This window comes from Caloenas nicobarica, chromosome Z, assembly GCF_036013445.1.
Source record: "Caloenas nicobarica isolate bCalNic1 chromosome Z, bCalNic1.hap1, whole genome shotgun sequence".
In the NCBI taxonomy this organism is placed as follows: Eukaryota; Metazoa; Chordata; class Aves; order Columbiformes; family Columbidae; genus Caloenas; species Caloenas nicobarica.
In genome coordinates, this window is record NC_088284.1 from 86776380 (window position 1) to 87264686 (window position 488307).

The window sequence follows — 488307 nt, forward strand, 5'->3', positions numbered from 1 at the left end:
GAGCAAGCTCCCCTTTTCCATTTCTAATCATAAGCAAGGAGGATGAGCAGGGAAGGTGTTGCTGTTTCCACTTCTTTTCTCTCCCTCTGCTCAAGGAGAAGCAGAAGCAAGTGAGCTATTACTGGAAGAGATAAGGGACTGGGGTCAAAGCAGTGACTGCAGATGGTGCAGGATGAGAGCTACTGGACATCTACTTTTCAAGGTCAGAATGGGTTTTGACCAGAGAAATCACCACATTATCCTTAGGAAATCAGGTAGTTTGGCAAATACTCTATAAATTTACAGGTAACAGCTGGAACATGGAAGACTTCAAGACTTGTGGTAAGCAAAGGAGTGTTCCTGCAGAGGGGAACAGTAGGTAACAGAACAGGATTTTGATCTTGAATGAACTTCTGTTGGAAAATAAATAATAAAAATTCTTAACTTCTGGTGTTCCTCGAAAGCCAAACACATGCTGTCTACAAGTTCTCATTCAACATTAAGAACTCAGTCCTAAATTGTGCCGGCTCAGCTCTCGGCTGTTTTTTTTAAAGTTTCCACACTCATTCTGATCCCAACTCTCCAGCAGAAACAACAGAGCCTACAGCCAGACCTGACAGATTTCCTTACTGACAAGCAACAAGAACAGCCTAAATTCTCACAAGATAGACCGGTAAAGTTTTCCAGATAACTAAAGTTTAGGGCATTCTTATACAACCATATGCACTTCTTTTACTTTCCTGAGGTACAGAGCTATAAGCATAATTGGTTTTATCAGCCAAAGCCAGCAAACACCACCTTAAAATGACTTAAAGAAGCACAACAGAAGTTTTAAAATAGGACTAAACAGGATCTTAACTGAGAAGGAAAGGAGAGGGACCAACAACAGTATTACTTAAGATGTATGTGAGGATATACTAGGTTATTCTTTTTAGCATGAGGAGAAATGAGAAACAATTTAGTGCATTTAACCAGGAAACTAACAGAAATTAGAAGTTATGGAGGAGAAAAAAGCAAAGTACTCTACTTATACACAATGTTACCTGCTCTTTTTCCTCAGAGGCACTGAGACCTGTCAGAAAAGATACAGGCTGCTTCCTCATGGCAATTTCACTCAAATTAATGTATTTTATCCTCCTAAAAGTGAATAACTTTTTTCTCACTGTAAGAGATTATCATTAAATACCTGCCTCAAATGGCATGAAGACATTTAACACTGTGAATATCTGGGTAGTTATGACTATACATGTACATGTTTGCACAGGCAAATGTATTTTTGGCAGATTTTTTACACTTCTTATCTGGAAAAAAAAATCTGTATAGAAAGCTACATGATGCGAATACATGAAAAATGTTATATGTAGAAATGAAAATAGCTAGCTTGATTTTCCACAAGCATCCTAACCCAGGAGTTTTGGTCAGAGTTACTTTTAATGCATAATATTCTAGTGTTCAGACCTTCATAAGCCCATAAAATTTAACAGAAATGCAAAATAAAAAGGCAGATTTAAAAATTCAGAGAAGCACAGGGTAGCCAGGCACTACAAATGCTAGAAGGTAACAAGGTATTTCAACATTTGCACTAGTATACACTTATATTATTGTCTCTATTTGTTACTTCCCAAATGTATATAAAACCATATATGATCTGAGATGGAAGCTATCACATGTTGCCCAATTTAAGATTTTCACTTTTAATTCATAAGAGCCTTGTGTTTCTTCTTAAAGCCCCAGCTCTTCAAACGAAGCAATACTAAGTGCTCTGGCATTTCTTGAGTGAAAGCTGATACACTACATTTCTACCCTTCACAGGAGTGCGCTCACACTGGATTATACTAGTAAGGATTGGTGAGGAAAATGTTCTACCATAAATATCAACCACAAAACTCACCCTACTTTGAATTCTAAACAAGCAAGCACATACCGCTAGCATACCACTGAGGCATTTAGAACCAAAATATAAGTTTTGCTTTGGTTTTATTTTTTAATTTGTATTCAGTCCAGATAGATGGCATTATAACAGCAGTAGGGAGATGCCAAGTATGAGGAATAAGCATTGAAAAGGCTCTTACTTTGATGCATGCATCTTCCTAAACCTTGGAAAATCAACATGAAATGCATTACCTTCAGTAAGCTTATTAAATATTCTCTGTTCTATTCATCGATTCTTTAATATCAATTCGAAGTTATCGGTTTTAAAAAAAAAAAAAAGTTGTAGTTTAAATTATTCCTAAAAGTGAATTATTATTCATAAGAACCCTTAAGTGCCACTTCCTCTTTTCCCAATAACAAGTTACAAAGGTGGAAAGTTTCATGTTCAAGTTCCTGAATTGCACAGATAACCCACTACTTAGAACAAACAACCAGATTCTCCTCTTTTCAATTAATAATTTAATATTAATTAATTATAATAATTATTCATTAATATCAATTATTTTTTTAAAAATACCATGTAGACCTTTTGGTCTAACCTCCACGGGGCATGCAACAGCAGAAAAGAAGATGCCCCTGCGGGGACAAAGGAAATAAAATAACAGGGAAACAAAAACAGCAGGAAGATGATGAAAAAACAGAAGACTTTGGACCAACAGCAGACAAGGCAGAGGACAACAATCGTGTCACTGATAAGGAAGTTGGAAAGAAAGCACTCAGTGGATCGACAGGCTTTGGTGTATCTTGAGGTACAGAATAAGAAAGTAAGAATTTGCATAGGCTCGAGCAGGACTGCAGAGAGATGAAGGGAGGTGAAACTGGAAGAAACTGTATTAGTTAAGAAAACTAGTTACTAAAGCAAAGAAAGGCATTTTATCGCAGGAATTTAAACAAGCAGTATACACAGGAAGAACCAACAAGATTTGTCTACCGACATAAAGGAGGAAAGGCTCAAGAGTCCAGATCGATACTTTAGCAATCAGGACTGAGAATGGTGATGTTAACAAACAGCGACTGGGCCTGTGCTGGAGGTAACCACGTATTCAGAACAAAGAATGAAAAACCCAGAGAGCTGTGAAAAGATTTCAAATGGAATTTGGATGTCGCTAACATGAAAATACTGTTTGAAGCTTTAAATGCAGAAGCCAGTCACAGAGAAAATACAGAAAGAAGGTATGAGAATCTGGAAGAATTATTGCAGAGAACCAGTAAGAGGGAAAATGAAGGAAAACGTGTGAAGAGCAACAGAAAAGCATTGACTGAATCCTGGAAGTCTGAGAATGAAAGTTTAAAAAGAGGGAGAATGCTGCTTGTATGAAAAGCAGCAACACACCAGGCAGATTTTGCTTTGAAGAATCTGTTAGTGACCTTGTTCAGGGAAAAATTGTTCATGTTGAAGAGAAAAAGAACCTGATTTTTCATCATGCAAAAATTAGCCAAAAAAAAAGCAAAATCAACTACAGAAGTGACATGTTTATGTTTGAAAGGTATAAGAAGGAAATGGGAAAGTATCTGGAAGCATTCATGAGGTCAAGAGATTTTACTTATTCTTTTGGACAATGCTGAGTATACTTGAAAGTGCACGGAAGGTCCTCTCCATGAATTTTATTCTCCCTGTAAATCCCCTCCTACATTACTTCAGCATAACACTGGAAAGAACAAAATTCTCCAAAAGAGCAAAATCTCCCTCTGAACACTGAAACTTCAGCCATTGTGTACATGGCAGCATAGAAGGCAAACAAACTACAATTTTGAAAAGGCTGTAGAGCTCTGAATTTCTTCCATCTAGAGATTTTTCTTCCATCTGAGCTTAATTATCATAATCTCTAGGGCTTCCCTCCTCATTTTAGTTCTTAATCGTGAGCTAAAACATCTTTTGCACATTCTATTTTATAGACACATTACATTTCAAAATGACAATTTCAGGCCTAATCGCTTAATTTGAACTACTCTAAACACCTAACAAATTATATTTGTCTCTGTTCTGCAGTCACATGGTGGAGTGTCCTCGAGAAGATGGTCCTAACCAACACCAGCTGGGCCCAACTGCCATTAACATCGCAGCTCCAGCACATTCACACAATCCGTAAAGAACCGACAATTTAAAGCTCCCTTTTAAGAGAATATCGAGGTCATAAAATTCAAATCCCATATTCCAAATCCATTCCTCATCAGCCTTTGCAAGTCACACCAAAAAAAAAAAAAAATCACATGATCACAGCTGGAATTAAAATTGGGCCTTTTCCTTTAATCCAGCAATAACCACCATATGCTGCATTATCCTAGAAGCAACAAAGAACGGATGCATCTCCAGATCAGCAGCCCAAACTAATCCAAGTGTTTCTTTTCACATATTTTTTAATTTAAGAAAAGTACACAAACCAAAAATGTCATTAATAGATGTCAAAATTTGTCTCTTTGATGTATGCTTGCGGGGAGCCTTACTTGTCCCTCAGAGAGTACCAAATAAAACTCTTTCTATCCTTTCCAGGTGCATCAAAGCAGAGACGTTGGTAACAAAAACCCCTCAGCTTATTCTGTGAGCATCGCAAGAGACACTGGCTTCAAAAATATCCTCCTTGTTCAAGACCACAGGAAGAGCTTCTCCTTCATGCAGAACCACATACCATTGCAGAAACAGCTGAAGTAATTGTTAGCATGGTGAGTGGATGAGAGATCACAGAAACAGGTGGCAGGGGTGGGAAGGTAGAAGTTGGACTTAAAGTATTATTTGATATTCAACAGAATATGTGGAGGGAAGGAGGGAAGGCCCTTTCTGGGGAAATAAACATGCCAAATACCAGCAGGGCTGGGGTGTCTCAAAACGCAGCCCGGCAGGCAGTGCAAGAGCTGGGACTGACTGCCCCTTCTGTCCCAACCACCACGGCAGCTCCGGTGAACGTAAACCCTGCGGGGCTGTGCGTCACCCCCGCACTCCCCACCAGCTCCAGCCTGGAGCAGCGCTCTGCACTCTGGAGGCACAAACCACACTAGTGGTTTCACTCCATTTCTGCTCTTCCGTAACGAGCAGAATGAGGTGGCTGGTTTCACGCGAAACATGCAGCCCTTTAAAAGAAATGGGTCTTTTGTTCCTCTTGAGAAATGTTTATTACCCTCAGATTACAAGGTCTCTGCAATATTACTTCATAAAAGCATAAAATCTCAGCGATAACTATCCTAATCACAGCAAACCTCTGTCTGATGCTGCAACTTCTGTAGACAACACTACTTTAGAAATAGTCTTTATATTTCTTATTTTGGAGGACAGAAGATGGGAGATTAATCTATTCCTTACAGTATGGTTATTTTGAACAAATTATAAAATGGCCTATCATTTTTATTACTCCTTGACCAAGCAAATCATATTTAATACTTGACTTATGTTTTCCCAGCAAGAAAAAAAAAAACTAGTATAGGGTGAAGGTCAAATTCAACTTTTATGTCCATGTGAAGAGATATTACTATTGTCTCATAAAGAAGATACATAATTAGGGCTGTGAACTGCATGATCAGTTCCATCGTTAGCAGAAGGGATTTCTGAAATCTATATTGATTTTTGCCTGTGAATCTGCATTAGCCTAATCCTCATATACAAGTACTATGAATCCACAGAGAATTGATTTTTTCCTCTTTCGTTCACAAAAATCTCACAGCTGAAATTTTTGCAAGAAAACTAATGACAGGCCGAGCTGTTTTCCAAAAACACGTATAAAAAAAGTAGAAGTTGTAGAGGAGCTTTCTGCTGCAGAACACGATTTGAATATATTGACACCTCTTCCAGACAAATCACGTTTTGTGTTACACTACTTTAAAGGAGATCTGAACATCATCCACTATAAATGTGGAGCAAACATTACATATGGCATGCTACCAAAGATATTTAAAAAAAAAGAAGGGAGGGGAGAAACATAAAATACTAATGGGTCGAGTTCTGCTCTTAAATATACTGATGTAAATACCTTGAAACTAGACTGGCCCAATCCAGAAACTCTTTTTATATCCTTGGATTCCCAGGTACAAGCAACAGTGCTCACAGTTGTTTGCTACATATCAGTGCTGAATGCCGCATATCACAGAATCAAATTTATTTCTGCCAAAACAAACAGACGGGTAACAAGGCTTAAATAAAAAAAAATTTTAAAAAATTATGATCACTTGTCTACCTTGCCCAGCTCTCAGAAAACATAAAAACTAAATTACACAGAATAAACACATCACTGGATTTGGATGCAAAATTACCCATGTCCCCAGAATGCCATCTTGGTAAGAAAGGCCACTGTTCAAAGCTTCAGGCTCAAGTCTCACATAACTTCACTGAGTTCCAAATTTGCCAGAAGACCTCAACTTCTACACAACCTTCTTGTGGGTCAAAGCCCACAGCGTGACACAAAGCCCATTGAACTAAGGGGAGATATTTTTCTACGGCCTCGAACGGACTTGTGTTCTGGGCCTTGGCCCCCCCGGTGTGTGGTAGACAGAGCTGGTGGGTGGCACCTCATCCTGCTCCTGAGCGCTCCTCCCAGCCACGGCACAGCTCCTGCGGCAGCACCTCCGCGCCCTGTGCACGTCAGTGAGATCACAGAATCACAGAACGTTAGGGATTGGAAGGGACCTCGAAAGATCATCCAGTCCAATCCCCCTGCCGGAGCAGGAACACCCAGATGAGGTTACACAGGAAGGCGTCCAGGCGGGTTTTGAATGTCTCCAGAGAAGGAGACTCCACAACCCCCCTGGGCAGCCTGTTCCAGTGTTCCGTCACCCTCACTGTGAAGAAGTTTCTTCTCAAATTTAAGCGGAACCTCTTGTGTTCCAGCTTGAACCCATTACCCCTTGTCTTACTGTTGGTTGTCACCGAGAAGAGCCTGGCTCCATCCTCGTGACACCCACCCTTTATATATTTATAAACATTGATGAGGTCACCCCTCAGTCTCCTCTTCTCCAAGCTGAAGAGCCCCAGCTCCCTCAGCCTTTCCTCATAAGGGAGATGCTCCACTCCATCATCTTTGTGGCCCTGCGCTGGACTCTCTCCAGCAGTTCCCTGTCCTTCTTGAACTGAGGGGCCCAGAACTGGATACAATATTCCAGATGAGGTCTCACCAGGGCAGAGTAGAGGGGAAGGAGAACCTCTCTCAACCTACTAACCACCCCCCTTCTAATACACCCCAGGATGCCATTGGCCTTCTTGGCCACGAGAGCACAGTGCTGGCTCATGGTCATCCTGCTGTCCACCAGGACCCCCAGGTCCCTTTCCCCTACACTGCTCTCTAATAGGTCATTCCCCAACCTATACTGGAACCTGGGGTTGTTCCTGCCCAGATGCAAGACTCTACATTTTCCCTTGTTATATTTCATGAAATTTTTCCCCGCCCAACTCTCCAGCCTGTCCAGATCTCGCTGGATGGCAGCACAGCCCTCTGGCGTGTCAGCCGCTCCTCCCAGCTTGGTGTCATCAGCGAGATGACTCGCTCATACATGTCTACAGCCTACCACTAAAAGAAGTGTGAAACATCAAATGCACAAAATCAAATATTTTACAACCAGCTTCTCTTTCAGAAATTAGGTTCTTTCTTGAAAAGTACTGGCAGCCACAAAGTGGCGGTGAAAACTGCCCTTTGACTAAAAAAGACATCCTAAGGAATCATCATGCTGACTTCCTAACAACAACCTTTGCACCATCTCAGAGATTGAAATTAGTGTCTTAGAAGTTTGCATTTTTAACTTGAACAAATTGCTTTAGACACAACATTTTCAATTTAGAATCTGAATACCTATATTGGTATATGTTCACTCCTTCCCCTGCCCCCAGTTTTCTTTTCTTCCTTTAGGTTTGTTTTGGTTTTGTTTTTAATAAACAGAAGCTGACCTGTAACTACAGAGCACCCAACACATCTGCTAAAACACTGACAAAGAAGGGAAGTCAGATGCTGTGATAGAAAGGCATTTTACGGTTCCTTTAGGAATCTAACTCCAAGAGCCAGCATGTGTTATTAAAAACAAACTACTTTTGGTAAAAATCTATTTCTGGAGATGGTTTACTGAAATGAAATGTTTATTCACTAGGGCAGTATTTAAAGCTCTACAGATCAGTGCAAACCATTCCTGAAAAGATACAAGATATCATAAAATCCAAAAGGGAAGTAGTGACAATATTAGCTTCACCCCAATTCATTTAGAGTAATTTCAGATTTCACGTATGTAAAGTGAAGGAAATTTCCAATAACAGGCTGCTTACACAGTGAAAGGCTTGCTGTGTTTGCTGTAGTATAATTTTTAACGCTTCCAACTTACCTCCTCACAGACAATTCAAGATTATTTTCAGGATTATTTTATAACTGAGGCTGCATAGAGCAAAGCATGACATTGAAAAATAGACTTAATTATTCCTACAAAAATATTCTTGGCATAGGTCCATTCCATATCAGCTTAAAATACCCTACACTGTTCTATTGGCAGGATCATATGTTTACAAGCACTAGATTACAGGAGTAACCACACCTCCAGGCTAATTTAAAACAATTTCTGTTAAAAAGAAACAGTAGGCCCTGGTTTCTTTAATTTGGAAGGGGAGGAGGGGAGGAAAGCAGCAGAGGATGCAAGGGGAGATGTTCCTGTTATAACTCTTGGTTCATCAGAATACTGCACAATAGAGGGCAAAGGACCCATTTTGATCCTAGGCGATGCAGCGGGACTTAATTCAAGTAACAAAGCTTTTTTTATGTTGACAAAGCATGTAAAAATAGACTGTGATTTGTTAGGGGAAAAGGTCTCAGCGCACATACTCTTCCCAAAGTAGCCACGGCAACCTCTGCAAGTTATTAATTTGTCACAGGATATTTTCTTTCCCTGACTAGGTACACTCCAGCAGCAACAAAATATTCTCGGGGTGGCTGCAAACCTTGTTCCAGAATGAATACCTACTTACGTGACTTAGTAGTTCATAGCTCCTTTTGCAATTTTTCTCAAAAATACTCTCTTGGATGCATTTATACAGTATATCAGTAAGGAGGAACAATTAAAGATAAAAAAATCAGGAGGAATTCTTGGGTTTTACTCCCTCAAAATGACCATAGTCCAGGTAAATCTTCACCAATATCCAGTTTTGAATAGAGATTTTCAGCTATATGTTCAAGTACAATCAAACGCAAACATCAGAAGCAGCAGAGCCACCCGAGCTCGCATAACCTGATCCCCAGCAAGGCAGAGATGCTGAGCGAGTGCTGCTGTGCCGTGCAGCGGGACCACGCTCAGCACTCGGACAACTCAGGACATTTCCACACCACTGCCAGGAACACCAGAGCCTGAGAAGCACAAACTGCCAAGGTACTCACCTCTAGTAGTTGAGGTGGGTATTTTTGCTTCCCTATGATGGGGTATCCCGAATAACAGGACACTGCACCACAGGCACAGTATACAGACAGCAGGCCTCCATATCCGTATTCTTACTAGAAGATACAAATTTCAAAACATTGAGTTATTCCCTAGTGTGAAAGTCTAGAATAAAAAGTACCCTTTGTCTAGTGGGCTTTTTTTCCTTCTCTCTCTCGCTCTCTTTTTTTCTCCTTTATTTTTAAGTTCTTTTCTTAATGAACTCTATTGACCATTGCACCACTGACTAATATCTTCTGCATCAGAAGGAAAAATGCTGAGGATGTTTGTCAGCCATACTGTCATGAAAGTCAAAAGCAGACATATAAGAGAAGAAAGATTATCACATTAGACACAGAAGAAGAAAGATTAATCTATGAGAGCTGCAGAAGCAGAATGATGAGCAAAAAGTGGGGGACTCAATGGCTCCAGGGGACTGGTAATGGGTTAGACTGCCTTTCTCCTCTAGATCACTGGCTCACATCCAGCCCACATCAGTGGCAACCGAGCGTCATTACCACCTGATGGATTTTTGGTGACCTCTGCAAAAATGAATTGATGGTTTCAGTCCAGCTGAATAAACGTTCTCATCATAACAGGTACACCACTGTCTCAGCAGAAGGAAGGGAGCAGACATGGACAAGAAAATGTACTTCTATCCCTACAAACCAGTTTAATGCACAGGGAATTCCACTTACTAGAAATGGCAGAGAGATTTATTTAAGAATTTCATAGCGAGAAGATTGTGCTGCTTTTTTGAAGCCTTAGTGTTCCCCATGTATCTGTCCGCGATTCTCACAGGCAAAAGGCTGCCTTGCAACCAAGTGAGTGCAGTAGAAATGAAAGTCTCTTAAGGGACAATTTTAATTTGAAATTATATTACACACTGTTGCTAAAGTTCCTCCCATATGAAAGCACAGTAAGATAATATAGCTTTAAACATGCCTCTTTAAGAGGTCTGTTTAAAGGTTGTGTAATAGTAACTTGACTGAACTAAGAATTAAAACCATATTTTCCCTACAATTGCAAAAGACAACCCAAGTGAACACACTCGCCAGTCTAAGTTTGAAGACTCATGCATGTCCCAAAGCATTGCATGTGCATGCATAATGAACAGGTTTCCAGAGGATGTGGTTGGGATGACTGGAAAACAGCTGAAATTCCCTGATCCCTTCAGGCAGGGGTTTGGCAGATTCCTCCTCCCAAGCAAGCAGGAGCCCAGATGGTTCTCGGCATGCGATTTGGGATGCTGTAGCTGCTCCACGCTTATTCCGTCATTTCAGGGGAGCTCTCAAGAGGGCCCAGGGAGAAGGAGCAGCTCTTGAGGAACACAAAGCACAAGCAGCCGCTCAGCCCCTGGAGCTAAATGGCACCTTCTCCCCCAAACATAACAACAGGTCATCTCCAGTCTGGTACAGGTGGGGATGCAGGTTCAATGTGACCATCACATCTGTCCATATTTGAGAAGTAAGACACGCAGGGGAACTAGAGCTGCCACCTCTACATGGCACACTGCCAGCGACTCAACTGCTGTGGTCTCAGGGGCTCTAACACCTCTCAACAACAGCACAGCATTTTTGAACAGGTGACCAGACTACGGTTCAATCCCAGCCATGAGTATGGAACTGTATTCCAGTCTCTCCAAATGCTCTAGTACCTATGAGAAAATGATCTCAATCTAAAAAGTGAAATATTATATCAAATTAAACACATATTAAATGAAGAGGTTTTCCAGCTTGCTAAAGTTACAGGAAAGCAACCCGAGCAAATTCAGTGATAAAGGACAGCTGATATGGCAAGCAGAACATCAAAGTATTTTTTTCAGAAACAGACCTATATTTACCTTGCTGTAGCACTATTTTACAAGTCTCCTTAAGAAAAAGTAAAGTTCATGTTAAATAGACGTTACAATAGAAAAAAGTGTCACTTATTTTTGTTTGTATTTTTCCCTTCGCAACAGAAAAATTGTTTGAAGTTGACTCATTCTACAAAATAAGTATGCAGAGTTTGAGAGGGAAAGAAGGTCCTTTTTACCATGACAGTACAAGATTTCAATGTCAGGTTCGTTCTTTCATGCATGGCTTTGGGTGAGCCAGACTAAAATAGGACCATGCCATCAAAGCAAAAAGCACTGTTGCTCTGAGCTGCATTTCACTCAAAGAAAAATGACAAAAATTTCCACCACCCCCAAAAATTCTGATGTTATTCGTGTTTTGTGTGTTTTGTTTGGTTGGTTTTTGGGGGGGGTTGTTGTTGTTGTTTTGTTTTTAATAAAATAACTCAATGTTCTTAGTTAGGTGTCTCTGAGCACCCTACAGCAAGAACTCTGAAGTTCGACATGTCGCTATTCTCCCACTAACCCCTATTCTTCCATAAGCAAGAATACAAAACCAGGAGTTGAGAAAAAGTATTTCTGATCTATTAAACAGGAAAGCCCCCATTACTGATGATGAGAGCAAGAGGCTTGACACGGAGTTTTCTTTGTCATTTATTCAAATGTTAATAGGAATTCTTGCAGCCTCAGTGACCCAGTTTCTTTAAATTAGTCTAATGTTACCCAAGGTGAATAAGCCCTTGAATTTTCCTATCTCAGGACTTCTTCATAGGCAGAAGTTTCTTCCTAGAGGCAATGGAAAAGATCGTGTAAACTGGCTGAGGAAACTGGAACTGTGTTGTGAAAGAATGAACGTTTGACATTTACCATTCAGCTCTGGGGATTTTTGAATATTTTAATATGAATTTGAATAGCATACATTTGTTGTTTTTAACAACAATTAGCAAATAGCATATTACTGGCTGCAGTAATTACATGTAGAACTAAAACACCTTACTAAAGGTGTCTTGGCAGATGACTAGCTGCCTACCATTCTTCATCACAAACAGGGCTGCATAGTGATTTGCCTTCTCTAGAAAAAGTTGTGTGTGATCACTTTTGAGTTGCTTCAGCAAGCAATCACAGTATATCACATAGAAACAGCTTGCTTTTTCGTTGCTGTTGTTTTTTATTTGGTGGTGGTGGTGATGGTTGGGTTTGGGGGTTTTTTGGTTGATTGGTTGGTTTAGGGGTTTTTTTACACTTATCTGATAGTTTCAAGAAAGATGGAGAGGAAGGAGTGACAGCAAAGACTCCGTCCACTGATCTAAATAAATGGAACAAATATAGCTGAGAGGTATGATAAAGGACTAGGACTACATCACGACATGTATGCTCAAGTATGGTCACTGCAAAACCTCCATGAAAAACCTCGACTTCACTATTTCTTCAAAAGCATTTCACTCTAACAATCTATCAATATTTTGTCTTTTAAATCTGTACTTGCTTCTTCCTATTTCTTTTTCCCAAAATGAGAAGCAGTTTCAAGTGTCAGAAACTTCTCAGACATGGAAGTTTTCTTCCTTAAAGGAGAAGAGAGGGAGAAATATATCTCTATTTTAACAAGCCTAGACAAACACTCTCATACAACGGAAATGTTATCCTAAGAACATTTTTCCTTTAACACCACAGAACCAAACAGAAGACACCAACATAGAAAAACTTCAAACTATCCATATACATTCTGTGCTGGTTGTTTATATGCAGCTAAGAGAAAATCACTAGCATATGTCCTAGCTGTTGCAAATTAAAGCTCACCCTTACTAAACCATAGAGCAATTATTCCTGTAAAAAAGTACAATGGTACTATTCATTCAGGTAAATACTGTTCCATGTAAGGATTGCAGAACGAGGACTTGCAAGAAAGCAACACATTTTAGATTGCCTGATTGACCTCCATTTTCAAAGAGAAAATGAAGATCACTCAACATGAGGCATAGAGTCATTATTTGAAATCTGAATACATATACAGAGATTATTGCAACTGCATATTTTAAACTAGTTTCCCAGTACCAAAAGAATATATTTGAACTTAAGAACATATTTGAACCTTCTATCTGATTTCCTTATTTGAAGCATAAGCACCCGATAAATGTGTAAGTGATACACCCTCAGACACAGCAAAATAAGTAATTACTCCTGGGGGCTATAAGTAGCTAAGTAGTCTGGCTCAATTGTCTTGTCATCCTTATACCCTCCTCAACTCCTTTGTTCTGGTATCCACAAAGCTTTATTAAACTAGAGCTCAGTCATTTGCTCACTCCAATTGCAACAAACTGAGCCAAATGAAACATGTTCAGCCATCTGGAACCCCTTCCTCCAGAGTTTGCTCCCTTTGGGCTGCAGAATCAGTCTATTACCCCGGCACGACATGATCCAGAAACTTGCTACTGCTACAGGACCTCAATTACAATTCCCAGTCCGGGTATTGCTGTCAGGGATTCTGCAATGCAACAGACACTGCATTTGTACCTCACGTTACTTACAAAGCTATTAAAGCCTTTGCACTTGGAATTCACGGGCAACATTAAAGGGCTACGGAGCAGAGAAGTCTGAGCTGACGGCACCGAGCGGAAAGGTGGCCAGGAGCAGAGGGGAGGATCAGCGTCTAGCAGTCAGCTGCAGGCAGGGCAAACAGGCAGTCCTGCCCTCTGCCCTACGGCCAGGTACCACAGCGAGGGCACCCGGCGCTCTGCTGGGGAGGGCATCAAGGGCACACGTCAATACAGACTCTCCTGGCAGCTCTGAGAAACGGAGAGATTAGTTACAAAAAAAAAAAAAAACAACAACAACACACACACCCACCCAACAAAACCTCACACTGGCAACCTGTCCCCTGCTTTTCCCCAATACACACAGGGGATTTTCAGTGCTGCAAAGTCAATATCTTTTAACCATCGCTGACACTTGATTCAGAGGAAGATGCGTGGCATTCGTGGCTCGTCTCCTACTTGTCAGGTGGCCAGCACGCTCTCAAGTGCACTCAACAGCAGAAGGATATTTCCAGACTGAGAACCTGATGTTCTGGCGAGGGCACCGGCAGCGCTGCTCCTTCCTCGGCCTAAAAGAGTCACTTTTGCATCAAGATGCACGTCAGGCAACAAAAGGAGGGTAAGTCCTGAGGCCAGGTAGCACAACCACAGCAAAATGACTCAAAATGATAGCAAGAAATGTTACTAGCCCTGTATATTTATAAATTTCAGTCGTAGCACGTACATACTCATATAGATTTTTCATTTTATTATAAACATATATATTTTTAAAATAAATGTGTGCTCAGCAAAGAGACAGAAGTTTAGAAGGAAATGCTTGTGGCTCTGCCCTACTTCAAAGGAGCCTGAGTGTCAATGTTTCCAGAGTATTAGCAAAGACAGGTAAAATATCTGTGCAGATAAGAGCTTCCCTTGTTTTGGGAACATTAAGGCAGCAGGTGGTTGTGTGACTGAAGTCTACACGATAGACCAGCTGACAAAGCTAAGAACTGGTTTCCAAAAAAAATCCTGAAATATGTGGGACACCATGTAAAAAGTAGCCCCTCGAAAAGGGTAGGACAGTCCACAATTTAACCGAATCATCACTTCACTATCAAAGTGTCATGTAATTAGGGATTTCAGAAGATAAATGGTATGGGCCTCTGGGAAAGAAGAGTTTCATTACCATACGTGAAAGAATAGTTTTTTCTGAAATTCCTCTTTACCAGAGATACAAGCCCTCGCTAATCTCTTTAGAAGTTGCCACACAAGGACTACAGCACTAAAGTGTTATCAGCAACATACTGAATTTTGGCACAAACTGCTACCACATCTCCTGTCGCACAAACTACCTCCACAATGGGGCTGCCCCACAACGGGGAGAAAAAGCAGGAACTGCAGTCACACTGCTGTAGTTTGTCCTTCTAAACCCACAGCACTGTATTCCCTCTCCCTGAAGCAGGGACTAGCAGGTCTCAGGTACGAAGTGAACTCAGGTATGAAGCAAACCAGGATACTCAGTAGCCCTTCACTTCAGCTGTACTGTAAAGAAGCTGCTTTTTAGCGATGCTGTGAAAACGATTTGACATACCAATGTAAATAGATTTCAACAATGACATTAGGTATTTCAAAGATCCCTGTTACCACACTGTAGAACTACCACCATCCTCTTCCTTCTTTTGCCCTCAGCTGCATCTTGGAAGAGTCTGTACAATATCTGTTTGAGGACAGGAAAATATTGTCCTTGCCATTTCCATTCTGCAGGTGACATGCTGAGGCACAGAAGAACTTCTGTCTTATTCAAGAAGTCTGTGGTAAAACCAAGTATCTAACAGATGTCCAAAATCTTAGAACACTGCTTTCATCACAAGGACCATTGCTTCTTCCTGCAGTTGAAGCTTTCATTCTACCTTCACCTATGATAGAAACAGCAAAGTTGGATTCTACAAGCCCCCTAAAATACTATATTGTGATCACTGTATTTACCTTGGACCTAACAAGAAACTCTAGTAGTATCAATTACCAGTTCAATAAAGGAAACAAACAAGGAAGAGTGTTGGAGCGCAAACTTACTATCCTAAATCAAGGAAAGCGAAATACCCACTAAAGGCTGCAAAGGAGCCTTGTGTTCTTATGAAAGCACTATACTAAAACATCACACTGCAATTTTTGAAGAGTGCTACAGTTTTGTACAATAACCTGTTCGCATGAAGAACAGCTCTTTTATACATGCACAGACTGCGGTGCAACTGATCTTGTTTGTGTCTTATTTATTCAAATTGCAAATATCCGCTGCTCGCATGCAGCAGTGAAGATGCACATTTGGTTGCTTGTTTTTGAGGGGTGTTTTTTCAAATGTAATCCTCTACCTCTGTTCTGTGTTGCAGAAGATGGTTTATTGAACATGCGCCTTGCAGTCAGAAACTCCAGGGCCAACCACCAGTATTCCGTGTGATGCTACAGAAGTCCCCAAGAACTCTGTACTTCAGCTGCCTTTCTATAGTATTTCCTATCTGTACAAAGCACTGTGAAAATAAACACATGAATGACTGACAGGTGTCTACATATTATGGGACTGAAGGCTGTATGAGGCAGAAAGAGAATTAACATATTCAAAGAGAGGATTACAACATGTTTCTCAGTTTTTCTAGCAGCTGGGATAATGCAGAAGTAACACAGAGGGTCATGACTGCTCAAAGAAAAAGTGACATTCAAAACAGAAATAAGGAAAAAACAGTCTCGCAGGCATATATCATTAGCCTTCATTAAATTAATGTTTTGGTTTGTTTTTTTTAATTCATCTGACTGAAGTCTCTTTCATAATTAGTGAAATACAAGTCCCAGGTAAATAGACACACCGCAGAAACAACTATTCCTGCTGCATTTGGACGTTAATCAGTTCCCCCGCTGACTGCTAACTGGTGGCATGAGCGAGGAGCTCTGCGCAAGGCTGACAATGGTGGCAGTGACAAAGCCATGCAATATCACAGCTCTTTAATCACTGAAAAATCCATCCCGTTCCTTTTTGAATTCTCCTCTGCATGACGCCACCATTTCAGGGTTACAGTCCTCATGGCAAGCACCACCAGATCCATAAACTAACTTCGCCGAGTAGCGAATTGCTGTTGCTGTTTCTAGGTTAACATTGACAGGAACTAACAGAGTCTTCAAAAACGTCATAAACTTTGTTTTAGTGCTGACACACAATTGCTACACAGTACATCGCGGGAGCACAGAGCTGTACAGGCAGATCCAGCACCAGTCAGATAGATGGGGTTTGTCATCATCTAAACCCTACATCTAACAGGAAGGGGGTGGGGGGAAGAAAAGGAAGAGAGAGAGGGAGGAGATGAAAGGGCAAAAAAACCCCTACTAGCAACACCTTAGACTACAGTATTTCTTGTACAGACCTGACCTATGTTATGTACAGCAATGTAGCCTTGGGGGGAAAAAATAAAAAAGAATCAGTAAATAACTTGGAGTACTTTATAAGCGAACAACACAACAGCACTGCTCTGCACTGTCATCGGGGATACTCAGCTTCATTCATCACTATGGTCTCCCATCTCTCTCCTCAAGTCAATTGGGACTCAAACTGCAGCGGAGAACAGCTCATTCATCCATGGGGGAAAGCAGCATGCTCCACATTGCTAAGGAGTTTCCCGTGATTCTCAGTGCCAAAGTATATTATCATTTTCTTGTGACTCTCAGAAAATAAGAGGGCATTTTTTAAGCCTCTTTAACATTTCATGTTGGAAACACAGTGGAAGAGCGACCCAGGCTGCTAACAGACCTCTACCAGCACTAGCACATGCATTCTATTTGCAAGCTTAACTCTGCAACAAACTCTGCAGCCTGCCAGAATGGAATTACACACACAATGAGGTGCATTTAATCTATCACAGATTACCAACAGAAAGGTGAAAACTAGTTGGTGAGGCCTTTGAAGGGAATAACATCAAGGCCTCTTTCTGCCAAAAAAAAACCCCAACATGCAGGCAAGGTCAAGAAACAGCAAATGGGAAAGTACTTGCCAGAAGCAGAAAAAAGGAAAAAATGTGCAGCCTTCAAGCAGTAGCATTGACTTTATTCAATATGGGGAAGACAAAAAAAAAAAAAAAAAAAAAGAGAGAAAAAAGAGAAATAAACATATATCCTCAAAAAGAGGAAAACCTCAGTACAACAAAAATAAGTTGTATTTCAAATGATTTTGCCGTGATCATAAAAGTGATATGTAGTAGTAATAGCTGCTAAAAAGGTTGCTCTCCAAAGCAATCTGGCTTGGTCGAAATGCAGAACATTTCTCTAGCACATCCTACTCACAAAAATAATTACCAGAATAACTGAAGACAAACCATCATTGTAAAGTCTTCTCTTTTTTTCCCTTGGAAGTTATTAATCAAAACCCCCAGCGAATGGCAGGCAGCCAGCAAAGGATTCTGCAGAGTCTGCTCTGCCCGCGGTTCCCAGGAGCGGCAGCGCGCAGCTTGCGGAGTGCAGCGGGGTTGATGCAGCTGATTCAGACTTGTGTTATCAACTGCCACTCCCTGATCCGAGTAAGAGAATATTTGGTTTTACACAATCAGACATTTGCTCAATCACTCAAGTTTTGTGTATAGAGCCTGCATGTGACACTCAAAATCATTAGCATGACTTCTATGGCTCTGTTTGCACAGAGCAAGCAGCAAAGCACAGCTCTTTAATAATACCATTATTATGTTAACAAACTATTTCTATTGTAATCGATAATGCAGTCTCCATTTTAACAAGTTCCACCCTCCTTTCTTTTCCTACACACAAGAGACAAGGTATAAAAAGGCAGTGCAGGAACAGTGGAGATAGTGCTGCCACCTTTTGCTCACATATAAAAGTGCTGGAGAACAACCGTCTCTTTTTGTCACGGCAAGACTAGGACTACTGAAGACCTGATCATAAATTGCTAGCACAACAGGGACCACTTCTGACACGATGGTTTTGGATCCCAGCGACTATGTATATTATCTTATATACAAAAGAAGAAAAGCTTTTGTTTATACTGCTGCTCAAATTAGTTCTATTTGTGCAATTTAAAGATTATGATGAATTTTGATCAAAGGTTATAAAGCCTTAAGCTTTAACTCCAAGGACAAGTAATTAGCAGTAAAGCGAAACTGAACTATTATCTTTTTGTAAAAGCAAAAAGAATGGTAATGATCACAGATGGGGTGGGAAGAGAAAGAAAAGGAAAACTAATCAATCATTAAAAGAAACTCTGTACAGCATAGTAAAATTGAAAGAGCTTCCAAAGGAATATACTTACTAGTGAGTAATTTATATATATTTTACACTCTAGTTTTTTATATAAATTTCATACTGCATTCAACACTTCTAATCTGTGCTTTTCTGTAAATCTAATCAAAAGCGCAACCAGGCAACACTCCAATCTAAGTTAAAATTTCTCTTGCAGTGTGCAGTGAGTTTAAACTTACAAGAAAGGCTTTTTGCACATTGCTAGTCAAAACCTCTTCAGCCAAGCAACCCATATCAGACCCTGGTGCACGATCCATGGAATAACAGGTTCAAGTGTTGATTTACTGGCAATTTAGTATTCTGAAAAGGCAAGAATTTGTTTTCTTTTCAGAAAGGCTATGATAGATCAAATGGCACTTTCCCTGTAACATCCTGTCAATGGACCCACACGCAACTTTAAAGTTTACATCTAGCCATCCTTCATTCGGCCTCAGGCTTTCTTCCAAGACCAAGCAAAACTGTGACAGACAGCCATCTTCTACACATCTATTTGGACTGTACTGACACTTATTTCAAAATCATCCAGAATTGTCCATGAAAGCAGTATTCAGCTCCATGAGTGACCTAGATCTCTGAGAAAATGTATCATATACCATTATCTGTTGAGCTGCCCCGGTCCATTTTGGCTCCTTACTAGTCCTCCTCTCTGCCTTCCCTGATTTGAAAATTTTGCTTAATACCAAGTTTTACATGTTATTTTTTCCACTTCCATTTTTAAGTCAATTATTCAGGTCAATGCTGGAGAACCTGGAGCCTCTGCTCAAATCTTTATGAATTTCAATCCAGAGCAAATAGAAGTTAAGAGACATATGGTTAAACAGCTTTTTAAACAAGTCAGAGGTTTTAAGAAACACATACCATGTCAAGTAGGCATAGGACCCTAAATTCCCTGTCCATGTTGAAAAGTAAGAGATCCTCCTCTATGATGTTTAAGGCTCTAAATAACCCACTGAGGTAGAGTCTTCTAAAAATCTGAGTTTAACTTCACGAATTTCTGATCATCATCCTTGTAATAACAGTTCTCAGTCCTGACAAGCATCGCCTCATGAGAAATATTTAGGATTAGTCCACTTGTCCTAAAGCAGTAATTCCAAGTGGTTCTGATTAGTCACTAGAACCCCACGGTATGAAGTTTGTACGTATTGCTAAAACTGCCTCCATCTCACACAGTTTGCAATGTAATGACTACAACACTGTCTGGCACAGCAAGACAATGAGTGCAAGTCCAAAAGAACTGCTGGCAAATTGTGGCAGCTAGACACCACTTTCTCTTGCCCATTTTCTGTGCAAACCAATCACTATAATTTGGGCAAGGAATGGTTTGGGTAGGATAAAGAAGATACATGGTGAAGTGAAACAGCAAACGAGCAGTTATGGAAAACAACCAGGACATGAAACCAAGTGCCTCGCCACCATACTGTTTGTTGCCTCACAGCTCACCTCCAAAAGGACAGGCTCCTGCAAAATCACGAGAAAGCAGAAAACACAGCATTATAGACTATATTTAAAAATATGCACACCAGTCTGAAAGAAGAAAAAAAAAATATTCCTGCCACAACAAATGCTACCATATCAATTCACAGTTTGGAAGAAGGAGGGGGCCTTTTCCTTTGACTTAAGGGAATCCACACCACAGCCAGGTTCTGCTGCTGCCATCCCAAGGCACGCAGCGCATGGAAACAGTGTCTCGCTCTGCCAGGAAGAGTTCAATCTCTCCGCGAGATATTCGCAACTGAAAAAGGGGCACACGGTATTTCCAACGGGCGACTCCTCCTCTGTGTCAGCGGAATGATGAGTTGCCAGGCTGGTGACTGAAGGGCCACGCTCCCCACCACCACCTCGCCTCCTAGGGCTACGCTGGCCCTTGGCATTAACGTCATCCTGAAGCACCGAGACCCCAAAACATTCCCAAGGCAAAGATGCAGCTACTAGGAACACGGCCCCTGGCTTATAGTCACAGAAATTAATAGTAATAGGGATTAACCTCATTCAAAGAGTAAGATAACAATGTTTCCACCAAAGATATCAGCTACATTTCAAATCATCCACAGGGCCAACGGATAAACCATTTACCTCTATTTCGCACCACTTGAAAGTGCAAAACTAAAGGTGTGGGACAAAGACACGATACAGTCAAATGCATTTGACATTTAGTACAGTCCAATACAGACCAAGTAGATTTTCCTGAAAGCTTTTCTACATCCCTTCACTTAAAACTACTTGAGGTACAATTTGAGGATGGTCCTAAAAACATTCCTTCATCATTGGTTTAAGCTACTTTACTAAATCTTTGAGTTTTAGCATGCTCCAATGAACATAAAACTCTGCTAAAAGCCCATCATAACAGCCCTCCTACAGACACTGTATGAGACAGAATTTCTGTATGCTGCTACCTGATCTTATATGAATATTTTTGTTTACGAGGTAGCATAAAAAATTCTTGTACTTCCTCTAGTGTTTGCGAATATCTCAACTTGCTGAAATTAAACTAAGACCAACACCCTTGTAGAAAAATTGTAACTTCATCCAGGACAGGTATTTCATTTCTGTGGCTTCAAAACAAGTATCTGCCACAAACAAAACAAACAAACAAACAAAGGAACTTCATTAACTTGAAAGTATTCAAAAAAATAAAAATGAAGAAACCTACATTTGTATTGGACTATTGAGACACATAGAAATAAATAAGAGCCAAATGAGAATAACCAAACTAAAAGGCATTTTATAAAGAGTTATGTCAAGTAATTTGCTCCCTGCTGCAATCATAATATATCAGATTTGTCGTATTTTTTTCCCCTCTAGTACTTACTTTAAAACAAAAACAGTTACTAACTTGTCACATTTTTTTTTAAAAGTAATTTGAAAAAATTGAATAAGGAGAAATAGTCAACAATGTTAATCTTAGATTGAGAAGTGCAAATTAACTTGCTTTGTATTTCTTATGCATACAGATGAAGAAATAAGAACTATCTTGACCATTTTAATATGCCTTCCCCTCCCTTTCCCACACCATGTAGCTATTGTGCATAGTGGATTTTGGCAATTTCCCGCCCCCCCCCCTCTTAGGAGGCTGCTTTTTTTCTTTTTTTTTCAGAGAAGACTGAAAGCAAGTTGCAAAAATTCTACCATTCACAGTTATGTCAGCATTGCACCCCAAAACTCTTAATTTGATTTATCATTGTAACTTAAAATACTAATGAATTTCTTTTCTAATCATATAAAGTTCACAGTAAGCACAGAAGAGGCAATCTGATCATTCTTATTTACACTATTGCTTTAGACCTTAAGCATTTCAAATAGAGAGGAGAAAATATGGCAAAAACTGCCTTCTTGTCTGCAGAATTTACATGCTTTACATAGTTTAAAAATATGTAGCTTATTAATGACTGATTTTTCAACCTCTCCAATAAGGTTTTTATTAACATGACAGTCCTTTACGTGCAAGTGTCAAGCAATTTCATACTGTGCGTGTATCCTTTATGATGTTTAATATAAAAGATAGTACAGTATTTATATCCCTCACAATAAGAGAATGGATTGTTTTAAGGTTATACAGCCCAGTTGTGATAAAGAAAGACGGAACCTTACAAAATGATAAATATTTTCATTAAAAAACTTTAAAACTAAAAGTTCAAAGATATGTTCTCCTCTCTTATATCTTGTCAAAACATGACTTAGGACCCAAAACTAATCTACTTTCAATTTTATTCCATATTTCAGTGCTGTCATAGTACTCAGCAGAGAGTATTGGAATACGATCATTTTTTATTTTGTTGATGTTACCGACAGCTTTATTTCACAAAGCAATCTTATACTATGTCTACCACTGGCAGGTCACGGAGGTCAAATAGTCTATCCTTACAGGTAGAGAGCTTATTAAATGGCACGTCTATTAAACCCAATGGACAACATAAAGAAACATTTCAGCAAAATACTTTTAACATAGTTCAGTGAAGACACAGTCAAAAGGGTATTAAATAATTTGAACTGAGACCAATAAGAATTTTTTATAGGCATCTTCAAAATTATGCTTCTTACAAAGAATTTCGAACAGACAGTAGGAGAAAGACCTACAGAAAGATGAACTTTGTCTGTGCAAACATTTACTTTGTATTATGCATTTACAGCTGCACACTCATAGCACATTTAGTGCTGGACGGCTTACCGAAGATAACTTTCTGCTTTCTAGGATTGTTATTTAATTAAACATTCAATTTAAAATAATCACAAAATTGACAATATATGATATCTTCTTCAGCAGTATTTGTATGCACGCTTTACACACCAACATTGATCATCATCGGATAATTCTTCAGAAGCAATGTATTTTAGCTATTTGTTTTCGAATGACATAAATAATCACAGAAACGGTTTGGGGAAAAATTCAATTACATAAATCGGAAAAAGGCATTCAAATAAAATCCGTATATAGTATCTTATAAAGTCCCCATAAGTCTTTTAAACTAAAAGGGTGCATGCTTGGCAAGACCAGAACATTTATGACACACAATTGTGATTTTCTCTCTCCTTCTGGCGTCATTTCATTATTTCACTATTTGCCAGTTACCTATCTTAAGTTGGATCTTGCTATTTCTATATTTGTATTTGCATGACTGCATTTACAAAAGAATAACAAAACAAAGATATCTTTGGATTCAGAACCTATACATTCAGATGTTCATCTTCAGACTTAACCCTTGCAGCTCCAAGAAAGTATTCCAGTTGCATTTCTAAATCATACATAAGTATGTCTGCATAGCTAAAATTCTGAACACTGGTATGCAGCGTCTGTGGACTCTCGTGTACAGTTTATTAGATACAGTACTTGGTTTACTGTTATCCAAAGATTCACCTAGTCAGATAATTAATAAGATACAGAAACATAAAACACGAGTTGTTAAAGTTTACAATTACCTTCCCTCACAGCTCCATTCTAAATGCACTGTCCTTGCTTTAACACATAGTAAATCATCTACCTAAACGTATTTGCACCCAATCATTTTTTAAAGTCACAATCTTTGTAGTGTCAACTTGTCAAGGGTCAAAGGGAAGAACAGGCAAGATTCCCAAATCAATCTGCTTGTAGAAACTGTCTCATTTCATTTCAAATTACCTGCTGTGGCTGAAGCAGGCTATGGACAAACTGCCTTCCTCCATAAACCATGACAGCACAGGTCGAACTTATGCGATCATTCATAAGGGGCAAGTCATGCCGGGTCTGTCATTAACTACTTTTAAACTGCTGTGCAGGGTTAAGTGATCTTGCAGGGCAGCAGCAGATATAAATACTATTTGGACAGTTTAATGTCAGGTGACAACTCCTCTGGGATTAAAACTGTGTAACCCAATACCAGTGTTTTCAATACAAGGATTAAGGTACTTCGGGACTGTTACTTGCACTCACAACTTTTCATGTTTTTTGCATGTTATTAAGATATCGGATGCATAATGTAGCACCCAACACTTACCATGTTCTGTAGAGGCATTCGTGGTTGGTTCAGTGTTGTCCTTGTGTGACTGCTCCGTCCAGGAGAGGATACTGCTAATCTAGAACGTGAATATATGGCAGCAACTAAAAATATGTCCGGCTGTGGATTCACGGGCAAGGATAACCGTTCAGAACTGATTCTCCTCAAAGTCAGTCTGGTCAGGTACCAAAAGTCTGTATAAAGCAAAGTACTTCAGCAGTTATCTGCTTTCAAACATGAGAGTGGATCTATTAATTAAACCTGCTGCATAGCTAGCCAATAGGGATACAAAAAGATCACTTCATGGCTTCATAAACTGTAAAGTAATTACTGCCTAACAACTTACTTTGTGCTTCGGTCACAGTTCTCCTCTGGTCACCATTATACTGATATGCTCATATGAACGAGAAAGGTACTTGTTAATAATGAAAAACAGCCATCATCTTTCTCAACATCTGTGGACAGCAAAAGCCAGAGGAGATCTGTTAGACTAGCGATTTAAGCTGGTCTCAGCTTTAAAAAATAAAAGTTCTTACAGGACTACATGATTTGTCATGATTCTCTCTTCACCACCATATTCTTAATGATTGCAGACAGAGATCACAGTATCCTTAATGCATTTGTCTCCAGTCATGAAGCAGATGGGTATTCTTACAAGAACATGCAGGAAGAGACCAGTACTCCAATTTGCTGGAGACGACAAACTCTTTCTCATCTTAAGATGCACTACTCACTAGCGTGATATATATGCAAAACCCTACATGAAACAGCACGCTAACACAAGGGAGCTGATTTATCAGTGTCTCATAAAGCACAGCAGCCAGTAGCACTAAGACAGAAAGAAGAAAACCTTAATCTAACAAAAACCTGAGCTTCAGAGCCACCATAACTTAATGGAGGGGGATGAAGGGATCTAGAACACATATGCTTCCAAAAAAAAGAAAAAGAAAATACCAATACAACTAGTTCAGAATCGAATGTCACTGAGGCACACACGATGACGCTGGGTTTCAGAGATCAGCTTTCCACTGGGAAACGTGAGGTGCAACAGTTCTGTTACAGAACACCAGCCTGTTGGAATTACTGATCATCTCTTCCTTTAAACTGAAATTTGCTCACTGATCACTTAGTGCTCTTACACAGCACCAGACTTCCCACCAGCATTTTTAAAAGGACAGCAGCATATATCCACATCCACTATCTCCTTTCCTTGGCACCACTGGCTGTCAGCCTCCAGCTCCTTCCCTCCAGCTCCAGGCTTCCCAATGAACCTTCTTGACTCTCTTCTGAACAGCAGCCAAAAGGATGTCATCAACACAGGAGCATGGGAACAAACACCAGATCACACTTTCCTTATTCCTATGTGTATAGCCCTCCACATATGCATAGCATATATTTAGAAGCTATTCTATGCATCCATAGGTCTGGAAGGCCCAGATCTCCTGCGTCCACTTCAAAGCCACAATGAATCAAGGACCTTGTCCATAAGGATACAGAATATCCATCCCCGGCCCCACCACTCCAGGCCTGTCCATCTATTCACCGCACAGAGGCTCCAATCCAGAATCCAAGACCTGCCGGTGTGTCACTGTCCTATGTTTGAGGACTGGCCCTCAGCAACTTGCTGCTCTGCACCAGCCATCAGGTACTTCTAACCAAACAGTGCCTCTACTCTGACCTCTCTCCCAGATCAGACACAGTTTGCCCCTTACAGACCAGCTTATAATTATATTGCTTTGCACTCTCTACACTTGCTCCTGCCCCTGACAAGGGTCATCCCCACCTTCGCTGCCCATCTCCAGTCTCATTTTTAGCACATACTCCCAGAAAACTCATTTCTCCTGTCTTCACTTCATCCTTCGGCCTCTGCCCACAGGGAATCCCCCTTTCCAGCCCAGCTGCCCTGACAAGAGCCCAGCTCACGGCTCTTCAGAGCCCGGAACACGAGCTGTGGCCACAACACGTACGTGTCCAGGTGGGTCCCTGACCACTGCAGCTACTGCTGCGGCCCTCCCAGGTACAGCAACGTTATTGTTTCCAACAATTTATAACTTTTTTAATTCATACATATTTTCCTAACAATGATGAAAAGACAAAACAGCGACTTGCAAAGTCTGTCAAGGAGAACGCGGTAGTTCAGAGAAAATAAATGTAAGAATGTCAAAATAGGTAAAACTATCTATTTTCCACTAATTTCATGCTTGGAAACAAATGCTTTCTGCTGAAATTTTTCAAGCAGCCAAGTAAAATTTCAGACCAGTGGCTTTATTTTAACAGTTATTCATAACTGAAAATATGCGTATGACAGCGTATGTTAACAATGTCACTCAAAGTAGTGGAGTTCTGGCTGTGGCATTGTTTTAGCATTTTTTGGACACGATAACATCATTGTTGCATTTATAAATCCACTAGCACACAATAAATACTGACGTAAAGTGAAATAATAATCCAAACTTACTCCACCGATAAGGGTAATTTGCATAAATCACAAACTAAATCTAACTTTACATTGGATGGAGAAATTAAACTCTGTTAATAAATCTGTTACAGACAAAGTAAGGGACATGACCAAAAAAACCAATACACTGATGTTTCTGTGTGTGAATCGCAAATATTCACCGCATAGGCAGCACAGATAACGTGTCCAGCTATTTTGTCTCCTTCATAACTGATAATCCAAAAAAGAGAAAAAACACTGCTAAGAATGATTCTTGAATACTGTTTTGAAAAACTGTTTAATGCTAAAAAAGAAAACAATACCAACACTTATAAGCATAAAGAGTGTGGTTTAGGACTACAGCTTGGGTTCACCCAAAGTGTTTCAGGTCACTTCTCTTTTCTGCTCTGGAATCTTTGGACAATCTCCCAAATATGCATACATTTTACCTCCCCTGCCATGATCCTCATGACAACAGCCGTCGTTCTTTTGGCTGTAAAAGTGGAACAATGCTTGCTTCAAATTATTGTAGCCAATAGTTTATTATTAAGGGAATCTGGTGCTCAGGAGTTGCAAGTGATCTGCTACCCTCTATTTCCAGTCTTGTTTCTTAGAACAGTAGTTGAAGTAAAACACCCAATGTAAGACTGTTAGGTACGAAATTATAAAAGGGAAGACAGCTCCAAAAAAATCTTATGAGTACATAAAAAAAACACATACTTACTATTAAAAAAGGCTACATTCCATAAACAACTACATAAAAACAAACCATCTTGATTCTTTACACTTTTTGTCCTTTAGATAGCATCAGGTAAGAAAATTCCTTTACCTTCCAGTTCCATGGTGGCTCTCTGCTGTATTTAATTCTGCGATCTAAGCTTACTGATGTCAATATAATATGTATGCAGATCCTGAAAATATTTCCTAAAAATTTTCTGTATACACTGTTGAACAAAGGAATTGAAAATAAATCAGTACATGCTAGACATACAGGTCACTCAATCACCACTTTTGCCATCTGTTCAAGATCAAACATTTAGTAACAAAACTTCATAGTAAATATATGATTCGACTTACCATCTCTTAAATGTATTTTTTCAGTGCTACTATTTGCACGTTTCAAATTAGCAGTACAACAGTCTCTAAGGCTGAGTGAAACTTGCAATTTCCACTCAATAAAAATATCCGTTGTAATCAATTAGAGTTTTAACTCAAAGGATTTCGGAAGTCTTGATGTATGGGAATATATATTAGATATTAAACACCTTTTCAGGATGCATTGTTTTGTAAACTGTAACACTTTTATGTTAAATTATTACTCCCATGCTAGCACTACAGAAATTAGTAGAAATTATGAACCAGGTTATACAATAACAAAATTGTTTTCAACCTGTGCGACACAGCTTGCACGGATTACACAGTTACACTATCACTGCAAAATGTTTAGAAGGCCAAAAGAGTAAGATAGCTGGTCCAAACCTTCAAGACTATACGCTATATAACTACTTGAAACAAACTCAAACACCATCCTGAAAGACAAAGACAATGAACAGAAAGAGAAATACTGGATGACCTCCTGCCTATCTGCATCAGCTTGTTTGTTGGAAAAGCCACGTGGAGCAGCTTCTTCACGTCTCCCTTGCTGCAGTTTCCTAAGCTCAGTAGCAGAGAAAGGCTAAGGACAGTTCGGGCTTATGAGGATTCCTCACTAAGCACATTAATACACCCTGCAATATTACCTTCCCCTTTTTCTTAATTTTTATTTTTATTTATTTTTATTTACCTCTACGTAGCGATATCAAGAAAATAGTTTACCAGGTTCACCACATTCCTTCAACTGCTGTGGTTCATTTTGCAAGACACTCATGACACTGCAGCAGTTACCTCTCCCTTACCTAGGGCAGTAAAATGTGACATCCAGAGTTTCAGCTTCAGTTCAGCTTCTCAATCACCTGAATAGAAATTTAGCATATTCTTGACAAGTAAATATTCATAAAAGTTCTTAATCTCTACATGTACAATTATTTTCAGCTAAAAAGAAAAAATGAGTTGGAAGAATAAGTAGCTAACCTTTTATACAAAATATATAATTAAACTGAACTACTTAACTACTAAAATATCTGAGTCACCACAAACTCAATTCAAAAGAATTACCTGAACGTTATCATTTCTGCAATAAAATTCTTCCCTTGAACTGTAAGCCGTGGAGTGAAAGAATAACATCCAGTAGCATCATGATACGGAAAAGTAACAACCCTGTTGTCGTTGAGATACTATGCTGAGCTTAACCTACCCATACCTTACAGCATTGCCTAGTTGGGGGAAATCGTTGAATCAATCAGATCAAAATGGAACTAAAAAAAAAACCACCACAAACAACAACAAAAAAAACCCAACACCACCAAAAAATCCTTCTAAGAATCCTTTAGCTTTAAACAGTATGCTCTAAATTAGAGTAAAACTTGTGCAGATGCAACGTGAGTTTACCCCAAAACAATGGGCTACGGCTCCATTGAATCAAAACTATTGCAGGAATTTTCACGACCCCTCCATGCATGCCATCAAGTCTGTAGTTCCTGAGGGCTCATTCCTTGCCACGTCTTTTCTTTCAGGAGGAAAGATTACAGGACCCAACAAGTTTCAAACCTATCCATATGCAGATGTCAGCAAGCTATGTACCTTGTTAGTAAATGGGAACAAGTACAGTCACTTCGATAACACAATATTAAATTACAATGAACATTTGAATTAAAAACAGATGGCACAAGCTTGATTGAGAAATCAAGTTGCTTGGCAGCAGAGTGCAATATGAGGAAATGCCAGACATTAACTTTAGTAATAAAAATTATTCCCTTAAACGAATACTGAAAGGCAACTTCATGGAAACTCCCAATTCACTCTGGTATGTCTTGGACAATACTCTGTCTTACATACTGGATAATTTAAAAAACCAAACACACACACTACCACCACATACACATCATAACCATGACTGTTTTCCCATGTGATTCCCATGTGAAGGCAAAGAAAACACATCTGTTGACTATTTTGTAAATCTGCCTTAAGATTTTCATTCAAACTGCAGAAGGCTGAAGCTGATCACGTTCACGGAATAAGCCAGGCTTTATGCTCTCTCAAAACCAGAAATCACTGGGAAGAAAATGCAATGGAAATATGGTATTCAGAGCCTCCGAAGTCAGCACAAAGGAACAGGAGCACAGGACCCTTCAGCTGGTCGGCACCTTTGCCCCCGAGTGTAAGGGCCCTGCTATAAATGCTGCCGTTCGGGAGATTAAACATAACCTCCAGCTGCAATTGAAATGATTTCTGCTGTCCCGATCGCCAAGAGATCAGGTGGCTGGGTCACCTGCTGTGCCTCCCCCCGTACCAGCCGGGCGCAGGGCCGTGCCGAGGGGCAAAGCCTCTGCCTGCCCCCCCCTGCCCTCCCCGGCCGGGCCGCCGCCCGCTCCCCCCGCTCTCCAGCTGCGGCACTTAGCAGCTCGTCCCGGCCCTCGCCCCCACATCTCCATCTCAAAGAGCGAAGCCGAATGCGGATCCACTCCTCCGAGCCGAGCCTGGCACAGGGGCTCCGCTTCCCACCGGAGGCAAAGGTGAGTTGGCAGCTGAGAGGGGTTGGGCAGCTGCTCGGGTTACTCAAAGTGACACTGATGCTTAAACAAGGTTTAGAAAATAAAATCCATTGCCGCGAAAACAAGTAAACACTGCAAAACTGAAGAACAGCCAACTTTCCTCTGCTGAGGTTTTTCCAAGACTATTGTTTATATCCTCATACTAAAGCTTTCCCTATTTAATAAACTGCTTAAGTCAAACCAGTGCAGACTCATGTGTTGCCCTTATTTTTGTTTTGATGGGCTGGGCAAAACTGAATGACATGTATGAATCACACAATTATTTTTAATAAAACAGACCTTGAACTTTGCAAAAGGAGGAGAACACAACAAAAAATTAATTTTGGGGTAACTAAAAATAAAATCTTTCCATTCAGCATCTACATGGAGCGAGTTCCTTTATGCCATAGCAGAGATTAACCACTCCAAGGAGATGGGTCCTAAAAATATTAGACTCTGTACATTAATGATTCAAAGCTACATGCTTCAACAAAAAAGAAAATTTCAAACACTGATGCAATTAGGGACAAGAAGTTAACCAGAATATGTTTCTTTAATCAATTTAACATGAGAGATGCCGAAGTCTCGGCCCCTATGTGTTTAGAGCCATGCAGAAGTCATTTAATTTGGTTTGTTGTCTATAAAAAATTTTGAACTGCCACTAATTGGGATGTCAGGCTGCTTTCATGACACATCAAACAACTATTTACTTCAGTCAACGATGTCTCAGAATTACCCCAAATAAGACATTTCTCCCAGCCAACAATGTATCTTCCCCCACAGTTTGCCCATTTTTGCTTTTATCTCACACAACTACACAGCTGACATTGCTTTAAACCCTCAGCTCCTTTGCACCCCAGTGCTCCCTTCTGCCATGCACTGCAAAGCCATCTCCCACAGCGAAAAAGTGAAATGATACAAAATCCCTATGCAGTCAAAGCGAAATGCCAGTGTCAGCACCCTGCAAGCAAGCATTTTCTTCACATGGGATGTGTATTATTTTGAGGAAAAAAAAAATTCGATGCACAGAAGTCTTAATTTAATTAAGAATTTAAATACAGATTTAGTCACTGGAAGCCAACAAAAGAAAATAGTTTCTCTTCAAAGACAATCACAATCTTGTACATAAGCCCATGACAGAGGAAAAGAAGAAATCGCCCTTCTCTGCGTGTTAAAGGTCATAATAACAGTGGGACCAGCAGAGAAAGCAAAGACAAGAACTATTAACAGACGATGATTCAGGGTAGGAAAAAGCTAAGTGGAAGGAAGCAGAAAGCGAGGAGGCAAGAAGCGATGCAGAGAAAGACTGAGGCAACTCTCAAATTCTGCATTTGAAACCCTACAAATTTACTAAAAATGTATTAAATCTGAAGAAAAAAATTCAGACAAATATCAAAACAAATTTTCAAGGATTCTTCTAGATGTCAAAGCATCAAATAACAACCTAATAATGCTTTTATTGATATTAATAATTAATGTTAATGTCCAATTAATAAATGTTCCTTTTTTTCCCCTTCTTCTACGTACCACAAGATTTACTAAATATTTAGGCTCTAATTTGCCCCTTGCAAATCTTGACCTTCTCTGGAAAGAGATCAAAACCTTGATCTCTTGTCTGAAGAAAAATTTCAAACCAAATTGGTTGATTGCACTGAGTATTTTTAAGAGCTAAGTATCCTCCTCTCTGTTCTAATTTGAGACCATGTTGCTTCTTTGTTATATTTAACTCAGTCCGTGCTAATTTAGGTTATAAGTACTTGTTTCAAGACCTTTTTTTTCCCCCTTCCTTTTCAGAACAGCGCTGAAAGAAACTATCACCTTTAAAAGAAAAATCTTTGTGATGGCTGAAAATTCTACAACACTGGATAGGCAAATCAACACTAAATATACTTTGTATATTCAGAAACACTTTGTGAAATATTAGCTATTCTTTTACTATATTTTCCCTGCACTGAAGAAATTGTCAAAAATAGTTTTGGTGCAAATGACTTCCAGTTAGAGTCCCTGAGGACTGTAAACTCATCTTCCAATGCAACCTTGTTCTAACTCTTATTTCACTGTTTAATTGAAACAGCCATAAAAAGATCAGATGCTCCTGAAAGAGCTTCCACCTAAAAACATGGAAACCAGTCCTGTGGTTTAATTACATCTATTTTTATTAGAATTAATGAAATATAAAAATCTTAAATTAAGTGCAAACCAGCATCGCATTTCCACTATTAGGAGAACATGTTCAAGGTTGGAAGGAAATCAGAGACACTACCACCACCAGAACTTCACCAATTAGTATTCAGAGTATGTGAATATACATTTATCTTCAATTGCAGCTACTACCTTATGCTGTCACATGAAGCTTTCAGTATATATTCAATACATCTACTATTCTGTGCCCAACAAATACCTCACGATTTTGTCATGTTTCATACAATTGTAGGTGCTTTGTAAATCTTTTCAAGGAAGGAAAAGAAAGACTAGAAACACGAAGCAGCTAAGCAAGTGTCATTGAACAGATATCCAAAAGAAAAAAAAGCATTGTGTTTTCTCACTCAGTGAAATCTAAGTTTGTGTGTACCTGCCAGCCTAAGAGGAATGGGAAGGGACGGAAGGTTTGAGTGACTTTTCTGCAGCTTCTTCGCATCCTTAAAAATGTTTATTATAGAAAACATTCACCATACTTGCTTTTACTTCTCAGCTTGTGTTTAGGATTCAATATACTATACTTAAATCTTTATGGTTTCTTGTGCTCCGCCACATAGCTATTTGCCACATCCACATTTGACTCCTTTGGGCATTCCCATAAAGCCAGTAGGGAATTTCTTATTCAAGCAAATGGTTTTAATGCAGCTAAATCTTGCATGAGTAGCTTTGAAAGTCTGCCCTATAATACACTGACATAAAAGAGCATAGTAATAGTTGATTGACAGGCACCTAGAAGGAAGTGAGAAAGACAGAGAAAATATATAAACAATACTTTGCCAATTGTGGAGTAATAATAGTAACACATCATAGAAAACGTAAGTTTATTTCCCAGGAAAACCTATTTTCCATCTATTTCCTTCAGTTTTAAGCCATTTACTTCTAAATAAGACTAAATCAGTCTGTGTTTTATTTTTAACACTCACACACAATATTTCCAGTAGGTGTGTTCTTGGCATACGACGATAATCAAGTGCTTCATTTCAGATGCCTTTGTGTCAGACAGTTTTTGCATTTCCTTTGAAAAGTAAGCAGCATAACGGTATTTGATAATCATTCACTAAAGACACTGTTTGAATTACAAACAATGAAAACCATTTAAACCTAAATGCCACCTTTCCTTCACAAGGCTATTATCTGGGATGAGGAAACAACAGAAATAGGAGGCGGCTCTTCAAAACACAGCCCATCTCCTCTAGAGATGTAGGAGTACTCTTGCAAAAGGGAGGAACGGCATGAAGCAGAGGTCTCGTCCCATGCTCCAACCCTGGCAAACAAAGTCAGGCAGCTCTGTGTTAGAAAAGTAGTTAGAGAATCACCACAGAGCACGAGGAGAAGGGCGCCCTTGGTTTTGTTCCCCTGTAAATGCACAATTTTAGAATTATGCAGCCAAAAGAAGAGCAGAATCATTGCATATACTTTCTCCCTGTTTCTGCAAATGTTCTTTCTCTTTGAAACCTGGAAGGCCTTTCGGATGCTCAAGGTCTCTCTCTTTGGAGAAAAATTTCATGCAATGGAACTGGCACAATCCAGGGGCAAAAGAGACTCTTCTGCAACAGGACTGCCACTGCCCGGGGGGGACTTGGGAACATCATCGGGACACAGGACTTGCACCACACACTGAAAGGAGTAACACACCTCAGAGGCTGCGCATCAAAAGAAGAAATGGCTGTAGCTTTAGCTCATGTTAAGCGTACCCAATGGTAGTTATTGCCACTAGGAATATAATGGAATTAAAGCCGCTGAAGTTTAACCAGCATTGCTAGTAGATGAAATTCCAGAGATTTATCTGTCAACACCACAAAAATAATTCCATAGCTTTGTTTCTCATTAGGAAATTGCTAGAGTGCCCTCAAACAGCAAAATTAAGGTAACGTTAGTGTCTTGTTTCCATTAAGCAACATTAACTGCTCCTACTTCCTCCCCTTTTAGCAAAAATAGAATGCCTCGTGCTAATAGATCTCGCTGCCGAGAACAAGAGCAAAGCAGCTGGGCAAAATAATGAGTTGAGAAACACATTCCTCTCTTCCAAGTCCCTTACTCAAGCCTACACACAGCTGTAATCCCAGCCCTCTACTCCCCCCGTCACACACACGTAGTTTCTATTAATAAGAAGAATCTGTGTCTGTTAATAGCCTGTATAAAGCACATTTCATTCGATCAATGCTTCTATCAATGGACAATCCCACGAGGTACAGGAATTTCCAAATTCTACATGGCACTTTCACTTAGAAACTCTTTCTTAAGCTACCAAATCTACTTTGCTCCAAATAGTTAAGACCTTGGGTCAAGGAGACAGTGGCATTAGCACTCAACAGAAAATGTGCTTCTCTACACTAAAATAGCCACTTAAGCAAGAATGTGGAAATGATTTATCTTGCAATGTTTGAAGTTGGATCTTCACCTCAGCTATGTCATGACTGCACAATCAGTCAGAGGAAGACTGCTACACTCTCATACAAAGAAAAGGATATTCAACTCTTCACTATGAGTATCTAACAAGTAATATTACCTTCCGGAAAATAAGAAAAAGCATAAATATTAGCTAGTGGAAACATTCGCATTTATAACGTTGGACTTAGAGACCTTCAGTGTTCCAGTCCCCAAATATAAATCTGTGTTTAACAACAGAAAGGTAATGCAATTTCGCTGAAAGCTGACTCATTTAAATAAAGCTGTGTTTGTAATCCTAAATATTGCAGTGCTAAATTAGCGTAAGATAATCAGAAAAACATCAAAACGGAAAACTTTAATTGAAGCTTAATAATGAAGTCTTGTAAATGAAATGAGATTTTGAGGCAAGAAAACAGCCAGGTAAGTTTGATTTGGGGTTCAGTGATACGGTTTATGCATTCACTATCCTTTAATAGCTGTACAACCAACAGGCAATTTTAAAAGTAGATGACTATAAAAGGCTTTCCAATTATGCACATTCAATACTGCTAATGTGTATGCATTCACCTAACAATTTGCAGGATCAGACCCCGCAGAACAATCAGAGATATAACTAGTCCAACAAGATCACTAAATTACACAACTGTGAGACTTCTTTTAAACCAGTGTACCTATTTTCCAGAGACTTAATAACCTCTAGAAACCCCCTTCCTTAAGGAATCAATTAAGCTGTTAATGTGAAATAAAAATAAGTAGTTGTCATAACTATGGACACAAGTGCTTCTACTGGAATTGAGAAAGCTGCCAACTTGCGGAGATCTGGCTCCACAATCTATTTTGCCTCTGTAACTTTTACCAATGTAGTGTGTAAAGTAAAACTCGAGCGTTGTACTCGTAAAGAATTAGAAAGCTCATGTTTCTCACGTTTATGGACATTCCCTCAGCAAGAATACCAGGATACAAAGGAATAATGGAGAAATCAGGGAATTTTAGCCAAAAAGTATGCTCATTTTCCTTCTTCTGACCTGTCAAAATTGTGCATGTCCTCAAAAACAGTGAAAATCAGATTGTCTTTACTCGTCCAGTATTTCAAGATTGCAGTCATTTTTCAGAAAAGCAGCAGCATAGTAATAAAGATAGCACGTTCATCGCCATATTCCTAACCTGTACGCAGAAAAGGCCAGGTACAATCTATTCTACACTTGAAGAGCAGTATTTTTGAGAACTCAGAGTATTCCTAATTTTAATAATATAAATATGTAAAAAAAGAGGTCTATACATTATAAATGAGGTGGCACAGATTTTCTTCTTGTCAGAAGTGAACAATCTCTGCGTACACCAAGCAGTGATACTCAGCTTTCAAAAGGTCAACTTCAAATGAAGGTCTCTGCCACTTCCTCCCTTTTATATGAATTTAGCAAAAAGACAGTGAAATCAGTTAGAAATAAGAGTCATTATAACTGAAATAATTATTTCCTAGCATACGGTACATCATTACGTGTGTTTCTATCACTTACAGTGATATCACGTTTAAATTAAATTATTGACGTTTATGTTTCGAAGAGAGTATCTAAAACCGTAAATACTGCTTTTAAAGTCAATGTATCAGAGAAAGTACTAACGGTATGACATGGAGGGACATGAATGCATGGGCCAGAGGCAACTCCATTCTGAAGGCACAGAAAATATGCCAGCAGACTTGACCTCCTGACCCAAAGTTCTAGATAGAGTACAACAAAAGAAAACGAACAATCAGCAATTAAGCTAATGGGAAAAAAAAAAAAAAGGAAAAACATGTTGATGATCAATTTAAATCAAGTTTGTCACAGAATAACACTAGCCCTGTCCTATTCAGTGCCCCCCCCTACACCTGTGCCAGGGTAAGTATTTTGGTAGGCCTCAAAGAATGGAATGAAGAGTGCGATTATGTGAAAAATGAGTCTTCTTTTTTTGCTGGAGAGAACAAGCAACCAAGGGCTGCAGAAGGTAGGCTGGCTTCCCTCAGTAATAGTGCCACCTTAGAGTATCCAAAATGCAGCCTCAGAACACAAGACCACTGATGGTGCAAAAGCCTAAATAAAATCCCTTGCACTGTTACGTCTTTCATCACAAAAAGGGTAGAATAAAAAAAAAAATACCATTTCCTACCAAGCTTATGTACAGTACTCTTGCACTACTCTGCACCAGTCAATGAGACAGTGCTTATGACAAACTGAAAAGTGCATACGTGATCGTATGCCATGAACTGCTTTAGCTAACGATAAAAATTTAAATTGAACTAAACGACAGCAGCTTTCCCATGCTCAATCTGCAATATGAGAAGGTTATTCCTATTTAGCTTAAAATGGATAAGTCCTCAACTTAAGCTAACTTCATTTGGTTTAGCTCAAAATAAGTTTGTGAAAGTTTTATTAAAACGTTTTAAAAATAAATACTATTGACAATCATCTTTATTCAGTGAGAAAAGACCGTGCAAGCATTTAATTCATTATCTAGAAGCTGCAGTTACACTTCTCAAAGCTACTGTTCAGTATGGCCTGCAGTTTGAGAGTGCTTCATCAATGCAATACTGCCAATTTAACATGCAAACCTGAACTATTTCTGGCTGCAGGTTCTACCAGAAGGGGAAAGTGCCTTTCCTACATATCCTTCATAAAGGTCCAATTACTTTAAATAAGGATAATGGGAATTAATTTAGTATTTACTTTATATACAGATATTTAGAAAAGTCAAATGTTCACTAGAATGAAATATCCTGCTAAAATTCTCCATTGCAAATGAAAAAAAACTGGTTTTGGAGGGACAACAGAACCAGCAAGTCACATCCTGCTGGGACTTCCATATATATAACCAAACAACTTGCTTGTAGTACAGCTCGTTCCATTAAATAGCCTTCAGAAGGAACAGATGTCTGATGGATTATTGTATTATAACTGGATAATTTGCAGCACTAGCTCATCTATAGGAATATAGAACTTGCAACATCAGAAACTAGCTACTGTATCTGGTCATATAACTTGCCCGAGGCAATGCAATGCCTGATGCTTCAATGGGAGTTGAAAGAAGTCCAGTCCATCTTCATTGCCTTTAACATTATTTCAACTGGTATATTATAATAGTGCATGGTTTGCCTCCTAAAATGTCACCCCAAAAACTGTTCAAGATCTTGTCAGTAGCCTGCGATTGCAAAGCTGATCACTCAGGCTGACATTTTCATCAACCACATTTGACGCTGTCAGATTCTTTCTGCGCACACACGTGCATGAAAATAAATACATACAGGGCTTATACAGAAAGCTCCACTCACTTCTAAGAAGAATGCTAAGGAAAAATACATCATCTTATCTACTTAAAAAAAAAGGGAGGGGGGGCTTTTTCTTTGGAAATCTCTGGTACTCCCAAAGACAACCCAGTTTCAATAGGAATGTATCCTTTGTGTCAGGGGTTTATTTTTAAGAGAATCTACCTCAATTCACCCAAGTAATATGAATTTCTGAGAAACTATAGTTAGCCCTGTTCCTCCAGTATGCTAGAATATGTGCATCCTGCTCTGCCAAGAGGGGTAAAACCAAACCATCCATGTAAAGGGCAGCTATAACAGTTCAGTATCACAACAGCAGTAAGACATCCAGCTTGCAAGCAAATACCAATCCTCTGCATCTCATGCAGAAGGAATAAAATCTATACACAGACAAAAGGAAACAGCACAGAGGCACAACACGTCTAGTGAAACTGGAACAGGAGGGAAGAACAGAACGTGTAGCTGGGTCCAGAAACTGGTCAGGCAAGGAATGCAGGAACAGCAATAACAACATCAGGACAGAAGATGAAGGGTACACGTAAAAGATGATAGAATTAGCAAAGCAGAAGCCACAAGAGAAGAGAGACAAACACCTGTAGAGCAGGGAGATATGAATGAGACAACTGTTGTATTTGCTTATCAAGCTAAGAACTGCATTAAGAGAAGCAGGATTGGAACAAGGTAGAAAGAACAAGGGTCAAGTCCAAGATAACAAGTAAGAGTCCACCTGCTAGAGTTACTGCTTCCTGGTGCACAATAAAGATCAAAATAACCAAGTACACCATTGTTAAGGTATCAGCATCTACCTATGAAAACAACTAGCAATGATGTTTTCTCCACTGTTCCTGTTCCATGGAGGGTGACAACCAGCTACTATCATCAGTTATTCTGCTAGCTCAAACGACAATGGTCCTTGTCATCCAAGGGCTTCAGACGTGCTGCTGAACTAGAAGCACATTAATAGAAAGTCCACCTTGCACCATCTTGCCTGTTTTCTCAGCTTGCTATCTTCAGAAAAACAAAACAAACAAACAAAAAGAACACCAAAAAAACCAAAACATCCACACCAGGAAAAACATACACGGAAAAACTGTACACGAATATCAAGATTACAATTTGAAGCCATAAATTTGTCCTGAGGCTAGTTGCTAAATATTTTCTGACAAACTCCCTAAACTCAGTAACTACAAACTCACAACACATGGATAAAAGGTTGGCTTTTCATGTTATTACAGAAAAAAATTCATAAAAATCAATAATCACAGCGTTCAGCAATAATATGGCTTGGCATCTCAAAGAGGATAGTATCCTCTAACACTTTAGTGGGATGTTAGTCCAGTAAATACCCTTTAAAAAAATATAACATCTTCCTGTTGCAACATCTCATAGAACCAGAGATTTTCACAGAAATTTTTAGTGCATTTGCATTATGTATACTTGACAAACTAAATACACAGAATATGCACTGAAGAGGGTTTAAAAGCATGAAAAACATGTCTTTCAGCATAAACCAACAAAGACTTAGTGTTTATAGAAGCCAGAAAAGTTGAAGATAGAAATATTGAGTTAGTCCAAACAATACACACTGATAAAACCCAAGGACTGTGATGAAATCAAGTCTAACAAACAAAAGAACTGTAGGGCATAGAAATGAAAGACCTATAAAACTGGTATGCCAGAAAAATGCCGACCTCAGTTAAAAGCCATTACTTAAAACTAGTCCTACAAGAGGTGTCTGAAAAGTATGAAACTTCACATCATTGATAACTCTATTACCACATGGAAACCCGGGATCCACTGCAACATCGTTTAGCATTACTGCCTTGATCCCGGAAAACAGACAGACCCACCAAAGGAGACCCAAATTACATTGCTGTAATATCCAGCTTTGATTAAGCCTTGAAAAACATCTGGAATACAAAACTTATGTTCCCGCTGACATCCATTCACTATATACATTTTAATCCCCATGCTTTTTAATCATTTCTTGCTTTCTGTTAAAAAAAAAAAAAATCTGGCTCAACCAGTCAAGACAATCTTTTGCAATAACCAAGCCTGTGACCAGAACAACAGCTAACAGCAATGCCTGAAACAGCCTAATGCTGTTACAATTTATCAACAAACTGATAAGATAATGCTCTGTGCCTGCCTTTCTCCAGCAGAAAGATTTCAAGTTAAAGTCTGAACCAAAACCAGAAGCTGCATTCTCCCTGCTTGGCTTTTTTCTCCTGCATGAGCTCTGAACAAGAGCAGCTTCCAGCCAGGCCATTTAAGCAAACTTTGGGGGAGAAGAAGAAAAAAGCAATTACCCTCTCTCATATCATATACATGAATGTCAGCTAGATGTTTCCTTATGGTGACCTTCTACAGTTAACAAGAAAGGAAAGAAGGAAAGTTATGAAAATAGAAAGAAGCAAACAGGATTTTATTTCAAAATGGTTTTGCTATGTTTTCTTCTTGATCTTTAATAAAAGACTAGGGAAGGCTTGTTATGGAAAATGCCTGCAAGTTAAAGCTGACTCAAGCAAGTGTCCAAGCTAGACATCTGAAACATCATTTAACTGCTCAACTCTGCATGGTCATTTGATCCCTAACACCATGGAATTCTCTAGCCCAGGGCTGTCAAACTCATTTTCACCAGTGGCCACATCAGCTTCGCAGTTGCCTTATAAACATTACTACTTTTATAAAGTCCTAAAATTACATTTGGCCCTTTGAAAGCAACCGTGAGGCCAATGTGGCTCCTGGTGAAAATGAGTTTGACACCCCTGCTCCAGCCCTTTTGTTCCATTAAACGACGCACTTTCAGACACGCTGTTGTATCACTTCCTAGACACAAATACTGTCTCCTCAGGATAAAATCTGTCGTTGCTGTTTGGCATAGTTCAATGATCAGACAAAACTATAGAGAATCACAGAACTATTGCTGTTGGACAGGATTTCTTCAGGTCATCTTGTCCAAATGCCCTGCTCAAGCCATGTCAGCTAGAGCAGGCTGTCCAGGACCGTGTCCACTCAGGCTTTAAATATCTCCACAGATGGAGACTCCACAACCTCTCTGCCAACTTATTCTTGTGTTTGATAACACTAGCAGTAAAAAAGTGGTTTCTTGTTCTCAGAATTTCATGTGTTTTAATTTGTGCCCGTTGCCTTTTGTCCTGTCAGTGAGCACTACTGCAAAGAGTCTGGCCCCCTCATCTTCTTTCTTTCCCATTAAGTATTTGTACACATGGCTATACCCCTGAGCCTTTTCTTCTCCAGGCTGAACACTCCCTGCTCTCTCTTAGCCTCTCCTAATATGAGACTCCAGGCCCTTAATCGTCTTTGTGGCACTGTGCTGAACTCAGTCCAGTAAGTCTGTCTCTTATACTGGCGAGCCCAGGATGGAGCTTTACCAGTGCTGAGCAGATTAGGACACCTTCCTCCACCACTGGCAACGTTCCTCCTGACGCGTCCCAGGACACTGTTAGCCTTTTTTGCCATGAAGGCACACAGCTGGCTCTTGGTGAGCTTGTCGACCACCAGGACCCCAAAGCCCCTCTCAGCAAAGCTGCTTTCCAGCCTGTTGGCCCCCAGCATGTACTGACACGCAGGGTTATTACTTACCAGACGCAGGACTGAGCATTTCACTTTGCTGAACTTTATGAGATTCCCATCAGCCCACTAGCATTCAGCGTGCTAAATGCTAGACATGGCAGTTTGCGGGTTTTGTTTCATATTAGCACATTAAGGTAAAAAAGTAGAAATCATTGGTTTACCTTAACTTTGCTAGCATGTGCAGAAACTGCACAGCACTCGATTTTCACTAAGACTTTACCTCACTCCTTAGCGCACATTTTCCCCTGGAAAAAATAAGATCATCGTTTCCCCTTTCCATCCCCCAGAAAATTTGACGTGAAGTTGCAAAAATAAAAGGAGCAGTTATCAAATTAGTCAGGTCCTAGCTTATAAAGTAAGCCAAATCCGTTTATATGATATTAGCGTAGCTTTCCTGGAATATGTTTTAAAGACTTATTATACGGTAACTGCTGTTTCACTCCTGTAATTCACACAGCTCTGAAATAACATATGCATACCCTAAACCTATATTTTCTTTCTACTTTTTTTTCCTCCTTTACAGGATTAATATATATATCATCATCTGATCATAGAGAACCAGTTCTATAGATACAACTTCTTACGAAAGAGAACAAATCTCTGTTCATTACCTGCACTGCACACTTCAGAGTTTGCTGTGCTACACAGGCCTCTCCTCTACAAGAGACAGCACAATTCAGATTGACATTGCTGAAACCTTGAGAAAGTCCTAAACTAGCAGGTAGTGCCATTATTTAAGAACGACAGATGATTTTCTATGGCTAAGGAAAATTGCTGAGCACTGCAATTCAAAAACCTCTGCTAAAGTTGGATGGAGCAACAGGGTCCCCCCACCAGGAAACAGCCACGACATTTACATGCTTTCTGCAAAATGCTTTGCTTTTTTATACAGGCAACCAAGAAAGCAACACAGTGCATTACAAGCCTTCGGATATACATAAAAGTGGAAAGTTAATGAGGAAGATTTGTGATTTTCCTAGATTCAAAATTACAAGAAGCTACTGATAATTTTCAATGCCTCACGGCTGTGCATCCAAAACTCATAACAGACTGTTACAGAGCACCTTCAGAAACCAGAAGGCCCTTTACTAGTCATATGGTCCCTCTACTTTCATTCTTTTCCCACCTCCTTGCCACACATCATTCATGTAACAATATCTACATTGAGAAAGAACTCCATGCTATTTCTAGATTTTGCCAACTGACAATTTACAATACATTTTCTAATCTTTTGATTTTGTTCACTGATGGGAGAAGGAGGATCCTCTGTTTTATTTGTGTCCTTTCTGGCGGAGAAATAATAAAAAAAAGAACAGCTCTTTGAGAAGCTTGTGTCAGCTTCATTGTCAAGACAAAGGTCACTGCATTCCTATTCATGATGACCTACAACTGTACCCATTTAAAGACTTCATTATGCTATATTAGAGGGACCTCTTTCTCAGAGGTTTTAATTTAGCTGCATTGTGAGAAGAACAAAACATGCAAGCATCAAAATATGGTGTCAGAAATAGGAAAAACTGATGATTTCAGCTACCAGCAGTCTTATTCAATTTGCCATCCTAGTTAAGATGGCATACGTGAAGTATTATTTCCAGAATCACATAAAACAAAATATGAAATCACTTTTATTCTAAAGTGCCTCTCTAAACTCCAAAATAAATAATCAAATTTAGTGTACATACAAAAAAAAAGATTGTGATGTCTCAAAAAAATCCAAATTCCAACATCTTAAGATGAGCAATTGGTTTAACCCTCATCTCTCCAGACTAATATTAAATAACTACTGTAGAAGTAAACTTGAAAAGAAGTTATAGCTAAGAATGCTCATGCAATAAACTTTAAATCACCTACACATTTCATAGAGACTTAAATCTACACTAAGACAACCAGATGTACATATAGGGTTTGATGGCCCAAGAACAAGAGTGCTTCATATAATTTGAATGAGCTTTCTAAGGTTGACAAATTTCTAAAGTTAAACAGGCTGAATATTTTTAGTAACACATGTCCATTGATTACTGCTGAATAACCCTCTGGACTAAAGCTGGCCAGACCTGAGATAGCAGAATTTTGGCACAGATTTTTGCGTTTCATTTTCACAAAGTGAATCAATACTTAGAAGTGGCAGGTTCTCAAAAATACCTCCATGTTCTAAGAAATGAAGCTTGCTGGGCTGTCTCTCTCACTTCCAAATTGCTGACCACGGCGCAGCTGCAAAAGAAAGGCCACATTCCCTCCACCAAGACTGTGATTGCCTATTGCCTCTTAAGACGTGATGGGCCATGAGTTTCTATGAGTAAATATGTTATCACCAACCTGACCAAATTCCAAGCAGATAGCTAACACAATATAAATGCCCTCTTCAGCTGCATAAACTAATCCTTATTAGTCTCACTTTGCAGTATTATCAACCACTTTCTAAGATATTTTCCCATTTTAATAGATAAGATCCATAGGCATATTTTACCCACCATAATTTAAAGCACTTCAGCAAAACATGCGAGATGTTTTATTACACATCTATATATTTCCCCATTAGAGGAAAGTAAACTAAAGTGACTCTAAATGTCACTCATGGAGTTGAATATGGATTTCTTTGTAAATTCTGCTCTTCAAAATAGGTCTCAGCCTGGTTTTATTCCCACTCATCTAAGAACGTAAGAGCATCCAAAAAACCCTCCCACTTGTGAGATTTTTTTTTTTCCCCTCCAGAAAAAAAACAACATTCAGAATCTTTTTGAGCAGAGTGAACCATCCTTACCACCACCAATATAATTTCTGGCCATTTGCCAGCACCCGCATGCATCACATCCCAGCCAAGACTCCAACCTCCTGTCCACTGGGAACAAGAGTACAGGCAGGCAGAGAAGTACACACTGTAAAGACAAATTGTGAGATTAAAAAGAACCAGTCTTCTGGCTTTTGAGAAAAATCAAGATGAAATCTCTTTTGGCAACAGCACAAAGTAAAGGTTCCTTCTCAACAAGAACACACAATATTCTGAATGGTAATAACCTAGCTTTAGATAAAGCAAGGTTTAGCATCGAAAGTGGCACATGTGATGCTACAGAACATCTGATGCTTGCTGCAGATCCTGCATAATAACCATTACATGCCTCATTAGATCACAGAATGTTTTGATATTTGTAGCACTAAAGAAGAGACTTTTTAAAATACATTTTAAAATAAACTAAAATAATAAAAGAAACATTCTTAAATTAGTTCTTAATTCTTTCTTTGAGTCTGGCTAGATAATATTTTATCAACTTTCAGACCAAGTCCCCAAGTACACAGGCAGCTTTCTAGTGCAGCATCATACTATTACCTAGAACAGCCTTGGGTTTAATATTACCAAATTCAATAGAAATCTTAAAAAAAAGTATCAATAGTAATATAATAGTACGCAATATACAAAAACATACATTACTATAACCATTATGAATCAAGCATTATAAGTTTAAAAAACGGCAGAACTAAATCTTCCTTTTAATCCTCAATTCACCCCATCCTGATGTGCTTACGACAGACTATTTACATGGTGACACAGTGTTTTTCCAAGCAACGCTGCCTTGATGTTCATATCCACAGTGAACAGGATGACAAGGCTCGGAGAATGAAGCAGGACTAAGCTTAATGAGGCTGCTATCTGCAGAACCCGGTTTCACGTGTTACAGATACCACATTTACAGTGATCACAAGAAAATGGAAAAGACAACCTAGTGGCTGAAGCTCCTGAATATCACCTGAAGAGAATTAAATTACCACATAACTCTGCCCCACAGCTTCTACTTGATTCTAGACAATCAGCTATTCCATATCTACTAAGCTGGTAACTCTTGCTCGATTTCTCTCCACACACAGTCTGAAACAGCAGGGGTCTTACACTGAGGAACTCAACTTCAATCAGCATCAATGAGATGAAATTCCAGTACCTGTCCCGCCAGGCCATAGGTATCAAAATGAAACCAGGCATCCAAAAGTAAACTTTTAGCATCAGTATCTATAAACCCCATAAGATTAGAATAACAGTATAAGGATAGGAAAAAAATTGTTTGCTTTCGTTACACAGCCAGACATGACCGTCTCTGAGAAAACAAATGCTGAAATAAATCTGTGTTTTAGCTGCAAGTGGAAAAGAGGACATAATAAATGTTTTGAACAACATGGATAACAAACTATATCATAGCTGTTCATTTGGTAAACAGGATATATATTTCCTGTGCTCCAAAATGCTGCGCACAATACTATACCTTATTTTCTCAAGTCTTTGTACAGAAAAAAAGAATTGCACAAAAATCACCTTAGAGGAATACTATAAGTGAAGACTCTACAGTTTATATAAGAAGCCAGAAAAACTCTAGTCTGAGAATCGGCAACATATGCCCTCATATAGGACATAGCAGAAGAAATTACCGCTAACATGCCAAACAACTTTAACAGCCTGATCCGCTATCCTGGAAGGGTCGCCTTTGGACATATAGCCACCAAACTTTGAAGTCTCTGAACGTAAACACATTTTCAAGAACTCTTAATTGATTATTATCAGGTTTTCAAGAACAGTGATTCAACCAGGGACACCCATCAACCTGAAGTCCTGTCTCAGGGAGGGATGATTCTAACTTGGTTTTAAAGCACCATGGGACAAAAAGGCCAGTAGAACAAGAAAGTTTTCCTCATTAATAGTATTTTAGGAAATACGTGAGCAATTTTTGCAGAAGTTTCCCAGAAAAAGATAGTGTGTGGAGTGCGAGACAGACAAAGCCTGGAAAATTCCAGCCCTAATGGTTAAAGCTGGTAGTCAGCAGGGGCTGAAAACAGAATCTTGCATTTTAAACTGACCTGACTCCCTTCAACACATACAATAAAAACCAGCGAGGTAGTTAACTTACACATTTTCATGCATATCTTCTCAGGTATAACAAACATTTCCACAATCACAACTGCAACTTTGCATGAACACCACTGATTTCTAGTTGGTGGGGGAGAAAAGCAGAAGCATCCTTCAGACAAATACAGTTTCCATGCATATAACTGGGGGGAGGGAAAGAACAAACAATGGAAACAACAAAAACACGCTAATGGTATACACTGACTTATCACAGTATCTTCTCAAGGTCTCCATGAGGCGTCAGGCAGCTTTTCTTCATCAGCAGTCCATAAATCTGGAATTGTGATCTCGCTTCACACCGGTTTTTGTTTTGGTTTTTTTTTTTTTTTAAATTCTCCTTTCATTGCACCAATTTCTTACTCCAAAATTTCACCCATCACCCACAAGTCTGCGTCCAACTCAAATAATTCAGGAACTACTACAAATTTTACCTAGCTCTTCCAGATCACCTGCAGGCAGGTCAGACATACACTTTTAGTGGCTTGGGGCAGACAGACGCATCCACAATTCAGGGTACAGTAACACACTTGTTCCAAAGCAAAAAAACATACTATGTGAGCTACCACAATAAGAAGTTTAACAGTTTATGTACAATTTTCTATCATCATTCACATCAATTCTTCTTTATACTCCTACCAGTGGTAAGAAATAGGTTATCATTCTCCTCCCATAATCCCTCTAAAAACAAAAAAACTAAACCACAAATAAAAGTGGAAAAACATTCAAAGGCCATTTTGCTTTCCTTTTTCCTGCTCTGCCATATCCCTAAAGAAAGTTTTAGTCCATGTGAGTTACTACCACTTATTACATAATTCTCTCTAATATCGAGCAGGCAAAGCCATACCCCAATTTCCATGCATTTTACCATATCCTTAACTTTCATTATTTAAAGAAAAATAAACTTGAACTCCATATTAATTTAGGAAAAAGTCTAGCTCTATTTAGAAACATTTTTGAATGACTGCTGAGCTGTGGGAAGAACATACAAAATTCCAATAATTTCCCCCTCAGGTTTTCTAAATGATTCCTAGCAATGTTCTGAATATTAAACATTTAGCATCTTTATTATTTACTTTGGAAAGCGTGCATCCTTATCTGCTTTTCAGCATGCCAATGATTTTTCTCTTGTCAGTGTCATTGCCTTGATTCAAATTGCTGCCTTCTCTTCTTCAACACACTACTTTTCAATCATTTTGAGACTTTCCGCACTGCTACTCTCGTATTCACATACCAAGCTGAAGAAAGATACAGGTTAAGGAAGTCCATAAACTCTCTTCAGATTATCTGAAATGCTTTTAAATATTTTGTTATAATACTATTTTTACTATGCTTTCCTTATAATGCAGAAGTTAGAATGGGAAGAAAAAAAAAAAAAGAGAGAACTTTCTAAAACCTTTACTTTGAAAAAAAAAATGTATATTGTGTCTTTCTGGATTTCCAGCAATTACAAAATGTCTCTGAAGTTACCAATAGGCAATTTATATATTTTTAACCAAAATCATATATAAAAAGACACAGATGAGGTTGTACCAGCATTTTAACTTAAGGAAATTTGTTAGTTTTTGCCCTGGAAGCTAAAAATGTGAGATAGGGCCACTGTTTCTAAACTAGTGCATTCAGATTATCTGGCCCAAAAAGAAACCGAAGGAAGAAAACAAGTGAAAACATGCCAGTAAGTTACACTATTCCTTCTCAAAAATTAATTTCATAATGTTTCCTTAATTGGTTCTCAAAAGTGTGACTGGATAATAGAAGTGATATCTTTATGATTTTGTGAATAATGGGTTTTATTAGTATTAAGTTAAAGCAAACAGCCAGAACAATACATATGCAACTTCTACTACACACAATATAAAGAATGTAAATTATAAACTCTGTAAAACAAAAGAAAAGGTACTGAAAAAGCCAACACAGTGGTTACGGACTATTTCATCCCTGATAACAGGCTGGGTTCTGTGTTTAGAAAACAGTTGTTGTTTGCTTATTTAAACTGAAATAGGGTGAAATACATAATCAAGTATAAAGAAAAAGTTAATGGAGTTACACAGATTCTATGAGAACAAACTCTAGATTAGTAAGAAAAAAAATAGTAGATAGTTCAGCTAGTAAAAAAGATTACAAGTGGGCTCAGGTTTCAATTTTTAGTGGTGAGGGACAACGGGAGAAATTACCCAGGATTTTTGTAACAATTCGTTTAATAATACACCACTTTCATAACAGAAGTGTTTTACACTTGCACAATGTTAATAACTTCATTATACATGGAAGCCTGTAATAGGCTGATTACACAATAAGACTGCAAACAACCACTGGTACCTTCCTGACACCAGAAGAGTACGTAAGACTGAAACATCACCAAGAGTACGTAAAAAACCATCAGCATAAACATCACCAAAATTACATTAAAAAACTAATCAAAAAATACATTTTCAAAAAGTGGTTTCGAGCAGTGCCACTGCCTTTCAGCAGCTTTGAATGGCCACCAGTATTTCTAGCAGGTTTCCGTGGCTCCACAGGCATTAATCAGGATTCACATATAATAAATAATGTACCACAAAATATACATAAAGGCAATAATTCCAAAGAGAAGTTCTGTTGATATTAACGAGCCCCTCAAGTTCTACTTTTGCAGTCGACATCATCACCAGCAGCTTTTGAGGGACCTGTGGCACAGCCCACACCCACAGAGAGCCCCAGTGACAGCACTGGTGCGCTGTGGGCACGGGGCCGCAGCAGCCCAGCCTGACGCAAGACAGGGGCCTCCCTATGTACAATTGGGAGTATATTATTTCTTATCGTACGTGGAAACCTTGACATAATTCTACAACATGCAGGTGTTTACTGTTCATAATCTGATGTCATAAGACATTAGGAAGTACATAATAAGATATGCACTTTCTGGAATGTAAAATCTTTCTAAATGCTAGCTATTAAGTTGGGGGGAGAGAGTGAGTAGGGAAGAAGAGGAAGAAAAGGTATAAATTAAGGGGGGGGAAAAACCCAAGATCAAGTCCAGAAGAACTGGGAGTACAACAGAAGAGAGGGAACCTTGTACATTAAAAGAACGTGGAAAAGGGCAAGAGCCAGAGACTGACGTTTTTGAACCATGTATAATAATTGTATCCCAAAAGCATATCTAGTTTGAGACTGCAGTTTCAAGTTGGGGTTCTAATGACATGAACCACACGTGCACATTTTGTTCTCATGGTTTGTGTCAACAGAATCTCTTTATGGAATTACAGTCTTACACAGGAGTTCTGGGGACATTATTGTTTATATTAAAGCTACCATTCTGGGCTCTTAGTACAGACCCAAGAATATTTGCTCCACCTGCCTGGAATGAGCATCACCTGGAAGAACAGGAGTACTTTAAAAACAATAAGATTTAGGTAGCAAAATTCTTACAGATCAGCCCAGACATAAAAGACAGCAATTTGAAATGTCATAGATCCCTTCCTCAAAAAGCTGAGATATATTTGTCACTACCTGTAAATTGGAAGTTCCAGTACACTAGTGGTGCATAGAATTCCCATGCTCCATTACACTTTCCTGAGAGTAAAGCAATTAGAATAAACCTTAGTCCTAGGAACAAAGTTAAATTTTTTTGCATTTTAAACTTTTGGGCTATTCCCTGACAATCTATATAATGTAAATCTGATTGCTAAACATTGTCACTTGAAAAAAACTCACTATTTCAATCTATTGATTTTTGATTAAAAACCATAATAAACAGATCTAAAAAAAAATAAAAACAAAAAAAACCCCACGCTAACAAAATAAACTAAATATGAAAAGTTGCATTGAAAGGGCATGTTACATTATTCTTAATAGGACCGTGTAGAAACATTCCAATGGCAGTGTTGTCAAAGTAAAACAAAATTACATTAAAAAGACCCCACAGCCTGGTCACAGTTGGGACCTTACCTGTAACTCTGGCTGGTTGGGGTTTTTACTCGTGTACTACATGGCTCACTTACATCAGACATCATATTTGTATACCCTGAGAAATCTGACACTGAAGTCCTTACTCTATGGTCCACTTCTCCATTAGAGTTAGCGATAAAAGTCATTGGCACCCTGCTGCCCGACTTAAACTGAGAACCAAACGCTTGTGCAAAGTTCTCGATCTGGTAGGTTGCTCTAGGCTCTATGTCCTTCTGAGGATCTATCTGGCTAGTTAACTCCTGAGATGGGATCTGAAAGCTCGTTGAGGATTCCAAGTTTTTCTGTTCCTTCTGGCCAGTCAGTTTCTGAGATGTCGACTGGTAGTTAGATGAAGTCTCTAAGTTTTTCTGCGGATCAATGAGATCATCCAGCTCTTGAGAAGGAGTCAACTGTTGATGCGTAGCCTCCAAAGCAGACAAATAAAAGCCTGGTTGAGATCCAAGCAACATCCCAAACGGAGGTTTTGGCAACGCAGTTGGCAATACTGAGGTAACGGATTGGCTGAAGCCACACTCAAGTGGAGATGTAGTGTAAATCTGTTTGTCTTGAAACAGAGTGTGGTTATGAAGAGTCGAAGACAAGCTAACAAACTGGAAACTGGGTCCAAAAGCAAAACCAGTGCTATTGGTGGTTCTTTCAAAGGCTTGTTGGAGGTATTTGGAGTATTCTTGCAACATGCTTGCCTTATCATTTGAAACTGTTTGAGAGTTAGGGCTCAAGTTTTCTTCCTGAACCATGTCTGAATGTTCTCCTGAGGTGTGCAAGTCCACACGCTGTTCAGTTATACTGAAAGGATCTTCTTTCTGGCCTTCTGATTTGTGAGAGTACTGGTCCAAAAGGCTCTGTAAGACTTCATCAGGAATACCAGACTTGTCATGGCAAGACTTTATTTCACTATTTAAAGATGCTGAGTCAATAAGAGATAAGGGAGCTTCGTTATCCATAACACCTGCAGACTGGATGACGGACTGCTGGGAAGTCATGTGTCCGACATTAATTGAAAAGGCACTGTTACTGCTCGCAGTTTGTAGGTATCTTCTTTTCTTTGAAAACTGCATGGCATCATCATAATTGCTACTTATTTGACCTGGTTTACCACCTGTACTTTGGAGAAGGCCAATAGTTTCTACACCAGTATTGGCTACTAAGCCTAGAGAGCTGCTCTGTTTCCCAGATAGTGGTTTTTGCCCCAAAATATCAGGCAGTGGCGATACAAAATTAAGGTAATTTTTGTCTGCCTGTTTTCTGCTTCCTTTTTTCAGGACCAATTTTGGCACCTTTTTCTGAATTTCTTCTACACCCGTGCCAACTAGACCACCACTGGAAGACACAATAGGAATATCAACTGCATAATTTGGCATGGCCACATTACTTGCAACTTGAGATTCAGTTACTTTGCTGCTACACTTATTTCCTTTGTTTTCAGTGGATACACTTTTTGTTTTACTTTTTCTCCTTGAGGAACTTGTATTTCCCTGAGACAACGCAGCCAAGCTACCCATGTTATTTGATGACCCGGGCTCCATTCCAGCACCTGGTTTACCTATGGCTTCACCACATGTTCTTCTGTGCTTCAACAGTCTATCAGTCCTTGAAAAATACTGCTGACAAGTGTCACATTTGTATGGCTTTTCTCCACTATGCGTCCTCTTGTGTCTTTCCATGTGGTACTTCTGGATGAACTTCATACTACACTGGTCACACCCAAAAGGCTTCTCCCTACTGTGGATCTTCTCATGTCTCTGCAGCAAGTACTTCTGGATGAAACCCATGCTGCACTGGCTGCACTGGAAAGGCCTCTCCCCAGTGTGAATGAGCACATGTCTGCGCAAGTGGTAGGAGCTCCTGAAGGCAGCGCTGCAGTGTTCGCAAACATGAGGTTTCTGACTGGGGGACGCAATGGCACCTTCTGCATCTCCCACCAGGGGGGGTTTGGATGAAGCGCTTGGCTTCCGCTTGGCTTTGATTCCCTGAGTTTCTGGCTTTGGCCTCTTTGCCTTCTTGACCTGGGTATCGTGCTTTGGCTCACCCGAGCTCCCAGGCGCACCCTCGCCTCTGCCACTCAGTAACAGGTCTCGGTGGGGATGCTGGTGGAGGTGGTGAAGAAGGCTGAGGTCCTGAATCACACTCTGTCCGGTTCCTTCCCCGCTGCTGCTCCCCAGGCCGGGGGGCCTCTCCTCCCCCGCTCCCCCAAAGAGCCCCCCATAGTGATGATGGTGCTGCGGCTGCTCCTCTTCCTCCTGCTCGCTGGGCTTCTCTTGCTTGATGCTCACTAGGGACTGCAGAAAGCCCCAGGGGCTCCTCGCAGAGGAGGGCGCGGAGGGAAAAGCACCCGCTGGCTCCTTCTTAAAAGTCATGTCCTGAGGGGGAGGAGGCGCCGGGGGCTCGGCCGCCGCCGTGGAGGAAGCGGCGGCGGAGGCCGGAGGCAACACGCACTGCGGGGGGTGCTGGGCCGCCGGGGGGGGCGCGGCCGCCCGGGTGAAGCTGGTGACCGGGGGCAGGCGGTGGTTGAACATAACCATGCCGGGGGGGAAGGTGGGCTCCATGGCCGCCGCCCTCTTGCTGCTGCCGCCGCCGCCGAGGAAGCCGCTGCCGAGTTTCATCCCCCGGGAAGGCGGGCCGGGGAGGAGGCGCGGCCCAGAGGGGCTGCGGGACCCGCCGCCCGCCCGCCGGACACCGCTCGCTGCCTCGCTGGCGGGCGCCCGCTCAGCGGCTGGCTCCCGCGGCGGCCCGGCGGCCGCTGCCCGGGCGCATCGCCGCCACCCCAACCCGCGCCCACGGGCGGCCCCCGGCCCGGGCTGCACTTACGGCTCCCGCCGCCGCCTCCAGTTAAAAATAACGCCGCGTCCGCTCCACAATGGAATTAGCAGCCCCTGCGCCCCGCACTGCACATGCGCGGCGCGCGGCACGCTGGGTACGGCCCGGCCGGCCGGGCAGCCAGCGGGCGGGCAGCGCGCAGGCGCGGCGGCCCCCGCCCGCCGCTCCGCTCGCGTGGCGCGGGGAGGGCGCCGCCGCCGAGGGCCGGGGCCCGGCCCAGCCCCGAACCGCTCCGCAGCCTGCCCGGGCCGGGGGCGGCACCGCCCGGAGGCTCGGGCCCGCTCCCGCGGGAGCCCCGGGCAGCGCCGGCTGCGGCGGCGGGGAGACCGTGCCGAACACGCGCTTGGGGCTTGCCGCCGCGTTGCTAAGAATAGCGCAAACGACATCCTTCCTGCCATCAAAGAGCGCGGCGGCTTCCAGGAGCGGGGCCGGGCGGCGGGCAGGGCGCGGGGCTGGCGCCGCCCGCCAGCTAACGGGGCGGCCAGCGGCGCCCGCCCCGCTGCAGGGCAGGCGCGACGTGCAACTCCGGTCACAGGTGCAGCCTCACGTGTGCTCGCCTGATCGCCCGACCGCGAATGGACGAACCACCCGAACGACGGAGCCCGGTGCGCTCGCCGCGGGCGTGTACTCGCCTCAAAAGGCCGTTCCAGAGATGCGGAAACCTAACATTTTTTAACAAAGCCAGATCCTACTATCTCTGTTGCTACCATTATCTCAGTACGAATGGTTCCACATGACACCATCAAGGTAACGAAGCTACTCCCAGAAGTGAGATACTACCAGTAAGAAAGAATATTTAAACCGGGTCTGTCATTTGGGTGTGTTTTACACGCACGGCTGGCGCCCACGTCGCCGGAATCCTTCACCACGTAGGAACCAGGCAGTACATCCACTTCACTCAACCTCTCACCAGCCGAGAACACAACCACCGGTGCACAACGGCTGCACGTCCGGCTGTGGACAAGGGGGTGCGCACCCCCACACGCCAGCTCCCCGGCCCTGCTGCCCGCAGCATCGCCAGCCACGGGATTCGTTGGCCACTGTCACAACACAACCCAAACTACCAACAACGCTCATTGGTTCAGTTGCACGTGTGGAAGCAATTCATCCTTAGAACAGAAACGATATAAAAGTATACCTTTTTCACTATTTTTCTAACAGAGTATGCTCACTGAGATGCTAATAAAATCAGAATAGAATGCTGCTCCATTTATAACTGTTGACCACAAAAGCCCTTGATATTTCTATAGTGTTTTACTACTGACTTGCAAATTCCATTAAAACATAAACTGCAGAGGTAACTTAGCACAAAAACTTCAAATTGGACACTTTAAACACTAATTCTGATCATTAATGGAAGTAATGGAACAAGGTCTATAAATTCCTTCTGATTTTTATGCTTTATCTGTCAAAAATACATCCCATTGTCACAGTTCAACCTGTAATGATCAAGTACTTTCCATTTGCCTAACTGGTACAAAGCCTCGAGTCAAATCTTAAAATCTCAGAAATATCTAATTGATGTAAAAAAAATGGAATTTGGTGCAATTTCTATACCAAACAAAATTTAGAAGACAATTACTTAAAACTCGCTCCTTTTATCATTTAAATAGTTTCTTTCAAATAGCACGTAAACTTACCAGTTCGTTTCAAAATGTAAACTGAATAATGAAGGTTTAGGACTGCTAAGTGTTAAAAGACAGACCAGGAATTCAAAAAACTTAAAGCAGCAGTAAAATATTAGTCAATGCCTGTGAGAAATGAGTCTGTCCCTTTATTCAGGGTGTCTGTGTTTAATGGTAAGCCGGGATGCATATAAGCCAGTCCAAGCATGAAGGGCAGTAGGACACTCATATGGAAAGCCAACTTTGTCCCTCAGTTATCAAGATAAGAAACCTGTCATTTCTCTCATTCACTCTGTCAGCCTTGAGATACTCCAAGCAGACTTACCTCTGTGTTGTACACCCCATATATCAGGAAGATGAAGAGACCCTGTAAAATAAAATGGAGGGAAAAAGCTGTTAACTATAATCATTTCAGCAGTAGAAATACCTGAAATAAACTTTCCTGGGAACAGACAAAAGAAGACACACTTCATCAAGGTCAATTTATTTTTCTATTTTTCAACATTATAAGCTGTACCTTGAGCATTTATTTGATAATGTGGGAGTGCATCCCTACAGTGTTTGTGGTATTCAACTGTTTGACAATGAAAAACTTAGTACTACAAGATCTAAAACATTAATTAGAAAAACTAATTTTTATATTTGAATGGTCTTCTGAATAAAACCACAAAATAAATTAAAAATAAAAGTGAAAACACAAAGATGCTAAAGCAAACCGAGAAGGAGCAAACATCTCTATTGCTGATTTTTTTTTTTAAATGAAATTAGGAAAACATATTACTAAATTCTACTCTAATAATCTATCCCTGCATAATGTACACACCCCCACTTAATTATTTTAGAAATTTAAATGGGAAGTAAGATACGTATGAGGACAGATAAAAAGACATAATGAAAGTAAGCAAATGGTATACATGATTTATCTAAGTTCTTTCAACAGCTTCCTTCAAATTGGTCTGTTATTAGACAAAACAAGCTAAAACAAAACAAAAAAACCCCCAAACAAAACAAACAAAAAAACCCAAACACCAAAAAAACCCCACAAAACAAAACAAAAAACCCAAACACTCGGGTCAGTGAGTTTCTCTGAATGTTTTCACCTTCTTAAAGGATGTGTTTCCAGGATCTAAATTGATGGTGCAACACGGTACTGACTCTTGCAATCTGCAGGCAGAATCCTGAAAAACACAGGCAAGTTACTAGGAAGAACAGGATAGCACATGGAAATAAAATGTAAAAGAGGAAGCTTCTTAGGAAAATGGTTCTGTAACTCAGATTTACCATGTGCTCATAACCTATTTTTAAATTTATTTGTAAAGCAACCTTATCTTGTAATATTAATATTTAAACTGGCTGCTCAAATATATCAAGAAAAATACTTCACTTTGAGACAGAAAATATTTTCTGAAAAGAAACTACGTTTGAGTAAGAAAGAAATTACAACATTTCAATCCAACATGCAAATTATTTGAAAACAACTGGATTAATTCTGGATTTGCTCATCAGCAAAATCACTATGTTATTAGGCAGAGAGGAATAAGAGATATCATTCATGTGTAATATTTCCATGGATTACAAAATGCCAGCATAAAATCCTTGGGAGAAAGAGTGGTTTTGCTTCATTTTTATTGTTTAGTCTTTAAGAAAAGCCCAAATCCAATACTTCCTTTCAGTTATTTACAGATTACATCAATGATCTCAACAATAAGTAAAAACAGATTCAAAGAACAGACAGCTACATTTCTGGGTGTGCTTTCATATGAAATACACCACAATTATATCATGCTGCTTATTTGTAAACAGAATCCAGAATCCTGGCAACTCAGGTAAGTGAATTACTCACATACAAACTTGCTTGTAGAATAAAATCCTAGTTATCTCTTTAAATAGAGTGTTAGTGGACCATTCTGAGTCCTTTTGCAGTATCATCTGAAATTTGCATTTAGACTGTGAAAAAAAGAAAAAAATATGGTTAATTTTAACTAAAGCTATACCAAAATAAATTTAGTTTCACCTGAGATAAAAGTAAATATTTAAGTTATAGGAAGTAAGATGAGCACATAATAAATAATTGGACTGAACATAGGCAACTGCCAGCTGATCAATCAAATTATTCAACATACAGCGATAGGTGCAGCTACACAGGTATTTTGTAACTGAATGTTTTGCAAAAAATCTTGGTAAACAAAGTCCCTTAGTAGAAAGCTTTTGAAGAATCGTTATATTTTTTGCTAGTACTGAAAGCTGTCAGTGACGGCTTTTAACGTTAATGCTAACAACACAAACATAAATAGTGTAAAAATACATAAATAATGTAAGCATTTTTATTTATGAGTCTGATCAGGGCCAGCTTTATAGATATATTAAAAAACAGAGGAGGTGTAGAGTGTACACTTTTATTTCCTCCTGTCTCCATTTCAAGTTCCCGGGATTTTAGGGATTTCCCTCCCAGGCAAGATGCTGGAATGGGTAGATGCCATAGTAAGCAGCAGAGAATAATCAGCTGTTGTTAAGATCAAGGGAAAAATAATACAAATTCTTTTCTCAGGCCTCTCCCAGAAAAGTGAGTAAAATCACACGCTGCTTGTTATTCATGTACTTTGATGGCCAAAACTGTCAGTCCAAACAACATCGTTTGGTACAATATTAAGACTAAAAAAATATACATTCAAGCTTTTCAACACACTGGAATGCTTTCTTTTTAACCTAGAAGCAAGCAAATAATGTTTTGAACTGCTTCTCAGTCTCTTCCAAAAATCTATGAATCTCCTATAATCACAGGCAGACAAGCTATAGTTAGATATTGAGGTTTGGATATATGGTAATCTTACAGAAAACTCAGAAACAAATTATTAAAGATTCCAGATCTTAAGTTTTTGCTTTTCTTGACCTTGATATCACCTCATTTAAATATTTAACTGTTAGAGATATAAAGTGCTGTGGACGCTCTTATCTTAATTATTCTTATAGACTTCTGGGAGGTTTTTTTTTGTCCTGTGTTGTTTTACCATGTGGGACGGGGGGCGGGATTCCTTTAACATCAATGAATTATGCTGATACAATCAGCCCAACAAGGATTTTACTGATTGCTTGCAGTGAGTTACAAGGTCTTGGCACCCACAACTGGTAAGGAGGGGCAATTTTCCACATGACACCATCATGAACAGTTACCCGTACAAAATAGTTTGTGGTCTGAGATCAAAATAAAGAGGTAAAGATCCTCAGGTGGTTTGAAATAGGGAAAGTAATATGGTCTTACATAATTGATAGTTCAGTTTCTTTAGCTCATTAATTGCAAAAAAATAAGAGCTGCTCTGTTTCTTCAGCAGGCCGTGGTGTTATCTGCAGCGTGGTTCAGTGGCTCAGGCTGGTCAGATGTTCTTTGGCTTCTGAGAATTAAGCAATGTTGTGATCAAGCTAGTAATTTTATCCAGAACTGGGTTTTAGATCTGTTGGGACTTAAACAAACAAACAAAAAATCCTTCATAAAGAAGCACAGAAGGCACACTTGTATGTTTTCTTTATGTTTCGATAACACATATCAACACCCAGAAGAACTGTAACCACGCTGTGCTAAGTACCATATAAACGCAGAATAAAGGCATCTGTGCCTCAACAAGGTTAAAGGTTTCTAGACAGAAAAAAATGACCATGCACAGAGAAAAGAGAACATACAAGCACACGTGTCATTTTTCAAGTCTCATTGAGAAGCAGGACTTCTTGTTGGTAGTCATCAACTAGAAGGTAAAAACCTTTAGCTGAGCTAGAATCCTGCTTTTTGGAGACTAAAGAACAGGACTGCTGTGTGCTTAATTACAGTTTTATTTGTCACTCTGTGTAGGGCGTAAAGGGACTGCTCAGCTTTTACATTTGGCAGGTCTTAACAGAATTGTCCTTGCTATCTTGAATAAATCAGTCTATGGACAGTTCTAATCTTTAGCGAGTTTGTCAGGATCTGTTCCAATTTGGGTGGTACCACGGAAAGTTTACACTCTTATCAGAAGCTCATTCTGCTTTAGGGCAACAAAAACCTGCATGGCAGTCCTTTTATCAGAAGATTCTTTCCCTGATTTTAACAAGTCTCTCAGTCTGTTAACTATTTGACATTTCCTAAAAGCTTCCTTTTATGAAAAGCACATTTCATTCAAGATTAAACAACAAATTACAATATTTTTTTGGTGTGGTGGAGAATGTTACACTAATACATTTAATATTTTGAATTTCAGCACTTTTTCAGCATACCCGTTTTCAAGTACATGGAATTACTTCATGCTTCTTTTAATTTTTAAGCCTTTGATCTTTCATTTGTTTGACATTATTAAAAAGGATTCTTAAGAGTTCTCAGCTACTAAAATCCATACTGGAATACTTCGAAAGCTCAGTTAAATAAAATCATATTTGCAAAATATGCCCATAAACACTATGTAGAAGAATTAAAATCAATGAAATATATTCTTAGTAAATTAATACCTAATAACAATATTTTTTAAAATGCCTCTAGTATGCCTGTAAGAATTTTAATCACTAAAAAAAGTTTGTGGTGCAAGAAATTGCCTGCTATATGAGAAGGAGAAAGATAGTAGATCCGATGCATCTATACGGAACTAATTCTGCTTATTTTTTCATTAATTAAAAATAACTGTATTGCAGCAATCAAAACTGCAGGTTTCAAATAGAACTCATTCACACAAACAGTTTTTCTGTAATCAAAAAGAAAATTAAAATTGGCTTGGCAAGGACAGATTAAGGGCTTACTGGTTTTGTTTTAAATGCAAACCGGTGCTAGAATCTATAAGCCTCAGAAAACTTGTGTCCTGCAACATGAGGGTTAATGCAAAGGATACCAAATTCCAAAATGACAGGCTTTTTCTATAATAGATGAAGAAGTTAAAATCTTTACTTCAACAGTTAACAAGCAAGTACTGTTGTGAAATTTTGAAGTCCCTGTCCCACAAGCAACTACTTCAGCTCTTGCAGTTATCACTTAAGTTAGTACTTGCAGACTTAGCAAACAGTAGACAAGGTGACTTTGATTCAGATTTTCTGCTATAAAAACTAGAAGTTTAAAAAAAAAAATAAAAGAACACACAGATACACAGGAATTTTGTAATGCTACCAAATTAACAGATCCTCAGAAACTGGGCAGTAATACACTGTCATAGCAAAGGCCCTGGAGCAAATCAGCAAGCTACCCTGTAAAAGATTCTTTGGTATGGCCTTGGAAATAAATTCTTCTTTGCCTCAGTTGCATATAGAACTAGATGATACTTCCTTAGTTTAGAGCCATGTTAGAAAGATACTTCCATTAATGTCAGATGAAATGGAGATGGGTAGGTAGAGCATCACTCTGGATTCCCCAAGAACCTCTGCAAGAAATGAAGTACACAGGTTTTCAGGCTACTAAGGAGCTACACAGGAAATTTTAGATGAAATTATATTAAATATGCGCACTAGAATAACTGGGATCTAGTATATCAAAATAGCAGCTCAGATTCTCCACAGCCGTATCAAATCGGCATTCCATGTTGCCATATGCAAGCCTACCCTGAAGTTTGTTTTAGATAAAGTCAGCAATAAACTCTCCATACAAGGATATGTTTAGAATGATAGGAAATTTTCACGTGTTTTTTTTTTTTTTAAAAAAAAGGTTGGAAGGGACTTACAGAGGTCACCTGTCCACCTCTCTGCTTAAGCAAGGATAGGCTGTTTAGGTGTCAGAACAAGCTATCGTATGGCAGATACAGCGAATTTCTAACATAGACTTAAGTATGTTGTCTACCAGGTTTTTTTAACCACCTTCCCAAGATCGTACTGGAGCACCTAGATAAGCCTGTGTTGATCTGCTTTTTGAGGCGATCAGAGTCCTTTTTATCTGCCTGTCCTTAAAGAGGACAACTTGACCTTTGGAATAAGCCTATAAGCATCACGGGACTTTTTTTTTTTTTTTTTAAATGGAAATTTATCATACTATTAAAGGCTTTCCTGCTCCTGTTTCTTCTTTTCAGAGTTTTACTTTACAAATCAAGATATTCTTTCACAACTTACTGACTACATGCAAAGCCAAGAAACGAAGCCAGGGGTTTTTTTCCTGATCAAATTAATTACCATAATCACACCATCTCGTATACATCAAAAATCTAAAGATAGATACAGCCCCAGTCACAGAGAGAAAGAGGAGAGTGTCATGCTTCTGTCCATTTTTTTTTTTCAGTAGTCTGTTGTTCATACACATCCACACAAAGTGGTTTAAAAAAACGACAACTGTCTTGTGGTCAGAGCTTGCTATGCCATTGCACAATTCCACCGCTGTACAAGAAGTGTCTTTCTATACAACATTGTATTTAGAATACTACCTGTTTGGAAAGAACTGCGAATTTCATTCTACCTGCTTACTTTTACCAGCTTTTACCTTCTTCCAGCTGCCATCTATTCCTAGTGCTTGTCATCAGCTCAGAGATCACTTTGCCTGTTATTATTTTATAAAAATTCGTCCAAATACTTTTAGTGAGCTAGGGAACATACAGGGAAATGGATTATATTTCACCCAAATAATTAATCCATGCTCTTTAAAACAATAACACCTTTTTAAACCTTTTGTATTGAAAAAAAATTACATTATATTCTCATTCTAGAGGCTGGTCTGCTCCACCCAACAAGTTAGCACACATACAAATAAGGACAATGCCTGTTTGCAACATGTTACGTGGTGAAAAATATGTTGATTCACACCACATCAAAGTTCTGTATTCCTTACATTTACTAGCATCTCGCAACATGGTTAACCAATTTGTTTTAGAACATTCACAGGCATTACAATATGTGAATAGAGGGAAGAAAATTCTCTCTTAAGAAATGAACTATTTAGAATAACAATTGGTGCAGATTATACTAGAAGAGTCACTGTAAAATCTCTATAAGAAAACCAGAACACAAGTCGAAGTGCAATCCTGATCTTATTGTCATTTACAAGTTTATATTTGCAAATATTTCTTCACCTTATGTACACAAACAAGTGCAGGTATTGCAAAAGATCTCAAAGCTGCAACATACACTGGAAGCCACTGTGTGTTGCCCTCCTTTTTGCTATATGGTAATTCAACGCCTAAGGTTACAGCCTCTCTGAACCTCTAAGATCCAGAAGAACTTCAGTGAACTATACTGAATGCGGCATCCACTTGTCTAAATTTTTCTTTGGCTCCTTAGAAATAATAGGCAGAGCCCTATACACCTACAGCCAACAGTTAAAAACCACCCAAGTATTGCCCATTCAAACCAACAGAATCTTTTCCAGTTTTGAAAGCATTTAGAACAGCTGCTCAGAACCTATCCTAAGCATCCTTATTTTACTATAACAAAAAATGTACAATAGTGACAACTGGTGATTAATGACTGAATGGCTTGGATTATTATTTTTTTTTTAAAGCTATAACTCTAGACAGAATCTATATAGCTTAAAATATGCCTTTAAGATGTTAAGATACACATATATTTCCACACATTCTAGGTGGAGTGTTATTCATCCTAGATTTCATTACTAGCCTAAAAGAAACCTCAAAAAGCTTTCTGTCTAAATTTCCTTCAGTCAAATGAATTAGTGATAGACACTATTTCCCATAGAGCTAATCTCCTTGTGATATGACAGAACAGTTTTGCCACATCCTCTCCCCCATTTTTCACATCAGATCAATTCCGTTTGGATTAGATGTGGAGACACACTGGAAAAGGAACACACTATTTGAGGCCTTATTCCAAATACAGCTTTTCCTATTACTTACCCAATGCTACCCCTCCCCTATTAGCAGAAGCCCTTTTGGGCTTTCAAATGGGAGTTTTGCCTGAGTACAGAAAGGCTCTTGGCACACAACAGTACAGTTATTGGCACAAAAGCGCATAAAGACAAGGCAGCCCTACACGCTGCCTGTAGCTCCTCCAGTGCTGGGTCAGTGAATCTTTCTCTTGAACAATACTCATCTTTAGTATTAGAAGGAGATCACCGTATCCGTGGCCTTTCAGATATTACTGTTGTCCTATTGTTGATGCAAGAATAACTGCCTTAAAAACAAACATAAAACATGTTCATTAAAAGCCTTGTTATCAGAACTTACTTGAATGCTACCTCTGACAAGATATCACGCACCTCTATCGATTCTGAATTTCTGTGAGAGGTAATCATCACTTAGGTCTAAATTAGTAGAGATCTTCAGACATCTCAGTTGTACTGATTTCAAAATAAATTTCAAACTGAATTAGACTTCAACTACTGTTGCAGATCTGGGAAATGTTGATAGGCCCATGATAATATACGATAATATTCAAACCCATGTATTAAACTTCCTGATATTATGGTTGTGGATCTGAAACTCTTAGCAGAATGAGCAGCTACCCAGAAATAGGGTTGTATTGTTTGACTTTGTGGGTTTCTTGTTTTGTTTGGGGTTGGTTTTTTTTTACTCCTTTCCCCTCCTTCCCCACCCCTCTTTTTCTGTTTTTTAATCCTTGCTTGCAAGATGGAGTCTGCTTTTCATAATAACATGGAAAAAGTTACAAATATTAGTTTAACTTCCAATTTCTATTTTCAAAAGGAAAATAATTCAGATAAAAAAGGAAAAAGCCAGATGTTTCCAAACCAAAGATCCAAGTGTCAAATATACACTACCTTGTTTTGAGAGAGAAACTTTGATGGTTATTATAAGTGTACAAAACGTTAATATGAAAATAGTTTCCAAAGGTCACGTTTACATTTTCTAGATTGTTCCGTAGCAAGTATGTTGAGTTCACAATTTGAGTTCTTTTGAGCCAGCATTGCCACATGATTGTGAGAGCCATGATGGGCTCTGATTACTTACGCATAATGAAGCTATCTCAACTATTTAGATTTATACTGTATGTTGGGTTCCAAATAAGCCTTTGAAATTTTGCTTTCAATTGTGTTGTTGCAGTTACACTAAAAATCACTGTGCTTACATTCTTTGAAGGACTCTTCATAGTTTTGCTGCATACTATGCAATGAAGCCTTAAACTGCTCAGTTGATGATGGTAGTTGACCTTTAGTAAAAATTTGAGAAACACTAAATATGTAATAGTACCTCAGCTATAATTAATAAAAAGAACTTGCAGCACTTTACCTTACAAAAAAACCCCGTGTAACTGTAGGGCTGTATAAATAATTGATTTTTCAACTACTATCTGAAAATAGGCACTGAAATTAATTGCTACCTCAGGACTGACTGAAAGTGCATATGTTCTCAGTTTTTATAGCAAAAGAAAAACATTTAATTGAAGGGGTGAGAAATTTTCAATTTAATTTGGCTTCTTTTTGAAGTATTTAAAGACCTCACAAAAGTATATTTCAAAGTAGTGGATTTTGAAGGGATGAGCATGTTAACACGTTATTTTCACCTAAAACTGATATATGCTTTCAATGTTCTGAGAAAACTAGTCAGAACATTTGATGCAAGTTCATGCATCATTTCTCCTGAACTGAGTTTTCATTTCTGCCTAGCACTAAATAATTCATAATTCAGTTAAGCAACTTCAAGATAGTAAGAAAAACCCCTCTATTTCCACATTAGTTTGCAAATGAGACAAAGTGCTCTAAAAACATGTTTTATGAAAAGCAGTTGTTTGAGTTTTATATTCCAAAGAACCATCTCACATTCCTTTGCATCACCTCTTTCAGTTCTTATTGTCCATCCCTGACTATAGTGGAACACTTTTGTCCCAGCCTTCCCACTCCTCTCACAGTGTCAGTCCTCCTGGGCATTACACGCATGGTTAGCCAGAAAGGGAAAGCAGCCACCCCAGATGAGATGCAAAGCAACATGAGGGCGATGTTATCAGAAGGTCTGTGTGGAAAGGTAAGGAGAAGAGGAGGAAAGAATCAAACAAAAAGACGAACAGAGAAGTGTGCAGTAGCAGACTGTGTCAGGCTGCTCAGACAAGTGCATCAAAACCAGATTAGAACAGAAACTTAGTCCAAACCTAGCCAGGAGAATAATTCTTAAAAGATAACTGTGAAAAGAAACAACGGTTCTACAGCTTTAAAGATTCAGTATAGGCTATAAGTAGGATATCTGCACAAAAGAGGTGTTAGTTGAATGCATACGGTATTAAAAGCATCCTTTCAAAATAGAGGTTAGTGTCTGCAATTAAATCCATTGTTAATCTAACCAGAAAATGCCCTTAAAAGGTGCAGCAGTTAGAATATCATATAATGTCTAAAAACTAATTCATCTCCATGCAGTGTGATTTAAATTGGATCTTTGCTCACCACTCAAGCGCTGAAACTGGCTGTAGACAAGCAGCCACTGAAAAGTAAAAAGGAAGATAGAGACAGAAATTAATATGGTTTTCTACTACTAGTACCTTCCTTTACTTTTTTTTTTTTTTTTTTACATATTACCAATAATTTTATGTTTGAAGATTGAGTAGCCATTTTCATTTGGCCGTGCATGGCACAACTGTCAATTTACTCGAGCTAACGACAAGGGCAGATCACAGTAATTCCAGTTCCTTTGGAAAAACTCTTACTTCAAATGGTCAAAAAATACATAATAATAAACTCAAGGCTTTACTATGACCAGAAAAATTTGTACAGTAGTTTTAGGGAAAACAGTTCTCACAGGGTCTTCAAATAGCAAAGTGGGGTTTCTGGTTTGGGTTGGGTTTCGGGTTTGGGTTGAGTTTCCTTATCTTTTTAGTTTCTTTATGTTAGTTGGTTGTTGCGGTTTGTTGTTGTTGTTGGTTGTTGTTTGTTTTTTGTTGGTTTTGCAGTGGTTTTGTTTGCTTGTTTGGGTTTAAGTTAGTCCCTTCAGAAAAGTCAAATTAACAGCATTCTTTTTACATCAGATTTAATACTTGGAAATGTCTGGTTAGTCTGGAGAACCTGCAGATATAAACAATGCAATGCTGAATGGAAGACAAGATTTTGTATTCTAGTCTAATAACAAAGCACTTTTTTTTTTTTTTTTAATACCTCCTCCAAATATTTTACATTTCTCTTCTAGGGAGTATTTTTCTCCATGAAAGGGTAGATTGCATGAAATTTTAATTTAAAGAGACATAGTCTGATAGCAATAAGCCATGCCAGAGTATGCATTCACTAGACTCATTGGCAAGCCTTTTGAGTCCAACCTGTTTCTTTGCAGCGTACCCAGGACGTGCACCGATAGCCAACAGACATACATCTTTGTGTGGCTTATTCCTACCACATATTAATCAACATGGCAGGCTCACGTTGGTTACTAGTCATTCCCCTACAGCTACAGAGTACCGAAAAAACAAACAAATATTTTGTTTGCAATTAAAAGAACACAGTGTCTTTAGGGTGTTGGAAGAACCACAATTTTCAGTCTAAAGAGGCAATATTTTCAAAGTTCCAATCAGCATTTAATTTTGCTAACTCAAGCAGCTTCAGATGCAATACTGTGATTCTGTACATAAAAGCGATCACAAACATAAAACTGGAGTAAGTCGATCCTATGCTGCATCTTAAAAAGGACAATAAAGAAAAAAATATGTAAATCATTCACAAAAAAAAATACATTGAGGTTTCAATGCCTCAAGAGCAGTGGATGGACTCCACCACATTTACTAGTTACATTTACTTTCTCAATTTACAAAGCAGAGTAAACCTAACAAAAAGGTGCCTGACATTTAGAGAGGAGTATTCTTACTCTGTATGAACTCATTCGTCAATACGTTCAAATTCCTATACACGGTGTATTTTGCCTGGGTCTTCTTGATATTTTTGAAAACATTCGCCAGTATTGCATGTAATGGATTGGTGCGTTGCCTCACACCTGCATGCACAATATGCAACACTAATTGTATTCACGTCATGAAACGTTTTCTTTGGCTGATGGACTGAAAAGAAGAACCCTGACTTTATGATTACTCCATTAAAAAATAATTCGATGTTTAGCTCATTATGGAGCATGTCTAAGAGCTACAGTGCACCCATTGTGGAACTTCAGGGTTCCTATAGAATCCTGTGTGATTTGTTTATGATGTAGTGATGATTGACTGTCAGTTACTAATAAATGGTAAATAAAAAAGTAACCTGTGATATTAAAGTACTACATTAGCTACATTGTGATTAAATTACAGTAACACCACCAGCTATAAACCTTTATAGAATCTCCTCAGCCATGCAGTAATTCTCCTAACTATACTATTATGTAGAGCACAAATATTTCTTTGTAAGTCTGAAGCAATACATCAGGGAAGCATTTACTGCTAAAGCTAGATTGAGAGTAAATGCATCTTGGGTTGCTATGAATAAAGCTCTAGCTTCTCATTACTTTATGACAAGACACAGAAATTCACTTTACTTTTCATTTAAGCTTTTCTGCTCCAGTTTATAGATGTATGCCTTCACGCTTTTATTCCCTTCTCGCTTCAGCCGTACGTAATAAATGATTATAAATTTTCACATTTGACCACCTCTCTGCTAGTCTCATGCTTAATGCACAAAGTTAGGAAGCTGCAGGTAAAAATTTCACAAACACTTTTATTTATGATGTTGTCCTTGGTAACGGAAATTTCAATGTACTGAAATGAAAAGTATGATTAAAGGGATACGACGTCCTGACAAGGATAGTAGAGGGCAGCCTTCTATTTCCCACTGAAAATATATAATACTTTTTTGACATCAATTTCATAGAGAATAGACATGGGCTAGTCATGAAAAAAAGACACAAACATGTTTCTAACTTCAGTGTTGTTGTGCTGTCTTAAATGAAACTTATTCCAGAAATATTTTGTCCAAGTTACACAGCTTTCAAGTTAAAGTCGGGCACATAGGTAATTTTGTATAAACTAGACGCTGTGCAGTGAAAAAAAAAGCTTTACTGGTAATTTTCTGCAAAATTTAAAAAATAAAACACAACTCTCCTATGAAGAGAGATATTATTTTCTCATTTCCTCTTGTCACTTTCCCTATCATTTTATGACTACGATAGGATTTATTGCTTGGAGCTTTTGTCTGGTTTTGATTCTAAATGCAGTTTAGCTAACTCGTATTGTCCTATGCAGCTGAAAAGTCGTCACATGCTTGAAACATTTTAGAAGTAGTACCTTAATGATGACTGATTTATTTTTAATTAAACCCATTTTACCTTCTCTTTAAAAAATAAATAAAAATAAAGGTTTAAAAATCCAATACATCATTAAGAGTATTGATCATATTCGCAGATAAATGGTAGAACTGAAATAACATTAAGGTTATGTTACTACAAGTTATAGTTTTAGATTACATGAAAAATAAATGAGTCTAAAAATCTCAATTCCACTTCTTGAGCGATTTTTGAAATTAGAAGTGGCACATTATCTTTGGCAGGTGATATTACCCATTAGAATAACTTTATAACTTCAAAATAATAATAAAAATAAAAATAAATAATAAGAGTAAAAATCCACACCAAACACCTGCTAGAGTTTACCATCCAGACAAATATTCTATCCTGTTTCAAATAGCATAGACAAATAGAAAACATCCCTTTGAAGTGTCCTGTTTATGAAAATAAGAATTGAACTACCACATTCCAGATAATTAAATCATGTAATTATGTTGAAATTTATTCAAAAAGGATTCGAGAAAACAAAGCTTCCGCATTTAGGCTTTTTAGGAAAAAAAGACAAACCAACCTGTGTCAAAGAAGGGGATAGTTCAGGAGTTCCAGACGTGAAACATTGAACTTTTCACCCCTAAATGACTTGTTTCAAATCCTGCTTGGACTGGTACAGACTAAAACTTGCTTTTATTCATTGGATACTCTAACATTCTGTGATTCTTTGAATATATACAAAACTCTCAGTTTATACTCACCATCACATGTGTCTGCATACAATTCATAGTGAATGCTTTCTGTAACTAGCATTAATGGGCATAATTACCAGAGAAATAGTAATGACCAAACTACTCTTCTAATCCCGTGCATTTCATAGATTAACTACCTTGGCAGGGCAACTCTAGCAAATTACCCCTTTTCTTTAACAGTACGAATAATTTACAGAAAAAAATACAGACTATCATATTGGTATTAAAAAGTTACGCTTATTAAACTCTTCAGACATTGTTTTCCATACAAGGGTTGAGGATTCATTATTTAGTTTTTTTACAAACAGATAGACAATTTGTTCTGTTGCAGATACCCAGTCATTATGTTGTTAAGTCAAAATCCTCACAGATGTACATTCAGAATGTTTTTCAGTCTGTACTTGTAACAGCGTCTTACCTTTCTCTAACGGGAACTGCAAATATTTTGTGACAGATTCCATTTGTTGGCTAGCTATCACAGAACCCTGAAAAAACACATTATGTCTTATGTCAGTTATTAAAAAAACCTCTCACAAATTATACTAAAAACAAAATTACTGGCAATTATCATTTGAATGTCTATATTAATCCATTTCAGATTTACTGTTACTCTAAGGTTTTACACCTTGATTTTTTTTCTCATACCTTACACCACAATTACAAGCTCCTGTGGTCATTTATTCCTTTTATAACCACTGCCATTATAATACCAGCAATCTACATTGCTGAGCATTCTGTATAGTGTCCTTACTAAAACACATTCTATTGTAAATGCATTTTAATATTTGCAGCTTGAAATCTGACAACAAAAAAACCTTCGACATGTGGGATCAATTAGGCAAAATAAAGCGTACAGGTTAGAAGTGCCACAACTGAGCTCACACTTTCTTTTTAACTTGCTAATGTCTCTGGCCCCTCTGTACAAAAGCATTTTTATCAACATTTATACATTACTTTTTTAAGCCTTACCATTTAACGGGCGGTAAAAAAATGTTTAGTAATCAATTACACACATCAAGTTGAAATGCTGCAGGACTGAGGGTCATTTAAGCTTACAGCTACATCTGAAAGAGTTTGGGAAAGCCACATGGGGAGCAAACTAGCTTTTACCTTTTAAGCTTGCAAGCAAAAGGACAGCTTAATTAAACCCAATAGAGAGCATCTCCTCAACCTTTCTGAAGCTCATGGTAAAAGCACTGACGACTGGTTTTTGGGGGCTCCAGAGCATTTGCTTTATGTCTTCACACTTTGGCTGTGCATACATACAGTGCCACTAAGAAACATCACAATCAAGTGATCATTTTAGATAAATTTGATTCTGATCACATGGCCTAATCCAGTGCTGGAACAATAACCTAAATCTGGACCTGGCTACTGATGTCTGGTATGAGATATGGGTCAGTGAACATAAGTGCTCTATTTGTAATCATAAAAAGAGAGATAATGCATAGGATGCTAAACTATTGCTTTGCCTCCCCGTCATCTTATGGGGAAATTGATGGGCCATATTCTCCAGAAGGATAGGGAGAGGATGTGGCTGATTAGGAATCAGGGTGTTGCTCTGACTATGCATCTTTTAAAGATATTTCTTTTCTCTCGTACCACTATTTTCAGGAGGAGTAATAAGAGTAGATACCCCACGATTCAACTAAAGTGTTGCTTTTAGGGGAGGGAGACCTGCCTCATTACTTTGTCAAAACCACCACCCGACTCATCCTAAAAGTCTTCCACAGCCCAGCACGGTTTCTCAAACAGCTCCACCTGCTCTTCTTAGGGTTCATACACAGGCCAACTTTTTAGCTTTTGGAGAATCTCCAGGCTGTCCTGTTCCTTGCAGGCACTCTTTGCTCACCACCTGCTAAGCTAGTAGGAAGAATTGTAGTTTTCTAGGTTTCTCTGCCACTGTCTCTGACAGTGAGCAGGAAACTTTATTTTACAAGAGTTTTACTTTTACTAATATTAATCCCATAGCATCTAACTAGGCCAATCCCACCCTCTGTTCAGGATCTTCTGTGCCTAGATTAAAACAAACAAAAGGCCATTTCAGTGACATCCTTATTTTCGGATAAATGCTTACTTACAGAACAAGTCAACAATTAAATGGGAAATATAATTTATAGGCTTAACTTCTTTATTCTTTACTGTAGTCTTCAAAAATAGGATAACCAGAATTCTTCTAGAACTATATGTAAAGTGAGGCGCATAGAGCACCTACAGGACACAATACATACTTCAAGTGTATCCTACATATTCACAGTATCTCAGCCTATGTGCTGCAGTTCGCAAATGTTCAAACACCTCAGATTCCACCTAATAGACATTTCAGGGTTGAAAAGATCCAGGGAAATTTAGACAGATGGCAGCTCTGTCCAAAAATATTTCATTAAGTAAGAAAGCTCTGTAGTTAATGTAGTTCTTTAAGCTAAATACTAAAACGTGTTTTGATTCGGAAGAGAGACTTCAATAATATTGTTTCTTGCCATGTTTTTGATTGTTCTTAACCTGAATTGGGCGTTTGTCTGAATTATTACAGATGCGTTGATCTGACTTCAACCTGAAGTTACTGAGGTTTTATAAGACTGCAATAAAGCTTTCTTTGCATTAACCAGCCAAGCACATAAACATTTTAATGAACTGTTTTTACATGGTTCGTTGAGTAGCTCCTCGTCTCCTATAATACAAATCACTTCTCCATCACACTCAGCCCTCTCACATAGGCCTTTCTTCTCAGGGTACAAAATGCAAATTCAATAGCAGTTCCATGGAAATGCAGCAGATATTACATTCTGGTCAGTATATCCCAACAGTGAAAATGTTTAAGCTATTCTGCCATATAAAGAAAATCTCCAGCAATTGCAAGCAATGAAATAGAAGATGTAGAAGAGCAAGTGTCACTGTTGGCACTGAGCAAACTGTGAGGGACCACTGTAAAATAAGCCTCTTGGAGCTACCGTATTGCACCGCAAATGTTTCAGACAATGAACTACAGTGTTGCTGTGGAGCACTGGGGGAGTTAAATTGTCATTAATCATAGAACAGACCATCTCTCAAACAGTTATTTGTTTATATTGACCTAAAGGTTGAAATAAATTATTGAAGTCAACATCAGTGTAGACCAAATCGCTTTGGAATAATTAAATGACATTAATGACAAGCATTTTGGTGTATTCTAGTCAACCTTTTAAAAACAACATGAAAAGTATAAAATATTTATTGTTATGCTTTCAAATAGACTTTACAACACATTATGTATTTTTGAGATTAAAGATTAGTTCAACACATGATTTAATAATGAATGCAAATTATAAATGAATATTTAACAAACCATATCACGTTTTATGTCTTAACATATCCTTTACCATTACAGTGACCGAATGAGAAATGGCTCTGTGATGTATTGTCCTGCTGTCTAAGGCCCTGGTGTTTTCACCTTGATACGGCCTTTAAAATAAATTAATTTGTCAACGTTTAAGAACTCTGTGTAAGAGTTGACATAAAACATTTATAAGTCTGTTTATGATTGAACAGGCCATGCACTAATCAGATAATATTTATTTTTAAAAAAATTTATTTACCCAATTGATCCGTGAAAAAAGATTTGGAAATGTTCATTTCCAAATTGAGTTTTGGATTAAGTGGTACTAATGGTACCATAAAGATATTATATAGTGTTAATATAACCTGAGTATTAAAAACATAATGAATTTGCTATTTATGAACCATTAAGTTTTACCTCAACCCTAGAATAAACTTCCTATCATTACAGACCTATTAATAACTTTTCTGTCTTGTTTTTTTTTTTTCCCCTTCTCTTTATCCTTATTTTCTTCTTTGCTTTGCTCTACATGGTCACGTTCCCTCTACAGAGTCATATTTTTTATATTTGTAGGATAAACTAAAATGTTTTAAAAAGCAATATTTTTTTTATTCTGGACATTTTTTTCTATTTTGTTTGCTTAAGTAACAATACAGACTACTACCACAAAGACAAATAATTTTTTTGTTTAATTTTCATTATTATTTTTAATGTTATATGTATCCCTATTAAATTTATTTTGATGTTGCAGATTAAAAAAAAAACCAAACCACCAACAAAAAAAACCCCAAAAAACAGCAAAGTAGTACAGGCTTCTCAGCTTCACAATTTTGTTTGTTTTAAGTGGCCTAATTCAGACTTCCTGTTGAAAACACACTCCATGCAACTTAAACCAAAGTATAGCTGGTGAGCCATTACCTTGGGTGGGAGTTTCACTAAATTTTCCAGCAAGTTTCAGTGACTCAAATAACAAATCTCATATCTGCCAGTGCTCAGCTGAGCTGACCGTGTAGATCACTGTCCTAATTTAATTAGCTAGGAAATCAGACTTCCTTGCAGTAAGTTATAACAAGAACTTGGCTATTGGTATTTTATATTTACATAAGATTCTAAGTATTTAGGGATTAATAAAAAAGGAGAAAAAAGATCTTATAAGAATTTTCCTCTACTAGCCACTTCAACTCAATGTTTCCACACCACTTATCACCCAATTAAGGTGTGTAAAGAAGAGAGCACCAGATATTTGAGGAAAAACAGAACAAAAATTTAAGAATGAAAAGAGAACAGGCCAAGAAGGATAAGATTCAAAAAGACACTGTGATTAAAGGACAGCAAGAAACAATGAAATTATTACCCTTAGGTGAGGAAGAAATTAAAAATAAGAATTAATTAACTGGCAAGAGAATTCTTACAATAGTAATCCTGTCCCTGTTCTCCTAGTGTCTGCGTCATCTGTCTGCAGTGCACTATCACACAGAAGTCTGGGTGTTCATTTGTTTTCGGATTGTTTATATATTTTTCTCACATTTCCCTGGCATCCCTACCTCTTCCTGTCATCTTCTTGCAGTCATCTCTCCCTATTAATTTTTGCTATTATTTTCTTCACATTTCAGTCTCCAGTGCCATATTTCTCATTGCTGTTCTCTTGTGTTCAAACAATTTCTGACATAAGCTACGCTACCTTGCTAGACTTCCCTCGTGATCAGTTTGGGAATCACTCCAATTTAGGCCTGATCTCAATTCAGATTTTTCTTTTCCGCTGCTGCCTCCTACATCTTGGGGAAAGCTGTTGCCATCACCAATTTCCCTTTGCTTCACACCTCTTGAAAGACTATGTAGCACTTCTTCATGGATTGAAAAGAAAGTTGCTTCTTAGCAGATTGGGGGAGATTTTTATTTTATATAGTTAAAGTCTTTCAAGAGCAACTAATAACTCAGTTCAGACTTCACAACTGTTGGCATGAGAAGGTGCAAGCAAGCAGATCCCAGTAGGACCAAGTACTAGGTGTCTGCTGAGCTGCTAGTTTGCCATGTCCTTGCTTACACCAAACTTTTGTGATCATGCACTGACTGATCCCAAGCTAACTGTAGTACAGTAAAAATAAAATAAAAGGTGAGAAAGACAATTGTGTGAGGGTTATTCACTGTTTATCCCCTTGTTTTCAATTTGAAAAGCTACTATTCCCATAACACACCATAGTTCTGTGCTGATCCCTTCACATGCCAACAAAAGCCAAGGCTGAATGCTGGATAACAGACTAGTTTCACTCAGTAAAGCAACATTTCAATTCTCCACAGTATTATTCGTGACCCAGGATGCTTTTGTTCCAGACCTAAATCCAGAAGATAACAATCTAGTTTCTCATTTCCACATTGTTTCCCTCCCATACTGAAACTTGGACTCCCCTCAAACACTTTACACCAGTGTCTCTTCCATTTATTGACTGAACGGTTAATACAGGTGACGTAAAGCATCATACTTTAGAAAGGAAGAATTTAAAAAGCCAAGCAGCACATGAGACTACAACGCAAGAACTAACAGAACTTAGGTTTAACTGTGTTCTCTAAGTGTTCGGATGTTCTATCAAGCCTGATGCACTTATCAAATCTTGACCATTATTTCTTCTCAGTCACCTTAGCTTTGATCTAAGGACAACGATTAATTCCACAGAAAGATTTCCAGGGGAGATGCATGGATTTGCCTGTGCTGCCACTATCTTTTCTCATAATTCTCAACAAGAAATGAACCCCCACTGAATACCCTAGTGTTCATTCTGGGCCTTATTCAATGCCCACTAAAGCCAACCAAAACAGTTTCATAGATTTGGGTAAATGTTTTACATGAGGCTCAGAGGTAGCCAGTGACCATAAATCAGATAAGCAGTTTCATAAGTTCTTCCCTCTCATTCAACTCTCTTGAGCTCTCTTAAAAAGCGCACGGTAGGTACAGCCTAATGAGCTAGATACGAAGTGTTAAAATATTATGCATCACTGTACACTAAAGCCAAGATCATGAAAATCCCTTCACCTGTGACAACGTAAAATTTGAGTCAAGGTTCACACAAACTAGCAGCATTACAATATTACGTTCCTGTTCATATTATGTCCATTCTGCCACACACATCTAGTTACAGTCTCTGCTTTGAAAATCAGCAGTTACCTGTGTGGGCAGAGAAAAAGGAAAGAAGCAATATTCACGTACGTGAGAAAGCATTATTTAAACAGGTAAGGGAGATATAATGTACAGTCAAACAGCTGCTTCAGAAAGCAACAATATATTCAGCATTACCGCCTGAAAACTTAGGAATGAAGAAGACAAAAACAATTCCCGGCTGAAGTATAGACAAAGAAGATAACCCTCCCATAGGAGCACAGCGTGATAAGTAGCCACAGGGAGAATCACTGTGATCAGTCAGAAAGGCAGGAGAGTTATTAGCTTAGCCCTGAACCTCCTACTTAATGTGGGGCCAGTGGTGATAGTTAACAGACCCTGGCTAAGGTGACAAGCTTTGGACCTGCTTGAGGAAATCCAATTGAGAAGCAGCCATGAGGAACAACAAGCTAGAAACAGATGTTCGAGCTACCAGGAGGCACACACATTTAACCTGAATATGTAGAAAAAAATATTATTTTCTATAGATAGTGATTTCTTCTCCTTCTGCAGCTCAGGTACTGTCAGATCTCATTATCCCCAGCTAAAGTGTTTCCTTTATATTTTGGAATAGATCTTAAATCCAAGCAGAACTGTTTGAGTGATAGCTAGTGAATGAACAATTCAAGGCACTAGATTAATATACCAAAGATAATTTTAGTATTCAAGCAAAACAAGGCTAAACTCACAGGAAGACAAAAAGTTACATTTCAACACCAAGTTAAAATAACTACTAATACCCATTTAACCAAGCAGAAACCATCAGGAAAGCCAGCTTGCTTGCAGCTCTCAATTCATATTTAGCAACTAATGCTGATTACATATACTTCTATCAATAAATATCTAGACCACTGCAAAAATAGGACAGGAACAGGAGCCAATTACACTTAAAGGCAATTGTGCCCAATACAACAAACAAAATGTCAAAGTCTTAAGCTATTCTTTTGTGCATCTCCAGGCTCCGTAGCATATAAAGGAGAGTACAAAAGCCCTATGGGATGTTAATATCATATATACAACATATACTCTGGTGTACATTTTCCTTTGCAGTTCCATAAATCTCATTAACATTCATGAAAACTATATATGCACCTCAAGAGAAGAAAATGCCCCACTATGTTAATTTTTACAAGAAATTTACTATTCTCAACACAACATATGCCTGTTCCAGATTTCAAACACATCCCATTTTAGGGACATACAACATCCCTAAGTAGTTACTGCTGAATTTGTTTGTGGTTCTAAATTAATAAGTAAAATAAATATGTATAAGAGAAACGAATACCATTGACTCTGATTGCAAAAGCCTATCCCTGAGCACATGAGGAACAGTGAAATATCTTTACAATCACCATTTTCTTCTATGCCTTTCTTAACTTCTAAGCCAGTATAGCTTCAGGGGATAGGAGTAAATTAAACTACTCTTTCAGCCTCTTAATTTTATGTATTGGAAATAAGTTGCAGTGATATGACTTCATGTTCTCTTTTGCTGCCATTTCCAAAGCCAATCATCTCAGTAATTTCCAATATAATAATAAAATAAGAAGTCCCTGGGTAAAGAATTTTTTTTCATCACTTTAATTAAGGTAGAGTATGATAAATTACTCTGGTCATTAACTTAAAACAAAATCAAGGATGTTCTCAGTTGCCTTTCTCCATTTCAGTAATATCATAGGCAGGGAAAAAAGAGGATGAGTACATACAATTAAAACCTTCAGTATCTAACAAAAAAGGTATCAACTTAAAAATATATATAAACTCCATGGGGAGATATGAAACTTGTCTTCATTCTTAATCCTTCTGAGTTCTAAATTCTCAAAAATTGGATGTTAACGATAGCCGGTTTTCCATATTATAAGCACTTAGAGCTGACGTAAGGACATGCAAACTTTTGTTACATATAGCTTTGTATTACAGTGTTTCTTACAAACCCAAAGCAAAGCTTTTTAAATATCTGCCTTCAACTTGTTTTAAATAAGAGTAATTTGGGGAATATCTAGAGAAAATATTTCTTCATGATGTAGCATCTACTTCAGAGGAACTCAGTGGTCAAAAGGCCAGACATCTACCTTTCTTTTCATATATACTTAAATATTTCATTTCAATCACTTCAAGAAGCTACTAGCTTCTTCCAGTTGAACAGTAAAACTTCTGAAATTAATTTTTTTTTTAAATTATGTTAAAACCTGTACTGAATATCTGATCCACTTGCAGGTAAGTATGCAATTCCGTTTATTCTCTGCTCGTTTCTGCAATCATTCCTTTGAAAGTGTTATCTTTATGAGCAAAGGTTCTATTCAAACAGTTGTCTATTTTATACATGTAAATAACTTGAAGTTTGGGAATTTCTAGAAACGAATCATCGTGTTCTCAGAGTGTAAAAAACAAACAAACAAAACAACAAAAAAAAAACAAAAAAACCCACCCACCAAAAAAACCCCTGAAAGACAATGGATTCAGGCAAGAAATGTCAAAATATCTACCATGAATTTTGCTAGTTCAGGGGTGCAGATAAATAAAATAAATTAGTTCCTACAACCATCATCATGCAAGGGAGCAATAGGGTTACCACACCGTCATTTTAAGTTGCCTTGTCACCTCAAATGTCAATTTATAGTTGAGTCTGCTAGAGGCACCCACAGCCAAGACTTAAAATTCATATATCTGGATCACACCAAGATGCTGTGGTTGTTCTGCAGCTACTTGCCATGAACTGCAGTGATATATTTTCATCACCAATCAGCACTTCTGTTGCCAGCATTAGTAACATAACCAGCTTTCTACTGATGAAAGGACTCTCAACTCCAAACTATACAACAATTAAATTCCTTATTTTAAACAAAGGTCCAATGCAAACTCTTCTTGTTGGCCTGGAAACCATACCAGTACGTTATTTAAAAAAGTAAAAATTCTGATGCTCGCCTCCATAGATCCCTCCATAGGTGAGATAAAGAGAAAGGTTAACAGCACATAATGTGCAAAACAAGACATGGCCTGAATATCCAGATCTTTGGAACAAGGATCAGCTTTCTGGTTTTGTGGATGTTGACTCATGACTGGACACCCTAATTACTGCTTTGACAGCGATCGAAACCATTGAGTTCATTATATTATCATACCATATCTCTGAGGGCCTTTTTGCCTACAAAAGTAATGCTTATTCCACGGTTTGTTTTTTTTTTGCAGGCCTAGCATGCTAGAGAGAAAGGACATAAAGTTGAAAATGTAACTCAAATTTTCATGTAAAACAATATATAAAGATCCTATGGATCCAGCTCCCCTTTACATAATTTATCCAAGTTGGATGCCGCTGTTTCAAAATACATAAAGCAAAAAGTTCTCTAACTACACATGTTGAATCTTCTCATATTTAAGTATGCATATGACAATCAACTTAATACAGTGAAGTAATCAGTTAAATATTTGTGGGCCTGTCCTCTGGCTGAATGTGAATGCAAATACCAAAAGTTTGAAGAGTCCCCAAAGCACTCTTTTCAGCCAAAGTGGGTTCTAGTTAATGTGTGACCGTGCATCACTCCCTTTGAATTTCTATTTATGAGTATAGTATATAACATTGTGATTGTAAAATTCTTCAGCCTCGGATAGGCTCACAGGTACTGCCTTTAATACTTCTGGGTCAAATCTGTGCATATGTTGGAAATTCCTAGAAATATGGATGGTAATTTTACAGGTTTACTCCATTGAACAGTGGACAGGTTTGGGGATTACAAAGAAGGTGCCATGAACAGTACTTTGAGCAGCCACATTTAAAATATTTATGATTACATTAAATTACAAACATGAGGAAATCTTCACAGCACTTTGCTCCAATGGAAGCCTGGGTGCTTCCATTATGCAGCCGGAAGTCTGGAAGTACAACAGACAATTATCCACAGAAGTCATTAAAGCTGCAAAGGTTTCCTCTGCCTGCAAATCTAAATATGCACTTGTGTGAGTTCTAACACTTCTGAACTGCTTTGCAAGCATGGTTATAAACTCCAAGTGGCCAAGCATTATCCCCATTAACCGGTGGAGAAACTAAAGGCAAATAGAATTACCTAACACCATTCGTCCACAGAAGGACCTCAAAATTGCCTGTACTTAAGTACTAATCAATGCATAGACTCAGTTTTCATATGTCCCAGTGATTGGTTTTATGCAGCTATCAGATAACTTGCAAGTTACTCTCACAAAGTTTCTTCTGTAACCAAAAGAGCTGAGATAACAGACGTTTCAGTACCTGTCGGCCTGTACTGCTGTGCTCCCTGTGTAATTTCCATGTTTTTTCTGGTTCTATGTATGGCACCAGACTTACACTGCAAGTATAATTTTTTTCTTCACCATTCCTTGAAAAGTTCTTTCCCAGTTCTCATCATTTCTTATTTGAATGTAGCTTATCTGGCTTCTAAATTTCAGGTAGACTTTCTCAGTTTCTATTTCAGTACTTCTAGCAAAACACTTACTACAAATCAGATTATTAGGATCTAACAAATAATCAACATCCATATGAAATCCTAAGTGCCTCCAGCAGGATCTAAGCAATATACTTCAGCTAACAAAATATAGTTATGTAATGCTTTATTTGTTAGTAAGGCAAATACAAGTCACACAGCACACACAGAATACCAGAATCATCTTTAACACAGCAGGCAAAGTTCTAAAGGAATAAAAGAATCCTCTCTGGGGAAATCAAAGGGTAAAGACTTCCCCAGCGCCTTCCCATGAAGGGGAGTGGAGGTATTTAAAAAAACCAAACAAAAAACAACAAAAAAAACCCCAAACAAACAAAAACCAAACAAACAAACAAACAAACAACCCACACACACACACACACAGAGGAAAAAAAAAAATAATCACAGAACAACCACTTTCCTTGTGAAACTATAGCCTAAAATTCCCACCAAGACTGAAGGCCATTGCACCTCACCATGATGAGCTACACTTAGTGGCTTATCTATAAATTAATTTTATTTGGTACTGAGAAGAAATGTTGCAGGACCAAGTGGAAAAAAAAAACAACACAAAACAACCCCACACAAAACCACCAATCTATAGGTACCGCCATCTCTAATGCCTCCAACACAAATACCTAAAGTCAATATACAAAGAAACAAGGAGAAAACAAGCGTCAGCTCCGTGTGCCCTTGCTTTTGTGTGCTTTGGTCAGCCTTCAACTGTCATTTATTGTGCAATCAGGCTAAGATGCCTTGTTTTCAACTCCACTCAAAATACAATCTCCTGATCTGATCCTGTTTATTACCAGTTTGAGCATTTTCTATCCTAAAAGGTATCCTAGCAACATTACTGACCCAAACATTAATTCCTAAAAAGGCAGTATGTCAGTTTACTGACACAGATTCCTTTTTCCTCTAAGTAATCACACTAAAAATCCTCCTAAAAGGATAAGTGAGGGTCTCACCCACAGAACCTCCTCCCCTCAAATAAGAAATTCATAGTCCAAGATCAAGGCAGCACAGTAACTTTAGAAATTTATAAAATTAAACTTAAATGCCTTCCTTTTACGTCAGAAAAGGAACACGAGTCTATTTAAAAAAAAGTATCTAGATGATTCCCACAGTAAAGCCTTTTTTAACTTGATGACCTGTTAGCTTGACATCTTTGGTCATCCTGTGTTTCATGGAGTATTGCATTCAATGGAAACAACAGAAAGAAATTTCAAAATATTTCATATCTATACTTGAAATGCAGATGCATGTCTCTCGCAAATGATTGGTGTGTTTAAAGTACAAAGTTGATTGACACATGCTTTTACTTAATGATGGTAATTACAAAGAATAACAACTCCAAACCACATCTGTTCAATGTAACAATCTTGTTGTGCTATGCAGATTACATTGAGAGCTGTCAGAAATGCCAATTTTGCCACAAATCATGCATAAGCACATTTGTAAGACAAGAAACAGATTAATAAGCATCAACACACTTCTGTAAACACTTGCTGAAGAGAATAAAAGCTGTTACCACTGAAGGAAATGATACAACAGTGGATGCTTTCTCTATCAAGCTTGAAATAAGAAATCACAGGAAGGACAAAAATGCAGGCTGGATCCCCAAAGAACAAGTACCCCTTGTAGCAGATCAAGATGTGGAAAACTCAACCACCACATTTCATGTGAACGATATTTAAATCACATTTACTCCTCTCTTTTGATCAGTTCTCACTTTAAAAATCTTCATTTTACGTACCACTAGGTAACATAAAAGGTATTTTTAAATTGTACTGAATTCAAATATCTAAAACTCTGTATAAAAAAAAGAAAGCTTATTTCTAAGTTGAGTAAGCGCAGGTACAAGTTTTTAGGTGCTATTTGTCCATGATTTTAATATTATTTTAACACTCTGAGGAAAGTAGTACTTTCACTATGGCTATTTTTTAAAATTGCGTAACATTCAAACAAAAATTGAAGAATGAAGAAAACTTAACTAAGTCATAAGTGCTGTGAACTTTTTACCATATTATAATTGCCTTTATTCAAAAGCTGTTTAAAATTCAGGGTCATGTTTTTTCTATAGCAAAGGAGCATGGAATTATAGGCAAGCAGTCATACAATCTCAGCCAAGTCATTAATGTGACATGACTTTGTTTGCTTTTGTATGACAGAAGACATTACAAGATACAGCTGACATACAATATAACTGTAGAATAAATAAATACCATGATTTTAAAGCAAACAAAAAAGGGTTCTTAGATACCTTCCTCAATAATATATATTTTAAAATGGAAAGAAGATAGATTTTTTTCTAAAAAAATCTCTTTAAGAAGTAGTCTTCCACTAGTGTGACTTAGTTGACTCTAAATAATCAACACAGGAACTGTAGGTGCACATATAACACAAAATTAAAAATATTTTTGGTTTAAGTATTTATTTTCCAAAATTGTCTGAGCTTGTTCCCAGACTGGCACAGGTGATAAACTGCATACTATCTTTAGTGGATCAGTTAGACATCCTACAGATTTAGCCAGAGGTCAGACCTTCCGTGTGCATCATTTGCCTTTAAGTTTAGCTTTAAGTTGCCTGAGTTTACGCGCTTTTTAAAAAATATTTATTGATAATGCTGATACAGCTGGCTCAGACATTTAAAGCATACAGATAAGCCAACAATGATTTACATCACACAGTGAGATTTCATAAAAAGACTGTTTACCACCTGAGTATTATAATCTACAAAATGTGTAGAAATAGCAGTACAACTATTTTCACGCTGCAGGCTTATTCAGTTTCCAATAAAATGAACAAAATATTTTTGTGCTAATAGGAGAGATCTTACAGAACATTAAGTCTCATATCCTGCAATACTTTATTAGGCAATCCTCCTCAAATCCCCGAAGCTACATACAAAGTTGGGATCCAGCCCTTATTTTGTATAAAATCCACATGCCTCCAGTTTGCTGTTAAAACTGCATGATTCCTTATCAAGCTACCTAGTTGTGTATGCCATCACACTGAAGATGACAGTTCCCCAATAAGGAAGCCAGAGAAATATTTTCAAAACATATTCAGAACTCCTAAAACTTGTACTTATAAACACCTATAAAATCTACTGAACATAACAGCAAAAATGGTAGCTACCAGGATTTTAAACATATAGAAGCATTGCTTCTATCAATCCATTAGCAATAAAATTAACGATCAGTGATTGTTTCTGCTTGACACTTGCAATAAATAGTCATATCACTTAGCCAGCGGGTTTGCAAACTGTGTCACTGTGCGAGCCAGAGTTGAAAGTTCTTGACTAAGGAGCACACCTGCCCATCAAACCATCATCAAACTCTCTCTCCAGGGTCTAGCACAGCCTGCTTCCTAGTGCAGCAGGAAAGGATTCGCTCACAGAATATTCTTCATCACAGCAAATATGTAAGCCTGAACAAATTCTCTCACAAACAGCTGCTTCTATGGTATCTTGGCATTTGAGTAAAGGATTTGCAGAAATTCCACAGGGAAGGAGGTACTTTAAAGGCTGCCCGGGAGTGTGATAGGGCCACAAGAAGAGTGAAGAGGCACAGCTGTGACAGCTGAGAGCAGGATAAGCTGCCACTGATCTGTTTCTATGCTTATCACAACACCCATTAATCAATTCCAATCACAGCAGGCCCACCAACTAAACTATACTCCACCTCTCAAAATCTGACTACTCAGCCTTGTAATCCTCCTGGAAAATTGTTCATCTGAAAAAATGGCAGAGTGACTGTGTTATTTTTTGGGTTTGGGGTTTTTTTTTGGGTTTTTTTGGGTTTTTGGGTTTTTTTAATCTATTTGATTGCATTTAAAAAAAACCAAAAACAAAATCCAAAAACCAGTTAAAATATCCACAGGCCTTTCTTCCCCAAAATATTCAAAATTTCACTTACTTGATTTTCTGGGTGTAATTTTGAATGAAAAGAAAGCATTTCCCTGCTGCTTCTGCAAAGGTGTGCCATAGGTGCTAATTTTAGTGAACTTCAGGCCAATGGCGGACCAATAAGTCTGTATCTTTAAGACAATCTAGGATATAAATAGTTTTTATCGTATCATTTTGAAGTCTCTTTAAACATAGTTCTCATTATTAGAAAAAATTACAACTGAAATTACATTAGAAGAGTCAGAATACACAAATACACAGAATGCACCAAATTGCATTAACTGAAACATAATTAGATATGTCCTAGTTGATAATAGATTTCGTATTATTTTTAAAATTTGCTTCAATAAGCGTACTTCCCATAGACATTAAAGCTATGCTGAATTTCAGTTGTATTCTGAGCAAAGGGCTGAAAGGACACCACTGCAAATTTTTTTTATACATCACCAGCTCATCTGGATGTGCAGATTTTGCAGGTTTTGGAGTAGTCTCATTTGTTCGGTACACGAGTTGCAGTAATATTTGTTCACTAGAAAACAGTCAGCAGTTCTGTAATTTGTTTGCCTGTTCCCTATTTTTCTAGTAATTAATGCATTTTACAATTCGTGCTTCTGTTGACCCCAGGTCTATCTACACCAAAACAAAGTTGCAGGTTCAGAGAATATAACATCAATTGATTAAAAGCAGAAAAACAAAAAATATTTCTACATATTGCAAGTTCCACAAGAAGTTAAAGGATAACATAGAAATACCTTTCCATAGATTTTAGAAGGTGAACCTTCCTGAGATCCCTCAGAACGAGGAGTGAAGATATCTGAATTTCTGGCCCCCAGTGCTCTCTGTGACAGAGTTCAGTCTGGTGTTGACAGGCCAAAAGCTTTAAGCTCAACTAGGCATCAAAGCGAGCACTTAATCAGAAGCCTGGCTACTTAAAGCTACCACTTGGAAGGAGTAAGTGCACTTTGTCTATCTCTTTGCAATGTCACTTTAAAGCTTGGAAGGAGGTTTTCAGAATAACCAGATAGATTTAGAAGCTGGAGGCCCTTTACTTTCTAGTGGTATCTCTGCACGCAAAGAACGTGGCAGGTTTTGGAAAATCTCCCAGTATAATACACCACTTTAATAGCTGCCTTATTTATGCAGCTGTCATGTCATTGAAGAACGGTAGTCAACCTTTTAATAAAAAACTGTGTATTTTAATAGTCGTATGGATTTACAAGAGCTAGATGCCTGTTGTGACATTTGTTAAATTTTACTAATTGCCAGAGAATGGCACAGATATTGGCAAAGACCGTATTACAAATACATGCAATTTATAGGGCTTCAAAATGTGTATTTGCTGAGAGTTGCTATTATTTACACAGCACCAACAGTTTTGTAGTTGATATACAAGGAAAAGAGAGAGCTTGGCATAATTACTGTACAACAGCACAGAACATCAAACAGCAAAATTTATTCTAGTCATTCAAGGAAGCAGTAGCCCACAATTACCAGTGGCAAGTAATTTGCCTAACTGTTGCATTTTTAATTTATTAAATACGATGGTGTCAACCATCAAAGTGTCAAGAGAGGTCTTTCGTGTTAAACTTAAATCTCTTTTATTACCAGGACACAATTCTGAGATAGCCTGTAGTGTTCATGTAATACATATTATCATGTAATATCACTTGTAATATCATAAAATATACTTTTATGCTCATTATTAAAGTTATTTTGACAAACAGATGACTATGTTATATCTATTGGCATTGCAGAATGGACACAGTAAAGATGCTGGGGAAATTCTGAATTTAGAACCAAATAACGTAAGTGATATGGTATTTGTAACTACTTTTCTAACCCTATGAAAAACTTGATAAGTATGACAATTGCTATTCAGTTTAACATGTATTACCTTCCTACCTTTTGTTCCCTTTGTCATATTGGAGGTTTAATAATTTTCTTTTTTCCTTCTTTGACCTCCCTTCAAAATGGGTGCAACTCGCTATTCTTCTGGATGGCGCTTCTAGGAACAATAGCATAATGTAAAAATATTATTTATAATACAAAGGAATTTTGATTCTCAGGCCCTGCCATAGTTTCCAAATTAACTTTTTCTCAGCTAGATTTCCTCTACATTTGGAAAATGCCTACCAAATAGTGAGCATTTATACAATTTAAGTCTTTACTTAAGGAAATTCCTGATGCAGACTCTGCAGTAGCAAACTAAAAAAGCTTCACCCTCTTTAAACTACTTTTACAATCTGGTTGTGCATTTACACTAAAATAGAAATGTCTATATATTTCTCATGTAAAAATAAACAAGAAAAACAGAAGGCGGAAAAAAAATTGCTTCCAGCAGACAAAGCACTGGCTAAGAAACTACAGAAAGTATCAACCTCGAGGTCTGTATCTCATGAAGATGGAATACACCAATGTGCTCTGAATGCTGTGACATCTGAAAGTACAGAAGTAATAAAAACCAGATCAGATGTGCATGCACATCAGAATGTGCTTACTCTATAAAGAAAACATACTAGCACGGAAATCCGTTACATACCAGGTTTAGAAGAATCTAATAAGAATCATTAGATTCTCAGTCGTAAACCACTGTTCTACGCGAATATGGCTTTTATTGAGCTCCTTTGATCATAAGCAGTGCATTGATAGGCTGTCAAAAGAAACATCTACAGCTCCCAATTTATGCAAATACTCACATGTTATGATCTGAAAAATTGACTGCAAAAAATAATCATGTTCAATCCAAAATCCAACTTTGTGCAGAGTTATATTTTTTGTTCCATAGTAACAGAAGTTTTACATCTTATTGTGACTATACAGCCCAAACAGAAATGGGAAAAGGAACTGGTGCACTGCACTGCCTACTGAACTATTATGTTCCTATTGAAAATGTCTGACAGATGACTCCTTCCTCACAACAGACGTAGGAAATGAAGACATTTTGTGACAGGGGAATTTCTATTAAGAAGTAGTCATCCTAATGCTGTGTAACTGTAAAAAGTATCAGCATCCTGCTAAATATATGGCTTCCACCTTCTGACACCTAAACAAAGCAGAGAAATAGCTAGGAGTCACATTATGCCTTTAGCCTCAAAGAAACTTCCCAATTTAAGTTAAATGTACCACCCACAAGAACTTGTTTTTAGGTTTAACTACTTCTATGTAGCATTTGATGTTTCCAAGATACTATGATTTTCAATACTGTTTACAAAACAGTTCTTTAGATACTATGAACAACAAGTTCTTTCAAGGATTTTTTTGTTCCATGTTTGAAATTTTCTTTTTCTCTGAAAGCTCCAATTATTTGAGAAATCGGGAGAAAGGGCAGCTATGCTGTTTTGCACCTCTGTGCCTTTGTGAAGAACAGATCACTGATGTCTTTACTTCTTTGTGCAGAGAATGCTGGCAAATGCCCTCTCGAGATAGAGCATTGCTTGGTTAAAGCACATAGCACAGAACGATCTTTATTCGCTGGACGTCATAGCCAACCACAGTGTTGCCAGTGCAGTGTCTCATAAATGTGTTTTATGTATTGTATATCTTACTGAAGTCTCATCTTTCCTAGACCACTGCTGTAAACTAATAGCATGAAAGTCTAGCCTCAAGCAGAGTGAAAAGGGGCCATTAAACTGACAGATTAAAAAGCAGGTTCCACTGGGGTTCTAGGTGCTATAGGAACAGCCACACATGTTCATTTAACATCAATATTAAAAAGTACAGGCAAGCAAAACTGCAGGGCTTACCTACGTGCAGTGCTCCTAAGTTCAAGTAATAAAGCCTGCTTCACCTAGTGCTATTGACGAGGATGTTGTCTACAGCTGGTTTGTAGGTAACTGTAAGTTCCTCTACAGTGCTACAACTGTATCCATGCAAAGTGTGTACTAAGTTAATAGTTAAACTCGTGCAATGACTTAGATATAGACTATTCCCTAAAGGTTAAAAAAAAATAGCTAAGCAGACCCTTCTGAACAACGAATCTATTTCTTCAATAAGAAGGATTAATAAGGATACAATTAGATCACTGATTTGCTTTGCAGCTGAGAAACAGGAGCCATCTAACCTACATGAACACTTTCTGCCTCCATCTGTTAAATAAGAAATAATTTCTCACCTTTGCAAAGCACTTTGAGATCTACTAGATGAAAACACGGTAGATTTTCATGCCACTCGCGCCACAGTGGAACAGGAGATAACACTATGAGGACTCAATAGCATCAAAAGTTGGAGACATCAAGCTGCAGCTATTATGATTCAACTACATTAGTATTCTGCAAAGAGAAATCCTCTCTTAAAATCATCTCTCTCAAGAAATGTACCTACTTCTGGCTTTCTAAAAACAAAGCCAAAATACACAAAATAGCAACTTCCAGTTCTAAGTGCAAGACTTGATATATAAATTAGGAGAGATACCCAAATACAGATCTTATTGATCTGTCTGCAAAATGCATAATACTTAATATTGCACATTAGTTGAAAAAAAAAATTAAGTTATTTTTACTGTTGCTTTCATTTCATATCTAGTCATAGGTTTTATTAATCCTTTAATTCCATTGCAATGCTACCAAAACACAGACAAAACAATTCTGGAAGAATCCCATGCTACCAAGACAGTTAATAAAATAGTTTCTAAACCTCCACCCCCCACATCTGATTTACAACCTCACTTTCACAAGAACCATAGCCAAGGCTGGAGAAAGTATAGTTTATCTCAAATCTTCTTAGACATTTGGATACAGCTTGAAATTATGATCTAAGCCATGCTAACAAACACCAGGGATTGTTTTAAACAGGAAACAAAAAAGTTACTAACTAAATAATTCTTGAGTATTGGGTTTCTCTGAAGACATTGACAGGTTTTCCTAACAATACTCCTCTCTTATTCAGTACAAATATATGAACCTTACTAAACCTGTTTCACCCTTAGAACGCTTTTACAACAATAACTACGTAAAAAGTTAACCTGTTAAAAAACCAAAATAAGATCATAAGTTGTTTCTTACCTACCAGTTGAAACAAGAAACACCAGAATTTCTGAGTTCCATCCTCAACCCACTATGTGACTTGTGAGAGAGACAAGGAGGAATAAGGAGCCATCCAAGCCCCTGTGCAGCAAAACAGTAATTTATTTGTAAGCATTTTGGTTATTAGAACTGGCTGAAAAATGAACTTGAAGTTAAATAGGCAAGACTTGCTTCACTGGGCTATCATCTCTCCTAGCTTTATATTTTCCAATATAAAATCTGAGCTAATAATTTTTTTCTGTGCTATTCACGTGAACATCACATGAAAAGTTATTCCTTGAGACTGATTATATGGTTAGGCCCACTACTTTAGAAATGTAGTTGCAATATTGATAAAAATAGGGTTTGAGCTATATTTTGCACAAGCAAAATTACGTGGGCTTTTTTTTTTAATAGTAACTTTAATGCACTGAAAATGCTAAACTAACAATGTGAAAAAGAATTCTAAGCTAGTACATATTTTTTGCATATAACAGCTATCTTCATCATTACATCTATAATACAGCTGTTGTATAATTACTTAAGGGAATACGTAACAAAAGTTATCCTATGAACTATACAAACCCCCAGATTTTTCTAGAGAAACTCTTTTTTTTTTTTTTTTTTTTTAAAACAAATACAGTATGAGTGTTAACTTTCAGGTGGCTATGAGATTCCTTCCATGCCTTGTTAGGAGATGCTGCCTAAAAAGCTCATGAGGAGTGCACCCTTGTGAAACACTTCCATCTCGTGGCTGCAATCGGAACAGTACCAACTGCTGCAGTAAACTGCAATGTGCAATACAAACAGCTGGGACCATCTTGTAGTAAACAGCCCTCTAAGGAATAGCTTAATCCTCAACTAAGCTTTTCTACCGCCTTACCAGAGAGAAAAGGAAAAAAGAAGAAAAATTACCACATCAGGTATCTATCTTCTCGAAACTACTCTTTTGAGGAAGAACATGGTATAACCAGCAGAACTTTTCTAAAATAAAATAAAAAATACTAATTTTTACAAGTCTAGAATTTTTTGTTACAGTCCATCTTTTTCTGAGGATGCTGTTCAGGGACTGTGCTGGCAAGTGGCAGAATTAAAACAGCTAAGAGAATCAGGAAAGAAGCCTTCATGAGTGACAAATGGTTCTGGATACAGAGTTACTGAATTAATCCTGGCAGAGGGAGATTTTAATTTCACAGCAGAAGTAAGCAGGGAGGTGTCACAGTCACGTCCTGGAATAGTCTTGGGCCATGGCAGCACACCAGCCCAGAACACCAGCAAGGGCTCTTGCTGGAGTATTTTAGGGGCCCACAATCTAAGAAAAGCCATGTCAGGAGCACTCTGTGTGGAACCCCCAGACACACAAAGCTAGAGCCAGCTCACCGCAGTCTCTCTGGGGCAATTCCAGAAGGCAGTGACCCTCTAGGGACAGCAGCAGCAGAGGGAACAGCATGGGCTTGATCCTGTAGCATTAGCCACAGTTGACTGAGGTGACTATTTACAGATGCCTATACAAAAGTTTTGTGCAAACAGGAAATAAATTACCTGATACCTTCACCGCATTAGCCCATTGCTTATCACTCCTTGCTACACACCGCAAACCACACAGTGCTACGTAATAGCACTCTGTAAGCATCTTTACACAGCAGTCTGGATTCCCTCTCCCAATAACCAGCAAAATTAGAACAACTAACACACTGCTGCTCAGCAGAACAAGGAGTACAAGGAAACATCTTTGCATACTTTTTTTTTTTCCGGACTATGTGTTACATGCTCAGGGTGGGGTGAACATAATATAAAAAGGTTATATATACACTATACACACACTTCACAACTCAATTAATCATCTTGTAGGAAGATCTAACTTTGAGGTTAAACTTGCACATTGCTGATTATAATCAAATAAGAACCGAACGCCAGCTAAGTTAACACTGATGTAAGCTTTTCTGATTTTATCTTCATTAATCAAATATTTAAACAAATGCTTTTAAGAATAAAGTTGGAATTTTAGGGGTAAGAAGCAGAACTGAAATAATTTCTTTGGCAGGTGAGAAGGGAGAGGCAAAGCAGAAGACCAACAAACCGAGTCCTATTAATCAACTTGGCCATCTACGGTTGATAATGGCTTAGTTCAAAAACAGCAATTGTTTTATTCCACACTTACCCTTCTGACTTTCTCAAGTCCCTTGTGGCCAAGCATTCTTCTAAAAAGCATTTTGGATGCCTACTTTCAGCATACTCCAGAATCAAACTACAGGACAATTTCCTTTTGAAGTGTCTGACATTAAATATTATTTAATTTACACATTTCAACTTCCCATGTTATTGATTCACCTTAGTTTTTTAGTCTCCACGTATACATGACTGTATATGGATAGTAAAGTTATGCTACAAACTACCAGTAGAGAATTTGAGATTCAATTGGGTGCTTACAAAGTTGATTTACATTTTCTTTCCTTCTCACACATATGTTGATCATCATCTCCAATAGCTGATGATTCATAAAAAACACACTTAGTTGTCATAGTGCATTTTTAAACAATAAGATTTTCATTTTACACTTATAAAAATGCAATAATGTAGTGAAGAGTTCTGTGACTGAAGCAAATTGAAGAGCAGCGTAATTCTTAAAAATGTTGTATGATTACTTTTGTATTTTCTATTTCATGAATACAATTCCGAATTCCTTCCCAGACCTGTGTTCTGTGATGTTAAATGCCTGAAGGATGCCAGCAGTAGTATTTTGCTATAAAAAGAAACGCACTCAAATTCCACCTAGCCACCAATAAACTTGACAGAGCGCACTATGAAAAGAGCTATTGCAGTGGAACACAGTCTCAGCAGAGGATCAGACTTCCATTGCAGAGCTAACTAAACCAGGTTGTTCTAGTACAGCTAGTTTACAGTCTAAATAGGGCACAACAGGTTCCCAGAACTAGGGCTAAGGAGGAAACATACAGTTAAAATAAAAAGCTGTAGACCTCCATGGAAAAGTGTTAACTTGAATGAATACACATTTAAAGTACAAATTCAAAAGATTATTTAAAAACTCAATACCAAGGCCTGAACAAACCCTTAGAAGGTCCCCAAACTCACTGACAGAACTAGCTGATACAAAAAGCTTAACAAAAGTATCAGCACAGCAATTATATAGAACATTAGCCATCCTGTTTCCTCTTCAGGACCTCAAAGCAGTAAAAATTATTCTTTGGCTTTTAGGAAATAAGTTTTACTTCATATCTATGACTGGTTCTTGCATCATTATTATTTTGCAAGCGTGCCTTCTGTGCTTATATATGTGCATATCTAGCCAGCTACATATATACTTCTGTGTTTGAGTGCAAGAGTTTGTGCAAATGTCAGTATGTAACAGCTGCTCTTTTTCCCAAGAAAAATAATCTCTTCGTCAATACCAAAGTTTGAACACTAGGGGGAGACGTAGAAATGTGTTAGTGAGGTGTAATTTTCTACCACAGATAATTAACACACATTATCATCTTAATATAATTCAGTAGAGGGTTTTATACCAATGTATTGTTCAAATAGGTAGGCCATGAGACCAAAACCAGTGTTGTACCAGTTAAACACACTTAAACTTGTAGTTTGACATTTATTTAAATCACTACAAATAGCATTTCAAGAAATCCAGACTTCAAAGTATTTTAAAATAACATAAAGCAAAGTAACCATGTTTAATTTGTTTGGTTGATTTGATTTTTTTTAATCTTTGAGGTTTGTTTCTGTGCTATACACACCTGTATGATAAAAAAAGGAATGAACTATTCAGACAACAGCCTATACCAATGTAAGTGAAGTATTTGTTATTAAGGTGCCAGAGTTGTGTAAAGATGATCATCAAGTAATACTTGCAATAGACTTAGAGATTCTGTATGAAAGACATCAAGTATAGTTTAACTCCATATGAATATAGAGAAGTGTTCAGGTTTGTTTGTAGGTTGTTAGGTTTTTCTGGTTGGTAGAGCTTTTTTTTGATTACAGATGACTACCATGAGTTTTTCTGGTACTCTCATTGCTTTTGCTCAACCCTTCATAAATCTTTCAGAATATATGGACTGCATTTAATTAAATAAGGATATTCAAAATTAACTCAGATTGAAAGATACCTGAGATAACATTTTTTAATGTTGTCTGGTGCTCACTGTTGATTAAATGTTAGCTCAGGAGACTTCTTATTCAGTTGTCCTGTTTTCACTGCAATAATCAAATTATATGAATTTTGATTAGATTATATACACAACCTCCTAGTCTAGAAACCAATACTGTCACGAATATACATATACCAAGACAATAAAACCAAACAAAAACGAAGGCAGGAAAAAAATTCAAGAGTAAACACATCTTGTTACTTGCACTGACTCCAAGTCCTAAAAAGACCAGAAAACAAAGAAAATATGGCAAAACAATTTTTTAAAAATACATAAAAATAAAATATTAGGACTTAAAAAAAAAACCAAACAGCCCTTTCTTGGGAAAATGCATAAGCCATCTCAGATCCTACAGAAAGCTAGGAAGGTAATTAAAATGCTCTTCTAAAATAATAATTTAAAACCAAAACAAATCAAAACCCCACCTTCCCATGAGATCAGAAAAGCTGCAAAACGTACAAAAGCAACAGGACTCATCTCATCACAGTACATTACAGCATATAAAGAATGAGCTGAAATTTCCCATCGAAAAACAGCTTGTATTTGCAGAAGTGAATCAGATGTAGTCTCCTCTTTTGCCTGCAGATGCCATTATTAGATCAAATCAAATCTAAGCTGCAGCTTGTCGGTTTTCTTCAACCAGAGCATTCGCACGAGGCTAGAAGTGAGTGCTAGAAGAGTTTACTTATCCTTAATTTCTAACACTGGCACATGTTCTTGAAAACCATACCTAGAATGTACTTCTTCTAAAAGTGCATTTGCATACAATACGTCTCAATAAAGATGGCCTAAAGTTGTTTGAAGGCTTCTCAAGTAATCCAGCATTTATATTCTGATGGTATACTTTCTCCCCAGACTGTTATCTTTACCTGAAATAAAGACTTTCTTATTCCTGATTAGGGATAAAAATGAACAGTTGAGTGCTTAAATCACAGACTGCCATGGCTTTACCGATTCCCACAACAAAAATCAATTTACATTATGTTTTTGTGCAGTTTACCTCATGTTATTAATGCTGAAAGATCTTAAAAAGTGGAATTTAAATCCTATTTCCTTACTATTAAACAAATAAAACTAGAGGCTAAGTTGCAAAGAGCAGCAAAGTAGCAGATCAATACTCTCAAAATGATTATGTATTTTTCTTAATGCATGACTATTTTTCAAATAAAATATTGAACTGAAGAAATACTTATTTCTTATTAATGTCAAGTGACTTCTGTTATGAAGAGTATTTATTAATTAGATTTTTCTTAGTTTCGTTTTTCAAATCAAAGTAGGCTGCAGAAGTCTGAATACCCCACCTCCTCACTTTATATTTAAAATTAAAACAAAGGTTATTTCTTTCTGTGTTAATCAATAAAACCCATGCATCACATACATAAAGTTTAATTACATTTTACCCAAAACATGACTGAAGAATATTTTCCTGAGCGAGTAAGAAAGGACATTAAAGGAAACAAAGAAGAACAAAAAAGGCAACCGAAACACAAAACCAACACAATAAATAACCCACGATCTATAGATTATAGTGATACATACAAAAACTAAAGCCACCATAACCTTCAGTAAACATTACATCCCATTTGGGTCTCTAAACATTTCTCCATAGCGCTTCCCACTCCTACAGCATGCATGTTCCTGGCTGTTCTCTCAACTTTTCTTTCAGGGACACAGAGCTGAGGACTGTAGGTTTGAGCACCTCAGAGAAAACCATTCAAGACCAAAATTAGTACTTTTAGCAGAAGCATGACATCAGCTCCTACGGGGACTAAGCTTCAGCCAAAGCCAGAAAAGAACTCATCTAACCAAGTGTATGTGAATGGGCTCTGTGGGTACCCATGGCTGTGGATGGAGAGAGAGTAACTAGAAAACACAAACCCAAGAGACACAGGATACACGCTGAGGGGTACAGCACAGCCAAGTCTTGTGGGTAAGCCAACACGAGCCTCCACTTCAGAGTCAGAAGCTCACAGATCTTGTAGCTGCAAGTGATTTTTGTGTGGGTGCAAGCGAAATGTGAAATAATAACTTAACGTACTGTGTGAGCAGTTATCTGCTGGAAGGAAACATCTTAATTCTATTAACAGTTCATTAAAATAAGGTGTTTTGATAAATACTGGCTGTGATCCCACTCCCATCTCAATTCCCCTCTCAGAGAAATTTACACCACCAATATATATTCCTGCAAAGGTAATTAACTTTATGAAATATTGACGTAAAACCTCTATTTAAATTGCACTATTTTGGTGTCTGCTTTAGTTTATGGTTTAGAAGATACTCCAAAGGTGGTATCACAAGAAGATTCTTCTGTGTATTACCACTATCTGTCAGAAGCTATCCAGACTCTGACACTACAGTCATATCTGCAAAAATGCAAGATGGTGAAGATACCTGGTCTGTAATGCACAGCCCTTTATCTCAGCAAGATTAGAGTCCACTTCACCACTATGCCTTGCAGGTGATGCAGATACCATCTTCAGCCACATCGGTTCCTCTGCCGACCAGCGCTTAAACCCACACCTATATCCAGCTCCTCAGAAAGATCAGTAAAATAACGTACCATTAAAATCCACCCATCCCTAAATCTGCCTGCTATGATCCCAATTCCTTGACATTCATAATTTATAGAGAAGACTAGGCTATAGTTATAAATACACTTTACCTTTTGGTATATTACACCAATAGATTACCGGAGCCTCAGCTAGACTTGCTGATGTATTAATGCAATATGTTATGAGAGCACTAGCTCGCTCTGATGATGTATAGTCACCATATATATCGTAAGAATGAAGTACTTCAATGATGTATAACTGTAACAAGGGCACCAAGCTGAAGAAAACACTAGCGGAAGTAGGCTGGGTTAACACATTACTATAGAATGTGAATATAGTATTAACAACATGAATGAGACAGATTAGTTGACTGATTAGACATGGTTAGTCAGCATGGAGACAAAAAAACCCAAACAAACCAACCAACCCCCCACAAAACCCAAACACCCAACAGCAGGAAGCTATTGGCAACATTTTCACTCATGCTGCAAAAGCTAAATTTGATATGATTGAGGGTGCCCATTCAACACCTCAGTTAAAACTCTATCAGAAACCTGTTTATTTGCATGGTTTCTTTCTCCTGAGTTTCAGAAAGGCTAAAAACTGAAAGTCAGTTTGAGTTCCAAGTTTGTGAAGAACTTGGCTTTCCATTTTAGAAAGGAAATACCAAATAGACAAAAATATTCTCATAACACACAGAACTACAAAACTCACAATGTTTTCTGAGCAATGCTTCTCATTAAGTACAAGAACAAAAGCAAACATAATTAATCATCTGGACAGGTTGAACATCAGTAACAAATAATTTTGCAATGGGGACTTGACATAAACCCATTACATTTCTCCGCAGAATTTGGAAGGGATTGAGTATTATGCCATTAATAGGCATAGATTAGCTCATGAGTATTCAGCCTCTAAATGTGTGCTGTTAAGCATCTTAATAGAGGAAAGAAACTTAGGTGAAGAAATCTTTGTTGTTCTCTTTCACTTGTGAGCTACAGAAAACACCTCTTACTAATATTGCATAATTTTACACTACATTACTTTCAGCAAGGAAGCAATATCCTCGGTGATGAAGGAAAGTCTCAAAAACAACTGGATACAGAAAAAAACTGACAAGGAATTGACACTTAAAGTTACAAAAATTGGTGACCAGTTACATGATGTAGTTCTGCTCTTAACAATGCCTGTGCCTAGATACATGATTGGAAAGAACCAGTTATGTTTATAAAACTTTCAGCCAAATACAAAATAATACATTTACAGAAGTAGAAATATCCCAGGTTTCTCTTCACTTTCAAAGCATAAAAATCTGAACAATTGAATATACTCTGTTAAGCCTTGAGCAGCAGGAAAGCAATTAAGCGACATCACACCTCATGTGAGAAGGAAATTATTAGCCGCAATAAAAATTGTTGAATATTTTTGATGGCAGATCTGCAGTGGAAGACTTTCCCCCCCACCCCCCCAAAGTAGTAAGGTATATTTGTCTTGAGAAAAATGTATGCGGGTTACTGGTTCAGCATAATTACCTTTCCCTGTTTGTTTCAAATCAGATAAATCACAATATCACTGCATAACAGCATCAGTTACAACTATAGTGTGAAAGTTCTCAAACAAAAAGGATGATTGACTCTCTTTACTGTAGTCTTTTCACAGAAAATAGTTCTAAGAGCCTGACATGTTCACAAAGACTGAAATTCTCAAGGTGTTGAACAGCTTCCCTGAGAAGGAAAGATAATAGCTATGAATATCTGTCTTGGAAGCTTTGATATATAGGAAGAAGCTTGAGTTTTAGCTTATGAATTTCTCAGCACTGTTGGGAGTAAAATGTGGTAGGTCCAGGCCTCTCAGAACCCAGTATTAAAGAATAAAAATTCAAATTCATTTTCATCCTTGCTGTTAATTTTCACTAGCTTCAACCAGCAGACTAAATGTAAGAGGTTAAATGATGACTAGAGTAAAAAGCACAAGGAAGTAGTTGATTGGGAAAGGTCTCTACAACTTCATGGGATGACTTACATATTACTTAGGAAGAGCTACGCTTCTAATCCACTATGAATAGTACTGAAAGTGGTTTGAGCAATCAAAAGAATTCACTAGCAACAACACTCAATATGAACTTACTTCAGAATGAGTTGAAGAGCATCATCACTGATACTTTAAGCCCAGATTTTTCAATGGACTACAAAACCACTAAAAAAAAGCATTCCTCAAATAAGGCTGTAAAATACTTTTACCATCTCTATCTTCTGTAGTTTTCCCCTGCAGAAATAAATACAAAGTGCTTTGTTTAATATGTATTTTTTAAAGGTTGACATTTCAAAAATAAAAGCCATAAAAAACACTTCAAAATGTTGCAGTAGCACTATTAGATCAAAATGCAGCAGAAGTAAAAAAAAAAAAAGTTAAAAAAATTGGTACTGACATAATCTACCTTTCAAATGTTTAAGATTGAAAGGCAGTTCTTATCTAACTGTATGCAACACAAAATTATGTTACAAATGCCCTTCAACAGTATCTCCTTCCACTCTTACACAAGAGTCCTAAGTCAAAGGTTTAAGATGAAGAGATGTGAATGTCCTACAAAGCACTTACTGTGTTTCCTAGTTATTTTAACAGTTTTTAGTTTCTCCATTCGTATTATCTCCAAAGACTTTATACTTACTGTGTTAAATTATTCTTGTAGGCTTAGGTAATAACAAGACTTTTATTAAAACAAAAGGCACTATATTTTGAAGTCTAACAGCCTCTCAAGGAATTCTGGTTTTTCTTGTGAAATTTAGGGTACTTATCCTCATACAATGTAATTTACTTTCATGCCACTTACTGTAATATTAGGCATAAATTTTAGCTTTTTGTGATATGTTGCCTTCCTTTCATGTATTTCTTGACAACAGCGTTTTATACCCACTCTATTATACCAGGTGAAAGCTCTGCAGGAAACGGGGGTGAAGACTGGAGTTTACGTGTGTGTTTTGAAATTCCCTTCTCTTTCCAAGCAAATTCAATTTCATTCATTTCAACCTGTCCTCCTCGAGACTTGATAGTTTCATTACAAAGAGTTTGAGATTTCACTGATGGCTGTCCTTGTTCAAGTTCAAAATTCTTAATAAGGGAATCAACCAGAGAGTCCAATTCATCCAAGTTCATAAAAGGCAGAGGTATTTTCTGGATAGGATTGTTGGCAGAAGTAGAAGACACAACAAATAACTTGAAATAGTTGTTAAAATATCCAGCTATGACACAAATCTTTTCTGCAAAGCTCCTGAGAAGGTTTGTGTTTCTGTACGACCCTACAAAAAACAAGAACAAGAAAAATCAGATACAGCATTTTGCAAAGAGAGGCCAAGTATCTCAGCTGTCACTGTTGTTTTACAGGTCTCCTGTAGTCCACAGGTTACTATCACGACAGGTAATAACAGAGCTAAATACCTTGTAATATAGAAGAAGCAATTTGATAGACTTCAGCTAGGCATTGCTCCAATTCCAAATATTTCACAGCAATGTTAGTGCTTTTCTTTATTTCCTGATATAGAAATTCTTCTTCTGGTAACTGAGATTCTATTTCTTTCTGTATTAATTAAGAGCAATTAAAAAAAAATACATGACAGTATATTAACTATTAAACATGCCTGTTAGGATTCAGTCACATAGAACGGGCCAATGCTGCAACACAAAACGAAAGCGATGCCAAGTCACAAAACTTAAGATAGGTCCAAGAAGAAGTGCAGATTGACAGGAGAAAAGGGAAAAAAAGCAAACAGAACTGTAAAGTCCAGAAAAGTTTTGGCTCTTAGTAGATAGAGAAAGTAATCTATCCTGGCTTTTAACTCCAAATACCAATAACTACAGCCATAAACTATTGCAGCAGCTATAACACAATTCAACTAGCATTACTGAACTTGAGGCTTTCGACTTAAAAGAAAACAAAACAGGTGATTAGGGTGTTCATGATGAGAACAAAACTAAGGAAGATACAAGCACCTCCCGAAATACCTTAAGTAAAATTAAAATCAAATAGTTTTGAGTGGAAATGCAGTAGGCAGAACAGTTAGCGTTCCAATCATAAGAATACCACTGACACAGCGTTATCATGCAATTGTAAATATACAGAAGGTAGTTTCAATTCCTCTTCATTATGTGCATCCTTTAAAGTTAAACCCCAGACTCAAAGCACATTTTGTGAAACATTTCTCTTACCTTTCTGCAGTAAGAGACGTTATTTTCAAGGAATCTGGCTAATGCCACAACATTATCCTTTATTCGATTTTGAATCTACAAAGAAACTTATAATTACATTGTACAGTTGATACAAGACAGTAAAAAGTACATTAATATTTAGAAGGATAACAATGAACACTGGCATACTAATGAGAAAAATACTCAAAAGCAGTAGTAACATTTTCTGCAACATAACATGCAATTTCTCAAATAAAATGTTAACTGGTAGAAAACATTGCTAACTGTTAATATATTTGCGAGGTTTTAAATAACCACTTAATATGGAAGGATCAAATGAGCAAATTTAAATATTCCATACAGAAAGGTTGTGCTGTACTTTTTAAATTGCTGTCATTCTAAGTGGCAGGGATTCTCTCCTAGTTAACACCCTGGTGTTCTCTCCCTGACTTCACATCAGTTCCACCAGCAACAAGCATATACAGGAATCCTGCAAATACACAGCAATCTGTTGCAAGTGAACAGCTCTATCTGGAAAGCAGACTGCTCAATTCCTTTTGCTGGAAACATGAAGCATTTGGGAGTTGAGCAAGCATATAGGAACAATTTCACTATTATCTGTAGGATTAAGAATGACAACAGTGAAAACCATAATATGAAGAACTTTCTGCTTTCCTTGAGACAAACTTTATCATTCCTCTTTAACTTATTTGAACCCTTTATTTCAGTTTATCTATTACAGATTTTTAAGTAGTAATAAATTATTTGGAAATAAGTATTTTCTATATCCCAACTCATTAAGGAAACTTTCTTATTGGCCACAGTTCTACAAATTTCCCAACTTTGGAAAAAAAAAAAAAGAAAAAACACGAGGCAGAAGACAGGATTGCTTAGACACAGGTGACCTGTCACCTTTGGCCTTCCATACTGTCTGCACAAAACACATTTATTCAGAGGAGAAGTGGCAGAACAAGCCTATATATCCCAACATCGAAAGGAAACATGTACACTATGTACACCCAGTACATTGCTAAAGAACATTTCAGTCTTTCCAAAGTATTTCCTTGGAATTCAGCTAGGCTTTCTGTCAAAATGGCTCAGCTGCTAACAAAGTGGCATATTTCTAAGGGGTACTCTAGCTTGCCTACTGCAATTTTCATACAGTCACAGAAATATTTTAACTATAGCACTTATTCCTTATACTTTATTCTCTGCTTTGTATAACTCCCTATAGTATCATCTTCCTCACGATATGTCACCTAAGCAAAACAAGAAGAAAATAATAGGTTGTAGCTTAAAAAAACCCCTCTCGAGGCAAAAACCCAAACAACCCACTACTGAATTTACCATGTAATGAAGCCTGCTCTAAGTGCCAAAATACATTAGACACACCAATAATAGTATGTTTGTTTCATGAAAGAGCAGCTCCTCCTCAGAAGTCTGGCTTCAGCGCACCAAAAAGAAACCAACCCAAAACTATTCAATTTGATAAAAATATAAACTGCTAAACTGCTATCTAGGGCCAGAGGGAAATACACACACATTTGTTTATTGTGAGGTAGTAAGGGTCTCTCTCTTAAAATTACAAGAATAATTAAATTAAGGTCTCATTATGAGAGATGAAAGCTTCTGATTGATGTAATTCCTTTCCATATCACAGTAAGTTTGGAAAGTGACAGGAACAACTCATTAATACAATATAAAGAATTTGCTGTAACCTTCCTATAAAGTGTAATAAAGAAGTTGCTCAAAATTACCACTGCTGCTTACCAACCTGGAAAGTATTTCAAAGTCAGCTGTGATTTCTGCATAGAACAAAATCAAGCAAGATATTTCTGACTTCTGTGCTATTAAATAGCTACATTAGTCAATCAATTTCCCTCTAAAGTGCCCAATTCATGAAAGTGCTTAATTCATGAAAGTGCTTCAGCATACCACAAGCATTAAGCACACAAGAATACTAGTTCTTAAAAGATAGCACTGAGCTATTTTAATATTTGGATAGCATGCTGTTTTGGACTGGGACTGTAAGGACAATGTATGACAACGTGAAGTCTTCAAAGTTGCTAATAATCTTTGTGACAATAACAGCAAATGTAGTAATAGCAGAGGTGATTACTATTATAAATATAAAATAACAATTAACTTCCAGGATCATAAAGTGTTGCATATTAAATATGCAATCTCTTTACAAACTCAACAGTAGCATACAGAATAAACGGTCCACTTGCTTCTTTGTGACAGTTTTCATATTCACTCTCTCTTGGTTACACTGTGAAATTTTACACAAAATGCCCTCCGATGCACAGAGAAATCATTCTTGATAAAATACACTTAAATGTTCAGTCTACATGAGTAAAAGACTAAACACTGTAAAAAATTCTGTGAGATCATAGCCAATATTCCACTTACCACCCATCTCAAACCTCTGTTACTAACCATAATTGTATTCCTGCTATAAACTTCCTAGATAGAATTGCTGAAAAATACAAGAACGTGATCAAGTGTCTTTAAGATACAGTAGTAGTTTTTAAACTTACTTTCATCTCACCTCATTTTGTGGATACTGTTTCATGAGTTCTTTCTGCACCATTCTTGCTTTTTCTTCTACAGTATCGATGAGAAACTCCAGCCCTGAGGCTACTCCATCAGAAATGGCAAGTACAAAGTCCTTTTAAAATAAAGATTCAATACACATAATGATTAAAAGAACTGATATGGTCTTGAATTAAAACAGATTTTCTGTCATGGACTGGAAATCTAATTTTGTTTTGAACAAATTGGTCAGCGATGGTCTGTTCAGTCACTTGTCGTTTTTAGACCACTGGGGCTCAGCACTTGAACCTCCTTTTTCTAATTTTCTTCAGATTTCTGAAAATTCTATGAGGTACTTAATTGCGGATTGCAGAAATGAGTATTGAATTCCAATGAAATAGGTAGACTTGTACAATTTCAGTGCAGATACAATCCCAAAACCACAGTATTTCTCTCTCTTTACAGGTAGAAGTTATACAGAATTTAAGTGTGGTTTGTTGTGGTGGGGGTTTTTTTGTTTTGTTTTTGTTTTTAAGGCAAAAATATGCCAAGGGTATTAAGACACATCCATTTTCACCATAAAAATGATGCATTAAATTAAGTCTCAAAACAATTTGATCAACTGAATTAAGTGTTATATGGAACAATGTGCTTCTGGTCACAGTTACTAAAAATGTGATGTCAACATTAAAATTACTATTTCTAATCAACATTTTTTCACCTGTGGACTAGTTGCAGGAATGTTCTCTTCAGAAAAGGAAATATCAGCTCTTGTGATTACTGCCAAGTGTCCTATGTATTTCATTGTTTGTTTTACTGTTTGGTTTACTTTGCTCCATGCTTCTGTTACCATTGAGGATATATCTGAAGAACATCCCTGAGAAATAAAGGCATATCATTCACTGAAGTTAGAGAGCACCTCTGCTCAAAGAGCACAAGCTTTCTATAACAAAGGAGCTTGTAACACACAATAGCTTGAGGCATTTTCAGCTTTATGCCTTCCTATTTCCAATGGTTTATCTACCACAGCTAGAAGACCATACCTTACAACCACAAAGAATGGTATCACTATACTTACACAGTTAAAAAAAAATAAAAAACCCCAACAACACACAAACAAAAACAACACTACTTTTCACAAGGCTGTAGCATGAACAAGAATAATATTTACTGGCCACTGGTTTCTAAATAGCAGCATTTCACAAAGTAAACTAGCATTTTTTCTTGTCACTGCATATTTCATTTTCCTCTTTTATGTTTAAGCACCTATGCTATTGCCAGGGCCTGGGCACAGAAAGGTCTGCATTACTCTGAACTAGCATATGGAAGTACCAGTTTAGCCAGCAGAACTGCACCCTTTGCTGTTCATTTTCCTTCAGTGTGTCCATATGTCATTGCATATGTTGGACATTCAAGTCTGCAGTACATACTGCATTAATGCATAGAACTTCTCTACACACAGATGAAGTCTTTAATTCACTTTACCTGCAACAGTAGCTGTAAATAACCTCCCAAGTTCTTTACTTCCTGTTTTATTTCTTCATCAACTTTTACAGATCCAGAGCACTTCTGGACATTGTTAAGCCAGAGCTTGGTTAGAACCACAAGTTGGTCAAAAGCAGAGATAATTCTGATGCTGTAGGACTGAGCAGCATGATCAAGCGAGAAAACTAAAAGAGAAAGAGATCTATCAGAAGATCTCCTTTGCATATCGAAGTAGGAATGTTAATTCTTCTGATAAGCAAACACATGAATGCTCGTGCATCTGAAAGACAAGTCATTAGCAATACATTTACTTTAAACTGTTACGAGAATGAGACTTACAGTTTTCTTGACATTCTTCATCTTGCTGTTCATAGGCTTTTGAAATGGCAGAAACTCCAGAGAAAATTATAAACAAATTAGTTAGGAGACTATCTGCTATGCTCTGTCCTCCTTCATGATTCTGTTCCAGTAAATCTAAAGCTGAACTTATAGATTCTTTGCAAATTCCAGGAAGAAACGATTCACAATGGCTTGGGCATATGCTGGACTTATTCTGTGAACCTGTACGATGTCAAAGCAAAACACACTATGAAGAAACTCTTCATAGGAGTTAGCAATCAGCATGTCTTCGCAATTACTATTTTATATTACTTCTTCAGCAATGTTCAACTAGTCAAGATAGTAAGTCAGAAAAAACACATATGCCACATTCTACCTCATTTCTAGATTCAGTTAGTACAAAGACAAGTTCCATAATGAAATTCCTTAACATGAATCCATCATTTTCAACAATTGAACCTACAGAGACAGCAAATAATGAAATCCAGCCAAACCGAATGCCATAAACATATTTGGAAGACTGAAGCATCTAATATTTCAGAAAAAAAGTTTACAGAACCTGACAAAAAGCTTGAGGGAACATCAGTAGTTGAACAGCAACAACTTCAAAGTCTCAAAATTCTTACAACACGATTCAGCCTGTGGCAATTTGTTACGTGAACTATCATCTTTCTCCAGTTAACCCGCATAGTTAAGTGGAGTAATGTTTTATGTAAGTCTCTTAAATAATGGTTGTAAGTATTGGTCAGGAAGTTCTTGCCCTAAGCAAGCATAATCAAAAAATACAAAAAAACCCCTACTGTTAACAGCTTGATATCATAAGCTTGAAGATGCTACAGGCAGGATATTTTTCATTTTGTTTTCCAACTCATACTTGGGGGTTTTTTAAGACTATTAGAAGTGCATATGATTTAGACAGGTAGTAGTTTCAAGTTCTCAATATGAAAGGAAAGGTGTTCTGCCATATAGTAAGTACCTGATATATAAGAAGTCTGCATATTCTGAATGGGTTGCAATTTCACCTCAGACAAACATCCAGAAATTCTCTTGTTCTTCATGAAACTTCTACTTCTAGAAAAGGATTTATAGAGTGAAAATATAAAAAAAAAAAACTTTAAAAGAAAATCATCTCTCTCCTCATACTCACTGAAAGTTCAATGAACGTTAACAGACATCACACAAACAAAACCAACATCTACTTTTAATTAATAGAAACAAAACCTAAACCAGTGTGAAAATAAGACAATACAGCCTGTAGGATAGATCCTATTTAGTTTCCTCAGGCTCTTGCTACTACAGCAAGATATTCTTTCCACATTCAATTTTTAAGGTACTGGTTTACTACTGGATTATTATTTTCTAGAACCTCAAACAAACCACATTTCTTTCCTACCTGCTGGCCTGGCTCTGGGTGCTTAGCTGTTGGTGCCCAAGGGCAGCTCTTGGTAACAGCTGCTCAAGAAGCTTCAGCCAGCCTTAAAGCATTAAAGAAACAGCTGGAAGGAGACTCAGCAGGGGCTCCCCAACTTTTCTTGGAGCTGCATTTCAGATGAGTCTCCAGTCCTTGGTCCTGCCTGACTTAACACCACAGTTGTGTTGTAACCACACCTGTGCCTGGCCGTGTAATGCCATTGATCTGGACCTCCAGACTCGACTTCCCAGTTTGTCCCAGGGCCTCTGCACAACAGCTTGCGTTATTAATTAAATCCATAGGTATCTATAACCTTAACCTGTGGGTCCTCTGCAGGTTAATCCAGAGTCCTGTGCTACAGACAAATGTATCAATTTCTGAGATGGCTTTCTGAAATAATTCGAAAGTCTTTAATTACCTCCATCTAGTTGTCAATAGTCACACATAAAACACACTGGCACTGATCTGACATACATCGCATATATACTATGCCTGACCTCAGGAACATTGCTGTTTAATCTGGTCAACTGCTTCAGTGGGCATGTAATTTTTATTAGAAACATGTTGCATATTAACATTTCAAAAGCAAAGCCAGTAAAGTGTAGTAAAGCAAGATATTTAGTTTAAACTTTCCACCCTGCTCACAAATGTATACATAACTTTTCATTTATTTTTTAAATTGGACATTATTATAAGGTAGAAGAAGAATTAATAAATAAAAGGCTACATTAGTGCTACAGAAGCATGTTTAGATAATTACACAAATTATGTTTTTAGTTGTTTTAAGCATAGAGGAAGGAGCTACAAATTAGTATCACCTTCTTCTGGAAAGACAGGAAACAGAGGCACCTGAAAGGTCAGGTTCCCACTCATCAGCAGGGTCATAAAATACATCAGCACTTTTATTGCTGTCATTACTCTGAAAAAAAATCAAGAACACACAGGGGAGAAGGAGGGTTAAACAGAAAGCAATAATAAAGCATACAACATATGGATGAAGACAACATGTTCTACTAACAGGAAAACAGTAGTTTTAATTTTTTTTCTTTAGTTTGGATATGTGTAATCTACAAGATAACTGACTTCCAGATAACTTGAGGTGCAGGTGTTTGAAAACAAACTAAAACATGATAAATATTCAGTGAAGACACCTAGCTACCCAGCATGAGATACAGGAACACCAAGTACAAAACTTTTTCACAGCTCTCTCCACATGCCAGATTTATTAAAAATCTGGGCATATAATACAATTTTTATTTATTTTTATACCTGGATTTGCATAACAGTTTTAGCAATAGTTTTCCACAGGAAATATAATCCAGTCTCCGAAATTGCCAAGATACAGTTTTTAGTAATAAATACAGCAATATTATTCTAGCACTGAAAATACTTCGATATTGCAGAGTTATGTCATAAAGGAGTGTTTCCTCATTTTTTCCTGGCTTTTCTTTGATTTTTTTTTCCTTTTTGGACAAAATACTGAAATACATGAGTAGATATCTGGAATAAAAGTATGAATAAGTTATTCTTTCAAATAAAACATAATTCCTTAATTAGACACAATTTTTGTTTTAATGTAGGAAAAAGAGCATTCTGAAGTGTAAAAAGCCTTCGTGTTTTTCCCTACAAGCACCTTCAGTGCCCCAACAGTTGAGATTTCTTGCTCCACAAACTTCAGGTATGCTATTTATGCCAGAATGTGATTTGCGTTCAGAAATAGCAAGCATCCAAATATTTATTTATACATTATTTGAAGTAATTCCTACCCATTTCTCAATAGCGCTCCAGGCTGAACATGATACAGATTTTGGAATGAAAAGAATTTATATGATCAGGATAATCACAAACTTGAGCACAGAACAATATAAGACAGGCTGTTCTCTTAATACAAAACCTGGTCTTAAATATATATTTTTCTTTTGCATATTAATCAAAAAACCCCTAAACTGGTATACCATAAAATACAGGATCATTGCAGTTGTACTGTGTTGATTTGGATCCTTCCTTCATGTTAACCAGCTCTTTCTCGTCTCCAAGAATTTTCCTTCCTTTACCTTTCATTATTTCATTGCAGTCTAAACCAACTTTCAATTCATACAGCAGAAACATATAGAAAAAGAAAGTGCAATGATCAGCCCTGGAGGTTGGAAAGTCCCAGAATACTCCAGAGCTACAAAAAAAAAAAAAGTAATTTTAAAGGCCACCAGATCCAATAGGGGTTTTTTGTTGTCGGTTTTGGGGGGTTTTTAAGAAGTTCTTAGGCCTCTTGAGCCTTCACCTCTAAAACAGGGGAAAAAAAAAAAAAGGCAATGGAATGCAATGAAACACTGTCTCTTCACATGGAGTCAAACTTATTTCTTACACCATCTCTCTCTTCAGGAGACTAAAGTAATACCATCCACTCAGCAAATAAGAGCTGATACTGTAAGCATTTCTGTATTCAATAATTTGGAATCATCTGCCTTTATGTAATACAAAAATTTTTAGCCGATGGTTCTAAGCTTTTTTTGTGGATATGGAATCAAATGTAGGCACTGTTCCCACTTCTCCCTTTCTTCTATTTTACATCCTCCTCTTCAATACAAAAGATAGTATGGTATTTTGGAGCCAAAATAAGGTACTGAACATTTACAGAATGAAAAGAAAATAGCCAGTTTGTCTGATCAAAAACAACGGAATTAGAAAAAGGGATTAATGTGTACCTTAACTGTCAGTTTATTTTTTAAAAAAAGATAATGAAAAATGCCTTTAAAAAATTCCCATTGAAGAACCTAAAGGACATACAGACAAAAGCAACCAGTAGGAAATTAACTTACCAGAACCAAATTCAAGTGATACCTTTAAAAAGTCAAGTTTTCCTCTAGAACAGATAAACAAGTGAACAGCCAGAAGAACCACAAAGCAGTCCTCGTTTTACTATTTCACACTCTACACAGAAAATGAACTGAATAAAGTCATTGAGTTCTACTGCCCTCTTTCAGTGTGGTGGACAAATATGTGTATGTGTGTTTACTAAAAAGTGATCATGTGCTTTGGTGTTTAAGATCACATAAATTAACAAATCCCAAGATTCTCCTCCCTTACAATTATCAGAATCTTATCTTTAACAAAATATTGCTGTTTATTAGTGATTTGTCTTCAGTTGTTACTGACCTCATAGAGTTCTTTCATTGCTGCTAGTTTGCATTCAAATTTCTCCAGGCTCCAGAAAGTTGTTATTCCCAGTTTGATGTTACGAACCTGCACCTGAACAGAAGACACTGTTCCCGTTTTATCATTAATTTTGTCGTGCCTAAGAATTTGAGAAAGTTTAAAGAAAAAATATAAAAACAAAAAACATTATTCATATTGCAAAAATTAGCAAAGTGCTTGTAGATAGGATTATACAGAGAATAAAATTTGATTATAAACACAGAAATTGCTTGACATATCACATCTCTCACAAAAGATACATAAAATAATTTTAGTAGCTACACTAATGTAAATGAAAAAATGACTCCCTGTGCTCAGAGGCAGAAGTAGAAACTAGCATACAAACTCCTGGCTCTGAAGAAACTAAGGACCAAATATACGCTACAGAATTCTAGTGGCAGACTTCTTGTTGAAGGATATAATTAACTAACTCAGATACTCACCTGTAGAAAACAGTGTTTTTCCCTAATTCTTTACTAATGGTGTTGGCCTCTTTGATCATCACAGATAACTTCAGAGAATTCCAGTTAAGTGGAACTAATAAAGAATATAGCACATAATGATTAAGTAGATCAAACAATGTGATGCAACAAATTCAGGGTAAAAAGAAAAAAAAAAAAAAACAAAACCACAACAAACACACCACCAAACCAAACCAACCCCCAAAACAAAACCAACCACCACCCACACAAACACATGCAACCAAACAACTTGAATGGAATTTAGCCAACAACTCTTTACAAAAAAAGCCAGGTAAAGGGTATTTCAGAAATAGAAGCATAACACTGAGTACCATACATTAGACTAATCTGAGACTGGAAACTAAACAGAAATCAGTTCTGTTACTCCAGTTTCCTCAATGAGTTAACGCCTAACCAGTTCAACCAACTGGGGAAGAACCAACAAGTAACCGGGGTAAATCCAGACTACATGTACATCCACCTAACTACCCCACGTGTGATTATAACAGAGCTTTTATCACTGTCTGGTATACATGGCTTATGAATAGAAAGGATCACAGCAGCCTAAAGGCTCTTTTTGTTCGCGATCGTTAGAGAAGTATTAGAGAACAAAAAAAAAACTTCTGGATCCACATCTACTAAATCCAAGCCTGTCAAGCAAAAGAGAAGTCAGCATTGCCCTTGCAACGTTATGTATACACATACTAGCCACAGTTGCATTCCCACTTCCACGATTCTTCTGAAGGGTGTGTATTTCTTCAACAATCTTCTGCTTCTCAGCTTCCAGAGCTTCAAGTATCCTTGCATGACGAATAGTGTGATCTTCTAGAGCCTGAACGAAGAAAAAAAAAAAAAATCCGAAACTTTTAATACTACTTATTTAAGCAATTTTTTGGGTTGTTGTCATCACGGACTCTCCGAACAGAATGAAATTTACATTGGACATCTGCCATATCAATATGAAACCCTTCATCTTCAAATTTCGAGTTTTCTGGTTTTGCTTAGATATTGATATGCTTAAAAAAACCCAAACGAACACTGGAATTAAAAATCAACAACTTCAAAAAAAGGTCATATTTGTTGCACCAGTCAGATATATACGAACACCAGCCAAAAATCAGTCATTACTTACATTAATGCTTGAGTCATAACTTTTGGCACAGGCAATGGTCACTAAAGTTTGGTACATGATCAAAACAGTCCACATTACATAAAAAACAAGGTCAGCATTAGTTTATTCCCAAATTTAATACAAATCATATTCATGGCATAAAAAAAAAAATCTATTCTTTTGCATAAGATAATGTAAAAGAAAAATACTTCAGAAACATTTCACTAATAATCATTTATGAAAACACAACCACAAAAAACCCCATGCAGAACAAACCACAGTTTATCACCTGAAAAGCTGCCTTTTTTTTAAGTTACCTTCTTGGTAGCTAAGGTCTCCATTTCTAAACGCTTTTTATTGAAGTGTAGTTCCAGCTCAAGATTTTGCTTTGCCTTCTCAAGCTCCTGTATTTTAGTTGCAGCTTTTTGATTATTCAGTTCTTGGATTTGCTTCTTACGAGATTCTTCTCTCTAATATAAAAAAGGACAGATGAAAAGAGGAAAACCACTTCTACAGCACTTCTGATCCATCTCTAGATATTAAGATTTATTTTCACTTCAATACATTTAAAGCATGCAGCCTCTGTGGACAACTCAGCCCGGGGTCAGCAATGAAAGCTTATATACCAGTTCACAAGCATCACACTATGTCTTCTACAGCACATACAGCACATTTAAGAAATAAGATACTCCATCATCATTATTACTGTTTTACCATGGTGTACTATTCTGTGCAGACTTATCTATATCATAAAAGTATTTAAAAGACTAACAACAAAGCAGCTTGCAAACTTGGAAGAAAAAGAAGCCATAGTAACTAAAACACTGTAGTAACTTAGAAGTCTCAAAGAGTAAGTTAGATTATGCAGGGATTTTTACATACAAGACACACCCTCATCAAATTCACATTAGTTTAACATTTAAGTTCCTAGCTAGTTCTACAAAACAAAATCCCTAGAAAAATTCTGAAGGGGATACTAACACAAGTAGTTATAAAGTAGATAAGGCTGATTTTTTTTGATTTTTAAAGAAGAAGGAGGCTTAGCATTCCCTAAGATACTGTTACATTATACAAGATTAAAAAAAAAAAAAAATCCCACCACCAAAAAGCTAAACGACAAACAAATAGAAACCCCATAATACAGTTTCTGTTTTATTTCATTGATATGTTTGATGCAGCGATGCAATGCCAACTTACCACCTCTGCTTCCAGTGATTTTATTTTGCTTTCATAAGCTGCTTTTTGTGAGGTCAGTTCTTGCTGAACCATCTCTTTCGCAATTTGGACACTTTGCATCATTTCTTCCTTGGCTTTAAGCCGTGCCTCTTCGATTTCTGATTCAAGCCTACAAGCAGAAGTATCATACATTTAGAATGCTGGCTTTAATCTCTCATAGGCTGTATAGAGGTTCTAATCTTTTCTTCTACCATGACAGGAGCCTCCAATTTTAACAGTAAAAATGAGTTGTGTTGGCTTTGGTTGGTTGGTTTTTTTAAATACTTTTATGCTTTACCTAGATATTTTTTATTTCACAGGGAAAATGTAGACACTGGTAAAGATGAAAGACATTCCAGAATTTTAAAGTCTACTTGATTTCCATATTTATTTTATTATGCACCTTTCTATTACAGTTCTTAATTTTGTGAAACTCACTAAATCACACTAAGACGCAGAAAAGCAAGCTTTAAGTCAATGAGTCTTGCAGTTTAATACCTCCCTGGAACAAAGCAAGTACATATAACACTTCACTGTGTCTCAAATTCTCCATCACAGAAGACTAAGGTTGTAACTTCGGGTTCTTCTTATTTTCCTAAGGCATTTGCATTTCAGGATTTAAATCTCTCTAAAACATCAAAAGTCAGACTCATTATGTGCTTGGAGAAAAATGTAACGGAAGATGCATGCTACTTTGAGAACCTCTGGAGCTCAGCACTTAATAGCGGTCTACATTCTTGATAACAGGACTAGATTGTGGTGATCATCTCTTAGAAGTATACACTCATTTCACTTAAGTCTGGGACTTCCATTTCCATTATAAATGGAAACCTCGCTATTTTCCAACTTTGCCTTACAGTGAAAAAATTCATGATCTTAAGTTTCTTATTTCTTAATCTTATCGCACAGTTGCATTAACTACTGAATTAATTTTTAGAACAAGAAGATCCAATACTTACTGTGTTCTTTGTGCAATAAGCAGTTCATTCTTTGCAAATTCAAAATCTTTTGGACCATCATGCAAAAATGTACTCCCACAGGATGGCCCTTTAACTTTCTGAACTTCTACTGGATGGTTAAACCTGAAATAGTGATCTCCCCCAAGGATCACTCTATCACCCTATTGGGAAAGAGGAAAAAAAAAAAAAGTTTCTCCTGTAACTTCTAGGTTTATAAACAAATCTACAGTGCTTAAAACATAACAGGTGGGGCTAGAAACAAAGAGGAAGAGAAAAATATCTACCGTTTTGAGAGCCTTCTAAAAAGAACCTGCAGTCTGAAGCTGTAATATTAACAAAGCTAAGAAATCCACAGATGCACACATAACTCTTACCAAATCAGTTACTTACATGATGCAGAACTGTTGGGTCTAAAATGCATTTTCCATTTACATATGTCTTTGCTTCTCTCAGTGGAATAATACTCACTTTGCCATCAGTATTTTTTATAACACTAAAAACAAGAAACGTTTGTGGTATCAGTAGCTCATGTTAACTGCAAATTACGTTTCTTAATAGACTAAAGTTTATGCCTCTCTATTTTCAGATTTCTTTTTTATTTTCTGCTCTCACTTCAAGTATAAAAAGAATACTACATACCAATGGTCATCAGCAATTAGCACTCCGGAAAGCTGGATATCGTGTTTCGAATTTGGTGTATACCTTCCAACTGTAGTTTCTCCTTCTTTGATCATGTACAACAGCACCTCAGAAAGCTGAGGATCTTCATTAAGATTGACAAGGTTGGGTAAATGATTGTCCATTTTGAATGCAATTCCTGCTTTCTAAATAAAAGAGAGCTCTGAATAAAAAACTATTTTGAGCATTCAAATATCTATATCAAATTTTTCTAAGAAGTCGCAGTAGTTGGTTAGAATAGCATTAAGGAAACCAGATCTTACAGCTACTCCAATTCTTCTGCAAGGTTTGTTCATGTTATATTTTCTGTACTATCTCCTACAGAAAACAAAGTGAAGAAAGTAAATGTACCTGCAATTCTTTTATATCTTCCAGTTTCCTTTTTTCTGCTTGTTCAAATTTTTCTTTCCAGACCCTTAATATATTTAGGGGAAAATAACACAACATATTAGGAGAAAAAAATACAGCATATAAATTTAACCATTTCTATTTTAAAGCAAGACAACTGGCCGACCTTTGCATTTCTGCCATGTCTCTCTCCTGCTGGTGCAATTTTACCCTTAGAGATGTTATTTCCTGCAAATAACGTCTGTATTTTTCAGGATCAGTGTTCAGAGCACTTCTCTGAGCTGCCTTCAGTTTTTCAATTTCAGCTTTCAATTCTAAATTAGACAAACCAGACACACAGTATACATAAAAAACAAAGACAAAATAGGGTTTAGACATTTCAGTACAATAGCAGAAAATTCATCCCATTATTTAATTCAAAATGAGATACTTTTCCTCATTCTAGGTTCTCAGGTATAGCCTAAGATATCACCTGAACTTTGTAAAAAAAACCAAACCAACCCCACAAACAAAACCAACAAAAAACAGCTGACAAAGAATAATAATATTCAGAGGAAGATACCCTAGGCTGTATTAGCCTATTTGACTAGTGGCCCAGTCAACACAATAGATTATTTGTAGTAACAACTCTTATGAAGCAGTAAGTTAAATACATGCAAATGAAAAACCCTCAAAGACTGCAGATGTCAACCTCACCTCTGATTAGTTTGGCATTCACATCTTCGTTTACTTTAGCAACGTTGATAATTGAACAAGCCTGTTTTGCATAGCGAAGAGTGCTGAGTGTTTCTTCTGTGCTACTAGCAGCTGGACTTATTGTGGCAATCATAGCAGTTTGTGAATTTCCACCCAGACTTTCCTTTAACAACCTTCATTTGACAGGAGAGTAGAAGTCAATCCTCAGCCCCCAACATTGAAATAAAAATGACATTTTTTAAACTGGACAGATTAAATACAAAATACCTAGGGTCTTGCTACTTATTTGAGAGTGATTGTTAGATACTTAAAACACAAACCAAGGTCCTGTTTATTCTTTACCTGATGCAACAGGCTAATTTCTTCCCTCCATAGTTTGAGATAGAGGGAGGGAAGTTGAGAGGAAGGAAAGGGATGTGATGCCTCCTGAATAGAAGAATCCACAATCTGAGAAAGCCTTTACTTCTGCATAAAAAAATTCTGAGGCATACATACCAAGTAAGGACAGATTCCCGGTAAGGAATGAAAGTTTTCTTTCCATTCCGGGATTGTTTGGAGAGTGCAGAAATAACCTTTCCAAGCGTTAACAACGATTTATTGATACTCACACCCTCCTACACAAAGCAAAAATAAAAATAATTATAACGTGGTTGTGTTTTCTTGCATGATGTTATAGTGATTTAACTGTGCTTATTGAACATATGGTACAGCTGCGGCATATTAAATGTCACCACTGATTAAAACAACAGCAATAAGATGCAAGAATATCCTAGAAGATCTTCATTTGGAAAGAACAGAGACCCTGACTTTAAAATAAGTACTGTTACAAACCATCGAACTTAAGATGGCAGCTTGAAAGAAAGTCTCTTACTAGAAACGCTGTTTACATAGAAACCCCCAAAGAAGTGGCAACCCCCAGCTCCACGCAATATCCGATTCATGTTTTGGGAAGTCATGGGGATAGTTTTTTCTCGTTCTTTCTAATAGATCAGTAGGCATGCAACTGCACAGGGAGCGCTGTCCTAAGCAAGATCTGGCCTGCCATACTGCATGCTCAGTCCAGCTTCTTAGGGCCATCCACGTTCACCAGCAAAATGCTGTGCAATACTTATAAGTGTAAGAGCTGCATATTATTCTATAACTGCAGTCCTGGGAGGTAAGGATGCTTTGCCAATCCTTTCCCAGTCTTGGTTTACCTTCAGCCTTTCTCCAGTGGTCTGAGCTGTTGAGCAGCATTCACTGCCAGCTAGATCAATTAGATTTATGTGACTGCTAAGCCTACGATCACATTGTTCTTCATCCACAAATTCTACCTGGGGAAAAAAGGGAGATGTTTGCATTCGAACCAAACCAAAAACCCTGAGGACAAGCTGTTCACTTAAAATCCATAAAAAATTGACACTCCCATTTACTCTTTGACAGGATACCTTCGTGTACATTCTTTGAAGGAGACTAAGTTCAGACATTCAACCATAGTATCAACTGTTTGTGGTTGAATAACTGTATAAGCATAAACTGCACAAACAATAGATTAGCCAACTATGGGTTTGGGTCTGAAGTTTGACTGTTGCAGCTATTCAGTACCCACAGAAAACAATAAACTGTCACTGACTTCAGCAAATGAAGATCAGCTAAGTAGCCAGCGGAAAAGTCTCCAGACTAGTTCCGAAAGAGGCGGGGGGGGGAGTGCGGGGAATCTAGAGGGGAAGAAGGAAGGATTAGCGAATTGGGTCAAAAAATTAAAGCTACCAAGAACAAAAAGCCCAAACCAACAAGTTATTTGTGAATGGAGAAAACTGGCAATCTGTAGAGTTCTGAGGAGCTCTACCTATTTCACTTCTGACTTCAGCCTCATCTCACTAAGTCAGGTTTTGTCTCTTCTACATCTGTAAATCAGATGAAGAGTTGTAGTCCCTATATGCTGAATGCACATGGGTAAGAGAGGTATCCTGAAGCAAGGTAACTTTACTCAGTGAACTGTGTTGAAACTGAATAGAAACTGCATCTTGTACCATTGTCCCAGCTCACCGCCTGTAGGAACTTGGCACAGCTATCCACCTTGCATGGCCTAACCTTCTTCAAAGCTAAGATATGTTTGCACCACTGGGAAATTAGGTCTGGTCTCAAACTGTATTTCAGCTACATCTCAAAACTCTTAGAAGCTTGGAACTATACTCCTAGATTTGCCAGTCTAAATATATCTAATATTGCTGCTATAAATATATCATCAGAATCTACTCAAAACATGTAAAATAAAACAAGTTTTGCTGTGTAGAAAGCAAAGTTAAAATGCCCCGTGCCTTATTCATTTTCAAGTATATTCTCACAACAATTTCCTAGGCAGCATACAAAACGACTTTTTACTACCCAATTTGAACAGATACAAAATACCTTCGTTTGTGTCATGACAAGAGTAAAGACAGAATGAGATCTAGAGCTCTTGTCATTCATTACTGTAGCAGCTGTTGCTCTCTGCTTATTTCCTAGTTCAAGCCAACTCTGTAAGAGACAGAAGACAGGATGTAAAACCAAAACCTACTTTGGATAGTTAACTGAAGCTTACAATGTTTGCAAATAAAGTTATTAACAGAAATGATGACTATATAAGGGAAGAATTAAGTATAAGAGATAACCATGTGAAGAGAGTGAAGCTTGCCTGTATGTATCCACTTAGCTCCATTCTATAGGACTATTCTTCATTATCCTTTTACAAAATCAGCTGAAATATAGACTACTAGGCAGTCTGTAAAGCATTTTCTTCCCATCCCTGAAATTAGTTTTCAGCAGAGAAGGAAGGAACAAGTAGAAATATTTTTATTCCCTTTTGGTAACCAAGTAACTCTTACCTGGATATCGGAGTAAGAATTGACAACATTCCTGAAGCGGGGGAAAAAGAAAAGTTTGTGTTCAGACTGTTTTCTTTCTACATTTTTCACTGCTGCCTGAGTTCTGACACATTTCCCCAATTACAGACACAAACCAAATATAACATGAAAGCTCCAGTTGTCTTGAGACTTCCACATGTTCATTCCACTAAAGTAATACACTAGAGGAAATACGCCAAGTCAAGCTAGACACGGGTATGTATTTTTGTAAAAACTACAGGATACTAAGATCTTGCCTAATTTACTGGTGAGCATACAAGCTTTCACAGAGCCTCAAGATAATAATTAGCACACCTTCAGTATTACACAATACACCTATCGAAATGAAAATAGTTAAGACTTACACTGTCAGGCCTTCCACATATGGTCCCAACACTGGATGTTCTCTTACACGAAGCTGGTGAGAATAATTTTAAAAGAAAAATTATTACAAGTGCAGTAGTTAGACCTAGCACTCAGGAATATTTTAAAATTAAGAGAAAGTCTATCTACATCCCTAGCATGACATTTATCATAAACAAAACTTAGCATGAATCACCTAGAACAATATTTTCAAGAAAATACCTACAACTGAAATTCTCCAAAACCCACTTTTCTGTGATATAAATCTATCAGGTTTCTAAGTTAAATAGCTTGGCTCAAAATCACTGACAAAACTCAGATGAAAGCACTACTACTATAAACAAGACAGTATAGCCTTTATATAACTAGTCCACGTAAGCCCCAAGTTTTGGATAAAGGACTTATTTCAACAGCAAGTTGAATATAGTGTCTTTATCATAAATGAATATTTATACAATACATGATACAAATATTAACATAATACTAATATTAATGTCTCAATACTAATACAAATGTCTTTAATTGATGGTTTTACATATTCTAACACAAGCATCGATAACTAGCTCAACGAGTTTAACTAGTGATCTTTCACTAGGTAATCAGGTCACTGATTTATTTATGTATTTACCTCCTCCAGTTTCTTGGGAAACAACCAAACAAAAGGAAAGGAGAGAAGAAGAAAAAAAAAAAAAGAGAAGGAAAAAAGAGGAACTTCCTGACAGCCCCATGGCTCTAAGCAGTAAATTATCCAGGGCAAAGAATCTGAAAGATACTACCCAACTTGGTGCTAACCTCTTATGTGATAGTAGTTTTCTGTAGCTGGGCGCTATAAATACACAGAGGGAACAAAGTGGAGAAAAATTCTCCCTTTGCAAATGTTAACATTTTTTCATGTACTTTGGACTGCAATTAGATGCATTGGGTCAGTGGCAAAGGTATCCCAGTAGATAAAAATACATAGATCTTTTCAGAAAGTGAATGGCCGTTTCAGTAGGGCTGAAAACTGAGGAGACTTATGGATCAAATACAATTAGGCAAATACTCCCCCTGCCCCCAGACACCATTAGATGTTTCCTCAGATTGTCATCCTTCCATTTTAGAACTCCATCTAAATGACAAGATTATAACTCAAATCATATTGCACAGAATAGTCTTAATGCAATCTGAAGATTTAGATAAATAACAGTTTAAGAGACTTTTTATAAAGGCTGGTAAGATCATCTTCATTTTGCAGATAAAGAAAGATGTTAACAACAATTTTGAGAGATTCTGCTGAATTTTTTTTGTTTCTATTTCAGCAAGATTTTGTTTTGCTTAGCATTTCTAAAGTGTCAAGCATTTTACTTGAAGTCATATAGTAAGATTTTTTGATTGAATCCCGTTATTCACAACAATCTAAGGTACTTCGATAACAAAACAATGGTCACTTGTCATTTGTGCATTTTTGTGTACAGAATAGATGCCACTGCTTTGAGATAATGCATATACTTGTTTCTGTGTGCAACTTACTGGTTGTTTCTTCTGTCCGCTTTCAGCTTTAAAGACAAGTAAGTCATGAATTTTCTCATTGTATACTTCAAAAAAGCTCATTTCAAGATGATACAAAATCTAATAAAATAATAAAAGTTATTAATATAGACCACAAAACATCATCCTTTGTTTCAAAAATTAACCTAGATTAACAGATCCTGGTACTGAATGTTAGAAGTATTTGTACTGAAAGGACTTTCCAAGAGAAACGATATCCTAAACCAGGGACCTGCTATTGCCAAGATTACAATTTATTTGTATTCTATCCACAGCCATTCCCAGAAGACAGCTATCAAGCTTAAAAAAAAAAATGTATATACATCCACCTCAGAAGATTCAGTGTTGCTTTTTTAGTACATGAAAGCACAGTTTTGTTTGCACCTGCAGTAGTGACATTCCCTTAGGGGCTGCAGTTCTACAGCATGATACATGTAACAGAGAAAGCATGGATTGATGTTGTGGACGTCCTGACATGGAACAGAATGACCCAATGGAACAATAAACCTTGAGTCTGACTACAGCCATTTAAAAACAAACAAATGAACAAACTTTAACGAAAACACATCTACTTCCTCTGAAGGCATCCAGGTCATCTCTTATTTTTTCCTCCCTTTTTTATTTTTTTTTTTTTTAATAAAATGGAATTTTATTTAAGAGACAAATAAGATTGAAGAAAAAAACCCTGAAGTCAGAAATACAAGACTCAAGACAATTTGCAGCAACCGAATCACTTACTCACAATGCATAAACAAAGGAATAACAAAACATACCTAGCAGCACTGCATTCTTAGAAATCATACTCTCTAGCCAAACTCAGTAATAAATAATCTTCTTAGATTTCTCAGTGTCTATCAAATCTACAGTAGGATGAGAATATTACACATTCACTGGTATCAGGATTCAGAGTCAAGAATTCAAGCATAATTCAACAAAGATATTTGGAATAGTTGAAAATAGAGAAGTTTGCCTGCATAAGTTTAACTGAACGTTAAGCTCTACTGACCTGGGAGTCAGTCCTTACAGACATCAACAAACATACAGAGAAAAAGAATACAAAGAACAGCCTCTGTCACCAGCATGTTTTGCATCAGATATTCCTTATCCAAGAAAGAGTGGAAATAGAAGTTTCTAATCCTTTTCACAATTTTAAGAGATATTCACAGTTTCTAACCACAAATTACAATTGTGTTATTACTATGGAAAGCTTTAGTTGCACAATGCAGATCTCGGGTCCTTGGTTTAGGATATCGTTTCTCTTGCAAAGATCTCAGACCCTGTACTGTAGCCAAGCTGGTTCCTCAAAAGCTATTCTGTACCAGAAATTCAGTCTTAGAAAAGCCTTAAGAACAGTCAGACAGAAAAATAAAGATACCTGAAGAATTCCCACAAACCTGCGTTCCCAGTTTGGGTCTTTTCTTCTTAAGACACGAAATCAGTAGTTTATATATATTCTTAAAGAGTTTAAGTTAATTGTGTCTCCAGTTATGAATCTCTAGATTTACCATTACTACACCAATTAATTGGGGCAAAAACAGATCTGTTCCCCAAACAGAGAAGAAAACAAAATATTATTTACAACAAAAACTTTAAAGTCTTGAAAATAGAATCCAGATGGGGGTAGTTGAATTTTTTTTTTTTTAATTTCAGCAAGAATACTGAGCTAGAATACGAAAATTAGAATACTAAAATGTATTTCACTTTGATATGTGACAATGTTTAAAGATAAATTCATACTTTTGAGTTCTATTTTAATATGCCTCCACTAAAAATACGGTACCCACTAGGATTTCTTTTTACCTTACATAAACCTTATCTTGTAAGACATGCTATATAGAGGAAAGAATCCTGCTCTTGTGACACATCAAAAATATCATGGCCATATTTCTTTTTTACGTTATTGTCATTAAGGAAGCAAAATAATGTTGATTTTGACTATTTAAAGAACCCTGTTAATCAGAAGTACTAACAGAAATGAGATCTGAATCAGCAAAAGAATACAGACATTAATAAACGCATCACCACTAAGGTATAAAATGAAAGAATGCAACAGGTATCAAAATACTGAAACGCATCAGTTTGCTCATAATTCAGTGTAAGGTCAATGGCATAAGCATCCTACCTGTTGCTTGTCCATTTGTGCTATTCGAGTAAAAAGATCTTCACAAAGTCTTGGAATTATTCCTCGGTCTTCATCAAATCCCATCATCCTGTAGTTAAAAACCTGCTGTTTCAGTTTTGTAACCTTCTGTAGCTAGTTTTAATATTAATTGTGTAGCTTGGAAGTTGAAATGCCATATGCTTCTAAGTTACAGAAGTAATAAGGAACGGAAATAAATCTGGAAAGAGCATTCATTTTCTTCACTAGACATATATACATAAGAGTATTCTACAGCTAACTTTTTCTCAATTATTATAAATATTGTTTTATTGTTTTTGTTTAATTTGTTTTAAATATGTGAAAACATTTTAACACAATTCAATAACTATGAAATCTATTCCATATAATCTCTTTTCATGACATTGCATAACAATTGGCTCTTACAGAATTTTAAGAACTATTATTAGGAACTTACGTGTATGATTTTCCAGAACCAGTCTGCCCATAAGCAAAAAGACAAGTGTTATATCCCTCAAAAGCTCTTTCTAGGAGTGGCACTGCCAAAGTTTTATAGATCACCGCTTGGCTTGCCAAATTAGGATGACACTTGTCAAAAGACCAGAAAGAGAAGTCGTAATTGAAGCTGTAAACTTGGTTGGTGGCTGGATTTCGTACCACTGTCTCTGAACCACTCATGGAGATTACAAGGAGCGAGTTTTCATCTTTCTCTCTGAATAAAAGAGGGGAAAAAAAATAAAAAGCGTAAACTACATGGCTTTAAGTTAGTCATTTCAATCCACTGCCTTATGGAAAATAAAAAGTTCAGTAATCATTGTATGTTCATTACACTTTTTTAACAAAGTATTCATGCTCAAAATACTTCAGCTGATGCATATGTAAAAAATAGCCCCAAATGCCTATAAAGATTTTATCAAGAGTTTTAATTCACTTTGTCTTAATGTTGCATGAAATATCAGCTGATTTCAAAGTATGTATTATAACCTTATTGGGTCAATGATTAAACAACTCAAAAAATACAAAGCAGGAATCAACATATGTTATAAAAGCCACTATCAGCATCAGAAATAAGTCCAGGATACAAACCTGTTACTGAAAGGCCGTACACGCACAGCTACAGTCACTTTGCTGTTTTCCACTTTGAAAACATCTTTCTCGGTGCTATTGCTCTCAGCCAGAGTTTCTCTGTTCTCTCTTGGTTTTGAGCTTTTACTCACAGAAAGAGAGCTGGAGACACTGGTTTTCCTTTCAGCAAGAATTTGAAGATGAGGAATTCGTTTATTTGAAGTGGACAGAGACAGTTGATCCTGAGAAATGCTGTTCTTTGGTGTATGCTGAAACCTTTCTGTTGAACCTCTTGTTGGTGTCCTTGGTCTTTCCAAACTGTTATGTTTTATCATGAAGTGTTGCAACCTTTGTTTTCCAGCTAGATTATTTATACCGCCTTTTTCATTCAGTCGTTCTCCTGATATCCTATTAATACCTTTGGAGGCAACTAATTTTTCTGACTTAGGAACTTCATTTTGAAATTTTGTGTCAGCAACGGTTGTCCTATATTTTAAACGCGTGCATCTATCATTTTCACACAGACCATCAGCAAAGCCAAAGGAATCCTTGCTGTTCAGGTTACACTGCAACTTCATACTTGACTGACCCTCAGCTGACTTAAAGCTTGGTTTATTATCATGGCTATCATTAATATTTGGCAGAAGTGCAATCTTGTAATGTCTTTGTGCAGCGGAGTCATCATTTTCTTTTCCAGGCACAGTATTCTCATTGATTTTACTGTTCTCGATGGAGCCAGTCCTCACACGTCTCTGCAGAGCAAGTTTTTTGCCCGTTTGTGTATTTTCCATGCCCTGTGTTGTGTTTGTATGCAATTGTTCACTACTGGACACTGATATTTTTTCTGTTCCAGGTCTTCTCTGGAGTGTTAATCTGCCTTCAAGTTTAAATGTAGCTGATGGGTCACTCACTTTTTTACAGGCTGAAATCACGTAGGTCCTATTTATTTCCTCAGTCTTATTCTGTGAACGCAAAAGCAGACTATCCTTTTCTTCTCCTGATACCTGCGATTTCAATTGCTGCCCAGACATGGTATTCTGTGAAGAAGTCTTCTGCAAAGTGGTAGCACATTGTGCTTCAGGGAAACTTGTTGCAGGAACTGTGTAAATAGGCATTTTGTCTTCCAGCAAGTTAACATTAGGTTTTTAATAAGCACAAAACTTTTAATAAATGATCATTTCTAGTTGCTGCTTCTTAAGGAACCTGGGGAGACAAAGCAAAATTTTTTTATTATGCTTATGTCCAGTGTAAGTTATGTTTTGGTGCACAGGGAACTCTTTACACATACTGCAGAATATTATGTCGCTCAATAATTAGCATCCCATTTCACCTCCAGCACTTAAAACCAAAAGAAATCATTCTTCTATATTTGAATGAATGCTTCTGCCAATAGTAGACTATTTGATTCTATTTGTTGAGTTATATTATTTGTTTCAGAAAGTAAACCAAACATCATGAAGAAGCACCAGTTGGTACAAAGAACAATCTATTTAGCAACAAAGATCACACTTCTGCCAAATTATCTAGCATGGCTCCCAAAGAAAGGAAATTCAGGATCATGCTTCCACTCACAACTATTTATGCGCATAGTGTTTCACAGCTAACAGACTCCAAAAGAACGACAAAGTTATTAACATCGAATAGGAAATCTGTGAACATAGAAAGAAGATTTTTGTCAGTGTTTTGATATATAAGAAACACTATCAGAATAGAATACTTAATAAATATGATTACTACAATACGTTTGGACATAATTTTAGTTCACTGTAGTACATGCATGCATAGCAAAACAAAAAGATCCCTAGCCTACAGAACAGAAGAAAAACTGTAAAATGTGTTCCACGTCCTTTCTACATGTAATTACTTAGAAAGCTGTATATACCAAATCTGTATAGAAAAGCATGCTTTCACTGTTGCATATGCATGACAGTTATTGGGTTGTTACATGTTTGACATCACCACCCACTACAGACATGCCAGCTGCAATTAATTTGCGCTTAAAAGTCAACAATAAGTCACCTACCTTAGATCCTTCAAAAATTGCACACATCATTAACAAAAGAATCAGATGGTGGTGGGGCAAAAGGAAAGTAAGATAGAAAGCAAACGATGTAGAAACAACCACTTAAGCATTGCTCCAATAGAAGTTTTTTTTAATGCTACACTTTTAAGTTACAGTTTTTGGAGTACTCTAAGAATTTATGTGATTACATCCACCTCTACATGTGTCATGACTGCACAAAGTTTTCACAACTCAAAAGCTGTGAGGAAAGTTTCAAGAATTTCCAACCAGGATATATTTATTGCTCAATCCAGTCTGATACAGGAAACTACTTATGTTACATGAGCTGTAAAATACATGTTCTGTGTTTCCATCCAGCAGTCAGTCAATAAACACAGTTGTAAGCCATGAATTGCTTCAGTGTTTTCTGAAAAGACTATCTTTTCCCTTCAACTTTAAAATAAGTAGCAAAATAACAGAAGTTCTTCTCACCTGTTGCTATAGTTGTGCCTTACAAATATTCACAAAGCTTTTCTGTAGAAAACTTTAATCTCTCCGTTAAAGTCTCCTTCATTCTAAAATAAGGTTCAAGACTTGTTAAAAGTTCCTCATTTTTAATCGATTACAAAATGCTAATTAGAGATGAAACCCAAGTGTTCAAAGCTGAGGGAAAGCGTAGGAAAAATCGATATTCTCACCATTCCTCAGCAAACCCACCCTCTTCAGGCGGGACCGCCTCAGACTCTCGGCACAGCCACAGATCCGTTTTACGACCGCGGCGCTGCAGATACCGCTGGGCCCCGCCGGGTGGCCGAGCCCGCCCGCAGGGAGGCGGCGAGAGCAGCGGCTGACCGGCCGAGCCTGAGGGGACTCGGCGGGGCAGCGCGTCCGGAGCTCCGCGGCTCCCCACACAACGTCCCACCCGCCGCCGGCACCCCTCACCTCAGAGCGGCCCCTCCTCAACCGCCGCCCTCGCGCCGCTCCAGCCGGGCCTCGCGCCCTCCCCCTGCCCCGTTTGAATGCGCCGGGCCCGCGGGGATTGGCTCCCGCGGACACTGCGTCAGAAGGGGCGGGCCCAGCGCTGCCGGAGCCGCTCAGAGCCCGGAGCGCTCCGGGCGGTTCCGGGGCCGCTCCCAGCGGCGGGGGCCGTTGCCCGGCCCCAGCGCTCTCCCGTGCGAAGCGTTTTGTTCCCTGCAGGTTGGCCCCGCCGCCGCCAGCCTGCGGCTGAGCCCGCTGTACCCGCCGGGCCGCGCACGGAGCGGGCCCGCTGCGGGGAGGCGCTCGGCAGGCACGGGCACCGAGCAGCGCTCGGAACGCAGCGCTTCTCAACCCTCCCATCGGAGGAAACGGGAGCGTGGAGAAGTGTGAGCGTTGCAGGATGAAAAAGATTGTCAAATATGGCTTCATGAAATCTCCACAAGACAGAAAAACCAGTCTCTTGCCGAGGACGTGTGCGTTTTATAACAGATTGGGCATCTCCTGTACTACTGAGCTAATATGAAAAAGTTAAAAAAAAATGCAGCAGAGGAAGACAAAAGAAAAAGTATGGTGGGGGGAGGAAGAGCAAGTTAAAAACTTGAGCTTTTCCCTGTACCAGATTATGTTGAAGTAGTAGCAACAGTGAACAGAAAATAGCAGAATAAATAAGAATAAATATGTTTCAGATTAGCAGAATTCATAGCAGGATTTTGTCATTAATAACTATATAAATCTGTTATTATTAAAAAACCCCTGGCACCATCATCTGTCTTGCAGCAACTCTGTTTCTAGTTGGAGGAAAAAAAAAAATCAGCTACTGAGCTTTTAAAAATTACTTTGCTACCAAACTAAGTTGGTCTATCGTATTGCTGTCCTTTGGCCAAAGAGCAGACAAACAATGCACAGGGCTAACATCTAACTGCCCGGGACATCTCAGTCTGCCAAAAAGGGATGATGCATCACGGCAGCACGAAAGGTCTGATGAAACTAATTCACCAAGCCTCAGTCTAAAAAAAAAAAAAAATTTGATTATGACCTGTCTCAGACTTGAGATGTTAAATCATGCAACACTACCTTAATATGGTTTTGTTCTCATTTCCTGAAAAAAATGAAATAGCATCTGGTGTCAGAGCATGGCAAGTTATGCTTAAATGAGTAGCAAATAAATAAATATTAGTTTCATTAAATAAGAACACAATTTCTAATTTAGCTTACGTGTCTTATTTTATTTCTCTACAATGAAGTTATACTACTAACTGTGTATTTCTGCTGTTGCAAAGTGCTTGAGCAGGACTTTTAAGTGGTTCATAGGCAATAAAGGTGAAACTAAACTTTCAGTACTGTTTACTAACAAAACTTGCATATATGTTCACAAGAAAGCCCCTAGAGAACATACTGAGGATTCAGAGAAATGCTCCCTGTGGAAGCTTTTAAGTAAACTAACAGGAAGAAATTGAGGCTTGTTTTCAGACACTTGTCACCTTTTTTTTTTTAAGGGTGTCCTTTGTAAAGGACACGAGTTATGTTTCACAAGAAGTCTGAAATGATTATTCAGAAATATTAAAACATATAGTATCTTCTCAGCTTATTTTGCAAGCAACACCAGAGACTACTGGTTTTGAAAGAGGGTTACATGGACTATTTTTACTAGGTACCACTGTAATTCAAGCCCGCAACAGTCTGTATTTCAAAATGAATGAAATAAAAATGACACTCCTTAAAAAAATTATTAACTTCTTTTAAAAAGGCAAGATACAAGGCAACATAATTCCACATTTATTTTTAATCACACTTTCATTATAATTACATAACTATAAATATATCTTTATTACCTCTGATAATTATTTTTGTCGTGTTTTCTAATAATGTCTGTAATATTATCTCCTGTTACAAGGCTATTCTGTAATTGTTTAAGTCTCTGTTGTTCCCTTCTTTTTTGGTCATGAAGATACGGGGAATTAAGGAGCTGTGGGGGAAGAATGGTGCCCGTTGGTTTTACTCTCTTCACAACATCCCAGAAGAGCTTCTTGCTGTTGTTATTAATAAAAGTAATTGCAGTTCCACTGTGACCCAACCTTCCTGCTCTTCCGACCTGAAAATGCAAAAACTCATTTTAAGGTAGCAATATTAAAGGGAAATCCTTCCTATATCCTTAAAGTTTATTTTCTGTTATAAAACAGCAACTAACCATAGTGACAAGGCCAAGCACAAAGTTTTAATAAACTTCCTGAATTCAGGAAAAGTGGATCTGAAGCTTCAGCTTAAACATATCTAAAATTACCACTTGTTTATGTGACATACCAGAAGTCCAATATTGATGCTGAGATATATGACACAGCCTGTGGGCAAAGGCTTACAGTAAATCCGGTCCAAACAAAATGTTTTTAAAGAAATGTTCGTTACAGCAATGCCACATACATGTATCTTGTATCAAGCACAATATGCACAAGCATGACCATAAAAAAGTCCTTTCAATGTTCTAGTAACTTAAAATTATTTCTCAATGTTATCCAAAGTGCTCGAACAAATTAGAAAAGAATCTACAAAGACTTTCTGTTTCGAAAGAGATAGTACAGATAGTGCACTAATAATGGTATAGTTTTGATGCTAGGAAAGACCATTTTTATTTACTTACTACTTGCCTGAAACTTTAGCAGGAAGACAATTAAAAACCAGAGAGGTGTAGTGCAGTTAGTGACACAGAATACTTTAGGAGTTATGAGACTGGATACTTCCAGAGGTCCTTCCCAGCAGTTCAGAATAGGGCTAACTCCAAAGTTAGATCAGTTCACTCCAGGCCTTGTCCTATGGAGTTTCAAGTGTTTCCAAGCTCACAGATCCCACCACCTCTCTGGGCAGCCTGTTCCACTGCCTGACTACTCTCCTGTGGAAAACATTTTTCCCTGTTATGAGGCCAGAAGAACCTCCCTTGCAGGAAGTTGTGACTGTTTGCTCTCATCCTTTCACTGTTCATGTCCAACAAGAGCCTGAGCCTGGCTCCATCTACTCTCTAACTGTCCATTACCAGACAGAAGACAGCAATTAAACCTCTACTCCAGCCCAAACAAGCCCTGTTCCTTCTGCTTCTCTTCACATGTCACGTTTGGCAGGCCTCTGACTTTGTCTGGACGCTCTAGTTTGTCGTCTTTTCTTGTAGTGATGGTCTCAAAATTGGACAAAGGAGTAGATTACCATGGCTCCAGAAGTGCCAAAACGAGGGTAATTATTAGTTCTTTCAATCTGCTAGCCAACCTGGGGTTGGGGTGTGTGTATGTTTACATAAATAGACACACACATGCACAGCCCACACACCATCTTTTTTAAAGCAAGAAATCCTCAGCAAAAAAAAATAAGAGGAGATTCTGGAGTAGGAAGATGGAATGAAAAGCAAGTTCACACCTGCTTTCCTGATTGTGTTATGTGCACATCCCACACTGCAGATGAGCTGCAGCACAAAGAGGGGTATTTGGCCCTTCTTCACAGATAGCCAAAACATGGTAAACTTTGCTTTCCATAGACACAAAATCATACAAGAGAACACAAAACAGGAAGAGTAATAACTGCAAACATAATTGATATAAAACCACTCGTCTAGGTTTTAGTAATTTATATGGGAGATAAAAGAACAGTGTTATAGGTATTAATAATATACATAAGAGACTTATGGAAAAGGGATTCAGCACCTTTCTCTCCTATAAAAACAATACTCCGGAAAAAAAAATCGTCTTTATGCCTACATTTAAATTTCCATAGGTGGGTGTCATATTTCAGTACACTTTTCAAATAATGCTTTAGTAATTTGTTTATTTACCTGATGTACATATTCGTCCATACTTGAAGGCATATCAAAATTTACTACCAGTTTGACATTGACAAGGTCAAGCCCTCGTCCAAGGACTCCAGTACTTACTATAACTTCATACTTCTCTTGAAGTAATCCCTGCAAGCGAGCAATAAACGACAATTAATTCTTTTTTCCTTATTTGTATTTTGAAACTCTCCAAGCATAGGCTAGGGTTAGTTATGTATAAGAACACACCCAGTGGGATTATTCTATTGCAGAAGAGAGAATGGACCCCCCGTATTCTTGATTTAAATAGGAATATAGTTCATACAGCTAATTAAAGAGAGACCAAAGCCACAATTTTAATTAAAAAAAAAAATAATCGCTTCAAGTTAAATGCAAATTTAAATTCCCATTCCAAAGCAAATAAATACTGGAGACTATTTCCTAGGTTATCTGAGTTTAAAACAGCATTATTATCTACAGTTTTGCTTGGTCCCATCTATCTCTCTTCTCCTCCAGCAACAGTCCAGGTTTTACTGGAGAAAAGCAGTAAATTGACTTAACTCATTCAAATGAAGCCACCTTTTGAAAAAAAAAAAAAAAAAGGCCAGTTAAATTCTGTCAAAACCCCCATAACTTTAGGAGGCACAAACCTGTAATATGTCTGTTCTTTCCACCTGAGACTTTTCAGAATGCATAGCTGTACACTGCAATCCTGTAATCTTATGAACAGCATCGCTCAACAGGTCTGCTCCTAGCTTACAGTCCACAAACACCAACACTGGAGGCTTGAAGAGTTTCTTATCCTGTAAAATCAAACAGTTTGTGTAAGAAGGTATTACAACAGTTTGCTGCTCATTATCAGCAACTTGGATTCAATTTCTTCTGCTCACTCTCTCTAATATTAACAACACTTTCAGATGAACAAACATTCTTAGACTTTAGATAAGAAGGAACAAGATACCAGCCACGAAACCATACCAATCTGTACATAATAAACATATAATGATTTGTAGACTAAGAACCTAAGTTTATATCAATGCATGCTTTTTTTGGAAGTCAGAAGCCTTATTTTATTTCTCTAAATGTTACACAATAATTCAGAATTTATTTACGTTCTGAGGTTCAGTTAAAGATTCTTATTTACTTATTGGATAACCTCAGCCAAGATGCGAAAATTCCCCCCCCAAAGTACTCATAAAAGATACGTCTTATTATTAGTATAAAGAAAATTCAAGAAATAACTAAATTAGCTTTCTTTACTGAGTTTTAAAATGACAAACCACTCCTAGGCCGTAAACCGTTTAATAACAGTTTAATAAAGTCCTGTTCCTCTACCACTCACAGATGACCATAACAAATCTTTGGGATGCCATACTGTGAATCACAAAAAAAAATATCAAAATTATCATTTTTAACTTGGATCCCAGCACAGGAATCTAGTTTGCTGCTGCAGAGGAGGAGGTGTGAGCCACAGGGGTGGAGCAATCCCTGAAATTGCCATTAAAGCTCCTACACCGCGGAACTACTGAACTAGTTACTGCAGTTATATGCTTAACCTCACTCCATGTCTTCACTACATACAGATTAGAATTAAAGACAAGAACCTGACAGAGATGTGTAAAGACATTAATATTTTTATAAGTTGTTTTTTATGAGAAAAACATCACACTTACATTTAGTATTTCAAACAGCTTTTTCTTTTTAGATGGTTCTTCCACCCACAAGATAATTTGGCGAACATTGGAACAGGGCAGATTCTTTTCTCCAATTGTTATTCTTACAAAATTGTGTAGAAGCTGATTTGCCAAGTGTTCAATGCCCACTGGAATTGTGGCTGACACCAGTATGGTTTGATGATCATGAGAGATGTCTTCCAAAATATCCAACACTTGCTGCTGGAAACCCATTTTTAACATGGTATCCACCTAAGTGAAAAATATTACATTTATAACAGATTTTTCCATAAACAGCAGAATCCTGAACTTGAATTGACAGAAGAACCATAATGTGTATGATTGGCATGTCATAATCCAAATGCTGGACTATTATCAGTCAGAAGAAAAGCCAGGTGAGAAAATTAAAAACGAATGGTTCACACTGGTCTAGTAGCATTACCCTGTCAGGTATCTAAGGCTTTTATAGACAACAGAACATGCATTGTTCAAATGCATTTCGAATTGTGTTAAAAATAATTTTTCTCTTAAGAAATATATTTTATCTTTATAATGAACACTTTGTATGCTTAATTAATTTGATTAGGCACCCACACTGGCTCTTCAAGGACCTCTGTAAGGGCAATACAGCCCCAATAACCAGAAACTTACTTCATCCACCACTACGATTTTTATGCCATGCAGTTGAACAGAACTTTGCTTTAAAATCTCAAGAAGTCTTCCAGGTGTTGCTATGATAACCTAACAAAAGACAAAATCAAACAAACAAATAAACAGGAGTAACAAATTCCATGAAAGGACAGATGACTGTCCTAGAAAAACTGTAAAGTTACAGCACATAGGTGAGAAGGGCACTAACTGGTGAAATTACTTACATCCAAATAAGTCCTAAAATATTTATAGATAACTTAATATATTATGAAACCTCAAAAGGGAAACGGACCTTTTAGAACTCTAATGGAAGTGTCTAAACATAAGCAATGTAATCTGTATTAAAAACAAACTATCTTTGCTATAAACTACAACTCCTTTTCTAAAAAAATGGCTTATGTCAGTCTTTGAAAGCAGCAATATCATGCATGAAACTTTTTCAAAACCAAAAAAGCTATTACATGTTTAGGCAGAAGTCAAAATGTTTAAAGAAAAAAAAAAAAACTTTAAAGTTTTCAAGGGCTAACAATATTTCAATAGTTTAGACTTAGGAAAAATGTACCTTTGTGTGTCCACACATGTCAACAGTATCATTTTTCTTTTTTGTGAATGCCATGAGAACAAAACTCTCCGCAGGATCTTTCCAGGCCATAGTCCTTACCTTAACACTTTGCTTGAGACGATGGAGCTGTGGTGGCAGCGGTAAACCTCCCACTAGGAGAACTGTTCTCATGTTTGGTAAACCAGCCATCAGTTCCTTGGCTTGTCTCTCTATCTGAATCGCTAACTCCCTTGTTGGTGCCAAAATAAGGGCAGATGGAGTTTCTGTCTAGAAAGAGGGGGGGGAAAATCTGTTAAACATGGAACTGCTTCATTATTTAGACAAAAAGCATTCAAGATTAAATCTCCCAATACTGAAATATAAAGTATACAGCACAGCTACTGTGGATACAATTAGATTGCTAATAACCTCTCTATGTGAAGACAGAAGGATTACCTTTAACAGTGCAGGCCAGGGAAGTCTATCCCTCAATTACTCAACTTTTGAAAACAAAAAATCAATGCATGTGTTAAGTACACTGTGAGAATAGCTTCCTGACAATGGAAAAAGCCCAAGAAAGCTAGTTGTCATTTGTAAAGATTGCTTTTTTCTATTTTGGTTATTGCACTGAATCTGTAACAGAAATTCAGAATAAATTCCTCATGAACTCAAAACACAGGACGAGAGTTGAATCTAAAGTCATCAAAAAGGAGTTTAGAAGTCATGGTATTACAGGAACAGACTATTTCCCTTTACTGTCTTGCACACCACTAAGTAAAAACATTAGGTATTAGCCAGAGAAGATAAGCAGTGACAGGAACTTTATAAAGCAAGAAACATGTGTCTTTGAAATTTTAAAACAAAATCAAAAACCATTCTGACCCGCTATTAGTCAGCTAGGTAGAGATGTATCATTAAAGTCGTACAGTCTTAATTTTTCTTTTGTTCCTTATATATATGGGTCTTCAAAGAAATTACCACCTCTGATACTTCTGCAATCCAGAAGACAAAAAATTACTGGTAGTAATTCCTCTCGGATTAGTATACATTCCCGATTCCAGTTAACACATACTAACATAGTAAAATGAACATAAGGTAAAACCGTGAGCGGAGGGGAAAGGCAGAACAATGGTCTAGCTCCAAGGTGCATTATTTCAGTAACACCGATCACCTCTTCAGCAAATAAAGCTCTCTCATATACTGGTATTACAATCATGAACTCTGTAACAGTTTTCTGGATGGTACGTGTTTCTTTCTGGTCTTCAACTGGAATATTTACACGTGACAAACAGTAGGAAGCTGTTCCTATCCTACTGCATCATCAAAGGAACTACATTGTTAAATACTTGTGTCAAGAAAGGCTTTTTGAGTCATTTTCAACTGGGCAACAGTGTTTAACTGAACAACCTACTGCCACAAAAGCAGGTATCTACATAGATGTGGAGAAGCCAGGAACTGTAAAACATTTCATAACCAGATTACCCTTATGCTCTTAACACCTCATCTCCTTTATACGTTAAAAATGAAAATTATTTTAAACAACAAAATTTCTTGACATATACATTAACTTGTAAAGTAACCTGGAGATGAAGAATAAGATCATATAGAAAAATTAAATATTATTCATTGAGGGTCCAATTTTGTGCATGTTATTGTAAGCATTTAACTGCCTTGCAGACTTAATCAGACAGAGGGGGTACTGGGTTGTAATACTCCTGTTCTTAAATGCTCCCATATAATACTTCCATTCTTAAAACTAATGCTATTGTACTTTAAAAATTAAGAGAGTCACTTAAATAATCTTTAAATTATTCATTTGAAAAAAATACACACACACGTGTGTATTTGTGTGTGTGTATATATATATATATATATATATACACAGGCATCTAAACAGTCCAAAACATCGACTAGAATCAGGTCTAGAATTTTCAAACATATTCTTATTCATCCCTTTTTGAATAAAACCATTAAAGCAAAAAGCAATACCGAAGCACACACAAGGTACAGTATACTGTTTGCCATTCCTTCTCATCACACGTTCATGTTCTTACAAAGCAAAAGTTTTCTTAATTGCTTTTTCCCACAGTACCAAAGGGGAGACTGTATAACTCAAGGATTTCAGAAATTATATAACCCCAAATTCTTGATGGTCAGCTGAACATACTCCAACAGAAATTACTCTGTGAAAGTACACAAATGCCAAAAAAACCTCTTTTGGCCATCTGATGTATCAAGATACAGGAACAAATACCTAAAGAGTGCCTGCAATTACTTTTGCTTGCTATTCTGGACCTGATTCTAGTTGATGTTTTGGACTGTTTAGATGCCTGTGTATATAAATACACACACACACACACACACACACACGTGTGTGTGTGCGTGTGTGTGTATTTTTTTCAAATGAATAATTTAAAGATTATTTAAGTGACTCTTTTAATGTTTAAAGTAAAATAAATCACTGAATGTCAATCGAAACCCCACATTCTGAGTTATACTGGGAATCCAAGAGACAAAGTTGCAAACCACTTTATCTAAACACACAAAGTTTCATTACCTCTTTCAAAACCTTCATAATAACAGGGAGTAGGAAGGCAGCTGTTTTTCCGGAGCCCGTGTCTGCACTAGCCACAATATCCCTCCCTAGTAGTCCAACAGGGATCATTTGCATTTGGATGGGAGTTGGGACTTCATAGCCAGAATTCTTTAAATTATGGTTTAAAGTTTCAGGAAAACCACAGTGTTCAAACTCTACAATCGGTCTTGGAACGTGCTGGCCCTGGACAGCAATACCCAGCTGCAGTTTAAGGTTCTCAATCTGCTCATCTTGCAAACCTAAAATAAAGGAATGATCTTTGTAGAAATAAGGTGTATTAAGCAGGTGAGTTTCTGCTTGAGATTCTGCTTTTGTGAGTTGATCAGTTTCTAGCTTTTTCTCCTTTTCTTGATGTTGTAGAAGGTGTTTGGCTTTACATTCCAAGCTACAAACATCTTCATCTGTTTTATCACAGATATACTCTCCATAGCGACCACACACAACACATACAGGTTCTCCAGGTTCTGCCCAACGCTGGGATTTGCTGAAGGATTTTATGGGTTCTTCCGAAGAGCTATCTTCATCAGTATTTTGGTTGTCCTCTCCCAAAGTTGTGTTAGCAACACCAAGATCTCCAGTCACAGGCTCTGTGCTTTCTTTTACAACTTCATTCAAATTGCATCTTGAAGCAGAAATTTCTGTTCTACCTGACTTACAGTCTTGGAACTCGGTGGTCTCCTCTGGCAAAGACCCTCCAGAAGACAATTTATTTTTCTTAGCTGTACAACTTTTGTCATCATCAGCAGTCCTCTTGACTTTAAGAGATCTTGGTAAAAACATGCTTCGGTACACTAGAAATAAAATTGTTACAGTTGTTAGAAACTACCACCATTAAGAAAGGTATTATACATTTTACTGTCACCACACACACAAAACCCCCCAAATCTACGAAATAATACATTTGCAAGCCTAGAAATCAACTTTAAAACCCTGCAAAGATCTAGGAGCTGCCTTGTTTAAAAATTATCTTGGTCTTAACAGCATTGATACATTGCAAAGCAGTACTTTAAAATAACAGTGGAAGCATGGAACAATACAGAGAGATCCATCTACAGCTAGTTTTAAGTGCTAGATATTTGTAGCTGAATAAAAACTTGGATTTTTCACTGTCAGAAAATTTATCTATTTTGAGAGTCAGTCATGTTTAAATCCTTGGAGAGTTTAGTTGTTTCTAAGATGACACACAGAAGCAGAAACATGCATTCTTCTAAGCTACAAAAACAAACAAAATCATCAATTTTGAAAAGGATGTGAGATTTAGTACAGGAGCCACCCAAACCCACTCATTTTGTTGTACTTCTCAAAATCCGCCCAAATTTAAGAAGGCTGTAAACTTTGAGATCTGTTTAGAGTCCAGCTCTTTTTATTCAGGGTCTCAAAGAAAGAGCAAAGACCTACAGGATCCATTTGCCAAGTCTCTACTGTAATACAAGGAAGCCGAATTAAGTGTCCATAAAGAACCGTAACTTTTCTATCCTGAAACTTTCGGTAGCTGCCTCTGAAAGTGTCAGATGTTCTCATCAATTGTTTGGTATGTTACGATCGGTAAACGAGGTACACAAAATACCGTGACTTTATTCTGAACTAATTGCATTGTGCATGCCAGTCTCTGGCGATTTCTTTTTGCATCAGCTTTCTAGAAATACACAAAGCCAGCCCTGCGTTTACAGCCGGCTTTGGTGGTGCCCAACTGAAAGCAGGCGGGGCGGGCAGCGCCCGCCCAGGCCAGCTCTGCGGGCCGGGAGCCGCGGGCGGCCCGGGCTGCCCGGGCGGCGGCCGCTGCCCCTCGCTGCGGGATCGCAGGCCAGGCCTCACCGCTTAATCACTCGCACCGCATGAGAACTGCCCACAACGAACCACAAGCTCAGAACGCCCTCGGGTGAGGGGCGCACCCCGCGCTCTCGGGGAGAGCCGGGCTGACGCCCCTCACGGGCTCCCCGGGGTCCCGTGCTGCCGCCCGCGGGGACCGCGCTGGGCCGGCGCTGCCCGCGGGGCTCCCGGGAAGCTCGGCCCCCTCCGCCCCGCCCGGCCCCGCTCTCCTCTCCGGCAGCAGCTACACACCCCACGGGAGACCAAGACAGCGCGGAGCCGCTTCTGTCCGCCAGCCGCCCCCGCCGCCCTGCCCGCAGCCCCGCTGCCAGGCGGAGCCCGGGCCCACCTCCTCCACCTCCTCCTCTTCCTCCTCCCCGCCGGCGCAGGGACGCCGCCTCACGTACCGCTACCGCCGGCCCCGCCGCCGCCTCCCCTCACGAAATGGCGGCGCTCCCCGCAGGCGGCACCGGGCGAGCGGCTGGCGCCCCGCCGGAGGGAGCTGGGACAGCGGCCGAGCCGAGGGGCGGCGACTCCGGGCCGCACGGGCCCAGTCAGGCCTCACAGGCGGGCTGGCCCGAGGCCGAGAGGCGAAGCCGTCGCTGCCGCCCGCCGCCTTTCCCGGGGACGGACGCGGGGCGGGGGCGGCCGGGCCTGCGTACTCGTCCTGGGAGGGGAAAGCCGCCCCGCCGGGAGATGCCGCCGCTGGGCGCAGTTCCGTGTGGGGGGATTGAGCGCGCAGCCGCTTCAGGTCCGCGGGCTGGGCTCGCCCCGCACTGCCGAGCTACAGCCCGAGCTGGCAGATGCTACGAACACACAAGTATTTGCACACATAAGAAAAACACGTTATTACTGCACATGACGCAGGCACAAGGTATGCAGATAAACGCCCAGCACATGCACTGGCCCACTCAGAAGGGCATGATGAGAGCACCGTTCATATTTTCAAGAAATAAGCACACCCTGTTTACATCGCAATGCATGAGAACACCAGAATTTACCACGTTTCACTGTAGGCTAAAAGAAACTTGGAGAGTCAACTGGAACCTGTGCTCTGCAAGACAGCCTCGGTGCAAGCCCTGCACCAGTGCCGCTGCCCGGCTAACCAGAACGACGGCTCGGCCCCGACGCTTGGGTGGGTGTCCACTAAGAGGGTGATGGCTTCAGCTGCTTGGCCATTGTGACCAGGGTGGTCACTGCTACTCCTTTTCTTTCCACGGACTTATGTCACCAAAAGGAGGTGAGTCAACCTGCCCCAAATACTCCCTTGCAACACCTGGCCCCTGGGGTGGTACCTGCACCATTTGCAAGAGGCCCTGGCTTTGGCACAAGCAGGAAGACCAGAGTATTCCCAGAGTAAAAACGTATACCCTGACCATAAATCATTTGGGGCATGGGAAAGATATTATGGGAGCTACCCAAGTTGATGTATTCCCAGACGCTCCAAATCAGGTAGTACTTTACCTCCCTCCTCCTCCAAAACTGATCCCATTAGGCTGAAAGCATCCACATTGATGGGGAGTTCCATTTTCTGGCTCATTACTCTTGTTGGTGACCACCGCCACTTCCTGCTAAAAGAGAGAATCCATAAATACCAGCAGCCCCTTTGGAAACGCAGTTTAATGACAGTGCAGTGGGAATGGGGTTAAAACAGATGCAAAGCTGGGGGCTTTCAAGCAGCTGGCTGCAGCACTCTGCAACATTCAAGTGCTGTCACACTTGAAACAAGGTCTGTGTTGAAGTATGCTGGATTTCTCCGAAGCAGATTACCACACTAGCAAGAAAAAGTTAGTGCAAATAGTGGGTTTTGGTCTGAAGGGGAATTTTTAATTAACAGGTACAACTGGAAGAGACTAGTGGGCTTCTGGGAAGATTAAGTAGGCATTTCTAGACCTGAAAAACTGTCAGGCAGCCTTCAGTCACATTCCATACATCCCTCATTCTCTGTGAAAATTCCCACCTTTCTCTGATTCAGCCTCTGTCATTCCCCTTTGTTTCCAGTGACTTTCTTTTCTTCATTTTCCCTCCCAGATAGTTTCTAACACAGGCTAATTTCCTTTTCTTACTTCCATTTTTACAAGGTCATTTCCTGGAATTCAAACCATCATTTGCTAAATAAAGACCAGTATTTCAACAATATGCAATATGAGATGCTTCGTACTCTACAAAGTCCATATACCAAAATGCAAACATCCTATATGTATGAGCTTTTGCTAATTTTTGCTAACAGTAGGTTTCTGTGACGGAAATATTAATCTAATGGAAACAACTGAATCTAAAGAAAATTAAAGTATCCTTTTATAATGGTAAGAATGCTGTCGTTTTGTTGAAATCTACCATTCATCTCTGAGCTGCCATGAGAGTTTGCACACTTTGATTATGCAGACACATTCAAGCTCTGAAGATTAAATAATACTGTCCATACTGTAACTACAGCTACTTAGTGTTTTTGTTCATAATACATATTCCTGCTGTTCTGAGCTGCAAAATGCAGAAGTCCACCATATGCGTTTCTGTGGAAGGAATAAGGTAGTCAGTGGGTGTATTCCATGATTCACTTATGGATGCATGACTTCAAATTTTTGCTCTACCCTGTATTTGTTTCATGAGAACACTATCTTGTTAGTAATGAACACTTTCTAATTAGGTACTGATTGTTTTCTTTATAGTCAGTTTGAAGATACATGTATTATGTTGCATTTTATAAGATCACTATTATGTAAGAAATTATTTTAAATGCAGCACAAATTGACAATTCTCCAAGGAGAAAACCTGCCTGTACTGTTGTTTATAATACACACCGATAGTTTTATTTTCTTTAGCATGTAATGGCCTTTCAGAAGATGAACATAAGACTTCATCACAGCAGTAAAGATAAAAGAAGGTCACAGACATTATTCAAGCTGGTTAAAGACTAAAAGAAACCAAGTACTGAACAGTCTGCAGGATTATATTATGAATAAAACCCAGCAACCTCCCTCTCTCTCATTACATGATCAATTATCTAGGGATTCTTAAAGAGTTGTTTAATAAGGACAACTGCATAAACTGACCATTCACTTACATGAATGCTCCTTGTAATTGGGGTTTCCCCATCACTCTCTCCCCTTGTCTGAGAAAGAATACAGTAGATTAAGTTTTAGAAAATGGGTAATATATATATGGGATATTCAGAGGTGTGAAAGGGCTTCCATCCAAGACACAACTGTGTAAACTCAGTCTGAAAAAGAGATGACTAAGGAACAGATACAGAAGATCTGCTGTACCTTGAGTGGCTCATAAAGGCTGAACAGCTACCGATAGTTCATTCTTTGTTCCAACAAAAACTGTAACATGAAATTCTAATATGCTTTGTAGTAAGTGCTCACAACTGAAAAGGAGTGCAAGCTTCCACAGAATGTAGTATGTTATTCTTTATTTACATGGAGAAGTTAATCAGCATAGATGTACCAAAAAACTCTTCTGGAACAGATACTGTGCTTTGTGAGCTCACAAAATAAATACTTTTTTTTCCTGGAATAAAGCATAAACATTCCAGTCCAGTCACTTTTCTAAGCTCTTTTAGAATACTGAAATATGTAAGGTTAATAGATAGCCTTGGTGAATTTAATTCCCGTCCTCTCAGCTCTTGATTCTGCTAACCAGATTTGAGGCAAATGACATTTAAAAAATATTTTTGAACTCCCAGTTTTGTATCTTTAGAGTTCACCAGATTGTACAAAATATCCCCAGACAAGATGCTCTCAGATATCCTACAACTGTTTTGTCTTGGGATTCTTTCATTCTAAAAACTAGTTAGTTCAAGCCCTGGCTGAATAAAGTTGGATTTTAAGTCCTGTTAGAAAACCACAAACAATTAGTACAGTCATTTTTGCACATTCTGGACAATTTATGTCACCATGGAAAATCTTAAGGTTTCCAGGTTGTGCAAAAAAGAAAGAAAAAAATGTAGCATCTGTATTTTGTATAGTCACATTTTTATTTAATGTAGTTGGCAAAACACCAAGACTCTACAATTTTCTCATCTTGTCTATGCTGCATGGGTTCCAGCACAATAGCTACCTAGGAAAGTACCATGCATTGTTATCAGAAACCGCTGTTCAAATACAATCCTTATATAATTAATATGCCTCTTCAGAGTAACTTTAAAACACTAGGAGCTATACATGTAACAATGCACATAGAAACCCACATATACAAAATGACTAATATGTACAGACATAGATTTACTACATAGATATGCAGCAACAGATTGTTTCAACTTCATGCAAATTTCTGTTAGACTAACAAAGATAGTAACTATTGATTAAAAGGAAAAGTAAATAATGAAATCAATAATTCAGGCACAAATTATTAATACAAAGGTATCCTACTTTTTGGTCTAATTTAAATTATATTGGGAAGCTTCTTCCATATTCACTCATGGTTTCGATGTCAAACATACAGAAAGCGAGCACGGCATCTTGGATTCCTGCCTTCAATTTAAAAACAGGCATTTTGCCCTATAACATCTCACAGCCGTTCTTTAGAAACATGAACCAACCTTTCCCATCACTTGCAAATAATAAGTAATTCAGTAAAACAAGATTGGATTAAAGCAGGAGACCAAAATCCCTCTACTCCCAGGCACACTAAATTCATAAGAAACAGGCATTCTGCGTACTAATTCAGAGACAGCATCACAAGCATTTCAAAGAGCTGCTTGACTGTAGCGTATGTGCTGTCTCTCCACAGCGACACCTGCCAGAGTGACGCTATTAATTAAAACCTGTACCAGAACACAACCTGTGGGCACCTCTCCATGAATCTGGCAAGCAAGGTGTTCTCAGGTTCCACACAGCCAGTTAACAGATGAATACATCCCAAAGGCCAAGTCTCCAGCCCATTTAAATATAGTGCATTTTGAGCTTCCTTTGTAGCCAAAATATCCTCATGTGATGTCTGAATTTTCCACCTGGAGTGAGCTCCCAGTGTACGCAAAATTAGTGAGAATGGACTCAAGTTAGAGTGCAAATAGCGCCTAATGCCTCGCTCCCTCAAGTGGCCAGTGTCAGTACTGACAAATTCGAAAATTAAAATATGCCTCAAAAGGATGTGTTTCATCAAGAGGAATGGTTTTGGTTTTCCATTATGCTATTAATTATTTTTTAAAAAAATCTCAATATGTATCCTCTTTATCATTATTCTGAACTAAGGAATCTCAGTGCCTTAATGTTTTTTAATGTTATAATGGATCGAAAGCATGAAGTTTATGAAGACGTCACTCAGAGAATAAATATGATTCCCTGGTGTTTTGTTGTTGTTGGGTTTCAGGTTTTTTATTTGTTTGTTTTTGTGTGGCTTTTGGTTGGTTGGTTTTCCTTTTTTTTTTTTTTTTTTTAAAGTGTGCCACAATAGGTATAATTGGAGTTAATAAAACATCCACTGCTTGGGTGAAAGGGAGGGGGAATGTGCTTCCATTCAGAAGACATGGCAGTCAAAGCACATTTACTTGGTGATTGGTGCATGTGTCTGCTCAACCTGATGCTATGAAACTAAATATTTTCCTGTTTCTTTAATGTTTTGAGATTTTGAAGCCACTCAGCATATTTGTAGGTAGGTAGTCAACAGCAGCTCTAACCCAAAGCATACTTAATAAATAGTTCTTTGATTGAATGAGTCAATGACTCCACTGCTTTCTGAATTACAGCTTTAAAGGAACCACACAGGAAAAATCTGGGTAATCTAAAAACAAATAATGGTGGCTAACCATTAACTTAGTCTGTTCTGCTAATATCCATACAAAATGTCCTGATTTAGTACAAATATGGCATGCAGTATTTTTACTCTGAGGCCCAGTTTCTCTCATAATCCAAACAGCCACCTCCTATGCTTTTTGAAAGTAAATAATCAGGGAAAGAAGACTAAGATTCAGGGAAATAATCAGAGAAAGAAGACTAAGATTTTCAGGCTTCCTGATCCTTCTTTTTGAAGAGCCACAGTCTGAGGAAATACTGGTCAATATTAGTGTCTGCAGAAATCTGTGATAAAATTTGAATTAAAAAACCCAACCTAATTAAATCTGAATTCTTAAAGCATATTATGCAGGCGGGTTTTTTCCTATTAAAAAGAAAAAAAAGAACAAAAAAAAAAAGGCAGTCCTACCCTGAACCTCCAGCATTAAATGCCACTAGTCCATACGGAAATAACTGTCCAGGACAAATCATGCAAAAATTATGAACATAGTTAATGTATATGATTATATACTCAAATACTGCATATAATATTTCCTTTGAGAATCAATGGCCCCTGATTTAATATTACCATAGCCTTAGCACAACTGCAAAAACTACAGCGAATACAATTACCAGCTTCTTTGTACAAGATACAGAGTAGCTTTTTCCAGTTAAAATGAATGATTTTAGGATATGCGAATAATTTAAACTAATTTACAAATCTCTGTTAGGTTTCTGAGACATACAGAACAAGAACTTGATCAAAAGACTGCAAAGACAATTGCAAATTTCCAGGGACTTCAGTAACCACTAAACCGGAGCCCAGATTGTTAGAAAATTCAGGTGGAAATTAACAGGATTAAATAAATCCTGAAATATAACATAGAGGTGTGGAATTAAGAATTACAAATTCTCTTACTTCGTATTAATCTGGTTTTCTTTCTGAGAGGATACAAAACATTATATTTGAAAGCTCCTTACCAATTTGCCATTTAGATTTGTGTTCCAATTAATAAGGCTGTTTGGAGGCATGAAATCGACATCTATTCTAAAACCAAGATAACACTCCCACACCATGCACTTACTGAAATTAAACCCTTTTCCCCCCGACCAGGGTCCCAGACAAAAGGATGGGGGAAGGAAGAAAAAACAAATGCACAAGAGACAACAGGGATTATTAAATTCCCTCTTGGCAGATGACCTGTGTTTTTCATATATATTGCCACCTGCCCCCTCAATAAACTCTCTTTCCAATTATATCTCTTCTTAAGAGATGACGACCATTCTAATTAATTAGAAAGTATGATAAACGTAACAGTTTATGCTCTGGTACCTCGCATTTGTATTACAAGGAGACAGGTGGGAGAAGCACAGAGTGGTAAACCATTAGTGTGACAGACTGAAGGAAAAATTTACATTGTAATCCCTTTAAGAAAATGGATAATAAATTTCCTTTTCCACCTCTAAAGCTCCTACCAGCATTTCTGGTTTTGAGAGCAGAAACCACTGTACTAAGAATTATTTAGAAAATATGCAAGAGAGCTGCTAGAAACTAGACTTTTTATTAGTCATACTGTTAAAACCTGTGCCAATGCTAATCATTTGGTTTAGCTTTCATACTTCCCTACATTACATTTGGTCCCTATTCTGACTCTGCATCAAATCTTAAACTGGCCTAGTTGAATCCCTCACACAAGAATTATTAAAGGACATGGAAAGGCTAGAACTGCTTCTACAAAAAGCCAGCTCACTGCTGCCAGAGTAGAAGCCAAATTCAGGATGTCCCCACTATGAAGTTCCTGCCAGCTGTGACTAACGCCTTCGGGAGCCACTGGAGCTGTTTCAAACCAGAGGATCCTCCCAAGGGGGGCTTGGTGGCTCCGCAGCTCCAGGATTCGGGTCTCAGAAGCTTCCTTTATGTCCGCCTGCACCGCTGCTCTGACTCTTACTGTTGGGCTCTAGCCTACAGATTTTTAGATTTGTCAAATGTCACTCTTTGTGTACAGCATATTCAAGGCAGTCTTAACAGTTTAATTAAAAAAATACACCTTGTGGATATTTTTTCCCACTGACTCATACTGCACGTCTCTGACACTAATTTTGCAGACCTGTGGCATACTTGGCCTTAATTGCACTAGCACAGATCTTTGTCATGTGCTAAAAAAGACACTGTACATGACTGCTAAGCAAAACAGAGGATAAAAGAATTGTGACTTAGTTTACCAAAAAGAGTCGTACCTTCAGCTAAAATCCTTTCCAAAAGGATTGTAATGCAGTATAAATACTTGGTCACCAAGTAGTCCATTTGTCCATGACTTTTTTAACAGGGAAGTACACCAGATGGCTTTAATTTCATAAGACAAAGTAAAAAATGTTTTGCCTTATTTCCAAAATATGTCCATCAGTTTCACTGTTCCTTCCCTAGATGTATTTCTTCCCAACTTAATTCTTTCATGCATAGAAAAGAATGAGTGAAAAGACTGTTAATATTTGCTATGGTTAATGCTCTTTTTTTTTTCATAAACTCCAGAACACTCATAAACTCATAAACTTGAGAAGCTAGAAAAGCAGGGCTAGTCTCCTGCCAGTTCCTCCCTACTAAATAATGTATAGCCATTTGCAACAGCCTGAAGTTCTTCTATCAGCTGGGAGGCCATGGTTTTCATTAGCTTTAGAAAATAACATAGTGGTAAAGGACCAATCTGGATCTGGTCTTAGCATGACTATATTTCTGTCCCATTAGCTGTAATACACAGTACAGTGTTTACACTGGCTGCACTAGTATGGACACCACCTAACTCAGGGTAAAAGCTACCAGCAGAAAGCTACCATGCTGGTACTTGAAAACGAAGAACAATTATGTCCCAGCCAAATGGTTTGGATCACATGGTTCTGTTTGCCTCTGAAATGGTTCATTGTGTCCTTTAACTATGATTTGAAGTACTGTCCTACCCCTTTAATTCTTTGAAAAGTAATTTTCTAAACATCTATATGTAAAAATGATCTAGAGTAGCCTCCTAAGTGGTAGGACTTTTTTCTAAAAATGTATTTCAAAATAACTAAATGTGCAATGATCAAGTCATTACAGAACCAACACACTACTCAAATTTTAAGGAGTTAAAACACCTTTGTATTCTGTAAGTGAAAACATACCTTAAAATTCCAGTAATTCCACTGGCTTATTTATTTTCTTGTTTCATCAATGAAAAGAATTAGCATTAACCTGATCATATATTTAAACTAAATTCATCCTCACACTTGTATATTCCCTCATGGCAAAGATGAACTGCCCTCCCAGGCAAAGGCTACGGTATAGATAAAGGTGTTAACAGTCATCCTACAGAGACAAAAAAAGCACAGATCAAAGAACAACAAAGTAACAGGACTGAATAGCAGGTCTCAGCATTATTTACCCCTATCCTCTGGCATAAAGTCCCTAGTCTGTGAGGAAGTAAAAGGCTTTAGGCTATACTCCAACCTGGGAATACCAAAGTCCCACGGATCAGTCCAAAGGCAGATTGAGTAAAAAAGGAGTAGACCAAGACTCTGTAAATCCAAAATTGATCTTACCCTAAGCCTCAACAGTCCACCTCTGAATACTTACATGTCAAAGCTTGGCTCTACTTACACGTTTCTCACATAGCTTTCTTATTTATATACTTCTGATAAACCCAGTTCAAACAAAATGATCGAGCTTCTAGCTCAATTCCAGCTAAATCAGCCCTTGCTGTTGTCAGCACACCAGTTAAACACATCCCCTTAAATGCAAACCTAAGAAGTAGAAATCACTCATCTGCAAACAACTTCCACTCCATACTCTCATGTAAGTCTAGCGAAACTCCCACCTACCTAAAGAGAGATGAAGACATTCTCAGAACATGGCTTGGCTCCTCCATTCAGTCTGAGAATGGCACTGGACCAAACACTGGATATTGTTTGGATTTTTCTCATAAATGTTGTTCTTATAAAGCTCTGCAAGGAAGCATACTATTAAACATGAAAATATAAAACTGACATACTTTTGCCTTAAGGGATACATCTAAAACTCAGTATGTGTAATTAAGTTTTATGGCATAAAAGACAGAATGTTTTGTTTTCTCTTTTAAGTTAGACATATCAGCAAATACAGTAAAGGTGTGATAGAACTGAGGATCTGAAAGCACTGAGTAACTGAAAATACTAATAAACACTAATTACATGAGACTATGGTATTCAAGATAAACAAAAGAGATGAGAATACATCACGAGGCTCAAAAATCATAAATCTTTTAACTCTCTCATGAGCTTTCGCTTCCGTGAATCACTTGCAGTATTTATCAATTAGTTGTTACAAATACTAGGCAGACAAACTTCCATTTCTCATGACATGGTGGCACTAAGTTGTCCATCTGTGGTTTAATTGTACACTTGGAAACCACAGACCGCTGAAGTTAAATCAACGGATTTGTTCTCTGAAATTCAGTTAGTTTCCTAAACTTTGTTTGCTGCAAGAACATGCAGACCATGCATTAGCTCAGCTTGATAAAGCACAATATCTATTGAAAAAGAAGGCAAGCCTCAAAAAATGCAACATATCTCTCACTAGCACCCTTGAATGGCTGCTCCCTATGCTTTTTATTAGAAAGATTCAAAGATGCCAGCAACCTTACAGCTGGTGACTGTAATAACAGAGGGTAACAAGACAGAAATAGTGAATGCCTCCTTGTTAAGCAGTTTTGTGCTGTTCCAAGAGAGATCTGCCAAGAACTTTCCATGCAAACCTTATTTTTCTGGGATTTGTAACTTGGCTGCAAAAAAATCCAGCACGATAATGCCCGGTTCAATAGAATTCAGATTACAAGTTTTAAAACACATTTTCAAGTTTCTGAATAAATTAAATTTACACTAAATAAGATAAACTATTTAGAACTTCATTATTGTTTTAGTTGCTTTTTTTGAAAAAACCCTCTGTTTAGTACGTTTGCACCCCAGATCATTGCATGTTTTCTAACTCTCTGGTATTAAGTAAGTCTGAAGTATTGCAGTGTGAAAGGAGACTTTTGTGCTGTACGGTCAAGACTCCACTGTATTTTCATTTTAAGGAAGACTCTGTGAAATGCATATGAAGCACTCATGGGAATCTATCTGCTAAACAATTCAGTGGATTAAATCTGTGCTAATTCTTAATACAACTCAGCTGACTTGGGTACAAGGCCAGGTTGTGAAAAAATTGGCTAAGTTTAACATACCATTCTTACAAAACATAAGCCTAGAATTTCCATGTTATATTATGTGGAGTTGTTTTTGTTTTTAACCAAATGATTCAAAGCTTTGAGCTGTGCAGAAGTCCAATTTCAGTGTTCCCATTTTCTTTTTTGGCACATGATCCATAAGGACAAGGTCATTTTGAACAGTTCCTTGCCAAAGCAACATTGTTTCCTGTGGCAACTAGCAAGATGTAGATTAGATTTCAGGCAATACAAAGATTGCAGCCCAAGCTAAGGAAGCTCTTTCAGGCAATAGCTCCATGTCAAAAAGCAAGAAGGCTATGCTTGTGTTGTTGGCTGAGCTGTGAAAAAGCAGTGGCTTAGGCTTATGCCCAAGAGGAAGAAACCTCCTAGCAATTCAAAACTAAAAGAGACGATCAAAACATATCAATAAATTATAAAACTGTTCTGAATGTATCTGTTGAGCTCATTTCAAAGGAAACACTGAAAGGAATAGGGCCAGAAAAGACCAAGAGACAGAGCAGCTTAGAAAGTCTTGACTAACTTGGGTTTTCCTTCAGGAACATTTGCCTAGAGCACATGATACCCCCAGAATACCTCTACCTACCTTACAGTTCAACACAAATTAAAACTAAGTAATCCTGTGGAAAAACAGTTCCTCTGAGAGTATTTGCAATTCAGCCAAACACGATGGGTATACAATGACTTTACCATTCTTGAGGAGTTTGTATGAGAAAAGGCTGAGTTGAGGTTTTTCAGCTCAGAGAAGAGAGGAGAGTGAGACCTTATTGTCGCCTTTCAGTACTTAAAAGGAGCCTATAAGAAAGATGGGGACAGACTTTGTAGCAGGTCCTGTTGCAATAGGACAAGGAGTAATGGTTTTAAACCAAAAGATGAGAGATTCAGTCTAGACGTGAGGAAGAAATTTTTTAAAATGAGGGTGGTGAAACACTGGCCCAGGTTGCCCAGAGAATTGATAGATGCCCCATCCCTGGAAACATCCAAGGCCAGGCTGGACGGGTCTCTGAGCAACCTGATCTAGTTGAAGATGTCCCTGCTCATGGCAGGGGCATGGACTAGATGAGCTTTAAAGGTCCTCCCAACCCAAACTATTTTATGATTCTGTGATCATACGCAGATCCCCATTCTGCTCAGCTCCAGAGTAAACTAAAGCTGCAGGGGAACAGCTCCCCTTGACATTACCAATGTAAATACATGAAAGTAGAGTACTGCTGTACTATACAACCCAAACAAGGAAAAAACATGGCTAGCCAGACAAGAGACAGCAACAAAGAGCTCCTACCAGATGAGTGGAGCTTGGGACAAAAAAGGAAAGGTAGTGAAAAGGATTTTGCATTACTGTCTGCTCTGCAAGAAGCCACAAAGGTAGTCAGTGGTTACAAAAGGGTGTTGGCCCCGGGAAACACGACATGTCTTCCTTTAATGATTAGAAAGCCAGCAGAAGCACAGACACAGAGCATCTCCATGCAGATGGCTCTTAATCTTCTGTTGATACACAGGAAACCAGCTCTCTGGCAGCAGTGAGGTTATTTCTGTGGGACTGGGCTCTCTCAAGTAATGAAATCAGAGCAATGTAATAATACTAAAGCCTTTTTTGTTACTGCTTGCCTAATTTTACAGTATCTAAAACTTTATCATTCTGACTCTGAACTAGAATGGTTCATCACTACTTTCTGCATTTCCACCATGATATCCTGGCCCCTGACTAGAACTTCTATGACCTACTGCAACATAAACTTATAATTCTTTTTTTTTCCCATCTGTTTCTGCTGAAGTATCCCACATTCAAATAAGTCAAATAGCATTCCTAATTATACCAGTACAATACCACTTAAGATCTTAGTAGTAAATGAGAGTAAAACATGGCAGTGTGCCCTCTACCTTAGATACACTTGTTTACTGAGCCAGTTTTGCTTCCCCATCTCTTCTGGTGACCATGACTTACTGCTTTTCTCACTTCTGAAAGAGCATACTACCACCTGGGACACAGACTCTCACGTACCCAATTTCAACAGTTCCCCTATGCATAGCAAAACAGCTGAACAAGCTGGACCCACACCAACATAGGGGTTCACTGCAATGAAATCTGTTCTGTTACCCTACATTCTCCAAACAGGCGCTTGCTTCCTTTCTGTTAAGAACAAATAGAAAAGAAAGAAAGAGCTTGATACAAGCAGAGAAGACTTGCCAGACCAAAAGGAAACTGATAGCTATACACCTCACCAATTCCCCTTTCTTACACAAAATCTCCAGGAATCACTTTTGTTGTTTCATATAATCATCCCCCTTGATTCAACACAGTGGCTACTAGCATACTCTTCCCCAGGTTGATTCTTCCCTCATTTAGTAAATTACCATCCGTAAAGACTGTACTGTAGCTGTTAAAACAAACCCCGGATTGTGGGGCATTATGAAGTGCTCTGCAGAAGTGGGAGTCCCAGTGTACTTTGTCTCAGAGAGCTTCCAGGGCAGCAGCCATCACTAGGGCTCACACATTCCCTGAACAGAAAATTTCAGCCTTCTTGCCCCTTTCCTTCATCTGTATTTAACTACGATGGCTAACACAAAGAGAGGGCTGTGTTTCTGACACCCATGATGACAATTGACATTTCTATTCTTTGTGCCACCAAGTGGAACCATCACTGCTCCCTGCCCAGGTGGGACAGCTGAGACAACACCATCTGCTTTAACAGAGCCATGCACACTATACAGCAAGAATATCATACAAGGACAGATTAACCAGAGAGGTGTATAAACTCTTCAAAGGTAATTACTCTTTTCTGACTTCCTAGAAGAAAGTAATTATCCAGGTTTTTTCTTCAAATTCAAATATTCTGTATGGCACCCTTAATCCAGAAACACGATTATATACACACTTAAATTTAATCATATCTGTAGCACCAGTGATTTTAAATGGGAACTACATACAGGATCAACCTAAAGCTTAAAAAAATCCCTGTTGGAGACAAGTTTTTATTACTAAATATATATACGTTTAGTTCAAGGCAACTATTAAAATAATTGTTGTTCTTTCCATGTTTCTAATATATACTGAAATAGGGGAGTATTTAAGTCAAATTGTTCCACATAAGGTTGACAGCCTATACATTTTTTGTATATTGAAAATGTTTTCAAATGAACCATAAAGCATACATCTTGTAAAGCTACACAGAGAATATTATAAACAAATTAGGTTATGCCAGAAGAGAATTAAATATAACAGAGTTCTACGCACTCAGGTTGTGACGACCTCACCATGCATGTGTAATCAAAATCTCCAACATCAAGGGTCACTATGTATAAATTGTTACAATAAAAATCTTTGATACACATTTTTCACAGCCACTTTTTAACCAGCATACCAGCTATTCACACCCGCTCCCTAAAGAAATAATCAAACATCCCTCAATAACATGCAAATTCTCAGTAAGTTAAGGGAAACAGAGAAACTGCCTAAAAATTCAGTGAAAAATTGGATGATGATGTTTCGAAGAAGATATACAGAAAAAAATCCTTCATCTGGTAGTCTCCTATGTTATTCCCTTGCTTTCCTCACTCTCCTCATCCATCTTCACTACTGCCCCTTCAAAAAAATAATTCTTCTGCAACTAAATGACACCATAATTTTACTGTTCTAACAGAGCATTCTCTCCTATTTACTGCTGGACTCATTCAGATACACATAGGCTTCAGTGAAAACTGAAAGCAGGGCCAAAAGATAGGAAACTGAAGTCTATTCATGGTCCGCTAATAAGTCATGTATATGCTCAAAACAAATGAGCTTCTATGAACATTCAGATCTTTCTTCACATGTAGAAGCAGAATGAAAAAAAAAAAATCAGCCAGTCACTTCAATGGAGTATAGTTCAACTGGAAAAAGTGCACAATTTAGTGTTCACTCTCATTCAGACTTAGTGAAAAAGTCTTGCTAACTGATTTAAGCTTCTTATAACTGAACGCACAGTTTGAAAACTAGAAGCATGCCCATCTTCCTCTGGAATGTAAATAAAGCATTATCTAACAGCTACCATCATGGCAATAGCATTGCACTTTTGTTTTGTACAAAGTGGTTTTTCGAATGTCAATTTCCCACCATACATTTATTTTACAGTGCAGCTAAGCTAGCTCTAGTATTTGAGGGTTATATTTAAGGGTACGATCTATTCCATATGTTTCAAAGTTTATAAAAACATATATCAGTTATAACAGGGTACTTGCTCTCTTCACAGACTACCCAGCAACAGTGGAATGTCAAGAAAAAGAAAGCACTGGAATTTGGGAGTATTGCACAGCATACCTAGGAAGAAAAGTCATCTAAAACCCCCTAGCATGAGTCCAGTTCCAGTTGGGTAGAACACAAAAGCAGCCAGTGTGAAAACCAGATTAAAAAATTAAAAATAAAAAAAAATAAAAAATAAAAATAAAAATTAAAAAAAAAACAAAAAAAAAAAAAGAAAAGAAGACACCAAAGTAACCAGAAAAAGAGATAAACCAACCAGCCACCGTGCGTGTTGAGGGAGATGAGAGGTTTTGCCTCTCACAGACCACAGGAAAAGGACAGATCGGTTGCCTGGCTGGTGACTCAGTGGAATTGGGGGCAGAGATGTAGATTTCTTTTCCCCCTTCACAGACCTACATTAGGTCAAAGACAAGTTCAGGAAATGAAACCAGTAGCATCCGAGTATTAAGAGAAGTGACTGTTAGGTACCACATTTGATTGCCATTGGGCAGATTTTTTGGTTGTGCATATTTCAGTAGAGAATGAACCAAAGTAGCTATTACCCTACCTTTTACCTTTTTTAATTTTTAACCATATCAAAAATCACAGACAATCCAAGTAAAATGTCATACAAAGCTTTATTTTTCCTTTGACCCTGTACAGTTGGTAAACTGTTCCCTTTTAAATGCCTCAGCACTTTCTGATTACAAATTAATAGAAGAATTTGAAAGACAATAATTATGTAACTGTTCTTGTACTTTTGTATCATCCTGAAACGGGAAGAACATACTCCCTTTCAAAATCATCCTCCGAGAAAACTCCTAGCTTGCAGAAAATACATACATGCATTTCATACCTATTTAAAAAATGTAATTTCTTAACTCTTACAGTTTTACTGGTTTTTTAGCATTACTTATAAAGAAGTATATTTAATAAAATATAAGTTTAAGAGGCTGGAATATCAGTAATTCCATTTCACAAGTCATCCTTAAGCTGTCATAACCTTACAGAATCATTTACGGATGACTTGTTCAACCTCACATACTCAACACAAAACCTCCTGAAGTCAACAAGCACGTTTCATAAGGGTCACATTGGGACATGACTGGTTCTTGGTCGGTGTTTTGCCAGTCTAACAGTTATCACAGCAAGTTGTGCATGCTGCCTCTTTGCCTGAGGTTACAGGCCACAGGGTGCACCCCTCCCCTCAGCCACTACCATTTCTACCACGACTGATATCCTTTAAACTACAGCAGACAGATGGGATCACCTTAAACGGGCAAATCTGACAGAAGCAATTAAAGATAATATCCCCATGGTGCTATTCCTCACCATTTTCCAACATCAAGCCTGAAACAGAATAGTTGCTGTGAACTGCTATGTTTATGGATTTGCCGTAATACAACCAGCTAATCTGAAATGGGAATATTTTTACTACTCTTTGGAGGTAGCCTGATAAGCTGGCTGTTCACTTAGCACTGAGTTTGCCATGGCAAAACCAGTAATGGTAGTGCTAATTTAAACCATTTTACTTTACCTTGATAATCAAGTATTGTGAAGGAAGAAATTACACATGAAATCTTATTCCAGTTTGAACACACTCTGTAATCTAGCGCTAGCCTGAATTTAGTCTAAGGGCATCTACTCTGTAGGTATCCTCTCCAGAAGCCAAGTCAATCTTAAAACAAGTGAAAAAACAGAGGTATAAAATCGTTAGTCAAGGTTTATTCCATTATCTTCCAAGGTTAAGACTATTAGCAACAGCTGTCATCCACGCCATTATTCACTGCTTCATGGTCATATGTTTCTGTTGCCTGACACTGACTACAGGCTTGATGCACCCACTATGTAAATTGCCAGATACATGACAGTGAAGAATCAGGCCTATGATGTAACTACAGGATAAAACTAGTCAAATGGGTTCCTAATTTGGGGTAAAGGGAGGGGAAAGGAAGGGAGAAAGAAGGTTAAAAAAAAAAAAAAGTCTGTGAGCTGCTTGTTTAAATCCTCCATACTTTGCCTCTCCACTTGGAACAAACTTTAAAGTATAAAATACTTTGCAGAAGAAAGACTGTGTACGGAAGAGATCATCATTATTTAAAATATTTTAAGATGAATAAGCAGGAGCTCAGCAGAAGGCAGTGACTCCTCACTCAATTTTTATCTACTCTGAACAATTAGAGCAAATTTTAATCATTTCCCGTGTTGACTGTTGATATCTTTGTCAATGCAATAAGCAAGATCCCATTTTGGCATGTCTGTAAAAGCAGAACTGGCACAAAAACTCCAGCAACTGGTGGTGATATTGTCTTTTTCACTTACACATCTTAGATTTTATATTCATGCATTCACTTCTAAGAGCACTGAGCAAATTAAAAACCACATTGATTGCAGTTACCACAAGACAGCTTTTTTAGATTTTGTTCTGTGACTCTGAACAGGTTTAATCAGCACAAAGGCTGTACCCACAAAAACTTCTGCAGTTTAAATTAGACTGGGAGCAATGTTTATATATGCACCTACCAATAACTGTATCTATTGCAGTTTCTGAGATGCATTCTCTAAAGAAATATTCACTTTTTTTTTTTTAAGTAAGAAGGGACTCAAAATTGCAAGAATTTTTGAAGATCAGACCACATTTTTATTTTTTTATTTGCTTCAGGTAGGTGTCACTAGTCCCAGTGTACAGTACCTACATACTGGTGACGTTTTGCAAGTGCACAGAAACAGACGATAAATACAGGACTCCACTAAACATAACTGATGAGTCCTTATTTGGATTCTGACACATTTCTGTAAAAAGGCCATTTCTGAAACTTTTGTATAATTTTATGGGTACTAGTTTGTAATCTTTTGACCTCTCAAAGTGGGTCCTATACCTATCATACCTAAATAATGTTGCCTTATAGTTTTGCTAAACATGTTTTCCTGCAGATTCATCTAATTTTTAGTTATTATTTTGGACATACAAGAAACAAAAGAGTTGGGATCTGGGACATTTTTTTTTCCTAGCTCTGATCATTTGAGGTTTTCAAGCTTATGAATTCCAGGTGTTTGTTGTTAAATATACAGGAAGAATGAAACTAGTTTTATAGTAGCAATGGAAAAATATAGTTAAAATAACATTAAGCATCTAATGTAACTTATTTCTAAAGTATATATAAAAAAACAATTCAGGAAAATATGCAAATGCAGGTTTTACTTTAGTTGGTGAAAACTAAGCATGTACTCTTCCTAAATAGAGAACACTTTTCCAAGTCACGCCTTTATGTTAATTTGGTATTATTATTCCTGTTTCTGTTGCAGAGGATCTGCGCATTTCAGTCATCAGTGTGCTAAAGCAAGGATTCCTAAACTTTCCTTCTCCCCTCCCTTCTGCTGAAAACTGCCAACAGCAGCTTCTAGTTTTGCAGCTAGCTATGTACCACTTATGAGTGGTATGTAGGACAGTTTGGGAATCCCATCCCAGAGAGCATACAGGGATATAGTCAACAATTATCTCTTCAAATGTTGACCTCCGCAATCCTTTCATTTACTCATTACTAGTAAATATAGATTCATGTCAGCAAAACTGTAGAGTACACTATGGCCTCATATTCATGATATTTGTATCAGTGTACACATGAAGTGCTAGAAGCATACATAGCCACGTAACAATGGAAAATCTTTCTCCAGATCGATTCATAGTTCACTTTAAGCACAGAGATATAAGCGTCTGGATAAAATACTATTTGAAACCTTAGTATCATGCTACGACTGTGTCTAAATATTCTTTTCCAGGCTCAGTGGGGCTAAAAAAACCAAACCAAAACCAACACCAACCGACCTCAGACTGCCATCCTCCACTGTAATGGTTTGGGAAGACGCTTTCTAAATTAGCACAAAGGGTGGGAAAAAGAAAGGCAAATTAACTAATAATTACTGTAAGTCCTTTAGTGATCCAAGAAAGCTCAGCCAGATTAAAAACTAACTATAAAAAGAAATTACCATCTTGAACTGTTTTACCACGCAGCTGCTAGAGCACCCAGGCTGGCGGGAAGGAGGGCACGTTTCTACACTACACCAACCCAGCAAAAAAAAGCACAAATTCAGTACCCTCTGGCACCGCTGGTCACCCGACGACCCGGTGCCCGTGCAGGGACAGGCAGGCACAGCCAGCCCCCCAGACCCGCACTTCGAAGCCAACTCATCTAATTGTTGGACAAGGCACTAACCACCCAGTTACTCGTTCCTACCGTGACTAATACTTCTTTCCACACAGGCCACTGCTGAAGTGACTCTGCTGAAGTGTCTCCAAAAACAGCCCAGGTACTTGTGAGCAAGCCAGCAGATGGTCTCTAGTACAAATTATTACTACTGCCTGTTATTACAGTTATTACGTGAGCAGGCCCTGAACCATTTCAAGGCTCTGTCATTTTTCAGCCGTGGTATTGGAGAAGTTATATATAGGCGCAAGTTAAAGCAGAAGAGACCCGCACACACGCAGGGGTGAGAAGCCCACCCCGGGGGCAGCGCTCCCGGGCCCACCGGCTTTCCCCGCGGCGAGGGGCCGCGGCGCCCCCGCCCCTCACACACGACGCTCGTTGCGGCCCCAGCGCCGGGGCCCATCCCGACCAGCCCAGAAGCCGCCGCGGAGGCCAACAGCTGCGCGCGGGAAGGGCCGCCCAGCCCCGCTGTGGAAATCGGCGTCGGCAGCAACGGGTGGGCCCCGCAAACGAAGGACACCGCCCTTTTCCCCACAGCCGGGCAGCGCCGGGCACCCCCTTACCGGCGGGAAACACTCCGCCCGTCTCCCGCTGGGTTAAGACAGGGCTGAGCCTGCCCGAGCTCCCTGGGCGCCCCAGGCCGACACCCGCTGACACCCGCCCCAACCGACCCCGTCTGAGGCGAGTCCCGGCCCCGCGCCAAGAAACCCCCTGTGAGGAGAGGGCGGCCACGTGACCGCCCGGCGGCGGCGGGCGGCCCGCCCCGCCCGAGCGGGGAGGCGGCGGCGGCCGCGGCGTCAGCGCATGCGCAGCCGCGCTTCGCCCATCCAGTGCGGCAGCCGCGGGTGGAAAACCGCAGCGGCAGCTGCCGAGGGAGCCGGGAGCGCCTCGTCTCGCCGAGGGGCGGCTGGGGCAGCGCCGGGCGCGGGGCAGCGGCGGGGTGGCTGGCGCTGCTCCTGGCCCGCTGCGGGCAGCGGCTCAGGCGGGGCGGGCCGCGCTGCGTTTTGGGGCTGGTCCCCGGCGTTTTGACATTTGGGCGCCGGGGCCGGGAAGGGCCGCGTCCCGGCCCGCTGCGGCTGCGGGGGCCTTGCCGGCGGCTCCCGCTGTGCGCCGGGGGGCTGGCGGCCGCGGCGGCCTGGCGCGCCCAGCCCTGGCCGGAGGGGCTCCCCTGGGAAGGGGGGGCCGGGGCCACCGGGGGCCGCTTTTCGGAGGGTGGGGGGCGGCGGCGTGAGTGAATTGAGACAAAGAGCGAGGAGGAGGAAGAAGAGGACACTCGGGCTCTGCCACATTCCTGTGCGGAGGAAGGCGGGAGGCGGCGTTAGCCCTTTACGGACAGCTGGGCTCGGCGCTGCCCTCAGCTGCTGCCGGCGCCTTCCCAGCCGTCTCTCCCGGCCGCGGAAGGAGGAGGAAGCACCATGTAAGTTCGGAACTGCCGGGGGTCCTGTGAGAAGATGGGGGATGCCGCAGACGCCAAGGAGATGAGGAAGACTTTCATTGTTCCTGCCATCAAACCCTTTGACCATTATGATTTCTCCCGAGCAAAAATCGCCTGTAATCTCGCCTGGCTGGTGGCCAAAGCCTTTGGGACAGGTAGGTGGCGTCTTCTTCTTCCCTTTCTTTGATGGTGGTTCCTGCTCGGTTGCTTCGCTCCTGAGGACGTGCGAGCCCTTCCCGGAGCTGGGAGGGGTGGGAGGTGCGCAGGGAATGGCTCGGGGCTGGTCCCTGGGCTCTTCGTTCCCTCTCGTCTTGTGGGGTTTTTCTGGTTGTCTTTTGGTTTTTTTTCTTCAATTACCATGTAATCTTTTTTGGAGCAGTACCACCGCTTCTATTAGTGAGTAGGTTGTGTGTATTGGAGCTACCACAATTTTATTTAACGAATCGAGCTCTATAAATTTTGTCTTGCGTATTCCCCGGGTCACGCTTCTAGAATGAGGAAAAAAACCCACCAGCGATCCATGTTTGTCTGTTGCCTCGAAAATTTTCCTAACGTTGTTTAAGAGCTGAATTGTGGGCTAGCAATGGAAATAAATGGATGCGTGCTGTTAAGTTCTGACGTGTGACAGTGCCTGCAGCCATTGGAGAGGTTAAGCAGTAAGAGGGTTTCGGGAAAAAGAGCGTTTAATGCCAGGTTTTGGCCTGCACAATACAGAGGGTTCTCCTAGTCTGTGAGCGTAAATGGAATTTATTGTAGTGCCTCCGAAAGGCATTACTGCTGTGTCTTTGAAAACCTGGGCCTTGAGGAATACCAGACCTATTATTCTATGCCTGAAATATTGTTGGGCCTGGAGGAGTACCAGACTTACAGAGGTCTTCTGAGGGAAGCTGTTTGAAAATTTACCAAGCTGCGAGTTTATATATATCTATATATATCTGTAGCATATTAATCACTTGATTTTATGTGGATTAAAAATAAGGTTTTTCTTTGAAAAATTAGTTAGACAGTAACAGTCAATATTTTTACCTGTATTCTCTGTAGAGTTCCTCCTTCTGGAATTCTGCACCTTTTGTGTTTAGAGCCAGAGCATTGTTATATATTTGAACAGGGTTAAAGGTGTACCTTTGTGACGCCCCTGGGAATTGATGATATTGGACATGGTGCTTCCAAAAAAACTACTTCCAAAGTGGTCGAACCTAGTGAAATTTCAGTAAGGTCAGTAGCTACCAAAATAAAGTGCATGTTCATCGCTTTAGAAAGAGGAAAAACTATCAAAATATTGTTTCCGTATCAAGATTTGTCAATAAACTCTCCTTGCTTTCCTTCCTGAAATCTGGGCAAGTATAAAATATTTTTATGTATGCCTTCATTAGTTATGCAGGCATGAGAGTTAAAACAGTAGTAGTGAAAGTTCTTGGAAGTACTCGATTCAACGTTTTTAGAGAATTATCTTTTTTGGTAGCTTGGTTCTATAGGCTCTACTCATGGGATTCTGGTTGTACAGTGCTTGTGCAATTATTATATAACCCAGCATTCTAACCTGAAAATGTTTTTCTACTGGAGTTTGACAAATTTTCAGCCTGTGGTTGAAATGTCTTGGTTTATATTGGTTGAGTTGCCATTGGATGTGTAAAGCAATTTGCAGAGTACTTTTCTGCTACTTTTCTATAGTGTGATCCAAACCAAATTCTTTTAGTCCTTCTCTTCATTACTGTGGTGGTTATGAGGTGCACAACTGAAGCATGATTAGAGGACATAATAGCTCCATCTGCCCTCTAAATACTGCCATAATGTAATAGTAGGAAGAGAGGTTGACATACACAACTGTAGCGTTTATGATCTTATGGTTCTTGCACTAGGTTAATGTCACTAGTAGCCCCAAAGAAGAGTTTGTAGCAGAAGTACGGAAAAAGAGTGTACAGGTCTTGCATGTCTGTAGTACAAACGCTTCCTTTATATTTGGAGCAAAACAGAAGAACTGACCTTCACCTTTTCCAAGAAGGAAGGAAGTTTGGGTTTGTTAAATTATTCATTTTGCTTCTTTGGAGTAGATCGCAACCTCAGTCATGCTTTCTACCTATTGCTATATGCATTTGTACAAAGGAATTAGAAAGGATGATTAGTATGTTTATGAATGCCACATTTAATTTCTTTTTTCATCCCTGAAAAGTTGGAATTCCTTAAGTGGGCAGAAGAAATGAAGGAGGTTTTTCCCCACCCTCTCTGAAATAAATTAATGCCATTCATTTTGATTAATAAAAAGCGTAAGTTGTTGCTGTCATGTATCTGTTGAAGAAATTATATCTTTACATATCACATGGGCACATCTTTCAGTGGACATAGATCACATTCTTAAAAGCATATTTTAATACAATCAAAATTGGGGATACAGCTTTGGCCAGGTGTTGTGAAGATAATTCTCTCTTATTAAAAGAGACTTTGAAATAGGTGCTGTTCATTAACATTTAGTAGTGGCTTTTGGTGTTTAATGATTGACATCTGCATCTAAAAACTGAAAGACCAATTATATATTGCTGTTGTCCTCAGCAAAGCTGCAAGAATAGTTTGGCCTGTAACAGAGTCAGGGTAACTTGTCTTATTATTATAGTAAGGTGTCTTATGAGAGTGCAAGTATAGTAACAGTCAGATTGAAGGCATCTTGTATGAAGAATTTATTAAGAAATACTAATTAAAGACAGCAGTCATATTTAAATGTTGAGGGGAGTGTAGGATTTTGTGCCTTGATGTTTTGTGACGAGAAAATCAGCATTAGGACAGGTCAGGTGAAATGTTTTGTAAAAATCAAATGAAGTGACACAACTTATAGTAACTGAAATAGGAGAAAATTAACAAAAAGTGTGAAAGTGGGGAATGTTTGACCTTAGAAATTAAATCTGCAAACATTAAATTTCAGCATTAATGCCATGTGCTGGTAGTTAACCATTTCATTGTAGAGAAACTGCTTTCCAAAGAAGCGATTGAACTGTGGTGATATTATGTGCTTTAACTTAAAAGTGTAACAGGCATAATTTTGAAATAGTCTTGATGTTGTGTTACTCTGTGTCCTTTTTAATTTTTAAAACAATAGAAGCGGATTGCATTATTCTTAAGTGTGAAGTTTTTGTCTTCTACTCTACTGTAGTCATAGAAAATGTGGCTGGAAAATTTGTTATCCATCTGCCATCCTAAAGACAGGCTGAGCTAAATATATATCATTCCTGACAGATGTTTGTTTAGCCTGTTGTTTTGAAATCTGTAATTATAGAGACTCCATGGTATGTCTGCTAGTCAATTTGAATCCTTATTTATCTCTACATATTAAACAGCATAATAATCTTGATGTCTTTTGCTACACTGTAAAAACCATTACTTGGCCTATGCCCAGCGAATGTGAGAATGGTGGGCTCCTTACCTCTGTATAACACCTTCCACATAATAAAAAGTGTCTCCTCTCTGTTCTACTGTTCAGATAAAACAGACATTTTTCAACTTCGTTTTGTAAGTCAAGCATTTTTGGACTCTGTGTTTTATATGTCTGGTGTTTTGGTTTTGTTTTTTCCCCTCTGTATTTTTTTCAGTGGTTGGCCTTGCATGAATTCTGTACTTAAATCTAGATTTCTGATGGTCCAGCTAAACCCTTACCAGTATAGGGTAGATTCGAAAAATTACTTCATCTTTCCAGCTTATAATACTCTCATTTATTCACTAGAATATTATTATTGTCCTTTTTGCATTAGCCTAGAATTGTTGACTCATTCAGTCTGTGATTCACTGTAGCTCCATATCTGTCTCTGCAGAACTGCTGCCTACTCAGTTGTTCCCATCTTGTAATTGTACAGTTGTAGGTTCCTGCTTTGCAGCTATACTTATATAACCGCATCCTATTTTCAAACCACTCCTTCCATTTATCAAAATCATCTTGAGTTACAATTTTGTCTTTCAAAATGCTTTCAATCCCATTGTAGCTTGGAATCTCTTCTCTAGAATCTCAGCTAGTATAAATGAAAATACTAGTTCTTGAACTTTGAAGTACATGTTATTCCTATATGATAGGGGACCTCTGAGTACCCTTGGAAGCTTTTTTTTCAGACAGCTTTACATCCCATTTATAATTGTTAAGACTATGTCTGACGTGTACGATTCTCAGAAAATTATGGGAAAAAATTTAAAATCAAGTTAAATCTGGTGCCGTTCTACTATCCACGCAACATATTATCCTGTTACAGTAATACATTTCACTGGTTTAGCATGAGATTTTTTTTGACAGGAGTAAACTAAAAAAACCAGCTGCGCTAGTCTGAGTGCTTGTCCTAAACGTTTTTGTGTTTTCTGCAGTCAAAATAAAATCGTAATCCACCTTTTACCATTAAATTTATCCTTTATAGGCGTTTGAAGCAATAGATTACAAATTACATCATCTGCAACTAAACATTACCCAAGAAACTTAAAAATAGCTTTCTCCTGTGATTAATGTTTTCAGAATTCGTATGCAGCTACTTAGTGCTGTTTGCAGATGTTGCCAGTAGAACCATGAAGGGAGGAAATGAACTTCATGTATCTGACAGAAACAAGTTTTAACTAAATATTCTCATCTGTTATGTTGGGTGTTGCAGGCCAGAACATCTTTTAATCTTTTCCTAGCAGACCGTATTTCTTTACTTTTATTCAGTATGGCAGCTAGCAAAAACTTGCACAAGAGCTTAGAGTATAAAAGCAAATGTTTGTTATTCTTGTGAGGATTTTTTCTTTTAATAGATTCCTTTCCATCGCCTCTCTAAAATAGTTGCTGACAAATTGATACTTTGGTCAATCCTACTAAAATCAGTTGATTTGACTAATTATCAACTGAGATGGTCTGCTTAGAAGTTGATTTTATCAATCCTTTCTGTAGAACATGTTTAAATCATGGTTTGAATGTAGATTTTTTTTTTAAGTAAATACATAAAATTATAAGAGCTTCCGAACCTGTTAGGTTTGGCAAAGTCATCTGAGGTTGTAGCCTGCATGTACAAAAGTATGGGCAGATGAATTATTAAGTTAACAGTTGTCAGGATTCTTACTACATGATAGCCCTCGGGTGGGGTAGTTCATAATCTGTTCTGTGACTTCATGTCATTGAGCCTATTCTCAGCCTATTTGTCTTTACAACTGAAGTGCCTGTCTGCAGAATGGAACAGATCTGATGAAGACACTGTAGCCAAATGCTGTAGGTGAGGCAGGTGTTAAGATATATTTCTTCTATCTATACCTAGTTTCTCTATTTTTTTTTTGTCAATCATTACAGTTACTACTGAGAAATATTTTAACCTCCTCTCCATCCACCCATGATGTAGAGTAATCTGTTGTGTTATTTTAGCAATTCTGTATTTAAAGGTGGCTCTCATTTCAAACCAAAAAAACATTTGAATTTGAAGAGTATGTATATGCTGTTAATCAGGAACTGATCACCTTTCTGATATGAGATATGTAATTTCGCTTATACAGCTAGCTGGTGGATTTTAATGAGCAAAACTGGATAAAATTCCACTCCTGAAATAACTTTTGACAAGTTCCTTTGGTAAACTCAGGGCTCTGAATGAATGTTTTTGCTGATCATCTGGAAAATGGGTCTGGGGTTGGAAAAACCTTCAAGACTTTGCAAGATAAAATGAGTGAGTTCTTTTTCTCATATGCACTTTATTTTTTCTTGGACAATACATTATTTCTGGATCAGGTGGTAGTGATAAACCTTTCTGCTATGGAGCTGCAATGTAGTGTTTGAAATCTATTCACATAATGTAAGAGTTGTACAGCTCTAGCTGTTTCTTTTAGCAGTCTTAAGCTAAGAAAACCTGTAAACCAGACACCAAAGCAGATGTGTCAGCTGAAGTCTATGTAGTTATGGCTAGCAAAAAGTTTTCTTTGGTTTAGTTAAGTCCTATAATAGCTCAAGAAATAAGCATTTATCTCTAAATTTCTGAAACAATCTTTTGCTGTGTCTCACATGCTATTTAAATAATATCTTGACTGTCAGAGTCATCAGGGTGCTAACTGGGTGAGATGGGATTATAACTATACTGTCACCGTTATATTTCTCATATCTTACCTTTCCCAAAAAAAGTTCTGAAGGCATTTATGCTAGTAAGAATTGATACCTTTATTGCTAAGGTTACTTCTAAGTCATTGTTTTGTTTATCAAAACCTGAAGCAAGATGCAGGTTTTGGTAGAGTAGATGTTAATCTTCCCCATTTTAGTAGGAAATGCCCCTACCAGCCCCATTCGGTGTGCTGGGTGAGTAGCGCTTCCTGTTGTGCTGCTGGAGACAGAATATCAGACAGGATGGACAATTAGTGCGACCCAGTAGAGCATTTCTTACGTAATTCTCAGTGCTCAAAAAATAACTCGTCTGGGTGGGCTGTGAAGGTAGAACCTGTGCATGTTTTTTCCTTGAATGCTTTTGGTGTATTTTTGTTTTAAATAAGGAATCCCTTTTAAGTGCAGAACTGCTGCCAAAGCAGTGGATAGTGGTCTATTTTTGTGGCATCTAGAGGCAGGAGGGTAGGGTTCAGTTTAATTAGGTGGACAAAGTTAAGAAGTTTAACGCTGAAGTTCAGTCTGCCATAAATTTATAGAACTTAACGTTTTAGATACTTGCCCCTAGGCAGAAGTACACATACTGCCTGCTAGCCAGGAACAACATAAGTAGCAGACTGCTTTAATAAACCAAAAAGTAAGAATTCTTTTTTAATATCAACTGCCTCATTTAATTTTCTGCTTCTTGATTAAACATCTTGTTTTATAACTTTTCTTTCTACAGTAGCATTAGTTTGACTAACCTGCTGTAAATATTAGAAGTAGAGTACCCATTAGAGCCCACAAAGGTGTCTCCAAAATAAAATAGCAAACTGAAATGTCTCCGTCTTCTACTAAGGCAACAAAAGAAATTCATCAGAAGCAAAATAATATCAGTTACACTTTTCTGTGTTCTCAGTCCTCAAACTCTTCCATGGGAGCTCTTCTCTCTTGTGCTCAAATGGCTAATGTGACACCAGAGTCCTTGTTGGCAAGTGGGACTCTGAATAAAGTAACTTAGCACTGTTACCTTATGGCAAAAGCATAACTTTGCTGTCCTGCAGGTCCTTTAAGATTCAGCATAAATTCATTCACTGGTTTGTACTAGGGAGTGGTTAGAGGTATTAGTCAGAATTTTAATGAGATAATTCTGTATTAAATCTTGAAGTCGTCTAGAAATATTTTTTTTTCTTAGTGTCTTTCTTGACTGCTGTCAGTAACCTATAGAGATGAAAGTTTCCTAGGCTGAGGTTTAATGTGCCCTTGTAGCTCCTAAGAATTATGTATATTTTAATTAGAAAGCCCATGGTGAAATATTTTAACTCATTTATATTATCCTCAAAAAAAAAAAAGAGACCTTGTTGACAAAGACTCCTAAGCTTTTGCACTTCCTTAATGCAAATGTTCATAAATCTGGAACTGTTCACTCTTATAAACTTGAAAAACTCAACAGTTGCATAACTCAAAGGATTGTATTCATCCGTGTGGAAGTCTGGAAATTTTACAAAAAACCCCAGTTTATTTTTAAAGAAAGCGTAGACTTTCCACATTAATACAAGTAATTTTTTCCAAAGGAGGAATTCATACCATTCTCCAAGGAGTAATTCATGCTTACCTGAGCAGAGAGGTTTGTTTATAAAACAGCTTTTAAAAGCAAATTCAGGGGTGGTAGCCATGAATTATTTTTAGGTGATTCCTTCCCTTTAAAATGGTCTGTTTCAATGGAAAGTTAAGTTACAATTCTATCTTATAACCAGGGGAAGTAATAATAATCCCCTGTTCGCTTTAAAGCTTGGAGTAAGTCCTTTTTTTGGTCATCTCTCAAGAGAGCTTCCAAAGAGAGGACTTTTGAGTCAGTTATAATTGATGGAGAAATGACCATGAAGGTATGTTGAATACTCTTTTAAAGTTAGCCTGATTATTAAATTTATGTTATTGTTTTAGGCTATTGTGGTATTTCCTTTTTGTTCTTTTCCCTGTGTGTCGAACTTGTGCATTAACTTCATGTATGCTCTTCGTAGGTCAATATTTATGAAATTCAAAATGTCTTTTTTTTAAAAAAAAAAACCAAAACCCTATACCAAGAAAAGATTTCCAAAGTTTAAACCTGTGGTCCTGTTGACAATTTTAGGGAAACACCAGTGTGGAGGCAGTCTCTGGAGATAATCTAGTTTAACCTCCTGTTCCAAGCAGAGCTGGCTTCAGAGTCAGCAGAGGTTTGTCAGGGCCACGTCTGCTCAAGTTTTGGAATTTCTGGTGGACGGTAGTTTGGCAGCTGGGTCCCCGGGCAACCTGTGCCTCGCTGTTGTCGCTGTGTAGAATCTTTTTACCTGTATCCAGTTGAAATTTCCCTTGCGGCAGCTTGTGGCCGCTGCACAGTCCGAGTGGGTGTTTGTGCCCCTGCGGGCTGGGCTGGCAGAGCCCTGTGAGATCCCCACCGCTGTGCCAGCAGAAACGCTCCCTTGGTCTCATCCCTATTTCATGTGCTCGACTCCCTGCTAACGCAGCGTCCCCAATGTATCTCTCTAACCCACTTGCTGTACTTTGCCTCAAATTTCAAGGTCAAATGGTACTTTAAGGCAGTATGTACAACAAGGTATTTATCTTAAAACTGTTCATTTACTTTGGAGTTTAATCTTGGAAGACTCTTAGCTGGGCAAAGGGACTCGTAAAATGCACATATTGGGAATTAGCATTAGGATTCTTGTCTGCCTAACAATCTTCAATCCTGCCAGAATTGTTAATAAAGGGTTTTGACCCTGTTGGTTGTTCTGGTAATCTGCTGAGAACTGGATGTAGCCTTGAAATTCCCTTCTACAGGGCTGCAGAGGCAATGCACGCTGACCCTGGAAAGGCAGCTGCTTTGAGATCAGTAACAGGAAGAGGTTCCTCTGTGTCTAGCTGCTGCGCTTCTTTTTAACTGTAACAAAAATGAGAACACAGTTTGAATCTGCTATCAAGATCTATTCTGGTATCAAACAGTTTGATACACTAAGTGGGGAAAAGTGCATGTGTTTCTGTCTGTGCAAAGGGAACTCTGCTGGGAGTTTTTGTGAAGACTTTTGATCTTGTTGCAGCAGGGATTCCTTATGTGAATGCTTTCACTTTTTTTTTTAAAATAAATTCAGAATATGTATGTAGTAATGGTTTCTCTTCCTAGCTCCTTGTTTCTGTATTCTTTCCCTAATAAATGTTTTTTCCAGTTCTATTTTTATGAACACTAGGAAGTTTCTATTCTAGATTCATTTCTGTCAGAACCAATGAAATAAATGAAATTGCATGCATCCGATTTTGTCTTTTCTGTATTTTTCAGAAGCAAAAATATCTTTTATAAGTAATTCTGTTTTCCTTTGATAGTTATAATCTTGAATTTTTTTTTTTTTTTGTAATTCTGGTTTTTTTTTAGTGTGTTGAGTTTCTCTTATTACTAAACCCCAGTAGTGGATATCTTTCTTTAATGATAAATGCATTTATTGCATCTTATTATGTCAATTTAGGGTCTGTTTCAGTGGTACAGAAGATTAGAAACTACTCTTTAACAGATGATGGGTTTGGCATTTCCTGTTTTTTTGGATTTTTCTTCTGGCTCAAATTTTCAGGCTTGAAATCCGTCGATGTCTTCAGTAAATCTAAACCAAAGAATATGTGACTTCTGTTTCTGCATAGCTAACTGCTCCTGCTTCAAGAGGTGTTTTTTCATATAGGAATGAGGCTTTTTAAGGTCTTCTCAGAAATTACGAATGGCTTTCTCTCTTCCTCCCTCTTGCCCCCTACCCCATCTAACTTCCTATGTGATTCAAAAAGGGTGTGTGTTTTGTCTCCAAAAAAGGCAAAACATACTGCATGTGCATTGCGAGATATTTACAAAACATGTTTTCTAATGTTCTCTAGCTTGAGAAAATAGCATGAAGATGCTTTAAAAGTTGCATTTGGAATTACAGAGGATAAAGTCGTGAAGACGATTGAGCTCCTGATATCGAGGTGAAGACGGATCATCAGGGACTTCAGAAATAATGAGCTTAATATTTAAATAGACAACGTAGCGTATGGGCAAACAGAAAAGAAAGAAGGACAGGTAGAATTGACATAGATGGAAACAAGACCAAGGGAAGCATATACCTCGAAGCTTACAGAGTTCCTTAATAATAAATGCTTCTTATATTATTGTATGACTGTAGGTCCTATAGAGTCAGGAAGTGAGGCTGAGAAGCACAAGAGAAGATGGCAATATCATTGCCTGACACTGGTAGACTTTTTTTGTTAGTAGTTTTATTATCATCTTGTAAAAAAAGTAATGTTGTTAGGCATTAGGCTTGTATTTTAAAGGACAAATTAGTTTTGCTGACAGTATGTTCTGATCTGTGTTCTAAAGCAGAGCTGTCAGCTTTCTAGCCAAATTTAGGCTCCTCATTTAAGCAAATTATAAACTATACCTCTCTCCCCCTTTATATTCTGAATTGACAAATAAGAAGCAATCTTTTATCCATTTTTACCATCCTGAAGACATTTAAGAAAGTATGTGTAATATTTCTTTCCCTTTATGCACTCTACAATGCATATCTTCTCCTTTCACAACTAGGAGGCCTGTAGCTCTTCTTCCAAAGCCCATAATGGAAGCACATGAACTGCAATAGAATATGTATAAGGAAGAAGATAATCTGTCATTATCTTGTGATGGCATGTTCTGGGGTTTTTTTTCTACTCCACCCATATTGAGCTGTTTACTTCACCCTCTGCTTCAAACCTTGTCTGTTTAGCCATTTATCCAGCTGAAGGCAAAGGGGATAGAAACCTTGAGTTGCATCACTGTTTTCAAATGCGCTTTTTCTTCTTGTAGCAATTAAACAGGCTTTTCCATTTGGGCTCAGGAAAAGAATCATGTGCTCTTTATCCCGTAAATGCTTTTGACTCAACTAATTTTACAACAATGGAGAATGAAATTCTTACACAGGGAGAATGGAACATTTTGCAGTGCATATGTCTAGAAACGTGAAGTCTGAAACCATGTCTAGGTAATTTTCCACTTCACTGGTTATTTCATTTGACTGGATACCGTATTTAATTTTTAACTATTACTTTTATGGTAAACAATTCTAAGTGTAGGCTGCTTGTATTGTGTTGTAACGTATTTGGAAAAACTTGGAGATTGTCTTGGAATGCTAATTTTGGGGTTAAAATCTCACCATAAACTTGATAGAATCTTGCATGGCTTTCTGTGGGTGCTAAGCCAGTTCACTGAAAATGGAGCGAAGCCACAGTTTTAGGGGAAGTGAGTAATACAAATAGACTTATGAGAATTCAATGTTTTTGTCAGAAGAAAATCGATAATATTTTTTTCTCCTCTTTTTCTATCCTTTTAATTCTAGTAAAACATCCATGTATCTATGCTTAACCGCTGGACTGTCGTCATTCTGTGATGTATGACCTTTGAAATAGGTAGTACAGTAATCAAATTTTTTGGGTGTATATGCAACCTCTAAGGTTGCTGAGTGGAAGTTTCCCTTTTAGTCTCAAATTATTCTGTGCTAAAATATAATGCTCCATTTCCATTTTATTATTGTAATAGAGGCAGAGTTTTGTGTTTAAATGGGTGTTGTTCTACCTTTATATGTCTGACCTATATAGCATTATGCCAAAGGAAATGAGAATGTTTGGGCATGTATTTGGAGAAGCCACAAAATTTTAAATGATGCTGCAAACCACAGGTTGGCCTTCTGGTGTGGCCTTTGCAATGCAGAATGATTCTTGAATTTTTCTTAAGTTTCTATTTATAGTTCAAGTGTTACCTTTGCATGCAGTTTTCCCCCGTGTTTTGTATCATGATGACTGGTACAGGCTCTGACCTTCTCTTGAATGTGCTTTCTTTCACATAAATTTGAGTTCATACATATAAAAGACCCTCTGATACTATATCCTTTGTGATACTGACTAATGCTGTTTTTTGTCTTCGTAGAAAATGTTCCAGAAGAACTACGAGAACCATTTTACACGGATCAGTATGATCAGGAGCACATTAAACCACCTGTTGTTAACTTGCTGCTGTCTGCAGAACTCTACTGTCGTGCTGGAAGCCTTATTCTGAAGAGTGATGCTGCAAAACCACTTCTAGGTCATGATGCTGTTATACAAGCTCTGGCACAAAAAGGCCTTTATGTGACTGACCAAGAAAAGTTGGTGACTGAACGAGATCTTCACAAAAAACCAATTCAGATGGTGAGTGTTTAAAGCTTGTATGTTATGTTTCTTCTGTGTGCTCCCATTTACTACATATCTATTTTTTAACGTGCATCATTATGTTGAAGTATTTTTCTCAAGACGTCAATGTGAGTCATTACTGGGAGGTTTATGATTGGTTTGGGTTGTTTTTTGCGTCTCATCATAACTGTCAGTGCAGGTGCATTTCCATTGTACTAACGCTTGAAAACGCGTATCATTCTGCTTAGTTCAAGTGTTACATTTTTTAAAGAACAGCAGTGACAATATGATCACTTTTATTTCAGTTTTACAGCACTGACTGTCAGTGAATATTTGTGTGTTGGAAAAATGGTTTGAAAACAGAGTGTGTTTGTTGTTTGTGGTTTTTTTTTTCTCCCCTCCTTATAGAAATATTTGGTTAAAAGGTTTTGATGACATGGGCAATTTAACGTAATAAGATTCAATAGACACTAGTTACATACTAAGTCAAGGTAAAGCACACAACAATGTTGTATTCTTTTGTGGGGACTTTTAATAATATGTCTTTGCTTTACACAACGGCTAATTAAAACATTAGTTCAACAGATGAGTGATTCTATTACTAAACTCCTAAGTCATAGATTTTCTTCCTTCTTCCTTGATAGGAGCTAAGTTTAAAAAAGAAATTATCTGTAAAAAGGAAGGCTACATATGGCCAATCCTTTCTCTAGGTCGTTTATAAAATGACAGTATGATAGAATAAGATTCAACTATATATAAAGTATTTAAACTTACTTTCACTTTTTGTTGTTTAACATATGATATATAAATCAGGTAAACAAAGTATGAGACTACAAAGGTTGAGCTGACAATTTCAGTTCTAATTTGGAACTTAAGCTTACTCATTTTAAATCATGAGCAAATTTTATTGTGATATCAGTGGAATGAATGTTCTTACTGTACTTGGAGGTGTTTATGGCACAATCTGGTCTTTTCAGATTAGAATGGAGAAAGGACTTCCTTGAATTTTCTGTCATCCATTAGCTGAATCTGTGCTTTGCAGTCTAGTGTTCCCAGAGTCTTTTTGTTTGAATCTACCATCTGGAGTTGGCTGACTGCTCTGTTTTAAGTCCTTTGATACTTTCATGGTCAGTGACCTGTACCTGCTGCTAGAATGGAGGTGTGTGAAAATGAACACAGCTATGTTTTTATTGTCAGCTCACTGGCAACTTTTGTTTACTAACATTTAAGGAGACTAACAAATATTTGGCAGAATATGACTAGAGACTCCCTCTTGTTTGATCTGTTGGTATCAACTCATAAGTTGCAGAGCCTTTACAGGTGTGACATCAAAGCTACTAATTAGTAATTAATGATTTATTCCCTACAGCATTGCCAAGAAGTATTAGGCCTCCTAGTTTATACAAATGTGTTTTAGAAGCGGCAGTGAGTGGTCAGTTACTGTGATATAAAGATTAAATTATTTGCATCCGCTTTGTTTTTATTTATTTGAAAATTCTTTCTTGCTCATAGAATGCTTAAGATCTGAAGATGCAAATATTTCAACACTAGTAATAAAACTAGTCAAGACGCTTTTCATTTATCATTAGGCTGCGATCAGTGAATGCAGATAACTTGAAGTTTTGCCAGTCTCTCTCTTTTGATCTTGATATCCTTTTTAAAAAGGAGCTCAGCAAAGAACAAGTGGCATTTTAGGAAAAGAAGCTATGGATAGCAAATAAAAGATGTACTGAAGTGACAGATTTTTCAGGACGCTTGCAACAGTCATGGGTAGTTTAGGAGTAAGCGTTTATAACATTCATAGAAGTCAAAGCACTTAAGAGGTTAAGAAGCAAACTTCCTGACTTTTCATATTTTTACAGAACTTAATTCTGTTCTTGTCTCTGAAGGAAGGCTTGCATTTTTGAGTCTCTGGTTTTCCCATTTGTTTTTTTCATTTGATCTCTTTCTAGGGTAGTTGTTGGAAACAGCTCTTCTCTGAGTTGTCAGTTGAGAAAATGTGTCAGTACCCTCTAGTTTGGTTTGCTCATCTTCAATTCTGTAATTAATGTCGCTTAAAATGCATTTCAGTAGAGTCTTATATTTCCCTTGTACTTGAGCTTGTGTCCTTCTTTCCTGTGTTAAGTATAGTCCAGCAAGTAGTCCAGGCATTGGTGGTGTTACAGTTGACATGCCCAGATCTCTGCTCTGCCCAGGTTCCTTGTCCCCACTCCAGGACCAGCACCAGATGAAGGTGCTGCTGCTAGCGGGCTCGTTCACTTGCAGCTGGGCTGTGACAATGAGAGAACACTGGAGCCAAAACACAGCTGACTTGGGCAGAAGGGCAGCTGTGTCTAAAACAATTGCTACCAAACAACTGGCTGTGAAACTGTAGTCTCAATAATAATATTCTGAGCCCAAGAGTTCTATTTTGTCATGCCATGCTCATGTCCTTCTGCAAGTTCCTCGCAGCAATGCTATATTTTAGTTGGGAACTCTCAACCTTTTTCCTTATTATACAGTTAGCAAAGTTGTCAGAGTTTCAAATCTGGCTGTTGCAGTATTGACAGTCTTGAAATTATCCCCTCGATGTCTTCCAATACCTTTTCCTAGTGTTCCGTTTGCCACAATTTCTACAAGTCTTACAAAGCAAGATGTATATCCTGTTTTAGAGCATGGGATGATTTTTTTCTTTTCCCATTATGTAGAACAGAAAGTTTGCATATGTGATTAACTCATACATTACTCTGGTAGACCAGGTTGTGTTAAACCTATGTTCAATCTAATTTTGAGTAATTTAATAGAAAATAGTATGGCAGTCCTTCTCTTGTTAGCCTGTCTTCCCCATAAATGGGGGAAAGATGTTAGTGTTTTGTTAGAGGATGTTTTTTGTTGTCTGCTCACATGTACTGTGTTTCTATAGCTGGAAAGGGGTGAGTATATATTATGAAATTAAACTATGGAAAGAGATTTGAGTATGGAATGTTTTCATTTTACTTGTGTTTTATAATGCATGTAGGTGCAGTCAACAGACTTGGGATTCCCAGTACTGTATGTTTGTAGCAGTGATGGCTGTGGTGATTAATTGTTGGTTTACTTCATGTGTGACTACTTCGTAAAGCAGGCGTGTCAAATTTTGACCTTCTCTGTTTCTTAGGTATAGCCGAACCTTTTTCTAGGAAGCACCTTATATATAAAGGTCTGGGAAATGGATGTGTATGTTTATGCACTGGGCACAGGATAGATGTTGGTTTCCTTGTTAGTCATGACTGACTTGGCTGCATCAGTATCTAATTTGAGATAGCTGCTGATTTCAGTTGGCAACTTCAAATCACATTTAAAAAAAAAATCCGTGTTAAGCAGGCACTTCCATATGAAAATCGTATGTGAGATTTTGACAGGCTATAGAAATCAGAAATGGCTTAAAATTCAGCATGGGTCTGATAATTAAGCAATAATTTTGTTTTAATGCTTCCAGTTATAATATGCATTTATCACGTTCAAGTCAAGATTTACTTTTTATATTTCCATGTTGATTTCTCTCTCTTAAATTCTACATTTATTTCATGTGCCGAACTGACTTAAACCTTCAAATGTCTGGTACACAAGAGGAAGGCAATTTGGATTTTTTTAAAATTTTTTTTCTCATATACATATTTGATCTCTTTAAATATAAAACCCCCATAGATTTCTGTTCTTACTGGATGAACCAGAAGAGACTTTTAGACACACTTCTGCATTATGCCAATAATTTTATATCAAATGAATAATGCATTTGACAGGGCAAATCCTTTTATGAGAATTCTGGCCATTTTGTATTCAAATGCTGATGATCTCTGTCAATTTGCCTCAAGTGGAGAGAAGAATAAATAGATTCAGTGAGGAATTAAGAAATGCTTTCCCTCCTCCAAGTCCCTGCAATACTCTTCTGCCATTTGAGGAAAGGAATAAAGAATCAGCATCGTCTTTCTCTGCTGCCTGATACTCTGCAGGGAAACTGAAGCTGCATAATTACACAAGCTGTGGATTCCTGTCCTGCCCACTCTCTGTCTCCAATGTAGCAGGGCCAAGAACAACTAAATTTCAAGCTTGAAGGGTAATAATGTCAAATCTTAAACACTAGTTTAAAACCAGTGTGTGTTGGGGGATGTACAGATACAGTAATGTTATAGACAGTTACCAGATTTGTGCCATGTATTGATACAGTATTTTCATCTGACTTACAAAAAAAATTAGTCTTGCAAGGTCTGGGAAAAGGCAGTCTTAGAGACTTAGTTTTTGAATAAAATTTAGTGACTAGAAAATGGTTATTGAACACTCTGTATATAAATACTACTTCCAGGGAAATATGCCATACTTTCAGATAATTTTGTATCATCATCTCAATATATAAAAATTGTACTAATCATAATGCAATAAAAAAGTGCAACTTGTGTGTAAATTTGAACTCTAATTTGGAAAAATACTGTTCTAGAAAAATGTCAGCCAGCTGAACAGCTACCTTAAACTTATACCCACATATGATTGTTTTTGAAAAGTACTGTCCTTGATCAAGCAACACTTCAATCCTCCATACACTTCCACAGTTGTCATCCAGGATGCGAAGGGAATGAGAGGCCCCAGCAATAAGCCCATAATAGCTGGTAGGATTAAAAATGGTTATCTCCCCACATGTGATTCATGTGTATGGGTTTTTAATAGAAAAAGTAGTGGGCTATCATCCAAATTGTTGATCCATTTAGCTGCAAACTACCTTCTTCCTTGAAGATGTCTCTTGTGGGGAAGTTTGTCAATAATTCTTTCTGTGGCAGCTTGTGAATCGGGGCTATAACTGAGGTGTAATTAGGTGTGCCTGTATTAGGTTTTTAGCACTGATGTGGAGCATGCTTTTGAGACAAATCTCCGTCTTTCTCCTGCTCATTGCACTTCTGGTTTGCGTTGTGAAGTCATTTTGGGAGCAGGAACTCTATTTCTTTCAGCAGCTGAAGTGGAAGATGGGCTCTAGGATGACACGAGCTTCAGCCCAGCTGGCAAGGGGTACTCGCTTCACAGGGCTGGGGTGCAGCTGGTTGAAGTGAAATCCCTGAGAAGGGGGTCAAGCCAATTCCTGGGACCTTTGCACCAGCTCTGCTTTTCTGCTGAGTTAACTGATGGGTTAGTCAGACGTACATGGAAGGAAGGGGAATTGATCGTGCTGGTTTTGTACCCACAACCAGAATCTGCATCTCGTTTTGGATAAGATAGCAGACAGTAAGCGGTTAACTCATCTTGCAATCTGGATTTTTGGTCTCTCTGAGAGACTGCGTTCACTTGAAATGACAGTCCCTCTCATCACAGGAGTATTTATCCTTGATGAAGGAGTCCAGCAGCTCACCCAGTCAGCTTGCAGCTACATGCTGCAGCCTCTGCACTTTCATGCTATAGAATTCCTTTAGCTGTGTAAGTCAACAAAGTGTACTAAACACTTACAGAACAAAGAAATAAGATGTGGCTTCTGCCCTGAAGAATTTTTTTCTGGTTTTAGGCATGATGTAACAAGTTTCCATTCCTGTGCTATTGTGAATTACTTCTTAGATGAGGACACATAAAAAGAATTTGCAGTTAATTGACTTTGGCCCAGTAGATACCATAATTTGTTAGTTAAAACATCAGATTCTAATATTAACTGACATTATATTGAAGCATCTTGCATAGAAGCATGTTTCACAGAAGATTAAAATAATAAGCAAATATAGTGGTGAAACAGAACTTGAGTTTAGTCTAGTAGAGTCTCTTGTGCCACAGGGAACCAGTCAGTTTTGGGTTTTGGCTGGGATAATGTAGTCTTTAGATGTTCCATATTTTTTAGTTGATTTCTGCTGTAGACACTGAGTTTTAGACTCATCTCTTCACAAACATTCCTTCTAAGGTTCTCATTTGCTTGAAAAAGGTGATCTGGTATTTTTGCTGTATTCTCGTGTCAGATACGCCATGTCACTTTAGTCAGCATTGCACGAACATGTTTGGCGTAGTAAAGCCGTGTGGGTACCAAGCTCCCTCGAGCACAAGGTGCCAGTTCACACTTTGGTCATGGTAACTGCTATAACTCTTCATAAAGCTTATTCTGCTCTTACCATTTTAACTTAGTATCCTGCTAGCTTTTTTTATGCAGCTAATGTTGACTCATAGCCTGGGGATTTTGTGTGTTGCCTGCTGCTTGCTTTTAATTATGCCCGTCTTGTTTGTAGAAAGTTTTTTTTTTTTCTGTGTCATGTAAATAGCAGCAGTGACTCGGGATGCGTTCTGTGGTATGTTTGTCTAGAATTTAGTAGCGTGCAAAACAAACACCAGGTTATCAGTGTGAATCATACTAGGGTTTGGTTTATTTCTGTAATTTTCTGGGACTGAAGAATGTGTTTAATCTAGACCTGTTCCTTTTCTGAAACTGAGCTCTATGACTATTTGCTAGTAATGCCGTTCTTTTGCCCTGTAAATAATTAGCTTGGCTGCAGTCAAATTGAGTCAGTTCTGTGTTTCTCCCAGCCAGTTAAAAGAAACTTGAGATGAACTAAAATTACATCATTAGATTGGTCTCTGCTTACTTTTATTGGTGTGTATCTTAGCCCTCGAAGAGCTGAAAAGAAAAATGGCACTAAAGGACCATTATTTATTAGGAAGATCTCTTGTGGGAGAAAATAGATGTATATTCTTAGAGCATCAGTTTTGAAATTAGTTTAACAAGGACTGTCTGCAACTAAAGGTAAGATTTAACACCAAAAGATAGATATCTGTGTAAGAAATTTGTGGAAGACTTAGGTAACCACAGAGTCCTCTGCAACATCCTTTGCGTTTTCATCAAATGTCCGCTCAACTTGTGCACCAAGCACAGCAACTAATGCAGAAGGCAGCAGAGCCACTGACACCAAGGTTATGTCTGTAAAGAACAGAAAGTAGGAATTCTGCTAAAAAACTGATCCATGTTTACAATTCTCCCACAAAAGAAGACTGAAAGCCTTCTATATTTCTCTAACTTTTTTATTTTTGTGGGGGATTTTTGTTTTGGTTTGAGTTTTTTCTGTTGGGTTTTTGTGTGTGTGTTTGTAGGTGTTTTGTTTTGTTGGTTTTGTTTTGTTTTTTCTTCCTGCATCCTTAATTTCAGTACAAAAATCTATGTAGGATTTTGGTCTTATTCAGGATTCCAGCAATGTAGCTGGCATCTCAAATTTGTATCACTAAGAATCCTTGCATGGAAAATAACAAAATCTGATTGTTCTTTTCGACAACTCTTGTAGAATTCAGAGCTATTGAATAGACTGTGCTGCTTGTATTGCATTGAAAGTGTGTTCTCAGAACTGCCATGAAATCCCTGATTTATACAGAACTAGCCCTATATTTGCCTTTGCCAGCTGAATGTAGTAGGCAGTGTTCAGAAATAGCATGCTATATGTCTGTTTATGTTAATGTAAAACTGTGGCGATAATTTCGTATTTTACTAAAAAGGGGAGAGAATATTGAAGCACATCTTCCAACTGAGATATATAATATACTAAATCAACTAAACTGCTGCTGTTGGAATGATGACAGGCAATATAGTTGAACACATACCTCAGGAAAAGGTAGTACCTCATGAAGTCAAGTCTCGTGCCTTTCATGGGAAAATAAAGCAGTGCATCATTTTTAATGGTTGTTTGTCTTGTTCACTTCCTTGCTAATTAGGAAACACGGGGCGCTGTGAGGGCTGAAAAAAATAGTTGGTATTCTTCTGCGTTGAGCAAAATAAAGTTTTGAACCAAAGAGCTTCTGACTGTATTTGTAGTTAGTGTTCCTCCTTAGGCTGCTGTTAACCTGGGGGGGAACAGGAAAAGGCAGGTGGATGAGGTGGCTTAATTAAAATTAAAAAAAGAGAGGGAGGAGGGGAAAACAAAAACAAAAAAAACAAACTTGAAAAGCAGACCAGAAAAAGCCACTCCTGAAGCTTAACAAGGAAAAACAGTTAAAAGGAGGTATAAATTATGAAAGAGAAATGGTATGAATTAAAGTCTGTGAAGACTGCTAGATACCATATAGAAAATGTTTTCTAAAAAGGTCAGGAAGTATTTCCATTGACCTTGATAGAAATACTGTTTTGTTAAACACAGTTTAAGAACACTTTCTTCCTGTTTCAAGAGCACTGATAAGTAGTGTGGTTCAGCTTTTAGCTGTTGGTTTGCTGCTGTGAACTTTCTTTTATCTCTTTAAACATGTGAAAAGGTTATTTAAATAAATGTTTAGGAATGGTCTTCTAGGTTAAGTGTATTTTTGGAGTATAGTTTAGGAAAATAATCTATGAATTATTGTACGGGCTACCTAGAAGGTATTTCTTCACCATTAGTTTATTTAAATTAGGCTAAGAGGCATCTTTCTTAATACCCTTGTGCTGTAGAGGTGAAAGCTGACGATCTTGCCTGGTCGTGGCAGGCAGTGACTTGGTTAAGAGCTTTGCTTTCTTCCTATTATGGAAAATAGTGAGTGCTTTTAGCAGGAGGTGTGGGTCTGTCATGTAAACATAAGGAGGACTTCACTACCAGCTCTGGGTAGTGCACAGACACAGCAACGAGGGGACAAACCCGCACTGGCTGTTGAAGGAATAGTTTGTACTCAACAGCATGCAGCAGCTGCTCCAATACAGTACGAAAGAGCACTGCTAATTGGTGTTTGCTAATCTGCACACACGATCCTGGCAATCTGCCCATGTTTATCAGCAAGAGTGCATTCTGTCATCACAGTAGATGGATCATGACATTAACATCTCAGTTCTTTCAAACTCTGTGGAATTTAACATTATCAGATTTTTTTGTTTTGTTTACTGAAGTTGAATGAACAAAGTGTTGTAACGTCTCCATAGTATGTTGAGTCTTTTTGTCTGACACTTACAGAAATACAGTAAACAGCAGTGCACTTCGGTCATTTATATGAACTGGTAGTTTTTCTTTGAACTATTACGTTTATATGAACTAGTAGGAAACTGTATTAGCTTGCAGAAATGTATCTCCAGATTACCCAAAGTAAAATCCAATAGAATTGGTCTTATGTAAATAAACCAATTTAAGGCTGTATTAAAGCATTATCTGATAACTTGTTAAACTATTTAAGTTATAAATTGACTGTAATGGTGCTCTTTAACAAAACGTCTGTCTGCTACAAATGTGGAAGGTTTTCAGCCTTTCCCCAGCCATCAAAAGGTCATTAGGAAGGGTATCTGCCAGTATAACATATTTCTTTGCCTTCCTAAGCCATGATTCTAAGACCAGTGGATAAATAGCAAAGTCTATGTCAGAAAGAGGTTCTACAACTTAGCTTTTTCCAATCTTCTAAAAATTACTGTCTTTATCACAATTTATATTATTATCTAGTAGTAGCTAGAGATCCAAGCCAGTCAGTTGTCAAGACTGATGACACCTCTCAAAAGCTGAAATGGCAAGAGCTCTTTATAAGCTTTAAGTTGGATGTTTGGAACACAATTTACAAGGCCTAGCAGTCAGTGTTTTTGAAGAAAGTATATACAATTTGATGTGTGTATTGAAATATTTTAAACTGTTTGGTTTGATGAAGAAGTGGCAGGTTAGAGATTATTATGAACTTTAGAAGAATAAAATTTACAAGAAAAGCAGAGTGAATATGTAGATATTAGATAAGCATGTAATGGTGAATCAGATTAATTTTGTGTGATGTGATTATTAAGTGTGTATAGTGTGTAATAGGAAATCTCATGTAGGAACACTTATGTTTCTTAAATATAAAATCAAGATATCTGTTATGTTATTAAAGGATACAAGTATAATATATTTTGAAGTAAATAACACAGTGGCATTTAGGCAACAAATCTACTGCAGTAGATACCAATTAAGTGCTGCTGAAAACAGCGAGAAAATGCAATCTGTATCATCAACAGCATTTGCTGAGAGGTTTATTTACAGAAGTTGTACCACCTTATGCCCTTTTTGCTAACACTGGTGTGCTGGCCTACGATTTATAAATAAATATCTGGAATTTGGGGGCAATGGGGAATTTATTTTGTCATATCAGCAGCCAGAAGAACCCTACCATCAGAAAGTCTCCTTTTTCTTAAATTTCTTTTCTGCAGTATCAGCGCCTTATTTTGTACTGCGAACATGAAGAACGGTTTATTTCCCTTTTTTTTTTTTTTTTGTAGCAACCTGTTATGAGTGGGCAGGTAATGTGTCTCTCTCACTTCGTTTCCCAAACCTTATCTTCATTCCAATGTCCTCTCTTTGGTGCCAGTCTGTCTTGACAGCTTGTGCGGAAAACTGGACCCAGGATTCTAAGTGTGTCCTTGTGAAGGCTTGTAGGGCACGCTGGGTGCTGGTGCATTTTTTTGCAAGCAGCTGACACACACGCCTGTGTGAGCTGTCTATCCCCTGGCAGCAGGGCGCTCGCTGTCTGCTCACCTTCAGGGTTGTAACCATCTCTGACCCATCTCTAACCCCGGATCCTGTCCGCTGGTCAGTGATTTACTTGCGTGTTTTCCGCCCTGATGCAAAAGGTTAATACAGACTTGTTTATGACTCTCTTCTCCATCATGTTGAGATTATTTTGAAAATGAATATACCATGCCTTGGTGACACGTGCTCTAGGTGGAAAATATTCTGTGCTCCATGTCTCTTAAGAGCCTGACGTGAGGGGATAAACATTTGTAAAAGCTTCCTGGTCTATTACGTAGAAAGAATTCTGTAAATCTGGCTGGTGTGTTTCTGTGGTATTGTTTTGTGATGGCAGCCAGCTTTTGTAAGGAGCTCAGTTCACTTTTAAGCATTTTGTACATTAACACCTTTGCTTTGTGGAGGAGAAAAAAATCCTAACACATAAAAGTAAAACAATGGAATGGACAAAAAGTTAAGGGAAAGACAATTCAGTTCACAATTTTGAACAAGTTTTACTCCTTTTTTTCCTTTCTCTTACCCCTCTTAACTCCTCCCTCTCAAAAGCAAAATCAACCTTATCTAATGATATTTAGAAGTTCCCTGTAAAGACATGTTTGTTTATGCGAGGTTAAAAAAAAATGGGCTGATTGCCCATAGACTGTAAGCAAATGTAATTCAGTGTTTCATTTTGTCAGGGAAGACTCCTAACTTCTGTGTTGCTGAGTTTATGGTAAAACGTATGTAATAGGTACCTGCAAAGAATGAGATTATTCAAACTCTTGCTTTAAATTTTTCTTCAGCAACAGGAAGAAATATAGAGAAAACTTGGTTGGGAATTAAAATAGTATGGTAACAGTGGAGTTGATGAAGAAATACGTGTAGACACGAGTGAAAAACTATTAAAGAGAAGAAAATCCTGATGGTGAAAGTCCTACTCAATTAATTTACTTACTGAACTTGCTATCAGTCTTAGTATAGTAATTGGACAATAATGGCATGAGTCAAATTACTCCAGTGTCTTCTGAGGTGTTATGGTGTCCCCAGGCACACTGCAGTAGTTTTTTTTCTTTAATGTTGGTTAGCATAATGAATTGTATTTTCTCTAAGTCAGCACACGTATAAACCTGAAAATTCTAATTTTTTCCAGATTAAAGCTTTGGGGAAATAATCTTGTTGAAGTACTATGTACATTCAACAACAAAAAAATATTAAAATAATACCCAATGCCTCTAGGCATTGAGGGATAATTTGTCTGGTTTTCCCAGAATGTAGGGAAACCGAGCACTTCTGTAACAGGCTACATGTGCCTTGGTGTTACTGGCTGGAACTGATTATGGGGGAGGGAGAATAATACAGCCTTGCTTGTTCTAACAAGATCTGATGTCTTAATGACTTGAATGCAATTATGCTCTTATCATATGTGTGGCTGTAGTGGCAATTATTTTAGGTTCCTTTTCTCAAACAACTTTAAACCTTTTCCTTACTAGAGAATTTATTACCTTTCTGATTATGCTGGCTTGCTTTTTTTTTCAGCTAGATGGGACCTTCCATTTCAATGTGACTTATTTGATTCTCTTCTTACCCTCCCAGATTTAGAGGGAAAACTGATTGCTCTACTGCTCATCATCAGCCACCTTTCTCTCATTTTGCATTCTCTTCAAACCTGGTCACTGAGTTTTTCTTTCAGGCCATTGGTAAAAACAGTAAGAGATGTCGAGCTGACAACTCATCCCTGTGGTGTTTCTTGGAAAATATGCCTATTCATTACTGATTCTGTGCTCAGAGTTGCATTTTCAGCTTAGTTGGCTGGATTATAAATCAGTTTAATGTGTCCAGCATTAAAAATTCTGTTTAATCTCAAATATATTAAGTCGGATGTCTTGCACTCATAATGACAGTCTTACACTTCTCAGTTACATTTATAAGTGAATTTAAAAATAGGCTTATGTTCTATAAGTTCATGTTTTAATTAGCATTATCTGTTTATTATCCTTTTTAAGTAAGTCAAGCTGTTTGTTGACTCTGAAATTATTTTGCCTGAGATCAGAAGGAGGATATGGGGCCTTGACGTTATTTGTCTTGTCTGTTGACTCTCTCTCAAAAAAAAAAAGCCATCGTTCATTTCTTCCAGTCTTTTGGAACATCCCCAGTGTTCTTAGCATTACAGAAAGAATAGCTCAATACATAGAGAGACCTCCTCTTTAAATCCTTTTGTAATTTCAAAAATATACTATTTTTTCTTTCCTGAATTGCTCTAGACTCTGAAGATGTAGGTTATGCATTCAATTGGCAGACTTGCAGATAATCCAAAGGCTATCAAAATTTAATATACTTTTTACAAGACAGAACCATTTGAAAAAAGTGAAAGATACTTGTATCGGCTTGCAGGCCACTATGTATACTTGTAATAGAATTGAGGTGATTCTCTGTAGTCTGTTATTTCTTATCCTTAAACATGAGTGTCCTCAGCCATCCGAGAAATGAGTTACTAGTCGTCTTTTTACAGCAGAAACCTTGGGCAGCAGCACAAGATGCGGGCAGCACTTGCTGTCACTTGAAAAGGTACCACATTTACCGGGGTGGGAACTGTCTGTCTCTCCTGCCAGTTACATCACTTTTGCCTGTACGAAGCTCTTGATTCATAGTTATTTTTAGATAATATTCAACTTAGCTACCATCTTGATGAATAAATTAAAGTTAAAATTATGCAAGACTGTTTTTGTATTATTTTAAAATAGATTTTTTTTTTTACTGTATTGTCCCTTTTGTTGTCTTATCCAAAGTATAGGCTTTTAGATTTTTTTTTTCCTGCTAGTTATTTTATGTGGAAAAATACCATTCTTCCAGTATAATCACTGGCTAAATTTGCCTTTAAGTTTTCCTGAAGGCATACACTGCTGATTTATTGTTCTTTGCACTGCTCCTGTACCTTCTTTGAAAATGTATGTATATGATATTTTGGGTTTGCCTTTTGTTTCACTTATGGATGGCTGATATCTTCTTCTGGTTATTTATTTTACAAATATTTGTGCAAGGATATTGGAGATGGCTCAGTCTCACCTAGTCCAGCAGCGAAGTTCACTCCTTTGACAAAGGAGAGGCTGAAATGCAGACTAAACAGCTATGGACTCTTTGAGCTTCCTTCCTGAGCTGGCACAGATTGCAGATAGTTCAAGAAGGGCCCTCTGGATGTAGGTCTGAAGGAGAAATGGGAGAGATTTGAGGGCTCGGGATGGGAACTGGACCTTTCAGGAGACTTAGAGTGGTGGCTGGGTGAGAGAAGAGTGGATGGAGCACACAGTCCATCGGTCCACAAAGCGTCATTGTTGTAGAGCAACTGAACTTCTTTCCACTTTCTTTCTTTTCGTTACCAAAAGATAACCAGAGCCAAGTGCTTGGAGATGCTTCCTGAAAGTGCTTCAGTTGTATTATCCAAAGGGCATCATCAGCCTGTGACAACCCCAATAAAGCAGAGACCTCCAGATCTGTGTGTAGGCGAGCTGTGATAAAGCCTATTGCCAGGAATATCTTTTTCCAGAAGGATGATAAATTTTTTTCACCCACAGCATAACTCCCACCTCTCCTCCTCTGCTTCTTGCAGTGGTGTCAGTGTACGTGGTACTTTACAGATTAAAATAATACATTGCTAATCTGTTGGCAACTAGACGTGCCATTATCTCTTACCTTATTGTTAGAATTTCTGGAGGCAAAATAATGGATTATGATTAAAACAGGAAAATACTGTGCTAAAAGAAGCTATGGATTATAATAATTGAACTTTTAAAATTTTATTACTTAATATTACTCTAGTTATACATTAAAGTGATAACTGATACCGATGACTAGTACTACACTAAGTTCATATGGAATTCAGTGTTAATGTTTAAGCTACAGTTGGCTTTGAGAAGTAACAAGGTGAAAATGAAATTCTGTGGTGCACAGCTCAGGGAAATGCCTTCCTTTGAGAAGTGTTAGGTTGCTGTGCATTAAATTAGGGGGAGGAAAACCTTCTTTCTTATTTAATTGGCAAAGTACAGGACCTGCAGAACATGGAAATTTCTTTTCTTTACAAATTTGTCAGTAAGTATCTTCAGGACTTGCTTTCATTGCATTGCCAGCAGCATTGTAACTAAACTGGTAACAGATTAGGGTCACAATTTGCTTTCGTCTAAGCCGTTTTCATTAGAATAGCAGGTCCATATGCAGGAAAGATTGATTGGGAGTCTTCTATTTACAGAACAATTGACATGTCCAAATGGGAATATTTGTTAAGAGTATCAGAGGCTTTCAAAGAATTTAATTTAAGTATTGCTTAAGTATGAGGAAAAAAAATCTTCAAGTGGGGAGTGAGTTGTTTTTTTCACTAAACATTGTCTGAAGCCTGCAGATAGAATAAATACTGTCTCAGAGTGTACATTTTCCCTAAGAAAAAAATGTTATGTAAATCTATATTAAGATATTTGAATTACTAGAAAATGTAAATGAATTTGTATCCCAGATTTTGTTTGACCTGATATGGATGTTACCAAACTTCTCAAATAAGTTCTACTATTAGAAGAACTAATGTAAAAATAACAACAGAATTGCACTTTGTCTGGCATTTTTATGTGACAAATATTTTAACAATTGTGCAAAGTTATACAGTGCACATAGACTCCAAAACTGCCACTCATGTCTCAGTTGAAAAGGAAGAATGTTTTTATGCAGATAGTATTTACTAAAACAACATACCAGGTTATTTCCTATTATGAACTTGTCCAGTTTCATTCCAGCTGAACTTGACAATTAAGTTTTAATTTCAGTTCTTGTTTAGTGTGTTTACAAATTCTGTGACTACATGCTAATCACTGTTTTCGACAGTATTTTTAGTGGAAGAAATTAACAAAGATCTTCATCTACAGTTCTTAAATGTTGAGGCTATTCTTCCTTTATAATGTCTATCCCACAATTGCACTTCTTTTCATCCCAAACTGTAACATTGTTCTTCGAAAGAACTATTTTGCTCTTATGTGACTATAGGTTATTTTAAAAATATGATTATATTTAATACAATATATTGTTAATACGAAAAAATACTGTGCAGTCCACCTACTCTGTTGCTGTTGTCTCAGTCTTAGGGTGTGAGCTGCGTGATTCTGGATGGATTTCCTCTCAATTTCAGGCTAATGCTGAGCATGTGATAGGTGCTACAAGATAATAATCAGTCGTTTGCTGAATATTTTAAGTAGGTTTCTCATAGTTTTAGGATTTTTCAGAAGGTTAGTTTTATAACAGCGTTGTAATGATTGTTCCCTAACGTATTGGGGAGAAAGGGGACAAAGTGACTTAGGTTTCTATCTGGAGTTGGTGTCACAAACTAATTAAACAAACAAGTTCTCTGCTTCATATGCTTCTATCTTGCATCTAAAAATCTCACCTTTTCCCTATACTTTGAAAATAATCTAACTCATTGGAGTCATCGAGAGATATATATATATACGCTTAAAGTGGAAATGTATTTTGTTCCTGTAATTTTAAACATTATTTTTTGTTATGAATTGTTTAACTGCTTCTTAACTTCAAGTCCAGTATTCAGTCTCAAAGGTTAACTTCTGTACTTGCTGCTGTGAAAAAACATGTTACAGCAGACTCTTACGTATTTACAGAAACTGTTTTTGCAATCTTTTACATATTTCAGATGCCTCTTTAGAGGATGCAATTAGTTGCATTTGCATAAGCAGTTTGAACCTGATTATATGTTGAAAGCTAAATGATATTTGGAGGTGGAATTTGAAAGCTTAGTAGGTCACTTGTTTTTCTCTGGATTAGTGTGTTATGAATTTCAGTATACAGTAGATAGTGCTTAAGGTTGGGCTGCTTATTATTTCAGTGAAAAGTTTATTAAATTAATCAAATACAGAATAAAATCTGGAGACTGAGGAGACTATAAAGTTGCGCCTATATATATGTTTGTGTGTGTGTAGATATATATAAAACTTTTTTTGAAAGAGTTGTTTGTCTTTATCTCATCAAGCAACATGTTTTGCCATGATTACATAGCAGTATGTTTGCAAATATGAATACATTCACTACTATATCTTGTCAGGACATTCACTATCAGTCATTATGAGAGAGTGTAAATTGTTTCATCCAATGCCTTGTTGAAATAACAGGGTGTAATGGCAAGTTTTCCTCTTGGATCAGGGTTAACAGTCGAATGAAAAGGTCCCAGGTTTATAAGGAGCTGAACAAGGCTTATTAAGCAAATGTCTGCAACAATCAAACAACCGGTGTTTGTAATGATTGCTCTATTGAAAAATAATGTTTAAAAACAAACGATTTATTTTAATATAGACACCAGTACCTGTAAAAACAAAGTTGGTAATATTATTTCTATATCTCACTGTGTACAAAGAAAAAAATAATTAATGGCAATGTCAAATACTGGCAAGCTAGGAAAAGACAGAGTGACGTTTTCGTTTGTACTCTTGGGACTTTGTCAAAAGCGTGATGCCAGTCTCCAAATATGACAGCCGGGCTCATTCACATCCCAAAGGGATAACGCTGTTTGAATGCCTGGTTCATGAATGACTGGTTCATTCTCATTGTTTAAGGCCTGTTGTAACATTGTTTGCTATGTGCATTCAAAGCTGCTCTGACATGATGATTCTTACAGATGTATTTGTGTGTGTGAGTAAATGTGTACAAATAAACCAATATGGAAGAGTGTTGTTGGGCCGAACCTACAAGTAGGGAATTGAGATATTAAGAATGTAAAGAGCCTTCAGTTTTAGTTCATTTAGCATTAGGTAGCACTTTTAATACATTAAAACTGGCTTCTATTGACTCTTGACTGTGGCTGCAGAATGAGGTGTCACTACTTCTATGGCAGACATCACTGTCTGAAGACAAACATCCACAAGTTCAAGATCACAACATTACTGAACACAGGAGTGAAGTTCTGAGCATTCAGTTGGCTACCGGGGGACTTTTGAGAAAGTGATGAAATATCTTTTTTTTTCTTTTTTCTTTTTTTTTCTTCTTCTTGCCCTCCCGTTGTTATCTTAAAACAAGATCTGAAATCCTGTTCCGTGGAATTAGGCAAGCATGCGCTTCAGTCATCATCAGAACATGTAGGATACATAGTGTGGATCTGTACTATTTGATTTAATGGCGTGACTGGTGGAGTTGTAGGGTCTCATACGCCGTGTACATCATAGAGATGAGAAGCATTTGAATATTGATATTTCGCATACTCTTAGTGGCAAGACTTAAAGGTATCTTGGACTTTGTAGCAGCTTCTTCAGATCGGTGTGTTTTAGTGACTACAGGCTTGCTTTGCTAGAGTCAAAACCCAATTTTTCTAGTTTGTGTCACCATCCTACACTATAACATTCTTTTCACTTTTGTTCAAAACCCAAAGAATTAAGACAAAGACGGCATTCAAAATAACTTTTACCGTCTGTCATTGATATACCTAGAATTGTCAAAAGAACTTACCGTTTATGTAAAGAGAATCGCAGTATAGTCAGTCGTGTCCGTAGTAGCTCCTGTGGTGGAACCTCTCTGCACTTATTGGAAGTGCATAACTGAGGTTGTTATGCCTTGGTTGCTTGGTTTTGGTTTTGTTTGTTTGTGGGTTTTTGTGTTTGGTTGGTTGGTTTTTGTTTAGTATGAGTGACTTGCATTAAACAGCTACTTCCTCATCTTCAAAAGGCACAATCAAAATGAAGTGATTTGGATTTGATTTCATTTTGAAGTACCAGAACTATCCAGCAACTGTTACACCAGTTGATGGTCAGTATTTATTTTGCACCCAAGTGCAAAGAGGACGAACAGGAAGACTGCCAGACATAGTAGAAAGAATATGTACTAACATGAATGTTCCTGAATGTTTTGTCACTTTTCTTTGCAGCAGTATGAAAATTTGGAATTGTCCTTATGAAATGAAACTTACTTTAAGTGATTAGAGGTGCATGTGTGATTGATCTCCATCAGTAATTCTAAACTTGTGAAATAGTTCTTCAGTCATCAGAGATTCTTCACTTCTGTACTTATACTTTTCATCTGTTGTAGGATAATAAAATAATGCTTTAAATTAATATATCCACTGTAGCTGCATTTTATATGCTAAGTACACATTACTGGAAGCTGAAATATCACAGGGCCCTCTGTTCAGGTAGAAACCGTGTGTACATTTTCTTGTAGGCTTGGCATTTGTCTATTCTGTGTTGTTCCTTGGGGCTCTGTAGTGCCTCTTTGCTGTGCTTGGTATGTGTGCATATGTATCCAACATATTACTTGGAAAAGACTTTTTATCATAGTTCTTAAGGGATATGTCTCAAAATAGCAACTGTTCTGTGGTTGAGGATGAATACAGTGAGCTATATGTCCACATTAGGACACACAAATGGTGCGTTTAGTCTTTAGGCAGGTTAAATTTGTTAAAATCTACTGTTGGAATGTTTTGGCAGGTTTTGATTATGCTTGGGTGTGAAGAGTGGAAAGATAATAGCAGGAATTCTTTTCAAAATGTGAAGGTTATTCATTGTCTACTGATAAGAATGGTAGGGGAAAATCCTGTGCCAAAGAGGTGCTACACATGATGGCTCACTCTGTAGTCACGTTTTCCATGAGATAGAACATGACTGATAATATTGCATATTGTTATAATTCAAGTGGAAATTGCCAAAGAGAATCACAGTAAAGAGGAAATTACAGTGAGTAACCTTTATAATCTGGAGCAATGACAAGATGAGGCGAAAAAATGAATTTGAAAGTATTCGGGAGAGTAACATCATCTGTTTTCTTGTTCTGCTTGGAATTAATATTTAATAGCAACTTAAAAAAAATCTGGGTAATTTTAACACTTTCTTGTGACATTTCCTGTAATCTGGAATGCCATGAAAATGCTGCAAATGACAAATGCACCAAATGACTGATTAGCATCGAAATCTGTATTGTGTGGCATGCAAGTGTATGATATTTGGGGAGTGGGTTTGTATTGCTTAATGATTACATGACTAATCAGTTTTGCCAGCTATGGAAAAGTGTAGGAAATAAGGAAATAAAAATCCTCGTTGTTTATAATAGAGTAAAATATTAAGAAATGAGAAACCAACTGAGTAACAAAAGTTCAGCTTACTGTTATGCCTCCTATATGGCAGTGCAATTATTAAGCAAACTCCAAATTATCTTAACTATGTTTTAAAACTTGTCTATACTGTAAAATGTACTTTAAGTTTTAATGCAGTTTAATTATTCTGCCCAGCCTTTCATATCTAGAACATGTACAGAACAGAAGTTTCTTTGAAAAAATTGTGTAATGATTTGGATTTATCATGTGTTTTGGATGATCTGGTAGACGCTGTAATGTCTGTTACCTGTGACCAGCGAATGTGCTGTGATATTTTTTCTTCAGTGAGAACTAAATACTAGCTTTTCTAATAGTGTCTCTTTCATCTTGTACTGTCACAATACTGATGGGTTTTTTTTATTTTTTGAAATGCTACCCCTGCCTATGCAGACAGACAACTCTTTAGGTTTGATAAAATTTTCCTTTGGGTATTAAGGTAATATAAGTTACAGATACTGCCCTCAAATTCTGATACAACAAACTTGAAGCCAGTGATTTAATTTGGTTTCTAAAATGTCCAGTAACATATCTTGCATGTAGTCCAGACAAGTTTCTCAATAATCATCCTTTCCCATTTAAGGATTATAGGATTACAGTGTTTGGATGCTTGGAAAGAAATAACAGATGTCGGTCAATTTATAATTTTAATGAGAAGGAGCTGTGGGGAAAAAAAACTCGAACAAACCACAAACCAACTTAAAACAGAGCAAAATAAGGCAGTTAGAAATTAAGAAAAAATCAGGAAACAACAGTTTCTACTTTTCTTTGATTTATTCAATCCCATTGAAAACAACATCAATGAAGTTCTTGCAGCAACACCTCTCCAGAGATTTTGGCCTGGCTTGATGTCATTCCTCTGCAGTCCTTACTGTTCACATCACCTTATTCTTCAGCTCTTCCAGACAAAACTGTCTTCAGATCCTGCAAATGTTCAACAGCCAAACTGCCCAGGAAAGATTTTTATTCTGTGGTCGTCACCTTTGACTGATGAAATGGTGTAGCTGATCAATCAAGCTGCCTGGCTCTGGCCAGGAGCTCTGAGCGCTTAAGCACTCTGTGCCCTGACCGTGGTGTTTGCCTGGGGCCCGCACCGATCCCTCGGTGGCAGTTTGTGACGCTGCTGATGGGACATCATGTTTAACAGGCTGTTGTTCTCTGAATTCATCATTTAAGGATAGCTATCGAACACTTTGCTTTCCTGTTGCTTCCCTCCCTTTGTCCGTCCTCTTCTTCCCAGCTAAAAGGTGATGTAATAGTTCAGCTATGGGGATCATTCCTTTTGCTGAAGCAAAGGTTTCATCGTGATGCGAAAGGCTTGTGTGGTTTCTGGACAGCGTGTACTGACATATCTTGTGCTTGTAGCAGAGGTTTCAAATAGTACTATTGGTATATGCTGTTGTTCTTGGAAGCATAGCAGATAGTTACTTACATTCTAGTAGTCACCATCTTAAGTCATTGAAGTGTGTTAATTTGAAAATGAAAGGAGATACCATTTTTTGTGTTTCTGTATTGTGTTTTTCTGTTTAGCTCTTTTCTCTGTTTTATTTATCACCCTGCTCTCTTATGCAGCTTGGCTTAGTTGGGAAGAAAAGGAGGGGTGATATTATGCCAAAGAAAATAGTTGTTTACTGCAATGTGAATAGGTTATTGCTGCAACTGAGACTAATGTTTTGAGAGCTAGTAATTATGCAACACCTCCTGGAATGACATTATGAACCAAAAGGGCATGAGGAATGAGAACATGGTAGTGTGTTTTATTGTTTTAATCTTTAAATAGACTTACAAACTGGCAGTTATTTTACTACCAAAGGGAGAAGAGAGACTCTTCCAATCCCTTTTTATGCCATAAAAATTCTTAGTTTTCCAACAGATATTTGTGAAGGATGAGAACAGGCATCATTTTACCTTGGCTGCCAGTTAACTGAGAAGTAGTCTCTAGTTTACAGCAGTCACCCGTTCCATTTTAATTCTTTGGCAAAGAACACTTTAGTGTTTTCTATGTGTAGACGACAAGCTAATTAGCCTTTTTATTTTTAAAAAGAAAGTTTTCTTGGAAGGAAGATGTACTTATTGAAGATGGCATCATATCTATATTTTTCACACCTTTACCAAAGTAACTTTTCTTAAAAGCTTTAGTAACTATTTCATTGACCTTCCCATTTTCGTGAAAAGCTGATAGAAAGACAATCCATTGCCTTACTGGTATGCTGCTCGAATTCCAGATTGTTTCTGAAGCGGAGTGATAGTTGACAACAGAAGTCGATGTTGTAGGTACCCTGTCCTCAGCAGAACCCTCTTCTGTCTGCCCGTCTGCTCCTGTCGATCTGCAGCAGTTCCTGACACAGACGGAGCCCCTATGGCCCTGTGCTTAGCAGAAACTTATAGTGATGGGGACTACAGCCAGATGTCCTGCAAAGATCTACAGCAGTGGATGAAGTGGACATCCCTGGGGGCAAGTAATCTATTCAAAAGGATTATTGGTACGGCAGGGTCTCTACAAAGGTACACAGATTGTACTCAGGTATATAATTAATACTTAAGAGCAGAGTTAGTTGGGAAGATGAAAAAAGAGATCATAAAGTTTACAGTAAAATAATTGTTCTATGCCCTTGTGTGCGTATGCACAAGTTTTTCTCTGAAGAAGCCCTATTTTGGAGGTTCAAGATCTGTCTTGAAGCTTGGTGTTTAGTCCAGATTAACCAAACATGTGGAAAGACTTTTGAACATATTTATCAAAACAACCGTAATGCTCCTTTTCCACTTCTGCTGTAACATCGCTGTGGACCACGTCCTTGTTCAGCAGCCTCTGTTGTGGCTGACCTGTCACAATCCTTTAATAAGTAGATGAAAAAGTGTTGGTCAGCTGTCTAATTTAGTAATGCTATTAGTCAACAGCTTGTCACTTATGAGATTTTACTACATTAACAGCCATAGAGGAACAGGTTTGTTGTGATCAGTATAATTTTCTGTGTCTATTTTAATTTCTTTAATGCTGCTGATAAGAGTTCATTTATGTAGGAGACTGGGGAATTTATTTTGACCTTGGCTGTTATTTTAGAAGAAAATGTTTGACAAGGTCAATTTCTTCCTCATGTCTTACTGTGCTGTGTTATGGTCTATAAATGTGATATTCCTATAAATCTTTGAGGAAAAGGACAAATTACTCCAATTCTTAATGTAATTGCCCTTACAATGAGTGTGGTGATCTTATTTTTCTGTCCTTCTTATGGTTAATAAAGAAGCAGCAGGGAAATTATCAGGAGCCTGTTCATATGCAAATACAGGAAGATTTCATGTTATGTTTTCATATAAAAATTGAAGCTAGCTTTCCTCTTCTTGAAGATAGTATATTGGAATGACCAGACATAATATTTTTATTCCTTTAGCCAATATTTTCAACAAGGAAAGCTAAGCCTAAGGAAGATCTCAGGGTTATCCTAAAAGTTTTTTGTACATTAGCGGTTTAAAAAAAAAAAATCACAGAAACACTTCCTACATTCTTGAACTGCAGCTTTATAAAAATATGGTGATATTTGACATGCGACAGAATGAAGTTGTCCTTAGGTCTTAGATGTTTGCATGTCAGAGGAATTACCTTCAACACTAAATTTTTTTGTTTTATCTAAGATGATAAAAGATACATGTTTCCCCAACATATAAGAATAATATGAATTTGGACCAAGAAGGCTGGTCACCTCCTGCTGGGAGGCACGTTTCCTAAGGAAACTGGGTAGGAGTTGAATCTTCCCCTGGAAGGCCAGGCCCAGAACTGCACAGATGCAGCCTCCTCACCATAGTGTTAGTAAATGAAACATTAAACAATGACATAGAAGGGTATACATTAAAAGAAGGGGAAAAAAAAAAAAGCATAATTATAAGGAGCCTGTTCAGATGAAAATGTAGGAATATTTTATATTGGCACTCCATGCAGAAATTCACGGTTATTTCTCCCTTTTGAAAGATAGCATCCTGTTTGTTTTCAACTTCTCACACAGTCTTGTAACACCTGAGGTTTTATGTGGTAGCCTGAATTATGCTGGATCAAAGTCTGCATCTTTTTACACGTTTATTGAAGGTATTCTGGATTTTTATTGCACTAGAGCAGCATGGCAACTTGTAGTGTTCAGCTGGGCTTCGGGTGAGTTACAGGTTTTTTAGCAGCAATCCTGGAATTTAGTTGGAGTTTTCCACCGATGATGTGGCCCAACTTTGCTTCTTTTTTGGCTCGAGAAATGAGGGTACCACCAACTTTGTCTCTCCTCTTGTAGGAGAGCGTGTTCTGTGTTTACCTTTATTTTAAAAAGTAAAAGCTTAATGCAAATATTGATTTTTGAGGGCTTAGTATTTGAAGCAAATGAGAGCTATGTAGTCTTTCTCTTCCTTTTAGTTTAGCCATCTATTTTCCATGAGGCTGGGATTTTGTACAGAGAAGGATACCAGCTAACTCTAACATGATAGAAGACATCAGATGGTTGCCCAAAGAGGTGGTAGATTCTCCTTCATTGTTGATACTAAAAATTTGACTGGAGAAGTCCTTGAGAAGCCTGAACTAGTTGGACCTGCTTTGAGAAGGGCATTGGTCTAAGTTTTTCTAGTTTTCTAAGTTCTTGTGGTCAAATATTGTTTGAGTTATTCTCCAGCAAATTGTAGAAAACTAGGAACTTCTCACATTCTGTCTCAAACTGAGACCCATCCTAAATTGCAATGAGTAATCAACCTTCCAATCTGTTGTGTCACAAACCAGTATATTGTATTATTCATCAGTGTAATTAAAGCATCATTTTTTCTCCTATACTCATTAGGACCATGCAGAAGAGCTCATTATTAGAATTAGTTCATCAGAACCCAAGGCCACTGGGCAGTAGAAAGAGATGTGCTAAATGTTGAGAGCTATGTAAACTATGTAAAATTTCATCCTCTGTATTACTTCAGGCAAAATATTAATTTATTATTGTTGTAACATGAAGTTGATGGTGTGACTTTTACCAGATGAGTCTTTCACATTCATTCTATGATTTAAACCTCATAAGGATTGTGAGATAAGGTGTGAGAGTAACTTAACTAGTTTCATATCAAGGAAAGGCAAAACAGAAGTGCAGCTTAGTCAGAAAGCATGTTGTATCAGTTACCCTCTGTTTTCTCCTCTGCTCTTAACTCCAAGAACGAGTACCCCAGCCCTCCATTTATTTTTATTTTGGGACCTCAGCTTCTTTTCCCTCTTGCCCTTTCTAAGTCCCTTTCTTACATCCTCACAGCACATCACACAAACCTGAACTTTTCACCCCCAATTCTGTAGCAAGCCAGCTTGTGTTGTCACGGCTCCTGAGTCTCCATGGGGAAGTGGAAGTTTTCCAGCACTCCCAGGACTGTGCTCCTCCAGCAGATGTTCTGAGAGGAACAGGCTTGGATACTCCTGGTGATCACTGCCTCTGGAAGAGTTATAGCTGAGCTGCCAGAGGAGTTAAATCACTGCTTTTAATGTCATTACTATGCAGGTATGAGTGAGTCAGGAAGAAGGAACTACTTTTTATTTATATATGGATATAGTTGGTTTATAACCAAAGCCCTGTTTCTCTTTTTCTCACTCCTGTATTCTTCAAAGACTGGTGGAGATTGTTGTGACAGAAGAAATTCAGAGGGTATTTTATATAATTATTCCTTCTTGGTTTAAGTGTCCAGAGCATAACAGCAAGGAGACCGTGCACATATGTAACAGAATATAAAGTTTTGTGAGGAATCTTTGTTTCTGGTTTATCTGGATGGGATTTGACAGTGTGAACTAGGAAAATCCTTAATTATCTGCAAAAACAAAATATTCTGGGAAATTTTGAGACTGGTGTTATTAATCAAAATATAACTACACATATATATAGTATAAATTTATTGTTTTCAGTTATCCTACGTTAATTTCTCGTTTTAGTTTAACCTATCCAACTACAAACGTTTCGGGTTTGAAACACAGAGTACTTGGTATAAAGGCACCAAAGTTCCTACATGGTTTTTACCATTAGGCACTTGATTCTTCCAGTAAATAGGACACAGGCAACTTCTGGAGTAATTGTTAAGTATATATTTTTTTAAAATCCAAGCAGGTAGTGTGAAACTATAAAATATGACAAAAATAATGTGACGAGCACCATTTGCTGGTTCTTGATTCCAGTGCATGTCATGCAGGTGTTTTGTTTCAGCGTGACCTGCAGTGGGGCAAGGTCTCACTTGGTTATGTGATTCAGAAAGAATTAGGGAATTTCTGTTAAGTATATAATTAGGATTGAGTTAATAGATCAAGTTATTAACTTCCCTAACAAGCATAATGAGGAAACCCTAGACAGAAGAATGTAGAAGTGCTATCAAAATGCTTAACTCGGCAAGTATCTGTACTTAACAAATCCTCTTTTGAGAAGCAAATTACATTTCCCATGTCAGATGTGTATAGCAGGTCAAACAATGATGTTTTATAAATATTCATGTAATTGATTACTAAATTTTGGAAGTTAACCAAATATAGAATGTTATAATAAATATTGGAAGTATAATAAAAACAATTCCTTCTACCTTGCAGAACCTGCTGGGATGTGTTTAGCATGACTCAGTAATGCCGGTTCTTGCTGGACAAGCATCTTATCAGAGTTGAGCGCTTGTTTTTCATGAAAATGCAGTGAGGAGGTAATTCAACGTGATTGTTCCATTGCAGGACAAGAATAACTAGACAACTGGGGTCATTTTAGAATTGTACTAGGCATAAGCACTGTGTGAGGCTAGAAAAGAATTAGGTCCAGAAATCATCAAACAGAACAGAACTGACTAGTTCAGACTGCTCCATTTTGTTGATCAAAATCTTTTTAAAATGTTGCTTCCTTTGTGATGTCAGACTTGTCTTCATTTTACTATATGAATGCTGGTGAAATGAAGCAATAGCTTTGAAGTTTTTAAGAGTTACTGGCTCCACTCATTAATTTTTTCCTCATCTCCTGCAGTATGAAGCCTTGGCCTGCACTTTCCCTGAGCTGGAATTCTGCAATTTTCCAATCTTACTTGGGATTTGGAATTTAGGTGGTATCTCATCAAGCTAGCAGATTCATTTGAGACTTGGATTACCTAGGGGGAGGGTCTTTGGGAACGGGTACCCGCGGGCCGCAGTAGTTATAAATTCAGTGACTGTTTTTGTAAGAGTGATCTGTCTATAGTTGTATTCTCTTTCTTGCTTTGTTTCATTCTAGTTATCTTTGCTCTGGCTTGATAACAGTCTGTGGTAAGGAAATGTAATGTTAATTTAAGAACTGGTATATACTGGCAGAACATTAATAGGAATTTCAGTTTTAGTTTAAGAAAGGTTACTTACAGTTAGCGTTAACAGATCAATTATTTTTAGGAATACAAATACGTATTCTTTATCTTAGTGTTTGCTCGTATGTACTCTGTACTGTTAACTGAAGCAGCTGTATCAAGGTACTGATTCTTACTATACTGCAAGAAATATCTGGATCTGAAACCTCTGTTTTCAGCAGGTAGAAACAGTTGGTTATATGCACTGCTATGGATACAAAGGTGATGTACGTATTCTCCCAAGTAATTGTAGAGAGCTGATCAGTGCCATGCACAAATGCCTAATCCAGTGTAGGCAAAATCTCTAGGGAATTTAGCTAGAAATATATGTGTTTATTTTGCAAGAACCACCATATGAAGACTCTTTTTTTTTTTTTTTTTTTTTCCTTTCAAATATGATCAAATTCCTTCACAAAATTCTTGCCAAAAAAATTCTTGAAGCACAACCAGCTTTCGTAAGTACAGGAGTACATGTTCCTGTTTCCAAAAGCCGTATCCCGGCTAAGATCAAATCTCTTCTCCAAAGCATAGCAAGACCAGGGGACTTCATTTTATTGAAAGACTCAAGGGAAGACTCTATTTATGTGTGAGGATAGCAATTAGATACTGTTTTCTTTCTGCCCCTTCCTTCGAGTACCGTAGTGGGAATTGGTTCTGTCTATGATTTTCCTAAAGGAGCGGGCCAAAAGAGAACTCCAGTCTTTGATATTGCTGAATTGAATATGAGAAACCTCCTTAGTAGTGAAGTAGTAATGTGAGAGCTGTCTATAATATGTGGTATTTATGCCTAAGTACCTGCGTGTACAGTATCATATACACCTTTTGCGTAGGACACCTCTTAATGAGGTTGGTTGTGACCTGGAGGTGGAGCAGGCTCTGTAATCAGAGATGGGGCAGGCAGAGAAGGCATTAGCAGTCATACTCAGAATAGGTTTTCTTCTGCAGTTCTGTAAGCTTCTTTACTAGTTAGTTTCTGCTCTGCAATGTAGGTTCCACAGCTTTATTTTTCTACTGCTAAATAGTTTAGTAAGAACCTTATTTACAGAGACTATAAAGATTATTGAGTTAAAACTCTTGTTTTCTGTGTGGGGTGTAGCTGGGCAAGACAAAACCACATTTGTGTCTTAGAAAACACCGCTAAGAATCCAGCATTTTGAGTTTGTTTGGGGTTTTTTAATATATATTTTTGTAGTGTGCCATATAAGACTTCAGTACTTTGCACCATTGAAGTGAAATGATCAAAAAATTAAAAGTTTTTTAAATTGACTGAAGCCAAATCTCTGCATAAAAAAAGTTTTGTGATAAAACCGTATTTCTTCATGTGTTGTTCACTGCTGGCTGTGTTGATCATGATTTGTTTGTTTAATATTTCTCTAATGGTTTTCTGTTGCACTCTGTGTAATTTAATATGTTGCTGATGTTTAGAAATTTTTTTTTAAAGAGGCTTTTTTAAAATAAGTGTCCTTATTCAAATACGCCTTGCGGCAGTTCTGGATGTCGGTTGTATGTGACGGCATGAAATCCTGCCAGGGTTTTTATGCTGTGTGTCAAAATGCTGACACAGTGGAGGAAATAGCAGCGTTTAGAGTCCCATCTCTGTGTACCTGTCAGCAGCTCCCGGGAGTTCCCTCAGACATTGTATTCCAGGGCTGGCCAGAGGAAGGAGTCATTGCCGAGCACCTGATCCTGGTTTCTGCCCAGCTCAGAATGGGATCAGTATTTCTTCCTCATGTATGAAATGTTGCTTTCTTGTGTCATAATTCAGTCGTAATTGTGCATCTGACCAGTAAAAGTGATCTCTCCCTCTGGTGTTTTTAGGTGTACCTGAAATATGCTGTTCAGTGAGAGATGTACAAAAAATGGAACTTGATTTACTATCAGTAGAACTCTTAAATTTTTTTTTTGAGAACTTCAGCAGTTATGCTGAGAAACTCTATCTTGAACAGTAGGATACTACTTTTGTGGTGCAGTGTTTAATTTAATCTTCTTGAGTGTAGTAAATTAAAAGATGTAAAAGATTATAGCTTGTGTGACTCCTTCCCGAATAAGTAGAAGAAAAGCAGTACAGCTATATGTGGAATTAAATAGTTTTCTTCTTCTGTACCTCCAAAAAAACCCACCCTAAAACAAAATCACCATTATTTTAGATGTAAGTTATCTTATGTACTTATTTGGTTGCTTGCAATTTTCTGGGGGAAAGGTCCATAGATGTTAATCGTTTTAAATATTTTTATTAGTAAATAAATTATTTCTAAAATAAAGTTCAATTTTGCTAACTAGGAAAAATGGCAGTTTTCTAGTTTGTTTCTCAGGATAATAGATGCAAGTTGACTCCAATTCTTATTTTTACTATTTACTATTTTTAAAAAATCTCCTTTTGAGCGTCCTGGCTGGACTATAAAGAAAGTAACTTGGAGTCACTTTTGAGACTCTGAAGATTGTCGTATTTGATAGCTTTTACAAAATAGTCATGGCATGGATCCAGTCAGTGTGGGTAAAAGTTTATTACACTTGATTTTGATAGTACAGAGTATTATCCAAGGTTATCCTGCTCATTGTTCCCTCTGTTTGCTTAAGTAGTTTGCAGTTCATTAATAATTTGCTACAAACAGTGAAAACGTGACTCAGGTAGCTAGTTGCAAATAATTTGATTTTCTTAATGTACTTATAATGTATTGAGCATGTTGGTCGTTCTAGCAACACTCCAGTGGCTTTCTCTCTGCATTGGCAATCCACTTCCTAGGCATGATCAACTTTTACAAAGAAGTTGGTGATCCTGCTTGGGAGGTGAAGGCTACGGAATTCCCCCTCGAGAGTTGCCGATGTTTGCTCTTGCAGGCCAGCCTCAGAGCAGGGGCACAGAGCCAGTGCACTGGTGGATCAGCAGCTGCGGCAGACGGTTCTGCTCCCAGACCTGCTCTGAGTGCGCTAGGCTGTCAGAGCTCAGCAGGCAGGGCATGGAACCCGTCCTCCTGTGCAGCAGCAGCCCCAGCAGCTCTGGGGCAGCAGGGGTGACTCTAAGCACAGCTCTACTGGTAGCATCTGTATCAGGCTGCTCTTACGTGCACCTCTTACAAACAAATCCAGCATTTTCTTGCTATTTTAATATCTCCGTTTCATTTTCTGGAGAGGTTCTGGAAATGGCACATGGTTTTAACCCAGGTGCCATTGAGGCTAGACAACAAAGATACAGCAAGGAAAGACCATGAGAGCAACGACCCCTGGATGTCAGAGACAATCCAAGTCTTCCCTCCTTCCTTCCCGTTTGGCACTTGCTAAACTGCCCTTCTGCAACCGGAGCTGGACACTCCGCAGAGCCGCATGGCTGTGTATGGCCGACCCAGGTTCTGCAATCCCTCACGAGCTTTTGGGACTTCACAGGTAGTTAATGTGGTGCTATATCTGAACCCCTCTTCGCTGCATTGCTGCACCAATGAAGCACTCTTCTGTATCTACATATAGAATTGCTGTATTACACGCTGGAGTGCAGGTTCCATAGGTGGCTGGTCATGGGTAATACTGTCTTTTCCTTCTTACATACTTCGAGTGGCAAGAATTCAGTTCCCCGGCTCTTTGCTTCATTTGCACCCAAGAGCTTCTGTCATTAGTTGTCTACTAAAGGTCTGTAAATAAATTCCTAAGGCAGATGAATACGGTGGAAGGAGTTTATTGTGAGTCAATGTGGTGGCAGGCAGGGGTGAAGGGCGCTGGTTCCTGCCCGGCTGCGCTGCTGGTGCTGGAGCGCGGCTGGGCTGCGCGGCACACGGAGCTCTCGGCTCACATCCAGGGCCCAAAGGGAGTAAGCTCACCCCAGGAAGGCTGGCTCTCGGGGACAGTTTCGTGAATGTCTTCAGTAGATAAAGTATAGTTTGCTGCTTTTTTTTTTTTTTTTTTTTTTTTTTTGGTCAAAGCAACTTAACTGCATTTTGAAAAAGGGTGTGTGCTGCTGACTGCTTCTGATGCCAGTGTCATCACCTTCAGCCGTGATACTAACACTAAGGGCAGCACAAATTCTGACGCTGTTCGTCTTTTTCCCACTGGGAATTCTGCAGTCAATGATGTGCAAGTACTACATTAGCTCTAATGGTTAGACAGAGTATTGCTCTGTGACTCATGTTCACTGCTGTTGCCATGGCTGTTACAGCTACCTTTGAGATGTTTATATGGATATTTTTTTATAGAACTGGAGTGATGGTGTTAACAAGTGCTTGGGATTTTTGTTTGCATCATGAGCTGTGTATAAAGGTGATGTTTTTAAAAATACTGTCTTAAGAAATTGTTCAGGTTCATGGGAAATGTTGCTTAATGCTTAGAAAGCTGTTGCTGTTCTTATCATGAAGCAGAAACAAATCTGTTCAGCTGTAGGCACTGCCTCTACAAACCACCATGTCTTTATTATTCAGTCAGAACAATATAATGTAAATCCTGGTTGTCGTCATCCTCTTTTTGTTGTTGTTTTTAATTATTACAAACTGTGAAATAGCCATTGTCTTTCAATACATAATGACACTAGGAGAAACATACCTCTTGTTTTAACAGAAGCTGTATGTCATTTACCAGTATATGCTTATTTTAAACCTAGGTGTGCATATGTAGCTGCATCTGCATAAGATAATTAGTTTACTAGAAGAGAAGTATTTTCTTTTATGTTGTTTTTTTCCTTAAAGTTAGTATTATTGTGTCTTCTTCCTGGGCTATGAATTTAAAAATAAATAAATTTCCATTTATGAATGTGGCATTTCCATGGTGATGAAGGTTGTTTACCTGGCATTCTCAGCTTTTATTTCCAGTACAAATAACATTGATCAGGCAGGGGTTTTTGTTTTCACTAGGGCGACAAATTTAGAAGATCTCTTTAGCTCTGTAAAAAGTGATGTAATGTTTGAATCATTAAAACTGCTTATTCTTTCTATTTCCAGTTCTTTATTCTTTGGTGTTAATTTTCTTACATGAGCTATTTTAATTTGCAAGAACCATTTTTTAAAATGAATGTCCCCATGCTTTTTATTGTGTTCTCCAATCTGTTACGTGTGTTTGTCTTTCATTCAAAAACTGACAACTAGACAGAAAACGTGTAGCACTTACAGTTTTGGTGTTTGCATATGTGTGACTAAGTTCAGAAGCAATACTTAGGAAAGTGATTTTTTTGATTTGCAGACTAATTAGGTATTGCTGCTTCTGTTTGTAGAGTGCTCACTTGGCCATGATTGATACTCTCATGATGGCATATACTGTAGAGATGATCAGCGTGGAGAAAGTGATTGCGTGCACTCAGCAGTATTCATCCTTCTTCCAAGCTACAGATCTGCCGTATGACATTGAGGATGCTGTCATGTTCTGGATAAACAAGGTACGAGTACTGGAAAAGCAAGCTGTGATTTTCTATGACTCAATTAGAGATAAGAGGGTGGGTTATGTATGTATATCAAGACGGTGTCTGATACAGACTGTTCCTGCATCTGCTGTGGATGGATAATAAAAAGCAAAGTTTGCATGTTATGTGAACCTAATAAGTAGGAAGTCTAAATAAAATACTGTAATATAAATTACATATGACACCTTAGCAGTCACTGTCATGTTGAGATGCCATGACAGCTGCTCAAGGCTCACTGTTTTTGTTTTGTGTAACTTATAATGATTTAAAACCAAGGTATTCTGTTTGTATTTGAATACATCTTGCTTGAAGTGCTCTACCTTCATTGCTTAATCAAATCAAGTAACCAGGACGCACTGTTAATTGAATGTGATCGAGCATAGTAAGGGGCAGGTTAGTTTGCACAACATAAAGTTAATAGCTAGTGACTCCAGACTGCATCTGAAACATTGACATTTCCTGATTATGCCTCAGGGCTGTAGTCTCAAATATTTGTTGAATCTTTTCAGTTAACTTGGTGGTAGTGATTTATAGACCTTTTGGAAACATAATTTCTGATATTTTTCTTGGAACAGACCACTGAATAAACTGTTTTGTCTCTAGGTCAATGAACATTTGAAAGACATAATGGAACAGGAACAAAAACTGAAAGAGCATCACAGTGCAGAATCTGCAGGAGGTCAAAAGGTAGGTCTAGGAGTTAAAATATTTTCAACAAGAATAAGCATATATCTGTAAACAAAAGCTACTTGCATATAATATGTATAGGTAAATATACATTTGCAAAAATTGAACTTTTAAGTGCTTGTTAAAGAAAGCAAACTTTTAGTATTCAGTCATTTTGTTATTAGTTTTATTGTTTCCATGAAAATATCCATTTAAATGTAACACTAATAGAGTTGTACTTTTTATTCCCAGTTGTCCCTTTAGACAAATAAATCTTCAATAGAAGGGAAATATCTGTTATGTTAGTTCTAAGGAATTTATCAAGATTAATTCAAATTAATTAAAAATGTAGTCAGATCTGATGTGGAAAAGACCCATATTTTTTGTTCATGGTTTCAAATGTTTTTTTTCCATGTGATTCACATGCATCTCAAAAGAGAAATCTTTCGGTGGCATCATGGGAAGCATGCTCTGGCTATGATCCAGAATACTGGTTAATTACAGGTTTTGTAATGTATGCAATAAAAACATACCATGGTTTGATTCCCTTTCCTAACAGGATTTTTTCCCTTTTGTTTGTAGAGCTCAGTTAATTAAACAGCATTATACCCATAAAATATGGAAGGGTAGCATGCAGTTCTGGAGTATGTAAAATTGCTCGCTTCAGAATGAGCTAATTTATCCCATTGTGATATAATTCTTATTAGGGGATTGATAATCGGTTTGAACACCCTTCAGTCACCTTCTGCTTGAAAGCAGAGCAGGTTTCTGAGCTGCCGCAGGGCTGTGATCCTGTTTCCCTTCCCGCTCGCTTCTCCTGTCAGCAGCTTTCTCCTCTTAGTGCTGCTCCCAAGGAGTCGCGGGTCACCTGCCTACATCCCAAGTTCTGCTTCAAGAAGCATGAGTGCTGTGAATGCTCTTGGCCTTGTGGTTTCTTTTTAAATATAAGGAATGATGAGGGCTAATTAGTAAGTATGTGACTCAGCAAAAAGAAGTGTTGGTTTTTTGTTGTTGTGTTTTGGGGTTTTTTTTAAACAACAGCAGTGTGCCCCTGATGCATATGCCCTGATATGGAAAATTTAACCTGTGTTCAGTTGTGATAGTGACATAGAAGTCTGCAGAATAAGATGTCCTTTGACAAGGCCATTTCTCAAATGTAGGTAAAACCAAGTAAACAGGCGACAGGGAGATAACTTATGATCCTCTGTCCTCTAGTGGTCTTTCTTATTCCCAAAAATAATAGTAGGAAGTTTTATGTGGTTTTAGGTCACTTTGAAAGATGAGAATAGCTTCTAAAATCCAAAGTACATTAGAGTATTAATATGGTAAACAAAAATATATCAAAGAGAACATTATTGTCAGAGCAGTGCCATAAAATTATCTGTATTTGCAAAAATTCTATAATGTTTATTTTCACTTACATTATAGTTTGCATCTTATATAGGAAATAGCAAGCTAAAATGTTTAGTTTATAACATATCTTTAATGTCAGCATTCTTGAATCAACTGTTGAAAGACTTATATAGTCTAAGTCTAATCCCATAAATGGACCCAGTGGAATAAAACATTTCCATAAAAATGCTACATGCACTTGTGGTAGTTTTCATATGAGTTGTGAAGCTGTAACTCAATCAGAGCCTTGTTCTGTTGGCCAATGTACAAATGCATCTGCAAAATAGCAAAATCATGCTACAGCTGCCATATAATGGAAAAAAAAAAAGTAATTAAGGCCTTCTCTTTTATGCACTGAATTTTAGATACTAATATCCTAAATACATGTAACATTATTTGCCTCAGTGTGGGATTCGGCTGCATAAACCTTGTCATCTAAGGTATTCTGTGCTAGGGGGTTGTGATAGCTCAAATCCCAGCATGAGCAAAACCTGAGGCTCTGGTTGACCCCTAGATGTCTCTTCTGACAGAAAAGTTATGGCGAATTATGGTTTTTAAAAAAAGGCTATTAGGAAGTTAGGCATCCTTCACGTTAAAGTACATGAGAGAAATGAGGATAAAATTACTTGGATGAGTCAAAATATCTTTTGTACATTAAAGTTTCAGTGAATACAATGATAAAATGGAATCTGCTGCTAGAAAATAAGTCTAGAATATTAAATATTCAGGCAACTCTATTTTGAAGTATTTAAGGAATTTGAATTACTGATCTTTTTGTTTTGCATGCAGGAAGACAGCAACAGACTTGCAACTCATTCAGATTATTTAACTCCAGGTTTTCTTTGAGAAATGCTGGTCTATTCAACAGATGGCTAATTTACTACTCTGAAATATCAGCCTTCTTTTGTCATATGCTTCACAGTATTTCCCAAGTTTTCACTTACTTTTGCTGAAGCTAATGGTGATTGCACCATAGAGTTGACTGAGATGTAGAAACGCATCAAACAACGTAACTAAAACCTGGGTTTCTGAACTGCAGATCATACTGCATGCCAGCTTTCCAGAGAAAACTGGAATCCAGATCCACTGGATGGATCAATTGCGGAGTTTCTAACAGGAATTCCTGTAAAATTATGGTGTGGCTGCTGTCAGGTATCTCCTAGTGTTTATTGCAGATATCCAGATGTTTTACTGTGATGATCTCCATGTTTCATCGGTCTATGCATTCCTCTTTCTGTGGCACAGAATCAGTGACACGTCATTACTCTATGGCATTGACCCTGCCTCATATATCTGAAAGCTATGAAATAACTGTAGCTAAATTTCTATACCAGATTTGGGTATTGCAGAAATATGTATACAGTTTTTTATCTGAAGACTGATTAGTGTGATTTTTCTTGGGGGTGGTTTTTTTGTTGTTTTGGTTTTTATTTCACGCTATACCTGGGTTTAGTTATTAGTATCAGTAGATTTTCTTAAATTAAATAAAAAGGTGGGAGGATCCAATTCTGCCTTTGTATTAACTAAAGTAATATTATTACATGGTTTTCCATTTTTATGGAAAATCTACATTATATTTATATTACGTATAGCATTTTCTATGCTTGTGTTACAGTTTAAGCTTAATTCTCAATATCTGAATTTGGTTGTGTTATTTAATTTCTTTGTTTTTAAACTCCTAACTGCTGCTTCTGTTTGTTTTTTAAACTTAATATGAAGGGAAACTGGAATGTTTCATTGTGTCTCTTTTCCATCTTCCACCATCCTTTTCAGGTTGGAGTTCTGGTTTGTAACTTATGTTCTCCCATGTTACCAACATAGTTACAAGTTCAAAAGGTGATGACTCCGTTTTAAAATTTAAGAAATTCTGCAGTCTCCCTTGTGCTCTAGCCAAACACCGTTGAATATTTAAGTTTCAGAGTTTCTAAAGTGTGGTCAGATTTCGAACCTGAACTAAATATAAATTAAGAATGTCTCTTCTGCTGATCTGGAGAGATGGCCAAACAAACATGGGAACAGCTCGTTATAGTCATTAGGGAAAGCTTTGCTTTGGTTTTGATTTCTGGCCAAGCAGCAGCAAAGTCATGTAACTCAAAGGTAAAACAAAGTTACTGAGTAGAATTTTTAATTATTTTATAATTTCCTACTGTGATAAACTCATTTATCAGTTGTGAAAATTAATTCAGCATAATCCTTAAGTCTGCCAAATTAACGCCTTACTATCTTTACAAATCCACAGTGAACCTTTTAGCAATAAACAGTAAGCCTCTACATTCCTAAAAATTGTAAGCATCATATACACAGTTCAATAAATGATGAAACTGATAAGACCTACCTATTTTCTATTTCTGGATAAAACCAGTATTAACAGGTTATGAGATTGCCTTTTCATTTTTTCTCCTTCACTTTCTTCTGCTGCAAGCTTCCTGTAGAAGATAAGAAAGGAAGGAGTATGTATGATTTTTAGTTCCAGGTAGTTCTCAGTGGATCTTGATCAGCCGGTGATTTGTGGTAACCTCGTCTTTTTCTGGTAGAGTCTCTGCATCTTCTTTCAGAACTGGATTTCAAGTGTAGTAGTGAATAGCTTTGATTTTTTCAGGCTTCCATTGAATAGTATGTGGTGAACGTATGGTTGCACTGGTTAAACCACTGATTTTCAATGTAGTCAAAGCTCTCTTAAAGTTATTTTTCCATCTGCTTTTGTGATTTGGACTAAATCAGTCTTAACGGATTATAGGCGAATCAACGCAAATCCTATGAGAGAAACAAATGTAGGAGTATTCATCCGAAGACCTGGATTGTGTAAAAGTTTCTTAAAATTAGTTTAAACAGTGCAACTTCTGTGTGAAGGTAAAACACTAACGCCATAGTTCCACTTTCAATTTAATGTGTCATAAATCCACACTGCTAGCAAAAGCTAACCTGCCAAGAAGAAAAGTTTGCAGCAGGATCAGATCCTTGATCCAATTAATGCAATTAATGCACAGCTGCATGAACACAAATGATGGTTCAAGGAAGACAGCAGAAACAAATATTTAATGAAGAGATTACTACAATTTTTTAGCACTGTAGGACGAATTTATACTGAATTAAATTTATTGTAGTCATGTGTAAAACCTTTTGTTAGGGGGATTAAACAAATCTTGAAAACTGTAAGCCCTCAACTTGAGGGACTGTTCTGTTCTTTTTGTTTTGTCATTGTTTTTCTTTGGTTTGTGGTTGGGTTTTTTTGGTGGTGGTTTGCTTTTAAACATTAGGAGAAGTCAGTCAGGATTCTCTGCTCAGTTTTATAGTGACAGATTTTTACTAAGTCTCTGAGTAAAAAGGGTCGACTCCTGTTGATACAAAGCACCAATGCAACAACTATCACAAAGTGTCATTTATAAATCTTAGTTTGTTTGTATTTCAACTTGATTATCTTCAGTCTTTCAGCTTCCTGAAGTATAGTAATAGTTGTTCCAACCGTAGTTTCAGCCAAGTGGACAAATAAAAATATATAGATTGGATTGCTCATTTTGAGTTCAGTTTGTGCTGTTACAGAGCTGGTCTTTGAAACCGAAACAAATGTGTGCTTTTTTCCAAATACTACTTCAGCCTATTGTTGAGGAGATATTGACGGACCTTCTGAGTCAAAGTCTAAATTACACTTTGCCTCGATAAAGAATGTTCCTATCAGTGTTAAGTAGAAAGGCAGCCCAGGTCTGATCCCAGTCCATTTACCTAAAACCTTGCTTTATGATGTCATTTAGAATTCCTGATTGCAGTTGAAAATTAAGATAATTTGTTTTCAAATTCATGGACTTTTCCATACATTGGCTACATTTCAATAAAGTGAAGTGAAACTGAACCCTATGGCAAGTGCGTTAGTTGGGGTGGCCACACATGAATGTGCATATTGTGGTTCATTTCTTCAGAGTACCTTTGGGATTCTTCACTGCAGCAGTCCAGTTAGATGCAGGAGAAGAATGTTGAGAATAGTCATGTTACTAATGCACACCTTTTTGTCTACATTTTATGTACTTTTTTATATTAAAGCTTTTTTTCATTACTACAGTTATTTTAAGGGTTTTATAGAAGCACATTGTTTTAACAACTACATAAAAAAATAAGTTTCCATAGCAGTTTTTTCCATAGTCGTTTTAAAACTACAATTACACCATTTCCAGAAAACATTTCATTTAAAAAAAAAAAAAAAATCTTATCTTGCACTTCAGCAATTGATTTGATATTTTTATTTTTTAAAAAACTTCTACAGTGAGATCAATAGAGTGGTGAAGTTTTTTGTGCATATTTATAATACTGCTACACGATGGGGTTTTTTTCTTAATAACAGAAGTACTAGCATATAGAAAAATTCACTGACTTCATTGTGCTTAGGATTAAGCTTTTAGGTCAAATTTTATATTTGTAGAACTTTTAATTTATAACTTGGTGGTGTATTTTTTGATCACACGTGAGTTTAGAATTTTACGTATCAATTCTGATCATTTCTCTGCCAGTAGCCAAAACTCCATCTACATTTCAGGTCATTGCACATCATGCAGCTGATGCTAGTGTGATTTGTCATTGCAAAAATATAACTGCCTGCACTTCTGGTTGTTCTGAAAACTGTCAAATAATTGTTTAAAAGTGTCATTAAATGTTATAAACATAACTGTTTGGCTTGAAGTAACTAATGCAAACTTCACTGCGATTGGTTGTACTGTACTACAGTGTGTTTATACCCTTTTTCATTGCTTTAGCTTCTCTGCTTCCCCATATGTGCTGCTGGAGTTCATTTTGATGCTTGTGATATCATGACTTCAAGTGTCAAATGAATTCTTCAGTCAAGTTGCATATGTAGGGTACAATTAGATGTGTGAAAGCATCAAGTAAAACTGCATTGATCTGACAATCTTATCTGTTCATGTGGGAGAACTATAATGTTGATCTACAAAGACTGTAGACATACTTCTCCAGTGTTATTGCTGCTAATTAGCTTAATACGCAGAGGTTACAGTGCACTAATCTTACCATTAAATTATAATTCACTGTTATACAAAACTGAGAATGTTAAAGAGACTTGCTTTATAAAAGTAATTTATGAAATCTGATAAATTGTTCCTTTTTTTTTTTTTCTTTGCTTTTTGCTTTTATTCTTTTTTCCTACTGCTTCCTCTGAAGTCTCCTAGCAAATGGTTTTGGAAACTGGTTCCTGTAAGTTTGCCCAACTGCTTCACTTTGATCAAATAGCTTATTTTGGGAATGGCTTTGTCCATGTCATGCTGGTCTAATCATTCATTTCATTTATTTCCACAAGATAATTTTATAAAAGGTTGCTCTACAAAGGTGTGCATAATACAGAAGCTTATTTTACAAGGTAATCTGTGCAAAATAAACATAAGGTACGGTGCTGGATAAGGAATTACTTTTCAAGTAGTCAGGTTCTCTCTGGGTTTGTGTAAGGCAGTGCTTTCCTCTGTCATATAGTAATCCACCCCCGAAATGCATTCAGATTGTTTATTCTACAACAGGTTTTGCTGGGAACAACACAGTCAGCTGTTCGGGTGCATGCAGAATTGTGTACTTCTGGTTGGAATACCAAACTAATTCTGATCTGTCTTTCATCTCAGGATTACCAAATAACTGATCTAGCAGTCACTTGGATATTTGTTGTCACAACTAGTAAAAGATTGTTCATACATTGCAAAGAGAATGAAAAAATAACAAGGCAGTTGTACATATGTAATAGAAATTACTTGGTGTCTGTAAAACCAGTGTAAAAGTACTGTCTTCAGCAGACTAATCGGTATTCAAATTCCTAACAGTTTATGCTGTATGGGCCATTTCTCTATAATGCTATCTATTACAGTTGTGACACAAATAAAGTGCTCTTCACAGTATGGTCCTCTAATTTTGTTTTGGAATTAAGATAGCATAAGTAAATGGAGGGAATAATGCAAAAAATGGACTGTCCGTGGTCAGAAATTTAAACACATTTTATTTTTTGTCTCATTTCCACAAAATAAGGTAGCTACTCCAAAGCAGTTTCAGAATGTTCTTGTTCTATTTTTGCCCAAAGTGTTAGCTTACTAATGATTCTCTTCCATTGCATGGAAATGATACTCAAATATAAAATATTCAATCTGTTGCAAAGCTAACTCCAATTTGCCTGCCAGGTGTCCATAAACACCTTGAACTAGGGGTGTTTATGTTGCTTTGAGTTTGTCCGTTCAGTAGTGATGGAGGTGAAACCCAAGGGTTGCTGATAATGAAGGCAGAGGCACAGGCTGCTCTGACAGTTCAACCTGTCTTCTCATCTCTTCCCTTTACGTAGAGCAAGGGTTTCGCAGGGAGACAGATATTCTGGAGCATACAGGCAGCTGAAAACTTAATCCGAGAAGTAAATTTATAACATGCTATCTACTATATGGTTAATGCATAAGAGCGTTCATTATTAATGATTAACTCAGACGGCACTTAAGACAGAGCAGCTGAGCTGCTGTGGATTCATCTGTAGCCAACCTTGTTTATGTGCGAGTGTCTCCACTATACCTAGACTTGTTTAAAAGGAATAAGTTCAAAGATGCTAAATTGGGCTGGCTTAGGATCTCAGAAACAAGATGCCTGAATTATCATTTACGTTTAAATTGGCAATAGAGCTTTATAATAAAAAGAGGTTCATCTTTTGCATTATTGCATCCATAATTATTAGCAAATATTGCAACTGATGAGAACAATTTCTTCAAATGGAAGTTTATTAAAAATGCAGTGCAATTACCAGTGTCTTTTATTTTTCGGTAGCGTTTCTTTCATCTTTTCAACCAAATTGAAACAGAATGCCTGTTAAACCCTAGTGAACCTAGTATATCAGGTTATATAAGTTTATTTTTCCTGAAGTAACGTGCCTGGCATACTCTGCAATGAATTAAGTCCCCTTTCTAGGTATACTTTAATGATACGACACAGTTTCCAGCATTTGCAGGCACTGTTCATAAGGCCAGTAAAGGCATCATTAAAGTGACAGACTTTTTCACAAGGTTTACTGTGCGAGACTGCTGCATTATCAATTTCAAATGTTTTTGAACACTCCATTAAAAATATGTTATTGAAAAGAATATATAGATTACACAGAGCTTGTTGGACCATGACGCTAGAGTCCATCTGTATACTGTATTTTTTATCATTATTTCATACTTTAGGTGGAATATTTCATAGACTTAATATCAGTCATTTTGAGGGACATATTAACATGGTATTTGAAACCTACAGGATTTTCATCATAGTGGGTCATTGCATTGCCATAGAGGGGAAAAAGGAAGAACTTTCACTGCAAGCATAATTGGCCTATTTCATTAGAAATAGTAGGAAGTGTTACTAACACAGAGAAAAGAATATTAATAATGCATGAAACACTAACATGGTTTTCTTTGGTGTTAGTGAATATTTCCCATAGTATGCAAAACCAGCATTTTCATTTTTATACAGCATACTTGGCACACAAATACCAGTACATTTTGAGTATAAAATAAAGACTAACTCTCAGGGTTTTTTTAAAATATTAATTGGTTAAAGTGTAAGTTCTCTGGGCCGAATACAAGCCCTTTATTTTTCTAGAACTGATGTGTCTGCTGTTGCCAGATTAGACTTGTACTTCTTGGGCCAGTTAGAGGACACTGGCATTCACTAGAAATAATCCCATGTGATCCTTGTGAGAAATCCAGTGACAGTAAGTATAGCCTTCAGGGTTAGTCTGTGGTTCCACAGAATTTCTTGCCAGCAAAGCGAGCTTAAACGATTCCCATCCCACCCCACCCATAAAACCTCCAGCCCTGCCCACTCACTCACTGCAGGAACAGAGGAGGAGAGAGATGCTGTAGCTGATTCGATGCTTTGACCACGCAGCTCATCGGCAACTGCTCCAGCACAGCCAAAAGGTGGGGAGTAGGAGATGGGAGCCACCAGCTTCAGCTTTGCTGGGAAGAGGAACATCCACCAAGGCTTCTCAGAGTCCTTACAGAGAGCCTTCCAGTTTAGCGTGTACAGATGAGTTAAAATAGTGGAAAATTAACGGGGAGACACTCGTGGCATCATAAGTGCTTCTGCAGTATGAATAGAGAAGTAATCCTTCAGTACTGTTTTAAAAATTAGTCTTAGTAAATAATATTAACAAACTTCACTTTTTTCCACTTCGATTTGTTTTCCCAGGAATAAGTGAAAAGAAACTAAGAATGATGAATACAAATTTTTTTAAGCAGCCCTCCCTCCCGAAAAAATAAAAAAACCAAAACACACACACAAAAAACCCAAACACGCACACCCATGGAAAATATATTCAGTGCAGATAAATGCTATCTTGGTGTTCTGAACTAATTATCTCTTTATACACCAGGTTGTTTTTCAAAAAATGTTTCAGTTTACTATTAGGCCACTGCATGGTCATAACACTTGACCATTAATGCTTCTCCATGTTTATGACTGCTTATAGTGGCACATGCTAGTAATAAAAATGGAGGTGATCAGATGCAGATTTGCTTGTTTCTGAATTTGTCGTTAAGACATTTCTATGAATGAGATTTTGGGCAAGATTCTTAGGTGTATTAACTTCCCAGAGTCATTTGACTTGTCAAGAAACGGAAGCTACACCAGCTAAGGATTCGTCTTGTGTTCACACACAAATCATTTCTGATTATACAACAATGAATGTTGAATGTTAATTAAGGTATATGCTGTCATTTATTGCATCATGATACACAGAGGTCATTAAAACTTGGTAGTTTTGGAGCAAAGATTCAGTATTAGCATTGTAGGTTCCTTTCCTCGTAGATGTTATTTGTGCCATTCAAAGTGTGGGGCGTAAGAGAAATGGTTTTGAGAAATCTAACACTGAGAATATTCAGCTATTTATTGAATACTGCTCTTTCACTAACAGTGTAAAACCTACAGTATGAATGTATTTCTTCATGTGTTTCAGAGCCTTTGTCTCTCTAAATTTCTTCATTCTCTATTGTAGGCTCGTTACAGGAAGGAGCAGACATTGCTTAAGCAGCTGCCCTGCATTCCACTGGTGGAGAATCTGCTGAAAGATGGCACAGATGGTTGTGCGCTCGCAGCCCTGATCCACTTCTACTGTCCAGAGATTGTTAAACTGGAGGGTATGTCTAACGTGTCTCTCAGCTTGTAAAGATATGTCCTTAAAAGTTTAAATGTCTGCATTTGATAACTATGTGAAGGCAGGTGCTTGAATATGATACACAAGAGGCATAATTTGAGGGTAGTGGGTTTAATGTTAACTTTGTGCCTATTTATTTTTACTTTTAAGTAAAAGGAATCAAGGTGTCCTTCCACGTTGTGCTTACTTTCATTTTATCACGCTGATATGAACAGACTAAGATATATTATTGCAGATCTGACTGTGGCAACACATTTGCCTTTGTGCTATGAAATGTGAAACCACCTGTGAAAGTCTTATTGTTGAAGCTGCATAAGTGCTTTGTTGTGAATCTGAGCCCTTAGAGATATAAAACATGGAAGAGGTTAGTCAAGCTTTGCGTAGCTTCACTGCATGCCAAATATTTGCTTTGTGTTCTGGGCTTTTAGTTCACCTGATAGTTACCTGTGCCATTTATAGAGTAAACAAAAACATATAGTGTAGAATGTGTTGGTGTCGTGCTGTTCTATAATGGGAATTGTCTGTGATGATGAGCAGCTTCAGCTTGTTCTTTTGCTCAGTGGCCTGGTTAAAGTCATATCTTCCTCTTGGCAACTAAGAGCCTCATGTAGTTGTAAAATGTCTTGGCAGCTAACACCCATCATTTTCTGCCTGTGTTCTGTCCGTGATACCTTTGATGTCGTGGGAACACTTACACAGAAGCACCCTGAGAAATCTGGGAATATGAACAGGGGGTATAAAGCTTGTGAAGGACTGAAACCTGGAATTAATATACACAAACACTTTATAGGAAGCTTACAGCACAGTAGGCGTTGAAGATGAAAGAGACTAAGTTGATGCATTCGCCATTCTTCTTCTGATTGTGAATTTTGAAAAATACAACTTTCAACTTACTTACATGGTGCAGCCAAATATATACAATTGTATGGCATTGGGGAAGAGTTAAAACTTGGGTAGCGTTGAATGGGGGTAACACCTAGTTCCTTCTCAGTGTTCTAGCATGGCTGAAAATATGGACAGTCTGAAAGATCTCGTATACCTTGCATGACCACATATATACTTAGCAACAGATTCCTCCTTTAAACAAGACATGGCACATGTCAGCTTTGGAACTTGAGTTTTAACTTTCTTGTTAGGTGTCCTGACATCATCTTCCCTAAAGATATATAAATGTGCATGTCTTTGTCTCAGAAGTAAATTCAAAGGTACTCTGAAGTGGCTAGAAGCACTTTAAAAAAGACTTTGCCCATCTTGCTTGTATTTTAAATTACATAATTTTTGATGCATGTTCAATTTCAATGAGGTTTGGTTCTGTATTGGAACTGAGGAAGACAGGTCACAAAAATGCATATGCAAAAATGCTTGAAAATGCATTAACAAAAAAGAAAAAATATTAATCTAGAGTTCTTTGTAGTCTGAAATAGATTGTTTCTTCTCATTAAGGCTTTATTTAACTTTCAAATCTAGGTTACCTTCAAAAAATACAGGACTAAAAGGACTCCCTATGTCAGTGAGTCAAGAAATTGGCCGTTGTACGAAATTATATAATCCCTTTCATGAATTTATCGTGTTCTGTCTTAAAACTGTCTAGCTCTTCAAAATCGATGCTCTTCTTCCCCACTGTTGCAGAGCTCCATTTTTTTTTCCCCAGTTTTAAATCTTATTTTCTACCTGAACATGCTTGTAGCCTGTCCGCATGCCCTTGTTCTTCCAGCAGTGCCCTTTGGCTTGAGTAGCTCCTCCTAATCTGATGTCTACCTTTTTGATATATTTCTTTTCTCTTGTTTTGCCCAGGCTACTGAACCAAACCTTTTCAGTGTCCCCTTCTGAAGCAGATTTCCATTTTCATTACTATCCTCAGTAGTTTTCCTCTGCAACTAGTCCAGTTTCGGTTCATCTTTCTTAGATACGGATGGTTGTAGCTGTGCACAGAAATCCAGACTCGCATCTTGTTACTGCTTTGTGCAGTGCCTCTCTGTTGCTACTGGAAATAAATTTTCTGATACATTTTAGCATCATGTTTGCTTTGTTCCATGGCTGCATGATGCTGAAAGCTCATAAACATCCTTACGTTGGCTAATACGCGATGTCTTCCTACTCTGTATCATTTTCAACCAGTGAATCACATTAGAATTGTATTAGATCCAGACGCATGACTTCATATTTTGCATTACTAAATTTAATTCCATTTTGATCAGTTTATTAAAACATTTTTTTCCGTTGGTCATCATCTGTAAGGCTGAGATGATGCAATATGTCTGATTCCCGCAGGATGGGAATCCTTCTCCTGCCAGCATCAAAGTAGATTCCTTGTCGGAAGAAACCTTTTATCCTAAACAATTTAAAGCTGTTTTGTGGGGCACTGTCTTACATTGTTGCTTTAGGCATAAAATCTGATGCATGCTCTGGAATTATATTTAATTTTGGTTTATTCAGTTCTTCCTTTTACCAGGACTGTCTTTTTTTTTCTAGGAAGTTGTTATTGCTTTTTAGTTTTCCAATAAGCAGTCATAAACAGTAGTCAGAGAATACTGTATAACTACGATAGTCTCTTCACTACTACCACTTCTTTGTGTTTAAATAGCACTTTCAAACATAGAGTGATAATTCAGAAGTTTCAGATCCTTGTAAAAATCTCATATCGAACATCTAAATCCACCCAAACAAAATACATAAGACTAAACTGATGCTGGTTTTTTGGGAAGATTTGGGGTTAAATGTACTCTCAGTCCCTATGCAAAGACAAAGAGCAAGTGTATATGAAGAACCTTGTGAAAAAGCATACATTTCCTACTGCCATTGGCGTATAGAAAATCTGATTGAAAAATGTATATTAGTGATTAAATATGTTTTTTCATTATATGGAAATAGCAGTACCTGGAGCATAATTTCCATTTTCACAAAAGACAAATCAGAAGAAAATAAACTTGTTCAATAGTGAAAAAACACAATTCAGGCTTAGAAAAATGTCTAAAGATATAAAAATGCAAAAATAAAATGTAGAGTTGTCGTTTAAGTTTCTGAAATAGAAAAATAAAAGCCTCCTTGAGGGGGCTGGAAAAAAATCAACTCTGATTTTATCTAGAAAATGCTCCAGAATCCAGCAAAGCAAAAAGTACTTTTTTTTCAAAGCTATCATTATATCTAATCTTCTATTCTTCCTTTTTAGATATTTGTTTGAAAGAGACAATGTCTTTGGCTGACAGCCTGTATAATCTACAACTGATTCAAGAATTTTGTCAGGAATACCTTAACCAGTGTTGCCATTTCAGTCTTGAGGATATGCTCTATGCAGCTTCTTCAATAAAGGTAAAAATTAATACATACAAATGCAAGCAGCATCTGCAGGACTGTTTCACAAATGATATATGTAGTATTTTTTTGGTCTGCTACTATATGGCTGTATGAAAAAGCACGATGTGTCTCTCGTGGTATAGCATGCAACACAAATTTAGCAGCACATAAAACCACCTGCTTTTGGCAGTTGTTCTAGTAATTTCAAAGTGTTTTTTCGAAAGCACTTGTGAAAGTATTTATCGAAACTTGGATTTTATGTGAAACCATTTCACACTTTATCTTCTTATTAATTAGTTGTTAGTTAAAGCATGTAATCTGTAATATTTCTGTTAAAATGTAATAGTGATCTGCGTTAGTTTTAATTTATTAAGGCTTTCGTGAAATGACAAAACACTGAGTTGTTTATAGAATTGTTACTCACACTTCTTACTCATTTCTGTGTACACAATAATTTTATGGTTTTTAACCTTAAAGCTTTTTCACTTTTGTGAAAGTGTAAACTTCTGATTTAATTTTGGTGAAAAATCTAATGATTTTATGACTGGACACAAGCAGGAACAGCATTCCAACACATACAGTTGTTTGAATAAGAAATTAAGTTTTTTCAGGCATTTTAAGATACTAACCTTTCAGAAGGAAAAAAAGCTTTGCTTATTCTGTCATTTGCTTAGCCTGTGTGGAAAGAGGAGTAATTGAATTATTTCTTGCCTAATTCTAGCTTTAATCTTTCTTTCTTCTGTTTCTCTAAAACTTTCTTCTATATGAAAGTTTGCTTAATATTCTTGTCGGCCTGCCTTTAGGAAATGGAATATTATTTTTTAAGGAGTCAGCATATCCATTGCAGATGAGATGTAATTGGTTTCCAAGTATCTGGGTCATTTCACTGCTTTTATGACCTTTACAGCAATCTCACAAGCTGAGTCACAGAGGCCAGAGCCTGAACACAGCTTTGTTGTCTCCTGTAGGGTTGAACCCGTTTGTTTTTTCAAATAAGTACCGAGCTGTCAGGCCGAGTGAGGGCAGTAGGGCCAGGCCCAGTAAGTCTAGACTGTGTAGCTGTGGCTGTTTGTTCTGTGTATGCAAAGTTGCACAGTGACTGCTTTCAGTCAGCTTTTGGTGTTTTTAGATTTCAGATGCAGTGATCTACCCACCTGCTTGCAAAGCGCCTGCTGCATTGCAGTCTCCCTTGCCTGTGGTTTCCCAACATATGGTCCTACAACCATATTCAGTGATTTTAAGCAGGACTTGTTCACTGCATCATGATTGTTTATTTCTGCTTACAGACACATGGAATAAATGGAATTCATTATTCTTTGGTTTCATTCATGACAACTGAGACCATTTTTTGTATAGTACTGGTTGGAATTTTTTTCTCAAGGCAGTATGCACTATGAAGTTTCAATTTGAAAAATGTAACTATATTAAATATTTTGTCAATATCCCAAAGCATCAGACTTTACGCTTCTAAAATACTACAGACTTGGTAATTTTGCGTTTTTCTGAGCACTGTTTTTAGAGGGGATTTAGATTTCTTTCAAACACAGAGTATTTCTAGAACTGAGAAGGCCCTATTGTGATCATGTTTTTACAAGTTGCTGTGGTGTGGATACTTATTTAGATGTAAATGCTACAAAGAAAGGCTGCCAAGTTTTTCTTCTAAAACTTGGCACGAGAACTTTGGCTAGTGCTATAAACTGTTTTTCCAGTGTTAAGAATTAATTTGCTTTCAAAATAAATTAGCAGTTAAAGGAGCTCTTTCTTAGTTTTCCAGTGCATCTGATTAGAGCAAGTTTTAATAAATGTACATATTCTCCTAAGAATTTTGTCACTTTGAAAAAACTTGTAAATGGATATTTTAAATATTGCCCGTTGAATTGAACTGGTTTGATGTCTCTTTTATCTCAGTCTACAATACTTAGATAGTATCGAGTTCTAGGATTTATAGAAGAATGTGTCTTTGTTTCAGGATTCCTCTATTAATCAGCAAGAATTTCTGTTTGTTTTCAGGGTGACATCTACTGTACCATAGGTGGCCCTGTGCTTTTTGGTTCAGTGTGTTACATTCATAGTGGTGACAGAAAGAATAAAAAGAACCAAACTGCTGATACATTACTGGAAAAAGCCTCAAGAAAAAAAATTCCTGAGTTTTTGGAATGACAATGCTGTGCCTTGTGTGGTCCTAGGAATTGCACTAGGTATCCTGAGGTTGTGCTAGTCCTTGAGAAGGACGGGAGCAGAGCCTCTTTCTTTTGAAGTGATCAAGCACGAAGTGCATACCTCACATTCTTTACTGGGCACGCAGCACTGTCCTGTGAAGTCAAGGCAGGTCGTAGATAGTAAATGATACAGAAGTTTTCTGCAGGACTTGACCAAGGTGACTGTGCCCACTTTTGGCTTTCCCATCAAAATGCACAGAAACAAAGTCAGGTTAATTTAAAACTTCACTTATCAAATACTCGGGGTGCCTGTTATAGGCTCTCAGGTTTTGCAGCAGATGAAACTGTTGGCTTGGTTCTGTTTCAGCACAGAGGAGAAATAAGCTTTGTCTGGATTTCTAGACAGCTTTAATGTCTCATAATCAAATGAAGCTGAAAATAAGTTTTGTTGCTCCTCACCCATTTCTCCTCCTCTAAGAAAAATACACTTGTGGAGTTCTTAAGATGTTTACTAAGGCAGGGCTACTGATGTTAAAGAAAAAACTATTTGAATACATTCCATGAATGCTTGGGGCACCACCAAGGGACCATACTGGTTCCTGGTTGATTTCCTCTGAGACAGGCAAGCACAAGCAGTGAGAGACTACATAAAAATAATCACAATATTTTCTGAATCCTCCCTGCATATTAAACAAGAGGAAAGAACAGAAAATCTTGCATCTCTCTTCAGTTGTGCAGATTGCTTTTTTGCACTGATCCTCCCTCTTCCCTTCTCCTGAAACCTGTTTTATCCTGAGAAAGGGTTTTTTAAAAAAAAAAAAAACAACTTATTCTTCACCTGTATCTGGGAAATTACACAGAACTGACAGAAGTGTTTTATTGTGTTTTGACACACACATGTTCTGCTTATCCAAAGAACAAGATTGTAGAAATAAAAGAACTTGCATGAATTGCAGTCACAGGAAGCATGAACCACCCTGCAGAACAGTAGAGAGTTCTTTATTGCTTTGGCCCAACAATTCGTTAGCACTGTAATAGTCAGTATGTAGCATCTGTGGCTTGAATAAAAGTCTTATGAAATGTATAATTCCTGAAAGAATGTCGTCAGGGACATGTACGGTCCCTGAATAGAAAGAAAAAAAATGTATCTCACATGTTCCATTTGTCACATGAAATATGTTTAAAGTATTTCTAAAAGAGGAAGAACATGGTTGTATTTGGTTATTCTCATGATATTTTCAGTTCATTCTCTGCCAGTTTATTCTAGTAGGATCATAGGGTTCAGACCTAAAAACAAGTCATTTTTGAGGTTAACTGTCAAAGAGGGTATTGACAGACAGCTTGAATCATTTGATGTTTACCATGGTTTGAGAGCTCACGTAGGACCTTGGCATCAAATCAACTGACACACACTTAATTATTGTCTTTTGTAAGTGTTCCTTTATTTGAGCCTTCAAAAATGTGCAGGGTCTTGGGTTTTTGTTGTCGGTTTTATTTGTGCTGTTGTTGTTTAGTGGTTGGTTTGGTGTTTGTTTGTTTTAATAGTGATCCTAAACTTTGGCTACTCATTTTACCTATATGTATTGTACATTCCGTTGTCATTGATAGAGGAATGAGACAGGTTGAGACAGAGACCACAACGGATATTAGAAAACCTTTTTTTATTTCAACTGCTATTATTGATAGAAGGAATCCATTGTTAATAAGGCATCTATTCACACAGTGCGCTCATTTGCTCACAAATACCTGTGCTCACTCAGTCATTTTTACTGGGTTGGAGGCCAACCCAGAGCCCTACCAGAAGTAAGGAGTCATACTGGCCCACCTTTGGCTTTTGGGAAGGTGTCCGGAAAGTCTCTCAAGGGGTTATTTGTCTCTTCAGGTGTGTACGTAGATACAATCGTGTACTCTGTCTGCATAGAACAGGTCCTGCCCGTGCGGGTGTGGGTAGGGCAGATGTGGCCGAGTCCTGCTGTGCTGTGGGGGGGCTCTGGGGACTTAAGGGAACCACAGGTCTCTGCACCTGCCCGTTTCAGAGACTTGGCTGCCCCTCAGCATGGGTCCTTCCTCTCTTTGCCGCTGGTAACTGCAGAGCCTCTTCACCCAAACTGGTGCAGAAGTCATATTTATTCAGGATGAAAGCCTTCCGCATGTGGAATGAAGCAATCTGAGACATGATTGCTGTCTCTTGTCCATGAAGTGTGTTCCTCTGACCTAAATGTGGGCCAGCCTCTAAACTGTGCAGAATTACACCTAAGCACATGGAACAGGTACCTTATTTTTGCACTTAAGTTACTAACCAGGGCAGACAGAACATTTGCATTGTCAAAGGCTCAATAGGCTGGTTCCAGAACTTCCTTTGTTTATTTTCCATTGCCGAATTGAACAGAATATATCTAAAGAGTTAACTTATACTAAAAATCTTTATTATATTTGAACATTTTGAATACTTGCACTTTCTGATGTAATGTTGATGGTGATTTTGCAAACAATGTAAGCAGAAGCTATAATCAGCATCATGTCCTCAGAGACATGAAAAATAGTGTTCAAATATGTCATGTAGATAAATCCTAGAAATGAAGGGCTACACAATGTCCACAAGTGTTGTACAGCTTTCCCTGGATTCCCATCTGGCTGGTTTAAAAGGATTTGGGATCAGGAATGCAAGGGAAGATTCTACCAGGGAACAGTTCTTCAAGAGAGAATTTCTCTCTTGAGAGGGACCAAATGTTTCTGACTCATTATTTAAAGGGAAGCAGCATGGTTTGCTTTCGCCGATGTTAATCAGCCAGTTTTCCCTCCTCTTTTCTTCCGCTCTGAAATAAGACATAGTGGAGTTTTCAGCTGGAGTTGTTGTGGCAGGAGACATGACAAACCAGCAGTGCGTTGATCATAGAGCTGTAGCTTGGCCTCCAGAGAGCTGGGTTTGTAGCATATAAACTATGGATCTGCATTTGAGGTAACTTAACTTTCTTGGCCTGCTGAGCAGCGGATTTCATGTGCATCATGCTATACTTTTTTCAGTGTGTTTTTATGTTCATTTTGAGCAAATGCCTGAAAGAGTCTGTGGGTGCTTTTCCATTAAATTTTCCTGGATTCAAACCAGATTACAAATTATTTGTATCACTTGCGTATATGACCTTGAAGGTATATGCAGATCTAAAACCTTATAAATATTAGAAGGATACAATTTATTTTAAGTGGCAAGATTAGATGTACTATTTCTGTTAGCTAATTTGATTTTAAAATTAATGGTGATTTTAAAATTGTGAAGAGGGAATAGAGACATTAAAGAAAATAATTTATCTTTTTTTGTTTAAAATTTTATAAAATGAGCTAGCTTATGTGTCCTTTCGATACAGAAGCAGCTAATTATTTTAGATTTTATACCCAGAATATGAGAATATTTTTCTTCCAAAACATGATCTTCCAAAATCTTACAGATTTTTTTTTATTGTACAGTACCAGAAGATGCAATACAGAAAATGTAACCAGTAGTGCAGCTGACTACATGCAACTAATGAACAGTCTGCAAATATCAAATAGAAAAAAAATTAAATCAGAATGTTTGGCAAATAAAAGCATCTTTGAAGCTGCAAGTCTGCCATCTGCTGTTCAGTGGTTTTGAGCCAGTCTGAACTGCTCAGAGCTTAGTTATTTTTTAGTACTATTAAAATACTGTTATGCCTCTGAGTATTTTTGTGTATAAGTGCATGTGATAATCATGTGACGAGCTGTTAGAACTTTTGTCAGCATAATCAAGGCAACATCTTTGGAAATAATATCTACATTCTTTCTAGCCTGGAGTACCAGGATTACTACAGACTCTCAGTTAATTTTTCCAAAAAATTAAGTTACTGATCATCAGTCTTCCCCTTTGATCATCATTATTAACAACACTTTCTGACTAAAAAGAACTTGTGAGAAAATGTGTTTTCCATCATGCTGTTTCACCATCAAACTTCTAAAGTAACCTCGGTTATGAGTAGGCTGTGCAGCCAACAGATTCATTTTGACTTCAGTAAATACTGCTCTGGTGATTTTTTGGAAAAACAAACTCTTGCAGTAGCTCGGGACTGCACAGAAGATAATTTCAGAAGGAGCGTGAGAGTCCTTCATAAAACACTCACACTATTAAACGCAGCATTTCAACGTAAACACAAGAAATTAGGGTATTTAAAGTATTAGTTCAGATGGAGACAAAGCTATGATTAGAACTTTTTATAATTCATTTTTGCTAGTAAAAAATCACGTAAAACATACAAAAGCTTGAGAGGAGGAAAATATTAAGAGAAAAATTGTAGAAAATGTGATATTTAGAAATCGTCGTATTAAATCGTATTTTATGAGAAGTACATCTGATATTTTTTTTTTCCTTTATGTATATTGCTTGCTAATGAAATCAGTGTGTGATACCAAAATACTATGCTGAACATTTTCACTGAATGGAAAAGATTTTGCTACGAGCTTTTCCTCATTCAGTTCTGTTGTGCTGAATAAGCAGAGACAGAGTTTTTCCTGGTCTATTTATAGCTCGTATGTAATAACTATGGCAACATCTGGCTGATCTCTTCACCATATACGAAAGAGTATGAGCAGCTTTCAGTCTAAGCGTATCCCTTTGCCGGAGTAAAGGCTTATCTGCGTTAGAGATACTCAGGAAAAATAAATCTGAATTAAAAGTGTCAGAAAAATTTACTGTTACAGAATTGAGGTTATGTCACTTACTATTAAACATTTTTGTTGTAATTTTTTGTGCTCTATCATATGTTCTTTCCCCTAATGCTTGTGGTTTGTTTCTGAAATAAAACAAGATTTTGTTCAGAATTTTTGTCAAACATTTGTTCACACTCCAAGATTTGAGGTACTCATGTTTATGGCACCAAAACTAATGCAGCAATGGAATTTGACATTTGAAGGACTGAAAACATAGTGAAGCTGTCAAAGAAGGTCTTTAATAGAGGTCTTACGTAGTCTGGATAGAATTTTTGAGTACATCCTCTGTGGGCATATGCCGGGTGTGCTTAAATACACAGTTGAACATTGAATGTGAGCAGTCTTGTGTATTTATGTAGTTATACAGGGGGAAGTTCTTGGGTCCATCAGAGAATATAAAGCAGTTTTCTTCCATTTCCTACTGGATCATAAAAAGCTTCGTCTTTCTGCTTAGATTTTCCTCCTCTAGCTGGTGAATTGATGACAGAAAACATACAGACTTGGCAGCTCTGTGTGCCTGAATCAACATGAAAGATTTTTCATTGAACAAAGTTAAAAAGAAACCATGTAGCACTGGTTTTACTTTTTCAGAATTTGTCTTATTTTTGTTAATGAACCATCAGCTAAATCATTCGCTATACTCTTAGAGTTCTCCAATTTGTTAGCTCTTATTTAATACTCCTTATTCTTCTAAAATCCTTTAGAAAGGAAATAACACACATGTTGATATGTACGGCTCTCTCCTACAGTGTTCTGTGAAATTGAATGAGTAAATTATTTTCAAGTTTAAACTAATTTTTAAAGACCATATGCATTTATTTTGGGAGCCCAAATGCAGTTCTTAGTCTGCAGCAAGATTTTCTGGGAGACAAAGGAAAGCATCACTGCTAACAAGGAGCTGGAAATGAGAAAAATGTCCCATGCTCTGCTCATGAGAATGTTTCATGTGTATAAAGATTGCTCTGTTAATATCTACAATGGCAAAGTCTATACTGAAGATCATCTTCAGCCACAGAAAATGTAGAAGCTGACTCCATTCTAAAAACCAAAATACATGATGTTTTGCTTTTTTCTACATCAGCTCTGATTTATTTGTATTACCACAAAACTCAGAAGAGACATTACTTTCCTTTGAAACTCTGCTCTGAAACAAATCATTAAGTAAATTCCCACTTTCCGTAAGATACTATTTTCACTTCATTTCATTCTCCAAGAAAAATAAAGAGTGTCTCATAGTTTAGTGTAAAAATGCTAATTTTCTCAAGTGCAGAAACCTTTATGGGACCAAATATTAAGAAAGCTTTATTTTTAAAGAAGGCCCCACAGAAATATATTTCTGGGTTTCAATATTAGTTTATAAGTTGCAAGTGCTCTCGATGTTGTTGTTAGTTAGCAAAAAATAGACCAATAAGGTTGTTAATTTATAATTTCCCATTTAAGCTGCATGAAATGTTAAATGAAAATAGCCTAAAGTGGAGAAAATAAACTGGATATTTGAAATTATACTAGTGTTAATGACATGAAAAAGTGACTAAGGACGCTTGGTTTTGTAGGTATTGTTAGCTAGACATTGTTGGGGGTTATGTCAGAAAGACATTTTTAAACGAACTGTTTTACAAACGTGTTCAATGATGGTTTCCCACCATAACGCGTAAGGAGAGGTTTGTGTTGTTGACGTGTCGGGACGTGGTGAGGTGGGTGGCACGTGTGTGTGCAGCCGCCGGGCCCAGCTCAGGCCTGGGCTCCTTGACCTCCCGCAGTTGGTATTTCTAGATGTGAAGCAGCTGAACCGTGTGGACGGAGCAGCTCAGGACCGTGACCTTCGGAGCTAAAACCTGCGTTGAACAAACACTGCCGCTGGTTTTTGGTTTGCATTAAAGACTTGTAAATTTGGGCAGATCTTCAAATGTGGCAAAAAGCACGTGATTGACACAGAGGCCTAAGTCAGATTCCAAATCCCTGCAATAAAACTAAGGGCTGCCAGAGTTTTTCACATTAAAAGGCTCTGAAAATCTTATTGCCTAGCCTTGCAAAATGATGGAATTTTTGCTGCTCTTTTTAATGGAAATGGCTAATCCATTGGGCAGGTATCCCTCTGCACCCACCCTGTGCCTCTCCGCCATGTGTGAAGATATCAGGCCTGAGAATGTGCTTATTATGAAACATTTCAACCCAAACAGTTATAGTCTGGTCAAGTTATGTGTATCAGGTAGTTAGTGCTGCAGTGCAGTCTTACTGAACTCATTTTCTAAGAAATCAGTAGAGAAGACAATGTAAACTGGATGAAATGCAGAGGCGTATCCCGAATAATGCTTAATCTATTTATTTGTAGGCTTGTGTTTTACCGTAAACTTATCTTTTTTTTTTTTGGTAGAGCAACTACATGGTGTTCATGGCAGAACTGTTCTGGTGGTTCGAAGTGGTGAAGCCATCATTTGTACAACCTCGTGTTGTTGTGCATCCCCAAGGTAATTATATTAAGGAACAGTTTTAATATGCACGTTTTAAACTTATGTGTACAGATTGCCGTTGTGTTCACAAATACAGGGAACTTTTTAGCTAACAGGATATGGTGGTGTACAACCCCCTTTAAGAAGCAGCAAAGTACTCTTTCCTCATGTTAATCTTCATCTCATAAATCATAATTAAATGTTATCTATTACCAAAAACTCATTTGAATTGTTGTGGTATAATCACTTGCAAATTTTCCTGACCTGAACAAGCCTAGAATCCATTTATGCCCATGCAGGGATTACAAATGGAACAAGGAGCTAAGAACAGAATTTAGCCTGAAGAGCTTGTATTGCTGAGGAGATGATGCCAAGACAAAGGAACATAGATCTGGGGAAAGTGGACAGATAGTTAATTGTAAAATTGCTTTTTGTACCTGTGTGCAAAGGCACAGTCTTCTATCAGTAAATTCTGAAATTTAAAAATCCACCTCAGGTAACTCTTAAGATCTGTTAATAAGTATAGAGTCATGGTAGCTTAAACATTCATACAGTAGTGCTATCATTGGCTCTCCAAGAGCTAGGAGTAGATTTTCATTGCATGGCTTTTATGCCTTTTTTCATTTATATGCTTTATAACACACAGGAATCTGATTTAAATCTTTTAAACATCGCTAACTAATTTAAGATATGATAAAAATACTGTTTTCTAGCTGAAAATTCAGTCAATGGGTTTGGGGGGAGAAAAAAAATCAGAAAAACTTATTGCGGAAGAAGAATATTTATTTTTGCTGAAAAGATTGCTTGCTTTTAATTTTGTGGCTCTTTTTCAGGTTTTTTGGTTTGTTATTTCTTCCCTTCCCTAGTTATTTTTGTCATTCTGCATTCGTTTAATTAGTGCCAATATGGGAACTTCGGAAGAGGTAAAGCTGAAAGGAAGTGACTGGGTTTTAGTCTAAATAAGGAAACCAATGGAAAATTTTAAAATTGTTGGAAATCATCATTTCAGATTATTTCAGGCAGCTTTTCTACTATGGATTTTAATTGAATACTAAACCGTAATAACTAGAGTTTTGTTCTTCCTGGCAGCTGAACCCGCAAAAGATGCAGCTTCTGCTCACAGCTTGAATGCTAACAGAAGAAATTATGTGGATGGCCCATCTGGTTCTGACTTCGGAGCCAGGTAATGTCAGAGAATCACTAGTACTGTTTCACCGTCTTTTCCTTCCTATTAAAAATCAAACACAGTCTTTTATTTCATTTTGTTGCCTTTTTGCAATGCTCAAGGATTGAGTTACCCAACAGAATCTGCAGAATTTGGTGGAAGATCCTGTAGTTTCGCTGTTTTCCCCCGCTGCCCCGTTGCGTGGAAGGCAGCACATTCACGTTTGCGCCGTTGGTGTTTACCGCTCGGCCAGCGCGCTGCTGGTCTCACCAGTTTCCAAAACAGCCCTTACCATTCAGCAGGGAAGTGTCACACGGCCTCCTTGTCCTCCTCAGCTTCACGAGGGGCTGCTGACTGAGTCTGCTCTGAAACAGCTATTTTTCTGGAATTCACAGCCAATTTTTCAAAACTGGTAAAGGAAATAAACTAAGATAAGAGCAAGAAAACCACTGAGCGGGAGTTTTAATTTGGTCTGATTATGTTACTTAAGTACCATGAAGGTCAAATAGGTAAAAATAAATACGATGAACTTCCCAAGTCTTGTGAGCATCAAGAATGAAAAGCTAACTGCTTTATTAAATATGTTTTGCGTTATTTGTATTTCTTGTAAATACGTGTGGAACATTATTTTTAGTATTACTGCTACAGGTTTGGAAGCGATATAAAGCATCCTGTTTCCCCTGGGTTTGCTGGCTGATCATACGTTTGATAAGAGGCAGAAATTGCATGTTAGGCCTTCTTTTTAATCTTTTAACAGGGAAAAGAAATCCTTCCAGTGAGGTGATCTGTACATAGTGGATGAGGGGTAGCATTGCATTATATTTTATATTTGGGGGCAAAAGTTTACTCATTGCGTCTGAGCTGATACAGAGGAGAAGGACAAAATTAGCATTTTAATTGGATGTTCAGCAAATTGTTGGTAACCAACCAAGCTAATCCCATTCAGCCTTTTCTGTTGTTTTTCAATGAGGTTTGTGTGCAGGGCGTCTTTGGTTGATTTGGGGATTTTTTAATTTATTTTTAGCAATTAGGAATCTGTGCTGACTTTGGTCAGGGAGTAATATTTCTTACTATCATTAAATGCTCTGATTCTGAATCTCTTTTTCCTGTGTGTATCTGAAGTTTTTCCCTTGTAGACAATGAAGTTATTTTAGTGTAAACTGAGCATATAAGCCAGGAGAACAGGAAACAGTAGTTTTGAAGATAGCTTTAGGAACAGGGACTCGCAAAGCTGTTTGCACTTTGCAAAGCCACTGCAGGCAGTCCAACAAATACTTGTAACTATGTCTGTCTAACAAAACAAAGAAAGCTTTGCAGTAAAAATCACTATTTTTATGTGGCTTCCAACTTGATGTCCCCCTTTAAGAGCCCTTCATGAACAAAACCTCAGTGACTCTACTTTTTCGAAGTTCTATGAAGATGATAAATCATATGTCAGTTATACTTAAAAACAAACTGAACTTGAGAAACAGAGTTCTATGCTATGCTTTCTCTTGTGCTGTAGCAATCACCGTGGAGAAGATTTTTCTTTACATTTGAAGAAAGCTAGTAGGTGAATACTGGAGAAAACACAAGTCTGTCTGTGGTCTTGACTGTGTTTTACACGTCTTTTTAGATCCCCGCAGCTGAAGCCATTAACCATGCATTTATCCCTGCTCTAACAAATTCTGCCAGTAAGATATTCTGTTTTTCATCGGCGTAAATCTGTGTTTTCTCTGGGCACATTTTTGTCCGTGCAGATGGTTTTGGCCTCTAAAGAAAAGTGACTGGAAGTTTTACGATAAGCATCTGAATTCAATTCATACTTATAAAAGCCTTTATGTTCCTCAGTGCCATTACCATTGCAAATTTAAGTCTCTAAGTCACCAGCATGGTGTTTTGTAATATTGCTCATGGTTCCTGAGACATGTTCAGAGATAAAGTAAAAATCACTGTGAACCCCTTGTGGGTGGTGGATTGTGTATTGTAGTATCTCATCACAACACTGCTTTAGCATCTATACAAGTGATGGAAATGGATTTGTGCTGAAGTGTTAAGAGTAATCCTCATAAACCAGTGTACTTCATCCAACCTGACGAGACTTCACAGCATTGTAGGACAAAGGAGATGCCTAAAAAGCGATCTCAGACGGTGGGAATCTGACACAGGGGCTGCAGGTTCCCTGGCAGAGCAGACCCGGCGGCAGGATGTCCTGCTCCTGACCTTCCTCCTTGCCCCGGCTGCATGTTCCTGTCCCCTGGGCTGTCTGGCAGTGTCATTTTTGTGTACAAAGACAGAAAAAACTAAGGCAGTCAGAAAAAGTGAATGTTTTTGTGCTGGGTTAACTCGTTGCGGTGACTCAGAGGATGGGATGGAGAGCCGGATCCAGCGCAGGGGCGGGAGCGGGTCTGTGGCAGCGAGTGGTTATGATGGCTGAGGTTGCCATGGAACCGCAGTCGTGGTGCCAAAATCAGTGTTTTCTTGAGGAGAAACGAAGTGTATAAATTTCATTTGTGGTAGCAAATTTTCACAGGCTACTGGATGAAATTTTGAATGCGTGCTTTTCTTTTAAGATAAGTTATAGACTTCATGATTTTTAAATTTTCACAGAAGTCTCAAATGCCATTCAAAACATATGTCATGTAGCTAGTGTGTACTGTTATTAACACCAAAAAATCAGGCATTTATGAGAACCTTTTTTGAATAATTTGATATGTTTATAAAAGATGCTTTTGTAGGTTGTAAAACAACAATATTTTTTGTAAATCGATGTGAATATCCTTGCCATAAATAATATTTAGAAACATTTCTAGAGCATACTGCATATAAACTATAAAAGCACTAAACAAATATTTTGCTAATTACTGATTGGAAAAAGGAAGTTTGGGTGCCTGCTCTTCAACTCTGTGAACAAAATTCAAAACGTGAAAGTATTTAATGCAGTGTGGTTTTGAAGTCTGGCCTCTGTAGAAGCGTTTTACATACAAATGCGTGCGTCTCTGTGTATGTGTCTTTGATCCTGAAGAAGCACCTTGATCAAAACACTGAATTATGTTAATCCTGTTCTGGATTAACACAGCTAGTCTATTACAGACTTTCTTGATAAACAAACAAAAGTATCTGTTTTAGGTAGAAACAGAGGAAATCTTTGTAATTACTATTTTAGTAGTGAATATGTTTCTTGTATTTATAAATTTCTATCTATCACAGAATCTCCTTTATCCACTTCCAGCACATATTTCAGTGCAGACACGAAGTAGAAGTTTCAGACTAAGCAACGGAAAAGAGATGCATGAAAAGTGTGTGATCTTAGCTGCAGTCACTCAGTTTTGAGGCCAGTAGGAACTGCCTCATTTTGTTCATGTTTATGTTTGGGGTTTTTGCTAAAATCAACCCTAAAAATGAGAGTAGTGATGTTTACATTAAATAAATCAGAAAACAAGTATGTTAACAGAACTAACACTGCTCTGTGGCCATTTGTGTAGGAGAAAGAACTTTCGGACTTTTTATGTCTATCTGCATTAGGTCCAGGTAAAGGTAATAAGTGTTCTCTTCTTAGTTAATAAATTAGTATTTCAATAAAGCAATTACACCTTGCTTTCCTCCCTGTCATAAAAAAGTAAATCTGTTTTCATGTTGGCCTAGGACATGAAGTCTGGTTGCCCTTGTGATGTGATGTATTTCTTTTAAGTTAATGTCTCTTGTTTTATAGATTGGAGAGTCCAACTTATACACCATCTCAGCAACTGCAAACACCCCAGCAGCCTTATTCATCTGTTCCAGGTAACACTTTACAAATGGGTGGAAGAAACAATGAGACAAGGTGTTGTCTTCTGAGTAAATTTCTATCTTGCTTATATTTATTCAAACAGTGTTTATGCAGAAATTACTGGGAGAGTTTTACATGAAAGGTTAATGAATAGGTTCTGTAATTTATAAAGTGTACAAATGGGAAGTTTGTGTTTCTACTTCTTATATTGTGTATATTTTTTTTTTAATTTGACTTCTATTTTGGTAATATGGAATATGGCTTTCAACAAGTATTTGTAGTATATTTTTAATAGTATTTGTACTACATTTTACTCAATACTAAATTCTTTGAGGGATGAGGGGTGTAATATATATTCAGGATGAAACTGACTCAGCTTGTATTCTTAATATAAAATCACTTTTTTGCCATGTCAGTCTTCTAAGTAATGAAGCAAACTAATTTGTTAGAGCAACAGGAGGTGATGTTAAAATCATTTTTCATAGCAACTACCTTGGGTTCTATTTTAATTTCACTTAGGAGTCATCAAAAGGTCCACATCAATGTCTTACGTAGACGGGTATGTAGGGACATGGCCCAAAGAAAAAAGGTAAGTAGTCTTACCGTACAAGTTGGTTAAAAAATGATTATGTATTGGTCATAAATAGTAGTAAATGTTCCATTGTAGTTTGGATTTTCAGAATCCTGTAATAAGAGTCCTTGTAAGCGACTTGCAAAAGCAGAAAAAGAAAGAGAAAACTGTATCATGGATCAAGAACTCAGTAATAGGAAACAAACTTCAGAAAAAAATCACCTATTTTTACATTGAAATGAAGTGTAGTTGAGATACTTGAATTGTTGGGATTAAGTATGTTCACATTTACTCATGCAATCAAGTAGCAGTGGTTAAGACTCATGGCTAATCAGCTCAGTAGTATTTAAACTTGTATTATTTTGTGGATAGTAAGAACAATCAGGCTGACTGTTTTGTTTGTCAGTTAGACTGGTAATAAACTCTTAATCTGTAGGGTGTAAACCAATTTAAATTGGTGAGAGTTGTAGTGGTGGGTTATTCAGTAAGTGTAAATTTTCACACCTTCCTTCTGATCTACTGTGGCAATTCCTGTATTCCTGAAGTGCCCAGAATTTATTCCAAAATAATAGAAAGTGTTGGCTATTTCTAAAGAAAATGTTGTTATATTGTTTCATTGTGCATTTTGTATTTATTATGTTTGCATATGAAGCTAGGCAAGATACACTTAACAGTGACCTTAATACTACAATCTTAAAATAATTTTCAAATCAATAGTGAATATTTCATTGTTATAATAATCATGAATTGCTCAGTTATTTCCTTTATTCTAATCTCTATTAGGTCATCATTACATGGAGTTTCATTTGACATTTCTTTTGACAAAGAAAAAAACATTCCAGTAACTACTCCAATCAGAGGAATGACGAGATCTGTGAGCAATGAAGGCCTTACAGCAAACAACAACCGCATGCTGAAACATAGAAAAAATCTGTCCTTCAGGCCACTAAATGGAGAAGAGGAAAATCAAGATATTGAAGAGGAAAAGGACATGATGGCTCATAAAGATACAAAGGCCAGTCAGTCTCTTAACATAAGTCAAAAAAATGCCAATGAGAGCAGCCACTACAGGTTTCCAAATGGAGCTCTGCAAAACAGAGCAGTTCTGGATGATTTTGGCAATCAGATTGAGACACCAAGCATTGAAGAGGCTTTGCAAATAATTCACGACACTGAAAAATCTCCCAGAGTTATCCAATCAGACCAAATTACAAATGGGTTCTTTCTTCACAATCAGGAAATGAGTATCTTGAATTCAAACATTAAGCCAAATCAGTCCACCCCTGATATAATTACAGACACAAAAGGTGCTCTGAGTCCTGTGACTGACAACACAGAAGTAGATACTGGAATACATGTCCCTTCAGAAGATATTCCAGAGACGATGGATGAGGATTCTTCATTGAGGGATTATACTGTAAGCATGGACTCTGACATGGAAGAACCATCTAAATTTCTCCAGGATTATGACATGCGAGCTAGCAACCACAGAGATCAATTAAGTCCCTGTCCCAGCTCAGTAAGTACTAAATCACAGGCAGGCAGTAGTGCTTCTTCAAGTTCGGGGGTTAAAATGACTAGTTTTGCAGAGCAGAAATTCAGGAAGCTGAATCACACAGACAGCAGAAGCAGTGGAAGCAGTTCTCAGAAAACCACGCCAGAAGGTTCTGAGCTGAACATCCCTCATGTGGTTGCTTGGACTCATATTCCTGAGGAGGCATCTGTTCCTCAAGGAAGAGACACTACACAGTTACTGGCTTCTGAAATGGTACATCTTAGGATGAAGCTAGAGGAAAAAAGGCGAGCCATCGAAGCGCAGAAGAAGAAAGTCGAAGCTGCGTTCACAAAGCAGCGGCAGAAAATGGGAAGAACGGCATTTCTTAATGTTGTGAAAAAGAAAGGTGATGGAGTATCACCTCTCCGAGAAGAAGCAGCAGGAGCTGAAGATGAGAAGGTATTCACTGACAGTAATCAGTTGAAAGAAAAAGAAACTCAAAAATCGGATGAACAAACTAGTAAGACTTCAGAATTAATAAAAGCAAACCCTGAAAATTCTCATGGCAAGTGGTCCAAGTCTCCTGCTACTCCTATGGATGCTGAAAAGCAATGGAATTTAGCAAGCCCCTCAGAAGAAAATGTAAATGAAGGAGACCTCTTAGAATATACAAAATCTATTGAAAAACTGAATTCTTCCCTGCACTTTCTACAACAAGAAATGCAACGTCTATCCCTTCAACAGGAGATGTTAATGCAGATGAGAGAGCAACAGGCTTGGGTTATTTCTCCTCCTCAGCCTTCTCCTCAGAAGCAGATTCGGGACTTTAAGTCTTCATCAAGGCAAATTGGAACTCCATCCCCTGTTGCACCTTTCTCACAGGAATCTCCTCGCTCTACACATCAATCTCCACAGTCTTCCAACAGGAAGAATGCCTCTTTTCACATTAAAATGCAAAGGACTCCTAGGCCGAATGAACTGAAAATAACACCTCTAAACCGAACCTTGACTGCCCCACGGTCTGTGGATAGTCTTCCCCGTTTGAGGAGATTTTCTCCAAGTCAGGTTCCCATTCAGACTAGATCATTTGTTTGCTTTGGAGATGATGGCGAGCATATAAGTGAACCTCAGTTAAGGGGAAATCTTTTGAAGGAAGTCAAGCCTTTAGAAGAGGTAGCAAAAGAAGGAGGACCAAAATTGCAGAAACAGCCTGAACAGAAGTTGGAGGAAAAGGAGATTAAACCTATTGAATCTAATGTTTCTGAAGTATTATCTCAGCCTATCACAGAAACTGTTTGCCTCACCCCAAATGAAGATCAGCTAAGCCAAGCCATTGTACCAACACCAGCTCCCAAAACAGCGAACTTAATTGAAGTTTCCCTGTCAGATTTGAAGGCTCCAGAAAAAGGCGAAGTATCTGTTGAGAAATATGAAGGTGAGAGTGATAGAGAACAATTTGAGGATGACCAGAAAGTGTGTTGTGGATTCTTTTTTAAGGTAAGAGAACTAGTGGATGTGTATGTCTGCTATTAAGCTTCTTTTGAAAGGGAACTTCTTAATTCAGATACGGATTTCAGTGACGACTTCCCATTGAAGTCAGAGCAGATGGTTCTGTGACTCTAGATGTAGAAGTGTATCTTGTGCACTTGATGATTAATTTGGCATCATAAGAGTAGTGATATTCTACCATACTGCAGTTCTGAGCATGCCGGAGTATCCCTTTTCATTCGTCGTTGTGGAAGAGTGCTTGGGGTTTTGGGTGGGGGAAGATAAATACTGAATGTAGATTTATTTTTAACATAAGCTTTGGTGACCTTAATTAAACATGCTCACATCTCACCCTTGCTTCCCCGTCCCACCCCCAAATTTAACTAAAAGTTTTTGAAGTACATAACAGTCTACATTTTTAAAAAATGTTTAATGTTGCTGAGCTGTACTGTGGAAAGTCTTTTTCCGTCGCTTGGCTGGCTAAGGAAGTATAGTCTTTCAAGACTCCCTTTTGAAGTTGGTATTTGGGAACACTCCCTGTTTTCTTATTAAAGATGTATATTCAGGCAGGCTTTTAACTATTATGCACTTTGAGAGAGTGGTCTAGACACTGAAAGCCATCAAGATTTCGAATTTCCATCTTGGAATACCCCAAAACCTCATATCACTTGTCTGAGGGGCACCTTGGTTGTCTGTTCACAAAATACTTGGTTTGGTCAGCAGAAGTTACTTCTATATGCTGCATAGTTATTGCTTTTGTGATAAATTACCTTCGTCTCCATACACATAGAATCTTCCGAAGCTGAACACAGGAGCTGATGTGGGGTGGGATCTGACTCTAAACTAAAATATTTCACTTAGCAAGTTTTCTCATATCAGTGTTGAATTTTATGTTTGACTTCGGAAGGAAAAATGCCTGCATGAATAGTTTTTAGTAGTCTTAAGAAAAATCTTTTAAAATAAACTTATTTCAAATACTGCAAAAGTATGTTAGGATATTGCAACCCAGTGTACAGAATGAAGTATCTAATGACTTAGCAAAATCCTTTGCTGAATTCAGAGATCTTAATATTTTTGGCTCCTTTTCCTTCAAATGCTGTTGCTGCTAGGATGATCAAAAGGCAGAAAATGATATGGCAATGAAACGAGCAGCATTGTTGGAGAAACGTTTGAGAAGGGAAAGAGAGACTCTGCTTCGAAAGCAGCAGCTGGAAGCAGAACTAGAACATAAGAAGGAAGAGACAAGGTAAAACTGCATGTCCTGATCGAAGTCATCAGTAACAGTGAATGGAAAAATGTCTGGTTTAGTTAACAAGTGTAGCTTCTGTGCCAAAAATTGCATCTTCGGATGCAGGATACTTTATCCTAGAGCCGGATGTGCTGAGGAGCCCAGGACACAGGCCACCTGGTCCTGCAAAGTCAGCAGGTGGCATCAGTCTGTAGCTCAGACTCAACATGTGGGTCCCGCTGGCCTGAGCGAAGCTCCGCAGAGCGCTGCCCCGCGCTTTGTGTCCTGAGGGACAGTACATCGCTTTGGGCTGCTTTCTGCACGAATGCACAAGGCTCACTCAGTTGCAGCAGTCAAGCTAATAAACGTGGGTTTGATTTTAGTAGTAACGGTATCCTAAAAGGTTTAAACTGTCTGAAAATTGTAAAAAAAATGCACGTTCCCCTTGCTGGTGTCTGAGAACTCCAAAGGTCCAGAAATCTGTTGCCTGTGTTGTCCTCACTGTGCTAGCTACAACTGTTAATTTGGAAAATTTCTACTGTTGAATTGATTTGACAATTTTTTTTAGACGCAAAACAGAAGAAGAACGTCAGAAGAAGGAGGATGAACGAGCGCGACGAGAATTTATTAAGCAGGAATATATGAGAAGGAAACAGCTAAAGCTTATGGAAGAAATGGATACGGTCATAAAGCCACGTTCCCTCTCAATCAAACAAAAAAAGCCACGTCCAAAGTCTATTCATAGAGATCATATTGAATCACCTAAGACGCCAATCAAAGGTCCACCAGGTAACAAATGTTCATGTGGAAAGAGTCTGTTCATGCTAGAACACCAGCTTGTTTCTTGGTACTAACAAGCACATGCATTTATTAGTGTCTTGTGCTAAATTGAAGCTGCACGTGACCAAACTGGAAAGCAAAATTTGCCAATAGAAATGAGAAGATGAATGTCACTTACCTGCTATGCATGCATGCATATACCAACAAACAAAAAGGTTAACTGTATGGAAGCCCAGGGGAAGCACCAACCTGCTTTGCAAGTTTCATACACACCTGTGTTTTCTTCATTAATCTCTTCTTGCACCTGTAGAGCTAAAATGAATAAAAGTTGGGAGATAAGAGATCAATAAGTAAAATGGTGATTATTAAGAGTACTCAGGCTCCCGCTAATACAGACTAAATTAAAATTTAAACGTTACTTTCGTATTTCATGTGTTTTTCTATTTCGCTCGCCTGCTGCATGTATAGTTACGAACATAACAACACTAATCATTTGGAACAATTTAGCATTCTTTTAGATATCACGTAACTGTAGTAATGATTGGAAGAATTATTGCAAATTTACAATTAGAAAAAAGTAACCGGACTGCTCAGTGATCCTTTTTGTTACAGCATCGCATAGCCTTGTTATTCTTCTCCATTTTCTCTAGCTGCTTTCCTCTATCTTCTAGTGTAATTTGAAGTATTGCCGTAACACCTTCCAAAAATCCATCCCAAGCTTTAAATTAAGTCTCTTAAGCTCTCTTTTATGAGAACTTATTAACTTTGATTCAATAGTGCAAATATTCCCATGTCCATGCTTCACATTGATGCTTAGTCTGAGACCACCCCAGGGGGCTGTACATGCCTGGGTGTCAGCAAGTGTTCAAAATAGCTGAGGAGCACCCCATATGCATGCAGGTATATCACGTACGGGTGTCAGACTCTTAGATAAAAGCTCTTACAGACTTTCTGATGCTGGTGTTGGGTCTAATGAACAGACTCTACTACTTGCATAGGTTTATAAGCCTTAACTTTGTTTTTATCCAGGTTCACAGCTTTATCGTGTTTTTTCAGTATCTAGTCTTTCATTGGCATCGCTGAATACAGGGGACAATGAGAGTGTGCAGTCAGGCAAGAGAACACCCAGGTAAAGCTAAAATAACCATTTCATTTAATAAAATTTGATGATCAGCTATGTAAAACTAGCATGAATTTTAAAGAGGTCATGTGTATATTGTGTACTCCAAGAACAGGTATGTTTTCCTACATTAGGACATTGATTGTTTGCACTGTCAGGCATTAGGGAGCCAAGCCACGATCATTTGTTTCACAGATTTTACCAGGTAAACCAGTTGGGCAGCTATAAATGAGATTAAAACAAAATGCAATTCACGCAGCCTCTTTAATTCACCTGCTTGTATTTAAGTCTAAACTTGTGGATATTTTATTAGACCTGTATGCTATGTGCAGCTACAAAGCTGCTTTTCTTTTTTTAACATAGAAGCTTCTTCTCTTTTGTTTTGCCTCTTAACAGTCATACAGAGTAGTATTAAATGTTCACTAGGACTTCAGCCTTTTCCAAATACCTGAATTTATTTTGCATTAAAAATCACCTGAAAATGAAATAAGATATAAAAATAACAGAAAATTCTTAATTTTATATACGAAATCTATATTAAACTCAGAAGAAAAATATTATTTCTGTATAACTACTTAATTCTATTCAGAGAAATACTGTTTTTTATAGAAAATAAATAGGGAAGAAAGGCAAACTAGGTAAACGGATTTGATAAGGAGTGCTACATCTTACAATATCACGTGTCATCTTTTCATGGCCACTATGCATCAGTCATCAACTCCGACATGCCTGCAGCTGGTTTCAGTTGACTTTTCAATTTCTTTGATATCTTGAGAACTCTCTTGTTATTACATAAGAAACTTTAATAAAATGACCCAGGTATCCTAATATCTCCTGTCATCTCTCAAGAATGATCACTTTTAATTGAAAGGTGGATTTCTTTCAGCTATATTGGTTATTACAAAAGGCTTGACTTAGCTTATCTACAAACACTTTAGAGGAGACTATGCTTGCAATGAACCTCTGGCTTTGGATTTGATTCAGGGGGTTGAGACATTGTGTTCTACCCTAATACAGTTTGCCTTCCTTTCGTATTGAATTTTTCTTAATAGATTTTAAAATTAATGTTTAGGTCTGAGTCTGTGGAAGGATTCTTATCTCCAAGTCGCTGTGGTAGTCGTAATGGAGAAAAAGATTGGGAAAATGCATCTACAACTTCTTCAGTCGCCTCTGCTACAGAATACACAGGTCAGTAGCAACAATATTCAGAAAAGTACCTGGCTATTAGTGGCTTTATGCATGAAAAGTTTTCAGTTATCTTTATTTGGTTTCATAAAACTTGAGGACACTTTCATAGAAATGCTTTCATCTCCTTTAAAATAGATGGTAATAATACAAGGTTAAAATTCTAAATCCAGAATAAAAGTACTGACTCGGCAGTGTTTGTGATAACCAGAACAAGCTGCAGTTGGGCTCAGAACAGCAAATGGGCTCCCAGGTCACTGCGCACTTCTGTAGTCTCTACAGCAAGGCAAGAAGAGTTGAAATTTAAGCTCAATTTAGAATAGAGTTACAAAAAGCAAAAACCAAATTGCAACAGGGAAAAAAAATCTCTTAGTAATGTGATTTTAAATATTCTGCACCCTTTGTTTCCAAACAGATCCTTTGTTGTTTATTAAAAACTTCACAATCTGAATTCTAATTCTTTCTTATATTATGAATCAAATAGTAATTGTATCCTTATCCCTTTTCTCCAAATACACAGTATCTGATATTGTAAAGACCTTGCATCATCAAGATTATAAAAGCTCCATTTTTGCCCACCTAATATCACTTTGTTTGGCAGAGACTAAAATAACTTTTAGGGAGGTCGGGTTTGATTGATGGGCCTGTGTAGCTCTGTCCATGCTGGGAAATGTTTGTTTTGAAAATAATCTTATCTCCATTCTGCTGAAATTACTACAGTCTGGAGAGGCAAAGTGTTCATTCTGAAAATCAAAAAGTACTTACCTATCTTTAAACCCTGAAACTTCAGTCAGTTTTTGTCAGTTTATGCCACATGTATGTCAATTAAATCACAAGAGGGACAGTGAGATTTTGCCTGGGTGCTGTTGCAGAGTTTTCTCATGAGACCCATAGTGCTGAAGATCATCTTTTAATCATTATTATATAGACTTTTATTTTTAAATGAAGGAATATACAGTTCTTAAGGATTGAACAGAAGGTTTTTTTCACGTTTTAATATCTTCACAGTCAGATTTCATACAGCTTTTTTGTGTTGATTCTAGGCTTTTTTCCCCAAGGCATGGACAAACTGAGATGTAATCTTAAATTTAATTGGTAATTGCTTGTATGTTATGTTCCTTTCTAAGACTTGGAATTGGTACTTAAATGTTGGTGGGTTTTTTTTTTTAAATGATACAAGTATACATATATTTAAGAAATTAAAAGAGAGGAATTTCTTGAAGCACTGCGTCTGTTTCATTGTTTCGCCTCTCACCCTTGAAATCACAGGTGTAGGTGAAGAAAGAAAAAGAATTGGCTCCCTCCTGGATGACTGAAATTTTAGTTAGGAAATCCAAAATGTTTTGTTGTTCATAGAAAAGGTCCTCTGAAAGCAAATATATTTATCAAGACTGCCAATAACAACGATTTAATAATGAAAGACACATTTGTAAGCAAATGCAGTAACAGCTGAAAGAATGACATTTTACTTGTTTGTGAAATTTGTGGTCTCTAGCCTAATTCTATTTTATTCCTGGTTTTGTATTTTTACGCACGCAAAAGATGCATACCAGAAGCACTTCACAGTATTCAAAGTAACTCTTTGTTGGCTTATGGATTAATTTAGCTGATCTGTCGTTCCTCCTCCATAGGACCAAAGCTCTTCAAAGAACCCAGTGCTAAATCCAATAAGTATATAATTCAGAATGCACTGGCACATTGCTGCTTGGCTGGAAAAGTAAATGAAGGTCAAAAGAAAAAGATACTGGAGGTAAGAGTATTTCTCCACTAAAAACATAAACACCTAAATCAAATCACAGTCAGGCATCAGGAAGACACTCAACTATAAATGCAAATATTGAAAGGGATCTTCTGAGGTTCTGCCAGCCCCTGGTGAAAGGTTTGAGTAACTTCTGTGACTTGCTTCCTGTGTAGGCAGAAAGGTTCTCTAGTGCTGTAGAAACAATAGCTGTTGCATTGTATGTACAGCACAGGAAGCTGAATTAATTGACATGTTAATTAATAATTACTGCTTGTTTAATGTGGCGACTTCAGCATGTAGACTTATAATTTGCTCACATACTTCTCTGTAACATGAAAAATATTCATCTTACACATACTGATCCTCAGACTGGGACCTCTAGAACTAAAGCACAGTGCTCTTGTGAGCAGAAAGAACTGAAATACATCCCTCCTAGGCTTTTCTCCAGTTTCCAAGCAGTAGGACAAAATTTAGGACTTTCTACTACAGAAAAGTGGCTTCCAGCCTTTTTTTCTCTTATGCTGGTATAAACCTTTCTGAAGATGCACAAATATTTAAGGGTTGAGAACTTAGGGACCAGTTGTGTTTCCATGCAAAAGGAATAACTTGGAGCCTGAGGGCTGGGAGAAATTAAACTGTTCCTTTTACCAACTGTGACAAATCTGACAGATTAAATAGATCAATGAACACAGGTACTAGGAATCTGGATTTAATTCCTTTTCCAGGGCAAATTCCACAGCAGTATTTCTAGCCCTTTCTTCTGTTTGTAATTCTTCTGCATTCATACCTAGATGCTGCCTTCTCTGCCTTTCCAGCTACTTTTTGGAAATAACAAGTGAGAAATCCAGACAGCCTCTTTCAGTTCAAGTAACTGGGAGCATAGTAACCCCCAGAAATCCCACGAAAGGACAGGTCTAAAAAGGTCACGTCTAACTCAAGGATGTATTAACAGCATACATCACTTGGTAGGAGCTGTAGATGTTCAGGGCACGTCCTGTACAAGTTGTGTTGGGTGGAACAGGAATCTGAAGATTTTGGCTAATAAAAAACTTTTGCTTAAAAGACTTCTACTTACTTCGTGGTTTGACCAAACTTGAATGGATTTAGGGGTGATCGAAAGCCCATTTTAGCACTGGAGGATACTTCAGGCACATCTGGAGATATCTAAATTTCCTGTTCCCAAACTTGCAACTATTAGACCTGCTTGATGAAACAAATCAAAGAATTTATATTTGGTCTACAATAAATCTGTTAGGGTGTGTTTTCTTGAAGTGCAACTGAACAAGTGTAGCTGAAATTGTCTAAATAAATAAGGGTTTGCTTGAGAAATATAGTTGCTTTATCAAAGTTCAGATAGGTGGTGAAGCTTAGCAAATTGTAATGACTGAAAATAAGGTCTTTTAGTGGAAAGTGTTAGACATAAGTTTCAGTTATAATAGAAAACAAATTCGAAATGACAATCCAATGATTTTGAATATTTTCTGACTACAATGCAAAATTCATATTGTGAATATTCTTCTTCTTTCTTTTAAAGGAAATGGAAAAATCCGATGCCAATAATTTCTTAATCTTGTTCCGGGATTCAGGCTGCCAGTTCCGATCGCTGTATACATACTGCCCTGATACTGAAGAAATCAATAAATTAACGGGAATAGGTCCCAAATCTATCACAAAGAAAATGATAGAGGGACTGTATAAATACAACTCTGACAGGAAGCAGTTTAGCCACATACCTGCTAAAACTTTATCTGCCAGTGTTGATGCAATCACCATTCACAGCCATTTGTGGCAAACCAAGAGACCCGTAACTCCCAAGAAACTTTTACCCACCAAGGCATCGTAGATGGGGAAGAATTTGCTTCAGACAATTATGATAAACTTGCACTTCATCTTTACTGCCTGTAGGAAATAGATTTCTAGTTGCCAACAAAACTTCTAGAACTTAAAACTGGACAGCAAGTTCTATTATCATGTCCAACTGGAATGTAAACACAGTGTTTAGGAGTGCAGAAGATTACCGCTTAGGTGAATAATTGAGTGATTACGGAAATGTTTGACTTGTGTGGAGTTTGTATGTGCTAATACAATATATAGAGTATATTTGCTCTGTATTTTGATTAGATACACTGAAGCACTGAATGTTCATCGTTAGTGACTCAAACTACATTTATTTTTTTTTTTACATCTGTTGCCTTACGTGTTTGTATTTGTACTTGTCTGGAAATATTTTTTCTTTCACTAAAGAAATACTTAATATTCTCAATACCATTGAATTTGCGTACTGACTTACTGTAAAGACTAAATGATAAGTTGTATGTCACTGAGGAACAGCTGAATGGGTCTGTTCTGCAAGATCCTTATTGTGTGCTGTAACACAATCAAGATTCATTCCCCTAAGTATTTATAATTCTTTTTCAGTTAAATAATACTGATTTGCTTGTAGACTAAACACTAAAGGACAAGCCTTTGAACTGCTTGAAGTTTCCTTCAGATGAATTATTTAAAAACTCAGGGTATAATTAGGGGATGCAATCATTCCTGTTTCATTAAGTTACCATCTGAGATGTAGTGTCTGACCATGTGCATGTTTATGACTCCAATAAAATGCAAAGTAAAAAGACTAGGTAGACCTCTAAAACGGTTTGAGCAAACGTGCATTATTTTGCATTGTTCCAGATAAGAGTGAGCATGCGGTCAGGTATTGCTTCTCCAAGGAGGGAACTTGTGAAACATTCAGAACGAGATCCCTGAGGTTTGCCTGACAGAACACTAAAATTATTCAGAAGAATCACAGAATGCACTAAGTCACAGATCTTTCAGAAGTCATGTATCTAATTCCCATTGATTTTAAGATCCAGGCCACTGTATGTTCTTCCTGCCTTGAGACTTAAATCAGTTTTCTAGGGAACAGGCTTCTGATAAGAATTTTCAGTGGCTTAGCAAATTGTTTTCTTGATGCGATGTAATAGATGATGTCTTGTGACACTTAGTGAGTTTAAATACGTATGTCAAAAAAGCCTAAATGACATTTCAATAAATTTATAATATGACCATTCTCAACAAAAAATTCTAGGCATATTTTAGTATTATTTATAAAGGGCTGCATTTTATTTCAAAACAGTGTTTGATTATTTTATAGATCACTATTCCGTTTCAGTGTTCGTTTCTCTTATAATTTGCTTCTAACATAGCACTGTTCTGGAGAAAAAAAAAAAAAAAAAAAAAGAAACTACAAACTTGAAGCCTCCCCTAAATCTGTGGCTATTTGGTAATGTACACCAGAGGATTTGTTGGGGGGAAGAAAAAAAAAATCTCATTCTCAGGAAAAGACTTGAATGATTTGTGATTCTGTTCTGTTTCAGTGTTGTGACAACTACATTAACATAAGACAGTATTGTGCTGTAAGTGTGTAGTCCATTCTGTTTCATGGGGAGACTAAAACTATGTTCATATTTCTCTCATTAAGCTGGTTTGAGAGAAACGATCTCTCACTACTATGATGTGCTCATTTACTTATACAAAAGATGCACAGGAATGAGATGTCATTTAGCAATTTAGAACAGTACTTTTTTTAAATTATTATAAGGCCTTAGGCATCAATGCATCTGATTATAAAGATTTTCTCAAAAATGCTGTCAGTTTTACTGTAATTTATGTTCTTATATTTATGTATATTTGTTAAAACTGTAAAAAAAAAAAAGAAAAAAACACTTTAAAATACATGTTTAATATGTATGTGGCTCAAAACTATTTGTGGTTAGCTGATTCCTACTGTGTGCATGTATATCACCAGGATATGTAACTCTTATATTTCAAGTGTATACATATTGTGTATATAAGATATAAATAATATTAAAAAGGGGAAGAGGGTTTGCACATTCTGCCTGTTAGACAGTTCCTATGAATACCACTGTAGGAACATGTTGAAAACCAATATGAAACTGTGTATCATATACAGTGACTCAAGAAATCAGGAGGTTGGAATTCACTGATAACACATATGGTGAAAAACTTGAAAAGAAGTTTTATCATGGGAGGCGTTTTATTTCTAAAATCTGTACTATGATTTAACCGAAGATTTGCAACACCTTAAAGACACACACACATCAATCTAATCAAAGTGAGCTTAAATACATGACAGGAATTCTTTCAGTAATTTTAAATATATCTGAATGTATTACGAAACCTACATTTGTCAACAGGTAAAAGATTTGTGCAATGTTTAAAAGTAGAATGTGAATAATGCAGTTGAAAATTTCATTGCTCGCAGTATAAAGTTTTACTTAATACAGGAAAAGTAAAGCTAGATACACTTTTCCTTTTTAAGCCTGCAAATTTTCTAATTACAGTGGATCTTTGGTTGGGATCATGTTTAAAAAAAGAAAAAAAGAGGAAAAAAAAAAAAGGAAGCTTTCCATAAAGGCCAGTATTTATCACTGACCTTTTCAGAACACACTGGTGCTTTCATCAGGGGTATTATTATTGTTGCTACAACTCAATTGCCAAACTCGTCTTAGTTTTTTGAGCAAAATTTCATATTCTAACAGTCATAATAGCTACTGATTTTTTTTTAATGTTAGTATGACTGTTAGTTTTTATTATTTGGCTGTTTAAAGCCAAATTCAGCTATTTAATTATGATTTAATGGGCACTGTTTAAAAATGTACAGTGTATTGTGTGCTTACTTGTCCACTTCTACGGAGCATAGCTTCCATATTTTTTCAAATGCTGTGCTGTAAAATATTGTCATTGCTACTTATGTGGTACAGTGTAGTTTTTTCCTTTCATTTAAATAAAAGCATGGCACCAAAAGCACTTTTTTTGTTGTTTTCTTGCTTACATCTAAATATAAACTGAAACTATAAAAAGTTCACATTAATGTTTAAATCTTGTTTCTTCTCATATTTCAGCAACGTAGAAATTATAGGAAATAAGCACCATTTTTATTTGTTCTTTTGTTCCCCATTGTTTGTCTTACTTTCATATATAATTTAGTTTTCCCATGTCACCGGAGCGAGGCTATTGAAGAAAATAGGCTTCTCGTTTCATCCTTGAGAACACCGCGGTGTTACTTGTTCTCTTGAGAAGGGAGTTTCACAATGGCAAGTGCACTGGTAAACCCCTGTACCCCAGTTTGTTTCCATTGCTCCAAATCCACAGAAATGTACTGGCTGGAGTCATGGGATTGCTTCGGATGGGAACGATTTCAAGGTGAACAGAAGCCTTTTCTTCAGTAGGACAGCTCAAAAAGAACAGGACTTTCAGTGAAATAACTTGTTAGTGGTGCAATCCTGGACAGAAATAATATCCAAAAAAATAAGGTCTCTTTTCCAGATTTGTAAACGAGCGATTTATTCCAGTCCAAATCATGCCTTTTGGGGAGTTTCGTGTTATACTGCTGTGTTGTAGAGCAAGGACTTGTTGGAAGGGGACATGAGATCTCTGCCCTGTCAATAGGCAGACTGAATTGTTGGACTGACTTAGGCAGATAAAGAACCTCTAAATTTCAGAGCTATTTAGAGGGCAGCTTTGAGAGTACAGGAAATCTAACAGTAGAGCTTTTGGTAGCAAATTGAAAACTAATGTGGATTAAAATGAATAGCCTTCCCTCTCCCCCCAAAAACTGGTTGCTTTTCAGCCAGCTCAATTGGTTCCCTGTATGGCATCACAAACAGGCTCACACAAGCAAGGAATTATGTTGGAAGACAAACACCCAGTTGCACCCAGTAAGGCTATTTTTACAGTGGTGAGCCCAGCTCAAAATTTTTGTCTAACAGCCGCCTTTGTACACACAGTCTTTAGAACAGGCTTCGTCTTCTGTGTCCTTCAGCAAGTAACACCATACTTGAGAAACTTCAGAGCACGCCTTGGTTAATCGGACAGAATATGACTGTGCTGTGTGTCCAAATTTGTACAGGATTTGTGAATCAAAATGTGTACTGCTGTGGGATGCAGTGCAGAGATCTGGTATTACCAACTGCAGAATAATCATCTCCGTTACACTTGAAACCTAAGCTTTTGGATCTGTCACCACAGAAAGGTGTGTAAAAAGTAGTTTTGTTCCTCAAATCCAGCCGTAGCAATCAGGTGTAGATACTAGATGTCTTTTTTTCCAACAACTTAATAAATAAGACACAGCTTTGTAAGGACTGAACATTTAACTATTTGTAATTTTTTCGAATAGCAAATTAGTGTTTCTTTGCTGCCTGGTTACTAATTGAATGAGCTGAATAAGTGGTTTGAAGAATTGTGGCTGTAAAGATCTATCTTGACAGCCACAGCCCTTTACATCTGCTTTAATATTTTCTAAATAATTAAAACCAACCATAACAACAAAAATAAAAACCCACACAAATTATCTTATTCCAGCTTGATGGCAGGAAAAGAAGTTTTTTTAACATGCACAGCATCTTTGTTCATTTACAAGCAATTTGTTTTTAAAAGCAAACTATTCCATTTAGGAAGAAAGATGTGAAGTGTGTCTGTGTATGCATGCACATAAATGCACAGATAAATGCACATGTACTTTCAGACGTACTTGCTTACACATAGATACAAAAAGAATTACACTTTATTTAGACAACCACAGCAAGAGTTAAATATGGTAGTGAAGTTACTGTAGCTCATTTCCTTCTAGCAAGAAAGAAAAGCAGCTCTAATTTATCCTCTTTCAAGGATAACACTGATGGATGCCAGACAGAACTGACTCTGATCAGAAAAGCTAGTAACAAGTACGATTTCAAGAAAGGATACAAAACTGTATAAAAGAGTTAAGCATTCCACTGAAAAATGTTACTTATAACTTTCTTCAGACTCTCATTCAACATTACAAACTACTGGATATATAAAATACTTGGGAGTAATTCATTACCTATTGAGAAATTTATTAAGCCAGATAGCGAAAGATTTTTTTTTTCAGGTAAGATGTGTTTAAGTTTTCGGTTAATGGTATGTGATCTTTATGAAGACATACAAAGTAATACCTATAGGCATTTTTATATCACTGTTAATCTGTTAGTGGAGCATTGGAGAAAGACTAAAAGCTAATAGGAAGCCTTCCAGCAAGGCAGCTCTGTCCTATCCTTTCTCCATCATCACTGATCTAAATGTCTGCATTACAAGACCTGGCAAGGCCCCACAAGCCTGCAATTATTTAAATTAACTGAAGCTAGATTATACTTTGGCTCAGTATTTTTATTGTTTAAACTACCTGAAACTGGAGCTATGCTGCTGACATAAACAATTCTCCTACCGATTATGCAAGAATTTTGCTGAATTGTCACCGTAGAGATCTGGATATCTTTGAAATGAGTGGAAACTGTTTCCTGAAGTTAAGTTTTAAACAGGGGGGTTTTTTGCAACTTTTTACAGGATTATGTAAACATAATATGAAATGTAAATAGTTGAATGGCTCTGTTATAATGACTAAATATCATTTTTATGATGGGCACCACAAAGATGCTTTGCATGAGCTGCTGGACTCCAGTGGCAGACCTTGTGCAAGGTCAGCACTGGGGAATGATTCTAAGAATGTATCCGGCCCTGCTGACATTGGCCACCTGCAACTTGTATAAAATAGTCACACAATTTCCAAAAACAGACTGCAGTGCCACCTTGTCACTTGGCAATGCAGAACTCCTCCTCTACTAATCCTGATTTTCAGGTTCTCTAAACCCCACACCCAACAGCTTTGCTTTTCATGGGAGTTACCTTCTTTGCAGAAATTACTAGGGAGTTCAAAGCACGCTGAGACCATCCCAAAGACATCTTTCTGTGCCTGAATAAAAAGTTATGAACAGCCAGAAAACAGGGTCTTCCATCTGCCCTTTTCCAATAGGATGCTACTATCTATCCTCTCCAAATATTTAAAGAGTAGTATGATTTCCCTCCAAAGAAGGTGCATCAAGGAACGCTACCTGTTCTTCCATACCACTTCCTCACGTACTTGGTTCTCAAAATCTCTTTCCAGACTCCAGGAATTTGCTACTTCCTTGTGAAAGGCCCAACGTTCTGAGCAGGGAACAGAATACTTTTAAATTCAGAGTTTACTCACCCTTTCGGGTCCATAACTGGGGAGAAGCATTACCTTTCTTTAATCCCAGAACTCTTGCCCTCCAGAGATACAGTCTCACAGATTTGATCTCAGGACCTCCACTGGAAACAAAAACTATTGCACAAAAGACCAGTAAACCACAGTAACACCATTGTGAAATCAAGATTAAATTTAGAAGCATATGTGTGTGTTTACCTAGTGTCCTGCAGATGAAACGAAGTTTAAAATGGACTTTTCTAATCTAAGTGTATGTTCAGCAAGGTCAGGCATACAGCTTTGTTCAGACACTTAAAGTCATCTTGGTTTCCTGCACTCCCTCTGATTTATCGTCTCTATTACATGCATTGGGAGACAGTTTCATTTCTATAATTACATTTCCTATCAATCAGTGCCTCCAACAGCAACTAAGCAACAAGTGACAGCTTTCTAAGTAAGCGGAAGGATTCAGCGTTTAACTGGTGTATCGAGCTTCCTGGGATGCGGTGCTGGGGCTCGAGTGTGGCACAAGTTCCTTGCTCACCCCTGGCGAAGCTGCTGCTGTGCTGCAGGTGGCACCCCTGGCCGGGCAGCCCTCAGGACGTTTCCCTGCATTCCTTTTCAGAAAGAAAAGAGAGAGAATAACGTTATGATTCCCCTCTGCCCTTCAGCTGATCCTCAGCAAAACAGTTTGCAAGCAGACTTGGACTCACTGTGGTTTTTAACATTTTTAACCATCAGCGTGACAGAGAGGTCAGTTCAGTGCCAGTTAAATCCCTCACAACCTTGCCTGGAACGCTAACATATGTCACACGTGCATAATTTAAAAAAAAAAAAAAAAATTTAAAAATCCTTATAATAATAATCAGGTGTCTGCTACACCCTTTGTCAGAAATGTGCACCGTCTCCATTGTGCCGAGCCCTGCCCATGCGCTGCTGCGTGCATGTGGGGCGTTTGCCCAGGTGCTATACTTGCATTTTAACAGTTTTGTATCTCATCTCACAGCTGTATTTAAGCACAGAGGAAGCTTGCTTACTGTTCACCATGATCACTCTTAGATGCCATAATCTTCTGACAATTACAAAAACGCATTAAATGTAACCACGTCAGATCATATATAGCTACACCTGCATAAAATACATGCGTAACATATATACATGATTTCTACAAAGAATGCATTCTTTTTTCAACCGTCTCAAGAAGCCGAAGACGGCAAAAACACCCTAAAGAAACCCCAAACCAAGGCTGGCGTGAAACGCGGCAGCACCCGAGGCAGTAATTGAAGGTGTTGCCAACGAGGAGGGAACGCGGCCCTGGCGGGCGGGCCGCTCCGAGGCTGCGGTGTGAGCCGGGGACCCCAGGGACGCTGGGGCGGGACGGTACCAGCAAAGGGGGGACACCGAGTTACCTGCCGGCTGTTCCCGCAGCACCCTCCCCGTTGGAAACCCCCTCCCTGCCCACCGGCGGGGACCCACCGAGGCACGGCCCACCCCGCCCGCGGGGGAGGCGCCGGGAAAGCGGCGGGCGGGCCCGATGCGCCGCTCCCCCGGGACAGGCCCGGAGCCGCCGCGGAGTTTCGCGGGAGGACGCCGGTGGGGCCGCGCTTGCCGGGGCTGGCAGCTGCAGCTGCAGCCGCGCCCGCCGGGCCCGCGGTCACCTCAGCCTCGGGGCACGGAGCGGCGGGCCTGCGGCGGGCGGGGGCTCGCCCCGCCGCTAACAAAGCGGGCTCCGCCCCAGCGCAGCGGCGGCCGCTGCCATCTGGCCCTCCCGCCCCCGCGCCGCGGGCGACGCCCAGGCGGGCCGGCCCCGCCGCGCCCCCTTGGCTTTGCGCTGAGGCGGCGGCGCGGGGAGGGGAGCGCGCTGTGCGCTGTGCCGCGCCGCCGGGCAGGCAGCGGGCAGGGCGGGTGGCAGCCGCAGCGCCGAGCCGGCGAGACCCCGACACCGGGCCCGGGCCCGCCCCGCAGCGAGGCCTGCCGCCATCTTCCCCTCACGCCCCGCTGGTGAACGCGCCGCCGGGCCCCTCAGGTGAGTGTGGGCGGGGGGCCGCGGCGCGGAGGGGCCTGGAGCGGCCGGCGGGGAGGGGCCGGGGCCGGCGGCGAGGCGGGCGGAGCGGCGGGGCAGCGGCCGGGGCTGGTCTGCCGTGAGGTGGGCGCTGCCCGGCGGCCTCACCGACTCTGGGGCCCCCTTGGCGAGAAGCCGCCCACCTGCGCGCCCCGTCCATGGCGTGCGGGCACGGCCGTGCTGCTCGGGGCCCGACGCCGATCCCCGCCGAGGGGAGCATCGCCCCGGCTGCCGGCGCGGCTACGCCCGGCCACCGCCGTCCCTTTGTTGTGGCGGTGCGGGCGGGCCGGGCCGGCCTGGCGCGGTGCTACCCGGGCCCCGGCCCCAGGGCCGGCGAGGGCTGTGGCCGGGCTGTGCCCCAGGGCTGTGGCCGGGCCGAAGGGCCGCTTCACTGGAGCGTCGGCCCCTCGGCGGCCCTGCCCGCCGCTGGTGACATTCCCCTAATGCTAATTCGGGCTCGGCGCTGTATAATTAAACAGTGCGGTTGTTTGGAGGCCTCTCACCAGCAGAAGTGGATCTCGTGTGGAGTGGCACATGAAGCGGAGAAAAAAAAAGATAAAAATTTGGAGCAAGTGTGGTGTTTTGTTCTGTCAAAATGCATTCGCTTCTAGTCTCTGTAACTTGTTCGGGGTTTTTTTATGTTTCTGCATCCTATTTTCACTGTCGTGTGGAAGTATTGCATAATTTAATGTCACCTTTTTGGCATTCATGATGCAGAATGCTCTGGGTAAAGAGTGTGCATGTTGTAACAGGGACCGATGAATGCGAGGAGCTCTGCCAGTCGCCTCCAAAGCGTGGTGAGATAAGGATTACTGGGGTAGCTCTAAAGCAACAGCTGATCTAAGCAGGGTGAAAAAATGGATTAGAGGGCAAGCCAGCGGAAAATCTGTGTGAGGAAGAAAAAGCTAGGATATAAGAGGACACTTATTTGCTGTGTATTGGAGTGGTAAAAGGTTTCAGTCACAGAGTTGAACCAAAGTTTGGTGAAGGTTTTCTATTAAAGTCCTAATATGTTCAATGTACTTCATTTGAAATAACAATTTGTGTGATCTCTTAGGGTAAATGAGTGTCAGTGAGTTGAACTAACTGTAATGAGAACCAATTGTAATTAAAAATGCGAGCGTTAGACTTGTTTTTGTAAACGCTTTTGATATAGAATAAGTGGAAGATGACTGAGGGCAGATCAGAAATGGAGCCACTAGGTAGTGACCAGGCCCCGAGTCACCCGTGGGGTCTGTGTAGGCAGAACTCCAGAGAGGCCTCTGGGCAGGCCCGAGAGTTGTGTGTAAGTGACTGGGGGATGGATTAAGAGGTGAAATAACTTTATGCAAAACAGCCAGCTTTTAAAATATGCATTACCTCTTCACGTGCATTTTTTTTTCTGTGACACAGCTCACCAAGATGCTGAGGGTATGCATTGCAGCTGTCATTGAAGTCAGTGAACCAAGACTTCTAACTAGTCATTGCCTCTCCCTTTAAACATATCACCGCTCTGTCAGTATGACACCTAAGATTTGAACTATTATATTTCTTTCTTGCATTTCTGAGTAGAGATTTTATATTCCTTTCCTAGTTTTGCGAATGCATATTGTGTACTGTCGGCAAGTGATCTATTTCAGATGATAAGTAGCAGAGGACTAACACTTATTTTGGAATTTCGCTATTTCTTGTTTTTCAGAATGTTAAACCTTGCTTTAGCTTTATATCATGTGAATGCATATGCATTTTAAATTTCTTGCAAGGGAGATAACTTAAAGAGTATTTAAAATTCACTTATAGTTTTTAAACTTTTTCCTAAAATAGTATATTTGTATGCAAAAGTGTGTAGGGTGTTTTGGTTTTGTTGTTTGTTTGTTTGTTTAAGAATTGTTTTCTTTTCTTATAACACCATGAGAGGATTCTTGCTGTTGGCATGTTCTTAGAATATGAGTAAGAACAAAACAGGAGTGAAACCTCTCTGGAAAATTTAGGAGTACGTAGTCTATGTTGGAAAGAGCTTGTTTAAAGGACATCTTGTTCATTGAAGCTGCAGAGAAAAGATGTTCGAGGTTTGTGGCAAGAACTTGTTGTTTTTCTTAGTGTAGATTTTTAGAAGGAAAATAAATTTAAATACAGACCTAGGGGAAGATGAGAAGGGGAGTGAATAGGAAAAAGAAGGAAGGGAGACAGGTGTGCAAAAGTACTGTTCTGAAAAGACTGGGTAGGATAAAAAGGTTGTAGCAAAAACCTGGTTGGTCGAAGGCACCTGAAATATTAAGCTCTAATACTCATTTACTTTCATTTATACCTCAAGCTAATGCTGTGCTTCAATCATTCTTGAGTATTAGCGCTTGAGCTGATCAGATTGTGACGTTATGTGCCATATGTGCTGGCAGAAAGCAATATAGTGGGATGGACCAATGATGCAGCTTGAACTCTAATACCGAGTTTCCCTGCTGTTCTTTGCTTTTTAATTATTATTATTCTTTATACACACAGAGCACTGAATGTCAGAAAAACTGATATATTTCGCAGGCATGATTTGTAAGCCTATGTATATTTGTAATTTCCTTATAGTGTTACAGTGCTGCTTGTAATTTTGATAGCATAATGCTTGTAAGTGAAGTCTGAGCTCATCAGCCTAAAAAATTGCCAGTTAAGTGAAAACTTTCTCTAGAAGGTTTGCTGTTCTTTTTTAGCTATTCGTACAATGGAATTGTTGCTCTGACAGCAAATGCACACTGTATTTTCATGATATTGTTAATGTACGAGCTTATCGGTGTACTTCAAATCTTCTTCAGAAGTTCAGTATGCAAACTATGTTTGGATATTATGTTTTTCTTAGCAGGATCCCAAAAGTGCTGTTACAAGTCCCCTGTCAAACATGGGGGTTGTCGATCATCCTTTACCCTAATCTGTATAGGAAATATAAATAAAGTAAACGAAGTTAAGTGTTAGAATCAGCAAAGGCTTTATGTTCAGACAAACCTGTTCTTCTAAAACTACTATGGAGAATGGAAGGCAACTTCTTGCAGATGCTTGATTTTACTTAATGTAGTTGTACTCTTAAGCAAAGTATTGTTATTTTTTCCATCAATAGTTTAATGAGTATCTTCAGTTATTTATTTATTCTATCTATGTATAGTGGCTTCGGGCTTACACTTGAGTCCAGTAGATCCACTTGAAAAGAAGGCTGGACTTGGTATTCCTTTCTACAAAGGGAGTCTCACTCTGACTTTCTTCTAGTAGTTTTCTGGTGGTGGGTCTCAGTATAGCTTTGTCTAAGTTATGCTTTGTCTTTTGGCAAGGGAGTTAATTTAATTTATATAAAAACCACCAGTGCCATAAAGAGAAATGCAAATACATTAGATGAGGTTGGAAATCAAGATGTTACTGGTGAACTGCCGGTTAAATTTATGTTTTGTTTTTCCTTTGGTGTGTAAGGGCAGGGCTGAGTTTCTTTCTGGGACTAAAAATCCATATCCAGTTGCCAAAAGGGAAAGTTGAGACAGTGCTAACACGTAAGGAAAAAACATCTTTCTACAAGTTCTGGCTTTGGGGGTGTGTGTCTATCTGATTTCTTTCCTGCAGCAAAGCTTTCTGCAAACCAGATATTTTTTTTTTTTTCCTTTGACTTTTCTAGCTGAGAGTGGCTACGTGGTTTCTGGGTGTGTCTTTCGTGAGACCCATCAAAATACTTGGTGATAGGAGTCTTCTGTGACTAAAATGAGAAGTAAACACAGCCATTTTTAAAAAGAAGTTAGGCCATTTCATCTGGCACAATTAGGTCTCTGTTGTTCCAGAAAAAACTACGCTGCTATAATTGAATGTTTTTCTAGTCAAATGTCCTGGCAAAAACTTCCTTGGAAAAAAGTTGGCATAAAACTGAGGAAGATGAAAAACGTGGGGATTTATATGATGTAGTACAAAAAACCCTCTTATTAATGCCTAACATTTTGTATCCCTTCAAGTTCATTAGCATTGGCTTGTGATGAACGTGAGAAGTTTCACTGGAGTATTTGTCTCTTTTCCTGTTCTCCAGTAAATAATAAATTTCTTGTTGATACTTTCTGGGTTTCTTACTTGGATTATTCAAACTCATTATATCTGTTCTTTGATTTCTTATTACCATTTTGTGTGCATCTATGCTGATAGGAGACAGATAACTAGCTCGTGGACTCCAGTTTTCCAAGGCCGATACCTGGAGGCTGCGTCGTCTCTTCAGGTTGTCTTGGGAGCTGCATTACCCACACTCGGTTGTCTTTCAGCATCATAGTTGCTGTATTTCCACATAAGTAAATGATTGTGTGAGGGGTTTAAGAAGTATTTTTCTTTCCTCTTTCGAATTAAAAGGGAGGAGCAGCTGTGGTAACTATAATTTACTGCTGTGGACATCTTGCTCTGTATGGTCACCTCTCTTTATTCATTTTTCTGATGACTATTATGCTCTTGTCTCTCCTTGTTCCTCAGCATATTGCCTCCTGTTGACCATTCATCACTGAGGCCGGCTTCTTCTCTGTTCTCTGGTGCACTCTTGCCATCAGTTTAAAACAGGTTAAGACTCTGCTGCTGCCAGAAAGCTAAGCTCTGTCAGTTCCTTGTGTCAGCACTAGTGCCCTTGTGTCCACGGGCGAATCCTGTTTAACCTGTGCCCGGATCAGCGGATGTGTGTCCGGCTGACCATGTAGCTCCACTGCGGTGCCAGGGACTGGCTGGGGACATGTGACTGAGTGCGGAGGGGAGAAGAGGGACCACCCCTTTCTGCAGTAACATGGGCTTCAGTTGAATTTTTCCTGATGTGAAATTGCACTCTTGTAGCTGCCAGGGTTTTTTTTGAGGAGCTCCTGATGAGGCAGTGCTACGTGGCTTGGCTGTGTTATAGGGTTTCTCCTCACATCCCTGCATAGTTTCCAGCAGATCAACTTGGGAGCTACAGCTGTGAAGACTTTTTAAGGTTAAAAAAAAATTAAAAAGGTAGAACAGCTTTTACTTTAAGTCAGATTTAAGGAACTGTGCAAGACTAAGCCAGAAGCAGAATTTATTTTAGGTTTCCTAAGAGAATACATGCTACAGGTTTCATATCCTTCAAGGAATTGTGTTGTGAAGGAGCTGGGATGTGGTATCCGTGGGTGCTTGAAAGAAGCTGACCGCTCCAGCCAGGGCCTGGGCCCATCACTGCCCCAGCTGCGTCTGCCCACGCTCTGCTGGCTCGAGAGCTGCTTGGAGCCACTTCAGTGCGTGCGGTGGTGGAAAAGCAAACCCAGTGACAGAAGCGAGGGGGCTAAGGGAGGGCCAGGAGCCCAGCTGGAGCCAGCGGAGTGGGACTGGCAGTCAGTGGGCAGACTGGCCTAGGCCACCTTGGGTTTGCAGCTTGAGAGCCTTCATAAGGCGCGTAGACAGAAGTAGGTGTCCTGATGAAGGAAGAATGAAAAGCCTTGGCTGAATTGCCATACGTTCAAAAACGGGGAAGAGGAGAGGGAGGACTGCATTTGTAGTGTGCTGTGCTTTTTTTGTGTGTTAGAAACGTTTCTTTTTACATGTAAGATCTCTAGATGACATACTAACTGGCTTGGGTTTATGTTCTTTGAACTTCACTGTTTGCATTTCAGACGGGAGAATTTTACATGTTGCAGACTTGGTAACCACAATATTTTCACACTGCAGGAGGATTGATTTCTTTGCAGGTTTGTTTATCAGGGCCCCTATATATGCATAAGACAGAAACAGAAAATATGCAGATGCATTTTTAGGTCTTAGTTCTGGCTTCATAATCGACCTCTTAAAAGCAGTTTCCTAATCTTGCCTATGTAATTTTTTGTAATGCTACAATATTCTGTCCTGTAAAACTGTTTAATTTTTTTAGTAGTCAATATTTGTTAACTGTACATAAAATAATATATTGATCATAGCTAAAATTCTGTCTTTTTCCTTTTAGGCTGCCATCATGACAGCTGAAGAAACGGTGAATGTTAAAGAAGCTGAAATAATTAAACTAATACTAGATTTTCTAAACTCAAGGAAACTTCATATCAGTATGCTGGCACTTGAGAAAGAAAGTGGGGTCATTAATGGCCTGTTTTCAGATGACATGCTTTTCCTAAGGTAGGATTTCTTTCTCTGCTGCTTAAATACCACGTATATGAAAACATACAGTGGGACTGTGATTCATTGAGCAGCCCCATGCCACTGAACAGGAGGTCCTATGCCCTTATTTTATTCTGCTTCTTCCTGGTCCCAGTTCTGTGCTCCAGCCCTGCATCATGTTCCAGCTCTAAGTTAACGACCTCCTTCTTTAAGCCACTTAAAGTAACTGAGTAGGCATCATCAACATTGGTTTAGAGTTACATTTTTCATTTGCTTATTCATTCATTTTAACTTGGTTAGTTTTCTGGCATGCTAATGAATTAAAGTGGGAAGGAGTCTTAGCAAGTGCCAGTGTCAGCAAAGGTTAAGTTGGGAAAAGCACATGAGCAGGAATAGGATGGGAGAGCAAGATGCTCTGTTGGCAGCAGTGATCTGTTATTTGTTTACTGTGTCACATGGAACTGACTTCTAAAATAAATTATTTTTACAATATTCTAGTGCAAAGATCTAGGATGAGTGGAGTGGTTTCCAAAATATTATCTGCATTCAAAATAATATCTAGATTTATCATAAACTTATCAATATGAAAGGGATCTCTGCTGTCATTAAGGAATGAGAGTTGGTGTGGTTTACTATTCATGATACTGCCCTCAAAATACACACTAGTTTTTTAGCATTACTGTTTTCTCTTTCATGCCAAAGGTACTTAGCTCTGTAGAAGCATGAAAAAGTAATTTATCCAGCTGCTCTTAAAGCGTTAAAAATATGTTTTATCACCGAACAAGATTTCCCACCTGGCTTCCCTTTTGATTAAAATTATGGATATTGGAATAAAACAAAAGAAGATTGGGAGAACAATTAAAGTTGTTCATCATATTTGTTTGTCTCATTCTTAGCTTAGTTGGAGTGTGTGTCTAATGAGAAACTCAGCCCTTCCCTATAGATCTGGGCATTTTATAGAGAGCTCTGTGTGTGATATGAGAGCATTAAGAAATTGAACTAATCCACATGTGCAGTGTAGCCCACTGGTCTTGGAGTTGGAGCTTGTACCGGTATAGTTCTTGCCAAGCTGCTCCTCTTCATTCTTACTATGGGAGCTGTGTGTTCCCTCTTTTCGACCTCCACTCCCCAAAAACAGGCCCAGCAGTATTTATGCAATCAAAATTAACTCATTTTTAAGTTTGCTTTCATTTTGCAGGATGTATTCATTGAATCAATATATTTATTCATACACTCCAAGAATTTTTTTTTTAAATAAGAATTACAGGTAAAGTAGGAGACACAGGACCATTTTGTCGGTTTTGGTGACTCTTTAAAAGAAATTAATATTTGTCCTTGTATGCAGTTATCTTTACAAAATATTGAGAAAGGACTTGGATGTTGCTCTTACTAGTCACATCAGACAGTCACGTTGGTTTGTGTGCAAGGCATTAACTTTTTGAAGTAGGTCGATCACCTGTTATATATTTGAATGACTGTTGTCTGTTTAAATGAGCTGCTTGTTTAGAAGTAAGAAAGATGTTCTCGTCCAGTGAAATTAAAGGAGTGACTCTTTCTTTTACTAGGCAATTGATTCTTGATGGTCAGTGGGATGAGGTTCTTCAATTTATTCAGCCTCTTGAATGTATGGAAAAATTCGACAAGAAAAGGTAAAATAGAATGTATGTCAGATTTCAGTTCTTTTGAGTTGTGGAAAACACATTAATTTCTAAGTATTGCATATGAAAGCAGTAGTTTAAGATTTTCACCTTAGTTTGGGTTAGTTGGTTGGTTTTTTTTTCCTAACCTGTGTACCATTCCTAAAGTGTGTGCATGTGTTTTTTAACTTAAACTATGAAAAATATCTGCACACAGCCTGTAATGAGTTTTCATTTGCCATACACTTTAGGAATATGGTGCATGTTGTACTATCTTTTTATAGCTCGCTGCTCTGTCATATTTCTATTTAAGAAATGAGTATGGGGTTTTTTTTAATTAGTCCTCTAATATATTTAATGTAGTATTTCTGAAAGCAAGAATTGAAAAAGACATTTCCTGTTTAAAAATAATTTTGTGGTTACTAGTTTGTTAAAATTTGAGATCAGAGTTTCTTGTCATTGCAATTTCTATGCCTAGCTCAAAAATCAGCTGTAAAATACCCTGCTTGCCTCTAAAAGAATGTTTAGCCACTGGATCAAGATGTATGGTATTTCACTTCTCACCTGCAGATTTCGTTACATTATAATGAAGCAGAAGTTCTTGGAAGCCTTATGCGTAAACAATGCGATGTCAGCAGAAGATGAGCCTCAGCATGTAAGAATTGTCTCTGTTTTGGGAATTTTTTTGTTGTCAAGAAGCCTCTGAGATATTCTGATTAAAGGCAAAGTAGAAGCTCCCGACACCAGATACACACGTTTTAGCTATTACCAAATGGCTTCATAAACAATGGAAAAAATAATTGGTATGCTTTGGAAGTGAATGTGGCTCCTGGCTCTCAAATAGATTGGTATACACAAGGATTGCTCGAAACATAGCAGCATAGATCAGTGACCATGTGCCATGTCTGTGGTCCTGATCCTGAGATTTACTTTATGCCATTATGTTAAAGTACAGGGTGCTTTTTTTTTTTTCCAAAAATGCTCCGAAGCAAGCCTCAGAATCACAGAAATTTATTGTCATGATAAGGACCAGGTGAAAGATTCCAGTTTGAATTAATCATAATTTCTGTTGCTTTTAGAGAGAAAGGACACAGTTGTTTCTTTGGAGGGAGAAGTTATGTACACAAAGGACTGATTCAGTTAAATGTACAAACAGCAGGGGTTGTGAACTTAGATTTTTTTTTTTTTTTTTTTTTCAATATGCAGAGCGACACCAACTCAGTCTGACAAAGTGTGCAGGTTATGAAATTAATTATGGTTTTTCATGTATGTTGATAATACAGGAATACCAAATTTCTAACACAAAAATGTTATTAAACTGAAAATGAAGAATGCCAGTAGTTTTAAGACAATTTATTTTCTTTTCAAAACTTAATTCATTCTTTGTCCCATTACATATACATTGTACTGCAGGGTCTTCCGTTGACAATGTAGAGAAAGCTAGAAGTAAGTATTTGTAGTTGTAAAGGGAAGGTGTACTATTCCTCTAATCACTCAATCTGTATACTGCTACTAGATAGCAGTAGAGAAAAAAAAAAAACACATTTATATCCTTTATTTTTTGTTCTGAATGTTGCCTAATGTTCTGGCATGTTGTGGCTGGGTAACATGGGCAAGTGGGATTTTTAAAATTTTTTTTAAATCTTTGTGAGTAAAAATACTAAGTTACCTGTATTTAACGTGGTTCTTGGCTTTTAGCTATCAACAAGCTTTGTACTAAAGCCGTCTATTAATTTGGAGGTCTTCTGAGAACTCTTTGAACTTTTTTAACATTTTTGATTGAAGAACAGAAAATCTGGATATAAAAGCCAGCTCAAAATTGCTAATCACTGGAAACGAGAGACATCTACAAGGCTTTTATAACATATACCAAGAGCTTTTTGTAGACAGAAAAAAGGGAAAAAATCGGTTCGCTTTGGGAATAATAGTACCCTTCTGTGCTACAATAGAACTGAAGCCATTTAGCAGAAGATTTGCAATTTTAAGCCTGTCAAACCTGCAGTGACATGAAAAAGTTCCATAGATTTGTAGAAAATGGGGAGGGGGGGATTTTAGGAAGTCAAAACATTCAAGAATTTGCCTCTGTAACTACATCTGCATCAGCGATTTCAGGCTCTAGATTGTATGCCATTTTAATTACATATAGACAATAATAGTAATAAAGGAGTGGTGATTGAGAAATTCTGCTACTGCCCGTTTTTCTTCAATTAACTTTTATTGTAGAGCCATATGTACTACAAACTACTCTGTTAACGTTAATATTTCTGTAGCTGGAGTTTACAATGCGAGAGGCTGTGCAGTGTCTCCATGCGCTGGAAGAGTATTGTCCGTCTAAGGAAGACTACAGCAAGCTGTGCCTGCTGCTCACGCTGCCTCGCCTCACCAACCACGCCGAGTTCAAGGACTGGAACCCCAGCACCGCACGTGTTCACTGCTTTGAAGAAGCCTGCGTCATGGTGGCAGAGTTTATTCCTGCTGACAGGAAACTGAGTGAAGCTGGCTTCAAAGCCAGTAACAATCGGTTATTTCAGCTGGTAATGAAGGGATTGCTGTATGAGTGTTGTGTGGAATTCTGCCAGAGTAAAGCAACAGGAGAAGAAATCACAGAAAGCGAAGTGTTGCTGGGCATTGATCTCTTGTGTGGGAATGGGTGTGATGACTTGGACCTGAGCTTATTATCATGGCTGCAGAATCTGCCAGCTACTGTTTTTTCTTGTGCTTTTGAACAAAAGATGCTTAATATTCATGTTGATAAACTCCTCAAGCCTACAAAAGCTGCGTATGCTGATCTTTTGACGCCTCTTATCAGCAAACTTTCTCCTTATCCATCTTCCCCAATGAGACGGCCTCAGTCAGCAGATGCTTACATGACCCGCTCCTTAAACCCCGCCTTAGATGGGTTGTCGTGTGGATTAACAAATCACGATAAGCGAGTCACAGACCTTGGGACCAAAACTTCTCCAATGTCACACTCCTTTGCGAATTTCCATTACCCAGGAGTACAGAATCTCAGCCGAAGTCTCATGCTTGAGAATACTGAGTGTCACAGCATTTTTGAAGAGTCACCTGAGCGGTAAGTACAACTGTAGCTTTATTTTTACCTTGGCTTATGTTGTAGTTAATTTTACTGGGTTCTTACCTGCACTTTGAGTGTAATTGTAACAGTAAGACATGATTTGATTCTTTAAATTCTGTTGTAATTAAAACTCTGTATACAGGGTGGTTTTTGTCCTCTTACATTTTCATGATCAAAGTAAACTTTTGTATTTGTTCTTGAGCCTTACAGATTCAATCTGGACTTCCTTGAAGTTCAAATCCTAGCACAGAGCACAAATATGCTCTGATCATGAAATTGTCTAGCTAAGATTTATGTTCGGTATTACTGAATTCTTTCATCCCAGATAAATTAGTAGAGACTAGATTAGCAGTAACTTCTTTCCCCATCCATTCTATCCCCAAGTGTCTGTAAATTTTGGTCCTGACACGGCAAATGATTAAGTATACTTCAAAAATTTACATACAGAAATAGTCCCAGTGAAGTTAGTGGACACTACTATATGGCATCATTGTAGCATTCTTCAATCACTTAACAAGAGTAGTTCAGCTTAAATATTTACTTTCCATTTTCCAAACCAAATTGGAATAAGGCTGATGAATTGTTTTTTTATATTGGAGTTGGTGATAGCTGGGTTATGATAGTGGTGAATGCTATTAGTAATTTCTTTCGATGCAATGTAGGCTGCAAAACTGGCGTCTCTCCTTCCTTAAGAACTAAAGCCTGTATCAAAACTTTGCACTTTTTACCTTCTGAGAGCAAAGTTCTTGTAACTAGGAGAAATGGTACTCATCACTTAAATGCCAAGCAAAACCATGATAAGCTCTTATTTTGATAAGCAGTTCTGCCCCTTTCAAAATATTATATCTGTGCCTCCGTAGAATGCAGCTGACAGCATTTTTGGCTCTTAGAACTAGGTGGTTAACTACGACTGCACCTGGGTGCACTGGCCACCAGAGGACACTTTCGGAGCTGTGATGTTCAATCCTGGCTGCAGTTGGTGACATTATCTATTATTTTTGCCTTACAGCAATATTCAGTATCTTGTGTTAACATAAAGACCAGCTGTAACTATATTCAACAAAAAGGAAAAAAACACCATCATACTGATGTCAGTTCACCAGTAAGAATGGCAATTTTTGCACTAATATACGTCTTAATACGTTCTCCTAACGCTTATCTTGGAAGGAACTTTTTTTTTTTTTTTAATTCTAAATGATCCACTTTAAATCTTTGGCTTTACCAGTCTCTTCACAACTGGAGTTTTTGTGGATAGCTTAAGTCTTACAGAAATATCTCTTGAGTTCCATTTTTTAAAAGTGTACCTCCTGAATATGCTAATGAACTATGAATCTTATAATTTTGCTCATATGTATGCACAGACATTAACATTTGTGCGGGTTTCCTGGGGACCAGTGTTAAAACTGACTCTCAAAAGTGTTGTTTTGGTTGGGTTTTTTGTCTTTTTCAGTTTATCTGGGCAGAATTATTCAAGTACACTAAAATAGTTATCTTGTGGGTTAAATAAAGTGGTAAAATGCTGCGGTTTTTCACTGTGTAGGTATCTGCATGTGATGTTAAGTGAAGTTGATAGATTTTTAACATGTTCTTTCATTAATTAGTACATCTCTTGAAGGTTAGAATTAGGTTAAGGGTTGAGACCCATAGCATTGCATTTTTCAGAAAAAAATCAAATTTCAGATTGTGTCAAATTTAAATGGCAATATTTGCAAAGGTGGAAGCTGAACTCGATGTAAATCTGGCCCTTGCTTCCTCTTGCACATGACAAAAATACGGTATTTCTTTTTTAAGTTGTCTTCAGCAAGCAATTATTTGTCTTTTAGTCAGGTAAGTTACTTTTGTTATTATACCCAAAAAGTGGAGAATTAGTTCTTAGAAAGCTTTGTTTTAAGTCACTGAGTAAAGAGGACTTTAAGTTGACAAAACCAAAAATGGTAATCAAGGCTTTTAATGTGTTCTTCACGCTTCCTGGTTGCTAAAGCATTTTGAAAATAGTTCCATGCAAAAATACAAGAATAACAAACTGATATAAACATTTTCGTATGTAGCACTTTCAGGAATGTTCAAGCTGATGGATGTTAAGTATAATTGGAATTTATATTGATAGTGGTATTGATACTAATATAGAAGACATTAATCAGATAATATGTGATGCATTCCATGCACATAATTGCTTTGAAAACAGGAGATCTTGTATGACTTGCTAGTTAAAGGGTATATAATTCCAGTGTTGGGACAGAAAATGTGGAATTTGGATATCCCATGGTGCTAAGACTTTTTTGGAAGATGTTGGGACAAAGCACGCTGACTGTCTGTGCTTTTGGTTTGCTAGCAGTTTTGTTTAGTGTAACTCATTGCAAGTGGCATTTTTTTTTCCTAAGCACTATCTTCAGTTTCATGTGACTTAAGAAGTTTGCATACTTGTGTTACCAGATTTTACTCTAGAAAGTTATATTTTTCTACTTACCAGGGCATTTTGTGCTCTTAATTTTTCTCAATTAAGCTTTTCTTCTCTTCCATGTTGCTGCAAGAAGTGATACTCCTGTGGAGCCACAGCATCCCATCAGCAGTGAGACTTTGTGCCAGAGTTCAGTCCCAGAAAATGAACCAGTTAATGGAGCACAGAGTCAGGGATCAGCCAAACAAGAGAAAAATGAGGTAGTGATTGTTTGTTTAAAAATAATGAGGCCCTTTGAGCTGTGTTCTGATCACTTCATAACGATCTGCTTTTGTGCTGAGAACTTCATGCACGACAATGGGTTGCTTTGAATCTCGTTTTTACTATAGTGAAAATACCATATTGCATCTTTTCTAAGAAACCACTCTTTTTTTCCACTGTATATAAAGTTCTGCTGTCATTTGAGTCCGTAATGCAGCTGATGAGTGTGCCTTCGCATATCAGCAGTGCTCCTAAACCGTTGTGTAGATCTGAAAAAAAAAAAAAAGGCTTTGCAGTACTCAAAGCCAGCAGTGTTACAGTAAACAATGCTTAAGAATCTTCTTAGTGTTTTAGTGAGGTATCTGGCATGTAGCCTGCAATTTTTGGTGTAAACACCAAGTTTCATAGGTCATTTTACATAATTTTGTCTAGGGCACAGAGAAATTAAAATTGGATGACTCCTTGGTAAATGTATCTTTGCTATTCAGAATCCAATACCATAACTGTTTTTTGGATTCATCTTTGAAGACTCGTGCTTTGACTATCCTTCTCTTTTTTTTTTTTTTTTCCTCCTTAACAGCAATAGGGGGAAAATGAAATAATAGATCTGTATAAAACAATGAAAACAGTTACCTATTACATTCACTTTCCACAGTTTTAAATATCTGCCTCTTAATTCAGTAATGATGAATTACATAGAGCATGCGGTCTGTTTGCAGACTCCAGTTTGATTTTTCTTGAGTAAACTTTGTCTTGGCTTATGACATCTATATGGTACTGAAAACCAGTCTAGTTTTGACAGGTCTGTATTCTTGTAGACTCTGGACACATGAGTGAGGCAATGGGGCTACTGGAGGATTAACAAAGTCCTCCAAATGTGAGGACTTCACTCCCCTCAAGGACTTTGCTGAGTAACTTGTCTGCTGCAACAATGTGTGTGCACATTGGGAAGAAGGGAGAGAGGAGAGAGCTTAGCTAGATGTGTGATAGAGCAGGCTTCAAAAGGCAAAAAAAAATGGACTCTGAATTTATAGGAGCGAATGAAGACAAGAGATGCTGTGGTGTACATAAAGACCTTGGCCATGCTATTATACACAAGTAAAAAAAAGAAAGTAGCACCAAGTCCAATTTCGCCTTGGTTTGTTTTCCACATCCTAGTGGTATATGTGTATACCTGCGTGACTAAGAAATTCATGTAAGTTTCTTTCTGTAGCTTTATTTTTGCATTATTCCTGGAGGCGTTGAGTCAGAAGCTAAAGTTTATAGAACAGGGCATCTGAGCAACATAGTTTAGGTTTAGGCGTTGGATTCTGTATCGTTATTACCCAAACTAATGGATCAAAGGATTGAATCCAATTGCAACAAACAAGTATCAGTCATGGAAAGAAGTATAGACGAGAAATATCTGTTGCTTAGTAGGATTATAACCAGTGTCTGGGGAATACTTCACATGTTGGAAATACAGAGAATGCTTTCCAGACTTCTGAAGATAACTTCAGAGTTTCTAAATTGAAAGTATTTATCTTGGGTGGAGAACTTTTTACAAATGCAACCGAGCTAGGAAATCCATTATAAACCAAAAGAGTATTGTGTCAAGAGAACACAATTATAATGCAAGTGGCTTTATTTAGAAGAAAGGCAAAGGTTCATAGTTAGGAAGAAAGATCCTCTGCATTAATTGTCTGAACTAATGCAAAGTTATCAGGATATTCTTATACAACTGTGAATCACTAGATGACAAAGATGTCACTTCACAAAACCTAAAAAATCCACCAGGTCTCTTTTACTACTTTTTCTACTAGTTTGGTAATTGTGCAGTTAAGGTTTTTTCAGTGTTGATATTTTGGCCTTGGACTCAAGTTCTTTTGGTTTTCTGTGGGCTTTTTTTGTTTGTTCATTTTTTATTTGTTCTCAACTGTTTTATGATGGTATCATTTGGAACTAGTGGCACAGAGTGAGGAGGATCAGGGAATGCAGAAGGTAGGGAGTCCTGAGGAGCTGGCAGTGTGGGAAGCTAAAGATAGTACATAAAAGAGACTGTGCGAAAGGAATCTTAAGTATTTGTGCTTGGGCCAGAAAGTAAGGAATTTTAAAGTTAGAATAAGGTACCAATTTCAAGAGTAAGATTTAACACTTGGGTAGACCACTTCAAGGTTGGCTAATGGGAGGGAAGTGTCAAGGTGGCAGAAAATACTAAATTTCTAGTGAAAATACAACTTGGAATTTGGAATGTAGCTTACACTGTTTTCTGATATTTTTTTTTCCTCGTTTTCAGTTTCCAATCACCCATTTGTTTTTATGTTAAGTAATACTTTAGAAATTTTGTAGGAGAGTGGCGTCATCTGAATTAGGGCAGAACTACTTCAAAAGTAGTTTGAATCAGGCTGGCAGCGATTTCCTTATTTAATATGTAAATCGTATCTGGGTTTAGGGAAGAATGAAGGCATTCCTCCTCAGAGGAAAATCTGTTGACGCCTTTGAATTGACAAACCAGAGTGAATATTTAGGTTAAATACCACAATTAACTATTTAATTTTCATTAGTAATTCTCATTTATTTTAAGCTTCGTGATTCAACAGACCAGTTTCAGGAATACTACAGGCAAAGACTACGTTACCAGCAGCACTTGGAACAGAAAGAGCAACAACGACAGTTGTACCAGCAAATGTTGTTGGAAGGAGGTGTAAATCAAGAAGATGGAGCTGACCAGCAACAGAATCTTACTGAACAGTTTCTTAACAGGTTGGAGGAGTTTTGTTGCTTCTCCCTTCACCCACTCCTATTCCTCTTCAAGTTCTCATAATAACCTGTTTTGGTGGTGGTATTTTTTTTTTTCTTGTCATTTGTTATTAGATCTATCCAGAAGCTAGGAGAATTAAATATGGGTATGGACAGTCTTGGCAATGATGTACAAACGCTCAGCCAGCAATGCACCGGGAGCAAAGGGAATGCATCTACCAATCCAGCAAGTAACTTCACATCACCACCTTCAGATGCTGGTCAGAGGATAACAGCTGACAGCCAACATATTAATACAAGCACTCCGCAAAAGCGTGGGTCAGCTAGTCAGATACCCTTTCCTGAAGAGTCACCTGTGCAGGGGAGCCAAACGTGAGTTATGTGAGGCTGTTCAGCAGTGTTTTCTATATATTTTTGTAGGGATTATAATTTTTTTTTTTTAACAGCACACATGAGAAATAGTGATTTGTCAGGGTTTACATTTTATCCTTCCTTTCAATTTCAGATTTTTTTATTTAATCTTATATGTATAGTTCTTGTTTATTTTGTGTTCTAAGTTTCTGAAAGCTCGTTTATTAAATCCAAACTAGATGGAGGGAGAGGCAAGATAGAGTAGGAATTGGATTTCATCTGTTAACTAAAGGTAGTGTTGACCTGCAAACAACCGTTCTTCCCCATATATGTGTATATATGTTTGTATATTATAGAATGAAAACAACTATTTTTAACTTGCATTCACTTGTTCCAACACCTGAAGTTGCTGCAAAAACAGCAACCTTGTGTAAAGATTATAGCTTAATGGTAAAGAATCAGATACACATAACACTTGTCCCCATAAATTAGTCAGTTCTGAGGATGACTGAAACTGTAGCTTTAGTCCAAAAAATATTTATAAACAATTCTGTCCCTGCTCTTGTTTTTTGTCTTGTTGTCGATTTAAACTCTTCACCAAATCAAAACAGTGTATCAGAGCACGCTGTCACTCAGCCACAACTGGAAGACTCTTCAGGGAATTTATCTAGGACAAGAGGTGATGAGGTGAGCTTTCTTGTTGTCCTTTACAATTTGTGTTTTCACAAGATCGAGTATTTAATCCTGAGCACGTGACATCCTCTCATGGTTAGCAGATACTTAGAATTAATTTTGGTTGATGCACTACCTACAGAATCACGGAACCATTGAGACTGAAAGGGACCTCTGGAGGCTGAGTCCAAAGCCACTGCTCAATGTAGAGTCAACAAGAGCAGGCTGCTTGGGGCTGGGTCCAGTTGGGGTTTGAGTATCTGCAAGGATGGAGATGTCACAACCTCTGTGGACAACCTGTTTCCATGTCTGACCACACTCGTAGTGTGTTTAAAACAATAAAAAAATTTAAATGGAATTTCCTATATTTCAGTTTGTGTCCATTGCCTCTTATCTCTTCACTGGGCACCACTGATTAGAGTTTTGCTCAATCTTCTTTACTCCTGTCAGGTGTTTACATACACTGAGATTTACACACAGCCACTTCTGATCTCCAGCCCAGAAAGTTCCAGCTCTCTCAGCTTCTCCCTGTACAACAGAGGTTCCAATGGGGTGACTTTTACAGCCATTGTTTTGTGTTCTCCAGATGGCAACTTGGACTGTTGGACTCCAGTCAGTATGGTCCAACTTCAGGGAAATAACTTTTCAATAAGTACATTCCAAAATTTCTGCATCAGATAAATGAAAATAAATTTTAGAAAGGTGGTGGTGAAGTCATCTGGAAGATGATGTAATAAAGCTTAGCATAATTTAATGATAACTTTGCGTTGTCTACAGGGTGAAAAGCTGATCTTATGTTTAGTATTATCTTTGTTTCATAAACCGTTTATGAATTGGACTGGACTGTTTTCAAAAAAATGCAGCTTTGTTCCTCTTGCAAGTTTCACACAGATCAAATGTGTTTACACAAAAATAAACTGTAATATCATGCTCTTGAGATGGACTGTTTAGAAGAACTAAAGTTATTGGAAGCCTGGAGGGAGAATGAGAAATATTAATCTAATGTTAGCTGTTAGAGTGAGTTGAGGAAGAGAACTTTTTGAAGTATGCCATTCCTTGACCTGGAGTTAAACATTGTTTTACGAATCTGTAATTTTAATGGTTTAATGGTGCTGCTACTTATTAATACTTGGGTACAAGCATTTTACATTATCCTGCAGAACAGTCTTATCTACTTCTAAATGTCCAGTTTTATGCTGAAGAACCTAATTTGACTGCTATCCTTCTACACAGGATGACAAATCAAAAAAACAGTTCATTTGCATTAATACTCTAGAAGACACACAAGCTGTCAGAGCTGTAGCCTTTCATCCCAGTGGGAGTTTATATGCTGTTGGCTCCAACTCTAAAACTTTGAGAGTTTGTGCCTATCCAGAAGTAATTGACCCAAGGTAAGTAGACTTGTATTACAATTTTTTTTCTGTATCATAGCACTTCTTTCTCCTGCGCCTACTCATATCCGTACATTTCATACCTTTATTTTGTTGTTGTAAATACTGCAATGCTCTCCTTAGAAACCCGAACTGCTGAACAAAAATATGATCTGCTGAAGAGTTTGTATATTTATGGGCTACTTTTTTTTCTCTGTTCCATTACTGGCAAGATGCGTTGCCACAATACTGCGCCTTTCCTTACAAATGTATTATTTTTGTCTCGGTAAGTGGGCTTTTCTGTGTTTACCGTGATGGCTTCTGGTTTTGATGTTCCAGCTGTAAAAGTGGGAGAAAGCTTGTGTCTGTTCCCAAGCCAGCATAAGTTGGGCTTCATGAGATGCTGTTTCTGACAGAAGGACAGACTTGACAGTAGAGAAAGCAATCTCTCTTCAGCTTTTACAGCAAAATTTGCCAGAGTGTGTCTGTTGGCCCGTTGTTACTATAAACATTGTTTTCCAGATACTTTGGTTCCTTGACAGGAAACGCACTATTTGGGGTTTACTGTGCACCTAGTCTTTTCTGTCTTCACTCATTTTTTTTAAGGAGGGGGAGATTTTTTTTTTTTCCACCTGAAAATAAATACTGACATTTCAATAACCATCTCCTTATCTCTGCTCCAGATACATTATTTTCTTGGAATAGGGGGGAAGCGCAGGCATCTAAAACTTCACCATTTCAGAAGGAGCTACAAGTATGCACAGTGACTTTATCTGGGACACCTTCCCAGTTTAGGACTCATGTTCAGGCTTCCAAAGTGTTCAAAAAGTAATCTAGGTTTTTTTTTTTCTTTTCCTCCTTAACTATCATCAGTAAGATAGCCTTTGAAGTTTAATTCCAAAATATTTATTGACAACGCATGAAACAAACAAACAAAGAAGTTGATTTCTCTGATGCACAGCAAATCAGCTTGTATTGGGTTTTGAAGCCCAACCAACCTCCTGTTGATTGGTAAACAGTGCAAAACATTTTCAGTGGAATGGACACTTCCTTATTGACAAACTCTGCTCTCACACAACTTATTCAAACCACTGGGAAAGGGTAGATGGACTCTGCAGCCTTAGTCTCTAGTTACAGTGCACAATCGGATCTGACAAGTGACATAGTGCATCTGCGTATGAAAGGAATACTGAGACCTCTTTAATTCTGAACTTGCACTTCTTCCTCTTGTTTTTTTTTTTCCTCTATGCTTACGCTCTGCCATAAACATTTCATCGTGGAAGGTACAAATCAGTAGAGAGATTATATGGTCTCAAAGATATCCTAATCTTTGTAACAACCTGAGTCTAGACATAGATTCAAAATTTTTCATGTTTTTTCAAAAAGCTATAGCTGTGTAGAGTATTGCATAAATAGCAGTTGTTTAACCGTACATCAAAGTTTTGTCGGAATTATTTTAAGTTTCTAAAATTGTCCTTCAACCTGATTCAGGACAGGCTGCTTTGGGGTTTTTTCCTTTCTCTAGGGGTGTAATCATGTACTCTTTTCATATGTTTGAGATTAAACACTGATAGATACACATTACATTCCTGCAGTTGTTGCTCAAATAATCACGGCGCTTCCATGCGGTTGATTGGCAGCACTGGGTCTCTGGGCTAGGCTGGTGTTCCCATGTCCTGACAGAGTCAGTGATTCTCAGCTGCTGCCTCTTCCTCTTAACAAACATTGTAAATCCAGACTCCAAGTGTGCTATAAGGCGTTGGGCCATTTAGGAAGCTCTGTAGTGTATGTTGAATGGTGATCTGATTTAGGCTAGTCTGACATGGATTTCCTCTCTGGCAACAAAATAGAATTAGCTTCCACGTAGATTAATTTTAGTATTCTACAGCCATGTTTATCTCGAAAGTTTTTAAACAGACTTAGATGTTTGTCTTCTGTTTTTTCTCTCTGTCTCTTCTGTTTGAGTATTTATAGTAGTTTCTGAATTTTTCAACAGCAATGTGATTTGCTGAATTTCAGTTGTTGATGTTACTGGAGTGAATGTTGATGGAGTTGGACACAGCAGTACTTTATCTTAGGCGCTTGACTGCTTCCTGCTGTGGGAACAGAGAAGTAACGCTGTGGGAACAGAGATGTAACACTGTAGGAAATTAATTGATTAAAGTAGAGGAAGTGTACATCAATGGGACTATTCCTTTTATTTCAGCCACATGTGAAGCTGATGTCGTTTCAGAAATCAAGTATGGTATGTTTAGATGCTGTGAAGATTCCTGCATTAACATGTAATGGTGAATGTCTTTCTCGCACAGACAGCTGTATTAGATTTCGTAGCAGATGAGCGAAGCTTTTAGAGTCACTTTATTCAACAAATAATATCCAATGCACGACTCATAATGATAAACATGTTAGAGTTTTTTCTTTTGCTGTACGGATTTTTTTGTTATTTATTTAATGGCCAAAGAGGAGACAGAACTTAGAGCAGCATTTTTCTGTGTTTCCCCAGATAGGGTTAACACAAAAGCATTTTTCTTGACCCTTTAACCACTTTAAGTGCTTGATGAGTCCCACTCTTTCTGACAGCAAGGATGACATAGACATCTACTTTCTGGATAAAATGGCAGGCTTCGATTTTTGTTGTTACAGCACTACTAGGCACAACAACAGCCCAAACCCAAGTATATGGAGACCAGCCGTATAATTGTGCTGTCACACCGAATACAATCTGCAGTTAGGGGTTATGTCTGCTGGGTGGGAAACTGGAAGAGAAACACCATCCTGCACACATACACAGAGGTTACAAAGGCTTCTGTTTGCTGCTTTCAGGAATCTGGATTTTCCAACCTTTAGCTGTGCTGCTGTACTGGGTGCTACCACAGCTAGTGCGTGTGCCTTATGAACTTTCTTGGCCTAGTGTTGCTCAAGTGAACTTAAGCACATTCAGAAATGGCCACAGTGTCAAGGTGCTGAAGTATGAAGGATGTAGAGAGAAATCCCACCAATTGAGGATTCTGGGGATAAAATTTAATTGTATGTAGCTAATAATTTCTGTATTTTTATCTGTGTCGACCCTTTATAGATGAAGGTACTGTGTAAATTCTTTTGTGTGTCCAATCACAAATACCATGGGAGAATGAGGAACAACTGAGAAAATGAGACGGAGAAAATCCTTTTGCGTTGTCTTAGATCACATGTATACATCTCAGTGCAAACAGTTATTCATGTTCAAACAGTATTTCATGTTAACCAAAATAATAGAAAAACAGTATTTTCGTTTTAGAATACATTGTTTTCCTTACGAATAAAAGGAAATTGCATATTTCTCTTCTTTCTTTTTTTCCAGTGCTTATAACACTCCTAAACAACCTGTAGTTCGCTTCAAAAGGAACAAACATCATAAAGGATCAATCTACTGTGTAGCCTGGAGTCCCTGTGGACAGCTGTTAGCTACTGGTTCTAACGACAAATATGTGAAAGTACTGCCTTTTAATGCAGAAACTTGTAATGCAACAGGTACTGTGTGTATTTAGTTTAAAGAATTTATTTTCAATTATTTGTCCAATATCTGGCAAAACCATTCAAATTACGTTGATTATGTAGTTAATAGGTTTTGTTACTTTTATTCTCGTACTTTGATTGACTTAGTCTCTTTCCCTTTTCACCTTCACTATAGTCTCTGTCCAGCCAAGAGCCACCAAGGGGTTGAAAATTATCTTTTCGTTTGGTTTGGTTTTTTGTTTGTTTGCATTCTGGTTTTGTTTTGCTATACTCACTGGTATTGTGCTGTCTTCCGGTTGATTTTATTTATTTATTTATTTATTTATTTTTTCAGATATGGTAAAACAACCAGGTGTTCTTACCCAGCTCTGATTTTTGACTGTCAGTAGAATTTATTTCCACTTCAGTTCCCCTTTTTCTTGTCTATTTCTGTCATCTTTTCCCCCATCTTAGAAGTCTAAGGCTTTTCCCCCAGTAAATAATTCTTTTCCATGCCCAACCCTCCTAATAAATACACCGAATATGGCTCTTTTCTGTTTTGAACTTAGGCTGCCTTGTCTTATGTGGTTCAATGTTCTCAATGATCCTTCTCTCCTGGCAGAGAAAGCCTTTTTGGTTTGCAGTAGTTTACAAAAAGAAATAAATATCCTCTCTTAATCTTGGCTGGGATTGGCTATGGAGATGACCCATGTACCTCTTGCAAAGCTTTAGGAACTGTAAGAAACTCAAGCAACACTCAATAGAAAGAAGATTCTTATGGTTTTTATTTGAACTCTAGTACCTGAAATGGTTGTGCCCTTTCCGTAGAACACACTATGTTTATGCCTGGTAGTATACACACCCTTGCCTAAAACATTGTGCATTATCATGGTACCTGCCTTAAAGGTTGCAGGACTAACAGTGATAAGCAAAGTATGCCTCACTTTGTCCCTTGCTTTTTTTTCTTAATTATTATTTTAGGACCAGATTTGGAGTTCAGCATGCATGATGGGACAATCAGAGACCTTGCTTTTATGGAAGGCCCGGAAAGTGGTGGTGCTATTTTAATAAGTGCTGGAGCAGGGGACTGTAATATTTACACAACAGATTGTCAGCGAGGACAGGGCCTGCATGCTCTAAGTGGTCACACTGGTATGTATGTTGTTGCTTCTCTCTTGCACTTTTTAAGTCTGCATTATCTTATTACAAAGTTGTTGGTTTGGGTTTTTTTTAACATCTTCATGTTTTTCTTTCTAGCAAGACTTCTCTCCAAATTGCTCTTGAGAGATATTGGGTAGGGGTGGTTTGTTTTTAAATTTATTGGCTGTTGATTTAATGGAGAGAGTGTGTGCATCATTCTGAGAAGATGCAAAGCTGGGTATTGCCTTACACTGTTGGTATTGCAATGTGCACATTTTCTATAGGACTTTTAAATCTCTGAATGCAAAAATATCATCAGAACTGTAATATTTCATTATTTGATTAATGGTGTTTAATCAAATAAAAGAAGTCGTCTTGTTCACAGGTCATATTCTAGCACTTTATACATGGAGTGGCTGGATGATTGCATCTGGATCCCAAGACAAGACTGTAAGATTCTGGGATTTGAGAGTGCCAAGCTGTGTTCGTGTTGTGGGAACAACGTTTCATGGAACAGGTAAGACTTGCCATCGTGCTTCTAATCATCTTTGCATAAAAATATATTTTAAAGATGTCTAAGTAGTAGACAGTGAATTTCAGGGGGCTTTTGTATCACAGAATAGAGGCTTGGCTTTAAAAGGAAGAAGTTGTAAGGATATCTTTACCTGTGTGTTTTGTTTGGTTTGGGTTTTTTAGAGTAACATTTCCTTTCGAAAGCTGGCTAGTTTTTTGCCTTGTGACTTTCAAACAGATACTTCCAAGTACATTAAAATAAAACAAGACATAAGACCGTTTCAGAATCCAAGGGGTGGGACAGTGCAGCTGTTTTTGCAAGTTCTCAACATACTCTGTAGAAATCTGCAAAAGGATTCTTAAGAACCACTCGGATTCGTATATGTTTCTTGAAACCTTTGGGGAGAGGGCAATAAATTAGAAGGGGGGGAATTCCTTGCATTATTCTACATTATTTCATAAACAGTGACATTCTTTCCTGTGATGAAGCAGTTTTTCTCACGCAGCTTTAATAGTGGCTTTGCTACTATTCCAGTGTGACCTGTGGCTTCAAAGTTTTAAGTGCTAGAACATAAAATTTTTCGTATTTTAAGATAACAGTAGCTAGGTACGTTCACTTTAAATGTAAGGCCAGCATTCGGTATTCTTATACAATATATAGTCTTGCTTTTTTTTAAAAAAAAAAAAGTTGGCTGTTTGCACAAATATACATAAATGTAATGTGTGTTTGCTTGGAGTTGTTGTTTTTTTTTTTTCTCCTGTAGGAAGTGCTGTAGCCTCCGTAGCTGTTGATCCTAGTGGTCGTCTCCTGGCTACCGGACAAGAGGACTCCAGCTGTATGCTGTACGATATTCGAGGAGGACGGATGGTGCAGAGCTACCATCCTCATTCCAGCGATGTCCGTTCTGTTCGCTTCTCTCCAGGGGCACACTACTTGCTCACAGGATCATATGACATGAAAATAAAGGTGACAGACTTGCAAGGTAATGTACCACAAAAGATACGAGGTTAATTTTCAGTTTAGTGCTTTTAATATTGAAGTTGTAAGAGAACTTGGTTCAAAGATCAAGATTCAGTTTAAAAGCGGAAAAAATGCTAGCGCTTTGAAGGGCTTGAAATGTATATAAATGTGATTGTCTTGGCTAGTTGTGTTGCTAAGGTCGTAGGCTACCTTGGGTTTGGGAGGGGTCTGATTGTGATAAAAGAACTAATTAACACTGTTGCCAGATGAGGTGGCCATTGCTTTTGGGCAGCATTCATAAAAATTGACCCTTTTAAAAAAAACCCAAAAAAGTATAATAATCATGCTGCTTATTTTTATTGGGAAGAGTTAAGAACAAAGAAGATTGTTATATCTAATTGACGTGATTTTCTTGGACTGTTAAACTTTAATGACATTGTTTAAAAATGGTGAATACCTGTATTTTCAAGTTGTACTGTATTCAGTAATGCCTAAAAACCAAAGCACTGGGGCCTTATGTTATGCACTGTCTGTGAGAGAGAGTTGTCAAGTATGCTCCATAAGGTGAAATACATATGTGAGCTTTACTAAACAAATCGGTGGGGGGAAAAAAAAGGAGCTTAGATATAAATTAGTGAAATGACTAATGATTTCTGTTCCTCTGCCACAGGGGACCTCACGAAGCAGCTTCCTCTCATGGTGGTAGGAGAGCACAAGGACAAAGTTATTCAGTGTAGGTGGCACACACAAGATCTTTCCTTCTTGTCCTCTTCTGCAGACAGAACTGTAATGCTTTGGACCTACAACGGCTAGAGTGCAAACAAGGTGACCTATGCAGCTAAAGCACAGAGACCTGAGACTACAGAACTGTAAAAACAAAGTAATAATCATTAGGCATTGAGAGAGCAGCAGTTGAGCAGGAGAGTGTCTTCCCAAGAGGAGGGGCACTTGTCACAGATTTTTGTGGTTTCTAGGAGGTCTTGGTGTTTCAGTATATTCTTTTGCAGTGCTTTCAGTCTTCCATGTGAACTCATGCTGCTGTGACCTGTTGTAGTCTTGTTGCCAAAGTCTATGAGGAGAACTCTTATGTTGTCGATGTGCACTCAAAGTAACATGAATGACATGTTTACAGTTTGGTATTAATTGCATTCCTTGGTCTTTGCCTCAATGAGAATTTTATATAGAAACTTAAATTGAACACCACCTTAATTGAGCCTGTATGTAACTAGTTAGACACACCTAAAAGGTAAATTACTTCCACTGTTTTTTCAGATTTATTATATTCATCACTTCTCAGCAAGAGGTCGAACTTTATAACATCTCCACAATTTCAACTTTTTTAGTAATAAATTCTAAACTTTAAAGGTGACTAGGCAGTAAACACATCTTGATTATGGTCCATTATATAGTGTGGGAGGTTTTTTCTTTCTTTTCATATAAACTGGGGAAAATGTTGCTGGTTTTACTATGTGACATTGTTTTGAACAAGCTGACATGTTGGAGCGGGGCGGGGGGAAAAGTAAAATATTGATCTCTTTTCTGTCTTGTAGAAACATACAATATTTTACTTTTTGAATGCAACAGAATACCTCTGTGTATAATGTACTGTAGGAAAGAGTGGCTTGGCAGCAGTTGTCACAGTGAGTTTAATGGCTACCAGTTTTTCAGGTAAAAGGGATACCATTAATGCTATAATAGAAACCAGCATGGCTTAAAATGCTATGTCTGCATGATAATTTAAGAATTGTTTAAATTCCCAGTTCAGAAGCTTATCTGAATTTTATTTCTTGCACTGGTTATGTATGGGAAAGTTGCAGTTTTATTTCTACAAAACTTTAGATTCTAATGTTTATGTATTATTTTCATATTGTACAGTTCCTTTTACTTTTTAAAATATAAACCTGAACTACTAGGTTATTTATTTATTTGAACTGCGGTTAAGTTTTGGATTCTCTTGGTTACTAAATTATATGTGCACTGTAGCAAGCATTTTTAGCTATCGTATAAAAGTGGAAGGGTAACTATAGAAGTGTTCTCTGTGCTATAATCTCAATAAAGACCTCCAACACCTGCAGCTGTCTCATCTGTTATTTTGAATTCTGGGTTTATAATTTCTCAGTGCAACTCTGTGACTTAAATCTAGTTTTAAATGTCGGTTTATGTGTGAGCCTCATCTTGCGATTGCGAGCTGTTCCTGTGTTCTTTTGCTTGTATTTACTGATTTAAGTATTTTTCCTCTGCTTGCAACGGTGAGCAATTAACAAATAATAAATCGGTGTGCGGGAGGAGGGAGGGCTTGCGGCTGCTGGGCGCTGCCGCTCCTTCCTCTCGCAGCCGTGCGTGGGTGGGCGGCAGCACAGCCGCACTGGCGGCGGGGGACGGGCCGCAGCGGCCGGGGTGTGCGCCCCGTGGCTGCGCCCTCCCCGCTTCCCGCCGTTGCTGCCGCCGGGTCACGCGTTGTTTACCTCTCGGCCGCCCGCTGCTTGTCCCGCCCGTGTCGCGTTGCGGCCGCAGCGGCCCCGCCCTGGGCCCGCCCGCAGGGACGGCCTCGGGGCAGGCCCCGCCGGCGCGCGCCCGCAGCGACGGCCTCGGGGCAGGCGCCGCCGGCGCGCGCCCGCAGCGACGGCCTCGGGGCAGGCCCCGCCGGCGCGCGCCCGCAACGCCTGCCGCCCCGGAGGCCAGGGCCGCGCGCGGGGTCGCTCCTCAGCCGCCGCTTCGGCGCGGGCCCTGAGCGGCGGGAGCGGCTTCACCGGGCCGCGGGAGCGCTGCCACCCTCCTCGGCGATAGGGGCCTGGCGATGTGGGGCGGCCCCGGGCCGGCCAGACGCGCCGAGACCGTGTGTAGCCCCTCAGGTAGCGGAGCGGGCTGGGAGCTGCAGGGCGGGCGGCGGCGCGGCGCGGGGGGTGTCCGGGCCCGGCCTGCGCCGCCTCCGGGCCCTGGTGCCCCTGGCGCGGGGGAGCGGGAAAGGGGCCGGGAGGCCGCGGTTCCCTCGGCGTTGTTGTTCGCGGCTGAGGGAAACGCGGCGGGAGCGCTGGCTGGTTTACAGCCGCTTCAGGCCGTGCGGCCTCTGGCGCCGTGCGGGGCTCCGGGCCGGGCCGTGCGGGGCTGCGGAGGGAACCGGGCGGCCGGGCCTGTGCGAGCGGCGCCGGTGACGCGGCCCCGGCTGCCCCGGGCGGGGCGGGAACGTCCCGGCGGCCTCGGCAAGGCTTGCCGTGGGAATCGGCGTGCTGATGTGTGCCAGACCCCTGGTCGGAGCCGTTCTGTGCTGGTTGATCGTGTTTAGCAACGGCGATCTCTGCTCTACAGCTGCTGCTAACGACAGACAGCTGCACAATACAATTTAAGCGTTGCTTATAATTGCCAGTGAAAAAATGATACAAATGAAGTTTAATCTGTTCAGTGGAGAACTGAGTTTTTAAACAACTCTGGAGAATACTTTTTCATGTTTTAAGATTGTCTCCGTTTTTTTGTACGGAATGTTACATGCCGAACTAAATATCTGAAGTTGTTCTTATATCTAGTGATACAGGATGCTGCTTCCTTTGGTGGTGTGTGCGATTGTGCTAATAGGGAGCGGTAAAGTTCAAGATGATGAATGGATTGACCCCACGGATATGCTCAATTACGATGCAGCATCAGGAACGATGAGAAGACCTTACAAGGTAGAAAAAGAAAAGATGCATGAATACGTGTCTCTCCCAGATAGTCCTTCAGCCACATGCAGTTGAAAGATTGTCCTTAAATCGTGAAATTAGAATGTAATAGAATCGCTGCCTTTTTAAGGCCCTACAAGGTTATACTCAAATCTATACACAGAAAAATGTTTTGTGTCCATTGTTACAGTTGCAAGAAAAAAAATGGTGATCTACATTATTGTAAATAATTAGCTCAGGGCCTTTTACTGACAAGTTTCCATTGCACACTGATGAAGTCAGAGGAAACATGCTTTTTGTTTTTTCTTAGGTGGTGGTTGATGGTTTTATGCAGGTTGTGGCTCCACAAGTCATTTCTCTGAGAAGCACTGGGTTAAACAGCTCTTGCTAGTTTCTGAAGTATAGTGTTAAATATCTTGAAAATTAAGTTCCTGGTGGATATAAGTTGGGGGACTTAGGCTTAATGATCCCCAGTAATATGGGAATAAACCCTATTGATTGTGTGAGAGTATTAATGAAAGTCAATGGTATTTTGTAATGCTGAGCATCAGAGGTTTCAGAAGGAAGATCAGAGTAAGAGTTGAGTGCTGTACTGTTAATAATTCATGAACATTGAGGAGAAGGTTAAATACGAAAAGCTAGTTCTAACAAGGTGAATCACACTCTATTGTCTTCTGGGAGGACTCTACATATATCCTGAGATGCATATTGTTTATCCAGTACACGTGACACTGTAAACTGTGGTTAGTTTTATAGGCACCCTTGATTTTTTTTCATTCTTCAGCTTTCAGGTTTTGCAGTCTTGAATAATACTATTTTAATGCTTCACAACATAATTTTTTGAAGCTTAAAAAATGCCAACTGCATTATTTCTCTTCACAGAGTTCCTCAGCCTCCACTTGCCCTAAGTCCACCTGATAGTCATTAGAAGCCCTAAAATTCAGCAGCAAGCTTTGGAGTCTTTAAACTTGGCACCCTACTGCTTTGGCTTTTCTAAAAAAAAAAATATGCTAGGAGTTTTACTGTTGTCTCCCACTAAAATAGAACTGCATCTTAAAGGAGAAGAGTGACTGCTTTGGATTAGTCAGTCTTTTCAGGATTTCCTTTCTGCTCTGCAATGAGAGGTTTTAGGCAGGCAAGCTGTGTGGGCCAGCCAGTCCCCGAAACTTCTTCTCAGCAGGAGGTCACTGATTTGTGTGATGTTGCATTTCTTTTGGAGACTTTCCTCAGTGTGCATACCTGGTTGTGTAGAAGCAGCACTGTTAAAACTAAGTCTGAGCAATTAACAGAAAAAAAAAATGGGATGTTTTGGAGTGAAGAGGGAATAGGAAAGGAAAGGCATGCAGCCTGGAATGGGGTTTTGTGTTTACTTTCAGTCTGGCTGGCTGCGTGGCAGCTGGACTGGGAATTGGTCTGGCTGAAAGCTGCCCCCTCGCTCGCTGAGTCAGTTTTTAGCCAGTGGGATTATCTAATCTGATGCACTGCATGGCTCACCAGCGCTCAGAGGAGGGGAAAGGGCAGCTGGGGGAGGACAGGGCAAGATCTCACCTTTTGAAGGCAGCGTGCGTTCAGATAAACTTAAAGCAACTGTCCGTTTGAAGCCTAAAATAACAGCAGAGATGCAGCTGGAGTATTGTTTGGAGAGTGTTAGCAGCAAAGACCAGTGCTCAGTTTTTAGCTCCTTTGCTTCTTTTAAAGTGCTCTGACCATAGAAGTGTAACATGGCATGTTGATCTAATTCTTTGATTCTAAAAATATGTGTTCTTCTTATGTAATTTTAGGCAAACTATCATGACTCTGAGGATAAAACTGTGGATATAGTCAGTACTGAAATCTTACCGAGTTGTTCCCGGGAAGTGGATTCCTTGCAACAGAAGGTTTGTTGTGGAACTTCAGAATATTTTCCAGCCTTTTATAGTTCGTGCTTTCTGATTATGCTTTTCTGGACAGTATAGAAGAGGTGAATTGCTGGCATAATTAGTGAGACCATGCGTTATTTAGGGGGAACTTCTTCATTCAGAGGAGAGGCTGGAAGTGGTTTGAACTCAATTCCATGTTGCTTCTCTGTCTACCAAGGTCTATTTCCTACAATGTTTTAGAGTTCAACAGAAATTGATAAGAGTTCCGTGTTTCTGCCCAGTGTCAACAGTTTAAACCTGGTGTTGATGTTATCACTGTGCTGGCAAAAGCTTAGAAACCTGACCTTTCACTTTCACATTGTTCAATTCTGTTGGATTTTAAGGGGTGGGTTGTGGGCATAGAGAGCACATCTGTGGCTGACTGTAATGTGCAGTGCTGCAGCTCTCAGGAGCCGCCGTGAGACCCCCAGGCTGCTGCTGCTTCTGAGATCAGGAGAATGCAATGACGTTTGTGTAGCTACTGAGACTCTCTCAGCCATTTGGAGACCACGTGGGATATGTAGTTTTAATGTTGTTTTAGTTATATAGTATTTTTTGCAGTTCTCTTTATTTTTCTGATGTAAACTTAATATTTAAGAAGATCTAGATTTTTCGTTTTTCCTAGTCTTCCTGAGGGGTAGCATTCAAACCATATTATGAGCAGGTCTGAAATCTCTGGTACTGGCCAGTCCCACGACAAGTAGTATCTTCAGCAACTGCATATGCTTTTTATCTGGCGTACTAATCACGAGATTGTTGCTAAACTAATGTGCCTCTGTTAATCCTGAGTTTTATGTGTTGGCAGGGTGGGTTTTTTTCCCTCCTGTGAACAAACTGATATGAGCAAGAAGTGAATAAAAGTGTCTTTCCTTTGCAGATTGCAGATTGTGAGAAGAAGCATGCCAAATCACATGAAAGCCGCAGCTTTTATATTTTTAAGCGATACTTGAATAAGATCTTAAATGAAGCTGGAAAACTTGGCCTTGTAAGTATTTGAACAGTCGATAAAGATTGATTAGAATTCACATTACTACTTTATGTGCTTTTCATGGTTATCAAGTATTGATTAATTGTTCTGGCATACTTAAAATGAAGGGAACTGAACTGCAAAGGGAAAAATGATAGAAAGATGTGCATCCAGTATTGCTGTTAGCAGTGTTTGCTCAGGGGAGAGTTGCTGTTTGATCTGTAATGCATCCAAAGGAAGACTACGTGAATTGAGAGTATGTATCTCAATATCTGTGGCTGGGATGCAGCTACAGTAATATCCTGTTCAGTTCATGTTAATGGTTGTTAAACGGGAAAGAGACAGATTTTGTTTGTTTGTTGTAGACCTTTTAGGCCTTTGTTTTAGACTCTGCCCACCGTAACCGTCTGGGAATAGCAGCTTATTAGAGTTTGGATGTAAGAATCACCTTATTAACTTTCTTTATTACATCGTCTTCCGAGGTTTTTTTTTTTCTGTTCAGAGATAGAGGAATAAATTTTTAGCAATAAGCAGAATCAATATTTAACAAAGAACATTATACTTGGCAACGTAAAATTTCTCCTTTCAGTATTTAATAGCTTGTATCTGTAATATCCAGCCATGATCAGGGCACACATAGTGCATTTGTAATTATTACTCGTTAATGAGAAGTGGCTCTAAAATGTTAATAATAGGTGAGATAACTCACTTCATTCTTTAGGTTTTTGCTGTAGAATTGAAAGAGAACAAACCAGTTGAATTCATGTTTTATGTAGTTCAGAAGAATGAACAAAAAGGTTACAGAATCATAGTGTGCTCCCTGTCCCATGTCTTCATCCTGCAGTCTGCATCAAAAAGGTGCCAGTACATAACGAGGGTATATGACCAGGTTTTTGCCTAGGAATACAGGTTTTTGTATGTACTTCTGTTGCCAAATTAGCAGCTTTTAACCATTGTTTTGTTCTGCTTTTAATTCAGCCTGAGGAAGATGTGGGCCATGTCCATTACGATGCTGAGATCATCCTTACAAAACAGACGTATTTGGAGATCCTCAGGTTTCTCAATGAGGAAACTTGGCAGTCAGGTGCTGTGGATGATGCACTTAGTGATATTTTGATCAGATTTAAGCATCATGATTATAAAGCTTGGCACTGGAAATTTGAAGACACTTTTGGAATTGATCTATATAATATGTTTCTGGTAAGAGAAGAAAAAAGGGTGTTTTTGTTGTTTTTTAGTTGCTGTTTTCTCCAGTTTCTTTGTGCAAGTCTAGTCAGTGAATGTTACCATCTTAACTCCACATGTAAAGCAGTTCTTTCCATCATCCAGTGAGTCACTTTTTGTTTCATGGCTGCGGAAGGTGGAGGTGATGTGTTCTCTTGAAGTACGAATTCGAGGGTTTTTTGTTCCTGTGGTCTTCTTTTCTTACTGTAGCTTTGTAGGTTTTTTCTGGTTCGCTTTCCTTCTTCACTTCCTGTCTTTTGTATCTGTGTCGTGTGACTCATTAGACTCGGATACTTTCTTATCACTTAAACTGACGGCTCGTGCATTATACGTTTTCCAGATTTGTCTCTTGTTCAAATATATGCTGAAGCTGTTGGCTTCTGCAGGAGTTGGAATATATTTATATTGAGACAAGCGTGTACTTGAGGTCTTACAGGTCAGAGATTTTTGTGAATTTTGTAGAAAAAAATTGTAGTGTTGCAAAGGAGAGCATGACTATGAGAAAATGTCATATTCTCTAAAATAGAATTTAAAAGTGCTAAGCTGAGGACCTCTAATAAGTCCAAGCTCTCTGAATAAGGCTTTACGATTCAGAATATGCTAACATTTGATGCTGACATGATCTTGAAAGCAGCCTGTCTAGTTTTGAGGGGTCGTGGAAGCCAAATGACGAAAGTGAGCTGTCAGTAGCGTAACCTCGCTGTTAGGGGTCCCCGGATGGAAAGAGACTGTAAAGTGCTTCTCTGAAGTCCTGCTGCTCTTCCCCAAACTGTAACTTTGTCTCTTAACCAAACTGCCGGAGTTGGCCACTGTGGTTCATACCAGGCACATGCTACACACAATTACTGAATTACACCAATTCTATAATTTTAAAGTATGGTAGGTAATGTGATAACTATCATAAGGAAAGAATAACTGAATATCACAAGAACAAAATTAGCAACTGCAGCACAAGGCTGTGATCACGATGACTCCTAGTAATATGATGAAAGTGCCCTGTACTGCTGCAAATATGCTGTGAAAGCAAGGTAAAATTCTCTCCGCTGCAGTGTGTAAATGGTACTAGTAAAAACACAAGTTGGAAGTTCCTTTGTGTGTACTGGCAGTAAGCTTGGAAAATTCCAAATCTGGATCACTTTTTTCTGTCCTGTTTTCTTTTTCAGATACTCTTGTGCTTAGTGTGCATTGTAATTGTAATAGCTACGGAGCTCTGGACACGTATTCATTGGTTTGTTCAGCTTAAACGTATCTTCTTAATAAGTTTTCTGATCAGTTTTGCATGGAATTGGCTTTACTTATATAAGGTAAGTTGTTCTGAAACCTTAGTGGCTTTTAGGCTTAAAATTTTAAAATTGTTTGAGTTAAGGTTATTTAGTTCCTTTAGTTAGTTTACATAAAGCAGCAATTGACCGCAAAATAAATAAAGGATGAATGTTTCATTTTGCACGTTGGCAGATGTAATAGGCTTAAAGAACAAAAGAAACCCTGCCAGTTTTTCTCCTGCCACACAGGTGCACAAAATTCATAAAGCAGTCGAAACTCTGATTTCACTGTGTGGGCAAGGGAGACGTGAATCCTGTCTAAAGCAGCTTGGTAGAAAAGTCTTATGAAAATATACTGTGGGGAGTTTTTTCTTTCTAAGATTCCCTGAGTAAAGCTGTATTTAATGTGTGAGAGACCAGAGATAAATGCTTCATTAATGGTGATAAAGTAGCTGACTGTAGAATGGTATTGGTTTTGGTGAGGAGGAATTTATGCTACTAGGCCCAGCCACAAAATCTCAGTCCTTGCATCTCATCATCAGAACTAAACCGCAGGGTGTCAGAGCCGGGACAGCGGGTGTCAGAGCGGGGTGGCTCTGCGCCGTGGCCGGGCTGCCCTGCGGGGACTGACACTGAGTCACTGAAGAGTGTCAGGGTTTTTCAACAGGTGATTTGACTTTGTTACCATAAGTTGCAAACCATAAGGCAAAATTATAATGAATACGGGTAGTTGTTAATGGGAATTATTTAAAAAATAAAAGAGAATGTCCTGATGTTCTACTTAGTAATTCCTTGGCAGCTGTCTCTGGTTTTACTCTAGAAACATTTTAAGGAAACGAGATGTCAGATTACTTTTGCCCTGACCTTGTATCTTTGAATATTGAAGTTTGCTCTTTTGGTAATTCGGACTCCATTTAGAGAGTAACTTAGAGGTAGCCATCTTGGTAGTCTTTATCCTATCCCAGGAAGTACTTAGAATTAACTCTGTTAAATTGTTTAGGTAGCAAACTTTTCTTAATACAGATGTACCCAGGTAATTATCCCAAACCTGTGAAGAGAAAACATTTTTAGCTCAGGTGCAGATCTGCATGGATGCAGGTTTTCTGTGTCCAGCACCGCCTTGTTTTTTGTTTTTCTAAATAATTCTTGTTCTCCTGCAGCTGGCCTTTGCGCAGCATCAAGCAGAAATTGCGAAAATGGGGCAGTTTGATAACATCTGTGCTGAGAAGTTGAACTGGAGGGAAAGTCTTTTTGGTAAATACTTGTTTCATGATTTCATAGTAGTATTTAAGATCACAAAATGCTCAGTAATAGTATCCGAGGACGCTGTAATTTCTTCATGAGTAGTACATTGAATCTTCTTCAGCAATACATGATATTGGATAATGTGGTTTTACCATTTTTCCATTGCACAAGACTTTATTTATTAGGCCTTTGAAGGAGATCTGATCACAAAACTCTGCTTAGAGCGTGTCATGGTGTTACTTCTTATAACTTATCCCGCGAGTGTTTCCCCAGCTTCCATCCCCCAGTAGCATTCAGTGCTGTTTATTAAAGACTGGAGGGCAGAATTCAAGAAAAAATAATTTTTTTTTTTTTTTTAATTTTCCAGGCCTGTGAGTATAATGGACTTCAGAAATGAGATCTGTAACTACTTACTCTAGTTTTGTTATTTTACAGAGAAAGATGAATTTTATTAGCCATTCATTATTTATTGTCCAATGCTATTGCAAGTAGACTAATTATGGCAACACTTAATGAGTGCTTGTTATGGTCTTCCCCTTAGAGTTTATTGGCCGTGATTGCTCTGTTTTTGTTAAATTTCAGTCATTTATGTTCTGACTTCACTAAAATCAAACTACGGAAACACTGATGTCGTAAGTTACCCGTTTATAACTTAAAGTTCCCTTAAGGAGTAAGACACCTGGCCTATAACTAGAATAGTTTCTTGAAATCTAGTGAGCAAAATATACTTTTTTTAATCTACTTCAGCCAGGCAGATGAGTAATAACACTCAGAATTACTTCTGTTTCAGTAGCTGTGGACAGAATGTGCTGGATAGCAGTTCCCACAGACAAGGCTTATTTTTCTTCTGAGGCTTCTAGGGACAAGGTTAATCGAATAAAGAGAACTTTCTTGGCTAAACATGGGAAGACCTCAGTTTCTTTCTTGCCAGCCTTCCCTTTCCTTTCTGCATCCCCATGACAGGATAAACTACACTGCCAAGCTGATCTTAGATTTTTAAAAATAAATCTCAGCTTTGAACCATATCTAGAAGAGTTCTCTTCCATCTATTGTTGAAATGCTACTTTCTGTATTACTGCTCTGTCATAAAATACATTTTTTTAAAAGTAGTATAAATATGTCTCTGCTTTGGTTACAGAATGGTTCAGAAGTCAGTGGACGTTTCAGGACGATCCCTGTCAGAAGTACTATGAGACACTACTAGTAAACCCTGTCTTGCTGGTTCCACCGACAAAGGTATAGCCGAGCCTCAAGAGACTTTTCGTGTTCCTGTTTGCGATCGGTGACAGCACTGGGTTTGTATTTGTATTTTCTAGGCATTGGCCATTACTTTCACCAGCTTTGTAACTGAGCCCTTGAAGCACATAGGACAAGGTATTGGTGAATTCATCAAAGCACTTATGAAGGAGATACCGCTTATTCTGCAGGTTCCAGTGCTAATTATGATGGCTCTGGCTGTCCTGGTTTGTATACATTTATCTTATATTTAAAAGTTCAGTTTCATTTTTTATATATTAAACCTATTGATAGTTAAGTATTATTATGTATTATTTATTTCTTATTTGTACTACTGAACAGATTTCTTAGTACAGATTAAATCATTTCTACAAAGGATTTTTTTCTTAACAAAATGTTTATAGTACAGTTCGTTTAGCAATTAAAATAAGTAAGTTTGTATTTAAGCCACATCTGTCCCTACTCCCCAAGGGGGATAAAATAGTATGAAACTGCTTAGAAGTTGAGACTCTTACGACAGTTTATTGCAGCTTAGTTCCCATTTCTTCTTTTGTCATTACACAGTGATGCATTAATTGGCATTTTGCACATGAAAGCATTGAGTTGGAGCCTTCAGCATCTTTATTGTAGCACCGAAGGAACTACAGCCTGGCAGTTCCTGCGCTGTGGTCAGACTGCAGAAACCCTGAATTTTACTGTAGCTGTTCTGATCACCTGAGCTTTTCTTTCAGTGTTTTTCAGATAAGTGACTTGGCATTCCCTGTGAAAACTGCAGGCTGCAAATATTTGGTGTTTTGTGTTTGTTTTTTCCCCCCTACCCCAGGCTTTCTGCTATGGTGCAGGATCATCAGTGTCTGTGTTAAGATACTTAACTTTTCAGAAGAAAAGTCTTCCTCCTCCACCTGCCAGTCAGCAGGAGGGAATAGACTTTGGGCAGTATGCTGGGAGTATCCCCGATGGCCGTTATTCGCAGAAGCTCCCTTACGTTTACGGAGGACCTTACGACAGAGGAGATGCTCCTGTGAGACCGGGAAACGGCAGCAGAAGTCCTGACGTCGTGCACACAGGCGACAAGCCAGACACGCAAGTAGAAGAGTCTCACAAACCAGAGCCTGGTGTATGTTAGTTCTGGTGCTCTTTTTGCTGGGATTAAACTTAATAGCTTTCAGTGTTTTCTGCTAGAATATGTTTAAACAGCAGGCTTAAGCCACATCTTGGGGAGGAGTTAAGGAAGTAACTATTCCCCTATGGAACAGGTTCTGTAGAGGTATCTTGGGCATGTTTTGTTCTGGAAAAATACTGTGCAGTGGCTAACTGTGGCAGGAAACTACTGAATTAAAACTCTGCTTCTACAGTAAACAGGTAAATAACTTCTGTTTTGAGACATCAATACTTATGTCAGTCTGGGCAATAATAATTACCCACAAAGATGGGGTAGGGCGGGGAAAGCAGTGCTGACTTTTCTGTGAACTATAGAAAATTAAAAACAGATTTATACTCTGTATTGTGCTTAGTTACATGTTTCCCCAGGAGAAAAAGATACTAGTTCTGCTCTGGGGGAGTTCTGCCCCTTGAGCTGAGATGCACCCGAAGCAATAGAGGCCATCACTTCGGATTGCTCAATTAATAGCTTATTATTAATTTTTACAGAATAGATTGCACACTGAGTCTGAAGTCTGTAGAGTAGAAAGTATCACAGCTGAAAACCTTACTGAAGAACATGCACTTGAGCAGCAGAAACAGGAGACAGGCACAGCAGAGCGAGAGACTGGAGAAAATTGTGATCCTAGTAAAAACCCAGAAGGGAAACGTTCTGCAATGGAACCATGTGAAGAGAAGAAAAAGAGCGGCTCACGTGACTCGCAGGAAGGAGACTAAGGAAGCCCCAAGCTCTGCTGTAAGTTTTGTCTAATCTTTGTTACATACTTGCTAGTTCTGCTCTAGTTCTCAAATGTACAACAGAGAATGTGAGTAGGGAACTCATCTTTGGTCAGAGCATTAGCATGCGTAGCTGTCACATGGACTTTTAAGAACTGAGAGCCTGAGTATATTTACTATTTCTGGAATTTGAAATGTGTTAAAATAATACAACTTGAATTGGCCAAAGAAACAGGCTTGTGGGTGTTGCTGCTTGTTTGAAATAGGTAAGTTTTGAGTAAAACTACATACCCTGTGGCGGGAAAGCACTGGAACTCTGTGATTTAGCAAACACAGGCCCAATCAGGTAACTGTCTAACAGCCTGAAGGAAGTCGCTGACGTAATTCACATAAGACTGACTGTTCCTCAGCTCGAAGTCTCAGGACTGTCTTCGTTTTATATTCTTTAGAATCAGTCTTAAGTAAGTAGAATTGCTGCTTGTCGGCTCAGTTCTAGGACAGCTTAATTATTTTCTTCTAGTTTAATAATTTGCAGGGGAGTGAGAAGCTGATGTTCTACCAGTTAATTTTTTAGGGTGATTCAAAGCTGAATAGGGAATAGGAAGCACTAAGTACAAGTACTGAAGATCAGCAGGGTAAACCAGTGGTAACACATGGGTTTGGAAGAAAATTTTGTCATTTCTCCTTAAAAGCAGAAATAGGACAGTTTCAGTAGAAATCATTTTTCAGTGCTAAAAAGCTGCAAGAAAAGGGAAAACGTTTGCTGTAATACAGGAAACATTTAGCTAAATATTACCAAAAAATCAGCATGTTTTGAAAAGACTATTTTTATATTAAACAATTTAAACTAGGGTATGATTTTTTTAAAAATAAAAATTATTTCAGAGACACGGTTTGGAAGAAAGACAGACTAAATACTGAAGCTATTTCTCAAATTGTTTTTATTTTTTAAAAAAAGTATAAATGAAAACCAGACCTTTTTCCAGGGAGGTACGAATCAGAAAAACAACAAATCAAGTTTTCTTTAAAAAGAACGTACAAATTTAGGTTTTGCACAAGATGGAGACAGTGGTAGAATCCACACATCAGCAATGAGAATACCTTGACAGGAAAAATAATCCTATTAATGTTCATAGACTAGAGGCAGTTAAGAGGGAGATACAGTAATTGGTATCTCAGACACTGCTGAAAGCAGCTGGCAACCCATAACTACTGGTCATGAGTGTGATGCTGCTGCTCCTTATACAAAATATTATTAGAAAGGGGACAAACCTACTCATTGCAGTCTTCTGTAAAAAGGCATGTATGTTTTTCCAGCAAACAAAAATGACACCCAGGATGCTACTGTACAGTACGGGCCTGTTTCTTCAGCTCGTATTTGGTCCCTTTATAGTTGAGGGAAGATGGACTCTTTGTTCATCCATTCTCTTGGCTTGTGATCGTAAAATCAGGCTGAAAAAATCCTCATCTGGTACAGTTGGTCCTTTTGCGGCTGATGGAGGAGCACATCTTTGATCATCCAGTCTGGAACCCTACAGACAGACCAAACGATAAAGCTGCGTATTTACAGGAATATATATATATAATACGAGAACAGTAGAAGCCAAAAATTACTAAAAGCTTTTGCTTTCAGATTTAAAGCTATTCTAAAGATTTAATCTGTGAGTTTTGTTTCAAGTTAGTAAATCAAGAGTACAAGTGTAGCTGAAATGGTTCCTCCAAACCACCTGTCCACATGTATCTGAAAATAACCCCCCCAAGTTGGTTCCTGCTCATATTGCAGAATGAGATTTGTGTCCTTTGTCCAGAAGAAGAATTTTAGCATTGGTATACGGTATTTGTAGTCTCATACAACAGAAAAATTGTATTTTGAGATCCTTATCAACCCATCAGGTGAAACACCAAGGTTTTAAAGTCTCTTTGCTCTAAGTGGTATAGATACTGTGCTCTGACTGACAGTCAGACGCCTCACTTGGAGTTGTCATGAACTATTAAACTTAACGTAACCGGAATGATGATCGCTATCACCACTACAGCTTTGATACTGATTTCTTTCATTTGATCAGTTAGGATTCCTGCTATATCATGTGTCTTCCTAACAAGACAGATCTAAGCACTGTTTCTTAAAATTATTTTGCATGCTCCTTTTAATGGCCTCACTTGTTTTCCTTCACCTTTCCAGCATTTGTTACTTTAAATGGTTAACATGGTATAAACACCAAAATTACACTTAACTAGGCACCAGATCACTTGGAGAAAAAAACCAAAATCCAAACAACAAAAAAGAAATTGAAAAAATAAAAAGCCACAACCCACACACAAAAAAACCACCTGGGGTGGAGGGGGGGGAATCCGCATTTTTTTTTGTTCTCTGGTATTCTTCCTTATCTGCCAAATCAATGTGTATGTTAAAACACATGATAAACATAGTTGCTGACTTGACAAAACTAAATAGCAGGATGCACAAAATCAAATCCCCAAAGATTCAGAATCTGAAGAATTTTTGTAAGAAAACTTACCTGGCATTTGATCAATATATCAAAGAAGTCGTCATCCAGGTCCCTGTTGTTAACTGCCATGAGGTGCCCCAGGACGGAGTGGCGGTTGCGCGGGTTGAGCCGAAGGCCAGGCAGGTGGCTCAGGCTGGCGCGCTGGTCGTCCAGCCGGCGGCTCTGGGAGCTGGCGAGGAGGTCGAGAAACTCATCTGTGTGGGGGGAGACCACGGAGGTGGAGAAGGCTGGGGAGGAGGAAGAAGACAAGTCAGCCCAGAAATAAGTGCCTTTCCATAGTAAGTCTTGCATACAAACATATTTTTTTAAAATAGAATTTGGCAGGAACCAAAGTCAGATTTAGATTTCACTTTTTAAAAATTACATTTTCTTATTGTTTTAGGGGGCGTAGAGGATGTTGCCACTGGAGCAGCTGAGAATCTGTTCTTCTCCTGGAAGTAGCATCTCTGATCGTCCATCCTGTTACTCTGGAATCGACTCAGCAGATCAAAGAACCCTTCGTCTGCCACTGTCTCTCGACTGTTTTTCTGAAGAGGAGAGAAGAGTTAGGGGTATTCTGAACTCAAGTGTACCTAAAACCAGGACAACTGCTCCACAGTTGTGTTCCAGTAATACGTTTGATATTCCCGTATCTTAAATCTATTTGTATAGACACAGATTTTTTTAAGAGGAAATGCTGATGATATGGCAAGCATTTTTGCAAGGTAAAATGTGTTAGAAATGTTTCATTCTCTGAAACAGAAAGAAACAGTGCTCTGATCAGTAAAACAGTTATTCTGCCTCAGCCATGAATCCACCAAAAACCCCAAACACCCATGAAAGAGAAAAACAAGAACAGCAACGACCAGTTCCATCATCTCCTCAGGTCTGTGCTCAGAAACACTTGTCTCTCATCTAGATCAGACGACTCAGTTCTTTTAACTGACTTCTGTCAAGAGTGCAATAACCTAAAAAATATTTGTCAAAAATACCTCCCACTGCCTGAATCAGAAAAAATAGATTTTGTTAAGTTTGGAGAAGTAGGGTCTAGAAGAGACTACAAGTAAAATATAGAAAATCCATCAGAAAAAAAATGTTGCAATAGCTGGAAAAGTTTAAAGCTGGCACCACCAGTGAGAGCTGCAGAATGGCAGATTCTGCATTGAGGTACAGAACCGGAGTGTTTCAGTCAAGTAAAGTGTGACTGCAACGGACAGCTGCAGGACTGTGTGTGTTGGGATTTTGATCAGACAGATGAGTGAAGGCCATGATCTCCAGAGCTCACCAAACCTACCCTCTGGGAGTTTGGAAGTCGATGGTCAATAGAATTACTGGCATCCTGCAAAACTTTGGGAGCGGTGCCGTTTTTGTACTTTTTGCCTTTTAGTCGATTTACAAAATGCAGTTTTGCTGAAGGTTTGGCAACCAGTGGTTTCTGCTTAGCAAGAATCTCACTGTTCCAGTTCTGAACCTAAGAAAACAAGAGTCAGGAAATTAAACCGCCTGATTTTAGTTACCTGTACTGTTACCTCTTTTTTGCTGCTGCTTTTCCTCCCCAGGATGAAGCAGCTTTACGTTATTTAGTTCATCCAACCATGAGGATGTGAAAACTTGGATTTTGGTTCTATTACTTGAGCTATTGTTACCTGAAGCAGGTTAGTGCTGTTACTGATCAGTCTTGTAACTGGACTGTAGTGTGACACCTGATTGATTAAAATGTGGTCAAACAAGCTGAAGTTTTCCTTGTTGGCTGCAGTGCAGGAAATGTGGTTAATGTGAATGCTAAAATGCAGCTGCCGTTTCCCACCTGACATTCTTATAATTGAAAAGAAAAAAAATCCATAGTTTTACAAAACAGAGTAAAACAAACCCTTATATAAACCCAGATACTCAACCAGCCTTCTATGAAGTCCTTGATATACACAAAATTCCCAGAAAAGATTAAAAAGGAAGAGAGAGAAGAATGCCAGCATAAGAGCAAAGAGGAATAACCATCTCATTTCACTGAAGAAGAGAAGGAATAGCTTTACCAACCTGACAGATTTTCCCTCAATTCTCTTCTAAAATAAACATCCACAAAATTGAGAGCTTCATCTACAGCTGACAAACTCTGATAATAACTGAATAAAAACACATTATTTTTCTTCACTCAACATCAGAAATTGCGAACACAGTCACAAATCTCTCAGTAACACTGCCTGCCCAAATGGATTGCCTTTTACAGGCTTGCTTAAGGTGGGCACACAGAGTCCCACTCAGAGCTGGCATCTTGTATGACACGAACATTATGGTTTGACTGTACATTGTACTATACATTGAAGACATTTCTGGAATTAATTTTCAGAATCTATTAAATTAATATATTGAAAAAAGCCCTTTATAAGAGCTAAGCTGCAATACTAGGTTAATACTTTCTTAGAAAAATCCAGATGAAACATTTTAGTGTATTTAGGGCACAGACTACCGCAGGCTCTGTATTTTAAAGGAGACCACAGATAAATAGATGCGGAGAGTAAGAAAATACAGCTGATACTGACCAAAGCTTCAAGGTTCCCCGCAGAGGGCTCACCCTGGGCTAAATGCACCATCTTTTTAAATCAGCGCGCAGGCTCTTCAGCATCAGTGCTGACTTGAGCCGTACCAGCTGTCCTGCGGTAAGCTTTGGGATTTCATTTCCTGGTTGACGGACACGCCGGCAGGCTTTGCAGCTCCAACAGGTGTGACTCAGATATCCCAGTATAGAGGGAAAAACAGCAATTTCAGTCTGCCACTGGAGTAGTTTGTGTAGAGCTGCCAGCGCATCATTTAAAGGCAGACAGAATTTGAAGGAAATCTCTCCAAGATTGACAGAAGGATTTTAACCAGGAACTCCCAGCTCCAGGAGATTTCTCTGAGCTTGGGGTCAAGTTTCTTTTCCTGTCTGTCACTCGGTTTCAGCATTTCTGAAGTAGCGTCTGTGCTCAAGCTGATGTTGGAACCCCCTAATGGCTTGCAAGTTGGTTGAAATGCCAAAGTGAAAAACAGAACAAGTCTTTTAAGTGCCTATAAAACGACTGTAACCAAGGAAAAAATGTTCAGCTGAGCTAAAGCTTAGGAATTTCACTCTGAATCACTTCCATGCTGGACCCTCAAACCACTTTTTAAGAGATGAAATGAATTCCTTTGATGCAAACTACAGGTCGCATTCTTATTTGTGAGGAGAATAAAACAAGCATTCCACAAGCCCTTCCAGCCATTATATGTGTAAGATGCTGACTGCTACCTACATGACAAAAGTATTCTTAGACTTGTTTTTACCTAACTCTTAACTAAATTAAAAAAGAATGCAAATGATGCATCAACGTTCTACAGAGTTCTTTCAAAGTTGCTAACTATAAAACTTCTGACTATGACTAACTGTTGAAGTTGAATCCTTAGAAACATTTCATTGCAATCTCAGCAGCAGAACAGAAAGAAGGAAAGCGCCAACCTTTTCTGGTGTTAGTTTCATAAGTTCCATGTTCTCCATACTGTGGCGGCGTCCTACTCTCGGTCTGGTACCTTCAAGAAAGAGTCGAGTTAATCTTTTTATCATTAAGATTTAAGGTGCCACCTTCAAAGCTGTGGCTGTACTTATGTAAGGTCCAAGATACAGCAAACTAGAGTTCCAAAATAGTGCAGTTAAATCTATCAGCAGAGAATAACTAACCGCTAGTAAAAGCAGCCTTCAAAACCACACCCATCTGAGCTACAGAAGTTGCTTTCATGGGCCACAAGAGAAGGGCTATGGATCTTCAAACAGAGGAACATCAAAAGAACTGGGTTCTACTGTAACCCCAGTGTCGCTAAGATGGCAGGAAGAAAAACAGGGAAGACATAATTTGGCAGCAAATAGATTAATTTCCTCCATTAAAAAGAAAGAAGAAAAAAAAAAGGACAACACAATTAGAAACATCATACGAAGAACTAAGCAGTAACCTGTCATTCACAATGTAAATCCTCCAGAACAGGAGGAGCTGAAGGGTCCAATACTGCAAAACCCACCTCTTTTGCTGGTGGGGAAAAACACCTGCATACTCAACCATGTGTGGTCAGAGAACAATGCAAACAGATTCTTTGGGAAGTTCACTGTTAGAAAGTATTGCAGAAATAGGCACGTACCATTCAAACTGTTCTCTACCACGTGGCTTTCCGACATCATGGAGTTGTTTGTGCTGTAGCTTAATCCGAGAACCATTTGAAGATCTGAGAGATTAAGTCTAGCGGTGAGTTCCCCACTTCTGTCTCCTACCTGCCACCAAATAAGTTCTATTACTGTAAACAAAGTATACACGTATGGAAATAAAAAGCAAACTTTGTTGCCTAGATTTCCGATTTTAAAAGGCTGGAAATGTTTTCCCGGTTGGGAGCTGAGAGAATCATCCTTTTCATGAAGTACATAACAACTAAAAGGTACAAACCAAAGACTAAGATAACCTCTGCTGGGCTACTAACTTGGATTCCATGCTGACATTATTGGAGGTGGCACAAGAACTAAGGAGCTAGTTGCAGTGAGACATGCCTGAAATAATTTGGAATCAACCATCTCAGAAATAATTCGAAATCCATTCATTATTCAACATAACAGGCATGGACACACCTCCATAAAATCACTGTGTAAGTGAGAGCAAAACCCAACAGCCAGCATACGCAGAGTGTGAAAATCCTACCTCTCTTGAAATCTCCAAGTGCCTTTCTGCAAAATGCATCGCTTGGTCGTGATTTCCCAGAGCAGTATATGCATTCCCCAAACTCCAGCATGCTCTTCCTTCACCAATTCTGCAAAAATAAACACATTTTCAATGATATCTTTACCTGCTGAACACCAGAGGTCAGGTTTTTATATTGCCACAGTAAGATTGCTGTGCCAAGAAAAATGAAGGCTATCATCAGAAACCATTCCAACACAGTAAATATTGTATTTAAAGGAATGTGATCAGGGTATAATCATAAATATGAGCAAATCTAATTAAAATTTTATTTTTTAAGCTCACAGCAAGCATGAAAGATTTTCTAACCTACTTAGACTTTCCTCAGGTTGCATGCCTTACTCTTCATATATTCTGCTTATTAAGGTAGAAGAAGTGCATTTAAAAGTTGTAAAAAAAAATAGTTGTACCCAACGTTATAAAAAAGGCCTTAGATTATAAAACAAGCATTATTTGCTACTGTATTATTCTCCTCTCCCCATCCTTTCCTATATTCTTAACTTGTGGAGACATATTCTCATGAAGGTATGCAAAATTATTATAATGAAGTCATGCAAGAGAGATCTGCTTTTCCTTCATTTACATAGAAGATGCTGACAGAAGATGATGTAGAGACAGTCATTCATCAATTCCTCTTTCATCTCAGACTCATTAGCTGCAACACCTTCACAAGTCTTGTTTTTCCCATATGAAGCTGGCGCCCAGCATCTTGGGGAATTCACATTAATTCAGCTGTCACATCCAGAAGACCGACAGCAGAGTCACAGGTAACAGGACTTGGTTTAAGTGTCATACAGATATTAGATAATCTCTTAGGGCTTACTTATCATTTAATTCCTGAGCAATCACAAGGTGTTTCAAATGATAGTCAATTGCTTTTTCGTAGTCCTGAAGCAAAGTGTAAGTGTTCCCAAGGCTGTAGCAGGCCTGTGCTTCCACAGCTCGGTCTTTAAGCTGTCGAGCCAACTGTAAGGTCCTCCTGAAAGAAAGGGTTTGTCACCTCAACAGTCACTGCAAGGAAAAGTTTTTAAAAGTATACTTGCACAGCTAAAGATCAGTTATACAAATTAAACAAATTAGAACAGTGGGCTGGCAAAACAGCTGCGAATAAATTACTGTCTTGTAAACACAAGATTTTAAGTGTCCGTGTTCCACCCCTCTCCACTGCAACCTATTTCCATTTACTTTATTACAGAGCAGACTGACTCCTCAAACAGCGTCTTCTAATTTTAAATTACTGCTTCATCAATAATGTATAGCAGTTTTCCTGACAGTATGAATTTGAAACAGTTCAGGACCAGCACTACAATAAATACTGTGTATTCTCCCTCAACATGAGCAAGAGAGACTGGCAACCCCCAGGCCAGCCTGCCCCGCTGGGGCAAGAGGAATTGGAGTGTGAAGAGGAGTCTGCTCAGCACTGAGGCTTTTTTTCCTTTCAAAAAGAAGGGGTTAACTCTGATATCCACATAAGATGCTAATGACACGTGTAATCTATTTTTGCTGAGCTTGTGTTTTCCCAAGTTACAGGAGCAACTGCTTAGTGGTGCAGAGATCAAGAAAAAAGTCTTGATTGAAAATACAGGCTGAATATGTAAAATCATGTAACCATGCACCACCGATCTCAGGTAGTGAGTGCACCTGCGACAGCTGCCTGTCTCAGGTGTACTGAGATTGTTCAGATCATTCCGGAGCTTGCTAAGAGCTAAGACAGTAATGCTTAGTTCTAGAATAAAAGGGAATATAAATGCCTATGAACAGAAACATGTCTGCAGTGCTGAGAAGAAGCTATTTAAAGTAAGCAAAAAGTTAAAAAAAAAAATATTAATGCTTCCTCTGCCTTAGAAGAACTGCAATACTTAAACTGCTAGAGAAAAATGTTGTATTTGCTAAACAAGTGCAGCTGTCTTCTAAGTATATTTTGAAGAGATGGCTATTCTCCAGCGAGCTAAAGCACCAGGCACAACACAAGTAAACTGTACAAGAAGAGGTATAAATTGTATTTATTAGCAGTCAACTAACTTGTAGTATTCAGAAGCGGTCTCAAATTCACCCAGGAATATGTAGGCGTTTCCAAGATTGCTGTATGCTCTTCTTTCCGCTGATCTATCACCAAATTCTTTTGCAATTAGGAGACGCTTAAAAACATGAAATAACTGCGTTATTTACTCAATTTAGTAACATACATTTGCACACAGAAAGGCATGCTCATAGTTTTTCCACCATGCATCTATATCTGTTCTTTAGGCCAATGGTGCTTGAAAAGAACAGCCAAGCTTGAAGCTGTCCCACTAACATTTAAAACTTGCATTAAAAAGCTTGCAACAAGATCCAACACAATACAGGTAACTTCAGATCAGGAGCACCTGGTGATATTTTGCTAGAACAGAACTCACTAGCACATTGTTGTACCTGTTCATGGGCTAAAACCGCACTCCTGAAGTTGCCCAGAAGATAGTGTGTGTTTCCCAGGTTTCCAAAGGCACGTCCTTGTGCTGCTCTGTCCCCCAGCTCTGTTACTATTGACAGGTTTTCCCTGTTTTGGGGAAAGTGAGAAGGGAAAGAACAGTGACTTTTAAGAGTTTGTTTTTTCTCTCAGTCATTTAAATAATTTTTTGAAAAAAAATCTTTCTATTTATATAAAGGAAAAGGTAGAGTTATTCTACTTTAGCCTATTTTACTGGCCTTTATGCAACCATAACCATCACTGAGTAGGAAACATTTCCTGCGAGATACCAAACTTAACTGCACTCTTACTTAAGCTGTTGTGCTCGCTTCTAGTTCCAGAGCTACGTTACATACAAGTATACCAAGGTCCTACTGTTGTGTCAGTCTGGCTTGAAAAGTAATACTGAATTCTGATATAAGGGAAGGACTTAACCAGGTAAGAGAGGTGCACTAAAAAAGAGGGCATAACAAAAAACAGGGCACTCTCCAGCTTAAAAGGCAAAAAATTCCCAGGTACCACTGTTCTGAATAGAAGCGTGCCACAGGTTAGTTCGTGACACCACAGATCTCCCAATATTCTAATGAACTAGATGATCACATCCTCTCAATCCCGAACATTTAAAGCTACTACTTACTCATAATAATTTGCAGCTTTTTGCAAAGCATTTTTCACATCATCTGGAAGTTCCCCTGGATCATGAGTCCCCACACTAGCTACATTTTTCCCTTTAGAGTGATACACATTTCCCAGGTTATACAGTGCTCTTGCTTCTCCAACCTAAACCAAAAGTAAAATTAGCCATTAAAATTCAATGCTTCAAAGTCTTGTGTCACAACAACTATTAGTACAATCCGCAGATGGGGAAAAAAGTTTGGTAAATGGTTGTCAACACATGCTATTCCCATTCCAAACATGTTCTTATCACTCACCTTACTCCCACCCACTCGCATCCCTCAAATTATTTTGCATACTACCTCCTTTTGAGGTGCAAGATACATAATCATTTTTGAGGCCAACTATCATTAAAAACTAAATTTAGGAAAAAAAACCAAAACACCACCACCACAACAATAAACAAAACAAAAAACCCACACACAACCAACCATAAACAAGAACCAACCACCAACCAGGATAATAGTTATTAATCTGGATCTACAGTCTTCCAGGTGCAGACAACTATTTTACAGCTAACAGATTTTTACTGTCTAGAAGAAATAATTGAATACTCGGTATTTACTTCCCTCTGAGAGGTGGCACACTCACTACCAATACAACAGGGTTCAGTTAATATGTATTAACACTTTGCTGCCAGGTTCCTCGGGAATTCTTACCTTATCATTAAGCTCTCTAGAAATATCCAGATGCCTTTGACAACAAACAATAGCTTCATCAAAATTCCCAAGTACCTTTAAGGTGTTTCCCAGATTCCCACTAGCTTTAGCTTCTCCCAGCAGATCTCCAATTGTCCTAAAATTGCAGAAATAAAATATCCAGTAAATAGTGTATAATTTGAAACCAAGCAGATGATCAGTGTATGGTAGACAATTAAAGGAATTTATGAAAATAGATTACAACCATTCAGCTCATTTTATATTTAAAATTGTTCGGTCTTTGGCTATAGACATTTAACTTTGTTGGTGCTGTTCGTGCAACAGCTAGTTTCATGGTGTTGATCATCTACTTAACATTAAAAAAATTACTTCCTTTAGGAAGAGAATAAAGAGGAAATTCTTAATGATTATGTAGAAAGACAGTCGCCGGCATTAGAAAAAGGTTTAACTGTTTCTGCATTTTACTTGACTATCACAGTCTTGTGTTATTTACAAGACATACTGGTCCCCTAAAAGCTCAGAGGTAATATTACATTTCCAGATTCTAAATGAGAGCAAGGCAGCGGACTGCCACTGCACCACTCCGACTGTGACACTTGGGGAATAACCCAACAAAACCAGTTCCCCCAAGGTTCTAGAACCTGAGCAGGTTAAGGCAGAGGTAAGAGTAGATTTGTGCCTAAATTGAGGTTAAGTACATTAGATGCCTGCATCTTTTATTGGATCTATACCAAAGCATTAAAAGTTAGACGCAGAAATAGCGTATGAAATGCATAGGGGTTTTAGATTTCACAATATCGTGAGTTTCACACAGAGAAACACAAATGAGTTCTGTCTAGTAAACGAGAGCCAGCTTAACATTCTGAAGAACCAGAAAGACTGAGTTTTAGAAACAGGAAAGGGTAAAGAAAGGGTGGATCTAAAGCAGCCACTTAATTATCCACAAACCTGGTGACACCTCAGTCAGTACCAGGATTATGGTGTTAGCATTAGCTCTCAAGTTAGAGGGCAACCCAGTTACCTGCCAGACCCCCGGCCTCTGCTGTCACCACCTTGACTCGTTATCTGCTATTAATAGCAGGGGCGGTAGGAAAATGAGCAGTCCATGCTCATCTCTACCAGAATGGGATGAAACAGAGATCATGGTTAAAGAAAGACACAAGTTTACCTTGCAAGAGTCAAATCATGGTGATGGTATTCCAAGGCCTTTGCATACTCATGCAAGTAGAAATAGGCATTGCCTAACTGGCTGTAAATAGCACTGAGTGTTTTTAAATCTTCAGTTCCAACCTGAACAGCTGCTTCAAAGAAAGACACACCAGCTCGGCAATCTCCTGCTTTGCACAGGCGCTCACCCTCCAACGCCAGCTCTAGGCAGGAAGCCTCCATCCTGCGCAATTAAAGCAAAAAGAAAAATCGTCACACTAAATGTAGCACTTTGTCTAAGCACATGAGTTCTGCAGAGGTTCTTTTACTCAGAGGCTCTCTCTTGGTTTAGGACAGGGAGTCAGCACCACAGTACAAGTAATGAACTTGGTACTTTAATATTATAGAAACTCATGCTGAAATGGAAATTGCAATATCAACAGTGATGAGCAAACAGAACACTAGAACCAATAGTTTCAACTTTTTCTTCATTAAGTCTCGTGGAGGAAATCCAAACACTGCTTTGCCCATATACAGCACCTGGAGGATTCAAAATCGCAGTTTTCACCAGCTAGATGATTTCAGAAACATAACCTAAAAATCAAGCTATTCTTGGCAAATACTGATTTTGAAAAACATAAGCACTTTTATTTTTTAGGTTGATGCCATAGCTACCTGCAAAATGTCGTATGCGAAAAAAATTCAAATACTCCTGTGTCCGAAAGACCATGACTATTTTTCCCCAAGTTGTTTCCTACGTAATTCAATACTCCTTGGCACTTCATAATTTTCTATAGTAGCACTGCTATGAAAATTCTCAGAGTGTAAAGAAAAAATATCTAGATTGAATTCACGACAAAATGTATGTCAATTCAAGTTACTTAACTGAGATGCCATAATTCCAGAAGCCACCGTCATATTTTTTCATTATTATGAGCAAATAATTGTGTAATTATACAAGTACAAAATACTGCAAGCAGTAAAGAAGATACTCATGAATGAATTTATAGCAGAATTTGCAGATTCCATTTTAAACGACAAACAAAGCATCAGAGAACTGCAGCTGCCAAAAAGCATTCATATGTATTTTTGCTACTGAGAATTCATTTGTACAAAAGGTAACATTTCAATAAGTGTTAACGCTTGTACATAAACATTTCCTACTTTGCAGTTCTGAGATGCGAGGGAGGTGGGGGAGAGGAGGATGACAAGGAAGAAGACTTCAGGGTCTTGATCTGGAAGCCACACAGTTCTCTTTTTCAAGATATATGCATTTTAGAAAGTTTGTAAAAATGCCCTCATTCTACTTAAAAGATTTTTCAAAAAGAAGACTCAGTAAGAGACATTCTGTGTTTAAAAAGCGTGTGTTAATATTGCCAAAAAGTGGACATCAACCGCATAAATTTGTGTATTGTTTTGAATTCTTCTTCAAGATGAATTACACAGTAAGTGCACCCAAAACAGAACATTTTCTATCATTGGAGATATCCTGGTTACATCATCATTTGATACTTACATGCTTGTAAGAATAAACCATTTAGCATTCTATTCCTAAAACCATCTCCCTTCATATGCACAGATCAGTAATAGCAACAATCAAACGTTTGCAGTTCCAAAAGTCATTTTGATGGCAACACCAGAAGACAGCTGCTTTGACAAGACATGGCAATGAAGTATTCAACATGCCTGCAATGTTTACATTTCTTAATTTTTCTAAATCAGAAAAAAACAGGTTATACAGCATTCTACTCAAATCTGAGCAAGAAGGAAATATTTTTGAAAAATACACTGACTTTCAAGAGAACTGGAAGAATTTGGATCCCAAGTAAAACAAGCTACCAACACAAACCAGTACCATACCTGCTGGTCTTTGACATTCCACAACTTAAGCACAAGGAGATGACAGACATATTTAACTCTTGCAATTGAAAATACTGTATGCTTGGTAGTTGGTGAAGATGCAGACAGCAAACAGTAACTCAGGCATGCAGATCTCCCCAGGCCCAGCTCCTCAGGCTGGATATCCATACCACATGCAGTAGTTTTACGTCTGGAAACTTCTCGCGTAAGTTAAAGCATTCCTACTCGCTAGAACACACAACCTGGTTCTCGTTACATTTTGCATGTGTTGAATGTAAGACAGAAAAAGGCAGAAATGATTAAGGTACAGTTAAGTACAGGCAGGAATGATTACACCATCAGCAACTGAAGGTTTAAGACTTAAAACACTTCACTGGGTAATCTTAATCCTATCCAAAGAGGTTCTCTCCGGGCACCTCATGTTAGCTGACATGGCCAATTAAAGTGATGGCTAGAAAATATGGGGCTCCTTAGTGTGAAGATTTAGACCATTACACAATCACATTCATTTCTTTAGAATTTTAGCTTGAACAGCTAAAAAAGGGTTGAGCTTTCGGCAAAATCTGTATGTGACATAACAATAGTCAAAATGCTATACTGGACTTCAATTCCGTAAGCTAAGTTATCCCATTTAAAAATTCATGTTTTGATTTGCAACTGTGATGCATCAGCCACCTAACGAATGAAGAAAAGGCACAGCTTAGAAAGGTAAAAGGATAATACCAGAGAATGCCATGGACCAGTTATTTTTCTGATCCATTGCATTCCATTAATTTCACGTTATGCCAAAGACTGCCAAATGCCAAGGCAGCATCACCATGTCATCAAGGAACTTGAAATATAATATTTTGACTTTGCAACCGAGACTAAATATAACTTATAAAAATCAAAGATTTGGGATTTTTCATACAGAACATAACTAACTATGAAGCTCAGGCTTATGCCCAGGCTGATGAAAATTAGCTGTTACTACAGTGTCTCAATTCAACCAGAATTACAGGAATTAAATGAGAATGGGAATTATTAATTGTATTGCGTAAAAAAGAAACCAAAATTGAACACTACTCTTGAGTGCAACACTAGAAAAGTTGTGTTAACAGGTTACTAGAATTTGTACAGCAAATTAAAGCTATAATTCCATGTGGATCCCTTCATACTGACCTACCATTTTTAAATAAGTTATAAAAAATGAACAGAGAAAATGAAATATTTATTTCCACACTTGCTTGTACTCAATATTAATATTTTATTCACATTAGAAGAGATATGAAATCACTCAGTTATTTTAAGTTTGCTAGGCTTATCCATCAAGAACCAAAACTGGACTCAGAAGAATTTTGGGTTTGGTTTGGGTTTTTTATCTCCATTACTTAAAGAACTGCTATGAAGGTTAGCACAACTCTTTTTCTTTAAAACAAAAAGAAAATACGTATATATTTGCATAGGTGTTCTCTAGTCAAAAAGCCATAACCTCTTAGAATGTTCTCAGAGGCTCTTTGAACTGTCACTACTAATGGTTAAATAGCATGTTGGCAGACTAGACAGGGCTAGGTTATCAATGTTTTAGGACGTCATTAAATAGTTACAAGGAGAATATGAAATTACTTTCTCTGTTCCCAGGGCTGAATTGAATTACTTATTTATTCAACGGCCAATGGCTAAACAAAAGACACATTGAATTTGCAGAGACGAGAAGACAAGAAGGCCCATTCATCTCTGTACTTGTAATGAAATTCTGTTCCTGCTAAACAGGGTAACGTTCTTCCAGATATCGCTGTGGAAATGCTCATATAGGGCTTCTATTTGTTATTCTGTTTATAGTTGCCTGGACCTGTATTCTGAAAGGCTGGCATCTCCTGAATAATTTCTCATTTGTAAAACTACCTCGTCCTTATCTGTCCCATCTAAGCTTTTCATCTTGCCTGGCTCCCCCCGCTTTTTTTTTTTCTCTTCTTTTTTCCCCTTATTATTCTCTGTCCTTCTTCACATTCTCTTCTGAACCTTTATACTTATAAGAATATAAACTCTATACATGTGTCTTCACCCTCGGCTCCCTGTTTTCTTCTGCCATTTTGGAGTCTCCCTTCCTTCAGCTGTTCTCATCTTACAATAAAGAACAGAAAACTAGTAAGAAATAAGGCAAAACAAGAAGGTAAGATGACTCATCAATTACTACAGTTGCTAAACACAATTAATTTAGGTTTATTTCATTCAATTCCCACTAAGAGGATTTTTCGCTATTGAGGGGGAACAGGGCTGCCATGCAATTTGCCATGAAACAGGTCGATACACATAACAAAAAATACCCTATTATATCTCTTTAAATCAGATACATAAAACCTCTAATGCCACAGCATCTTATAATACAGATCACATACCATTCCTGCCTCCTGCCCTTGTGCTTGGTTTCTAGAGGTAACGCAGAAGCACAGCACACCGAGCACTCTCAACAACAGAACTACACCTCCCTCCGCTGGAATGCTCTGTTCAGTCAAACTAAGGCTGATGGCAAACTGCGAAACCAAACAACACACACACATAAACTAAGAAACCACACACCTGAATTTTGGGTTCTTTTGCTCCAGTCAAGATACAAGCAGTTACAAATTTTTGGTGTATGAATTCAGTAGGCCAAGACAAGTTCTATAAATATTTACTCTATAGATCACTTATTAGTCCCATTTATTAACTCCGGCATTTTATTTTCAGCCACTAAAAAAGATTAAAAAATAGCTTCCTTCCAGCAGCATAACCATTTTTATAGCTGCTAAAGTGACACTGGTCAGCTACAGTGGGGAGAAAGAAACAGCTAGCACAATAAGAAACAGCCCATTCTAAAGCCTTTCCCTAAGAGTGGGCCACCAGCTTCTCTTTAAAGTCAGTCCTACTGGAATACCAGTGGGAAAGAAAGAGCACTCTGAGAGTCAAACGAGCCCGGCACAATACCCGTAGGTAAAAAATTTTAAAAACTGATAAATAACACCACCACTCCCACTAACTTATGGCCTATTCTTCCCTTCTTAAAATTTTAAACAACAACTGAATAAAATCTTTCCAAATTATAGCTATTAAATTAAACAATCACAAAATTCCAGTTCAATATACTGAACTAATTGGCTGTTTCTCTAAGTTTTAGAGAAGTTTCACATTAAAAAAAGGATTATGCCTTGAATTTTTTACATGTTCATCAGATTACAGTTCTTACAGAAAGGTTTAATACGGCCATTAATATTTAATCAGTGTCATTCAAGGCTGTAGTGAAATACAGCATAAGGTACTAAGACATTTTGCCCTGTGCTTGCCAATATTTTCGAAGTTATTTTTGGCTTGTCAGTTTAAAGCAGACAATTGTCTGTGCCCCCTTCTTCATCCATTTGCTTCTATAATAGGCCCCTGAACAGCTCCTGCTTCTATGAAAGAGTGAACAAGGATCTCGTAGAGTTGTCAGGGGAGGTCCAAGAGCAGCAGCAGCAAGGGCAAACACGTTCCAGGAATGCTGGGAGTCACATACACTCGGGAAACACTGAGCACAGAAGAAACACCATGTGCACACACTCAGGGATTCCTGCTGTCAAAGCCACCATATAAAGATTTTAGCAAAATAAAGAGAGTAGAGAGTAAATTTACTAATTTTCTCCTTACTGACCAGGAAAAAGCTGCTCCTGCTGATTGCCCTGCCAATGAGAACTGACAGTGCACTTCTCTGAAACGGCAGCGCAGACCGACGGACAGCAACCTAACGCTGTCACAACCGTTTCAGAACTAATTTTAAGCCGCAGCACGTGCTGTCTTACAAATAAGGGTAGTGTTTCGACCCCGTTAGCTAGGAAGGAAAAGGCCTCCAAAGCAAGAATGACTGCAGGGAGGGTGGGGGGAGAACATACAAGAATCATGCTTCTTATTTGATTTTAAAACAATCATTCCAGTGTTCCCGTGTCCCTTCCTTTGGAATGAGCTGCAAGATTTACCCATCCAAATATCACACACTACGCAACGCTTCCATTGTTCAGGTTCATCAGAGGGAGGCTGCATCTTGTCCCACATCTGCAAAGGGGATTCCAGAACAAAAATTATAAAAGCTCTCAGAAGGAAAATCACACATCCTCTTGACTTACTTTTCTAGTCCAAGGTATCAGAGGAGTTTCTACCTATCAATCAAATCTCTTTATTTTAAGCAAGGAAAACACTGGTCCAGGTGATAGCGCACTTATCATTCATAGAAGCAATAATGGGACAAGTACAGAGAACTTTAGCAGACAAAACTCAACAATTTGCATATGCAGGCCAAAAGCTAAAAGAAGAGAGAGCAATGTATTACTATGCAGGGATCATACTTCATAGAATTCTATCAGAAATACGAAGAAATACAGTCAATCATGTACTATTCCGCAACCACACACAGTTCCAATACCATACGATCACGTAATTATGCTAATATAATCTACTATATAACAAAAGTGAATTTTCATATTTCAAAAATCGTGAAAAGAAAAAAGTTATTTTAGCTTTCAGTTTCAGTAAGACCAGTAACAGAGATACCAAACTATTTGTTGCAACTTGTTTAGTTTTCTATTACTAACAAGCACTTATTCATCCATACTAAAACTAATAGAGTCTTACCTGTATCGCACATGGAAGGAACGATCTTCACGCATGCTTATCAAAACATTACTGTCCTCCATTGAGTTGCATTATCAGTAGAGAAAATAAGACTGTTCTGTAGTAGGGTAAGTACTTTATTACGGAGAACTGTTGTCAGAACACCATTCCAGTTAGTATATTAATAAGTTGGAGAAAGGTATCCTAAGATCCTGTTGAAAAACTCTTCTTTATTACTAAGGTAAGGAGGTCACTTTCAGACACCTCTGAAACCTTCAGAAACGTGTTCAAGTTCTTTCATCTGTGGCCCTTTAAGCTCCACTCAGCTGCGTTTCTGCAAAGGGAAGACAAGATGCTTGGCTTGAAGTCTCATAGTCAGTTAGTAACTCACAACTATTTGCAGCTGATGTAAAAGCATAACACTGCTCCTAGCAAGCAGGAAGTATCAAGCACGAACTTAAAGCCAGAGCCAAAGCCTTCTACATACATATGGCAATTCCTGCAGGCAAGCGAGAAAGCAAAGAATATTTAACAAAACCAACACTCTCTTTTCCATTGGAAACTTCAAGTAATTTACCCTTGTTAATATTCTTTGGCCTTATGAAGATCCAAGTAAAAAGCTTAAGAATGAAAGCTACAAAATGAAAGGCGTAACATAAAACAGATCACAAACTGCTTTACACCTAAACGACACCGCTGAAACCCCAGAGTCTGCTGGAATCCCACAGCAGTCAGAACTGGCTGACACAATCCCACCTGGAGAGCATCCCTTCTGGAGATCATCCCACTCAGAACACGACGAGCACAGAAGCCAGCAGAGGTTTAAGCTCTATTCCCCTCTCCCCTCCCCACTCCCAAAAGAAAAGGGAGGAGACATAAGGGGTTTTATTTTTTTTTTTTTTTTTAACACTAGCTTCACATTCCCAAATGCTGCGGCATTGACATATGGGTTGCAAACTCTGCTTCAAAGGGATTGCAGCAGCCAGCACTTAGACATCAGACATGTTTAGGCTGGCAGGGAGAAGATTAACAGAAAAGAAACTGTATTCAAAAGTTAACCCACTTTTAAGCATATTTTTAGTAGAGGAGTTGATATATTTATTGCTCAGTACTAATATTGCCTTCCTTTGCAAATAAACATATAGTTGTGTAATTCACAAATGCATATTTCATCAAGAGCCTGCAGAGATGTCAAAAGAGCAGAACTCAGGTTTAAAGCTGTCTCCAGAAGAAAATGCAACCCTCTCTAGTTTTAATTGTCTATGTAGGCCATGCCTTTTCCACTCCTTAGTTTTACCAAGTAGCAGCTATGAAGACTGACGCTTCCTATCATACTCTGCCTTGACAGCACGCCTCAAATGGACCATCCACATTCTTCCAGCCAAACAACTCTCCTGCCCTTCCATGCTCATCATTAGAATTACTTAGCATCAACAAGCGGGTGTGGGTATATTTTTGCAATTACCAAGCGTGACACACGCAGTTTACAATACCATTGCAACCCACATACTGGGAAGGCCATGTCACCAGTATTTACTCTCTGGAAGTTTGTGTGACCCTCAAATCAGGTAACTCCCACAAGCAGACAGCAGCAAGCCACCCAGCCTACAGCACTCACCCATGGGCACTCCCGGGGCTCAGCAAACACCAGGGAACTGAAAGTTCCCTGCCATAGCTGGATACACTCATGAAAATTACTGCATGCCACAAACTAAAAAGTATACACTTTGGCAACTGCCACAGATAATGAAATAACTAATGATTGTGGTTAATTTGCTTGTATAGTTATATTGTAATTAGAATTAGCTGAATTACTTGTTTTAAGAAGCTTTTTTAAAAAAAATAAAAAGCCCAATTTAATTTTAAAAGCAGAGTTATATTTAAAAGTATATCATGATAACTGCCTTTATTTAAATAGCAGTTACTTTTAGCAGTACCTTTCACATTGTCTGTTTATAACTTCATTTCGTCTGAGCTACGTTTCTGTCCTCATACTTAATCTCATCCTTTGACCGATGTCACCATCTCAAATCACTGTTCCTGCATTCTTCCCTCCTTACTGGCTGTATAGCACATCCCTGGTCTTGGGAGGGTGATATGGACACACCCGAGTTGGCCAACACATCGTGATCACAGGTCCAACACAAATTACTGGGTCTGGTCTTCACACCTCGCTTCCTTCACCCATAACTCATTACGATGTCAAGCTAGACCTTCAGCCATGCCAACATGGAATCAGTAAGCAAACTTGAAGCACATTAATTAGAGTGGTGAATTCAAAATTCAGGATGTGGAAATCGGTGAACCCTCCCTTCCACAAACAATCTCTCTCAGGTGTAAACTGGCCTTGGGAGGACCATGCTTTGTAAACTAAGCCCTGCTCTTTCAGTTGATGCATCTTAACTATTCAGAATATCTCTGTGTGACCAAACCTTTCCTGAGCTGCTGATCAACATGAAGGGCACAGTACATCAGCAGAAAAGCCTAGGGAATTAACAGAAATTGGAAGAAGTTCTACTCTATTGGCACATCTAACACTGAAACGCACTTTCTCCTAAACTTGCATTTTCATTAGAATTTCATGTAGCATGAAAGAAGCACTTGGCGCTTACTAGAAACAAAAAAAATCTGTATAAATGCAAAGTAGCTGCTTTCAATTTATTCTTTCCACACCTTTAAACAACGCAAAAATCCATATGCGTGTTAAAGAGCTGCCCTTCAGGAAAGCATAAATAGAAAAATGAAGCTGTATACACAACTTTAAAATCCACAACTTTTCTATTCCAGCTATCAAATGCAGGAAGCCCGAGCTTTTTTGTAATTTCAAAGTACTGGGAAAAAAAGCACACAGAAAAAAGACTGGGCCTCCTTTATAAGTGGAAAATTAACTAAAGAGGTGTTACTAATTACACAGTGGTATGATACCAAAATGACCACCACCCCCAAATCAAATCAATCAAGGCAGAAGCTTGGCAATCAAATGTGGCAGCCAGTTTAGACCCCGCAATACACAAAACATGTACTTTATCAACTCCTTAGTAGGAGAAAATGGTGAACCACAGTTAGGGCTCACTCACCCCATCTATAGACAGCTAAAAGACGTTCAATTAAACCATCTGTAAAAAGCTAACTTTGCCTCAATTTGATTATCTAAAAAAATGTACTTATCACTTTCAAAAAGTCACTTTTCATTATTTTCTATTAAATCACAGATTTGTATAGAAACGATATAGATATAGAAGCCTAGGGTTTGCATAGTATGAGGTTTTATGACTGAATTCCTTACTAAATTCTATGAAAGTACTTTCATCTTCGTTCTATGAAACTGCATAAAATCTATCGAGTTCATTTTACAAATTTTACAATGATACTAAAAAAAACCATGATAAAGTACTAATATTACATACTGAAAGGAATCCCACATAGCAATGCTTTAAAAAGTGAAATCCCATCACAGTGCACTTACTCAGTATTTTTCATAACATTATTATCGGTGTTCTCAGCAAGAGAACTGAGGCCTAATGGCTGATATTCCAAAGAAAGTACATCTCAACCTTCCATGAACAGCACTGAACTGAATCAGTGACATATATACTAAGACTTGAACGAGGATCACTCTCCAGAATGATTATGGTAGAAATCAAGACTCCTCCATCTTCAATTCTGATCTGTATATTTCAAGTCCCTGACAATGATAAAACAGTAGCTGTAATTTCTTTCTCAGAAGCCTGTTATGCTGGCTAATTGCCCTAGTTAATACAACTTCTAGACAAGCATTTCATGTTTTATGGCATTTTCCATTTCAGAAAAGATTTGAGTACACACTGTGAATTTTATCACAATGGTAGACAATCACTTCAATCAGATTGCAGGTATCAGTTACACTGAAAGCCTATGATAGACCCCTTAATTTTAACTTTTTATAAAATACTGCATTTCCACACAAGTGAAAATAAATGGCAAGCAACAGAAAACTATTTATTAGCAGTACATGGAACCAACAACCACAACATAGTTGGAGAGGCAGATTGTTTTTTTTTCCCCTGCATCTCCTTAAACCAGGGAATTTCTGCAGCTTCCCTGGCTCTTCCCCTCAACCCACACCTTTCTTCTTGGAATCTCCCAGACCACCAAGAGTATCGCTCACCTAGTCTACAGCTGCGTGGCTGAGATACGCTGACTGGTCACTTGGAGGCTGACAAACAACATCTAATGGCTCAGTTCTTTCTGCCTTTCCCTGAAGGAGACAAGCAAGTAATGGCTTCTCTATCCATCTGCTATTTTTTACAAAGCTATAGGAAAGGAGCATCTGCCAAATGAAGGCATTACTTACTGAGAGATTCAAAAGCTACAAGAGGAAAATACAGATAGAGGCAGATAAATTGCATAAATTGTATTTTCTTAGAAAAACCACCTACAGACAACATATGTTTCAAGATTGAGGCAAACTTCCCAATGACGAACTCAGTTTGAATTTCAGGAAGAAGCTATAGCATGGGGGAAAAAAAAAAAAAGAAAAAGAAAAAGAAACTTGAACTGGATTATCTAAAAACAAAGTGGAGCTTTGCATACCCCGTGGAGAAAGAGACAGACTCAACATCAAAAATATACTGACAATTCTGTTACTGAAATATAGAGATTAGTCTGGCTCCAGACCTTCAAAATATGAAATAGTATATAAACACAAATAGTACAACAAGGAACACTCAAAACTAGACAAACCATAATTTTAGCCTTCAATGCTGTCCAAGGATATTTTTGAGATTCACCTGAATTAACAAATAAGCCTAAATTAAGCCAAGAAAAAAAATCCTTACAATTCCATATCAAGTCTGATATTACATTTACATAGTACATGGCATCATCATTAGCATTTCTGTAGTAATAAATATTCCCCTGTGAATTAACCCTACAATTACTGTGTGCCATGTTGGGGAAAAGCTATTTTTTCCAAACCTTGAGCACAGCACTATACAAGTGCCTAGTCATGAGAGCACGTCATGCAGACACAAGAAACACCAGACTAAGAGCAGTGTGGTTACTCTTAGAAGCTTAATTTTAAACTCCTCTCTGCACCACCTTGGACAGAAGTTCAACAGCTGATCAGCTGACAGCACATGGAAACCACCTTCACTGAGGAACTGGATTTGAAGTTTCATTCAGGATCAGTGATGACACGGAGCAATACCTGCTCTGAAATACTGTCTTTTTCTCCGCATGGATTTATATATGGAGCAGATACCTCCAGAATAAACCATGGGCTTGTTTTAAAGGACTGGCTCAGCAGCACACAACCCAAGCAGCACACAACCCAAGACCAGACACCTCTGGGTTGCACCTGAAGGACAGCCCAGGAAAGCTGAGGTTTGTAAACAACTTCCTCAGAGGCTCCTCCTAGGTGTGAGTCTGATAAAGCAGATTCTGCAGAGCTTGTAATCAGCACGGATCACGGGATAGACCCAGCCTAACACATCCTCTGCTATCACGCTCATCAGCAAGCTGCAAATAAATTAATACCACTATTTAATGTTCTTGATTCAGGTGCTTCCTCCTCCACCCCGATTATATTTACCATGCTCACTTATAAATATGGGCCCACACGAAACTAAGACACACGACTGAATATTGCAGACAATTCTAAAATGGCTGGAAGGGGTGGGCATTGTACCAACTTAGGTCCACACGCGATGTTCTTTCCACAAAATAGGAATCGTACCAACCCACCGCTCCACAACCCTGGAATCTCGCTTATAGCATACTAATAGAGGAAGGAACACAAAGTTTCCTCCCTTTACCCAAACCATGTGGACAGAGCTATCTTTTATACACGAAACCATCAGCTCCTTGCTGGAAAGAGAATAAAAAAATTGTAACTGACAGCATAAGGCTAGACAGCAATTTTATTATCGGAATCAAAAGAACAGAATTACTATAGTGACGTATGGAAACTCAACTCTACTATCTATTAAATTATTTCATCTCTCTTCTTAGCCAGTTAATCCCAAGACTTAATTAATTCAGTATAACCAGCAGTCTTTCTAGATAGTCAAAAGAAGCACAGAGGTTATAAAAGCGTAGAAAAATACTAATAACAGGAGCAATGACACTCATGGCACTCTCCTCAAAAAGTTAAAATAACTGCTAAATGAAAAATTACACAAATACTATCATTATCTGTCATGAACTCCTCAGTGATCTAACTGATAATACTGGGATGCTCTCCCAAATGTTCTTCTAGCACTGTATTTACCCAAATGGAAGAAAAGGCTTTTTGTCCAAGTACTTTAATTTACTGGTGCAGTTATCAATATAACTGCAGAAGGAGAAACTCTCTAGTGACAAAGGAGCAGAAGTATGCCCAGAACAGCCCATGGTAGGACTGTAAAATAATTGTATTGAAAATATTAATATGAAACGAAGTGATGAAAATATTGCATTAAAACCAACAACTACTTTACAAAATTAAATACATAATTATTAATCATGCTAGTTTATTAAATTCTATTCATATTTTTTAATGGGCCTAAAAATCCCCTAGCAATGAGATCTTTCCAAATCTTAAGATTTGAAAATAAATAAATAAATAAATAAATCACACCTAACTAAGAGGTGGCAAACATTTCTGAGACAAATTTTGCACACAATGAAGTGAGGATCTTACCACATCCACAGCTGAAAATGAAAGCATGGACTTGAACTCAACACCAGAGCACCGCTCCAGAGCAGAGTCCAACATTTATTATCTAATTGCTAAAACAGACCTGCATTATGACAGACACAGTAACAGTGGAGATATTTAATTTATCATCTTATTTCTAAAAAGGTCGGTTGGTTGTGGTTTTTTTTAAACTTCTTTGGTTACCTAAAACCAACTGACCTTGTTGCATGGTGGGTTCTAACTACAGGTAAGAGAAGGTTTGTTCCCCCTGTGCCCTTTCACGCAGGCTAATTCCTCAATGCTCCCTCCACTCATATCCCTTTTTGGCACAGCAGACTGGAAGCCCTGGCTCATACAACATTCTGTTAAAGGCAACCCAAAGTCTAGAAGCATTTCTACATGCCCTCCAGCATTGCCTGTGTATACTCTCCACTTTACTCTGTGGATTAGGAGGAGGTTTTTTCCTTTCTGTTTGTGGAACAGCTAGTGTGATAGAGTGTTTGGGGCTTTAAGTCATGCTGAAGGGCTGCAACATGGTGAGTCTTTTAAATCCTGTATAGCCTTCTTGTTCATTTTCCCTTTGTTGTTAAAGGTTTGCGCAAACAACAAGTACGCATTGCCTAGCATTATTTTCAATATTACTCACCATTACCAACATTAAAACACAAGCAGTCTTAATGACACAAGTTATTTCTGCCAAATCATAAAAAAACTATTCCAAACAACCATGATAACTGAATCCAGGAGTATCTTCCTTCTCTGAGTCAGAAAGAAGCTCGCCTGCATTCTTATGAGTTATTTTGTCTTCCTTTCATATGAAGCACCCGAGCAGTAGACAAAAACTGCATATACGCGATGCAACAAGAAACGTATATCATACAAAAAACTAAAAAAAAAAAATTCAAAACTTTCAGTTAAAGAACATTCAAATTTCTGGTCAGAATCTGGTGTCTCTACTCACACTACACACCCTATTTTCACCTAGCTATCAGACTGAAATGTAAATACATGCCTTAAAATGGAAAAAATTATTAAAAGCAGAAAGAGATGTCAGAAACTTAGGAGAATGATGCAATCCATAAGTGACAAAAAACATATGTCCTCATCGCTAGTAAATTCAGGGTACTGACATACTTCCAGGCCAACTCTGTTAACTTTTGTAAATGCAAATGTGCCCTATTAGGCATAATAAAGGTACAGTATAGGTTTATAAATAGAAATATTTAAGGCATCTGGCAATGATACAGGCCATATAGTGACTTACAGTCTTAGAATGTATTGAAGATAAAAATGAACAGCTAGCACACATACTTCCACTGAGTAACACAAAGCGGCAACAAATGCACATATTAGACTGATATCTGAGTGTATGAAACATCAGCATTCAATGATGCAAAGGTGGACTTCTCAGTGCCTCTATCATAGAGTACCTTTCCAGAATAGAACATCCTTTTTCTAAGAGAATCAGTATTTTGCTCAAAAATCAGTTTGCTACTTAATGTATGTAATTACTGTCTAGTGTGCAAGTTAAAGAACTGGGTGTAGCTATCACAAGTAACCACAAACATTTTTATTATAAGGATATTCCTGCAAGCAGTTTATGTAAGCCATCTATTTAAATCCTGAAGTAAGGCAATCCCACACTATGACAAAATAAGAAAGTACAAGAACATGAAGTGCCAGTGGAACATAACTAATATCCCCATGATAAAACTAATCAGGAAACTGAAAACTAATTCTAAATGCAACAAGAGGATGATTTCAGACAGAAGAATATAACGGAATAACATCCTCTCTTTGGCTTAAAAAAAGAGCGAAGTCAGAATAGCTGATAATTTTTCACATATTTGATACATCAAGGTATGAGGACTCCATTTTTATTTTTTTATCAGAACAAGCTCCAAGTTTTTACATACTGCCATTCATAAACTGAAAACTAATATTGTGCTGCCTTCTTTCCAAGCATCTCACAACTGGAGATGAGATGTGCAATTTTAAAGTCCTTAAATGTCACAATAGACTTCAATGACAGTTGACAACAAAGTAATAATTATTGATTCTTTTATTCTTAGCATAAGTTTAAATCATATTACCACAAAAATCAGTAACAGTTTTGTTACCAATTTCTGAATGCAAATTTGAACATTGCGCCTTCTGTTTAATCAGGGACAATCTCATCATGCAAACTGACATACACTAGGGCACAGGCCTCTTCCAGTCAATGAGATGTTTACCCAAGTACCTTCAGTTTGGGAAACGGAGCATATGATGTGAAAGAACACCAGATGGGAAAAGCTCAGCACAAAACGTTGATTATTTGTACTTAAGTTGATAGACCAAGTTGATCACAAATCTCTCCAATAAAATGTTCTGCTTAGCTCCCTCTTGGCGTATAACATCTCTTAAAAAGAGACCCTGGTAAGTAAAAGAAATAAGATAGACAGACTGCACAAGCCTCTTGCAAAGAGAAGGGAAAATGAATCTTAGGATTTCATAAACTTCAAAAAAAAAATCCTTAGAATCACAGGCAGTAAAAACCACAATAGCCATTTAAGTGAAGCAAAGTTCTGGGCTCCCCAGTTTAAGAGGGACAAGGAATTACTGGAGGGAGTCCAGCAGAGGGTCTGGAGCATGTTTCTTATGAGGAGAGACTGAGTCAGCTGGGTCTGTTCAGCCTGGAGAAGGCTGAGAGGGGATCTCATCCATGTTTCATAAATATCTCAAGGGGATATGTCAAGAGGATGTACCAGACTCCTTTCAGTGGTGCCCAACAATAGAATGAGGGGCAACGGGCACAGACTGAAGCACAGGAGGTTCCATCTGAATATGAGGAGAAACTTCATTACTTTGAGGGTGCCAGAGCACTGGAACAGGCTGCCCAGAGAGGTTTTGGAGTCTCCTTCTCTGGAGACACTCAGAACCCACCTGGACACATTCCTGTGTGATCTGCTCTGGGTGAACCTGCTTTAGCAGGTGGGTTGGACTGGATGATCTCCAGAGGTCCCTTCCAACCCCAACCATTTCTGTGATTCTGTAATATAGCTGCTATATCAGATTTCCCACTGTACACTGGGATGCTCATTCAGAGGTTAGGCAGGCATTCAGCATAAAGAACTCATTGCCACTCCACAAGTTTTCATCCTGCAAGGAGCAGATGTAGCTCTCACAGAACCTGTATCACACAGCTGAAATGATCCACGATAGTTTAGTGCCAGCAGCACTGCTGGGTGCATCACCTGTGCACTCAGTGCTTAAGTATGAACAGGATTAACTGTCTTCGCAATTCTAAGTCTACAGCTGAACAACATACAGCTACAACCTGTAAAAACTGTAAAAGTGCAGGATGAACACATACTGTAGTGAGAAGAACACACTGTTTTCTCTTATTGTTTGTTTCCCATAAACACAGTTTATTTATGGCACATTGTCTATGCAAATTTAAGGAAAAAAAATATTTCTTGAGGTGCCAAGTTGTAAATTGTTTTGCGTATTTATTCTGACATTTGGGAGGCAGGTGTGAATCTATTCAGAAGCTCGTCAATGCATTTTCTTCAGTCTCTGTGATGAATACTGAACCGCAGTCCATTTTGCCCCCATTGTCCACAGATTTATCCTCTATATATGCACATTATCACACAAATACCATTGGGCACAATAGCGTATTCTGACCTCTAACAAACCAACGATCACTAGGTAAGGGACTGGCTCCAAAGTGTTGCACACAAGGTACAAAATTCTTAACGGGATACTAGCAGGACAATGTTAGAAAAAAATGTAGTAAACAGACATAGTAAAGAAATAAAAAGATTTAGAAAGACATATTGGTAGGTCACGTATGGTTTATATTCTCTGTAACTCAGCTGCATCAAAGTTTTTCCTTCCTCTAAGTAAAAGGTTTATAATACACAGAAGTTTTATTATATGAACGAGAACCATACTCTTCAAACACTGGCAAATTCAAGTCCCAAGAGGCAGCTTGATGTTAATCATCTGTTCAATATTACATTTGTTTTAGACCATCTCTTACCAGTTTATCCACCTCTACTTTTGCTGTATTTTATATTCCTAATATTGTGGTCTTCCACAAAATAATACTTTATTTTTTTGATACGATCATTTGCATAGCTGACTTGCTATTAAATGGGTAAATAACAGTTAAGGGATTTTTTTCTTCACCTAGTATCTCTCTGTTCTTTCATTCACACGGATAGTAACAGCAATAACAGGCTAATCTTTCAGGAAGTCATAAAATCAATACTTATTCCTTAAATAGAAACAATTTCATTAAGATGTCAACCTTAAGAACTACTAAAACCGAGACCATCGTTACCAGATCTTGGCAGGAACAACTAAGTTGTGGAAAGGGAAACTGACTGCACAACTGCTACAAAAAACTGAATGACAAAAAGAAAAAAAGTACAAATGTCTTTGCTATTAAATTTTAAAAGCAGAAAATTAGGAGAAACTAAAAATTATCCTGTTTTAACCAAAACAGAAGAACGCAGATAAACTGTGTAAAACAAGAAAAACTCCCTACATGTTCGATAGTTAAAACTATGGACAGATAGCATTTATTTTTAGAAAAAAACACATATTTCTTAATAGAACTTCTCCTTCCTGACTAGTGGGGAGCCAAGCTGCTCTCTTGATTATATTGCACATTGGGACCTGAAGAACACTGATTCAGAAAACTGGTCTGCTGTCATTTGTTGACAAGAGGCTGATAATTGATATTAGAAACAGTTCTAACAAAATAAGTTCCCATCTTGACCAGGTATAAGAGGTAAGACTAATTTTCAAAATTGTGGTGTTTTCTACAACATGCCAAAAGAAATAGGTTTTCTATGGTTTTGCAATGCTTTTACTCAACATTCATAGTAAAAGAGATTGGCTTGCTGACTACCAGAAGTGGTTTAAGTGAAGAAAGAATTGTTGCCTCTAAATAGCTCAGAGAAAAAAAAGTAAAGCCAAGTGACAATGAGAGCGCAAGACCAAAATGGTAGAATGTCTATCGATATCTTTCTAAAAATTACTTTGACCTTTTAACCATCAAGTTCTGAAAAAAATTCTCCAGCAAGAGTAGCAGGAATGTACAATCAATCCTAAGTAGTTTTAAGATGCTTGAAAGAGTTACAAGAGCATTTAAATAAGGCAACAGACACGACCCACATAGGTTCCTTCCAGTCAAATAAAGTTGTCTTAAGTTTCACGTAAGTTTTGTGTCTGCTTTAGTATAAAGTCTTTTGATCCGAAGATGAATGTATAACCACAGTTCAGAAGTCCAGCTAACCATTAATGGAACTAGTAGGAAGGAACACTGGTACAGGCCTACAAATTAAACACACAATAAAAATATAAAATCATGACTTAAACAAAAGGTGTAAAGTTTTCAGACAACATTTACGGAGAGATGGGAGTCTCTTCACTGATCTTTTTGAGATGCAAGACTCCGCATTTTCTGCTGATTTTTGCCATGGCTGTACAGCTCTCCATGGCAACCCAGGATGCCTGCAGCCTGCTGGAGAACCCAACAGGAACAACGCACTGTGCTGAAAAGGCTTCTACAGCAGAAGCAAGGGCACGACTTCAAGGTGGGATAAAATCTGTGTCTCTGCAATCACTTCAATAAAAGGATAAAGAAGAATTCCTGATTACCTATGCTCCTCTGTTCAAAACCTGAATAAGCAAAAGGAGGTGAGGAACCGGGCTAGCGAAGGCTACAAGTAAGATCAGATGCAGTACAATGTCAGTACAGATACACTGCAACATACTAACTTGAATTCTTAGAGAGTTTAGAGCTTGTTCCCTGTATGCTTCACTCTTCACAGTATGTTTGTGGGTCCTTTAGCTCCTGTTATATTAACAGACTGTTTCATTCCCTCCCCTTAAAATTTTATTCAGCATTTATCATCTTTATCTATCTTATTAAGCACAACACAACTGGTTAAAGGTATCTAGCGCCGTTTCGCTCTCGACTCGCTGCAGAGAGCCGGGGTGACCTCCCAGCGGCACCGAGCCCACGGAGCGGGTCGGACGGGCACGTCCCGCTGCTGTTCCCCAAGGGAGGGCAGCGGCAGCCACAGGTGCCAGCTCCAGCCGAACGCCGCAGTTGAGGCACTCACGGTCGCTCTCCAAGGCTGACCGCGCGGCGAGGGCACCCGCCGGCACGCCAGGCCGCGCAGCACCAGCCCGGCGATGAAGGCCGCTACAGCCTTGCGAAGCCGGGACCGGGGGAGCCGGCGCTGCGGCCGGAGCGGAGCGCGGGCGCTGACAGGCGGCGGGGCCCGGCGGTCCCGCTGGGCCAGGCGGCCCCGCGCAGCGTGTCCACTGCCCGCCGCACACCGCCCTTCCCGGCAGCCAGCCGCTCCTCGCCGCGCCCAGGACGCGACCCCCGCCCCCGGCGGCTGCGCGGCGGCGACGAGCGGCCGCTGCTGCCGCCGCCGCTTCCCGCCCGGCCCGCTCCTCACCTGCCGCCGCCGCCGCTTCCCGCCCGGCCCGCTCCTCACCTGCCGCCGCCGCGGCTTCCCGCCCGGCCCGCTCCTCACCTGCCGCCGCCGCCGCTTCCCGCCCGGCCCGCTCCTCACCTGCCGCCGCCGCCGCTTCCCGCCCGGCCCGCTCCTCACCTGCCGCCGCCGCTTCCCGCCCGGCCCGCTCCTCACCTGCCGCCGCCGCCGCCGCTTCCCGCCCGGCCCGCTCCTCACCTGCCGCCGCCGCCGCTTCCCGCCCGGCCCGCTCCTCACGTGCCCGGCGGCTCCCAGCGCGAGCGCCGCCGCGGGGAGCGCGGGGCCGCGCCCGCCCACGCGCAGCCGCTCTTCGAACCCACCAATCCCCGCGCGCGGCCAACGGCTCTGCGCACGCTCCGCCCCGCCGCCGGAAGGCCGCATCATTCACACGGACCAATGGGGAGGGGGGGCGGGCGCACGGGGGTGCGCGGCCCCGCGCTGAGCAGCCGGGGGCGGGAGCGGCGCAGCAGCCGCCAGCGGGCACAGCGCGGACGCCCGGCCCCGCGGGGAACCGGACACCCGGCCCCGCGGGGAACCGGCCCCCCCGGCGCCGCCGCGCACCTGAGTGCAGCCGCGAGCGGCACCGCAGCGGGCCAGCCCCGCCCCCGGGAGCTCCAATGAAGCAGCAGCGGCTGCTCCGGGTCCCGCAGCGAGGCGCAAGCAGAACCGCGCTGATTGGCAGCGGGGGCTGCAAGTTCGCCTATTTCCGATCATAGCGACTGCAGCCGAAGTGAAACGATGTATTGTGTGAAGCTGAGAAAACTCTACATTACCTCGAGATCATGCTCGGTCATTACGTTTTAACCAAAGAAATAGGGCAAGAAATAAATTGAGAAAAGTTTGGTGATGTTTCCCTGGTGCAGAGGCTGAAGAAGGAGTTGACGGTGGTAAGGTAAAGTGTGAGAAACCATATTTTATTACTTTTTTTTAACTGCGGTTGAATTCTAGCGCACTATTGCCTCTATTACCAAGAGTTTCTGTCTACAATCCTAGAGCAGGATTAACCAGCAAGGACAGGTTTGCCTCTTCCTGATGCTTTTGTCATTTGTCTCTTTTTATCTCCTCGAGCAGTTAATCCAGACTTAACACTAGTGTAAAATGTGAAAACATCCATGGCAGGAGAATGGTTCTAAAAAACTTGTAATAGGTACAAGACATAAGTATTAATAGATCTTATTCTCTAATGTATGAGTAATAACTATTTTATACTTAAATACCTTACAGACTTTGATCCGTGCAAGAATAAAAGCTCTATCCAAAAATCAGAGAAGCCGTAACAGGCATGTTCTATGTAAACTGGAGATGGAGATTGTGAAAAAGTGCAAACAGTCATACTGGATGAAAACCCAAACGAACAGTTCATTATCAGATGAGTTAGGCTGCGTTACAGATGCAACTGATGAGGAACAAGATGACTTACCTTATGATGGAAATCTAGGAATATCCTGTAAATACAATAATAATTCAGGTAATTTGAATGACTGTACTTGTACAAAATATATTTCTGGTCTTTTAAACTTATCCTGTTCTGAAGATAACAAAAACATAAAAGCAACAGCAAATTATGAAACTCATCTACAGCCTGAAGAATTCTCCAAGCACCACAGAGGTGCCACAGGAACAACGGGAGATTCGGTTGAAAAGCCTGGGATTGAAGCTTCTTTTATGAAGGAATTACCTGTTGCGGGTTTCAGTAAACCAGATACCAAGGAACATTCAGGTAACTCAAAAATGTCCAGTGTCCTTTTGCGTCATTTTTCTACAGGAGAGTTAATAAGCACCTGCCAGTTAATTGAATGCGAGACAATACCTGAGACATCCTTTACTGAAAGTATCAATGACACCATGCACAAACCTGAGCCTTCGGAACATGTAAAAGGCCCTTTAGCACATGAACAATGGGCAACCAGCTTTGAAAAGCATCACTTAGAAAAGCACGAGGAAGCAAACACTGGTGATAAAAATAAAAATTGGCTAAATGAAAACGGATGGGTTTCAAAGAAACCTATTTCTTCTACTGATAAGTGTGGGGGCAGACAAGAAAATTCACAATTGATTAACGAGGATGAAGATACACACATCTTTCCACACATGAAAGAAGACAGGGACCTGTTTAAGAAAACAGTTTCATCTCACGAGCTCGAATATTGCCAAGGTCAAACTCACTATTGCCTTCCTGACCTCTCTGAAGTTAAAGTACAAAAAAGCAGTGACAATATTAATGCAGTTCCTACAACCGAAAGAGCAAAATCCTCCCCTCTTTTCCTAAATAAATCGCTAGTTGTGAACAACATTCTAGAAAATAAGAACTACTTCAATTCTGCCGAAGTAGAGAATCAAGAAGAAATGAGCATTCCAGAACTGGTACAACAGCTAGAGGTAATTAAGATGCTTTAAGAAATTCTTAAGACTTGGTTAAGTGGTTTCCCATAAGAGCATATTCTGTGTACAGTGAAATACAACATCGAGTTCATTCAGGCCATCTATAGGTATCAGCAAGTATCTCTTTAGTCAACGACTGCTTTCACAAAATTTTGTGGGACTCAATTTATATGGAACTTTCATTATCAAGTATTTAATGATGCTCTGGAGTATTATTTGCAATGATAAACCATCCTATCAAGTCAATCAAGAAATTCACTATAAATTGTTGTATTTCTGGAATTATGTTAGTGTTCAAATTCACCACACTTCAAATTGAAAGTTTTTCTTAAAAACATATTTTTATACTGTGCCTGTGTTTATGTTAAAGACATCTTTGCCTTTTTTTTTTCCACATCTTAACACTCTCCAACCATTTAAACTGGTATTTACTGACAAGTCAATTCTTTTTAAAGGATTTGACAACAATATTTCTCCTATTGTAGTTTCTTTCAAAGTTTGTTAGTAATTAGATAATGATTTCTCAATTTCATGCCCTGCCATGGAGTTCACTCACAGAGCTATCCAGATGCTCGAGTCCATTCCTAGATTTATATCTTAGTAAGTCGTTCAAGATGTAACAAGTTTTAATAGTTTTCCCTCTTATTTCCTGGCTGCAAACAAGACGCTGACACAGCACGATAACACCCAGAATCGTAATGACCATCTGAGATTGAATCCTAAGGTAAATCTCTCAAAATATTCCCCAAAACTATTTTGTCACCTTCATATTGCACTTCCCGTTGATACAAATCTTGTTTAGATTTTCACAACATACAGTTGAAGTATTTAAGTATTTATACAATGAGACACTATATCTATACCAAACTATAAACATGGAAAATTATATGGTATCATTATTAAATTAATGATATTTATTATAACTTGTCCTATGTATTTTGCCTTATTTCTATTTTTTTATGTCCACAAGTGTTCTACACATTGTGTCTATAACCAAAGTTTCATTTTAACAGATACCTCCTCAGTCAGACTCTCCGAATGCCAGCATTGCCATTTACTCTGGACGCACTGGGAAATCCTCTGAAGTCTTTACATTACATGCTCCTATCCCTATACAATCTACACATGGTTTGTCTGAAGCAAGTAAATAAAGTTACTGTGACCATGCAAATGACTACTATATGTAATTTGGTAGCACTTTTGGGCAGACATTCCAACTGATTGTTCTTATCTTGTTTCGTGTAGGCTTACAGTGTGGAACAGCAGCATCAGCATTACCAGCAGCTGGTACACTAGAAACACACTGTCTATATCCTTCTCATTTACTGCCAGAACTAACACTAGGAGAAAAGATGTCTCAAGCACTACAGGATCAAACAGATAAACTGATAAAGAAAGTAAACAGCTCTGTTTCAATATATACTTTGCACTGATGCTCAAATTCTATATTAATTTGGCATATTTGTTTTTAAAATCCCAAATAAAAGTCTAATATTTTGTCTTCAAGGTGGAAGACTTCTCTAAGCATATGACCCAAGAGACATTCCTTGTACAAGACAACTATCTGGTAAATTAATTTACATAATTTGAGTTAACGGAAATGTACTGTGGCTGTAGAGTCACAATTTTCTGGCAAGATACTGCATGTTTTCCTCAAACAGACATTTAAAAATACTCTTTTTCAATCACAGACTGAAATCATGAGATTAAGAGGCAAAAATGAAGGTTTTCAGTAGATAACTGAATTCCTAAATCTGTTTTAAGTATTACAACTCAAAACTATTAGTGAAAGACCTTAAGTTGCCATATAAGTTATGAATTTTGACATGTGAGGTATCAGTTCAGAAGTCATGGTTTAATATTTTACGTGCATGCCAGCACGGCGCTGGGTGGACATACGAGATGCAGTCCTGCTCAGTTCAGAGCAGTAGAAAAATCATTGCCAGCACCACTGCAAATAGCAGAAGTAGCTATCACTATGGCTTACTAAATCATAATGACATTTGCTATTGAATTATTTCTCATTGGTGAAGGCATTAAATCAACTGAAAAGATACCTCGCTGCCTTGGAAAGGAATTACTTAACAGCTAGAGAAGAGCACCGTAACTTACAGCTGCAGAACTACAAGGACAAGTCTATCAACGTTGGAGAGTTTGATCCTGAAAGGTTAGAAGTGCTAAGTAGTACATCAGTATATCTTAAATATTTTTAGTGTCTTATAACCATTACTTCATTTATCCATTAGAATTTTTCTGAAGTGAAAACATTATCTTAATGTGATATGTGGTAAACCAGAAGTGATTTGGCCAAAATTTATCTTAGGCTTGACATAGCCTAGTTATAATTAGGATAGCTAATTGATTAATTCAAGTTCTTAAAAGGGACTCTCTGAACTCAAATTATTTTTTTTCATATAGGAAGTGTACTGCAATGCCCAATATAGTTATTATACTAAGAAATAAAGTATCTTTATACACATTTCACTAACTGTGTGTTACAATTGAGTTTAGAAAGGTGGAAGGGGAAATATTTAGACTTGGCATGCTGCTTGAAGACATCCAAGAACAAACTGATGACAGGAAATGCAGCTGGTCGTCTTCGCTTACTTCTGATGAATCTGCCCATTTATCATATTCTCTTTGTGAGGTAACTCAGTGAGTTTTATTATTTGAAGATTACATTATCCTCTTTTACTGATGCAAGCCTCAAGAACCTCAGTGTGGTTTACTATTGTATGTTCTCCTCTAATAAGAGCATGACACTTTTAGGTGTTTTTTCCATAAAATTATAAAACTTCATAATATTTCATTAATTATAACAGAAACTTAAGTATAAAAACATAGCTACACTTAATATTCTTAATCCCAGCTTCGAAAGCTTCTATTTCAGAATAAGAATATATGAGCAACTACTTTAACTTTGACAAAGCTGTCTTTGTTTTTGAGAATTAATCACTGCCACTTAGTTGGAAGAAACATTACTTGGTGGGCCCAAGATTCTTAAAATGCAGATTTACTAGAAGAACAAACATTATTGTGCTATAGAAAATTTCGTTTACCGCTAAGTATGGTAAAATTTTGTCCCAGATCATAAATGCACCAAAAAAACCATCATATAGCCTTCTACAAATCTACAGATAAGTATCACCAAATGTTTTCATAGTCAACATTTTAGAAAACATTTTTCTCTGAATCCCAAGTTCGAGACACTCAGAAAATGCTGGCTGGTAGAAGTCATGTACTTGCAGTGCAGTGACTACATACTACCTGTGTCTATGCTGTCGTTACCTTGTACAGAGCTCGGTAGTTTCAAGCATTGCTGATCCTCCCGAAAGAAGAGCTACCGAAACTTCATTTCTTCATGAGAACAACGAGAAAGAGAAGAGTCAGACAACTGATCTAATCCCACAGACAAATCAAGTTGCTTTAGAAGGGGACAAGTGCAATCTTTGTCTTCACACGTAAGTGTAAACTTTCAAACAGCTATTGAAGTTTTTGTAAAAATTTACCTAAAACTACTTGCTGAATACAGAAAATCAGGATGTCTGGCATCTCTGAAAAAAAGGGAAGTATTTTGAGAATAAACTTTTACAGAATTCTATGACTACATACCCAAGAATTCCTTCCAGCCTGGCATTCTTACCTTTCCTGGTCTTGTGGACCTCTCAGTATTCCCTGAAGCCAAAACGCTACCATCAGTTTCACGAAGAGTTAAATCATACCCCTCTATAAAATTCATTGCAACCACATAAATTCAGGATGTGAACTACTAGTCAAAAGTACTGTGCCAGCAAAAAGTTATTAGCCAATATTTGTGTGGTATTTTAAATAAACAAGAAAAAGAGAGGGATGCAGCTATTTACATAATTAGCCACCAAAACTTCGTGAAACAATTCTAGATACCATCTCTGCTCCCCTGTGTTAATCATCTCAATGAAATTAGAAAAATAAATGGTTTCCCCTTGACCAAATCAGGTTACAAAAGAGAGCTGAATCGATTTCCAGAAGAGAAACAGAGCCCCCGGGAAAAGGTCTGCTAGCAAACAAGCATTCTTCCAACATAATGGTATGAGATCTGTTTCCACACTAACATTTTTCTTTTAAACTTAGATTGTCTTATTCAGCTTTGAGATTACACAACAATTTTCTCTTCAGTTTTTGGACAGCATGATGGCTCAGCTTTTGAGATAAGGTAGCATATCATAACCTTGCTGAATGGCTTTCCAAAGGAGAAATTTAGGGAAAGATTCTCAAACATTTTTGAAATTTGTTAGAAAGTTTGCTTCTCTCAAGACTCAACTGTCTTTACTAGCCTGCCTTTATTATTTGTTCAGCAAGCAAAAACCTACAAGCAATTGCTTGTCTACAAAAATATTTCATTTTAAGGCACTGAGAGAAATTCATATATGCTAATCCTTCTCGAAGCAACATGAAAACCTGTCTTGAATTCCAACTTCATAGACAAAAAAGTGCTCGTATTTTGTCCAGTCTGCTCTACAGTTAAAATTTTAAATAGAGAAATCAAACTGTAGAGCTGATGGCAACTGAAAGTAACATAGAAGTGATGTGCAACTGATGCCATTGTTCACATTATCCGATTCAATATGCTCACAGTAATATAAACAATCATACATACTTTTTTTTGCCTTCTGGGTGCAGAGATTGCTTTCACCTGAGGAAAAATATGCTGCTGAAGGTCTTGCATCCCATTGTCAGGGTGCATTAAGTCAAAAATTTAACGCTGATGAAGAAAGTATGAATGGGTAAGTGTATTACGTATTTGGGCTAGTCATAGATGTGGTTTTCTACAGCTAATGCATGTACACTGATAGATCACTATACTGGGCTCTGCATGAAACACTGAATAATGTCTTTAGTACATATAAAATGAGAGGATGATCTCCTTTCAACTTTATCACCTGTTAGTCACATGAGGTGTGATATACCAGACCTCTGGAAAACTCCAATCTTATTACAGATTATTAGATTCACATTACAAAGCAGCCCATCTCAAGTGGATCGCTGTAAGGTTTATGCTGCTTAAATGGCACAGAGTTATTTTAAAAGCATATTAAAAGAAGAGGCATCTTTGTCCTCTATTCAGTGATGCGTGTCAACATCTTGAGTTGGGATGACTGCAAAGTGTTCAGCAATAAAGAAATATTTGAAGTTACCGTTGTTGTGAACTGATCTGGTAGGCCTGGAAGGAGAGCATATCGATGCACCTGCATATATTTCAAGTGTAAGGGTCAATCTGTGAAGTTTCACTTACAGAAATGACAGAGTGGTAAAATAATTCCACATGGATTATTTTGGAGTTTGACATTTTGGCAAATTAAATCTCTGTGCAAAGCCAGATCTTATAGTACATGCAGTGTAGAATAATATTGATCAATAATTTTGATGCAACATCTGTGAACACATAAATACATAGGATTTCATACTACTCTGCCATTCGAAGATGTGATTATCAAGACCTCTACTTTTAAGCATGTTCAACAGGTCTGGTACGTTAGTGTACTTTTGTTAGAATGTGGCCTTTAGTTAAAGGGCCATTATTTTGCAAGTGGCTAATTTTTAATTTAAGCCTCTACTTACCACCTTTTCAGATAATTGATACAGGTATTTTCTATGAGTAAAACTGATTTCTTCTCAACTAAGACATGGTCAAACATTAATATAATATGTTAATAAGGATCACCATAAAGGTATTAAGATACCATTCTGTTTTCATGCTCAAAGAAATACAAATATCGAGGAAAGGAAGACTGGAACGTGTTCAGTGTTCATTCAGAGAAAACCAACTGATTTATCAGATACCAACCTGAGTAAGTAGTGATGGCAATACAAGGTCAGAACTGTGCTTATACCTACTGTTGAATCCTGTTAAGAAATACATTCCTGTTACATCCCAGCAGCAAAAAAACTGGGAGTTGTAACAGATGCTTAGCACAAGACACTAAGAATAAAAAGGAGACCAAAGAGATACCAAGTTGAATTAACTTTGTAAGTCTGAGTGACAGACCAAGAGGCAACATAAAACCTGCAACAGAATTTCCAGTTAGATATGAGCAAGTTTTAATTCTGGCTGTAGTCAAACACTGAAACGGTTTTCCCTAGAGAGGCTGTGGCATCTCCATCCTTAGAGATACTCAGAACTCAACTGGACAGGGGCCTAAGCAACTTCATCTAAATTGGTCCTGCTTTGAGAGGGGATTGGGCCAGATGATCTCCAGAAGTCCTGTTCAACCTGAATTACTCTGTAATTCTAATTCACTTTTTTAGATAAGTTTCCAAGTACTACTATTGCTAACATTTTCAAAAGCATAACAGTGGTGTGCACAGAATGCTTTGATTTTGCTCTTCCTCCTTACGTGCATTTATTTCATGTCCTAGAAGCAGATTCCATACTTTGTGACTGAAACATTTTATATCAGTACTTCCACTTTTTGGTTTTGGTTTTAACTTTCTTATTCTGCATAACAAAAACAAAAAAAAAAAAGGGGAAGAAAGCCTTCCTAAATCTTTGATCCATTCAGGATTGACACAGACTGGAAATATTCTCCTTCCCTAGTCCAGCTCCTAATAATATAATTTCACCAAATCCACGCTAGAGCCCACACAGGCTACAGTCAGCTAGTTAAGTCATCCAAGACTCCAGCTCTTGGAGGTTCACCAAGAATCTGTCAGCATTTTTTTTCTCTCCAGGCATCCTGATTTTATCTTTCCACTGCAGAATACTTTGAAGCTGGTAGCACCCAACGACTAAACAAGAATAGCATGAACTGTCCTAGATTCAGTTTTCAGTCTGAATACATAGGTTATTCTTACCCTTGGTCTACTTTTTGTCCTTGGCTTCTCTGTGATATCCTCTCACGTTTATATAATACACTAGGGCCGCTATTGTTAGTACCAGCGTTTTGCAATTGCTAAAGCAGTGCTGTGCTAGATCCTCCCAAGATCTCTTGTCACGTATTCCTCTTAGGCTGCATTGTTTTTGTAACACTTCAACTCGAAGGAATTTTAACCTTTAAAACAAGAACCTAAAGACATGGAGATAGATAGCTTAATTTTTATTTTTTTTAAAGCAGTTCTGAGACTGGAAACAACCACCACCAAAAAAAGTTATACATTTGAGGCTTACAATCAGGGCTGAAAAGCCAGTCTTCAAAGTTCAGTCCCCGCCTGTTAAACACAAGGAAAAAAAGTACTTCTTCAAATTGCAGTAATGTTCATGGCAGTGAAGGGCTCCGAAACTACAGTGCTGAAAGCCAAATAATTACCTAGGTACGTAGGCCAAAATTTCTAATATTTCAGACATTTTTAATGTATTTTGGGGATTTCAGGCAGTGATTCAGAAGACATCTCAACCTGTGATTCTTATGACAATTCACAAAGTGAGGAACTTGTGAACCATGAGACTGAAAGTTACAAAACATTCAATACAAGATTCTGTGGTGAAAGAAAAGGTATAATGTTGCAAAAATAAAGTCCACACAAAATATTCTTCTTGTTCTTTGTTTTTCTAAACAACATGTCTTTGTTTTCAGGACTGAGATGCAGATGCCCTAGAAGAAGCAGAGATCAATTTAAATTCGGGAATTACAAAGAATCTGTTCAGTCTTGTGCCCTATGTGGAAATAAAAGTTCTGCTTCAACTCGTAAGTATGATGTGTTACTGAAATAATTACCAATCACAGGCTAGAGTTCAAGGAGCAGAAAACTATACTGCACACATATCACGCCAAATTTAGTTTAGTACAAGCATTCAGTAGCACTAGCTAAAGTGTGGACATGTATAGATCTTGTAGAGCAAGATCAGCAAATCCAAGTTTTACATACCTCACCAAGTTTAATCCCCACACGCAACAGCTCTAGCCTTATATTCTTTATAAGAGGAGTCCCTTCCATATTTTATTGATGACAGGAATATTTTTTTCCAGTGCCATATGGAAGAATATAAAAGTTGGATATTACTGTGCCAACTATTTCAGTGGTAGCTGTTACCTAACATGGTATAAACACATACTAAAGAAAATTCCAGCTCTACACTCAAATAGTTCAACATGCAGAGCCAAGGAAAGCCTCATTTTTAAAAAACCTTTTAAAAATGTTGAACATCAAGCTTTTAAACTCATTTATCTCAGACTCCTCTCTCTATACTGTAAGATGAGATTACACGCAGAAAAAATACAAATTCTCAACAGTGGGAAGTATAAATTAGCTACTCCTCTATATAAATACTGTAAAACTATAAGTGAAAGTTGTATTCATGTAATTAGGATTATGAGAGTCTGATTATTCTACACTTTCCCTCTGCAGTCTTTTTCTGTATGAAATGCAATATGAGTCTGAATACCATTTGTGAGAGAACTAAATTCAAAAAACCCCGAAAAGTTAATCTGTCCTAATCTGCAAAAAATCTTAAACATATGTGAGTTTTATTATGCGGTGATAGTTGCTTGATTTTTTTATATCTATGCTAAATAGAGAAAAATGTTAAATACATAGAAAATTACTTTTGGCTTTTGTTTTAAACATGGCCTCAATGACTCCAGCTTACTCACAGAAGAGAACCTCCCCTCAAAAGGCTCAAAAAAATAAACAGTCACGTGAACTTGTAAACAGATTTTCTGAAAGGTAAGCTATAGCAATAACTACATGTAGCACAACAGAAAATGCCATTGTTGAAGATTCAGCATGAAAACTCACCGGTACCATTAGCAGGAGGACAGTTTTATCTTATGCAGTGCATGCTGCATATTAGCATTTTACTCAATAATGAAATTAAAACAATTTACCCTAAAAGCAAGTGCAAGTAATTCTTGGAGTAGTTCTTCAGTCTCTATAATTTAATGAAAAGTCAACATCTGACTTCTTTAGCTGACACATTTAATAAAAAAATTAAAAAGTAGTTAATCTTGCTTTTAAGATAATGTTCCCATTCGCAAATGCAAAACCAGGTCTGTATTCTTTAAGGTACATTTATCTTTTCTACCAAATATTTCTAACAGTCCTACTTTTAACTGTTAATATTAAATTACACTGGGAGTCTTAAAAGTTAAATGCATTCTTAACCATGGCACAGACTACAGTGAAACTCAGAGTTTTGCTACTATCATTTTTGACAGCGTTAGTCAATAGCAGTAATTGCCTGGAAGTACAGCAGCTGCACTTGAGAATCAATGGCATAGACCACTCTGTGAGAGAAAGTAACAGCACCAAAATCATGATGTTATTATGACAGATTTTCTTACTTTTCATCAGGGAATGTTTTCTGTCTTACTGCAATACGGATGTGACAAGTTATGATGGACCATGTTTTACAATTAAATGAAAAATTCTACTCACTGCAAAATTAACTTGCAACTAAGTATGCTATCAAGGTATATGTTTAATTCATAGTTTAGAAATTCTTGTACTTACTAAGATTGTTTGTGTTTTATTCTATGTATCTAATCTTTAGGCAAAACTTTGAGGCTGCCAAAACCTGCTATTCAAGCACATGTGATCAAATTATCCTTTCGCCTCAGCACTTACCCAGCAAGAAGTCTGCCCAAAGCAAATCTGCAATCAACATCAGAAACAGGAATACCAATGATTTCAATGCAAATGTAAGACTTTAGAGTGAAAATTAAAAACCACAGAACTATCTACAAGACTATTACAATCTAAACATGTCTAGTCCATTTGAGGATAAGACAGGAAGGAGTTAAAAAACCCAAGTATGTTAGCTTATATATTAGTGTATTACTTCATATGAGTATGTTACAGACTTTATGCAACTTAGTCCCTGTATAAATGGTGAAAGGGACAGAAAAGGAGCACTGGATCCAACCTCTGGAATTATGTTTCATACACTGAAACAAATAATGTCACCCTAACCATACAAACCACCACCAAAAGCAAAAGAAAACCTCAATACAACAAACATGCACCACACCGGGGCTGCTATTTTAGAAAGGTGTAGATCTCCCTTAGTTTAAAGGAGTACACAATCAAAGAGAGACATCAATAACAGATGGTTCCAACGTGAATCCCGAAGCAGTCTATCACATGCCTCAGAATTTTTACTTCTCAATATGTATGCAGAGTGAACATGCTACATAGAACTTCAATTAAACATCACCTTCTGCTCTATACCTATTGTAAACATTTGCCTCCAGTATTAATAAGGCTATATTTTATCATTCCCAACAGAGTCTAAGTGCTACTCTGGATCATGCCATACAGACAGCAAACAGTTTGAAGCAAGCTACAGAGCGAATGGTACAAGCAGTTTCAGAAGATCTGGCTAAAGTCAGAAGAAAACAGCTTTAATCATCCAGTTTCAAACGTGATGTTGTTTTGTGATATTTATAGCTAGAAACTTTTATTCAGAAAAGCATCATAGATATTTCTACTAAAAATTTATTTTAAGTTTTGAAACGCATGACATTTGATGAACCAGTCAAATTAAAAAGGTGATGTTCCTGTATTCCCATAGAAAATAAAGTCAGTATATGTTAGATGCCTAATTCACATAGGTGGCATTTGAAAGCTACATCCACTCAGCCTCATCATCCCTTGGGTCCTACAACATTTTAGAATTGTTATATGATGTCTTCACACTGCATTCCTCCCCAATGTAGGGGGAAATTTGACCTTTTTCTACCTTCTGATTAACTTTGAATTAACTCACCTAGCAAAGATATTCTCTTAACCTACTAGTTAACCTGAGGCCAAAATTAAGGGAAAAGAAACAAAACCACCTTTCTGCAAAACGAAAAATGCATACAGTTGGGAAAAATGTAAATGAAAAGTAACGAGCAATCTTATTCTTTTTCATTATGACATTTATCTCAGATTCTACATACAAACTAACATTTCAATGCGCATCAACACAACATCCCTTTAAAAGTTTAGAAAATTATTTAAGTGTAAACTTAATAACACAAATATAAATATTACCAGTATTACAGAATACAATTAATAATTTATTTGATCTCCTTCAACACAAATTTATATATTTCTTAGTATGCAACAAAGTAGAAGAAAACAGTTAATTCTCTTGAATGCCTCAGGCTTTGGTATTTGGTTTGGCTTTTGTTTTTTGGTTTTTGTTGTTTGTTTGTTGGGTTTTTTTTAATTACCAAGCCATTTGAAAGATTCAACTGCTTCCCTTCTTTTCCTCTCATTTTCCCTGCTGCCACTCCCACAAAAAGAGAATTTATGGTCAAAATTTTGGACCTTCTATCTCGCAGGCAATTCAACTATAAAACAGATAGACTATGTAGACACAATCATAAGGAAGTTTGTAAGAAATTAATTTTTAAACCTTTAGTAATAATCCCTGTATATACTTAAATATAAAGTGTACTTCAGTGCACAGTTGACAGCATTTCTCCAAAGTTTTTTATTGAAATTATAACTGCTTAGTACTTCCGTGATTAACTGTCTACCTTACCCACCACCATCTAAAAAGCTTGATTTTTCACAATTACATATATTTTAAGAATTTTCAGTGAGTTATTTTACAGAAAATATTACAGTTTGAGACATTGCACTTGTGTGAAGTATTTGTACCATAAACTTATATTTACAAAATTTTCTTCTGAAGCTTCTACCTAAGAACCTAGGCCCTTTTTAATTCAGTCATTTTTAGAAATAAACTATTACAGAAAAGTCTCACAGCTCTCAAAAACAATTCCAGTTTAATCATGATAACTCTTAGCATAATTTGTTAGGAATGAACATGGCCTTCTGAAAAAGCAGTGTAACACCATCTATACTAAATACAACCTAAGAAACACTCGTGTTGATTTTTTTCTTCTCTCTGCCTTCTACTCCCCAAACAAAGCAGCGAATTTGAATTATAAAGTGACATTCCACTAGTCAGAACCATGTACTGTCCTAGCACAGTATTTCAAAAAGTCAATTCCATAAGGATATGTACATACTAATTGTCTTCTAATGCATCACAAACATCACCATATCTATTCATCCTTAACGCAGACCAAATCCTTTGGTTTACTAAGGCTCTTTATTTCATCCAGTAGTCTTTTAGGTGTCAAAATATGAGTAGAACCTGACAAAAGAACACAAGTATTAACTGTTATCAGCCTGAAATCCTGACTTTTACAGATTCTCTCTTAAAAAAAATAAAAATAAAAAAGTCACATGCCGGTGTTTTTTACTGTACCTAGAAAACCAAAAAGTACAACAGTTCAAGTTGTTTTCATGTGTTATCATGAGAAGTGCCATCATAGAAGTGTCACCGTTAGGTAGGCAGTGTCCCTCTTCCACCCGCTGAGCCATCCAGATTATGACCCTTACTTTGGATACAAGTTCCAAGTCCCTGCTCTGCCCGGTTTCAAACACAGGCTGGAACCTGGGCTGTTCTCACTCTACCCAACTGTCCCAGCCTGCAAGAAAGCTGCCCATTCTGTGCAAGGGGGAGTTAATGACAGGCTTTATCCTAGAATCAAGAAACCATCTCAAAGATTATCACAAACAGTACTTTTCCACAGAAAGATCAGTTACAGAAAATTGGCTTTTACTGAGTAACATTTCCTTGAAAAAATTTGCAACAAGTTCCAACTCTGGAGCAGCAAAGAAAATCCTTATTATTCTTCAGTAGCGCACAACTACCTCTCTTCTCATAGAGAGCAATTATAACTTCTGCCGTGAACAGTCACGCTACCCTTATGAAGGGAACTCTTAACTGTTTAAGATTAGGGCTGTCTTGAACCTTAAGTTTTAGTAAGGCTAATTTGAATGGGCTAACATTCCTCAAGTTCTGAGTCAGCAATACAAGAAGATTCTCACCTTGCTTTACACAACATGGAAATTTGGCAGTTATCTTCCCTCAGAAATCAGGATTACAAGCAAAACTACAAGAATCATATCTAAACACAAGGGAAGACAGTGCTGCAGTCAGTGCCACGTGCTACAGTGAAAGAGTGACCTGAACAAACCAGAGTTTTGTAAACAAGTTTTACATGAAGAAACAGTCTTGTTAAGCTACATTCCTGTTGTCCTGCAACTCAAAACTAGGACCAGCATTAAGCCTACCTCAACCACCACCAACTAACCCAGCAAACAAAAAATAAAGCAAAAAACCACCACAAACACACCTACGACGTGACCCACTGTTTTGGAGGTAACAGACTCTAGACCTCAGCATCAAGGTTGTAATTGCTTTAGGGAATAGTACTTATTTAAAATCATGGCAGACAGATTTAATCCTTTTTGAAACTCAAGACTAAATACAATCACCAGACATAGGCATCGAAAGCAATTTAGGATGTTTTAGATGACCTGGCACCCAAACACCAGCTGCCACTGCAGATAGATACAAGTGTCTGGTTAGGTTCTACATCCAGGAGGCCTGGTTTGGTATATCATACATGCTAATGTTTTAGCACCTAAATTTAAACAGCATGACAGGAAATGATCTTTTAAAGCACAGCAGCTGATGGAACAAACATTTGCTGCCTCTGAAGTATTAACCGAGAGATTACTGAACCAGCTGGTAATTTATGCATTTACTGCTACATCTTAAAGAGATTAGGAAGATTATTCCAGTTCCCAGGGCAAAAGGTGTAAATCATGGTGTAGTTTGTGTAAAGTCTCTGAAGAAATCACAACAAGATGATGTTGCAGGGTCAACTGAGCTACACTGAAGAAGTTTTTTTGGGGTTGTTTTGTTTGGGGTTTTGTTCAGTTGTTCTTGTTTGGGTTTTGATTTTGTTTAAGAAAATAATAGCTCCCTTCCTCCCAAAGCAAGTAATTTCACACTAGTCTGCCAGCTTCCCCACTACTTCCAGAAGCAATGAGAGTGATAAGCGTAGCTGAAGGTAAAGCACTGGCAGATACAGAAGTTTGTGATGAAATTGTAAGCAAGGAAATTCCAGGTCTGTTTAAATCCTTTTTGCTCTCCTTCAGGCTACTTGAATAATGTATTTCTCTGATGTAATTCATGGTGATTCTTCTGTAGAGCATAACTGTATTTATTGACCTTAACATCTTGTTGAAAAAAAACCTAAATATCAAGCAACCTAGATAAACTGAAAAGATACTTTTAAGTGCATAGTTTTAAAAGATATATTGGCTATAATACTAGTTTACTGAACCAACTTAGGGAATGTAAGACAAAAAATCCTTACATTTTCCAGAAACACATGTAGTAAACCCTACATACCACCCTTTTCCCAAAACGAGCTTACCAATAACAACTTCACAGGACTTGTAGGCTTGAAAAACTTCATAAGCACTGCGCATCTCAGAATATGTAATTCCTCCAATCACAAATATAATCAGTCTCGCACTACTCTTCCGCACCTCTTTATAACTAGCTCTGGGCTTCTGGCGTGCACTGTGAAAGATTTCATAAGATGACATTTACACACCTTTACTGATTAATTTTGGTAAAAATTATACCCTTAAGCAGTAACAATTTCTGTCACGCAGTTCATGGTTTGATTATGATTTCAGTAAAAGAATTTAGACAAATTCATCATTAAAAGAATTTTAACAAAAACAAGTTAGCACACTACTCAAACTATTCAGTTATCACAACAGGGAAAATAAATACAAAGGAAAAACCCTGTTGCACACACAGCTCACACACAAAGGATAATTACGTTTCAAGAAATTAAACCATTTACCTTACTGCTCCTGATCCATTCCAGGTAGGAGGACACTGGGAACTATAAGGCCACTCTTTTGAATCTAGTTTGTTTTCTATAGCATCCTGGAGGGCAAAACAAAGACCCACTTTAAACATGCATGTAGACCTAAAACCCATCAAGTTTTGACTTCCAGTAAGGATGTCTAACTGGAATTTAATGGCGGCACATACAATTTCTTAGATCATCATAAACACCATCTTGTGAACAACACTCCTATGTAACAAAATGCTAAGCCACATAACACTAGAAGTTACTACAAGGCTTTTGTATATCACAAGGAATTGGGAATACATATACTTTCTTTATAAACATAGTATGGATTTAAAGTGTTCGTATTTCACTAGTAGCTTCTCATCTGTAACTACCCTAACATATTTCATTTCTCTATAGCAGTATATGAGAACAGTTAGGGTTCCCTGAAGACACGAATGTGTGAAAGTCACCAACAATTTACGAATGACAGAACCAGGTAAGACTAAAGGTCCAGTGAATCCACTGTTCCATCTGACATCAGTCACTAACTGACGCTTAGGATGAGGTGTAAGAACAAAGCAACTACACTTCTGGCAAGGAACATTTTCCAGCCTCCACTAATCTACAGTTCAGATCTGAATCGCAGTTTAAAGATCCACTAGAGAAAAAATAAAGCCAGATGCTTAAATTACACTGAACACTGCCAATCACAGGACAAGCTGTTTAAAAAGACTTTTTGCTTCACTTGCTTCACCTTTAAAATAACCTCCGATAAGGAGGTTTGCTAACACACAGCAGTCTAATGTTCTATATTACAGACAAGCTAAAAGTAATCACTTCGCTCAGCAGATCCATTTAACAACAGTAACTCAAGATACTGTGGAATTTCAATATATACAACTGCTCCCTTGAGTAAATTTCTGCACTGCACTCACGAATTAACTAGTTGGTCAAATTTACCTCCATAACATCTTTAATAACAGGTGTCCACCTAGAAAGTTGAAAAGTTTCTTCTGAAGAACGGTCCCTTCTCGGGTGTTTATGCTGCTGAACAGCAAACTGAAAAGATTTTCAAAAGACGGTTGTATTATACAGTGTATTTGGATTTTTGAAACATATACCCAGTTAATAGCAGGTGGGAGGGATCAGTAGAAAATTGTAAAGAAATAATAACAACCACAAAGAACAACAATTAATACCTGTAGAATTCCAGATACACTAGAAATACTAATTTCAGAGACAAGGAACTGAGTAAGTTGGCACTTTCCAAAACCAACTAGCTCAAGTCACCATCTGATGATTTTACAGGGAATATTACAGGTGTCTTAATTTGAAAGATATTCGTTAATTGTTTAAAGGATTTAGCACTTAGACACATCATAAAAACAAGAATTCATAGCAATTGCCTGCTTCCAAAAAAGATCTAGATAATACTGCTAAGAGTTGCTAAAAGAGCTGTACACAAGTGCTTGGGTGGCAGAAAATTACAAAATAAATAAACACATTCTTACTGAAGAGATAACAGGAACATCAAGGTACTTCCAATTTCTTATCATATCACTATCACTTTCTATTTGCACATTCTGGATCAGCTTGTCCAAGTTCTCCTGGGTAGTTCCTTTGATATAAGGAAAACACACAACTTTATTACCATGTGACTTTGAGTAAGACCAATTTTGTCTCACACATTCGGGGCTGTTATTTAGTCCAGGATTTCCTTTTTTTTTTGTTGTTTGGCCAGCCTACTCTAAGTTTAACATAATGCTATATTTTATTTAATATTTTGTTTAATGGTCCATTTTTGGGACCAAAACTCAATATGGTTAATAGATTCTTCAGACCCGCATCCTATCAATTTCTTCCTCTACTACAAATTCTTCCCCATTGTCTTCATTTTCAAGTTGCAATGGACATGGAGCTCCCCCTTTAACAGCTTAAATACTATGTGAAAAGGAGAAAATTTAAACTGTTGCACACACCCAAGCACAGGAATGATGCTCAAACACTGTATGGATCTGCACTTGTATTGAATCTCTTAACTCCTTATCAATAGCACCTTTGCTCTTAATTTGAGAGGAGAGAAGCCACAGAGAACAGACTACTTCCTTCAAACTTGGCCATCAACTCCAATACAGATGCTTAAGTTAACTAAAAATACTGGACTATCCCAAACCTTCAGTTGAAGTCCATAGCACTAAGGGAAAAAAAGGCAGCTTATCATACCATTTGTGCTAAAGATATACAGGAGAATAGCTCTAATTTTGTCATAGCTCTCATGACTTTTGTTGAGCAGAACTGGAAGAAGTACTCTCATGGAGTCTTTCACTTTTTGACCTTCTGCATCAGTTCCAAGAGCCAAATCCTAAATTAAAGACAATTAAAAAGGCAGGTTTAGTGAGTAACCATTAACAGAAGCATTGTTGTGTGTGTTTTGAAATACGTTTTTATGAAACTGTAGGTTTCAGGAAACAATCAAGCTGCACCAATTTAAACTCAGTATGAAAAGACTTTGATATAATTATTTAAATAGTTACTGCATTATAACAACACTACATAACACACAAACATTTAGAACTATTTGATATCTTGAATCCCTATAAATACAAATTGATAGTTTTCATCTTGAGATTAGTAGTATAATGTAATGCCTCATCCTAGCAGGTGCTTTTCCCAGACATTTCAGAAGCGCTTCCTTCTGCAGAACATAGTAAGGCAACTTCCTAGGAGTTCTGAACAAAGAAAACACAAATACATTCCTTATACAAATCAGCCAGATTCACAGACGAAAACCAAAATTCTACAAGCACCTCCCTTTATTGGCAAAGCAGAAGTCTTGTGTCTCTCACTTAGCTCTAATACTACTGTGTCAAGTGATCACAAAAAAGGCAAGAGACACATCACTTTTGTCAGTTAAAAAACAAACATCTACTCCCGCGAACAAAATAGTCGCATTTGCACTAAGTTGTTTAGTTAGTGGGTTTTTAAAGCATACCTGTTCAGTTTTACAGAGCCTTTCTATGTTAGATTTGAACTTGCTCATGCAATCTTCTGCTAAGTTAAGATAGACAACTTGCTAGAAGACAAAAAAAAAAAAAAACACAGAAGCTGCCATAACTTGCTTTTTTTTTTTTTAATACATCAAGCAAACACTTTTACTGGTTACAAGAGTCAATCCTTCAACTACCCTTCAGTCCAATCATGCATTTTCTGTGTTTTACCCTTCAAGACTGACCCCCATAATACCTTTAAAAACATGAAGCTGTTGTGCTATCTTCAACCTTCAAAGCACACAAAACATTTAAGTGTTGGGCTTTTTTTTTTTTTTTAACATACGAAAATGAATCACCTGGAAACAAGTTTTCTTCCCAAATTTTTACAGTAGCTGATTAATTTGGAGAAAGGTTACAGCACACTTAACAGGAAAATTACAGAGTAAAACCAGACTTATAGTGCAGAAAATTATAATGTACAAAATTATTTATTGTGAAGCTGTAGTTACAAAAGACCCCTTACCCTACTAAGCTCTTTACGATAGCGCGGCATCTTTTTCATTAACTGGGACAGAGCAGATATGGACAACTGTAAAGAAATGATACAAGTTGAAAATTTTTTCACCCCTGATATCTGACATACTCATTTTCTTTCCTGTTGCAGCCTTGCCTTTTTTTTTCCCCAAAAAAAATTGCCATTGAGATAAGCCTCAATTTCTGTAATAATCCCATGAATTATAGATATGACCAGCTGAAAATAATTACATTACCAGGAAAAACAACAATATATTAAACAACTTACCTTTCCCTCTGTTGCCTTTTTTTTTGATGCAACTTCTTTCAAAAGTTTTGGTATTTCCCTGAAAAAAAGCGAAGGAAAGTAATCAAATGCAGCAGCACCACAGTTCTTACAGCTTTTCCTAAGATCTTTACCTAAAAATCTTAAAAGAACTGTGCAACAAGAACTTCTGAATGAAAGTAAAAGCTTCAAATACAGGTCTCCTTCACAGAAGGTAGTTTTTTTGACAAAGAAAACCAAAATTAAACATTCTGCTTATGATATCTGCATAATGTCATTTGAGGCAATAACTTGCTAGTACTGCATGCAAAATAATCCTTGACATTTAAAAGATTTGAATTTGAAGATTTTATTTCCATTTTCCTCAAGAACTGTAATCTAAGTAAAATTGCATACCTTTGTACACACTGTATTTTTGAAATGGTTTTTGTATGTTTTCTTCCTGGCATCAACTATTTAACAAGACAGTCTATACTGCAAACCAGCTTCATTACTGCCTGTATTCCTACTTTCTTAACAGTTCAAACACATTCCCTCTCAGAAACTTTTATAACTTGCATTTGTGACTCGTTTCTTATTTATTCACATACTCTATCACGTCTGCAATATGCTTGTGCCGAATCTTCACCCAGAGCTCATCATCTTCTTCCAGAATTGCCTCCCGTTCCTTCCCAGAAGGTCCTTCTGGTTTGTATCTTCCAAGAGAAAATTCAGACAGTTTTGTTTGTGGTTTGTTTTTACCCCCCTCATTCTCATAACTCATTAAAGTATTAATTGTTGTGGTTTAATCAACGTACATGGTAACTGCAGTAACATAAACAGGTTTTCCCTTATAAGCCAAGCTATTGCCCAATACAATATAATTTACTAAGGATTTTACAGATCACATCTTTGAACACAGAAGAAGCAGATTAATTTTAGAATGATGCTTTGGGCAGTAGCTTCTGGACATGCTTTTAAACCAACAGTAACCAGAATTTCTATCATACATTTACATGCACTTCACTCTTCAGCTTCCAATGTCAACTTCCCTGTAGCTTCAAATGCAAGTTCTGCACAAAGTAATACACCTTGAGATTGCAAAGTGCAGCTTTCTGTATCTGCTATAAGACATTTTGCTACTCAGAGAAAATGAAGTCCCATTTGCCCACAAAATAGACTAAGACAAGCTACTTCACATATACAAGAAACATGCTTCACAGTACTACAGACAAGCTATTACTTTTCTACAAACAGAAATAAACTTATAAAGCAAGATAATCATACCACATTTACAGAAACTCACACAGTATATATGGCCAGAAAGCAGAAAAATATAAAAAATTCTAAGATTAATTGTGACAGTCAGATCATGACCACCTAGAAAACACTCTGCTACATTTTCATATCCAGCAAATTTCAGATTCACAGAATTCTACACCTTCTATGAAAATATTCACTCAGTGTTTCTGACAGAGAAGATATGCATTCCTGTTTGCTTAACTAAACGAGGAGGCAACCAGGTCTCATTTGCTGTTGTGGGTCATCAGAAAGCAAAGTCTTACCACAATCATTGGTGTCAGAACAATCCAACAGCAAAATATATACCTCACACAAAACAACGTATCACTATGCCAAATAGCAATACTATAATGTTCAAAAACTGAATATGGCTTACTTAAGTGTGCATTTCAGATAGAAACGTAAATTTTAACATCTACACAAATTACATGACTGGAGCTCTAAAACTGAGCATTCCTGAAAAAAAAAAAAAAACAAAAAACAAACCACTAAGCTTTTTGTCAGTATTTGGTTACTGGTCTTGTTTGCCTTGTTAGGCCAAAAAGGCTGAGACTCTGAAAGAAAAGGTAAAGAATCTGAACATGTACTACCAAGGTTTTGCTTCAAGTCTAGTACAAAGTCCTTTGTTTTTTTAAAAAAAATGCAATTCGTTACTCAAACCTTCAAAAAAATGCTAATTAGATCCTACCTAATCTCAGCTAAATAAGGAAGTTAACAAAAAGATGAAGTTACAAATCCAAGAGGAAAGACTAATAAGTGAAGGAACTCTCATGTAATACAAGCAGCTAATATTGCTATGGTGCAATTCAGCTAAACAACTCCATAGATTTTTATAATCAAGAATAAAGAGTTTAGATTTTTTGAAGAAGTACTTGCTTGTAAGTATCATTTTCAATTGGTAGCAGATCATATGCCATTGCCTGGAAGGTGAGTTCATGAAGTACAGTTGATACTGGGTCAAAGCCACGATCAATTATTATTAGCTGGGAGTGGGTTTTAGCCTAGAAAGCCATAAAATAAACGTAAAGTTAAGATATTCAGTACAAAGTTAGCATGCTAAATCTATTTATAGTAAGTTACGGCACTGCAGACATTTTTGGAAACTGAAAAACTCTAAAGTATGGTCCAAGTGCTTATCAACGTAAATAGAAACAAACATTTAAATGATAACTTGAACAAAGTGGGTTTAAATACTAATTTTAACATAATGCTCTTAGCCCACTGCAATGCATTCAGTAACCTCACCTAAAGAGCAAAAAAAAGAAAAAAAAAAAACACAACACAAAAAAACCCACACACAACAAACCACACACAACAAAAAGGCCTCCCGCTATCTTTTCACAAATAAGTGTATTGTTGCATTCAGAGTAGATTATCTACACTGTGCTGCAATACAGGAAAAAAAAAAAAAATCATCCCTGAACACTGAACTGAAAGTTTCGCTTTGGGGTTTAGCAGAGTGGCAGCAGCATCAGCTACATTTATTTCTGTAGCAGAATGGAATGTCACAGTCAGGGGGTTTACCCCATACTTCTGCATTTAGGCAGCTGCCCTGATCTGTAGTGACAGATCAAAAACATTATTTATGTGAAAAGATGTATCTTTGTGGACAATAAATCCCTTAATGGGAGACGTTTCAATTCTGCAGTGAAGTCCCTTCTACAAACAGCCCTATGGAAAGTGATGTTAAAACAAAAGTTTTCTACCTTTCTTCAGGTTTGTATCATTCCCTACATTACCATATGGCAAATTTTTCAAGTACAACTAGTTTGATCATACAAATTACATTTGTTTACATACGGATTTACTGTATCAGTTACTACCTCTATGTTGCTTTCATACACAAAAACAACTAAATGGCAACTAGTTGCCTTTATTAATAAATAAAATCTGGTTTTGTAGAACGTATTGTCAAAACATGTTCCAAAGATTTTTTTTTCCTCAGACTTAAAAAAAAAAAAAAACCCACACACACAACACATCTTTTAGTTCACTTTCTACCTTTATTTGGCTTCTCTCATCAGTTTTGTAGTAGTTTTCAAGATTTTTTTCAACAAGTTGTGCAAGTTTGCCGGCTCTATCAGATGGTCCACTGGGAAAAAAAGAAACATGCAAAAATAACTTATAATTCTTCATCATAACACTAAAATACTACCTTTAAAATAGAAAGAACTCCCTAGATTGATCCTCTGGTTTCACAAGCAGTTTTTGAACTCCGTTCTAAGTATTTCTAATATATTTTTCACTCTTACATTATGATTCCACTCTTTGAATGCTTCAGGTATGTCACACAGTTGAAACAGCTTCAGCCAAAAGACTGACATTAGCTGGCATATGGCCCAGCACCTAAAATTCTCACTTAGAGGTGGGAAACAAGAAAGGAAAAAGAAAGAGAAAGAGAAAAAACAGTCAAGCAATTATTTTGTTACCTTTGCAAAGCCTAAGGCACCGTTTCATGTTACACCACAGATGCAATTCTTGAGCATAATTTTAGATGCCTACTTCGACTTCAAAGATACTACTCTGTCCTCTCTATCCAAACTCAATAAGTATTTTCCTCAATATCTCTACTACAAAGAAATCCTGATCCCACCTGCCTCAGCAATTTATGAATTCCTTGATGCCAAGTGGAGCTCCAAAACTACCAACAAGAGCAGTTCTGCCACAGGACTATGCACATGCAGTGTATTAGAATGCAGCATATTAGAGTAGCATCCTAGCGACCAAACATGAAACAAGCAGTTCATAATAAAACTGGGTATAAAAAGTACTGTTATACGAATACACAGAGAAATAATTCACTGCTCTGTCTACACTTCACAAATTCCTATCATTCTATATTTCAGAGTTGTGAATTAAAAACAATTAATCCACAATAAAAGAAAGTATGCTGAAGCCTTAAGCTATTACCAAACAACATGGGAAGTCCCAGAAGCAAAAACAACTACACTATACAACACGGTTTTGCCCCACCTTTTATATCGTACTCCTGGATTCTCATCTAGCGTAGCACATAAGGTAACAATCTGTTCAGCCATTACTTGCATTACAGCATCTTTATCCTTTGACTTTTCCAGAGTTGGACTATAGCAGCGGTAGAATGCATCCGGGACATTGAGAGTAAACACCTACGCAAAGTACAACCAAGAAAAAAAAAAAAGAGGCTTAAATTGTATATTTATTAAATATCTGGTAAAAGAATTGCTAGTATGTTAAACCACATGCTGTAATAAAGTCACGGATAATATATTAAAAAAACTAAACCGTACTTCAGTCCTCTTTCTCTGTCCTGTTGGACGCATCCGCTGCTCGTTCTCCCACTCTTTTCCTCTAATACTCTCCGCCCCATGAAAATTACTGTTTTTCAAATTGCTTCCTGTCCGTACAGATGGAAGGACCCAAGATATGCAGCACTAAACACCATCCAGTGTCTCATACAGAGCCATAAAATGCAATATCAGAATGATCATTGAAGGTGTCAAGTGAAATTTGTTTAGAACAGAATTTTACATATCATAGCTGTTTATTATATGAAGACTTTACCTCCAAGAATTGAAATTCTTTAAGGGCATTAAACCTTGATAAAAGATCTTTAGTATTACATAGAAGAATTTCAACGGTTTAGTAAATGGAATGCAAACATGGAAACAATCCCATTGTCAGCAAATGGATTTTCTTCAGCTTCAGATGGACTCTGTAACTATAGAGCCAAAAAACAACATCCATCCAGATAAAGATGTTTGTTTCATTCGAGCAGATAATCAATTAGACTTTGTCCAGAGCTCAGTCTGATTATTTGCTCTTATCGCCCAGAAAGCAGGCCCGGGGATTTTAAATTAGGAAATCCAGTTAACATTCTCTGTTCCTTTGCTAAGGATTCAAAATGTTCTCACAGCCCAAAATACTGAGAACACAAAACTAAACTAAGAACAAGAAGCAATTAAGTGCTGCTTATTTTCCAACTACAGAAAAGCAGTTCCAGTTTCTACTTTCATGCCTTATTTGGTAGAGGAAGTTACAAAACTTTTTCTTAAGATCAGCTTTAGCAGAATACCCAAAACCAGTTTGAAACAAAGCTTGGGAACATCAACACCATTGGAAAACAAACAAAACAGTACACTGATTATTCTCTGATGACTTCTCAATCTAAATAATAAAACCCCTTTATTATAAAAAAAGGTGTTTTCAAACTAGGAAACTGCATCACAATAAGACATGGATAACAGCAACCTCTCCTATATTCACCTGCCACTTGCTATACATAAGAGTTCTGACCTTTGATATGTTTATAAGGTCTGAAGAATACAGGAAAGATCCATGGGAAACATTCATGGTTAGTTCAACTCCCAGCAGTTGACAGGGTTTGGAGGCTTCACTGTTAGTGAGTATCAGAGTACATTTCAGCCTTCTCTGCCTGATGAAGTGCACAAGCGACAAATTATTTGGCAAGACAACATGTACTGTTTGGTTTCACATGGAAACCACTCATCGGTTTTGTATGGGAACGTAGCGGAAGATTTGGCGAGGAGGTCAGTTAAATGTAAATACGCTCAAAGTGGCTTGCACCTGTCTGTAGAAAAAGCACATACATCACACTGATTGTTTTTTTACTGGCCTTGTGTGCTTGATGAGTAGAACCTCTGTGTTAGATAACATAGGCCTGTGAGAAACTCTAGGCACCTTATCACTATGTCTGAGATTCCTGCTTTGTTGTGAGAAAGAGCAGGAGGCTGCGCCTGCCTGAAGCCTTGAAATACAGGCAAGCTCAGCAGGCCCAGCGATCTTCCAGCAGGGCTGAACTTACCAGCGCCTGCGTCCCCGCTTGTGTCACCTCTGCCTGGGAGCTTAGGTGCGACTTCGGAGATTCCCCAGTAGAGAGGTAACTAAAATAAAACTTGCTCTTTGCAATGCATTCGTGGCCTCTGGCTCTTCTCACGATGTGCCTGCGTATGTGTACACAGGTTTCCACTGGAGGTCTCAAATTTTTAATTGAGAAAACATGGATTTCCATGTTTTCTTCTCAAGAAAAAGTTTGCCAAGTTATGTTTTCTGTTCCTCTTCTTTTGTGAGGTTTTGGTTCCCCTTTCCTTCAGTTCTCTTCATCCATTTCCTCTCCTTTTCTGATTTTCACCAAGTAGTTAGTTCTACTTGTTCCTATTCTATACACCACCCTGCCTAGTCTGTCAAAATAACACCTCAGTATAACCAATAACAAACTTTACTGCTTACTAAAGACAAACCAGAACACTTTCCTTCTCTCAGAAATAGATTCCTTCTCTAATCTCTGTACTGCAACAGACTCCAAGTCTTGCAAGGAGGTCAAATGCAAACAGTAAACATTTGAGCACAACTGTATGTGTTTTCATCTGAAAAATATAAGCAAGCACCAGAAATATGCTAAAACAGCAACAGGTGTCACATATAGTTTGTCACAAACAAAAAAAAAAAAGCTACATTCCAATTAATTGATTTCTAGCAGGTCAACAATGCTTGAAAAATAGTCCTCCAGACTATTTTTTCTGCTATTGAAAGAAAGAATGAGACTTACCTGAGACTCATATGGGAAGAAGGAAATGTTTATCTCCTTGCATCTCCTTATTGATTTTGCACAAGATGACTTAATTTTATTGAAGAGGTTGTCAGGACAAACTAGGAACGAAAAAAAAAGATTCTAAGCATAACCCATTTGTGTGTATTGCAGCTGTTAACTCACTTAACAAGCTTACAGTATTCCAGATAGACAATTCTAAGTTAAGAACCAATTAACAGTAACATAAAAGTTGCCAAACATTCCTAAAATGAAAAAGAAAGTATAATCAATATTTTGTGTTTGAGCTTTTTTTCAAGAAACATCACTGGTCATTTTTTACTAGCTTTTGGCAAGCAAAGCTGTAGAACACTGATTAGCAGTCTGCAGCAGTAAAGGTTATTGATTTTATCTAAGCAAAAGTTTCTACTACTACTTTTCTTATAGGAGACAGAAAACATCTCCCAAGCTACAAAAAGGTTAAGAGGATAAATAATGTGTACACATCTAACAGTACACCACAGAGAAATATGGGATTTAATTACAAATCTCAAATATGTTCCACTACACTTACAGGCTACATTGGATCCCAGTCTAGAAACTGAATGTAAGGAATATTTGGATTACATTAATACTACACAGACTTGGAAGTGACAGAGCTATTTCTCTAACTCCTCTCAACGTGAAAAGTTTTGGCAATTACTCAAACTAAAAGCTCGCACACTTGCAATAAAGGAAAAAACCAGCAAGATAACAGTATTTTTCCAGAACAGGAATTGCTGCATGAGCATAAAATGAAACAAGAAACCAAGAGGTTTCAGTAGTAATTTGATAACTGCTTTGAGAACAGAGAGTAGCAGATACACACCATCCTCAGACGAGCAGAGACAGCCACAACTCCATCACTGCCTTCAGTGGCAAGTTTGGGGTTTTTTGTTCTCCCTTCTTTACACGCCATTTTAGTCACACTGACTGACTGCAGAGGAACATGCAGTCACATCGACCCCATTTGCACTAATTGTCTCTGCTTTGCAATTTAAATGGTGCGTGCAGGACTAAGTAGGCATCTTCTTTCGGGTGATGAGAAAAAGCTGGCTCACAAGTCTGAAGGAACTACTTAAAATAAGAAAACACTGTTCTTGCAGCAAATTCTCATGTATTTATATTTTTGAGTACAATTTTGTTTATATAAGATAGATAGTTTTACGTGAATTGTCTTCCTCCACACTCTCCAACATAGAAGACTGGAATACTTTAAAAATAAAACTAGATTACCTAAATTAAAAGTTGAGGTGGGGAACAATTAACATTGGTAATCGTGAAAGAAATTACTATTGCCACACAGCACAGTGACCACGTCCTGACAACTCAGATATGGTTAACTACTTGAGTCTCAAATCTTCCCTAAAGAAACAGGACCCCAAAATTTTCCACGTACTAAATTATAGGAAAGAAAGTTGAAAAGCTTACTTATTTACATATATAAAGTTATCAAACTACAACAAAAAAGCTTACTCACAGTCAGTGAAATACACATATGCTGCTTTGTATCTGCTGGATGATTTGGTGATGAAGTCATCAATAAGTCCATCTACAGACTTACAGGGATAGGAAAAATAGGAGAAAAAAATTACAGTGTTTTGCCTTTCCTCACATATCAGACAAAACTTCTCCCACCTTTCCTCCTGCCCTGTTAATTACCCAGTCCCACTTAGGAATACTGCAAATCAACATATAAGAAAACACTTGAGTAGAAGCCTTTTAGTTCCAGACCAAGAATAACAGAATCACAGAATGTTCCAAGTTGGAAGGGACCCACAAGGACCATCGAGTCCAACTCTTGTCCCTGTATAGGACAACCCCAAGATTCACACCATGTGTCTGAGGACGTTGTCCAGTCTCTTCTTGAACACTGTCAGGCTTGGGGCCGAGACACCTCCCAGGGGAACCTGTTCCAGTGCTCCAGCACCCTCTTGGTGAAGAAACTTTTCCTAATGTCTATGCTGAAGCTCCCCTGGCACATCTTCCTGCCATTCTCTCAGGTTCCATCATTGATCACCAGAGAGAAGAGATTAGCACTTGCCCCTCCTCCCCGCCTTGTAAGGAAGCTGTAGCCACATTGAGGTCTCCCCTCAGTCTCCTCCAGGCTGAACAAACTAAGTGACTTCAAACAATTACAGAAGAACAGCCATGCACCAAGACCAATTTAGGAAGCACACAAAGCGAGACACTTCCACCATTTTCCACCTATAACAGTGCTGAGATTTATTAGCTCAAGATTTTTTAGGAAATAACGGTAATCTCTTATTAGAGCAAATACTTTGAATTCTATTGCTCAAGGTATCATCATTATTCGATACAACTTCTTTTTCAGTGAGGTTACTAATATCTAAGCAATGAAACAGTGCCTCCATTAATCAAAATGGTAAACATTTGCAATATACTCTGTGGTGACATTGTCTTTTCATTACAGAAAATTAAGCATCACACGAAGGAGTATGACAGAAAATGCAAAAGTTAGGTACCACATAGTTGTACACAATAAATATTTTAAAATAAGATTGCTTTTTCAGTCTAAAAGATCTCGCTACACTTCCTTTAAAATACTAACCTTTTTAGTGGGAGTTATGAAATATATTGCTTTCATGTGTGGGACAGGTTCACGAGTTTTATATACGTTCTCCACCACTATAAAGTAAGAAATATTACACATTTATAATTAAGAGCTTTGTGCATCTGTAAGGAAAACACCGTACTTATTTTAGCAGAGGTGATAAAAATAAAACAATACCAATCAAGTTGTCCACAAAATTAGTGGCAAGGAAATACCTTCTGCCAAGAGAGCTTTGATTTTTTTATTATTTTAAATACAGCAAGTTACCACAAGACTTGTTCAACCCTCAGTATAACATCAACTCAATTTGTAGGACTAATTTTTTCCTGGCTACTCTACACAAGCAGAGTTTTACCCTCACCCAGAAAGGGCTGGCAATACAAACATGCTCAAACTGCAGTGCCCAGAACAAACTACCACGCAGAAGAATTGCCTCAGCAAGATTGCTCTTTCTTCAACACATTGAAGGAGAGGGAGAATGAAACTACGCAGGGTATCAGTTTGGACTAGAGCCTCTTCTGTCCTTTGTTTGCCTATTTCCTGTGCACTTACTCTGTTTCAATATAATTGCAGGCATAAATTAGGTATTTTCAGCAAACCAGCTTCGCTCAAGTCTTGGTTTTCTTTGTTTAATCAAGTCAGTACTATATAGTGTTGCAGTACACTAGCTTGAGAATGCAGAGAGATTAATGTTGCTCAGTAATTTTGAGGGAGAGGAACAAGGGAGGTAAGTAACGTCAGACATCTGAATGTGGAAAGACGGGTTCTTTTCAGTAGTGAATTCACTAAAAATAAAAGATTTCTTATTGATGAACAGGATACGTGCTCACTGAAAGTTTCTCACAAAGGGTAAGTCGTACTTCTTATAACTAAAAATACACTGCAAAAAATTAAATGTATACAGCTTTGCTATTAGGCTCCCAGAAGGATCATGTTATACTGAGTAGTTGGAGCAAGAGTCTTTCTAATTGTGGAAAAATGACTAAGTCTAAATAATGCTCTCTTACAAAAGTGTTTCTAATAAACTACACCTAAAACTAAGTAAAAACTAGATCATTTATATTTTGTGTGTTCATTTCCATTTCAAAAACACGCAGGAAAAAGTTCAGCAGGATGATACACTAACAAACATTACAGAAAGGTCAATCATCAAAAGCAACTTTGAAAAGTGTCTTATAATAGGAAAAACATCCTTTTTTAAGTTGTAGAGAAGAAAAGACCATAAAACTGAGAAAGAATACACTTAAAAAAAATACATGCAGAAAAGCAAGGTCTTGTCTAAACAGGCATACTGCATAACTGAGATCTCTAACAACCCATTTATTATTCACTTTTGACAGTGGCCACCATCAAGGAACATGAGACAATCCAGCAGATGAGAAACTCTGCTCCAGTAGAAACTACTCCCAAACTGTTTGGAAAAGTGACAATCTAATTACTGTTAAGGTTGCTTATGAGTTTATTCTAGTGAAAGTAACCACCGACACAATTTAGTTTTGAGGTTGTGTGGGGGTTTTGGTGGTGGTGGTGGTTTGGGGGTTTTTTTGTTTTAGGTTTTGGTTTGTGTGTGTTTTAGTGGGTTTTTTTAATTACAGAAAGCTCTCATTTTGAGAAGATGCTAAACGACAACTGCACAACACAACTCAAATTTAAATTCTTGCCTCTATCACATCCACTTGCTTGCAAACACCTCTCATCAGTGTGTCAATTATCATCTCCTCATTTTGTCTTCAGTACAAAGTTTCTCTGCCCTTGTATCCTAACTCTACTCTTCATGAGCCTAAATGAATTCAAAGCAGCAGATATTACCTATCTACAGAACACACTTGGAAAAAATGCAGACAGTAATTTACCTGTTCTTGTATGTTTTACTAACATTTGCTTAACTCTTGACTGAGCTCTTGTTTAACCTTAACTTCAACTGACAAATAATATCCTTAAAAAACAAAACCAACTGTGACAGATAACTTTCTCACTAACCCCATCCTGCACATTAGCAAACACACAGCCACTCCCAAAAAAACCCCCCACAAAAACAAAAGAACTACAAACCAAACAAAACCAAAAAATACAAGCACGAAACCAACAAAAACACACCAAAACCAACTTGCAGTGATCTTTACTAAAAAGATACTTAGAGAGTTTTAGCTTCTAGGCAGAGAAATATTTGATTTTTCATTAAAAAACACCACCCACACAGTTGGATAATTACTCTACCAGCAAGAAATGTTGCTAGTCTAATATCCCATAGCTACTTGTGTTCACCAAAGAATTTGTTGCAAGGGTACCATCAATTTTATTCTCCTCTTCTTATCAAAATATTGCCATCTATATATTAAAAGAACTATGCTTACCTGTGATACCCTCTGCCAGTAGATCAGTCATTCTGCAGCACATTGACAGTAGTTTAGTAGTGTAATCATCTAAAAGAATTATCTAAATATATTTTAAAAAAAAAAAGTTTTCAGATAAGCTAATTGGCTACAGTAAACCCATGTTATTTCCTTAACAGCTCGTCATGGAAATTTGAAGCTGAAATCTATTTTATTACTCTGTTTCTTTCCATCACCCCATATAGCAACTTTGCAGTGGGAAATTAATCTCAAATAGCACCAGAAGGCTGCTTCCTACATTCAGGATTTCAAAATATGAGCTCCATCTTAAATTAGTAGCTTGTCCCCACTACTACTACTAGAAAGTACTCGAAAACTTTCACACAAGCTTTTTGAATTTCTGCTAATTTATCCCACTGCTTGCTTAAGTATATTTGTACTTATTCTAAAACTGTTTCACAGCTTAAGCAGCTCCAACAGGTATCGTACGGCTGAATCCTGCCCCGCGCATACTGAACAGCAGTATAATTTTTTAAATTAATCAAATATAAGTCCTTTGAAAGTGAAGTGAGGAAAACAGATTTTTTTTTTCAAAACGTAAATAATTGAGACAACTCAGCATTTGTTCTTCCTATACAAGCCCTTATATTTTTCTTTATTATACAGAGATCTGAGTTAGCAGAACTAAAAAGCATTACTTGAATAGAAAACAACTTTAATTGAAAGTGCCATCCATTACATGATACTTATTTGTTGTATACTCAGCAATACAGACTACTTGTTCAAGTGATTCTATCACTCTTACAAAAATTATTAAAAAAACTATATACCTTCCATTCCTCCTCTTCTCTGCAGTCATCAAATACTAGCGATTTTAGCTCTGTAAGAAGAAACACAGTTTACCAGTTACAGGAATCAAACTGTTACTAAAAAATAATTCACCCATTTAGTCTCATATGTTTAGAGACCTAAAAAAACACAAACAAACCACCTCTAGAGAATTCTGGACCACAAACTGTACCTGCCTGTTTCAGAAAGATGTAGCTAAGTTTTTCATTTTTGCTAATAATAAACAGCTTCATAAAGGTCAGTCTGAATGACCACAGGCCTGTACAAGTTTCACTTTGTTTCTATTTTTTTGTGAACTCTTCCACTAAATGGCTTGTGCACATGCAAAAAAAAAATTAAGCTACTCTAAAATAAGGCAGTTGGACCAACACATTCACAAATAGACCTATTTTAAAATATATGCTAACTTCAGATGTCCTTGTTCTTTCTGTAGAATTCCAGTATAAGGCTAAGAAAATACCAATTCTTTCAGGAACTGAAAGTTATCTTAAGGTATCCATTATCTTCTCCTGCTATAGCAACTTTGGGAGAAACGTCAATTAAAAAGCTTGTACAGGATTCAGCAATAGAAGTCAGCCTCTGGTCATGACCCACAGCTTTTAAAGATCATCGGAACTGAGTTGGAACTTTCAGGAGTGGCGTCACCAGGCTAGTGCAGGTTTGATCTCACAGCAGTGGCATGTATTAATTAAAAGTCTGTTTAAAACCTGGTGTTTATAAACACAGGAATAAAAAGGTCCGATTATTCTGTTCTCTTTTGTCAGAGAAAAGAATTTTAGATTAAGCTGACGACTACTGCTATCTGTTAAAATAACTGGACCTTTTTCCCAAATGAAAAAAAAAGAAAATAGAAACAGAAGCCTAAAATACAAATGAGCAAATTCAGCACGCATTTTGTGATTACTGCTAAGTGAAAGAACCATAAGAAGTTTCAGAATAGTAGGTGTACATACACCAAAAAGTACACCTGTTTCTTCAGTATTTATAAATATGAACATATTCACTTGTGTCCAAGTCCCTTTGGCACAACACTGTCACAAGATACCCCATGTCCACCCCCAGCTTCCCATGCCTCAGGAGTTTTTCCAGCTGAGCAGCCTACCTGCTCATCCAGCCTTCAAGTCAGTTCAATTTCACCACTTCTAACACTGCAGAGCACAAAACACTCCCAAAAATGTCACACTTTGTGCTTCTCATAGTTGCATTTTACAAAGATGTCCTACACAGACTCTTTCACAATGACACAGTAAGTTTATTTTGAAATATGAGTACTTTATGCTTGAGCTTTCAAATACCTTCAAGTTACTTTTTGCAGCACTGACATTCTTCATAGCAATTTAAAAATCTTACACTCCACTTCATCTCATAAACTGACAAAAACACTGGTCTGAAGTTACTTAAGCAAAAAGCACATGTTTTGAGAGGGATGCAATGGGTGTATTTTGTTCATGCCACCAAACAACAGAACTCAAACTCTCTTTCTCTGCTCACACAACTCCTCAAATCCATTATCATTCCTCAGACTTGCCCTCAATTCAACATCCCTCCTGTTACACACAATCCACAGTTTTCAACAAGTTCTAGGTCTGCTTAGCCCGGGTAGAGACTCCTATGATTTCTGTGAATATACTCTCTATAAAATCGCAGAATGCTTACCACTCCATAGCTGATACCAAGATGTATTTGTTCATAATACTCGAATCCAGGATGTAATACAAGCACATTTTCCCTGTCCTCTTTTACTGTGTATTTGTTACGTACATTTTTCTAGGTCTGCATACAAGATGTAAGAACAAATCTTCAGCCTCAAGACAATTTCATTAACCTCCATATTTTCTGAGAACACTCTTACTGAGGAATTCGTCCTTAGCATTACAGATCCTTTTAATAAATTGAGTGCCTGAGAGCCTTGTCCAAAAATCTCAAATATATTTTATTTATAATACTTTTAAGTTACTTGCCTATAAAATAAACCAGAACATAAAAATGCATAATCAAGTTGTGTCTTCAGCTTCATTTCTGTAATTAAAGTCAGCTTTCTCCCATCATTAAAAGAAACTTTATTCCAAGCTAACAGCACAGCAGATACAGTGTATTCATCCCTGCAACATTCCAACCACTATTTGTTTTGTCCTCAGCCTACAGCTGCTTTAACAAAATAACTGACTCGTGCTGGTTTACAGGCTCTCAAAATCATCTCCGTTGTTTCCAGTAAGCATTCCGAATGCTCCAAAAACAATGAGAAACCCAGGTATGAATAGCACTCTATTTTTGCCTAAGCATTCATTTCCTTCTCGCAAATTTCATACCAACCACCTTCTCTAATTTTGTCTTCTCTGAATACATTTAATTAGTTTAAGGCATTTTTCTTCTACTTCTACTTCCCAATCCAGATAAGAACTACACACAACCCTAATGGGACTGAAGACTGAAACTCCTGTGTGGAGAGAGGAGAAAAAAAAAAGAAAAAAAAAAAGAAAAAAAACTACACCACACCCCGACAAAGTTAATGAGCCATTTATAACACACTTCCTGAAGAAAGGACTAAAACAACTTTCACTGTAAGCAAGTGTTCTGGAAAGTAAAGTTGCAGAAATGCTGAATCTTTTTTTTAAAATAAATATTTATGGTGAGGCTAGAATCTTATTATACAATTCCAGAATAAATTTTAAAGTTGTAAAAAAAAATATAAGGAATTCCCTGTGGAAATAAACTTTAGACATACACAGACACATTACAGTATAGTTAATGTTACCATTTTATCCACAGGAGCTACTGCCTCCTAAATACAGGTAGTTTCTCCCACCCCCACAACTGTGAACTTCAAAGATAAACTTCTGTGAGGGAATCTTTTCACCCATTTCTGCCTAGATTCAGTCTAAAATTGCACCTTCTAGAAAGGGCTATCACCATGGGAAGAAGGGGCTTTAACAGCACCATACCAGAGCACAGGTACAACACCCTGTACACAAAACACAGGTAAAACTTTGCCTATCCACAGAGCAGGAATAAGATACACACAACAACCAGCTACGTGAAGCATCAGTATGACAGGCACGTTATTTTCAGGCAAATCAGCCTTAAAAACAAAATAAAAGTGTTTGCTAAAACATTAGAAAGTTGTAGTCTTGGAAAGACCAAAGTAACTCACCATCTAACAAAGCATTATTTTCAGAAAAAGAAGAACCCTTTTTAAAAAAAAGTTTGCGATATAGATGTTTTATTATTCACACTTGCTTCACTATCACTCTTTCTTTCTCACAGTCTTGTCCACACCGGCAACGCCATTTGCAGAAGCCCTGATGACGCAGTGGTGCTTTTAAGGTCCAACTCTTCTATAAAACATTTCAGGTCAAACTGATTGCTTTGCAGTCAAAGGCACAAATAACAACGGAGTAAGACAGGACAAGCAAAGCAGCAAAAACAGGGATTTCTAAAGGCGAAGTTTTAAACAAAGGTATCTAACTCGTGAGCAGGGTACAGATGCCAGCGATCGAGGACTGAACACCACAGAACAGCCTGCTTTCCTCTTCCTCCCCTCTTTCTGTTTCCCAGTGACACGGGCACGCAGACCAGAGCTTGCAAGTGGGAGCAGAGGCGGCAAACGCAGACGAGAAGGCAGCAGCACCTTCTCATTTCAGTGACTGAGTCACTCACCTGGCTGGGCGGCTCAGGGAGTCACAACTTCAGAACAATTAAGTCTGGCGTGAGGTGGCTACAGTGCCCTTCCCAAAGGTCTCAGTACCTGAAATACTATCACCCCTTCTACTCTGCCGAAACACGGGGCTGTTACAATTTCGTTTTCTGTGCCAAACACGGGCAGAACCTGTTCGAAACATGGCAATAAAAACCTACTGTTCGTTTATGAAAGTACCTGAGACACCTTTTTTTTTTTTCTTTTGAAAACCACGAGAGACAACCAGAGAGCCCCTTCTGAAGCCTGGAGCACTCTCCAAAACTGCTGTTTCGGAAGCAACAGGGAAATCCTCGAAGAGCTGACTTTAGTTTAACCTCTTGACGAGCAGGCACGCCTGACTATATCCTGTACACTTCACCTTTGTCTCGGAATAAGGCAAAATCGTTCCTATCCAGGTGCTGTCACCGCAGGCACCCGCGGCACGGCCACCTCCCGCCGAGCCGGCAGCTGATCCGGCCGGAGCAGAGCGGCCGCTGCCGCACCCCGGGCTCCCGCAGAGCCCCTGGGCCCGGCCGAGCTCTCCCGCCGCCTCCCGCCCGCGGCGGGCCCGGCCGCCTCACTCCGGCACGCAGCGCGGCTTCTAACGCGCCTCCCGCCGCGCCAGGAGGGGCCGCGGCCCCGCTCCCGGTGCCAAGGGAACCCCGGCCCCAAAGCGTCGGGGCGGTGGCACCTCAGCAGCGGAGGCGAGCGCTCCCAGCCGGCCCGCGCCGCCGCCTTTCGAGCTGCCTCAGGCCGCTCCCAGCCCCGGCGGGCAGCGGGAAGGGGACGCGGAACAGAACCCCGCACTCACTCTGCCACACCAAGCTCTTCAGCCCCCGCACCGCCGGCGCCATCTTGATTCCAAACCCCGCCTCGCACCTTCGCCGCGCCGCGCCCTTCCGCTTCCCCGCCGCGCCCTCCTCACAGGCGGCGAAGGGCGCTGCCAGCCCGTGAGGTGGGGCCGGCTCCCGCCAGCCGTGCCAGCCCCTCAGGTGCAGTGCCAGCCCCGCAGGAGCCCCCTCTCTCTGCCATGATGGGGTCCGACATTCGCGTTGGGGACGCGCCCGGTGATTAGGGCTCGTCCCCTGAGGAAAGAGCGTCCGGCTCCTGGTGCGGCGTGGGGAGCAGCCGGGGGCTCCGCGGAACCTGCCGCGGTCCCTCGTCCCCTCGGGGTGTAAAACTCTCCTCGGCGCCCTGGCTCCCTCATAAGAACGGTCCGCAGGTTCCTGGTCACGTACGCCACCGAAGGAAGCACCATCGGTTCACAGAAAGACACCGTTTCTTGACGCCTGAAAGTCGTCTGTCAGAAGTTATAGTGTGAAGACACAGAGGCATGTTGTCGAAGGGGAACCGGCGGCTGGTATGAATGCAAAGAAATGAGAGGAAAATTTCTCTTTCCACAAGGCGAAGCGTGAGGAAGGGCAGTTCACAGTCACTGTCCCATTCCAAGGGGTGTACGACAATTCCTGACAGAAAAAAGATCCTCATGAGTGGACAAAAATGGCAATAGATAATAAGCCGAACAGCAAATTTTGAATTTACGTTGGCCTTAGTTATTTTATGAGTCCTGTAGACGCAATACAGAAACTACATCCTGTGACAGAAGGGAAAAGCCCACCACCCGCCTGCCTAGAAGTTCGGTGCTCCGTTGGGCTCATTTCAGCAGGTTTTGGTGACTGCTGGCAGGCTCTTGTCTGGCAGGGAGGAGGGAATGTAATGCGGCCTCCTCTCAACGCAGGGAGTAAACCTACGGTGACACCTGTCACTGGTCACAGCGGGATCGGCCCGAGCTCGTCCCCGTGGCAAGGCTGGAACAAAGTTCTGACAAGATGCGCACTGCAAAAAGTAAATCATTAATATTTATTGGACTGCTTTTCAACTGCCTAGAGGTGGTGAGTGGAACTCATTTGCTTTGAAACTACTTTCAAGAATGATATCGTACTCTTCGTAAAAGTAAACTAAAAGTTAGAGACTGTCTGACATGCACTTCTACGTTCATATTTTGTTACTATTATGCTTTTGCGGTGTTTAGAAGTGACTAAAAAATACAATGTTAGGACCCAAGGTCTTTCAAAGTCTGCCAACAACTGAAAACTGGATCAATAGGCAGATTCAGAGAGGAAAGTAATGAAGTAATACAAACTGGGTACCTGTACCAAATCTCATTGGTTTCATAAACTTTCTGTGCTTAAGGAATCTGAGCAAATACATCATATCAGTAAAATGTGTTTTAAAAATGTAGTATTTTAAGTTGCTGCGGTTGTTACTAAGATTGTTAGTTTTTTAATTTTTCAAATAAAATATTTCACTTTGTATTTATAATTTTTTTTACATCTTCCTTTTCAGATCTTTTCAGCTAACACAGGTAAATCTTCACAATTGTGTTTTGGTTTTACCTGCTCATTTTTGAATGGGTCTGAAGGAAACATGTGTGTGATTTGTAATGAAACATTCTGTAAGTTCTAGCAGCTTTATGAACAAAAAATGTTTTAAAGTTTGAGCTTTTAAAAATCTATGCTGATATCTTTAGAAATTTTAAATCTCATTTTTAGGAGTCCCAATTCTGTCAAACACTAGCACAAAGATTCTGACAGACCGCTTGTGCCTTGTCACTAGTGTGAACCAGGGAGAACACTCTGCTGGACAAGTTGTGCTGTTCATTACCTACATAACTGTGCTATAAACAGGATTAGAGCTGTCCCATATTTACACCCAATTAATTGTTGTAACTTTTAATTTAAAAAAAAAAAACACCGTAAGAAGCGTGATCTCCTAAGTGCAAATATTTCCAATGTTTTATAACATTTTATACTTTCTTCAATGTCATATTTTGTGCCTACAGCTCCTATCGCCTTAAATGTAAATAGTGACTAGTTTAAGACATAAGGAATGCAAGATTGCAAGAATTCATTCATTCTCTGGTGATAGTATAGATTCCTGCATGTACTGCACTGTCAAGAGTCTTAAATTCTTAATTATTGCAGACATGTTGTTGCAGTATCTGGACGCTTACTGTAGCATATTCTCGTCATGATTTACAAAACAAGCGTCTGATCCTATTCGTGTGTGGAATACTGTTGACACTGGTTGTAGATTCGCATATGGATTATACCCAGTATTTTAAAAAATAATTAGCATACAGGGGTTTTAAGAAAAATAGCCATAATCACAATGTGATATTATGAGATCAAGCAGCAGTTAGTACAGTAATTAATGGATTACATAACAGAACAGAGGAAATAGCACTCCAAATTCAGTGGAATACCTATCATCTGAAAATTAGGTCACATAGATGCTTGATAAGGCACCGAACAATGTTTTCGTCAAGACTTAACTAAATTCAGGAATGACTTAAGTGGTTTTTTGATAGTGATTTTCTTTTTGTTTTTAGGTTTCTCTGTGTCTATATACGATGTGACATCACGAAGCATTTGTCTCAGATGGCCCAAGTTTTCAGGAGCCTCTTCTTACAGAGTCACAGCTACAGCTGTGAATACTGTAGGCCATTCATTACTGGCTCATTTTAGCGATGTTACACTCAAAGGATCTCTAACGTCATTAATTCCCAATACTATTTATGCTATACTAGCAGAAGCCATTGACAAGAATGGAATTATTCTTGCAGAAACACAGATCATGCAATCAACAGGTTAGTAAAAGATACTGGGTGAAGTATAATTTCCATTGACCTTTGTAGGACTGGGATTTTATCCTAGATGTTTCATTGTACTGGTAGGGAATAGCTGCCATTCCTGTCGAAACCTTTTGCTAGTTCATCTACTAAGTTCAATATTAGCATGATTAACTCATTTTCCTCTCTGCTTTTATTTTAAATGTATATTTTCCCTGACCTGCCACACACAGCTTTCTCAGACTGCAGCTTTCCAAATCACCTACCCTTTCATTACAAATACAGATATGAAGCTATATACATTTTTCAGTACCGATGCTGATAAACAGTATTTTTGTTTCATTCACAAAAGGACTTGCAGAATATAAGTCATTGATAGATATTGATGAAGAATCTACATAAACAGAAGTGCTTTTTTAATTCATCACTGAAATGTAACTGAAAAAATATTCTGTTGAAATTCTGGTTTTAAAATAATTTAACTGATAATTTTAGAAAAAGCCATTATTTTTACAATAGAATTTGCTTCTTATAAAAGTAATTATTACAATTAAAATTGAAAATAAAAAAGTAGCAGTGTTTGTCCTGATAAGTATAAAAGAACCTCTATTGCTAGCTTAATTATGGGAGAACAGATATTCATTATGAATGTTCTATAATTTATTTCTGATATAAATCATGTGCTATATATTCTTTACTTGACTGCTGTTAGGCAAGCAACTCCCTTAGACTTGCATAAGGATTTCCTGCACAGATTTTTTTATGAATTGTTACTAAAGACAATATTTTAAAACAAAAAAAAATACTAGTGCAATAGCTTGTTCAAAGATTGCAAAAGACCCACCTGCAAATGTTCTATAGGCATGGTCATATAGAATATATGTTACCATTTTTACAAATGGAGCCAAATATGTTGTCTGACTATAGATGAGTAAGAAAATACTTGGGACTAAGAGAGCAGACATAATGCTCAGGAATTGTATAACTGTGTATGATACTTGCTGGGGTCTCCAAAATCCCAAATTAGCTGCCTTGCTATAAGTAAATTTGCCTCAAGATGCGTGCTTTCGTCCCAAATACTTTTTCATTCGTTTTCTTAATTTTAGGTGGGCTACACCTTCAGTTCTTTTTTTTTTTTTCTTCTCTTCTAGTGAGTTTTTTGCAGCCTTGCGATAGATGGAGCCTTGCTCTACATATGTTGATTCGACTCTGATTACTGAATATAAATTACTTGTGGTTAAGAAATACACTCTCTGTAGTTACTTTTGTGGCTGCAGTACACAAGAGCTCTTTCTGAATGGCCTGCAGTATAGCATAACAGAAAACCATTTAATTGCAATATTTGATATGTCGTGTTATTGTACATCTAATTATATGTGCTCTGAGGAGAGGGTTGGATAAGATGACTTCCCACAGCCCCTTCCAAACTTAGTTATTATATGTAGCTCTGATATAGAAATGTCTGTGATTCAGCATTCTGTTTCAGGCTGCTTTGTATAAACATCCACTCCTTTGTATATATTGTTTTCTGTAAACATCCAGTATAGTTAATTGTCTATAGAGCAAGACCAAAGAGAGACCTCTCAGTGCAACCTAGGTTAAACAATGGTCATTTTAAAGTGATTTCAAGAGCGCTAGAATATTTTTATTGAAAGATGAAAGTTGGTCTCGAATATCGCAAGTCTCTGTGTATTTTGTTAATGCTAATTTAAACTTTATTTAACTTAAATTTTAAACATTCATGGGAAGCGTAGGCCATTGTCCTACACTTTGTGAAATGTTCAGGGCGCTTGGCGTTTCACAGGGCTGAGTTCCCCAACTTCAGTATGTCTATCATTATTTCTGTTTTAGCTCCAGACATACCTGTTATTGACCAAGCTTATTCAAAAGTTAGCAACAGTATCACAGTGGAATGGAGAGCGGTACCTGGGGCTACTAGTTATCTGCTGACTGCACAAGATGGAGATTCCTTCATTGAAATTGTAGTTACAAAATCTCCGGGCACAGTGATGGGACTGAAACCTGCCACCTTGTACAGAATCACTATCAGATCTATAAATTCAGGAGGAAAAAGCCAACCTTCACCTTTCAGAAAAGCAAAAACAGGTGGACTTACAAATTTTTATTTCAAATTCTGTAATGTTGTCATAATATAAAACATTCATGCAAGCATTTTTTAAAATTTGAACAGAAAACAAACAGTATAGCCCAGTACTGAATTATTATAATATTGTATGTTAAACTGTATTGATCACATTCTCCTTTCAGTTTTTGAGGACTAGAATTTGGCTTAATGACCAGGACAAGAGTCTGAATGTAATGGTTTGCTTTCACAATACTGTAAGTTAAATGTTTAATAGAAAGTTTTACTAGAACTTGTATGAATATTTATAGTTTATTTTAACAAAATCTAATTTTATTTTAACAAAATACATAACTCGAGGGAATGGAAGAAATGAAGAAACAACTTAAAGTATAAAGTCATAAGACAATGTAAAACTTAGAGGACAGGAAATGCAATGTCGTCTTGGTGATTTTTCATTCTCCCACACACTCAACCTTTCATGCTTTGTGTATGCGTTACATTCATTTTACAAAACCTATAATATCATGATGAATGCACCAAGTCAGTTTCCATATTTATTCCGTCAGTCTTGCATTAATTTATTTTTCTGTTTCTCTTGTTGCTAAATTTGTCTCCCAGAGCTCGGTGATTGTTTTTTCTGTGTCTTCATTTCAAATTTGGCCCTTTCAAACAGTATGACAGAGAAAACAAAAGCTTAATTTATGTTCTTTCTCAACAGTCCTGGCTGCTCCAGTTCTGTCTGTTAGTTCCCCGAGTTGTGACTCCATTGCAGTGAGCTGGAAAGCTGTGTATTTGGCAGCTGGATTCTCTGTGTTCCTCATGAGGTCTGATGGTTTGGGCAGAATGCTGAAGGAGAACACCACCAATACCTCCTTGATATTTACAAATCTAGATCCAGGCACTCTCTATACTATCAAGGCATATGCCTGGAATGTCAATGGGATACCTGGAGATGATTTTACGTATAACCAAAGAACAAGTAAGATATTTTCTTTTCTGAAACTAAGTAAGCATTAAGAAAAAAGATATATCAGGAAGTGTTTATGTGTATGTATGATTGTGTTATGTTTTTCTAAGACACATTGGGCAGATTTTCCTGTCATATAATTTTTACCCCATCTCGAAGTTCATGAAACCTCAGATGACATGGCTATGTTTAACGAATGTTACTGAGTCAAAGATACCACTAATTACCACTAAAGTTGTACCTAGGACAGGTCTGGACAAGGATTACACAAGCTTAGACTGATTTGAGGATTTTTCTAACTGTGAGAAGCAAATATTAAAATAAGGCAAGGAGTTTCAACAGAAAGCTTTATGACAGCGTACAGCTAGAACTATTTATTTAAAAAAATGTCAATTTAACATGAAGGAGGGTAAGGTCCGCACCACAAAAATTGTATTTAGTCTGCAAGTTATGAAAAAGGTCATCTTTGTAGGCATGTGCTATGTTGTATTTATGTGTTCCAAACTGGTATACCGTAGGTCCTAATGCACCAGCAGATGTTCAAGTAGCTTTTAATCGTGGTGCTTTAAGAGCTATTGTTTCTTGGATGCCAGCAGAAGGGGCTCTAAGTTACAGCGTCACAGCCTCCAGTGGACTCTTGAAACTGAAGTGTAACACATCATCTGCCTCCTGCGTGGTGTCATCACTCCAGTGCGGCTCTGAATATTATGTTTCTGTCACAGCATACAATGATGCTGGATCCAGTAAACCTACTGATGCAGTAAGCTTAAAGACTAGTATGTGTCATTCATCCTTGTATAGCTTATGGCATTTTAACAAACATTTCTATAATTTCAAATGTAAATGAGTCCATTACAATTCATGAGTGGTTCTCAAATAGTTAATTCTGCTTCTGAACTGTGTGCATGAACTGTGTCATATACCTTTCTATTTCAGGGACAATAGCCTGAACTTCATATTTTTGTGAGAAAAGCTTACAATGGCCTATATATTGTTGGCTGAAACAGTCAACCTGCATTTTCCTCTTACCCGAAGTACCTGTTCTAAAGTCAATTTTCTGAGAGTAAAACTAATGTAAGGAATAACATATCTTTCCTGCTATGTGAGGTCTGTCACAAATAAATTTGGAGGAATCTGTGAGGGATTGGCCTTTGGCTGAGAACCATTTGAGGTTAAATCTAGTTAGAAAGGAGGTCAACAAAACAGCATTCAGCTAAAGTAGTGAAACTGGGATACCATCACAGGCCATCTTGGGTAGCAGCTTTGTCAGGACAAAAGGTTGCTCATTTCAGCTCCTTAGCACCACTGCTACATCAGAGGTTATTGCTTCCTGACTAGTTAGATGAACTGCCTGTGCAAGCAAAACCTAAGCCATTTCTGTTATTATGTGCTACTTTAAAGACACAACATTATTTTCTTAATTATTTAATGTAACCTGCCTCATTTTGACTCCTCATTGGTATGAGCAGCTCAGGGCAAGAGACAACTTTTAAGCTGTGGGCTATAATCTCAGCCAACATTGCTTCAGCTAGATCATATGTATTCATTCTAATAGCAGCAAACTAAACTCTTGAACTAGAAAGTAAATGTTATTTAAGCAAAAGCCATGGAGTTTGCAGTTCTGCATGACATTTTGTGATGCCACCAGAAAGGAAATCTGAGGAAAGAACAGCTCTATTCAGACACAGCCAGTGATTTTCATACCAATATATAAAGGGTTTTCACATAGAGGGTTTTGGATGCCAACTGCTATTCAAGCTGTGCCAGTTCCTTTTGAAATACTGCCTGGTGCCACTGGCTTTGTTCATAGGCACTTCTCAAGCAGGTCTCTTTTCTGTAAAACATGAAGGTAGCTTCTATTTTGTTCTGTAAAAATCATACTTTTCATCTAAATGTAACTGGCATCCTCTGTAAAGGCAGATAAGTTGCTGTTTTCTTGAACAAGGCAGAGCTGTTCAAGTAGAATAATTCTATATATTCCTCTTTTCCTTTATTCCCCAGAAGTGTAACTTCGATAAAAATTTTCTGATTACAATTCTTTTTTTCTTTCATTTTAAAAATGTTGTTTTTCAGTTCCTTGTGCACCGGTAAATATATCAATTGAAGAGGATGAACCTGGCCACTTGTTGGTGTCATGGTCTAGCGTCAATTTTGGTCATTATTACATGGTTTTTGTGAAGAGTGATGATGGCTTGGAAGTGCACTGCAACACATCACATACTCAATGCCATTTCCAGTCAGACTGTGGCTTCACTTATGTCATTAGTGTGTTTGCATATAACAAGGCAGGGCAGAGTCCTTTAGGTGATGTATTCAATTACACTACTGGTAAGTAGCAACATATAGCAAACATATAGTAGAAACATATAGCAAATTCATTTTGGATCATTTAACTGTGTTTATAGTAGAGCTGATTGGACAATTTTATTGAAAGATAATGACTTAAACTTCTATTTTTATTCAGTGTTTGGGCAAAATACACAAAGGTTGGCAGAGAAGAAGAACCACTTCACATTGCAGTTGAACTTGCATAGTCAAGTGCAACAATGTGTTTACAAACTTGAAAATAGTTTAATGATTGACAATCTTCAGGCAAGGACATATGAATAACACACAGTCCTAGCATAACATTTGAATTCTGGTCCTGTTTGTTTGTTTTTCTGTTGCCTTATGAAGGGTGTACCAAAGTCTTAAACTTCCTCATAGAGAGTTTTCATATTTGGAAAATGAAAAAGCAGTGAGTTCAATGGGAAATTGTGAAGAACATTGTTAGACTTATTTAACCTCTAGATGCTTTTAAATTTTAAATCAGGGATATGCATAATTCCTATGCCTTACCTGTGCATTAGAATGCCTGCTCTTGATTTGGAAGGAGGGGTACCGAATTGATTCAAGAAGCAAGTCTGGGATTAATTAGGCTGTTCGCACGATATTGGTCGCTTCTGGAGATTTGAGACACGAAGCACGTGGGGAAGTGAAATAAGTCTCTTTGGTTTCGCACCAGTTTCCAGGTGACGCTCAGGTGTCCTTGTCTCTGTCCCCAGCGCCCTGCTGCCCCAGCGACCTCCGCGCCGCCGCCGTGTCCAGCCACGCCGTGCAGGTGACCTGGGCCGCTGTCCGCGGTGCTGAACTCTACCAAACGCGAGCTGCCGGCGGGGGCGGCCTGGAGCTCTGCAACGGCACCGCCACGGCCTGCACCCTGTCCGCCCTGCGCTGCGACACCCGCTACGACGTCACCGTTTATGCCTTCAGCGAGGCCAGAGGCAGCAACATGTCGTGTGCGTCTAAGGCTGTGGCAACAGGTATTATGATCATTCTTATTTTCCTTTAGCAGACGAAATAATTAGTTAGACACTTCTGTGATACATAGATTAAAAGCATTATTGGAGGGCTAAGTTACTGTAACTAATAAAAAATTTAAAAAATACTGGAAGTCTTTAAAAATATACTGTAATTAGGGACTTAAAACCAGATTTGGATTGAAAGCTTCCGATAGCTCCAAGTTTTTGAAAATCAGATTTACAATTCATCTCCGATTTTGTATGTAAAATCCTTACGTTCTCAGTTCTGTCACGCGTTCTAAATTCACCAGGAGTAAACATTTAAGGATCATATACGTTTTCCAGAGTAGTTTGTCAGTTCTAACTAGAATTTAATTTTAATGTGTAACTTATATAGTATGCATAAGCAATCTGTTTAAATACTGGTAACATTAAATATTTCAGCTCCCTGCAGTCCTGAAATTAAAAATATCTCAAAGGAGGCTCGCTCTGTAGTCAGTGTGCACTGGCAATCTAACAATGAAGAAGCTACATATATTGTCACTGCCAGAGGAGAGGCTGGACTTTGGCATTGCACAAGCTCTGGAACTTCTTGTACCCTAATTAATCTTCCTTGTGGATCTACTTTCTCTGTTAGTGCTATAGCAAGATCACCAGCAGGACAGAGCTTACCAAGCTACAGTGTCCCTTTAGAGACAGGTACGTGGGAAATATTTAGCAGCATAACATTAAAATAGTTCTACATCTCTAGAGGTTTTTGGCCTTTTTTTTAATTACATAGCTGACTATGGCATAGCTGACTAAAATATAATAATATAATCCACTAATGTAATGCGTAACTTCCTTGTCAGCATTTTGACTTTTCATATTACCAGGAGAGGCAATGAGGTGATGTCACGTCAACTAATAAACAGTGTGAAGAACAGATTAAAGTACATCCTACCCATCTTTGCTATTAATTTGCTAGCAGAGTTTTGTGCTGTACCAATTACCCAGACAATCCTTAGGTGCAGTTCAGAGATTAATGTACACCAGGATCTATTTTTAACAGGCAGTTTGGCTGCAGTCATTATTTACATTGTAGAGAGGAGACTTTAAAAAGAAATGGAGCTGGACTGAGGTATATGTCTTGAGGCATAGAGATGAACCCTGCTTAATTAAACTGCAAATGTACCCTGATATTCTGAGGACAAGTTTTAGTAATTTTTAGTATCTTGATGAACAATCATCTTATACTAATTCCAGGGTTCTAACTCACTGTTATAGGTAAATTGATCTTATATTGACATTCTGTTTATTAGAAGTTTGCCAGAATAGTCAAGTATTTTTCAGCATGCTAATGTTTGCCTGAAAAGTGTGCATGTCTTCATTCCTTTGCTCTTGATCCTGTACTGTTCTAATTGAAACCTCCCCAAATACCTTCCCGTTTCCAAGTAAAAAACAGAATTGACTTCTCTATTTTTTTTGTCCCTTTTAAGCTCCTTGTTGCCCCAGTGACCTGATACTAACTCAAGTGACACAGTCTGTAACAAATATCAGCTGGTCTGTTGGGATGGGTGCACAGACATACGTAACAACACTAGAGTCTCCAAAAGGACAGGCAAAGTGTCACACTCTTCAGAACTACTGTCTCCTGGGATGCATCACGTGCGGCACCAACTATACAGTATCTCTGAAAGCAATCAGTGAAACGGGTTTGACATCCAGTTGCACATATCAAGGATATTCTTCTAGTATGTAAATTATAAATGCAATTGGGAAGAAAGACTCAATATACAACTTACTTTGTATAGTGTTCCTCTTATACAAATAGTGCAGCTGAAATTCAATACAGTTAATACACTTGCAGTTCCCTCTTTTAAATAAATGCACTTTGGATTATTTTCATTTATCATTTAAACCCTGTTCTAATCACAGCCCTCAGGTGGCCATATAAGAAAGATTTGATAACATTGCTCCAGAACCAATCTTTTAATTTAAATTATGCTATGGCATAATGACATTTTAGAGACCACGAGAGAATTCTGGGCACTCTAGGGTAGCCCTGGTGCCTTGTCCTTTAAACCTTGACATGCCTCCATAGCCAGGAGAGCACAACAATATTCCAGCATGTAAAACAATGGCTGAATTCCAGCTGCATAATATGAGTCTGATAGAACATTTTCTTCCCTAGTTCAGTTCAAGAATTATTTTGGCTTTCTGTGAAATAATAATTTCTCATTGAAATACTGGTATCTAGTGTGATAGTAATTATATCACGTGGTTTAATATGCACTCTAGGAATCTGTAACGTATTGTGGGTTTGCAAAATTTGCATATTAATGTTTCTTATTTTATTAGGTGCTTGCTGCCCTTCTGGGGTGAAGCTATATCGACTCGGCAATAATGGTATCAGGGTATACTGGCAAGCTTCTGATGAAAAGATAAACTACAGTACTGATTTACATGGCTCCAAAGGCAATTTCACCTGTAGCCCTAGCTCGGGTCTAAGTCACTGCGATATCACTGAGATACCTTGTGGAGACGTCTACACGGTCGTAGTATCCCCAGTTACTGATAAGGGGCCGAAGCTTACATTTTGTCCTAAAAAATTATATTCAGGTAAAACTTAAATTTCTTTGAATGATGTTTTTTTGTCCAGGCATGCTAGCTGGTTAAAATGTGATCTGAAGTTATGTAAGTAAAGGTGGCATAGAACAGAACATCTCTATTCTAGTGCTGACTCCAGAGTAAAACTTATGAGTGCTATCTTGAAATATCTGTGAAAGGAACTTCACAGGAGCATTTTGGGACTGGGCACACTTACCTACACAGGTGCCTTTTAACTGGGTCACCCATAACCTGGTAAATACAGAGAAGTTACTTTTCAGCTGGGAGGTTAGTAGTGGTTAGAACGCAGAAGCAAATAATTGAAGATTTTAAATTAATTAATCCCTAAGTGCACATTTTAAGTAAAAATTGTTTAAAGTGGTAGTAATTTCCTTGGGATTCCTTTCTCGAGGCATAAATTTAATCCATTATAAAGCTACTGCTATCTGACAGGATTGCACAGTTGTACAGCATGGATTACATTCTACAGACTACGACTGTTTTCCGGCTTACAACCTAACACCTAACATTGATACCACTGTTTCATGTCATTTCAGTAACCTGTTCTGGAAGCTCTGTTGGAATGGGTAAGAGCACACAGTACATTCATTCCAAATCCATGCCGTTAGTAACAAACATGTTAGTATCATGTAACTCCAAATAAAATGCAAATAATATGTATATTTTACAGTCAAGGTTTGTGTTAGTGTTATGCAGCTTTGTCTCACCCCCCTATCTCATCATGTATAATTAAAAATCTTACCTATGTTGTGACCTGTTTGCCTTCCTGCGTTCCACACTGTCACAACATTTACTGTTTATCTGATAGAACATAATAAAAGGCAGGCTTATCTTCTGTAGCCTTGCCATAGCCCATCACAGATTAAATTAGGGCATATTTCTGATTTTTATTTTAAAAATGAGTAAAAAAAAAGTGTGGCTTACCTCAACCTTATTTCTTCTGGAGTTTCAACAGGATAGTCTCGTGCTGTATTCGCCTATGTAAACTGCTAGAAGCAACTTTGAAAGCAGCCATTGAATCAAACATTTAACAAGACAGTTGCTTTTCCATCATTGAAATCGTCTTAATTTCTTAATTCTGTTGTAGTGATTTATAGAGGAAAGACCAATGCAGAACAACGTATCTAGATGAAAATTCTGATCCGATAATGAGGTAAGTTATCAGAGTCATAATTCAGATTAGGATGTATTAATCAAACTTTTCCTGCTGCTTAAATCTTAGGGACTGGAAGGATAAGCTTCACCAGTCCTGTATATCCTAAATATAACTGGTTTGTTAAAATCTGTCATGTTTACCTCAGAAACCTCACGTCCGCTCCTACTATCAATACTGATTTGCCCTTTCCTCCATTTACAGTAAAACCCTCTTCCACTTCATGAAGCCTTTTCTAATACTATCCTATTGTTCCCCAGAAAAGCCCTCAATATCCAACCAGATCAAGAAACCCACCAGCATTCATTTATTTTCTCTGCTAGCTAAAATTGCTAATTCTCCAACAAAAGTACTGGTGTTCTGGACTATTTACTGCCCTTGTCTCAAAAGGATGGCAGGAAGTCACTGCTGATTCCCCCCCAACCCAAGACTGATCATCTCCTCTTTGCTGCTGTTCTCCTACAGCTATCCTGGGTGTTAAGGTTGTTGATAACACCATTTTCCCCGAACACTCTTCTCGGTCTTTCTTTTCCTGAAGCTGAAAAGATGACACCTGTGTGTAACTGCAAGAGTCACAGCTGCTTGAGGACTGGGAGGAGGGAAGCTGCACAGCCAGCCATGGCTGAGATCTGATCCACCACATCTAATTTGAGTCCCAACTAATGAGACAATTTTTAAAATGCAGATGAACACCGATAGAGATCTCCATAATCTTGAACTGTCATTTTCCCTGTAAAGCAATCAGTTTTAAAAGCTCTTCCAAGACATTTATCAATCAGTAGGTGTGTTCTAATGTATCAATGAAATAGTAAAGGCTGAAATAAAAAGAGTGAAATTAAACTCCTTAAAAAAAAAAAAGCAGCAGTTTAAGTGCACTCAAAAGTAGCTTGAGGCTTAATCAAGTATTCTAAGGCTACTTAATTTTTAAAAAGTTTCTTCCAATTTTGAGAGGCGACTCATAAAGGTAAATTTAATGTCCTCTTCACATCAACTGACTTGTTTTGCTTTATGGTTAATGAATAACTGACAGTTATTACTAAACTTTTAATTTCCCGTTTCTCAAAAAAGGCAGAACATTTTCTCATACTCCACAGTGGTTACTTACTCAGCCAACATAGAAAGAAAAGTTCAAGGGTTCCACATACACATAAAATAATTACTCAAAGATATCTTACAAAAACAGTCTTCAGAAGCTTACGTATAGACACCATGCATTCTGAAAGTTTCCTTTCTTCACAGAGTACAGTTGTTCTGGATATCTCAGTCGCTGCTCCTATCACTTGCACAAAATAAACTCACCAGAATCTCACTCTTCAATAAATTGATTGTAGGTGGCCCAAGAATTACATGTTTCTTCTTAGAACATAATCTGTGCTTATTCACTGTCAAACAAGTCTTTATTGAGGCAACATTATTTTAAACTGCCCTGCATCACATAATAAAAGTTGGGTTTATTTCTCATTTTATTTGAAAAAAAAAGTTAAGGTAAAAATAAGTATTGTTCACAACTTCCTTCCTCACAGGTTTTGTTTGTTTCTTTGCAGTTATTGTCAAACACCGTCACCAAAGCCTAAGCGTTTAACCAGGTGGCTATTAACTGGATTTTGAGAGGTCTAAAGCAATCAGTTTCTTTTGGAATCAAATTCAAGCCACAGCATTCTTCTTTTCATATAAAGAATGCTGATATTTCCATGTTCTAATCGTAATTCTGATGTATTTTAAGCACTTATAAACTGTTGGTGTATTTTTTTCCTCTATTTTTCCTAGCGTACAGACATTCACATCTCAAAATTACACAGTACAACCTTGACAATGCTGTAGTACTATTTTCTTCAGCTCCTCTCATTTTCATGATTGAAAACGAGAAATGCAATTATAACAGAATGTAGTATTTGCATGTCTATTGGAAAAAAAAAAGGCAACAAGCTGGAGTCAAGATTCCAAGAAAAACTTCATTGATTCTGCTCAAAAAAAAGAAAAAAAAAAAAAAAGTTAGAAATTTACCAAAACAGGGAAGAAAAGCAACACAACCAAACTGAGTCAGATCCACACTTCCTGCTGTGGCTGTGTGTTTGTTGCAGGTGTTGTTACTCAGAAATTAGACATTGTCTAATAATAAACAACACTGCTGGTATGTGTCACTGGCACTCACAGAGATGATTAAAAAACTTCAGTCAGGATTAGTTTCAAGTTCTCTCCAGGTTGAGGCAAATGCTTTTTTTATGGGTCACACTGACTTGTTTTAAGATCACAGGAAAGGACAAATAGATGTAGTGTTTTCACAGATGCAGGTTCTATACTAATTAGTAGTGTGAAGCTCTGGTCTTCATGAAGCAAAAAAAGCAACCAACCAAAAAACCCCAAATAAACCCCAAAATAACAACAACAAAAAACCCCACCAACCCCACATACCTTTTAAGAGAAAAAAACAAAAAATTGAGAATCAAGAAAATTCCCGTTGAAGACCTAGAAGTAGGTGGCATATTGGTATGCTAAACAAAACAAATGCTTTCAGAATAATATCTGTGAAATCATTTAGACTGACAAATCAGGTGACTAAAACCACCAAGGTTATTTCATGATAAATACCTTCATTAATGCTTACTTAATAAAAATTTCAATTAAATGAATATTTTTAAAGATGTATTAGTTTCAATTACACAAAGACGAACACTTGCAAAAAAAATTGTATTGTTCCAAATACAAATTATTTCTAATTGTATTTGACATAAGTAATAGCTCAAAACTTAGATGGGGCTGTTTTCAGTCCCGTAAAGAAAATAGCAAAATCTGTCCTTAAATTGGTTTCAGATTTGACCCAAAATTGCTGAGATTTAAGAAGTGTGTTCTCCCACACCCAACTATTTCTGGGGAAGAGAAGGGAGAAACAAACAATCACACACAAAAGCCCCACAAACAAGCAAACAAAGAACACCCTCACCACACTCACATGAAACAAACAAACAAAACAAAAACCACAAGAACAAAATAATCCCACACCCCCCCACCGCAACCCACCAAAACAACTACATTGCAAATCCTCAAGTGGCATTTAAATAGTTTTACCCTGCTTAATAGCTAGTGGATGTCTCCCATAAAGTTATGTGGATGTCATACCAGTGCAGGAAGGGCTCAAACATCTACCAAAGCCAGAAGAAATCATCTTTCAGGTTCCCTTTAAGAGGTGCTGGCTATTTGTATACTGTCTTTGACACAGCACAGTAACATTCAGCTCTAAATACTACAAGTATGAGCTCAGTCACGTTTCTTTGTCCACATACAAATTAAAGTATAAAACCCATGGTGTACTAAGTAACTCCCAAGATGATCAGATAAATTGCCCTGCCATTCAAATTACCTTTTTCAATACAGATAGACAATCAAAATACCACTTCAAGTCAGATACATGCAAGTCCTTTTGTACTAATTACCTGCATAATTATGTGGCAGTAGGTAGATGCTAATCTCTGGGGCCAAAGCCTTCACCTCACCTCAAAATAAAAGAATGACAGTTTGCTATTTCTTGGGATCTGAAATATTGTAACATCTTCAAAAGAAAAAGTAAAAACAAAGTAGAGGTGTATTTCTCAAATTAGCATTACTAGTCCAGATAAGTACTTATTGTTGGAGACACAGGAAATTCCAAAGACAAATTAGGAATGACTATCCCAGCACACACAGCACAGTGTGGAAGCTTCAGGTTCACAGTGTGGAGTTTGTTGTGCTTTTACCCCGAGAACCAAAGAGGAACCACACAGGCTGTGTCACATGGAAGGTCTGCAACCGTACCTCCTGGGGAAACTCCAACAATACCTCAAATTAAAATTAGCAGAAGTCTCCTTCTAATGCCCTCGAGCCGCAAGCCCCCTGCAGCTGTACCGCTGGCAACTGCATCAGACCAGTCAGCACTGCAGACTCCATTGATCCTGCAGTTTCTGATGAGCTGCTTTTTTATCTGTTCCTTCTGGTTTCGAGGAAGGTCACATGAAATAAAATGGCATCAGAAAGATGAAAATAAAGAGTCACTGAATCCAAACCCAAAAGCTGCAAGATACTAAATCCCAATAAGACGCATGTCCGCATTTAAATAATTTTCATGAATATTGTGCTATCCATTACACTGCTAGCTCAAATATACATGTATCAAATTACAAGCAAAATCAGAAAGGACTACTGATGGAAAAATAAAAGCAAAGTCCTCAAATTACTGCACTTGTAAGAGATACTGGCATAGGCCAGTCTTTCCATAAGCTGTTATTGAAATGTTCACTATCCTGGAATAAGGTAGCTCTCTCCGCTTTCAGGTCAGATTTTTTCTCAAATATCTGGATTTTGCCTGCAAATAAACCATTCTTTCATTGTGTTTCCCAACTATAGTAGAGAAGGAGCAGCCCTGAAGGCACAACTGGAAATCAGTAACTCATTTTCCCTGACAGAACGCTGGCCTTGCAGCCTCTCTCCCCAAGAACGTACTTGTTCAGAAACTCATAGGCTGAAGGTTAAAAACTAACAAGGCCAAAAGAAGCCTTCCAGTGGCAAATAAGGTAAATTAGTTGTTCTCAGTGTCTGGACAGAATCCGTGCCATCTCCTGGCAGACTGCAAAGGCAGTTCCAATCATCTACTAGCCAAGGTATTTCTTAAATGTCCAACAGTTTTTCTCCTCCTGTACTAAATCAGAGTTCAGTATTTTAGTTTTGCAATGCAATTGACTGAACTTGTTGAAGCTTATGCTTTTTTTCAAGCTCAGATTTAAAATCAGATAAAAATATAAGGAGACAATACCTGAACAACCTCAGTATTAGAATATTTGGAATACTAAGGATCACAGTGACAAAGACTAACAATTTCGAAAATAATAAATAAGTGCAGGGAGGAAGAAAATTCTTGGTTATTTTTGCTTCTTTGAATACTATGGAATGAAGTGTAGTGTTAGAAATTGAAGTAGTTTGTTTTCTCCTGGAGGTTTAAAAATACCTAGTACTTAAATATTATGCCTAGGTGCCCTGCATGACTCGCAAGAAAAAAACCCCACAAATAGGAAATTTATTTGTTCTTCCTATTTTTGGGCTGCTGCCTGCCTTTCTTTGTTAGCTGTATCTTCCTTATAAGGTACTTATTACATAAAATCCCTTATTCGTACAAAGTGTAACTTAGTCTGAAAATGAAACATGGAGGAACTCAAACGCTCTTCAACTGGCAATTGGCATGCAGGGAAAAGCTGACACCCAATACAAAGGAATTAATTGAGAGTTTATTCCAGATGATTCTCCTCACTCAGTATACAAGTCATCAGAATAATCTATCAAATAGACCTGGACTTTAACGATATGATTTTTCTATAATGCATTTTGGGTTTTGCTTTGAAATCCTGTTTAAAAAAAAATCTGCTAGATGAAATGTTCAGCACAAACTGCAATCCTTACTATTTGTAAAAAATATGATTTAAAAAAGGACACTATCAGGTAATTCTTATTTTAAATGTTTACACTTACAAAAATGCTTTGGAAGCTTGAAACTGAAATCCTTTGTAATAATTTTCTTCTTCCTACCTCCCTCTTCCCGTCTTAAAAGCCTTTATTAGCCCAGGATTATCATAAATGATGGAGTGCAGCTGCTGATTAAAAACATTAAAAGACCACGACTAGATAAATTGTGTTTTTTTGAAAAAAACGGAAGCTTACATGGATTTTTTTTTTCCAACAAATAAAATGCATAGACGGCTACGGTACTCATCCGTCAACCTTTACAGTGTCCGCTTGAGGTAGCCTTTCTAAAGAATTACTAAACAAGCCCCAACATAATCTAAATATTTGCATCAAAACTACTATCTCCTCAAAAGTCCACTCTCAATCCAACACCAGTGGTGATCAACAACATAATACATTTTAAAAGCTCTTGAAAAAACAGCAGGTACAGTGGACATAAATGTTAGTTCTAAATCTGCAGCCCTCCATGTACATTGTATGCACATAAATATCTCAGCTATAATACACATTCAAGATCCATCCCTAAAATCAATACTATTATGTAAAGCACAGCCATGCTAACTTCAGGATACAAACCATAATTCCACGTCTACAAAATGAAAGTAGAATTAGTGGCAGTTTATTGCCCCATACAAATTTAACCAACATGGCAACCATGCCAAAGGAATTAAAACATTTTCAGGACATATGTACAGACTGTACATTTCAGAAACATCTGAACAATAAAAATGCAAGAACAATCTCTGCGTTACGAATTAAACTAAACAAATGGTTTGAAACCGTCGATGCATTGAATGGGTTTACAAAGGCACTTCCCTACCCAAAATAGGAAATGACAATCTGCAGCCTAGAGGGAGGTTGGAGAAGAGTGCTCATCAACTACTGCACAATCTCAACTTTAAGAAAAAATAAGCGGGATTTAATCAAACATTTATAGGATTCAATGTGATCCACTTCTGAAAGAGTTCACGCAGTCTCGTCTTTGTTTTTCTGTTGCTTTTCTTGGCTCTCTGGTTCTGTACTTTGGCTCCTTCGATGCTCGTGTTTGTCCAAATGGTCCTTGCTGTCACTGTGATCGTGTTTGTGGGAACGTTCTTTGCTTCTGCTACGCTTCCTAGATTTTTCTTTGCTGGGACTCTGGTCTCGTTTTCTGGACTTCTCAACACTACCTGTTCTTCCCCTGCTTCTGCTTCTACTTCGTTTATTTGATTTCTCTTTACTTTCATTTTTATGTTTACTTGATTTCTCTTTGCTCCTGCTCCTGCTGCGCTTACCTGCATTCTTACTTCGGCTCCTACTCCTATGCCTTCTTTCCCGGCTTCTACTTCTACTATGTTTTCTCTCTTTTTTGGAATCCCTCTTGTCATCTCTGTGTTTCTTATCATCCTTTTCATCTTTGTGTCTTCTTTCTTCTATATCACCCTTACTTTTCCTTTCTTTTGATCTTTCTCTAGATCGGTCTTTTTCCCTCTCACTACCTCTTTCCTTATCGTAATCTCTCTCTTTTTTCCGGCTCCGTTCATTTTCTTTCTCTCTCTCCCGATCCCTGTCTCTTCGATCTCCTTTCCTGTCACGACTTCGACTACGGCTTCTGTATCTGTCCCTGCTTCTGCTTCGCCTCCGTTCTAGTGTGCGATCAGTACTTCGAGATCTCCGCCTTTCTTTTTCTCTCTCCTTAGCCTCGCGTTCTAATCTCTGCCGTTCTCTTTCTCTTTCTAGCTCTCTATCAAAACTAGATGATCCATGGCCTTCCCGATGATGACTTCTGCTTCTGGATCTTCTGGGAGACCTCCTGGGACTGATGGATCGTCTTGGAGACCTTTTAAAATACAAGATACTCAATATGAAACACACCCTTCTAAAGTTAAGTGACCTTCTTTACTTTCCAGTTTATACTTTACATACATAATCTATATTTAATCTTAAATACCAAATATCATCTGATTATTTTAATCCATTAGCATCCATAAACTGTTTTGCTTGTTGCCTTAAAACCTATCTCAGTGAAAAGAAGACACATTTCTGGTAATAAGCAGTTCAACATTGAATTTTAAACATTCATTTTCAAAATAACAACGTCTACGACCTTGAACGTCTACGTTCCGCATGCCGGTCTATTTCTTCCATTCCTTCCTTGCCATCTTTCTTGATTTTTCTAGGTCTGCTTTTAATTTGCTGGTCAATGGTTTTCTGGACTGGCACAGGAATTCTTGGAAACAACGTGGAAAACCATTCAAGCTTAGTGAGGAAGGAACGAAGCATCTCCCCGATGGTCATAACACAACCGCCACCTGCCTTCACATCCAGGTCCTACAAAATACAAGCAAAAAATATCTTGATGGTCAAAAATACTCTTTACTTATTTTAAAAAAATGTTGCTACGCTACTGCCCTCTTGAAGTCTCATGATTATGAAAGTTTACTTGTCTCATATTCTAATATATTTCCTTAGAAAGATTCCAACTCTGCACCCTTTGGATTTGGCAGTATGTTACAGATAGGGAATGGGACTTAATATATATGCATGCAGGCACATACTAATCCTGCAGCCATCTGGATGGTAAGGGACTGTCAGTGAAGAGATTAACGTGAAATCCCCTTACACAGTCTGGCTATATGGTATGATCTTGTATTTCATTTAAATGCCACGAAGTTGAGAAGTCCTCTCAAACTACATTTAATACTCCATTTTGTGGATGTACAACTGCGTACCATCATACCCAACCCTGTGGCCTAAATCACTTTAACAGCTACATCATTGCCTATCTAAAAATGATCATAGAAAAACCTCTAGTATAAAATGGCATCCTAACAGAATTGGAAGCAATAGCAAACCAACTGCCATGAAGCAGTGAGGTTTCTAATTTAGAAATATGTAAAAAAATAAATAAATGAACAAATAATTGGAAACGCATAATCCATGATGACCATTGTCTCTGAAAAGGGTCATTACCGCATGAAGGCCTTCTTGCTATGCCCTCTCACAGCTCAGGACATGTTAGTCAGCTATTGTCAGTCCCAAACCTATAGTGCAAGCACACAAGGAAAGTGAGATTTGTTATCTAAACAGGAAGAGAAAATCTAAATGTAAAACTGCTTGCACTCACACACATTTAAGTGTTCAGATATACAGATTTTCCAAATATAATCGCTGCAGAGATCTAAAGAAGAAAAAAAGGAGTTAAACGTAGCACCTAGAGAGTACGTACAGTTAAACAAAATAAACAAACATTTTGAAAAGTAACTCTGTATCCTGGGAAGTTTTTCACAGCAGCATGACAAAAGATGAACTGCTTCCACATGGTTAAGAACTAGAGAAAGGCTTAATAATTCCATATATATAAATTTGCTTCATCCAACTGAGCTTGACCAAGACTGGTAAGACTCTTAAAACAAGCAGCCCCAAGCAATTTTTCCTACATAACACAAAGCTACTGAAAGCAGCTGGGAAAGAAACACTAATTCCAAAAATATATTGGGAGATTTTAAACCACAATAAACAAATATATGCTGATAACCAATACCTGCAAGAACTGAAATGTATAAACTAAAAAAGGCGCTTTGAATAATGAACCAGTTAAGACCTGCACAACGAATCGCACTTGTGATCACTTTATTGTCCTGGGAATCAAGTTGTTTGTGGGTCCCTGAAAATGAAGCCACCCCAATCCTCCTCATAAGTGACAATGCAACACTGCAGAGTTCATATTAACTAGCACCACCTGGGGGAGAAGGAGGATATCACAGCAATGCAATCAAAATTTACATTTGTTTGGATTTTTGTTAAAAATGTACAAGAACACAGGTTTACCTGAAATAATAGCTGTTTCCTTTGCACAGTGTTTTTGACACTTAGCAAGAAAGAAGCTGTTTAAAATAAATACACTGCATTGCAGTCAGATACAGGTATAATTCACACTAATTTTAACAGGAGTGTTCAGACATCACTTGCAACTACAACATTTGAAACTTCCTGAAGATGCCTACTGTCACACTGAAGAGGGCAAGTGATCTTTCCTGTTCCATTCTTAAATCCAGGATGCAATTTTAAACCTGCTCAATACATACAAATTGCACCAGTATGTAGCAGACTGCATATTCCACTTCACAGACGGAGAACCTCACCCACCCACCAGCTCCTACGCCATTTGTCCAGACAGTAAAACAGGACTATGGTACCAAAGGCATTCTCCTATCTGACTGAGTAATAATGCAGCCTCTTTACTCAATTTCTTCAGTTAGCAACTCATGTTGATTTTTTGCCCCATTAGCAAAGACATTAAGGTTACCAGAAACAATGCCACCTTAGGTAGTAATTAGGCTGTCTGTTTCTCCTCTGAAGAAACCCTGAGTTTAGTTATTCCAGGACATGAACAATAACCCCAGAGATTTTTGGTAGTATTTTTCAAGGTGAATGTTGGTTTCTACAATATACTTCCCACTCTTCCTTCTATGTGAGCACCAATTCCCCCTAACCCAGTAACAAATGCAAAATACAAACACAGCACTCTCAGGACTTACTATACCTTGCTTAAAAAAAAAATTATTTTTCTAAAAAAACGCACAGAAGCCGCACTCACACAGCCTGTTGTCTGCCTTCTGATTTAATAAACCTGTTTCACATGGCTTTGTAATATTTGACATCGTAAGATCCTAACCCATGGAAAATCCTGTTAGATCTTTGAAATCTAAGAAAAATAAACTGGGTCCCAAGCTCAGACCTGCTTCCTGCGCTAATTAATGAAATTACAAGAACATAACATTGCAACATTCAAACTACAGAAAACCTTATCAAACAGTGTTTAAACCTAAAGTTGTAACATGAAAAGAAACAAAAGAAAACAAATTATTACCCTCGCGGACATACCTCTTCATCATCAAGAAAGGATTCAAACCAGTCCCATAGATCTGTAGGTGGCTGTGTGTACCTTGAAGTACAAAAATAATGTAAAATTTTAATACAAGTTTTGATATATTAAATGAGTCATTAGTTGATTACATTGATACTTACCTAATATACATAAATCCAAGAGCCCTAATATATGGAGAGTCTGTATGAGTTATAAGGCCCATCACTTGCTTACGAGTGAGTTTCAGTGTAAATAATTTGTAGAGCAGACAAAAGGCAGTAGACACAATTCCTCCAGTTCCAACACCTCGCACCTTTCAAAACAAAAAAAGTTAGTTGACAACACAGGAAGTCACAAAGACATTATCCCAAATCTACAAAAGAACGTGAGAACTAACACAGGATAACCTGCAAATCTACTACATGGAGAAAGTAACACTACTTGCATCTGCAGGTTTGGAAGCAGGGGGAATATATCCCCTCTTTGTAATACAGTTTTACATCCAGAGACTGAAACAACATACAAGCAAGTTTTAGCTGTGCTTGGGAAATTTATTTACCAGACAGAAAAATTTAAGAAGGCACGTACTTCTACTTACCCCTCCACACATCCCTGTCTGGCCTGCTGTTTTTCTGCTCCCCTTTTCCCATGGTTCAACATGTGTAACCTGGAAAGTTGGGGTGGGGGAGAGGAAAGAAAGAAAGAAAATGACAATTACAACCTTCGGAATGTTTATCTGCCTATAAAAACCTAATTTAAACAATTCATATCCTAAATCAATCTTAAATAGCTTGCCTTCTCCTACCAAAATCAAGTCTGCTTTGTCATTAAAGCAAACCATTCAGCTTTCTTAATTATCACATTGAAAAACTACAGCTAAAATCATGGATGAAGTTTAAAAAAAAAAAAAAGGCAAAAAACAAAAAAACAACAAAGCAAGCATCTATGCTTATTCTATACTCCACATACTTTCAAATACTTTATGACTAAACCCCATCATTACTATTTTCTGCGGTAACTAAACAATTACCTTTATTCAAACTGTCTCTTAACAAGTTTAGCAATACTTGCCACTGACAGCTACAGAAGTCAATCTACAGTCTCATATTCATAAATCTCATTTATGCATTGAGCTTAGCTAGAGATTTGAGTATCACCTACAATCAGGACAAAAGAAAGATGTCTGTAAGTATTTTAACCTAAAAAGCCAATGTTTTTTCTTGTAGTCTGCAGTGATGTTTATAGATAAAATGGCTCCTAAGAACTAATGAGTAAAGCTTGCCTAATTCAAATCTTTTGAGATGCATTTAGAGGTGAATGCATGAACATAGTTAACCAACACCATTCATTAAATTTGATACTAAGAGTCATAAAAAGTTAAGAACTGTAAAACCACCTAAGCTACTATCTAAAATTGTGACATTCAGAGCAGTAACATCTGGTTCAATAAACAAGTATATTTCCTAAACACATCAACCTAAAAAAATAAGAGAAGACAAAAAAAGCTACAATGGTATTACACAGGATTGGAATAAGAGTTTGTGGCCAAGTTGTACTGTAGTTCACAAATTAAAATTATTTAATGATACATGAAATGAAACTAATTACGTACAGAATGACATGAAATCAGAGAGATCCTAACAGCTAAAGTTGCTGAAATGTTTTGTTGGGTTTGTTTGGTTTGGTTTTTTTTCCCCCCACAGTTGCTGTCTTATCCAAACAGGAAACACGAAAGATGCCAATACCACAGAATTCAAAATCCACTATGACTTCTTGTATTACGAGCGTAATATGAGAAGTTCACAAATACTACATAAATAATACCACGCATCCTTCTGATTATTTACAGTTTTGCCTCCCAGAGGAAAAGTATTTTTTAGTCAAAGGATCAAGTACTGATTTTGAGAGATATAATAAACCTCAAATCTTTGAAAACAAAACTAGTTTCAGAAGAGTAAAGTTTTGATCCTACAAAAACGGTTGTACATGCTTAACTTGTTGGAAATATACAGACTAAATCAAGTTGAGGACACGCACGTGGTCCTAAGATCAAGGATAAAGACAGAGGAAGTCACCCACTTCGCAGATACAGAACTGAAACAGGAGACCAGAACCACAAGTGAATTAGTTCAAATATCTAGACAGAATCCATGTCTTCAAAGATGGTCACTATTACTACCTGCCTCTGTGACTTCCTGCGAATCCAGAATTCTTAATCTTTTTTAATGAGCTACTTATTTTGGTTCCCAAAGACAAATACACTCGAAAATACACCTGCTGTGGTGGATATCACAGCCATTAAACACCCAAACAAAGCCAGCAATTTTTCAGGGATTTTAAAACATGAACAGAATTTGTATCTTCTGAACAGAATTCAAATCTTCTGAACATCAATGAATAACCTTAACTATCAGGTTGTCCTCTCCCTCTCATCTATTACTCATGAGGCGCTGAGTTATCACTTTATTTATCATGCAGTTTTGAGTCAGAATAACTGTCAAGTTCAGTAAACAAACTTTATTTACATTGGATTAATAAGCAGATATTTAATGGTACATCAAATTTCTTCCCCAATTTAAGATTAAGCCACTTATGGAATGAAACACTGAAACAAGCAAATGAACTATTTAACCTACTGCAGTTGAGCTCTACCAATACTAAGAAGACAAATCACATCAAATATTTTTTACTACATCTGAAAGAGTCCACGTAAAATACAGTAAGCTCTCAAATTTCCTGAAAATATGTGTCTTTTCTAAATCTTTCAGCTCTCGCCATCACTTGCAAAAATAAACTTTGCTGCTTTCCATGCTGATAGTCAGGAGTTATTTCTATTTCATATGCAGCAAGTGGTAAATTAACTGAAGAGAAGCTTTGTAGACAATCTGTGTCATTCTAAGTATGAGTAGAATTAAGCAGTCCGCTCCAAATGACAGAGCACAAGCAGAGAAGCTTTATCATCAAGAGGAAAAAGAGTAGCACCATCTTCATAAGTGCAAACAATGCCAGAAATCTCCAAATACTTCCACTGAGTTATTTTCCCACAACTATAGTGCCCTAGTAGCATGATTTGCCCTGGTTAAACAAGGAAAAAAGGCTATTTTAAAAAATTATTTTAAAGCATATTGAAACCCACTGACACAGTAACATCATCAAGCAGAACCAACTCATCTGAGAAAAATATCTCAATAACCAAAGTGCAGCTGACTGAAGACAGCAGCCTGGATTATTTAAGTTTTGCTTGCATTATCAGGACAAAGAATGTGGCTGTGTTGATGAGCATTAATTATGCATACCTCTACCTGGGAGAATGGCTTGATGGAAGCCTCGCTGCAAAACTGATTCAATCCTGCTAACAAAACAAGAACTGAGACATGGGTGCACTGACAGTTATCTCCCCAGCATATCCTACCTACCGCCAGAAGCAGCACTAAAATGAACTAGTTTTTGGTTAGGTGCGGAGCAGGGGATCCCGACCTCTAACTGAAGGCGGCGGCCACATGCAAACTCCTGCTGAAAGCACCTGCAGTGAGCACGGCAGCTCCAGCGCCGTCACACGGCTGTGGGCGCCCCGGGCAGGGCCTGGCCCCGAGCCGGCAGCAGGTCGGGCCCCCTCCCCGCAGCCCTTCGCCGGCCATTTCATCCCCTGCCCGGCCTCACAACTCCGGAATTCCAAACGCGACGCGAAACTCGCTTCTTTTGTGAAGGGAGCACTTCGGATTCCCCCGACTGAACAATAAAACCCGATATTTGCTCCCAGCCCTTACCGCCAGATAAGGGGCGGGAAGGCAGGAGAACCCGCAGGCCGCAGTCCCGTCGCGGCCCGGCCGCAGGCGGGCTGGGCACCGGCGCAACCCGCGGAGCGGCCCCCCGCTCACCTTGAAGTAGATCTCGTCCACCACCTCATGGTAAGTCTTGAGCTCGTAGAGCTGCACCTTGAAGTAGGGCGACGAGAGGATGTTGGTGAGGATCATGGGGTTCAGGTTCATGGTCTTCTCGTTCCCCCACAGCGGCAGCACATTGCCCTGCTTGCCCGAGGCCGCCGGCTTGGAGGCTCCGCTCTGCAGCTGCTGCTGGGCCGGCGGGAGGGCGCCCGGCTGGTGCTGGGCCGCCTGCTGCCCCTGGCAGTTGCCGGCGCCCACCGCGGGGCTGTTGTTGGCCATGGCGGCGCGGGGCCTGCGGGGCGGACGAGCGGCCACGCCACACCAGAGCGCGGGCTGCCGGGCCGGGCGCTGCCTCCGCCAACCGCTGACAAGATGGCGGACCTGCGGAAGTAGCGGCTTCGCCTTCCGGGGCCGAGACGGCCAATCGCAAGGCAGGGGCGGGAAAGCAGGGGGAGCGGCAGGGGCGCCCCTTCCCCCGGCGCCGTCCGGCCGTAGGTCGGTTCTTCAGCCCGCCCGCCGCCTCACAGAGCCCGTGCGGCAACGGCCGTCCCGCCGCCAGCTCGTCCCTCTGGCTTCCCAGCCGACAACAGCCGCGTTGTCCCTCCCCCGAGGCTCACCCCAGCCGCGGGGCTGCCCCGGCCGGGCCGCGGGGCCTCCAGGCGGGGAGCGGCGGCCCGGGGCAAGCGAGGGGACCCTGCGGCCTGCCAGGGCCCGCTGCTGCCGCCGCAGCACCAGGTGTGAGGCCAGCGGCTTGGCAAACTGGGGAATGAGGCCCGTCAGCCACCCTCGTTGTTGGGGATGAGGCCGGGGCCCAGCGGAGCACCTGCGGCCTGCTCCAGCCGTCACAGAAACCCAGAGGCTGAGAAATAACCACAGGAATCCCGGGCGAAGAGGCGTGTGTTAAGGGCTGCACGGCCAGGATACATCAAATCCTATTCATTTGAAGCTAATGCTGGTGGTGAGACCCACTGCTGGCTGAGGCCTGGCGATGCCTGAGCAGCTTCCCAGTCTTGTCATGCACCAAGAAAACGATAACTATTCCTGTGGCTAAATTCAGGCTGGATGCCTCTTTCTGAAAGCAGTAATACAGATACTACATACAGACCTAGAACAACCAGAAAAAGGTTACTGCATTTGCAAGTTAAGGCAAAGAAGTTTGGTTTAGGAAAGTAACTGTCAACATGTAAATGCTAACAGGAAACACAAGTTTAAATCCTCCAGTTTTGCCTGAAAAATATCTGTTAGATGAATTGAACTTGAATTTTCCGGTTACGTGTAACTCATTATTCAAAGATTTCCAGTAGGCTTTGAATTACAGGCTTTTTTTTCAAAAGCAAAAAAAAAGCAAAACCAAGTTCCATACTTCCATGTTGAGCTTTAACCTGAAGTACAGAAGGGAGACTGAATGCACGATCTTGAAGAACTACCAAGAGATTGTAAATGTCAAATGACTGCAAAAAAATAAGTGAAAGTCCACCAAAATAACTGCGAACTAGGCATGGTGAAGCAAAATACATTCAGTTGTACACACAGAGAATGGTTCCATGTTGTTCAACGCATCAGGAAACAAGCGCAGGGAGAAGCTGGTATGGAAGCATCCATGGAAAAAGCATCTCTACAGGTGTGATATTTAAAACTAATTTAGTTTTTTGATGAGGAGATAAAAATGAGGAGATAAATACTGCTGGAAGTAACATTAGAATAGTTAGAATATCTTCACAGTAATTCATCTTCCTTACTCTGGCCCTTTTAACATACCTGAGAGCTCATACTATAGCAGAAAAGGGTCCTTATCAGGCCCTGGCAGTTAACAGTTTCTCTAAACTGCCTCCTGTGCTATCTAGGCCCTTCACTCCCCTTCAGCCTCCGCTTCCCATCGGGGCTGATTTCCAAAGTTGTTCACAAAACCTTCGTTACTCATCACATGACTCTACCATCTTGATACAGTAAATATCCATTTAACAATCTCATATGAAATTAAAGAAAAAAAATCACAAAATTAATTCTAAGAAAGCGGCCTTATAGCAGTGAAGTAATCTTGTTCTGGAGAGAGTTAGCTGGAGTAGTAACTTTTCTTTGAAGCTGAGTGGGTGGTGGTTGTTTAGGGTGCCCTTGACTCTTTGAGTACCTCCTTAATTTTTTTTGTATAATCACTTCAAGACAGCCTGTATTTCTGTTGTTACCCAAAATGTGTTTTCATGCATTTATCTTTTCCTGTTGAAATATTTAGTCAATAGGTTCCAAACCTCAGTGTTTTTCCTCTGTATAGGATAACATTTTTGTACTTCTTATGCAGTCCGTCTTTGGTGGTGATGCTGAAACATTTGATATAGCTGCAACCTATAAATCCATTTGCTCCAAAGGAGATTTTCTTCCCTCAGGCATCCCAACTGGTCTTTATACAGAACAGAGCCAAAGCAAAAAAAAAATCAACCAGGAGGTGGTTTTCACTTGCAAACTGCAAGGAACTATATATAATTATAAAAGAGTACAGTGATCTGTGTGTAAGAGCCTAGCCTCACTTCTCATTCACACAGTTAATTCTGAATTTTCTCAAACGGGCCTGATCTGTTAGTTGAAGCTGAGGAGAAAGAAACTAGTACTTAGTTATGAACATCCTCTGAATCTGTTTTGAGAGCAATGGTAGTTAACTCTAAAATTACAGATGAGGCAGTATGACTGCATGTATTTTCTTGTCCAGTATCAGTGTAGACATGTGCCTTCAGGCAGCAATGCTGCATTAGATTACTATTTAGTTGTATGCACTGCAGCTTTAAAGGGAAAGTAAAGGAATTGTGTACTGTTGTCTTTCTCATCCCAGTTACTGAAGGATAAAGTAAGTTTCAGCAGTTTAAGATTTTTTGATTCATGACTTTCTACCATGAGATGCCTTTGTTTCAGTATAGTCATATAATTTGTTGCTCTCTGTATGGTACAAAAGTAACATACTTCTCTGAAAAGAACCTGTTTCATTTGTGGGCATATTGAACTGAATACAACTTGAAATTCAGTTTGAGATTGTAATGTGAAAAATGCCTTTGAACCAAAGTTCTGAGGAACCTCATTGACTTGGACCTCCTTTGAGCAGGGCGTGTACTAGATAACCTCTAAGGGTCTCTTCCAACATAAATTATTCTATCATTCCTTGAGAATGTTAAGAGGATTTAACACTGTACAAGGAAAAAAAAACGCCCTGTATTTTCTCTTCTAAAAAGCAAAAATCAATTTACTAGACTAGCCAAAGGGATTTAATGGGAATTATTCCCTATACAAACATAGTTTCTGTGCATGGCCCAATTGGGTTATACAGGTCTTTAAATCTTGTTAGGGAAAAAATCCTACAAAAATAATTGACCAGGTGTTACATATAGTCTAAAATAAATTTCCTACATAGGTAAAGATTGATAATATTACAACACGTATTTAAAACCTGTTTGCAATCCAAACTGATTGAGATAGCAACTCTCAGGCTGCCTTATTTGCATACACTGTTGTTAGCACTTCACTGTGATAATGGTAGAAAAACAACTGTGAAATTGTACAGACAGTTCCTTATTTCTACTACTCATAAACCAAAATGAATACAAAGAAAAGCTATTTGCTATTGTTTTGCAAACTCCGAAAACCAAAGCAGCTCAAACAAAATGGAACCATTCCAATAACTTGAGATTTCTGAAAAAACGTCTGGATCGCCAGTTTGCAAGCACACTTAAATACGTTTCCTAGCTATTGAGTAAACAACATAGCTAACCTGCTGTTAACTGCATATCCTCTGTCTAGGCCACATCCTGCAAAATTTAACCTTAGCCAAGACTCACGTTTAAGCCATCACAGACAGGTATCAGCGTATAAATTTCTAGTATTTTCTGAAAACTAAAACAAAAAGCATTGAATTGTGGTCTAATTTAGTCAACAAATCTTCTCAACTCTCACTGCCACCACAATCCTCCTCCTTTCTTTTGGGTCCAGGCACGCAGCACACACACCCCTTTTCACAGAGCAGCCCAACCCTGTCATTAGCAAAGCGCTTTACAGACTGGTGAACAGAAAAAGTAACAGGAAATGTGGAGCCGTATTTTCCTTTCTCCTTTCACTGTGCATCCAAACAGCTGCCTGCTCTTTGAGAGACAAATCTTGCCCCAGTGTGGAAAATACTTAATGCAATCCTGCGAAAGACATCGATTGTCTTTTTTTGTGGCCTGTGCCTCCCTCCGCCTGGCAGAGCTCTCACCCTGTCACTGGATCCTGACCCTGTCGCCACCAGCGCAATAGCATCAGTTTCCCCTATGGAGAAATAACAAACTCCTCTGCAGACACAGGAGCTGTACCGAGTCACACAGAACCTAAAAGAAGTAGCACAAGGAGTGCTGGGTTTCTTTTTTAGTGTAAAAATTAGGGACACCTTCCTGCCAATCACCTTTTAATTACACAGATGGAGGCCGGCACAGGCAGAGGCAAATACAACAGGTGGCCCTTTGGATGCTCATGTGATGCTAAGCTGTCGTCTTGCATTACTGAGGATTAGAAGGCATCGCCCAACATTAAAAGATGTAATATATAAACGTTTTGCTGTGCGGTGTTGTAACTCCGGGGTGGCGGAGAGGCCGCCAGCTGCTGCTGGGGGGGCTGTTTCCCGGCGCTCCCCACGGCGCCGAAGCGCCGAGTCTTTCTGCTCGAAGGGGCAGCCGTGCCGCGGCGGCCCGCACGCACGGGCCTGGTAGTTCGCTCCTGGGGCGGGCGCTGGCGGCTGCGCGCCGGGGAGGCGGTTGGCGGTGGGAGGTCAGCGGCAGGAGGTGGAGGGAGGAGCGCGGGGGAAGGGCGGGGGCGTCGGGGCACGGCTGCTGGGGGGCGGCCCCGCCACGCCGCTCGCGGGCCCCGCGGAGGGCGAGGAGCAGCCCCTGGGAGACACCCGGTGACGGGCCGGGGCCGGGCTGGGGCTGCGGCGGCTCTGGCCGGCGAGGCGCGGGCTGAGGCAGCGCCGGGCTGCCGGGTGGGGAGGCCGGGGAGGGCTGGGGCGCAGCCTGCGGGCCGGGAGCGGGTGGGGGTGAGGCCGTGGGTGCCAGGGACCCGGCTGCCCACGCTGTTACTGGTGAGAGGAGCCCAACAGGGTCACTTGCTACTAAGGAGGCAAATGGCTGGCCTGAACGTCGGGCCTGTTTCTGGTTTTGTACCTATATATATAAAAAAACATGCATAAAAGGTGTTATGGGGTTGTTCAAGTTGTCAGCAGGCTTGGCCCGGGCGCTGTGGTTGTGTTGGACGTGGTGGTTGTCAGACGTGCTCCTGAGCGCTGGGCTGCACTCCGCCGGGGAGCGCGGCTGGCCCTGGGAAGCCGTGCGCGCACGGGACCCTGTTCCTTCACCCGCCACGCTCCTGGGGCGTTCGCTCATCATTTATTAGGGCCTTATTTTCAGTCGGGGTGTTTCTTGTTAAATATGTGTGCTAAAATGTAGCTTTTAATAAAAGGTAGGCGAGTTGGAAATGCACTAATGGTTATGACTAATTTCATGTTGAATTATGTTAGATTAGCTATAAAATGCAGGCGCTGGTAACAAGATTTAGCTCATAGTAAATCTAAAGCTAAGGCCTAGCAGAACCTTTCCTCTTGCACAACAAAGTAATTATTAGTATATGTCCTGCTAGTTGTTACATGGTAGGAATTGCATTGAGCTATACATAAACAAATCTAGATATCAAATAATCTGAATTGTAAGATAAATGATAGATGAGAGGCAAGAAAGCAGGCATCTGAGTGATGAATTATTTATTTTTCTGCACTTGCCAGAAAAGTTCAGGAAGATTAAATATGTTGCAGTTGTGTAGACGCTACATACATGTGCAGGATAGAGAGTGACAAATTATGAAACTTGCTTTTTATGATTATGTATGATTTATAATTGGTTATTTACGCCATTATATGTGGAGGAGGCAGCTAGTGCCTAATTTCTCTAACTCCTATGTTTTTGCCATTCTCTGAATAGAATTGGGATCAGGTCTACCCATGCTTAATTGTGAATTGAACACCACTGAAAACAGCAAACTCTGTAATTTGATATGTTACGAAATACTTCAGAAAATAAGAATTAACTTTTTTTTAAATTTTAGCATTAGCAAAATATAATGGATAAGAACTTTCAAGAAGAACCGTTTATAGGAATTATTAAATTTACACCTCCTTTGTACAAACAACGCTACCAGTTTATTAAAGATTTAGTGGGGAAATACAAACCTAAAAAGGTTGGTATGTTTTTTTCTTTTTATGTTATTAATTTGAAAAAAAAAATAGTTTACATTAGGTATCTCAGGAAGACAGGAAATGCCTAGATAACCTACTGACCTAATTACCAAACAACAGTAGTGGAGGAGCTATTATTAAAACTGAATTGCCTTACCAGACACTTGACGATCGTGTTTTATTTTCCAGGGGTGCATATAATTAATTGATGGGAAGAGGGGGAAATCTAAACAGGAAAAATGCCAGAACCTCTTTTGGAGAGTAGGTGGCATTGTGGTTTTAATTTAATGCTGAGAATTTTGGTTCAAGCTGCTTTCATCATAGTTTGGTTTTGCTCTCTAGAGCTGGTAATTCCATATACAGTATCAGGTTTACCTCATCGTTCACATGGATGTTCTCAGATGAGGTGTGACATTCAGAGTGTGGGATTATGTGAGGCCAACTCTCCTCCACTTTCTTAAGGTCTAGTCACCGGTTCCTGTTTTCCCCTCCCCCCCCAATATATCAGGGCTCTTGTTTTGATACTCATCTTGAAAAGTTAAATTATTTAAGTAATGTTGTCTAGTGTTTGCTCTTTTCTAATGTGTCCTCCCTCCTAGCACCTCCTTCGAAAATGTAAGAAGTTGATAAATACCTCTGTCTTCAGTGCTGAACCGCGGAACTGATGTTAATGTCTTAGAGAGCACTCAAGAAATTGATGAGAAGTGCACCTGCAGTGCGCTCACATAATCATACTTTAAGTAGCTAATAAAAATCTCATGCAGTCTATGAGGTCATGGCACTATAATCTACTCTTAATTAGAATGTATTCAGGAGTGTTGCATTGGTATTTAAAGGTTTGAATTTTCTGATTTAGGATGTGAAATGGGGCGGTGTAAGCTTTCTGTTTACCCACAGGATATGGGTAAGCTGAACAGAAGCAATTCAGGATTTTCACGCTAAGTACTGAGCAGTGTGCTTCAACCTTGACTTAGCCTGAGAACAGTGGGGTTTGGTTTGTGTACTCAATTACCTCTTCGGCTGACAGGAAATAATTTCTGTTATATATTTGACTTTGTGCTCTGAATATCCTCAGCCTTCCCCACTTAAATGTTAGACCGAGCCTGTAAACCTGTTTTGTGCAGATCCTTCACTGCTAACCTGGCTGCTGGTGAGCCTGTTCTCAGTGTTTTGGATGGAGAGAAGGCCAGTGAAAAGCAGTGGTCAATGTGAAAATTGCTGCACCTTTAATATTAAAAAATCGTGCCTTGCAGTTGTTTGAGCGAATATGCCTTCATGTGGAAGACATTCTCCAGAGTCATTTGGATGTTCTACATGTACTTGTTTAGAGCTGTAGTAACAAAAGGTTAATCCATTTGAAACATCTTGTAGGATCTTCGTAAACATTTTTAGAAAGAATTTTCAAATCCATGTCTATACTGCTTGCAACTGTAAATTTTAGTTATGATTGTGAAATGCTTTATGTTTCATTAAAATGTTATTTTTACATAAATGTGGAACTTTTATGAAAGTCTCTGAAATTACTTAGAAATATGCAGCATTTACATGTTGTTTAATATCTGATTTACAGGTGGCAGATTTAGGATGTGCTGACTGTACTCTTCTCCAGATGCTGAAATTCTGCAGTTGTATTGAAGTGTTAACTGGGCTAGACATCTGTGCAAGTGTAATGAAAGAGAACATGTAAGCTCTTGCATTGTGTTAATTTAAGGTTTGTATTTGGCTTGACCTAGTGGCATATTACATCATTTCTTGTCAAGAATTTCAAAGTGAAGGTAAATGCAGAAATACCAGCTTGGCAAATGAAGAGCTATCCATTGTTATTTAGTTCCATTGCACCTGTGTGTGGGGACTACTGGGCTGTAGATGCCCGTAACATCACCTAATGTAGCAAAGGTCCAAGTCATGGAATGGCCCTGAAGGTGTGTGTGTCTGAGAAATACACTTGTTTGTAAAGGTACTAACACATTGAACTAGTAGTATCTGTTCATGCTTATAAATGACATTACTGGGGTATGAAAATCTGATCTTTTTGAAATGTGCATGTACCTCTCTTTTAGTCACCGTGGTGGGGACTTAGTTGTTTTTAATTCTTTTGAAGTGAGAGGGTTAGTTAGCTCCATGTTTTATGTCTGGCTTAGAAGGCTCTAAAATGTGAACTTTATGTGATCTTTGAAGCATGGGTCAGACCGGTGAGGAACAACAAGGTTTCTCTCTGGGAAGCTGATTAATATGGTTTCAATTAATATGTAGGATCTAGGTGGTGACATTATCACTTGCTCCTTCTAAAGAATGAAGGAAAGTAGCCTTTTATTTAGTGTTTATTGTGTGATTTGTCTGATGCAGTATTTCAGAATGAAATTTGCACCTGTATTTTAGTTCTCCATCTGCTTTATTTGGAAAAAAAAAAAAGCTTAAGATGCTTGCCTAATAACTTCCCCAAAAACCCTGTAAAGTGTGTCTAAGCCAGTCTAGAGTTGACCTACTATCAGAATTTACAAGCAGCTTTGCAAGTGGCTTGAGAGTATAGTGGAAATTTTTGTAAACATGAAGGATAACTGCTGGTTTAACTCCTTTGCTCTTTCTGTCTTATTGTAGATAGTCGTAAAAAGTGTTTGAATTAGAACTTTTTAAAAAAATTCCTGTAAAACAGGTAACCTGTTTGAGATTTACAAGGTATCTATGTAGAGTGTTAGCTAGCTCAGTTGCATGCACAATTTATCATGTCTGAAGGTCCTTTCCATGACATGTTTTTAATACTTTTGTAGGCATAGGTTGTCTCCTCTTCCTGGTGATTATTTGCAACCAGCTGAAAGACCCCTAACTGTTACCTTGCATCAGGGTTCAGTTGCCCATAAAGATCCTTGCATGCTTGGTTTTGACTTGGTAACGTGTATTGAACTGTGAGTATTACACCAACATACTACATTTTTTCCAAGCTCATTAGGGTTCAGTTTAGAATTTGTCCATACTCTAAACAGACTTGATCAAACCTTTAGAGCAGAACAGTAGCAGAATGTGGCATCTTCTCACTTGTGCTTAAATTAACCATATGAAGAAATTCAAGTGGTGCTAGCTTATGGTGGAAAAAGGATATTGATGAAAATGCAAGAGGAAATTTTCTCAGACAAAAACCTCTAAGCCGTCATTCAGCCACAGTGCCAGTACTAATATCGCAGAGCGAGGCTTAAAGTTACAAGGTACAGAGGCAGGTTTGGGGTTTTTTTTTTTGACAGGTTGTTAAGATGATTGAAATACAGTAGAGTGTGTTAAGACATACATAAACTTATCCTTTACAGAATAGAGCACCTGGAACAATCAGAACTAAAGAAGTTTCCTGAAGTGGTGTTTGGTTTCATGGCTCCACGCATAGTTGTGATCAGTACTCCAAATTCTGAATTTAATGCTTTGCTTCCAGGCAAAGCATTATTCAGGCACCCAGACCACAAATTTGAATGGAACCGAGCGCAATTTCAAAGCTGGTAAGTTCACTGAACATTGTATGCAGGCAGCTGTGAGTGTTCAGTAATGTGAGAAAGCAATAGCTATACATTTTCCGAATGGTGTGTGTATGTGGTTTGGTGTCAGTGGAGTTTCACACCTACTGATCTGGTGAAGCGTTTCTATGCTGTTAAATAGTTAAGCATGCTCTGTGGGTTTTGCATTTTATGATGTTTGTTAAGTTGGCTTGCTTTTACTGTAATTGTTCTGCAAAAAGTATTTAAAACTTTTATGTTCCTTTTTCTATATCTTTACACTTCAAATGTATTAATTGTAATAAGGTATTAATTAACCTTTTCACATAATAATACCCTGCTATAGAAATGCTTCATAAAAACCTAAGAGATGTGCTCACTCTGTATGGTGTGTAATCAAAGCACTCAATTAGTCCAGACCTTTCTGTAAGAGTATGCAAGTGGATTTATCAAATAATCACAGGAGCAGAGCGTGTTGAATAAAGTTAAGGATAGCTTAGTGGGTCATGGCACAATGAAAGATTTTATGCAAAACATATGTACGTGACAGAGGGTTGCAGGAGATGTATCTTAATCTAATATCAGTAGATAAAAACAAAATAAAGAGGGAGTGCAATTTATATCCTGTGATAACATTCAACTGTCAGGCAGTCGTGGAGGAAAATCTATGGTACAGTAAAGGATGCCATACCTCAATAGTCAGCTCCTGGTCATAAATTGTATCTTTGAAAATTTGCCCCATCAATTAGGTTGTTTCTGCCATAGTCTTCAAAGTATACAGTTATTTTTGAGTATAGAGTTTTGCAAAACTTGAAGCATATATTTTTCCCCAAATAATGATACTACACCCTGCCTGCATTATTAGCTAAAGGATGAATACCTTAGAGACCTTCTATATGACTTAAAGCAAATTTAGATTCTGCTTTTTGATATATGTGAATTAAAAATATTGGTGTCACTGAAGGAGTGATATTTTTTTGAGTGGCAGACATGAGAAAGCCTTTGTTTGTGTTGTGAAATATAAGTATTGAAATATTCTCTGACATACATGAGATATTGATTTAGTTTACTACTTTTTCATGGCAAATGATGCAAGTAGGTAGTGCCATTTTGGTTTTTAGTTCCCTGCTCCATCACTTTTTTTCACACTGGCTGATGTACAGTACTACAAGATTGGTTTTCATTTAGATGTCATGTACATTGTTGTAACCTTGATTAGATAGACTTTTTATACATTTACAACAAACCTCACTTTCTTGTTTGTTTGTTTTTCAATCAACTGGTCTCTTGCGGTTTGGAGGTGTGTACATTTTGTATGGGTTCTTCTCAAACAAATTTGTTCTTTAAAATTGGTAGTTTTTCGCTCACTTTTAATGCATTTAAGGCAGTGAGTAAGCAACTGTGTACATGCATATTCTATGCAGATACTTTAGAAAGAACAGTAATGTTTGGTTACCTAAATTACAAATACTAAATGATTCAGACTATGGTAGGCATATGATTACAGCTCTGATTCAGCAAGTTTTGACAGGCATAGGAGTATTGGAGGAATTATACTCAAGCATTCATAGGATCAGGATCTTGCTTCTGTTAGAGAATGTATCTTTATTGCTTTAAAAGATGAATATTTAGTATGATTAGAATAACTTATCTTTCTTAGGGCTCTAGAGACAGCCAGACGTTATGATTACTCAGTGGAATTTACTGGCGTAGGGCACCCACCAACAGGAATGGAGAATGTTGGGTTTTGTACCCAAATAGGTGTGTTTGTTAGAAAATATCCTCAAACCAGTGAATCTGCTCAGTCTGAGAAACCCACTGAAGCAGTTTACAAAACGGTAAGTAAGATTTCCTTCTTTTAGGAGGACGAGTAAAGAGTAAAATTTTCTATGACCTTCCTGTGAAGGTGTTCTTACTGTGGTCTACTATTGCTGTCCAGTCCTAGCTGTGATTAACACACACCATCAGATCAAAAAAGTCTTAATTCTGTGATTTGTGTTTCTAGTTGTGTAAAGGCCTTAAACTTTTAGGTTATTTGCTAAATAGTAATATGGGTAATCGTTCTTATTTTAACATACTATTATCCTTAAAATGAAAATTCTCCTTTTTGCAAGGTATACTGTGACACTATTTTTATAATTGTTTCTCTAATTATTCATGTTTTCATCGTGTAGTTGTTAGCAGTGACACAGCTCTTTCAGATATATAACAAATGAAAAGCATTTCTAGCAGTGTATGTTTTGAAGAATGGCATAGTCCTGTCAAAATATATTATCAGGAGGAAGGCATTTGCCAGAAATTTGATTGACAGGACCTGTTTTGTGTGCTCTGCCTTACTCAGCAGCATTTGGTATTACACCCTAATCTCTATGTGTTCAGGTAGCCAGGTCTGGGTTTTTTGGAGGCATCGGATCTTGCCAAGTGCTTTGTTCTCTGGTTATGCACATCAAGCCTTTTAGGTATTTAGCACTAAATGGCTTTCACTTTGGATAACTTCAATAATATTTTGTGAAGTACTCAGCTGTGTGTTGCAGTGTGTCACACCAACCAGAGCCTGATGCATCTAACCACCCTGTGGCATAAATCAACGGTCATTTTTTTTCAGAGGTAACATGAAGCAATAATGCAAAAAGATAAATATATTAGGGGTGTTTTTTCAATCTTATGAGGCCTTTAATTATTTGTTTCAGTGAACACGTTCTAATATTGCACTTATTTGTTTAAAGATATATATGTATCTTCAAGTGACTTGTGACCTGATGTGAAATGTAAAGTGACTTTATGGGAGTGTCTTTTGTAGTTTCCAAGCTATAAAGACATTCTATACATTTGAAATTTCACTTGTCATCTACTGCCCTTAATAGAATCGTGAAGTGCTCTTTAATGCTCAGCAAACTTGGAAAGACATCTTGGGTGACTGACACGTCCTAGAAATTGCTTTCATTATCTTCTGTTACAGGGTCATTAGGGAGGGAGTTTTGACATCAGTTTCCTTTGAGTTTAAACAAGCATGTTATACCTCATGTGTTTCTTATCGAGCTCAGACTATGAAATTAATTTTTATTTTGTGATGTAACTGATTTACAGGAATAAATCAACATTTCCAGATGTAATCAGAAAGTAAGAAGAAACAGTTATAGACTGTGGAACTTCAGTGGTAGTGTGTTGGTATAAAGCACTTCCTATAAACTAGCAGGAATGAGATTACCTGCCTAGAGCCTCATGATGAGTAACGTGGAAAATACGAGAACAGTTAAAAAGGGCTTCACCTTGTCTGATCTGCAAGTATAGCTTGCAGATATAAGATCAATAGATATAAGCCCGATTTTTTTTGGAAGTTCTGTTAACTTATCTAATTGCCATTGAAGTTGTAATACATAAAATCAAGTCTGTTTTTTCCCGTTATGTGAAAATGCTTAAAGTAATAAGCAAAACAGAATTGAAACAAAAATTATGTTTGCATTTAGAAGCTTTTTTTGACAAGCAAATGTTAAAATCTGAGCCTATGATAATAAGAAAAATTTTTTGTGTTCTTGTATGTTGTAAAGGTCTTCAGAGCAGTGTATCCAAGTCTTAAAGATGAGAAATACCTGAAGAATGCAGTGCTCAGTGAAGTTATTTTCACAGCACAAAATATTAAGCGAAGTCTGCTGGACCGTTTAATGGCAGAACATGAGGAATATAATGATGATCCTGTTGAGAGAAAATTCCAATTCCAACCTTCAAGGAACTGTTTTTCAGAAGATCTTGGAAAACCAGTTGTTGAAAAAAGCATGGAACCATTTGTCGATGGAAATGTGGTTTATGTACCTCTAACAACAATTTTTTCTTTTCCCAAAGTGAAACGGCTTTGCGGTACCTTTGAGAAGTTATGCAAATTTATTGCTGGCAAGGTCACACTGAGCAGTGATGGTTCTGCTGTGATGTTCAATACTGAACTTGAAAACGAAGAGAATTAAATAACAGATCCCTCAAACAAAGTTCCATTAAAGCAATTCAGGTGTTTCTTCAATAGCTGTCAGATGCTGTGTTCTGTATGCGAACTAGAACCACAAAATCTTTTCTAAACCTTCCAGTATTTATCCATCAGCACCTCTCTCACTGAGTAAAGATGAGTGCTTCTGACAAAGATCCCAGTCACTGGTAGGGTTTTAAAATAGAGTATCAGGGGCTAAAGAGAATTAATTCATGTGAAGAAAGAAATAAGTATTTCTCTTTGTTTTCTATTACCATATTGTAGCTATTGTGACTAGATTCTTTTTGGTAATCTTTTGTTTGCTCCAAGGGTAGTTCGTGATAATACAGAACTATGTTGTTGTGCTGAATAATGTGAGTCAGACAAAGATTTACAACAAGTTTTTTTATAATAGAATAAAATTTATAGATGAGCTTTTTTAAGATGAGCACATACTCAGCCTTCGTGAAAACCAAATATTGTTCCAGACAAATTGGAACATTCCACAAACACTTATAGCTCAGTAAATGCCATACTGGGGAAGAGTGCCATGATGTTGGATGTAGAGTGGGGGGGAAAAAAAAAAAATTAGTCCTATTGTCTTAGCCGGTTTCTTGATAACTGCTACTTGGGAAATAACTTGCATCCTGTAACTTTCCAGAAGCTGAATTTAATTATTTTGAAACTGGTATCTTCGACTATTATGTTTTCAAAAAAATGAAAAATAGCTGTCTTTGTGAATGCTAAAGTGGCCTCAGTGTACCTGGAAAAAAAATTCTGGATTTTCACATGCAGCAGTTTTCCAAAAAGTCTCAACGACACATTCAGCAGAGGTGTTCTAGACAGTACAGCTTACTGGCTTGGCCAGGATGACTTTTTCTTAAGCAGAGCTGAATTGTGTGTGTAAATGCCCAGTAGCAAATGTTAGATGATGGACTTATGAAGACAGAAATTTTGAAGGGTGCACAGGATTGTCTTGTTCATATAGTATCCATGAAGCGACACACTGCAATTGTTTTGAAGTTTCTATGCATACCCAAATTAGTTTAACCAATGATTTTAATGACTGTGTATTTCTTATGAGTAAAGAGTTGGTTAATTAAAAGGCCTCATTCTGTGTATGTTTCACAATGTCATTGGCAGCTTTGGATGAACTAGTAGTATCAGGCTGACTTAGTGTTTGTGAAAGTTTCATGACTTTCTGAAAATAGAAACTTCTGTGTAAGGGCTGGCTGTTTCATAAAGGAGATGGCTGCATTCTACTGTCTACATTTTTGGAATTCGCTTGGAATGATTCAGGTGAAAGATCAGACGTAAAGGGAAAAGGCAGCTGTAATTCTCTGGATTTGGAAATGTTACAAAATCTTTAACAGGTTGAGTTTCAGGGAAAGAAGGATGCTCTGCAGTGCTCTGTCGTACTGAATGATGAAAAAATGCTTACTTAATAAGCTTTCTATTTTGTGGGAGATTTCTTCTACAACAAATAGACACGGATTATTGAAAATTAACACAATGTTTATAATCAATTTTAAGAATTAATTAAAATGCATCTTTAATACAATACTTTAAATGGTTTTACTTGTTTTGACATTGTGATATGAACTTGCCATAGTTGGTATGTTAAAGTATATGTAAAATTCAAAATTGGTAAACATTCTTTGGACACTAATAAGCATAGCTGTTTGAGAATAGCATTGGTTTGTTATTAGAAAATATCACTGCAGTTCACTATATGGTTTTCGATAGAAGACTTTTGGACCGCAGAACTTCCTTTTGGAACATTAGATTTTTAGTGTACTTTATAGCATGATCATTTTAAAACAGGGAAAAAGGAAGAGAAGGAGGTCCTGTCAGATTTGGAATGATATTTGCCTTGAATTTTGTATTCGGGTAACATCGAACTACAGGAATGTCTTGTGAATGACAGGACTGTATATGAATACATGCTTGTTTTTCCTCAAAACATTGTACCCTTAAAGCTTGTAGCTATATTTCAAAATGGTTTATGTGACTATTTGGTGGACTAATGTGAAGGGGCCTAAAACTAATCCAATTTGTAAGGGGTTCATGGATCCTCTTCCCCTTCTTTGTAACAGGGTTTAGTTTTTAATGATATTAATAGCTAGGGCAAATATAAATTCCTACATTCTTGCTTCTGCCTTTCCTGGAGAAAATCTGAAGTCAAACTACAGATGTTTGGCCCTATCTGTTCACAGTGTTCCTTAGTTTATGTATATGTGCTGAAACTGGAGAAGCTATTACATATCCTATACAGGAGTGCTATTTAGAATATATACATTTTAATTGAGACTGCTGGCTTTTAGTAAAACAAGGTATGCTGTTTTGTATGCCAGCTTTCCACTGGCTTAAATAAATTTTAATCAAGCCTTTAAAGTACTTGTCTTTAAAGTATTTGTCTTTTCAGGAGCAGCTAAACCCTCTCACAGGATTCACTGCACAGCGCTTCATTATCAGGTTTGTCTTTTGATTAAACTAGTATGCATATTTGTGAATAAACACAGTATTGCTTCTCATTTAAACTTGCAGTTTGATCAAGGTCAATTCTGATGTCTCAAGTCAGGATGCTGAAAAGAAATTATAAAGATTAAATGTTTTAGACTTGTGGCAATATCACTGACCAGGAGATGGCACTCATCTCAAAACAGATGAACCTTAGGTTCAAAACTGGAAAGTCCAAATAAAGTAGATTAAAAACAACAACAACAAACCCACCACAAACCAAACAAAAACCAGTGCAGTATCCTGAAATAACTTAATAGCTATTGAGCAAGTAGTATAAGGGTTGGTTGTGGTCAGAACTGCCTAATTGTGAGAATTGGAAGAGTTAATTGTCTGTCTCCCCAGAGACTTCTCAAACAAATAGATCTCACAGCTAATAAACTTCTGATGTGTTTCAGTCCTGGCTCCCATGGGGTTCCATGGTATTCGGCTTTATTCCATACTTGTTTTGTTGTGTTGATAAATGAGGTTTGGATTAACAGTTACAGTTGGGTTATGTGTGACTCATAATGGTTAGGTGTTGGAACTTCTTTATTTTTCTTCTTAAACTGAGTGGAAGAAACATAGGAAGGGGTTTCTGAAATGACAGAAAAATTCTTATGCAAAAGTCTTATGAGCTTTCTTCCCCATTCACAAACCAAACATATTTTAATGCAGTCCTGTATGCAAGCAGTTCACTGGGAACATCCCCCAAATAAATGCACTGATCCTAGCATATACTCAAATGAGGATACTGGTGAAACATTAGTAGATCATAAGGCAATTAAAAAAATAAAAAGCTGCGTCAAAACCACAACAACCTGGTGTCATCTTTACAAGCACATGAACAATTTTAGTTGTGATTGGAAAGGCAGTGCCTACAACTCTGAATTTAGGCAAAGCTTTGCTAGCTTGTGCTTAGATATTTCATGTGACACAGAAGAAAAAAGTTACTTAATTTCTAGTTTTTAACAAGGAAGCAATGAAATGAAAACAACCTCTCCCACAGAAACGTTACCAAATGTATTAAGACGCGTTTGTCTTTCCCTTGTCAGCAGATCGTGCTGTGAGGTTGTACAGGGAACTGAATCAACTCGTCTGGTACAGAAGCTTGTAGTGATGCAACAGGTGGGAACAGGAGAGGAGGCAAGAATGAGCAGTTTGGTGGGGAGAAGGCAGAACTACTTATTTTGCCTCAAGATTTATAGAAAGTAGCTTTTTTCCTGTGCCAATCTTTGTCTCTGTTTTGTTGTTTTCCAATGTCAGAAGGTCCACAAAATGCACCTAAGCGTTCAAGGACAGCATTCAAAGTTCTGGTACTTCATATCTCTTGTTTCTCTGTAGTAGTAAAGGAAAATCTTTTCCTATACCACAATGATGGTTTTATTTAATGTCTTTGTACCAGTGGGGCATAGCCTTCTTTTCATCCATGAGCCTTATTTTCATTCATGGGATGTTTTCCTTCCACATGAAAAAAAAAAAAACCACAACTGTATCTAGAGGACACATTTTCCTTACAACATATACGTCACAGAAAAAGCAAAGTGTTTAACAAGAAAATCCCCTAGTAATAATATTTGTAGCTGCTGGTATTCAATAAGGTGCATAGCGGCTAGGAATGTTTTATGTATATACATATATACTTCATATTTCTGAGAGAACTCTCCACTGTGAGGTCCTTAACTGAGGGATTTGTTTGCTGATGAGATTTGCCTTTTATTCTATATGGAAACTGTTGATTCATAAAACCAGAAGAGAGATGACAACCCACAAAAGAAATTCTAGGATACTCTGGTGAATATTTGGAAAAATTTTCTTCCTATTTGATTTGAAATACAGCTGAGACTGGTACATGGTACAGATACTTAATCCTTACTATACAATTAATCGATTACTGAACTGATCTGAGTGCCAAATAGTTTGAACTATAATTAGCTGCACTTTTCACGCATCTAGTTGTTTTTATGTAAGAACAGATGCTTACTGCAGCACCAAAAAGCTTGGTTACTTTGAGTGTATTGATGAGAAATGAAATACATACCGCAAGTAGTTTCATTAGAAAAATAAGATGGTAATATGCAAATTATACAAACTGTGTGAAAAGTTTAAGTAGTGGTAATTTTGTCATTTGCAAGGTGAGGAGGGACTATGCACAGTGCCTTTACTTACCCCAAATACTGCTAGTTGTGGAGCCTACTTAAAAATTAACCTACCACTATGCCTCATCCTTTAAAATTCATTTTCATTTGTATAAGACTGACATATTACTTTTCCTCTCCAGGAGACAGATAAAAAACTATGTACTAGTAACGGTGCCATTAAATACTTTATGGACTGGTGGTGAAATTCAGTAAGCTGGAGAGGTAAAGTCTGAAGAGCAGCAGAGAAACTGAAATGGACACAAACTTCCAGTAATGTTTGTAATTTCTGCATTAAAAACTGCAGCAACATATTCCAAGCTGAAGACACAAGTTTATTGAATGTCTGACACATTTGCATTTAAATACAGTAAAAAAAAAAAAACCCACATACTACCAACACATCTCAGTTTACTATATGAGAGTCTCCAGTATTCTTATAACACAGTTTACAAAAAATAAAATGCTACCTCTAAATATGAAGGTTATGTTCCACTTAAAATATGCATAATTAGAGAATCACTTAAGAGTTTTAACTCAAAGTGAGAACAATAAATTACTAGAATACAGTTTTATTAAAAGCTTGATTTCCACGTAAACTTCCCTCCTAGATAAAATATCTGCCCAGGCAATAAAATAATTTGTTTCTAGTAAACAGGATATCTAATCTATGGCAGTTAGCTGTGTCTCCTGACACTGAATACACATCTGGGCTGTGGAAATTCCCTTACGAATTACATAAGTAGCTGTAAAATGTTTTTTTGTTTCTTTTTAAAGTCTGTTTTCCTCAAACTATGCCTGTTTTTCCCAGTAAACTTAAGTAAACTACCATCTAACTACTACTGGTTTTAATAGATTTGTCAACAAGTGTAGCCATGTTAAGGAGTACAGAAAGCAACTTAATTTATTCAAATTTCATGCATCTTTTGGCTTGCAGTAGGATTTTTTTTGTACAAATTAGTTATATAACAGGAAAGGAAACTATCGTGCTGTGAGAGAGAGTTGTATACTAGCAGTTATGTAGTTTGTGTTTAAATTCCCGTGGAGGACAGAAATGGATAATACCACACTTCTATTAACAGCAGCTAAAATATAATCTTTGTCTCAATTATTTTACCCATTAAAACACTTCAAAGAGATTATAATTAGCAGTAGGAAATAAAAGTGTTTAAGTAACAACAGAGAAATAGCTCATATTAATCATAGGCAGTAACAGTACTCAAGTTTTAAAATCTTAAGTTTCCTTAAAAAAACACAAATAAAAATCAGTTTAATAACTCTACTATGAATTTATGGAAAACAAATCCTGGTTTTCCTAATTTAAACTATTAAATGCGGCCTACTTATACTTCAATAAAAGGATGTCAAACATGACTCTGAGCAGAATTTGAAGCATTGAGCGCTTTCAAAAATGGCCACACTATTTGTTTTTCTTTAATCCAAGACTTACTGATAAACAATACAACTAATCATAACAAAATCAAGGTCATTTTTAGTTTACAATTAAATACAGCAGAGCCAAGCCAGAATTAGAACTGTGTCACCTAACACAACCCTTTACAAATCAGTGAAAATGTTAGATCTTTCATCTTTCTTGCCTGTCAGGCAAATCACTTTTTGTGCAAATTTAAATACAGTACATTGACCTTAATGTAAGAGTGGACAGATAGTGAAGGAAGAAGCGTTCAACAAATCTACTGCACAGTAAGACTTTTTCAGAGTGCAGATTATATCTACAATAAAGTGCTTCTCTTAATAAGTTATATTAATAATAGTATAGATGTTTACCTAGTTTTAAAGCTTACGTTGCTTAGTAAAAAGTTAAATCTCCCTGTACCTCCCCAGTCTCGCAAGGCAAGTTCAAAATACAAGCAAAGCACTCCATAACAGTGAAGGATTAAACCACAATAAAAAGTCGTAAGTGGCAGTAAACTACTGACTGGGTTTGTAAACAGTACCGTCCCATTGAATCAACAGGTTCCTGCAACAGGTTCCTGAGTTTCTGTGGAAGAAGCTTTTGGACTCTAGATATAACAATCAAGCTGGCTTTCTTGATAATACACTACTGTGCTTTAGTATTTTGATTTGTGATCCCACTTCTTTTGTCACTTGCCTGAAAACAGATGTCACATTTGATGCATTTAAGCCTCTAGACTTCATTTACCATTAACGCAACTGATTACTGGCTGGTTTGGATCGATTTAGTGGGTTTGTTTGTTTTTAATACATGTGAAGTTCACCTCTACTGTTCATGATTACAATTAAGTTATGCTTAGTACTCTTAAGACAAGGTTTTATGTTAAAACGTAGCTGAGCTGTTTTGTGGAGGCCTTAATTTTAACTTGATAGTAATTTTGACTTAATAGAAGTAATTAGCTTCTGTAAGACTAAAATGGCAGGGAGGATCAAATTGAGTAATTAATTTCTTCAGGTTCATTTTAGACCAACTTTTAGAAGCTTCTTCAGAAAAGCAGTTGCAGACAAAGTACATCACCACAAGTGATCACCTCTGTAAAATACTGAAGTGGCCCTCAGTTAATCGTGCTTCCAGAAAAGCAAGAATTCCACTAACAGGAGGTAGAGCTTACAAAAGCAGCCCAAGAGCTCGCACAAGGTATACATAGCTAAACATTGCCTTCATACCACAGAAGGTGAAGCTCTACGAGCAAAAGGCATTCCATTACTTTAAAAAAAAAATCACATTGAGTTCATTTTGCCTTTCACAACTCTTGCAACAGAGCAAACAAAACCAGAAGTATCAATGCCAGAACTCCACGTTGTCCTCTTGTTTGTCATTCTAGTCTAGCGTTTTATCACTACCTGTTCATATGCTCCAGATCCTGCTCTGAAAAAATGTTTGAAATAAGTTAGTTCAATTTCAACTTAAATGTAACCTAAACAGCAAGTATCACAGATCAGCAAGTTTACTCTTTAAAAAAACCCCAACTAACTGCCTCAAAAAAACCCAACAGCTCATAGCAGAACAGCTAAATGTGAAGGGTAGAAAACATGCATGATTACCGTGCCACTGAGTTACCGACAGTTTAATGCATTCAAGCATTTTGTGTTATACTACAGTCAAAATGAAGAATGTTAAATAATGCTACTGAAAAAGAAGTTACTGTTGGACTTCTCTATGGTTCCTTAAACGTTATCTTTGGGTACCCCTCCCACCCAAACTATATCATATACAGCTAATACTTTTTATATACATTTATACGTAAATAGGTAAAAAATAGGTAAATACATAAATAGGTAAAAAAAAAAAAAACCAGTGTTTATCTTCTTACATTAAGATACAAGAAAAACATCTTTCAGTGTTTTGTTCACATGGAATTGTAAATGCAGTTACAAAACTGTCTTATCCCCTATGCGACAGAGCATAGTGGGTGGTTTCACATGGCAAATTGCAGTACTATGTCAAAAATTAATAGGGCAGAGCTCTGCCTTAGTATAAAATTCTGCTTGGACTGTCTGGCAACTGAATTAGGACAGATCTCTATAGACTACTGTGGTGTGCTCTGTAACCATACATGTTATCCTAGATAGGAATTAGTGCGCCCAGTTTGCAAGTAAGCCAACGAATTATCTTTTAACCACCAGTATTGCTTGCTTTGTAAAACGTTATTTGTTTTATAACTTTCAGCACATTATCAGCTGCCTTTATACCTAATTCCAGAAGTACTTGCTGAAATACTGACGCCAGGTTAATTTTGTGTGATAAAGAAAAATCTTAAGAGTTACTGTGGAGGGCAGAATCATAGTATTAGAGCATATTACCTGTTTTTAATGTTTTTTTTTCATCTGAGAAGACTAATACATTCAGGTCAAGTCATATAGCAGAGTATTTGAAGAGGGTTTAGAGAAGAAAAAAAAAAAATCTCCCTGCTTCTAAAACAACTACGAGAAGATAATCTAAAGCAGATTATCAAAGGAGAGATCTTAGGGCTACAGGAGTTGAAAGATGAACAAGCCATTGAAACAGGAATAGTGTAGCATATGGAAACAGAAGGAGCTGTGTGCCAAACTGAAGGAAAATTAGGTTTGTTATCAGGAAGACATAAAAGTTTGATACTGTAAAGGTAGATGTGTAAAACACTTTCTTCCAGCTCCAGAGAGTAACCTGGTAAATTTGTAGGGCTAAGACTTCAAACTGGTGCCTGTTTCCTGTGTCCACACTGAAACTGTGCTCATATCTGAAAACTCTGGAACTGAGACTTTCTGAAAGTTATAATTCTTATGGCTGACACATCAGTTTTGTTTTGGAACTAACCTACACATTTTGTTTTAAAATCTTACAATCTAGTTCTTTTGGTGCCTTTAAATGATACAGAATGGAGAGATATAAAGATCAAGAATGTACATAGAGAATAATTGCTGTATAAGATGTATTTTTGTTTATGGATTGTTTGTTGTTCAGGCTACATACCTGTTAGGTAAATGATGGCTTCCAAAAGAAGTGCTTCCACCAGGTCCCACAAATAATCTTAAACCTTCTTCTAAAAAGCAAGGGAATTAACATATGTTATCTTCCTTTAATAATGCCCTAGCTAAGACTAACTAATTTTAAATATTCAAGTTTTGTAACTGATACTTTCAGATGCAAACGTTTTAACTAATGAAGAACAAAACTTCACATGGCATAGGTTGGAGGAACTACCTTCCTCATAGATTTTCCCTTGCCCTTTTCAGGCTTAGAATAATTCTCTGGGAAAGTTACCCGAGTCAAGCAAGAGTCTTTTCAACTTCCGAGAGACAGGATGAAGCAGAAAATGTAGTGATCCATATGCACAGTCCTTATGATTACAAGCAACAGGAGCTATTAAAAGGGTGGATTTTACTAAGGTCTGCAGTGTGCATCAATTTTCCGTACGCTGCTTTATTTATCTCCATACCTTCTGCACTTGAGTCTAAACTGAAGTCTTGACTCTGGAGTATTTTTTCAACTATATCATCAGCATCAACTCTGGTAGCATCAACCCTCTTCAGCTGTGACTCCACAGAGTCTTGCTTTACAGGATGTCTGCAAAAATAAATATGTTTATAGCTCTTACAAGCAATATAGTAAGTTATGTTATACTTCTGCTAGGTAAGGCTTTCAAAGTTAAGTGTACCGGCAGAGCTTTTCTGATGGTGCATCTTTAACAGATGTATCAATATTAGCTTCAGTTACTTTTGGCTCAGCCTCTTCACATGGCTCTAGAATACTCCCAATTCCTGTGGAGGTGCTGCCCACTGAGGGGTTTCTCCTGTGGCAGAGCTCAGACAAACTGGATGACCTGGAGTGACATGTGCTATATCCTGTTGGGAAAGTGCAGGAGAGCTTTGTTAGGTATCTTGTTAACAGCCAAAGTCATTGTATTTTACCATCCTGAAAGTGGAATTTGTGTTTTGTCTTCTTATAAAGAGGCTTCAAAACCCTTATGAATGTACGTGCATTTACCAACTAGGGAACTTACTTTGGGTTTTAGATTCCAGCACATGCTGTTTTCTTTTTGTTCTAAACAACTCTTGCTTCCTAACAAATATAATGACTTGGTGTCATTACTTCCCCTTCAGCTGTTAGAACTAAGCCTCCATTTGCAAGTTGTTTTTACACATGGAAGAAGTAAAATCTCGTTCAGATAAGTTAATTGGAAGGAGCTAAGGGAAAAAGCTGTCTCACATCTGAACAGACAATTCATTGTGCTTTTAAGGGGAAAACAATGTTACCCTCCCCACACTTGAAACTCCTAGGAAAAAGCTTCCAACTTCAAATCTTTTTTTGAACATGTAGAGTATACTTCTTTCTACAGTCTAAAACTGTGAACGTAAATAAACCCCAAGAATTCATAACAAAATTGTTAACAGCTACCTGACAATTTTGACTGCTGACTTGCATAGCTTGATGTTCTGGAATGTCCACATGCACCAAGGTCATCTGGGACTGAGGCACTCTTAGATGAGACATCTGCAACACATGCAAGTCAGATACTGCTGCTAAAGCCAGTTTTGTTATTACTTTACCTGTAATATTGATTAGACTCAAATGTCAGATTTACCAGAGGGCTTAGGGACTTGACACTGGTTTTCTACAAACCCTTTGAAGATTCAAGTGCTCCAAAAATACCATGTATGTTATCAAATTCCTTAAAAAGTAAAATAATCATCACCATGCTTTCCATAGTACCATAGTAGAATAGTGTGCTAGATTTTTTTCTGGCTGAAAAAGTAATTGTGGTTAAGACAAGTTAAGCTGTGTAAGAGCCTGAAACTTGTTTAAAAAAAAAAACCCCAAAAACCACACCCCAAATTCCAACCTGTAATAAAATGTTTTAATAGTATTTTTTTCTAATATTCTGAATTTCAGAGTAACTACTTACATTTTAAACAATACTTCAGACTTTCACCACTCAAACTTTACGCAGTTATGCATATCCCTGTGATTCGTAAGTTGAAAATGAAGGGCCAAATTAAATGTCCACTCAAAACACAAATCCAAAGCAAACCAAGAAATGCATCACACAGAAAAGGAAATATTTTAAATGTTAAAAAGCAGGCAGATACCAGTCCAATTTCTGTTCTTTCTTTCCATTAAATAGACTGTTTACAAAAGTAAAAAAGAGGGACTCCACTGATGTTATCTGAGGGAGTGTGTCTCCACACATAACCAAAGAAGGTTTCTTTGTGGGTCAACCGTCAGCATTCCTTTAAGATTTGAAGTATTTTGTACATCTTGAAGCTATGAAGCCAGTTATAAAAGAAGTGAGAAACGAAGAGCATTATCTTATACCTGCTATGCCCAGATGTACCACTTTTAAGTTTTCTCCACCTTTCCTGTCCTCATGCAAAGATTCTGATTCTCCAGGAATTGCAATAGACATTGCCGTGGAAGGCGGCCTGCAAGAAGAAGGTGGTTAAGATTTGCTGCGCTTTGCTGTAATCCCTCCAAAGTGATCAGCACAGACATTTCTTTTCAAGTAAGCTGGCATAATTCATACTATGCTTCAAGTTAATAGGCTTGTAACTTATTTTCTGAAAACATACTGCCTAGCCCACTGTTAAACAAACAAACACACACACAAAAACCCAAACACCACAACACAAAAAAACCCACCCCAAACTCCAACCTTCTGCTATTGAGCTTCAGGACATTTTACAGAATCCGCCTGCTCAGCCCTCAGTCTTCAGGCTTTTAGGGATCCTTGGAAAGGCTTTTCCTTTTTTGATGATTTGTGGAGTGATATGTGTTCATTTTGAAGTTCATAATTATTTTATTTAAGCATATGAATCACAGAATAATTTACATGCTGAGGATGTATATATTACAGTACTTCATGGAACATGTGGCAAGATGGTAAGTTAAAAAAACCCAAACCCAGACAATGACAGTTGGCCTACGTGGCTTGTGCGTTGTGATGTCCTCCTGGCTGTTTCATCTCCGTTAAAATATGTGAGGAGATTCTGGGCTGATAACCCTCTCACTCCTAACACAGGGGCCTGTGTTACCATCTCCATCTATTCCCCTCTAAATTCTGCCTTCTACAAATTAAAAAAAAGCATCACATATGGCATAATTTAAATTTGATTCAATATTTTAAAAGCTTTTGATAAAGCTTAAATGCTTGTTTCAGTTTATACCAAGACCCAAAAGGATATTTTGTTAAATTGAATAAACATCTAAGTTTGTGCTTTGCTAGTGCAAAAGAACTAATGAGAAGATGACAAAGTGAAAGTAATCTTCTCTCGCAAGCAAATACAACTGAAATACACTTCAAGATGTTACCTACAGGTTTTTTTAATGCTTTGTTGTTTGTGACTTTGGGAAGAGACTGTTGGTCTGCATACAAATGCATAGTTGTTGACATTTTTTAGATTTGACATATTCAATAACTTAGTCACTGCCTTTATGTACAGTAGCATTTCCCCTCTGATGTTACACTTGAAAGTAAAGAGAGAAAGAGAAAAAGCACTTCTGGAAATATAATGCTTATGTGACTTAATTGCCTAACATACTTTCAAAAGCAAAAGCTGAATGCTTTCAGGGCTGTAACCCCAGATCAAACATCAAGCCTTCTAGGCTTCTTCATAAAATATGTGGCTCTTTTCAGATTGTGAAATTGCTTAAGGTTTATTTTTCCTTCTGTAAAGAACATCTGGATTAGATAAATTTTTTGTTCTGTTTGCGTTGAAGGTTTATGTTCCAGGAAACGGTTATATCATCAGCTTGGAAGAAAATGCCGAGTCTGAATACTTTCAGTTGGAGATTTTTTCCTAGGGACCCAGAATACTATTTAGGTACTAATTTCAACTACTTTGGTACCAGCCAGTAAAGACCAGAAATACGTTGTTTTAAAACTAATGATTGAGAAATTTTTTATCAGTGATGTATTTGTTAATAGGTCTGACTCAAAAAGTGCTAAATAACTAGGGATACAGAGGAGCTTTGCCCAATCAAACAAATTCAGATAATACCCTCTTACAATTTGTCCAGTATGCACAAGATAAGATTTTACAGTGTTCTGTTCTTCTTATTGAAGGTTAGAAGAGATGAGAAAGGACCTTTAGTGGTGCAAGGGGACATTGAAGAGTTCCTGCGGTGAATCATCTGAGCTGGACTGGTGCAGGCAACATTCTCGGATCTCCTCAGAAACAACGGTAAGGATACAGCCACAGCAGCAATGCACAAAGTCTCTAGTTGCTATAGAAAGCAGTTCTCCATTGTCCTAATAAAACCTACAAATCGTGAGTTACATGAAGTAACTTGCACCTCAGACTGAGTTAGGAGATCATGCTGCTTTTCTTGAAGCTGTAGGCTCATTTCATTTTAAACACAATCTTTTTCACTTAAGACAGACTTCATATATGATTGCTGCTACAGATTAAGCCTGTATGAGATTATCAGCCCTTTTAATTGGATTATTCAGAGGGACATTGATTGTCTATATTAATCTGATAAAAGTTGAGTTTAAATTCAGTTTGTGAGAGTATTTTGAACAAAAACCCTAATCCATACTGAAGTAAAAGTTACACAAAAGATCAAGATTGACATAACAAGGGTGAAGCTAGCAATTTTTTCCAGATTGTTTTCTTAAACTCATTTTTTTCTTTTAAAGTTATGTGTAATACTTGGAACTCTGCCTTCGATTGTTTTTGAAAAGGCTGACATGAGAACAAGTATGCTGTCTCAGACCAAAGGCCTCTCTAGCCTGGCATCCTGTTTCTGTCAGCAGCAAAGAGATGCTAAGAGAATATGGCACACCTAGTAATGTATTTCCCAAATATTCTTCCAGCATCTCCTCATCTGTAGCTTATGTATTTCTTGAGCCTCATAAGATGTTTTAGACTTAATAGCCCTCAATATTTTTTTTTATTCAGGACTGTGTCTTAATTCTTTCTTGAGCTTTTAGTATTCACAATGTGTAGTAGCAAGGAGTTCCACAGCTTAATTGCATTTGCTGGGAAGAAAAATATATCCTCTCATTTTGATTCTATCTCCTACTAGTTTAATTATAACAATGTGGTCAATAAAGTAAACTGAAGAAAAATTTGAGTTAAACCAGAACTTAAGGGATCAAGTGTATTTTGAAGGAAGTATTTCATCAACCCATACCCCAAACATCTTGTGACAAGTAAAATACAACTAAGTCAGTTTAAACCTGATCTAGACAAAATTGCCATCTACTGTCATGTAGAATTAGAAAACATTAACGTTAAACTGAAAAGTACATATACTTTGAACAACCCAGTCTACCAGCATGCTAAATTGTAGAGAAGCAGTGGCATTAAGAGTCTTGGCAAGCATTGAGGAATATTCCACACTGCATTCATGGAAGCAGATTCTATACATATCTCTAAGCCTCTCCTTAAAATGAATGTTTAGGTTATTATAAAATCTCTCTTGTAATACAAATGATATGTAAGAGTTCTTCACTTCCTACTCATCAGGATAATTAAGTCATGGTTAGGAAGGTAGCGCTGGTCTCTGGAATTAGGAAGCTTGCCAATTGCACTGTTCCAGTTCAGCTGGGGTGCCTCATACCAAAAAAAACACATCTTATTAGTCTAGAAAGATGGCAACAACGTCATCTTACTCATTACTAGGTTTTTCCCTGGCATGTGTGATCTTTCTGCACTGTGGTTAGTTATAGAAGCTAACATGCTCTAGCAAAACTGTGACATTTCCTTAACTACCGATTAAGGGCAATGAGACCAAAGGATCCTGAAAATATAGTGGTGTATTCTCCCAGATGTTACCTCTTGCATCTTTTACTAAGTTGCATAATGTCTTTGCTAACTAAATATCTGTAAGTGCTTTCTCTTGTACTAAGTCATATCACGCTTCTGGGTTTTTTTTAAATAAATCTTTTAAAGTCATTTGGGACTTGTGAATAAAAGGTATAACAGCACATTTTCCAAACACAAGTATTAGTCAGATCACCCCATATTTATATAAGCTTGCTGCAGGAACAGTTTCTCTTAAGTGGTGGGGGGGTTTCAGGGGGGTTTGGTGGGGTTGTTTTGGTTGTTGGGGTTTTTTTTGGTTTGTTTTGGGTTTTTTGGTGGGTTTTTTTGGTGTGTGGGTTTGGGTTTGTTTGTTTGTTTTAATTACAGGTGTACAGGCTAGTATTTGTTGCTTGAAAATATACTATTTAACCAGCAAGGAGACCTATAATACTTATACTGGTATTTTTACCACGTTAGCTGTTATTCAGCTATCATCTCATTTTTTTGAGCCTTTTTTTTTTACGTTTTTGCCAGATTGGACAGATTTATAAATGCAAATTAGAAGTATAATTCTGAACAAAGAATGTGTGACCAAAACACTCTCTCACACAGGTATTTTATAAACTTACGTTTTAAAGCATGGGTCACCAGACATTAGCTGCATGTTGATCAAAACCTACACATTAAGAAAACAAAATGCTCCATAAGAGAAAAAAATGGAATTGGTCTGTGGAGCAGAGTCATGTTACTAAGTTATACTTGCCACAGATCTTACATTTAAGTAAAATAAAATGGCAAAACACAAAATAGCATTTGAAATAACAGTTGCATGTGCAAGATTCTGCGAAAGATACATAGATCAAGAAGAATCTTGGAATCATTAATAGTTAACATAGCTTCAAGGGAAAAATAAAGAGACAGGAAATCTAAAAGGTTAATGAGCAAACAGAATATCGTTTAAAGCAGTGGGTGCTGAAATACATTCTTTGCTGCGACTGTTTAACAAACTGCTAGCATACAAGGACTGGTTGTACTAACACCAGAAAAAGTAAAACCACAAAAGGTAAATAATGCCATCGGACAACAATGCATTGAGAAAGCTTGTTAGCTGGGTCAAAGCCATCAATTAAAAGTTTTCTGGAAAAAGTCTATGACTGTCTTAAAGAAAACAAAGTGCATGCTTAAATGGTATACTCAATGGTATGAGAAATTAATCCTAGTGTTGCGGTAGGAAAAGAATTTTTTTTTAATTTACTTGTAACATTCTGTATGTAATTATTTTCAGGTTAATGCAGTTTATTCAGTTTAACCTCCCTGGACTAATGAGAGACAACAGCAGGGTGAGTTTCTTCCAGCAATGCTCACCAATTGTTATATTGATTATTATCAAATAGAAAAGGGCAAGTTCTGGGAGTCACGGAGGCGTTGAAGCTGGCTTATACAGAAATAAGCCAATAAAGAGATTCACTCTTAGAAAAGCTGCACAGAAAGTTGCTGAGTCTTAAACATATAATTGCTATATTTATATGAATGTATTAACGACTTTGTTGTGCTTCCCTATTCCATTTTTCTATCCCTGTTAGAATAGCAACGCCTTTCAAAAGCTTTTCTTTTACAGCTAGCCAGCTCCATTGCTAAGAGTAGCAGAAATTCTGGTTTTGACTGAACGGATTTTAATGATCCTCACTAAACAGTGCTGATGTTTTCACTTTAGTGTTCCTTCTAGAAAGAGGTTCAGCAAATATGTTTTACATTTCACGAAGCGCTTAATAATACCACTTGTTCTCTGCTTTATTAATTTAAGTATGATAAAGGCGACAAATTACTTTGAGAATGGAGTTATCCTGTCTTGTATTTTTAGTATCATAACCTTCCAGTAAGCAGCGACGAGTGGTATTTCCCGATCCAGCAAACTCCGCTAGATTTAGATCTGCAAATCCCAACTGTTAAGAGAAAATAACAAAGTTAGTAGTAAGCATATTACTCTATGAAGGTACTTGCTACATGCACAGTGTTGAGTGCCATTCAACAGCAGTTTCTCACAAATATAAATAGGAGGATGACCATTGCAGGGAGTGGCCCAAGGCAAAAAGCAGAAAAACTTTGAGCCTCAAATTCAGCATAGCTCTATTTTCAGTTAAAAATTTAAGTCTCAAGAGAAAAAAGAACAAGGAGTATTTTCTTTATTTTTAAAATTAAACACACACAGGAGGGTTTACTTTTATCAACCCTTTCAACATACTAAATTGAAAGGAAAGAACACATTCTGGTGGTGTAATATTATACCCACTAAACACACTAATCAAGAGTTCCAAGACCACTGTGTCACTATAATGCACATAATGAAATAAAGGGTATCAGAGTACTACTCTGGAATTACTTTAAAAGGGCATAAAATGTCAAGAAAGAAAAGCCAATTTGTAGGCAAAATTAGATACACCTCGATTTACCTTTGCATATGCCTTTCCCCCTTTTAACTCCTAGAGAAAAAGAAAAAAAGACATGTCATTAGCCCTTAAAGATACTGACTGGGAATTTTTTGTTTGGTTTGGGTTTTTTTAGAAAAGCAAATACATTTGCTAGGCTGTACTGTTGTCATTTAGAACCTGGTATTAATACTGCCCTCAGTGCAGGCCAGCAGGAGACTGTCATCTTGTGGGGGTGAGGAAGGGTGAGTGCCCCGTGCCAACCAGCATTTGGCTCTTGCAAAGTCTTGCCCCAAAGGCAGCAAGTGCTGCACACAAAATTCTGGTACTTAGCACAGTTCAAGGCTCTAAGTTTACTGCTGCTCGCTAGAAGTATCTATCAGGGGCTGACTTTACAGAGACTGATGAGTGATTACTTTGTCATCCTGCTGGAATAAGTGTACTTTTCAATAAGAACATAAAAAACCCCATGAATTAGTCAAACTGAGGTAATTAAGAAGATTACTATGAAATTTTGACTAGAATACCTGGCATGATTGCAGCTAGAATTTGCATTCTGAAGTTTATCAGACATTTAAAAATTAAACCAAAACAAGTGAAGAAAGTGCAGGGAAAGAGGAGAGGAGGGAAAAGGGCTACTTACCTTCCGTACAGATACCCTGCAAATGCAAGGATCCAGAATCCCTGTTGTGGCACTGGCACTGATTTTACACATAAATAAGAACTTTTTCTTCCAGCGGACACAGTTTGCCTGTACCACCTCCCTGCAAACAGAGAGCATGCTTGGTATCAGTTGCATATACATTCAGGACCATAAGATGCCATAGGACAGCTCAAGATACAAACAGCAGAACCAGTGTTTGTAGAGTGGTCGCTTCATGCAAAACCTGATTCAAGGCCTGAAAAATCGTTCTTCATTCTTCTCTTTGTGTGGCAAGACTAACAACTTGGTCCAAACATTGAACACAATATTAGACCTACAGAAAGATTCAACAGCCATGTGATTGCTCCAGTTTGCCTCAGGAGCGTGAAGTCTTCCTGAATATTAGCTCCCAGGCAGGCACTGCCTTCCAAGCTGCTGAGCTTTGGAATGTGCTCAAGATTCCATCTCTGAGAAATAGTTTTTCAAGATAGAGAAGGGGAGCATCATACAAGCAGATAAATTTGAGGCCCAGGAAAGTACAAAGGAGATAATGTACAATAACCAGATCCAAAATATTGCATTTTGGGCAAACAAGAATTTCAGCTACATGCTGGGAGCTTGCCATTTGAGAGCAAAAGAAGATGACATATCTGAATGAATTTGTTCGTCACAGGAGGGTTACAACCTGACAGTTTGATGCAGCTGAGAAAAAGGCAAAATGTTGGATGCTTTCAGCTATATTAATGTCATTATATAAAGCTCAAACAGAACACATTCTGTTTGGGTTACTCTGGTTGAGAAAGACTCCAAAATGAACAGGTACAGGGAGGACAACTAGAAAACTCCTGTATCATATAAGAAAACATTACATATGATAAAAATACACTAGTGATTCAAACACTTTAGAGACCAAATAACTTTAAGTCAAATGACGAGTGGTTAGGACCAAAATAAGGCATAATCAATTTAAAAGTGAAAATTACAAGGTCTCAAACCACAGAGCACATTTTTAGAGCAGCCTTCAAGTAAGAGAAGTAGGAGCAGAAAAATCTTAGTGTAATTAAAGACAAGGTTGGCCAGTTTGTCAATAACAGGCAACACAAGGACTGTGATTCTGAGAGACTCCCGTCAATGATCAAAAGCTCTTTTCTAGTCCCACATTTCTTAACTTGGAACTGTGGAGAAACTGTGCTAATTTCTTCTACCACTCTAATGCTTCAAGTGCAGTCTTCACGTATTAAAGCAATGTTGTCCTTTTCTTTCTCTTCCATTTTTTCTAATACATATCATTCCCATGTTTTTTTGTTAACTTCTTGCAGCAACTTATTATTGAAAATCCAGTCTGACATCTGTAACAGAGTTAGAATTATATGGTTCCACATAAGTTGGAGTCAGAGTTCATCACCTGTGGAGAAATGATGAATCTCAAGGCTCCCACTAAAGCTCTAATTTGCTGTGCTGGTCAGACTGCAAGCTACAGTGCTCACTGGCACCGAGACTTGCTAAGGTAGGAATAAACTAGCCTGCCTGAAATGAGTCAGTTTAATGATCGCAGACTAACGGATTCTGATGATACAACACTGAGTCATATTCAAGCATGTGACCTAAAAGGAGCAGGCTCTGTACACCACTAGCTACCCACCCGTTATGTTTTATCCGTTATGTGTTATATTGTAAACTTTCCTGTGCTTTGGAAAAAAAAATATCCAAACCTGCCAGTATATGAGTTATTTAAATCCAAAATAGAACCTGAATTCAGAAAAGGCAAATTACTAATAGCTACGTCTTCTACTGGAAACAGGCTTAAGAAAGAAGTCATCAAGTAAAATACAACCTTAAAGGGATGTTTGATAACTGCTAGCATTTGTGATACTTAGAAGGCTTGGGAACATCTATTGTAGCATTTACGTGATAGTTGCTCAACTCTCATGCAAAGAAAATAGTTGACTAGATGTCCGCTGTTGAGCAGAACACAGCTATCCAATTCATGGGTATCTGGGGCCTGCATATTTGTAGGTTTCATGTGCTGTGCTTAAAGATAACGTAACTTCTGAGAATGCTCTTTTTCTGCAGATCACGGTGGTCCAGTAACTTAGAAATGAACTGGTTTTAAGTTATTTTTTTTCCTAAGTAACCTTTTGAGCTTATCCTAAAAATGAAAAAATAAAAGGTCCTCTTTTCTCTTAAAAACACCACCACATCAAAATCAGATTTACTACCTACAGATTTTTTATTCAAATAGAGAAGAGCTATTTTTGTCACTATCTTAAGTCATTAAATACACTGTAGTACTCTGAGCCTTCTGTCAAGAGTTCTATCAGGATAGACTGAGAATGCTAAAAGCTCTTAGGAAACAATGCTAATGTCCTCTTGGGAGCACCAGAAGCAACTGGCCTGCATTGATACTTAAAGACAATAGACTTGAACATACCACTATAATTAAAAAACTTCTACATTAAGGGGATAATTAAAAATGCTGTCACCTAAACAAAGTGATTGTTGTAGCCAGCTGTCTTTTTTACTGGAATGTAAAGAGTTACTGAAATTAAATCTTACCAGAAATGTGTATCAATACTAAAATGCATGCAATTATACAAACCTTTAAGTTTGAAAGAGCAAGAACTCTTAACAATTCTTTGCCTTAAGCTCTGTCTCTAGACTCAGATCAAGGCATATCAGCTATGGCCATGAATCCACAGGGAGCACTCGCACATTACTATGCATCCAATAATATCTGCAAAACAATCCAGTCTCGAGCATCCTTTTGGAAAGTAGAAGCAAGATAGATTTTCTGCTATTCGTTATAAGGCTATAAAACAATGCTACAAGACTGAAAGTGGTCACTTGTCATCCATAAATCTCAGAAAATCCCTTCCCATAGTATCTGCTCATCACACAGTTAGGACAGTTGTCATCACCCTTACACCCGTCCCTTGTCACCCAGGATACCATTGGGACGACCAGTAACAGAATCACTTCTCCTATTCATCATTTCAGCAAGTTCTTGTAGTGTTTTTACATCTGTCACAGTTCCAGTTATTAATAACACTTTTTCCTACAAATAATGCCTTTGATTTTCTAGATGTTTCTGTAAACTCATAAGGTCAAAATCACGTACCAAAATCTTTGTGCAACTCGGTATAATGGTTCAGGTTATATTTCTGCTTTTCAGAACAGCTTTCCACCAGCAAGCTACAGTCAAAGCCACTTGACATTGTACAGTTATGTAGTATTCCAGAGATCACTAACATTATAGGAAAATATAATTTAGTGAACATTAAATGTAGTATTTCTGTTTATGAATACAAGATAGATGTAAGTAACATCTGCTTGGTGAATGTAAGTGTCCTTAAAACCTTTAAGGATCTTGAATTTATTTCAACATACAAATACTACTATAGATATATAATTGTTCAAATAAGGAAGATAGCACAAAACCACTACATTTTTGGAAGACTCAGTCCACTCATAACACAGGTCAGGATTTATTCAGGCAAGTAATTTAATAGACATTAAATAGGTCAATTGGGTTTTTAAGTTCTCTTACAAACAAGAAATTAAAAGTTACAGTAAGAATGCCTCAGTTATAGATACTGATGCTCTAATTATTGTAAAAATAAAATCAGGTAAAACCAGGAATACGCCTTCCTCCTCATAAGGACCTCAAAAAAGTATTGTTAGTTTCTTTCACTGGCATATTGTCAAACTGTTTTAAAAATCAATATATTTGGAACATTCGTACACAATGTGCAAAAACACCCCAACCAGCCTCCTTGCCCCCCTGAACAGTTCTTCTAATTGCATTATACAAAGGAAAAAAATTATCACATTTTCATGAAGGTAATTTTTGTGTGAAGAAAAGCAACAGCAAGTTATTCCTCTCATGCAGAAAAAAAAAGGTCAAATAATCAGAACACTTAACTTTTGATTGAGAATAATATCTAATATTTTGAGATTCTTAGTTCAAGTGCCAGGCCTCTAGAAAATAAACAGTTTTATTGATTGGTTACTATGGAAATGAACCCAGATAACTTCTTGGCAACTGGGCTGACGCTAAGGGGCAGGCTGGAGAAAGCTTTCCGTTATGAGTCAGCTTCCTCTGAGCCTCACAGTCACTTTACCACATGCAAAGCAAAACCATTTGTTTTATGAATCAAAATACATCTTAGTTACTAAGATGCATTCAAATACATACTAAGTTGTCATGCTTTGGTGTAACTTAACTAATCCTGTGAGACCTAACTAAGAATAAATTGAATAGACAGATATATTGAGATAAATTGATTCCAAAGTATAGCTTAAGTTACTAGCAGTTTAACATATAAGTGTTCTTTCTCTAGAGAAACAATTTCGCATTGACTAAATTTCAAATGCAAGAATTCAGCTGTAGACAAGTCTCTTTCTGTATGTATTTTATGTGCTGTACATAATTGCAGTTTAGAATGATGAATGAAAGCCTTTTTTTTTTTCTCTTCTCATCCACAAAAGAGAAAAATCAACCCAAAAACCAACCCAAGAGAAAGAAATCCTAATCCAACCAACTTCTCATCCTAATTTGTTAAAAAGTGATGGGCTCTTTTTTTGACCAACAGATTGGTTGTTCATTTCCACATGGATAAAAGATATGAATAATGACTTGTTTCAGCAAATAGCCACAAACACAAAAATAAATCACTTTTAAGAACCTTAAATGTCATGTGAAAAATCCCTTCTTGCCAAATAGAAAAGTTTTAACAGGAGAGGCTTAGAAATCAAGAAGCTGAAACTCTTTGTGGACATTTACCAAAATACCATGTTCCATTAGTTAGGAAAATGTTTATTCATGTTTTTGTCTGAATTATTCTAGACAGCCAAGTATAACATTTAGCCATATGGGGGTGATTACGTTAAAGAGATTCTTTTTCTAGTGCAATTATTTTAGACTGCTTGGTCAAAGAAACAAAATTGGGAGCATTTGTTTTTAGTTTTAAGACGTGCTCCTGGTAAGCACCCACACACAGGTCACAAACCCCCAGAGCACCCGCAGAGACAGCACCAGCAGCCTCGGCCCACTCCCCGCTCTGGTGGAACAGGACAGGGTTTGCTAGCAAGACCCATATGTGTGTGTATATATGTATGTGGCTCCCAGGCTACACCATTTACTCAACAGCTAGTCCAACTTGATCCCTGATACCACTTACACACTCGCACACCTGCGCTTGGTCTACATGCTGGCACCAGAGGCACACAGATCTCTGATTCCTGGTCCCAACTCAGTGGCTGGCACTTGATTGCACACATCTGGTCTCTCGAGTTGCTGGCACCCAGAAACACAGGTGATCTGTCCCACCACCCCAGGCCAGCTGCTGGCACCAAGACTCTCACTCCAGCTGTTGACACAACAGACACGCGGGCCCCTGTGGCCCACAGTCCCACTCCTGTGGCTGGCACTTAAGTCCATTCACTCAGGTCTCTCCTGTTGCTGGCACCACAGACACCTGGGCCCTCTGATGCACAGTCTTGACTCCAGCTGCTGGCACTCATTCCCCCCCACCCCATACACACTGAACAGAGAGCCCTTCACCTAGGAAGGAGTTAGAAAGTACTTTGAGATGAAGAGACAACAGACTGCACTGATTAGAAATAGGGCATGGCCAGACAAATGTACCAACCAGCAAGCTATTTTCACCTAACTGGCCCATTGATCACCTTACCTCTCTATTTCCCCCACATTTGCTCCTTCTCAAATCACCTAAATTCTTCTTCCTTTTAGTTCCTCTCCTAACATCCCATAATAAGCCTCTTCCCCTGCATCCCATCATGTGTCTCACAGCGCTATGCAGCAACTCCCCTCAGTCCAAAAGGTACTTGAGTGTTAGCACAACACGATGGGTTTTCTGCCTGGACTATGGGGCTGAGGCTCCCCTGGGACGGGCCCAGACAGGGTGTCCCCTCCACCAAGTCCATCATTTCAGTTCCCCACCTGCCTCTCTGTCCCTGGACTTGCGTAAATGGGCCTTTGATGGGCTGGTGGCTCCTGGGACAGGCCTGGGAGTAGCTGGGGCAGGATATTATTTTAGCTCCCCCACCCTCCTCTGTGTTTTTTCTGGGTGTGCATGTGAACTTCTCACCTACTCTAACAGCTTCCTTTGATCAGCCCTTGGCTGAATAAACTCAGTACAGTTAGCTCTGTACTTCTTATTCCAATCTACTAAATGCTGTATTTGAATAACACAGAGTTACTTTTAGCGTAGAAAATAGTATTTTAAAATGCGAACAATATCCCATTCTTAGAGATATATATATAAAAACACAAACATCTTTCTTCTGCAGAACACCAGAGCACCTAACAAAGAATGCCAATGTCATGATCCCACCCAAGAGACAGGAATTAAAAGCATTAACCTATAATCTAGCAGTTTATCAGCCACACTTTAAGTCCCCTCAGCGGTTCAGGTACTTTACGGCAAGATTTGACCTTTCCTAGGCTATCTTTAGCATTAGGAAGGTGGTGTTGGATATAGAGTTCTCATTTATACTGGGGAACACAATGGTTTGACATGCAAGAGAATACCCTCTTGCACCCCTCTTAACCAAAATCTACTTTCATTTCAACTTTGTGCAGTCTCACCATTGAGTGAAAGCTACAGGTACCCATGCAGCAGGCTCCCAGAGCAACTGAGCCGCTGTCTTATCAGTCCACTTTCAAGCAAAACATTGTGCACTGCTACTCGGTCTCCCAAGATCTGCCAAATAGCTTGGTATTTGTAAAGTGTTAAGATCCTCAGAAGAAAACTACCCTTATTACACAGAAAGTGTTGTCGTCTTGTTTGGTTTAGATTCACACAGATGAAGTATCAAGATGGTTTGCTCATGCCTTTTCTTTTAATATCTCTACTGTACGCACAAACAAAAATATAAACAAAATCACCCAACAAAGAGATCCTTCACTTTTAAATTAAACCAAAAATCCTTACTGCTAAGTTGAGGATGGAAGTAAAACCAAACACAAATAGACAAATATGAAATCAGCACAGGTATTTGAAAGCAAATAAGAGATCTAGCACCAGTACCAGTTTTATTCAAATGTAGTCTATGCATCTAATACACATAACATACATGCTGCCCATGCATGTAGCAATTCCAACATCATAATCTTTAAAGAACATTGAGCTACAAAAGAGCAAAAGCCATTCAATAACTTTTCAAATACCAAGCTATACGTTAAGTTGTTACTTGATACCAGAATGCTAAATTTAGTCTTCATATAGAAAGATGAGTCTCTTGAATTTAGAGATCAGAGCATCACCTTGAAAGTTCACACTGTAGTAGTAAACTTATGCGAAGCTTCCATTTATTTCTTATATTCAGGAAGAAATACAGTTTACTTTTCCTTTAATATTCTGTGTTTTCTCTATGCCTGAGTTATATCAGATATATTCTCTCCAACAAAACCTTTTTTCCTAAGCATTGCAAAACAATGAACAAAACCAGGCATTTACAAACAGAGCTCAAATGTTTCAGCCCTAAGCAGACCAGCAAACAGCTGGCTCTGCAGGAAGAGCTCCACTTGTTTACAGTGTACAACTCCCCAGTTAATTTGCTGTTAGTACACACAAAACTTTAACAGAGCAGTCATTTTCTATTGCACATGTTTTTACTCATAATAAACAGGTTACATCTTTAACTAGCAACATTTCATGTCAAGTATTTCCTATAAAAATCATCACATCGAAACAGAGCTGCTTTGGAATACCATTACGTATGAAAAACTGCTGGTTACAGGCAAATGCAGAGACCAAAAAGGGAATCAGCACCATGAAGGGCAAAATGCAGTAGGAAGAGTGTAGACAGCAGTTCAAAGGAAGTGCTTGTTCCCCTCTATTGAACATTTGTGAGGCTCTATTTGCAGCATTGCAGCTGGTTTGGGGGGGGCCTCTCGGTAGAAGACAGACACTGATAAACCAAAGCAAGTCCAGGGGATGTGAGATGAGGGTCTGGAGTCAGAGATGAGGAGGATGAAGCACTTGATGTGGGAGAAGTTTGGAACGTGGGATTTTTACAATCTGAAGAGGAGATGAAGGAAGATGTAATTGTCATCTTCAGCCATCTCTATTGAGTTAGAGAGAAAATGGAGCCAGACATTTCTTGATGGGGAACAGAGAAATGAAAAGAGGCAGTAACAAGAGAAATTCCAATAAAATAAGGGGGGAAAAAAGTTCACAATAAAAGTGATGAAGCAGAGGGGCAGGTTGTCTACAAAGAATGGAATCCCCATTCTTACAGATTTTCTAAAGTTGACAGGACAAAGCTCTGAGCTTCCTGATCTAAGTTAGTCTTGCTTTGAGCAGGAACTTGGACTATGTGATCTCTAGCACTCCCCTCCACCCTACATTATTCCATGAACAGAAGTAGTCTTTAAAATATGAAGGCAATTAGGTGCTATGGTGCTTGCAAATAACAAGTTTATCTTTATGGCAGCAAAATACTGTGCTCCATGTACTGTGCTGGGGTCAAAGGGAAAAAAACAACACAAGAACATCACAACCAGCTCTTTCAAACTAAAGTGCCTTTTCTTCTGCACAAGCCAGACACATTAAGCATAAAAGCTTTTCCCTCCACACCCTCTTCTTTAAGAGATGCCTGTCATGCATCTCTTTTCAAGAACGTTTTCCTGAAAAGCTAAAGCTAGCTGTTGCCGTATCTCTTACCAGTACTTACAGTTACGGTAAGAAAAGTCTCACGAGAATGAGCCCTTTTTGTACCTGTAATAACCAGCTATATCCCATGCAAAAATGCAGTCTGTACAAACATTTTGTCTCCTGTCCAGAATATCCACACCAGTCCTTGTACATCATGTTACCTTCCTCAAACCTGTTCTCTAAAACTGTTGAGTACACACATTTTATTGTAACAATGAAAGGCTGAAGAGGTACAAAGAAGCTACATTTTAAGTTATAATTTGTGTTGAGAACTTGCCCTCCATACATCTTCGTCTCTACAGAGAAGGACAAGGCCTGTAAGATGCTTGACCAACAGTCTCACAACTGAGAAACCACTGAGTGCTAAAAAGAGCAGCTACAAAATTGCAAGCCAGGATTTTTCTCTCTCTACCAGTTTTCCTCACAGCATTTGAAAACTTACTTTGTTTCAGTTTATCCAACTGCAAATTAGATTACAGCTGAAAAACTATTAGAAGTGGCATCATCCATTGCCAGCTCTGAAGACTGTCAACAGGATTCATACATCACACAGGAAGATGAGAGTGGTAGGAACAGTACTTCCATGTGACAGGTATGTTTTTTCTAACAAGTACTTCTAACAAGAAAGCTGGTTAAGCTGTGTTACTGTCAGAAGAAACTTCCCCTTTCAAATGCAATAGCAGCAACACAGAAAACAATGGTTTAAAAGCAATTAGAAGAGTTTGGTCAGGCAGAAAATGTACTTGCTGGAGTCACAAAAAATAAATGTAGTTTTAGGCAGCCAAGAAGGAGGTAACCAAGCATAACTAGAAGTAAGAAGTACTTATCTGGATGATAAGAAATCGATTTCTACAGAAGACAATTCCATACTCTAGCCCGTATCCATCAGAAATAAGAATATATTCATGCTAGTCATGCCAGAGCTCTGAGACTGCCTCTCAGGACTCAAGAGTGTCCTGTACATTAAAAAAAACTTCCCTGGCATCTGTTGGGGAATAAAATGTTTTGATGAAAAAGTTATAGTTCTCAGCTGCTCCTATTCTGTGTGTCACACAGTTACCAATGACAATCAGCTTCTTAGTTTTGAATGTTGTTTTGTGAAAGAAGAGAGAGAGAAACAGCAGCAGCCTGAAGTGTCAGAAATCAGATCTCAAAGGCAGGGGATATGAACAAACTGAAGACTGCAGTCGTAAGAACACAACAACCAGTAAGTCCTTCCCTTGAGTGCGGTAGGAAATCAGGCTAAAAATGTAGCTACCAGGCTTACAGCTACTCTAACCTAAACCTATACAGTCCAGTGTTGAAAGTACACCCTCAGGAAATAAGATATTTTCCAAAATTTCTTTGCTTTCCTCATATCCCATCTGTTCTTTTGCTGCTGGTTGAGCAACAACTCAGCCTATGAGCAGTTATCTGCTCTTGGGGCCCATCAATTATTTCTTCAACCACCTAAAATGAGGGCAGTTGCAGACAGCCTATACTTTCAGTAGCTTTATGTCTGAATTAGAGTAGCTTTGTATAAATATGCTTGGTATTTAGTCACATCTATAACTTAGAATAGTATTTTTCTGTTCAAAATATTCATAGATGTAATTTCTGCCCTGGAATAATCTTCTGTCCCTTCATGGTACAATAGACATTATATGCACAATATTTTACTACCAGGCAGTGTATAGATACATAGTATCCTGGAATCTGCACAAATATCCTGTTCTAGTGTATCCAGTTTCAGAGAGAGATATCTAGTGTCATTGAGCCAGGGAAATTAGAACTGTAGAAAGATGCCTTTCCACATAGAAAGCCAGGCTTAAGCTAGAGAGTTTTGTAAAAGAAAGTGAGGTTTGTTAGCGTAACTTTGTATGCATTCACGATCCATTTGCTGAAAATCCACCCTTTGTTACAAAATCTAAAAATAGTATTGTAAAGATCCAGAAGTCATATAGAAAGCAATTTCAAAAAGGCAGGAATTACACTGTATTGTTGGTTGGCAATTTACTAAAATAACCAAACAAAACCTTCCCCCCTTCTGCAACTTCTTTAAAGGTTTCCCATGTTGTAGAGTCAAAGCTTATAACCCCTGGAATTCTCCATAGAATTCCAGGGTCCTGTTCTTGCACACACACTCAAACATTCCCCGCAGGTTTAAATGCTGCTACTACTTGGCTGCTCAATGTCCTTTGACCAAAATATTATTTGACAGTACGAGACTACTTTAAAAAGTTGAATATTTTGTCAGGCAGTTAAGCATTTAGCATTATAATATACAGAATTTTTTTTCCTAAAGTAAATATTCACAAATATGCATAGGGAAGTTTCAAATACAAGTTTTCAGACTGGAGTTCTAAAAAACTACATACAAACAAAAAAACCCCACAGTAACGTGTAAAAAATTAATATGGTTGCTATTTATGTATCTCCATGTGTTATACATTATCTGAAATGAGTTTGTATTTTACTTTCTGAAACACAATGGAATTCTTCAGTCTTGTTTAGTAACACTACAAAAATCACTACTTTAAGGATAAGACTGCCAGCTCACACTGAAACTAATAAATGCCTGCAAGCAGAAGATGATGGCCACTAAAAAAAGTTTGCAACCGACCAGTTTTGAAATCCTGCCACTCTGATGTTAGCTTAATTTCATCCTTATTTATTCGGACCTTTGCTGAATCACCACTGTGAAAATCCATCTGTTAATTCTTAAGCCAAGAGCAAAGGCACTCCCTAAATTGGCACTGAAGGATCGCTGCAGAGGAATTCTTTACCTTCCTACCAGCCTATCTCAACACTTCTCAGTCCAGCAGGAATGGACTCAGTTACAGTCACAGGGACTTCGACATACCAGAATGTGTTTCACTGCTGTTCTTATTTTTAAGCCATACCCTCAGAAAAAGAAAGTGGAAGAATTTCAAAGCCTCTTTGACTCCAGCACAATACTTCAACACAATTTTTTACATCATCACACTTCCACTGACACTCCCTACATACACATACTACCTCCTGTCAGTCATATTTCACTCTAATACACTGTTCACATTCATAAAGATATGCATGTATGCTTTCAAGCTTTTATTTTTAGTACTGTAAACAGGCAAGGCAAAAAAAAAAAGGCTAGGATCACACTAACATATCAAAAACATCAGCTCAGCTGAAATAACTCCTTTAAAATAGAGATACTATGTCCTGTCAGTCTGTGAAAATGACTTCAAGGCAGTAAGGGCTGCATTAGGACAGTAATGGCACATTAGTGCCTAAAAATCACGATTATCATCATCATCATCTATGACTCCTGAAGAAGTTGGTCACAAGTAAAGCATTGAAGAGACATGAAATGCGGGCAGGAAAGTGATGAGTTGAAGACCCTGTACAGAAGAAAAAATAATCTTCAGTTATACATGCTAGTATAACAGAATAAATGAGGATGTTTTAGGCCGAAGTTCCATTTTTATGCTCGTTATTGTCCTTGATGAATTCTGTTTACAGAAGCAAAAGCAGGTAATTAAGCAAGCTCTGTAACAGCAGTATTTTAATAAGAAAATAACTTAATATTCATGGATTTGTTACTGATTTCTGTCTGCTTCCAGCATTCTATGAGACGTTTTTCAGTAAATCCTTTTCATAACAACATTAAAGTAATATAATAACCTATACAACGTGAACAAGTGTAATGGGAGGGTAGTTTCCTCCTCCCCAGACCCGAAGCCACAGCACAACCCTCCTATTGACAAGGTTCTGCCTCTGCCTGGCACCTGGAAAAAACCCATTTGCACTGTGTTTACCCATCACTACCAGCAGATCCGAAAGCCACCGTCACAGCAGATGACAGCTCTATTGCTGAGGGACAGAAGAAGAAGAAGAAAAAGAAAGAAAGAAAGAAACAAACAAAAAGAAAAGACACCTGTCTACTGCTGCACTTGCACTGCAGAATTAAGCATGAACAAAATGACGTGTATGACCCGAATACCTACAGGAAATAAGATAGGACCTTTCCATGAAACTGTTCATGTTAACTCTCCGTGTAAATATCCACAGAACGAAATAACAGTGATCCAGTGGCCAACAGAATAAAACACCAAGGTCGCACAGCTCACATTGACAAGGGACAGCTCTGACTTCAAACTTGGCGGCAAGAAATTTCTTCCCCTCCTGTTACCGCACAATCACCTTTACAGCTCAGGGCGTTATGGCACAAGCGACCCCTTTCGCTAGGGCAGCCCTCAGCCAATCACAGATTCATTTCCTTTATTTTAAAGTGTTAAAACTTCAAGCAGCGAGCAGCCACGCAGACGAGGAGCCTACAGGCGCTCCCACATCGGTTCCGCTGGTACTGGTGGCGCAGACGGGACGGTCAGGCAGGCAGCCTGCCCGCTGCCAAGCCGCCGTGCCCCCGGAGCTGTGAGCGCCCGCTCCCCTTCCCGCTGCCCCGGCTGGGGACCGAAGCCGCCAGGAGCCCCGGGGCTGCCGCTCCCTCCCCCGGGGCCCCCGCCCGGCCGTGCCCCGTGCGGGAGGAGCGGGCGGAGGGGGCTGCAGAGCCGGCCGGCCGGGCGCCCGGGGCGACGCGGCTCTGCGGAGGTGCGGGCTGACCGGAGCCCGTCGGAAAGGGGCGGCCGCCAGCTGCTCGCCTTGCGAGCCTCGGTGACACCTACCGGGAGGACTCCCCGTTGAAGCTGCCCCCGTCCAGCAGCCGCACCTTGCAGAAGAGGATGCCGTTGACGAAGGGCACGGAGGAGAGCTCGTCCAGTTCCAGCTCCACGCGGAACTTGAACTTCTTCTTCTTCATCATGATGAAAGCCATGGGCCGGGGGCTCCCCGGGGGCCGCCCGCCCGCCCGCTCAGCACCGCGCGGCAGCTCGGCTCCGCGCCGGCCGCCCCGCTCCGCTCCCATCCCCGCGGCGAGGGCGGCACCGCCGGGCCGGCCCGGAGCGCTGGCTGCTCCCAGCTCAGCTCCTGCCGCGGCGCCGCCCGGCCAGCGCTTACATGGCAGCCGGCGCCTCCCTTTCAAACCCGCCCGCCTCCGCTCCGCCCGCGGCCGCCAACGGCTGGCGGCGGGGCGCGGCCGGCAGCAGCCATCCCGCAGCAGCCACCCGCCGAGCCCCGGCCGCTGCCCTGCGAGGGCTCGGACCCCGGCGTGGCGCTTCAGGAAGAAGCTGGCCGGTGCCGTTGCAAGGTTGTTTAATAACGGAACCTGCCGTGTCCCGGTCCCGCGCAGCTGGGGCGTCCGGAGGAGGGACGTGGCCGCAGCGCCAGCAGAGCGGAGCTTGTGCAATCTGCTCCCGCAGCGCTTCCCCTTCCCAGAGACCCTGCTGGGGCTCGAGTGGAAACCTTCTGGTTTGCTAACATTACCTCTGTTAAATGGGTTGTTTTGCTAGTGTTCTTTAAAACAAAACATCGTTTAGATGTCGAGATGTCAACTCTGAATTTAGGTCCCTTCTAAAGTGATTCAAACCTTACCACGGTCTTTTGCAGCAGTTCAGCCTGTAATTTACAACTAGCTCCACTTCTCATACGAGCAACGGATGCTCAGTCCTGTAGAGAAAGAGAAATGTACATATCTATGTTCACATTTAAGAACAGCCCTGGGGCACACACATGATCACAGCAGCACCCATGCAACACTCTTGTGTAATACTGGTTCAACGCCAGCACATGCTCTCCAGGCAACAGCTTTGTCTCAAAAACCCATTCCAGGATACTAAAACATAAAGCAAGCTCGGAGCAACCTCCACCAGATCACTTTCCTCTTCACAGAGAGTTGTGTAAGAAAGCCTTAACAGCATGTCTTCCCACAACTGAGCATTTATTCACATGGTAAAAAAATAATTTGTAGAATTTTGCATGCTGTGTGACACTGAGCCCCTGAAATCTTGTGGCAGTTGTGAAAGTCCTGCTGTCCCTCTTTAAGGATAAAGAGGTAAAAAAAATATTTTTCATGGAATACAAACCTGATGAATACAGACATCTCAAGTGATGCGTGTGGCTAAGTATACCAACATGTCAACAGCCATCCTGTAGCATGATCCTAGGGGAAAAAAAGCACTAAAGAGTAAAAAGCATAAAAACATAGTGCCTGGAAGATAAATGATCTTGTTTTTTCTGTCACACAACCTCCAAGGCATAAAAAATACATATATATATACAGAGCTTTCCAGTAGAAAGAGCTACAAGGGTAGTTCTGACTCCGCTGCCAATTTCACGCTCCTAACAAAAACTTCCTTCCAAAACTCCCAAATGTGAAGTAATCACTGGCTTTGAAAAAAAGCTGCCTAGCTAAAAGAAAATTAATATGACAACATCTTTAAGAGGGGCTTTAGGCATTTGGACTTGACCCAGGAATTCCCCCTTGAAGAGCACTTCTACAATCTTCTCTCAAATAATTCTGACAGTCTTCTCTCTTTAATAGACTGAAACAGCCTACAATATATGATGCCAGGTAACTCTTGAGATACTGTTTTCAGCAGCCTGCTGGTGAAAGAAATGGAAGGTGAAAGCAAAAGGTAAAAGGTTTTCAGCACCTAAAGAGAGTTAGTATTTGGTTAATAGTACCTGATACCAAGATCCTCCTTTGTTTTAAGGCTCAAGAAGCAATTATAGAGTCTTACTGAAAAAAAATATTCCAGGTTGATAGAAGAGACTACCACATGTACCTAGAAAGTCCTGTGTATTAACATTTAGGAAGAAAAATATGGTTGAAGAATCAGAAAAAAAAAGAAGAGTTGTATACCCAGCAAGTTACCTGCTAGAAGTTCGTAAATACAGCTAGTACTTAAAAAATATATATATACACTTCCTTGGTTAGAAAAGAAGTGGATCAACAACCTTCATAAATTACTAAAGCCTAGATTAGTACACACACTTCAAATAGTCCCAAGTACAAACAGATCCTCTAGATAACTAAGCTTCTTAGGAAGTTCTAAGAATTTATATGCTGAGGGTACCAACAGGCTGTAACAGTTCTGACCAGCCTCACCTGGGTCCTCATCCACACCCTGCCCAGGGATCCATTTAAGATCAGCTCTGCGCTGCTAGTCTTTGTTTGAGCCTTGTTGTAGCTGCACTTGTCTGTTGAGTGGTTGCTGTCCCGCCTGCGCCTTGTTGTGGACTATGATCTGCAGGCTGATTTCCTAGCTTGATTTTAGTTCTCTCTTTTTGTTGTAGGTGTTGGTTGCTGGACTAGACCTGACCCTGAGCTGTGTTCCCAGCGTAATCTCGGGCTTGCCTGGTTGCTGTGGCTGCCTGTTCTCCTCACTCAGGTGCTGTGGGATGGGCCCTGGGTGGTGGGACCCCTGCCCAGCTCCCTGTTCCTGTACTTGGCTTCCTGTGCCCTTGCCCAATCACCCCAAGATGAGAACTATTCAAACAGATAAAGGGGTGGTTGCCCAATTCTTATCCAAAACAGCCCAACTCTATTCAGAGGCTGTATTTACATTCTGAAACTGGTGACTTGAAAAAGTCTTCTATATTGAGTATAACCTTCTAGGTCAGAAAGAGTCAAAGTTAAAAGTGTCAGAAATATAGATTTCTAAATACGTTTAGAATCTTTAATCAAAAGATTCTCAAAATAGCAGAAGAGTCTTTCAAGAAAGGATAAACACTGTGGGTAATGTAACAACCCTGTATTGTCATTGATTTAAAACTTCTGCAAGTTTAAAGCACTGGAGTTTTATTTTAGGATATATTCATAAATCTTTAAACAAGTTGGATGTTACTCAAGCAGATGCAAAACCTCAAAGATTCAAGAAAAATCAGTGTTTTTCAAAATACCCCGGTTATGTCACGGTAAAACAAATAATTCAAAAGCTGTTTGAATAGAAGTCTTCGGTCACAAAATTGCAGGGCTTAATAGGGAACTTCCTTTATGGACAGGTGATGCCCAGGCTTCTGAGATTTTTTTAAATCCTCCAAAGCACCAGTGTCTGTATCATTGCTGGAGATGATATTGATATTGTGTTCATCCACTCAGCCTGTTTTCTGCAGCACCATTTCCCTGCTGGGCACTTCTGTAGCTCTTTTTCCCGAGAGTCGTGGCATCAGAAAAGCTTTGAAACATTCCCTGGGTTTGGCTTTAGATGGATCACCGCCCTTGATCTGACATAAGGTCTGGGCTACAACCCATACCCAGCAGACAATTGTAAGCACTCTATCTTGGTCACAAAAGAGATTAATTTGGATGTTTGAAACTAAATTAGACTAAAACGTGAGCTCAGTGGGAGCTAAATGTAACATGGGTCTGTAAATGCTATAATCATGGCACTGCTCATGCTGCTTTAAGAAACGTGCTGAACTCTGATGTTTGCACATGTCTGGTACAAACCTGCATGAGGAGTCTCTCTGATTACCCTCCAAGTGATCCCTGCCTTCATGTGGCATGGCCACCTAAGGCTTTGCTGTAAATAAAGCTCAGTAACAGCCCCAATCCTACCAGGCGTTCTGTGCCCTCCAAAATGGTCATGTCACTGGAAAAGTCAGAAGAGCTGAAGTACACCCAGCTTACCCTCCAGTGACAGTATTAAATAATTTCTTAATGTGTAAACAAGATTTACCTGTATTACAGCACTAATCTTTCTGAATTAAGACCTAATACCTTTTTTACACTAAACCAGTCCAATGCCATTTGGTAGAAAAGACAAGTACCAGTAAAGAAAAATAGGTGAAAAATAATAAAGTAATCTTAGTTTACGGTAGCTTGTCATTCTATGATAGTAAGATTCCAAAATGTTTGTTTTGAAGATTATTTTATAACGATAGTTTAAAACTGAGCTGATTATATCCATTTAATGGAGCAAGTATTCATTTTACCCTGAACCAAGAAAAACCACTGAACTTCATCTGTTGTTTTTTAAATATTTAGTGCCTTTGTGGTGCTTAATTATATCCTCCCATGTGTGTCCTGATTGCTCCTTTAGGTGACATAAAATTTCTGGGTGTACTTACCAGACAGTTTTTTAGCAGTGCAGCAGAACTGGATTTGATCTCATCATTTAAAAATTACTCAACTTCATTGCAGTCGCTGGAGTTAAGCCAGAAATTACTTCTGGCTCATGCAGTAGGCTATTTCGATAATTTTAAGATTGTTTCCTCACAGAAAAAAGAGCTACGGTATCTAGAGCAGACACAGCATCATGCAATTCAGCTGAGTTATCTTTTAGTCTATTAATAAAATATATCAAGTAGTCTTCTAGTCTCTAAGGTTTTGTGATATTTATAGCACTTCCTCTAAGTGGATAGTATTGGTGTAATTTAAACATCTATTGTACATTTATTGATACATACACTAATTAAAAGCCCTTGTTTTACTAAGTTAAATGCATATATTTTTCTTATGTTTTTGATGTTCTGATACTAATCATTGTTGATATCAGAAAGCCTTATGATACTTAATACAAATAACATAATGTTGCAGAATTTTTTAAAAAAATCTTATTTAAGATGCATATCTTGGGCAAATATATTTCTTGACTCTGATGCCCTTTGTGGCTATGCAGCTCCTTCAAGCAAGGTAAAAATTGGAGTGCAAGATGATGGACTATTCAAAACAAACAAGGAGTCTATAAATGATACAGCCCCAAACCCTGTCATATAAGACCATTTGTAGAAGAAATGGTACTACAAAGCACTACAGCTTTGGTAGTGCTAGCTTCCAAATAACAAGAAATACTTATTTTCACGTGCACAATGTCTGAGACTCTTACCTACTTCTCTTAGCGGTATCAGCCAGTCATACTAATGTCAAAGCATTTAAACCTTCTGCACAGCTCTGTGCTACTTACTCCATTTTCTGGGAGACCAGTGGAAAGCTTGAGTCACTCAATGCAAAACGAGTTTCACTGTTGCTTCACATCTTGGATGAACAGTTGGACTAATGAATTGCAACCTGCACTTCCAAACTTCTGCCATGTACGCAAGTCAAAGCAGAATCTATTTGCAAATAGGAATTGTCTAACCATCAGCCTCTGTTTTCTGCGGCCTCCTCCTACACAACTCTAACAGCATGACACACACCATAGAAATGATAACTATGCCTTATGCACTTATGAAAGCCAAACCTGCCAAAACTAGCTTTTCCTTGTTGCTTCAGGAGTAACAAGTGCGTATTTTCCTGTTTTACCTTGAATTTTGTACTATTGATGTTAATTTTTCACAAATGTTTATGACAACTACAAAGTTTTTGGGAAAAATACTGGTATTCCACTGAGGTTCTCTTCTTGCCTTGATCTTTTATTTATGCCACTTCTTACTTCAGTCAATCGTCCCCCACCAGATGGTACTTTCAACCCATGCTACAGATAAACTATTGTGGTTACTTAATCCACAAATTTGTATGTATTGCCACTAAAGTAAGAATTATATATAATTGGTAAAAAAAAATGTTAAGTGCATGTGTATAAATAATATATACACCTTCGCTCTGAAGTGATTACCAAAATGTGGTATCTGTCATTATGCTGCTAGGAAAATAAACTAAATGCCTGCAGGTTCCTGTGAGTGCTTGCATATAGCTTTATTGATCAGGTGGAAATGATTAGCTCATGTTGAACATCTAAATTACTTTAGCACACAATATAGGGTAAAACTGCCCGAGGTCAACTTAAGTGTATGCTTCAGGTATTTGGTGTTAATTTTTGAGTGGTTCTAGTTCATACATGGTGTTAATATACAAGTACAGTATTGTAACTAGTACAGATAGTTATTACTTGTCTGTTCTGATTAGAGAAAAAAGAGAAAGTTGCACTCACTGTACTTTATTAGATAAAGATGTAAGGATGGTGGCATGAGCTGAAAAACGGCATCAAAGGCCATACTACTTAGCAGTATTACATCACTGGGAAGTCGTGACCTCAGCGATATTCACTTTATCCCTGAAAAGAGTGGTGTTCAGACTCTGTCTATCCCAATACACATTAGCTGTACTACCAAAGTAACATGTTTCTATTTGGACCTGTCTCGTTTAATGTATTTATCAGTTAGGGTGAGGCAGCAGAGTACACTCTCATCAAGTTTTCAGGTGGCCCCAAACTGTGGGACGCCACCTGGTATGGTTGGGTGTGTGCTGCCATTCAGAGAGGCTGGAGGAATGGGGTGACAGGGACCTTACAAAATACAAGGACAAAAGTGAAGCAGTGCATGTAGGAAAGAATGATATGGGCCAGGGAGCAGCTCTGCTGAGGAGGATCTGGGGGTCTTGGCAGAGAGAGCAAGCTGAGCATGGGTCAGCAACATCCTGGGCTGTTTAACAGCAGCATGGCCAGCAGATGGAGAGAAGTGACTATGCCCTTCTATACTGCACAAGCTAGACTGTATTTAGATACTCTGGTCCAGTTCTAGGCTCCACAATACCTGAAAGATACGGATAAATCAGAGTTCAGCAGAGGGACACCAGGATGCCTGGGAGCTGGAACACTTGGTCTGTGAGGAGAGGTTGAAGGAACTGAGTTTGTGCAATTGGGAGAAGAGCAGGTTTTTGTGGGGACCTAAAAGGAGGCCTCCACCTTCCTGGTGCCTACAAAGAGTTTATAAAGAAAATGGGCCCAGGCTCCTCATGGTGGAGGGATAAGAGACACCAGCCAGAAAATGAAATGAGAAAGCCTCGGCTGGACTGAAGGTCCTACCTGAGGACAGTGAGGCAACGCAGCAGGCTGCCTAGGGAGGCTGGGCAGTGTCCAGCCCTGAAGGTCCGAGTTCATGGCTGAGCTTGCTTTGAGCAGGAGGTTGGACTACGGATTCCCTGAGGTCCCCTCCCACGCCACTAACTCAGTGATTCAATGAACCTATAATGCAGTCGGGTAGTCTTTACATATGCAAATCATAGTAGTGTCTAGCCCTTTTTCAAACACCAAATAGGTTGTGGGCAGACGAGGTAGCACATTAGCTTTATTAATTATTCTTTGAGCAAGGCTACTAAGTTTCTGCCATAAGGCCGAAATGCACTTTCCATGGCTGTATATTGGCTGAATACACACCAGGAAAGCAAGACTGAGTTCAGTGGCTCTTTTGACTGTAGCTCACTCACCGAGAGCCTACCTGAGGCCATTTTCTATCCATTTGTTCTTATACCAGTCGTGTTATTGAAGGAGTTAATTTTGCATTTGCTCCACCGATATATTTATGAACGGGTTGTGAAGCAAAAAACTAGAAGTTTCCTCTTTTAGTCTTTGTTACGTTCGACAAGCCACACTCTTCCATAGGCTGCCCTTCGGGTCTCTAGACTAGGGGCTTTGCACACAGCTTCAACCCAGACCTCAGCCGCTGGTGACTAGGATGACCCAAAGTATCCAAATTAGGTCGTTTGCCGCGTTGTTGGTATTTCTCTACTTGTACTGGAAACGTGTAGCCCGATACAACCGTGCTGAGTGCGGGAGGGAGAGCTGAGGCGAGGCGCTGGGGGAGCTCCGCCTCGCCTCCCGTCTCAGCGGCCAGGGGGAGCCGGGAGGGCGGGGAGCGCCTGGAGCATCGCTCCCTGCTCCCTCCTCCCCCGCTCGGCCCTCCCTCCTCCGTCTCGCCGCCAAGGCGGGCGCGGGCCGGCTCCTCCTCCGGCAGCTGCGGGCGTTGGCAGCGGCGCAGGCGGTGGTTCCGTCCGCGCCCAGCCCGCGGGAGCTGCCCGAGCCGCACGGCCCCGGCATGTTCCAGCTCCTGCGAAGCCTCCTGTTGCCAGCGGCCGCCTGTGACGGGAGCCGGGATGGCGACTCGCGCTACGCCAACCTCTTCAGGAAGCTGGACCTCAACGAAGATGGGAGGGTGGATATCGCCGAGCTCCAGACGGGCCTCCGGGCCATGGGCATCCCCCTGGGAAAAGAGGCGGAGGAGGTAAGAGCGGGCGGGGGGCGCGGCGGCCCTTCCCCGCTCTGCGGCCGCTGCGCCCCGGCGCTGCCTCCCGGAGGAGCGGCCTCCACCCGGCACCCCGCAGCCGTGGGGAGGGCGAGGCGCGGCCCGGCCGCCCCGCCGCGCTGCCCGCCCCGGGAGGGATGGGGCGCTGCCCGCCTGGGTGTGCCGCGGTGGCCCCGGAGCCGAGGCGGCGCGTCGGGGGCTGCTCCAGAGCCGGGAGCCGCACCCGGGGGCTCTGGGCCGCCCTGCGTGCAGTCGGCCTCGGGCCTGCCTTCTTCCCGAGCGGGGACTCCGGGGGCTGCGTCGTGCAGGGCTCAGCCTTGTAAGTGAAGGTCCCGAGTGCCAGCGCTGTTAGCAGCACGGCTGTCGGCGCTTCTGTTGCCAGCTGGGCATGGCGGGTTTATTCATCGTGTTTCGATTCTTGACTTCCTTTGATTCTTCTTTGCATGATATTTGGTAGCATATTCCTCCTCCAGCATGATGAAGGACGGTAACTTACAGCTTTTGTTTGTTACTATGTGTGTTACATAATATAGGTCAGGATAAAGTAAGGCTTGCTTTGGGCAGCCAGTAAGTAAATCCCTGTAACAGCAGGTTGCAATATTAGCTCTAGTCTTTGAAGCTAGGGCTCCATGAATACATGGACATCCGAACGATTCTTCTTGGTGTGGGCAGTGTTTGATACCAAGGCCGTTCTATTTAAAAACGCACACTTGTAACAGCAGCCATCAAACCACAAAACAGACAGCACACTCCCTTTGGGCTGTGGATTCTGCAGTGATCAGGTTGGACTGTTAAATTTGTTTGTCCCCTGTTATCACTTTTGTGACCTCACGAGTCAGTAAAACTTGAGTCATCAAGCATTCCAGTGGAATGCAGAGTTACATTAGCAAATCTGACCTGGAGCTGGAAGAGAAACTTCTCTTTTCTAGTTGTTTTCAGTAATGCCCGGGGATCAGAATACAAAATTTAATACACAACTCTGTGTTCATTTGTGTGATAAGGCAAGTTTGTGCTAAAAAGGCATGCACAGGCTCAGTTAGACTGACCAGGTACAGCTGAGATCTGTGCTGGAGCTGTTACTGTAACAGCCCTGTGTTTCTGTATAAAGAATAGTTAGATGGCATTCCAAACCTGTACTAGCTGTTTCATACTCTCTGAAAGAGGCTCAAGCAAGTGAACTTAAGTTTTTACTGCAGTGTTAAGAGATATTTTTGGGTCAATAATTCCATTTCAGTGACCTTATACTAATTGTGGGGCACTCTGCCAATTCTTTCCCATGGTCTCATTATTTTGTCTCTATTTTACTTCTTTTTGGTATATTTAATCCTCTGTCTCATATACTTAAGAGAAAAGTATCCAGTGGGCCTCTTGAGTTGAATGATGCTTGTGTGAGAGTATATATGACAGCGTGCTTTCACTTCAATATTGCTTCTGTTCAAAATAATCTTTAAAATAATTATGTTTTGTGTTGTCAGCTTGTGGTATATAAAGGAGAGATGGTTTGGCCTGTTTGCTTATCCGTGAGTTGTCAGTATTGAGAGCATGCTAGCTGCGAACTTCAGTCACACATTATATACACTTTGTTGAAAACAATTTGGGGTTTTTACTTATATTGAACAACAGGAACAGGTGACCAGTTAATTTTCTGGCGTTTAATGAGAGTGGTCTTCCCACATAATTCACTGAGACATGAGTGGTGTGTTTCTTAAGTTTTGGGCAACTTAGAATTGAAGTTCCAAGTTCTTTCTCAAGATCACTGTGATGCCTTGCATTAGTAGTGCAGATCTGAGTGTCTGTCAAATGCTTCTCGGTTGCTACAGGATAAACTGGAAGTGAAACCCACGAAATCAACAGAGATAAGCCTGACTTACCTGGGTGTAATGGAGAGCCGGAACAGGCTGCCTTAGTTGCTTTAGAAACAAAAGTAAACAAAATAAAGCCATGAGTCATGTTGCATATTTGAGAGGGGTGGGCGAATTGTTGGAGTGCACTCAAACTTCGATATGCTCACTGTTTTAAATTTAATGATGGGAATGGTTTGAACTAGAAACTAGACTGATTATCTGTAATTTAATAACTGGTCCAGCTTCTTTCCTGTCTTTATATAGGTCATCTGCTTCCTGTACTTTCTTGCAGCTCAAAGCTGCCTTCTCCCACTCTGCTTCTCTTCAAGCCCTAAAGTGATGTTGCATTCAGTAAGATGTCTTTTTAGTACTTGGCAAAAAGGTATTTTATTAATGAAGTCAGATATTAAGTCATCATATTTGTGCTTGGAGAGGCAGAAGTAGTCTTATAATTACCAATAGCTAATGAGTCAAGAAATGAGATTAGGAAATGTTACACCACGTGGCCAAGTGTGAGCTACTGGACTGCTCAGCCATGCCAGCGTGGTGGCACTGAGGGGTGGGCAGATATTGGGGTATCCTGAAGCAGAGCGGTCTTCGGTGCCTTGTGGCTGGGTTGGGGTCTCAGGCCTTGCACTGTTGTTATGTTCTAGGTGCAGGTCTGGGTTAGGTTTCAAAAAATACTCTTGCAGGGCTGGCTTCTGTTACGTGGAATGAAATCCATGTACCTGGGAGTGTTGGTCACTGTACTTCTGGAGGACACAGCTGCTTTCTGGTTTACTCCTGGTGAGGGACCGTGTTAGAGTTACCATGTTTCACTTTAAAGTCAGTTGGTTCATTTAAGTTGTCATCTTCACGGTATTAATTAGTGTTTGTGCTGCTACTATTACTTTCCTCTTTTCTCTTGAAATGTAATTCCTTTCTAGAAGGAATATCCATGTCTTTAAAAGATACAAGGCTGCAATCCGTTTGAGTAATGGACTACTGGTGTACTCTTTTTGTTTCATCTTTCATCAGATGTCTTGGCAGTTTTATGAATGTTTAATATATGATGAGACACTCTTTTGGGTGAAGTAACGTTGTAGATATGAGAATTGATGTGAAACCATGTGGTAAGCTTTGGAGGTAGGTTGCATGTCCCTCTAAGGAAGAATCATTTTTCCCCACAGCCAGACATCATAGCACAACGTGACAGAAGCTCCTGACTTTGTGTTCTACTTGACCTGCCTCCTGTCAGTATCTGACAGACAAAAGTAAACCACTGGAAAATCCAAAACGTGTGCTGCTTAGAGACTGCCAGCATGACTCCTGTGTTATATTGTAGAATATTACCTGCCAGGAATGGCTAACTTTGCAAAGCTTTACAAAAGATTCCTGACATAATATATCAACATGTAAGAAGGAGGAATTCAGTGTGGTGATGGTATCAAATGGTGCTCTACAAGCGACATAAACAACTATTGTACAGTCACTTTGATTAGCAGAGTTGTCCAGTAGAGACACAAAATAAATGCTGGGATCAGATCTCAAATGATCTCATCCTGTGTCTTCAGAATGCTGTGAGTCTCTTAGGCGGGAGAACCGTAAATGGTGCGAGTGGTTATATGAAGTACTATTTTTGTTCAGCCTTCTGTTGCAATCAGTCCTTACAGTAAACCTGTAGGAGGCAAACCCCGTATTTCAAGCTTCAGTTTGCAGCAGGAACAGCCAGGCGTTCAAATTCAGGTGCTATTTATACATGGAGTCCTAGAGCTAGGAGCAGAAAGATGTTATTGAAATTAGTAACTACATTCTGGAAACAATATAATGATCTTATTTGGACTGACTGTCAGGTTTCAACAGAGGTCTTTGGCTACATTAAGGCTCCTTTAGATGAAGAAACACTGTGATGAGACAATCCTGTGTGGTGGAAACAGGGCCCAATGGGACTAAATTCTCAGCAATCAGAATATGGTCTGTTTAGAGTAATCCACTGTGTTTACGAAAATTTTATTCCAACAAACTCTAAAAATACTCAGAACACTTGAAGTGTGTTGCTGCATTTAAACCAAAGAAAATTCAGAATTCTGCCAGGTGAGGCCGGCCCTGCGCTGTGTGACAGTGACGTGTCTGGGTGCCAGAGGGCGGGTGAGAAGGGGCCAGGTGTGGGTTGGTTCCTTCTGTGCTTTTCTCTGGCCTCTCAAAACTACCCCTAGGTAGTGTTTTCAGGGCTTGAAACTTGTCATCGCTGTTCTTAGTCCAGAAAGCACATACTTGTTTGGTGACTGAGCTAAACATGCCCTTGAATATTTCTCCACTGTTTTATTAAGATTTTTGTGCTTTTCTTAATTGTGGTAACTTCCCTTACATGGCAAAATTAGAAGGTTAGTAGAGCAAGTTAATTGAAACCTCTTCATTATGTTGTAGTTTGGCTAGAAACATACAAAAAGCATTGTCAGCAACTTCTTAGGAGAGGCACGGTCATTTTCAATCACTTATCTGCTCTTAGAAATTATATATGATATGCAGATTCACGGTCTCGTAAGTTCCAGGACTTTCATGTCCGTATGTCATTCTTTATGTGAAATTAAGTTTTCTCTCACCTTAACAGTATACCAAAAACTGGTATAGGAGAGTAGACGGGTATCTTCAACTTTTTACCAAAACAGATGTCACATTGCATGATTGTGGAAATCTGGAACTACTAAGTTCCTTTAAACTTTTCAGGTCATAATAGGTGTTACGATTATGGCTGATTATGGTAACTTAATAGTGAAATACCACAAACAGTAATATATCCAAGTTCATTTGTAAGCAAACATATGCATCATCATTTCATTTCAACGTGTACAACTTCAGCAGCTTTGAACTGATACGTGCTGTAGTCTCCAAGCCTCCATATGAAAAAGGAAGATGAGCATGTTTGTTTTCATAACACTTTAAACATCCAAGGAGATTAAATGAATTTTTTTAATACTAACTTGATAGGTTTTTTCCTGAACAGCAGCAGGGTAAAGCAAATGATTAATTCTTCCTCTTGTTTCTGCAAAGTACAAGAATGCCAGGCACCAAATATGGGCACTCCCACCTCTGGAAGATCTCTTAACTGCATGTTGAAATGCTTTGCTAAATCCCTGTCTTGAGATGCAGTGTGTCCCAGGTACACAAACAAGGTAAACTGGTAAATCTTTTAAGATAACTGTAAGGTGGAGATGCCTCTGTAGCAGAATAGTCTTATTTAATGGAAAAAGTCAGCCTACCAAGTATGTTAAAAGTCAAAAATACCATTGTAACTTGCAAGGAATGATGAATGAAGGTACAAAGGGACAGTTTGCATCTCCCATTTATGCCATTGCAGATTCTTGGAATCTAATTCATAGCTATGAGTTGAGAGAGTTTATCCAGGTCCTGAGAGAGCAGCTTCTGCAGGGCAGATTGAAAATTCACAGCTTGAATCTCTTCCTTTTTAGGCTCATTTTATAGAGATTCTGTTACCTGAAATAGAGCAGTGAGAAGGCCACTGCTAGCGCTTTCTTGTTGCCAGGAAGAGAGGTGCTTTGGGCAGCTTCAGCAACATCTCTGCTGCTGCCAGGGTGCAAGTTCATGTCTCTGTGCAGCAGGTTTAAGGAGCCTGCCTGGGTACTGTTTGCATGTTGGTAGTATCCCCTGGGAGGGAAGTGCATAAACACGAATGCAGCATTTGAACAAGTTAGGAGGTCTTTGGAGGCAGTGCAAATTACTGTTTTGTTCCAGATGCAGTGTTGTGTTGGATTTGTGGAGGTTAAGTGGCAGTCTGGTTCCTTAGTGTGTTATGTGGACTCACTGGCTGGGATATGCTGTGTGGACACGTCCTCAGGCTCTTTTCCTTTAAGCTGGATTTATCTCCCAACTGATGCACTTTGACAAGAGTGACTTTAATAACCCAAAAATCAGTAGTAAAGATTATCATTGTGTGTCATAAATTTGCGTAGCCTTGGCAAATATAGATAAGAAAAGGACCTCATCAGTTTTTAGTATTGTAGGATACATATCCAGTAAACAGAGTGGAGTTGTGTATGCTTGAGCTGTGACTGAATTTGGCTTCCAATAAGATTACAGTCTAATAACTTAAAATTGTGGAATGCAGAGCTATGTGAGTGACTGGCACTAATTATTTTGGAGGTGAAGGGGGAAAGAATAGAAGAAGGGGTTATTATGATTTGTTTTATATATATATATATATATATATATATATATAGTACCTCTAGTTTTAAAAGAAAATGTGAAATTTGTCAATGTTTGAAGACATGATGCAGTTCTTACTGTGGTGCTGGTGTTTTTTCTATGCAGTATTTGTAACTGTGCCCTTTGGAACTCTAGTCATAGATTACAGAACAATGAATTGTTAATTGCACCAATTATGTGTCTTTAAGTTGTGGGTTGTTTTTTTTTTTTTTTTTAACTTGTGTCTTGTAGATAGCATGATAGGAAGCCAGAAACACCCAGTAACTTCTTGCTGGATCACTTCCTTCAAAAAATATTCTTTACATTCTTTTAATTAGCTGAAATAACAAGCTAAGAATAGATCAGGGGTGTCAAACTCATTTTCCCCGGGGGGCACATGTAACTCCTACATTTATACAGTACTAAAATTACATTCGGCCCTTGGAAGGTAACGGCGAGGCTGATGTGCCCCCCGGGGAAAATGAGTTTTTGACACCCCTGGAATAGATGATCGGTAATCGTGCGTACTGAGCAGCCGCGCCTTTCACGCACAATTCGGTTTTGTAACCAGAACATGAAGGCTTATGCACAATACACAAATGATACAAAGAAAGATAAAAATTAAACTGTGAATTCAAAATAAAAGTCTGCATAGAAGCACTAAAATTTGTTGTGTCTTGCATTCTCTGTCTTTACATTGTAGCTCTGAATGTGTTAAAGTTCATAATTTTGGCACAGAGTAATCCAATAACTCATCAGGTCACTTAGAGAGTGTCAGGATTTATATAAAGCCTGTCTGTAAGTTTTCTGAGATTTTTTTTTTTTTAACAGACTTGCTGGCTTATGTTTCCACACCAAATACAGAGGACTTCTGGAGGAGCAGGAATTCAATACTGCAACATGATTTATATAATGCAGCAATTTAAAAATAAAATTCTTCAGTGTTTCAGTCTACTTGTGGCCTTTTGGATTGGCGTTGCTTCGCTGGGCAGAACTTTGAAAGGAGCTGTATTAACAAAATATACAGCAGAAAAAAAGAACAGAAGTAGCAGAATTCAAAAAAAAAAAAAGAGAGAAAAGAAGGCAACAGCAGTGTCATGACCAAATAAGTCAGAACAGGAGTATTGTGGACAGTACGTGTGAAGGCCTGTAGCATTAAAAGGAAAGATCACCTAAACTATCTTCCCATATCTATGAGTAGTTTGCAGTTATTTACGTGGTCACCATTTCATTTTATCCAGTGAATTATCTTTATTGCTTGGGGTTAAAGTTTTTAGACAATGAAAGGAGAAATGGCACACCTTGAAAAATAAACGTTTTCCTCTTTGGGCTGTAACGTGAGGTGATCCCACAGTAAGTCTGTAGCAAGAAAAGGCAGGTTTTATGTGGCAGGCACACTGGATATTGTTTCCCAGGACTTCCAAGCGAGGACTGGCACCTGGTTTTGTTCCTGCTCTATTGTAAGCACTGTTTTAAAGTGCATCCAGTTCTCCTCCATCAGAGAAGCTGGTGAACCAGGGAGTGGCACAGTGGCAAGTGGTTGTAACTATGCAAAATCTGGGAGTACAGTAAAGGCAGAACAGCAGAGTTGGGTTCCTTGTTGAACTGAAGTGAGGGTGATCGAATGTTGGAACAGGTTGCCTGGGGAGGCTGTGGAATCTCTACCATTGGAAGTGTTCAAGACTCAGTTGGATGTGGGCCTGTGCAACCTGATCTAATCAGATGTGCTTTGAGCAGGGGTTGTACTTTTGATGGTCTCCAGAGGTCCCTTCCAGCCTGAATTATTTGATGCTGTGGATGGCGGTTTGTACCTGTGGGTTAATGTGCCACAGAATCGAGTATGTGTCTTGCTGCTGGCTTTGCTCGTGAAGTATATAACCCCCCAACGAGGGAGTTTCTACCCTCCAAGAGGAAGGGAAGCTCCTTTCAGCATTCCTGTTTGTTCCACAAACTTGCTAATTACTGGTTTTAATCTGAAACTTTAACACCTACATAACTAGTACATTTCACAGACAGCAAGAGGCTTTGGTTTGTATGGGCCTTTAGGTTTGTAATGTGAGAAAAATGCATGTGCCTCCTGAGGAAAAGCACACGTTTTTGTTCCCTCTTGCTTCTGTTCTGCTGCACTGAGGGTGACTGAGACTGGCTTCAAGTCTGGAAAATAACTGTAGAAACAGAAGTAGGGAATGGAGAGTATGTTTGTGCTTATCCTTTTCTAGTTGAAGCAATATAAAATCCGCTCATTTGGCAGATGAAATGAAAGGTGCCCCCCTTCACGCACGCTAATTGCCAGCTCTCTAAACCTCCTAGGAATTTCCGTTCTGTGGCTCACGCCGTCCTCAGCAGTGGGGGTATTGTAAGTGGAATTTATTTGAAGTTTTGTCACATCTGTGAGCCAAAACAACACTTCCCTTGTTCTACTTTTTTGTCGGTGCAGTTCCGATAGCAGTTGGGAATAGAAAAAAATTTTCATTGATCAGAACTCACTCACAGTGTGTGTGTGACTGCCACATAAATTACCTCTGCTCAGTAGGTCGTGGGGCTCTAGCAGGGCACTCGGATCCTGCAGTATGAGCTGTCATGCATGGAGTGCAAAATGGGTTGAGATTGCAGTGTCTTCGAGGGGGGACTCTTTTCTGCCTAGAGTAATTTTTAATGGTGGGTTTTTGTCTGGGTTTTCTTTATTTTTTTGTTTCTTGTTTGTTTTTTGAATGCTTAATCTATTAGCCTTTATTAATTTCTCGCTAGAAGGTTGTGATCAGGAATGCATCCATAAGCTTCAATAAGCTTAAACTATTCTTTCCGTAATGGGAAATTCTGAACAGCCCTAACCATGTTGGCAAGGCCGTGAAACTGAATTGATGAGTATATTTTTGTTGACAGGTTATTAATAGAAATGACAGTCAAGCCGGATTTTTGACTATCATAAGAACACTGTTTTTCTAAGCTGACACCAAACACCTTTACCTGAGTATGCAGTAAGTTGAGTTGATTTTATTGTGCATAACTTCCTGTATTATGGGAGGTAAATAATTTGCTGCTTATTTCACTGTGGAATACCACATCATCTTCCTCCCTTCCATTGAGGAATCTATGGTAATCTTGTGAATTTTGGTTTTTTGGGTTTAAACATTAAAGTACATTTATTTTAGTAGAGGGATAGGAAAGATAAAGGAGGCATCATAAACGTATTCAGACGTCTTTGATTATTTTCAGATGCCTGCAGCAAACAGACCAGAGTTTTCAGCTTCCTGTATGTTTAGTTTCTGAAGGCTAGAAGTTGTTGGACTTTGGTCTTTTCAGGACTTCTAATTATAGTGGAGTAAATAAAATGATTAAAACCAGATTTTGCAGATTAGAACAGCCATGCAAATCTTGTTGAGAGTTACTGTATTCAGAAACAACCATTGTGCAAGGCAGTCTGCAAAACAGAAGATATTTGGAAGAATTTTTGGCGCGTGTTTACGTGTACCCCAAAGTGCTCTAAAACTTATCAGGGCTTTGCCTTTGAAGACGAGGCTCAGCAGTTACATTGTGATGCTTGCAGGGGGGGGCTGCTGTCATTTCCCTTTTTTAATAAGTATGTTTTCACACACAAAGATGGTAAAGCATTCTGGCCCTTTGCTGCTGGAGAGGCGTTCGCCTGGGCTGTGTTGCAGACTGGTTTCCTGCAGTGCTGGCAATGGTACACCAGGCGTTCAACTCACATTTAGTTTTGCATGTGGGTGTTTCTTACCTGCAGGACAGTTAGTAGGAAACGCATGCAGACATGGAAGGTAATTGCGCTTCTGTTTGTTACAAGGCTGTTGTTGTTTGCTTGTTTTCAGTTTGAAGCACAAAGCCCTGTCTTCTCAAACCCTGGGGGGCAGAAATGCCAGTCAGGCGAGACCTTTGTATTTTTTGTTGTCGGCAGTTAAATAGTTAATTGCTATTTATATTTTTATCTTTATAATTCATAATTAATAGACCACTGGATTAAAGAGCATAGTTAAGACTACATTTGCTTAATTTTACTGACATATTGCCGAATTTAATGTATAACCAGGAAAGCCACAGGCTTCAAGTTGTTCTCTTTCACGATTTTGTCCTGTCCTTCACCTCCTCCTCTACAAATTATTTGATACCTGTAGGTATAACATGCCAGTGCTAGTAAGAAACCTTAACATCTTTGAATAGTAAAGTTATATAAATAAGAAATAATACTTTCTTAAATTTATCTTTACTGTTGAACGTTTTCTCCTGTGAAAATACTGAGTGTGTTAAATTCTGAACACAAAACGTAGCTCTGAAGTGCATGCTCAGGTGTTTTTCTGATTTGACTCCCAAAGTGACCAATATGATTATTTTCTTAAAGCCAGGGCTGCCATGCTGCTGTCACTTTGCTTTGTGATCGGTAATTTGGAAAAGTCAAATGTTGAATTTTCTCTCAACAGAAAATTTTTAAAGCTGGAGATACGAACCAGGATGGACAGCTGGATTTTGAAGAATTTATGCAGTATCTTAAAGATCATGAGAAAAAGATGAAACTGGCGTTTAAGAGCCTGGACAAAAACAATGATGGTATGCCTTGATTTATTTTATTACTTCAAATGTCTGAAGAAACTATGCATTAAAAGTTGTCTTCATTTATATTCTTTGTCAAACTGGAGACAAAAAGTTGTGAATATGGAACCCCTATTTCTTTTCCTTAATAGGATCAAAATTATAGTTTATTATTGGTTGAAACAATAAATTATTACAGTCTTTTTTCTTTTTATTATTTTCCAGGTCTATTGATCTGGGGCTCTTTGTTCCCCAGACAGAGAAACTATAAGGAAGTTTCTAAGTATCTATTACAGAGAAAATAGTTTTTAACTGATTTGAATGTTTGCATCTCATTTGGTTGCGTGGTTTTAATGTACTTATCTTCACTCAGTTCTTGTAACAAAATACATCAGCTGTGTTTAAATTATCTTTGCTAAGTGTTTTAATTATGTATCATCTTTCTTTTAATGTTTCAAGGAAAAATTGAAGCGTCAGAAGTTGTCCAGTCCCTTAAGATATTGGGTATAAACATTTCTGAAAAACAGGCAGAAAAGATCCTGCAAAGGTCGGGAATTATTATTTCTTAAAGTATTTTAAGCTTCTTTCTATTGTTAATTATTACATTTTTATAATTCAGAGAACAGTATAAACGCCGATACAACTTCGAAGGTGTTGGTACCTTCAATGATGTCTTTATAGGAGTTCTCACATGTTCTATCTGTTCTTGCATGATAGTAAGCCTAGTCACTATCTGAACGTCTGATTCTGGAGGAGAATATTCTCATTTCCCTGTGAATATTGTTAATAGAATGAAGCATTAGATTATGTTTTTAAATGGAATATGCCAGATTCACTTGGATAAGAAAATCATAGTATTGAAGGCCATGGCACTTTCAGCCTTGAAGTCTCCGTGTGGAATTTACAGTTAGTTGCCACTGATGCGATGGCCAATATTTAAAACAAAGCAACAAAACAGAACAAAAACCATCCCTGCTACTATTTCCTTAGCTAGTTTTGTTATATTTCTTTTCAGTATTGATGCTGATGGAACAATGACGGTAGACTGGAATGAGTGGAGAGATCATTTTATGTTTAACCCAGCTGCAGACATTGAAGAAATAATTCGATATTGGAAACATTCCACTGTAAGTTCAGCTTTTCTTTTGGCTTAGTGCAGCTCTTAAGTTCATCTCTGCTGGTTTAATTTGCAATATTGAGTGTAACAGCTTCACAGTTATATTTCGAGCATACCTATATTTAAGTACGATGTGAGTTTCTTCTGAACAAAGAACTTCATCTAAACTTTGCCAATAATTATCAGTAATTCTTAGGAAGAAATCCTTATCTTCTTTTGCAGATACTCCACAGAAAGATAATAACCACAATACTAAATCTTCTTCTTTTCACTTGACAGTACATTCCTATGCTCAGTGCTTTTGATGTGTTGAACCAAATTATGGAAACATTTTGACTGTTTCATAGGTTGAAATTAGTTCAATATTTACATTTATATAGTAATATTATCATTATCATAAAATCACTAGTCTCATTAGTGATTTTCTGTGCACATGTTTTCACACTCTTTTGTGCTATAGAATTTCATTTAAGAGTGAAACGATATACACCAATAGGCTATCCACTGTGCAGATTTTTTTTTTTAAGTTACTATTGAACGGAGCTCTTTCCACCTCAGTGACTGACTTTTAAGAACAAATAATAAGGTAGGTAAACCAATAGTAATCCTGTTTGCTAAATATCCTTCCTGTAGATTATTGTAGTAAAAAGTTAGATAAAGTAGTATAAAGTTAGGTAAAGACAGATGTCTTCGAATGTAGTGAGACCATTTATATCTTCAGGGATTAGTCAGTATTACCATAATAAAAAACAGTTTATGAGATCTGAAAGCTTTGAGTGTTTCACACTGTACAACCTCAATTCAGAAATGCTTGCCAAATGGGAGTTAGCTCCCTGCTTGCTGAAGAAAACACTTGGAGCACTGCTTGAGATCAGATAGTCCTGCTCCCAGCTTACTTAGTGGAGAAAAAATCCGTTTGCTTTAATAAAATGCTTCGTATTACTTTTATTAAACATCTATTTTTTTTTTTTTTGAATTATGGAATGTCATTTTTTATCCCCAAGAAACAATTTTAGAAGTCTCTTAGGATCTTCCAGTGTTGCAGTCAGCTGATGACCCAGTTATCGTAGCAGGCAAAATCCAGCTACACAGCAACACAGCTGGAGTTTCAGATAAGAGCAGATGTGGGACCTCAGATGCCTGGCTGGCATTGACATCTCTTCCAGTTCTGTGTTTATGATAAAATTTTAATTACTGCCAGACTCTTCTAAGCAGCTGCATTGACATAGGATTATTATGAGTTGGTAGCTGTGGTCCCTCATATTTAACTTTTTTTTCTTAGTTGCATTTAAGGCTTGGTAGACCAAGGTTTAAACCCCGGCAGATATGCATAATATCTCTAAGAACATTGACTTTATTTTTCGAGAGTTCTGATTGATTTTTTTTTTTTTTTTTTTTTTTTTAATTACTCCATGTAGTTGTGCAACTGATGACACCTTACTTGGAAACTATGAATTTCAGAAAGATGAAGGGATTTTTCAATTAATCTGTTCTATGTTCAATATCCAGAATAGTGGTTGCTTATCCTGTTTGTTCAGTGGCTCTATCTATAATATGCATTCCACAGTTCTTCTTCCAAATGACCAAGACAGGATTCTGTCTACTTAGCAGATAAGGAACACAGCATAAACTAGGGATGTAGTGTCTACAATCAAAATCAACAGTAGTTAAAAAAAAGTTAACATGCTTTCTGGTCCGTACCTATTAGTTATTAAAACATTCTTGCTTCTTTATAGGTTTAATTTATGCATAATACTGGCTTTGCATTATCTACAGTGTTGGTTTTTTTCTCATATGTCGTGGTCATAAATTACAGGAAGAGCAGAGACTATTTAAGTGATATGTTACATTTTGTAGTCTTATGCCTTGAGTAGCTTCATTGCTAAAGCCTACAGTAATGTTCTTCTTTGATCAAATTGAATGGTAATACAAACGTGCACCTCTTAATGAAATTTCAGACTTTTATGTCTGAAAAAAGTCATTAATGTGTCTTTCAGGGCAATTGATGATAACAGAATTTACGAAGCATTGGTCAAACTTGTCATTTTGCAAGATAATATACAGCAGTTACTGGAAATAGAATATTCTGATATAAAAATGCTACTTAAAATGTATGGAGGGTGGGGGAAGGGGAAATCCCACGTATGTGTGAATAAATTACCGTGAGAGACAAATCTCTTGTTAGCATCCTTAGGAGATTACCAAACTAATCCCAGAAGGCTGTCCGGTGAAAGCCAGACATATAACTGCAACATATAAGCATTTGAGCTTTAGTGCTGGCTGTAAAAGTCTGCTGATCATGACAGAATGTCTTTGTTTGGGCCGTACTCAAGGCAGAAATTTGTCATGATTTTTAATGATGATGGTGCAGTCTTTGACATGGTGGGTCTGCGGTGTTATTACTCAATATCTGCGTAGAAGCCATTAGAAGTTGCTGTTCATTGAATAGCAATAGCAATCCGTAGCAACTTAATTATAGAATGTAAATTAGAGATTTTATTACTTTTTAACTGGCATTTTATTTACATATTCTCAGGAGGTCGGTTAATTTGGAATTAGAACTGTTGATAAAATTGAGATGATGAAACGAGAGCGTTACTTGCATGTCTTTGCTTTGAATTCTAATAGGTTTTGGATATAGGAGATAGTTTGACTGTTCCAGATGAGTTCACAGAGGAAGAGAAAAAGACTGGACAGTGGTGGAAACAGCTGTTGGCAGGAGGAGTGGCTGGTGCTGTCTCTCGAACAGGTACAGCACCCTTAGATCGCCTTAAAGTGATGATGCAGGTAGGTGCAATGTTCAAGAACTTTTTATTTTCCAGCGTATCACTTCAGCTTTTAGAGAACTGTTATGGAAAACTGCTGGCCAAATACAGTATCTAAATTCAGGAGTCTAGTTACGTTTTGACAATTTCCATAATTTGTATTCATAATAATTGTCCTTTCCATAGTCATACTGGCAAAAATGTAAACAAAATATTATAGTACTTGTGCCACTGAAGTAAGGTTTCTTTCAGTAGTGGATGTGGTTTTGCTAGTTGATATATTTAAGCAATTTACTACTTAGGTGATGAGTTTTACAATCTAATTAGAGCAGTGTTGTTTACCGTGGCTTTGTTTTTGTTGGTTTTTTTTTAGGTTCATGGTTCAAAATCCAACAAAATGAATATAGCCAGTGGCTTTAAGCAAATGTTGAAAGAAGGTGGTGTCCGATCCCTCTGGAGGGGTAATGGTGTAAATGTTGTGAAAATAGCTCCTGAAACAGCTATTAAGTTCTGGGCTTATGAACAGGTAGGATGATAAATCAGGAATGAAAATAATGGTAAATAAAGTACTGTATCACTTTTATCGTTCATTATTTGTACTGTTGTATAGGAGTTCTGTCACAATAATTTAAAGTGACTTTCAGGTTTAAAATAGTCTGTTTATTCTGTTAATAGAAACCTGGTATTAGGCAGACTCTCCTGTTATATTATAAGCAGCGTAAACAAGCTAAACCTGTCAGACATGTTAAACTGTCCTCCAGTCTGCACAGCTTTTTATGGAGTACTGCATTAGTATCTACTTTGTTGCTTTGAAGTGACAACAACCAAAACCTTAGCACTTTACGCTAGCTGAACTTATACAGGGTTTTTTTAAGTGAATGGTGCTATGTAAGATGCCCTCAGCCTGGATTTCAGAGTTATATTTACCTCTGAATCAGCTTTAAGCATCATGTTAAGGCCTAATCCTCCTTTAGGAAATGAACTCCATTTCTGGTGTAGTTAAACAATCTTTATTTTTCCTCTGTGGGGCTTGCTGGTGCCTCAAGTAAGGCTAAATGAACGTACTGCACGTCTCTGTACAACTATGAAATAAGAGCAACAAAAAGTCAAGTAAACTTTGGTATGTCTCGAGACCAAACAGCACATTTTGATGCCATAGAGTAACTCAGAGCACATTATTCCTTACTCTTCCTCTGCCTTTCGGGATCTGATGGTGCATCCTTGCATGATGGTGTCTCTGTCTTGAATGAAACAGTATGTGCAGGTCTCTGAGCATCCCTGGGCACGTGTTCGTTGATCTTTCATCCTGTTCTGCAACAGGACCTGCCAAGGGAGCTGCTGCCTCTTTATCTGGGGGCCACAGTCCAGATACCCTTGTGTTGGCTGTTTGTAGAATACCTGACAGTACTGTGGGTCGATGAGGCGTTTAATGTAAAGGAGTCTTGTAGACTGCAATATTTATTGTATTCTTGTGAATCTTTGTCCACAGAGTTGTGAGTATAGTGCTAAGTTTGGGTTAGTAAATGCAACTGTAAATACATGAAAAAGTAAGTACAGCTTGAAAAGATATTTTGTACTGTACTCCTGCCTCTCGTTATAACTCTTGCCTCTCCTAAAAAGCATGCAATGTTTATTTTGTGTGTTTTAACTATACAGTATAAGAAGATACTCACTAAGGATGATGGAAAGTTAGGTACCGTGGAAAGATTTGTGTCTGGTTCTTTGGCTGGAGCAACAGCACAAACCTCTATTTATCCCATGGAGGTAAGGAACAGAGAATCTGCTTCCATTGGAGACTCTGCCAAATGTCTGGTTTATTTCCAAAGTAAAACCCATTTTGCTCTTGAAATTATTGTAGGAATTCCTCTAGATTCCTATAACCTAATTTATTTTTACTTTGGACTTTCAGAGTTTAAGTACTAGGCATTTTAGAATATACTATGTTCTAATTGATAGTTGTGATTTTTCTATATGTTCGGCTGTATAATTTTGTCTAAAGCAATATTTAAATAAAATCCGTTTCAAGGAAGAAATAATCCAAGAATCCCTTTAAAATTAAGTACATATTTAAGCTATTTTCTGAATTGAGCATAAATCTTTTTCCCACTGTGTATGTAAACAAGGAATGTTCTTGTCTGTAGCAGAACCCATGAAGTTCTGTTACATTGTGGTTGGGAGCTGGGTCTGGTTAGAATATCAGTGTGGAGGGAGAATATAACAGCACCAGTTGAGGCAGGGGGATTAACTGCTTGTTCATCTGTAGGACACATTTGTATGTGGTACTACATATGTTGCAGTTTAACTAGTGTCATGCTGTTAACTGCTCTAAGGTAGCTATTTCACATCTTTTTTTTTTCTTTTTTTTTCTTTTTTTTTTTTTAATAGAAGTTAGGATGTGCTTCCTTTATTACTGGTTCCCCAGGAAGTTTATCTTGTGCAAACAACTGGAATGTATGTTGGGCCTGGGATTAAACCAATACCAACATCAGTATTGAAAGTAACAGAAAATGTAACCTAAATACCTTTTTCATAGGGAAGTGTGTCAGTAGGAATAGAACTTAGCTGTTTCCGTTGCTGACAATGATAAAGATATCTTTTTAAATTAGAGCAACTGAATCACAGCTTGAGTACAGAGATGGGTTAAGTTATAGAATAACTGAAATGTTATGTAGATTATCTGGATTATCCTGATCAATTGAGACTGGTGAACTATTCTACAATAAGATGCTCTGATATTCCTAATAAACATATAATGCTGTCCTAGAAGTACTTTTTTCTTTTAGTTAGAAACAACCTAAAAAACAGTGTGCCAGGAAACTCCTAAGGAAGCTGCAGTCCTATGAGGCTTCCAAGTAGGCCAAATTCCTGCTCAGGAAATTCCCTCTGTGGTTTCTTTTGGACACTATTATTCATTTATTTGTCTTAAGATGCTGTATAGACTCATTTGCATTATTAATCATGTGCTGGGTTTCAGCAGTGAGATGCAATCTTTATATCCCTTAACTACCTTTCATAGAGTTGTGCTTTTTTGAAAGATTGTTTTCTTAATATGCTGTTCATGGATCAGAAGTGTGATCTGCTGGTATGTTAATGTTCTCACTTGTTCTTTAGCTAATGCTTCTATTAAATATTGCCTACACTGTTGCCTTCAAATCAATCAAAAATCTGCCTGTTTTAATCAAGAAAAGAAAGCTAAAATGCAATTTTAAAAGGCTATGTTCCATCATATTTTTTTTACTAATTTGTAAGCTAGTGTAGGGTAGTATTGTAGTACTCTGCATTAATAATAAAACCTGAAGAAACCCTCTGCTAAGCAAGCCGTAACAGTAGTCATCACAAAGGAGATTTGAAGTGCAAAAAGCAAAACAGTTCCACACAGTTGAATAAGCAGAGAGGTGCTGTATTTTCATCTGTTTATAAACTACATTAATAAATAGCTATGTAATTAAGACTGCTACTTTTTTTTTTTTTCTAGGTTTTAAAGACCAGGTTGGCTGTGGGTAAAACAGGGCAATATTCTGGGATGTTTGACTGTGCTAAGAAGATCTTAAAAAGAGAAGGTGTAAAGGCCTTTTACAAAGGCTATATTCCTAATATTCTGGGTATAATTCCTTACGCTGGCATTGACCTTGGTGTTTATGAGGTGAGTTTAGATCACTGAACGCATGTAGCTTTTATGAGTTAATTTACAAAAAGGTTAAGTGGTCTTTAGGATACCTGTATCATTAGTTAGATTTGTAATATACTTGTAGTATTAGAGTTGCCTTCAGTTTAAAATAGATAAATGTGAATTTCCACTAGTTTTACTAGAAGTGCACGTTTTTCTTTGTTTGCCCCTCCTGGAAGAGTGTCTGTGCAGATGGGCCTTTACAAGCAACAGGTTGATCCGCTGTGCGAGGCTCCTCTCTTCCACAGTACCAAACAAGACATCTACTTGTAAGGCAGGATTATATAGACCTTGGCAATACAACATGCTTGCATAGTTAAATAGCCCCATTGGCCTGGAACATATCCATTCTATAGCAAATTTGGGCTTTGAAAACCCGATATGTTACCTATTCTGCATTTATGATACTAATAACTTTTTGCTGTTTTATCTGATTTATAATTGGATTATAGTAACCTGAATTCCTTGTGTATCTATGCATGTCACCAGAATTTTTTGTGGTTAACATATAGTTGTGAGGAATTTGAAGTACCACTGTCTCTCCTTTCAAGAGTAACTAGCACCTCTTACATCCATCAGCAACAATTAAAATGTTTTATCTACCTTAGATGCTAGGTTTTCTGTCAAAGTGTGTTAAATAACTCAAGTGCACAGACTAATTTTCTAGTCAAGACAAATCATTCTGTGATACCGTCGTAGTAATTAGAATTGCTTGAGCAAATGTTTTCAAAGCCGTATGGAAGTTCTTTTCTACAGCTTATATCCTTGCTTCTGCATGGGTGATGTGCACAGCTGTGCGAGCTTTTTTTGCACCCTGCGGGGTGTTGAGTTGTGTTGCCCTTCTCCTCCCCTCAAAGTATTAGCGGGTCTAGAACACGAACACTGCTGCTGCTGCTGGATCTTCTAAGGATTTCTCTCCTAGACACTAAGTACTGTAGTCTGGTTCAAGTCCTTACCTGTGTGCTAAGATACCTGTGCATGTAGGACTGGCATAGGGAGACTGGTGCTCTTCAGGATTGATCCCTTAAGATTTGGTATGAATAAAGATGTATTCACTCTTTTGAATGCAGATCTCTTATTATTGAATTTTATATCTTGGCAGCTCTTAAAGAGTACATGGCTAGAACACTACGCGTCAAGCTCTGCCAACCCAGGTGTTTTTGTTCTGTTGGGATGTGGTACTGTGTCCAGCACCTGCGGGCAGTTAGCCAGTTACCCTCTTGCTCTTATCAGAACACGCATGCAGGCTCAAGGTGAGTCCTGTTGTACTGAAAAATGTATCTGTGTGGTCACATCAAAATCGTGTCATTTGGGACAGCTGAAGCAGAGACATGGGAACAAAAAAACCCCACAAACCCAAAAAAAACCCAAAGCAAAACAAAACCAAACCTAAACCACACCTTTGAAAACCAAGGACTTGTGTAGAAAATTCTTCTTGATGTTGGTCCCTTCTCCCTATTACCCCCAACTTTGTTCTTCATCGTACTTAAATGCAACATCGCAGGCACTAGTGCTCTGTGTGCTTCGAGAGCCATGTTCTGTACAAAACTGCCAGACACAAAGCTCCGGTCATAATCTGGGAGCACTTTCCTAAAAGTTAGAATGCTTCCTAAATTTTAGAGGTAGCATGAAAAGGACTTGCGTCATCCTGTGAAGGTAGACAGCAATGTTTGCTCTGGAGGATGTTTCGTAAAGACAGTTTTGTAGCTCAGATTTTTGCCTGGAAGGTTTGTGCACAGATTAAAGATAGGAGCCTAGATTCTCAAAGGAACGTAGGTGGATAATGCTTTTCCATGGGATTTAGACACATGGATATCTCTCAAATGTCTGGGATTAGTCTATTAGGACTCAAGTTTTAGTCAATGGCCCAAGAGGTGATAGTAGGCTCACCACACAAGTGTTTAGTACATGCTTAAGAATTTTAATATTACTAGAACTGTTGTATAACACATTATGTTTTTGTTCTAGCCTCAGTGGAAGGAGCTCCACAGCTTAACATGATCGGTCTCTTTCAAAGAATAATTGCTACAGAGGGCATCCGAGGACTTTATAGGGGTATAGCCCCTAATTTTATGAAAGTGCTTCCAGCTGTCAGCATCAGCTATGTTGTATATGAAAAAATGAAGCAGAATTTGGGAATAGCGTGAAGTGAAGGAAGAAGGTGAGATGCTTCTAATGTTGGAAACATCAGAACAAAAAAGGTTACTCAAGTGATCTGCTCCACAGTTAGAGACAGATCTTTGTGGAGAGGTGTTGAAACTTCTACTTTTGCCCTGAAGGGGGAAGAAACTTTCTTAAATTCTAGTTCACCATTTTTAAACAGATACCTATATTGCACTTTAAAATGTCACTGAGGTTTAAAAAAAAAAAATCAAGAAACTATCTTTAAATCAAAAATATGTTTGCATTTTCATGAAATCATCCGTATTTTACTCAATGTCTTTTTGGTTTTGTATTTGTCTTCTCTAAATGTGTATTTGGCTTGGATCGAACCAAAGGTAGGAGAAGTTGATACTGCCTTGATACTGAATAGATGAAAGCGACTTTTTGTTTTGTCACACTGCCTATACTCAAGCAATTCACAGGCAATATTTTGCACACCTAGAACTTAGCACTTACTATTGTTATTTTTGAAGACTTAATGTTAAGTTCATAAAAAATAGGATCTTGGTTACAGAAAAGGATGGAGAAACACATTAAAATGTAGCCCATCACCTTTAGTCCATCACTTTTATCTTCAGGCTAACCTTTTTTTTTTTTTTCCCCCTTAAAATTATTTAAAGAATAAGAGCCTGAGAAACTGCTGTTCCGTGGTATCAGAATACCTCAAATGGATTTACATGGTATTTGTTAATAAGTGATTTTCCTAACTTGCTTCACTGGACCTGCTTTTCATTGCATTTGTAAATGGTAGCACCATTAACCATGATGAGCTTTGGGTTGCAGCTATGTGTTTTGTAGGATCAAAATATATAGGAACAGAAAAAGCTTGGTTACTAGATCATTCCATACAAGTGCAAGGTACTGTTTAAAAATGGGGTGGACGGTCCAGGATTAAGCTGATAGTGGTTTTAGTACAACCAATAGCAGAGCTCATCACAGCTGCCTTGGAGAGAGAAATGCTTCTCATTTTGGACTCTTCATTCTTTCCCTTACTCGGAGAGCTACAGTCCACTATGCGCGATAGCCAAGAGAGGATTGCATTAATATGTAAAGGTTTTACAGGTTTGTCATGCGAGAGAGATCCTCTTCCCTCACAGTCTTCTGTGCGTGTCGGCTGCATGTGTGAAATTCAGGTAGTAAAATACTGAAGCAGTTTATCCAAGTGACCAAGTGGGGCTGCTGATCTCAGGTGTCCATCAGATGGATGTTAATGAAGTTTGCAAAGCACGCACACAGAACTTGTTGCTTGAGAAACAGCTCCTCCTCAAAACCACCGAAGCAGCACTTCCTCAGTGTAGCAAGTAGGTATTTCCATGTACAAGTACTTCCAAAGTGACTTCCGTTTTTTTGTTTGTTTTTTGGTTTTTTTTTGAGGGATGGGCTGCGGGTAGGGTGGTCCAGCATTTCAGTTGCCTTCAGGCCTGAACACTGACTTAGAGTGACACTTATTGCTGAACTCATTTGTTACTCTTTTTCTGCTTTCTGCAATGTGTGGTGTCTTAATCTTTGTAAATTCGGGATCATCTTTATACTTATGTTGACCTTCTAAAAGCAACAGCTCTTAGACCACTTCCTGAAATTGGATTATTGGAGGAAGAACTTTGTTCCTGTAAGGTCATTAAGGTTTTCCTTTTTTTTTTTTTTTTTTTTTTTTTTTAACACGAATAATTTTAACGTGAATAACTGCCTGAACCTTCCTTGTTCCACATACAGAAGACTATTTGGCCATATTTGTCAGACAGCAATCAGATGTAAATCTGCGTTCAGTGCTTCCATGGCTGGTGTTTATTCTCCGTAAACCCAAGTATAACAACTCCATAAAATTTGTATTACAAAATGGTGTTCCATCAGATTTCAGAAAATGGCAGCCTTGGCTGTGTCTTTTGACCTTCCCTTTAGGGAAGCCTTGGACTTTGCACTTTTTTTTTAAAAAAAACAAAATGGCATTCTATCCAAATCATCTGTATGTACAATGCCTTTCCAATCTGAATGTTTATTGGTTTTGCCAACATTCTTGTATCTTTGTGGGATTTGTGAGATCAGTTCCCGATCGTTTTGTTTGGCTGTGACCAATGAGCAAATGTATTGTGTGTGTGAGATGGGGGGATGACTTCAGCAGTGTCTGTCTTCTGGATCTGCTCCGTTTTTTTAGAGCGTGCAAGTGCCATTCTGAGTATTGAAAATTATAGTAATGATGTTTTCAAATGCTGAAAAGATGAGGTCTTTCCAATGTGATTTTTTTATTATGTGCCTTTATGATGACTGTGTTCATTTGTGTATTCTTTGTCTCTTAAACATATGTTTACCTTTTTAGCTCTATAAAACTACCAGTTTCTAATAAATGTTTGTTTCCTTATCTGGCTGGAGTGTGCTGATGTTGGTTTGTTTTTTTTTTCCATGGCCTGGTAGAAAGATGACACTTCTTTATTGCACTTATATGCATCATACTGTAAAACATGAAGGTAATTTATCTAAAAGTAAGTTTGAGACTAGCCTATGCTTTTTCTACTACATTGATATTTGAAAAACTAGTTTGAGATTATTCGATTATCATCCTGTTTAAAACTCTGTCTCATTGGTTAATGGAAAATCACATAATGTTTAATATACTTCCTTGTTCATTGAACAGTTTAACACCATGATTTGCTTCTGTATTTGCTGCATGATAACTCAATTATAAGTACAAATATATTTGCTTGTGTTCTTAATGTTTATCTTGCTTTGATGTTAATCTTACTTCTTAGGCAAAGGATCAATATAAAAATCTTTTCGAGGTAATTGATTTAATTTACTCTGCATGTGTAGCATGGTTGTCTTACTAAAAGCACGGTCAGTAGCCAGCTTCGACAGCTCCTTACAAGTTTTTCACACCGATCCTTCAAATATTAAAGATAATTACAAATAAATTAGGGAGACTTTTCTTGTCTCTGATTTCCTGCAAGTAATGTTCTTGGCTTTAGAAGTTTGCTTTTAAATAACAGAAGAGGTAGATGCTTGGCGTGTGGCTCCTGACTAAATGAACTAAGTGAAATGTCCTGCCTGTGGACCTGCCTGACATCCCCATGAGTCCTCTGAGGCGCAGGTTGAGATGCCGTCTGTTCCTCACTGTCTCATTTCACACCTCTGAGCTAGCTGCGCTGCTTGCTGTGTGGCAGGACCTGTGGGCAGCTTTTCATTCCCTTGTAATCCCTGAGGGTAAGATAAGGTATGGCAAGAAGTGTGTTGCAGTATGTGATGTTGGCTACACATAAACTACAATATCAAGGTTGCCTTAACCTGCGGCTATTTGCTGTGTAAGGAAGTGTGGTTTTTAAATGCTTCCCCTTCTGATGTCTGAGTGGTCTTGGGGATGGCTCTTAAGGCTCACATTAAAACGAGATACTGATCTAAACTGTATGTTGTGGGGAACATAATTGGTAAAAATGGCATAGTCAACACAAAGAGTGATTTCAGAATATTGGCAGTCTTGCTATGTGAATTATATCTAGCTTCTAAGCCCTCTTGGTGTCTGAAAATGTGTAGAAAAGTTAAATTTTTGGGGGGTCAATATTTGTGCAATTCAGGATGAAATTTGTGTTCTGGCAAGTAACCGAATGTGTGAGTATTGTACACCTAAGCTCTTAAACTTTGAGTCTGTTTTTCTAAAGGGTTAACAAAGGACTGTAGTGTGTACTGTTTAGGTTTACTAAAAAACCCATAGTGTGAATACACGTACATATTCACATATATATCTCTATATACATATAAAGCCTCTTCTGTGCACCAGGTTTGCACATCTCCTTTGTGCGGTAGCTGGGGCAGCTTCCAGAATGTATTTTTAATTGAAGTGGAACTGCTGTCCCTGCAGACCTTTCCTCTGCAAGCTGAAAGAGTGAAATCCAGGAGAGGTATCCAATAGGTTCTTTCTTAAGCGACGTGTCAGGAGGACTCAAACTAAAATCCAGAATGTTTTTGTCTCCTCTAGGCTCATGAGAAGCAGAATATCCAGTATCCATCCCGTTTAAGTAGGTGTGGGCAAAACCCCTGAAGTTGAGAGGTGGGAGTATGATGAACTTTGGAGTGTGTACTCCTGCCACCTTAAACTAAGCCTTTTGCTAGTGTGTTTGACCTGTAGTTTAGCTCTTGCTACAGCACTGATACGGAAGCACTCTTTCTAAAGCAAATGCCGTGTGTTTTTAAATTGTTATTAGCTTGTGTTGTGCATGACCCGGTCTTTCCCCGGCCAGCCTGCACAGCTGTCTTGGCTGTTGGGAGGAAATGCAGGCTTTCTGATGGAGTTCGAGCAGTGCCACCTACTGTCATGCTGTAATAGTAGTTTGTAAAGGGGAGTGGCTTTTCTAGACTGAACATTTTGAGTTCTTTCTCTGGAGTTATCTTTACAGCAAAAGTCAGTTCGTTACAGTGCAGGGTAAGCCCATCTGAGCCATATTTGTAGTGGTGATTGTGGCATTGTGACCTAACACATTGTGGGAGCAATGCACCCAGGTGTGAATTACAAAAAGCAAGAATTGTCATCTCTGCTTTGGGTAAGGAATTGAAAGAATCTATACTGTGTATCAATTGACATGGCTATTTTTACTTTTAATGAAAACCATTTGAAATAGAACATGGTGTCTAGAATGTTCTTTCTTTTTTGCTTTCATAAAATGACTTGTGTGTGTCAGCATCCTTTAGTTTCTCAGTAAGATATCCTAGCATGGAGGATAAAGGTTCTTTAACCATTGTTACTGGCATATTACTAAGAAATAGTTGGTGTGAAACTTACCTGATTCTTTTTGAGGAGTAAAAATGCTACTGTGTTTTTCGGTGTTTCCCAGTTACGCTGCTGTCGAGGTCTGCCCTGGGAGAGCCGTGTTTGTGTGTCGCAGTGTTAAAACTCCACCTAACTGCGCGCAGGTAGAACATTTATCCTGGTTGCTCACTGAATGTTACAGATTTCCCCGCCGCATCACGGTGCAGCCGCTGGTCTGTTTTGTGGCTGTGGCTGATGTGCGCTTGCAAGCTAAGCCAGCCCGGCTGGCTCCAGCACTGCCCCGGTCGCTCCCACCTTTGGACTAATTAACAAATGCCCTTCTGTTTACCCTGCGACCTAACGGTGTGTTTGACACATCTCCAGGCTCCTTATCTTCGACTCCCAACCCAATCTACTATTCTGAATCTATTGTGTTGTAGGGATTATGTTTGTGCCTTTCCTGCTGTGGAACCAAATAGAACCTCATCAGTATATTTGCCGTGTTAGTGATCATAATGAGTTTCCCCTGCCTCCGGAACAGGCTGTGTCCTGGAGGCCGAATTCCTGATCAAAGTGATCCCTGTCAGATCCCTTGGGAGATCTGGAAGATCAGTAGGTTGTTCGTGATAGTCCAGAGGTGTTTTGTGTGTACCATCCCTGGCAGCTGGCCAGTTTGCACAGACCCAGCTTTCTCTGAACACCTCAAATTTTGTATTCGTTTGTGCTTAGCGCCTTGACTTCCATGCTCAATCACAGAATGTTAGGGATTGGAAGGGACCTCGAAAGATCATCTAGTCCAATCCGCCTGCCAGGGCAGGAACACCTAGGTGAGGTTACACAGGAAGGCGTCCAGGCGGGTTTTGAATGTCTCCAGAGAAGGAGAATCCACAACCTCCCTGGGCAGCCTGTTCCAGTGTTCCGTCACCCTCACTGAGAAGAAGTTTCTTCTCAAATTTAAGTGGAACCTCTTGTGTTCCAGCTTGAACCCATTACCCCTTGTCTTACTGTTGGTTGTCACCGAGAAGAGCCTGGCTCCATCCTCGTGACACCCACCCTTTATATATTTATAAACATTGATGAGGTCACCCCTCAGTCTCCTCTTCTCCAAGCTGAAGAGCCCCAGCTCCCTCAGCCTTTCCTCATAAGGGAGATGCTCCACTCCCTTAATCATCTTTGTGGCCCTAAATCATCTTTGTGGCCCTAAATCCTTGGATTATTTCTTTATTCTTTTCAGTAATTTAGTTATTTTAGGAAAGCAGAGATATACTTGAGCGGGGTTTAAATACCAATTTGCTGTGGGAGCTACTGAATTGCTGTTACCACTAGCACGGGTCTCTGGGATGGCACGTTCCTGCAGCCTTCCCCGTGCTTCAGTGCCATGTATGATGCAGGCTGGTAATGGGGCCGTTTTGCTTTCCGTGCTTAAATTCCTTCACTTTTTACCTGGCTTGCCATGCGAATACAACAGCCTCTGCCTCTTCCAGCCGTTCCATTAATTGCATTGATACTTCCTTTACTGTGGATTTGTGTATGTTTGCATGGCTCTAGCTGGGCACCTGCTAGGTTAACATGGCACGTAGCTTCATGGATTTTGAAGTCAGCACTCCTAGGTTGTCTTTTGTGACCTCCTCCGATAATCCCAGGCAGTATCCCTGGAGCCATCCTTTTGAAAATAGATGTGTATGAAAAGTGTCACCCTTGCCCCATAAATACTGAAGCTAGCAATTCACATTTTGGATGTAACTCAGCTGTGAAAGCTTCTACTGTCAGCTCAAAGGTTGCTTGCAGTATATAGGGAAGAGCTACGTTTTAGAATTTCTTTTCCGTGTTCGTAGCTTCTTACTTCTCTGTAGCCAGACAGATTTTGCAGGACTTCACTAGGGAAGAAATAATGAGATACAATTGCAAATTTTGATGATGAGGAGGAAGGATATAAAATTCTGACTCATCCATCCCACCACAGTTAGCTACTTCTGTTATGAACAAGATGATATTACTCTCTATGGGTTAGGAAAAGGTTGTGCTATGTGGGTGGAAAACTTCTGGTTCCCCAAAACTCCTTGACTTGCTCACACAAAGCCATCTGCCACTGGGGCGGCAGCAATAATGGGCTCTCTGATCGTAATCCATCCTCGTTAAAGTGTCCGTACTAATGAATGAGTGGCAGGGCACACATCTGATCCATCTGACCCATAAATGTTTAATTTTGCTTTTACCAGTCAGCCAGCGTTTGGCAGAAGATTGGTGTCTGTGCAGCAGAGGAAAAGAAGCCAGTGTGGTGTTGCATTTCTCCGCAGGGAACTGGAGCGGGAGTAGGAGCACTTCTGAGTCAGTCACGACACTGCCATCGCCTTGAAGTTATTTTGGCTCAGACATCAAATATTGCTCACTAGTCCCATAAGGAGTATCTGGTTTTAGTTTGTTTCCCCAGTCGTCTGTGCTTTTTCTATCCTAGAGAAAGAAGGAGTAAAGGAGAAAATTTATTCAGTATTCTCGCTTGTTCCTGCAGACTTGTTCTTGGTGTCCATACCTTGCTGAGGAGGCATTTGTTGGTCTGTAATCTGGTGACGCTCCTTATTTCCACAGTGTGACATTTTGATAGGAAACAGTGTGATCCTGTAGATAAGAGAGTCTGGCAGATGGAGATTTTCATCTCAGTGCTGCCATTGATCTTATGTATTAATATGTCCTTTCTCTGCATCTCTGGTCCTTGTACTTTCTTCTCTGGGAGGTGTTAAGCCGTCCTGCTGCGACGGTTTGGTGCGTACCCTGGGTTGTGCTGTGATACAAATAACATCCTGATTAAAAATTAAGACCTCGGCCTAAACCAGCACTTCTTAAAGTAACAAAGCTTCATCTGCAGAGATTTTATGTTTTTCCTGCTAGTTGAGTGTTTGAGGTAAATAATATTACAGTGTGAAGAAAACCCCAAACAACTCCTCGTGTTAAGCAGGAAAGCAATCATATTCTAAAAAAAGCTGATTGGCCAAGTTGTCTGCTGGGATAAATTCATATTAATCTGAAAGATAGTTTTTAATCTATGAAATTTGGCTTCCTGCATTTTTTTTTTTAGCCATTTCTTCTAGATGATTTGTGTTTGGAAGCAGTGTTTCTCATCCTTCTCTAGCAAACTCTACCACTGCGAGTTAAGAGTATGTACAAATCTGTCTGTCTCAGAGAACACTGACAACCCACTGGGCTGCAGGAGTGCATTTTGCTTTTAAGGAAAAAGAGAAGCAGAAAACTCCAGAGCCTGAAAACTCAAAATATTTTGGTCCCTCGGGAGTCCGTCTTTCCTGACTATGTGTACTCCACGTGTACTCTGTGCCCTTGCGGAACGTGCGGATTGAGAGGTCTTGTTGCACCCTGTGAATTACAAATAATAATAATTTTTTTTTTTTTTTTTTTTTTTTTTACTCTGGGCTATACTTGCAGAGCCTGCCCGTGCTGCCGGCACCCGCTCCTGCCCTGTTTTGCTTGGTTGTGGGGTGTTTTTTGGTTTGTTTTCTCCCTGGGTTTCTGCTCTCCCCGGGCAGAGCCGGCGGGGCGGGCGGGCGCGCCCGCCGCCGCCCGGCAGAGGGCGCTGTTGCGGCCGGGGGCTCGCGCCGGGCGCGGCAGCTGCGCCGGGCGCGCGGCTGTGGGGAGGCCCCGCCCCTTGCCCCGCGGGCCGGCCGGTCGGCGGGACGCGGTTGCCGGGGCCCGGGGCCGCGCTCCGGGCGGCGGAGGCCGCGGCTCTGCCCCGGGCCGTGCGGGCGCCGGGGGTGCGCAGGGCTGGGCCGCCCCGGGGGGGGACACGGGGGAGGGTGGGAGCGGAGCGAGCAAGTGAAATCCGAGGCGGGAGGTCAGAAAAATTCTCCTGACGGCGCAGAAGTCTCCCCAAGGGGTTCCTGTTGCTCGAGGCGCTGTTTAGAAATAGAATAAACCCAGTCTGTTGCAACGCGGATCACAGGCAGGCCTTCGCTGCTGTAGGGCACCTCGCACTGAAATAACTGGGGGGGACTACGGTGGGTCCGGGGGTTCCCTGACGGAGAGCGTGGGAACAGAGATCAGCCTTGAAGATATTAAGGCCTACCCGTGAGAAAGATGGCAGTAAAGGAGAACCCGGAGATATTAAGGTGCACCCGTGAGAGAGAAGGGAGTAAAAGAGTAACATTGATCGCAAAATTAGCCAATGAGATGTTACTGCTGGAACTTGTAACCAACAGTGAAGAGACACATGAATTGGTAGAACTGTATAAAAATGCGCTTGTGGCAATAAATGGCATCTACTACGTTCATCCTGGAAGAACTCGGACTATGTCGTTTGTCCGTCTCAACCACGACAAATAACCACGGACAAAGGCGGGAGATTTTTAGTCGTCCTTCGCGGCCAGCAGGACAGCGTAGTTCGTCAGCAGGCGCTTGATTCTATTTGGGTGTTTTGCTGGAGTTCGAGCACCGGGGATGCCCGGGCTGCACGGGCCGCAGCCCAAGCCAAGTGCGCAGGCACGGGAACGCGCCGGAATAGCTGCTCATGGGCCAGCGCAGGGACTGCTCGTGAGAAAGTTTCAGCGGAGAATTTCATAGTTCATCGTTGCTAGTTAAGTGTTAATATTAAAAAAACACACAGCTATGTAAATTTTTTTATTTTTTAATTTTTTTTAGTAATTCTGTATGTTCATCTCCCTTGATTTCCCATTGTGCTATAAGAAATAAGTCTACTACTATCTAAAATCCAAAACGTTCTGGAAGCTTCCCAGATGCTGGAAGTTGGCTTTAATGTGGTTTGCTCCGGGTAAAGATACTCGGGCTGGGGTTCGCCATGCAGGCTGTGTGGTGAGAAGCCAACGCTCTAGGCATCTCTATCCACAGAAGCCGTTGCTCTGTGGAACTATTTGAAACTTGTAATTACAGGCTTTTTGTTTAACTTTCAAGTATAACTTATTAATATTTGAGCTATAAACACTCAAAGGATTTATGACTCTTACTTAAAAAAATTACCCAAACTCAACAAAAACCCGTATTCTCCAAGCAGTTTGTCCCCTGCTGCAGGCTGCCCCATGGCACTGCTGCCCGCTGCCCCATTGCTCACACGGGACCCAAGTGTTGAAGTGTTCTGCTCCTATGTGGGACCTCGGAACGGGCTGGTGTGTGTTGTACGTGCAAAGTGATCAATCCAGCACAAAATAAGATAAACAGTTTGAAAAGAGATTTTTTTTTCAGTTATACTTTTAAAGCTATTGAACTGCCAGAGTGCTTTGTTTTGGTTGGTTGGTTTTGTGTTGGGGTTTTTTTGTTTGTTTGTTTGTTTGGGTTTGGTTTTGTTTTTTGGGTTTTTTTTTTACATTTTTAGTGATTGCATATTTTGATGCATCACCATCCGGTTATAGAATTAAGAGCATAAGCATAGTTTCAAAGAAGCTTCAAGACTTTAAATCAGAAGTAAATATTTTGTCAAATTGTCTGAAACTGACAAAGCAAGGAAATTTATGGTGTTCAAGGTTAAATTTGAGCTCATGTTGTTGAGCCTCAGTTTACAGTTGTGTATCGGTACCTAAATATAAGTAATAAAGTTTAAGGTCTTAAAGTCCTAGTGGAAGAACTTAAAACCTGCGATGGAGAAGAAGAGATGTAAAAATCTGGGGTGTTTTGAATAAGATCTTATGCTTATTTTCCACATGGTTCTATAAGCAATCTCATTTAAGAGCTAGAAAATCAACATTTGCCAGCAGATATGAAAGCTGAGAGACGGAAGCAGCCTTTCTCTTGTATCTGCGTACACACAGACATTTCAATATTTGTCTTTAGGCTGCTTATCTCTTGTTAATTTCTGATAGCTTGTTTTCTAAGAACATGTCAGATGTTTTCTATTTCCGGTGAAAAGGGCAACTTTGATTTATTTGGTTTTAAAACTTACTAGGGACCTTTGAAAAAGATTTCAAGCACCAAAGCAGAACGTGTTCAGCACCTTGTTTTTCCTCTAGTAGGCACGGGCCTTACGAAACAACTTAACCTAAGCCAATTAACTCTCCTTTTGCCCAGTGCCTACGGTGGCCTTTCTCTGGAGATGAGTCCATGGGCTGGAAACTCCTTTCTTTACAAACCATCTCTGCCAACATTGGGTCACTTTGGGAGAGCCTGGATGGCTTCTGCGTGCAGATTGGTTTTGTGTATGAAAAATGCATGAATATTCCCTCAGGTGCTAATTAATGCAATTCTTAGTTATTGAGAACTTAAAGCAAAAAGTCAGGAGGTTCTCAGACAGTATTCAATCTTACATCTAATTATTCAGTCACACTCCTTATAAGTATCTGGCCGAAAACCCTTTCTCCTTCCTTGCTATGTGCCCGTGACTGTGCTGTACCTTTGTAATTAGGGGAACTTTTTGCTTTTAGTTTTGCTCAGCTGGATGTAAAGTAGGGGATTTTTTTTGGTCCTTTCTGTTCACAGTAGTGAGTTTCTGGTTTCTAATTTGTAGGGTTTTACTAGCTGTAGTGGTGAGGTAAAGAAGAGGAGCTTGAACAACCCCCATTCGATCACACTTTACTTTCATTGATAATTCATTTCATCAGTAAACAGCAGGAGCCTGTGACATTTCCTGGGAAGTTTCTCAAGTGATAAAAACAGAGAATGAAGAGTTAGAACAAAGTGTTTCCCTCAGGACAGTATTAACAACCCTACAGATTGGGTGGGATAAAGACACATGCAGCAGCTTTGTGTGTTCGTGCTCGATATGGGGTAAGTGATGCTCTGTAATGAGGATCTGAGAAAAACAAGTGTCAATTAATAGGAATTTAATGCAAGTGGGGGAAAAAGTAGATTAATCGCTTCTGGTTCTGATTTTCAGGTAGACCACCACAGAAGGAAGGCTACCATAACATCTCAAATCATGTCATGAAAACAACTCTTCGGCTTCATTAGTAACAGTAGCTCACATTATTGCAATGAAATAATTCCTGAAAGCTAATTTTCTGTTCTAGTCTCCATGTTTGTTCTTGGAGCTTCTGGGAGTTCAGACAGTGGAAGTCAACAGACCAAACCCATTAACAGCTCCCATAATTTTTCCACACAGAGCTGACTCTTCTGACATAGAGGACGCAGGAAGATGGTCAAATGTTGAACAAAACAGTTGTTACTGGAGGGAATGACTAGCTTGAAAGCAATGCTGTTAGTACCAGTTTGGGTGAGAAATAACTTAATTTTTAGATAGTCCATATTTTCAATCAGACAACATGATGGTTTGACTTGCCTTTCATGTTTTAGTATGAAAGAAAATACAAAACTCTATGCACATCTGCTATTACTTAAGAAATACTAGATAACAAAATAATGTTGTAACTGTTAAAATTTCAGAGCAGACCCAAGTAACTTGTTCACACTTGGAAATTTACCCTAATTGCATCACTATTTAGTGACTGTGGCATGGATCACAAAGCCTGTGGACCTTCTGCACACCCAGCATACTCGTGCTAGCAGGACACACGGGAATTCCAGATAATTCTGTGCACAGTGAGCTTGCAGGAGCAAAAGTTTTGCATGATAGCTCCATGAACAAAACCAGAATTTCTATTTCTGCAACAGATGTGGAATCATTTTAGTAGAAAGTTCTGAATAATGCAAGGCAGCAGAATGTTTTAGATGGCAATTCCACCTTGCTTCTATGTGAAAAATTTAAAATGTGAAAAGAAACATCTAATTCCATTCTCAATAGCTTAATTTAATATGAACTATTTTTGAAACTGGATGGCAAGTCATAGGTAATGGTGATCAATACAGTACTTTGGATGGAGAAAAAAACCCCACCTCTGCAGTTCACTGGAATGACATCACTTCTTACATTGTTATAGCAGCCCTTAAGCTATGCAGCACCAGAGTTGGAGAGAAAAAGGCATGACATAAGGAAAAGGAATTGCATCTTTAACATTTTTTTTAAAAACATCGATGTCCCAGACTTAGTTTATTTCCATCTCTAGGTTCAGTTGAGCCACCTGAAACTTGCTTTATGAGTTAGGATATGAACAGGAGCTCTGAATTTAATTATAGTTTATAATTCCATGCTGCCTGGTATTTACTTTAAGTATTTTTTTTCTTTAGTGTCACGATTGAAGAAAGTTGTCTATTTCTGGTTCACATAGCAGCTGCCTTTGGCTTTATATGAAATATATAGGATTTGAAGACTTTCTGTGGAAGCCTCCCTCATGCATCTCTCAATGTGTGGAATTCAAACTTTTCTAAAACCAACTGTTTCTAGTCTGCAGAAAAATTTTAAAAATGTGGCCAGCATGCCACCTCTTTGTGCATCATCTTTCCAGATGAGCATCACCACAAAGGTCCTGCACATCAGTTGGCTTTCTGTCAAAGTCTGTGTTATCACTGGGAATTAGGAGTAAAGGTACACGTACCAACGTATCTGCTGCTTTGTTTGGGCCGTGGAACTCATGTCGCTTTGCCAGACACCTGTGACGCTGCAGAGTGGTACTGTGGTATCTTGAGATGCGTCTATTAGAACGACACCATCTAGACATGGAAAGCTTTCAGTAATTGTTTGATGTGGACTGTTTATCTGATAGCAGTTGCCTGGAGAGGGATATACAAGAAGCACGTATGAATGATGTTGCTATCTTTCTTCTTGAAGATTACCTTAACTATGAAGGTGAAGCAGGAATGAGTTCGAAATGTCCTTCCTTTGGTTGTGTTTGCCACATCCCTTCCTCAGGCAATGTAAAGTAGGTATATTTAAATAGTTATCTCTCTGTCTTGACACTGTAGATGATATTCGGAGGTAAAGGCACTACACATCTGGTGAAAATGTTGCTTGGTGAGGAGAACTTAAATGCCACTAAATAATAATGCCATGAAAATAATAACATTTTAAACTCTTACACTGCTTCCCATCTATCCCAAGCCACTACGTTTCCCAACAGTATTTATGTTAACCAGCAAAATAGAATTATGTTGCTATGTTGTATAGCAGATAGACGTTTTGGTGGATGGAGAAGTTAGGAAACTCTCCCAAAGTCACAAGAGAAGTCAGTGACCACCAGGAATAGAAGCTACACTTGCTGACAGCCAAGTCTGCACGAGCCACAAGACCATCCTTCCTCCTGCACACGGAGAAGCATCGGCACAAAAGGGAAGTACTCGCTGTGGCTTTGGAGAGGCTGTTCCGGCGATTCTGACATTATCAGCAGAAGGACACAAGATGCTCTACTTTTACATGGAGTGTAATTATTTTGTAATTTCAGCTGTAATTATTTTGTAATTTCAGCTGCTTTCAAACTGGACTCATTTTCCAAGGATGAGCCAAATAATGCCCATGCAGGAGGAAGGAAGAAGGCCAAAGACAAATTACTGTTTTTGGAGAGAGGGTAATTGTTAAAGGGGCTGGTGAGTAAAGCAAAAAGAAAACAAGAAACAAACAAACCACCAACAAAACCCAAAAACCAGCCAAACAACCAAACAAACCAACAACAACCCCAAACAAACAAAACAAAAACCAAACCCAAACAAACAAAAAATCCCACAAACAAACAAAGCCCCACATCTAATGCCTATCCTGTCAATCTTGGTCTGCGTCATACCAGACATTCTTGAGCAGAGTACATGGGCAAAGAAAGAGCTTATAAGACTGGTAAGAAGAAACGTTCTTTAGTGCCAGCGTTTAAATCCAGCTCTGGCATAAGTCGTGGAAAGTATCACTATGTTCAGCTGTCTGCTTTATTAGCAATTCTCAAATACACTCGTTTTTTCCACTTCCCAATTTTCAGTAGTCATCTGTCAAGCGGTCTTCTCTTCCCCCACTCTCCTTTGAGTCTGCACCGATAGAAATTCCAGCAGCAGCAAATAACAGTGTAAGTAATAACACCATGTAAGCAAGACTGGAGAAATAGCGACTCGCACTTAACAGCAGTAGTATGAGAGAGTCAGCTGTCCACTGGCTTGGGTAGTGCTGGGTGGACACAGCTGAATTATTTGTGATGGGGAGGGAAAAGGCGGGGAACGCAGCCCCTCCTGCCCCACAACATGGAATGGGTGCTGCCTCAGGTGGTGGTGGTTGTGGAGAAACTGCTTTTCCTTCCTCTGATAATTTCTCCAGCACTGGGGCTAGATTGTAGAAGCATCAGGGTGGCTTCTGTAGAGCCAAGTCACAGCCATGTGCTTGGTTTCATCAACATTAAAAACTGCCTCGTTCATGTTTCTGTAAGTAATGGAAAGACAATAGTAAAATACCTTTCTCTATAAGTCACTGTTTATCCACAGAAATGTTTTGGGAGGTGAAGGAGGTTATTGGACATTTTATAGTGTATTAAATAAAAGAGTTCTATTCCGCAATTATTCTATATTGTCATCTTGGAGTAAGATGGGAATGATAAAAAGAACTGGTTTTTAGTCATCTGTCAACGTGAACATGGTTTTCTTGCATACGCAACAAGTAAAACAAAAATTCAATTTAAAGTCACTATGTGACATTAATATTGCAATAGTGATCAAAGGTTAGCTAGGTGGGAGCTCCCACAGCTTTAAGTGTTGTGCAAACAGTGAAGAACTATTTCTGCCTTAAAAAGCTTACAAATACTGACAGTTGTTTGTTTGTTTGTTTGTTTGTTTTTAGACAAGACTTTCTGTGACTGCAGGGAGGGTCCTTGCTCAGCTGTGACTTAAGAGTAGTCATCTTGAAATTGTGAAGGAATCAAAAAGTAGATTAAGTGCAAATGAAAATGAAAGTTGGAGAAACTGAAAGAGAAAATGCATTTGTAGAATAAAAAGCCGATGAGTACAAAAAAGTGCTGAGCACAACTTGTTTCGGTGGAAATTTCACTTATGTAGCAGCTGGTAAGAGCCAGAGACATTTGGGTTCCCAATTGTACGTCATGCTCTGCTTGGCACTGCAACTGCTGATATGGGAGTCCAAGAAGTCTTCTCCGAAACAACCTGAGCACTTTGGCACTTACCCCCCACCCAAGCTCTGCTGCGGCTTTATTGCAATGAGGGAAAAGAGACTGTCATAACTATTTCGGCCCTGATTTTTTTGACTGTTAGATCCTTGAGTCTTACTGAAATGAATTCTTGGGCTGAATTAATTTCTCAATTCTTCAGCCTTTTAATAAAGAGTTTTCAGTGTCTTACTACATTTAAAAAAAAATCTGTGCCTTACTGAAGCATCAGATTAGATTCATATTCACATAGGTTCCCTCCTAGTGGCTTTTCTTCTGTTAACATTGCTGTGATTAGCTGTGAAAGACTGAACATATATTCTTGAAATACGGTGTTCCTAAAGGCCACTCTGATGTTTATCCTCTTATAGTATGGCACAGCTGGGAATGGCAATTTACTCTTGTAACAGGTTGACCAAGGATCAGCTGCAGTATTAAAAGATTAGTACCCAGTTAATTTCCAGTGAGCTGTTCTGTAATAAAGACAGCATGTTGCGGTGGATTTTCAATGTTTGAATGTCTTTCTCATTTACATAACATTTTATTTGAAGTCTAGCTAAAAAAAACCCATCCCTGTATTCTATTAATTTATACTATGCCATTAAGAAATACTGATTTTAAACTTAATTTATATAATTGTATATAAATCTGGACCTCTGGACAATAGCTCTAACAAAGCCAACAAGCCACTCTATCATTGTAGCATTGCAGATCCACTTTTATCTCATTTTCCACATGCTTAGCTGCTACACAATTAACTGTTTTCTCACAAACCCAAGACTGTATTCTATGCTAGCAGAGGGTTAGCAAAATTCAGAAAATGTTAAGAAAGCTGCATGTAGTCTAAGCACAATGCCTCAAGGAATCTGAGAGAAAATGAACTCGGGTGAGGATTTCCTGACTAAACTCTCAATACTGTCTCTGTAGCACTTTTTAATCCTGTATTCTTCACAATATCATGTATACTTATTGCAGTACAGTAATTAGGTTCAAGGTAGGCCACTGTTTATGGGACAAGAGCAGTAGTGTTACAATTCTTAGCCTTTAATTCATTAGGTGTATCAGCACCCTCATTTCTCACTGCTCTCTTCGTTCTTCAGAGTTACGGAGACAAGGGTTGTGTGTGGCTTGTGCACGAAACCCCAAACTTTCTGTATAGGAATCAGTAGGCGGGAGATTCGGCAGTCTGTGGTGGGAGTTCTTTGCCTGGTGCCTTGAATTCTGCCAGATCTTTTTGTGCTGCCCTGGATACAAGAGGGCTTTGAAGTTGCTTTGGATTGTGGCCATGGTGGATTCTACGATTCCGTTTCTCTCCTGAGAAAATATAGTGTTTTCTGATCAGTTCTAGTCAGTTGTTGAATGTTAACTTTGACATGGTAAATCAGTTATGCAAGAAAAATTGAAAAATGCCTTTGCCCTCAGAGTGAGACTGTCTGTCTTTAGACTGTGAGCAACAGGAATAGGAATCGTGGTGTTTGTCTTTTGACCTTGGGAGCTGTTATAGTGTCAGCAAGAGTTATGAGATGCTTGAGTTGACGTTGTACCGTGTCCACAGCCTCTCTGTGCCCAGCGTGTTGTGGAGTGAACAATTACAGACCTTCTATGGGTGCTGCGGCAACTGCAAGAAGCTGTGCCTGATCTGCTCAGAATTGTTTAAAGTGTGCTGGATTTGCTCACTTGTGCTGTATGTGAACAACAGATGATGCTGAGCATGTTATTGCCACAAAATCTAGAAGATGTGCTGGTAATTTAGCAGCTATTGAAGCACTGGATATTTTTTTGTCCTTTAAAAAACAGTATCTCTGGTGCATGTATTAGAAGCAGCAACGCTATTTGTAACCATGTGCATTTGCTTGCTTTTCTATGGGTTATTTTTAAAAGTCTGTTATTGAGGAGTTGTTTTCCCTGTTTGTATGGCTGGCTTGTGAGGGCTTCAGGTTTGCCGATGCCCCACTTTGCATCTAAAACGTCTTGGCAAAGAGCATGAAGCGTTTTTCCTCTTCTTCCCCAGAGGCTCTGCAGAAGCTTCTGCACTGGCTAAGCCTGCCCTTCACCATATGTTTAAAAAATAAAAAGCAATTACCCCTGTTGTTAGGCAGCTGGCGAGTAATGCGCATCCTTGCCTCGGAGGAGGCTCCCAGCCCCTGGCGTGCTCCTTGTGTGTGGACACTGGGCTCATAATATCACAAAATAAAATCCAGGGTTGTGCCATCAGCCTGTGATTGGCTTTGGGGGTTGAAAAAGCAAGAAATTTAATGGACTAAGCTCTAAAGTCAATAAAAGACTGTGTTTTGCCCTTGCTAGTCTTGGCTAGAGATAAAAGTAACTGCGGATGAGGTATTCGATTGGTAGGAATCCCACGCAGTGGAAAGCACATTAGCATTTCAGATTTATAGTATTTCTAGTCCAACACTATGTGTCAAATGATAGCCAGTAATTTCAGCAGCAAAAGTAAAACCCATGTAAAAATTGATTAAGCAACAGTATGTCCACAGCGCAGGATATTTTTAGTATGTAGTTGGCCTTTGTCCTTGCTTAAATGTTTTTAACCTCTCCAGTGTTACAAGTGGATTGTAGATATGTTTATAATGTGCATTGGTATTTGCAGCTGAACAGAAATCTTGAGCTAATGTTAGAGCTTATTAAATAAGATGCAGGAAGAGATATATCACAGTGGACATGTTTTTTAATATGAAAAATAGATTTTGTTCATCATGCTTTAGAAGGAAAAAAACCCCACAAGCTGTTGAGATAAAGAGATCAGTCTAAAGTCAGTGTTGAGTTACATAAAACTTCAAATCATTAATGTTTAGTCGTTTTATAAGTATCCGAAAACAGAGCTTGATGATCAGAAGACTGTTAAAATGTCAGGCATGCTTAACAGTAGCCACTACTCTGAGCCTTACACCGAAGTGTGAAATTCAGCCTCTTATGTTTCCTGTGTTGAGGTGCAGTTGTTGGACATATTTACTATATTTAAATTTCACAACAAAAACTTAATGTACCTAATTGTTAATTACATTTTGCCACCCTGCTGCAACAGTGTGCAAGGCCTTGTTGCTGAATATCAGACTTAAGGAGCTTTCACTGGGCTCAGCAGGAACTCTTCTCCCAGACTTTCAATGGCAGCAGCTGCCTCTCTTCTGACAAAAGCCTTGTTGATGAGATGGCTTCACAAAGGAGTTTCTGCTGCCCTCCCCAGGAGGAGAGTACCTGAGAGACTCTGAGTACGGGGCAGGGATCCCCAAAGGGCTTAGCACATTGTGATGCAGAGAAAAATGAGACTTCTTATGCCGGTGACAAATCTGTACCTCTGAGAATTGCATTGTGCCTCTGAGCTTTGTAATCTGGAAGTAAGAGTGGAGGAATTGTCTCCTTCCTTGCAACTGGGTCAAATGAGGGCAGTGGAGGCTGGCTGCGTCCCTTCCTTAATCATCCAGCTGCCTGAGAGCCTGCATCTTCAGTCTGAAGGAGTCTGTGGGGTATCTTAGGCCATCTTTGCCTCATAGTAAGTCCTGGGTCTGCCAACAGGCATTTACAGCATCAGGGCTTAAGGTACTTATATATCACTCAAAATAAAAAAAGAGTTTTGCAAAATTTTTTGAGGTAAATGAAATCTTTCTCTCTCCTCAGCTTTTTCCACTTCTGTGTTTGGCTGTCCCATAAGGCTTATTTAATCTTTATTTTGCACGATGATGTCAGATGATACAAGGTAGAAATTTTGACCAGGATCAGAATAGTTGTATCAAGAGTTACTGGAATAGAGGCCTACAGAGAATTATCTTCTTAAAATTATTGTGTGTTTACGCACCTCTGCCACCACTAAAGTAATTAAAAATGAAAGAACCAAAACTAAGTTTGCCAGCTCAGGCAGAGAAGTGCAAAAAGAGAGTTGAGAAAATGTTGCCTTGGGCACCTGGAGATACAGTACTGCGAATCATACAGACACTAAGATAGAAATACATATTGTTATGTATATGAATTGCAAATTATTTGCAAGTATCAACAAAAGACTTGCTTGCAGTTGAAATTGGGGAATTCCTGGTCTTTTTGTACAAGCAACAAGTGATTTAGGTCCACAGGTGTAAGTTGCTGATGGCTCTTAGGGGCTGCACCTGGCTTCCTCGGCAGAGCTATGTGGACAGCTGCTCTGAGGAGGCATCTTCCGAAGTTATTTTAGTTGCTGTCTCAACTTTCCAGGCTTTGTCTTTACTATCTGTCTTTGCTAGAATTGTAGTAGTAGCATAAGGCAGAGGTGTGTGTTGTTCCCATGCAGCTGGCTCTCACAAACCTCAGGGTGGGCACCTGTATCGTACCTTTCTTTGCATCAGGAGAGCTGCCCAAGTGCAAACCCAGCCTTTTTGTAAAGATGTACCATAACTGTCCAGATTTCTCACAGACATTTCATAGAAATTAATGCCAAGCAAGTGCATTGCAAAATTGTCGTAACACGTGCATGCCGAGATTGATTCTTGCTTGCCTTAGACTGCATACCGTCATTCTCACAGGTGCAGAGCAAGATGTAGGAGTGGAAATTGCCACCAACTCGAAAACATAACACTTCGTGCATTGATGGAAATGGCTACTCAAGGTGCAAGGCAACAGCTTTCAGAATGTGGCCTTGAGTTATTAATAGAGCTGTGGTTTTGCTAGGTCAGGAATGGCATAGCTGTTTGTTTTTTCTTATGGACCAGTGGAAATAAATTTTCTTTACTCTTTTAATCTTTCTTATAACCTTGTTAATTTTTTTCTAGCTAGCATGCATCTTGTGGCTGAATCCTGGGCTCTGCTTTGATACAGCTAATGAAAATTGCCACTCCTATCTGCATCATTAGCCTAATGTTAGTTAATAATACTTAGTATTTTGCACAAGTCACTTGTATCTTCAAAGCACTTAACAGTTATTAACTAATTAATCCTCACAACGTGCCTGTGAGTTGGAAGGTAAATAAATATTAACATTCCCCTTTTAGCAAAGGGGAACCAAATAGGAAGATTAAGTGATTTGCATGGACTTAGTGGCAGAGCTGGCAAGAGACCTCCTGCGCTTTAGTGCTTTTGCTTATCCTTCCAGCCACACTGGCTCCGTGTGAATTAAAGCCTTCGCAATTATCCTGTGTAGCTTTTCTGATTACTTTAGTACCTTTTCATATATAAAGTTTATGTCACACCTGTGGCCGTAACTACCACACTGAAGGATGGCTGCTGCCCAGTGCCGCAGATCTTCCCATGTCCCGTCGCACAAAACGTGGGCAATACCAGGAGGGAGGCTACAGCCCCCTTGTGCTTCCCCCAATAAATCCATGCCAGGCCAATATTGAGAATGGGACTGTTCAGAAAAAAATCCTGAGCACTCTCACCAGGCCTGGTTAAAATATATGACATACCTGGCCATTGCTTTTACAGGTCAATATTATTTATTAATTTATACTACTATTTCACTTGATGCCGAATCAAAGTTGGAGCACCTGAAAACGTAAGTCTTGCTGTGGAGACAACTCTGTCACTCACAGTCTTCAAGGAATATTTGTGAAATTATGGGAATTCTGTCCGATATGCTTAAATATAGTGAATATTTTAAAATGCTGTAAATTATTTTAACCAACGTAAATGATTTTTCCTTTAACCAAGGCCCTATACTTTTCTAAAAGCTTCTATGTTCTGCAAGTAGATGGCATATTAAATGACTCCAGAAGGCTTTGGGTGAGTTTTTGCATTGACAAAGCCTACAAACAAAATATAGTCTAACTACTGGCAGTCAGTCCAGCCTGGGTGCAACGAATAAGGAAATGTGGCCCTGTCAACCTTCATACACTTCACTGTGACAGCATTTGATCTTTCTGTGCACTCTAAGACACACCTTGGGGGCTCTTTCACAGCTCAGAGAATTAATACCTTCATTCTGCTGAGCTTTTAAACCTGAAGGCAGAGGAGTTTGTGGCTTTTATTCCCTGTGGCCTCATTGTTCCTACTGGTCTGTAGTGTAAGTGCTGAAATGTTAACAGCTGCCGTGATGTAGGAAGACTCTAAGCTGTGGGATGAGGAGATGCCAGGCTGAGGATTCTCGTGTCCTCCTGTGTCAGCTTATCCTGGTCACCACAGCCTGCCTTTACCTGAATTGCTCCTGCTTGTCATTCTGACATCTGTGAGAGGAATGGGCTGGAACCGAGCTCAACATTTTGTTGAGATATTACCCCTATTTCACACTTGTTAATTGCCCTCTGGAGCTGGGTGATTTGCCAGGAAATAGGTTACAGAGACTGCAAGCATGAGTGATTTTATCTTGCTTTTAGCAAAAGCTTTCAGCCAGGGACACGAGGCAGAGTTAAGGTACTTGGAAAATATTTTAGAAAGACATGGAGGTGCTGGAGTATATCCAAAGAAGAGCAACGAAGCTGGTGAGGGGCCTGGAGCACAAGTCTGATGAGGAGCAGCTCAGGGAACTGGGGCCGTTCAGCCTGGAGAAAAGGAGGCTGAGGGGAGACCTGATCGCTGTCTATAACGACCTCGAAGCAGGTTGTAGCATGGTAGGGGTTGGTCTCTTTGCCCAAGTAGCAAGTGATAGGACAAGAGGAAAAGGCATCAGGTTGTGCCAGGGGAGGTTCAGATTGGATATCAGGAAAAATTTATTCACCGAAAGGCTTGTCAGGCATTGGAACAGGCTGCCCAGGGAAGTGGTGGAGTCACTGTCCCTGGAGGGGTTTAAAAAATGCGTAAATATGATGCTTAGGGACATGGTTTAGTGGTGGAATTGGCAGTGTTAGGTTAACGGTTGGACTCAGTGGTCTTGAAGGTCTTTTCCAACCTAAACAATTCTGTGATTCTAAACAGAACTTTTGATTTCAAAAACACTGAAAATTCAACCCCCCCCAACAATGTTTTTGTTTTGAAAGTGACTGCTTTGTCATAAAAAAACAACATACAAGGTGGTTTTTATGAAATCCAAAACTTAAAATTTGTTGAACAACATATTTGCTTTAACCCCAAATGGCATTTTTTCCTGTTCTTCTGATAGTAAAAATACTTTATATTGAATAAGAATGCTTTGGATCTTTGCATTGACCCCAGCTTGTAGGTATTAATAGTTCAGCCACTAGTCTAAAAACTATGGTTGTACTTCTTGTCTCTTAGTCCCGTTCTAAATTCATCTATTGTATGTATCTAGGTGGGATTATTCCCATCTTTTTTTGCCTAGTGGTTGCCTTGCTGATACGTTTTTTGCTCAGAGCAGTAAAATACCCATCTATTGCTTCTGCTAAATTTTTTCTATATAGTGATGGCAAGTAAGCTTTACGCTCCTTCCTCTGCTTGTGCTGTAGGAGCTTGGAGATACCTGCCAAGAGCCAGGTAAGCAGGGGAAAATGCTCCATGGTTCCCTCCTGCCATCCACAGGGCTGGGACATGCAGCGTGTCCGTAGCGTGACGTACCCACCGTCTTCTCCATGGGGATTCAGTCATGCTCAGAGCTGCCTATAGTCTGATATTTCTCATAGAAACACTGGGAAAGCTGACAAAGCCTAGAAAGGTCACATGGAAATGGTACCTGTATTCCTCCGTACAACACAGAGGGGTTCAAGACGATATTCACCTCTCACTGTTTAGACCATACTGTGCATTTTAAAACTGTGTTTCAGATCAGCATTCCCACAACTCCTGCTGGCATCCTGATAGCAAGTGAAATTGTCTGTGCTGCCAGAAGCAGAAGGGACATGGTGTAGAGGAAACACAATGGCTTTTTGCAAAACTCTGTCCTGATTTCCCACCCACCTTTTCTGATTCAGATACATATTTAGTATTTTATACTTCTCCCTGCTCTGCATTCTCCCTGCTCTGTTCAGCCAGTGTCAAATCTCAGTGCAAGCAGGCTTTGTGCTTCTTTTTAAGAGTCTACACAGCTGCACTTACAAATGACATCGTTTTTCATGAGAATGGGTGCTGTCAGCAGGATCCTCAGAAATTGTGGGCTGAACAGATGACTTTATTTTCAACTTTAAAAAACTCTTGGTATAACTAATAAATAGTTTTTTCATGGGTTTTCAGAGGAGCAAAGTGATCCCAGTTTTCTTTCTTAACAAGCTGTTCCTTGCTGTAGTGAAGTAGGACAAGTATTTGGCAGGAGCAGCCACAGAGCTACTGGGGGCTGTTGCAGCAGTGCCTGAGGCAAGACAAAAAATTTGATTAAATGGAATTTTCGAACAGAGGCTTTTGTCTGCGGATCTCTAGGTATGAGAAGGAGGGTGGAGGGAACTGAACCTTATGATAGATGGCATGGCTGTGGTGTTCAGGTACCTCCTCGCAAAACCAGGACACTGGGACCAGGACTGTCTTTTTCTTGTGTGATTTTTTCCAGTCTCACATGAAGGTAAAGTCCTCCTTTGGCTGTCTCAGCACCAATCGTGGGCCATAATAACAGCAAATTTAGCAAGCGAGTAATCTGTAGTCAGCATGACACACTGAGTCTTGCATCCTATTTGCCATTAGTGTTACAAAACTATTTAAAACGGCAGTTGGAAAGTGCAGAGTTTCCAAAACGTTTTTTCACTTTTTCCGCTTTGATCTCTGACAACCTCCAGAAAATGGGATGTGTAAAGATTCCCTTGACATGTTTTGTCTTTGTTTCCCTGCTGTAGCACCTGAAAGTGTGAGCACAGCGAGTGCTGCCTCATTGTTTTCCTCACACAAGCAATGGCGGGGGCCGTGGTAATCTTTCTTTCACTCTATCCAAAAACAACTGCTCTCCTTTTGCCAACATACGCTATTCGGCTGATTGTCTGCAGCCAGTCATCCAGCTTTCCCCAGTTACTGGTATGTTTTGAACAAACACAGATGAGCGGAAGTATGAGACACCACGTTAAAACGCTTCCTGCCCCATCCCTCAAAGAAAGGTCCTTGTACAAATGCTTGACATACAGATCATATTCAACCTTTGATCATCTGTCATTTTGTTGTAAGAAAGCATGCAATCATTTGCCACTGTTTAAAATAGACCCAAAGGAAGTTAGGGCTTAATCTTAACCTCAGCCACATTGAGCCCCGCATTTCCTATCCAGCCATACACCGTGCTATCTGGTTTCCTACACCTCAAGCCTGCTAAGTTTAGTTCCTCTCAGCCAGCTGCTAAGAAGGAAGGGAAACCCATGTTCACTGTGGATAAAACATTCGCTGTCCACAGCTCTCCCAGCCTTTACATACTAAGTGGTAGACAACAGTACAGTTTTGAGGCTTCTTCATTTTTAGAAAAAGAAAAAAAAAGTTATTTTCCCTCCTACTCGTCATTTGTCCTGTGGGTTCATACATTTAAATCTTTGATGCCATGCTTTCTTGGGCTTCTCTGGGAAGAACATTATTACTTGCATGCTTAGGCATCATCATTTAGCACTTATGAATTTCATGACCATTGCTAAATTCAACATTGGAGTGTTATGCATTAATTAATATTATATCAAATCCAGTGCAGCCACTCAGGTCTTTCATCTTAGAAAGTAAATGAATGAGTAGGAATATATAATGTATCGTACAGGAATTGAGATTGTCTCACCAGAAATCTTTGTTTATCATAGAAAGTAGCTGCATAAAATAGCTGCAATTTAACTGACCTATTTTCCCTTTATATCAGAATGATTCCTTGTCCATTTATTTCAGGCACACAGATTTTTACCACGGAGTAACTGGATTATTTATTTTTTGGAGGTAGTCTTGTGCCCTGCTGTGAAAGCCGCAGAACTCTTCCAGTAGTATGTCTTCTGAGGACCTTAAATATTTATTAACTCATTTGCTTTTCAGCCCTAATTTTTAGTGGAATTGTGATAATTTTGACATCACTGTACCTGCTGGCTTATGCGGCCGTGTCTGACAGCCCCTCTCCACAAGGCGCAGGTGGTTCGGCATCCACGGGCTGGAGCTGGCCGTTCAGTGAGCATTTGGTGAGCCTGTACCCCTGCCGTACTGCGATCTACAGGTGCTGTTTTCCTTTCCTAGAGTTGCATACAGTTTGACCTGAGTTGTTCTGATGTTTCCATAACATCATATCCTTCCACCCCTGCTTGGTCCTTGCTTCTGAATGGCGACATTCATAAACTTCTCTTAGCAGCAGAGTGAATAAAACAAGCAGTTCAACAATGGACTTCTGTAGAATATTGATGGATGATGAGAGAAGAAAGGTTAACTTCATCAAATTTAAAACAGGGTAGGAAACACTATCCTGCGTTTTTATTTTAATACACGGATGTATCTCATTCATCCTCACTGTCCCTCCATGTAATTACTGAATTCTTCTCTCATTTTGCCCATTTTAAAATGGATAATTCATAAGCTTCAACATTCTCATTTTCAATTGTAGGCAAATTGGGCCTGATGTCTGCATACATTTTTTAAATGAAACAATTAAATGCGTGAAGGAAAAAGCAAACCATGAAGTTAGTATAGAGCATTGTCCTACAGATAGGGACAGAAAATGCACAGGATGATGATATAAAGCAAATGCTTAAGAAAAAATTGTCTGGAGCGTGTAATTGAATTAATGTAATCCAGTCATAGAGACAGGAAAACCTGATGGTACTGCTGTGTTAGTCTGTTTGGAGCTGGCTGGAAATACAAGATAGAAAGACCTGGACACTAATGGCTCCAGAAAACTACTATAACACATCTTTGGCCAGTCATGACTGGTTAATACAAAATTCAAAGCTGAAGGTCCTCATGAGCCAAAGGAGACTTCTGTGATGAGGAGGCTCCTAATACACTGAATAACCTTGGCAAGTAATCACCAAACTTATTGTGATACCAAATAAGAGTGGCGATGTATTTGTCTGATTATTCTCACAAGTGTTTGGGTTCATAATCTGCTATCTTTCCTTCAGCTGGTGTGTACACAGCTCATCTCACTGGCTTTAATGCAAAGTAGACTAATACTCAGCCTAGTTAAGGATGGCCAAGTAGCCCAGATTAAGGAGCTTTAATAAATGTTTGCTCCAGGCCCAGCTGTGTTGGTAGCAGCATCTCAGTGACACTTCTCAATTACTGTAGACTCAGAGAACTGTTTACTTTCCATGTGTGATTCCAAAGGGAACGTACTGTAGGTTTGCAATAACACCTTTGGTTTTTATTTGTAATCTTAACCCTTTATCCTTACTTCACTTGGTGGATTCAGGAACAGCTGCCTCCATTCTCTGGAAAAAACAACCAGCAGGAAAGCCCAAATCCATCCGTTTGTCATGTGTTGAGCAAATGGTGCTGACACCAGGAAACGTGCAGCACTTGACGCGTGTGTTTTGTAAGTGCGAGGATGCAGCTCGCGGGCACCGCGTACAGTCAGCACTTCAGAGTGCTGACAGCACCCTGACAGTTGTCGTGGACTGAAAAGTGGATAAACGACTATAAAAAGCATATAATTACATTTTTATGTGCATAAAGATGCACATTAGTGAAGACTTAAAAAAATTACCATTTATCACAGGCTAATGTATTATTTAAGCAACTTTTTGAGTTGTAAGCTATTGTAAGCTATTTTAAGAGTCCAGTACTTCTTATGATGATAGTTCAGACTTTGGAGATACCCATGCTGGGGCAGAGGAGCTATGCAGGCCAACTGGCAAGTTGTTGCTCTTGCAACTGCTATCCCATTTGTAACCGATCAGCATCGTGTCCTGTGCCCACGAATGGATGGGCAGTTTGGTGAACTGGAGCAGAAAGAGACCCCTGGACGTGGCCAAGACTTATATGACTCCCTTGAGAGCTGGGGTGAGGTGAGAGAGTAAAGGAGAGAAGGGGCTGGTGATTCATGGCCCTCTATAAGGAGACAGACTGATGGCAGATCGAGTCTTGGAGGGAAGTGGTAAGAATAGTCATGTAACATGGCAAGCTTTGCCTTAGCCAGCTCAAGTGTGGACGTGCAGACAGGACATGCAAATCCTTTGCTGTGAGAACCAGGCTGCGTTTGCACAAATGCCATGCTGATCGGGTGCTCCTGTGGTGACAATATGGGCGCAGGCTGCAGGTCCCCAGCACACCGTGTCCTGCAGACACCCGTGAGGCAGAGCAGTCTGGCCAGCCGGGGACCTGGACAGCTGTGAAGCGCATGGTCTGGCTCCGAGATGAGGGGAGCACACAGCGAGCTGGTATAAATATGGCTCTGGCTGACGGGCTCCAGCTGAGAGGATAGATTTCCAAAATGGAGCTTGAGAAAAATCCATGTCAAGATTTCTTAATCATCGTTTCATCATCTACACCCTCCCTGAGAGCATGCCCTGTCGTCTAACGCAGCCACAGGCAGGCCAGAGTGAGCTGGGGCCTCTGCCCTGCTGAGCTCTCTTCCAGTTTTGCCTCTTCCTGTGACATTTTTGCCTCCTCTTCTGCTTTGTTCGGCGTTTGCCCCGTCTGCAGGTGGGAGCGAGCTGGGGCAGCAGGTAGTTCACTGCCCTGGGTGGCACGAGCCTTCGCCTCTGAGACTCTGGCACTTGAGGAGGTCCCCAAAGAGATCACGGAGTGACCCTCAGAGCTGAAAAGGGCTTGGTAAAAGGTTTCTGGGACCTCCGCAGAGAGTGATGCAGAACGTGTCTGTGTGTACAGCATCTAGGTATCCAAGAGGAAAAAACCATGAACAAACTCTGATGGCATGGCAGTATTCCCGACATTACACTGATGAGTTGTCATGCACATTGTGTGACATTTGTGCAGAGCCTTGAGCAACATATGACTAAGTATCATCTGATTCTCTGTTATTAAAAAGTAGGTGAATGTGTGTGTTTCACTAAGGAAGGAAATTATGAAATTGGGGCAACATACTTGGAAAGAACTCAATTTCAAAACCCTTTTTCCTTTTCAAGGCAAAGGAGTCGCCGCAAACAACTTCAGGCAGGGCTGGAATAAGCCAAAATGATAAGAAAGAAGCCTTTTGCTTTTAAGTCTTGGAGTTATGATAGTGAGATAGTGACAGAAATTTTGTTGTGCATGTTTCAGTGTAAAGCTATGGAGCGAGCAGAACATTTCTTGCTGTCTTTAATAAGAAATGTGTAGCTCCTTGAACTCTGACACATTCCTGGTTGTGCTCTGAATTTAGAAATCAAGCATTGCTCCCAGCAATGACTTTTGAAAAATTTTATTTTCTTAATGTAAATCGTCTTCTAAGGTGACCTCAGGCGAAGCAAATCAATACAGGACCGCTGAAAGCAGCGCTGGCTCTCAGCGGAAACCCCGACGCTGGAGTCAGGCAGCCCCAGCCAAGCCCAGCACCGCGGCAGCTCTGCCCGCACCCAGCCCTGGCTGCTCAGCCTGGCTCCGTGGAGCCGCCAGCCCCTCGTGTGCGAGTCGGTAACGTGGAGGGTATCTGAACCCGTGGAGGTCCTTTGATCGTACCAGAGCAACAGGCTCTTCACAGAGACACTGCGGCTCTTCAGCTCGCCAGGCTGTTTCGTGAGATGGGATCGCTGTGACCCCCTGGGCAGGAATAATGGTGTTCGATTAGTCTGTAGCATCACCGGGATGCAGGGGATTGCAGGCTGAGCAGTCTGGCTCAGGCGGTGTGTTGAGCGTGATGCACAGCCATCACTCACTAAAGGTTATTGCTTTCTGTTATTTTAAATATGTGCAGGGAGAAAAGCAGCTTTTACTACTTTAATGCTCTCATGATCATATGTGCAGGCTTAACTTCTTTATGACTAAATATTCCTGTGAAAAGCACAGGAAATAACAGAAACGCAAAATAACCTCAACAAACTCGATAGCCTGTGCATCACTAATTTCCTTTATTTCCTGGGTTTGACTAGCTCAGAAATACTGCAGGAAGTGCTTTTTTTGTGGTATTTTTGCTTCCTCCCCCAGCAGAGTGGAAGCATTACACAATGGCACGTGAAAATGAGAGAGAGACCTGTGCCATCAGTGGGCTGGGTAATGGGAGCACTGGATTTCTGCTTTCTGTGGCCATTCCCACCTCAGCAGTGGAGGGACGAGGGCTGGCGTGGTGGCACTTGCCAGCTCTCAGCAGCCTTGGTCCCCTTTGGGGAGGGTGGCAGAGGAGTCGGAGGGTGGCCGTGGGCTGGCAGAGGATGGCAGGAGGACACTGGCATCCCTTCTCTTTCCTCATTACTTGATCCCTGCAGAGAAGCTGATCAACCTGAGGTGTTGCTTTGCAGCTTTAGGCCGATTTTTACTGTATCTGAACAAATCTGCCCATTACCAACATACAGCTTGATAAGCACCTGGGAGGTTTAGCCAATTCCTCATGTTTACATTATTGTGTCGGGACATTTTGAAATCTCATTTAGAGATGTGAAATGCCTGTGACCTTCCTCCATCTAGGCTGCAGCCTGACCAGCCAAATTCATTCTGGTGAGCCAGAACATATGCATTAAATCCTGCATTAAAGCTCTGCTGATAACATTACGCTTATTAAATAATACAAACATTTTTCCTGTTTGCCAAACAGTGGGGATCCCTAGTGCACACTGGGGAGGCATGAACTATAAAAGCCTCTATTCTTTTTTTAATTAGGCCATATCTAATTAAAATGATTGCCTGTCGTTGCTAGCATTTATAAAGTATTTTCCAACTCAGCGTGACTCACAGGGCTGTATGGAGACAGATTGCACTGCAATCTATTTGGGATGTGTTTGTTTGTGCCATCCAATTGTCCTTTATCATCCT

At 38.6% G+C, this 488307-nt stretch overlaps 14 protein-coding genes across 34 annotated transcripts; 7 read left to right on the forward strand and 7 right to left on the reverse strand.

The window, feature by feature from the left end:
- Nucleotides 1–48658: 48658 nt before the first annotated feature.
- ZNF281 (zinc finger protein 281) lies at nucleotides 48659–53367 on the reverse strand. The gene has a single exon (XM_065656629.1). The coding sequence runs from the start codon at nucleotides 53365–53367 to the stop codon at nucleotides 50740–50742; it is 2628 nt and encodes an 875-aa protein (XP_065512701.1). The 3' UTR covers nucleotides 48659–50739.
- A 44414-nt stretch (nucleotides 53368–97781) lies between these two features.
- On the reverse strand, nucleotides 97782–123233 carry KIF14 (kinesin family member 14). The gene is made up of 30 exons (XM_065657012.1): nucleotides 122140–123233; nucleotides 121511–121765; nucleotides 121057–121144; nucleotides 118917–119015; nucleotides 117410–117462; nucleotides 117027–117057; nucleotides 116572–116679; nucleotides 115377–115493; nucleotides 114676–114794; nucleotides 114181–114353; nucleotides 113651–113798; nucleotides 113488–113551; nucleotides 113098–113282; nucleotides 112849–112951; nucleotides 112459–112619; nucleotides 111482–111629; nucleotides 110602–110754; nucleotides 109879–110005; nucleotides 109156–109249; nucleotides 108674–108812; nucleotides 106339–106439; nucleotides 105086–105180; nucleotides 104110–104331; nucleotides 103771–103955; nucleotides 103007–103162; nucleotides 102302–102421; nucleotides 99772–99846; nucleotides 99004–99142; nucleotides 98483–98864; nucleotides 97782–97833 (listed from the first exon to the last, which is right to left on the reverse strand). Exons 1-30 carry the CDS (start codon nucleotides 123231–123233, stop codon nucleotides 97782–97784), a joined length of 4986 nt encoding a protein of 1661 aa, XP_065513084.1.
- A 3640-nt stretch (nucleotides 123234–126873) lies between these two features.
- On the reverse strand, nucleotides 126874–156206 carry DDX59 (DEAD-box helicase 59). 5 transcript variants are annotated; one of them, XM_065656549.1, is made up of 9 exons: nucleotides 156088–156161; nucleotides 137623–137729; nucleotides 134311–135140; nucleotides 131874–132041; nucleotides 131213–131302; nucleotides 130562–130813; nucleotides 129539–129691; nucleotides 128910–129038; nucleotides 126874–127190 (listed from the first exon to the last, which is right to left on the reverse strand). In XM_065656549.1, the coding sequence occupies exons 2-9, from the start codon at nucleotides 137696–137698 to the stop codon at nucleotides 126927–126929; spliced, it is 1962 nt and encodes a 653-aa protein (XP_065512621.1). In that variant the 5' UTR covers nucleotides 137699–137729; nucleotides 156088–156161; the 3' UTR covers nucleotides 126874–126926. The 5 variants fall into 5 exon arrangements, with proteins under 5 accessions (XP_065512621.1, XP_065512625.1, XP_065512622.1 ...); XM_065656553.1 differs by lacking the exon at nucleotides 137623–137729 and having other exon boundaries at nucleotides 156088–156206; XM_065656550.1 differs by lacking the exons at nucleotides 137623–137729; nucleotides 156088–156161 and adding an exon at nucleotides 136566–136773.
- A 540-nt stretch (nucleotides 156207–156746) lies between these two features.
- CAMSAP2 (calmodulin regulated spectrin associated protein family member 2) lies at nucleotides 156747–244505 on the forward strand. Of its 4 annotated transcripts, none has more exons than XM_065655555.1 (18): nucleotides 156747–157114; nucleotides 168965–169224; nucleotides 201215–201376; nucleotides 202004–202087; nucleotides 208622–208654; nucleotides 212451–212592; nucleotides 215779–215918; nucleotides 225153–225246; nucleotides 226318–226411; nucleotides 230085–230155; nucleotides 230661–230730; nucleotides 231496–233704; nucleotides 234805–234941; nucleotides 235492–235712; nucleotides 236733–236832; nucleotides 237896–238011; nucleotides 239640–239758; nucleotides 241284–244505. In XM_065655555.1, the coding sequence occupies exons 1-18, from the start codon at nucleotides 156976–156978 to the stop codon at nucleotides 241590–241592; spliced, it is 4500 nt and encodes a 1499-aa protein (XP_065511627.1). In that variant the 5' UTR covers nucleotides 156747–156975; the 3' UTR covers nucleotides 241593–244505. The 4 variants fall into 4 exon arrangements, with proteins under 4 accessions (XP_065511627.1, XP_065511628.1, XP_065511629.1 ...); XM_065655556.1 differs by having other exon boundaries at nucleotides 236760–236832; XM_065655557.1 differs by lacking the exon at nucleotides 208622–208654.
- Nucleotides 244506–249619: 5114 nt separating this feature from the next.
- On the forward strand, nucleotides 249620–276561 carry WDR47 (WD repeat domain 47). Of its 2 annotated transcripts, none has more exons than XM_065655982.1 (15): nucleotides 249620–249804; nucleotides 255755–255921; nucleotides 257469–257552; nucleotides 258111–258195; nucleotides 259811–260613; nucleotides 263148–263274; nucleotides 265839–266017; nucleotides 266129–266386; nucleotides 266977–267052; nucleotides 268271–268428; nucleotides 271748–271917; nucleotides 272863–273033; nucleotides 273407–273538; nucleotides 274299–274517; nucleotides 275166–276561. In XM_065655982.1, exons 2-15 carry the CDS (start codon nucleotides 255764–255766, stop codon nucleotides 275306–275308), a joined length of 2763 nt encoding a protein of 920 aa, XP_065512054.1. In that variant the 5' UTR covers nucleotides 249620–249804; nucleotides 255755–255763; the 3' UTR covers nucleotides 275309–276561. The 2 variants fall into 2 exon arrangements, with proteins under 2 accessions (XP_065512054.1, XP_065512055.1); XM_065655983.1 differs by having other exon boundaries at nucleotides 263151–263274.
- A 527-nt stretch (nucleotides 276562–277088) lies between these two features.
- CLCC1 (chloride channel CLIC like 1) lies at nucleotides 277089–292077 on the forward strand. Of its 2 annotated transcripts, XM_065657882.1 has the most exons (12): nucleotides 277089–277347; nucleotides 278017–278157; nucleotides 279930–280025; nucleotides 280924–281031; nucleotides 281992–282213; nucleotides 283401–283541; nucleotides 284660–284753; nucleotides 285883–285980; nucleotides 286061–286207; nucleotides 286804–287097; nucleotides 287631–287877; nucleotides 290751–292077. In XM_065657882.1, the coding sequence occupies exons 2-11, from the start codon at nucleotides 278026–278028 to the stop codon at nucleotides 287856–287858; spliced, it is 1560 nt and encodes a 519-aa protein (XP_065513954.1). In that variant the 5' UTR covers nucleotides 277089–277347; nucleotides 278017–278025; the 3' UTR covers nucleotides 287859–287877; nucleotides 290751–292077. The 2 variants fall into 2 exon arrangements, with proteins under 2 accessions (XP_065513954.1, XP_065513955.1); XM_065657883.1 differs by lacking the exon at nucleotides 290751–292077 and having other exon boundaries at nucleotides 286804–287101; nucleotides 287631–287718.
- On the reverse strand, nucleotides 288803–319616 carry GPSM2 (G protein signaling modulator 2). 3 transcript variants are annotated; one of them, XM_065657880.1, is made up of 14 exons: nucleotides 319585–319616; nucleotides 300023–300244; nucleotides 298855–298990; nucleotides 298158–298300; nucleotides 297487–297610; nucleotides 297097–297212; nucleotides 295898–296053; nucleotides 295036–295144; nucleotides 294488–294617; nucleotides 293817–293887; nucleotides 291642–291818; nucleotides 290733–290895; nucleotides 290378–290595; nucleotides 288803–289390 (listed from the first exon to the last, which is right to left on the reverse strand). In XM_065657880.1, the coding sequence occupies exons 2-14, from the start codon at nucleotides 300241–300243 to the stop codon at nucleotides 289226–289228; spliced, it is 1929 nt and encodes a 642-aa protein (XP_065513952.1). In that variant the 5' UTR covers nucleotide 300244; nucleotides 319585–319616; the 3' UTR covers nucleotides 288803–289225. The 3 variants fall into 3 exon arrangements, with proteins under 3 accessions (XP_065513952.1, XP_065513951.1, XP_065513953.1); XM_065657879.1 differs by lacking the exon at nucleotides 319585–319616 and adding an exon at nucleotides 306481–306786; XM_065657881.1 differs by lacking the exons at nucleotides 291642–291818; nucleotides 319585–319616 and adding an exon at nucleotides 306481–306786.
- Nucleotides 319617–320121: 505 nt separating this feature from the next.
- On the forward strand, nucleotides 320122–334089 carry AKNAD1 (AKNA domain containing 1). Of its 4 annotated transcripts, none has more exons than XM_065656051.1 (17): nucleotides 320122–320512; nucleotides 320845–321999; nucleotides 322667–322726; nucleotides 323016–323145; nucleotides 323248–323399; nucleotides 323510–323569; nucleotides 324036–324169; nucleotides 324514–324649; nucleotides 325300–325463; nucleotides 325978–326068; nucleotides 326662–326765; nucleotides 327745–327830; nucleotides 329349–329471; nucleotides 329553–329663; nucleotides 330561–330642; nucleotides 331469–331616; nucleotides 332203–334089. In XM_065656051.1, the coding sequence occupies exons 2-17, from the start codon at nucleotides 320923–320925 to the stop codon at nucleotides 332320–332322; spliced, it is 2778 nt and encodes a 925-aa protein (XP_065512123.1). In that variant the 5' UTR covers nucleotides 320122–320512; nucleotides 320845–320922; the 3' UTR covers nucleotides 332323–334089. The 4 variants fall into 4 exon arrangements, with proteins under 4 accessions (XP_065512123.1, XP_065512125.1, XP_065512124.1 ...); XM_065656053.1 differs by having other exon boundaries at nucleotides 331536–331616; nucleotides 332203–332286; XM_065656052.1 differs by lacking the exon at nucleotides 329349–329471.
- On the reverse strand, nucleotides 332962–357591 carry STXBP3 (syntaxin binding protein 3). Its single transcript, XM_065656055.1, has 19 exons — nucleotides 357528–357591; nucleotides 353022–353071; nucleotides 352213–352294; nucleotides 349856–349932; nucleotides 348764–348842; nucleotides 347266–347366; nucleotides 344691–344845; nucleotides 343719–343809; nucleotides 342594–342718; nucleotides 341027–341131; nucleotides 340440–340497; nucleotides 340161–340226; nucleotides 339640–339720; nucleotides 338871–339009; nucleotides 338159–338265; nucleotides 337608–337706; nucleotides 336651–336736; nucleotides 336210–336358; nucleotides 332962–334069 (listed from the first exon to the last, which is right to left on the reverse strand). Exons 1-19 carry the CDS (start codon nucleotides 357568–357570, stop codon nucleotides 333978–333980), a joined length of 1785 nt encoding a protein of 594 aa, XP_065512127.1. The 5' UTR covers nucleotides 357571–357591; the 3' UTR covers nucleotides 332962–333977.
- A 954-nt stretch (nucleotides 357592–358545) lies between these two features.
- Nucleotides 358546–369934, forward strand: FNDC7 (fibronectin type III domain containing 7). Its single transcript, XM_065657309.1, has 12 exons — nucleotides 358546–358608; nucleotides 359063–359081; nucleotides 360108–360365; nucleotides 362199–362453; nucleotides 363152–363412; nucleotides 363919–364176; nucleotides 365474–365728; nucleotides 366445–366702; nucleotides 367126–367380; nucleotides 368160–368414; nucleotides 369022–369282; nucleotides 369828–369934. Exons 1-12 carry the CDS (start codon nucleotides 358546–358548, stop codon nucleotides 369932–369934), a joined length of 2505 nt encoding a protein of 834 aa, XP_065513381.1.
- A 4720-nt stretch (nucleotides 369935–374654) lies between these two features.
- PRPF38B (pre-mRNA processing factor 38B) lies at nucleotides 374655–385016 on the reverse strand. Its single transcript, XM_065657463.1, has 6 exons — nucleotides 384659–385016; nucleotides 381379–381447; nucleotides 380942–381093; nucleotides 380798–380858; nucleotides 378018–378241; nucleotides 374655–377750 (listed from the first exon to the last, which is right to left on the reverse strand). Exons 1-6 carry the CDS (start codon nucleotides 384941–384943, stop codon nucleotides 376898–376900), a joined length of 1644 nt encoding a protein of 547 aa, XP_065513535.1. The 5' UTR covers nucleotides 384944–385016; the 3' UTR covers nucleotides 374655–376897.
- Nucleotides 385017–386226: 1210 nt separating this feature from the next.
- On the forward strand, nucleotides 386227–399819 carry HENMT1 (HEN methyltransferase 1). 5 transcript variants are annotated; one of them, XM_065656813.1, is made up of 7 exons: nucleotides 389334–389443; nucleotides 390770–390901; nucleotides 392470–392582; nucleotides 393668–393802; nucleotides 394199–394381; nucleotides 396036–396213; nucleotides 397924–399819. In XM_065656813.1, the coding sequence occupies exons 2-7, from the start codon at nucleotides 390785–390787 to the stop codon at nucleotides 398332–398334; spliced, it is 1137 nt and encodes a 378-aa protein (XP_065512885.1). In that variant the 5' UTR covers nucleotides 389334–389443; nucleotides 390770–390784; the 3' UTR covers nucleotides 398335–399819. The 5 variants fall into 5 exon arrangements, with proteins under 5 accessions (XP_065512887.1, XP_065512885.1, XP_065512884.1 ...); XM_065656812.1 differs by lacking the exon at nucleotides 389334–389443 and adding an exon at nucleotides 389493–389576; XM_065656814.1 differs by lacking the exon at nucleotides 389334–389443 and adding an exon at nucleotides 389580–389654.
- A 3476-nt stretch (nucleotides 399820–403295) lies between these two features.
- Nucleotides 403296–429862, reverse strand: EEIG2 (EEIG family member 2). 3 transcript variants are annotated; one of them, XM_065656326.1, is made up of 11 exons: nucleotides 429570–429862; nucleotides 416243–416363; nucleotides 415624–415653; nucleotides 415000–415116; nucleotides 413803–413849; nucleotides 409740–409846; nucleotides 408822–408917; nucleotides 408082–408268; nucleotides 407863–407990; nucleotides 407397–407463; nucleotides 403296–405812 (listed from the first exon to the last, which is right to left on the reverse strand). In XM_065656326.1, the coding sequence occupies exons 1-11, from the start codon at nucleotides 429806–429808 to the stop codon at nucleotides 405770–405772; spliced, it is 1182 nt and encodes a 393-aa protein (XP_065512398.1). In that variant the 5' UTR covers nucleotides 429809–429862; the 3' UTR covers nucleotides 403296–405769. The 3 variants fall into 3 exon arrangements, with proteins under 3 accessions (XP_065512398.1, XP_065512399.1, XP_065512396.1); XM_065656327.1 differs by having other exon boundaries at nucleotides 403296–405807; nucleotides 407397–407466; XM_065656324.1 differs by having other exon boundaries at nucleotides 407397–407466.
- A 7628-nt stretch (nucleotides 429863–437490) lies between these two features.
- SLC25A24 (solute carrier family 25 member 24) lies at nucleotides 437491–460347 on the forward strand. The gene is made up of 10 exons (XM_065656090.1): nucleotides 437491–437724; nucleotides 448205–448331; nucleotides 448773–448860; nucleotides 449329–449440; nucleotides 452059–452217; nucleotides 452569–452721; nucleotides 453852–453959; nucleotides 455671–455838; nucleotides 456965–457115; nucleotides 457831–460347. The coding sequence occupies exons 1-10, from the start codon at nucleotides 437539–437541 to the stop codon at nucleotides 458007–458009; spliced, it is 1431 nt and encodes a 476-aa protein (XP_065512162.1). The 5' UTR covers nucleotides 437491–437538; the 3' UTR covers nucleotides 458010–460347.
- Nucleotides 460348–488307: the final 27960 nt, after the last annotated feature.

What these genes read in the sequence shown, in the direction of transcription:
- ZNF281 (XM_065656629.1), bottom strand. Translation starts at nt 53,367, where the DNA reads ATGAAACTCGGCAGCGGCTTCCTCGGCGGCGGCGGCAGCAGCAAGAGG.
- KIF14 (XM_065657012.1), bottom strand. Translation starts at nt 123,233, where the DNA reads ATGCCTATTTACACAGTTCCTGCAACAAGTTTCCCTGAAGCACAATGT. An exon ending in AAAAACACTGTTTTCTACAG is followed by an intron (nt 108,813 to 109,155) that starts GTGAGTATCTGA and finishes TCAAATTCTTAG; the next exon opens with GCACGACAAAATTAATGATA. An exon ending in ATTTACAGCTACTGTTGCAG is followed by an intron (nt 103,163 to 103,770) that starts GTAAAGTGAATT and finishes TTTATTTCTCAG; the next exon opens with GGATGTTCTTCAGATATATC.
- DDX59 (XM_065656549.1), bottom strand. Translation starts at nt 137,698, where the DNA reads ATGAGCCAGAAAATGGAACTCCCCATCAATGTGGATGCTTTCAGCCTA. An exon ending in GTCTCAAGCAAAGTGTTAAG is followed by an intron (nt 131,303 to 131,873) that starts GTAAGGACTATG and finishes GTCTTTTGTTAG; the next exon opens with GTTATCATAGCAACACCTGG. An exon ending in AAATCGTAGTGGTGGATGAA is followed by an intron (nt 130,814 to 131,212) that starts GTAAGTTTCTGG and finishes TTTTTCACTTAG; the next exon opens with GTGGATACCATGTTAAAAAT.
- CAMSAP2 (XM_065655555.1), top strand. Translation starts at nt 156,976, where the DNA reads ATGGGGGATGCCGCAGACGCCAAGGAGATGAGGAAGACTTTCATTGTT. An exon ending in GGCCAAAGCCTTTGGGACAG is followed by an intron (nt 157,115 to 168,964) that starts GTAGGTGGCGTC and finishes TTGTCTTCGTAG; the next exon opens with AAAATGTTCCAGAAGAACTA. An exon ending in GGTTTTGGAAACTGGTTCCT is followed by an intron (nt 208,655 to 212,450) that starts GTAAGTTTGCCC and finishes TCTCTATTGTAG; the next exon opens with GCTCGTTACAGGAAGGAGCA.
- WDR47 (XM_065655982.1), top strand. Translation starts at nt 255,764, where the DNA reads ATGACAGCTGAAGAAACGGTGAATGTTAAAGAAGCTGAAATAATTAAA. An exon ending in GAAAAATTCGACAAGAAAAG is followed by an intron (nt 257,553 to 258,110) that starts GTAAAATAGAAT and finishes TCTCACCTGCAG; the next exon opens with ATTTCGTTACATTATAATGA. An exon ending in ACTGAACAGTTTCTTAACAG is followed by an intron (nt 266,018 to 266,128) that starts GTTGGAGGAGTT and finishes ATTTGTTATTAG; the next exon opens with ATCTATCCAGAAGCTAGGAG.
- CLCC1 (XM_065657882.1), top strand. Translation starts at nt 278,026, where the DNA reads ATGCTGCTTCCTTTGGTGGTGTGTGCGATTGTGCTAATAGGGAGCGGT. An exon ending in CGATGAGAAGACCTTACAAG is followed by an intron (nt 278,158 to 279,929) that starts GTAGAAAAAGAA and finishes ATGTAATTTTAG; the next exon opens with GCAAACTATCATGACTCTGA. An exon ending in ATTGGCTTTACTTATATAAG is followed by an intron (nt 283,542 to 284,659) that starts GTAAGTTGTTCT and finishes GTTCTCCTGCAG; the next exon opens with CTGGCCTTTGCGCAGCATCA.
- GPSM2 (XM_065657879.1), bottom strand. Translation starts at nt 306,542, where the DNA reads ATGGAGGACAGTAATGTTTTGATAAGCATGCGTGAAGATCGTTCCTTC. An exon ending in TGAAACTAACACCAGAAAAG is followed by an intron (nt 291,819 to 293,816) that starts GTTGGCGCTTTC and finishes TTGTTTTCTTAG; the next exon opens with GTTCAGAACTGGAACAGTGA. An exon ending in CCCTAAAACAATAAGAAAAT is followed by an intron (nt 290,596 to 290,732) that starts GTAATTTTTAAA and finishes CCTCCTCCCCAG; the next exon opens with CCTTCTCCACCTCCGTGGTC.
- AKNAD1 (XM_065656051.1), top strand. Translation starts at nt 320,923, where the DNA reads ATGGAGATTGTGAAAAAGTGCAAACAGTCATACTGGATGAAAACCCAA. An exon ending in ACATGGTTTGTCTGAAGCAA is followed by an intron (nt 323,146 to 323,247) that starts GTAAATAAAGTT and finishes TGTTTCGTGTAG; the next exon opens with GCTTACAGTGTGGAACAGCA. An exon ending in TATCATATTCTCTTTGTGAG is followed by an intron (nt 324,650 to 325,299) that starts GTAACTCAGTGA and finishes TACCTTGTACAG; the next exon opens with AGCTCGGTAGTTTCAAGCAT.
- STXBP3 (XM_065656055.1), bottom strand. Translation starts at nt 357,570, where the DNA reads ATGGCGCCGGCGGTGCGGGGGCTGAAGAGCTTGGTGTGGCAGA. An exon ending in ACTGGCAGAGGGTATCACAG is followed by an intron (nt 349,933 to 352,212) that starts GTAAGCATAGTT and finishes CTTACTTTATAG; the next exon opens with TGGTGGAGAACGTATATAAA. An exon ending in ATCGTAAAGAGCTTAGTAGG is followed by an intron (nt 339,721 to 340,160) that starts GTAAGGGGTCTT and finishes TTTGTCTTCTAG; the next exon opens with CAAGTTGTCTATCTTAACTT.
- FNDC7 (XM_065657309.1), top strand. Translation starts at nt 358,546, where the DNA reads ATGCGCACTGCAAAAAGTAAATCATTAATATTTATTGGACTGCTTTTC. An exon ending in TGCAGTAAGCTTAAAGACTA is followed by an intron (nt 364,177 to 365,473) that starts GTATGTGTCATT and finishes GTTGTTTTTCAG; the next exon opens with TTCCTTGTGCACCGGTAAAT. An exon ending in ATATCAAGGATATTCTTCTA is followed by an intron (nt 368,415 to 369,021) that starts GTATGTAAATTA and finishes TTATTTTATTAG; the next exon opens with GTGCTTGCTGCCCTTCTGGG.
- PRPF38B (XM_065657463.1), bottom strand. Translation starts at nt 384,943, where the DNA reads ATGGCCAACAACAGCCCCGCGGTGGGCGCCGGCAACTGCCAGGGGCAG. An exon ending in CTTGGATTTATGTATATTAG is followed by an intron (nt 380,859 to 380,941) that starts GTAAGTATCAAT and finishes TTGTACTTCAAG; the next exon opens with GTACACACAGCCACCTACAG. An exon ending in GCGGAACGTAGACGTTCAAG is followed by an intron (nt 377,751 to 378,017) that starts GTCGTAGACGTT and finishes GTATTTTAAAAG; the next exon opens with GTCTCCAAGACGATCCATCA.
- HENMT1 (XM_065656813.1), top strand. Translation starts at nt 390,785, where the DNA reads ATGGATAAGAACTTTCAAGAAGAACCGTTTATAGGAATTATTAAATTT. An exon ending in TTGGTAACGTGTATTGAACT is followed by an intron (nt 393,803 to 394,198) that starts GTGAGTATTACA and finishes TATCCTTTACAG; the next exon opens with AATAGAGCACCTGGAACAAT. An exon ending in CTGAAGCAGTTTACAAAACG is followed by an intron (nt 396,214 to 397,923) that starts GTAAGTAAGATT and finishes TATGTTGTAAAG; the next exon opens with GTCTTCAGAGCAGTGTATCC.
- EEIG2 (XM_065656324.1), bottom strand. Translation starts at nt 429,808, where the DNA reads ATGGGAGCGGAGCGGGGCGGCCGGCGCGGAGCCGAGCTGCCGCGCGGT. An exon ending in AGGATAACTCCATTCTCAAA is followed by an intron (nt 413,850 to 414,999) that starts GTAATTTGTCGC and finishes CTTAATGTGTAG; the next exon opens with GTTTTGATCAACATGCAGCT. An exon ending in GGTGACCCATGCTTTAAAAC is followed by an intron (nt 409,847 to 413,802) that starts GTAAGTTTATAA and finishes TTCTTCTTGCAG; the next exon opens with GCCGCCTTCCACGGCAATGT.
- SLC25A24 (XM_065656090.1), top strand. Translation starts at nt 437,539, where the DNA reads ATGTTCCAGCTCCTGCGAAGCCTCCTGTTGCCAGCGGCCGCCTGTGAC. An exon ending in AGTTCTGGGCTTATGAACAG is followed by an intron (nt 452,722 to 453,851) that starts GTAGGATGATAA and finishes TTAACTATACAG; the next exon opens with TATAAGAAGATACTCACTAA. An exon ending in TTGACCTTGGTGTTTATGAG is followed by an intron (nt 455,839 to 456,964) that starts GTGAGTTTAGAT and finishes ATATCTTGGCAG; the next exon opens with CTCTTAAAGAGTACATGGCT.